Here is a 576,716-nt window from a genome sequence, read left to right on the forward strand (position 1 = left end):
GTCACTGCGGTCGAGTAGCATGATGTGCTCTGACTGGTTAGGCCTGCTTCTCTGTGCTACCCTCTCCCTGCCTTTACCTCAGCCTCCTCACGTCCTTCAGGCTGAGATAGATGTCACTGGGCCCCTCAGAGTCACCTGGATTGGGCAGAACAAAGAATGAGGTGAGGGTTGGTTCACCAAAGGAAGTGACACTAGACAAACAAGCATCTACCTGCTGAGTTGCTCAGTCGTGTCCGACTCTGTGCGACCCCATAGACAACAGCCCACCAGGCTCCCCAGTCCCTGGGATTCTCCAGGCAAGAACACTGGAGTGGGTTGCCATTTCCTTCTCCAATGCATGAAAGAGAAAAGTGAAAGTGAAGGCGCTCAGTCGTGTCCGCCTCTTAGTGACCCCATGGACTGCAGCCTACCAGGCTCCTCCATCCATGAGATTTGCCAGGCAAGAGTACTGGAGTGGGGTGCCATTGCCTTCTCCTACCAAGCTACATAACAGGCTACTCAAGAAAGGCAAAGGCTTTAGGATTCAAAGTCCAAAATGCAGGAATGATGTGAGCAGACAAAATCGCAACAGTATTATTATCAACTCTATTTTATAAATGAAAAATACCAGGCACAGAGAAAGGATGTAACTTGCTCAGGTTGAAACGGTCTGACTTCAGAGCCCAGGCCTTAATCTCTACAAGCCTCTGGTAAACCCACAAAGACAATTTTAGTTATTATAGTTCATGGATTCTAAGAAGCCTCTCTTTCTCATTTTAACATCTCTGCAACTGGGATGTGATAAGAACATGTAGCCTGTTTAATTGGCAGCCTTTCTTTCTTCCTTAGTGGAACATAAAAGTGCATCTCACAAAAAAGTCATGTTAGAGTTCATCAAGCACTGTATTCTTTCAACAAATATTGCTACTGCTCCTTCTCTAGCTGTGCTAGACTCAGTGTGGTAAGAGAGAATGATTCAGAGAATTAGTGATTACTCACAGTGCAATGTGAAGTGTGCAGTGAGAGAATACAAAAGGGCACTTGCCAGGAGGAGGAGTCAGGGAAGCCTTCCCAGAGGGGTGCAATGTAGGTGGTGGGGAAAGAGGTGAGTGTGGTGGGGACAAATGTGGCTGCATTTGATGGAGAATAAAATATGAGACAGACAGTAGTTTAAGATGAGGTTTGAGGTGTTCAGCACCATTTGGTGTAATGATGCATGACTCAGCTGGACCATGACTGTCCCTGAGAGTCTTGCTGAAATACACTGTAAGCAATGACGATCACTTGAGGGACTGTGAGCAGGTCATCACCAGATTCCATTTTGGAAATTTCCACTGGGAGTTGGGTGCCTGATGGCTTAACCTGGAGGCTGATTTAGGGGCTCTGGTGGTCATACAGAAGGGTGGTGTCAAAGGCTTGAATTCCAGGAGTCAATGTCAGGAGGCAGAAGAGGAGAAAGGGTTGAAAGAACTTTTAGAGACACAGTTGGAAAGGCTTGGTGATCGGACTTGCAGGTGAGGGAGAGAGAAGAGTCAGGGATAAGTTCTGGGTTCTGGGCCTGGACAACTGACTGGGTGGTGATGCAGCAGAATACATCAGGAAACTGAGGAACAAGAACAGGTTTAGGGAGAAAGGATGAAGTGTGTGATCACATACATGTTGAGTGTGAGGATTCTGTGAGAGGTGATATTTGTGATCAGGTGAAATGTTCAGGTCTGAAGACAGAGTTAGCAGTCAATAAAATTGTGAATTAAAACTGTGGGCTCCAATGAAGCCCACAAAGCAGAAATAGACCCATGAAGATAGAATATAAACATGGTTACCAAAGGGGAAGTGGGGATAAGTTAGGAGTTTGAATTTAATACATGCATACTGGAAGATCCCCTGGAGAAGGGAATGGCAACCCACTCCAGTATTCTTGCCTGGAGAATTCCATGGATGGAGGAGCCTAGCAGGCTACAGCCCATGGGGTCACAAAGAGTCAGACACAACTGAGCAACTAAAACACAAACACACATACATACTACTGTATATAAAATAGATAACCAGCAAAGCACAAGGAACTCTACTCAGGACTTTGTGATAAACTATAAGGGAAAAGAATCTGAAAAGAATGTGTGTGTGTGTATGTGTGTGTGTATAACTGAATCACTTTGCTCTATACCTGAAGCTAACACAACATCATAAATCAACTATACTTGAAAAACAAAAGCAAAAACAGTGAGCTGCTTAGGGGCAGGGACTCTGTTTTTCTGTTTTCTATTTTTAGTGCTTAGCATGATAACTGGCACATAAACAATGTTCAGTAAACATTTGCTATTAAGTATAATTATGACAATCTATGTGTGTCTATGAGAATGTGTGTGAATGTGGGTCTGTCTATTACTGTGTGTGTATGTGGTTACAATGGTTTTTACATGTTAGGCCCTATTATAAGATCTTTACAGGCATTAACTCTCATTTACTTCTTAAAATAGTACATGCCTGCCTGCTCAAGTCGCATCTAACTCTTTGCGACCCCATGGACTGTAGCCCCCAAGGCTACTTGGTCCATAGGATTATCCTGGTGAGAATACTGGAGTAGGTTGCCATTTCTTCCCTCAGGGGATCTTCCTGACCCAGGAATCTAACCTGCGGCTCCTGTATTGGCAGGCAGATTCTTTACCACTGAGCCACATGGGAGCCAAAATACTACATAAAGTATGTATTATTGTTACCCCTGCTTTAAAGATTAGGAAATTGAGGCCCAGAAAGGCTAATCCATCAGTGCAAGTTTCCAGTGCTAGTAAGTGGCAGAACTGGGATTCAAATTTAGATAGTCTGACTTCTCTATGCCTTTGATACAGTGTTTGTGTTTTTAAATAAGTTTTCCCTTCTTTTCACAATTGGTAAAGAGAAAAGTTTCAGCACACACAAGGTTAAGTTCCAGTTGTTTGAAATTTTTCTTTCCCCTTGGCAAGTGTACGTACACATGATAAAATTCAGCCTAGACATCACTGTATCAAACTTTCCTCGGGCCCCATGACTGGTCCTCCAAAGTTAAGTTTGCCTTCCTCTGGACCCCTGTTATCCTCAAGACGCTGCTATTATTTACCACATTGTGCTGAACCTATTTTTATTTTCAAGTTGAACCGTTCCTGAGGATAGAGACTTCACATTATGCTTTTCTATATTCTCAAACGGCTAATATCATGCAAGGCACAAAGTTAAGTACACAATGGATGTTGCCCGATTGGAGGAATGGCACAAAGTTAAGTACACAATGGATGTTGCCCGATTGGAGGAATAAATGAATGAAGGAATAAAAATTGTCCTTCCTTTACTATTATTTGACAAACAAGGTGTTACTGTAGACAACACACTTCCTGTTCTCTCTGAGCTTCTTCCGGTGCAGCTGCAAGAGCAATTGCATAAGGCAGGGGTCCCCAACCTCCGGAATCTAACCCTTGATGATCTGATGTAGAGCTGAAGCAATAATAATAGAAATAAAGTTCACAATAAATGTCATGCACTTGAATCATCCCCAAACCATCCTCTTCCACCCCAGTCTATGGAAAAGTTGTTTTCCACAAAACTGGTCCCTGGTGTCAAAAATGTGGGGACCGCAGGCATAAGGTACACCTTCCTATCAGGAAGAACTTTGCTTTAAGATGTGTTGGCCACAGGTCATTCTGTCAAACCCCCCTTCTCTAGCACAGCAGAGCCCAGTGTCACAATGCCTCCTCTTCACAGCAGATTCTGGAGGGAAATCCGGAGGTGCTCTCCAGTGATGTCCATAGAGGACCATTCCATGCCATTCTCCAAGAGCTGGAGCACAGCACAGATTTCAGGTCTGAGCTTCCTGCACCCACGCCAATGTTGGAAATCCCCTGGGGATTCCTTTAATATTCAGTATCTCAAGGTTTCTTTCTTTTTTTGATGTAATGAGATCTAGGAATGCCCAGAACATCCTCTTTCACCCCTATTTTCTAAAGATCTATTTTGCTATGTATTTATTTAGGAATAAAATCAACATTTGGAATCATTGCAGCATATGGTTAGTGTTTGCTGTGAGGGATGAGGTATCCATTTCTTCATCACGTGGCGAAAGTGCAGCAGCTGTAATATCTCATTACAGGGCTTCACTTTATTTAATAACAAAAAATAGTATTGCTCTACTTAACAAAATTATCCTCATCCCCCACCCGCCCCCAAAAACCTGATCTGTGGTTTCAATGCCTCTAGACATAATAGCTTTAGATGGTTTGCATGTGATATTAGTTAGCTCCAGAATCTGCTTTCAATTCAGTTGCTTCAGATTGTATTTTCACTGTGAGTCATTAGTCACCAAATGTTGACAAGCATTTGTAAGGATGCCATCTCCCCCTTTGTTTATATGCAAGTGCAGCAACCAAAATGATTTATTTATGCTTTAATTAAAATTTGGTGGAGAGACCGGTGATTTTTAGCAGTGACTTTTCTAATTTGTGGGATCCAGAAAGAAAAAAAAAATCAATAACCTGATACCATTTATGTTTTTATAGTTACCCCAGGCATTTATAATGCAGACCTGCCACTCACCTGCAGTCTTTCTCTGAGGAGCGTGATCCTCGCCACATAAATCTCCCCCAGAGGCCAAGAGGGTCTATATTTCAGAGTCACTTCCCTTCTGCGTCAGCTCTAAGTGAGATGTTACATGCTTTGCATTCTCATGGTTTTCATGGCCAGGCCCAGGGCTAAAATTAATATTGAAAGTAAATTGATGGACTATAAGTTTTATAATACCTGACCCGATCTGTAGCAAGTCCTTAGAATTTTAATAATTTAAGTCTATTGATTTTGGTCCCTGCGTATTGCTCTCCACATTGAAAATGTACCCCCACAGAGTCTTTGGAAAGAACACACCCCAAAAGCCAAGCTTTTGCGGGAACTTAATATATCCGACTTTGCAGGTGCATAAATCTCCATGAAATTGTACCAAGGTAACATATCTACTGGGGCATACAATTTAACAACTGCTTTGTAAAAGTCTAAATAAAGATAGATAAGACAGGTAGATATGGGCAAATAATGAGTAAATGTTCCAATGTATATTAACAAGGTTAGTTCATTGTCTTCACAAGGCGATCAGCCTAACTGGAAAACAGTTCATTAATTTTCAAGGTGTTTGGGATGGTTTTAAATGCTGTTTTTCAAAAAGTATGGGAAAATGAACTGCTTTTGCATTTTCTGCCAAACTCAAATTATCCTCTCCCCCGCAGTCAGTGTTGGGGGTGTGGGGAAAGTGATGACAAGCTGGGTGGGCAGAAGAGATACTGGGTTTTGCTCACCATTTTGGACCCTGAGATAAAGGCAGAAGGAAAAGAGGGAAGCTTGTTTTTGCTCAGAAAGTCCTCTCAGAAGGATTCCATTTGAGTTTCTGCAGCCTCCCTTCTTTCAGAGTAAGCATTTTCCAAGCTCCCTGCAAACACTCACACTCACGTGTTTGACTTCTCCCCTTTCTCTTATTCCTCCCCCTTCTCTTAGTTTTTGCAGTTCAGCTCCAGGAACATTGCAGTCACATTTCCCTTGTAGCCCGCTGGAAACATCTGGCCTTGCTATCAATGTGACCCCCCACCCCTGCTCACCTTTTGGAGGACAGAGTTGGCGCCCTTTGCCAGGGGCAGATTTCTTAGTTCATGAAAATAATAGTTCATTTCTTGGAAATTCTCTTACACAAATTACACAGATATCATTTTAAGCAGTAAAACTGTGTCTTTGGATGAAATGTTACCCAGAAATTAATTTTGTAAATCAGGTAAGTGTGAAAAGGCTGCTCTGGCAGCAATGGTGGTTTAAAAATAGATCATGAGGGAGAGGAGCTTCTTCTGCCACCTACCTTACCTCCTGACATGGTCCAGGGCATCTCTGCAGGACTCCAGGGTCTACTTAGAGCAGAAGAGGGAGGAATAAACCATATACTAGCACTACCTCAGCATCACTCACAGTATCAACAGCTGTTAGTGAAAGTGAGCAAGAAATGGAAAAGTCAACCAAACAAGTCTACACATGGCCTCCTTCCTTCTTAGCGCTTCTCTTCTCTCTGGGACTCTGCCCTCTTCTATTTGAGATACACTGAAAGTCTTTCAATTCCTGGAGCACAGATAAATTTCTCCTACCTTTAAGCCTTTGAATACATTCTTTGCCCTGATTGAAATACGCCATATCTTATCCCCTATACATCTCACCATCAACTGGATTACTCCAGCTCACCCTTTAACTTAGAGCTCTTGTCCGATATGAAGACTTCTCTGACTCTCAGATACTACGTTGACTACCGCTAGGATATGTGTGCCTGCTAAGTCGCTTCAGTCACGTCTGACTCTTTGTGACACAATGGACTGGCACCCACCAAGCTCTGTTCATGGGGATTCTCCAGGCAAGAATACTGGAGTGAGCTGTCATGCCCTCCTCCAGGGGATCTTTCCAACCAAGGGATCAAACCCATCTCTCTTATGTCTCCTGCGTTGGCAGGCAGATTCTTTTCTACTAGCGCCACCAGGGAAGCTCACAACATGCACCCTTGACTTTTAAAATCTAACATCATAACTGTGATATTGTGATAAAAAATTATATATTACACATCATTACGTATATAATATTTAACATTATATGTAAGATGAGACATACAAGGAACTTAGAACGTCTTTACTCCATTTAATATCCTCCCAAATTTGTGCTTTGTTGTCATGTATTTTAACTGTCTGTGTGTTTTATACACTAGTCTCTTTAAAATTCGTCTTTTCTATCCCTTTTCTTTCCTTCCTGTATCTCTGTGCTTCTGTGAGGGCTCATTTGCCTTCTGCTAAGAACATCTTTAGCATTTTCTTTAGTGTGCATCTGCTGTCTAAAAATGTCTTTATTTTGCCTTCATTTTTGAAATACATTTTTGATTCTAGATTGCCAATTATAGTTTCTATCCTAATATATTTTATTTTAAAAAGCTGTGTGTAACTTATTACATTCCTTTAAGAAACCACTGCATTGAAGTGGTTTGAAGGCCACCACAAACCATCGCTAACCTGTAAAGGGAAAAACTCTGCTGCAGAATGTGCCCCCTGACCATCCAGCTATTTCAAGCCATCTTGAGAAGTGAAGTGGTTCCCATAGTGAAGAATCTCCAACAAGCTTGCCAAAACACTAACCACTTTTACAGAGAGGCCTTTGGAACAGTCATTCAGTGTTCAGCTTCCCAGACTCCTTGGCTGGATCTGAGCCAACCTTGAGAGTTACAAGAAAGTTTCTACCCAATAAAGGAACCAGGAATCAGATTGCTCATGCTGCCAGTTTCAGCACAGAATTGAAAAGATGCATACTTAGGCAATAACAACTCGTAAAATCATTGACCAGCCTTTGCACTCAGAATGTGAGTTGAGTTAGCTGGAGGCAGGCTGAGGCAACCATAAAATTCTAGAATTCACTTACACTTTAAGCATTTGTTGAGTGTCTACTCTGTACCAGGCACTCAGGATAAAAAAAATAAGGTATTTGTCCCCATAATTGATAAGACTCCCATCAAAGCATCTGAGGTCAACTTATTGGGCCTGTTTCCTAAGTGCATTAGGTGGAGGCCACCCACTTGGCCTCCATGCCTCTCCTGTCCTTGCAAAGTCTGCCTTCTGCATGCCCCCACGTGCTTTAGTGACTATAGTCTCAGTCAGGTCATAATCAAGCCTTGGAGTATTGGGAGTCAGTCTTCAAAATGACTCAGTAAATACTAGTTGTGTGTTTATTACATGTCAGGCACTGTTCTAAGTTCTGGAAATAAAGGTTCTATAGTTATAGAACTCCATGGAATAAGGATGACAAATAACAAATAAATAAGCAGCTATGCCAGGTAGTGGTAAGGGCAACAGGAAATAGAAGCCAAATATGATGGGGCTATCTTAGAGTCTGGTCAGGGAGTCCTCTCTGAAGAGGCGAGATCCTGACAAAGCTGTCAATGAAGTAAAAAAAAGAGAGAGAGAGACAAGAGAGAACTTGATGGACAACTGCTTCCTGACAGAGGAACAGCTGAATGGCTGGAGCACAGAGCAGGAGGAGGGCTGATAGGAGGTGAGGTCAGGGGGAGGAGCTGGAGCCAAACACACACAGTGTCAGGTGTCAACTCCAGGCTTTTAAGGATATTTAATTGTAATAAAATTCAATAATTGTAAACAATTTTTTTCTTCTTATACAATTAACATATAGGTTTGTCTCTACAGTTTTTAGTTTAAAAGTCTGAACATAAATTTAATTCAAACTACAGCCCTAGAAAGAGCATGGGTGTAGGGTCAAACTGGCTACACTTTTATTTTGTTTTTATTATTTTCTAAAATTTCTTCCTTTTTTTGTTGCAGCACGAGGGCTTTCTCTAGTTGCCCGGAGGCAGGTGGAATCTTAGTTCCCCAAGCAGGGATCAAACCCACATCACCTGCATTGCAAGGTGGATTCTTAACCACAGAACCACCTGGGAAGTCCCATAATTGGCTACACTTTTCAACCTATCTGTAAAATGAGAATAAATAACATACTATCCAAAGCAAAAGCATTCAGCGCAGCCTCACACTCAGATGACACTCAGATTTTTGTTTTGTGTCCTTCAAACACAAGGTGGGGGGTTGGGTGGGAGAGACATAGCCTTGCTGGGAGCAGGATTACTCACACAGACACCAGCTACCATGCTAAATAGAGTAGATTTCATCCTGCTGGGGAGGCCCCTTAACAGGGTTTTGGGGAAAGGAGTGAGAATGAGATTACTCAGTAGAGGACGGACTTGGGAAGGAGGAGGCACAGGAGAAGGCTATGATCAGAGGGCAGGAGATGGCAGTACCAGTAAGAAGGCGGCTATAGTAACCCAGGTGAGTGATGGTGAGAGTCTGACCTTGCTCACGGGTGGAAGAGAGAAGTGGAGGTAGGGAGGAGGAATGAATTCAAGAGATTCCGGAAGCTCCCAAAGTTGTTTACACATAGGTGCCATTGAGAGAGCTTCCTCCTCCATCTAGATTGCTCTGCTGCTTCTACACCTGCTATCTAACCTTCAACTTGAGACGCTTCAGTTCAGGAAAGCCCCACCCCACCCCCTCGCCCCCAGGCTGGCTTCAAACACCCTTTCTTACGCTCCCTCCTTTCTTACGCTCTCTGATCCTCCTGGAGAGACAGTTGTCGTGTGTCGCTCCCCACCTCCCTGCCTGGGAGGACAGCAGGGACTCTGACCGCCTTTCCTTTGTGTCTCCAGAGCCCTTAGGGATGTTCAGTCAATCTTTGTTTTTCACATTCACTCTGGCCTTGTGATTTCCAAACATAAGTTGGTTCAGCCTGGGAATGCTCCTGTTATCATTAAGAATCAAGTCTTCCCTTATAATTACAAAGTCCTGGATTTTTTTTTTTTTTCTGGTTGCACAGTATCTGCCTTTATTGTATTCCAAGAAGAGGAGGCTAGCTCCAGATGCCCCCCATCCCAGGCCTCAAGAAGGGGTTCTCAGGAAGGACCCAAAGTGCTGGCGGAGAACAGCAATTCCTCAGGAGCCTATACTGAGGCCCAGAGCTGCAGGCCCAGGATGGAGAGCTAATGGTTGGGGGCCAGGGTCCTAATTCCCAGGCACAAAGACACTCCTCCAACCCACGCGTGGATGGGCTGGATTCTTCCTAGAACTCCCGCGTGTACTCCCTCTGGAGAAGAGGCCCAGCCCTGTGTCTCTGGTCAAGAGAGGATGTGGAATTCACAGTGACTCCCTCTCCCTTCAGTCCGGAGCATGAGGTCCCACAAGGTCATCATCTTCCCTCTGGCCACAGCTGCTGATGCAACCTTCATGCAGCTCTCACCTCACAGCAGAGGGTCTGGGAGAAGGAGGGGAAGGGTGTACTAGGTGAGGCGGTGAGGGGGGACAGAGAAGCCAGAGGGTCTGCTCCTCCCCAAGGAGTGGTAGGTAGGGTGGGGGTCAGACTAAGGAAGCCCTCGGCCCAGGGGACAAACAGGAGTCAATGAAAGGCAGGCAATAGGCTGCAGTTGGTCTCAAAGCCAGAGATGGGGAACAGGGGGCAAGGGAGCAGGGGAGGCAAGTGAGCGACTGCCTGAGTGACGGGGGTAGGCCGATGCACACGCATCATCAACGACCACTGCGCAAGGAGGGGACAGGCCCTGGGACAGGTTAGTGTGCAAGATAAACTGGGAGGAATGAGGCAAAATGGTTGAAGTAAAAGGCACCCTGAGAGTCACCAGGCCAGACACAGCAGAGGAAGTCTGGAGCCCTGAGGACAGGGAGAGATCAGAGCCAAGTGAAGGGAGAACGGGAGATGCTGGCCCGTGTGCCCCCAGAACACAATGTTCACAACAGAGTCTGGGCAGGAGGTTGACTGCAAAATCATGCAGAGGACTCAGGGAGCTCCCAGCAGCTGCCAGTGTAAAGTTCAAGGAGATCCAAGGTTGCCAGGGACTTGGAGGTGGGGGCTGGTAGCCCTGGTGAGAATGGCACCAGGAGAGGCCACTGGGCTGGGTGCCACTTACCCAGCATCTGATGAGAAACAGTGAGGACAGGCTGCTCGGAGAGGCCCCAGGTGGAGCCTCCTTGACATACCGGCTCTGCTTGGCTCTGTACTGGGAACGTCTCCATCAGTTCGAACAGCTTCCTTGTTGGTCTGATGCTAGGTGGAGGCCCCCAGCCTCCCATCGGGGCTACACGTGCTCTGGGCCTTGGAGCCCCCCTCTTGGCTGGGGGGTTGTCCCCATAACTGGATCCCAGATTTTAAGACCAACCTCATTCTTTTAATTTCAGAACAGCTTGTGCCCTATAACAAGAATACATCCCACTGCCCTGACTTCTTATTCCAGGGTTGAGGTTTCTAAGGAGAAGCTGGCTTTGGTGCCCAGTAACCAGGTTACTGTTGTTTGGCCTGCATCATTGCAAACTTGTAATTTATTGATTCTGATATTTATGCTGTGTCCCATCCCAAGATGTGCAGATAAGAAAGGCAGGCCTGAGATTAAGAATGGCCTGAAGAATGATCCTAATAATTAAATCACCTCCTTGGGTAGCACAGTGCCCATTTACTCTTGGAGTCTGTTGTGTTTAAATACTCCTTAACAAATTACATCCTGGTCAGGTCAGGACTCCCCAGAGAGGAGCATCTCTCAGGTGGCTCCAGGAAGACAGTTACTTATGGCAAAGCCAGTGAGTGGGGAGGAGACAGTATTTCAAACCTGCAAGAAAGAAAAATGTGAAGGCCAGCAAAGAGGAGCCCTGTCAGCAGAGCTGCCGTGGCTGTTCCCTTTCATCAGAGATGCATGACTCTCTGCTGAGTTCTGGTATTCTGGCAGCAAGATGGACTGGGGTGGAGTGGAAAAAAGAGGGTTCTCCAGTGGGGAAGATAGTAGGCCCAACATCCACAGCCTTCGGAATCAGAAAGATCAACATTAATACCATTACTACTGATGATACTAACATCAACCATAATAATAGCAAACACTTATGCAAAGCTTCTTGTTTGTCAGGAACTGTTCTAAACATTTTATCTATGTTAACTCATTTAATCCTCACAGAAACCCAATGAAATGGCTTATTGCCCTTATTTTACAGAGGGGGGAAACTGAGGCATAGACAGATAAGAAACTTACCCAAGACAACATAGGTAGTAAGTGAGAAAACTGGGAATCACACCTAGGCACCTGGTTCCAAGGCAAAGTTACTTAACTACTCTAGCTTCCCCGATGGCTCAGACCCAGGTTCAATCCCTGGGTCAGGAAGATCCCCTGGAGAAGGGAATGGCTTACCCACTCCAGTATTCTCGCCTGGAGAATCCCATGGACAAAGGAGACTGGCGGGCTACAGTCCATGGTGTCGAAAGAGTTGGACACAACTGAGCAACTAACATTTTCACTTTCTCTCTGCTTTATTTTATCTCCACAGTTGAACAGGGATACTGGTACTCACATGGCAGGGTGATTTTGAAAGGTTGAACAGTATGCACTCAATTAGTAGTAAATAAGAATTAGAAATAATGTAGTGAGACAATTCCCCGGTGGTCCAGTGGCTAAGACTCTGCACTCTCAGTGCAGGGGACCAGGGTTTAATTAATCCCTGATCAGGAAACTAGATCCCACATACTGCACCTAAGAATTTGAATGCCTCAATTAAAGATCCTGCATGCCACAGAGAACTGGAAGATCCTGTGTGTCCCAACTAAGACCCAGCACAGCCAAATGAATAAATAAATAGAAATAAATAAATATTTTAAAAAGCAGTATAGTGATAAGAATCCGGGAGTGAAATATCTTGTAACAGTTTTGGACTGTAAGTATCAAGAATCTGACTGCCTCACCTAGGCAAACATGAAATTTATTGAAGGGGTATAGAATATCTTTTCTTTAAAAAAAAAAACTTTTTATTTTGTACTGGAGTATAGCCAATTAACAATGTTGGTATAGTTTCAGGGGGATATAGGATATCTTATCTTGAGCTTGAAGGGTAGTGTCTTAGAGATTTTTCTACAGTGTTCTTGGTAGCAAAACCCATGAGGGAGGGAGGGAGGCAGGAGGCAGGAAGGCGTGGGCAGAGGGAGAAGCCAACTGTGATCCCACAGGGATGGCCTTTCAGAATCAGTCCAAGGGAGGCCACTCCAAGGAGGGAGCATAACCTTGGTGAGGTTATGAGGTTCTTGGGATGAGGCTTACCTGTGGCCATCAGCATGCAACACCGCCCAGTCCTGGGAGGCAGTCGGGACAGTGCACCAACGCACCCACTATAGGAGGAAACAAAATTGAAGTAAAACTAACAGCTAAGCTTGAGAAAGGAAGTGGCTCAGCTGCACTGGGCAAGCAAGGTGGCAAGAGCAAATGGAGAGCCTTTTGGGAGTCACAGTGTCACTCTCCTGGTTCCTTTCCTTCATTATTTAAAGTTAATTTTTATTGGAGTATAGTTGCTTTACAGTGTATTAGTTTCTACTGTACAAAATGAATCTGCCATACTATGAAAATTGTTCTGTTATGTCTGGCTCTTAGGACTGTATCCCATGGACTGTATCCTGCCAGGCTCCTCTGTCTATGGAATTTCCTAGGCCAGAATACTGGAGTGGGTAGCATTCCCTTCTCCAGGGGATCTTCCCAACCCAGGTATCAAACACCAGTCTCTATCCCCTCTTTTTTGGATTTCCTTCCCATTTAGGTCACCACAGAGCACTGAGTAGAGTTCCTTGTGCTATAGAGTATGTTCTCATTAGTTATCTATTTTATACGTAGTATCAGGAGTATATATATGTCAGTCCCAACCTCCCAGTTCATCCCACCCTCCCTTCCCCCCTTGGTATCCATACATTTGTTCTCTATGTCTCTCTTGTTCCTTTCTTTCTTGAATAATTTTACTAGATATCCTTTTGTTTTATCTTATTGAGGTATAGTTGATTTACAATTTTTGTTAATTTCTGCTGTACAGCAAAGTGATTCAGTTATATATATATATATTCTTTTTCATCTTCTTTTATATTATGGTTTATCTGAGGATATTGAATATAATTCTCTGTGCTATACTATAAGACCTTGTTGTTTATCCATCATATATATATATGTGGGTGTGTGTGTATATACATATATATAGTTTGCATCCAAGCTCCTAAGTGGTTCCTTTCATTGAATGTTCAGTTTCCGGGCAAAGAGCACGTGGGCGGGTCTACCGGGTTGCATAACATCTGTTGGCTAGGATGGGTGGAGACTCTGGTCAACAGTTCTGTCAAGTTCCTCCCATCAGGAGATGGGAACTGTTTCTCTACGCCTTGAATCTGTGCTAACTTTGTCACTTGCTTTGCCCAGTAAGATGAGTGGAAGTGATGATGACGTACCAATTCTGAACCTAACAGGTCTTGAGGACTTTCACTTTCTCATAGAATTCTGCTCAGCTGCCATGTGAATAGGCTTGGACTAATTTGCCAGAGGCTGACACTTCATGTAGAATAAGGATGAGCCATCACAAATTTAAAGCCAACGTAGGCCCCCTAGTCCCTGGCTGACACTGCCTCTAACCGCACATTCGTGAGTGAGCCCAGTCAAGACCACAGGAGCCCCAACCCCAAATTCTGACCCACAGAACAATGAGCTAAATATGTGGCCAGTGCCACTAAGTTTTGGGGGATGCTAACTGATACATGCTTCTGATATACCATGTGCCCATCACTCACTTGCCAGATCATAAGCCCTCGCCCATGGGGATTAGGTGTGCTTTCCTCCAGCTCAGATTTTGGTCACGTGATCTGGTACCTCCTTTTCTGTACATCTGCTTTTCCTCAACTGAAGGTGAGGGTGCAGAGTTGGAGAGGCAGCAGGTCTCAGATTCCTTGCCACATTCAAACTCAAACCAGCAGTTTACTCTTCAGATGAGGCCTGTGACCCAGAAGGAGCTGGTAATGTGTGTGTGTGTGTGGTTCCTTAATTAGTTAACTAGTTATTAGTCAACTCTGTTAGTTTTCCAGGTTTGCTAACAATTTTTTGGATCTTATAACTTTTATTAAAAGCATACTATGAAAAAAAAAAAGCATACTATGTGCCATGCATTTGTTAATCAGCTGCTTCATGCACATTATCTTATGATTACATATCTCCCCGTTCCAAAGGCAGAGAGATGGTATATAACTTTCCCGAGGCCATACAGCTAGTAGCAGAGCCAGAACCAGCCCTAAGGTTTTCAAAGTTTAATATTTATATTCTTTGTCCTATTATGGGCAACCAACCAAGCTAGGGGCCTCTGGCTGGGCTGTGACCCCTCACATAGAAAGATGTGGTTATTGAGTCCACTAAATATCAGTGGAAGCAACCCATAGCCCAAATGAAGCAGAACTGATCATCAAAAATTCGAGAGAGAACAGTGTTATAGGACAATAAAACCATAACTGGTGTTTAATAATGAAGGTAGTTGATTAGTTTCATTGCTTTTGTGGAGAATTATGCTTTGTATTTTATCATGTTCCCAAGTGTTTTATATATATTGTTTTATTTGGATAATACAACCTTTAAAAAAATTTATTTAGGTATGTATATTTTTGGCCATGCCAAGTCTTAGTTGAGGCATGTGGGATTCTCCTGTTTTAACATTCAAACTCTTGTAAGTTGCGGCATGTAGGATCCAGTCCCCTGACCAGAGATCGAACCCAGACCCCCTCATTGGGAACATGGAGTCCCAGGCACTGGGAAATCTTGGATATATAGCCTTGAAGGGACACTGATTATCTGAAGCCTGCTCCTGAATTAAGGGCTAATATTTAGCTGGCATGAACCAGAATAGCCATATTGATTGTCAAACACTGAAATAATTCCATAGTTGACAGAACACTTATCTTGAGCCTTCAGAATACCCACATATACCTCCCCGACTCAACTTCTCCTGTACCCTCATCTGAGACCCAGTACCCCACCTTCCAAAGATCCAGAAATTAAAGGGTAAGCAACTGGCCCAATGGGGTGTCGATTACCCAACCCCAGCAATGCTGTGGGGCACCGAGTATTGGGCCTCGCCCCAAGAATTGATACTTCCCTACCATTACTCACTTCAACTCAATAAACTTGGTACTTTAGAAAGACCTCTGATAGGGCTACTCTTGAGGATGTGCTGAGATGGCAAAGACTGGTAGAATGAAAATTCTGTATTCTGGAACTTTCTCCATCCTTTACCACAACCCTCAAAATCTAACTATATCATATCCTATCCACTTAGGGCTCATGCTTTGCTCACCATGGGAAAAGGACCTGCAGAACATTAGTCTTCCAAAATGTCTTCTGAATAAAAAAGGTTTGGGGATCTTTCCTGATGGTTCAGTAGCTAAGACTTTATGCTCCCAATGCAGGGGCCCTGGGTTTGATCAGTAGTCAGGGAACTAGCGATCTAATGCCACAGCTAAGAGTTTGCATGCAGCAACTAAAGATCCCACATGCTATAACTAAGACCTGGCACAATCAAATAAATAACTAAACACAAGTTTTAAAAAACAAAAAAGGTTTTGTGATCATCTAAGTTGATGAACGCTGCCTGCTATATCCTGTTTTGGGAGCTTCACATATTACATAGTAAAGGCTCTGAGAAGACCTGTGGTAAAGAAATCTACTTCGTTTAATCCAACATTTCCTAACCATGAAATTTCATTTACCTCCCATGAGAGACTAGGGATGTATAAAAAGCCTCAGTGAGAGAGAATGAGGAGCCAGAGGAGGAAAAGGAAGATGGAAATGCTGCTGACTCTGTACTTGTAAACCAGATCAGGTCAGGAGGTGAGGCAGGAGATGGAAGTGGAGAGAAAAGAGTGCAGGGCAGCACGGTGCTGGCCCTGCTACCCCGTGGCCACCATGCCCTCTGACTTCTGGGCAAGTGCAGAGAGGAGGGCCAGGCAGCAACTGGGACTCCCCCTGGGATATCTGGAAGACCTCAAGGCAGATTCCAGTCTGCCAGTCAAGAGCTGGGTTCTCATTCCAGCTTGGTAATTTTCCAGATGTGTAACTTTGAGCATGTTATTTAAGTTCCCTGGGCCTCTCTTTCTTCAGTTCTAAGGATGAAAGTAGACAAATACATGTAAATGATTTCCAACAGTTGCCTAGGTGTCACCGGAGGGCTTCTTAAAGTAGAGTGCTGGCTCCTACCCCCAGGGTTTGACTCAGTAGGTCTGGAGGGAGCTGATGAGTTCACTCTTCTGACTAGTTTCCAGGTTCCAAGTGATCAGTCTGGTTAGTTTTCTGCAATTGTGGTTTCCATTCTGCCTGCCCTCTGATGGAGGGCAGAGGCTTGTGGAAGCTTCCTGATGGGAGGGACTGGCTTTGGGGGAATCTGGGTCTTGCTCTGATGGGCATAGCCATGCTCAGTAAATCTTTAATCCAATTTTCTGTTGATGGGTGGGGATGTGTTCCCTCTCACAGGAGGAATAATGGTGACTTCCTTTGAAAGGATTGTTGTATTCAGTGCCCCTGATCCCATGGCAGGCCACTGTCGACCCAGGCCTCCATGGGAGACTCCTAAACACTCACAGGTGTGTCTGACTCAGTCTCTTATGGGGTCACTGCTCCATTTTCCTGAGTCCTGGTGTGCACAAGGTTTTGTTTGTGCTCTTCAAGAGTCTGTTTCCCCAGTCCTGTGATCTATAATCATATCCCACTGACCTTCAAAGACTGGAGGTTCTTAGTCCCTTTGCCAGATCCTCAGGTTGGGAAATCTGTTGTGGGCCCTAGAACTTTTGCGAAAGTGTGAGAGCTTCTTTGGTATAATTGTTCTCCAATTTGTGGGTTGTCTGCTCTGTGGCTCTATAGTGGGTCTCACAAGCTGTGCCTCCCAGGTCTGCTGTAGCCAGAGCCCCTGTCCCCCTGGCAGGCACTGCTGGCCCATACCTCCCCAGGAGACACTCAAACACTCAAAGGCAGGTCTGGCTCAGTCTATTGTGGGGTCCCTGGGTCCTGGTGCACACAAGGTTTTGTTTGAGTCCTCTGAGCATCTCTGGTGGGTATGGAGTTTGATTCTAAACGTGATTTCGCCCTTCTACCATCCTGTTGGGGTTTCTCCTTTGCCCTTGGACATGGGGTATCTTTTTTTTGGTGATATCCAACATTCTCCTTAATGGTAGCATACATATACTCCAGTCGCTGAGGCCTCCATGGGTCATGCAGGCAGGCATGGGGAGAGGTTCACTGCTGCTTCAAGGCCTGGGCCCAGCCAGGGGCAGCCATAGGGAGGGCCCTGGAGCTCTACAGAAACAGCCCTCAGTCTCTTCTGGGCACCCCCCAGCTCACCTGCCAGCCCAAGGCCAGAGGGCCTGGAGGGCCTGTGGAGCAGGTCACAATCTGTCTCTCACCACACTCTCCGCTGCAGGGACCACACAAACACACACATACACACATACCCATCCTAACATCTATCAGAAAAAACAGTAGCCACCCCCCCAAAACCCTTCTCATGGATCCAGTTGGCAAACAGGATTGTCCAAAATCAGCCCCTCATCTCTCCCTGCCAGCTAAGAGCTTGTCTTCAGGAAAGAGAGGACAATGCTGGTGTTTGAGCCACAGACTTGGCCTAGAGAAGGAAGAAGGGCTTTCCTTCCCTGGGCACCTCAGTGAACCTTCCTTCCTGTGCCCCATCCTCAGAGCTCCCATGAGCATCACAATGGCACCTATCTTCTCCCCTGCAGCCTCTTCTGGTTTGGAGGCACTTTCTCAGTTTTCAGCCCTCATCTGTGAAATTCAAACGGGAAAGAGACCTCTGACTTCTCCCTGCTGTGGGAAGAGAGTGCTTGTCTTTCCACATATGACCCCATGGTCACAGGGCCTATAAACCATAAAAGAGCCAGATCTCAGGACCCACTGCAACTCTTAGTGAGAGCAGGAGAAGAGGGGCTAGAAACTGACATTCATCGGGCGTATACTAGCTGGGTGACATCAGGAAAATTACTTAACCTCTCAGAGTCTCAGAGACTTTATCCCCAAAATTGTAATACCCGGCTTCCAGGGTTCTCATAATATTAAACAGCACCTGTGCCAGTGTCTGGAACTTGGTATGTGCTCACTGATTAATTCAATAAACATTTGAAATAAGTTCAAATGTTTACTGAATTTATTCTCTGTATCAGGCACTGTTCTAGGCACTGGGGATTAACAGTGAATAAACAGGACTAAAACCTCTCCCCTTGTGAAGTTTGTTTTATTGCTTAAGAATTATGGTTAGTTGTTATCATTTGTTAGGTATTATACTACACTTTCGGAGAAGGCAATGGCACCCCACTCCAGTACTCTTGTTTGGAAAATCCCATGGACAGAGGAGCCTGGTAGGCTACAGTCCACAGGGTCGATAAGAGTTGGACACAACTGAGCGACTTCACTTTCACTTTTCACTTTCATGCATTGGAGAAGGCAATGGCAACCCACTCCAGTGTTCTTGCCTGGAGAATCCCAGAGACAGGGGAGCCTGGTGGGCTGCCGTCTATGGGGTCCCACAGAGTCAGACATGACTGAAGTGACTTAGCAGCTGCAGCAGCAGCAGCATACTACACTTTAACCACTTATCTTTCTACACATGTGTGAATATACATGAATATATTTATATCAAGTTAGTTATGGTCATTTCCTTTTATTTATTTTATTAAAATATTTTATTGGAGTATAACTGGTTTACAATGTGTCCGCTTCAGGTGTACAGCAAAGTGACTCAGTTATACATGTATATTCTTTTTCAGATTCTTTTCCCTTATAGGTTATTACTAAATATTAAGTACAGTTCTCTGTGCTACACAGTAGGTCCTTGTTGATTATCTATTTTAAGTATAGTTGTGTGCATATGCTCATCCTAAACTTCTAATTTATCTCTCCCCCATTCCCTTTTATTTAGATAAAAAGCTGTTTCAGAGGAATAAAGTAAGTTGTTCAGGTTCACAGAATCAGAAAGCAAGGGACCTAGAACTGAAATCTAGGTCTGTCTGTCTCTTAAAAGTTGATCTTTAAACTATGCTGTAGTCAGAGAAACAATCAGACCCACCAAAGCCTCAGAAAGTGGCAGCAACCATTCAGAGATGGCATCTTCCTTTTCATGTCAGCAGCTCTTGTTGCATTAGTCCCCTTTAAAAGGAATAATAGAGACCCTGATTTTCAGAGCTACGATTATCACTACAGACCCTACTGTGTGAGCCATAATTAATGGAGATGCCAACTGCCAACTAACCAGAAAACCTCCAGCATCATAAATCTGTCCCCTGCCTTCTCATGAGAACTGATGGATGAGGGATTCAGCTTAAATATTTAACAAACAATAATTCAAATACCTATTCAACCATTTACAAGTTGGCATGTTTATAAATATAAGAGTTACACTTTCTTGCATTTTACATGAAATGTACTTAGGGTTGAATGGAGGGGCTAGAAATGCCCCATATTTTATGGGGAAGAATCTGGGGGAGGAGATGGAATTAGCCTCCCAGTCTTGGTTCAACTTGAATTTATGAAACTTCCAGCTACTATCATGTACCCTTGTGTCACGCCCTCACCTCACTGGTAAGCAAATTAACCACAGATAATGTGTTAGAAGGCCCAGCTGTGCAGCTGGAGTAAGATGCCAGAGCCTGATCGCCTTTCCATCAGCAACTCTGAGGATGAAGCCTAACACACAGCCGACAGTACGATGAATTATTAACTTTGAGCCTCCACGATCTCTCTGTTGCTTGAACGGGTCATCTCTCTGGCTGTAATTCAACCTACTTCCTCCTTTCCCACTTCCCAACAGACAACCAGGAAGGAGGCCCAACTCCGGGAAGACATTCTAGCCCAGTAGCCGGGGGTTGTGAGCCGTGAATGTCTGGATGCTGTTTGAATTTAACTGTTTTGAATGAATAAAGTCTAAGTCAGCATTGACAGCAGTGATTTATCTGCACTTCACAATTATTGAATTTAGATGCTCCATTCACTGGGTGATTTATTAAACTGCTCTCCCCTCCAAGGGAGAATCAAAGCGCCTCCTTGGGCCCTAATGGATAGACACTTTGGAGGCACTTAGGGAAGCCATTGTTGATAAGACTTACTACCTAAAAGAGCACCCTGGCTCATGTTGTCTCTGCACGGAAATAACCTCCATTATTTGTGTTTCCTTCACAGTCAATAACTCACCCTTTCCAAAGAAGGGTGGGGCTCTTGGCAAGTACCTCTGATGCTGTAGGGGTTGAAGTGTCACATCTGAACAATGAGTTGCCTGCCACGTTCACCTCCTTTCGCCCACACCTCCCACCTGTGTAGCCCAAGGTCCCTCCAGGTTGAAGAGAGATCCATAACTCTGGCCACCAGCTGCCAACCCTCCGTGATCACGGGTTCTACCTCCCTATGTCTGCCCCTCAAAACAATTCCAGTTAGGACCTTATTTTCCTCTTCTCAAAACAATGCAGATACTGAAACACATCAGTGAGAATGGAGAGGAGAAAGGGGCCATGAAATGAATCAAATACAGGTTGGAACACCCAGCACCCTCATGATTGAAAAGGGCATTGGCATCTGTGGCACCAGCCATAGACGATTCCAAGCGGCAAATGGCCTGGTAATGAAATGAACCCCAGTCAGCAGCATATCTGGTGTGGCATCTTGCCTCATCTTTCTTCTACTCTGGGAAAACAAAATTAGCTTATGGGGCACAAAAGGATAAAACAATGAAAGTCAAGTTCTCCCTGCAGAGGCCCCAGTTCTAGGTCTTCTCAGATTCAGGTTTCAAGGGCAGAGGTCAGTTATTTTGAAAGAAGACAAAGGAAAAACAAAGCTGATCCAAGACAATGATTAATAAACATCAGAAAGCACGATATGTTTGAATAGAAGAAACTTGTATAAAAGACAGTAATGGTAACTCACATGTGAACAGTTTGTGATCATTACAAAGCACATTCACAATCATTTTCATGGAGTGGGGCAGGACTGATCCGAAGGAGAATAAGGAGATGGACTCTGATATGGGAGGAGGGAAAGACCTAAAATGTAATTATTAGAAACAAAGTAACTTATAAATACATTTAGGAGAAAGTGGGCTAGTCAGGAAGACCTTATGGAGAACATCTGCGGTACTGCAGAACTGTGGTTTCTCTCCCTGACAGGAAGGAGTCAGTATGGATCATAAATCTAATGGCTACACATCCAAGTTTTCGGTCTGTTTTTTTACCCATTGGTGTTGCTGCCCAGATGGAGCCTCAGGCAGAATTTCCTCCTCACCTGTGTACCTTGGCTTGGGTTGAGAGCAATTGTAATGGCTGTGCTTTTTCTTGCTCAGGAAATTTGGGCCTGCTTGGAGCAGAGTGACTGTAGCAGAGCAAGGAGCCAGGCTTTTCACTGGAGGCTCATAGTCATTCCGGGAAGTAAATATTATTAGTTCTATCTTTAAAACAAGCCAATAGAGGCACAGAGGGGTTGAGTATACCCATCTCAAAGTTACACATTCATATCATTTCTTACAAAGCAGAGATTCTAGTCCATATGTTCCAATCTCTCCCCCACCCAGCTCTTTTCTTGTTTTCTACAAAGAAGAGAATTAGGATTTAGTGGCAAGAGAAGGCCATGTAGGTGGGACCTGGGGCTCCTGTGTCTAAATTAACCAGAACCTTCTCCTCTCTTTTGCATACTATAGTTCCAAGTACAATCTTAGGGAAAAGACTCTGGGCTTCTCAAATACCTTTGAATACTACTATCACAGACAAACTAACCTTCTTTTTACTGATGATTGGATATGAAGATGAAGTGAAAAATCTGAATGGCTCTTATAGCTATTTTTCACAAAAATAATCCCTTTCATTAACCCAATGCTAACATAAACTGGAACAACAAACAGACTACTGAACCACGTACATAGTAAGGTTTCAGAAATATTAATTAAACTGAATTGAAAGTCTCACATACACTGGCAGCTATTGCTCATGAGTAAAGGCCCTGCTTGCCTCTCTAAGGGTCAGCAAAAGCCAGATGGTTATCTGGAATTCAGGATGAGGCAAGAGTAGGCCAGATGTAACTTGCTCCTTCTTGAAGGACAGAAACTTTTCAGCATTTTGGCAACTATTATTGAGAAACCACCCAGGGAGAAGGTAGTTTTAAACACAATTAGGATTCTATTTTAAGGAGAAATCAGAAACTGCCCATTTAACGCTAATGTTTGATCTACTGTGAAACAGTAGAGGGAGAAGCTATTACAAATTTGCTAATACCATCAAAACTTATAAAGTGATAAAATGAAGTGACATGAAGAAAAGGCAGTCACCCCAAGCATGAGGCAGGCTAATAGCTGTGAATATAGAAGAGAGCAGAGAATTATTCTGAAAACCAGTGATACAGATCACAGTGTTTTATGGCTGCTCTGCATGGTGACCCGAGGACACTCGTGGTTCTTGACCAGTTAGAATGATCTCCAAAACAAGACACATACTCCAGGGATCTAGCACAGTGATTGGAATTGCTATTTGCATTTATTTCATCTATTAAAATGACTATTTTTGTGTGATTCTTTAATATTACCCATGTATTAGTACAGAGAACTTCCCTGGTAGCTCAGTGGTAAAGAACCCTCCTGCCAATGCAGGAGACTCAGGTTTGATCCCTGGGTGGGGAAGATCCTCTGGAGGAGGAAATGGTAACCCATACCAGTATTCTTGCCTGGAGAACTCCATGAATAGAGGAGCCTGGCGAGCTGCAGTCCATGGGGTCACAAAAGAGTCAGACACTACTGAGCGACTAACCAACAACAACACAAATATAATCTTAAATAAACATATAGCTATCTCCACTACCCAACACTTGCTGTCAGAATGCTGGAGCCAAATCAACTCAAATGAATTTCAGGATACATTTTTTTGCTATCCAAACTCTTACTACTTGCTCTTGGAATCTTGGGGGAGGCCAAATTGATTTGGATAAACTGGTACTCACTATTCAAATATACTATCCCAACTCAGGAGCTGCCATAGTGAAGGATAGTTGTGTGTAATCATGGAGGTGCCAAAGGTGGTTTGTTGCTATTGTTGTTTTAATGGTTTTTGAATTTTTTTAATTTAAATTTATTTTTAATTGGAGAGTAATCACTTTACAATATCATGTTGGTTTCTGCCGTATGTCAACATGAATCAGCCATAGGTATATGTATGTTCCCTCCTTCTTGAACCTCCCTCCCACATCCCACCCGATCACACCCCTCTAGGTTTTTATTTACTTATTTTTTAACTGCACCATGCAGCATACAAGATTTTAGTTCCCTGACCAGGGATTGAACCCGTGCACCCTGCGATGGAAGTGTGGATTCTTAACCACTGGACCACCAAGGAAGCCCCTGTTTTTGTTTTTTAACTAAGATGCACTGTCAATGGAATTTAGGAAATGGCCACATTGACAGGTCTGATGTTGAGTCACAGGCTGCACTTGCAAGATCCTGGGTCATCTAAGAGCTCCAGACCAAGCAAAATGCTGCTTTTGTGTTCCTGTCTAGAGTGAAGTTGCATCTTTCTTGAAAATTAGATTCTGATACATGTATAAAGTGAAAATTTCATGTCATCAAAATTTCCCTTAAAAATGCCTGAGAAAAATACTATGTTGAAGGTTGATGAATCATCTTTTGGTGAGTCCATGATGGGCAGGATTTTTTGTTGTTGTTTTGTTTTTCAGTTTGGGGAAAAATAAATCACCATTTCTTGATTGAATCCTCATAAAGATATTGGACTGCACTTTGAGGCCATGTGGTACCAGAAATTCACATCTTTAAATATCAGAATCAAAGTCAGTGCAGCAACACATTTTATAAGAGGCCATGGGGAAGACAGATCCCCTGAGAAGGAACCAATTCCAGTCTCCCCTTCTCATGCTCCTCACAGGCAGATGTGTTGAGTGGACCGAGAGTAGATTCTGCACCCTCTCCACCAACTACCGAAGCAGAAGTCCACTGAGTGGCGTGGTGGTTGCCTAACTCTACATCTATATGTAAAACAATTGAATTGTTTACTTTAAATGAGTCAATTGCATAGTATATAAATTATGTCTCAATAAAGTGACCCCATAGACTATAGCCTGCCAGGCTCTCCTGTCCATAGGGATTCTCCAGGGAAGAATACTAGAATGGGTTGCCATACCCTCCAAGAGATGAATTCAGTACCACTTCCAGCCCCAGGCTCTTCTCCTGGGCCCCACGCTTTAGAGATCCCTGGCTTTGGCTCTCCTATAACCGTACCCTCCCCACAGGTTGAATGTCCATCAGGCTAAGGGAACAAGTCCACCAAGATCCTTCACTGTCCCTTGTAGGCCATTCTGTTGGTACTTGGCACCCTGAAATTCCTACACAAATGGCCCCAATTTGCTTTTATGACTTGTAGAGTCTCTTCACCTGTCCATCTCCCAATAATGAGAACAGGCTTTGTCACAGGTGTGCATACTCATAATTTTGAGGGTATAATCTAGGGACTACTCTTTGCATTTGGGTGGGCATGTAGACAGAGCTTGAACATTGAGGTTGGGCTTTCCGGGCATGTGCATAAGATTCCTCACATTGCAGGGCTAAAGTAGAGGTAGGAAAGGAAGGGGGTTAGCCTTGATTCAAGGGCCCTTATTTCTACTCTTATTCCCATATTCTCATACGTTGGAACATACCAGCAATGAGGAACAGTCCCAAAATCAGAATAAGTATCAGCCTACCAGACTTTTCCCAATGTAAGTACACTTCTTCTTTCTCAGAAATCCCCAAACAGTGATGGCTAACGTGCATTAAATGTTAGGGTCTTTCTCTAATATATTTAACCAGCACTATCTCATTTCTTTTTTTTAATCTTTTTTGATGTGGACCATTTGTAAAGCCTTAATGAATTTGTTACAATATTGCTTCTATTTTGTGTTTTGCCATTGTTTTGTGTTTTTTTTTGGCCCTGAGGCATGTGGGATCCCAGCTTCCCGACCAGAGATTGAACCTGCACCTCTTACATTAGAAGGTGAACTCTTAACCACTGGGCAGCCAGGGAGTTCCCCTCATTTATTTCTTACAATGAGGTGGATGCCGTTTTCACCCCAACTTCCCTAATGAGAACACTGGAGCTTGCAAAGGTTAAGAAAATAGTCCAGTCAGAATTTGGTAACAGGACAATCTCACAAAATCCCACCAAGCCATATTGCTTCCCTAGGAATGCCTAACTCATAGATGAGATTGTGTGAGCAAGAAACAGGCCTCTTTTTTTAGCATCTAACAATTCTGAGAGTGATACAAAAAGGAAAAAACATGTATATCTTCCAACAGGATAGTTGACGAAGTTTCTTTCATTCAAACAAGACCAGATAATGCAGGACGTGCATAAATATTGTAATATGAATCACATTGGCAGAGGACATTTTCATTTTTCTCTGCAGCCTGAAGCAATGGGTTGTCAGTTATTCTTCCTAAGATTAATCTTTCTGCATCAGAGATATGGAGATCAAGGGTTCAGGGCCTGATGACTTATGCACACATGAATATGATTTTCTATATGTTACTAAAAATTTGGTTCACAAAGCATTCCTTCTCTCTGAAATCTCAGTGCCATAGTTTCTTGAAACTTATTGATCTGCTCAGGGGTGGTTTTCTCGAGGTTGCAAACAGGACCTCCACATTTACCAGCCCAAAGTGGTTTTAGAACAGCTGACTCAATTCCTGTGTGGACACAATTAAAAACAATTGATAATGAATGAATATTCGTGAGCATATCCCATTATTAGGTGGCACCCCCATTCTACAGATGGGGAAACTAAGTCTGAAAGAAATGGCATAAATTTTCTAAAGTGGTAGGTGAGGGTCAGAAATCAAATCAGTTCCCTGATGCCACTTGGCTTATTGGAGCCTGGCATTTTCACAGATATAAGGCACTGCCATTGTGACTTTTGTCTTAACCTAGAGAATTGTATTGAGTTGTGAGAGTTAGACCATAAAGAAGGCTGAACATCAAAGAATTGATGCTTTCCAGTCATGGTACTGGAGATGACTCTTGAGGGTCCCCTGGACAGCAAGGAGATCAAACCAGTGAATCCTAAAGGAAATCAACCTTGGAAAAGACCCTGATGCTGGGAGAGATTGAAAGCAGGAGGAGAAGGGGGCAATGGAGGATGAGATGGCTGGATGGCATCACCAACTCAATGGACATGAATTTTGGCAGACTCCAGGAGATGGTTAAGGACAGGGAAGCCTGGCATGCTGCAGTCCATGGGGTTGCAAAGAGTTGGACATGACTGAGAAGCTGAACAATAAGAGAATTGTACAGGAATAGAAACCATCTTGGCAGATGATTCCCCAGCCTCCACTTCTCCATCTTCTCCCAGAAATAGCACCCAGATCTTGGTGCGGAGAGCAGCTCCTTCCTGGGCTGAGACCCCCTCTCTTGGAGGGGAGGTCACTTCCTCCTCATCTCCAGAGGGGTCTCTGATTGACTTCAGTAGTTCAGCCCATCTCACTCTGATCCACAAGGATCTTCAGGACGGGCATGGGACCCAGTCTGCCTGGTGAGATGTGAGGAGACAGCTGTGGGGACTTCCAGGAAAGAATTTAAGTTTCTTTTTTCATCCACAGTAACAACTGGAACAGACCAGTCTTCCTCCTTTGGAGCATATACTGTATGAAGGGAGGCCTGAGAACACTGTTGTCATTCTTGCTACCATGAGGAGGCAGCTCGGGAAAGAGGGGAAGAGAAGGGGAGCTGACCCACAGAAAAGGGCAGAGTACAGGGAATGCAGAGAAATGGAGATGAAGCTACGAGAGTGTCATCTCTAGACCATCTCACACCTAAACATACCACTTTTGCTTAATTTTGATTGAGTTGATATAGTGGGGTTTATCTGGGATCGCAAAGAGCTGGACATGACTGAGCGACTTGACTTTCACTTTTCACTTTCATGCATTGGAGAAGGAAATGGCAACCCACTCCAGTGTTCTTGCCTGGAGAATCCCAGGGACGGGGGAGCCTGGTGGGCTGCTGTCTTTGGGGTCACACAGAGTCGGACGCAACTGAAGCGACTTAGCAGCAGCAGCATCTTCACTTTGCATTTGAGAAACTGAGGCTCAGAAAGGCTGAATAACTTATCAGGTCCCCACAGTTAGAAAGGATGGAAACAATGTTCCTTTACCTCAAATCTATGACTTCTTCAATGTTTTAAAAGATGCTTTTCCCCAACTTGGGTCAAACCATAGTTTTTCTTCTTTACCCGGGAAAAATAAGCAGACAACCACTCCATAAAAGATTTATAGAGAAAAGGCCAGAAGACATTGAAAAGAACAATAAGTCCATTGTAACAGAAAGAGCTGTACTAAAGCCAACAGAACCAACAGAATTGGGAATGGCCAATCTTGGGCGTTGAGAACAAGTTCTAAAATAAATGTTGACTGATTTGTTAGAAACCAGGGAGGCTATTTTTTCAAATAATTAGTTGGGACCTCAAAAGATTTTCATTAAGATGTCAAAATCTGTGGAACAAAAATAAGAAATGTAATAAAAAATAAAGCATAAAATATTAACTTTCAATTAGACCTTAGACATCATTTTACCCTACTTCCCACTATTGAAGAATTTCGTTTTACCACATTCCTAACAGGTGGTCATCCTACCCTTATTTGAATACCCCCATTGATGGAGAGCTCACTATCTCATAAGGTAGCCAGTTTGGTGTTAAATTACACTGTACTCTGATTTAATTAATGAAAAATTAAAAATACAGATAAGCATAACCAGAAAGTTTACAGGATAATATTTTGTATTCTTTTGACTTTTTATTATATTTTAACTTTTTTTCTTCCCAGTATTTCCTGTTATTTTATAAACCTTCCTCTGATTTGGCAAACAGCTTGTATGTTCTATGTACTCTACCCTGGAAGAGGAATGGCCAAGCAGAGAATAAAGGAAAATCAGGACATAAGTAACAGATTTAGGGATTTAGATATAAAGAAAGACTATCCTACTTTCAGAGCAAATAGCATCATCAACAACAAAAAGATTCTCCAGACTGGAGAAGGTAAGAAAGTCACAGAAGAAACACAGAGAGCTTAGACATAGTGGGGTGCCTGCATCCCTCCCACACCAACTTTAGGTCAAGCTCTGAGTGAGAGAAGACAGCAGAAATTCCAGACAGGTTTCAGAAGGTCAAGAGGCTCCTCTCCTGTGAGGAGCATCTATGAAGAGGGGAGATACACCAGTGTAGAAATAACCCTGTGAAATATCTAGGGATACAACACTGCCACGGACCTGTAGACTTTCCCACAGCACAGCATGGTAGGGGGGTGGGCCCTTGCTGATGCGAGGAAGTGGATTTCATGATGACCAGCAAGGGCTCATGACACAAGATCACATGAGTGCTAAGTAGCTTCAGTCATGTCCAACTCTTTGCACCCCCATGGACTATAGCCCACCAGGCTCCTCTGCCCAAGGGATTCTCCAGACAAGAATATTGGAGTGAGTTGCCATGCCTTCCTCCAGGAGATCTTTCCAACCCAAGGATGGAACCCTTGTCTTCTGCATTGGCAGGTGGATTCTTTACCTCTGAGCCACCAGGGAAGCCCATAAGATCACAGAGAGGTGGAAACATCTCAGTGAGCCAAGGGAAGTGAATCATGACCAAGGGTCAGAGTCCCCCTACCTGTCTGCCTTCCTGGGATTTTAGTGGAAGCCTTAACAGGAACCATTCCCTCTCTCCACCACCTCCTCCCTTACTAGAGTGAGGGCACAAGACCTATGGTCACTAATTGAATGCTTCTACCCAAAAGTTTGACTTTTGAGTGAATGAAGCAAAGACAAGGGATGATGAGACCAGCCACAGGAAGGCTCTGTTTTTTACTGGTTATAGCTACATCCTGGCCAGTTTCTCCAGCCTTGCTTGGTTCCTAACAATTTTCCAAACCTTGAGTTATCCAATGTCTTCTAATGAATTTTTTAAAAATGAAAGTTAGTCAACCCTGTTTCTGTTCTTGTAGTTTCCCAATACAGAGATCTGTACCAAGGAATTTGCAGCAAGCTCTTCATATCAGAAGGGCTTTAAGGCAGCAGTCTGGGATTAGGCTTCCTTGGTGGCTCAGTGGTAAAGACTTCACCTGCCAATGCACAGGACACGGGTTCAATCCCTGGTTTAGGAACATCCCACATGCTGCAGGGCAACTAAACCCCTGGGCCATAAAATTGAGCCTGTGCTCTAGAGCCTCAGTTCAGTTCAGTTAGTTGCTCAGTCATGTCCAACTCTTTGCGACCCCATGAAACACAGCACTCCAGGCCTCCCTGTCCATCACCAACTCCCAACCAAACCCACGTCCATTGAGTCAGTGATGCCATCCAACCATCTAATCTTCTGTTGTCCCCTTCTCCTCCTGCCCTCAATCTTTCCCAGCATCAGGGTCTTTTCCAATGAGTCAGCTCTTCACATCAGGTAGCCAAAGTTTTGGAGTTTCAGCTTCAACATCAGTCCTTCCAATGAACACCCAGGACTGATTTCCTTTAGGATTGACTGGTTCGATCTTCTTGCAGTCCAAGGGACTCTCAAGAGGCTCTGCCAACCCCACAGTTCAAAAGTATCAATTCTTCAGCTCTCAGCTTTCTTTATAGTCCAACTCTCACATCCATACATGACCCCTGGAAAAATCATAGCCTTCACTAGATGGACCTTTGTTGGCAAAGTAATGTCTCTGCTTTTTAATATGCTGTCTAGGTTGGTCATAACTTTCCTTCCAAGGAGTAAGCATCTTTTAATTTCATTGCTGTAATCACCATCTGCAGTGATTTTGGAGCCTAGAAAAATAAAGTCAGCCACTGTTTCCACTGTTTCCCCATCTATCTCCCATGAAGTGATGGGACTGGATGCCATGATCTTAGTTTCCTGAATGTTGAGTTTTAAGCCAACTTTTTCACTCTCCTCTTTCACTTTCATCAAGAGGCTCTTTAGTTCTTCACTTTCTGCCATAAGGGTGGTATCATCTGCATATCTGAAGATATTGATATTTCTCCCAGCAATCTTGATTTCCAGCTTGTGCTTCTTCCAGCCCAGCGTTTCTCATGATGTACTCTGCATAGTAAGTTAAATAAGCAGGGTGACAATATACAGCCTTGACGTACTCCTTTTCCTATTTGGAACCAGTCTGTTGTTCCATGTCCAGTTCTAACTGTTGCTTCCTGACCTGCATACAGGTTTCTCAAGAGGCAGGTCAGGTGGTCTGGTATGCCCATCTCTTTCAGAAATTTCCACAGAGCCTGGAAGCCAGTTAATGAGCTCATGTGCCACAACTACTGAAGCCTGCTTGCAACAAGCTTCAAGCAACAAAACCCATGCTCTGCAACAAGCTAAGTCGCTTCAGTCGTGTCCGACTCTGTGCGACCCCATAGACGGCAGCCCACCAGGCTCCGCCGTCCCTGGGATTTTCCAGGCAAGAGTACTGGAGTGGGTGCCATTGCCTTCTCCATCTGCAACAAGAGTAGCCAACAAAATGAGAAGCTCACACACCAAAACTAGAGAGCAATCCCCTTTTTGCTGCAAGTAGAGAAAAGTCTGCATAGCAACAAAGATCCAGCACAGCAAAAAAAAAAAAAAAAACAGAACCAGAAAAATATCTGGGATTGATTACATTGCCTCAATGTTGAGTTGATGACAGTGATCATCTTTCTAGGATTCAGAGAATAGGAAACTAAGCCAATGGTTCATGGCTGCAGATCTTAATTATTACCAGTGGTCATTTGTATGAAAGGCTCAAAAAAAAGCAAGGTTTTAAGACCATGATCTTGACACAGTGTACAAGACAGGAGGATTTCGATACCCTAGGATGAAGTGGCTGCTTCTACTGGCTGGGGTTAGTTTATTAAAAGAGAACAAGTTTAAGTACCATCCCAAATTCTCATTTAAAATATATATTAAACCCAGCAAGTTATTATGGCAGTGCTAAATTAACATCCAGATGCTAAAAGCCACATATATGAGAGATTGGAAAACAAATTTAAAGTGGAATCTGAGGTTTGTAGAATTATATCAGCTGAGTTCTTAGCCTTGCCATGCCTCTCAGAAGAAAGTTAAGGCATGGATGGAATGAGGATGTAGGAAAGACTCAGAGAACTCAGCTCAGAGAATAGCAGCTCTTCTCTTTTTTTGACTCTTTTTGTTTTTTGCTCAAAGACACTAGAACTCCCTTACTCGTAAGAGTTACACTGATCGAAGGAGTCTATTTTTATGATCTGCCTTGCAGGAACCCTCCCTTGTTTTCAGGATCAGAGTTAGAATGCCCACTGGGGAGGTGAGTGGTAAAAAGTCCAAGGCATATAACAAGTAACTTGCAAAACTTTGCTAATTTACACCTTCAAGGATCTGGGGAATATGTGTGGGAATGAATTCTGTAGACTTTTTTTTTTTCCAAGCAGAAACCACTTTTATTGGGATGGCTTCGTTTGAAGAAAAGGAAAAGAGACAATACCGAGAGACAGACTCTGCTAACAGAGGTGGGGGTAGCCAGGCATCTCTGCCCCATGCTGTGCAGAAAGGCGGGGACCCCGGTGCCCCCGTCATGTCACTCATTCCTAGAGACCAAGATCTGCTCAAGCTTCAGTTCACCTTTTTGAATACTTGCTTGCAGACCACACCCTCCATTCTCATCTCCAGGTGCAGCTCCTCACCCTCAATCCACTGGGTCCAGCCATGTCCCTCCTTCTCGCCCTTCTGCACACACTCGAGCTTGTCCCCATCCCAGCTCACCGTAGTCATGCACTTGCGGTCGTCTATGCCTGTTAGATCCTCCTCAAACTCCTTCCCAACCTGGAAGTCCACGATGTAGTTTCTAAAAGTGCTCAGCATGCGGATGATCATGTGGTCGCCTTCCTGCACGATCTCTTTGTCTGGCTTCAGCAAGTTGGCAATTTTGCGCAAGGCCACATTGACATCCAGCACGCGCAGGTACTCCTCAAAATTCTCGTTGGCCAGCATCTTCCAGTACCCAGTAAAGTCGACCGGCATTTCGGGGGGACAACTGGGGCCCGACGGGGACCGAACAGGCCGGAGCAGATGTGGGCAGGCGGTGCGATCTCTGTAGACTCTTAACTAAGGACAGAAGAACATAATCTCAGACCAAGTTGAAGTCACTAATGTGGATGCACTCAGCAGAGACTCCAGATTCTGCTGCAAGTTTGAACAGCTGGGAGTAGATACCGTTGTTTGTTCAGTTGGTTGACAGAAATCTGGACTCAGTGGTGGCCAACACTAAACAGAGTTGAGATGTCATAAATTCCTTGATATCAAGTAAAGGAAAGAATTCAAAGACTTTGAGAGATAGAAAGGCTGGAGGGAATTTATCAGGAATGACTTACCCTCTCACTCCCTAACTATGTCTCCCAGGAGAGTGCAAAGGACATTCCCTTTGCCAAAGTCTTGAGAAATACCTCGGTGAGGGGCACACCAGCATCTTTGCTGTAGCCACTGCTATCTTTAAGCCTGGGGCTACTGATGGGAGCCTCGATTTACATGGGGTCCCTGGATTCAGCGAGGGTGGAAGGAAGCCAGGGCAGCAGAGGCCATGCAGTAGCTTGTCAATAGTAGAAGTAGAAGCCGAAGGGAGACTCCTCTTGTCCCCTCCCTGAGGATATGTAGCTTTAATTAAGCCAATGAGATTTTTCTTACCCAGAGCTCTGAATCTTTTATCAGATGTTTCTTTTGCAAATATTTTCTCCCAGTCTGTGCCTTGCTTTCTCATTCTTTCGACATTGTCTTTTGCAGAGCAGAAGTTTTTAATTTTAATGAAGTCCAGTTTATCAATTATTTCTTTCATGGATCATGCTTTTGCTGTCGTATCTAAAAAGTCATCACTAATGCCAAGGTCATCTAGGTTTTCTCCTGTGTTATCTTCTAGAAGTTTTGCACTTTGCATTGAGGTTTATGATTCACTTTGTGTTAATTTTTGTGAAGGGCAAAAGGTCCATGTAGAGATTCGCTTTTTTTCATGTGGATGTAAAGCTGTTCCAAACCATTTGTTTAAAAAAAACTATCTTTGCTCCATTGTATTGCCTTTGCTCCTTTGTCAAAGGTCAGTTGACTGTATTTATGTGGATCTATTTCTGGGCTCCCTATTCTGTCCCGTTGATATATTTGTCTGTTTTTTCACCAATACCACACTGTCTTGATTACTGTAGATTTAGAGAAATTCTTGAAGTCCGGTACTGTCAATCCTTCAACTTTGTTCTTCTCCTTCAGTATGCAGAGCCCCAAGTCTCAAGCAAGTAAAACAAAAATGATGGATGGTGAGACTGTATTTGAGAACCTTAGCATAAACATCCAACTACTCAAGCCTACTTAACATGACTTGATATTTTACAAAGCTGAAGATGATCAGCTCTTAGTTATCCCTCCAATTTTGTCTTTTCTCTCTCACCCATCTGCTAGGCTCCAACCACACTGGCCATGTTTAAGTTCCTTAACCTTGTCCAGATTTCCCTCTCCTCACAGCTTTCATGCATGCTATTTCCTCTGCTTAGAGTAGTCTTCCAGCTATGGCCCGGCTGACCCCCTCATCCTTTAGGTTTCAGATATAATAACCCCTGGTTGCTCAGTGGTAAAGAATTCACCTGCCAATGCAGGAGACACAAGTTCGATCCCTGGGCTGGGTAGATCCCTTGCAGAAGGAAATGGCAACCCACTCCTGTATTCTTGGGCTTCTCAGGTGGCACCAGTGGTAAAGAACCCACCTGAGAATGGAGGAGACATAAGAGATGCAGGTTTGATCCCTGGTTTGGGATCCCTTGGAGTAGAAAATGGCAATCTACTTCAGTATTCTTGCCTGGACAATCCCATGGACAGAGGAGTCTGGTGGGCTCTAGTTCACGGAGTCACACAGAGTTGGATGTGACTGAAGCGACTTAGCATTCAACCTTTTTTTTATTAGGTCTTCCCTACTTTATACTCTTCTCTTTATTTTTCTCAATAGCTCTTACCAGAATGTTAGTTACATTTTAATTTGTGTATGTTTTCAGTAATGTCTGTCTTTTCAAGAAAGGTTTTAGGTTTCATGAAGGGAGAGGTCATTTTTGCTTTGTTCCTTGCTGTGCCTGAAGCCGCTGACTTCTGGACAGTGGGCCTAATGGAGAGATGGTGTTCAAAAATTATTTGCTAAATGAATGCTGTATATAAGTTGTTTTGATTATTATTCCTCACTTGCATAATGGAAACATCTTTTCACATCAATAAACATCAATCTATAATGTCATTTTCAGTGGCACCATAGTATTCTACAATAAGGATAGTGGTGATGATGATAATAGTGATCTTTATTTGAGAATTACTCTCCGCCAGGCCCTGATGTAAGTACTGCACAAAGATCACACCAAACTGTGGAAAATTCTTAAAGAGATGGGAATACCAGACCACCTTACCTGCCTCCTGAGAAACCTGTATGCAGGTCAGGAAGCAACAGCTAGAACCAGACATGGAAAAACTGACTGGTTCCAAATTAGAAAAGGGGTTCGACAAAGCTGTATATGGTCACCCTGCTTATTTAACTTTTATGCAGACTACATTATGCGAAATGCTAGGCTAGAAGACTCACAAGCTGGAATCAAGATTGCTGGGAGAAATATCAACAACCTCAGATATGCACATGATACCACTCTAATGGCAGAAAGATGCTTGCTTCTTGGAAGAAAAGCTATGGCAAACCTAGACAACATGTTGAAAAGCAGAGACATCACTTTGCCAACAAAGGTCCATATGATCAAAACGATAGTTTTTCCAGTAGTCATGTACAGGTGTGAGAGCTGTACCATAATGAAGGCTGCGTGCTGCAGAACTGATGCTTTTGAATTGTGGTGCTGGAGAAGACTCTTGAAGGTCCCATGGTCAGTAAGGAGATCAAACCAGTCAATCCTAAAGGAAATCAACCCTGAATATCCATTGGAAGAACTGCTGCCAAAGCTGAAGCTCCAATACTTTGGCTACCAGGTACAAAGACCTGACTCATTGGAAAAAACCCTGGATGTTGGGAAAGATTGAGGGCAGTAGGAAAAGAGGGCTACAGAGGATGAGTTAGTTGGATGGCATCACGAACTCGATGGACATGAATTCAAGCAAACTCAAGGAGATAGTGGAGGACAGAGGAGCCTGGCATACTACAGTCCATGAGGTTGCAAAGAGTCAGATACAACTTAGTGACTGAACAACAACAAAACCCTATGGCAGACATTTGTATTATTCTTGTTTTACCAATGTGGAAATTGAGACAGAAAACTTAAATAACCTTCCTCAGAGTCTCATAACCTGTATCCCAGGCATTTTGACTTCCTGTGCTCTTAATCTTGATGTTATACTGCAAAAAAAAATTCTATTTTATTTTACCTAAGTTCTTACTGAGATCCATTTAATTTGCTTCAAACTTTTGGTCATTGAAAATACTGGAATTAATTCTCAGTATTTTTGAACAATTATCCAATTATATTCGAAAATATTTTGCCAAAGTCTTAGCTAGATTTAACATTTTTCCATCAGTCACATGAGAATACCCTTGCTCAAATACTTTGACTTTTTAGAAATTTAATGAGAGAAATATGACCACACAGTTTAGCAAACAAAAACAGAAAGCCCAGTTAAATTTAAATTTCAGATAAATAACAAGTTTTTAGTATATGTATGTCCCAGGAAATATTTGAGACACATACTACTTATTCTTATCACATGTAACATTTAGGACCTACTTACACTAAAAAAATTATTCATTGCTTATCTGAAACTCAAATTTGAATTCAATTCCAATTTAGCTGAGTGACCTGTGTTTATCTGGTAAGCTTAAAGAGAAAAGAAGTACTTCATTTAAATTTGTCTGCCTACCTTTCAGTAAGTGCTTATTACAAAATGTAATTACGAAGCAATAGCTAACTGCTGGGTTCTTTGATAATAAAAAAAGAATATATAGTTCCTGACACCAACCAGTAAACTGTCCAGCGAGGGAGAAACACATCATTAAATCTACACAGGTGGAGAGGACAATGATGAAGACAGGGATGTCCATGAGAGACACTGAATACCAGACAGCTGAGTATTCCTGTGTGCATGAGTGCTAAGTCGCTTCGGTCATGTCCTACTCTGTGCAACGCTATGGACTGCAGCCCGCCAGGCTCCTCTGTCCTAAAAGACTCTTAAGGATGAATAGGTTTTAGCTGGCCTCCGGGGTGGTGGAGTATTTCAGGAGGACGGGAGTATATAATCAAAAGCAAAAAGCAGCCTGGCTGTGTCGGTGACCACAAGCATTTGATATGGTTATAACTCAAGTGGGAAGCAGGGAGTGATGAGAAATGTGCTTGGGGATTGAGGTAGGAGCTGAATCATGAATGTGGTGTGCCTATGTGCTCAGTTGTGTTCGACTCTGTGACTCCATGGACTGTAGCCTACCCGTCTCTGTCTATGGAATTTTCCAGGCAAGAATATTGGAGTGGGTTGCCATTTCCTACTCCAGGGGATCTTCTTAACCCAGGGATCAAACCGTGTCTCTTGCATCTCTTACAATGGCAACTCTTTACAGCTAGGGCCACCTGGGCAGCTCCATGAATGTGGATCATTAGAGCCACACAACTGAATAGAACAAGATTTGAAGCAGGACAGTAACAGGGATGTTCGCTCTGCTGTCCAGAGTAGCTGCTGTTGTCTCTATGTCCCATTTCTGGTGTTAGCTCCTCTGAACCAACACCAGTTGATGACTGGGGGCATCTTCTCAGGACTGCTCTGGGAAAGAATACTGACCAAGCCATGTCATAAATGCCTGTTCACTGTTTTCCCCATGGGATTTCCTGAGGGCAGGAGTCATTTCTTTGGCACATCTGCATCTGTAGCATCCAATTACATGTCACTTTTCCTGAATCCTAAATATTTGCACCCAGCGGTTGCTGCATTCATGATCTTCAGCTGGACCATGTTCTGTCTGCTTCTAGATCAGTACTTCCCTGGTGGCTCAGACAGTAAAGCGTCTGCCTACAATGCAGGAGACCTGAGTTCAGTCCCTGGTTTGGGAACATCACCTGGAGAAGGAAATGGCAACCCACTTCAGTATTCTTTCCTGGAAAATCCCATGGATGGAGGAACCTGGTAGGCTACAGTCCATGGGCTCGCAAAGAGTTGGACACGACTGAGCAACTTCACTTTTCACTGTCTAGATCATACTCAACCTTCAGCTGGACTGCCAGGCCCTAAATACATTGTCAGGAGCTTCCCTAGTGCTGAGAGCCCTCCATTAATCTTGCAGCCTAGAAATGAACTTCTTTTCCCAGAACCCACCAGTCTCCACTGTCTCCCACCAGTCTTCCAGCAGCCAGATGACTTCCACTTTCGAAAATGTCCAATGAGAGTGGTGTCAATGACTACCTTTAGCAGAGCCTTAGGTAGCAGATAGCACCCTTCTGCTCATCCCAAGGAAGCGCTCTTTGGGGTGTCCCATGGCTGCAGCTTTGGCTCTCTACTATTCCCTCATCTTCCTTCTAGAGGCTTCTCCTCTCCCAGACCATAAGGTTTCTCAATTTCTTAGGGAGTAGTTTTCTATCATTCCCCTTGTTGCTGTTCAGTTGCTCAGTGTCCAATTTTTTGTGACCCCATGGACTGCAGCACACCAGGCTTCTTCTTCATTATCTCCTGGAGTTTGCTCAAACCCATGTTCATTAAGTCAATGATGACATGCAACCATCTCATTCTCTGTCATCCCCTTCTCCTCCTGCCCTCAATCTTTCCCAACCTCAGGGTCTTTTCCAATGAGTCAGCTCTTCATATCAGATGGCCAAAGAATCAGAAGACATGTACAGCAGGTATACATTGGTCCGTCTTCATGTATGCCTGGACGCTAAGCCTCTGTGACCACTCTCAGCAAGGATAACTCTGCTCTAGCTTTGCTGCTCTACAGATTCAAACCCTATGTAGCACTCGAGTGGGTCCCACTCTCAGTGCCCTGCTTGGGACCAGGGCAGCTCTGGATGTGCCATCCTGCCTTGGTTTCTGTGTCTCTCCAAGGCTGTGAATCCTTATGGTTTAATTACAAGAACTTTGAGCCCGAAAAGCCTAGCTTGGAATCCCAGCCCAGTTGACTTTCATTGTATTATTTAATTTAACCTGCTTCAGAATCCCATGATGATTGTGTTATTGTCTTTTGTAGGTAGACAAACAAAAAACCAAAACACCTATGGGCCCCCAAAAGATAAAGAACTGTCTCAAAATAACCAAGCTAGTGAGTGGGGTAGCTGGGATTCAAACCTGGCTTCTGTGATTTTGAAACTCATGTTCTCTCTGTTACACGGTCTCCAGGCAAGAGCACTGCCCAGGGCCAGGGCAAATCCCTTTACTTTTATGAGTTTCAACTTCCTCCTGTCTAAAACAGAGTTAATAATAGGTTCATAAGAGCTGCCTCTCAAGATGGTTGTAGAGATTAAATAGAATTATGTAAATTAGGCACCTAGCCTAGAGCCTGACAACTGTGCAAGAAATATTTCCTTCCCGCCTGGCTGTGTCCACCTGGGCAGATTCTCCCATGGCCTTAGCAAGGGGGCAGCTCTGAGGAGACAGTGGTTGTGTCAGCCACTCCAGCCTGGGAGGAGCTGCTTTGAGAAGCGCAGGTGGATGAAGGCTCTTTTACCCAACTGTTGCAGAAAGGGGGACCCCTTCCAGGGCCTGAGAGTGGGCTGTTGTTTAACACTCAGAAATGAATTGTCTGAGGAGATGCATATGCTGACAGAGCAAGAAGGGGAGGGGGTGCCTGGGCAGAGAGCAGCAGGGTAAGGAAACCCAGGAGGGCTGCTCTGCCACGTGGCTCCCGGTCTCAGGTTTTATGGTGATAGGATTAGTTTCCTGGTTGTCTTCGGCCAGTCAGTCTCAGTCAGAGTCCTTCTTATTGATGCACACATTGCTCAGTCAAGATGGATGCCACCAAGAAGGATTCTGGGAGGTGGTCAGACACGTGGCTTCTCCTTTTGACCTTTCCTGAACTCTTCCAATTGGCGGTGGCTTGTTAGTTCCCTGTGCCTTACCAGGACCTCCTGTCATAACGTAACTCACACAGGTGGTTACTATGCTGCCTGCCCAGGGTGGGCGGTTTCAGTCAGTGTGATTTGCCTAACACAACCACCAGGATGGAATGGACAGAGTCCAGACAAGCACCTGGGAGACACCTTCTCACACATCAGGAAGCATCTCAGCCAGCAAGATGGTCTGAGACCTCACCTGGGACCTTCCCACAGCACCAGCGAAACCAAATATCCATGATCCCGAGACGTCCCAGGAGGTGACCACTAATGGGCTCAGCAAGGGGTTGAGAGAAATATTCTCTACTTTTTGGTACTTCTTATCTCCCCACTCTATCTGAGCATGCCCACGGACCTGCTCTGAGTTACGAGGACATAAATCTCCATCACAAATTTATTGCCATCATTTATCAGCTCCTGTTGCTCAATGGCCAAGTAGTTAATTTTAAAATGAAGTGAGGCTGTTTTCATTAATACCCTTGCACGAACTACCTATCAAAACACTCAAAGACAATTAATACCATGTTGCTGAAGTACTGAACCAATAAATACCTCCAGTCTTGGCTTGTCTCTGGCAGATAAAAGACATTAGACTCATCCCCTGTTTTAGTAATATTCTCTCAGTCTCTTCCTCTCCATAGCATCAGAAATATTTACACCTAAGAACAAGATTAAATAGCTAGACCAGCCCATCACATGAATTTAAAAGGCTGTTGTTTCATAACATCTAAGTAATGCCTTCAGGCTATAGTGGTAAAGACAATAGACCTAAGAAGAAGAAGATGATGCATCACCAGTACCAAAGCCTTTTGGCCTCAAAGTCTTTCTGGAAAGCAAATGCTTCACCTCTGACGGGAGCTGAAGCCCAGGTTGGTTAGCAGTCTGAGTCGTGGATGGAAATTGGAGATCTCATTCCCACAGGCTCAGGACCTTTATAGAAAGAAAATTCTAGATTTTGACAACCTTGGAGTTACATCGGGGCTTCCTGACTTGTGATCATTTGTTATTTTACTAAGGTACGATGGAGCCTGCTGTGAGAGTGATTTTTCTCTCTTTGGGGGATGCCTAGTAACCCCCCTTCCCCCAGCACACATCCAACAGTTTTTCCTTAACCACTCACTTGCCTGGCCTACTGTGTGCCGAATGCCATCTTCAGCCCCAGGGATGCACAGGCACCTCAGTCTGCAGGGAGCATGTTCATATCAGTTTTATTATTTTTTACTTGCCAGCATCATTTACACAACAACTCTTAAGAGGTAATAAAAAATTGGTTTCTTTGTGGAAGATAGCCCTGAAAAGAAATCCAAGTGGTGCCTTAAAAATATTTTTTACTGCTTCCCCTGCATTGCTTACATAATATATTCACTGTGGCAAAAGTTAAAAACTATAGGTAAACCAAAGGAGAGTAATTAGCTCCCTAAATTCCACCACCCAGAGATCACCAGAGCTTACCTTTGCCTCCCACACACTCGGGCTCTCTGCTATACGTATCCATCACTTTTTACAAAAGCACGCTATTTCTCTGTGTGGTTGTCTGCCCCTCATCCCGTCGTAATAAGCACAATGGCTGCATACATGCTCAGTGGCCCCACCAACACGTGGGCTACATTTTAAGAACATACATGAGTTTGCTTGCTTAGCCCTCCCAGTTTGGATATTGAGGTTGATTGCTGCCCTTTTATAAATTATAAACAACTCCGTGGCTTTGTTTGTCTAGTCATTCTTATTACTAGATCTTGGTTCACAACCCTGATTAGTTTCTTGAGGTAAATTCATTGAAATGGAATTTCTAGGTCAATCCACATGCACATTTTTAAAGTTCTTGACATATGTGAAGAGCTGCCCACAAAATGGGTGACAGTTTCACCTCCCAGAAACTCATTTCCTCTCTCATGAGAAGAATCACCAGCTTTTCACAGTCAAGTCAATTGTAGAGACACAAACTACGTCTTCCCAAAAATGTGGGTTGGGAAGAGCCCCTGGAGAAGGCAAAGGCTACCCACTTCAGTATTCTGGCCTGGAGAATTCCGTGGACTGTGTAGTCCATGCGGCTGCAGAGTCAGACACGAGTGAGGGATTTTCAGTTTAACTTTCAAACTACACCTGCTCCAGCCTCTTGAAAGTGTTAGTCGCTCAGTCATGTCCGACTCTTTGTGACCCCACGGACTTTAGCCTGCCAGGCTCCTCTGTCCCTGGCGTTCTCCAGGCAAGCATACTGAAGTGGGTTGCCATTTTCTCCTCCAGGGCATCTTCCCAACCCAGGGATCGAATCTGCATCTCCTGCATCAGGTGGATTCTTTACCACTGAGCCACCGGGGAATCCAGGCTCTTACTTAGTTCCATTTACTGGGGCAGGAACCGCCCTCCTCCTGCCCAGGGCTCCCTTTCCCTAGGGCTCTGCATCGCTGCCCTCCCCTGGCCTCAGTGTTTTCTTCTCTCAGTTGTCTTCTCTTTCTCTGTGAGCTCCTTCCACATTAAAAATTGGTCACTTACCAGAGACACAGAGATAGAGAACAAACGTATGGACACCAAGGGGGATGGTGGGATGAACTGGGAGATTGGGATTGATATGTGTGCACTATTGACGCTTGTATAACATAGATAACGAATGGGAACCTATGGCAACAGAGGATGAGATGGTTGGATGGCATCACCGACTCAATGCACATGAGTTTGAGCAAACTCCAGGAGACAGTGAAGGACAGGGATCCTGTCTGAAGTGCTGCAGTTCACAAGGTCATAAAGAGTAGGACACGACTGAGCAACTGAAAGACAACTGTATAGGCACTCTACTCAGTGCTCTGTTGTGACCTAAATGAAAAGAAAATCCAAAAAAAAAAAAAAGTGGGGATATATGTATATGTATAGCTGATTCACTTTGCTGTACATTAGCAACTGACACAACATTGTAAAGCACCTACATTCTAATAAAAATTAATTTTTAAAAATGCTGTCACTTGTGTGGTAAAAGAAAAAAATTCCTTGATATTTGTTACGGACTGAATTGTGTCCCCTCCCCACATTTCTGTGTTGAAGCCCCAACAACCCCCAGTACCTTCGAACGGGACTGTATTTGGAGATGGGGACTTTGAAGAAGTGATTGAGTTACACAAGGGCTTCGAGGTGGACCATAAGCCAGTCTGACTAGTGTCCTTTTAAGAACAAGAAATTTGGCTGCAGAAAGAGATGCATGCCTGCAGAGGGAAGACAACACGAGGACAAGATGAGAAGGCAGCCGAGAGAGAGGCCTTCAGAGAAACCAAACCTGCTAACACCTTGGTCTTGGACTCCAGAACTAGGAGAGAACAAATTTCTGTTGTTTAAGCCTCTCAGTCTGTAGTGTTTTGTTATGGCAACCAGAGCAGAGCAATGCAACGTCCTTACACAAAACCTTTTCCAAGGCTATCCTTCTGACACCAAACTTAACCTTTTTTCTCTTGCTCCATCTCACCATACCGCCCATGGCAATCTGACTTCTGCTCCAATTTCAAGAGACAATTGCCACCAAGGTTACAAACAACTTTCACATTACCAACCCAGCCAACACCATGCCCAGCATGGACAGGTACTGCGCGGGTGTAGAAGGAGCTGCTGTTGTAATCATTTGAGTAAGAGATGCCAGCTCAGTCTGTCAAATTAGAGAATAGGATAATAAGTATGTCCATATTATTTCTCTACAAAATGCCTATTAGTATTTTTCAAAATATATGTAGAAGAGATGTACATAAAGATGGTAGACTTATTTGGAAAATAGAATAGGCATGCCCACCATAGTGGCTCAGTCTTAAAGAGTCTGCCTGCAATTCGGAAGACGTGGGTTCAATCCCTGGGTCAGGGAGATCCCCTGGAGGAGGACATGGCAACCCACTCCAGTATTCTTGCTCGGAGAATCCCATGGACAGAGGAGCCTTGTCACAAAAAGTCAGACGTGACTGAAGCGACTTAGCACGCATGCCCACCATAGATTATTTGGAAGACACAGTGCAATACCTTGACCAATTTCTCCCAGGTCTTTTTTTTTCCTTTCTTGTCTATCTATGCAGAGGTTGTTTGCTTGCTATAGACTGCAACATATTCTTGGTAGGATTATTTTGTATCCATCTCTCTCCTGCTTCAGTAGCGTTATAACGTTTGGTACTATTTCTGGTGGTGACATGGCATTCAGGAGGATTAAAAGTAGGTAGGTTAAGAAGCAACCCCTGGACTGTGAGCCTGGAACATGCCCCCACCCCCACCCCCAGATATCCAGGTGTATGACCAAAGGCTCTTTAGAAGTTGGCAGTGATGCCAAATGCCGTTGAGTAGAGAGGGTGAGTCAGGCGACAGCTCTTGCAGCAAGCACCTGGCATGGGCAGGGCTTGGTTGCAGTAGGGATGTCTCTGTCATCAGCTGGGTGGTTGTTTTCCTCTGGAAGGAGGGGCTTCAGAGTATCTTCCACAGATCCCAGAGAGAGGCGTCTGTAGGCATTTGAAAGCAGATTTATGGTCCTAGGCACTGAGACTCCCTGACTTGCTCCAGCAGATATAGCTCTGATAATAAAAGAGGCAGGAATTTGGATCCTACGTAAGGGTGTGGGTTGTTCCTATTACATCCCCGTGAGCATCCAGGGCCAGTGCAGGCGGGTGGGTGGTAGGAGTTATAGGGACTATCCTAACCAATCTATCAACCAAACCTCCCAGAATCATACGCGGGAGAGAAGAGGCAGTCTGGACCCAGGTGACACCAACCTCCTCTTCATTGAGGGCTCCTCTGAGTTCCCAGCATCACTGCTTTCTCTGAGCTTTCCAGGTGGCTCCTTAGAGGCCCATCTCTCCCTTTTCCAACACGCCCTGCCCACTTTCCAGGCTCACCTGTTTTTCCATTGTGTCTGGAACCTGACCAAATTCCTCCCTTGGCTTCTTGTTTGACAGCCAATAGTTCAACAGCTTGTTTGTGTAGTATCTTTTCTGAATCCTGCACTGAGGATCCAGAAATGTTTCCAACCCTGAGTCTAGATGGATAGACAGATGCATAAGTGGGGAAATGCCAATATTAATGGAGGGAGGAAAAGCAGAGTGCTATGGTGTTCAACCCCCCGAAAACAGTCTTTAAACCCAACCAATATGCCAGATTCCTGACTTTCAGTCTCTCCTTTCAGTTTACCTTTTTCATCCTGCGCTTCTGACATTTAACAGCCAACTGCCTTTTTGACATCCATGTCTCATATGCATCCATGGCTTACAGTTGAGCTCTCCATCTTCCGTACATCCTGAACATATGGATGGTAACATCCAAGCCCCTGTCACTTGGCAGCAAGCCCCCTGACCATCGCCTGCTGGGCTGTCTGAGATTCAGTAAGTGCTACCACTTTGTTCTCAGTTTCTACTCTCTTTCTAGAATATGACGATTCCTCCTTTTCCCCTGAAAACTCAACCATACAATGAAATTTTTAAAAATTATTGCCTGTTGTCCAATATCTTTAGTTGTACAAGATGTGTGAATTTCAAAGTAGTCTGGTCTGCCTGAAATACCTTCATTATCTTAGATTTTTTAATTGTGAAATATAAAAAATACAATTAAGTGTGCAAAATAAAAAACATAGCTCAATGATTTATCATAAGTAAACCTTCTCCTTTGTTGATATGACGAATCACTTTGGTTTTTTGAATGCTAGGTTAACCTGGCATTACTGAAATAAAACCAAAACTCATTGTGCCGTAAGTCCTTTTGCTATAAAGCTGGAGTCACTGTAACAGTTTGTTGAGGCCCCTTCATGGATCACAACCTTGTTGGTGGCGAAGGGGTTTGCATAATTCAATGAAGCTATGAACCACAGTGTGCACGGCACCCAAGACAGATGGGTCATAATAAAGAGTTCTGACAAAACCTGGTCCCCTGGGGGAAGAAATGGCAACCCACTCCAGTATTATTGCCTCAGGAACCCCATGAACAGTAGGAAAAGGCAGAAAGATATGACACCGGAATATGAGCCCCCAAGGTCGGAAGGTGTTCAATATGCTGCCAGGGAGGAGCAGAGATCAATTACTAACAGCTCCAGAAAGACTGAAGTGGCTAGGCAAAAGCAGAAACAGCGCCTAATCGTGGATATATCTAGTGGTGAAAATAAAGTCTGATGCTGTAAAGAACAATACTGCATAGGAACCTGGAATGTTAGGTCCCTGAATCAAGGTAAATTGGATGTAGTCAAGCAGGAGATAGCAAGATTAAACATCAACATCTTAGGAATCAGTGAACGAAAATGGATGAGACTGAGCAGATTTAATTCAGATAACCATTATATCTACTACTATGGGCAAGAATCCCTTAGAAGAAATGGAGTAGCCCTCTTTTTAAATTAATTAGTTTATTTTTAATTGGAGGATAATTGATTTGCAATATTGTGTTGGTTTCTGCCATACATCAACATGAATCAGCCATAGGTATACATTTGTCCCCTCCCTCTTGAACCTCCCTCCCACTTCCCAGCCCATTGCACCCCTTTAGGTTGTCACAGAGCTCAGGATTTGAGCTCCCTATGTCATACAGTAAATTCCAACAGGCTACCTATTTTTCATATGGTAATGGATATGTTTCAATGCTACTCTCTCAATTCGTCCCACACTCTCCTTCATCCTCTGTGTTCACAAGTCTCTTCTTCCGACTGTATCTCCATTGCTGCCCTGCAAATAAGTTCATCAGTAACATCTTTCTAGATTCCATATATATGTGTTAATATACAATATTTGCTTTTCTCTGATTACTTCTCTCTGTATAATAGGCTTTAGGTTCATCCACCTCATTAGAACTGACTCAATGTGTTCCTTTTTATGGCTGAGTAATGTTTCATTGTATTATACCACAACTTCTTTATCCATTCATCTGTCAATGGACATCTAGGTTGCTTCCATGTCCTGGCTGTTGTAAATAGTGCTGCAATGAACATTGGGGTACATGTGTCTTTTTCAATTATGGTTTTTTCAGGGTATATGCCCAGTAGTGGGATTGCTGGGTCGTATGGTAGTTTCATTCCTAGTTTTTTAGGAATCTCCATACTGTCTTCCATAGTGTCTGTATCAATTTACACTCTCATCAATAGTGCCAGAGGGTTCCCTTTTCTCCATACCCTCTCCAGCATTTATTGTTTGTGCATTTTTTGACGATGGGCATTCTGACCAGTGCGAGGTGATATCGTGTTGTAGTTTTGATTTGCATTTCTCTGACAGATACAAGGAGAGACTTTATTTTCTTGGGCTCCAAATCACTGCGAACAGTGACTGCAGCCATGAAATTAAAAGGTGTTTGCTTCTTGGAAGAAGAGCTATGACAAACCTATGGCATATTAAAAAGCAGAAACATCACTTTGCCGACAAAGGTCCATATAGTCAAACCTATGGTTTTTCCAGTAGTCATGTACAGATGTGAGAGCTGCACCATAAAGAAGGCTGAACACCGAAGAACTGATGCTTTCAAATTGTGATGCTGGAGAAGACTCTTAAGAGTCCCTTGGACTGCAAGGAGATCAAACCAGTCAATCCTAAAGGAAATCAACCCTGAATATTCATCGGAAGGACTGATGTTGAAGCTGAAGCTCCAGTGCTTTGGTCACATGATGCAAAGAGCCGATTCATTGGAAAAGACCCTGATGCTGGGAAAGAGTGAGGGCAGGATGAGAAGGGGGGGCGACAGAGGATGAGATTGGTTAGATAACATCATGAACTCAATGGACATGAATTTGAGCAAACTCTGGGAGATAGTGGAGGACAGAGGAACCTGGCGTGCTGCAGTCTATGGGGTCCCAAAGAGTCAGGCGTGACTGAACAAATTTTGTTTAGGAATTGTGCAGCTATGTTTGTGAATGAAATTTTTCTTACACTTAGTATCCTTGTCACATTTTGGTATCAAGGTGAAATTGAGGAGTCTCTCTTTTTCTAGTCTCTAAAAGAATTATGAACTGTTAACATCACTTCTTTTTAGAAGTTTGCTAGAAGTCACTGTTGGGAGACTTAAGGCCTAAACTTTTCTTGGGTAGGTTTTTAATACCTTTCATCTTGATTGGACAGTTTATATTTTCTATTTTGTCTAGTGTCAGGATTTTAATTTTTTTTTTTTTAAACCACACATCCTATGAGATCTTAGTTCCCCAACCAGGGATGGAAACTCTACCCTCTAAGTAGAACATGCAGTCTTAACCACTGTAACACCAGGGAATTCTCATGTCAGAATTTCAAAGAAATTAGTCCAGTTATCCACTCGGCCAATATTTTCTAGGGATAAGGAACAAACTTGTCTTACTATATTATTTTTAATGACTACCTTATCTATAGCTGTGATCTTTTCATTCTTGACGTTGCTTATTTGTGTATTTAAAACTCTCTTCACCTGTCATTTTCCTCAGAATATTCATTATTACTCTTTGTTTCAAAGTACCGACTTACGGCTTTGTTGACTTCTATTGTGGGTTTGCTTTGTCTTTTGTTCTTTTATTCCATTTATCTTTCCCTTCTTTCTACTTTCTTTGGGCATAATTTAGTAATTAAAAAAAAAAAAAGTTCTTGGGACTTCTGTGGTGATCCAGTGGCTAAGACACCATGTGTCTACCGCAGGGGCCCCAGTTTGGATTCCTGGTCGGGGAACCAAGATCCTGCATGCCATGTGGCACAGCCAAATAAATTAATTAACTAAATTAAATAAAAAATAAACAAAAAAATTCTTGAGTTAGATCTTAAGTGCATTGATTTCAGTCTTTTTATTTGCTAAGATTTCTATCCAAGGTGCAAAATGTTATATAAATGTAGTTTAGCTAAGTCTCGTACATTTAAAAGATTGTATTTTTATTTGCATACAGTAAAACTTGCTGTTCTTTGTTGATAATGTGCTTATTCAAATCTTTGGCCTATTTTTAGTTGGATTGTTTGTTTTATTACCATTTGAAAGTTCTCTGTATATACTGGACACAAGTTCCTTGTTGGGCCATAAGCTTTGAAAATATTTCCCCCATCTCTGGCTTTTCTTTTCTTTCTCTTAACAATATATTTTGACAAGCAAAATATTTTAATTTTACTGAATACTAATATATTATTTTTAATAGATTATTCTTTTGCTGTTGTAGCTAAGAACTCTTGCAAAATTCAAGATCACAAAGATTTTCTAAGTAGTATTTAATTCTAGTGATTTTATAAATTTGGGTTATTCACTTAGTTTTATGCTTCATTCTCTACAGGAGATCAGTCCTGGGTGTTCTTTGGCAGGAATGATGCTAGAGCTGAAACTCCAGAACTTTGGCCACCTCATGCAAAGAGTTGACTCATTGGAAAAGACTATGATGCTGGGAGGGGTTGAGGGCAGGAGGAGAAGGGGACGACAGAGGATGAGATGGCTGGATGGCATCACTGACTCGATGGATGTGAGTTTGAGTGAACTCCGGGAGTTGGTGATGGACAGTGAGGCCTGGCGTGCTGCAATTCATGGGGTCGCAAAGAGTCGGACACAGCTGAGTGACTGAACTGAACCGATGCTTCATTCTCAGTAAAAATTTGTACAAACTGAAACATACATCAAGGTTCTTCCTCTTTTCTTCCTCCTTCCCTCACTCTCTCTTTCTTTTGCATGTGAGTGTCCGATTTTCTAGCACCACATGCTGAAAAAGGCGATACTCCATCAGGCTGCCTTTGCCTTTGCCGTTGTCAGAAAAAGCAGTTCCCTACATTCGTGTGAATCTACTTCTGGACTCTGTTTTGTTCTGTTGATCTATGTATCTATTCTTTTGCCAGTACTGTGTTGTCTTGATTACGTAGCTTAATAGTAAGTTTTGAAATCAGTGTGAAACCTCCAATTCGGTCCTCTCTTTAAGAATTGGTTTGCCATTTCTAGTCACTTTGCCTTCCCATAAAACATTTAAAATCAGACTGTTGATATTTACCAAAAGTTGTGTGCCTCCTAAACCTTGTGGAACATCTCTGTGGTAATGCAAGCAGTAGTTCATCATTTTAGACAAAATAACATTGCCTGGCATGCAGTTCTCTATTTTGGTAGCAATTGTTATTATCTTTATCATTTGTAGGGACAGTTTCAGTTCAGTTCAGTCGCTTAGTTGTGTCCGATTCTTCGCGACCCCATGAATTGCAGCACGCCAGGCCTCCCTGTCCATCACCAACTCCCGGAGTTCACTCAGACTCACGTCCATCGAGTCAGTGATGTCATCCAGCCATCTCATCCTCTGTCGTCCCCTTCTCCTCCTGCCCCCAATCCCTCCCAGCATCAGAGTCTTTTCCAATGAGTCAACTCTTCGAATCAGGTGACCGTGGCCAAAGTACTGGAGTTTCAGCTTTAGCATCATTCCTTCCAAAGAAATCCCAGGGCTGATCTCCTTCAGAATGGACTGGTTGGATCTCCTTGCAGTCCAAGGGACTCTCAAGAGTCTTCTCCAACACCACACTTCAAAAGCATCAATTCTTCGGCGCTCAGCCTTCTTCACAGTCCAACTCTCACATCCATACATGACCACAGGGAAAACCATAGCCTTGACCTGACGGACCTTTGCTCAGATATTGTTTGTAGTTTATCCTTGCTGCTACAGTCAAGTCAAAACATTGAGGGTTTTTTTTTTTTTCTCTCTCTCTTCTCCCATCACAAGAAGGGAGTCTGCCTCCACGTTCCAGGTCAGGGCTCCATTAATTCACGGTGACTAACAGCTGTGGAGGGTGTGCAGTTTCCCAGGCATCAGTAGTATGTGGTAAAAAAAAAAAAAAAAGAAATGCAACTCTGTTTCGTTTGTGATACTTAGTTTCTAAGCTGTCTTTCAGCAAGTTCCATCTAGAGGCTTGTGGGTAAATTCACACCAATCAGTGATTTCTGTCAATTTTAGAATGAATAGATCTATATCCAGTTCAAAGCCATTTTCAGTTTGCCCCTCCCCCTCTCTGGAGTTGGCTCCAATGTCAGGGGCAGCAGTGGGTGAAGGGAGGGGTATATGCTCTAGTCTCTCCTGCATCTGCATCTTGCACTTCTGTTGCCAGAGATGCTGCTAACCACGCGGTCTCTTCTCTCGTCACAGATAATGCCTGGAGGTTGCTCTGTCTAGGGGCATCTTTGGCTGCAGGCAAGTACCCAGTATGAGTGACTCACACTGAAGATGCTTCTTCCCCTCTCACTGGTGAGGGCTGGTTCCTACTCATCTCCGTGTGCACCCCTTGGCCTCACCAGGCGGCCTCTTGTGGATGGCACACAGGCCCACGTGTGCAATGCCCATGTACCCATCAGGGCAGCACAGTCGCCTCCCAAACAGTGCCCCCCACTGCCCTCAGGACTCTTGAATTTTTTTCCCTGCATCTGTACCCCACCTTTCAGAACAAATGGGAATACCAAATGCGCAAATTCTCAATGCTAATTCTCTTTCTTCTGAAGCTCTTTCTAGCTTTCCCTTTCTAAAGCTTAAGTATCATTTCTTCCTTGGACAAAGGAGGAAAATGGTTGATCTCTTCCAAAACTTTGTGAAGTTGGACAAGGACAGCTGTACTTCTTGAGCTTTATGTGTAAGAAATCGGGTCTTGGCTTCAGTCATGGGCTCTGTTCATAAGAATTGATTCACTTCCAGTTTAATTTATGACAGCTCTTTTTGAGGAGGAGGAGGTAACAAACAAGGAGTGGCCCCACGGAGCAGAATGGAGCATGTGTCCTCAATATTTCTTGGCATCTCTATTCAGATGCACGGTTTATGTTATTACCTTTCATTCAAATGAGATGACTCTTGGAAAAGAACCCCTTAGCACAGTAACTGGCACTTGGTTGTCATGAATGCAGGCCAATTTATAAAGATAATGGCTTGAGGTTTGCTGTCATTATTATAACAGAAGCAGAAATAAGGATGGTATTTTTGCTTCTCCCATCCCAAGAAGTTAGCAAAGCCTCCATGTTCTGAGTTCCCTTACCTCAGAGAGACCTTATCATTTTTTATATTTCAAGGTCAAGAAAGAGTTGCTAGGCACCCAGAAAAAAACCCTCCATTGAACTAATTTTGGGGAGGATCCAGCCTCAATAATATGGGTTAAGGCGGAAGTTGAGGAGCTGGAAGAGGCCAAAGTGACCTTTTAATAGGATCTGAGGAAGCGGAAGTCCACAATGTTCTGTGACACTTCGGTCACTTGCGCAGAGCCGTCCAGAAGGAAAAATGCTGTTTGCGGTGCAGAGGGGGCTGGACTCTGGGAATCGCAGCTTGAAGCCTCAGCTTGGAGGCACCACCTTCTGAAGCTACAACGGATCAAATTGCCAACAACGGATGGATCATAGAAAAAGCAAGAGGGTTCCAGAAAAACATCTATTTCTGCTTTATTGACTATGCCAAAGCCTTTGACTATGTGGATCACAATAAACTGTGGAAAATTCTGAAAGAGGTGGGAATATCAGACCACCTGAACTGCTCCTTGAGAAGCCTGTATGCAGGTCAGAAAGCAACAGTTAGAACTGGACATGGAACAACAGACTGGTTCCAAATAGGAAAAGGAGTACATCAAGGCTGTATATTGTCACCCTGTTTATTTAACTTCTGTGCAGAGTACATCATGAGAAATGCTGGGCTGGAAGAAGCACAAGCTGGAATCAAGATTGCTGGGAGAAATATCAATAACCTCAGATCTGCAGATGACACCACCCTTACGGCAGAAAGTGAAGAACTAAAGAGCCTCTTGATGAAAGTTAAAGAAGAGAGTGAAAAAGTTGGCTTAAAGCTCAACATTCAGAAAACGAAGATCGTGACATCCAGTCCCATCACTTCATGGGAAATAGATGGGGAAACAGTGGAAACAGTGGCTGACTTTACTTTTCTGGGCTCCAAAATCACTACAGATGGTGACTGCAGCCATGAAATTAAAAGACGCTTACTCCTTGGAAGGAAAGTTATGACCAACCTAGATAGCATGTTAAAAAGCAGAGACATTGCTTTGCCAACAAAGGTCTGTCTAGTCAAGGCTATGGTTTTTCCAGTGGCCATGTATGGATGTGAGAGTTGGAATGTGAAGACAGCTGAGCGCTGAAGAATTGATGCTTTTGAACTGTGGTGTATGGAGAAGACTCTTGAGAGTCCCTTGGACTGCAAGGAGATCCAACCAGTCCATTCTGAAGGAGATCAGCCCTGGGTGTTCTTTGGAAGGACTGATGTTGAAGCTGAAACTCCAATACTTTGGCCACCTGATGCGAAGAGTTGACTCATTGGAAAAGACTCTGATGCTGGGAGGGATTGGGGGCAGGAGGAGAAGGGGACGACAGAGGAGGAGATGGCTGGATGGCATCACTGACTCAATGGACGTGAGTCTGAGTGAACTCCGGGGGTTGGTGATGGACAGGGGGGCCTGGCGTGCTGCGATTCATGGGGTCGCAAAGAGTCGGACATGACTGAGTGACTGAACTGAACTGAGAAGCGAGTCAACCCCACCACAGGGATGGAGATCCTTTCTAGTGTTTTCTGGGTCATTAAATGGTAGGGAGCTGGGGAGAGGACCCTGATGACTTCTTTCCCCCAGGTAGAGACTGACCCAGGCACACCATCTCTGTTCCAGTTCTCTCAGCTCTTAAATTCCAACTGTCAACATTTCTGTGAACTTCCTTTGTTTAACAGGACTTTTATCATTCTGTGAGGACCACCTTCTTCCTCTTTTCACAAATGAAGAATGCTGAGATTCGGAGATGAGATGGTTAAGATGAAGCAGGATGTCAAAGTGTCAGAGGAGAAACTTGGACACAGGTTTGCTGAACCAGGCATCATTGCATTACCTGTCAGCGCTAGTGTTAGTCACTCAGTCGTGTCTGACTCTGTGTGACCCTATTGACTGTAGTCCGCCTGGCTCCTCTGTCCATGGAATTCCCCAGGCAAGAATATTGTAGTTGGGTTGCCATGCACTCCTCCAGGGGATCTTCCTGACCCAGGGATTGAACCTGCTTCTCATGTCTCCTGCATTGGCAGGCAGATTCTTTTTCACTAGTGCCACCTGGGAAGACCTGTAAGGTACCTACAAGCACCTTTCAGTTACAAATATCCCATGGTATTAGTTGCTGGCACTTCTCTTCATCTAAATAGATTTCACACCCCTTTCAGGGGTCAGAGATGAGCCCTTCAGGTTCTCCCCTAGTATCTGGATGACTTTCCTTTCTGTGACAGATACCTTCTTCACTTTTAAGTGGACTAAGAGCATCTACCTTAATAAAGTACTGGGAGGATTAGTGGCTAACTGGGATGACCCAGTGACACAAGCTGATCTGGGTTTCTGGGTTAGGCTGGACATCTAACCGATAGAGGAATATAAATAAGGGCCTGTACACGCATCACTTATGCTTTTATGGGAATGAGAAAAAGGCCCTGTTGTGTGCATATATTCACCAATCTGAGAATGAGAGCAAACACAGTGTAACAGGTTGGAGACCCCTTTAAGGATTTGGGTAAATGATTTAAAATATGTAATTGGGGTTTTATTTTATTTGTTATTTTCTCTTATTTTTGCCTGCCCTGGGTCTTCATGGGCTTTTCTCTAGTTGTGGCACTTGGGTTTAGTTGCCCTGAAGCATATGGGATCTTAGTTTCCTGACCAGGGATTGAACCGACATCCTCTGCATTGGGAAGCAGACTCCTTACCACTGGACCACCAGGGAAGTCCCCCTGCAATTGGGATTTTAAAAATCGGTTTTGGGAAAGAACATTTTGAAAACTTTGGAAATAAATTTTGATAAAAAGTTCACTTGCAAACAGTGGTTTGTGGACATAGAGGTTTATCAGATCTGGGTGTATCGGCGCTCCTGGTTCCCGGCTGGCTCCATTCAAGTCCAGGGAGAGCCCAGCTGGGTGGAGATTGGAGGGAATAAGAGCTGTCTAGACACAGCAGCTGTCACAGGCAGGTAACTATCTGCGAACCAGTGCCCTCCAGGATTCAGACTGAGGATAGCAGGTAGAAAATAAACGGCCAAGGAGATGAGTAAATCAAAGGGGAAGAAGAATTGCCCGTCTCCTGTCAGGAACCCAGTCAGCCGTCTTTAGTGGAGGTTTGGGCGCCATCTTTCCCTCCCTCTCCTGACAGGCCTTTTAGAACTCATTATTGTTAAGTGTTCGTTGCAGCCTAGTGTTCTCTCAGAATGGCTTGAGACCAGCATGGGTAGATTATCTGCTTTCATTGATCTGCACTTCAGAGCTAGAGGAAGGTAAAGATGATTTAATGCCTATTTTCAAAGAATGAAGGATCTTTTGTTCAGTTCTTGCCAGGGAGCAGACAAAGGAAGCAAGATTCACCTATAACAGGAGGGGGTTGGTGGTAGACAGGAGGGAAATTTATCAGTCAGGGAGGATGGAGACACTCGCGTGAGTTATGGTATCTTCTTACCTGGAGATCTTCAAAGTAAGATATACTTCCCTCTGACAGGAGCAGTCAGAGCTGGCAGTGGGGGGTTGGATTCCTAGCTGGAAGCAGGGAAATGGACTTTAGCGACCTTTGAAGGTTGAGTCCAGCCTTCTGAGTCTAGGATAAACTAAGATGAGAAAATTTATGGCTTTGACATCCACCATGTGAATAAATCTGAGCCTTTGCTGGAGTTTAGGAGAAAGAAGATTCCGGAAGCCTGCTCTGGCTTAACCACTCTATCAGTCCAGGTTCCAGCAGAAAACAGATGGCATATTCAATGCAAGATCATTTGAGAGAGGTTAATAAAGAGGCTATTGACAAAGCTTTGGGCAAGATGTAGAGAAATGTCAAAGGACGGAGCAGTACCCAAAACTCTTACCATCTTCTGCCCAAAGGGATGGGGAGAGGGAGCCATTATTAGAACCTAAAAGGCAGAAACAATGACCATCCTGAGAGGGGCTGTAACCTTCTGATAAGGAATGCCACCAGCCAGCAGGGACATAGGGAGAGAGCCTGGGAAGTAAATGCCCTGACATCTCTGTCCTCTCTCCCACACATCTGCTTTCTGGGTTTCCAATCAGCTGGTCCAGACTGAAAACCTGAGGCCAAGGAAGCCCATTGATGAGGTCACACAGTCAGCCTCCTGAGCTGACACCAGCTTGGAGAAAGGTGAAGGATAGATCAGGAGGAGCAAGGAAAGCTGACTGACACCACCATTGCTGGTTCCGTCACACAACAAAGTGTTACATGCCAAGCAGTGTTCTAGGCACTAGGAAGAAGGCAGTGAACCAGACTTACATTTGGAACTAATTGTGATTTAGAAATGCACCCTCCCCTTAGCCCCCGTATGTATTTGTTAATATAAGTAAGGAGAGTTACTGAAACTCTGTGCCTCAATATCCTCATCTGTAAAATGGGAACAACAGTTGTAAGTCCTTCATGGGGTTGGGTTACATGTAAAGCCCTGAGAAAGATAAGTGGTGTGAAGTAAGAGCTCATCCCGTACATGTTATTATTCTTACTATTGTTATGCTATTGCTATTTACATCTTTTCTCCAGTCTCTTGAGCTCTTTCTCATCCTTAAAGACCTAGATTGTGCAAACTCCTCCCCGTGGCTCTCTCTCCCCCCTCCCTGTCCCTTGGGCACACCTGAGCCCAGGTGATCTGGCATATGATGCCTCCCTGGTTCTTATAAGGCCAAGGTGCAATTATTTGGTTTGCATGTTTGTTTGCTCTGCTAGACTTTGCGCACTTGGGGATAATCTCAGATTCAGGTCCTTCTCCAGGCCTGTGTTCTGACAGAGGGGAGGAACTCCATAGTGGAGGTCGAGTTTGTTTTGAGTGACTTTACATATGAGATTTTGTAGTTTCAGGGACCCGAGCATGGCCGAGGCCCGTGTTCAGAAGCCAGGATGTAGAAGTAGAGGGAGAAGGGATTTCATGGCCCTAAGAATCCAGCCCCAGCCCCACTGCTCCATAGAGCCTGATCGGAAGCCCCAACTCCCTGCCTTGGAATTGACTTCTACCCCAAGAGCATACATTCACAGGGAAGACGATGCCCACTGAATAGGGAGGCAGGAACAGAAAGACCCTTATCTGAGTTTACAGCCAACCAGAACTATTAATCTTATTCTTCTTTAAGGTAGAAGCTGGCTTTTTTTCTTTTTTCTTTTTTATCAGCAGTAGGGGACAAGGAGAGAGTTTTTTGACATTAAGATGGACACTGCTTTGCCTCTGCGGATACCGTCTGAGAAAAAAGAAAAAAACACTTTGGGATGGAGTTGGTGAAGAACAGTTCCTGGGCACCTTTCACTTCAGCCTAGTTATTTTGGCCACAGCTTCCAGAGTCAGGGCACAAACACATGGTGAGTTCCTTGATTAATCCCATATCTCTGTGTGAGGCAGCCTTGGGACTGCATCCCATCGGGTCAATTTCCAAGGTCAAAGGATATGCTTCCAATTTACTGGTCAAACATGTTTACGCCACAGGGACGCCATCTATAAGATGGAGCCCGGGAAAAACTCTTCAGGACAAATGGACCAGTTTCTTCAGCAAATAATTGCAAGGAAAATACAAGAGAAGAAGGGGACTCTATAGATTTAAATCTTTAAGATATGTACAAACCTCTTAGTGTATGGACTTTATTTGGATCCTTATTTGAACAAAGTATTTTAAAAATCATAAGACAGTTGAGAGTATTTGATATTTGATTGGTTATTTGATATTAAGGAAGTATTGCTAATATTTGGGGTATGAAAATGGTATTGTGAATACATTTATAAGAGTCTTTGCTTTTTACAGATATATTCTGGAATATTATGAATGAAGTATATGATACATGAGATTTGCTTCAGAATAATCTGGGGATGGTCAAGAAGTGAATGGAATATAGAGGGAAAGGAAAGTGAAATGAAAGTTGCTTAGTCGTGTCCAACTCTGCCATCCCATGGATTATACAGTCCATGGAGTTCTCTAGGCCAGAATACTGGAGTGGGTAGCCTTTCCCTTCTCCAGGGGATCTTCCCAACCCAAGGATCAAACCCAGGTCTCCCGATTAGCAGGTGGATTCTTTACCAGCTGAGCCACAAGGGAAGCCCAAGAATACTGGAGTAGGTAGCCTATCCCTTCTCCAGTGGATCCTCCCTACCCAGGAATTAAACCGGGGTCTCCTGCATTGCCAGAGGATTCTTTACCAACTGAGCTATCAAGCCCAGAATATAGAGGGGGTAGAAGTTAATTGTAAGTGACGAATAGGAGGTACATGGGAGTTCACTAATCAATTCTATTTTGTACATAATGGTATTTTTCTATAATAGAAGAAAATCTAAGTATGTTAGGAATAAATGTACTTTTTGCTTGTTTTACCAGGTTCCCTGAAACGAACTTGAAATTCAAACTGAACATGCCAGAAATGGGCTTATATGTTTCGCAGATGAAAGCTAGCTCATTCCTCACAGGGCATGGGAAGCCCTATTTCTCCCTGAAGGCCAGTAAGATTTCTACACTTTAGCTTTTTTTTTTTTTTAACTAAGAGCCAGAACTTGAAGGGATAAAATGATGACTAGCATCACTTCTCTTGGCCAACTTCCCTGACTGATGAGAATGGATTTCCCTAGCTGCTCACACTGTTGAGGAAAACAGGAACCAGAGCCAGGTGGGTCTAGACTCTAGTTGGGTTTTACTCAGTGTCCCTAGTGCCTAATGCTTGCAACTGTGCTTCTCTGCACATTCTCATCCATAGTCCTTGAGTCATTTGGGCCTCTCTCTCAATCAAGACTCAGAGAGAGGTGTAATGATTTGTTTAATATCATATGGCCTGGGCATGGTGATCCAGTGGTTAAGAATCTACCTGCCAAAGCAGGGAACACAGGTTCACTGGTCTGGGAAGCTCCCACATGCTTCGAGGCAACTAAACCAGTGCACCGCAACCACTGAGCCTGAGAGCCGAAACTACAGAAGTCCATGTGCCCTGGAGCCCACGCTCTGCAACAGCAGCCACTGCAATGGGAAGCCCGTGTACCACAACTAGAGAGTAGCCCCCACTAACTGAACTAGAGAAAGCCTGCACACAGCAGTGCAAACCCAGGGCAGCCAAAAATTAAAAAAATACATCATATGGCCCATGAATGGTGAAACTGGGACTCATATCCAAGTCCTTTCTGGTTTCAAGCCCAGACTTCTTCCCACTATACCATATTGCCCTGCCAGTCTCAGGGTTCCTTTCATTAGGATGCACCAATCCAAGGTTGCAAATAATAATAGTTACGTGGTTGGGACTGTATGGAGTGCTCTACATGCATTAATTCATTTCAACCCTCTTAATGATCTCATAAGGTATGTATTATCCTTGTGCCCATTTTACAGATGGGAAAACGGAGGCCCCTAGTGTCACAGAACTAATAAAATGAGGAACTGACATTTAAACTCAAGGATATCTGTCCTCAAACCTTTGACTATATTTTTTATGCTACTTCTCCCTATTTAGTGGAAGATGAAAGTTTTTTCAGAATTCCCCCAAATAGAGACCTGGAAATGACAAGGAAGAGAACTTACACCATCAGTGTGCTGAAAGAATGACTTAGCTCTATATTTTGGAGTCAGTTATTTTTTCTTAAAGTCATAGCATTCTCATAGCAGTTAACAATGGCCAGGCCACTGCTAGCCACTTTACAAATGTTAATTCATCACATAATCATAGCAGCCTGGTGAGGTGGTTGTATGCTATTATCATTCTTCCCATCTTACCGATGGAGAAACTGAGGCATTGCCAACACCACAGAGCTAATAACAATACAGAGCCAAGATTCAATCCAGGCAGTCTTCCACCTGACCCTGGGCTTCGATCTCAACCTCACCTTCACCTTGAGCCTGGTACCTACGCATAATCTGTCCTAGAGTATGTCAATGAAGGAGCAGTGTTAACTGACTTTAACTCCCAAGTCTTAACTCCAACTAATAAAGACCAAAGTTCTGCTATTGGCCTGAGTAATAACTGAAAGGTAGTAACTGATTCTAACTTGGACTTTAAGGCATGTATGGGAAAAACTGATCCATTCACCTGAGTTACAAACGTGTTTTGAGGACGGACTCTACCTTTTTGAAAGCCGCAATAATAAGAGAGAAAATATTAAATTTAACGGGATAAATCACCTACATCACTTAGCACATAGGAGAGGTCAATACACAGTAGCTATTAACATCCTTCATAACCTCTCTGATCGGTCTACTTCTCGTCCACTCCATCGTGGGTGCCACAGCCCAGGCGTCCGTCCTCTCTCTGGTTGCTGTAGTGTGTTCTCTCTGGATTTCTCCACTTAGCCTACTCTCCACACTGCACCACCCATGCCCAAAACTAATCTGTTCTCTAGTCTCCTGAGGGAGGGTTAACCTTCCTGGTCCTCTTGAACCACATGATGTGCTCTGGCCAATGAAATGTGAGTGCAAGTGGTGTGTGTCAATTGCAGACAGAGTTGATAAAAGCCAGTGTGTGTCCTGCCATGCTCCTCCTCCCGCATGCTGATGCATCTCTCAACCATCCTGACGGTGGTCACTTTTCACCCTGGGTCCTAGAATGAGGAAACTCTATACAGAAGCTCCAGCAACCCTTGACAGACATGCAAAATAAGGTACAAACTTTTATCATTTGTTGTAATACACGGCACTTTTGGATCTGTTTGTGTCACAGCATAGATCTAGCCTAATCTGACTGATACACGTTTTATGATGTTCTTGCAGGGAGGACAAAGTTCTCTAATGTGCCGGCAAGGCCCCGCAACATTGTGATCTAAACATGAAGCTTCATCTTCTACCGTATTTCCTCTTTTTCTCTTCAGCCAAACAGGGCTTCTTTCAACCCCCTCCTAGGGCTACTACAGGCTGTTTGTATATGCTATTCCCTCTGCCTAGAACATTCTCCCAGCTGCCTACCCCCTTTGCCTGGTTAATTTCTGTCTCACCAGCCTCAGTTGACTTTCACGGCAGTTATGTGTATCCTTTATAGCACCCAATCGCTGACAGATGTGCAATAAGGTAAATCCTTACCTTTGCTGCTGTTTGTTGGAATAATGCTTATCTTGCCCACTAGGCTGTGCACGTCCTACAAATAGTTGCCGTCTTTGCTTACTGACTAGCCCTAGCCCTTGGTACATAATAGGTACTCAAAAAATATTTATTGAATAAACAGTTCGGTCAAAATGTTGTAGTGATTATAGGAAGGACGTTGGAGCCAGACTTCTTAGATTCACATCCTACCCTGCCATGTATTTGTTGGGTAAATTACTGAATCTGTCTCAATTTCTTCATCTCTAGAAGGAAGATTACAAATGGAAGTGATCCCATAGGGTGTTTGTGAGGATTAACTGGATTAAGACAGTGGTTATTTACTTGTTATCTCTGGCCTCCAAGCCCGCCCTTCTATACGCTGTTCCATGGGGCCACGGTTTCCTTATGATACTTTCCCAGACTCCTTTGCTGGATGGCTCCGTTTTGATAAAGCCGATGAGAAACTCTGGCAGGAGCCTAGGAGTAGGAGGGAGGGAACTTCACTGTGTGTTCATTTTCTACACACAGCGTGATAGCTAAGAGGATAGAGGTGCAAACCGCCCGAGCTCCTTTCAACTCTCCCAGCGCCAGTCAGGCTTTACTGCCTCTGAAGTGCTGGTACCTGTGGCTGTGACCCCCTTGAGGCCCAGCATCAGCTGCCCACATCCTCTGAGAGGTCTGAGTAGGGGCCGTGTGGTGACTCGTGAGGGCCTCACGGTGACTCCTCTCAGTAAAGATCCAAGTATCTGTAGGGAGTCCCTCCTTGGAGCTTCTGGTCTGGTAACCCAACCTTTCATTTTTGTTTCTCTAACTCCAGGGGTGGTGGCTGTACTCGTGTTGGAAAAACTGACTGGACCCTTTTCCTGGCTCCAGACTGGGCCTTAACTGATACACTATCTAAAGCACCGACTCAATGGACATTAATTTGAGCAAACTCCGGGAGACAGTGGAGGAAAGAGGAGCCTGGCATGCTGCAGTCCACGGGGTTGCAGAGTTAGACATGACTTAGCAAGTGAACAACAAGAAATCTAAAGCACTGAGAACAGCCTCAAGCACACAATAGGCACTATGTCAGTGTGAAGTTTTGCATTTGTCTAAGTAGGTAAACGGAGAAGGCGATGGCACCCACTCCAGTGCTCCTGCCTGGAAAATCCCATGGACGTGGGCTGCAGTCCATGGGGTCGCTAAGAGTTGGACACGACTGAGTGACCTCACTTTGACTTTTCACTTTCATGCATTGGAGAAGGAAATGGCAACCCGCTCCAGTGTTCTTGCCTGGAAAATCCCAGGGACGGGGGAGCCTGGTGGGCTGTTGTCTATGCGGTCGCACAGAGTCGGACACGACTGAAGCGACTTAGAAGCAGTAGCAGCAGCAAGTAGGTAAAAGGGGTTTCCCAGGTGCTGCAGTGGTAATGAATCCTCCTGCCAATGCAGGAGATGTAAGAGACAAGGGTTTGATCCCTGTGTCAGGACGATCCCCTGGAAGAGGAAATGGCAACTCACTCCAGTATCCTTGCCTGGAAAATCCCATGCACAGAGGAGCCTGGCAGGCTACAGTCAACAGGGCTGCAAACTCTCAGACAAGACTGAGTGTGCGCGCGTGCGCACACACACACACACACACAAGTTCTAGGTACACTGGATGTGCTAAGATCCAGGGATGCAGAGAATAAGATATTATCCCTGCCTCCAAGAAGCTTTCAGTCCAATGGCAAAGACAAGACATAAAGGTAAATAACACAACTGAGTGACTGAGTACACACACACACACACAAATAGGTAAAAAAGCCAACATGGCTCATGAGAACCCTGTGGAGGGTGCCTGACATCTGTCAAGGATGATGCAAGCGACGGGTGCAAAGACTGGCTGTCTTTAGGGGAAACTCTGATCCACACCCATAACTATCACTCAAATGTCACCTTCCAGGTGTGATTTAAAGCAAATGATGACACAGCTTCCATAGCATTAGCAATTTTTTATTTTCCTTTTTTGTTGCATAGGAAATGCAGTACTTGCTTCCAGTAATTGTATTGTAATGTGAGACGGTGGTAGCACTAATGGTTGAATACAAGAGTTAAACTAATCCACACCAGCTCAAAAACCTGTGGAGATTTAGTTGAATAAGAATGGACGCCCACAGTGATTCTCAACCAATTACAAATTTTCACAGAACACAGTCAAACTAAAAGGGTAACTATGAGAGTCAATACAAGTATACTAGAGGCACAGGGGGCCCGGCTCATAAAAAACAAATGTCAAACTAACTTATTAACACGGGGTGTTCAGTTTCACAACAGATCTCTTATCATTGGAAGTGTTTAATCCCCTTCTCCCACAATTTGAAATGAAACAAACAAACAAAAAAACCCCAAAAAACAAAAATGGAGGTATCTTGAGCAGACAGATTTCCAAGGGTGGTGGGACAAGCCCTCAGTGAACTTTGTTCTGGTAAGAGGTCAGGGCTGCAGAGGAGGGGGGTCGTGTATTTGCCTTTGAAAGTCTACCTAGAGGACCTCCTAGAATCTGATAAACCTCCAGCTCTAGGTCAAGCCAGTACCTCAGCAGTGATGCTACCAAATGCCTTCACAGTGCAGAAAGGCAGTCGGAGACTAGGGAGAAAGTGCACTCTTTAGGCCTCCATCCCAACGTAGCCAGTGGCCTTGTGACCTTCGGCTGAGATGTTTGAAAAAACAGTGCTAAATTATAGACTATTACTAAAAAAAATTTGAAAAATAAAAATAACACAAATAGAATCAAAAAGGGAAAAAATCTTCTGTCATTGTGAGAAGCTGAGCATAAAAACAGCAAGAAAAACAGCCCCATTCATTGGACACCATTTGTCCTAGAAACCACCTCGGAGAGACAAGTTCACATCGAGCACCCTGGGGGGTATTCTCCACTGTGACGGCGTAGGGCTGGATTCACGGTGGCACTTCCACCATATACTCTTGTGGTCCAGACACACTTTGGAAATTGTGTTTTTTGAATTGAATAGCATCAGGAAATGTGACGCTCATGTGGAAACTCATGATGTCTGGCACTCAGGCAAAGTCCTGCCCCTACATGATGCTGCCTCCCTTGTTACCATGCTCAAGGGTAGGTGGTCCCCTCTTATCTTTCTGAGCATTGCTGAAATCTGCTCTCCATTTCCCCATCCCCCTAACAGATTATAAAAGGGGAATAAAAAATAAAAAGGCAGATCAATGCTGGCTTAGGGGAAAAAAAAATGAGATAAAAGATTTCATTTGGGAAGCAAGTCATTTCAAATTTAGACCAAAAAAGAAAAAAGTTATATTGAAAAAAATCCCGTGTTAATAGCCAATTTCTTTTTCTTATGAATCGGGCCCAAAGTTTGTACAGAGTTTTATTTTTGAAGAAAATATTGCAACTGTGCATGAAACTAAATAGCCACGTGATTCTGTAAAGATTTTTTTTTTCTTTTTTTTTTTCTTTTAATACGAGGAAGTCTGGTGTGAAGACGGATCAAGCATGGGTACCTGGCTGAACATTGTCCATTAAGAAAATGCTTCAGTATCGGCAAAGCTTCAGTCGAGGGTGAAGGGAAATGTCCCTCATTTTGAAATATCCTCAGTGTCTTCAGAGCAGAGTTCTTGAAATTCAAATGGTTGTTTTGAGACAAAAGTCTTGCCAGGGACTGATTTCTGAAATCAAACACCCATGCTTGTCCCCTAGGAAAAAGAAAACAAAAAACAAAAACGAAAACAAAAACACAAGTAATACTGAATTTAAGTCAATGTATACCTCCAAAATACTGAAAACTGCCGAAATCAAGAAAAGACAGAATTTGCGTTCTCAGTGAAATACCTTTAAACCTAGCTGACAAGAACCAAGTCAGAAAAAAAGACTAACATAATCTTGAGTAATATTCATACAGTTCACTAAGCATTATGGAATAGCATGCATTAATATTGTACGGTTATTTTACATCACCTATACCAGAAGGTCCTGACTGACAGACAGCGAAGGCTACCGGTGTAGAAAAATCTTACTTCAGAAGAGCAATATAATACAGATTTCACAGGCACTACATTTTAATATATCAGGTATTATGCTGGTTTTCTTATAATTCTTTCTGTCCTAAAGCTGGCATTATAACAATGACCAAAAAGGCAAGGATTGAAGTAAACGGAAAGTAGATACCAAAGTTGATATAGTTTTTTTCTTCAGATAGATTAGTGCATAGTTCTCATGCAGATAAACACTGCTATGCGTTTACACTGTTGGAAAGCAGAGTGAATTGAGCCCAAGTTGTCACATTTGTGTAAATCATTTTGTCAGCCTGTAATAGCACCATGTAATGGATTTGCATTAAACATTAAATTGATTTCAGGATTGGTGACACAGTATTCACTACACTTAAGTGCTATGGAATAGCTTCAATGTTACCTGCTATATATCAAAGCAATTTTCATCCCACTGCTTTTTTTATTGGAAAAAATAAAAGGAAAACATACACGACACTAATTAGACGAATGCACAGCCTTGGACGTGGAGAAGGCAGAGCGGGTTTACTGTCAAACAGCAAATACATGCATTGACTTCAGGACGAAAGTGGCCTTGGAAAAGCTGATTTGAATGAAAGCTGTGCTGGGGGCAGTGCAGCTTTCTGAGACTGTCTGAAGTCTTAGGACAGGTCTCGGAGGGTGGGTGGTGAGGTGCCACTGAAGCTCTCCGTACATTACCATGCCAGTTGTGTTTTAAATTGGTTCTATGGAGGCCTGCTACCAGGAAAAAGAGACAAGAAGAAACGGAAAGAAAGAAAATGAAAGAGAGAGACCACTACGGCTACGGACAAAATGATACTTCCAGAGACATGATGCCATGTACATTAAATGACATTCTTAGAAACCCCTCCCCACAAAAAAAAAAAAAATCAAAAGGAAAACATTTTTTGTCTTAATCCAGATTTTGTAAATACTTTATGACACTGTAACTACAGAATTCAAAGCCTATGAGGATAAGGACTTGAAAAGTGAAAGACAAACTTTTTGAGACGGGGTTTTGCGTCTTCCAGTGGGCTGTCTGAATACTGTGACTCTGGGAAGTCTGGGTTCCTTTACGCTTCACCTGTCAGAATGTGAAGAATACACGCTTCGGGAAGTGGACCTTGGCCCGCCTGTAGCCCACGCCTGACTGTGGGGTGGGGGCGGGGAGGAGCTGACATAGTAACTGTCATGCCAGGGTGTGAAGAAACAGAAAACCTAGGTCAAACCTCAAAGGAAAGAAGAACGTGTGGGATGGAGAGAGCGGGCTTTGGAAAGAGGGCCTCTGCCCATTAACGGTCAGACAAGGAGCGTTTTTGTGGCAGGGAGATGGGCCAGAAGGAAAAAAAAAAAAGGATATAGGAAAATGGTATGATTTAGTGTTTGTGCCTCTGACTTCAGTTCCCAAAGAAAAAAACGGAGAGTTATTTGAGGGACTTATCTTTGCCAATATTGTTAATGCCATTTGAAGGGAGAGAAAAAATTCGAATGTGTCTCAGAATCAAGGGCTGGGCCTTCAAGTGTGGATGGCCCTCGGTCTGTCAGTCTACACACCCCAGGTAGCAACGTCTTCCTCAAACATCTTCGCTTGACTTTGAGTCTAAAAAGGTTAAACACTCGTATTGTTGATGTTTCTTTTTTCCTGCTTGATCACAACTAAACTACAGTTTCCTGCTGCTTTCTGGACAATGAAACATGAACAAAAATATAACTTAGTGTGTTTAATACTTAACCCCTGTTCGTTATCACCCTAGACTGCCTCCCTAATGTTTTAAAGCCTTTAAAACATTTTTTTTCCTGCAAATCTGTTCAGAGTTCCCTAATTTTAGCTTCATCAAACTTAATACAACAGAATACCTTCAAAAATACAGCATACCTGTAACGTCCATTTACAATGGTTTTTCAGTAGACCTATACTTCTCAAGCATAGGAATATGCTATACCATTGAAAGAAAAAACAAACAAAACTGTATTTAAATACTTACAAAAAAAAAAAAAAGGAAACAGGAAAGTTTTAAACTTAAATCCAGTTCCCAAAGGGAGAGGGGGGTGGGAAAGAAAGAAAAGCCATTCTATGAACGCTGCCTTTATAATGAACAATCAGAAATTTCACTAGGCTAATTTGACAGAAATTTTTCCTCATTTAAACAACATTACAAAAGTCCTGCATTATAAAATAGGGTAGAATAAATCAGTGTAATCAATAAAACTATACAACAATACAAATTACATATCTTCTGAGTGGGCAGTTAATCTCTCTCTTTGCAGTCATGACTACAACATGCTCACTAAAAACAACTAAAACTGCCCAAACTATTGCTTAGTTTGTTTTGTTTTAAAAAAAGGGTGCAATTTTATTGTATATACAACCAATTTACTGGTAATACCTTGGCTTATCGCAAGGTTCTGACAAAATGTTTGTCTAGGCTTTTTTCCCTTCACTGTGAAGCACTGAAAGCTGCTATTTTTTTTCTTTTTTTTTCTTTTTTCTTTTTTTAGTGCACATATGTCATAATAAAGTAATGCCCAGCTAAGTGCTATAGGGGAAGGCAAAGTATGCTGGCTGGCTAGAGGAAGTGACACCATATACTGACAATCACACCATACGACAGCGCCAAACGACTATTCAACCACTTATCAGACACATATGAAAATCCAAAATGTTTTATTTTATTTTTTTTTCCTTAAATAGAGATAACCAGTAAACAATTTTCAGAACTTGGAAGTTTAAAAACGTGCATATAAAAATGGGCATTATATACTTTGTATTGAATGTGGATTGACTGCAGTCTGCTAAGAAAAATGGGGTGTGGGAGCTGAAGAAAAGGGAAGTTGTCTTTTTTTTTTTTTTAAGGCTTGCTTGTGAAAGGAACAGTTGTAAAAACAAAATTGCTTGAAGCAGGGTCAGCTTAGTGCTTCACAGTTTGACTGCTTCTCTAAGAGGAGCCCTTCCTGCGCACGTGCATTCAAAAATCACAAAAAAAGTACAAAGACAGACACCTAAAACACACTGCGTCAAGTGCAGCACCGACTTTGGTCAAATAAAAAAAATAAAAGAAAAATTAATCATTGCTAAGCTTTTCTACACGATATAAGCAGGTATTGCATATTTTCATATATCTGGGGGCGGGGTGGGGGGGGAAATAAAGGAAGACTCCAAATAAATTGTAAAATGCAGCAACATCCAAAATACTGATATTCTAAGCATCTACAGATCTCAGAATAGCACTGCCACTGACCACATAGGACGATAAAGACTACTCCTATCTGCGGGACAACTAACTCTCTATTTAGTTCTAGATGTTGAAACTGACAATGGCTGACATAAAAGTCACATTTACAAAAAGTGTCTCCAAATGCTTGACTAGGGAAAAACCCCTTTCAATAGAGGAGCATGTGCAACAATTCCACAAATAATCGCTATCCAGGGCAAGGCACATTGATATGGAATTTTTGTTTTCGTGCAAATTAAGGAAAAAAAACAAAACAAAACAACATTGTTTTGGGGGGGAAAGATGAGGAGCAAAGTGTCTTCCCAAGAATTTCAGTTACTTGATTGTATAGGACAGTAGTAGAACCCTTCTGAAGGGCTGAAAAACATCGTTTAAAGGCAAGTGCCTAGAGTAGGGATTACAATATTGTGTCTTAATGCACTCTACTTTATCCTACATTAACTATATAAAAATTAGTTACTAACACTAGAACATGCAGAGACTTTCTCTGATCAGCAGGGCTCGCCAACCAGAACGTATATATATGTATAGTATAGGAAACCTTCTTGAAGTTGCATGGGAAGCAAAGGGGTGCTTCGCTGTCTGGTAGAAAAATCACTTGCACTTTTTTTTTGTTATTTTTTTGTTTGTTTTTTGTATTTTTTTTTTACATAAGATACAGGACATTTGGGGGTGCAAACTTTTTTTTCCCTAACAAGTACCCTTGATCTGAATGGGCACCAGCATTTGTCTCAGTATTGGTTTCATTATTATTATTAAAATTATTTTCCCATAGCCCAGTTCAGGGCGCAAAGGTCTTTAAATTTTCTGGACAATCTCTGGAACAATGAAGTGTCTGATAACTGATAAATCCTATGATGCCAGATACATGTAAAAATTTTCAGAATTGGCATAATCCATTCTAGTGACTTCTAGCTTATAAAATTAACAGATACCATGATTTTATTTTAGTTATGTGCTTTGATAACAGAAAATAATTAATTAGCATTTAATGTAGTTAACATATTGTGGTAAAAGCACCATTAGATTTGTTTTTTTGTTTTTTTTTTTTAAATTTTCCTTCAGTTTTTAAAGGGATACAAGTTTAACAATAAAAAACATAAAAAGCAAAAATAGCTCCCCTTTTTCTTGCAAGGCTGTTTTTTACCCCAATAATTTAGAGTCCTGGGGTGGAAGGACTTGAAAAACAAAAATAGAATTTTCAACAATCTCTATCTTACAAAGATATTTAGCTATCCAATGAAATTGCACTTTACTCAATTCAAAATTCGATTGTTTTGATTGATTCCTGTCAGTTTCTGTCAAAACAGACCATCTTCCCCATTACCACGTGAATTTGTGTCATTGTTGAAATTGTTGAAAAAATGTTTTTTTTTTTTTTTTTTTAAATGTAAGTGCAGCATTTCAAAACTTTTAAAAAACTGAATAGCAGTAGTAGTAGTTTGCCATTTTCGGGATTATTCTGCAACGCGAGTGGGTTCACTGTCCTTCCGGGCCATGTTACCTAGTTAACGGCTGACTGCTGAACCAAGCCAAACTAAAAGAAAGAACAAAAAAGGAACATAACTGCGATTTCTTTTTCCAATATGTTACAGAAAAACATTGCCCTTTGACTGTCCCGTAAGTTATATATATTGCAGATCTCAGCTACTACAAAAGATTTAGTTCTCCAAGTGCCTCCTGATTGCTCAAAGAGGCTCACACCGGTGTGGGTAAATTCATGAAATACTGTGAAACAGCCGGGCTCCGTAAAGAAAGTGTGTTACGACAGGAAGTCAGTGAGCAAGGGTAGATCCTCTCTAGCCACACTGCCTAATGCTCACGCAACCACGGAAACACTTCAAATGTTACAAAGCCCAACCATTTCCAGCACCATATGAGAAAATTACAACAGTTCCTAAAGTATTAAAAAAAAAATCCCAAAAGGTTATGGCCTTTGCTGTTGGACCATAATGCTTGCTGTTTCCATGTACAAGTTGATTTGATTTTCCCCTTCCAGTGACAGTGAAGTTGTAACCGCGCTGGGTTGAGGATGCGTCCATGTTACAGAGTTGAGAAGGGGTCAGGTGGTCTGTCTGGTGGATGGTGGGACGCTGCGACTTTTATCCCAGGTACCAGGACTGGAAGACAAGAGGAAAAGTGCAATTAGAGCTACAATTTGGAAAAGAACACATTTTAACGGTGGCCTTTCCACTGGTGAAATCAAGATCGATGTTAGGGATAAAGGGGGGTTTTCACTGGTAAAAGTAAAGGAATGACTAACAGTAAACCTTAAGACTCTGAACCTGATCTTACTCTTCTGAAACAACACTCAGTGTCTTTGTAGGGGGCTGCTCATGTTCTGAGTGTAACTTGCACAACCAAGTATTTATGTCTACTTGAAGCACATGCATGGTATGGAGGTTCCAATCTGGCGAGGGCAGCTGTAGCAGAGCAGGAAGCTCTATCACCTGGTTTTTGATTGAACCCTCAGCGCCTAGCTCAGTGCCTGGAATACAGGCTTCCAAACAAAGAAGAGTGGAATGAATGGAGAATGGGTGAAGGGAGAGGTTTTATATCATCATGGATGTCTTCTCTGATGAATCTCACAGCATCTCCTTTTCAATGAGATGCTATTACAACGTTCTTGTAACAGGCACAGAGGATCAAAAGCGAGAGAAGAGTGAATGGAGCTCAGGTAGGACAAGCGCTACACCAAGAGTCCTGGGTGATTCTGGACAAGTCATAGCATCTCTCTTCTACTCAGTCTCCTTAGATGTGCATGAGGTAGATTTTACAATGTAAAATGCTCCTCTCAGCTCAGTATTTCTAAAATAAAATTTAAAAAAATGACATATAATCATCAACTGGTATCACAGATTTTACCATAGTGTCCAAAGGAAAAAAGGAGGCCACCTGCACAGCTCATGCATGCTTTTGCTCCTCTGACGTTTATTTACAGCCTTGCATCTAACTGCTGGGCCCAGTTACCAGTTGCCTTTTCCTTGCATGAGCCCTTAGGTGATTAGCTTTGGGCAACAGTCTGGTGATATGTCACTCTACATGCCGGCACTTCTTTCTCTGTTAGCTAAACAAAGTGACCAATTATGGTTTAGTATCAGAGTCAGTTTCTCAAGTGATATAAAAAAGTACATGGCTTTTGCCAACTTTTCTCCAGAACTACCCTACCAAATTCACCACATTTATTCACAGAAAAATCATCAACCTCAAGCAAAATTAAATGCTTCCGAAACCTCTGAGTTGACAGTTTCAGAAAGGATTGCATTTGGGTTGATTCAGTCAGATGAAGGCTCATCCGTGTCCAAGAGATTCAATTAGGTAAAGCAAGGACTCATTTGATTCCAGGATAAATGGCAAAATGATAGCTACATGGAGGTTGGGATAAGATTTCCTGGTCACACAAGCTACTTTTGATGTCCAGAGGTCTTGAAGGAAAAAAGAAAAAAAAAAAAACCCTGAAGTCTAAACCGAAAAACTACTCATCCTGTATACTTTTAGATGTTATTCTTTGACCGCATGCTTTGAGGAGCACAATAAAGCCTCTTGTGTCCTGAAAGGAAATCATCCTGGCAAATACACAGGGCCTAAATCGAACTGGACAAAAGAAAGAAGAGGGGGGAAGAGAGGAACCGGGAGGCAGACTCCAAACCGTATTTCTAGCTGGACTCCCGCATAGCTGACGCAGATCCGAGTTAGAGCCGAGTTCTCCCTGGAACCCAACAGTCTCAAACTTTGGATGCGGCAAGTCACGCTGACAATGTCTGTTCTCACACTTTCTAAGTCAGTTGTGAAATTCCAGACTTTTTAAACCTGACGCTGCGTCGTAGTTCTCGAAGCAAGCGCCTGAGACCCAGTGAGTCAGTAGGGGGAGCAGTTTTCCATTCCACAGTTTCTGGACACAACCTCAGTGCACTACAAAAATCTGCAGTGCCTCTACACTTCTCTTAAAAAGCAAAGCAAAGGAAAAAAAAGTTTCTTCACACATCTTACTATTCAGTGTGTGCCTTGCCGACAAGGTTACCCCAGAGCAGCTCTGTAATCCTTCACTGAAATAGGCTTTATTGATTGCTCTGGTCTATTGTTCTCTTTTCAAGTCCCCCAAGTTCAAGTTCATCCTGGTGTTACATCATGTCTGGTTGCTAAGAGCAACCAGACAGACCCAGACGTGACTATCATTAGCAAGAAACCCTCCGCTCTCCTCCCACCAACCTTCCAGTGGCTCTGACGTAGCAGGCCCACTGCAAACACACTGAAGTATTTATTCTGCCTAATTTATGACCTACCCAGCAAGCGAGACCCCCACTCCAAAAACCAACACTGTTGTGTATTTAATTAATCTGTCTTTCTCTGGCACTTGGGAAAGTTAGACAAAGGACTAATTATTGTGTTTCACTCTCCACACTTTTCTTTTGGGGGGGTGTGTGTGTGAATATTTGCATGGGAAAGAAAACTACAGGCCCAGCATTGGCTGTCCCCCCCTCCTTTTCTTTTTGCCCTATTGACATTTCATGAAATACTTTAGCTGCTTAAGGGAATTAGAAAAAAAATGCGATGTGAATGTTACTCCTTCTGAGTTGGTATTCAGTAACACAAATCAACTCATGACATGTTTAAATTTAAATGCTAACCACACACTCTCAGAGTTACTTTAAAGGTTAGTTTTTAATCAATAGAAGTTGCTGACTCCGGGTTTTTGAGCTGCGCAGTGCAGCTCTTGGGCTTTTGTCTAACGTTAAAGCTTTCAAACTTTTTTTTTTTTTTTCCTTGAGATGATTTTAGCAATGATTTGCAGACACAGAAGACTATTGTGCTCTGACCAGCAACATGTCACCAGAGGAGAGAGTTGCCCTGGGGTGGGGTGTCAATATGACTCCTGAAGGCCTGGGTTGGGGGTCTTTAATAAGCCGTGAAAAAAACTTAATTAACCCTTTCAGGCCCAAACCAAAACCTATTCTTAAACTTTTTCACTCCTGTAATTTGACCATTAGTCCTTATTTCAACATTACACTAATCTTCATGACAATTAACCCAGATACTTGACCAAGGCTTTCCAGAATGGGAAGTCAGCTGGTTAGGGGAACTACACAGGGAATTTTTTTCCCTTTTGAATGAGGGCTCCTTGATTAAACCATTTATTCATAGTGATGGCAGATAAGCAACTATAATACTAAAAAATAGAACCCATTCATTTCATCAAATGTTCTCATGACCAGTTTGTAGCTGAAGACCTTCCTTAATTCCATTATGAGTGTGATAGTTGCACATGTCTAAGCCACTCGATTTTTAAAAACTTCCATGAACTATGAATAATGTCCAATAGACAAGATAATGTTTGTAAAAGCCCATTTTTCTCTTGTGATATTCTCTTACAAAATCTATAATTCAAGCAGTGCAAGTTTCAAAACATTACTTGATGAATAATTCTGGGCATTTTCTTGTCAGGTTGTACAAGAAAAATATGAAAGAAATCTGAGATTGTTAAATTGTTGGGGTTGAGGAGCAAATCACTGGGAAAATGTTGCCACATTAAACAAAATTCATTGATGGAGAGTCAAAAAATTGTCTTCAGATATTTACTAACACAAGCTTAGGTTTCATATGGTTTCTGCCTTCATATGTTATAGCCCTTTAATCTAACCCACTGTATCCAGATGGACTACAAAGGAACCCCTGTCCCTTATCTACAGTGAATTTCAATATTACAATACAATATCGGATGATGTTATCTTGATACATTTACATTAAGGAAGTAAACACAGAGCTTTGATCTATTTTTTCTTTTTTTTTCCCTTGGGAACTCTCAGCTATAGTTTGGGAGGTCCACAAATCCACACTCCCACAGAAGCTAGAGTTAAGGGAAATTACTGCTGCATTCACAGTTTCTACAGTTTGGGATGTGCTAAGGTGGTGAGGAGGGGGCTGGAAGTGGGGCTGATTGTCCTCTCTCAGTGTTCAAGGTGAAACATCAAAAGAAATCTGCAGTCCACGACCAGAGCTCAGCTTTCCTCTTCTCCAGTCAAATGAAGAAGTAATCTCATCAGGTTGGAAAGTGCTGACTAAGGATTTAATAAAGTGCCTGCAGATGTGGCGTCTCTAAGGTATTCAACTCATGTAATGCAAAACAGCTCCACACTGAATGTGCTTATAAAATTTCATTTAACCATTGCAGCATGACTCCCCCCCGCCCCCCACCCCCACTTTTTTCTAAGGAGTTTTATCACACTTCCCGCCCCTTAATTTACAGCTCCATGAAAGTTCGAATCCCATTCTGCCAGGATTCTGGAATACTCTCAGTAGTCAGGTTTTATGAACCATAAACAACATCTATCCGGCTTCATCGCAAGCAGGAAGCCTGAAATGGCACTCGGTACCTTTGACGGTGGCAGTCTCTTTCCTTTCCTATCTGAGGGGGAGAGCAATTAGGAAACCGAGGCTATTTTTCAAAATTTGGTCATAAGGATGCCTAAAACATGGTTGATGAAGGCTCAGTTTCTTTAGTTAACATCAAACATTCTAATGTAAATAATGAATTTTAAAATGGCTTTTATATGCACTTTTTACTAAAAGGGCAGGATGCATATTTCAGAAACAAAAGGAAATGCAAGTCTGTTTGAGATAGCTGCATTTTACTTTAACCAAAAAAAAAGAGAGGGTGCTGCGGTGGGGGGTGGGGAGGGCGGAACAGACTGTGACGCAGCAGAATCTGTTTTTCAAATTAAAAAGTTAAACAAAAGGCCTCAAGGGCAAAGTTGAACACCGCGGAAGGAGGTTGTTAATGTGGAATCCAGAACTGGGTGTGACACTTTGCTTTCTTCTCCAGGCAAGGTGGGTTATTTCAGGACATTTCACACACAGAAAGCAGAAACAGGCAAACACAGGGAGGCCTCTGCCCCCACTCTCCACTCCTTCATACTCCATCAGCCCCTGAAGAGGATGCTGCCAACTAGCACTGCAGGAGTTGCGGTCAACATCTTGACTTCTCTCTGGAGGAGATGCTATCTCTGCTGGGTCATTAATCCAGTTAGTCATTTTTGGCTTCCAGCTCTTGTGTGGATGAGCGAAAGCCCACTGTTTAGCCCAAATGAATTGTCCTTGGCAAATCAGCCAGAAGCCAGGTAGCCTCCCCTGCCTCCTTCTGATCCAATGGAAATGGACAAGGCCTTGGAGTCCACTCCTGGTTTCTGACGTTAGTATACCTCATTTGGGAGTACTTCACTTATTTAACAAGTGTTGAGCATCCTACTGTGTGCTTGATAACACTAGGCTCTGGGAATATGAGTACAACAAATACGGTACCTGCTCCCAGGCAGTTGGATCTTTAGACTTCAGTATCCTTCTAGAGACCAGTTACCCTGCTATTCTTATAGTTGGATGTTTGAAAACTTCTGTCAGCTGATGAGGCTGAGTATTCAGTGTCCAAGGGACCCAGGACCAAGTGCTATTTTTTCCACTGACTAGTTGTGTGACTTCAAGTAAGCATGACTCTGTCCTTGGCCCCTAGAAGACTACTGTAGGGCCATTCTTCGTGGCATGGGGATACCGGTTTCTTCTGACAAAGGTGACACCCTGCACCCAGGTGTCAGTTATTGGTCTTGCCAGCCACAGGCTGTGATCTCTCAGCCATTTTTCTTGTCTGATTTTGTTAAAGAAAGCCTGCTTTCAATAATGCTAAACTAAGACTTGTTTATTGTACAGGAAGCTATTAAAACAGTAATGGGCCATGATTGGCCCTGCTCACCTTTGCGGCCTTATCTTTTCGCTGCTTATACTCAACGCTTGTGCTGTGTTACACTTCTTCCAGGTCCCCCAAAGCCAAATGCTTTCTCCCTGCTGGAACTTGGCAGAGCTATCCCTCTCTCCTTGGCTTTGAACACACTTGCTAGTCCTTGCTTTCTCAGATTAGCAGTCCCTTCTTCCAAAGGGTCTTTCTCCAGGCTGAACTGGAGAAAAGTCACTGAACTGTAATTACCTGTTTTCTCCCCAAGAAAACAAAGTGTCTTCTTGTGTGTGGCATCTCCGGTGTCTTGCCTGGTGACTTAATAAACACTGTTGAATAAAGGAAGAAATCTCCAAGGTTCCAAAAGTAAAAAGTCAAAGTGTTAGTCCCTCAGTTGTGTCCAGCTCTTTGTGAGGCCATGGACTGTAGCCCACCAGGCTCCTCTGATCATGGAATTCTCCAAGCAAGAATACTGGAGTGGGATGGCATTCCCTTCTCCAAGGGTAATCTTCCCGACCCAGGGATCGAACCTGTGTCTCTTGCATTAGCAGGCAGATTCTTTACCATCTGAGCCACCAGGGAAGCTCAAAGACTAGTATCAATTACCCCAACAAGTTGTTGAGATGGGTGACTTCTAGAATGGCTGTGCCTCATCCATGCTCGTGGCTCATGCCCGCATCTCCCTGAATGACAGGTGCTCCCCCCAGAGACATGCAGGTCTCCACAAGCCACCCCAGCGAGTTCTGATTGAAGAGCTCTTGCAGTGGGGCCAACTGCAGCCGTAGCATGTGCAATAGTTTTGTAACATGGACGGCTGCCTGCTTACTACGAGCACAGAGGAGTTGTCCAAACCACCACTCCCTGGAGAGTGACCATGCTGTTCCCGGCCAAGACCTCCATTTGGTTCAAACCTCAAGACGGGAAAACACTAATCTTTTTACCCAATAAGCCATCCAGCACCTCCAAACCTTGAGAGTACATACACAATCCAATTATTCCAACAGTTGTTCCAGAGTCTGACTCTTTCACCGTATTCCAACTTGCTCTAGTGTCTGTCTCACCATCAAGCAAAGTTCTTTTTTCTGGCCTCCCTTTACATGTTTACCAAGTAATCTTTTACCTCACGAAACCAAAGACTTCTGAATTAAAAACTGCACTCTGGCCACTCACATTTGCTCTGCTGACTTACTGGAGGGCTGCATGCATAGTGGTAAGAGGTGGGGCACTGGAGTCAAGTTAACAGAAAGAATCTGCCAGCAATGTGGGAGACCTAGGTTTGATCCCTGGGTTGGGAAGATCCCCTGGAGAAGGGAATGGCTACCCACTCCAGTATTCTGGCCTGGAGAATTCCATGGACTGTATAGACCACGGGGTCGAAAAGAGTCAGACATGACTGAATGACTTTCACTTTCACTTTTCACATCATTTAACTAGTATGCCATTACATGCTAGTTAAAGGCGCTTCCCTGGTGGCTGAGATGGTAAAGAATGTGCCTGCAATGCAGGAGACCAGGGTTCGATCCCTGGGTCAGTAGGATCCCCTGGAGGAGGATATGGCAACTCACTCCAGTATTCTTGTCTGGAGAACCCCATGGACAGAGGAGCCTGGTGAGCTACAGTCCACGGGGTCACAAACTAACCCTAGATTGAGAAACTAACACTTTCACTTTCTAAATGATCTTAGATAGGTCAGCACCCCTGGGTCTCAGTTTTAAACTCTGTGAAATGGAGCCAACAAGTTTATCAGTTTTTGTAGGGACTGAATGAACTAATGCCTGAGAGACAAGTGCCGAAAACCTGAAAGCCAGGGGAGATGAGTTCTCTATAAAGTGTGTACGGGCCATAAGGTCCACAGGAGACCTACAGAGGACCAGTTCCCTTGGAAAGGCATCGCTCAGCAAGGCGGCTTGCTCTTATTTAATGATATAATTTCTTAGTTAAAGGTAGCAGCTGTGTCAGTTCCATTTCTCCAGTTGCAAGAGAAAGTTCTTGAGAAAATAAAAATCTGTCTTTAATTGCGGTATTAAAATCAGAGCAGCGAAACCAACCGCACAAAAGAAATTGGCTCAAGTTTATGAAAGGCATTTGGGCCTTTGCCTTGCAAGGCTGAGCTGCACGCCTTGGAAGTTGGGGGCGAGGGGGAGAGGGGATCTGGGGTTGGGGCGAGGGAAGGGGGAGGGACGGAGTAGTCAGGCAACCAAGTGGGACAGAAACAATCCTATTTTGGTTTTTGTTAGCGAATGGCATACTACATAGATCAGAGACTTCTTATAAAATACAAACCCCCACTGTACACAAAGCACAGGAAAATGTGAGGAAAAAAGGGAAAAACGAAAAGCAGCTTAGGGTGTGTTAACGCTGCTATTCTGTCAGCTTAAAGAGTATTTTATGCTTGATCAACAGCTCTTTTTTATTGTGCTTTTCTTTCATTCATTCAAGACATCAAAGCGGGCCCCACCAGTGTACCTGCCCTTCTGGAGCCGCTTGTGAGGGGGTTCTAATGAAGCACGACTCTGGGAGCCGGAGACCCCCGTGGACACGGCAGTTCAAAGGGAATATTTCAACAATGATTACATTTTGTAAATCTTTTTATGAAAGAGACAGCTTATTTCCTGCTTTTTCATGAAAAATAGATTATCCATTAAAGTGAGCCCGCACCACGGAAGCTGCTTCAGATCTGAGGTGCAGCATGGAGATTAAGGGGACAAGGACCCGATGAAATTGTCCAGAGTTCCTATCTGTTTGGCCACGATGGCGCAGCCGAATGTTCTGGGAGGAGCCCAGACAGTGCACTGGGTGGCTCTGCAGTGGGAAAGGCGGTGGCCAGGGTGTTTGGGGGCTGAGTTTTCAGCTAGGGTCCTGTGTCTATTATTTGCTCTTTCAATTTGTTGTTTTTGATTCCACAAAGTCCAGCCAAATATCAGAAGGCATCAACCGACTCCTCTGATTGGGCAAAAGTAAGGTGAAAAATTTTATTTACAGATTCATTAAATGCCGTATTTTAACACTCTAAAATGGGATGAGTCCCTTTTCCACATGGGAAGTTAGCCACAAAAAAAGCTAGCTCTGGGCTGAATATACAATACAGACTTTATCATTGGCTGATGTCAACCCTAAAGGCAAAAATAAAGAAGGCAGCCCGGCCCTTTGTAATTTCTGATTTTCAACACTGAAATAATCTTTCCCTTAGTCTGTCTTCTTTTTTTTTCTTTTTCGGTGGTGGGGAGTTGAGGGGAGCAGGGCAGGAAGAGAGTATGACTTCCTGTGGAGAGCTATGAAGTGAAAAAAAATGTATGTTTTCTACACATTGGATTCCAATTTTAATTAAACGCCTGCTGTCTAACAAGTGCAGACAGTCACACTTGGGGCTGGCCCAGTGGTGGCCCAGGGAGGTAACCTTTCTGATTTAAAAAGAGAGGCGTGGGAGTGGAGGTCGGCGCTCAGCCGAGCGTGGCCGCATTACAATAATCATGCCACGGCCTGCCTCCCTACTCCTGCTCTTCCTCCAGAGCTGAAAAGCTCTTCCCAACATGACTCAGGTTCGCAGGAAACCTAACATGCAAATTTACCGTTTCAGTGGTGCAGGTAGATAAATTCTGGTGAGCGGGGAGATAACACTGAAGTGAAAAGTCCAGTTACTTCAAAAACTCTCCCGGAGACTCCTGCATGAGTATGACAGATCTGCTACTTGGCCAGAAACACATTTCCAAACTAACCTTCCTAGCCAAGGAGTCCCCTTTAGGCACTGGATGGCACTTGGCACCTGTGCCCGTTACCACCCCCCAGCAGGTGCTTTTTTGCTTGGCCCTGAGCATGGCTCTTTGCTTCTGACCCCTTTCATCTTCCTCTATTCACTGTCCAAGGCCCTTTCTTCTGTCCTTTCCAGTCCCCTTTCCTGCCTCCTCTCACCCCTCCAGCCAGTCTCTCTCTCTCTCTCTCTATTTCTCCATCTGTGCTTCCACCCCCACAGGAATGAGGGAAATCCTCTACCCTCTCAAAGACTCTGCAAACCAGCTGCCCGCCCCACTCCGTTCACTGGATTAAGGGAAAGGAAGAGGGCACACTCAACCAGCAGTGGGGTTGGGGGCTTCTGTATGGAGCCAAAGAAGTGAGGTGCAGAGGTGGGATCTGGATGGAATGCGAAGGAGACTGTACATCTTTGCTCTCAGATTCTTGACAGAAGAGAGCAAGAGAGTAGTAGGAAGCAACTCCACACTGGACTGCGAGGCAGGGGGCCCGGTTCAAGTCTCAGCTCAGTCTCTGGCTGCCCTGCAACTTTGGCTGCTCTGATCACACTATAAAGATCCCATTCCTATACTTGTACCTTCTGGGAGCATCTGCTTTTCAGTCTTACAGGTGCAGAAGTCATCCTTTTTCCTCATTCACTGTGTAGATGTGATATTGGCAGGGATAAAACTGTTCCTATCCCTCAATGAGGTTAGAATGAGTTTGACTATGGAAAAAGTCAGAGACCAGATTCTAGTCTGTGGGAAGTCAGGGGTCCAACTTATCTGTAGAACAGCCCTTGTATACCAGTTATTATAATATTATTCCATTATTTGGGGGAGGAAATAAGATACATAGAGACAAAACTTTGAAATACTGGCCTAAAATGTAAGCAGCATTATCACAGGAAACATTGATGTGATCTAGATGTTACAGAAAGGGCTGGGGTTTCATCGGAGCCAATTGCCCTGGATAAAAATGGAATGATTTTCCCAAGCCCAGTCAAAGCTCTTGTGTGACATCCCAGAAAGCACAGACTGAGGATAAGTGAACAATGCTTTACTCCTTCTTCTGAAAACGTGGTGGGATTTAGGGTTTTATGACAACAAAACTTGTCTTTGTTAAGACGTGACTTGCAAAACAAACCCACATGGGGGAGTCGGCAGTTTCAAATGACAGTATTTTTTTTTTTTTAATGCTGAAACAGCAAATGCTTTTTATGTTCACATTTATTTCCTTTTAAATTTGTAGATTAAACTTACAACTAAGCAATATTCATTACTATAAACAATTAGATTCTTCTTGAATATTTCTAGTGGAGGTGAGTGGGAAGCTTTTTGGTGGAGCTGGGTTGGGGAATCGTGCAAAGATGAGATCTCACAGTATTCACAGTCTCTGTCAAGGGTCTTATCAATGATATCATTGTGAACATAATCTATGGGATCACCAGAGGCTTCCCTGTCAGGATTCTATGCTTCTTAGAAAGAGGCAGCATCATTCTAACGCAGAAAATTTAATTCGTTTTTACCTTTTTGGTAATGACTTTAAAAATGGTGATCTCCTAAGTGAAGATTACTTAAGACACATTTAGTCAAAGTGTTAATCACTCAGTCGTGCCTGACTCTGCAACCCCATGGATTGTTGCCCGCCAGGCTCCTCTGTCCACAGAATTCTCCAGGCAAGAACATTGGTGTGCTTTGCCATTTGCTTCTCTAGGGGATCTTGCCGACTCATGGATCAAACCCAGGTCTCCCTCATTGTAGGTAGATTCTTTACCATTTGAACCACCAGGGAAGCCAGAAGACATATTTAAGAACATGTCATAAAATCAAGCATGCAAACAAAATCACTTACTTTGCTTACAGATGAGTTCTATTTGCCAGTGTTCTCCTAGTAACTGAGATTTAGGAACAGACTCGGAACTCACACACACAGTACTGATTTGGAATAGTTCCATACCTCTCCTATCACTTTATTATATTTTAATGAAACCAATTACAGATTGGATGACGGTTATATGTTCATTGGCTTTTTAAATATTCTTTTCTCTTGTTAAATCACCATATGGCTAAGAGATCCTATAATTCAGTTTGAAAAAATGGTGGCAAGTTCAAATGACACATATTAACTGTCATTCTGATTCTGCAATCACGACTTCTTGCAGAGATGTCACCGTGTGCTATCCTAAAGGCAGTTCAGTTTAAAAAAAATTACTCGAAGACTTTTCTTTCTCTCAAAGAAGTGAATTGTCTGAGCTGAAATATGGCTTCCTGTTTCACTGCAGCAGCTTTCTGTGTTGTTCTCCAGGAACACGTTGACAAGTTCAGGTTCAGGTTTAAACTAAATAAAACACTCCTCAGGAGTTTATAACTGAGCCTCATTTACATGTGCTCTCTCTGAACCCTGCCGGCCTCAGTAAGCTAGTTTCCAAGGCTTGGGGGAGGAATGTGTTACAGTTGGAATCTGTACTGCTTTCTCAGGCATTTTAGACTCAGATGCCAGGCAACACCAAGCTTTGGTTAGTATTAAAAGTTTCCTCAGATGTACTATAAAGTCAAAGAAAGAGGGAAAGAAAGAGAAGGCTGGGCCTAGAAAACAGAATCTTCTTAATTTTCCCAATAAGGTTTTAGTGTTAACATTCTATTAATAGTTAAAAAGATTTTAGATGCATATTCTAGAATTCCATAGTCATGACTTCGGATTTCCTTGCAACCATTTTCAACTCCTTGTGGAAAGTGGTCAATACATACTTATACTCTTCAAAGATAAGATCTAGGGTTTGCATAAGCTGGTTTTCTGACTTGAAAAATGCAGTTAAAAGGTGTTATGAAGAGAAATATCCCCAATTCAGAAGGGATCTCTTATTATGTTTATGAAAAAAATCTAACGGATTTTTCATGTTGAAAAGATTTCAGGTATTTTCTAGTCAATAAAGTTATACTAGAGAGGAAGAAATGGCTATTTTGGGTTAGAAGCAGGAAGAACTGAAGTAGGGATTCTGAAATGCTCATAGAAACCAATCTGGAGAGAACTGGTTTCCTGGCTGACTGAGGTTAAGATTCAATCTCTTTGCTAAGCAAGGGGCCGGGAGTTCAGAGAAAGCAGCAATGGTCTTTATGGACAGAATTGGAAGGAAAGCTGGAGAAGTAACAGCAGGGACTCTGCCACTCAACTTCTGTGTGAATCTGAGTTAGCAAGAAGTTGCGTACAACAGTGATAAACCAGTGCTCCAACAGCTGAGCATTACTCCACAGCATCTTCAGCCCTGGAGCGAGCAGTTCTTTCCTGATAGGTGAGCGCACCCGGCATGGCAGGTTGTGATGTTCCCAGCACTCCAGGCTCAGCAGCTGCATCCCTGCACAGCAACAGGTGATAAGCCAGCAGACAGTTTAAAAGCAAGCACTGCTGTGGGGGCTCAGAGAAGAAACTGGTTCAGGGAGGATGGACTGAGTCCATCATGAATCTCTCCATTTGTGCCTCTGATTAAGAACATCTTCCTAGCATGGTAGTTGTGAGGATGAAATAATGTATGAAAATATGAAAGTGTTTTGTCTCTTAAGTTAAACTAAGCTGTTAAACCAAGGTGATGCTTTTTCTATGTATGCATCTGCTTTTCTGACATGAGGAAGACAGAAACCTCATCTCTGTATGCTAGCCCATATAGCTTTTTGGCCCTAGTACATAACACGAAGTCACTTTTCTTGGACTAATACAATAACAGCATGGCTATGCTGGCTATCTCCTCTTTTCTCTTATTCAAATGCTAGAAACATGAAGGACTTTGAAAAACCCAACGAAATATGAACACGCTTCCAAATAGAACCCTTTGCTATGAATGTAGTAAGATTCTTCTATTGGATAAAGACATGAACACAAGTAGAATCCACATAGATGATAGTCTATAGAAATGAATGATAAAATTAATTTCTTTGGGGATAGCAGTTTACTTATGATGACTGAATGAAATCAGGGCTTACAACCTTACCAGCTTCTCTGTCTTTGGCCAGGAATGACTGGCCAAGCTGCAGAAAGATAATAATTTGCATATGCAATAATCTCTACTATCCTATTGATCACTCATTCCCAAAATCACATTCACACTGAGAAGCACACGTTCTTTCTTTTGTCTAGGTTTTGTTTCTCTTTTTTCTTACTCATAAATATCTACCTAATTTTAACTCATTCTCCACTATATTTTGAACTTCTGCCTTAAGGGTTGCTGTAGGAAACATAACTGCTGATGTTACTTTTTTTTTTAAAGTAACTCTAGCAAAATGGTAGATAGGAGGAATCGGAAATTCAAATGGTTTACAGATTTTTCTGAAGATTTAATTTATCCATGCAGATCTTAATTCTTCTGAAGACAAAATAATTTGATAGTTGACTTGATAGTTCAAAAAGCTTTACATTCATCAATGTGTTGCTTGGGCTTCTTTAGTGGCTCAGATGGTAAAGAATTCACCTGCAATGTAGGAGACCTGAGATCAATCCCAGGGTTGGGAAGATTCCCTGGAGGAGGGAATGGCAACCCACTCCAGTATTCTTGCCTGGAGAATCCTCTGGACAGAGGGACCTGGTGGGCTACAGTGCATGGGGTTGCAAAGAGTTAGACACAACTGAATGACTAACACTTTCACTTTCTTTCAGTGTGTTGGTAGGCAGATGCAGATCTAATATTCTTTCATTTATGCCAAATCTTATGGCAAAATAGTAGTCTTATCTTTCGGGAATTTTTTTTCAGAAACAAAAGGCACCAAATTTGGAAACATGCTCATTGGATGGAGCTACACAGAGGGCACAGGATGAAGATGGAAAGCTATTTCCTGGGTGCACACTAGACACTTGGAAAAGCTGCCTTTTCTCTCCCACCCCTTAAGAGTTTTTCAGGGGTTACAACCCCTCCTCTTTCTACGCAGCTTAGCTCTGTGCCTGGTTCTTAATCGTAGTAATCAGCCAGGAACAGGACAGAGGGCCAGTCCAGACTTGATAGCAATGACCCCAGAACTGAGGAGCATTAGTGAATTCCATAAGGAGTGTCATTCTGCAGTTCTTGTTTTACAAAGGTCATTGTGATACAAGGCCCAGGGGAACAGCCAAGCAAATAGCCTTCCTGGAAGATGGTGGGGTGAGGGAAAGGGGAGGGGTGATGTTACTAGGAGGGAGGGGTGAAGAGAATTTGGTACATCTTTAGACTTTGACAGGAAAAAATATTTGGGAAGAGACCAGTGGAGAGCAGATACAGCATGGTCTTAGCTGAAGGGTAATGAGGTAACAAACAGCAACATTCAGAGCTATCCCAATACCAGAGAGAGCAACTGGCAGATATTAAGATCATTATTAGATGTGAAATTATACCTCTCGCTGCTTCATTATCACTGTATTTCATAATATTTGTCTAGAAAGGCACACAAAGCCTATCAGGTTAAATTAATCCTAATGATCAATTTCAGTTTTATTCTAATTAAACAATTTCAATTTAATTAATGTGAGCACAGAAATTAGTCAAAATTACAAATGTAAATGTTGAACTTTAAATCAAAGGTCCTCCCTACTCACTGCCTCTTGTAGAAGCACTTTAAAGTGTTTGCCTGTGAAAGTAGATGGGAGTTTTAACCTTTGTCTGAACTGTGAAGGACAGAAGTTAGAAAAATATGCCACTGAAAGCTACCCCACAGCACAGACAGAGGCACGGGTTTAATACTCACCCACCCACACCCACAACAGGTGGTAGTGTATGAAGATAAATTCTGCAAGGTGAGCCTTTTGCTTCTCAAGATTCCAGTGCACTTGGGTCAGTCTATGGATATTTGTTGTTTAGTTGCTAAGTCGTGTCTGATTCTTTGCAACCCCAGCGACTGTAGCCCACCAGGCTCATCTGTCCATGGGATCTCTCAGGCAAGAATACTGGAGTGGGTTCCCATTTCCTTCGCCAGGGGACCTTCCCAACCCAGAGACTGAACCCGTGTCTCCTGCATTGCAGGCAGATTCTTTACAGCTGAGCCACCAAGGGAAGACCTAACGGATAATGAGCTTCTACAAAACACCTCTGTAAAACAGAAACTGTGCACCCATATCCTAAGCCACACCACTAAACTACCAGTCCCTTCCTTCCCTGGTGTCAGATACCCTGTCTCTCTCAGGCTGACCTTGTCTCCGATTATCTGTATGGCCTCACAAATCATTTCAACTTCCTGAGCCTGGGCCTCTAGTTCACAGGGGCTATTTTATTAAAAGTAACTTCTTAAAGTACTGGCATCTTAAAATGGATTTTAAAATGCCATGGGAGTATGCGGGGGGATTCCCTAGTGGTTCAGTGGTTAGGACTCTATGCTCTCACTGACAAGGGCCTGGGTTCAATCCCTGATTGGGGAACGAAGATCCCAGAAGCCTCACAGTGTGGCAAATAAATAAATTTTAAAAAATGGCATGGGGTACATGTGTCTGAGTCATCCTACAAACAACTTTAAATAACCTTAATCCAAAGGATATGGGAGCCAGAACTCTAAAAATTTGAAGAAAAGGAACTGCAAACAGAATTTTTTCCCTAAAAATAAAAAAGATGCCAAAAATATGAAACAGAAAACAGATAATAAAAAGAAATGCATGCTCTTTTTTTTTTTTTTGTATTTAAAAAACTTGTCCTGGTGAATCATACACAGTAACAGGTCTGTAGTGTCACAGAATCTTGTCTTAGAGGAATGTTATATGCAGTGCAACACTCTATGTTATATCTCTTTATCCATACAATAGCCACAACTTCTTTTCCCACAAATAAGCCTTCATCCATGAGCCCCCATCATGACTTGTTCACCACTGTATGTGAGAATTTTTTGATAGCAATCAATCCACTATCACTATTTGGGGACATTATATGAGAACAGCAGAGTAATTTAACAATATAGTTGATTAATGTAATAATCATCATTAAACTTAGTAATGGTAGTGGGATTTCCCCTTCCCTTGGTTAATGATCATGGACAATTCGCTTCTTGACTGCCAGTGGTAGAAATGGATTTTGAAATATTAACTTCTGCCCCATGGGAATGATACTTAGCCCATCACATTTAATTTTTGACCTTCACTGAACAGCATGATCCTAGTCCCTTGATTTTATAATCTTAACTAAGAAACATTAAAATATGGATTGACTCCAGTTGGCAGGAATCTTTATGTTCTTTTCACTAAAAAAGCTATAAATCCAATGGTTGACCTTTTATTTCCAGGTCACAAATGACACCCGCTCACTTTTGTCCATTCACATAGGATTTATGTTGGGGTCTACAGGTATAAGCCATGAAAGTTGAACTTTAGTGAAATGTCTTTCAAAGATGTGCACTTAACCAAAAATTTCCCACAAAAAATTAGTGGATGGCCTTTTAAAAACATCTATTACATCCTCAGGTTCACTGTTGGCTTCAACTAAATCTATTTTTCACTTGGAGTAAGTTTCTTCTAATAGTTGCATTTTTTCTGAGGATATAAAGTAGGCTTGTGTTTGGGATGATAATAGTACCTTAGCTCCCAACAAAAGTTTCTAAACCGAAAGATTTCTGAAATGTTCTCTTTGCCATCACCATAATTCATCTATTTCCAGCTGAAAAATGTTCCTTGTCCTTTCTCACAGAATCAATTGTATTGATGGGAGGCGTTCTGCATTGTCAGTCAAGGAAATGTGATTTGATGGGACCCCAATGCAGTGAGATGGGAGGAGGAATACCAAACCTGCTCAGGTCCACGCCATCCGAGTGAGATCAATGCTTCCCATAATACTCTTCCTCTCATGTAGCACCCTAACTGTCACAATTAATAATGTAGAAGGAGCTGATTAACTTAAGTAAAGTGCTCTCTGCTGTGTAAACACATAAAGATCTATGAGGCAAAAAAAGGGGAGGGCAGGAAAGAACAAAACGTCATTTTTATTTTTCATGTGGACACGTTCTCACTTTTCATTCTTCTCTTGTAACAATTACAGTACCAGCCACTCTCATGGAGTCAATAAATTGATCTGGGTCTTGATGCTGCAGCAAGTGGACTGATCTGAGATACCATTATCTGCCATGGCGAGGGTGGGGGGTGGGTTTGCACTTTGATGGCAGAGGGCAAAGGGGGAAAAGTCATGGAAGGCAAGTCAGCATTGCTCCAGATGGTGATTAATGTTCTCCACGGAGCTTCTGGAATGGAGAGACGCATGCCTCTGTGTGCATGCGTGTGTGTGCCTGTTACCTGTGAGCGTGCATGGGTTGGGAATGGATGGAGAAAAAGAAGCCTTCAACTTGGCCAAAGGATGCAGCCTAAGTAATACAGTATGTGCCACTTATTTAAGTCCCGTTGGCATTTCAGTCACTCACACCCATCTGCAATTCAATGAGGATCACCACCCCATTAGAGCTAATCATGTCAGCTGTGTATCTGACAAAGTAAACACTCAGAAACTGTGCTCCTATGTTCATAACTTGCTTTTGCACTGGGATTTTTTTCTTTTCTCCCTCATCCAGCATAAAGTTTAATAGTTTTTTAATATGAAATTATAACATACATACATAGCTGCTCTCCATATGCATTCCTCAGCGTATTTTTCCTCACAACCAGAAACTGCAGCTGTTAGCTGAGTTTTAACTTGCTCCCTGGGAGTATGCTAAGTATATTCTTAATAAATAAATATCATTTCACGGGCTAATGAGAGAATTAATGGCACAACGTATGGAAAATGGACATGGGAGGATGGGGGCAGAGATGTCTCAGCTCAGGGGGGAAATTACCAGATTACCTCTGGGGTTCTCACCACGTTAACATTTCTCTGTTTCTACTGGTACACACAGGTGCCTGGTCCTGAAGATGAAGGAGAGGCCTCCTGGTTCATCTCTGGAGCTGATGTAGGTTCCATTCTAAGGGGTAAAAAGCAGCAGCACAGGCTGCTTCTTCTTTGTGCCAGGGTAGGGTGCTGGCAGCTTTACATTCAATTTACACTGAATTTTCACAAGACTAAGTGGAGTGCAGGACTTAATTTATAATTTTATAAATGTGGTATCTATGGGTCAGAAAGGCTAAAAATTACCCCAAGGTCTCTGCAGATGTTTGCTCAGGCTGCCATGACAAAATACCATAGATTGGGTGGCTTAAACAACAGAAATTTATCTTCTCACAGTTCTGGAGGCTGGCAAGTCCAAGATCAAAGTTCCAGCTGATTTAGAGTCTGGTGAGGGTCCTCTCCCTGGCTGGCAGATGGCCACCTTCTTCCTGCCCAGTCCTCACATGACAGAGAGCCTGCTCTCTAAGGTCCTTCCATTTTTTTGTTTTTAAGCCACAGTGTTGCTTGCGGGATCTTAGTTCCTGAACAGGGATTGAACCAGGGGTCGCAACAGTGAAAGTGCTGAGTCCTAACCACTGGACCACTAGAGAATTCCATCTTTCCTTAAGACCACTGATTCTATCATGAGGAGCTCACCCTCATCTGAATCTAATTACCTTCCAAAGGTCCCATCTCCAAATACTATCACACTGGGGATTAGGGCTTCAATATGAAATGGGAGGGGGGGACGGTTACAATTTAGTCCATATCAGTCATGTACTGAGATAAATAAAAATCAAGTCTATCTGGCTCCAAAGCTTCTATTTTCTTTACTAAGTTATACTGCCTGGGAGAAGATAGTACCTCATGACCATAGGTCTTAATGCTGCTGCTGCTGCTAAGTCACTTCAGTCGTGTCTGCTCCCCCGTCCCTGGGATTCTCCAGGCAAGAACACTGTAGTGGGTTGCCATTTCCTTTCCCAATGCATGAAAGTGAAAAGTGAAAGTGAAGTCACTCAATCGTGTCTGACCCTCAGCGACCCCATGGACCACAGCCTACCAGGTTCCTCCATCCATGGGATTTTCCAGGCAAGAGTACTGGAGTGGGGTGCCATTACCTTCTCCGCTTAATGCTGCTACTACTTGTAAAATCTCATACTTCATGAGGGTTAAGGTTTCCTTCCCATACAGAGATCCCACTGTGCCCTTCACCTGCTTCCTGTCTTCCATAGAGTAAAGTCCAAGTGTCTGCATTCAAGACTAGACCCCGTCTAACTTCCCAGCCTCATCACACAACATTCTCTGTCATTTACCTTATATTAACCAACATACTGGGCTTCCCAGGTGACACTAGTGGTAAAGAAGCTGCCTGTCAATGCAGGAGACGTAAGAGATGAGGGTTTGATCCCTGGGTCGGGAAAGATCCCCTGGAGGAAGGCATGGCAGCCCACTCCAGTATTCTTGCCTGATGGATTCCACGGACTGAGGAGCCTGGCAGGCTATAGCCCATAGGGTTGCACAGTCAGATACAACTGAAGCAACTGAGCATGCGTGTACACAACCAACATACTAAACAGAGCAGAGTTCTCTGAACATATACCACTAATTTTGGCATGTGCTATTCCCATCTCCAGGAATGCAATTATGTCTGTCTCCTTGCAAACCAGCTCATGTGAAATCTCCTCTAGAATGTATCTTCCATGAATTTCCTGCTTCTCCCCAGGGTTAGTCACCTATTCTCTGCACTACTTGTAGGTTATACATACTTCAAGTGTTTCCTTTAGTATATCTGACTATAATTTTTTCCTTTTCTCCTTAGAAGTTGGTCAGTAATGTATGGCAGGGATTGGATCATATGTCAGTAGACCCCTTCCACCCTAGTGTGATACTGGGGATATAGTATGTACTTAGTAAATTCTGGCTTCTCAGGTGGCTCAGTGGTAAAGAAACCGCCTGTCAATACAGGTTTGACCCCTGGGTTGGGAAAATCCCCTGAAGAAGGAAATGGCAACTCAGCCCAATATTCTTGCCTGGGAAACCCAGGGACAGAGGAGCCTGGCGGGCTAAAGTCCATGGGGTTGCAAAAGAGTCAGACACGACTTAGCAACTAAAACAACAGTAAATTCTGGTTTGTTTTCCCTCCCTAAGGACAAACACATAGCTGGTGAGTGGGAGAGATGAGCTAGGAATCCGAGTATTTTGACTCTTAGTCTAGTGCTCCTTTTACTCTACGAAGAGGCACTATGGGCATTTCCCTTACTGGACCTTTCTCTTATATTGTCCTTCCACCCCCCTGGTACTGTTCCTTCCTCAATACACATACACACTTGGCCACAGATCCATGGAAGGAGAATTGTGCTTGAGAAGGGCAAAAGCTATGTGCCACCAAGGCTGGCCTGAAATTTCCTTTAACATGTAGCACATCCAGCTGACTCACTGAAAAAGATCCTGCTGCTAGGAAAGACTGAAGGCAGGAGGAGAAGGGGATGACAGAGGATGAGCTGGCTGGATGGCATCATCCACTCAGTGGACAAGAGTTTGGGCAAATTCAGGGAGACAGTGAAGGACAGGGAAGCCTGGAGTGCTGCAGTCCATGGGGTCACAAAGAGTCGGACACTACTTAGTCACTGAACAACATCCAGCCTTGGAAGATAGTGCTGGGTCCTTCCCACAAGGCTGTGCTGAGGATGTTTGTGTCTGGGCTGAGCCCAACGCATTTAGACTGTGGAGGGGGCGGGGGTGTGGGGGAAGGGAGAGTGTGAGGGAGAGGAACACAGGGCCAGGACAGCCTGTCCTAACCCAGTGTCCCAGCTCCAGCCCAGGGATCCAGCTTATCACAAGCTCATGTGATTCATTAGTTAATGTGTAAAGCATTTGGAAAGGGAAAAGCCAATTAGAAGTGCTAAGTTATTTCATCTCTGCTGTAAAGGAAGCCATGCGAAGCCTTAGGAAAAATTCTCATGCAAATATTTTGGGGGAGGCCTGTACTTTGGAATGTAACTCAATGAATAGGCTCCATTGAAAGGCTATATCCCCAAAACAGAGGCCACTGATAAAAGAATGTGCCTTCGTCCTTAATAAACAAACAGGAAGGTAAACAAGTGGGTGTGGGAAAAGTGGCCAGGAAGAATCACTGAGAACTCATATGAGATCTTGGAGAAAGATCTCACGTCAGACAATAGGCTCTGGCCTTGAAACTGTGCTTTGGTAGAACCTTCAAGGTCTTAGACTCATTAGATGGCCTGGGAAAGCCTGTGTCTGAAAGGAACCTCTCCTAATGTGAACGGTCATTATTTATAACCAGAAAGCTTTTTCTTTGCTTTCTTTTTTTTTTTGGCCATGCCACCAGCACATGGGATCTTAGCTTCCTGACCAGGGATCAAACCTGCGCCCCCTGCAGTGGAAGCACTGGTAGCATGGCACATTGACCACTGGACCACCACGGAAGTTCCGTGATCGGTCATTATTCAGAACGCAGAAACATTTGGTAAAGCAAATGCCTCCCTCATACAGGGTTTTCACATGCAGGGGCTTTGTGGAAGTGGGAGCCCCACCTGTACTGCCTTCTCCCCTCAGAGCATGTGGCAGGGCCGATCCATTTTCCTGTTCTCCGAACTCTGTTGACTCAAGCTCAGCAAAACCAGGCTCTTTTCTTTTGAAAAGGAAGCATCTGGTTCCAAGTCGTAAAAGAGAAACCCAGAACCTGTTGCTGAGTGTCTGATAAGCACCTGGGAGGGTGCACGGAGGGCACTGCTTCCCAGAGCTCCCCTGTGATTACCAAGGCACATGTCTTTCAACGCAGCCTTTCTGGAGTGCTCGTTTACCAGGATAACCTTGACTCCACCCCGGGGGGAACTGGTTTACCCAAAACTCCAGTACTTCTGCCCAAATCCTGGAATCCAACAGAAGGCTTAAAGGAGATGATCACTATCCACTCATACATACACACAGCATACAGGTCTCCTAGACACACAGGGAGTGAGTGGAGGAAAGACATTGAAGCAAGAGAGGAAAGGAGTCAAATGCAAGAACTGGAGTTGAAAACATCATGAAACCGGCCAGGGTATGGGAAAAAAAGGAAGATGACAGATACTGTTAACAGTCCTTCCTACTATCTATTGCTCCTTCTTTCTCAGAGCAATTCTGTTTAGGGAGGACAATGTGACCAGCCCTGGGTAAATGAGTCATGATCTTAGCCAATCAAGATAATTTTGTGTTGGCTTTACTGGCATTCTTTGCAGCTAAAGATTAAAATGTGACCATTAGCTTTAGTCAATGAAAACCAAAACAGCAGGATCCTTGTTCCTTGATATAAAAGGAATAATGGGGAATGATGTGGGGATGATGTCTGGAGCTGCAGCAGTCATTTTGTAGTCAGGAGGCACCAGCTTGTGGCTGCTAAGGATGGTACAACAGAATGTTTGAAAGAGCAAGGCTCCTGCTGGCATCCTGTAGCAGCTGAAACAATGCCAACAACCATTCACTGACAGATTTCTTCCTATGCAGGAACCAAAAAATCTGATTGGCTTAAGCCATAGTTAATTGGATTTTCTTCTATGAGGTAGATAATATCATCACCTTCATTTCATAGATGAGGAAACAGAATTTTAAAGGGTAACATGCCCAAGATCACTCAGATAAATGGCACAAACAGGATGTGAAAACAATCCTACTCAATCCTAAGTCTATTCCACTCTTCAGTTCATGACTTTGGCCTTGTTTCCCTAAAGCAATCAGATCATGAGTGTCAAGAGTATTTCCCTTAGGAACCTCCTACACTGTTGGTGGGAATGTAAGTTGGTGCAGCCACTATGGAGAACACTATCGAAGTTCCTCGAAAAACTAGAGGTGCCATTTGATCCAGCAATCCCACTCCTGAGCATATATTCAGACAAAATTATAATTCAAAAAGATACCTGCTCTTCCCAAGTTCACAGCAGCACTCTTCACAATAGCCAAGACATGGAAACATGTCAAATGTCCATCAGCAGATGAATAGATAAAGATGTGGTACATATATATAATAGAATATTACTCAGCCATAAAAAGAATGAAATAATGCTATTTGCAGCAACATGGATGCAACTAGAAATAATCATACTAAGTGAAGTAAGTCAGAAAGACAAATACCATGTATCAGTTATATGTGGGATCTGAGTGAAAGTCATTCAGTAGTGTCCAACTCTTTGTGACCCCATGTACTATACAGTCCATGGAAATCTCCAGGCCAGAATACTGGAGTGGGTAGCCTATCCCTTCTCCAGTGGATCTTCCTGACCCAGGAATCGAACCGGGGTCTCCGGCATTGCAGGTGGATTCTTTACCAACTGAGCTATCAGGGACACAAATTAACTTTTATGAAACAGAAACAGATCCACAGACATAGAGAACAGACTTGTGGTTGCCAAGGGGGAGGAAAGAGTGGGAGAGGGACGGACTGAGAGTTTGAGACTGCTGTTGCTGCTAAGTCGCTTCAGTCGTGTCAGACTCTGCGACCCCATAGACGGAAGCCCACCAGGCTCTGCCGTCCCTGGGATTCTCCAGGCAAGAACACTGGAGTGTGTTGCCATTTCCTCCCGCATTGCATGAAAGTGAAAAGTGAAAGTGAAGTCACTCAGTCGTGTCCAACTCTTTGGTGACCCCATGGACTGCAGCCCACCAGGCTCCTCCATCCATGGGATTTTCCAGGCAAGAGTGCTGGAGTGGGGTGCCATTGCCTTCTCTGAGTTTGAGACTAGCAGATGTAAACTATTATACACAGAATGGATAAGCAACAAGATCCTTTTATATATCACAGAGACCTATATTTAATATTCTGTGATAAACCATTGTTGTTCAGTCGCTAAGTCATATCTGACTCTTTGCAGCCCCATGGACTGTAGCATGCCAGGCTTCCTTGTCCTTCACCATCTTCTGGAATTTGCTCAAACTCATGTCCATTGAGTCAGTGATACCATCCTCTGTCACCCTCTTCTCATCTTGCCCTCAATCTTTTCCAGCATCAGGGTTTTTCCAATGAGTTGGTGCTTCACATCAGATGGCCAAAGTATTGGCGCTTCAGCTTCAGCATCAGTCCTTCCAATGAATATTCAGGGTTGATTTTAAGATTGACTGGTTGGATCTCCTTGCAGTCCAAGGTACTCTCAAGAGTCTTCTTCAGCACCACAATTCGAAAACATCAATTCTTCAGTGCTCAGCTTTCTTTATGGTCCAATTCTCACATCCATACATGACTACTGGAAAAACCACAGTTTTGACTATACGGACCTTTGTCAGCAAAGTGATGTCTCTGCTTTTTAATATGATGTCTAGGCTTGTCACAGATTTTCTTCCAAGGAGCAAGTGTTAATTTTGTGGCTGTAGTCACTGTCTTTAGTGATTTTGGAGCCCAAGAAAATAAAGTCTGTCACTGTTTCCATTTTTTTCCCTTCTATTTGCCATGAAGTGATGGGACCAGATGCCATGATCTTAGTTTTTTGAATGCTGAGTTTTAAGCCAGCTTTTTCACTCTCTTCTTTCACCTCCATCAAGAGGCTCTTTAGTTCCTCTTCACTTTCTGCCATTAGAGTGGTATCGTCTGCAAATCTGAGGTTGTTATTTATCCCAGCATGTGTCTTGTGTGTGTATACATTGTACATACATACATATATACATACATTATGGTTTATCACAACTAATGACGCTCAGTTGTGATAAACCTTAAAGGAAAAAATATATTAAAAAGAATGTGTGTGTGTATATATATATATATATATGCATGTGTGTATATATATGTACATGTATAACTGAATGATTTTGCTGTACAGCAGAAATTAATGCAATACTATAAATCAACTATATTCCAACTTTAAAAAAAGAACATCTCCCTTAGTTGGATATTTCATTGGAAATATCATTATCAAGACCCATTTCAGAACTGGACATGTTGATGGCAGGTTTGCATTTGATGCTACAATTTTCTGACTTCACTGTAAGGCTCTCATCAAATTCTCACCCAACTCCTCTCAGCTCTGTACAGCCATTCACACCCTTCACTTCATTTTCTATCCCACTTTCCCCAAAATCCAAACAGCTAATTAAATATCAGTAAATATCAGACATTTAGTCCATTCTCTTCTTCCATGATGTCTAAAATCTCCTGAAGAATCTCCCTTTTACCTTCCCCTTCTCCATCGCCACTGATCTCATTTAAGTACTGGCAAAGACGCAAGCACAAAAGGAACCACTGCTTGTTGAGCACCTGCTGTGTGCCAGAGTCCATGCAGGCATGCATGCTCAGTTATGTCTGATTCTTTGCGACCCCATGGACTGTAGCCCAGCGGGCTCCTCTGTCCATGGGATTTTGCAGGCAAGAATACTAGAGTGGGTTGCCATTTCCTTCTCCAAGGGACCTTCTCAACACAGGGATCGAACCTCGCATTTCCTGCATTGGCAGGTATATTCTTTACCATCCAGCCGCCTGAGATTGAGGGCATGAGGATAAGGGTGACAGAGGATGAGATGGTTGGATGGCATCATCGACTCAATGGACAACGGTTTGAGCAAACTCCGGGAGATGGTGAAGGACAGGGAAGATTGGCGTGCTATAGTCCACGGGGTGGCAAAGTGTCGGACATGACTGAGCAACTGAATAACACTACCACCTGGGAAGTCCTGCCAGATCCCATATAAACACCTTTAATCCCTTCAGTGATCATCAATTCACTTATCGAAGGAGTTTCCTCAAATCTTTTTTAAGCAAAGCAAAAAACAAACAAAAACACTAAAACCAAACTAAAACATGCCATTAAACGTGATAGAATCTCTGAAGTTAAAAAACCGAGGAAGAAAAAGCAGACCAGTACCTAGAACTGAGGCTCTGGCTTGGTTCAGGAGTGAAATCTGTGGCTGAGGACAACTAAAACATGCTGCCAAGTTAAAACTTGAGAGACAACGGTTCTGTTTATTGAAAAATGTATTTTAAGAGTGTCTCATAGGCTGTCCATGAGTCAGCTGCCAAGTGTTTGTGAAGAGGAACGTGGCAAGAACATACAGGCTGGTGTGGGGGCTGGGAAGCCGGAGGAGTCACTCCTGCCCGCAGTGGGAGGGAGCAGATGGCAGGGGTAACTCATCTCCCTGAGGCGGCGCTGACTACTCAACACCTACGCTGGAGCCGCGAACGTGAGAGAACAAATGATCAGGCCCTGTTTTCTCTGCAGATGCTGGGGGTCCATTCATTTGCCACAGTCCTTACTACCCTCAGAAAAGGGGCTTCCCTAAGTGGCTCAGGCGGTAAAGAATGTGCCTGCAACATGGGAGACCAGGTTTCCATCCCTGGGTCAGGAAGATCCCCTGGAGGAGGAAATGGCAACTCACTTGAGTATTCTTGCCGGGAGAATTCCATGGATAGAGAAGCCTGGTGGACTATAGTCCATGGGGTGGCAGAGAGTCGGATACGACTGAGCAACTAACACTTTCACTTTACTATCCTCAGAGATATGATTGATTTCCCCTTGGGAAGTCTCTTCTTCCTTGGGGCACAACTTATCTTAAGGTTAGATAAGGACAGAGGTGCCCAAAAGAATGAGGCTTTTGGAGTACCTTTAGTGCAGATGCTCAATGGAAGAATCCATGAGATTCTGAACTGGTGGCGTTTTCCAAATTGTGTCCTGACTGGATGGTCACGTTAGATCCAGCGTTTGGCAGGCAGGTTCTGCCCATATCCACAGAGCAGTACATGATGATGTGCTGCTGAAAGACCACACATGTCCTTTCCCGATGGGTGCACTGAAGGAAGTGTGGGCTCTGGAATCAGAAGTGGGTCTGTGTCCTGGTTCTGCCAACCCCTGGCTATGTGGTTCTGGGGAAGTCACTGCCCTCTCTTTAAACCTTTACACAGTTTTTAAATCTATATAATGGGGATAAAAATAGTAACAGCTCTGCCTACTTCAAGGGGTTGTTCTGAAGATCACATGAGAAAATACTTTGTAATCCAGAAAACAATGTTTAAATATAAACAGTTATCAACCAAACAACCAATGCTATCACTTGTTGAGTATTAGCAGGTGTTAAGCATTTACTTTTTCTGCACTGAGTTTAAGACTCAAAACAACCGTAGGAGGTAGATAAATACAGTTATCACCATTTTGCAGTTCATAAACCAGGCTAGAAAAATTGAATTACCAAGAAAAAATTTTAAAAATTACCCCAAAATGAAGCACGCATACCACTTCTAAGTGATGAAATAAAGCTCCAATCAAGATCTGAAAGGAAAGCTCACAACCTCAGCTGCTCTCCTCTCTGGGCAGAGCCTGGCAGTTCTCACAGATGTTGACTAATGTCATTAGTAAAGGTCTTTTTCCCAGGCAGAATGAGAGAATGAGCTCAGTCTTGATTTCACAGATGCAGGAGCTAATAGGAAACCGGGGCAGGTCTTCAGAAGAACCAAGTACAGCGGCGGTCTTATTCCTTGGTGTAAGAGTCAACCTCAGGCCACAAAGAGAAAATGGTCAGCAACCTTTCATCATAAACAGTTAAGGATGCAGACAGTGTTCAGGAAAGAGATGTTCTGGAGACAGACTGGTTCAAATCCTGGCTACCTCATTTGCCATGGGACAAGTATACTCTCTGAAACTTCAATTTTCTTATCAGTAAAACAGGGAGATTCCCTTCCGAAACCAGGGAATTTCTCTCCTACACTCTCAGTTGCATCCAACTCTTTGTGACCCTTTGAACTATATAGCCCGCAAAGCTTCTCTGTCCATGGGATTTTCCAGGCAAGAATACCAGAATGGGTTGCCTTTTCCTTCTCCAGGGGATCTTCCCGGACCAGGGACTGAATCTGCATCTCCTGTGTTTCCTGCACTGAGCCATCAGAGAAGCAAAACAAGGTTAACGGCACTAATCTCAGAGGGCTCTGAGACCTGTAGTTAGTGCAGGCACAGAAACTAACGTGTGACGGTTCGCGCCGGCGCTTAATACAGAGTGCCCGTTTGGCCAATTAACTTTTTTCAGAGTTAGAAGTAAATGGAATTTCATCTGCCACTCCTCTCCAGTCTTGGGAGTTTTCAGCTGTATGGGCTTGTAACTCAAATGCTCAGACCCAGTTTTAACTGGAAGGGGGAGGATAGTTTATTTTCTCCTCTATAAGGAAGTCTGAGTTTCTTGCCTTTGCAGCTCTCCAGCTGCTCCTTGAACTTCTGTGTGGTACCCAACTTCCTCCAAGTAGGTGGCTGGGGTCAGGGCGGGGAGGAGGCAGGGAATGGCTTCAGCTAATTGCACTGCAATCTCTAGTGAGTTTGGTGTCTGGGGTGAGAATATTACGTAAGGAGCATTGCTTCTTGGAAATGAAGGATGGCGGGGGGTGGGGGTCTGGCTGACATGCCAGCAGCAGAAAAGGAGTCTAATAATTTCATCTGTTTGGTTCAAAGAAGACAGCTCAACATGTTTCTCTACTTTACATGGGATAAAGTCTTATTGTCTAGCTCATGGGTGGTCAAATTAAAAGTAGCAGAAAAAGGTAAAATGTCTAAGAGCCAGAGCCATATCATCAGTCCAAAATTAGACAAGGACAGAAAAGCTATCTTGCCTTGTCTGTCCCTTCTACTCTTTGAAAGGTCTTCTCCCCAACTCCAAGCCTCTTAGGCAAATCCTTACTGTTAACTCTTATCACACTGCATCATTAATATTGTTGTCATTACTGTTATTTTTTACATCTGTTTCCTCTATCAGACTTTGAGCGACTTGAGGAGAATTGTTATTCCCTGCATTCTGTAGGTGTTGGGAATACAGTTAGAAATGATGAGTGATTGATGAAAGGGGTTTAGAAAGTTTTGCATTTTGCAGATCGCCTGAGCACTGGTTTCTCAGGTGGAGCTTCAGGAATATGGCACAGAAAACGGCAACAGATCTAAACACTCTCCATACCCACCACCTCCCTATGTTCCTTGTGCATCCCCCCCAAAGGCAGACAGCAAGTACTGTGCCATAACTGAGCTCTGCGGGGACCTCTCCAGGTGGGCAGGTTTCTGGCACAGAGAAGCCTGTGGCTTGTGCACACATTTGTAAATTTCATGAGGCAAAGGCAGTCACATTGCTTTTGAGTCAGGCAGCTAAATGATTTATTAAGCAAAGGTTACAGCACCTGTGCCTTTTTGTCAACAAATCAGGCCCGTGCCATGCCAAGCGATTCTTCTAATAACCCAAATGGTAATTTGGTTTTAAATAGCCTTTCAGATACCACAATTCTGTTGAGGCAGAACAGTGATAGATTTGGGTGGCAGGGAAGAAATGCCTGTTTTTAATATTGTTTGCACTCATTTTTCATTTTAAAGAATTAGTCCTCATTGGCGTTCTGCAGGTTAAGCATTTTATTTGAACATTCTGATTAAACCAGAACCTGAATGAAAATGAGTTCTTTGCTCAGTCCTTCTGTGTGGGAATTGGTATTTCTATTTATTACCTGATGATGAAATACTAACTTTTTCTCTCTAAATAAATGCCTCCTTTTAATGGCTCTCGTTTTCAGGGATCAGATTAAATTATGAGATGCAATTGAGATGGTCATTGGCTTTCAGCTATTTGATATGATGGCATGCTCTCTCTTATATCATTCAGTGGGTGTGCGGGGGACATTAACAGTGTCCAAAGTGAAGTAAACACTCTATGCCCCAGAGTCGTTTCTATATGTTATTATCAACTGTCATGGGACAATACTGAAAAATAAAGAGATTCAGGGTGGTCGTGTTTTCTCAGAACAGATGGGTGTTCTAAAGGCTGTCTGGAGGTGGCTACCCACCGTGTTAATGATGAGTTATAAAATGGAGGAGAAGGAAACGGGGAGGCAAATCGTGATAGTCGCAGAGATAGCAGAAAAGTGAGGCAGAAGAATGGGATGGATAACCTGGCAGGAATGTTCCAACAGAGCCAAAGCTGGGGTGAATTATATTAATACAATGCAATTGGAAGGCAGTCTGAAAGAAAACTAGCTCAGGGCAAGGCTAAAAAGAAGGCAATTCTGTCTCAGTGAAGGGAGGAATTCTCTGGAGGAAAAAAAATAGACTGGAAGGAAGGAGGAGGAAAAATGGCTTTCAATTATCCATGTTATCTTTCCCTACCAATCATTACAGATGATGAATAGGTGCAATAAAAGCCAATATTCAATTTTTCCAATTTACATGGAAAGAAGGCCATAATATATTGTTAAGGGGGAAGAAACAGCAGGTTACCAAACAGTGTATATAATATGATCTCATTTTTGCAATATATTTGTATGCACAGAAACAGTCTGGATGGATTTAGACAGAAATGTTAACAGTAGGACTACAAGAGATTTTTAAAAATTATTTTTCCCATCTGTATTTTCCACAGTTAACATGTATCATGACAGTAATAAGAAAAAGTCATTATTTTTAAACTTCCTTATGAATCATTTAGATTCAGCCCATATTTGCTGACTACCCACTATGTGCCGGACATGAGAACGAGTGCTTTCAAAGAGCTCAGCACAAAATGACAGGGGATTATTTTTTGATAAACAGTCCACTCTTCCTGGCTGTTTACAGAATTTCAGAATCTCAAGAGGTGAAAGGGTCGTTAAGAGTTTATCTAATAATCACATTTAAAAATTGTGATAAAATGTACATAAACTTTACCATCTTAACCATTTTTAAGTGGACATTTCAGTGGCATGCAAGACACTCACGCTGTGGTGTAACACCAACATCAAGCATCATCCATCTTCGGAGCTTTTTACATCTTATAAAATGAACACTCTATACCACTAAACAATAACTGTCTATTCTGCCCACTCCCCAGCTCCTGGCAACCTCGGTTCTGCTTTCTGTCTCTACGAATGTGACTACACTAGGTACTTCGTATTAAGTGGAATCGTACAGTGTTTGTTCTTTTGTGACTAGCCTATTTCACTTTGCATAACGTCTTCAAGGTTCATCCATGTTGCAACATATTGCAGAATTTCATCTTCAAGGCTGGATAATATGTATTATACCACATTAAAATGGTATACCTACAGTAACATATATATGCCATGTTTTGTTTATCCACTTATCTTTTGATGGACACTTGGATGACTTGCCTCTTTTAGCTATTGTGAATAATGCTGCTATGAACATGGGTATACAAATCTCTCTTTGAAACTTGGTTTTCAATTCTTTCGGGTATACACTAATGATCAGAGTCTATCTCTGATTAGAGAAAACTCAGATTTAAAACCAGGGAATATGCCAGTGGTATTCCTGAGAGTTGAGCATCAGTCTCTGTTTGAATATCTGCAGGGAAAGTAGCTCATCACTCTATAAGGCAGGAAGTACAATACAGTAGTTAGACAACATAGGTCTTGAAGTCAGACAGAACTGGGGACACATTCTTGCTCCGTTCTCCACTGTATAGCCTTGGAAAAATCAACAACTCTTTAGATCTCAGGTTTCACATCTATAAAATGGAGATAATTATATATATCCTAATGGATGGTTATATATATCCTAATGGATGGCTGTCAAGATTTGTTGGATAACGTACTTAAGTGCATAGAAAATGCTCAATAAATAGGGGCTATATATAATCAAGTAACTTTTTTTTTTAAAAGGAATGGTCTTATGATAACTGAAAGCTGACTACTTCAAATGTCTATTCGTTAGTTCAAATTCTATCTACTAGAAAGAAATAGGGACCATCAGTTCAGTTCAGTTCAGTCGCTCAGTCATCTGTTTTCCATAGGTTGATGCTCCAAGTATTTGAAGAGGCTTCTTTGGGGAAAAGAGAGGCCATTTTATTTTGTATTTGTTTATGGATTTCTGTGCAGGATACCTTTTCTGCATTTATAAAGCTCACCTATCTGCTTGGCTGACTCTTCAATTTTTACTTCTTCAAGGCACATTACAAAATTTTGTTTTCCCAGAAAACTTTTCCCATAATGCAATTAATACAAATTTCATGCCTATTAACAAAAGTATTTATATAAAAAATGTAGGCTTGACTAGGAAATTAGTAATCTGTAGGCCATGTTCAGATTATGTCTAAAAAATTCCTATAAAAATTCCTCTTCTTAACTGATGTCCTCTCAGAAAGATTATTTTAAAAAATATTATTTTTATTATTTATATCTATAGATATGCCTTCCAAATGGTTCCAGAAAGTAGTTCTTTTTAAAAAAAGTTAATATATACATCTAAATATTAAAATATTTAGAGCACATAATTTTTATCTCAGGATATATTTTTGGGGAAAAAGAATAACTCCATTAGTGCAGTTTCTCATAAGACAATTGGGGATGGCTTTTTCCAAGCCAAATGTGGCAGGTGTCACTGTGATAAGAAACATTTAAGCTGTTGTCCCTATGATGCCAAATATTTAACAGAAACCCAAAAATTCAGTTCCAGATGCCAATATTGGGCCTACATGACATCATTCATCCAGATGCGTAGAAAATCTGGATTTTAAGAATTGAATTTTTGTGGTCAACATCATGAAGACTCAGTTTGTGGGTTAAATAAGGCATTTGTGAAACAAGGCCATATTGGAATAGAACACGTTTTGATTATAGAGAAACAAGTTGAATGGAATGCAGGGTACAATTTCAGCGCAGTGAACCACAGCTTATATAAAAATAGTATGTAAAATACAAACAGGGCATTTCCAAACTGCATTTTTGAGGTTCCTAATGAAGTAACCTGAGCCCACTGGTGCTTTGAGAAAAGAAATAATCCAATATAAAGCTACTGTCCCCAATTCTTCCCTTCTCATTGAATTTGACCACGTAAGACAAATGCACAACAAGAAATGTTCTACTTTAATGCATCTGAGGTAATTATTCAACTTCAAATTCAGCAGTTAAGTATTTGAAGGTGTGGGAAAGTAAGCAATAAACTTGAACAATTTTGTGGGGAGTATGGAATAGGCAATGTCAATCCCGGATGCCAATGCACCTGCCCCCTCCTCCCCTTCCCTCCCTTGCCAGTTTCAGAAGAAACAGCAGAAGTGGGAAATTCAAGAGTTAACTTTCTTCCTCCCCTCTTTGCTTCCCCTCTCCTTACAGCTGCCTCCTCCGAGGCTGTACTTTCTGTGACCCTGCTTCAGTGTAGGAAGGCTTCAGATGCGATGCTGTTTAACCCGCACTGTCGACACAGCAATAAACTAAAATCTTTTACAAAGAAAGCAAATGGACCCAGGAAAGCAAACCTATTTCGTTCATAAGCACCTGCTCATAGTGTTACAAACAAAGATGAATAGTTAGAAATTAGGCATCTGGAGATTACACACCGCAGCACATACACAAAACATCTTGGAGAATTTTTTCAAACACTGTGTTGAACAGAACCTCAAAGGGAAAACATTTTCTTTATGTCAATTCTGATAACATACAGTCACATTCTAGTTAAGAAATGAGAGAGGAGCTTTTTCTAAAACGTGTATCTAATTCTATTTTACACATCTCTAAGTATCTTTATAGCTACTACCCTGGAATTCTAAAAGTCTTTCACTGTTTCTCAATTCACAGCAGCTATTTCAAAACTTTTAAAAGTGAGACCTTCTCCTTGACCTATACTAGCACAAAACACATCTATTGAAAAACAAACTCTAGATGTCCTGGTAAACTTTTTTCAATCACCTACCTCAAAACATGACATTAATTCACGTCCATCCCCTCCCACCCCACTGGGGCCAGCGTAGCCCGTAACAAATACCTCCTATACCAATTGCTGCACCAATACCAGCAACTTAACAGGGCTCAGGAACTCTTTCTTTCCCTTTCTCTTAGAAAGACTGTCAGGGTCCTGGGGACCCTGTAACGAGTACAGAAGAGTGGCTGGCCCCCCACCCCAGCATGCACTCTGATGTCACTGGCAAGCAGAATGTACTTTCCAGGTTCAATAGGGGCCTACTTCTTTCTGTCTGCTCACACGCAGAGACACGGATTCCTAAAAGAGGGAGCACTCTCTATCCAGCCCTGGGAAAACTTTCTTCCCATAGCAAAAGTAGGTCTGGCACAGAAGCCCTCCTCTTCTACCCCCTCAATACAAGAAACAAAAATTGCAGGCACTGTTTTCCATGATTTCTGAGAACACGTGGAAAGGTGGCTGAAGGGCCGGGACGAGGTTGGGGGGTGGGGGTGGGGGGGTGGGGGTGGGAGGTAAAGGGACCGAACAGGGATTGGGAAACGCAGCCTGTGGTGGCGAAAGATGAGTTACAATGCACCTGATGAATAAAACAAGCTGCACCACATACAGAAAAGATGAGAGCGGCCCACCTGTGTCTGTTGAGGGATATTTACAAAGCTTGGATCCCGTGGTCCAACACTGACGAATCGGTTTGCGGGGGAGGTGCTGGGTGTCGAGTAGGCTGTGAAGGGAAGGGACACATGCGTTCAGGAAGCAGCACGAGATTGCACACGCAGACAACACCAAAACACACAGTCTCCGAGCCTACGCAGCTGATTAACAAGGAAATGTGCAAACACTGTAGCTAGCAGAGGGATCTAGCTAGCAAGGGCACTTTAGACAGTCAAAAAGGAAGGGGGGTTGGCTTCCAAAGACTGTTGGAGTAAAACAGCGTCAAACTGGTGCTCAGATGAGCTCTTTTCTCCTTCCATCATACAAATTAGAACATGCAGGACATTTGCAAAGTATACTTTCTGAGTGAAACATGAGTTCTGGGGTCAGAAAGAGATATCCTAGTCTTTAAAAGCACAGGAGAAAGAAATCAGGTAGAAAGGGGAGGAAAGCAGTTCATTTTACAATCTTGCTTTTCACACTACCACCGTCCTAAAGATCACGGGATGTTCCTGTTCCTCTATCTCTAAATACAATAGAAGAGTCTTTACAAAGGGACTGGGTTCTCCAGAAAGGTAGTGGAAAACCATCTAGAGCACACTGGCTTTACAGGCGTAGTCGGCTGTCTAGAACTTTACGATCACAAAATGTGCTTACTGTATTAACATTTGTAGTCTTCCCATCCTAGAACCTTTCTGTTCAGGTACAAACCATCAAGACCCCACGTAAACCTGGGACCTCAGGTACCACACTTCAGCTTACTGTGCTTTTCACAGTACATAAATGCTCTGTTGCTGGTTTTTATACTTATATTGAAGAGCTTCACTCTACAGAGAAAAAATTCTGTAGCTTTAGTGTTTCACTGGCTCGTATATCCAAACGAACATTTTTTTTCTGGTGTCCTTCAAATTCACTTCTTAACCACAAACTCCAAGGATTTATTCATATTCTTTCTTTACTAGAGTTTTTAGACAATTACTTAATTTCAAATTTCTTACCCATACTTGTAAAAAGCCTAAGTTTTCTGGACTAACACAAGACATGCACTATCTAAAAGATGAAAAGGATTTGCACTTTTTAAAAAACACAAATAATTGAAGGAATAATATCAAGTTCCTTTGCCAGATATTTTTCCCGCACATTAACATCATCTGCCTCTCTTCCTTTGATTTTCTGTTCTACAGAAAACTGCTCAGACTTCTTGTTTCCTTTGTTAAGCATATCTAGAGACAAAAGTTCCAACCAATCTGGCTCAAGTCCTATTGGTCTTAGAAGTAAGTCACCCACGCAGAGCTGTGATGGTCATGTAGTACGGTTGTGTTGGAACAGAGAAGGAATAAAAGGGTCCCCTGATATCTATTAAGAAGAAACTTTTTGTGGCTGTAGTATTTGTTTGAGAAGAACTTGTCCAATAATAGCTTTATCTGCTGCTGCTGCTGCTAAGTCGCTTCAGTCGTGTCCGACTCTGTGCGACCCCATAGACAGCAGCCCACCAGGCTTCCCATCCCTGGGATTCTCCAGGCAAGAACACTGGAGTGGGTTGCCATTTCCTTTTCCAATGCATGAAAGTGAAAAGTGAAAGTGAAGTCGCTCAGTCGTGCTCGACTCTTAGCGACCCCGTGGACTGCAGCCTACCAGGCTCCTCTGTCCATGGGATTTTCCAGGCAAAAGTACTGGAGTGGGGTGCCATTGCCTTCTCTGAATAGCTTTATCTAAAATGATCTAATTGTATGATACATTACATTGTCTAGCAACCGATTTCTTCCCCAGCCCATCCTGTCAGATTAACCTGTACAGATTTGAAAGACACATTTAGTTATTCTGTAAGTGCCTCTCGCTCATTGCTATGGGGAAATTTATTTTTTAAAAAGCTCAGTCAAATACTCTTTATTAATGGTTTCATTCGGCCTATTGCTCTACTTTGATGTGCTTTCAAAAGTCTTAACAGAAAGTTTTATACTGAAAATGATGGACTATAATTACCTGATAGGGAATTTATCTGTTCCTAGGGCACAAGGAGGATGTGGGAGAGATAAGGAGGAAATTTGTAGATAAAATAACCTGTTAAGCCTATTAGCAATTAGGAGGAAAAAAAGTATTTTTTACACATGCATAGGTAGGTAGGTTGAGAAGGAACAAAAAGGCATGAAGAATAAGTTAAGGTTCTAAGGGTAAGTGACTGCTGACAAATGCTTGAACCGTAAGGCCTTGGTGTGATGGTCCTAGCAGAGCTGTGTGTGCATGCCTGCATTGATCATCACAGATATACACAGGATTTCCTACGATGACTTCACTGTACTGGTGACATCTCAACAAGCATGCTGACTGATCCTAGGAAACATAAGCTTTTTTTCTTTTCTTTTTTGTGTGAAGATAGGTCTTCACTGACCATAAAAGTGCTTGTCTTTTGGTTGAGTCCGACTCTTTATGACCCCATGGACTGTAGCCTGCCAGGCTCCTCTGTTCATGGGATTCTCCAGGCCAGAATAGTGGAGTGGGTAGCCATTCCCTTCTCCAGGGGATCTTTCCAAACCCGGGATCAAACCCAGGTCTCCTACATAGCACTAAATCTGGAAAGGTCTGTATTACATTTCATTCTCTATTTAATATTTTTGCCAGACATAAATTTTGCCATTTTGAAAGGAGGGTTAGCATCTAAATAATTGAGCCACTCAAAATTACCACGAGACTAACAATTGGCTCTTGTTTCTTCTTCAATCATGAGACCAAACATCCCAGGAGGCCCTTAATGCTCTCTCATAGGCTATTAAAACTGCTCCAAAGTTTATTTTTTTTTAAAGAGCAATGCTGAAAGAGGTGGTAAGGTATTTGCCTTAAAAAAAAAAAAAAAGATATTACAACTATAAAGATCTGGGAGTCTTGGAGTATCCAAGTCACTGGATGGAAGAAAAGGTGCTCAGGGAAACTTATTCTATAGAAAGTTGATTCTGGGAAAAATCAAGGATACAGGAAAAACAAGGAAAGGAAGAAAGAAAGTCTGACTCATCCTCCATTATTGTAGTTTCAATAAGCAGAGTGTTCACCTATAACAGGATGCAGTTCCAGAGATGATATGACAGAGGGTGAATTTGATTTTTCCCAAAGAAGCAGTGGAATGAGGGAGTTATCCTGTTGAACAAAAGCCTCGGTTGAAACTTTTTGTTAAAACAATCATATACGCCGTGGTGAATCAATTACGCATGCCCAGTTAAGTGCTTTCAACATGAATATAAAATGAAGTAAAGGGGGCTATATGGTAATTAATTATATACAACTGTGCTTACTATGCTCTTATATTACATTATCTGTCTTAATTATAATTTTTGTCTATTTACAGCAACCATCAAATGTTGCAGAAAGAGCTTCAGAAAATCAGTAAGTCCAGAAAATAATTTTCTGGGAAGACAGGTATTTTTGAGAACTCTGGAGGGAAGATTCAGGGGCATTTGATGATTTTCTGATAAAGTCAACAGGGAAATCAATTTGCTTATATAACCTCATTGTAAAAGTCCTCATGACAAACATGACTATTAGAAATCAAAGTATTGATTAGTTGTCTGCTTCTGAAACAGAAAGTGTTTGCTTTTTTTTTTTAGCAGCCATTTGACCTACATGAGCAGCATCATCATGGACCATTTTCTTAGCCTTCTGAAAAAACATTCCTATAATAAACACATGCCAGCTCTTATATGGGCTAATCTGATCATATTTTTTCTCTTCCTATGTATTTCTTCAGATTATCCAAGAGTCTTAGCCTTAGCCACAGAGGTAAGTATCAAAATTTCAAGTCAGAATCTGATCCCATATCCTTCTGTGTTGCCCACTTACCATATGCATTGCTAATTCTAAAATCCTTCAGTTAGGCAGTACAAGTCAGGCCTCAGTATGAGCAATTGGAAAACGGTTCATGAACAATTCTTTCTTTATATGTAATTGAGCCTCTGCGAATACTGGAATCTATCTCTAGGGAGATTGTGGGATGGCCAGGGAGAGTGGCTGAGATCACCCATTAGCTCTGCTCTTTACAACTGGGCAGGTGTTCCCTGGAAGAACAGCTTCTATGTTCTCAGAAATGGATGTAACTGACTGCCTGTGAGTCAATGAGAATTCCAACTTTTGTTGTTCCCAGGTTATCTGGTGTTTTTTTCTTTTTTTGCCTCTGAATAATAAGGAATAAGGGAGGTGACTGAATAGAGGAATCACACGAGGTTCCAGATGAATCAGTTTGGAGTTTGGAATAGCCTTGACCCAACAATTATAAGCTGATCATGGGGCTAAAAAAGTGGTCCAACTGTTCTGAATAAAAAATAGTTGGAACTTTGCTGTTTTGGGGGTAAAATATGACTGCAAAACAAGATATTAAGACATTAAAATATCTGTATCAATGTCAGTTGATGGTTTCTTTAAGATAAAAACTATATTAGTAAAACTACTGAAATCTCACAAACTAGAAAATGTGAGTGCATCAGCTTGTTTTGAAAGTAGGCAGCCAGATTCGAGATCTAATTCAAATTTAGCAACCCCTGAAATGTGTGTCATCACTGGAAAACAGAAGAGGGAGAAAATTACAGATTTCTGTGTAGAGCCAGGGTGTGAACGGAGAGCAACCCTTTGGAGAAAGCCCTCTCCAGTGCCACAGAGTAGCCACCAAGAGGCTGAGTGCTGGGCTCAGCGGCCTGAGGACAGAGGCAGCCAGGTCCCCTGCTGGGGTGGAAGAGAAGGGGATGACCCAGTGAGGCACGTTGGCAGAAAAGATAATATAAGAGAGCTAGTGTATTTTGATTTTCTTTTTATTGTGTGTGTGTCTTAGATATTTGTCTTAAAAAATTTTTATTGAAATACAGTTGATTTACAGTGTTGTTTTATTAATAGTTTCAGATTTATAGCAACATGATCCGTGTGTGTGTGTGTGTATGTGTATATATATATGTATATATATATATATATATATATAATTTCTTAGATACTTTTCCATTATAGGTTATTGCAAAATACTGAGTATAATTCCCTGTGCTATACACTACGTCCTTGCTAGTTCTGACATTCTGAGTTTACTTCCATACACAGGAAGCAACAAACTCCCCTAAACCCTGGCAGATGCAAAGTTTGAAAAGAAGTCTGTGTTCTGTTCATGAGAGATGCCAAGTATCTAAAAGGAAGGAATATCCAGTTTCTCATTGTCTCAATCTAAAAGGAAGGACTACCCAATCCTCATTCCCTCAAACTACCAAGTCTAACTGCTGTGCTGCATTGAGGAGAGATATCTTATGTATTCCCATTCTTCCTCTCTTTCTTTCTCTGTCTCTGTCTTGCTCTCATGTGAACACTTCCTCTGTGCCAGGCTCTATGCTGAGTTTTATGGGAGATAAAAAGATGAGCCAGACACACTGCTATCCTTGAAATGTTAGCATCTAGTGGGGAGAGATGAGTACAGAAAGTGAAAATATGAGTGCCTAAAAGTAATATACATAAAAATCTGTGGGGTGTTTAAGGACAGAAAAGTGACACCTGGCAGGGGGGACAGAAAGCTTTGTAGAGGAGGAGATGGCTTTCGTGACAGGCTGTAAAAGACATGTTAGTTGACTAGTTTAGATGGACTGAGGGTTACAGAGTAAGATGCACGAGGAAAGCAACAGAGGCGGGGTGGGGGGGGGTGTCAGCCGTGGAGAGAAAGAAGAGATGAAATGCTGCAAATGACACTTTGCCATACGGTCTGGAAGATAAAAAGTTGAGGAGTGGGGACTTGAATGTTTGAAATTGAAGGAGAAAAAGTCCATTGAATTTTTCTTTCAAGAGGAAGAAGTAATTTATAAAATAATCAAAGATACCAACTTTTAAACACCATTAGGACCACTAGAGGCTTCCCCGGTGGCTCAGATGGTAAGGAATCTGCCTGCAATAAGGGAGATCTTGGTTCGATCCCTGGGTTGGGAAGATCCCCTGGAGAAGGGCATGGCAACCCACTCCAGTATTCTTGCCTGGAGAGTCCCCATGGACAGAGGAACCTGGCAGGCTACAGTCCATGGGGTCACAAAGAGTCAGACACAACTGAGAAACTAAGCACAGCACAACATAAGACCACTAGACATCCTAACACTTTAAACCTTTCCCATCCTATCTCAAAATCAGTGTGCCCTTCACATGTTGTCTTGTGTTCAGAAACTCAAGACATTTTCACATGTGGGGATTTTTCTTTAAAGACGCTGGACAAAGATTCAATTTCATTCAGCTGGACTTACTGTGATTTCACTCCCTGCCCAGGAATGTGCTAGTTACTGGACCAAAGTCATCCGAACAAGTTTAGGAATGGAGACTTGAACAGATCCCTGTGTTTTCAAACGGCAAGTTTATGAAACGTTTATCAGTGACACCCAAGAGTGCATCAGAACGCATGCAGTTGCAAATGGAAGCAGGGAGGTGACTAAATACCTAATTGAAATAATCTCTGGAATCCTAACTGCACTATCGTATGTTACAATACTATTTTTTTTAAAGCCCTGTGAAAAAAACTTTCATTTGTAAAAAAATAAATGCAGAAACTATTAGAAAATAGATTGGGTACTTTCTAAATGAAACCTATTACAATTGACTCATTTGGGAACTTGAACAGCACTATTTCTTGCCAGGTCACAAAAAAAATGCTGGAGGATATTGGAATGTTTTTTCCTTTGAAGAAATCTATGGGTATCGACAAATTTACAGGGCTAGTTGGCATTATTAATGTAATTATACAGCCAAGGAAACACATATAGCCTTTGCTGACACATGACCCAGTATTCAGAGGTTTGGAAATTCCACGTGATTGAATGGATGTTGTAATTTTTGTCCAGATATTTGGAATCTAGAAGATAACCACACTGAATTTCCATTATTTTGATCACGTATGTGAAGTCAGTTACCTCATTCTATTATCTCTGCAGATCTTTTGTCTGTACAAGCAAGTTACCAATAACAAAAAAGACAGCCTTCAGGGCATGAAATTAAAGCCTACTTCAGTTCAGTTCAGTTCAGTTCAGTCGCTCAGTCGTGTCCAACTCTTTGCGACCCCATGAATCGCAGCACGCCAGGCCTCCCTGCCCATCACCAACTCCCGGAGTTCACTGAGACTCACGTCCGTTGAGTCAGTGATGCCATCCAGCCATCTCATCCTTTGTTGTCCCCTTCTCCTCCTGCACCCAATCCCTCCTAGCATCAAGAGTCTTTTCCAATGAGTCAACTCTTCGCATCAGGTGGCCAAAGTACTGGAGTTTCAGCTTTAGCATCATTCCTTCCAAAGAACACCCAAGGCTGATCTCCTTTAGAATGGACTGGTTGGATCTCCTTGCAGTCCAAGGGACTCTCAAGAGTCTTCTCCAACACCACAGTTCAAAAGCATCAATTCTTCGGCGCTCAGCTTTCTTCACAGTCCAACTCTCACATCCATTCATGACCACAGGAAAAACCATAGCCTTGACTAGACAGACCTTTGTTGACAAAGTAATGTCTCTGCTATTCAATATGCTATCTAGGGTGGTCATAACTTTCCTTCCAAGGAGTAAGCATCTTTTAATTTCATGGCTGCAGTCACCATCTGCAGTGATTTTGGAGCCCCCAAAATAAAGTCTGACACTGTTTCCCCTGTTTCCCCATCTATTTCCCATGAAGTGATGGGACCAGATGCCATGATCTTCTTTTTCTGAATGTTGAGCTTTAAGCCAACTTTTTCACTCTCCTCTTTCACTTTCATCAACAGGCTTTTGAGTTCCTCTTCACTTTCTGCCATAAGGGTGGTGTCATCTGCATATCTGAGGTTATTGATATTTCTCCCGGCAATCTTGATTCCAGCTTGTGCTTCTTCCAGCCCAGCGTTTCTCATGATGTACTCTGCATGTAAGTTAAATAAGCAGGGTGACAGTATATAGCCTTGACGTATTCCTTTTCCTATTTGGAACCAGTCTGTTGTTCCATGTCCAGTTCTGACTGTTGCTTCCTGACCTGCATATAGGTTTCTCAAGAGGCCGCTAGTAAATTATTACGGAATAGCATACCCACAAGCTTTCTTCCTGAAAATCTAAAGAATTCGAACTTTAATATATTAGCATTACTTAACATGTATGGTAACAATTTGCATGAAATGTTTAATGTGTCAATAGTTCACAAAAGTCATGAAAAGAATCAGTTTGGGCAGATGGCTTTGCTCTGCTGGTCTCTCCACTTGTGTTAGGGATCTTCATAGCGGGTAGGGCTCAGATGACATCATGATTTGGGATGAAACATTCAGAGAGGAAGGTATAAGACGAATTCATGTGTGCACACAGAAAGAAGGGAATCAGAGCAATTTATAAACTGGGCGTCTTTTGACTTTACGTTACCAAAACCTGTGTAATGAAGAGGCACTTAACAATGAGTGTTTCCTGTAAACAACCTATTTATACTGCCTATAATATTCTTTTTATAATGATTTAAAGGACAGAATACAGCTTTGTTTCAGTTCATTTCAATTTATTTCTAATGACTGATCCACATTCTATATTGCTTATTTTTATGTGTATGCTGTGTGTTATTCAACTGAACATATTTATTGATCAAAAACAACCACGTAGATGGTAGGCACAGGTGAAAGTAATATTGAAGAGCCACAGGGAATAAACCCTGGATTCAGCTGGGGTTTACTAAAAAAAGAAACCAAGATCAATATATTGGATCGCTCCCTCTTGAAAGGCTTCTGTAGCCTCTCCAAAGGCAGTGTAACTTTGGAAACCCACTTCTGGGACTATATTCTCAACCAATACTTAAAAGCACATATAAAGATTTACACTCCAAGATGTTCATTACAGCATTACTTATAAGCGCAACAAATTGGAACCAATGGATAAATTGATGTTTCATCCATACGTTGGAATACTGCAGTCATTAAAAATGTTTTAAAATAATAATGATACCATGATATGCTTATAATATGAAATGAATAAAATTAGTTTATAAAATTATATATATATGTATATACATATATAAACACATACATATGATCAATTATGTTTAAAATAAGCACAGAAAATGACTGGAGAATATATATAGAAAGTGATTATCTATAAAGACTGGAATTACAAGTGATTTCAAAATATCTTCTAGTAATTTTTAATCCTAAATAAAAACAGAATCTGAAAACCCCAAATAATATTTTTATTTTTACAGCAATGCAATGCAGTTAATAGAAAATAATTTTTTTTTCCTAGAATCAGAAAATTCTAGACTAAATCCATTCAGTCTCTTACTAGAAACGTGATCTTGACAAATCAGTTAAATTCTCAGAGCCTCTATATATAAAAAAAGTCCAACATAATAAACATTATTTGCTCTAATACTTCTAACTCTTGTAAGGCTTCACCCCGCTCTGTGAATTTCTAATAGGCTACCTTCTCCACAGGAGCAATCCAGAGAGTGATCTCTAAGGAGAGGCTTAGCCAACAAGATGGGAAATCTCCAGGATCCCACTGTACTCTACATTAAGACAGTTGAAGAAAACTGCTAAAATCATCCAGTCAGGGATTACTGATACCAAATTCCGATTAAGGGCATCACACCCCAAGGTATCTGCCTTCAACCAATTAAAAAAATAATACTTAAATCTCTCCTGGGTTAATGTTATGATCAGATTCATATATAATTTCTAAGGGTGTAAACTGACACAACTTTTCTGAAAAGCAGCTTGGTAATGTATATCAAGAGAAATAGTTATACTATTTGCACTAGTAATTCCAATTCCAGAATCTATCCTAATAAAATTATTCAAGTTGGGGACAAAAATATATGTTTGATGATTTGCTGGAGGATATTCCATAGGCGAGGACAAAAGTTAATGTTCTACGGTAGGAGAATAAGTAAAAATCATTTAAAATAACATTTCCTGCTAGAATGTTTTCTATTATAAAGTAAGAAAAGATGTAAAATACTAGTTAAGAAAACAACATAGAAATTATTATATGCAGCAGGTCACAATAATCTTATATAAATATAAGCATACACAGAGAAATGCACTGAAAAAAGGGAAGAAAATCAGACTAAAATGTTAATTAGTAGTTGGTTATAGGAGAATATAATTTTTAAAATACTTTTCTGTATTTTTCAATTTTCCTACATTGCATTGCCATATATTATCTTCATGAAGAAAATCGTAAAACTCATCTGTCATTTCTGTCATTTGAAATAGTAAAAAACTGAGGCAAGATAAGACATGAATGGGTTATGATAACTTAAATAACCCAAATGAACGTAATCATCCACTGGCTGTTTTCTTTTGTCACTCATTCCTTCTTGACAAAGTTCAGTTCTTTTTTTTTCCTGCTCACGAGTTCCTCTGTTTTTCATCCAATTCAATGTACCCAGGAGTTTTTATAAGAATAATAGAAAAGTTTTTTTTATGGCATGTCTTGAAATATAGTTAAGTGGTAGAGTAGAAAGCACTGGACTTTAGCATCCAACAGACCTGGAATTGAATTCTGGTTCAATCTCAGTTTCCTCTTTTTAAAAAGAGGGCTAACGATTCCAATTTTTCAGATTAAAATAAAAATCAAGTGCAACTAAGGTAATACATATGAAAACACCTATCAAAGTGCCTGATTTGCAATAATTATTTTTCTTTTGCACAGTTAGACATTAAAAATTTGGGTTGTGCACAAAGTAGAAATGCTCTCTGCAAAAAAGTATTTACTGAAAATTATAACTTAAAGATAGCACACGTACATTTGTATCCAATGGGTTCCTAAAGCAGAACGTGTCATTGCTTAGTCGGGTCCAACTCTTTGTGACCCCATGGACTGTAGCCTACGAGGCTCCTCCGTCCATGGGATTTTCCAGGCAAGAGTACTGGAGTGGGTTGCCATTTCCTTCTCCAGGGGATCTTCCCAACCCAGGGATCGAACCCAGGTCTCCTGCATTGCAGGCAGACACTTCACCCTCTAAGCCACCAGGGAAGCAGAACTTGTGAGCAAATAATGGCTACTGAGGGTGAAAATGTTATCCTGTACTAAATTCCATGCTCTCTGGGAGGGAAGAAGAATATAATTCTCCAGCAGAAAGAGCACATATTTTTGCTATCAGATGTACAAAATTTACCAAGGCTTTTCTGGATCACCCCCTTTCATCCCCCTTACCCGACCCCACTGTGTGAGTTTTGGTCACTGTAATTAGTGATTGAGATTTAAAGAAAAATTTTAGTTCACTAGAAAAATACTTTAAAAATTAAATAAATCATTATATTTGACATAAAAGGGGATTTAAAACTCAATAATCTCTTCCATTCTTACTGGGTAAGGTACTTAGGAACTGCTGCTGCTGCTGCTAAGTCGCTTCAGCCACGTCCGACTCTGTGCAACCCCATAGAAGGAAGCCCACCAGGCTCCCCCGTCCCTGGGATTGTCCGGGCAAGAACACTAGAGTGGGTTGCCATTTCCTTCTCCAATGCATGAAAGTGAAAAGTGAAAGTGAAGTCGCTCAGTCGTCCCCGACTCTTAGCGACCCCATGGACTACAGCTCACCAGGCTCCTCCATCCATGGGATTTTCCAGGCAAGAGTACTGGAGTGGGGTGCCATTGCCTTCTCCGACTTAGGAACTACCTCCCAACAAAGCAATTTCTATCCTTCAATACACAATCAAGTGTATATATACATCCCCACTCTACAGTAGTATATGTTCTATACATACTGTTTCTTAGCCCTCTCTCTCCTTTGCTGACTTAATATAACTCAAAGATTATTCCATGAATTCATATACACTTATCCTTTATTTTTGACTTCCCTGGTGGCTCAGATGGTAAAAGTGTGTGCTTACAGTGCAGGAGACCTCGGTTTGATCCCTGGGTTGGGAAGATCCCCTGGAGAAGGCAATGGCAACCCACTCCAGTACTCTTGCCTGGAAAATCCCATGGATGGAGGAGCCTGGTGGGCTGCAGTCCATGGGGTCGCAAGAGTCGGACACGACTGAGCGACTTCACTTTCACCCTTATGTTTATTGACTTATTTTTATTTTTGACTGTGCTGGGCCTTTGTTGCTGTGCGGGCTCTTCTCTAGTTGTGGCAAGTGGGGGCCACTCCGTAGCTGCAGTGCACAGACTTCTCACTGCAGTGGCTTCTCTTGTGGAGCACGGGCTCTAGGGCACATGGCTTCAGTAGCTTCAGCTCCCACGCTCTAGAGGACAGGCTTAATAGTTGTGGCACACAAACTTAGTTTCCCCACGGCATGGCATGTGGGATATTCCCGATCAGGGATCGAACCCGTGTCTCCTGCAATGGGCAGGCGGATTCTTTACCGCTGAGCCACCAGGGAAGCAAGCTCCATCCTTCTTTTCAAAGGGTTTTCTAATGTATATCATATTAGTAGATATTTGGATATTTTGGTTTCCATCCCTGGGTTGGGAAGATCCCCTGGAGAAGGCAAAGGCTACCCACTCCAGTGTTCTGGCCTAGAGAATTCCATGGACTATATAGTCCATGGGGTCGCAAAGAGTCGGACATGACTGAGCGACTTTCACTTTCACTCTTTTATTATAATCACTGTTGCAACGAATACTTGATGTATATCTTTGCTCATATGTCCAACACTATGTATGACTTACATTTAAAATTTATATATATAAATATATATATAGTAAAATAGTCTTCTGAAGAGGTTGAACCAACTTACAGTCCTCTAACAGTATAGGAGAATGCCTGTTTTTCACACACTCAACAAGATTATGTCACGATACTTTTCTATATTATTTGAAAGGTCTTTCTCATTTCAATATTTCAAAAAAGTCTACCCTATGTTTTTGTGGTACTTTAAGGTTTAATATTTCTATATTATATTTTTTGTACCACCTGGAATTTATTTTGGTATAAGGAATTTTATTTTTTGTGGACAGCTACTCAGTCATCCCAATATACTTTATTGAATAATTCTTTTCCCTCTTCCATATGAAAATGTCACTATTATCATATCCTAAAATACTGTAGTTAAACTGGTCTCTTTCTGATTCAGAAGAATATAAAAAATTAAAATATAATGGGGATAGAAGCAGTGCTGGCTGAAGAATAAAATTCAATGTGGAAATAGAGAGATCAAAGTAAAATATGGTCCCTGGCACTAAACGACATCAGACATTAACTTAAGAGTAGATAAGAAGAAGGAGGGAGCTCTTTGGAATTGTTCAGTATCCTGTATGTGGTGTTGGGTGGAAGAATCTATGATGTTTTAAAAGCTCATAGAACTGTACACCAAAGGGTGGATTTCATTGAATATAAACTTTTTTTAAAACTTAAAAACTAAAGGAAAAGTTCAGGTACCAGTAAAGAAACACTATTTTATGAAAGGAAGCAAATAACATTTTTAAAATTTGCTCTTGTCATTATCTACTGGCTCTTCTCTGAAAGAGGAAATACATTCCTTATATCATTTAAAAATTGTGTATACGACATATTCACTGACTTGTTCTAAATTCAATTACTGATTAAAATTAACACATAAAAAAGTGTTGATGAAAAAGAGAGCCATCATTATTTGGGTCAAAACTCAGAGAGTAATTCTTCTAAGCATTCATCAACAGTCCAAGCTCTGGAGAGCCCTAAGGAACAAAGAACCTCCGGCTTTAGCAATAGCTACTGTTTTCCCACCTTCTCGCTATTCTTTGCTTATCTCCTTTCTTCTGCTCTCTTTCCTTTCCCTGCTAACAAAAAGTTATTCTCAGCAACGGAAACTGATCCACACCGAAGCATAAATGACCACTAGTATCTTCCTTTGTACTTCTCCCATAGATCTGCACTGCAAACTTGGAAATTGGGCTAAAGCAAAGATCCTCAAAGGATGCTCTGGCCAAGTGTATGAACTGCAGGTTCAAGGTGGCTGGGTGTGAGTCATGACGCTGCTACACTTGACTGAGTGATCTTGAGAAAGTTATCTATCTCTTCACACCCTGTGTTTCTCCATTAAGGTATTTACTTTTCAAAGTATGCACTTCATAGCATTAATGTGAGGATTAAAACAAGATAATATATAAAAAGCACTTTTTAAAGTGCTTGGTTTTAATAAAAGCTCAACATTTTGTTGTGTTATTAATTTCAGACAAGAATAGGCAGTTTGTGGTTCCCTGGTAACCAGAAATCATGTCGTATTGCTTTGTAATTTGGCTACAGGAGGAGCTAGCACCATGCGACCATAGGATTATTCTTTTTCATCTAGATGGCTTATTGCAGTAAAGAATCAGCCTGCAATGCAAGAGACACAGGAGACATGGGTTTGATCCCTGAGTCAGGAAGATCCCCTGGAGAAGGAAATGGCAACCCTCTTCAGTGTTCTTGCTTGGAGAATCCCATGGACAAAGGAGCCTGGTGGGCTACAGTCCACGGGGTTGGAAAAGAGTCAGACGTGACTGAGCGACTGAGTGCCCACGCACACTATGGGATTATAATCTTGGGAAATTTGAGATTCCATTCTTGAATCTCAGTTTCCTTATCTATAAAATCCTGACTTTCTGAGTCTTAAGAAGTTGGAAATGAGATAAAATATACACGTAAAGAGCTCTGCTAACCAAAAAGCACTGAACATATGTTAATTATTATACTAGGAAATTTCAATCCTGGTCAGAGATTATTGTTACATTCTCAATTAACAGGTTCAAACTCATTCATACAATGAATGTATACAAGATTCATCAGAGATATAAAAATAAAAAGGGAACTTGTTATTACATGCTTCTAATTTAATAGAATTCTAGTTTAAAAAAATCAAAAGTTCATGGCTAAGACAGGATGGAGAAAACTGTTTATAAGTCTTTCATGCATTTTTAAATTGAGTTTTTGTGTTCCTAATTAATTTAAAAAAGGAAAATATTCATGTTTTATCTTCTATCATAATTCAAAAATGTTTTTTTTTTCTTTTCATTATAATTCTAGGCTATGATGCCAATCTTCAGTTTCTTTTCTGGAAAAGTCCATTTTTATAGTATGTTCTTGGTGCCAACCTATTATAAAAAATTGAATTTTACAATGCAATTAAGAAAATGAATTGTGCATTTTGAATTATCATACCACAAACAGATCCAAATGTAATGAGAGATTTGCCTATTCTTGAGCTGTTATCCTCAGGACTCTTAGGAATATCCATTTGTTTTATTACATGTTTGAAAAGGAGTCCCTTCCCAATTAATGAGATGGTGCATGTAGAAAAACTCAGTACACTGCAAAGAACAGCAGTAGGTAGGATGTTATTACAATTAGTCTCACCAGTAAAATACCTAACATGCATGGATGGATGTTCAGTTGCGTTTGACTCTTTTGCCACCCCATGGACTGTAGCCTGCCAGGCTCCTCTGTCCATGGGATTTTCCAGGCAAGAATACTAGAGTAGGTTGCCATTTTCTCCTCCAGGGGATCTTTCTGACCCAGGGATCGAACTTGCGTCTGCTGCATCGGCATGTATTCTTTACCACTGAGCCACCTAGGAAGCCCAAGATACCTAATGCTAAGTCACTTCAGTCGTGTCCGACTCTGTGCGATCCCACAGACAGCAGCCCACCAGGCTCCCCCGTCCCTGGGATTCTCCAGGCAAGAACACTGGAGTGGGCTGCCACCTCCTTCTCCAATGCATGAAAGTGAAAAGTGAAAGTGAACTCGCTCAGTTGTGTCCGACTCTTCGAGACCCCATGGACTGTAGCCCACTAGGCTCCTCCGTCCATGGGATTTTCCAGGCAAGAGTACCTAATAGGCATCTCCAAATATAACTTGGTCAAACTAAACTTATGATCCCCGCCCCTTGCCCAGGACTGAGCTTCCTGTAACTTTTTCAACTCACTTTATGGCAACTCCACACTTCCAATTGCTCAGGTCAAAAATCTAGGTGTCTTTGCTGATATCTCCAGTTTTTTGTTTTTCTTTTTTCCTCAACTCACATCTAACATGTCAGTAAATGTTATCACCTTTATCTTTCATATATTTCTCACCACCCCTACTGCCTCCCCAGGGGCTTCCCTGGTGGCTCAGTGGTAAAGAATTCACCTGCCAACACAGGGGCCATGGGTTCGATCCCTGGGTCTGGAAGATCCCCTGGAGGAGGGCATGGTACCCACTCCCGTATTCTTGCCTGGAGAATCCTATGGACAGAGAAGCCTGGTGGGCTACAGTCCACAGGGTTGCAAAGGCTTGGACATGACTGAAGTGACTGAGAATGCACTGCCCCTATATGGGTTCAGATCATTAGCAGCTCTTGCCTGCAATACTGCAAGGGTATGCCACCCCTTCCCTGCGTTACTTTTTCCCACTGTACTTCCTGGTCCCTGACTCACTAACTTACTTATTCTTTGTTGTTCGTCCCCTCCCTCTAGAATGTAAATGCCACAAGGGAAGCGGACGGTCTGCTTTGTTCACTTTTGGATCCCTCTGCCTAGAATGGTGGCTGGCATGTAGAAGACACTCGTATTTATTGATTTAAAAATAAGCCTCATAACTAGTCCTCCTATTTTAATTCTTGCTCCATGAAATCTATTTTCAGCAAAGCCTTCAAAGCGTTTATGTTAAAACCTAACTCGTGTCACTCCTTTGCTCCCCATCTCAGAACAAATGCCAAAGTCCTAACGTGGCCCATAAGAACCTTCAACATTTGCTGCCTCCATGAGCCTGAGCCTCCCCTCTGCTCCCCAGCTCCCAGTCATATCCTCGTTCATCCACATTACTTCTCAGGCATGGCCTCCCCCTACTTTCGTTCATTCACTCATTATGGTCGCACCACACTGGCCTCTGGGTTTTGCTCCTCAAACACGCAGGCTGGACTGGTTGATCCTCTTGCTCGGAAACTCCTCCCTCTACAGTCTCATGGCTCATTCTCTTGCCTCTGCTGGACTTTGTTCACACCTCCCTTCTCAGACAGGCCTTCTCCGACCACCCTGTTTAGGTTGTATCCAACCCCCACTAATCCCAACCCCTCTGTGCTTCGCTTTCCTACTATTGTATCAGCATCTCACATCACTCCTACCTGTTATACTTGTTATTTTATTCATCGTCCTCTGTAAAATGAATGCTCCACAAAATCAGGGATTTTTCATCTTTTTCGTTTCCCGCAGAATCCTAGCATCTGCAACGCTGCTTTGCACATAGTGGCTAGTCAATAACTGTTTACTGAATGAATGAAAGAAGTGATATTCTCTCACCGGTTATCTAAACCCAGTTAATCAGCAGAAGTAGAATCCACCCACTGTGAACTACTCTTACCAGTTATTCCGTTTGTCATGGTATCCTAAACAGATCTGGCATAGTATATATCAATCTTCCTCCAAACATATCAACTATATGAATGTCCTCCTTGAGAGAACAGAACTGTTATTTCCACCCTCACTACTCTTCTTTAGGCCTCTGGTAAGGATTTTTCCATTAAAACATATTATTTTATAGGCAAATATTTTCCCCCAAATCTGTCTTACCCTCGTTTTCCCCGTGGCAGCTGCAAAGTTGCACAGTGGTGCCAGAGGCAACTGATTAGTTTAAAAACACATACTCTGCTTTAGGCTGGCACCCACTTGTATTTTATAAATGAGCATATTCAAAATGGTGTCTTGGACTTTGTCTACAGCACAGCACATCTGTCGCCCCACTTTGTCCTGACAACCTGTCTGTGACAGTATGAAGAGCAATTAGGGTTATTCCTGTTAACAGACATGGGAGTCCAGGCCCAGAAAAGTTGTCAGTATAGGTGATTCCTACTTTCCTTTTTAAAACCTTATTTTATCGCAAATCATCTTAAACCTCTCAGTAGAAAAGACTGTCCCAGGGTATACAATTAGTGGTTTTGAAAAAGACTCAATATCAGATATACTGTCAGGATGTTGAACATCTGTACTTAATAATACCCTGTCGTGATGTTTCTTCTTGCTAAAGTTGAGCTCTAATAAACTGACAAAGATAAACAGGATCCAACCACCCTGTGGCTGTAATTTCTAAGAAAGCACAGAATTTATGAAATGATACTTCTGCTCTAAATTTTTATCCAGTGGTAATCCAATGTCAGACACCCCCCCTCCTTCCACCCACAAGCTGGTTTCTGAGGAGAAGTTCTACCTTCTCCCTCAGGCTTGAAACATCAGAATGCTACCGCTACTAGCTAAGAAGTCACTCCCTCCAAAAAAACCCCACCTGAGGCCCCACACCTGGACCCAACTCCCTCCCAAGTCCTCTCGTGGCACCGATGCACACCTCTGTCCCAGTGCTGTCTGGGCGAGCTGCCTGTACCCCAGCTGTCTCCCACAACAAACCCCGAGTTTCTTTGGAGAAGGAGTGAATCATCTTTGTATCCCAAGTGCCTAACACAGTCCTTGGTACATGACAGATGCCTAATATATGAAGGATGAATAAATGAATGAAAGGAGGCAGTCTTCCCAGTGTGGGCTGGTGGGCTTTTAGATTTTTAATTTGAGAGGCTTCTCCTATACTATAAATTACAGGTTTCCCAGACTATCACTGTCTTAAAAGTAAAGTAGAAGATAGCTGATATACTGCTCTGAAATAACATATTACTGTGAATTCAGCAAACCCCAGGAAAGACCAGAAACAAGGGCTAAAATTTATGATGATAAAAACCTTTCTATGCCATCAGTAGAACACTTGGTTTTGACTACATTCCTAGAATCCTAGGATTCAAAAAGTAGGTATAAAATTATTATGTAAATATCAAACTTTTGTTCCCCTTTCCTGAAATTCTTTTTCTGAAAATCTCTAAACCCTGTGCTAAGGAACAGGCAACCATATGAGCTGGATCTGCCAAGGCCTCCTCCACACCTCTTCCCATCACGTTAAATGAATGCTTGGGGCGGGGCACAGGAGGACAGTGGTTATGTTCTCATCAAGGCATTAGATGCAATCCATGGAAGGAAGCCCAGGAAGAGACTCATACCAACCTGATTGAGGGGTTGAGTAGCTTCTACACGTCCTACAGACACGTTTCTTCATTAGCCTAGCCTGGGAGGCTTCCACTAGTTAAGAGTTTTGGTAAATAAAGAAATGAAAGTGTTAGTCGCTCAGCTGTGTCTGACTCTGTGCCACCCCATGGACTATAGCAAACCAGACTCCTCTGTCCATGGGATTCTCCAGGCAAGAATACTGGAGTGGGTTGCCATTCCCTTCTCCAGGGGATCTTTCCGACCCAGGGGATCGAACCCAGGTCTCCTGCATGGCAGGCAGATTCTTTACTGTCTGAGCCAACAGATAAGCCCCTGGGAGATAATATAATGGTCCAATTTATTTGGTGGTGGTGTGGTGCTTATCGTGGCTGATTTCACATAACCTTGCCCAGCTAGGGATTACTGCCCACATTCGACAGATGAGGAAACTTGGGATTGGAAGGGAAACATAGCTACCAATGTGAAAGGTGGGGCTTTGAGCCCTTATCCTTTAGACTTATTCTATGTGGAATAAGAACATTAAACAAGGTTTTCTGAGAGCTCAGCCAATGTCCTGTACATCTAGAGAGACAGAAAAGTGGTACAATATGCACCAATGGTGCAACAGCACAATAAGCATGTAGTTGCCAATGTGTAAGTCAATATCCCCAGCGACTAGATTTAACAGAGTTTGAGGATGGTTATTCTCTGACTAGTTTGAAGATGTTACATGAATACACAATAAGGAGGACTCACCTACAAGCTTCTACTTCTCAGAAGCTTCTTTTCTGAACTGAGCATCCAAGATCCTTATAGCAAGCCTAGTTTGCTTCCTATGTCATTGGACACTCAGGGTTTTCTCATTTGTTGAACCACTTCTTACCAAGAGAAGTCAGCCTGCCCAGAATTTCCTCTAGACTCTCAGTCTTTTTGCTATAAAACCAGAATCCATGCACAATGCCACTCACTTCTGCATGCATTATCAAAATGAATACATACTAGATAACCTGAATCTCACCCATACCCATAAGGGGCTTTAGATATTTGAAATCAGTATCCCCCACATTAAGTTCAATGAACATTGTATCAACAGAGGCTCATTTTTTCTCTTTGGCCCTCCTGTATTCAATACCACACTGTCCCGAACACCGAGAGGTTTGAATCATCCTTCACTATACTCATCCAAATGGCTGTCCAAGCCCAAAAGCTTATGTCTGGAAAACAGCTCTTCTTGGGCTTTCTTCCATTCAATTTCCATAGCTGCTGCTCAAGTTCTTGATCTTACTGCTTCTTTCCTGGTCTATGCTCACTTCTTCCTCTGTAGATGCCTTGTGTCCAGCCTCACTTCCTTGAAGACCTTCTCTCTTTAGGGTCACTGTCACAGTTCCCATTCTTTCCTATGCCTTGATCCCTCTGCAGTGCTTTAGAGAAGGTGGTCAGCACACCCCCTATCAAGATTAGGTAGTCTCATCCATTACCTGGGAACTCTGCCTACAGCCACCACTCTTCCTATCATTATCTCAGGTATAATAAAAGACAAATTTATGTGTTCAACCTATTTCTATTCCCTTGTCATCTTTAAAATATCAGGAAATACCAGGAGAGTTGTTCTCTCTCTAATTTATCAAATAATCCTATACTGTCAGATCACACTTCCCAGAGTATTCAGAGAAGAGCCAAGAGTTCTTTTCTCTTTCCTTCCAATTGCATTTTCCATCTCCTCCCTCTGCCAATCTTAGCTAGGCAACTGCCATGGCTACTAGCTCTGATCTTCTGCCAGTCTCTTTTGTTGGTGAATGCTCAATGTACACACCTTTGAATTGGTTACTTTCATCTAAACTTTTTTTTCTATTTGATGGATGAGGTACCTAATCTTTGTAGCTCATCAAATGCATTTCTCTTGGATTGTAAGTTACGGGAAGGCAGGGCTCTACCAAAGTATGAGGAATTTTTGCTAGTAAGATTCATACAGGTAGATGTTGTTTGATGATCATGAGGATAGCATTCAAAGCCACTCAAATAATATGCAACACTGAGTAATTCATATTTTCACTTTCAGTCCTGAGCATGTAGTTGTACCATTTCATCCACCCAACACCCAGTCATTTTCACACTTGGTATAGTTGGTGGTACCCTAGAGCAGTATCTGCTTTGATCTGGTCTTGGTTCTGCAAACTCATGCTACAACCATCACTGGGGATCGTGCCTTTCACTAAAGCCTATGCAGTGAGGGGCCAAGCTGAGATGTTGATTCAAGTGCACAGAGCTTTGTAAGTGACCGGCGCCTTGTCTCAGCCATACTTACTTGGTGAGGTGGGGGAGGCTGCGCCTCCTTCTGTTGACGTGGTCGGAGGCTTCGTGTCTGGCACCGGCAGGGGCACAGGCCTGGCCATCGGTGGTGGCGGTGGTGGTGGCAACATGGGGGTGGGAAGGAATGGGTTGTGCACTTTGCCTTGGCTACTCCCGTTGGGCTGCCGGGGTGGGAACAAAACAAAGCATGCACAGGAAAAAGAAGACACAGATAAGAACCATTAGCTGCTTCTGAAAACAAACGATTTGTTAGGCGTTAGGCACATTTTATGCAAATTACTAAGTATTCTAGCTGCTTGAATTCTTCCATAAGAGCATATGGATGACGAAACGTAGGTTGTTCTTAAGACATTCCACAAAAGTACAGTCTTAGGCACACATGCTCCATGTATCCTAAACTTATCTCTTGAATTACTTTGACCTTCTTTGCATTTGATTCTATGAAAGGACCTGCCAACTCGTGCTTGGAATGCTTTGATTCGGTACTAACTGTGACCTTTGTCATCATTCTCATGATTATTAAATATTAATTTAATTTCTAAGTGTTTTATAGAATGCGGAATTATTCCATCACGCCTATTTATATAGATATAGTGAAGTTTCCTAAATATGCATTTGAGATTAAAAAAATATTTTATTTTCACTCTTCAAAGTTGATATTATATAACATTTAATAAATATGTTAAGTGAACATAAAAAATTTCTTTCACATATTGTATAACATCAGGCACAGAAACTTTAGAATTCAGCTGTCAAAATTCTGCTAAGGAAAAATATCACTTCTAATTTTGATTTAAATTATATAAGCATATGCCATAAGAGTCATATTTATTTGGCTGCCTGATGTTAGAACAACCAAGTAACAGCTCTTTAACAAAAGAAAAGTTTTCTTCTGAAGAAAGCAATAAAATCCATTTATTTTCAAGTTTTTCCACATAGTCCCATGAAGAGACCTGCCTTAAACCCTATAAAATTTTGATCAAAATGTAAAACTGGGCATTTGACAGTTATATAGGATGATGTCAGGACTATTAAAAAAGAAGTTAGAAATCTGAAAGTCAGATGCTTGATGCTGGTGATCACTTCAGTCTTTTCATGGCTTCCCAAGGGGCCTTTCTGCCTCTGGTCTTCAGTGACATCGTTCACTCAGCAATAACATCTCCTATTTCAGCTCTAGTCCTGAATCAAAATTCAGCTGAAGGAAATGCTGTTGTCCCAGGCTTTTAAGTTTAAGCTTAATAACTCTGCAGAGGAAGTCTCACTCCCTCATCAACATTCACTTATATATTTAGTATTGTTCCTCAAAGACAATCTCATCTGACAGTCAGAATGTTGTGCTTTCTTGCCAACAAACTTGCCTGTGTGTTATTTCTGAGTGGGCTAAAAGTCCGTAAGTGAATGCTTTAGAATACGCCAAGCAAATGAATACACAAGCAAAAAGAAAAAAGGCTCCATATTGATTTGTTGTCTAGACAGAAATGTATCTGCTAACACATCACCAGACATTAGTCAAAGCTGCCTTTTCTGTCTCAGATATGCAGAATCAGGTATTTCTTTAAGCAAGAAAATCAGTGATAGAATGGTGTGATAAAATATTCTAGATTAGGCAATCATAATCATGGTTCATCTGTGGCTTCATGTGCAGTTATTAGGATAAAAGGAAAATTACATTTGGCTTTATGCTGTTCATTATTTCCAATTTATTATTATTGGCCTTGGGATATAGCTATCCATTGTAAACATTTGGTTCTACATTTGAAACAAAATTTGTGATTTTTAAAAAATGGGAGGGGAGTCTGATAGAGAATGGATACATGTATATGGATGGCTGTGTCCCTTCGCTGTTCACCTGAAACTATCATAATATTGTTAATCAGCTAGACCCCAGTACAAAATAAAAAGTTAAAAAAAAATCACTTTTACTTTAGGAATGTTGTTTCAGTTTGTGATTTAGCTTATTTGAGAAAAAAATTGAAATCTTCATTCAAATCGATTGAGGACTGTTTAGCTGTATACAAAGATAAGTGGGAAAGATAACTACTTGCAGAAATAGCAAACTATAATAAACTACTTCGAGCATCTTGAGTTCAAGTACTGGTCAACTTGATGTAAAGTGTTAGAAGACTATTTTTAAAAAATATCAACTTAGCTGATCTGAAACATCTGTGCCCCCTCCTCCCCCTACCGCTCCCTACCACTCAAAATCATTATTTAAAATTATTTGGTCTTTCTATTTTGTTAACTGTGTGAGCCCTTGAGTTAGTGTGCAGGAGGTGGAATTATCTGCCCACAGACCTTAGAAGGTTATACAGTTCACCCTTGAGATGATTTATATCCATAAACTTGACAGTTGAGAAGTTAACACAAACACTGTTTTTAAATCCTGGCCAATCCCTCTTAGAGTAAGTTAACTTTCCCACAATCTAGAATAAATATGACATTTGCCTGTAGTCAGTCAGCACGACATTGGAGCACCACGTCACATGGTCATAAGGTCTTCCCTTGTTATTTTTACATTTGGTTAATATTTCTAAAGAAATGGAGAAAAAAAAAGAATTTTCCTTACATTGAGGAACCCCACCTGTCCAGCCTGCTGACCAGCATCAGGGCAGACAAGTTGGACAAACTCTTTCAGCGTCTCCTGAGGGTGATAGCGGATGGCTGGGTGAGAGAAGTAAGGCCCGGGCTGCTGGATGATGGGTGACGTCGGAAAATGAAGAGTCGATGGTGTTGCGTGTGGACTTGCTGTAGGAAAACAAAACATCAGAGTTAACAGAGAAAGACTTGCTTTGCCATAGCATTTAAACCAGATTCAACTTCCTCTTAAAATTTCTTCTCCTGACTCAATTCGCAGTAACTGCTTGTGTGACAGCATTTAATACTGGAGAGGTCTGATAGATTTTCTTCCTTAAAGCTCTAAGACAAACATGGAGGTTAGATTAGGGTAGAGTTTCAAGCTGTCTTTCTATTTTCAGTGGACATGAGTTATAAAGGCATTAATAATCCTTGGTGAAGCTGAAGATTATTCATTACTTTAAGAGCCTTTTTAATGAAGCAGGCAATAAAAAATGTATTTGGTAGATTAGACCTGATTTAACTGACATTACATATGACAAATTCTAGTTTGCACATATGGATCCCCTTTCATGCTGAGCATTCCATAGACAATAATTCATTGTTAAAGCTCTTATACCCCTTTCAAGGAAATTTCTAGGGACTAATTCAGGATGAAATTTTTTTGAAGTCTGTAGTAAATGATCACTTAATGAACCCAGGCAATTTGGGTGCCTCACTTTACATGGAAGGTTTCAAAGCCAAACTCTGAAAAGCATAGATGTTAGTTAGAGCAGGGAAACCCACAGGCAGAGGAGATAGGCAGTGACCCCTGCTAAATTGCTGGCCCTCTGCTCATACAAACTGATGAAAGACTCAGACAACTATCACTCCCTTATATCTGAAACTGTATCTGAACCTATATATTGAGTTTCACTGATATAGGAAGAATATTGTATTAGGCTAAAAAATTGTATGTGAAGTGCTTAATAATTTTGCCTTGGAAGACTTCTGCCCTTGACATGGAAGGGTGATTGGTAAAGCCTGCTGGAGGGTAAGAAGAGCATGTGGGAAGGGCTGGAGACACAAACCAAATAACGCCAACATGGCAGCTCTCATCTCCCAAAGAGGGCCAAGGAGACATCTCCCAAGTAGAAGCAGATGAGAGCATTTATTTTTCCTTACTTTTTGCAGTTTAAACCTTTAAACTCCAGGAGCCCCTGCAAAGAGGAAACAAACGAATACCCAAATATTTGGAAAGTAAGACTTTCCTAACATTGAGAATGACTCAATAAAACTGAAGAGCAAGTAAGCAAGACTGGCCACATTTTCTACCACCATTTGATCAGTAAGTCTGAGGACTGTCAAAAAAGGATGCATCTCTATTGATCCCTGGACATGGGTTCTCTGTTCTCTACTGTATCTGTAGGACTGGGGCATTTTCTGACTAATAATTGGGAGTGGCAAGAACTCTGAGGTTTTGAGTGGCATCTGTAGTTTTTCAAGAGTAGAAACAGGAGTTTGGAATGGGATCAACAGTCCAGTCGATACCATGCAGATGACTTGATAAGATTTCTTCATTTATGCCACCTTTAATCCATCCAAAAATATTCCTAGGCTCTTACTGCGGGCTTGGGACACAACACTGAGATGACACAAAGTTGTCTTCAGTCCTACAATTGAGGGCATCTTGAATAAAATCAATTCGTATTGGCTCTTCTCTCTTCACCATCTTAGTACATAAAAAGCTTCAGGTGCTTAAGTGGAAAGTGATGAATGGTTGTGAGATTATGAAATTGTGGTGGCCAGCAGAGAATGCTGGCAAGGGAAAAATTAACTTGAGTAGACTGGACATATAAAAGTTAAATAGTAAATAGTTTATCCCTCCGTTTAATGGATTCACTGTCATATCCCCAGAACAGTGTCTGGCACTCAGTAAATATCTGCTAATGGTACAATGAATGATCAGATATATAAGTGTACAGAAATTAATAAAGTGGCCATACAAATAAATATAAACTTAAAAAAATTTTCCTGGCAAAAAGCCATGAGCTTATAGAAAAACTGGTAAAACGTAGGACTTAATATGGGCTCAGTCACTTCAGTCATGTCTGACTCTTTGCGATACTACGGACTGTAGCCTGCCAGGCTCGTCTGTCCATGGGATTTTCCAGGCAAGAATACTGGAGTGAATTGCCATAGCTTCCTCCAGGGGATCTTCCCAACTCAGGGATAAACTTGTGTTCTCTTATGTCTCCTGCATTGGCAGGCAGGTTCTTTACCATTAGTACCACCTGGGAAGCCCAGGACTTAATATACTGGATGATAAATCTTGGAATCCATTATAATCTCTGAGTTAAAATCTGCAGCTAGAAAGTTAAATGACTTTAGCCATCTCTTACGATGCAAAAGGCTTTAAAGAACCCAAGGAATTTTTTCATCTAATATGGTATGCTCGTCTTTGCTGGTAGAAAGAAACTTTCACCCAGTAGCCTGTATTTGACCAAATAGTTTCTAGTTAGAGATGGAATGTGGCATTTCCCAGATGAGGGTGGGAATGTACTGAGCACAATGAAATGATACACTCAACTTTTGCCCCATGACAAACACAAAGGTGGCACCTCCATTGTCAAGAGCCTACAGGAAGCAGACCTTCATAATAAAGTGGCAATGCTTCGGGTGCTTAAGTGGAAAGTGATGAATGGTTGTGAGATTATGAAATTGTGGTGGCCAGCAGAGAATGCTGGCAAGGGAAAAATTAACTTGAGCAGACTGGACAGATAAAAGTTAAAGAAACCTGATAGAAGAAATATTTTAACGGGACCATGAAATTCCTTCCTTAATTGTTTAATCAACACCCTTGCCCTTTCTGTTGCTGTTGTTCTTGTTGAAAAATATGTAAAAGAAAATCATTAACAACTAAAATGCAGACCTTAGTTTCTTTGTTCAGTTCAGTCGCTCAGTCGTGTCTGACTCTTTGCGACTCCATGAACTGCAGCACGCCAGGCCCCCCTGTCCATCACCAACTCCTGGAGTTCACTCAAACTCACGTCCATCGAGTTGGTGATGCCATCCAGCCATCTCATCCTCTGTCATCCCCTTCTCCTCCTGCCCCCAATCCCCCCCGAGCATCAGGGTCTTTTCCAATGAGTCAACTCTTCGCATGAGGTGGCCAAAGTGTTGGAGTTTCAGCTTCAGCATCAGTCCTTCCAAAGAACACCCAGGACTGATCTCCTTTAGAATGGACTGGTTGGATCTCCTTGCAGTCCAAGGGACTCTCAAGAGTCTTCTCCAACACCACCCTTCAAAAGCATCAATTCTTTGGTGCTCAGCTTTCTTCACAGTCCAACTCTCACATCCACACATGACCACTGGAAAAACCATAATCTTCACTAGATGGACCTTTGTTGACAAAGTAATGTCTCTGCTTTTTAATATGCTGTCTAGGTTGGTCATAACTTTCCTTCCAAGGAGTAAGCGTCTTTTAGTTTCATGGCTGCAATCACCATCTGCAGTGATTTTGGAGCCCCCCAAAATAAAGTCTGACACTGTTTCCACTGTTTCCCCATCTATTTGCCATGAAGTGATGGGACCAGATGCCATGATCTTTGTTTTCTGAATGTTGAGCTTTAAGCCAACTTTTTCACTCTCCTCTTTCACTCTCATCAAGAGGCTTTTGAGTTCCTCTTCACTTTCTGCCATAAGGGTGGTGTCATCTGCATACCTGAGGTTATTGATATTTCTCCCGGCAATCTTGACTCCAGTTTGTGCTTCTTCCAACTCAGTGTTTCTCATGATGTACTCTGCATATAAGTTAAATAAGCAGGGTGACAATATACAGCCTTGACGTACTTCTTTTCCTATTTGGAATCAGTCTGTTGTTCCATGTCCAGTTCTAACTGTTGCTTTCTGACCTGCATATAGGTTTCTCAAGAGGCAGGTCAGCTGGTCTGGTATTCCCATCTCTTTCAGAATTTTCCACAGTTTATTGTGATCCACACAGTCAAAGACTTTGCCATAGTCAATAAAGCAGAAACAGATGTTTTTCTGGAACACTCTTCCTTTTTCCATGGTCCAGCAGATGTTGGCAATTTGATCTCTGGTTCCTCTGCCTTTTCTAAAACCAGCTTGAACATCTGGAAGTTCACGGTTCATGTGTTGCTGAAGCCTGGCTTGGAGAATTTTGAGCATTACTTTACTAGCGTGTGAGATGAGTGCAATTGTGCGGTAGTTTGAGCATTCTTTGGCATTGCCTTTCTTTGGGAATGGAATGAAAACTGACCTTTTCCAGTCCTGTGGCCACTGCTGAGTTTTCCAAATTTGCTGGCATATTGAGTGCAGCACTTTCAGAGCATCTTCTTTCAGGATTTGAAATAGCTCAACTGGAATTCCATCACCTCCACTAGCTTTGTTCACAGTGATGCTTTCTAAGGCCCACTTGACTTCACATTCCAGGATGTCTGGCTCTAGGTCAGTGATCACACCATTGTGATTATCTTGGTTGTGACGATCTTTTTTGTACAGTTCTTCTGTGTATTCTTGCCACCTCTTCTTAATATCTTCTGCTTCTGTTAGGTCCATACCATACCATTTCTGTTCATCAGCTACAATGTCCCGCGCAGAAGAGCACCGAAGTGTGGCTGAGAGGAGCTTCCCCTCCCCAAGGTCAGGGGCGGTGGCCAAGAGGAGCTACCCCACATCCATGGTCAGGGGTGGCAGCTGGGAGGAGCTACCCTGCGTTCGAGGTCAGGGGCGGCTGCCGGGAGGATCTACCCCACATCCAAGGCCAGGGGTGGCAGTGGAGAGGAGCAACCCCACGTCCAAGGAACTGTGGCTGTACAGGCGCAGGAGGGCCAAGAGGAGCTACTCCACGTTCAGGGTCAGGAGGGGCGGCCGTGAGGAGATACCACTCATCCAACGTAAGGAGCAGCGGCTGCACTTTGCTGGAGCAGCCGTGAAGAGATACCCCATGTCCAAGGTAAGAGAAACCCAAGTAAGACGGTAGGTGTTGCAAGAGGGCATCAGAGGGCAGACACACTGAAACCATAATCACAGAAAACTAGTCAATCTGATCACACTAGGACCACAGCCTTGTCTAACTCAATGAAACTAAGCCATGCCGTGTGGGGCCACCCAAGACGGGAGGGTCACGGTGGAGAGATCTGACAGAATGTGGTCCACTGGAGAAGGGAATGGCAAACCACTTCAGTATTCTTGCCTTGAGAACCCCATGAACAGTATGAAAAGGCAAAATGATAGGATACTGAAAGAGAAACTCCCCCAGGTCAGTAAGTGCCCAATATGCTACTGGAGATCAGTGGAGAAATAACTCCAGAAAGAATGAAGGGATGGAGCCAAAGCAAACACAATACCCAATTGTGGATGTGACTAGTGATAGAAGCAAGGTCCGATGCTGTAAAGCACAATATTTCATAGGAATCTGGAATGTTAGGTCCACGAATCAAGGCAAATTGGAAGTGGTCAAACAGGAGACGGCAAGAGTGAACATCGACATTCTAGAAATCAGAGAACTAAAATGGACTAGAATGGGTGAATTTAACTCAGACCATTATATCTACTACTGTGGGCAGGAATCCCTTAGGAGAAATGGAGTAGCCATATCATGGTCAACAAAACAGTCCGAAATATGGTACTTGGATGTAATCTCAAAAACGACAGAATGATCTCTGTTTCCAAGGCAAACCATTCAATATCACAGTAATCCAAGTCTATGCCCCAACCAGTAATGCTGAAGAAGCTGAAGTTGAATGGTTCTATGAAGACCTACAAGACCTTTTAGAACTAATACCCAAAAAAGATGTCCTTTTCATTATAAGGGACTGGAATACAAAAGTAGGAAGTCAAGAAACACCTGGAGTGATAGGCAAATTTGGCCTTGGAATACAGAATGAAGCAGGGCAAAGGCTAATAGAGTTTGGCCAAGAGAACCTCTTCCAACAACACAAGAGAAGACTCTACACATGGACATCACCAGATGGTCAACACCGAAATCAGACTGATTATAGTCTTTGTAGCCAAAGATGGAGAAGCTCTATACAGTCAGCAAAAACAAGACCGGGAGCTGACTGTGGCTCAGATCATGAACTCTTTATTGCCAAATTCAGGCTGAAATTGAAGAAAGTAGGGAAAACCACTAGACCATTCAGGTATGACCTAAATCAAATTCCTTATGATTATACAGTGGAAGTGAGAAATAGATTTGAGGGACTAGATCTGATAGATAGAGTGCCTGATGAACTATGGGTGGAGGTTCGTGACATTGTACAGGAGACAGGGATCAAGATCATCCCCATGGAAAAGAAATGCAAAAAAGCAAAATGGCTGTCTGGGGAGGCCTTACAAATAGCTGTGAAAAGAAGAGAAGCAAAAAGCAGAGGAGAAAAGGAAAGATATAAGCATCTGAATGCAGAGTTCCAAAGAATAGCAAGAAGAGATAAGAAAGCCTTCCTCAGCGATCAATGCAAAAAACATAGAGGAAAGCAACAGAATGGGAAAGACCTGAGATCTCCTCAAGAAAGTTTCTTTGTTACATTTTACTAAAAAAAATTATTCCTCTTTTCCTTGTGTCATATAGTTTATTGTAACACAAACCTGAAAACACATGGTATTATGTGGAGTTAACTCTACAATGGATGATTTATAATAATCAATTAATTCTTAATTAATACCAGAAAATCATTTAGCCTGTAGATTCAAACTAGACAACTGCTGAGACTGCATTTCAAAGGGTCATTCTTCACAACCCCTACTTTCTCAGGCCTTGGATGTCTGCTTCAGCCACTAATTCACTGGAATAGGATATAAATCATTCAAGATCCTGTGCTTTCATTTCTTCAAACAGAAAACAGCTGTGTTACACACATCACAAAATATGTTGTGTGTATATGTGTGTGTATGTGTGTGTGTGTATGTTAGTCGCTTAGTCATGTCCAACTCTTTGCGACCCCATGGACTGTAGCCCACTGGGCTCCTCTGTTGATGGAATTCTCCAGGCAAGAATACTGGAGTGGGTTGCCATTCCCATCTCAAGGGGATGTCCCTGATCCAGGGATTGAACCCGTGTCTCCAGCATTGCAGGTGGATTCTCTACCATGTGAGCCATGAAGGAGTACTATTCAACACATGTGATTTCTCTGGATAACCTTCTAGTAGCATTCTTTTCCTGAACAATGAGACTGCATTGGGTTTTTCCATTGCTCTAAAGCTCAGATTTAAGATTCTAGCCATGTATAAATCTGATTTTCCTTCTTTTTTATTTCATTTCTCTTTTATCTTGGATTATATGTTTTTAGTGTGCCTAAGTTTTCAAACAAGTGGTCACAAATTATTTTAGAAAGTTTCACTGAGGTTAAATTAACCAACCAATTATTCAGTCAGCAAAACTGACTAACTGTATCTTGAGATGGTCAGCTCAGGCCCTAGAGAAGAGGAACTACCATTGTTAATCTGGCATGGTGCTAATGCAATGCACAAAATAATGGTACGAGTCCAAATTTTTGATGGAGAAAAACATCTCTTATGGATGTGTGTGTGTGAGTAGTTGACACAATAAAAAATTATAGCACATTATGTAAATGCATATTTAGATCCTTTAAAATGTGCATTATTTACTTGAAAGTCAATAAAGGCTTTTCTCAAGTGGTTACAGTTTATTGCAGTGCATCCATCTGTATCCATGTTGATGTTAATACAATTTTGTGTATTAAAAGGCACTACAAAATTGGCTGCTTCTGGGGCCTAATACTCTTAGTACCCTAGGCCAGGAGCAGCAAAAAGTGTCACAAACACTCCGTTTGAGATGGATCTCACTACTAGCTTAAACTTTAACCAGAGGCCAGCCTTGTTTCAAACAACTGCTTGTGCTTTTCATAAAGAATACAAATAAGATGGGAAGGAAGGCAACTTGATCCGGTTGCTTTGGCTGGAATGGCACTGCCTACACATCTGAACAAAGTAGCCACAATTAAAGAAGCAGAGACCCAGAATTTCCCAAGGTGTAGGCTCAGTTCTTTATTGCCAGATGATCATATTACTGGGTACTTAAACAAGAGAGCAGGTCAGGCAGGCTGGTTTACTTGTTTGTGCACCGCCCCCCACCTCCACCCCACGGTGGCCCCAATTATTTAAAAGACTCTTTGGTTTTAGTTTGAAAGAGGAAAAGTTTAAAATTAAATGTTATTGTATATATAATATATATATATATATTTAACTTAAAAGTATTCTTCCTCCTTTAAGGCATAATTGATTAAGACTGGGGAAGAGAAGGTCAAAGTCATTACTGTATTACTGTGTATGCTGAGAGACCTCTAAGGTCCAAAAACTGATTCTTGGTCTGAGAGTCCACTACAGGGAGGAGACTTTATGGACCATTTTTCCAGCTCAAAGATGGCCAGGGAGTCATGGCCACATGGGTTTGGTATCTTGTATTTCATTCTAATTCATTCTGCCTGCTGCTGCCAAGTCGCTTCAGTCGTGTCCGACTCTGTGCGACCCCATAGACGGCAGCCCACCAGGCTCCCCCGTCCCCGGGATTCTCCAGGCAAGAACACTGGAGTGGGTTGCCATTGCCTTCTCCAATGCATGAAAGTGAAAAGTGAAAGTGAAGTCGCTCAGTCATGTCCGACTCTAACGACCCCATGGACTTCAGCCCACCAGGCTCCTCCGCCCATGGGATTTTCTAGGCAAAAGTACTGGAGTGGGGTGCCATTGCCTTCTCCGAATTCATTCTAAGTCTTAGGAAAAAAAGAGACAAAAGAAAATCACCTCTCTTTACCACTGCCAGCAGTTTTGCCCAAACAGAACCTTTAAAAGTTCTAATAACCCTCCTACGTTTTTCTCAAACCAAGAATTCATGATTGAAATACATTCTTCCGTTTAGGCTTGACATTGACTTAATTTCTCGTCCAGGAACGACTGCAGACTCTCACGGGTTGGACAGAGAATTAGGTTCATTTCATATTCATTTTGCTTTCCGGCACCAGCCCTCAGATCCTAGTCTCTCTTCTATGGGAGGCTACAAAGATAAGCTGCTAGGAGAGCAATGCAAACAATAAAATCAAATCCTCCTTCAGGCGCAGCGTGCTTGTTAGATGGCGTTACACAGTCTTCTTTGCTCATAGAGCGAATGACCACTCCCAAGGCCTGGCATTTGGGAAACTTCAGTCTTACCATTAATTGATATCGTCAGTGGCAACAGGTGAAATTCCAAACTGCTTCTCTCTGTTAGCACCATTACAAGAAAAAGCTACTCATCTGTCTTCAGCAGTAAGATGTTATTTAGACAAAAATAACCATTTCCATAAAGTACAAGGTGGCATTAAGAAATCCTGACTACTCATATTTAAAAGTAAAGATTTTAATAAGGCACAGTTCTAAAAGGAGCAGAAAGTAGAAAAAAAAATGCACTTAAAAAAAAAAGCATTCCATAAGGGCAAATGGAACTTGAATTGTTTGGGCTGTCAACTACTATGGCGTTTACTTCTTTAGAAATTCAAAACCACAATATGTAACACCATGATAGCCTACGTAAAGCTGAGAAATCTTACTGGTCCATAGCTATAATTTATACATCATTCATGAGTCAGACCTGCCATTCACGAAAGTTTAGAAGTTTGGAGTTCTGGGGTTTAACAGAGACACAAGGAACAAGGAACTGGCAATGGTTTTCAAGCCTTTAGGAGGTGAAACTTTTTCTAAATAACAAACCTTTGACTCAAACCAAGGTTTTCAAAACACATCTTTAACATCACTGAATACGTGTGAAAGACGTGGGTATATCAAATGAGAGAAATATATATTTCACGATGACTTGCAAAACACCAGTATTTTTATGTTATTGCTACCAAACAAAGTAACTTTCTGTTACAGTAGACTTCCGAGATAACTGATATGTTCTATTCTATTTGAGTTAAGGTAGAAGTTCAGGATAGAGATCAAATTCCAATATCTTTTGGAAAAATAAATTTTAAAAATATAGCAAGGGGTGAGGGGCAGCAAAGATCTTTTAAAATTTTAATTTAGATCAATTTTTGCTACTTAAAGACCTTTATTTTTCAAAAGTCCTTTTTATAGTCTAGACTAGGGGTTGGCAAACATTTTCTGTAAAGGCCAGAGAGGACACAGTTTAGCTTTGTGGGCCTCATGGTTTTTGCTGTAATTACTCAGTGCAGGAGCAGCCATAGATATCACATAAATAAATGAGCATGGCCATAAAATGTTTTGATAACATTTTAAGAAACAAGCAGAGGGCTAGATTCGACTGGTGGGCCATAGTCTAATGGCCCCTGGGGTAGACCCACATAATTCCTGTTTACTCTCCAAATACCAGCAATGCTCTTTCTGTGAGCTGAGCACCAGACAATCTCTGTTCCTCCTACCCACTGCCTACCAAACCTGGTCTTTGTCCCAGCTGGACGTCCTGCTGATGCCTCATCTTTTTGAAGGCTTCCAAAGCAAACTGCTTGCCTTCTGTATCCCCACTAACTAGCCGCTGTCACTCTTTGATTGACCCTTTTCACTGTTAATTAACATGCTTTGGGTATGTGCTGGTTTCCCACATCCATGTGTATGTGCACGCGTACATGCTAAGGTGCTTCAGTTCTGTCTGACTCTTTGAGACCCAGTGGACTGTAGCCCACCAGGCTCCTCTGCCCATGAGATTCTCCAGGCAAGAATACTGGAGTGGGTTGCCATTCCCTTCTCTAGGAGATGTTCCATAGCTAGGGATTGAACCTGCGTTTCCTGCTTTGCAGGCAGAGTCTTTACCTATGAGCTACTGGGGAAGCCCCATCCATGTGTATATTATGTCAAGTCAAACATAAGAGTCAGAAAAGTAGTAGATAACCAACAAGGATCTACTGTATAGCACAGGGAACTATACTCAGTACTGTGTAATAACCTTTAAGGAAAAATAATGTGAAAAAGAAAAAAATATATATACATAAACATATATAACTGAAATGAAACTAACATGAAACTAACATGACATTATAAATCAGTTCAGTTCAGTCGCTCAGTCGTGTCCGACTCTTCACGACCCCATGAATCGCAGCACGCCAGGCCTCCCTGTCCATTACCAACTCCCAGAGTTCACTCAGACTCACATCCATCGAGTCCGTGATGCCATCCAGCCATCTCATCCTCTGTCGTCCCCTTCTCCTCCTGCCCCCAATCCCTCCCAGCATCAGAGTCTTTTCCAATGAGTCAACTCTTCGCATGAGGTGGCTTTCAGCTTCAGCATCAGTCCTTCCAATGAACACCCAGGACTGATCTCCTTTAGGATGGACTTGTTGGATATCCTTGCAGTCCAAGGGACTCTCAAGAATTTTCTCCAACACCACAGTTCAAAAGCATCAATTCTTCGGCGCTCAGCCTTCTTCACAGACCAACTCTCACATCCATACATGACCACAGGAAAAACCATAGCCTTGACTAGACGGACCTTTGTTGGCAAAGTAATGTCTCTGCTTTTGAAGATGCTATCTAGGTTGGTCATAACTTTCCTTCCAAGGAGTGAGCGTCTTTTAATTTCATGGCTGTAGTCACCATCTGCAGTGATTTTGGAGCCCCAAAAATAAAGTCTGACACTATACTTCAATTAAAAAAAAAACAACCCTGAGTGAATGCACTAGTTCAAGCTCTTTATGTGAGATAGAGCCCTAGCCTTTCGGTACTGACAGGGCCTCTTCTCTGAATAGACCTTATTTATGCATGAATCAACTAAGCCGCCATGACGGCTAATATGAAATGCCTACAAACACCACACAACAGCTGTGATTATTGGAGACACGAAGGGGGACTGTTTAATAAGCAAAGTTGATAAGATTCAGTTCCATGAAGGGAACTTGAGCTTCTATGTAACATGCCAGATATACAAGAGATGAAGAAGAGATACATCAAAACATTTAAGGGAAAAATAACCACCATAGATTGGATGATCACATAGGTTAACAGAGAATTAATCCTCAAACGACCTGGAATTTGAAACACTAAGCTCCATGGAGGTTCTCTAGCCTATGGGAGGCCTACCAAATGCTGGGACCTGTGCTGTTTGCAAGTCTTTGCTGACATTTAAAATAAAAAAATGCAAGACCAATACAAACAAACCCCACAACAAACAAAGCAATGACTGATTCACGGCCTCTCTTCCCACTACCCCTGCCCAACTTATAGGTATACACTGAAGTTCAAGGCCCTATTTCTGAGTAACATGTTTACTAAAGCACAGGTTTCAAAGCACCCTCCTGAATTCACCCTACAGGATTTAGGGATTTATTCCTACTGCTGGTAAATTTCACACAAGGAGAAGTATGAGACGCATTGGGCCAGTGTTTGAAGTCAGGGTACCAAAGTTTACCCCAAGCTGGGTATCAACTAGCTCTGTGTCAACCTCCTAAGCACTTGGGTTTTCTGTGCTGCAAAATGGAAATCCTATGTCTGTGTGATTTTTAGAGCTCGACTATTTTGGGTTTTGAAATCATTCACTCCCTATGTGAGTCTAGGAAAAGTTATGTAACATTTTCGAACTTGCATATCCTTGTCTGTAAAATTGGATAAAATAGTATTAATTTAAGAGATTTTTCTGAGAATTAGAATTAGTGTATGTAGGTGCCTAGTACATAGTGGGCTCATACCTTTAAAAACTATGTGTTGAGAATCTGCTGTGTCCCAGGCTATATGCTGGACTCTGGGCTATTTATTACCCTTGGAGTTGTGTTCTTAGGATAAGTTAAGATATACTAAAAGCAATCAGGATCACGCAGTGCCCTGTGGCAGCGTAAGACCATCGGGAATCAAGAGCTGAACTGTTCTTAGGACCTCCCTGGTGGTCCAGTGGTAAGACTCCACGCTCCCAATGCAGGGGGCCTGGGTTCTATTCCTGGTCAGGGAACTACATGCCGCATACCACAACTAAAGATCCCGCTTACCACAATGAAGACACAGCACAGGCAAGTGAATAACTTTTAAAGAAGAGTTGAACTGTTCTCCACTGTTCCCGTGGACCTGGAGTTCCCTGGCATGGACTGTCACTCTCCTAAGACCAAGGTTTGACCTGCGCTTTTCAAGCCCCACCTGCAACATGAAGTCACTTGGCTGGTGGGAGAGCCAACCCTGCTGCCCTGGGCACAGGACAGCTGTGCTCTAATCTCCTGGACTGGGCAGCTATCAGCTTTGCAGGCCCAGCAGTCCTTCACCTGTTCTTCTGGAAACAAAGCTCGAAGGTATCTTTGGGTAACAGCCTTCTCTCCACCTCAGTCTATGTCACTGACTTCATCCTCCCCCCGGCTCTGTGGGTGGGCATAGAACCCAGGCCACACCAATGAGAAACCTATTACGTTTACTTTTAATGTCAGGGAAGAGACCTCTGGGCCAGAGGCACAGGGAGTCCTGCTCATGGCGCCAGGCCCCAGTATTGCTGTTGCTATAAGACTGGGGGGCAGTGGCTGTCTCGTGGGAGGCACAGGGAGTCCTGCTCATGGCACCAGACCCCCAGTATTGCTGTTGCTATAAGATTGGGGGGCAGTGGCTGTCTCGTGGGAGGACTGTCTTTTTCCAGGGTGTGCTTCTGCATGCCCAAATCTCTTCCAGCAGGCCAGAGACAGAGGCCTCAGTGGGCTTGTAACAATCAACCAGCAGCTTCTCAACCCTGGCAGCTGGGTCTCATCACTCTCCACGCCCAGGAGTTCATTCACATCAATCTCCAGCTCCAGGATCCCCTCTTCCTGGCAGCCATAGAGGCCAGGGAACTGCTCCAGGATCCACTCCCCAGGCTGACGTGCTTCCATAGCTCCTTGAGGTCAGACCTGACCATGACCTTCCCTTGGCACCTCCCTTAAGCCTCACCTGCAGCTCCGGGGCGGTGGTGGGGTCTGAAGGTAGATGCTGCCACTGCCTGGCTTGCGCGTCAGGGTCACCAACACTGTAACCCCTGTGGGGCCACTGTCTGCCATGCCAGCTGCCTCCTCCATTATCTTTTAAAGTGTTAGTCGCTCAGTTAGTCTGATTCTTTGTGACCCCTATGGACTATAGCAACCCCAGGTTCCTCTGTCCATGGGATTCTCCAGCCAAGAATACGGGAGTGGGTAGCCATTCCCTTCTCCAGAGGATCTTCCTGAGCCAGGGATCGAACTCAGGTCTCCTACATTGCAGGCAGATTCTTTCCCGCCTGAGCCACCAGGGAATCAGATCACTATCTTTTAAACATAAAGATTATTTTAAAAGTGAGCAAATGACCCACACTAGGCCACTCGGAGCATCAAGAAGGAGTTGGGCTTCTCTAGATCTCTTGTGAGAGAGCTGTTCTCTTTCCCTTGGGACTGTTACAAGAGTAGGAATTAAGCTTGGAACTGCTCATATCATCAGTGCCATGATCTGAGGAGATTCAGCCTGAGAATGAAGTTCACACAGAGGACAGAAGATCTGAGAATGATAAAAAGACAGATTTCTGAAGGTATTGCCTGAGCACCTGGATCCAGTTCTACGTGAAGCCACAAACCCTCAGACTTTTTCGTTACACAAACAATCCATTATTTTCTTTTGGGGAGAATGGAGAGGTGATTAAGCAATCTGGCTGGGTTCTTTCCCTTGTGAGAATATTTCACTTGAAAGAGTACTTTAACATGTCTTCTGTTCATTATTGCAGGAGTCCCCAACCTCTGGGATCTAATGCCTGATGGTCTGAGGTGGAGCTGATGTAATAATAATAGAAATAAAATACACAATAAATTTAATGCACTTGAATCATCCTGAAACCATCTCCTATATCCCAGTCTGTGGAAGAACTGTTTTCCATGAAACTGGCCCCTGGTACCAAGAAGGTCGGGGACTGATGCATTACTGGGTATGCAACAGTTCAACAATGCTTATTATGGTATTCAGGAATCTGAGGATTCGTGAAGATCTACAGATATCCCTCAGGGATACTAAGGTTTCCTAAATACATACTGTATACCAATAGACTGGACCCACACAAACTGACAAATAAATCCAAATGCCCACAAATACTTTTAATACCTTGCTATATTATCCATTTCTTTAATTCATGAATCTCATCCGAGTAACAACTGTTTGTTCTTCTGGTCTTTCAGGTTGAGGGGCAAGACAAGCTTGTTTGATTTGTTCACCAGGGCCTAGCACAGTGCTTGGCAGATGGTACACTCTCAAAAATTATTTGCTGATTTGACTTGTGTAAATAACAGTGGTGCTTATCCCTTAGCAAGAGCCATGCCTGAATGAAGACAAGTCAAAGTGAAGTTATCACCGTGGCTGTGGGCTAGTCATCATGGTAGGAGGTTCACCAGCCCCACAAGGAGACTCGTCTGTTCCTCCAACCAAACAAGAGTGATGGGATGGTGTAACTGGGCTGGCTCATGTCCCTGAGGCCCCATCTCTTCCAGGGGCTCCTTGGAAGACTTCCATAAGACTCCTCTCAGTGAGGAGAAATACACACACCTTCTGGACTCACAGGAGCAGATAAAAGAGAAAGCTGGAGTTGAGGAGTGAGCAATGAGAGAAGTGAGAATCCTTTCAAGAGAACCACATAAAAAGACAGCAAAAGATATGGGGATGGGGGGACTCTGAGACAGCTAACGTTTAGTAACATACGAATCACATACGTGGCCCTATCCATATGTCATTTCACTTCCTCCTCCTATTAACACCTAAAGTTTCGTACAGGTGGGAAAACAGAGGCCAGCAGAGGCCAGGGACTGGCCCAAGCTTGTACAGATCCTGAGTGGCTGGGAAGCATTTGAAATCTATTCTGTGGGACGCCACAGCCCATGTGCTTTTCATTGTACTCTTCTGCTCCCATACGAATTATTTTTCAGAGGTCAAATCATTTATTTCCTTTCACGATATTTGCCTCATAGGTCCCTTACTACTGTACTACAACTGTCCACTCTGGTGTTCCTCACATGTGTTTTGTACATAGGAAAAATGAATCGTTTGGGGTGGAGAGGAAGTAACTGCTACTTAATACTAAGAAATGGCAAATGTAAAATTTACCATGGAAATACACATTTTAAAAGGCCATCCATTCACGTGAGTGATTGAATCCACTTGTTTCAACAATACAAAGGATGTGGCATGAAATGGGTGACTCTGTGTGATACTGCAGCCACATTAACAGGACCATGCCTTCCCATTTCGAGTATCAGTGCTCACCCCTCTTTGCCTACGTGGATGATAAGCTGATACTACATAAACACTGTTAAAGCTACAGTTCCATGCTACAGTAATTCACTTAACTTTAACATGATTTATGGTTCTGTCAATCGGGGAGGTTGAAATCCCTGCATTAAAGCTTAAATGCGAACTTCATATTTAAAAGACCATGTGTGAGTGTGTGTGATAGAAGAAAACATTCCACATAAAAGGGAGATACAAGCCCAATACTGACTTTTTATTCTACTCTGAAAAAAGAAAAATAAAGAATAAATCTAAACATAAAATCAACATTATATTAAGCTCAACTAGAAAGACCTGATCGGGATTTATCTGGTTATAGGATTTACAGTGCAACAGTACCCAGAAGTCTTATCAATGACAGGATTTCAAAGAAACCTTGCCCAGAACTAGTGCCTTCACTGTGTCTATATGTGTGGATTTATGGTTGGGGGACAAGGAGGTAGGGGTGGAAGAGAGCGAGGGAGAGATGAAGAGAAAGGGGCAAGAAATTCCAAGGGAGAGCAGCTCCTTTTGTCCAAATGTGTTTCAATCTGGGTCCATGTGGTTAATCACCAATCACCCTGTTCTTTTCTCAGGCACTCACCCAGCCGGCCGGCGGTGGGCTGGGGGCGGGGGGCGGGGTGCATTTTGCCTCTTTAAGAGATTAAGGAGCCACTTGGTCTTACTGCTCTAACCTGTCCTCCTTGGGACCACATATTAACAGATAGCACTGCAGAAGGGCTCTCTTTAGAAGTTTGCTGCGGGGATGACAAATTAACCCAGCAGGGTGTCCCACACATCTATCTCAGTACAAATTATTAGTGTAATAGAGCTTTTAGTTATGCATTTATCTAGTAATTATTGAACGGTTACACAAAACCAAGCTGAGCAGCCACGGCCCTTTATGAGGCTCGCTCGGTGGGTGGCCTTACAGTTAATTTAGGGTACTTCTCCACTAAGCAGTTCACTTGCAGACAAATTAGCTAAACAGCCTTCTCCTTTAAATATTTTCCATGTCACAGTGAAACTCTTTACAATACAATAAAGGTACAGTTTTAATTACACGCTTCCTGACTTTTGTTTAGTTGTAGTTTTAAAACATTTGCTGGCACTGTTTTTTCCTTTGGCTGGGTAGTAATAGCTGGCTCTAAGTATCTGGCTAATGAATTTAATAATTTCCTGAACTGGGACTTAAAGGGCCTTTGCTAAAAAGCTGCTTTTCCTCTTTACCATCCAGTTCCTTCAAATCCCATCAACGAGGGTTCCCATTAGGCCCGGCACCGGCACTTGAGCTAACCTTGCCCGGTGTTCACAAGCCCTCTTATTCTCTTTTCAGTGCTCCTCATAGGTGGTACTTGTTAGGTCTGTGATGCCTGCATTTGAAAGTCAATTCTGATTGTCGAAAGACAACGTAATGTTTTCTCAAATGACATACTCCAATAATAAATAAACACTTTGCATCTGTTGGCAGATTATTTCAGCACCTTGTTAGCAACAGGTACTTAATTGCTTCTCATTTTCCTGAGATGATTCAATTGCACTAAACCAGGAGAGACAAATTAAATTCAGCTCCACTGAAAGGAGCACTAGTGTGTTCTACAACTAAGTTAAAAATATTTCCTAAGAGGCAAAGGAGTCTTTGATACAAGATATGATACAAGAAAGCTAAACGAACCAACTGCTTAGGTAGTGGGTGTATGCCAAGGAAGGATGTCAAGGTCATGAGAGCGATGGAGCACCAGGGACTTCTTCCTTCTTTAGGGTCCTTCATTTGGGCAGAAACGTTTATAATACCACAGCAAATATTCCATAAAAAGAGGATCAAATCATTCTGAGCTCAGCATTTCTCTTAATGTTCATGAAAATAGAAGCTCTGAATTAAAACTGAGTAAATGTATGGATGTGAGAGTTGAACCATAAAGAAGGCTGAGCATCAAAGAATTGATACTTTCAAATTGTGGTGCTGGAGAAGACTCTTCAAGAGTCTTCTGGGACAGCAGGTAGATCAAACCAGTCAATCCTAAAGGAAATCAGTCGTGAACATTCATTGGAAGGACTGTTGCTGAAGCCCAATACTTTGGCCACTTTCTGACTCACTGGAAAAGACCCTGATGCTGGGAAAGATTAAAGACAAACAGAGAAGGGGTCAGCAGAGGATGAGATGGTTAGATAGCATCACTGACTCAAAGGACAAGAATTTGAGCAAACTCAGGGACTGCCAGTGGAGGACAGAGGAGCCTGGCATGTTCGGTTTATAGGGTCACAGAGGATCAGTCAAGACAGTGGCTAAACAACAACAAGTGTATATCGAGCATTTATTCACTATGCTATGCAATCTCCCTAAATGCTGTGAAATACATACATTTCAATATGGTATTATTATCACACAAGGAGGATGGAAAGAACCACCTGTTATTTCCAAACTTTCAGTTTGCTGTCAATCAAACCTATGTGCTCATTCAACAAATACCTACTAAGTGCTCTGCTAACGCCAACCACAAGGATGGGAGATACAGAATCTCGGGAGGAAGAATAAAGACGTGGTCCCATTCTAATGGCCCTGCCATCTAGTGATGACTGAGCCTTCCCACTATTCCTCTCCTTCCTTCCTTCTCTATTATTGTCTTTGAATCTCTGGTCTTCCAACCTTTCCTGGTGACCTCAACTTCCTGGAAAGTTATTTTATTCTCGTAATTCTCTGCAGTGTATTATCTTCATACAAACTGGGAGAGACTATTGACTTCATACCCTCACATGTCTCATCATTAAAGGCAAGATCCTTGATTGGGCCACGAGGATCCTGGATTTAGAGAGGTTCATAGAGCATGTAAGTGTCTGAACAGAAACTGGCAGGATTCTTTGAAAGCTGCACAATGTGTCTTATGGCTATTGTTTTAATACATACTGCGCATGTCTTCAAAATCAGGGCCATCTGCGCATGTCTTCAAAATCAGGGCAATCTCTAAAGCCCCTTCATGTGTGTGTGTGTATATATATATATATGTTTTGACCCATAAAGAAGTGGGGCTTTGGCCATTTGCTCACGTTTTGTATGTCTGGATTCCTCAGTACTTAGTTGTCTAAAAGCACAATGGTTTGCTGTTGCTGCCTGCTTACCACCAGGAGGCACTCTCTTTGAGAGGAGGTAAGTCAGTGGGTAAGTCACACTGTTTGGACTGGCCCAGTGTCATCTGCCACGGTAGTTCTATCAGGTGGACCAGGATCTTGGCAGCACCCTGGGAGCACCCATCACAATAATACAAGGCTGGCTTTCTTGTCTGCCATCTACTAGGAAGTAAGCAAGTTGAGGCCAGAATCCAAGCTTTATTCCCTACAGTATTCAGCAAGTAGCAGAGCACCTTGTACCCTGTAAGTACTTGATAAATATTTGTGGAAAAGTTAACAGGCCCCTAGACAGTAATAGGAGTCTGCACACTAATTTCAATATTAAAAAAAAAGTCAAAGTGACCTCAAAAGCTATCTTTGAAATGACTTGCACCTAGCAGAAACCCTGCATTTACCAGTAGCAAGGATTCATGGGCTCATAAAAAAAGGTCAAATGATCTGTTTATGGCTGCTATTACAAAAAAAACTCAGTGTGATAATAAGAGTTGTATCATACTTATCGAAAGATCTAAATGGGTATGTCATGTCCTTGACTAATAAAAATTGCGAAAACAAACTGTTGAAATAAATGCCGTTGATTTCTCCCAGTAGTGGAGAAAAAGGTAGAAATAGGTTGAAAAAGGCTTAGCACTGGAGGCTAGATTTCTAGTCTTGGCTCTGGCCAACTCAGATTTCGCATTTCTCTGAGTAACGGTAACTATGTTGTTGACTGCTAGCCAGAATATTTTTCTCCTATTTTCCTACTTATAAAACCCCAATTTTATACAGAGCAGCAATGTGCTCTGTCAAATACTTAGATTTTCCAGCCTCCCTTGCAGCTAGAGGTGATCAAGAGGCTTAGTTTTGATCATGCTGAGTAAGAGTCTATGAAAGGTGGCAAAATGACCTGGCAGGCACTTTTGGCTCTTGTCTGCTCCCTTCTTTAAAACGCTTGGAATGCAGATGCATGGCAGGAGGGCAGTGGCTACACTGTGACCATGAGGTCACAGCGTGAGATTGAGAACAATCCACTAAAGCATGGATAAGAGAAGAAATCTCAGTCCTTGACTGCACTCAGATGCCGCCATGACAGTTCTGAACCACATACTCGGTTTTCATTTTCTTATTTACTTATTTATGGCTGTGCTGGGTCTCTGCTGCTGTGAGGACTCTCTTCCTAGTTGTGGTGCGCGGGGGCTACTCTCTAGTTGCCGTGTGCAGGCTTGTCACTGCGGTGGCTTTTCTTGCTGCAGATCACTCACTCTAGGGCATGCAGGCTCAGTAGCTGTGGTTCCCGGGCTCTAGAGCAAGGCTCAGTAGTTGTGGCCCATAGACCTAGCTGTTTCAGGGCATGTGGGATCTTCCCAGACCAGGGATTGAACTCATGTCTCTTGCATTGGTAGGCAGATTCTTTACCACTGAGCCACCAGGGAAAACTCCATATGTTTGTTTTAGATTTCCAGTTACTTACAGCCAAACACATTCTTAAGGGATCCAGGAAAAGAATTAAACCAGAAGGCCCCAAGAGTACTTACTATTCTGAAATTCTATGGCTCTAGACGAAGCTCAATTGGTGCTTATTTGTCAATTACTCTCAACCCCTGCTTTACAACATGTATAGTGCAGGTTCCCGACTGCCTCTTGATCCCTAAAGCACAGAGTCACTTTACCTTTGTGCTAAGCATTTAAATTAAGTATCATCTATTATCTCGCTTTTGGAAATAGCAAAGACTTAAAGGCAGAAACATAAGTTTTGAGAAGACAACTTTTAAGAAATTCTAAAATATCTCTGATGAGTACTCCAAATCATTCTCAAAAAGAGTTAGGCCCTTTTAAATCATCAGGTACACCTACAACTCTTAGAAAAGCAAAGGGAAGAAAAAAGAAAAACGATAATTTTTCTTCATTATCATGAAGAAGATGAACTGTCATGATTAAATACTTTACTATGGTTGAAATTTTAAGCACTGCTAAAAGAAAGTCTTCGAAAGCCCAATCTTTCCGTTTAAAGTGCACAGTAACTGTACTAACGTATAATGGAAACTTAATCTCTTCCTCACTCAGTAGGGCATTCCACAGTCTTTAACTTCTTCACCTAATTTTAACTACATAAGTGTTAGTTACTCAGTCGTATCTGACTCTTTGGACATTATGGACTGTAACACACCCGGCTTCTCTGTCCTAAAATTCTCTAGGCAAGAATCCTGGAGTAGGCAGCCATTCCCTTTTTCAGGGAATCTTTCCAATCTGGGATCAAACCTGAGCCTCCTACATCGCAGGCAGATTCTTTACCATCTGAGCCACCAGGTGAGGTGGCAAAGTGTTATCCCCCATGAGATGGCTAAACTGAGGTCACAATGTTAAATGATTTATCAAAGCCATAAACAATGACACCATCAGAGAGGGGGTTCATTTTAAGAAACCACATGCCCCTACCTTCACAAGGGAAATTGGAAATTAGATTCCAATTTTAGATTAGAAGATTAGAATAACATCAACTAAGAAACACCATAGCTTTTAATAAACCTTACTACATAATCTTGCAAAAGCTTTCTTTGGATGAAAGGCCATGGTTCTTCCTCATCTTGGACATTCCTTATAAAGAAGGGCCATATCAACTATTGTCATATGTCACCCTTACTCCTTCTGAAGCACTGAGAATCTGTCAGTTTCAGGGATGGGATGAATATCTCTTATGTACGTTTTATGCACATCTTGCATACTTTTTATTCATTCAGGTAAAATCTGAGCTCAAAACCCACGGTGTGAGAAACAATGAAGATATCAAAAGGTGTTTATTAGAGATCCTTCCTCACAGAGGTTTTGTTCTAGAGAAAGAACAAGACGTGTACGTGAACTGACAAAGTAAGACCAAGTTGGTGTAGGGAGTGTGAAGACGTGATGTGAGAGACTCCCAGAGTCTGCAGATTGATGATGGCAGCCTGGTTGGAGCTGAGCAGATTGCAGGTAGAAAGTGGTACCCGAATTGGTCTTGGGATGGGACCAGTGTGTCCAGTGTGTGGACAGGCAAAGGCAGGAGGACAGCATGATAGCATGAGACTTTCAAAGCCCTGATGAAAATGGGTGACTTAATTGTTTGCTTGACCTGATCATGCCCGTGAGTAGATGATTTCATCTACTCTTAAGATAATATAATTCTCTGAGGTTGAGATTAGATCCTCAATTTATAGATGAGGAACCCATCGCTCAGAGAAACAAAGCTATGTGCCAGGTTCACACAGCTGGTAAAAGTGGTGGAAATGGGATTCAAACACCAGTCCATTCCACCTCCAACCCTAGCTTCTGTACTTACTCACTCCCCTCGAGGCTCTATGTTTCCTGCCTCAGCTTTGCAATCATCAAAGAGAGGTTTCCTGTGTAAAAGGTGGCCACCAACTTTCCAAACATAGCTAATTTTTGCAGTGAAAAATAGGACCATTGCTTGTTTTCAATGAATTTGGTGAATTCATTGAAATTTGAGGTGGATTTGCTGTTCTGTAGCTCTTTTAGCACCCCACTCCAGTACTCTTGGCCTGGAAAATCCCATGGATGGAGGAGCCTGGTAGGCTGCAGTCCATGGGGTCGCTGGGAGTCGGACACAACTGAGTGACTTCACTTTCACTTTTCACTTTCATGCACTGGAGAAGGAAACGGCAACCCACTCCAGTGTTCTTGCCTGGAGAATCCCAGGGACGGGGGAGCCTGGTGGGCTGCTGTCTATGGGGTCGCATAGAGTCGGACAGGACTGAAGCGACTTAGCAGCAGCAGCAGCAGCTCTGTTAGCATACCACCTCAGGGCTGGGCACTGGGGTGTATAACACAGCTACTGTCTACTGATTGGTGTTTGTCTAGTTGAGGTATTCCCATGAGGAATTTTAAGGAAAGCAGCAGAAGTCTTACAATCTAGGTGCTATCCAGAGGTGACTATACCATGTGACTCTGAATAAGACTACAGTTTACAGCCTCCCCAGTGCCCCAGGATCCTGATAAAGGACACACCCTTCTCTTCTTCCTGGCCTTTTTGAAGTCTGATCATCTATCTGGATTCTCTAATGATTTACCATTTCAGATTGTAGTAAGAGAAAGTGAAAGTGTTAGTCGCTCAGTTGTGTCTGTCTCTTTGCGACTCCATGGACTGTAGCCCGCCAGGTTCCTCTGTCCATGGGGTTCTCCAGGCAAGAATACTGGAATGGGCTTGCCATTTCCTTCTCCAGAGGATCTGCCTGACCCAGGGGTCGAGCCTGGGTCTCCTGCACTGCGGATGGATTCTTTACCATATGAGTCACCAGGGAAGCCAAGCCTCTCCTTCCAATAAAAAGAACATGTGAGGTTGAATTCTCCTTAATGTACATGCCACATTTATTCTACACTGGCTCCCTCTGTCAGACTCTCCTTTTTTAAATCCAGCCTTATCTTCCTAAAACATCAACTCTTAGTCCCAGATGTGATGTCATTCCAAGCATTAGCTTTCCAACCAGTTCACAGAAGGATAAGAGGGAATATGATACCTATAGCGAGTATGTCTTAAATAACAAGTGTCTAACCACCAACCTTTAAAAAGGTCTTAGCCCAACATGGTCTTATGTTAAGCTATCTCAACTCTGTCATGCTGACCACAAAGATGCCGCTGAAGTATTTCATACCAACTACCCCACTTCCCTTCACCAGACCTCTAAGTTGGGTAGGATGTAATAAGAATGGGTTCCTGAGTAGATTTCCCAGAAAGGAGACCTGAGGATGCTGTGAACCATATTGAAGTCTGGTGAAAAAATTCTTTGGAATTCCATAATTGTTCCGTAATTTTTAAATTGGGCATCTTTCTCTTTTCCTTATAAACAATTCCATGAGTATGAACAGAAGACCAAAACTCACAGTTCTGTTGAATAAGAAGGTCCCCTCTGGTTCAACTCAGTGTGGATCATTTTAGCAAATGTGATTAACTGTTTAGCAAGAAGAAGCTCCCAATCATGGCACTTATGGGTAAGTGCTAGAATCATTTCTAGATCTATAGTTTTAAGGCAAGACATATAGAAAGCATTCAGTATTTACTGAATAAATGATAACATACGCACATTGCCTTATACCCCTCAGAGTCTCTACAAATATTGTTTTATTGTAGTTTCTGTGTAAGAATGTGAGGTTGGGGAAAAAAAAATTCCTTCAGCAGTACTGCTGCTGCTGCTGCTAAGTCGCTTCAGTCGTGTCCGACTCTGTGCGACCCCAGAGACGGCAGCCTACCAGGCTCCCCCGTCCCTGGGATTCTCCAGGCAAGAACACTGGGGTGGGTTGCCATTTCCTTCTCCAATGCATGAAAGTGAAAGTGAAGTTGCTCAGTCGTGTCCAACTCTTAGCGACCCCATGGACTGCAGCCCACCAGGCTCCTCTGTCCATGGGATTTTCTAGGCAAGAGTGCTGGAGTGGGGAGCCATTATTACTGTCCCCATTTTATTGGAGAGGACATTAAAAAATTCAGACGATAAGCAGAAATGGAAAGAGGCAACTTAACAAACTACCCTGATTGCTGGCGTTGCTGCTTTCTAATCCTGGTGTACCAGGAGTCTTTTCTTCGCTTGGAATGCCCTCTATTCATCTAAGTGACTTTTAAGATTTGACTCTGACAATATCTACCATTTGAAGGTTCTTTAGGTGATATAAAGTGAAAAGTGTGCATTCCACAACATATTCTAAATGCTTATTTTTCTGTACTGGACAATACGCTCTATGAGGACAGGAACCACTGAATACCCAGTGTCTGCCCAGTGACAAGCACTCAGTAAATCCTTGATTGATGATGAAGGAACCTCCACAGTTCACTCCAGAGTTTCCTACAGAAACCTCTGCTTTTAAGATCCATGTAGCACTTAGAACATGTCAGCCTGGTCATAAAAAGATGAGAAACATACAGGCCTTATCTCCCTGAGACCAAAAATCTTCTGACTAAATCTTCGTATCTCTTACCTCCCACCACAGTTTCAATGCTTAAGGAATGCTGACAACGAAAATAATATCATCACACTGCCCCATTCAAAGAGAGTCATTCTGGGAGCACATAATTTCATTCAGATGCAAGGTTTTCAAATAGGGGGAGGGTAATGCACGTATTTTTCACTCTTACACACAAGTGAAATAATTAGAACACTTAAAGTTCCATCAATGATCACAATATCTTTAAAGATGGGGCAAGTGAGCTTTCATAATTGTGGATAGACACTGCTTCATATAATAGTCAAAATACTTATTTTCTTCAAAGTGATTTCTACACATGTACATTGGCCAGCCCTCTAAACTGCTATATTTCCCTGAGATGTACACAGAGTATTCATAAAGGGATTCAGATTTGTGGGACTCACATTGAGATTAATGCAAGAAATACCAGTTTCTCCAGGCGTATGTCAAAGTAGACAAGAGACCATAACTTTCTAGGATGTTTTATGATAGCAGCTGGTAGATCACAAACTTACCTAAACAAAAATCTGATGGAAGAAAGCAAACGTGGTTACAATTATTCATACTCCTACTGTGGGAGTTTCATAAACAAACTAATAAATATTTTCATCTTGCAACAAGATCAAGTTAAGTGATTTGCTGACATTCTCTTGAGGTTTAAAGCTTGTCTTTAATGTGAAATACAAATCATATTTCTTGTGGACACATTTTAATAATAAACTTAAAAGCACATGAGACAAAAATAATGAAAACATTGCAATGAAAACCAGACAAACTATCTACCACTTCAAAAGGAGTGAATGAAGACGGCTCGTCAACACGGTGATGCAAACAACCTGAATGCAAAATGCCACACATTGAAATCAGGTTTCAAGAAAGGGGGTGAGAGAATGAAAATAAACTCACCTAACACACACATATACACAAACACACACACAGGCACACACAAGTGCCCCTCTCATGCAATTTCTAAGATAAGGAAGTGTTAGTTGCTCATTAGCATCCAACTCTTTGTGACCCCATGGACTGTGGCCACAAGGTCCCTCTGTCCATGGACTTCTCCAGGCAAGAACACTGGAGTGGGTAGCCACTCCCTTCCCCAGAGGATCTTCCCAACTCAGGGATCTCCCAGATAGCAGGCAGACCCTTTACCATCTGAGCCACCAGGAAAGCCCTTAAGACAGATTTGATTTTGGTTAATTCAAATTACCTCCCACCTCTTTGCAACATCCCACCAGCAAAGAAAGAGGTAAGGATCAGGGTTTGATACCAAATCTCTTGGGTCCCTACAATTCCAAAGCAGTCCCCGAGGATAAGAAACTGGAACACTCACTTCCTTCACAACTACTCTGGGGGAGTCCTCGTTGTCTCTCATTTTACTACTCTCGTTCCAAGGTCATGAACTAAGCACAATCAAGGGTGCAGGCGGAGCAGCTCACCTCTGGGTCCTGTAATGACGGGTCGGTGATGCTGTGTGAATGCCGTTCCCAGGGAGGAGGTCTGTGAAGGGGAGGGGCTGCTGAAACCAGACTTCTCCGACTTCTTCAGTGTGGTTGGAGATGGCATTCCTGGCAGGAAGGATGAATGGATAAGCACACTTAAGTCACGGAACACAGCTTATGCAACCTACAAGATCAAACTTAAAAGAATTAAAAAAGAAATCTACCTGCGAATGGAAAAGTTATTTTGAATTGGTTTGAATTTGTCATAGAAACAAACAGGTAACGGAAGGGTCCCCTGATGTCAGCAGATAGTTGATTTTAACTTACTCTCCTAAATCACAGCCCATCTGAGGGCTTCTGATCTCTAATTATGGAACACCACTTTCCCAGTGCTTCCTGAAAGTTGTCATCTGGGCCAGAGGCCTCTGGGACCATTCACAGAGACGGCTATAGCAGCATATGAGGATTCGTATGCAATCATTTCATCTGCCCGTTACTTTACTTCAGTGCCAAGGCACATTTTATACAATTTAGCTGTTTTAACATTTAAATAACCCTCAACAATGGTAACTCAGTTGTTCACGCAGTGAATAATTTATGGTGGAAAAAAAGAAAAGGTAAAAATTAACCAATAAAAATTAAATGGTTAAAGATGTCATAGACAATGCAAATAATATTGTAAAAGAATAATGACAATGGAAAGGTATTTAATGACACAGGATAAAGACATAGCAAGCCATTACAAAATGGGATATTACACTGTGATGCCATTTTAAAATGTATTTCTGTGTACAGAGAAAGAACTGCAAAGAAATATGCATACACTATAATAGCAGTTCTCTTCGCATGTCGGATTTGAGTGATTATCCCTGCTTTTTTCTGCTTGTTTTTTTTCCTATGATGAACATATATTACTTTATTTTAAGAATATATAATAAAAGTTTGTTTTTAAAAATAGTATTTGTACTATAGTCTAAGCTTTTCATAGCATTTCCAGCATAGCAAATGCTCTAGGAAGAAAATCAGGCAAAAATCGTCCCCTGTAATTACTGCATGTGTGACGTTCTCAGCAACCACACTGACACACACAGCTAGAGGCATCTATCAGTTTGGTAGGGTGCCGATTAAAACCATGAAAACTTGCATGTAAAAATAAAGGAAATGATTCCTAGTCTCCACATCACAGGACAAATTTGGGCTCTTTTAACTTTGCAGTACAAAATTGGTCTGATTTCATGTCAAAGAACCAAATCTCATTTCACTTATATATTTATATGTATTATGCTCTGTCTATGACCAGAGAATTATTTGGATGACCTGGAAAAATAAATAATAAAAATAATAATGATATTAGCCTGTAACTGTTATCAAGTAGTTGCTAAGTATCATTACTATTCTAAAAGCTTTGTAAGTATAGATCTGTTCAGAAACTTAGCTAGTTTGGCCTATGTCTAAACATGTCCTTATTTCTGACCACAGATTTCCTTAATGAGATTCTACAAGACAACCTTCAAGTGTCACTACAGATTCTGTAAGAACAGAGACCAGGCCTGCTTCTATTTTCAGGCTATCTGACAAACAGTCTAGAACATACCAAGTGGCCTGAAAAGATATGTCAACTATTAACACTTTTACAGTTCTCAGCTTTATCTGCGGCTTTACTAAGAGATGCCTGGACAGAGCCAGACTTGGGGTTTTAACCCCAGGAAAGAAACAAACTGCAAATTGTAAGTAAATCTGCATAGACAGACAAGGACAACATGAAGTGGCGTGTGATTTTCACACAAACTAGACAAATCAGGATCAGATCCATTCTAGATCAATATCTATGTGACTTGAATTAGAAACAAGTCACTAAGTGACTTTAGCTGTATTTGTTTGCTCACTGAATCAGTAACCAAAGTCATGTCATGCCAATGTCCTAACATCATTAGGATGAATTGAGATTTTGGGTTAACGTTCACTGCAAGTAACCTAACCTAAGGTATCGTCATGAGAAGAGATTTCAAATTTAAAAATAAAAAGAAAGGAATACAAAGCTCCAAATGTAAACAAATCTCCCAATTCATTCAAACTTCTGTGCAAACACATTTTAAGGCTTCCAACCAGTCCACTGATTTAAACTCAGCCAAATGCCTGAACTATGTGTCATAGAGCAGAAATAGAATAGAAAATGAAAATGTCAAAACTTTTAAGATGGCAGGATTTTTTTCAGATGATGGAATTGATGAAATGCAGTATCTGAACTAATCTTATTAAAGAAAGCAAATGGTTCGACTCAAGGAAAAGCTGTCATTTCTTTGAAAAGTTCATGTTTTCCAACCCATGCCATTCTAAATAGGGCAGAAACGCTGACATGCTTTAAACACACCAGTTCCACTCTTAAAAGGGGGAGGGAAATTATATTTAGATGATACACATCAAGATGATGAAGGTGGTAAATGGATTCAAAATGATCAAAATTCAAATCCTCTTTAAAAGGGTTAAACTGAGAAGAAATACTGTGTGTACGTGAAGAACAAGCCAAACTCTGTATAATCTTCTAAATTTATCACAGCCAAGTAATATGAACCCCGAGACTGTCATGAATCTCAAAATTACTTTATGTTTTCAATTTTTAAAGACTCATACTGAGCACTTTTCCTTATTATATACTTTAATATTTTCTCCATATGCATAATGTATGTTTTGGTTAATTTGCTCTGTATACTTAATTGACCAAATGAAGTTTCAAAATGCTAGTCAACTGATTTCTGTTTAAAGCTAGACAACATTAATCCTAGTTTTTCTTTCTGAAATCAAATTTGGTTTCTGTATGTTATGTTAAAAATAAACTCCTTGTTAAAATTTCTTTTACCAAATAGCTATACAACTGTTATACAATTACTGCACAGATGACTGACTGATTGGCTTTCTCTTAATGAGTCAAAACTTTCATTTCAATATATTTTTTAGAAGTATCAGATTTTTTAAAAAAGATGATGATGTAATGCTACACATTTCTCTGGAACAAACAAAATATTACTTCAAAGTTCTTTTTGATATATAAAAATAAAGAAGTCTAGCTGGATTTAGAAAAGGCAGAGGAACCAGAGATCAAATTGCCAACATCCACTGGATCATCAAAAAAGCAAGAGAGTTCCAGAAAAACATCTATTTCTGCTTTATTGACTATGCCAAAGCCTTTGACTGTGTGGATCACAATAAACTGCGGAAAATTCTGAAAGAGATGGGAATATCAGACCACCTGATCTGCCTCTTGAGAAATCTGTATGCAGGTCAGGAAGCAACAGTTAGAACTGGACATGGAACAACAGACTGGTTCCAGATAGGAAAAGGAGCACGTCAAAGCTGTATATTGCCACCCTGCTTATTTAACTTATATGCAGAGTACATCATGAGAAACGCTGGGCTGGAAGAAGCACAAGCTGGAATCAAGACTGCCAGGAGAAACATCAATAACCTCAGATATGCAGATGACACCACCCTTTTGGCAGAAAGTGAAGAAGAACTAAAGAGCCTCTTGATGAAAGTGAAAGAGGAGAGTGAAAAAGTTGGCTTAAAGCTCAACATTCAGAAAACGAAGATCATGGCATGCGGTCCCATCACTTCATGGCAAATAGATGGGGAATCAGTGGAAACATTGGCTGACTTTAATTTGGGAAGCTCCAAAATCACTGCAGATGGTGACTGCAGCCATGAAATTAAAAGAAGCTTACTGCTTGGAAGGAAAGTTATGACCAACTTAGACAGCATATTAAAAAGCAGAGACATTACTTTGTTAACAAAGGTCCATCTAGTCAAGGCTATGGTTTTTCCAGTAGTCATGTATGGATGTGAGAGTTGGACTATAAAGAAAGCTGAGCGCCGAAGAATTGATGCTTTTGAAGTGTGGTGTTGGAGAAGACTCTTGAGAGTCCCTTGGACTGCAAGGAGATCTAACCAGTCCATCCTAAAGAATATCAGTCCTGGGTGTTCATTGGTAGGACTGATGTTGAAGCTGAAACTCCAATACTTTGGCCACCTCATGCGAAGAACTGGCTCGTTGGAAAAGACCCTGATGCTGGGAAAGATTGAGGGCAGGAGGAAATGGGGATGACAGAGGATGAGATGGTTGGATGGCATCACCGACTCAATGGACGTGGGTTTGGGTGGACTCCAGGAGTTGGTGATGGACAGGGAGGCCTGGTGTGCTGCAGTTCATGGGGTCGCAAAGAGTCGGACACGACTGAGCAACTGAACTGAACTGAGCCTGACTTTATCAGGTGAGTCCTTCAAAAGAAGGATTAGAAGTCAGAGAGAGTCTCCTGCTTACTTTGAAAAAATAAGCTGCCACATGGTAAAAATGACCTGTGAGAGGGCCACATGGCAAGGAACTGTAGGGACCTCAAGGGGCTAAGTAGGGCTGTGACTGACAGAGGGCTTTAAGGAAGCTAGAACCTTAGTTAAAGCTGCAAGGAATCGAATTCTGCCAAATCATGTGTTGGGATTGATGTATATAAAATACTAGGTGTAAAAAATAGATAGCAAATGGAAACCTGTTATAAAGCACAGGAAGCTCAGCTCAGGGCTATGTGATGACCTAGAGAGGGTGGAATGGGCAGTGTGGGTGGGAAGTTCAAGAGGGAGGGATCTACATATACATATGGCTGGTTCACTTCATTGCACAGCAGAAACTAACACAACGTTGCAAAGCAATTAAAAAGAAAAAAATACTTTCTCCCCCCCACACCCATCCCAGAGAAAACCCTAAGCGAAAGGACTTTGGCCTGGACAAAATTTTGATTGTAGTCTTGTGAGTCCCTGAGTAAAGGAACCAGCTAAGCAGCGTTCAGACTCTTGACCCATGGAAACTGTGAGATAATAAATGTGTGATGCTTTAAGCTAAACGTGGTAATTTGTTACACAGCATTAGCAGACAAACATGATATTAAAATATAAGATATTAAAATATAACAAGTTGACCCTAGTAATATGTAATTAAAGATGCCTGGTGCTAAGTCATTTCAGTCGTGTCCGACTCTTTGCGACCTCATGGACTGTAGCCAGCTGGGCCCCTCTGTCTGTGGGACTCTCCAGTCAAGAATACTGGAGGTTTCCATGCCCTCCTCCAGGGGATCTTCCGACCCAGGGATTGAACCCACATGTCTTACATCTTCTGCATTGGCAAGTGGGTTCTTTAACACTAGCACCACCTGGGAAGCCCATTAAAGAAGCTTACTATGCACTAACTAACCTCTAGAAATCCAGAATTTTTCAATATTTTTAATGTCTGTTCTAGTAATGAGGTTTTCCATTAGCCTACGCTCACCCAGAGAAAATGGTTAAGACATCTTCTTAGGAAAGAGGCTTAAAGTTATTTCTAGTGGTGTAAGCACTTTGGAAAATTTCTATTTTCTCCTGATTATTTCAGGAAATAACAATAATAAAATGTGATCAAATGATATGAAGAAACTCAAAATAATTCTGGAGGTCTCTTATAACAAATCAAGAGTTTTGGGGGGCGGTAACTTTTTGCTGCAACCTGAAATAAAAAAGAATATACAGGAGAAAAATCATAATCAATATTAACTCCCCCTCTCTCCTGAGTCATGAGATTACCACCCACTTTGACCAAGAATTTTATAGTGACAAGAGGCAAATACTACAGGAATGAGAAGAAAGTATAATAATGCTGTTCTTTGCTTGAGAAAGCTTCTAAAATGAGATATTTTTGAGTCAAGGAGCTACAACATTAGTGGGAAAGGGGAAGAAAGAGATCACAATAACCTATAATTATTCCACTGACCATAGAACACCATGCTAGATTTTTAAAAGGAGGCAAAAAGTCCGGGTTAGTGCTTAATTTGTTAGAGTACTTAGTCAAAAATCCAACTGTCCTGTGAAACTTATCCCTGTTTAATGTTGTTCCAGACAGCAGGACCTTATCTTGTCTGTCACTGGAGTTTGGGTGATGTAGTTCCAGTTGTTAGAAAAGATTTAACTGGTATATGTTTCTGTCTTCAAAGTATTAAAGTTGAGAACAGAAAAGTTAGGGGACTTCCCTAGAGGTCCAGTAGTTAAGATTTCATGGTCCTCCTGTAGGGGACAAGGGTTTGACCCCTGATCAGGGAACTAAATCCTACATGCCACATGGCCCGGCCAAAAAAAAAAAAGGAAAGAAAGGTTAGTTTTAATACTGTTCATTTAGACTCACAATCTGTTTGGGAGAAGCTCTGGAAACCGACAAACTCTGCACTTTCATTTTAAAATCCAACATATAAGCTGGTTAGAGAGGACCACTAAATGCTGCTTAAGTTCGGTTGTTCATGTTTGACTTCAGACATTCTCCTGTTTGCTATCATGATCGAATTCCCAACAACCCATCTTTACTGCTTTACCAGAACAACTATTATACTAAATCTAAAGGCTATTAGAAGCCTTCATCCACCGAGGAGCCTCAAGAGAGCCACAAGGCAGCTAAAAAGATGCCATCAAATTCCTACATATTGATCATTTCCAAAAATCAGGCTGAGAATAATAAAAGCCACAAATGACAGAGTCCTGCTATGTACCCTGTACTTACAAATCCTTACGTCTGTGTCTCAGAATGGTAGGTATTATTATCCTACCTACCTCTAACGTAGTGTCACAGAAAGTAGGTATCAAGGATATCAAGCAACTTGCTCAAGACCATACAGCCATTCTTTTCTGTACACCTGTAACTAGCACATCACTGTTAATCAATCACACTGCAATATAAAATAAAAATTAAAAGATACAGCCATTAAGTGATCATTCTGACCCAGGTCTCTCAGGTTCTGAAGCTTGTATTGTTTTGTTAAATATCATACTCCCTCCTGTAGTTTCCCTTGTACACTGTAAAAACAGTGTCCTATTTAAGGCAACAAAATACAGTTGAACTTTCTGATATCCAAAGAAAAGTGATTACCAACTGCAAAAGAATATGCAAAATATTAAAATGACTCTGAAGTACAGTACTAAGAATCATCTTGTCTTATATACCAGAGGTTTTACTTGGCCTTAGTAGGAATCAGTTAGGATTTTATTAAACATCCTGAATATATTACCAGTAATTCTAACACAGAACCTCCAAAAGAAAAATATCACACAGACTTAGAAGTCTTCTAACAGATAATAGATGTTAAGTTCTAAAACAGCAAATATATACACATTAATATATACAACAGGCCTCTTCCCTATCAACACCTTGTTTTCTCAATAGCCTCCTGCAGACATTAGCAGAAAGGATCACAATTCTTCTTTTAAGAGTCACTGATAAACTCCGATAAACTCCAAGCCTAGTCTATATGATAATGCAGAAATGCCTCACTTAATCAAAAGTATGTGGCTAACACACACAATTATTTAAAATTCAGTAAGTCTTGACATCAAGGGAGACCTCTGAGCTACTAACATTGGTGTCAAAGCAGGTAACTAAGTAGAGGCATTTCACTCATAAGAAGTGCAGTTTTACAGAAACTAAGAGAAGTATTTCAAGAAGACAGTTGTGACAGAGTGAGGTGAGTGCTGTTGAGAGGTCAAGCATAATGAGAATAAACGAGCTCTATGAGAGTGAGGAGCATGGAAGATGGGTTAGAATGGACTGCAAAAATCAACAGGAAGGGAAGAAGCAGGACAATCGGTATAGTCAATTCTCATGAAGTTAGTTTGTAAAGGGAAGCAGACAATTAGGGTAGTAGCTTTAGGAAGAAGGGGGGAAGCAGTGGGAGACAGTAAAGCATGCTGGCCTACTGATGGAAGTGTCCAGCAGATGGGCAGAAGGCCATGGCTTGGTGGGAGGATAACTGAGCGAGCGAAGTCCCAGAGAGGGTGAGAGGCCACAAGATTAGTACGTGGAGGAGCGAGCCAGGATTTGGACTGAGCTAGCCAAAGCCCTTCCTCCCTTCAGTATACTATTTCACCCAGGTGCCCACTTCTGAACAAAGTTCCCATTACTGCTACACACCAATCACAGGCTGGTTTAAAAGAGAGCTTATTAATGGTACGCAAACATTTTTCTCCAGCCTAAATAACATGCTAACTGCCGTCCTGACTGTTGTCTCTACATTTGGGTCTTCAGATTCCCTTCTACCTCCAGGTCTCAGTGTGGGGAATGGATACACCAGTCACGGCCGTCAGACTAATGTTGTCGGCATAAACTGCAGTGCCACTTCTCAAGCACAAAACAAAAGCTGAGGACCAGCACTCTATCTCACAAGTCACCTACCACCAGCAGATTTACGCCCAGACGCTCAGCTTCTAGATGCAGAGCACTGTCCCAGTCTCTAGCCCCCCCAAGCAAGAACAGAACCATTATAGGGCCATTTCAGCTAGACTTTATATGAGATCATCTCCAAGGGTGATGCTAAATAAAGACTGTGATTGGATAGATTAATCCCACAGTCAAAGGACCATCCTGTTTTGTGGCTATCAACACATGCTGTGTGATAGGAGTTAGTTCAAGATACTGTATTCACCCTAGATTTGTGTCCTAATGGTAAAACCCATTAGGGTTCATTCTAAAGTAATTTAGTATGATTAACACACTCAACAATACAAAAAGGTAAAACATTCAGACTATTTTGACTTTTAACCTTTTTCAGTGAATAAAAATGTTTTAAAATCATTTTTATGATGGAGAGAATAAAATGAAAGTTAATATAGCTTCTGAGGTGTATCCTCATTGTTCTATATGCAACCATTTAAAATGAGCTAAAAGGACCCCCCCCCCAAAGAATTATCACATCATAAAGAAGTTCAGGTAATTTAAAAGTCTTGGACACAAATGATTTCTTCAATTTAGAAAAAAATGGGAGAATGGAGTACAAAATTATATGGATAATTCAGGAGAAAAGAAATGATGAGTTCGCTAATGTATTCCAAATGTTCACTTGTTAAGTGAAAATTTACAGCCAGAGAGAGTGAAGGATACACACAAGGAAACTGCTAAGTCACTTCAGTCGTGTCCGACTCTGTGAGACCCCATAGACGGCAGCCCACCAGGCTCCCCGTCCCTGGGATTCTTCAGGCAAGAACACTGGAGTGGGTTGCCATTTCCTTCTCCAATGCATGAAACTGAAAAATGAAAGTGAAGTCGCTCAGTCGTGTCCGACTCTTAGCGACCCCATGAACTGTAGCCTACCAGGCTCTTCCATCCATGGGATTCTCTAGGCAAGAGTACTGGAGTGGGATGCCATTGCCTTCTCCGCACCATACAAAAAAAAAATCTGGTTCCTGAGCCAACAATAAAGTCTCATGACTTCTGAGATTTCCTTTCCTTTCAGGGTAAATACAGACACCCCACTGTCAGGATGCTGTTGTTGTTCGGTTGCTCCGTCATGTCCGACTCCTTGTGACCCCATGGACTGCATCACGCCAGGCTGCCCCGTCCTTCACTATCTCTCAGAGTTTGCTCAAACTCATGTTCATTAAGTCAATGATGCCATCCAACCATCTCATCCTCTGTCACCACCTTCTCCTGCCCTCAATCTTTCCCAGCACCAGGGTCTTTTTCAATGAGTCAGCTATTGCATTTCATATACTTACAAGTTGGAGATTCCCTACCCATCCTATCTTCTCCCTAACCATCTCACCCTCTCCCATGTATTCAGGGCAGGATTGATTTTGGCTCAACACAGCACTCACACACATTCACAGAGGACTGAGAATGAAAAAGAAATTACTGAGAAAACTAAACTATTTTCTTTGCATGAAAAAATAGTACAATATAGCATAATGTTTTATTCATTCTGCCTAGATACCCAGATGAAAAGTAAAAAACTCAATCATACATATGTTTGGTTTATATCTGCTCTGTCCAATATGGTAGCTACTAGCCACATGTGGTTACTTAAATTTAAATTAATTAAAATTAAATGAATTAAAAACTTCAGTGGCTCAGCACAGCCACATTTCAAGTGCTCAATGGCCTTATTTGGCTAGCTGTTACAGTATTGGACAGTGCAGAGTTAGAACATGTTGCATCACTGCACACAGTTCCATTCGACAGCTTTGGTCTATATGCCACCAAATAATCTTTTAGATTTTTGGTCCTGCTGTAGAACAGCAGATAAATCTTACTTTGATATATTTTATCAGCATGTTTAACCCTCTTTTAAATTGTAAAAGCAAAGCACATGCACTATACATGAGTTGCATAAAGGGAAATAAAAAAACCTAAACAAATGCCTTTTCCTCTTTATCTTCAACAAGCTGAGGGTAAGCCAGTGCTCAAACTTGGTCAATAACCTTTTAGAGACTTTTCTCCACTCACAATATTCATTTAGATGATGTGGAGTTAAGTGTTTATCAAAATATGTTCACTCTGTCAGTTAAAACATGATTGAAAGCTTGGATTTTAAGGTGCCTGCTGGTAGAATTTAATTTGTAAGAGATGCACAGTCTGTGACATTCCCTGCTTGGGATATGCCTACACTGGGAATCTATTAAGTCCTAATGTTCCTTGGTTACAAGCAGAGCACCCATCATTTTACTTAAAATCTGAAAACTGATGTGAACATTTCATAAGGGAAAAAAGAAATATAATTTTAGGTCTCTTCAAATTGCTTGAACTGTGAAATCAAGTAATGAACGCTAGAAAAGGTTCTGTCAGCTAGAATCTCAGCTTAGTGTAGTCAGCATTTTCTTGCTAAACCTTATTATGGCAAAGCATTTGATTTTTCATCTCTGCACTCTGTTCATCTCCACAAATAAACTACTTTGACCTCCACCTGTTATGTTACTTAGTGAAATCTGCCTGCCATCCTTCAATAACCCTATTCTTTGCCTTCAAAGGCCTTTGAGTCGTCAAGAAAGTGGGGAGGTAGAGCCGGGCAATGAACTGAGTGGATAGCACTTTGTAACCATGGGGTAGTTCATAGCTCAGGACACAAGCCACAGGGCAAAAGGAAATGGATTTTTTTTTTTTAAGCTATGCCTGGGGATGCTGGAAGGGGGCAATACATTTAATCATTTTAACATTAAAAATTTTCACAGAAACATGCTCTCTTTTGAGCTCTTATTTAAGGCAGAAAACTGGCTTCCTCCTCATAAGAAGACCTCTCTCTAAAAGAGTCATACCTTCATTTCAGAGAGATAAGCCAACAGGTCATTTCAAAGCTTAAAAATACTTAAGCAGGTTTATGATTCTGACAGTTGGCAAAACAAAATGAACTGCTAACCTCAAATGCAGCTTTGTGGATACAAAAGGCCCAGATCATTGTTAAAAACTACTAAAACAAACAAAAACATAAAATCAAAAGGAAATAGCTGCGTACAACGACACGAGCCGTTTTCAGAAGCAAAACGACATATCAGAAGAGAGGATTCTGTGTAAAGTTGCACTTCTGATGAATGCTACATTCAACAGACAAGATGGTGTCTGTCTAATTACACTGAACACTTATCAGAGCGGGATTAGCAGGATGTTTCTGCTCACTGTCATTCTTTGTGACAACGTAATGATAGATCCGTTTACTTAGGAGTGCAATTATTAAAAACCGTGCTGTTTTCTTAACTGTCTTCATATCTTGGAAATATTTTATTAAAAATTACTTATCTGAATAAAGGGTAAATGCTTGGCAAAGCTTTTCATATCAATTAAGTAAATGAGTAAGTTCCATTCAGTCACAGTCTTCGTTGAGCATCTTATGCGAGTTTGCGGAAACTTGATCACTATAACAATTTTATACTGGAGTTAATGATTCACCCTTTTTTCGCCTTGTCTTATTTGTCCAAATCCTGAAGTTCGGTTTTCACTGAAACTAAAAACTGCTCATGGCCGACATTTTCTCTGGAGTCATGATTTAGCACTTCTCCTTCATATTCACACCTTTTTTTGGAACCCCACACAAGAATCCAATTTTATACAGACAACTCTCCATGGGCCAATCAGAATGGGATGCTAGCAAGATACCATCTTCTGCATCTTTTTCTACTTGAATAATTCACTTTATCCAGTGCCTATTAGGAAAAGGTCTTCATGCACGATAAAACCAAGAAAGCAAACCACACTGGACTCTACAAGTAGGCTGGCTACCTCCCAAGCCAAAGGACTATTTCCATACGTACTTAAACAGACAAACCTAGGTTCCTCTCTCTCTCTCTCTCTTTTTTGATTCCAGTTACCAACCCTCAAATAATAACTGTTGCCAACTGAATGTGAAAAACAACCAAATATATGTACTGAGGGTAAGTTGCTGAACCTCTCCCACAGGGAGAGTTTATTTCTCAGGCTTTGTTCAACTTAAGACAACTATCAATTAGTCCAAGTGGAAGATAATGACATTTATAACAACTTTTCTCTGCAAAAGTCTCCAAATGTGTGGCTAGGATAGAAATTTATGTGACCCAATATAATAATTATGTGTTATAAAGATTTTTTTTTTAAACTAAAGGCATGTTAAGGCTTCAATGCCAATGGACAAACTCATAAAAATATCAAGCACATCAAAAGGAGAAAAATGACCAGTTAAGTCTTTTGAGGATACAATTTCATTTCTAAAGGAAAAAAGAAATCACCCACTGGCAAAAAGAAGTCTTAAAATTAGAAGCAGGTGTCTTTGCTATGAAGTGATAAATATCAAAGAATAGCTGGCCCTGAAAAGTATTCTTATGCATCCCTTATTACTTTTAATCTTCACACGTGTATTTTGACATTAGAACATGAAGTGCTGCTTATGCAAGTACCTAAAGTGTGTTAAAACATGAGGGACACTGCACAGCCATTTTGATAAACTGTCTCTTCGCTCAGGTTCATGAAATGGCTGAAAGGCAGACTGCGGATTCTAATGGGCCTTAAGTCATAAGTAATCATGATATCCTAGAATGCATTCATCTTGGAAGCTCATCACAGTGAAGTGATTTCGGGGTCGACAACTAACACTGCAGAATCATCTGGTGCTGCAGAGGACACTTCGGATTAGAAATGGATATTGGGTTGCCATTCCTTGAAAGTCTAATGACTTGAGTGTGTTTCTAAGGATGCAAATGAAAAAACCTTCACCTCTCCTTAGATACAAAGTGGAAAATCCCTAGAGGTTGGCATGTTCCTTCCAAATGAAGCACAATGAGATGTTTCGAACACATTAAAATGTGGAGGGTCATGTGAATGGGCATTTGCAGCTGTCTCTGGAGCCTGTCTCCATTGTGGCTGGGGGTGCTGGATCACAGCACAGAGTCCCCCACTCCAAACAGACCCAGAGAACAGGGAACCAAAGTAACCCAGGATTTAAAAATCCAAATGTTTCAGAGTGGGGGTTTAATTGTTGCAAAAGGGAGATCAGTAATACTTTGAAGAGGCATGCTGAATAACTGTATTTATTCAGTTATTCTATCGGGGTTTAATATTTCATCAAATTAAAGAGATGCTTTGAAATCAAATGATTTTTTTTAATTTTTACTTCTGAAGTTTTCTCCTGTCCCAGAGACATACTCTGTGATTCGGTACAGGAGAGAACACTCTCCACTTTTAGTACCTACTGATTTACTACGTCAGTGTGAGCGTTTCTTATCATCTTCAAGGATGTAACTCACCCATCATCTCCAAAAGGGTGCCATGTCTTCGATTAACTGATGAGCTTATGATGTGCTTGAAATCCATGGATAGATAGAGTTGGATAAATAGGCACTATTGTAATTCTCTGCTGAGCAGGAAAGCTACTGAGATGCGCACCATTGCATCAGAAACTGCTGGGCTGCGCGGGGCAGAAAAGTTCCTGACTCCTGAGACCTGTGTATGCCTGGACTTTTCTTTCTTTTTGCTCCCATCCCCATAGAGAGCCTCAAACTCAGTACTACACACCAATTTTGTTAAAAACACTGGTGGCCAGAAGAGAGAGAAACTTTTCCCCATATAAACTGACAATATTACACTTGGTTATTTAACATTTAAATAGAATCATCAGTGTGTAGGCCTGCAAGAGGGAAGTTAAGTCTGCAAATAGTATTATTAGTGATCTGTACTTATTATTATTAGTGGTATGTGCATATACGTACAGATATGTAAGTGCTCAAAAATGGACTGCAGCCTATCAGGCTTCTCTGTCCACGGAATTCTCCAGGCAAGAATACTGGAGTGGGTAGCCATTCCCTTCTCCAGGGGATCTTCCTAACTCAGGAATCAAACCTGGTCTCCTGCATTGCTGGCAGATTCTTTACTGCTTAAGCCACTAGGGAAGCCCCAATAAACATTAGCTCTTTCTAATAAAACCACGTATTTAAATTTTTAGCAGCATTCCAATGACAAAATAAAAGTAAATTTATCTTTTATTATTAATCAGAATGTGGTATTACTAATGTCTAGGAAATACCTACATTGTGTTCATAGAACAGATCAGAGGAAGTAGGGACACTAAAGAAGCATTGTTTTTGCTCTTTGTATCAGAGGTGAAAAATACCTTCTGAATCCTACAAATATTTATTAATATGTATTAGACAAATAAAATCTATTAGATATAGAAAAATCAACACAGGAAATTCTTAGGTAAGTCATTATCTATCTACCTATATGTTTGTCTGTCCATATCCTTTGTTTCTTCTCTTCCAACTATACTTTCTGTTATTTTTCCCCTTTGGTGAATTTAATCTCATTGCAGAATAATTTTGTTTCCTCTCAGTAAACACCTGCTTTGATGCCGCCCAATTTCATTATCTGCAAGTTAGAACTGCTTTAGGAAGGGGTTGAGTCCATGGGTGCAGATAGCTAAATTTTTTGCTGGAATGGGCTGGCATTGTGTTGTACCCTTTCTGAGTGTTGCCTACACATCCGCATTCTACCTGTTTTTCAGAGATAAAGAAAGATAAGATAGTTTGAAAGGGAGGAAATGGGGACAGCGTTCACTGACACTCCTTTAATAACGGAAAGGCTGATACATCTGCTCTTCAAGCAATTACAGCGGAGGATAGTGGTCCAAGCCAACGAATCAACTCCTAAACTACATGACTTTTAGCACACTCAAGTCCTTGTAGAACTGGGTACTGGTTTAACCAGTTACCGTTCTTCTTTCTCTGGGGTGGAAGGTTTGTCCTATCTATTTTTATATGCCTTCTATCATCTTGCACAATGCTTCATATATAAGAGATGAAGATATGTATAATAGGCTTTCAATTTAACTTCACAGTATCTTAAACTCACACGGGCATCTCAGCTGGTGCAGCTGGTAACGAACCCCCCTGCCAATGCAGGAGACGCAAGAAGACACGGGTTCAATCCCTGGGTCGGGAAGATCCCCTAGAGGAGGAAATGGCAACCCACTCCAGTATTCTTGCTGGGAGAATCCAATGGACAAAGGAGCCTGGTGGGCTACAGTCCATGGGGTTGCAAAGAGTCAGATATGACTGAGTGTCTGAGCACACATCTTAAACTCACATAGCACTTCAGCATTTTGAAAAAGGGGTATAATATATGTGTAAAGCTTTAAGTTTATAAGTATACTTTACATTTATTAAAAACACCTTTATCTCTGTGCCATGCACAGTACTTTGCACACAGCTGGTGCTTAAAAAATGGTAGCTCCTGTTTTTATTATCATCTCATACGATCTTTTCAAAGCTACGAGTTAGGAAGGCCAGCTGTTTTAAAGAACCCATTGTTGACATACGAGAAAATGAAAATTCAGAGAAGTCATTTGCTAAAAATCCAAGGCTTGTTCGTAACAGAAGAATTGGAGGATTTTGAATCTCAATTGTACTTTTCTCCTCTTTAAAATACATGTTATTTCTCTCTTATTTTCTCCCTCCCCAGCAAGCCCATGAAGATTGCTGTGGCTGGGATGAAATTTACTCGAAAGCTCCTCCTTACAATGTGCCAAGTAAGGCCACTTGATGAGCCAGCTCTTTGCCACCTAAGGCACGGGGGCTGTGCTGAAGACAGTGACAGGAGCAGGAGACGGAGGACGATTCCCCACATAAAGAGAAGGTACAGGATACACTTTTCCTTCCTGCTTTCTAGAATATTCACACAGCTTCGTTTTCAAACATGAAATAAAAAATTTGGAGGCTTGGGTAATTTATTTATTCAGACAAGGCAAGCTAAAATGCAGCATCTGTTTTCCTGGGAGCTTCCGTATTCACAAAATCGTGCATCTGAGTTCTCTGATGCACGTCAAGCTGCACTCATTCACTCGACGAATGCACTCAATCACTGAACAAATGTACGCAGCACTCCACTTCCTGAGCACTTTGCCCTCCTCAAAAGATAAGATAAGACATGTGCGGTTCCCATCTTATTACTTATTCAGTTAGCCAACAAATCTTGATTGAATGGTTATTACCACGTACCAGGTACTTTAACTGGCTTCAGGAATACAAGTTATTTTTTGGATTGTGCTTTACCATATATCTGACAAACACACATCCACACACATATGGTGTACATGCGTTTACATGGGAAGAGTATTTCTTTTCTTCTAATAGGTAATCTTTTATTAGAATATGTTGTTCTCGCTCCCTTTGTTAGCTTTAAAAAATAGCCTTGATAAAGAAGATATGAACATTTCTGAAGGGCAGTTAAGGAGTGCTCAATTTGTAATATAGTTCATCTCTCATAACCCCGTATTTGGATGAAATTTCTCTGCTAACAGACGGTCACTAGAGAGCAAGAACCCTTGTCACTGCAGTGGTGTTCTCTGGTGCACTGGTCTCTACCTGGCAAGTGCCAATATTAAAGAGGTAATGGGAGACAATGTTGTCACATAATGATGATTTCCCAATGCTCTATAAATGCAGAAGAAAAGCCAAGACATTGATCCTATGGCAGTGTTCTGTAACAGTGACTCTTCCTATTACAGCAGGAGACTGTGGGAGGTTTAATCATCTCCCTTAATATATGCCAGTGCGGCTGAGTGTCCATGATCAATGGACTACTGTTACTAGTCTGCAGCCTTTTTACTGGCATTGATAATGGGCTTCTGCTCATGTGTCTCAGCTACAAGTTTAAGCTGGTAAACTTTCCCCACTCTTACAACTGATGAATGACTATTAGCAGTCAAATTAGGACCAGCGGAGTTGGGAATCAACTGAACTCCATATGGAATATTGAAAACTACAATGAACCAACCTAAGTCTGCAAAATGCAACTGTGTTCCTAGCAGTTGTGACACTTGAACTCTGGTTCTAAATGTCCTCGGCTTCTGGTTGACCCAATGTTTACCAACTACTCTTCTAAAAATACCTTTAAAAATGTATATATTGACTTAATAATTGTGATAAGAACAGACAGTGTATTATTATAGTGCTTAATTTTAACTTTCAAAAATGAGGACTGCTGTGCCTCTGGAAAAGGTCAGTTTTCATTCCAATCCCAAAGAAAGGCAATGCCAAAGAATGCTCAAACTACTGCACAATTGCATTCATCTCACACGCTAGTTAAGTAATACTTAAAATTCTCCAAGCCAGGCTTCAGCAATATGTGAATTGTGAACTTCCAGATGTTCAAGCTGGTTTTAGAAAAGGCAGAGGAACCAGAGATCAAATTGCCAACATCCTCTGGATCATCAAAAAAGCAGAAGAGTTCCAGAAAAACATCTATTTCTGCTTTACTGACTATGCCAAAGCCTTTGACTGTGTGGATCACAATAAACTGTGGAAAATTCTGAAAGAGATGGGAATACCAGACCACCTGACCTGGTTCCTCAGAGATCTGTATGCAGGTCAGGAAGCAACGGTTAGAACTGGACATGGAACAACAGACTGGTTCCAAATAGGAAAAGGAGTACGTCAAGGCTGTATATTGTCACCCTGCTTATTCAACTTATATGCAGAGTACATCATGAGCAACGCTGGGCTAGAGGAAGCATAAGCTGGAATCAAGATTGCTGGGAGAAATATCAGTAACCTCAGATATGCAGATTTCACCACCCTTATGGCAGAAAGTGAAGAACTAAAGAGCCTCTAGATGAAAGTGAAAGAGGAGAGTAAAAAAGTTGGCTTAAAGCTCGACATTCAGAAAACGAAGATCATGGCATGCGGTCCCATCACTTCATGGCAAATAGATGGGGAAACAGTGGAAACAGTGTCAGACTTTATTTTTCTGGGCTCCAAAATCACTGCAGATGTGACTGCAGCCATGAAATTAAAAGATGCTACTCCTTAGAAGAAAAGTTATGACCAACCTAGACAGCATATTCAAAAGCAGAGACATTACTTTGCCAACAAAGGTCTGTCTAGTCAAGGCTGTGGTTTTTCCAGTAGTCATATATGGATGTGAGAGTTGGACTATAAAGAAAGCTGAGCACTGAAGAATTGATGCTTTTGAACTGTGGTGTTGGAGAAGACTTTTGAGAGAGTCCCTTGGACTGCAAGGAGATCCAACCAGTCCATCCTAAAGGAGATCAGTCCTGAGTGTTCATTGAAAGGACTGATGTTGAAGCTGAAACTCCAATACTTTGGCCACCTGATGCAAAGAGCTGACTTATTTGAAAAGACCCTGATGCTGGGAAAGACTGAGGGCAGGAGGAGAAGGAGACAACAAAGGATGAGATGGTTGGATGGCATCACTGACTCAATGGACATGAGTTTGTGTAAACTCTGGGAGTTGGTGATGGACAGGGAGGCCTGGCGTGCTGTGGTCCATGTGGTCACAAAGAGTCGGACATGACTGAGCAATTGAACTAACTGAACTGAAATGAACTGATGCCTTTGGGAAGAAATCTATTTCTGAAAGAAGTTTATCTCTGAAAGTTTTTAAGAAAAGGACTACAGCTAAACTTATTACTTACCAAATTTGGCTTTAAAACTTTTTACTGAACTGTTCAGAACTTCCAGCATCTTGGCTAAAATAACAGTGTCTGTTAATAAAGTTTTACAATCACAAAATAACTGAAGGCATGCTAGAGTTGTGAATATTTTTCTACAGGAGAAAATTTAAGGAGTAAGAAGCTCCTCTTTTCAAACACAGAACTAAATTTCACTGAAAAAGTTGTATAATTTCACATATTTTTCACAATAAAAAATACATTTATTCTAATATTGACTGGCATGTATGTGTCAAATGCAGAAAGTGGTGCAACTGAGTAATCCATGAAACCCACTGAACCCTCAAATGAGTCAATTTTGGGAACACAGACAACCTGAGAAGCTTCACAGGACAGCCACAAAACTGCTTTGTAAGATAGATATATATATGAAAAAAAAGATATGTGGAGAACACAAATTTATATATACCCATGACTGAAAGGCTAAGAGACATCATGTCTCACTTTCAAGTTTGTGAACTTTTTCATTTGAGGTCCAATGGAAATCCAGTTTCACTGCCTCCTTCTGCAGACAGTGTCTCTAATTCTAAAGTCAGGTTGAACCACTCTCTCCTTTTACCCCTGTAGCATTTAATCCTGCTGGCTTTCAACCACCATGAGCTGGTAAGGTCTGTCTCCTTCAATAATCCTAACAATATTTCATACAATTAGAGAACGTTAATTTTAACAAAGGATTTGGCACTTGAAGCAGAAGTTCAAGTTGATCATTTAACTGTCATAACTTTGTGACTTCCCTGGCGGCTCAGTTGGTAAAGAATACGCCTGCAATGCAAGAGACCCAGATTTGATCCCTAGGTGGGGAAGATCCCTTGGAGAAAGAAATGACAACCCACTCCAGTACTCTTGCCTGGAAAATTCCATAGGGAGAGGAGACTGGCGGGCTACTATCCATGGGGTTGCAAAGAGTCAGACACAACTTAGAGACTAAACTGAACTGAGCTTTGTGACAGAGATGGGGCAGAAACCACAGTTCCCATCTTACAGATGGTGTCTGACCACGAAGAAAATCTGGTTTGCCATTGAAGACAGGGACTCAATGGAGTCAACTTTGAACCTACTCTGTACTGCACACAGTCAGCACTTAATAAAGATTCAGTGACTTGGTTTGACTTGAATTATATTGATTAGATGACCAGCTCTTCTTCTTCATGTACTTCCACTGGAGGAAGATGAGAGAGACAGGAGAATTTTCTTCTTGTACTGAGGTATGAACCACTGTGTAAGGGTACCATCTTCTCTGACATGTCTGAAAATAGGTTAGATTTCTATCTGTCTAGAAGAGCATTAATGGCATTCCTACTTACAGTAGGGAGAAAGCTTGGGGATCACAATAGTGAAAGTTCAGGTTGCCTCTAGATAAGGCAAGAATTGAGTGGTAGGAGGCTGCAAAAAGGAACAGTCAAGGAAGGAGCCTAGATCAGGGATTTTCAATCACTAACATGTATAAGCACCACCCATCTTGTTAAAATTCCATGGGTCTGGGTAAGGTCTGAAATTCTGTACTTCTAATAAGCTCCCAGATGATGCCATGTTGCTGGTGCATGGACCACACTTTGTGTAACAGATTAGATGTCACATAATACAGATTTCATAGTGTCTCATATGGGTGTTAATTAAGCTACTATAGAGAAAATTTCATATGGAAATCTGAAAATATTCAGACAAAAATCAAGAAAGTTACAGAAAACATTCTACAGAAGATTCGTTATTGGAATTCTTGATATACAGCTTGTAATAATGAATTGTCCTTTTATTAAAAAAAAAGCATTATCTTAAAAATCAATAAAGTATTCCCTTTAGAAAAAAAGGATTCGATTCCCTTAACGGAATACCCTTCAAGGTGAGAGATACTTGTAATAAAATGCTATATACTACCACTTGTCAACGGGGCCCTTGGTTGAGCCTTAGCAATTGTTTTGCTTGCTGTTGTTGCTTAGTTGCTTAGTCATGTTTGACTGTTTTGAGACCCCACGAACTGTAGCCCACCAGGCTACTCTATTCATGAGATTTCCCAGGCAAGGATACTGGAGCGGGTTGCCGTTTCCTCCTCCAGGGGATCTTCCCAACCCAGGGACTGAACCTGTGTCTCCCTGTTTCCTGCACTGGCGGGCAGTCTTTACTGCTGAGCCACCGGGGAAGCCCACGGCTTTGTTTACTACTTGCTAATAATTGGATTTGACTGGATAATAGCCTACAGATTGAGAATATAGTAAACATCAATTCTGAGAGAATTACTGGTGGCAAGTTCTGCTTTCAGATTTATGGAAAGCACCCAAATTCCCTGCTTTATAGGCTTCATTCATTCATTCGATCAACATTTATTGAGTACGTATTATGTGCCAGACACTGTCAGGGATGCTGGGTGTACAGCAGCAGAAAAGACAGACCCAGGCCCACTACTCAGAGTGTATATCCAAGTAGGAGAACATAAGATAACAGGAGAAGATGGTATAAAGAAAGGAAAAGTTTATGAATTATAGGATGATAGAAGAGAAACAGCAGCTATTTTAAGTCACTGGAAGCCTCACTGATGATGTATTATTTGAACAAAGATCTGAATCCTGAGGATTATATGATTTTATGAGAAAAATGATAGATATCTGACTTTGTTAACAGTTAATACTGTTGGTTCATGTATTATGTCCTATATGTATTTAATAAACCCACAATCCTTCCCCGACCTGGGTGCACGTCAAGGGTTTGGGATAAGGAAGTAGGGGATTTTCAAGTCTTTCTGAAGAATAATTTAAATTTTTTTATTGTTATGTTTTTAATTTCAATACAAGCCTATACTTAAAATACAAGTATAAATGTTTATAGTAAAAGAGGTTACTGGGCAGAGAAGACAAAACTTATATTCCAAAATCAGAACTGAAATTTGGATTAGGGATCCCCAGGTTTACGATCTGTGTGACTCTGGGCAAGTCACCTAACATTTTATAATTCTCAGTTTTCATCTCTACAGAGGCAAGCTCACTCTACTTGCATGATTTAGGGCAATTAAAAAAAAAAAAACTTGGTAGACAGGAAGTACTTAAACAATTGTAACCATAATCTTTGCCATACATACGAAAGCACCATGCTCAGTATCTGACCCAGTGTAGGCGCCTGCCTCTTGGTTTCCTTCCTATTCATTTGCATTATCAGTTCCTCTGCAGTTTTTCATTTGTCCAGATAAACAAGAGTTGATGGTATGTGCACCTTTGCTTGATAGAATTTCATAGGACTCATTTCATCAGTGCATGATTAGCTTCAAAGCTTCGAATCTAACCCAGTTTTGAGATAACTGGGAAACGAAACTAAGTGGAGAGAACAAATGCAGCATTGTAAGAGAAGCAAAAGTCAGCTTGAGGTTGTCTGATGTTTTTAAACTAACATCATCTTTAATCTCCTATGCCCTTCTTCCCAGATAATAAGAGCTGTGCACTAAAAGTGCTGAGATAAACTAATGGGGAACAGGATACTACAAAAGACATTTGAAAGAGCCCATGTAATTTACTGCATGTCTGGTTTGTTTTACTTTCCAAAGCCTTCCTGTTGCTCCAGGAAATTTGTCTCTTCTGGCAACCTTCGGCCCTCTTTTGGCCGGGGAGCGCTGAAAAAGCATTTGAGGGCAGGTAAACAGATGCAAAGCTTTCTGAGTGGAGGAGTAAGCACAGGCCTTGCTTCCTGGGTCACATCTGAGACATAAACAAAGTATCCTTTAGTACTAGCTTGTGAGAATTATTCCAAATGCAGGCAACCAAGAGGCTGCTGGCCTTCAGATATGCATAAACTCCCAGCACGTTATGAAGGTAATTTACATGTGTGGACCACTAAAAGCCTCCTACTCAATGAACTGTATCCCTGGGGAGATGCTAGGCCTGGATCAGTGTGGGAACAACATAAGGGTGTCCTCTGTGCCAAAAGGGGATTGGGCTAGATGGAAAATCCCCCAAAAGGACCATCTGGCAGCATAAATTATCCATTTAAAATGGCTGGTGTGAGTTAGTGACACCAAAGCCACCAGGAACATGTACAACATCCTTCAGTTGAGTTTTAATGTCCCCTCAGGCCCTGTTTCTATTACGACTTTCTATGCTGAATACGGACAAATGTAAATTTATCCACTGTCCCCTCCCACCCCCTGCATATATACCATGAAACTGCATTTTTCAATAATGAAAAAGAAATAGAGAATGGAGCATCAGTCCAGGAATACAGTAAAAGTATGAGGGATTTCTCTAAAAGTATACATTTTTTCCCTTAAAGAATCCCCCCTACAATTAATTATATGCTTACACTATATGTGTATATGTATATAGCATGTGTGTATATATACATATAGTATAATATATAGTGTAATTGTGTGTGTGTGTGTGTGTCTCTTCCCCAAAAGGATATATCTCTTCCCCAAAAGGATTCAGCCATTAAACTTTAGTTGTTTAATGACCATAAGGGATAGTTATTCAGATGTTAAAATTTATGATCAGTTGAATCAGAACATGCAGAAGAGGGGAACAGAATTATTCTGAATAAAAGAGTCACTAGGTCAACATATTCTATATTTAACCTACTCCCACAGCCCCCACATAGACTCAAAAGGAATCTACTTAAGGATCCAGAGGACAGGCTCCTGGAAGAGGAGCTTCATGTACATCAACAACAAAAAAAGCAGCTCAGTCTGTGTAAAACCGAGTTAGTATGACTCTCGAGCACAATGTCCCAAACCTATATATTTTGAGTCTCACTTTCACAGAAGCAGGTAAACTAGCCAGGACTTTAACTGGCCTTTTAAAAAGGGTTTAAAGAACATGTAGATCTTTTAATTTTTTAACAGCACATAAGCTTCTCATTGGCACTATCCTGAGGTCGTGCTAACGTGCATTTACCAGCATGGGTAGTCAGCACGTTCATTTAGGCCAGGGCGTATTTCCTGACCGCTTTCGGCAAACTGGCATGGATCTCTGTGTGGGGTGAGCTGATGCGTAGCCCTCTGTAGAAGACCCATCACACCCTGAGCACTATGTTGATGATACTTAGAAAATGGTGGCACCAGAGGTAAACCCCATCCTTACACCTCCCGTATCACCACATAATGATCTTCTTATGTGTCTGTTCTCCACCCCAACTGTGAATTCCTTGAAAGCAGGAGCCACAACCTTCTCATTCAGCTTTGAGTTCCCAGAACCAGGCATAGTGCCTCATCCACAAAAAATTTCTCAGTGAAACTGTGAGTCAATGAATGGATGAGCTGGGTAAAAACATTAGGTAGAAGGGAGGCAAAATGAAATCTTCACATTTTGGTAAAGGGAACAAGACAAAGGACTCAGCTAGTGGGGACCGAGGTTTTGTTTTTAATTATCATACAGTAAAACTGCCTGGGGGCTCAGAAGTGGAAGGCATGCATTTCTAGTAATATGAATGTTAACACATGTATAGATTCCTGTAACCACCACCACAATCAGGATATAGAACAGTTCCATCATCCCCCAAGCCTCCGCTGTGTTGCTTCCTCTATAGTCACACTCTCTGAAGATTCTCTTTTGATATGTTAGGGGGAGAGAAAGGAGTTAAGATTGAAGGTGAAGGGGTTCAGAGATTTTCTCGCTGCTTGTTTATTCTGAGGCAAGAATTGGGAAAATCTTTTCAAACTTACTGTGCTAGGTATAATTCTTAGTTGGGTCATGTATATTACTTCATTTAATTCTCAACAACACTGAAATGCGTATTATTATTGACAGATGGTAAAAATGGAGACACTTAGTCTCAGAGAGGTTAGGTGGTTTGCCCATAATCACACAGCCAGCCGAAGCGGAGCCAGGATTACACTCAACCTGTTTTTTTCCAAAGCCCACTCTATTCTCTACATCATTAGACTGCGTATTGAGGAAGGTACTGGAGAAGATTCTCCCTTGCCAATCTGGAGGTTATAGACACTGAGAAAAGTTTCAAAAGGCTTCTGCTATCAGAATTAGTCACGTGGCTCAAGACTCCAGAGTCAGGACTAAACCCCAGGAGGTTAGACTAGCAGTCATCATTTGCTCAGTTCATAAAAGACGGACATAAAGATAGCTATTCCTTTTATTTTTATTTTTTTAGCTGCTGCTTTTAAATAGAAAAAGAATTGTGATGACAAAACATATTTAAAAGTTTCCTCATTTTATAAAGATCCAAGTGCAAGCTACTGCACAGGGAGCCCTTCTTTCCTCTCTAATGCTACTGATGCAGTCGAAAAAGTTGATGGATTTTTATTTTGATAAAAGATAAAACCAAACCCAAAAGGCAGTTAGTATAAAATGAAAGCAAAGGCAAACGGAGCACTGGATCGCTGTGTAGTGAAAACATGTAAGAGTAGAAAACCCTACACACCATTCTCAATCTTTCACCTCAGTTGAATGGCATCCTTGCCCTGCCACCCTTTCATAAAAGCAGCCGTCAGGTACAGACGTGTTCACGTGGAGAAAGTCAGAAAGTCCACTGCTCTGAGCTCACTCCCTTCGCGTTCTGCCTAGCGTCACTCCCTCCTCCCCACCAACCCCCACCACATCTTAGACTTCACAGTGGCCGCCCGCCCTGCTTACCTGGCTCCACTTCATGCCACCCGCTGGACTGACTTCCGCTCCCCGGGGAGCGCCCTTGGCCTGTGTAAAATGGCTCTTCACCGGGACTGTCCATTTCATCCTCCACAGACTTGAGGCGCTTCGTGGAGCTGAAATAACAAACGGGTACATGTTTAAAAGCCATTCAAACCACCTTTCTCCCGGACGTGGCATCTCTGGTGGAAAGAAAGCCAAGGAAGGAAGCAACTGGGTAACTCAGTGTAGTTCCGTGGGCTTCTTTGGGCTCCTGTTCAGTTTAGTGAGTCACTGGATGGAGAACAAACTCTTGGGTCTATGTTGTTCCAAGTGTCTGGGTTTGGTTTTTACTGTCACTTGAGTTGCTGCTGCCGCCACATCCGGTTCCTTTTTCCTTTGAGGAACTGCTGGCTGGCTCGTCTCCTGTCTCCACCTGGAAGACTGGGTAGTAAGCCCACATGTCTATCTCCCAGAGCGCTGGCTGGGGCGTTGCCATCAGCAACGATCCTAGACATCTACTTAACCCCTCTGGTGCCCCAGGAAGGAGAAAAATCAGGGCACACAACACTCGAAGTAAAGCCTGAATTGCCTTTTGGGTTTTTTTGGGCCATATTTTCTCATCTTCTACTTAGAGCTCTTCATTTAAAAAATACTTATTGCACAGTGACAATACCTTCCTTCCACTTTTGCCTCATTCGTTCACTGTTTTATCTCCAGTGCCTGGACTGGGACCTGGCCTACTGCCACTGTGCAGGCCCTAGAGATAAAGCAGTGAACAAACGAGACAAAAGTGGAAGAATTCTACTTATTCTCCCTGTGAGAATAAGGGACGTGGAAAAAAGAGTGACCCAGTGACTTGCATGCCACTTCTCTACAAGGAAATTACCAAAAATGAACTTCTGTGCCATCAAGTGGGGATGTTTTAGCTTTGGAGAAGTATGGTTGGGAAATTTCCAGAATATATTCTATTTCTTCCAGTTAAAGAACTGAGGTCTTTTTCTCCCAATTTGAGGTTGCAAGAGTTAAAAGGTAGTGACATGCTACATGTTGCTAATGTTGTTCTAATTGTATTAATTGATTATGTAACTAACATACCAGAATGAGTAGATTTCACACCTGGTGTGAGTACTAGTTGGGTAATCTCTTCCTCACATGTCAGGTACAAAATTTTAAATATATATTCATTCATCAAACATTTACTGTGCACCTCCCACATGTCATGTACTGTGCTAAAGGCTAGAATATTGAAATGAATCAGATATAACACCTGTGTTCATGGGGTTTACAATCTCATGGATGAAGAACAAGAGGTAAACGAAATCGTGCACAGAGAAATACAGGTATGATGGTGGAACCGCACAGAGGTTATAGTGTGTTCCTTGATGGAGGAAGAAAGCAATGATACACAAAGAAGGTCGGGAAATGATGCCCACAGGGCATGGTTCCTGAACTGTCTGTAAGAGAGTGAGTAAGGAGAAGAAGCAGAAAGAAAAACAGGGCAGGGAAAGGCTGTTATTCAGGTGATGCATTCCTGAGGCAGCCATTCTGGATTTTAAGATACTGAAATACTTCTTTATCAACTGGCAAAGTCCCACTCTCAAGCTCCTCATGTTTGCCCCAACTTTGCCACCCCATCTTTGGCCCAGGACAGCTTCATGATCCCAAACCTACAGGGTTAAGGTCTGGCACATTAGAGGCATTCCAGGACTTGGCACTGTGGCAGGGCAGGTCTGCCCTAACTGGTATGCTCCTGTCACCCAGGTTACTAGCTATTCCCAACATCACTCCAGGAGGAAGGTGCACGTCACGCAGAAACGACACCACAAGCAGTGTGTGACGCTCGCAGAGCTGACAGGTTAAACACAGGTTAAAAGTGTTAAAAGGTTAAAACAGGTTAAAAGTGGCAGGAGGGGTACAGAGAAAGATGGGGTGAAGGTGATAGAAGATATTGTATATCTGGACTTTATCTTACAAGCAATAGAGGCTCCCTGAATAGATCTAAACAGGAAGTGATGTCAGAGTCATCTGTCAGAAAGGTCATTCTGGTAGTTGCAGAGATGACGGCTTTTGAAGAGCTAAGGGAAAAGAAGGAGACAGAACCTTCCCCGGGGAGACAGTTAAGAGGCCACTGCAGCCATCCCAGTAAAAAAGTGAGGAAGACACAGTTCAAGGCATGAAATTCTAGTTACTGAAGTTGCCATTCCAGGAGTCTTAGCCTTTAAGCTCTATTCTCATGAAAGCTAGATCGCAGGAAAGCAACAGACCTGCAGCATGCTAGCTTAGTATCCAAAGGAAAAAACCTCTAACAATTTATTTAATGTCCATTGCCTGGCTTTCCTTGAAGTTTAATGAAAAAGAGCCACTCAAAGAATTTTTCTGTATTTTATGTAAAACTGCATCTAACAGAAGTACTTTATAAAAGGACATACACAAAAAAACTCCTAATACATAAAACCAGAAAACATGTCGTTTCTTTAAAAGAAATTCTAGTTTCCTTTTATTGGAAAAGGTACATTACATAACCTGGTGCTTTCCCTTCTTGCCTTGGAAACCAGGCATCTCAGGACTAAACCTAAGGAATAACTCTGGGTTCAGGTTCTTGATATAAGAGTCTCTCCCATCTTTCCACATGGTTTCTGCCCTCTCTGTATTTAATATTATCTGTTATAGTTTTTAAATTGAAAGCCACCTGAAATAATTTTAGTTAGAAGTTGAAAGAATACAAATTGGAAACAGAATAAATATTTTCTTGTGTTCCCTGGCAAATAAAAGGCAAGACCTACATTCTCTGACAGGAGCTTGAGATCTGTGAAGAAGGAGATTATCAGGATTTTTTTTTAAAGCTCTAGTGCCTATCACAGTATCTGACTAATAACAGATGCTCAAACACTGCTGAATTGGGCTACAGATTTAGAAACAGTCACATGAGTGCTTGTGACAAGGATTTGCCCAAGTGTCATGATTCAGTGAGATCCCACCCAAAAGGCCAACTTCATTACCTATCATTCTCCAAGTACCAATATTTTTCTGAGTTTCTAATGCTTTTGATTTCCTTGGTGTCCTCTAGAATAAAATGCAAATACTCATGCATTAAGACTTAGTTACTCAATTGTATTCGATTCTTTGCAACCCCATGGACTGTAGCTTGCCATGTTCCTCTGTCCATGGAATTCTCTAGGCAAGAATACCGGATTGGGTCAGTAGCCATTCCCTTCTCCAGGGGATCTTCCTGACTTAGGGATCAAACCTGGGACTACTGTATTGCAGGCAGATTCTTTATCATCTGAGCCACTAAGGAAGCCCTACTCATGTGGTTATTAAATCCTAAAGGTGAGAGAGTCTGTAGATATTAGCTGACCCCTCAGTTTGAAAGCAAGGACTGTCAGGGCAATGTTGACACAGGATAAATGTTGGGAAGGTGGAGATACAGGCTAGAGGAGAGAACAAGATCCAGGAAGGAAGAAAATTAGAAGTGCCAGGAGCGATGGGTGAAGGGCTTCCAGGACAAAGTTTACTGACTTCACAAACCTGACAGCTGGTTTATCTTGATGAAGTTCTTTGGGATAAGAAAAGCATATTTCATCCCAATTTTTATATTACCCCTTCTATGATTTTGAACATATTTACTGGAAGGAATACAGAACCTACAGTTAAAGCCTATCAATCTTTATTTTTTTAAATTTAGATATGAATCAGTCATTACTTTTGTTCCTTATTATTTTTTTTTATTTTGGCTGTGCTGCACGACATACAGTATCTTAGTTCCCCAACCAAGGATGGAACCCGTGCCCTCTGCAGTGGAAGCTCGGAGTCCTAACCACTGGACAGCCAGGGAACCCCCAGTTATTAATTCTGGCTTCTTGCTCTTGACTATCTAACATAAATTCTATTCTCCTAGAAACACTTGAGGGACACAGGAAAGGACCAGTAAGGTCTCTACATAAGAAGGAGGATAAATACTCTTTTAAGTAATGACACACCACCTATTCTTGGGTGTGGAATTTGTTCTGTCTTTAGCAATACTACCTAGAAATTAAGGGAAGACTATTATCTTCATTTCAAATATTTGCTTAATTCCTACTATGTGCAAAGCCTAGATGCTGTATCTTGTCCCTAAAGAACAGCAAAATGCCTCTTTCCTGAGTGTTCCAAATGCTCTGAACTACAAATCTTCATTCACGCATCAGTCTATATCATGAGACTGCAAAACTCCTGTTACTTGACTTTACTTGCTTGTTACTTGCTTTATGGATCTCATATCCTTGGGACTTAATACGTGTTTGCAGCTGAACTGGAAGAGTTCAGCAGGGGTCCCCGCCCTCCGTGTGTGGACCAGGACCTCCTGTCAGATCAGCAGCAGCATCAGATGAGAAATCAAGTGCACAATGACTGTCATGTGTTTGAGTCATCCCAGCCACTACCCCACCCCAATCTGTGGGAAAACTGTCTTCCATGAAACTGGTCCCTGCTGCCAAAAAGGTTGGGGACCGCTGCTCTAAGGGATCTGCAATCCAGAAGGGGAGGCAGGAACCGTACATACCTCCAAGATGGTAATAATGATTCAAAATAGCAAATGCTAACTGTCCATGAAAAGTAGAGATGCCAGATAATCCTTTCTGGGGGCTTCCTATTCTATTCCTTCCTGAAAAAGTGAGCCCCATTCCTAAGAGGATCCAGTGTCAAAACAGTATTGTTTGAAAGTTCCAGCAGCTCCAAGTTTGAATGTAGACTCTACCATTTACTTGGTCTGCAACCTTGGGCACGTTACTTAACTTCTCTGAGTTGTGGGCTGATACATTGTTACATGCAGCACTGTCTGTACTGTAAAATTACTGTGAAGATTAACGCCTATCAGGTATGTAAAGCACCTAATACAGTGACTGCCACAGAGCAGGTGACCAATTAATATTGGCATAACATAAACAAAGACTGATTGGTTGATGAACTTTTCTATATGGAAATCTGGGGTATTCTTCTGGGCACAGTTCCTCAACTGTACACAGATAATTCTGCTGAGTCTATATATTTAAAGAATAATTTTAAAAGAATCATCTTAGGAGAGCCTAATGAGAGCAAAACAAACATATTATCAAGTTATTAACTACTGATGCTGTGTATAATTACTGCCTTATCAGGGTTAGTTATTTGCAGAATATGGGAATGACACTAGCTTTTTAAAGTACGTTAATAACCAGGCTTCCACACAGAAAGTTGAAACAAAAGGCAAAAAACAGCTGGAGAAGCTGGGCTGTCCATGGTACACGCACAGTGCACATATGAAAAACAAACAGTCAATCGACTTTTAAATTAATCACTAACCACAAGTATTTGCAAAGCTTTTTTATGTTGACTAAGTGTAGTTACACACAATGTCCCTTCCATCAGCAAACATTCAAAATCCTCAGAATGTATTACTACCTGAATACGTTCAAAATCTCATTCTTTTGTTATAAGTGTTTTTTTTTTAACGTGGGGGTGGGAGGGGTGGCGCTGGAGACGACTTTTTTATACCCCAGTGAACTAGGGGGGACATTTAAATAACGTGAAAGATGATGGTAGGACTTGGTGGTTATATGTGGGAAAATACTGTTTATTTAACCATCTTCAAGTTATTGGTAATGACCAAGCTGATGATTTTTTTAAGTAATGATGGTTAAAATACATAAAGTCAAGGTAAGAATGAGTCTCTACCAGGGAAAATTTCTATCATCTGGACATTGTTTTAAATCCTCAAATGCTTGCTTTAGGAGGAACATACCTTTGTCAAATGTTTTTCTGCAAAGTACACAAACATTAAAGATCGTTCTGCACCATTCTTTTCTTTGTTGTCACAGTCCAGCGCTAAAGCCAATTTGTAAAAGAATACTGTGGGTTTAATGCCTAATCCCTTTCCCTCCGGTACAGGTTATCTGGAGACAACAGGATCTTGCAAAATGCTTCATTCTGATTTTGGCTTTGTGACCCCAAGGGGATCAAGCACCCTGGAATCGTTATCTGGTTGTGTTCTTTTAGCTTTACTCTTTTAAAGGTCTCCCGGTGCAACCGTGCTTGTGATCTGGCCCCACAATGCTGTCGGGCTGCATTTGCTTTTACATCTTCACACTAGGATATCACATAGTTGCATCTCTCAGAGCAACTCTAATAGACTGGATTTTGAGAACTCTCAGGGCACAGTAGTAGGAAAAGAGCTGAAACTGAGCAGTAACGTTTGCTGCGGGTATGGAGACTGGGACTGTCGTCACCAGGGCCAACTTTCTGCCAAACTAGCCAAAACACTCTCCCCTAGTCGAGCCTTGTCCTTAATTTTCTGAGAACATGCCATTTTCATACTCCATCCTGCCTCTGTGTCTTTGCTCACGTCTTCACCCAGAGCACCATTCCATGACTTTCCATCCCCCTAACTCCCACTAATGCTTACAGTTTACAGCTGAACACAAGACGCTCATTTTGGATAAAGCTGTCTTTAACTATTTTCAGCCCATGCCATAGAATTGACTGAGTGATGTGTATGTGTGAGTCTGTATGTATATATGTGTATGTGTGTATATATGTGTGTGTGTGTGTATGTGTGTGTGTGTGTGAGCTTATGTTGTTGTTTAATTGCTAAGTCATGTCCGACTCATTTGCAACCCCATGGGTTGCAGGCCACAGGCTCCTCTGTCCATGGGAATTCCCAGGCAAGAATACTAGAGTGGGTTGCCATTTCCTTGTCCAGGGAATTTTCCTGACTCAGGGATGGAAACTACATTTCCTGAATTGGCAGGTGGATACCTGGGAAGCGCTGCCCCCACCCCACATGCACACATAGGCATGCCGCCTGTGCATTTGCTCTCTGTCCTCAGTGATACTGGAAATCCACTCGGGCTGAACCCACTTCTACTATCTATTACCAGAGGCACACTGCTAAGTGTCTAGTAGGCCCAGAGTTAAAAATCAAGGTGTGTAAACTAGGAAGTTTGACCTCATTAAGAGCCAACAATAAAATTACCTGGTAGAGGATGTGCTGGGTAAAGACCTCCTCATTGCTCCTGGACTCATGCTGTAGTATGAAGAACTTTCTAAATCTGAGAGAGAAAAATTGGGACCAGTTCCTGCAGCTATTGGTGCTAGAATTAAAAAAAAAAAAAAAAGAAAGAAATATCAGGTAAGGTCTGTGAATAAAAGATCAATGAGAGCATATTTCAGTGTTACATTTAACACATTTTATATTTGAATTTATATGGTTAGCTTATCCAAATTGATCAGTAATGAACTCAGACCTTAAAAGAATTCTGACAATAAAAATCCTCTGCATCAGAAGGACATATATTTTTTTATAACACATCTTTCATCTTCCCTATTTTTTTGTAATGGTAAATTGTCACTAAGGTTGCCATATTCCTGGATGCTTCTAACAAATACCTTCACATTTCGGTCTGCTACTTTTCTTGAACGACTAGCATTCCCTGGGTTTTTCTAGCTTTGTTTGATTGTGACAGCTTCCACACATCTGTATTTTGGAATTAGTTTTGAACTGCAAATTCATCTTTTGCAGGTCACCCAATCCCAATTTCATGCGATGAGAATGTGTGATTTCCCCCTACTCCCAATCCCCTCAGCACCCTGCATACATCTTTACTGTCTGTCCCACCTTCCAGTTTAAGGCAAGGTCCTCAAACTGTGGTTCCTGAGCCATAATTTTTGTAGGTAAATTTGTACTGGAATAGCCGCACACCTTCATTTACATATCATCTCTGCTTCCACACTGCAAGAGCAGAGTAGCTGTGACAGAGCCCATATGGTTCACTATGCTGAAAATATTTATATAGAAAAATTTGTTGACCTCTGATTCAAGGGACTGTTAAAAATAACTTTGACTACACATGATTTTCAGGGCTAACCCTTGTGTGAGATGTGATTCTCTGCACTTTTTATATGTCCTGGAGCCTCTAGATATCCTGTTTACAGAAGTAGCTTAATAAGTATTTTTAAATGAATAAATAACATCTACCAATCTTAAAAGACAATTCTGTGTAAATAGTGGTGTAATTATATACATGCAAGGAATCTGTTCTTTTGAAAGATTATACAAGGCGGGAGCAATAGATGCATGTTTTTCTGTATCAAGGCATTAGTTTGAGAGTTTTAAAGCCCGTAGAAGTGAATATATAAATAAATTAAATAGAGGCTCATATCCATAAGAAGAAAGGATAATTAGGAAAATCATGAACCAGGGACTTTCACTCTTTCAACCAATGATTACTGAGAGTCTGCTACTGCCAAGAATTATGCTGGGTAAGGAAGACACTTAAATGAATGGCATGGTCCCTACCCTGAAACAGCTCTAGAGTTAGGCTGGCAGATCAATTTCAATACACTCTGATAAGTCAGTCCTTTGCTAGTGTTATTCCTAGATATGGCTGCATAGAAGTGGGTATCTAACTCAGCCGAGGGATGAGAGGTTCAAGGGAGTAAAAGGGCCTCAGCAAATGTGAGGCCTGGGAAGAATGTTAAAAGGACAAGTAGGTTTTATCCATTAGAGGAATGGAGGCATTCTAGGTAGAGAGAATAGCATTTATACAGGTAAGAGAACATAAAATGTGTATTGGATTATGATAACTTGGTATGATGTGGTACATATTAATAATACATGGGGAAAGGGGAGATTTAAGGTCAGGTGGTAAAGAACTTGCTTGTCAATGCAAGAGATATGGGTTCAATCCTTGGGTCAGGAAGATCCCCTGGAAAAGGAAATGGCAACCCACTCCAGTAGTCTTGCCTGGGAAATTCCATGGACAGAGGAGCCTGGTGGCTACAGTCCATGGGGTTGCAAATGAATCAGACATGACTTAGCAACTGAAGAAAAACAATAACAATATGAAGGGTAGGTAGATTTCTTTAAGGAATATGAATTTGAGTTCAGTCAGTTCTCAAGTTTATAAGCTATGAAGCTCTATCACACTCCACTATAAGGGGACTATTAGGAGTATGCTACTAGTATCTAATATAATCCCTTACGATAGGAGGCAGTCAGTAAGCATCGGTCAAATGTAATTGTTAGTCAAAGGGAAACCAACAAAGTACAAGAATGCTACTGTCAAATCTGTACTTATAAGCTAGACATGCCACCTGTCAGGAGGATAAGTATGGGGTACGGGGGTGGGGCAGCTGAAGAATATAATCAATAAAACCAGGGAGACCAGTCGAGTCATTTAAATAAGAGAAGATGGGGGCATGGTCCAAGGGATAGAAAGGAGGAGTCTGGAGACAGCTGTTTAGGAGCTGAAACTGAGAACATGTATTGACTTCTGAAGTGTGGTAATGGTGGAAAATGAGGGCTACAGGATAATTCCTAGGACAGATTTTTGGGGAACTGGGGAGACTGTGAAGCCATAATAAAACTATGGAATTAAGAAACAGCATGAGGGGCAAAGCAATTTCTAAAATAAACACTTAGTTGTTTGATAATGGCAATGGTTAGACCTTAATCACAACTATCATTATATAAAAATAGCCACTGCTAAGAAATAGAAAATACTGAAATTCACATCAGTTCAGTTCAGTTCAGTCACTCAGCTGTGTCCGACTCTTTGCGACCCCATGAATCGCAGCATGCCAGGCCTCCCTGTCCATCACCAACTCCCGGAGTTCACCCAGACCCACGTCCATCGAGTCAGTGATGCCATCCAGCCATCTCATCCTCTGTCGTCCCCTTCTCCTCCTGCCCCCAATCCCTCCCAGCATCAGAGTCTTTTCCAATGAGTCAACTCTTCGCATGAGGTGGCCAAAGTACTGGAGTTTCAGCTTTAGCATCATTCCTTCCAAAGAAATCCCAGGGCTGATCTCTTTCAGAATGGACTGGTTGGATCTCCTTGCAGTCCAAGGGACTCTCAAGAGTCTTCTCCAACACCACACTTCAAAAGCATCAATTCTTTGGCACTCAGCCTTCTTCACAGTCCAACTCTCACATCCATACATGACCACTGGAAAAACCATAGCCTTGACTAGATGGACCCTTGTTGGCAAAGTAATGTCTCTGCTTTTCAATATGCTATCTAGGTTGGTCATAACTTTCCTTCCAAGGAGTAAGCGTCTTTTAATTTCATGGCTGCAATCACCATCTGCAGTGATTTTGGAGCCCAAAAAAATAAAGTCTGACACTGTTTCCACTGTTTCCCCATCTATTTCCCACGAAGCGATGGGACCGGATGCCATGATCTTCGTTTTCTGAATGTTGAGCTTTAAGCCAACTTTTTCACTCTCCACTTTCACTTTTATCTAGAGGCTTTTTAGTTCCTCTTTACTTTCTGCCATAATGGTGGTGTTATCTGCATATCTGAGGTTATTGATATCTCTCCTGGCAATCTTGATTCCAGCTTGTGTTTCTTCCAGTCCAGCGTTTCTCATGATGTACTCTGCATAGTAAGTTAAATAAGCAGGGTGACAATATACAGCCTTGACGTACTCCTTTTCCTATTTGGAATCAGTCTGTTGTTCCATGTCCAGTTCTAACTGTTGCTTCCTGACCTGCATACAGATTTACTTTCTGAAATTCAAACACATCTCTCAATGACAGGCTCTAATCGAGGAAGGTCTTTACTTCAAAAACAGATGGTTAGGCTTGACAATGAGTGTAAACAGAGTTCTAATGAACAATTTTGCTAGTCATTCCCTAATTTGTTTTTTATATCAAACTTATTTGCATAATTTCCACTTTGATTTCATAATACTTTATGCCTTAAATAGGCCATGGGGTGCAGAGGGGATTGCTGTAATGGGGGCGTGGATCACCCATGACCCCTCTTAGCAGCCTGGCATATAATAGGTGGGTTTTTTTTTTTTTTTTTAATTTATTTGGCCACACCGGGTCTTGGTTGTGGCACACGAGTTCTTCCATCATTCCTTGCAGCATGCAGGATCTTTTCCAGTTGCAGCATTTGAACACTTAGTTGTGGCATGCGGGATATATTTCCCTGACCAGGGATCGGATCCAGGCCCCCTGCCCTGGGAGTGCAAAGTCTTAGCTACCGGACCACCAGGGGAGTCCCTTAATAGGTGCTTACAGTTTGTGCCTTCATGGAGCTTAGAGATTGGCATCTCTTGTTAACTAAAACAGAGGATAAGGCTGGATTCAGTTTTCTTCACAAGTTTCAAGATGGGGTTGAGGCTTCAGCCGGATGGAGCACTGTGGAAACTGGATGACCCCACTCCTTCGTCTTGGAAGGAAACATAGAGCAAAATGTAAAGAAGATGGACTTGACTGAACGAGAGAAGTCTGAGGCCCCCCATCTGCTGGTGAACATCCAGTTGCTCTTACATTGAACACTTTGTCTATCGTGCTCTAGGGCTTCCCGGGGGGTGCTAGTGGTAAAGAACCCACCTGCTAATGCAGAAGACATAACAGGCGTGGATTCCATCCCTGAATTGGGAAGATCCCCTGGAGAAGGGAATGTCAGTCCACTCCAGTATTCTTGCCTGGAGAATTCCATGGCCAGAGGAGCCTGGTGGGCTACAGTCCGTAGGGTCACAGAGTTGGACATGACTGAGGTGATTTAGAATGCAAAGACACTATCATGTTCTAGTCTAGAAAATGTATTTTGCCTTGATTATATTTCTAAAATGTCAAGGGAGGCAGAATAGGTGAAGGGAGAAGAATACTCGTGTGCATGTGGTATGTCCACTTCTTAGAGAGAATAAAAAAATAATTAAGCCCACAGAAATGTTCCTTAACTTGCCTGTGTATTTCCTTCCTGTGAGCCACTTATTAGCTGTAATCTAAGAACACTGGGTGTCCTGGCAGCATGGGACACCTTCCATAGCACCTATTGATTTCTGGTGAATAACATCAGGATTTGGCAAACTGATTATATACGTCTTGAGTTTTAAAACCTCACTACATTTCTGAAATGAGACTGGGTTTCACACCTGGGTTACATAACTCTAATAACTCACAGATCCAAATTCTGCTTTCTTCAAAAGAGTCTTGTAAGGCAACATCGTCCAGTCCTGTCTATGTGTATGGTTGGTATGCATGTCAGCTTACTGGAGTGGATTCTGATTCAGTGAAACTGTGAGAGCCAAAGAGAAAGGCTTTTTTATATCTGAGGGTAGAGGTCACGGTCAAAATACCATTGCAATGCACTGAGTATTGTCCGCGCCTCTAATCTGGAGAACTGGAAGTCTTGCCAAGTAACTAACAATTCAAAAGGTGGCCTTTTGGTAGGCTTTTCTGAGAACCTGGGGGCTCATGTTTTGAGAAGCACTTTATTTATTATACCTAACTTAAATCTTAAACAATCTTTTCAGGAAAGGTACATTTTCTAGATGAGGCGAACTAAGCCCTGGAGTGAGGTTAAATCACTTGCCCTGGATCACAGAAAGGCAAGGAAGAGAGACAGCCAGGATTAAAATTCAAGGATGTCTGACCTCAAAAGCTGGGCTTTTTCTGCCGTACCACCCTGAATTTCATGTACAATATTGGTCTTAAACTTGAGATGATAAAAGGGTATATATTGTATCTGCCCCACAGGGTTTATAACCTAGTGGAATAATAAAAAAAATTATACCTGAATATCTAATGCAAGGAATATGTTAAATCTCACAGGGGAAATGAATAGATGTGTTAGGGAGGTTCAAAGGAGTAATAGATCTCATTGGCTTGTGGGATCAGAAAAAGGGCTGACCAGGAAGAATGGGTGCTTAAACTGAGAGAGTGATCTGTGGGATCCGTGACATTTTCTGAGAATGGGAGTGATAGAATAATTACGGAATCTGAGGAATGCTGCTCGTGCAGGCTCCCCAGGCAGCTCAGTGGTAAGGAATCTGCCTGCAGGAGATGCAGGGGATGCGGGTTCAATTCTTCGATTGGGAAGATCCCTTGGATGAGGAAATGGCAACCCACTCCAATATTCTTGCCTGGGAAATTCCATGGACAGGGGAGCCTGACGGGCTACAGTCCATGAGGTCACAAAGAGCTGGACACGACTGAGTATGCACGCGTGAGGAATATTAGTACAGCAACAGCATACAGATGGAACATTGGGTGACTATAACTCTGGAGGTGGGGAAATCAGTTGATAGGTTGATTTGGGAGTCCTGGCAAAAAGGAATGGAGACCTAAACTATGCTGTCAAGGATGAAAATAAAATTTTCACAGTTGGTAAATAGTGAATAGGTATAAAAGGCCAGTTTCTAATTACACACAATGAAAGGGCATAAATAAGCAAATAATATTATTCTAATAAATATAAAATATAAAAAGATGTATATAATGAAATGTGCTAATGATGGTATTATGTCTTTTTTGCAAATCAGGGAAATGCATCTGCCCAGGATGTCAAGCTGGGCTTCTGAAGCTAACGACTAACTGCTTGCTGGTTTGGTATAGAGATTATGGCCACTGCCAATCAAACATGGGGATGTTAAGGAAGGACTAGACCAGCCACAACACTTCCTTTCTGCTCCGTACTTTGTGAAACTGATTTTTCTCCATGTGTACTTGACCATAGGCTTCATCATTTTTTATCTCTTATTAATATATAAGATTTTCTACCCAACTAGATTGAGCGCAATTTAAGCTCTGTAAGGACAGACATCCCAGAGCATAGAAAAAGTGCTGGTCAGGGCCTTGGAGAGACTGTTTATAGAGTCTAGCCCTGCCAGTAACCACCAGAGGAACTTGGTTAAGTCACTTAGTCACTTAAGCTCTTTGGATTTCATAATGCTAGGAATAATTATAATAAAAATGAAAATCCATTACCTCTGCCACCAGCACCATTTACAGCACTGACATGGTCGTCACCATCCCAACAACAAGGACTCACATTGGGCAGACCCTGGCTAAGAGCTTTAAGCTCCTCATCCTATTTAATCCTCACACCACCACTAGGGAGGACTGAGGCATGAGGAGGGTTAGTAACTTTCCTGGGTCATGAAGTTGGGCGGTTACACCGGGTGGCCTTTAATGCTACAGATCCCACAGTCTCTTTTATATCCCCAAACAGCTGATGCGCAATAAATATGTTTTGAATTAAAAAGAGTAAATATGTATTCTATTTGCACCCCCTCCCCCCAAACTTTACTTAGAAATCTGTAAATACACATAAATGGTGAGAAAGGGCTTCTCATTCCTCTTAATTAGCACTGCGATTAGTCCAACCTAAAGCGTTTGTGGATTTTTGCTCCACCGAGGAGTTTTCCTCAAAAGGTTAACTTTGGGGAATTGTCTCTTAGATTTTATTCCTAAATCATTCATGCCCCTGCCCCCACCCTTCTTTCCTGTCATCTGTAGAATGTAGTCTTTGTGTCATTTCTTAATAAATGGTTTGCTATTAAGGAATCATTACAGTAATGTGGGCTATTGGAAGAAAGGGGTTACTTTAGTAGCCAACCCTCTTAATGACCTGCTCTTCAGTACACATTAGTAGTTGGATAAGGTTGTGGTTATTGAACTTCTGCCATCCACCAGAGACAATCTGCTCAGGCTTGCATTGTTGGAAAGAGAGGATGATGGAAAAAAAATTTTTTTTCTATCCAAAATTTCAAGCTACTCTGCCTGGGAGATGACAGGCACTGAGTTTATAACTTGCTTAATGGGAGTCAGCGGGGAGTATTACCTAAACGACCAGTGTGGCCAGTCTATGGTTAAAAGCACATCTTCTCTGAGAGGCTGCATTTGGGTACTGTTGTTCAGTCACTCAGTCGTGTCTGACTCTTTGCAACCCCATGGACTGTAGCATGCCAGGCTTCCCCGTCCTTCACTATCTCCTGGAATTTGTTCAAACTCATGCCCTTTGAGTTGGTGATGCCATTCAACCATCTCATCCTCTGTTGCCTTTTTCTCCTTCTGCCTGCAATCTTTCCCAGCATCAGGGTCTTGCCCAATGAGTCGACTCTTCACATCAGGTGGCCAAAGTATTGGTGCTTCAGCTTCAGCATCAGTCCTTCCAAAGAATATTCAGGGTTGATTTCCTTTACGATTGAATAATTTGATCTCTTTGCTGTCCAAGGGACTCTCAAGAGTCTTATCCAGCACCACAGTTCAAAAGCATCAGTTCTTCAGCACTCAACCTTCTTTATGGTTCAATTCTCACATCCATACACGACTACTGAAAAAACCATAACTTTGACAATATGGACCTTTGTCAGCAAAGTAATGTCTCTGCTTTTTAATATGCTGTCTAGGTTTGTCATAGCTTTTCTTCCAAGGAGCAAGCATCTTTTAATTTTGTGGCTACAGTCACGGTGTACGGTGATTTTGGCATCCAAGAAAATAAAATCTGTAGCTATTTCTACTTTTTCCCCATCTAATTGCCATGAAGTGATAGGACTGGATGCCATGATCTCAGTTTTTTGAATGCTGAGTTTTAAGCCAGCTTTTTCATTCTCCTCTTTCACCCTCATCAAGAGGCTCTTTAAGCCAGCTCTTTAGTTCCTCTTCACTTTCTGCCATTAGAGCAGTATCATCTGTATAACTGAGGTTGTTGTTCACCAAATACTTATGGAGCAACTCTAATGTGCCAGGCACTGCTCCCGGTGCTTGAGATCCATCAGTGGACAAGATATATAAAAACCCTTGCCCTGGTGGTGTTTACATTTTAAAGATTAAAAATCACACCTGGCCCTCCCTCAAATCTGCATGACAACTAAAGAAGATGGAGTAATGGCCAGTAGGTATCCCCCAAGAAACACTATGAGGACTTAGCAGTGGATTTCCAACTTCTAAAATAAGCACTGAAAGAAAAGAGAGGTCCATTGCTCTCTAGAGTGCATACTCTAATACACTCACTGAGATTTTGTGAACTCGTACTTTAAGACTAGAGGGGACAAAAAAAGTCCAACGGCAGCACACAGCTCTGAGAGCCCAGCACAATTTAGTGTTGTTTGGCATGCCAGTGGCAAAGATCTTGTAAGAAAGTCCACGTCACAGGCACAAAGGAGTGAACATGGGCAAACACTTGGTCTTCTTCCTATCAAAGGCGCAGTTGTAAACGTACAATGCTATGAAAACTCAAGCAAATCTGGAATCGTCGTTAAAGGGAATTAACTTGGAAAGTAATTTATGGCAAGAAAATTCAACTCCTTTGTTATCTTCCTTTTACCATAATATGCTTCCTGAACACTGCCTATGAGAAAGGGCTTTTAGAAAGAAAAAAAATAAGTATAGTAAAATTAACTCATTTTATCAATTTGTGCTCTCGGCCAGAGTTTCCTGACTGTGGCTACGAGGGGCTGTAAAACTGATGAATTTGCATGGAAAAAGAAACCAGTGTAAGTAATTTGTGTAAGAGGGAACACGGACATAGACTGCTATAATTCAGACACCCTGCAGATAGCAGACTGCTGCAGTGTGAGCAGTTATGGGTTAGAAAAATGACCACACTGCAGTCAGTCTGACTTGAATGGAAATCAATCATAAAGGTACTTTCTCTGCAGCTTCAACACCACAGTCTTCAGCAACTCCTTTGCCAAGCAGATTTCTGGTCTGTAAACCGTGCGCTGATCTCCTTTCCCCTTTCTTCCATTCTGAAAGATCTGGCCAATGAAGGCAGGGAGTGTGTTTTTCCAGAATGGAACATAAAAGAGAGGCACTGAACTAAAACAAGGGTTTCCCTCTATGTGAAAATGAACTTCCCTGCTATTATAAGATTGAAGCAATGTTTTTTATGAAATGAAGTATTAAGTGCCAAAACCCAGCAGAATGCTTTAACCCTCTCAAAGGCATCGCTAACACAGAGCACCATTTTCACACATTCATGTTTTGAGAACCAAAGGTAAGGAATATGTGTGCCTGGGATGGCAAGAAGGTAAACAGAGGAATTTTTATTTCTAAAAAATTTTTTTCTTTTACTAAAATAAGAACCATTCACTGATACCCTCCTTCCTCCCCACTATGAGCCATGAAGCTGGTTCATCTTTGATAGATAATTATTAGGAGTTCAATTTGTAAATAAAGCATATTCAGGCACTTTATCTATAATCATAAAGTCCAGTCTTGGGTCTCAATAAACTTCCATATCGACTCTATAAAGCAAAGGACTGTCTGCTACTTATTTCTGTATTCTCAGCACACAGTAACTCATGCTTCATACATTCACATCCAACAGATGACTACTGAGTTGAACTAAAATTATATGAGCTTGTTAATGAAAAATGGTGAGGAACTAATATTTATCCAGCATTTATTGTGTGCTAGGCAATGGAATAGGTGTTTTATCTGAATTATCTCATTTCATCCTTGCCTGGGGACATGGAATGTGTATTTGTATTTATTCTCATTGACAAGTAAGAAAACGAGCTGTGCGGTTAAGCAGCAAGATCAGGATCACAGCTAAACATGTGACAGAGCAGGGCCTTGAGCCCAGATATCTAGATACCTGCAAAGAAACACAGGTGAAACACGCATTTCTCCTTGTCTTTCCGTCATCACTGGCTACTGGAGAGATGAATTTAATAAGATTTAAATAGAAAAATATTTATCACCCACCACATAACTGGCAAAATGACTATCTCATCCTCTCCCTTCTCACTTCTTTCTTTTTAGAGTTCTGAGTGTCAGGCAGTAGTGCCTTCACTGGGTGAAGAGCCAGACACATGGTCCAGCTGAGCAACCCACAGTGGGGTTAGTGATGCTGACGGGTCTCTTGCATTTGTGGCTTCTGCCTTTGGGACCGACACTGATTATCTGCATTTTAGAGTATCATTTCGTCACAGCTTTTGGTTGAGGTTGAATGTGCTACCCGTTTAGTATATGATACAGCCTGGGCCATGGGATTAAGTCTTTTCTGACAGGGGATGGATCTGATGGCCTAAAAGGTCTTTTCACCACAATGATCTATAAACCAGGGATGGGCTTCTAACGTAACCCTCTTAACCAAGAGTGCACTGGGACTATCCGACTATTAGCTATTAGGAAACCAAACTATGTCAACAGAGTCCCATCCCTACAACCTACAAATCCAGCCATCTCCAACAATTCTCAATATTTTCAGCAAGACCTGTTTAGTTTTTTTCCTCTTCCACCTGTTGAAAAACTCTGGGTGCTAGTATGTCCTCATATCAATCACATATTGGATTAAATCCGTTCCCAGTATTTGACCTAAAATGTGGCTTTTCTGAGTGTGATTCCCATCAGTCTTGTCCTTGACATGCCTATAGAGTCATCAGCAATGGTCTCTACAATCAGCAAGAGTTAGTGAGGACACTATATTCCAACAAAAATCTCAACATAGTATTTGAAGTCTTATTGTGGGGTAATATAAGAATTCTGTCAGGCTTTTGGAAATCACCAAAATGTCTTTTAGTTCCCTAAATGTTACTTATTGAATATAAACATCTGTTCTGTAAAAATCAAGGCTTATGAGTGCATAAGTATAGACTTACTAAAAACTACATTGGCAGAAATGACCTCCAGCATGCTGGGATTTTTATGTCCATAATGAAAAAGAAAGTGAAATTTTCAAATATTGTAAAACCAAATACTTTTTAAACCTGAAAAAAACCCACAGTATGGCTGGCCACTTAAAAGATTGTTAACATGTCAGTGTTTAGACTGAGGATTTTTAAATATCTTGCTATCCATTCAAAGCCCTGGAAGAGAAATTTCCAGGATAACATAGAAACATAGGCTTTGGCTGAAAGCTTGAGGAATAAAAATTTTTTGGATTCCTAAAGTAGACAAATTAGATCTAGTATTGGCATGCTCTTATTCTATCAGAATTACTAACTCTGAAGGGGTCACTAGAATGGTCCTGGTAATAAATTGATTTTTAGAACATGAATTCTGTAACCAGTCCCTGTTAATTTATACACACACACACACATACACACACACATATTTTAAATAAATTTGCTGATAGTATGGTCAGCTCAAAGATCAACTCTGAGTAAAAGATAAGAGACAGAATCCCTGTTCAATAATAACTACAGTAGTTACCATTGCTGAGCATCTACTATGTGCTAGATGCTTGACACTTTCCACTTCATCCTTAAAACACTCCTGAAGGGGGCTTCTATTTCCATTACTCAGACATAGGCCCAGCACACAACTGGTACTTAATAAATCTTTGCTGATTGAATAAATGATGGTTACCTATGAAGAGAACACAGCTGAGAGGGGTTAAATGTTGCCCAAAGTCAGCTAGCAGAGCCAGGTCACCTATTATCTCTATAACTATTTTATAATACCATGATGCCATCTTGTATTTGATTTTATGTAATATATCATCCAAAGAAAGAATTACCTAGAAAAGATGATAAACAGATGAACAGATGAGAAGAGATCATAACAAAACAGTGTGTACATCAAGGTGTTAAGTGTTTTGCTTTTTCCTGAGTCAAATCTTTACAATAAAAATATTCACAGTCTGGCAAATTTAGCAGAAGATTCAGCTAAGAAAAGAAAATAAGAGGCTGTCTAAATCTTGCCGTAAGAACTCACTGCTTCAACCAGGAAGACTGTAGGGGTGTGTGTGTAACACACCCTTCATGCACCGCATTGACTGATGGGTCTGCTGATGTCATGAGCTTGTCCTTATCCTAGCTCTGATTTCAGCTGAGATGGTGATCATAACACCACTGCCAGAGCACACAACAAACAACACAGGGTATATGCACATTTCAATTTGTAGGTAAGCGTGGGAACACTTTTTTAGAGCGTGGCTCTTTCTCAAGTGGGTGAGGAGAGGAGGACAGGAAAAAAAATCATGTTTGGCCACACATACTGTGAGCCAGGACTCAGAAGAATGAGTAGTTTGATGAAAATTTCTATTACTGCCAGTTCATTCCATTTGTTGCCAGCCTTACTGTCCAAATATTCACCCCAAATATGTCAAGAAAATTAAAAGAAAAAATTTATACTACAAAACATCCTTCTGAACTAACTCAATTTCAGTATTTATTTTGAAAATTTATTGAATTATAGTAGAGGAAACCCACTAAATTAAGCCAGTAAGACTGGCATTTTTTTTCTTCCTAAGAGTATGGCAATATTTATTACTTTATCTCTCGATGAGGGGCTGATGAAAACTAGAAAATAAAACATTTGCGATGTCATAATATATTCGGAATAAGGTGGCTTTGACAGGCAAAGTGAAAAACACATACAGAGCCAATCAGTATTCTCTATTTCATAATGCAACAGATTTTCTTGAAAAACTGCACTTTGGAGATAGGCGTTTTGATTTTTTTTAAAGGAACTCCTACTCTTTTGTGTGCTGCACATGATACCCTTACTCTGGAAGAGGTGCCATTGACTTCTACAGATAGAAAATGTGTGATGTTCATTTTAAAATTACTAGTAGAGCCTGCTATTGACCATCTAATTATGCCGAGTTCCATTTATAAACATAGCTAACCACTAAGTTTATGGAGACTTTTTGTGCTGCTTTAATAGGATATTGATCGAGAGCATAGTTTGAGTGGACTGCCATTGAATTGTGTAATGGCAAACAAGAGGCAAGGTCACAGCCACTGTTCATGCTAGGGCTGCAGTCTATTTTTTATTATAATCTTTCTGGTTCTTCCTTTAATGCTCAAGCCCAAATGGTTTCTTTCAAAAGAAGAACTTGCGTAAGAATATAATCTTATTTTTAAAAATAATTTCCATGCCCTGATCAAAGGTGAACCAATACGCCACTTGTTCAGAAAAGAAAGTTTCATATCTACTCCACTTTAATGAAGACCTAAAACCCAGCAAATCTTTAAAATGGCGCCCCCGAAGGACGAGGACATTCGGAATCTCTTATCCTATACTAATTTCTTCATGAGCCTTTCTTTGCAAGAACATTTTGTAATTTTCAAGTTTGGGCTTGTCCCTGTCAAAGAGATTCATTTCCTCGTTGTACCTTGGAGGCGAGTTAATTCTGTTGTAGTAGCTCCATCGTGGCAGGTTAGACTGTTACCAAAAGAGTTCCTACTAAATTGCTGGCCAGAAAACCAAGGGTGTGGATGTGGGTTCCCCAGAGATGCACAAAGGACCTAGAGACTTCAAAAAGAATTTTACGAATGAACTGCAAGTTGGATCTTAGCAACGATTCCCGTGTGAGAATACAGAAGAGTGCGCATTTCTAAAGCAGCAAACAGCCACTAGGGTGCCACCTCATGCCAGGCTGAGCAGACGCCTTCCTCCATTCACTCCTGCTCTCCATTGACAAACACCTCGGGAATTCTGTAGCCACCCAGCAGCCTGGCTTTGTGGCAGAGCCAGGATGGTTCAGCTGCTGGATTTTAATCGATTCTGCAGCAGTGCAATGGGAACCCCAAATCAGTCTGGGTAACTGAGAGTGGTTTTCACACCCAAAGATTCTAAGGCTGGCCACAGTGTACTGAGAACCCTGGCTTTTCAAAATTCCAGGGCCATGAAGTCATCCCCAGCCACGAAGTTTACTTAACCCTTGCAGCCGGCTCGGGTGTACAAACCACGGCTAGAAAATTAGAACCCGTCAGGCCAGAGTCACAATGGCCTGTGTGTATTTGCGGTTTTCCTCTTTTCCCAGTGAAGTATTTAAGGTTTCAGAGTCATTCCACCAACTTCAAGACAGTCAGCACTTTAGAAGGAAATGGGCAGAAGGAGTGGGTTTTTTTTTTTAAGGAGGATTTTCTGGGTTCATACCAGGCAGAATATCTGACAGCCTCAAAGCACTCACTCTGAGGAAAACATCGGTGCCAAATAAAGAAGAGAGGGTGCTGACAGAGAGCACCATCTAAGCGGCATCATTCAGCTGCCAGTGGAGTGGGCTCTCTTTGTAGCAACTTTATGGGAGACAGACCCATCTGAAAATGCTTCTAGAAGGCTTTGTTTGAAAATGCAGCATCATGTCAGAGCCATTTCAACAGATGGTTCCTGCCTCTTTCCTCACAGTATTATGCTAAAACAACTTCAGTGACTCTGAACCTCATTGTCAGCACTTGTAAAGCCCCTCCCCCAGAGCAGAGAAGACTTCTCCCTTCTCTCTGGCAACGTGTCTAGTGGTCTGTATTCCACCCTCCCTCCCCCAGAACAAAGTAATAAATAACCAGAACTACTTTCAGATGGTCCAAGCACAGGGAGGGAAAAGGTAGGAAAAGAATGAATGTACATTTACTTTTATGCTACAGACTTGCTTTGCTGCTAAGAAAACCAGAACTATCCTTTCTTGCCTTTCACGGACTCCAGATGATGCAAAAAATTAAAAGTTAGGTACACAGCAGACAGGCTTCCCTTGTAGCTCAGATGGTATAGAATCTGCCTGCAATGCAGGAGACCTGGGTTTGATCCTTTGGTCGGGAAGATCCCCTGGAGAGGGAAATGGCTACCCGCTCCAGTATTCTTGCCTGGAGAATCCCATGGACAGAGGAGTCTGGTGGGCTATAGTCCATGGGGTTGCAAAGAGTCAGACACGATTGAGCAACTAATACACACATAAACACACACACACACACACACACATGGATGATGCAAAGAAAGAGGTAAAGAAAGAGGGAAATTGCTGGGAGACAGCAGCAGGAGCCTCTGATTCTAACAGGTGTGTGCAAGTGAGAAGGATAATTAAATGTCGAGCAACCTTGTCACTTGACCCTCATCTCTGAACGTGCAAGGCTAAGCTGGCAGCCCTTCCTTGCGTTTCTCTACCACTGCCACCCTGTAGTAACATGATTATAATCAACAAACTTAGCACATAGTTATTTCAGTGAATCCTCCTGAGGAAACACTGAAATAGCATCTCCCTCCTCTATTAAGTTTAAAAGGAGGAAAACTAAAAACAGAAACTAACTGGAAACCTGGGGAATGTCAATATTTGTTTACCAAATTTAAAAATTAAACTCAAAAGGTCCAGAAAGAGAAAAAATTTTCAAGCTAAGGCCACCATCAGTGTGAATGTTCTGGACCACGTATGTGGTTACAGTTAGTGGTGATGGGGGGACTGGGTGGAGCTGGGACAGACAGGAGGAAGATAAGAACTGTGCAACACGATGGAAGAAATTCTAAGACAGTGAGGACATTAGAAACTTTTACCTTTTACATCCAGGTAAAAGGCTAAACTATAGAAAGAGTAAAGGGATCCCTGGTTGGGGAAGTGGGAGGCACAGGTGATTTGTAAAGAAGTGAGACTGTTCTGTAATAACGGATGCATTTGTCAAAACACATAGAATGTAAAACACAAAGAACCCTCATGTAAACTACAAACTTGAGTTATAATAATATATCACTATCAGCTCATCAATTAAAATGAATGTACCACACTAACAAAAGATGTTAATAAGACAGGAAATTGGGGAGGAAGCCATATTGAAATTCTTTACGATCTCTTAATCTAAAACTATGAACTTAAACTTCTCTAAAGTCTATTCGTTAAAAAGAAAAAAATCAAACCTGAAAACAAATCCAGGAAAAAACTGTAATTAAGTACTTTACTTGTTTTGGTTTACCCAAAAATCATTTTAATTTTTTAACACAAAAATTAATAATTGAAAAGTTTATCAACTCTAACAAGAAATCATAATTTAGTAAAAGTACAGAATCTTTGGATTGTTTGCTTCTATAATTGTTATAGGAGTCTGTGTGTTAGCTGCTCAGTCGTGTCTGACTCTTTGTGACCCCACAGACTGTAGCCTACCAGGCTCCTCTGTCCATGGGATCTTCCAGGCAAGAATACTGGAGTGGGTTGCCATTCCCTTCTCCAGGAAATCTTCCCAACCCAGGGATCTAACCTGGGTCTCCTGCATTGGCAGGTGGATTCCTTACCACTGAGCCATCAGGGAAGCCCTACAGTTGGTTATAGGAGAGGTCATGACCAAAATGTCTACAGGCAGTTGAGTACAGCAAAATGAAAAGAGCAAGTTTCTGAACTTCGAGCATCCCTGATTCCTTCATCTACAAAAAGGGACAATAACAGCAACCATGGGAGGACTGAATGATGTCTAGCACAAGGCCTGGTACTTAGTACTTGATACACTCTAGCTACTATAACTTTTCATATTAGTTTAGCATCATGCTCCTTCCAGGACTAACATCATGCATGAAATTAACTTATATGCCAGTTAGCTTATTTCTATCTCAGGGTTGCAAATGCACCCCAGCCCCACTTATCAGGAAAAAGTGTCCACTGAAGCATTTAAGTGGACGCTTAGCATCTCTACCGTGGGGAAGGGGGCAACACTGTAAGGAACAGTTAAGGATGTTGACGTTATCATGTGACCTGAATGTCTAGTCTTTCAGAACAGTGTGTGGGTGAGGAAGCGTGAGCGGGGGATCCTTCCCCTAGCAGCCAAGGCAATCTTGAGACACAGACCCTGACAAACCTGGATTATAGATCTGCGGGAGGGAGGGGGCTCTACATGGCACTTTGGCCTGAAGCCACAGTTTCGCTGACACAGCCCAGTCCCACTCTTGCCAAACAGTTTCAGTCAGCATGAGGCCATGTGTGAGTGAATCCTAGAGCGATTACACAGCAGAGTGCAGAATCGAAAAGCATTTGGGAGCCGAAGGACGCTCAGGATGCCAGGCATCAGCAACACGGCCCTATACAGGGACAGGAAACAAACCAGGTCCCTCTGCAGATTCAATGTGCGGTCCAACCATAGCCCCTGGCAATTCTCAAGGCAGATTGAGAATTTCCTTGGCAACTGTGTGGGGCAGACTGATGGAAGTCTCGTCAAGATGGGCCCTGAGAAGCCTCGGGATATAAGACCTTAAAGGACACAGAGAACGTGGAAGAAGGCTGTGATTCTGCGGATGGTGAGCAGTGTGGGCCTTGGCCTACAATGGCCTAGGTCTTAGGACACTGACAGTAATGAAAACTTAAAAGGATGCACAGCAGCCAGGGTAGACTACAAAAGGTCTTGGGCACCAATCTTAAGAGAGTTTTCTTTACTCATTAATCTAAGGTGATATCCTGTAAGGGATCTATGAATGAATGTATGTCCCAGTAATGCCATCAGGATAGTTATACTCTTATACTCTATATTACTATTAAAATTATAAGAAAAAAGTAGGATGATGATCACCTTTTAAAAATCTTAAAAAGTAAAAAATATACATATGAGTGCATTACCATTTGTCAATGGCTAATCAGCTGTGCTGTGGCAGCAATATACCCTCCAAGTTAACAAGAAAATCTAGTCTCCAGCTCGCTGTTGGTACTCCTAGAACACTTCATAATATGGCAGCAACTTCACCTTTCCAAGTCATAAACTTGCTGCTCATAATGCTTCATTCTCTAGGTTTCCAACATCCCTACACCAGTAGATTACAGCATTAACCAAGGACTCTGGTGCTAGAATTCTAACACTAACCATGGTTACCTTCTTGCTGTTTCCCTGTCTAGTCTCAGGCTGCAAATTTCTTCAAGTTCCTTTGGGTTAGTCTAAACATACAGATTCTAGCACTACACAGATTTAACCTTTTGCCTACTTGTTTGACTTTGGATAAATGACTTAAATAGATTCTTGATTTAACTCATGTGTAAAAATGAGAGTAATATCTTAACTGACATGTTTATTGCAAGGATTAATTTTACGTAACATACATGAAAACCTATGCTTAGCAGACAGATTCTCTTTCCCTCTACCCCTGTATTCCATGCCCATACCTTGGTATCCCACTTTCTGTACTTTTAAGAAATAAGAATAGACAGAACCTGAGCTTGTGAGAATCAGGATAGCTTGCCTTGCTTGATCTGACATCTTGTCATGAGACTGACTTGCTTACTCAGTCAAGCTTGCGAGACTGTAATACAGTGAATGGAGGGTATGAACTTGAAATAAAAATATTTATTTTTACTCCAACTCACTCCTCAAAGAATTTGATGCAGCTTGAAACCAACTTCAACAATGCAAATTTTATCTACAAGTGGTATTTTGAAGTAGAAAGGGGATTAAAAAATAAAATTTAAATATTTGTTATCTTTTCCCTTGGTATTGGGACCTAGAACAACATAGTCAGTGTAGAAATGTGTTCTTTTCATGTGAGCCAGAAACTTTTGTTTTGTTTTAAACCATCAAGCATCACAGGCACAATGCCTAAGGCCTGTATGATCTTTTCAAGACCTGCAAAGTTATCTGAAATATGATGAAAATCATTATTAGGTTTTTGAAGTATAGTTGATGTATGATACTATGTCAGTTTCAAGGTTACTGTAGGTATACTTTTAAATAAAAACAAAGAGAAGTCTTTGTGGGACGGCAACAGAGTGTGTATATGTGTGTCTGTGTGGCAGGGTACAGGGAATTGGGGGGAATCCTATACCTTCTCCTTGGACTGTCTGGATTATATCATAGCCAAATACAATCAATAACCCTCTGATCAATGGGACAGGGTGGTGACAGGTACTTTTAATTCACTGTTGTTGGTGATTATTGACAAGCTGGTAATGATCATGCTGCAGGGTGTCACTCACGCTAAGGGCATTAGCATCCTTTGAAAGGTCAAAAACAAATTCTTTTAAAATGCTGAATTTCTTAGAAATCCAGAAGCTTCAAAACTTCTTTAAACCAGGTTCACACTATAAGCTAGGAAATACCTGAGATACTCAGGATTTCAGTTCTTTCCCTATGTCTCACATTAAAATATTTAATTTTTTCTGACTTAAAATTCTTGGCTGTCAAACAAACTACATGGCAAAATGCTTCCAAAAGGTGTATGAAAAGGATATTCTGAAAGCGATTTATGTCTTTAGGAGGCAAAAGGTAAGCAAAAAACCCAAGGCAAAACTGTATCAAATCAAGGCAAAACTGTATCAAATCAAGGCAAAATTATACTTACTCTGTGACACTCTTACTAGCTCAGTCACACTAAAAACACCTGATGTGACGAAACTGTCCTGGAAGCCCAAATGTCCTGGGGAAACAAAAACAAAAGAAACAGAAGTGTCATAAATAGAAGACATTTGATGAGAGAATTCCAAATATTAGTTTCATTGTGATTAGAAAATGTGAAGTCTAATTTCAGGTTCTGTTCTAGTTAGAGTTATGTAGGAGGGTACAGTCATTTAGTTATGAAGATGGTTTTTTGGTTTGAATCTTTGAATCTAGGGGTTATGGAAAGCTATGACACAACAACTGGGTGATTTTTGAAATGGTTAAAAAAAGAGAGTTCAACAGGAAATCCTAAACAAAAGACGATTTAAATAAATGGTTACCTTGGCTGACCTCTGAGACCTTCACAACTGGGATGAAAACACCCTACCTAAGAATCAGCTAGGATAGCTAAATTCCATAACAGTTTTTAAACATTATTCTCTAAAGAAACATCTGATCGGGATTAGCTATCCATTCATTCAAACCAAACAAGATTTAAAGATGTTCCTCTCACTTCAAGAGGCACCACAGTGTGACTCTTTAAAAAGCCAGCCTGCAAAGAACAAGCCCCAAACCTTGAACCATAAACACAAATTCTTTTGAGCACAAATAAAACTTTCTAAAAAGGTAATCAACAGTTCAAAATGACTTAACCTCTGAATTTTGCATCTGCTTTATTTTTGCTAGGTATAATTAATTTCCCTTAAGATATCTGATATTACATCTAATTATCCACTGCTTATTTATTTTTATGGTATATTCAGGAACATATTTATAAACGGCAAGAAATACATAATTTCTGCATGTCATTTCCCTCTCTGCCTCTGAAGTTTTCTGATTGTGAGTATTACAGGTGGAATCCAGTTGAGAGATCTGTCTATAGGACTAGTGTTAATCTCCTGTTTTAAAAATAGGGTCATGGAGAAGTAGTTGGTGGAAGGGATTTTTTTTAAATAACTATTCTTTGAAATAAGAAACATACCTTTAAGAAACACAATGTAAGAAAATGAACTAGTCTGAATGTATAACAAAGAATTCATAAATATGGTTTATGTTAGCAATAAAAGTTAGATTGTGCCCACTACTAAAAGGAAGCAAGTTTACCTATCCATGCACCAATAAATCTGTTAAATATCATGCACATAAACGCATGCAAAAAGAAATCACCAAGTTTTGGAGAATTAAAAAAGGACCTACAAATTATTCTTTTTCTTTTGGTTAAATTGGACATTAGCATAAGAAAGATGTTTTGACTGAGAATTAAAAGACAATATTCAGTTAATTTTTACATCAAACACACCATCTATGATATTTTAGATGAAGTGGCTCTAATTTTTAGAATATGCAATAATCATACTTTGCTTTTTAAAAATAAAATGGCACCATGTGTAGGGATGGATGTTAACTACATTTATTGTGGTGGTCATTTCACAGTAAATACATAAACTGAATCATTGTCTTCTACACTTGAAACTCACATAATGTTTATGCCATTTATATCAATTAAAAAAAGAAACACATATATGCACCACCATTTTTTTTTAAAGAAGACAAAATTCATTTGAAGAAGTGACTAAGAAATTTCACTTCTTAAAACAACCCACACCCGGGTATTCAGTTGACATTTACTTGGTAGGTGCCTGAGATGTTGCTGCCTCTTGGGTTAAAAGAACTGAGAAGTAAAAACAAATAAATAAGTAAAACTCAAAGTCCTGGCAAAAGAGCATAATATCTCTTTCTACTGTGACAATGTGAACATCACATTTACCCCACAGCCCATAACAAAGGAAATCCAACCACAACCTGCATTAAGTTTGACTTAAGACCCATCTAACAATAGCAAGGAAATTCAGAGCTGAATGTGAAAATCTGGGTTGATCTCCAGCTCCTGCTCATCTCTGTCTGTGTCACTTGCTTGCGGGCTGATACTTGTTTCAGTTCCAACCTGTGAAATTCCTTATTTTAAGGACGACTTAACATGAATTTCTAAGCAGAGTGAATGTGAACATACTTTAATCCTGCCTCCAGAAAAAGCAACCAATGTATTTTGAAAACTTCGTTTAGATTAGCGCAAGGCCTTGGGAGGGGGAAGCCCAAGTGTTCATCCACTCAAACCATCATCCTGCTCCTTTTCTTTTGTCCACTCTTAAATGTTGGTCTTCTCCAGCATTTGTGCTCATCTCTGCTTATTACATATTCCCTGTGTTATTTTATTTCCATGCTACCAGCTACCAGGCTTGACTGTGATATGTGTGAAAACTAGAAAAATATTTGCTTGGTTCATCATTGTATTTAATACCTGGGACAAAGCAGTTAGCAAGTGCATATTTGTTGAATGAGTGCATGAATGAATCTATAGGCCAATGACTCTCAAATCTTTAACTTTTGCCAAGATCTCTCTCCTGGGTTCCAAAAACATAGATCAAAATATTTATTAGATATTTCTATCCAGATAGCCTACAGGTATCCTTAGATCCAACATGTCCAAAGTCGAGTTCCTTTTCTTCTCTCCAAAAATCTGTTCTTACTCTGTCAATTCCCTACTTCAACAAGCCATCCACCGTTCATCTCATTTTCTATGTTTATGTCATCCCTGACTCTCGCCTCTTGCAAACACCCACATGCAACGAATCTCCCCCTGATTCTACTCCATGCATATCTCCATCTCTCCCTCTTGACTGTGGCCCTGGCTCTTCCCACTTATCACCAGCACGATGGGACAGCCTCCTACGGTCTATATCATCAGTCTTGGCTTCTCCTCTAGTCTGCTTCCCACACTGCAGCCAGAAATGTCTCTCTGACAGGCAGATCTCATGATTCATTCATTTATTCAACAAATACTTCTTGAGCACCTCCTCTGTGTCTCCTGTGTCAGACATTGGGCCAAGGGTTTAAGACACACTCCTGTAGCTTCAGGAAGTGTGTCTTAAGGTAGCTTCAGGAAATCTATAGTCTAGGATTAGATACAGCTGAAAATGAGTGCCAAAGAATGGATTCTTTTGAACTGTGGTGCTGGAGAAGACTCCTGGGAGTCCCTTGGACAGCAAGGAGATCAAACCAGTCAATCCCAAAGGAAATCAACCCTGAATATTCGTTGGAAGGACTGATGCTGAAGCTGAAGCTCCAAAACTTTGGCCACCTGATGTGAAGAGCTGACTCATTGCTGGGAAAGATTGAGGGCAGGAGGAGAAGGGGGTGACAGAGAATGAGATGGCTGGGTGGCATCACATACTCAATGGAAATGAGTTTGAGCATGCTCCAGGAGGTAGTGGAGGACAGCGAAGCCTGGCGTGCTGCAGTCCCCGGGGTCGCAAAGAGCTGGACCTGACTTAGCGACTCAACAATGACAACAAAGGGGATAAATAATATTAAGGACACAAACAGGAAGAGCTTTAGAAACAGTGGACAGGGAAGGTCTCTCTTTATGCACTTCAGACATGGTTCAGAATGAACAAACACAGCTCAAATTGGGCTCAATATGCTTTCTTTCCTTTTTTATAAAAATGTTGACAGAACTTCTTATTTCTGTCTCTTATTCTCTCTCATCTCTACCAGTGAAATCAAGCCAATATGCATCTGAAAAACTATTAAAATGAACCACCCAAACAGTCCCTCCAAACTAAACAGGACAAGGACAGGACAGACAAGCCATTTAGACAAAGCTTCCAGTCAAGAAGGTGAGAGCAGGTTCCCTGAGGAGAAGTGTCTGGGTTGTCCTATTGTTGTGATTATGCTTCATGTTTTGGGAGACCAAATAAAAACGGGATAAAGGACAGCATTATTCAATGGACAGAAGGAGCTAAAAAAAGTCTAGTCCCACACTTAAGCTAGCATCTTGTATGATCCTGAAAGTCACTGTAAAAATAACAACTGGATCCTCCTCCCCTTCCAGCAACCTGCCTCCTAAAGCCTATTTTAGTGGAATGTCTGTAATTTAGAAGATAAAATATATGTCAGTGTACAAAAACCAGAAAAATAAAAAAGAAGTATTCACAAATCCTGAAGGAAGCATCCCCTCACACTATCATGAAATTGAGTCACGTTGCCTTGACTACTTTATAATAAGTCCCCAAGGAAAGACCTGTGTAAACACTCCATGTAACTTTAAATGACTATGAAACTGGTTTTGTTCCTTCACCAATTATTTGGAAACCCACTGATGAACTCGAGAAGACAACAACGAGAAGTGAAACCTGAGAAATGATGGAAAAAATGACACAGCTAACGTAATTACTAAGCAAACCTGAGCAGATTAATATTTTGTTCTTACTAACACAAACCAAATCACAAAAATGACTTTCAGGGAAATAACACTAATCTGGGTGGTCTACTTTATCGCAAGATGAGAGCAAAATAGAAAAGACAACACAAAGGCAAATTTAAGTACTTAATTCTCAATTCAGATGTTAGCACTGAAAGATCTTCAGATGGGAAGCTGAGTAAACATTCCCCAAAGGTCCCAGGATTTACGTTTTGAGTAGGGCCTCTCAGAAATGAGTGCAAAACATATACTTTGGTTAAGTATGCCTTAGGTGAAAAGCCAGACTGCAGACTGTTCTGACTCTCTTCAATTCTGAACTACGGTCCAGGAGCAATTGTATAAGAGATTGAAATAACGACCAGATTCTTTTTCATTTTAGATAAAATGGCTAAAAAAGTTCAGTCACTGAAGTCTTGTTCAATGAATTCACAATTAGAGTACAGATTTCAATACCGTGGAGTCTGTCATACTCACAGTGGGGAGGGATTAGACTTTCTAGAGAGGCAGAAATACAAAAAGCTAAATTCTTTTATGGGTCGTTAGGAAAAGCAGCTTTCTTTACCTCGATGATATCAGCAGTTATTATGGAAAATGCTATTAGCAGTCCCTTCATCTTATGAAGGAACTGAATATCTATCTACCTCTTAAAGGAAAAAAGCTAAATTTGCAGAGACATACGGAGAAGGCAATGGCACCCCACTCCAGTACTCTTGCCTGGAAAATCCCATGGACGGAGGGCCTGGTGGGCTGTAGTCCAGGGGGTCACTAAGAGTCGGACACGACTGAGCGACTTCACTTTCACTTTTCATTTTCATGCATTGGAGAAGGAAATGGCAACCCACTCCAGTGTTCTTGCCTGGAGGATCCCAGGGACGGGGGAGCCTCGTGGGCTGCCGTCTCTGGGGTCGCACAGAATCAGACATGACTGAAGTGACTTAGCAGCAGCAGCAGGTAACCTTGCAGAGCGGTTCAGAGGTCAGGGAAGAAATAAGTGGTAACAAACCATCCGGAGGGCTGGCCTTCAAAGAAAGCTGGAACATCCATGAAACAGACGTGATGCATTTGAGGAGGAAAGTGTATACATGAGGTGGTATGTTTGTTCTGTTGAAAGAACAAAGGCAGGAAGCTGCAATGGCTCAATGGTAAAAGAATCTGCCTGCCAAGGCAGGAGATGCGGGTTCCATCCCTGGGTTGGGAAGATCCCCTGGAGGAGGGCATGGCAACCCACTCCAGTATTCTGGCCTGGGAAATCCCATGGACAGAGGAGCCTGGAAGGCTACAATTCATGGGGCTGCAAAGAGTCAGACACGACTTGGCAACTAAACAACAAGAGCAAAGGCTCTCAGCTCTATATTATCATATTTCATCTAGCCAATGGATGGAGGCACACTGCATACACGGGTCCTTCAAATGTACAGCCTGCTCTCCATATAAGGGGATGCAGAACCCGCTGATACCAAAGGCCAACCATGCCATTTTACACAAGGAACTTTAGCATCTGAGGATTCTTGTATCCCTGGGGGTCCTGGAAACAAGGCCCATGCATATGGAGGGACAACTGTAATCTCTATTCTCTCACGGTAAATATGGTTCCATCACTAGTAAGACAAGCCAATGGCCAGGCCTCTTCATGCTTGAGTTCCTCAAAGGAAAAGAGCTCCCTTGTGGTCAGGCCATTTCCATTCCACAAGTACTTGGGACTGTCTGTGACGTGCAGGTCTTGGACTAAATCCTGAAGACATCACTCTCACAGAACTCATGTTCTGCTGCTCCTAAAGAAAAGCTGACCTCATCAACTCTGTTCCTCCCTGGAATTTTCATTCCTGCTTCGGTGAACTCCCAGCTGGCTTCTGAGCCACCCAAGCGGTAGGCATGTGGCTCCTTCCTCGTCTCTGGCCCCCACGGTTCAGTCCATACTTATCAGCTGTGCTCAGTCAGTCCTGTTGAGTAGAGCGTCAGCTTGACCTGCCTCCCGTAGGAGGCTCCTTCTCTTTATCTGACAGTGATTTGTTTTCCTGTCCTACTTCAGCACCCCTACAACAAACCAGGCAAGAGCAGGCTATGTCTTCTGATCTGACTCTGCCCACAGTCACAATCCCTTTTCTAGGTGTGCAATAAATATTGATTCGGTGATTCAGATGAGCACCTTGAGACACCCTTATTTAGTAGCCCTCTAAAGAACTATGTAAATTAGTTTACCTCCAGTCACATGTTCCTTCTATACTTTTCTTTTGGAATATCGTAGAAAACAGATTTTTTTTAAGGGGGGGTGTAAATATGTCTACTGATCCATTAAATGCAAATTAAAAATTTTTGGTCTGTGGACAAAGACAGAGCCCACGGGATGGCAAAGCAATAAGAAGAAGCTGGGACCCTGAATGATGGTGTAGAGTAGAACCTCCCTGCAAACTAAGCCTATCATCTGGAACAGTTACAAAAAGAAAAATAGATTTTAATGTACTTTAACCACCTTATTTTTTTTGGTCTTTATTATAGTAGCCTAGTACTTAACCTAACCAACATAAGTGCCAGTCTTTCCCTTTAGAATCAAAACTGCCACAAATTAGCAGTCCAGTCTGCAAACACATTTTGCTTGGCTAGCAGAATACTAATTTTTTTTTTTTTTTTGCACATGAAAGTTTTTAAACTGAGCATGAGCTTACAAATATACCACATTCCCTAGTACTCTTTATTGTATTTCATTTATTTAAATGTTCTGTAAGGCCCTTGTAGCCAAAGAAATGTGTGATGCCTGATACACATCTTCTCTTCATGTTTATCTAGTAGCACAGTAGAGATAGAACACATGGTTGGTTGCTGTGTTTTGTCTGATAATAAAACCATCAGTGTTTCATGATTTCTTTGAGAATAAAGTTTAGATGTATTAGCTGGGTATTTAAAGCTCTTCAAAATCTGGACTCTAATATATCTTCTCAGCATTTCAGGTAGTAGTTCCAACATCATCCAAATATTGGATTGGTCAAAAAGTTCATTCAGGTTTTTCCATAAGATGTTACAAAAATCCCAAACAAACTTTTTGGCCAACCTGTGTTGCAACCAAGATGTCCCATCTGTTGTTCTCCAAATACGGGTATGTTCCATCCTCCATGTCAGGGTTCATATCAGCACTTCCCAAACCCCGTTATGTAGAGTGTGTGTGTGTGTGTGTGTGTGTGTGTGTGTGCGCGCGCGCGCATGTGCTAAGTTGCTTCAGTCATGTCTAACTCTTTGCAACTCTATGGATTGTAGCCTGCAGAGTCCCGTCTCCATGGAATTCTCCAGGCAAGAATACTGGAGAGGGTTGCCATGCCTTCTCCAAAGGACCTTCCTGATAGTCCCCCCAAATGCTCCACCACAAAAGAATTAAAAACAAAGACACAAGTACATATAAGATAAAGATTTCCATAGTAAAAATAGTTCAGGAAACACTATCACAACCACCCTTAGAGAATGACAAGGAACATTTACATAGTAAAGCCTCTGAGAGTTTCTTACAAACTTTCTTAATATCATTTAACTCACAATTTCCTAAATAATTTGACAAGGACACCGTTTGTTTTTGGCAAGTGTCCTTCCATTCATACACTGTTCTGCTCCTTTTCCTATTTTCTCCCGTTTGGTTTATGTACTAAAGTGCTGAGGGGAAAGTAGAATCTGAACTCTTTGAGCTAATTCACACCTTTAAGGCAAGGCTAAAGGATATTCCCAATCTTAACTTGCAATCACTTTAAAATATCCAGATTAGGCAAATGGATCAAGCCAGTAACAGGTATTGTAAAGATAAGTTACCTAGCTGAAAAATTCACAGATAACATACTTTAGACATATTAGCTTTAATTCTTCCTGTAACCCTGTGTAGTTGGCAATCTTCTGATTTTACAGAAAAGGAAGCTCAAGCTCATTGAGCTTAAGTGACTTGCCCAAGGTCACACACTTAGTGGCAGAATTAGGAGTAGAACACAGGTTTGTTTAGTTCTCTTTATATAATGTATTTTATTGCATCTTAATCCAACAAATATAATACCAGAGACTTGATTATCCAATCTAACCCAAAGGCCTTATCATATCCTTTTACTAATTCCTGCAGTTAATAAGGGAAGAGTAATATTTCACTAAATTAAATATGATGGCTCAACTTAACTATAAAGGTTTATGACTTTGAGTTACAAGTGATTAGGCATTTAATTAAAGGACTAGGTCTAAAAGACATCAAAACATGTAAATAAAAGGTGGAAAAATATTTTTACTTATTTGTATGTTAGAAACATTAGATGCGTAATGTCTTAGAATGAACTGGAAATGACGGGATCTTAAAGATCACCTAGTAAGGGAGTCATCATTGTGTCATAAAGAATTTTAGACTAATAAAATAATAAGCTTTGACTTTTAAAAAATAATATGTTTGCCGTGCTGTAACTTCGCTTCATTTTTCCTCTGGAACAGGCAGAATAAATCTATTCTCTCTTCCATTTTGCTGCCCTTCACTTATTTAAAGACAGTCCTCAGCCCTTAATTTTCTCTTCCTTAGGCTAAATATTCTCTTTCATTGTTTTGTCATGTGAGCCAATTAATTTTCCCATTGCCCTTAAACATGTAGAATTATACATTTATTAGACCTATAATAAGCATAAATGGATATTCTTCAAGTGGACCCAACCACAAATTAGTTTTGTACAAAAACAGAGAAACACTTTGCTTTAAAAAAATTTTTTTCAAGCATCATAAAAAAAAAAGGTTCTTAACGAGAAAATTTTGCTTCAAGTTAGGAAAAAGTAACTTCCATTTAATTAATATAATGATTCATATTTTATAAATATATTAAAATTAACATTATCTTTTAATGCATCATAAACTTAAAAGTATTTCTTAATTAACCTGGTTGTGAATTAAAAGAGGCTTTCAAGCAAACTTATTGTTTCTATGTTCTGAACCAAAGTTTTCTCTAAACTTGGACAGGAACAATTGTTAATCTGCAAATGGATCAAACTATTTGTAATAGCTTCAGTTTCTGCTTTCAAACTCATACATACTGGAGAAAAAATAAGCAAACGCATTCTCTGAATACATCAGAAACTGATTACCTTAAATGAAACAGACATGAAACTAGATCACCTGAGGGCTACCCTGGTTTATGGATGTAAAACAGGAAAAAAAAAATTAATGCCTATCATTCTGTTCTTCCTTTTTAGGTTTAATTCCCATGGCTGTGAAACCATTCACATAGAGCCTGCATGCTAAACCACCCGAGGACACACGCAATGACAAGGAAAGAAGATGACCAGGAGCCATGTGCTAATTTTAAGACACTCAACACTGACTTCGGTTCACAGGGCACAAGAAGAAAATCACTGATGAACTGAAGCAATACATTTTAAAAGAATTCTTACAATGACTTGTCTAAGACTACAAAAAAAAAAATTACAAATAGGTGGATGTCATTTCCTAATTATATAATAAAATAAAGTTAATGTTTAGAAACACAGAATACAAACAGCAACCATCTTTTTTAAAGTCATTTGCTTTGTGCAATTCCTACTCACCCAGAAATTACTTAGTTACTGATGCCATAATTCACAGCCTTTATTAAATTATAGGATCTATAGTACACAATTCTGCAGATACTATGGCACGCCACAAATCGTCCAGGCCACTAGACTTTGAAGTTTGCTGGCTTAGCACAAACACAAAGTATTTTAGAAGTAGCAGAAAATTCTTTGTGAAATATAACAGAATGAATTAGACTGTTCAGGCCATGTCGTGTTAGCACAATGGGGGAACACTTTTAAGACTTTAAAGTCATGTAATACAATTCTAGGCTGGATTTTTCTTGTTAGAAAAAGTAGAATGGGAGTGATTGGAAGAGAAAAGGGCCAATATTTGACAACAGAAATCAGCATAACCTTTTAACTGCAGCAGCCATGGGTGACTGCCCTTTGACCTTGAAAGATTATGTGGGATTTCAATGACAACAGCTGGAAGTGAGCATGTGTGAATGGAGAACACAGATCTGAGGCCTGGTACAAAAGGCTGCACAATCTCTGCCCAGATCAGAGTGCTGATTAGAAATTGTTTCCTGGTCCTGGCTTAATAGAGTGTGATAATGAAAGGTTTTTTTTTTTTTTTTTTTTTTTAATTCTTCCAGCAAGAAATCATTGGTAGATTTCTTCCAAACCCATTCTCCCCTTTTAGCCCCTCAAATCTCCTGGGTTTTCATGTATAACAGCCTTATCATTTTTAGTTAAAAACAAAACTTTGTTTCAAAAGCTACCTCTTACAGATACAATTTAAGTTCTTGAGTTTGTCTCTTGCATTTTAAAATAACCTCTATTTGGCATGTTACACAGGATATCATTATTTTTTATCTAAGGATCTGTCATACACACACATACATAAATGAGAGTTCAATAAAAGCAGGAACTGTAATCGCTCATTGCTTTAATTCTGCCACTTATACAGTGGCTAGCATATGGTGGGTCCTCCCTATATATATGACAAGGTAACACAGAAATGAAATATTTATTCTTGTCCATTTATTCTTTTTATTTTCTTGGCATAAAAAGGTAAATTCCTACATGAACATTTAATAATATCACCTTTTTCTTCAACCAAGTTCATAGATACACTAGCAATTTTTGGTTACATCTTTAGGTACGTTTACTCAACAAGAATTTATGAAAAAGATGAGTGATTACTTCCTGTCAAAGATAAGGTAACTTAACCAAGTAGATATATAGAGATTTGACTGCTTGGTGAATGAGGTCATTTCGATCCATAAGACCCCAGTGAATGATGTTCACTGAGCTAAAATTAGCACATACACTGATGCAGGTGCAATCTCAAGTTCCTATATGGGATCCCCATACTTGCTGACATTGCTCTCAAACTACCCAAATGATGCCACACTATTACTGAAAGGACACCGAGTTATGACTCATTTATGTTGTTTTGGTTTTACCATGCATTCTATCTTACCTTCCACCGTTCTGGATTTTGTTAACTCCTCTAGCTCTGGATTTTGCTAAGTACTCTAGTTTCTGTCGCAAATGAGCAACTCCTTAGTTTCAGTAGAAGGTGGCCTTTCCTTTATGCAAATAGTACTCTGAGTTGGGCAAAAACCAACCTGGCTGTGTGGTATGCGACAAGCAGAGGCTGGTGAAACTGACTTCCAAAGCAGACAGGGGTTGTCTGCCTACATCCTTCTGTAGCAACTCTAGATGTTATTACAAACAAGCCATGGGACAGATTGTTTTTTGGAACAGACCGAATCCATTTGCCGTTTCAAAATTCTATAAACAGAGTATTAAGGAATTCAATTCCCACAGCAACTCTATGGGCGTTGGCTTCAGTTTTATGGGAATTTCTGCCAAGCTCACATATTTGTAGAACTATTGGGTTAGAGTGTCCTCTGCAACCCCGAGCAGGAGGGATCATTTCTTGCGATCGCAGTTCACTTTAAGGACTGGGTCTTACTGGTGACAGGTACACATGATAAATGTTCCAGAAGCCTGACCTAATTTCCCTTGAAGTGAGTGTTTTGCTAAGAACATTCCCTCAAAGTGTCAGCTTGCAACCAAGGATTCAAACCTGCCAGTGTCCATTCTTCTTAGCGAGTTATTACCATTGCTTTGAAAGTTCACTCAAAAGGAAGCTAATTCTGCCTCATTTACAAACTTCTTCAGACTTACGGCTGCATTTAAATAAGTTATATATCTAATGTAAAATAAGAAATTATAAAACATACTCAGTCTCATAGTTTTCAGTTATTTGTGATCAGAAAAACAAAACATTCTGGGCTTAGTATAAATTAAGGTGAACTTGCAATATACTTGTTTTTTCTCTTGTAAAGAGATCAATATGGCAACATGTTCACTTATCTTGTCCTTCAAAAATTATATCTGCAAGGTATTATTTATGTATCATATAGTAGTAGGGAAAATATTGCAGAAATTAGAACCCCAAATGTCCTAAGCCTCAGTTTCTGTAGCCAGAACATGGCATTAATGGTTGTACCTACCTCTTGTTTGTTGCTAGGAATAATGAGATAATGTATATAAAATAATTAGCCAAAAGTCAAAGATCTCTCTTGGTAAATGTCATGTTGCACTTGAAAATATGTGGCTTTTTTTCAAATATCTTTTTATATTGAATTCTAACATAATTCCACAATGATAACAGTATGGACGCCACATGATTTTAATGCCTTTGGACCATAAAATTTGTGCACCCTGTTTTATGTCCCTGGATATGTTCCAATGTCTCCTGGTTTATAGTCTACGGCAACTTGAATAGAATTTGTAACCTGACGTTGTGTGAAAACTGTATAAATCTTAATTATGTTGAATTGGTTCATAGTGCTTTTCAGGTCTACTATATCCTTCTTTTCTGTCTATTCATTCTATTAATTTTTGAAAGTTTGATATTGAAACTCCAATTAAGAACTTTAATTTATCTACTTAAAAAAAATAATTGTAACATACAGTGGAAATATATGTAACTTTGTTCTGTATCTTCTAAGTCTCCTGAAAATGTGTTATCATACTTTCATAATATAAAAAATAAGAAGGAAGAAAAAAAACATCATTCCCATTTAAAATAATAATATAAAAAATACTTGGCTAAGAACCTAGAATATAGAATGTGCTCAAAAAAATGATAGCTATTACTACAATAATAAATTATGTTTTAGATGTTAAATCAATAGAAAAATTTAAAAAAACAGGTAGAAATAACTATGATCTTTTGATGTGAGAAAACAATTAATGTAGTATCTACATAAAAGTTTTATATACAATAATGATATTTTGTTTACAAAGAATTTCTGAGTAAAAATGAAATTATTTTCTAAAGCAAGTAACACAAAAATTACCATTAAAAACAAATCTTCTGGTATTTCTTAGGTTTTTGTAAAGTGAAATAAAAACAGTACTTAGTCTCCAAATTGTTTGAAATAAATTGAGCATATATTTCAGTAATCTGATTCCTATATTTACTAATAAATATATTTATTCAGTGTTTGTAAAAATATAATTAGTTATAATTCCTAAAATAATTTTAAATACAGATTTATTTTTTAAATGCACATTAACTATCTACCTGGGTCAAGCATTATCATAGGTATGGAAATAAAAATTTTGGTTTCCTATTTTAGGGGTGATAACTATAGATACTCAACCAAGAAAAGGACCCTTGGACAATTTTCTTTTTCAGTAAACTAAGTTTTACCTAATTTTTCAATAAAGCATATTTAGGAGTATTTCGAAAATAATAGCATACATATTTTGCCAGTTACATTTTATTTTTTTAAAGAATTTGATTTGCTGATAATTTTACTGGTAACGAAGTGCAAGCTGCCTGTTCCAGAAAACAGGTATTTAGAAATCTCATTTTGTTTTTCAGTATTTTTCAGATGAACACTGTATTTAAACTTTTTAAGATGTTAAAATACTTAGGATACTATAAAAATGTCTACAAAAAAAAAAAAAGGAATATTAACACTGAATGAAGAAATACCTTTTTGAAATGAACTATTCTCAATCCAGGGCCTCCACACTTGAGCTCCTTACTTCACCACGAGTCTTGACTCCATAAAAGCTTTAAATCAATGATAAAAGAATTTGCCCTTTTAGGCATAAGAATGAAGGACATGTTTCCCTCTACTGACTTTGATCAGTGAAGCCCTTTATGATTCAGGCCATTTCCTTGATTTTAGGGAACAGAAAATTTGCATGACTTGCAGAGTGAACCAGTAAGGCTCAGACCTGGCTTTACCTAAGCTGGAGCACTGAGTTTTTAGAATTTCTGCAATGTGTCTTGGCAGGGTTATCAGCATTTTGAGAGGGATTCCTTCCAATGTTCAAAACTACCCTGTATGCTATAGGACACTTAGCGTCCCTGACCTCCACCAGTGAATGCCAACAACACCCCCTCTTTGTGACAACCAAAACTGCCCTCACACATTTTTAACTGCCCCCCAAGGTAGGGGAAAAGGCTTCCCTGATAACTCAGTTGGTAAAGAATCCGCCTGCAATGCAGGAAACCCCGGTTCAATTCCTGGGTCAGGAAGATCCCCTGGAGAAGGGAATGGCTACCCACTCCAGTATTCTTGGGCTTCCCTTGTGGCTCAGCTGGTAAAGAATCTGCTTGCAATACGGGAGACCTGGGTTTGATCCCTGGGTTGGGAAGATCCCTTGGAGAAGGGAAAGGCTACCCACTCCAGTGTTCTGGTCTGGAGAATTCATGGACTGTATAGTACACAGGATGGCAAAGTGAGTGACTTTCACTTTTGCTTAAGGCAGGGAGGTGTCATTTGGTCCTTCGGTGAAAAACTCTCTCTAGTGTATAAACACTATCTTACAAATCTCATTAGGTAATTTTGATACCAGGTAATTTTGCCTACTATTGAATTGACTTATCGACTCTATAGTTAGAATGCAAACTCTTTTTAAGTCAGGGAATGATTCTTACAATTCTTTTGAGATTTCACTTCCTCCTCAGTCATGCCCTCTACCCTTCATCCTTACCCTAGTATCTACTTCAGATATTACAGTTAGAATTGGACGTTTTTAACTTTAAACTAAAAGTTAAAACTTTCAAATTTAACTGTAGAAATGCAGTTAGCATTTTAAAATGACAAAGTTTTGTCTTGTTTTGGGGGCTCTCACATATGTGGTTCATAAATATAAAACACAATTTTGCCCTTTCTGGAAGATCTTAATTTCAAATATTGGTTCATTGGTCTTTATGTGTACGTGAACACGTTGGCCCAGCCTCTCTGATCTCTTATTGCCGAGAAGATACATTTACTGTAAACTCCCAGGAACCCCACAAATACTGTTCTGTCTTGACAGCGCCTTTGTACCTGAAGTCCACAGACTCTATAGAAATATGAAAATAACACATAATGCTTGAAAATAAACTTTTTTTTTCTATTTTCAGCTCTCAGAGAAAGAATGTAGGTGAAATAAAAGAGACACAGAGCTAAAATGCCCCAAGTCCCTATTGCTAACACCAAACCAACTACATCAGTAAGCTCAACAGGCCAATTTCTGAAGTTCCAACTACTATCAAAAGAGAGAGGGAAAAGTTAAATGGAGTTTTTCTTTGTTTTTTGTTTTTTTTTAAGGTGCTTTAATTCTAAACCTAAAGTTTTCTCTACAGCTTGGTTCATTCCTCAACAATCTATGTCAATCTATGAGATAAGTATAGATGATAGACTTGGATCAGATATTAACATACTCCCTGTCCTCAGTTTAGCAAAAACACTTTTCGAAGAAGAAGTAGTAAGAAGACTGGGTTCACGCCAGCAAGACCCAATTCAAATGTCATCACCTTTTGATTTCATCTGTGTCCTCAGAGCATCACAGCCCTCTCTACATTGCACACTCAATAAATAATGACAACTGTCAGAAAACAATGGAAGCGTAAGTGATCAAACTTAATGGGACCAAGGATAAGCCTATGGCTAGGAAGCCAAGTGTGTATGTTGGGAGCGCGGGAGATCGCAAGTATTACTGCTAGATAGAGGTTTGCAAGGATGATAGGGCCAAAATTTGGAGTTTTCAATTTGGACAACATTCTCTAAGTAATCAGTTCAGTCGCTCAGTCATGTCCGACTCTTTGCGACCCCATGAACTGCAGCACGCCAGGCCTCCCTGTCCATCACCAACTCCCGGAGTTCACCCAAGCTCATATCCATCGAATCAGTGATGCCATCCAGCCATCTCATCCTCTGTCGTCCCCTTCTCCTCCTGCCTTCTATCTTTCCCAGCATCAGGGTCTTTTCCAGTGAGTCAGTTCTTCGCATCAGGTGGCCAAAATATTAGAGTTTCAGCTTCAGCATCAGTCCTTCCAATGAATAATCAGGACTGATTTCCTTTAGGATGGACTGGTTGGAGCTCCCTGCAGTCCAAGGGGCTCTCAAGAGTCTTCTCCAACACCACACTTCAAAATCATCAATTCTTCAGCCCTCAGCTTTCTTTATAGTCCAACTTTCACATCCATACATGACTACTGGAAAATCCATAGCTTAGACTAGACAGACCTTTGTTGACAAAGTAATGCCTCTGCTTTTTAATAGGCTATCTAGGTTCATCATAGCTATTCTTCCAAGGAGCAACAGTCTTTTAATTTCATGGCTGCAATCACCATCTGCAGTGATTCTGGAGCCCAAAAAAATAAAGTCTGACACTACTTCCACTGTTTCCCCATCTATCTCCCATGGAGTGATGGGATCAGATGCCATGATCTTCATTTTTTGAATGTTGAGTTTTAAGCCAGCTGTTTCACTGTCCTCTTTTACTTTCATCAGAGGCTCTTTAGTTCCTCTTTGCTTTCTGCATCTGCATATCTGAGATTATTGATATTTCTCTCGGCAGTCTTGATTCCAGCTTATGCTTCATCCAGCCCAGCATTTCACATGATGTGCTCTGCTGCTGCTGCTGCTAAGTTGCTTCAGTCGTGTCCAACTCTGTGCGATCCCATAGACAGCAGCCCACCAGGCTCCCCTGTCCCTGGGATTCTCCAGGCAAGAACACTGAAGTGGGTTGCCATTTCCTTCTCCAATGCACGAAAGTGAAAAGTGAAAGTGAAGTCGCTCAGTCGTGTCCGACTCTCAGCAACCCCATGGACTAAAGCCTGCCACGCTCCCCTGTCCATGGGATTTTCCAGGCAAAAGAGTACTGGAGTGGGGTGCCACTGCCTTCTCCATATAAGTTAAATAAGCAGGGTGACAATATACATCCTTGATGTACTCCTTTCCCAATTTGGAACCCATCTGTTGTTCCATGCCTGTTTCTAACTGTTGCTTCTTGACCTGCATACAGATTTCTCAGGAGGCAGGTAAGATGACCTGGTATTCCCATCTCTTAAAGGATTTTCCACAGTTTATTGTGATCCACACAGTCAGACTTTGGCATAGTCAATAAAACAGAAGTTCATGTTTTTCTGGAACTTTCTTGCTTTTTTGATGATCCAATAGAAGTTGGCAATTTGATCTCTTGTTCCTCTGTCTTTTCTAAATCCAACTTGAACATCTGAAAGTTCACGGTTCACATACTGTTGAAGCCTGGCTTGGAGAATTTTGAGCATTACTTTGCTAGCGTGTGAGATGAGTGCAATTGTACGGTAGTTTGAGCATTCCTTGGCATTGCTTTTCTTTGGCATTGGAATGAAAAGTGACCTTTTCCTGTCTTGTGGCCACTGCTGAGTTTTCCAAATTTGCTGGCATATTAAGTGCAGCACTTCTACAGCATCATCTTTTGGGGTTTGAAGTAGCTCAACTGGAATTCCATCACCTCCACTAGCTTTGTTCATAGTGATGCTTCCTAAGGCCTGCTCGACTTCACATTCCAGGATGTCTGGCTCTAAGTGAGTGATCACACCATCATGGTTATCTGGGTCATGAAGATCTTTTTTGTATAGTTCTTCTGTGTATCATTGCCACCTCTTCTTAATATCTTCTGCTTCTGTTAGGTGCATACCACTTCTGTCCTTCCTTTATTGTGCCCATTTTTGCATGAAATGTTCCCTTGGTATCTCTAATTTTCTTGATGAGATCTCTAGTCTTTACTATTCTATTGTTTTCCTCTATTTCTTTGCACTGATCACTGATGAGGGCTTTCTTATCTCTCCTTGCTATTCTTTGGAACTCTGCATTCAGATGGGTATATCTTTCCTTTTCTTCTTTGCCTTTAGCTTCTCTTTTTTTCTCAGCTATTTGTAAGGGCTCCTCAGACAACCATGGCTACATGGGGTACAGTCCATGGGGTTGCAAAAGAGCTGGGCATGACTTAGCAACTAAACAACAACAACAACGATGCACAGCTTATTTTTATAAGTAAGACGTGGTTCTCAGTTACCAGCTTTGTGACCTTGAATAAGCCAATTAAACTTCCATTAATTTATTCAGACAACATTTGTCGAACATTATCTGTTCCAGGCACTCTGATAGGCATTGGGGTGTCTATCTTGAACCTTCAGGTACCTGCAGTCTAATCAGGGAAGCAGGCCAATATCAGGACAATTACAGTACAACCTGATAAAGGCCCTGGTAGTAGAAGCAGACCCTGAGAGCACAGAGGGCGGCCCTAGACTAGTCTGAGAGTGCTAAAGAAAGCTTCCTGGAAGGGCAGTGATGGCCTGTACTGTCCCCCAAGACCAGCAGGGTGAGCACTGTGAAGTGGGGGAGACTCGCACAGATTCTTTGTGGGTAGAAAAGTAACCCTGGAGTGACGCTAGCTAATGTTACTGAGGGCTCACTACGTGCCGGCTATTCATCTCCGCTTTCCATGTATTATTTTCTTATAATCTTTCAAGTGCTATGAGGCAGCTACTCTTCTGTCCTCATTTTTATAGATGAAGCAAACTCAGGCACAACTAAGCCCGAAGTCACACAGATAGTAATTGACAGAGTTGAGATTTCCACTCAAGCAGTCTAATTAAAGAACCCACGCTGTCAACCATGGCTCCGTAATTGCACAGATAACAATATCTATTCCACAGGCCCAAGCATTGAGAAAGGGTTTGGCAGATGACAACATAATTGTGAGAGCCATCAGTGTCACCAGTGTCTACATACACACATCTGACCTGCAGATCTAACTACACTAGATTTTCTTCCCACTAGATGATGGGCTCAGTGGATTCTAACCAAAAACTGAAACTCCAGCTTTACAGTCAAAAGGAAGTGTCCTTCACCAAACAGCCCTGTGGGAAGTTTATTTCTTTCATATCAGTACCACTAAAACCACGAGCTCTCAAAACACTTTGGATCCCTTAACACCACTTCCCTCCAACCTCTTCCCCATAAATATGATTTTGATCCATCCTTGACTACTACTTAATTTACTGTATTTTTGTGCATACGTGAAAATTTAAAGCCACACCAGCTTCACAGTGAAAGTTATGAGTTAGCTGTCACATGTTTGTGTGAAGTCAGAAAACACATCAGTTGTGTCTGACTTTTTGCAACCCTATGAACTGCAGCCCACCAGGCTCCTCTGTTCATGTGATCCTCCAGGCAAGAATACGGGATTACCATTTTCTTCTCCAGGGGATGTTCCTGACCCAGGGATCAAGGCTACGTCTCTTAAGTCTACTGCATTGGCAGGCGGTTCTTTATGACTAGCACTACCTGGGAAGCCCTAGCTGTCACGTGGGGGAGAGAAATATTTGAAAAGTTACGAGTTTTTTTCTTTTTTCCCCTTCTATCAATTGAGATTTTGAATAAACTTTATTGTAAAGAAATTCCAATTTGAAAATTTTTTCAAGTCAAAATGTTGGGGAGGGGGACCAGCAGTGAATTACAGAATGCCACTAAGAATCAAAATTTCAGGTAATAAAACTCAAGTTAGACAATAAAGAGTTTTAATAAAGAACAACCTTGGAGCAATGGTGATACCTATATTTTCACCTGAGAGCCTATGAAGGAACAGGAACACTGCATTTACAGAGGTCTGATACAGACAAAAGATGAGGGAGATTATAAATTTCTTGCTTGGCCATGGTTCATCTCAGTGAACTCTGTTTCCTAATAGTCAAAGCACAGGCCAATTGTGTACCCACAGGTGTCCTGCAACTGTGTGCCCACAAGTCTATACAGCCAGGATTATCATTATCAGATATTTATTGGGCTGCCAGTTATAAAGAATGCAGGTGTTACTGCCAAGAATGGGTAACATATGGCTCTCCATGCCTTGACGGCAGTCAACTTCTAGACAGAAGTGGGCAACCTCTATTCCCCACTGGAGGAAAAGATTCATCTGAGAGGCAGGCAGCACAGGACAGAGCCGGTCTTGCTGCTGGGCAGACATGCTCAGATCCCAGTCCTTTTCCACTTAGGTAAGTGGATGCACCACCTTGAGCCTCAGTTTCTTATTCTATTGCTCGTTGGTGTTGTTTAATCTCTAACTAGTATCCAATTCTTTTGCAACCCCATGGGCTATCCATGGGAGTTTCCAGGCAAGAATACTTGAGTGGGTTGCCATTTCCCTTTCCAGGGGATCTTCCTGACCCAGCAATCGAACCCGCAGCTCCTGCCACATCTCCATTGTCAGCGGGTTCTTTACCCCTGAACCAACAGGGAAGCCCTTCCATTGCTGGAGTGAGGACTAAACGAAATAATGCATAGACCCCAGCATAGTACCTGTTGACATGGGAGACCAATGTAGTGGGCACCATTCCCTAATATTCAGCTGACTCTATGTCCATGGGATTTCCCAGGCGAGAATACTGGATCGGGTTGCAATTTCCTTCTCTAAGAAATCTTCATGACCCAGGGATTGAACCTGCATCTCCTGTACTGGCAGGCAGATTCTTTACTGCTGAGCCACCAGGGAAGCCCAGTTGATGCTATATATAGTTGATGCTATATTAGGCACCTAATATTTCAAAGGCACTTCCAAAAGGATGACCAAACAGTCTGGTAAGCCCTTTCTTAATAGGGACATTACTGGCATTTTAGGAAAGTTAGTTCTTCATTAGACGGAACTATCCAGAGCATGATAAGATATTTAGCATCCCTATGTTCAAGCTGGTTTTTAGAAAAGGCAGAGGAACCAGAGATCAAATTGCCAACATCCACTGGATCATCAAAAAAGCAAGAGAGTTCCAGAAAAACATCTATTTCTGCATTATTGACTATGCCAAAGCCTTTGACTGTGAGGATCACAATAAACTGTGGAAAATTCTTCAAGAGATGGGAATACCAGACCACTTGACCTAACTCTTGAGAAACCTGTATGCAGGTCAGGAAGCAACAGTTAGAACTGGACATGGAACAACAGACTGATTCCAAATAGGAAAAGGAGTCTGTCAAGGCTGTATATTGTCATCCTGCTTATTTAACTTATATGCAGAGTACATCATGAGAAACGCTGGGCTGGAGGAAGCACAAGCTGGAATCAAGATTGCCGGGAGAGATATCAATAACCTCAGATATGCAGATGACACCACCCTTATGGCAGAAAGTGAAGAAGAACTAAAGAGCCTCTTGAAGAAAGTGAAAGAGGAGAGTGAAAAAGTTGGCTTAAAGCTCAACATTCAGAAAACTAATATCATGGCATCTGGTCCCATCACTTCATGGGAAATGGAGAAACAGTGGAAACAGTGGCTGACTTTATTTTTTTGGGCTCCAAAATCACTGCAGATGGTGACTGTAGCAATGAAATTAAAAGACACTTACTCCTTGGAAGGAAAGTTATGACCAACCTAGATAGCATATTGAAAAGCACAGACATTACTTTGCCAACAAAGGTCTGTCTAGTCAAGGCTGTGGTTTTTCCAGTGGTCATGTATGGATGTGAGAGTTGGACTGTGAAGAAAGCTGAGCGCCGAAGAATTGATGCTTTTGAACTGTGTTGGAGAAGACTCTTGAGAGTCCCTTGGACTGCAAGGAGATCCAACCAGCCCATTCTAAAGGAGATCAGTCCTGGGATTTCTTTGGAAGGAATGATGTTGAAGCTGAAACTCCAATACTTTGGCCACCTCATGCGGAGAGCTGACTCATTTGAAAAGACCCTGATGCTGGGAAAGATTAAGGGCAGGAAGAGAAGGGGACAACAGAGGATAAGATGGTTGGATGGTATCACCGACTCGATGGACATGGGTTTGGGTGGACTCAGGAGTTGGTGATAGACAGGGAGGCCTGGCGTGCTGTGGTTCATGGGGTCGCAAAGAGTCGGACACGACTGAGCGACTGAACTGAACTGAACTGAATTCCCCCTTTCATTACTCCCCATACACTGAAAGGCAGTAAGATGCTTCCTCTCTGGGCATTTTGACAAGGGGGAAAGCCTCTACTACAGAGTTGGTTAAAGTACTGAAAAGCTCTTGAAACGTATGAAGCTTTCAGTCATATAGTCAAAGATAATGGCAGATCTAAGTGGAAGGAGGTTGAGCCCTTCCACTTTTAGATCTTCTCCCTACTTCAGCCCCACGGTCTCATACTTATTAAAATTTGACTTGCTAAAGTCTGATACCAAGCCTACATTACCAGAAAATGTGGCCACCAGCCCAGCACACTAAAGAGATTTCCAAAACACAAAGAAGTGCTGAATGGATTAACATTTCACCTGAGACACACCTTGACTGAACAATTCCAGTGTGGTCTTCTTTTGTAAAACATCTCTGTTACAGGAAAACTCTAGGTGTTTCTCTGTGCCCAAAGCAAATGCACTTAAAAGCAGAATCTCACTGTAATAAAAAGTGAAAAAAGAAGCAACTGCTTCTATCCACGCACTCATTCTAAGAAACAGAAAAAAGGAAGCATTCACTCACATTCTTACACCTTTGAGGTTTTCTTTTACTTCTTGAATTGAGGAGAATCTGGACCCAAGGTATTACATACATATTCCTCCATGTGAATTTTCCTGTCTTTCCCTCTCACTATTGATAGCAAGATTTCAAAACAAAACAAATCAAAACAAAAAACAGGAAGACAGTAAAGTGAACATGCCCAGAAACATGGAAAATCTTAAGTTAAGGAAGAATCATGCACAGATTTGTGGGTCAGGGGGCTTTTAGGGGAGGTGGTGGTGGTGAGGGGGCACAATCACATTTTGCTCGAAACAGAAGATAAAGGTTTTTGATATTGAAGAAAGAGTTCAAGATTCTGAGATTGACAGGAGTGAATCTAGGGAAAAGGAATTAACCGTCTCTTCACATTCAAGCCTGATGGAGCCCCTCTATATGGACTGCCTGGTCCTGGCTTCCACATGATTATCATAACGTACAGAGTGTCAGAAATTCAGATGAAAGCAGAAAAGGTCTCGTAAGGAAAATCAGAGGAAAGAGGATAAAGATGGGGAAACTCTACAAGGTATTCACTAAGAGAATGAACACTTGGTCTCTCTTCTGATGATCATGCAAATGGAAAACGGTTTGAGAGTCATGCCCTGTAGTATAGATTACTAAAAAGCGGGATAGATTTCTCACAACTCCTGTAAAAATGCAGCGTTTGAGGAGCTTTATATCAGCATTCATTCTCAGTCATTCACAATCATAAGGTGTAGGCCCTACAGAGTGTCACCACCAGGGCTCCTGAATCAAGACAATCACAATAACAGCAGGAACATCAACAATGATCACGTACTGAAGACTTACTAGGTACTCGACACTAAAGCATAAAAACAATTTGAGAGTCAGGTGTTGACTTTGTTGCTTCCAAACAGAAAACTAAGACAGTTTAAGTGACTTGCTTGAGGCCACAGGATAAGTAACAGACAAAGCCATGATGTCAACCTACATGATTCCAAACCCATCCTCTCCCCATGGAGACACCTACCTCATCATACCCCAGCTCACCTCTGTGCATAACTACAATCTACCATCTCCCACAGTCACTAACATAAGACAGTCCCATGTTTACATGAAGCCTTGAAATCACGAACTCGAATGACACACACCTAGGAGGGAAATCTCATCTCATCATGTAAAATATAAATCTTTGCTCTTTCCTATAGTGTAATACTCAGTGAAACCTTAAGTTGTTTTTATTATCAATGAAGATGATGATGTCCTATGGATTTTTTACCATTCATTTCATCCCGACTCAAGCACTAAAACGACAAAGCATATGAGGAACTGCATTCATTGTTTTGTTAAAGACTGTCACGACCACCTGCTTTCTACCATTACCAGAAAGAAAATGTGACTTCTTTCATCTCTGTCCCCCTCTGCAACATTCATATAGAGATAACCTGGCTGTAACTGCATTTTTCCAGTTTAAAAATTTAAAGCCAATAAATCCCAAGCACCACCAGGTTATTCTGCTAGACTTGTCCTTCATCCGATTCAGCTACAGAAGGGGATAATGATCTGTCATAAAGGTAAATTCATTACCACAAGATAATATCATCATACTCCTACTGCCCATTTTCACGGCCAGGCGCACTCTCTCTCTGCGATGCTGTATCTCAGTTCTCCCGGGAGCAGTTTACCGCTGACATAATAATAATAATAACAACAACAACTTACATTTATAAGGAAGACAAGACTGCCTATATTTTCTATCTCTTGACAAAGAATAGCTCCCAGTTCTACTTCAGATGCATCAGTTATCACCACAAAAGGCCCAGGAAAATCTGGAGTCTTTAAAAGATGCCTATAAATGGATCTGCTAAAGGTTCATAAAAGTTTCGCTATCACAAACAGGTGACTCAATCGCCAACTTCCTTGTGCTGGGGAAAACACAAAAAGGAAACATGACCATATTTGGGTCCTGGAAATGGTTCTCTAGAGATTATTGGCTGATTTACTTGATCATTCGGCACACTCATCCAGGTAACTGGATTTCATTACGGTTTTTAAGAAATCACATTTTCTGGTGTTGATTGTGGTATGGTTATTGTAGAAGGCCTATATCCTTCCATATTCATGCCATACCATGGGATGGCATGAATCCCTAAAGACACTGCATTTCCCTAAAGACACTGCTTTAGGTTAAAATGAGTAATCTACTCTCCAGTAATCAACCCAAGGCTTTCTGAACCCCTTCTACATGCACGGTACTGTGTTAGGTGTAGTAGAGGAAGCAAGATGGATCAAAAATGGATGACCCTGCGAAAGACATGCCAGAACAGAGTGGGTCCCAAACTTTGGCACAGGGTGACTCTTCTTATATCCTCATATCCTGAGAGTTTTGCATTCTTCAGTGTGCTGGACAGCCAGTGCGTGGCTGTGCATACCTGGACGTGGCAGAACAGGTAACCCTGATGCTATGCAACAACTCATCCAGGACTCCCAGGCCAGAAAGCGGGCACTGCATGCGTGTGAGTGGGGATGGGACGGTACTAGTAAAGACCCTCCACAAACTAGGTGATTTGGGGCCAACATCATTTTGTGGGTAACCTCATAAATCAATGATGGACAGGGAAGTCTGGTGTTCATGGGGTCACAAAGAGTTGGGTACAACTGAGCAATTGAACTGAACTTGTAAATCAATAATGGTAAGACGTGGGTGTGAGAAAGCATTCTAGAAGCAACAGCCAAGAAAACAGAAAAACTCTACACCAAATCCTACAGAACTCTTCACCAAATTCTGATCCAAGAACGATTCTGGGGTTTGCGGGTGAGAGATGGAATGGCCAAAAGACAGGCATGCAGGCAGAGAGCCACAGAAGTGAGGAAAGCAAAGAGGCCGACTAGTGAGTCCCTGAAAACATTGAGGAGACAGTGTCTTGTAACAGAAAGATGGTCCTTTAGAGCCAGCTGCCAGGTTTGAAATCCAGCCATACCTGTTTACAGTCTGAGCCTCAGAGTCTGCATCTGCTAAATGGAACTAATTCTGTCCATCAGAGGATAAAATAAGAGGGTGGGTACTGAAGAGATGATGGCTGTCCTTTTTGCTTCCATCTCAATGGAGGAGCAGGTCACACCAGGTTTGGCCCCAGGATGTGCAGAAAGAATTCTCAAATGCTTCCACGGGGACTTATAACAACTGTCTGGGTTCTCAGATTATCTGCTTAAAAGGTTTGCATGGATATCAGATTTCATGAGTCTGCTTGTCACAGACACTGCCGCGAAGTAGAGCCTCTGAAGTGTAACTTGTGATTTCTCTGATATTTCTCTTGTTTTCTGCTGCCCCTCAAAAGTGCAGAGACTTCTGCAGGGCAAGCAATGGCCATCTTGTGAGTAACAGAGGCTTGGTAAGGTACACTTGGCTTGTGGCGCCATGAAGCTATCTTCTGCCCCAATAGGTCCTCGGCCCTTTATTCTCTGCCCTGATATCCAATTCCAGGAACTTCTCATTCTTTCCAAGTTGCCACCCTTTCGCATGCTCTCCTTCCCCTTTTCATGTGGCCTCTGCTCGCCTTCTCAGTCTCTCTCCTCTGGTTCTCCACTTTATCTCCATTTTCTATCTGCCTGCTCCCCTCTTCACTCCTTCCAAGGGGTTTCTGCTCCTCTGTCTCCCATGCCCAGCATGCACACTGACATACACACCATTCCCACCATTTCACCTCTGCCCTAACAACACACTCTGTTATTTTGTGTGTGTGGTAGGAATTTGGATAAGGGACCAGGAAGTATCAGACTTGAAAAGCCAAGGAATCTACTTAAATTTCATTGTGACAGTCAGGACGGTTACAAGGAACGTTTGACAAGTAGCCTCATCTGACTCCCTGCTGTGACACAGACACTAGTATTATTCCAATTTTCAGATGAGATTAAGAGACTTGGAGAAAGATGCAGTTATTCATTTGAAACTGGGGACTCCAAGATCAACTTTTGCCTCATAGCTTCCCTCTTCTTTGCTTCCTGTCAGGAAGGAAGCAAAGGTCACGCCATGTTTCGGTTCCTCACAGATTTGAGTGTTTCAGGAAACACTGGCTTCCCAGGTGACTCAGTCGTAAAGAATCCACCTGTCAGTGCAGGAGATGCAAGAGACGCAAGTTCAAAGCCTGGGTTGGGAAGATCCCCTGGAGAAGGAAACGGTAACCCGCTCCAGTATTCTGCCTGGGAAATCACATAACCAGAGGAGTCTGGTGGGCTACAGTCCAGGGGGTTGCAGAGTCAGACATGACTGAGCCGCTGAGCACACATGCATCCATGCAAGGAAACAGTGTATGTGCTACAGATGATATTTCTAGTGACGCTAGAAACTTTCACCTCTCTACTCCTACCAAGGATCAGCTTATATAGAGAGGGTCAGCTGAAGGTCAACGCTCGAGTCTCTCAGACTGATTAGTCTTGCTGATCACCCTTGCTGCCTCCTCAGGGTCATTCCACAAAGTCCTGTCTTCCTGGGTAGATCCTTGTCAGCCCTATTAAAAAAATATCTCAACTCTGAACTCCCCATATCTTCTTTTTCCCATACTTCTAAACCAGCAGTTCTTTGAAAAAGAATACATACACTCACTCTACTAGAGATTTAACCAAAGGAATTTTAGGTTAAATGTAACTAATGCTTAGTATGCTTTTGCTTTAGAGGTCAAGCTCAAGTAAACTCAGAATAGAGATAACACAGCTTAATGCTGTCACCATGATCTCTTATCTGGATTACTACAGTGGTGCCCTAATTGGTTTCCCTTCTGCCCTTGACTCCTACAGCCTACCCTCCAGTGCACGAGATCCTGTCTCTCCTGTGCTCAAATCCTGCCAATGGCATGCATGCATTGAGAGTCAAAGCCAGAGTCTGAAAATAGCCTTAGTGCATCCCAAAGTGTGATCCCTGAACCAGCAGCAGAAGCAGCGCATGGATGCTTGTTAGAAATGCAAATTCTGAATCAGACACTCTAGGGGCAATGGGCCCAGCAATGTGTGTTTTAACAACAGTCTTCCGCGTGAATGTGATGCTGCTAAAGTTTGACAACCACTGTCCGGTATGAGCTGCCCTCATCCCCAGCCCTTTACCTGAGTCCCTCTCCTTCTACTCTCCACCTCACTCCCTTCATTCCATCTTCACTAGTCCTTCCCCAGATGTCTTCCTGTCCCACTCCATCACCTCCTTCTCATCTGTTTAAATGTCAGTTTCTCAGTAAGGTGTTTGTGGACATCGTCTTAAAACCCCAACTGCTCCTGACTCCCCACCCCATCTCCTTTCTTAATTTTTCTCCACTTCTCACCAGCTGGCACACTATACCTTTTTCTGAATTATGTTTGAATTCTCTGTCTCCATCAGCTAGAATGTAGTCGCAGGGTGGAGGGGTAGGGGTTAGATGATCCATTCACCGGTATATCCTGTGCCACTAAAACGACCCAGAGGGATGGTATGGGGAGGGAGGAGGGAGGAGGGTTCAGGATGGGGAACACATGTATACCTGTGGCGGATTCATTTTGATATTTGGCAAAACTAATACAATTATGTAAAGTTTAAAAATAAAATAAAATTAGAAAAAAAAAAAAAAGGTGTCTGGTACAAAGTGAAAGTGAAAGTGAAGTCGCTCGGTCGTGTCTGACTCCTTTCGACCCCACGGACTGTAGCCCACCAGGCTTCTCTGTCTATGGGATTCTCCAGGCAAGAATACTGGAGTGGGTTGCCATTTCCTTCTCCAGGGGATCTTCCCGACCAAGGGATCAAACCCAGGTCTCTTGCATTGCAGGCAGACGCTTTGAGCCTGAGCCACCAGGGAAGCCCTGGCACAAAGTAGTGACTTAAATACATATTTATCAAATGTTGAAGGAGGAATGATTATGTTCTGCCATTAGTAGTCATGTCACCCGTGCAATATGTTTAAGTTCTCTGAGCCTCAGTTTCCTCATTGGTAAAAAAGAGGATTTGTGCATGCTAAGCCACTTAGTCATGTCTGAGTCTTTGTGACCCTATGGACTGTAGCCCACCAGGCTCCTCTGTTCATGGGGATTCTGCAGGCAGTAATACTGGAGTGGATTGCCATGCCCTCCTCCAGGGTACCTGCCCTTCCCAGGGATGAAATCCACGTCTCTTAAGTCTCCTACATTGGCAGGCAGGTTCTTTACCACTAGCGCCACCTGCGTGAAATCAAAGTTGCTCAGTCGTGTCTGACTCTTTGCAACCTCATGGACTGTAGTACATGGAATTCTCCAGGCCAAAATACTGGAGTGGGTAGCCTTTCCCTTCTCCAGCAGATCTTCCCAGTCCTGGGATAGAACCCAGGTCTCTTGCATTGTGGGTGGATTCTTTACCAGCTGAGCCACAAGGGAAGCCTAAGAATACTAGAGTAAGTAGCCTATCCCTTCTCCACTGGATCTTCCTGGCCCAGGAATACAAACTGGGGTCTCCTGCACCATAGGCAGATTCTTTACCAACTGAGCTATCAGGGAAGTCCATCTTGGGAAGCCCTGAAAAAAGAGGATTGAGTAAGGTGAAAAGCCCTACAGGGTGCTCAGCTCTTTTTAGCCACGTAATTAAAAGTAACAATTCTGATCATCAGAATAGGGAAAAAAAAATCTCAGGCAATATCATTAGAACCAAGTGAAAAGTAATAGTCTGAACTTTTAAAAGCTTTTTTTTTCTTCAGTTTGGAGAACATTTGGAGGGGTGGGGGGGGGGGACTAAAGATATATCCCCCTTTCTAGGAACAGGTTGTTGGGAAAAGGAATGATCCTCCTGTGTTGAAACTGCTCTCCCCAAAGACAGCATTTTAATGAATCAAGGAGAAAGGAATTATAAACATCCAATTTAATTATTCTTCAAAAACAAAATGCATATTGAATAGGAAACACATTGAAAACTTAAGATTTGTTTGTGGCTGTTTTTTCCAAAATATTGCAATAAAGTGTTTGGGAACATCTAATAAAACTAATACGCAGCTGGATTTTCCTGCCCCCAAACTAATTCATGCTGATTCCAAGGCAGGTCACAAGGTCTGCATGCTTTATTTTTGATGCATTCGTTATAATTGTTACTATGGACAAAGACTAAACACAAAAAATAAAACATCCTGTTGGGGAATGATCTACCAAACACACACCACATGTTTTCTCTTCCATCATTAGTCTAAGGGGGATTTCCACATAACCAAGATTCTTAGAAACGGAGCTCTCACTCGTCATTGCTGCATATTCCCACTTAGTCACTGTCTTGGGACCTCCCAGGTCTCTGATGAAATAAATCTGAAGTTACACATTAAAAAAAGACTATAGCCAGGAATTGGTATTTGGAGAACAAAACTCTCTTTTTGTACTGTTATGCTTCACAGAAGAATATCAGGCTATACTGTTCAGCATTTTACTGTTCAAGTTGTTAACAGGACCACACTCCACGTGGTTTCTACTAGGAGCGAAGACTTCTCGAATCCCCATCCCAAGTATCCAGGTGAGGACATGGGTACCAGCCTACACCTTTCTTCAATGAATGAACAGGGTCAGAAGAAAATCTGATCTGCAAGAAGAAGCCACTGTTGTCAAAGTACACACTTTCACGCCTACCACTTTATCCCATGTTTAAATAACCCTTTGAGTCCTAAGCAACAGTAGTGTGTGCACGTAATATTTTAGGTGGAAAAGTTCTCTTTCAGTGAGGGGTCTGGATGAGACACAAATGCAAGGTCACCAGGCCGGCGGTGACTGCGTTCTGCCAACACACATCTTACCAAGAGGCCCTGGCACTGGCTTTTGTAGGTGACCTGGCTCGGACAGAACCTACCGTCACTTCCCCTGACGAACCCAGAGTTCTTTCCACTAGGGGAAAGTGCTTTCAGACAAGAATCTGATATCAATCATTTCTATTTGGAGGAGAATTAAATCAGCGTGTGCTCACTCTCTCTCTCAAAAGGCTTTGCATTCAGAGTTCTGGTTCTCTTTAACCAACAATAGACATGATCCACTGCTAAAAGAATCTTCAAGCAATTGGGGGGAGACTTGAGAATTTTTTTAAATACTTAAAAAATAATCACAAGGGCAAATATCTGTTTTCCCTACATCCTGGCAACAAAAAACATGTTAAGGAGCCACAGTTTCCACCTTGAGAGGCAGACTCTGCTTGTTTACTCTGTGAAGTATAATGATTCAGTGCTTAAGCACTTTGTCCATGAATTCTCCAGCCAAGAAAACTGGAGTGGGTAGCCATTCCCTTCTCCAGGGCATCTTCCTGATCCAGGGATCAAACCCAGGTCTCCTGCATGCTGGCAGTTTCTTTACCTTCTGAGCCACCAGGGTAGCCCCCTTTAAGCAATTATCAGTTCTTAAAACACATCAGTTAACCAACTGCCTAGCCATGAGAAACATTTAAAACCATGTGAAGACAATGAGATCTACCTATTGCCATAGATTTTGTAAAGATCACAATGTCAATTTCTCTAGCTTTTGCAAATTTTCTGATAGATTAAAAGCAGGTTTCATCATGGATTATCCCAAATAATTTTCATTAACTTAGACATTTGCATTAGTTTCTCAGCTTTTAGTTGCTGCTGCTGAGTCGCTTCAGTCGTGTCCGACTCTGTGCGACCCCATAGACGGCAGCCCACCAGGCTTCCCATCCCTGGGATTCTCCAGGCAAGAACACTGGAGTGGGTTGCCATTTCCTTCTCCAATGCATGAAAGTGAAAAGTGAAAGTGAAGTCGCTCAGTCGTGTCCGACCCTCAGTGACCCCATGGACTGCAGCCTACGAGGCTCCTCCATCCATGGGATTTTTCCAGGCAAGAGTACTGGAGTGGGGTGCCATTGCCTTCTCCGAGCTTCTAGTTAGGGACCCTATAATAGAGGATTTATCAAATCCTCTATTGCATCCACGTCCCTAATACTGAATGCCCCTTTATCCCCTGAGTCCTCCTGCTGAAGTTCCACATGAAAAATACTACAACTAAGAGCCATGAAAATCTTTCTTCCCTTGAGGAATGGATATGCATCATCTCATAGGTAATGAGAATGACATAATTAATCATGGGTATTTCTCTTTTTCCTTTGGCTGCCAGGAAGTTCAGAAACAAGCTTATGGCTCAGCACTATTAACAATGTAGAATAGCAGAACAGAATCTTTTTCAAATTTAATTATCTACCTTAATTTATATATTTCCCAGTCTTCATTTTTTTACTTGCTTATATTTTCCACTTTACTGTTTTCTTTGTAAATAAGCCTTCCAATCTTTATAAAATGGAAGTTCATGTATGTACAAATTAAATTATGTTGGGCTAGTCAAAAAGTTCATTCAGCTTTTGTATAACATCGTATGGAAAAATCTAAACATTTTGGCCAACTTGGTAAATATATACACATACACAAATTATATACCCCCACTTATCTGCAAAGGTAACAATTTTATAGTATATTTTCATGAAAAAGAACTATTACATGAAACAGAAATAAAATTAGCTGCACTGGATTATTCATTGTAAAGAATTATTTTAACAAGTACAACAAATCTCTGTGGGCTATCTACTAATCTATAGAAATAGTTATATCACATTTTAATGGCATTTTCTGTACTCTTATTTTACAAATGTGGATTTAGAGTTCTTGGAGTCTAATTTCTAAAATGCATTATTCTCAAAAATTTCAGACAAGTGACACTTTTTAAGAATTCAATATGCTTTATTCAGACTCTAGTGAAATGGGTTTAGATCTATTTGAATATCATGTAATTATACTTAGAAGAAGCTCCGTAAGATATCCCATAAAATAATGCAAAGGAAGCTGTTTTGTAAAACTCCAAGGTGTAATACGAATGCTAGCAATTATTGCTATTATCCATAGCTTAGAAACCACGATCATCAGACGTGAGGTGCACATTTCTGCTAAGAATGCTGACAACTATGAAGATAGCCTGCTCATTGATTCAAATGTTTTGTAAGTCCCAGACCTTTAACAGGACTCTACAAAATAAGGATATACTTAAGAATCCTCAGATATTTGAAGACTCTTTGATCTCCCAAGAGTGGGACTCAATATTTAATTTTAAAGTAGTCTTCATATACAACTGAAGTAAAAACTCTCATCCCTTAGGATAAGAGAGAAATATAATCTCAGTGAAGTTATTTGTCGGTTTGTTCCTTTCCTTCTGGTTATTAAATACAACCATGCTATTCACTAATAATCCAGGAAGCAAAGAACTAAGACATTAGCCAGCTTGTGTTCCAAACTAAAAAGAGGTTAAAAACACAGCATTGTAATACAAACACAGCTTATAAGTACAGCCTGTGTACCTACTGTTCTGCCATTTAAACTTTGAGTAGCTGTACAAACAAGTCTATCTTGAGGAAACAGACTGGGTAATTTTCCATTCCGACTGTTTGAGATTTCACCAAGAGCTTCAAACTTGCAGAAGTCTGTGTTGCCAGATATTTTCTTCAAATTTGTTATCTATAGTTCTCTCCATTAAGACTTCCCTTTAACAAAAATGCTTTCATTAAAGGTCGTGCTTTAAGTGAAAACTTTTCTTGCATAGACATAGAGATTAATTAAAAAGAAAAATTAAAGACACAGTGGCCCCATTTGGGGAACGTAAATTAAAATTCTTTTCTCCACAGCTTCAGACAGACAAGATCAAGCTTTCAAACACTTGCATCTTTCAAAGTTCAGAGGAAAGGAAGGTACAATACTAGTCAATGAAAAGATCAAGACGCAAAACTGCTGTAACAGCAGTAAATGCTAACAGTGACTGGAGGGATCTTTCGAGCCTTTTGACATGATGGGGATGTGTAAGAGAAGGAAAACTTCACCACTTAGTACGTAACTAGAGAAGACCATCTTCTCTTGGCTTCTGTAAACTCACTGGGACACTAAGGAGCTAGTGTCAAGCAATGGGGAAAGTTCTATCATATGATTATTTTGGGCTTCCCAAGTAGCGGAGAAGGCAATGGCAACCCACTCCAGTACTCTTGCCTGGAAACTCCCATGGACACAGGAGCCTGGTGGGCTGCAGTCCATGGGGTCCCGAAGAATTGGACACGTCTGAACAACTTCACTTTCGCTTTTCACTTTCATGCATTGGAGAAGGAAATGGCAGCCCACTCCAGTGTTCTTGCCTGGGGAACCCCAGGACGGAGGAGCCTGGTGGGCTGCCGTCTATGGGGTCGCATAGAGTCGGACACGACTGAAGTGACGCAGCAGCAGCAAGTAACATTAATAGTAAAGAACCTGCCTGCCAATGCAGGAGATATAAGAGACACGTGGGTTTATCCCTGAGTCAGGAAGATCCCTGGAGGAGGGCATGGCAACCCACTCCAGTATTCTTGCCTGGAGAATCCTATGGCCAGAGGAGCCCAGCGGGCTACAGTCCAGGAGTTGCACAGAGTCGGATACGACTCAAGTGACTTGGCACACACACGATTATTTTAGATATGCATGAAACTACAATTTCATAAGCTTCAGGTCTCAAAATGCTCAAAATACCTGCTCTATAAATACAAGTGAGCACGTTTTTAGAGTGATTTTTATTGTGGAGAAAATAAACTGGATCTTATTTCCAAATTAATGCAGCCATGTTGAACAGAGGGCTTTCCCCAGTATGTTGTAAGTTATCAATAACTAAAAGAAAGTTCCTGGAGAAGGAAATGGCAACCCATTCTAGTATTCTTGCCTAGAAAATTCCATGGACAGAGGAGCCTGGTAGGCTACAGTCCATGAGGTCACAAAGAGTCAGCCATGACTGAGCACAAAAGAAAGTTCAATTCATTTAAGAAGGGTAATGAGGTATGGAAATATCATTTTAAATTAATGGATCCCATTTTTTGAGCACTAGATATATACCAAGCACTATGCGAAGAATCTTCTATGAATCATCTCATTTAAGACTCTTAACAACTATGAGGTAGGTACTGTTACTTCCTCTTTGTAGAAGAGTAAACCAAGGCTCAGAGAACAGTTACTTATCTAGGAGTTTAGCTAATTAATGGCTCAGCCAGGAATGGAGCACAGTTTTCTGAGTTCTTAATTCAGTGCCTTCTCCAGCACTCTGGCTAGTTGAGTGATGGGGTGGGGTTAAGCCAAATTCTGAAGACAGTAAGTCCTCCAAGATGTGTGAACTGACAGCATATTCGGTTTCCCCCATAGGGAGAACCTCAAAGGGGAGGCTAGTCATCCCCGTAGACACTTTGCCTTCTGTTGCCGCTCATTTCACCTTGCACAAGTCATACCAGATGATGGCTATTTTCAAAGTTCACCATAAACGTTCAGACCACACAGTGACTCTGGCGGCTATTTCACTGATTTGAATATGCCTCTTCCTTCTTCCTCCTCACTTTTCGTCTCTGCTGGGTGAAATCTAACTTACCACTCCTTGTCTCTAAAATCTGAATTCAAGCATTCTCTTGCCTATGTCTGCTGAGCACTTTGTCTGCTTCCCTCTTAGAGCGCTTTGCATATTTATCTTGTGTTATTATTAGGAGTATACATGTCTAACTGGGAGGAAAACAAGTACGTCTCTTAAAGGACTGCATCCAAAAACCTTGGCATCACCTGTGTGTCCAAAAAAGCACCGTGAACATAACAGGGACTCAATAAATGTTTCATGTGTAGTTAAAATAGGAAACTTAGGTTCCACTACTATAAACACTTCTATCAAAGAAAGGACTATTCCCAAAGGAACCAGGGAGTATTTTTGCTCACTCTTCTTTTTGAAAGGATTTTTCAGACAGCCTATCACCATTCCAAGGAAGGTAATGGGGCTATTTTTCTGTTTAGGAACCAGTGGTTTAAGTAATGTAAGCTATGGATCAGTGGTTTGCAATGATGGGGCTGATCGAAAGACAATCACACTCAGCACTGCTAAGGTTAATGGCATTGCCTCTTACGGAGGAAATATAAAAGTGGAAGATAGGGAAGAAACCAATAAAAACATTTACACACACCTTTAATGGTATGCAGAGTAGAACCCACTTAAATGAATACCAACTAATGAAAACATCTTGAAAAGAGAGTGATTTTTAAAGAAACCTTTTATCTACAGGTCCTATATTTAGAGAGCAAACCTTTTAAATGAATCCAGGGTAAAAAAGGAATTAAACTAGTAATTGTTGTGATTCATTGTGGTTCATATAACTTACATCAGGCCAGTGAAATGAATGAACCATTTAACAAAGGAAGCTCTTCTCCACCAATTTATGTCATATTTGTCAGAGTATAAGTAAGAGCCTCCTCAGCAGGTACCACAAAGCAAAAAAAAAAAACAAAAAAACCAAAAAGGTCTCGGCAATGACTAAACCTTGCTTGTTCTGCTGTACTTCTACATGGGATGAGTTGTAGACTTTTCTGAGAAGGTGTGGTGAGAGAATTTGGCTCAACCAGAAAAATGCATGAAAACAAAAAATGTACCACAGTGCTCCCAATACAGACTGGATGTTTTCTTCTATGAAACTTATTAATATTTTCTTTTTAAAAACAAACTTTGATATCTTGAAGACACAAGTATCTGGTAGTCAGGGATTATTAGTGGGTAGAAATGGAGGCTTGAAGGCAGAGATAAAGTTGGAATTAGAAGATGCTTAAAATTTCTTTCTGAACCTTAGAGATAATTTGTCAGAGAATTTCAAGTCTATGCTTTACAGATCTTTCAGACCAGTGGCTTAAGAAAAAGGATGCTAGTATTTCCTCTTAAGATCACTAAATACACATAGGAATTACTGGAAACAACTATATCCCTGTAATGCTCACGATTCGCCAAAACAACAAATACACAGAGTTAGAGCCTATTTTGTCTCTGACCTGATTGTTCCAGAAAGAGAAAAGTTTAAGCAAAAGCCAACTAAGAGTGTAGACGCACTTTTACAATATACTCAATGCAAATAAGCAAAGGGACTGGGGATTCAAGGGAGTTTAAGACAATAAACCTGAGTCAATTTAAAATCAAACACTGATATATTGACACAGTCTGAAGGTGCCTTCGATGCATTCTGGACCAGATGGAATATCATCAGAAACTGTGGGCTTCACGTATCTGTTTGTTAGGGCTTTTTGAGGTAAATTTGGATGTTTACCTTTTTAACAATCATGTTCAAAATGTTAGAATTCCAACTTCATTCAGAATAGTATTGGTAAAAGTGGTGCCACAGTAAATGCAGAAAGAATATCTTTCTGTAGGTACGCAGGGGTGGGGAGAAGCCATGTGCCACATAGTAAAATACACTCCCCATGGAGAGGCACATTCATTCCCCATGCAGCAGCTTTAAAACCATATTTACTTGAAAATGAGCACTGCCGGACTGAGAGGAGAAAAATATGAAATATACTCAGTAGCCTCCTAGCATTTTCCAGGGGATCAAGGAAGGAAATGAAGAAATTCCTGATGACCTGAAGTTATTACAACAGCTCATTGTATTATACATGGCTTGATTGCTTAGTGCTTTCAGATACGTCATCTGATTATACTTTTACTAAAGCCTTGGGAGAGAAGAAAGGCAAGAATCACCTGTTTCCATTTCACAGATGAGGAGGCTGAGACACAAAAGGTTAAGTACATTTGCAGGGTCAGTTCGGAAGTGGAAAAGTCCACATGCAAATGTTTTCAAAAACATTTCACAGCCAGGAAGGTGATAAAATTAGGGGTGTCCCATCCCTCTTGCACCCATGCACCTGTCAAAGCTCAAATCAGAAGATTGGATTTTTCCTCCCAAAACCCAGCTTCCCCTACTAGGAAGAACTGTCAAGCTCATCACTTCTTCAAACTGCATGCTTGCTCTCTACCCTACAGGAAAAGAAGAGTGAACAAGAGAGACCAGGTCTTATATTTATGCTTCTCCATAAAGTATAGTTTAAGATGCTTGTTAAAATCACATGGACTGGCCTTTCTTGTCATACATGTACTTGCTTAAATGCTCACAAAGAACCCACTTCCATCTTATTCTTGTCTTCCTTTGCTCTGCTCAGTCTCCCATTGCAAAGATCCCTTCATGTCAAAGTCAGCTTGGCCAGGCGACACGCATTTGTCTCACACTGCGACAAGCTACACCCAGCTCGGCCTCACACAAGATTTTCCTTCAGAGGGTGGGAAGCTGACGGCTGCGGGCAGGTGAGGATGGCAGTGGTGGGGAACAGAGCGGACCGGCAGATGCGCAGCCCCAGCCAAGTCCCAGGGAAAACCCCTCCTCCCCGACAGGCAGCAAACTCTCCACAAAAGCACCTTGCTGTGTCAGCGGACCGCCAACCTCGGAGGCTCCCACCACAATCCAGCAAGCACAGCTGCAAGTTGCTTGATGACCATCAAGGCTCTGAAACAGGAGGAAATGGGCTGGGAACTACGCAGGGCTAAGCAGAGGCCCACCAAATACAGATCAAATCATCTATCACCTTCCCAGCAGCAGACTTCTCTGGAGAGCTTGTGCTGCAGGCACACCATGCCAGACAAGAGCAGTACCCTAAGGCATCGGGGAGAGTCATTCAGTTCTGCACTTACAACTGGTATTCACCCACACGCACACTGGATGGTAGGCTCTGGACTAAAGAAAAAACGGTGGATGATCAGGGATAAATAGTCCCTGCCTTCATGGGGTTTACAATCTACTTTATAATGAGGCTGGCCTTTGCAGATGTTATTCCCAGAAATACATAAACAAGTGAGATGTGAAAATTGCCATAATATGATTCGAAATTCTGAATGAATGACTTTCAAATAAACTTTACAACTTGGAAAGTGAAGAGAACAATTTTAATAGCCTTTCAACTAACTATTGGACTTCAGTCTATTTGGGGGACAGCGGGGAGAATAAGCCTAAGCAAGGCAGAGTGATAATAGAGTAGAAAGAATTTTTGATAGGGGACATGATATTCAGGGTCTCAGGTCTACTGCTAATTCATGTGTTATCTCAGGCACATCTCTTTACTTCTCTGGGCTTCATCAGCCCTGTAACTCATGCTTGGAACAGTGTCAGGCATCCAGCAGATGTTTAATAAATAAATATTGGTTGACTGGATGAACAATGCGTGAAGGTTTAGTGTGAATATCTCTGTGGTTCACTGTAGACGTTAGAGATAAGAACAGTCAAACAACGTAGATTCATGCAATTTTCTCACACCCCCAATGACGCACCAGAAAATAGTGTTAAGGGGCTGAGAGGCCGGCAGGAAAACATGGGCCTATGACTGCTTGTAATACTTTCTCACTGCATCCTTCAAGCTTGAATTCTGTGACAATTTAAACTCAACAGCCCTTTTCTGATTCCGACCCAGTAGGCTAGTTCCTTGGCTAGCAAGTTCAGTGGTGCCATGCTAAGCCCTTTCTTCAATATTTACAGAATAAAAGGCAATTTTGGGTTTAGCTTTGAGTGCATCAGATTTTTGACAGCTTGGAAATGTCATTCTCAGAGCAAGGACTTTTCACACGCACAGAATTCTGCCTCTAACTGTTCTATAAATGCAAATGCAAATATCCTTGACCAGAAAACCTTGAGCATCATGTTCTAAGAATGTTAGTGAGATTACATGAAGTTCTTTTTAACTGTATTAGTTTCCATCCAACATCTCCTAAATTGAATTAGAGTAAAGTGGGGGAAGGCCTAGGTTCGAAAGGTGGATGCCAAAGAAGTCACATTTTAATTTTGTCTCTGTCTCTCATTTATGGATGCTTTCTATCTGTCAGCCAGGAAGTCAGCAAGCTTCACTCCAAGGGAAACATGCTGGATGACTGGCCATCCAAGAATTAAACATGATATGACTATCGTTATTAAAAACTGTTCAGACACACAATGCCTTAGTCAAATTGAGCCTTACATGGTGGATCAAATGTTCTCTTTGCTTAATAAGGACGCTATATCTTTTCTCTCACATATACAGAAGCTGAGAATCCCATTTATTATCAAGAGCACTAGCATTCTTTGATTAGGAAAATATATTGGTGGTACATTTCTTATTAACAAAGGAGACCCTCTAAGAATATCAGATTGTAAAATTCAAGGAAATTAGATACAGTGAAACTCCTCTGCATTTAGAACTAAACAAGAACAAGAAGGGTTTTGCTGGTGACTCAGTTTGTAAAGAATCTGCCCGCAATGCAAGAAGACCCAAGTTCGATCCCTGGGTCGGGAAGATCTCCTAGAGAAGGAAATGGCAACCCACTCCAGTATTTTTGCGTGGAAAATTCCATGGACAGAGGAGCCTGATGGGCTATAGTCCATAGGGTCGCAAGAGAGGGACCCAACTTAGTGACTAAGCCACCCTAAGAACAAGAGGCAGCTCAGAGAGGAGAGGGTAAGGGGGAAAGAGAGGGCAATGGCAACGTGGCACAGCCGCCCCGTGTTTGGAGGAGCAGAGTGTGTAAAATCAGTATGAAGTGGCTTGTGTATTCTGAGAGCTCCCGCCCCCACTCCATTACCACACAACTCCACCAACCTCAGCAACTCAGATAAGTTCTATGTGTGCACAGAACAGAATTATGGAGAAAAGGCTCATCCCAGCATCTAGGGCACAGGCCATGGGAGAGGGCAGTGTACAGCTTGAAAAAAGACCTATCACTTAAACTAACTGCAGGTGTAGGAACCGAGAACCAGAAGGGACCTTAGCCTGAAAGCCCTCCCAGAAACACGCAGAAACACTGGGTGAGGTTCAGATTGTTTCAGAGTGTGGAGTGGAGGTTTAAGCTCATTCTAAGGTGCAAGAAAGTTATAGGCAATATCTAGGAACATACATACATTTCAGTATTTGTGTGGAATGGAGGTTTGAGCTCATTCTAAGGGGCAAGAAAGCCACAGGTAATATCTAGGAACATACATTTCAGTATTTAGGTCAAATGTTTAATAAAGCTCTTGTATGAACACCTATAGCTTAACTATTGGTGCTTCTTGCATAGCTTTTATCATTTGTACCCATTTTCATCACGGACCCTAAATACCTTCAGGAGATCAGTCAAAATTCATGGCAAATATTTATTTAAATATTCATCTTCCTTATTAGAATATATGTTTGATGAACACTGGGCTGCACCTCATTTATCTTTATATTCCCATTGCCTAACACAAGGAGTAGCAATACACTATGAATAATAAATATACAGATGACTAAGAAAAGATGAATTGGAAAGGGGTGGAATTACTTTTAAATATAAATTTCCCTGAAAAAACTCTGAACGCCTAAAATGGTGGTTATCAGGGACTAGGGGTGGGAAAATGCAAGCGATGTTACTTCAGGGTGCATATATAACTAGTGCATAAGTAAGTCAGGAGCTCTAATACACAGTATGGTGATTACAGACAACAATACTATATTATGCACATTAGACTTGCTAAGAGACTAGATCCTAATTGTTCCCCACACTAGAAAATGGTAATTGTGTAATGCCATAGACGTGTCACCTAATGCTACAATGGCAATCATATTGCAGTCTAAAGGTATCAAATCAGTTTCAGACATGCAAGATGTTACATGTCAACTATATCTCAGTTTGAGAAAAAGACTTTTTCAAAGGTATAGAGAACAAACTAGTGGGTATCAGTGGGGAGAGGAATGTGGGAAGGGGCAAGATAGGGATGGGAGTGGGAAAAACTTTAAGCTCCCGAAGGCAAGATTCACTCATTTGTTCACTCATCATTCACCCCAAAATATTTATTTGATTGCCAGATACTATGTTTGGAACAGAATTCTTTCCTGCAAACACTGATTTCTTCCCCCAAGGGTAGTCTATTCTACATTATCTAGAATAGCAATGTCCTCAAAATACGTATTAGGGAGACCGGAAGAAGACATTAGGGCTTCTATTTATCTTTATTTTGCATCTTCTAAAAAATAATGATGCATTTGTTATTAATAATGCCCTCTCCCTCACTTGGTACCTATGTCAGATTGTCACATGTGACCCATGGTATATAACATTATCCCAAGGGAAATGTGGAATTCTGCAAATCTTTCTTATTGGTTTAATTTTAAGCATACTGTGACGTATTACTCTTTACATTAGTTGATGTTCAGCTGAAACAAGTGACGCGATTGTCTAGTTTTAACTGATTAACCACTACTGTCCCATCATAGGTGTATCATCACCACTGTCATTCTCTAACCTCATGTTTGCTATTTCCCTGGGAAGAAGGGGCATGACATAGAGAAAACACATTGAAATAATACAATTATTGTACTAATAATACAAATTATTTGAGATTATTATCAGTGCTGAGTGTAAAGCATTCCAAGACATTTCAAAGCACCTCACTGCTTATCATCCGTACAATGCCAGAGCCTTCCCCAGAAAAGCAAAGCAACACTTCCTCTGCCACTCACTAGCTGCTGACCATGAATCTGTGCCTCAGCCTCCCCGAACCTCATCCTCTAGGTCTTAGATTAGGCCAAATTAAGACAACACAGCGCAACAATTTAAAGTGCCTAGTACACACTATTATTCTACTGAAGTCAGTTTTCTCACCACTCCTACTGATGCACAGAATCCACACAGGAAGAGCTCTGAACCCAGAACACAAATGCCCAACACAACAATGTATGATTAGGCGACCCAAACTTTGTTAAGCTACTGTATTCTGAAGGTATGATGTCCTGGGTCAATTTATATAGAGAAGTTCTACCCAAGTCTCTTACTTTGAGAGGCTTTTTCCCGTGGCCCTTACTATCAATTCTGCTTAGACAGAAGTAAGTTTAATAATATCTGTTGAGATGAATAAAAGGATGCATTATGGAGATGATGAGTAGCCCTGGGCACAACTCCTCTTTATTGGCTCTCCCTGGTACCTGCTTTTCTCTTTTCCCCTCTGCTTCCAAAGGGAAAGTTAAAGGCTATTATTAACTACTGGTCTACCACAGAGTCTTCTGTATCTTTTCACTGTTAAAGACATCTTAAAATATTTTCCCTCTCATGGAGCCTATTTTTCAAAGTATTTAACTTACCATCTTTACTAAATACTGGATCATTTATCTCTCCTCCATCTTTTATTAGATGAATTCAAACTACAACTGCCAAACAGGTCTCTCTCTGTATTATATGATCAGTGAACTCACAAAGTCAAAAGCAAAAACTGTCAGCCTATGCATCTTATTATCTAGGGAAAAATGCACAATTTCTTTTAAGATTTTTTTTCTTTGACTCCATTCAAGAACCACCAGTAGGTAACCACTGGTCAGGAGCACTGTTGGCGCCTGTTGAATTTTACTTATATATCTTTCATGAGAGCAATTTGCAAATCTACTAGAACTCACTGCACATGCATGTCCTGAGCACTGCTACCTTTAGAACTGACTGATGCTCTGACAAGGTGACTCATCCCTTCTCTGTATTAAAGATCTTACTTATAGTCCCAAACTGTAAGAAGGCATTAAATTGAAAAGCTTTCAGTTTGGACAGCATTTGCAATTTTAAAAGATAAACCTCTCCAAGGAGTTAACATGATCTGTGAATGGGGGACATGCTAGGAATCAGATATCCTAATGAACTTTGTCTTACTCACTTGAAATGGAGAATTAACCGATTCTTTTAAATAATTCAGAAATCTAAAATCAAAGGGATGATGTACAAATTTCTATTGTACTGCACAAAAATGGGGAGTGGAAATAAACTCCTTTTTTTATGTTTTCAATAAACTACATTCCTACATCTTTTCCAAGTGAAATACTTTCAAATTTATTGGCAGTCATAATTGTTTTACGCCGTCCAACAAATACAATGGCATCTGGTATAAACACCTTACAACTACTTTTATACACTCCACCTTCAGCACAAAAATCAAATGAAAATTTAGTCCACTGTTTAAAAATATTCACTGTTGATCCATATAAGAATAGTGCTGAGATTGTAGGAAAAAGAGTAAAAATGTTCATACGAAAAATAAGAACATAATTTTCCCAAAAGAATGTAATTTTGCCCCCAAAATTAAAAACAAGAAAATGACACATTTCAGATTGCCATCTAGCACAGAGTTCGTTTCCATGAAGCAAAGAGGTGGATGAAAGAAAGGTAGACTACCCTTTATTGTGTATCTCCTATGAATCACTACAAGTTCTGGGCAATTTATACATACACACATCCACAGAGATATATCCATATACATAATCTGCACAGAAACAGTCCTTTTAGTTCCCAGGATTAATTAAGCCTGTGGGTGCCTGAGTAAGGCTGAGGCAGATACCTAACAGTATGAGATGCCCATCCTAAAGGAGCGAACAACACGGGGAAGGAAAGGAACGAACACCGCTTAAGCTCAAAACAAAACAGCAACTAAAATACACTTCCTGACGAGGTGATGGCATCCCACCTTATAAATGAGAAAACACAAGTCCAAGAGTTTGCCCAAATTTATGTCATCAATAAGTTATAGGACCAGAGTTTGAATACTGTTCTTTCTATAATGCAAGGTCATGGTTAAGCAATTAGCTTCTGACATGTAAGTGTGAAAACTCTGTCCTGTGAGTACTCTTTCTGCCTTCTTAACTGTGGGAAAGCCAGCTAAATTCTTTTGTGTCTCAGTTTCCTCATCTGTAAAATGGGTACACTAATAATACCGATCTCCAAGGGTTGTATTAGAGTGAAATAAGATCATGAATCTAGAACTCTTGGCACAGTGCCTTGCTGTGGTGGCCCTCGTATCACATGTGACAAGAAGCACCACTGCCTGACAACTCCAATCGCTCCCCTCTGGATTTACTACCATGTTTGTTCCAGAGAGCTTCCTCCAGGCTCCCAGTAAATGATTAAAGAAGAGGATACTAATGCAGACTGGTTCCTATGGGAAGACAAAAAAAACTTTATAACTAGTGACTGGCTCAAAGACTTTCCACTGGCCTGTACAAAACTTTTCTTAGAAGCTCCCTCACATCTAAGATTCTTCCTCTCCAATCCTTCTTCCTTTCCTCTCTCCTCTCACAGGTATCAGATCAGTATTGCAGTCTGAAGCCTCTGCAGCCAACCTGGCTCCCTCCCTTTATAGCTCACAGATTTTAGCCCCCAAAATCCCTGCACATCTAATTCTGTAAGGGCATATTCTTCTTGGGAGACCTAAACTACCACACCAGCACATGGTAAACCCACAACAAATGGGAGCTATTATCAATAGCATGACTGTTGCCAGCAAATTCATTATTTTTGTTAAATTTGTAATATTCATTATTACCTGGCTCCAAAGCTCAACACAGTTTAGCTCTCATTTCCAAAAGTGCTTTCCTTGAATCTGTGGACATTATCCTTTCTTTAAGTTGGAGGGTACAAAGACCACATCATGTTCTTATAACACATTCAAACATGTTTTGTCACAGCTAGTGAAACAGCCCTAAATGAGAACATAATATATATTTAGATTCCTGTAGAGCATAAAGAAAATAGCACCGTCTATTTTCAAGTCAACCTAAAGGTCTTTTCTCTACGTTACTTTTGAATGTGGACTTTTCCAGTGCTGTGTGATTTGACTGATTTTCTACTTTCACCATCTTTCATGAGGCAAACAGTCTGCCAATAACTAGGACTTGCGACAAGATATACTTCCTTTGAAGAAGTGACTCACACGATGTCCCTATGCCTTACTCAATTACAGTTCCACTAATTAAACTTACACACTGACCTGGATGGGTTGAATGGCTCTCAACTACAGTATTGTACCTACTGACTATGCCACACAAGTGGCTTATTGTTCCAAGACAACGACTGGGCTACCGGCAGATGCAGAATGAATAGAATTTAAGCAGTTGAGTCATTAGAACTTTGCCATACTCTTCTCAGGTCTCATTTCCAGCAGGTTAAATTCCAGTGGTTTGACCCTTTGTGATCACTGAAATCATCACAGACTAATTGAACCTTTTCCAGTACTGCTCTTACTGCTGCCCGTGAAACCTCCATGGGAGTGTGCAGAGAACTAGGACTGGTGGCCAGATAAAATACGTGACTTGGTTTAGATAAACAAGTCCTTTTTTGTAATAAATAGAGCCCATGTAATACTAAAATAATTATTTGTTGTGGTTCTGCAAAGCAAATTTAACTTGGTATCTTGTGTTTTTATTTGCTAAATCTAGCAACAATTGGGAGGAAAAAATATCAAGCTTCGTGGTCATGGACTTGAGACCTGAGGATTTACAATCTAAACAGAGTCCTGAGATAAGGGTTAAACTGCAGCCCCACAGATTTAGATCTCCATTAAATTAAAAAAAAAAAAAAGAATTGTTTGCATGAGAGTGTATGTGAAGCCAAATATCCTATGCAAGTGACTCTTTTTTCAGTAACATATGCATAAGGGAAAACCTTTCAGGATACTAAAAGATACTGCCATGGCAGACGACAGTCTCCTTTGACAATGCTATGAATTAGGCCTTTTTGCTTTGTTCACCACTCAACATTAAGTATCTAACACAGCGCAAGGGCTCAGGGCATAGCCACCACAGCAAGTAATGAATGGATTTGGTATGTGCGTTCCTTTGTCAAGCATATTATAGTTTATCAAAGATTTGCTATGTCTTTCCTTGGCCAACAAAGTTCACCATAATTTGGCTTCCTGCTAGCCCTGCTGCCAACTGCTCTTCTTTCACTGATGCACCACAAGCCACCCTAACCCTGACTGTTCCTCCCACATGCCTCTGGGTCTTTCCATTTCTGTTCCCTCTTTCTAGAAGAGAAGTCCCAAATATCTGCATAGTCCTCATCTTTACTATCATCAAGTCTTAGCTCAAAAGTCAACAGGTCAAAAAGGCCTTCCCTGACTACCTTCTGTAAAATAGTGCCCTATACTCCACTGTTGAGCCCTTGTGTGTGCATGCGTGCTAAGTCACTTCAGTCCTGTCCAACTCTGTAGCCCCCCAGGCTCCTCTGTCCATGGGATTCTCCAGACAAAAATACAGGAGTGGATTGCCATGCTTTCCTCCAGGTGATCTTCCCGACCCAGGGATGGAACCATATCGCTTGTCTCCTGCACTGGCAGGGGGTTCTTTACCTCTAGTGTCACCTAGAAAGCCCCGTTTTTCTTTATCTAGCTTTGTTTTTCTTCATAATATTTAACATCACTTGTTACATTATGTGTGTTTTCTTCCAGCAGAGATGTTATCTGTTTTACTCAGTCAATCTGGTTCTGAGAATACATCTGATAAATATTTGCTGAAAGGATGAATGCAGCCTTTTTCCCCTTACTAGATTACCAGGTCCTCCAGAACAGGAAGTCTGATCCATCCCTGTTGTCCCTCAGTGCATCTAGTATATAGTCCAATGTACCCCGCAGACTCTTAATAACTATCTCGGCTCCCAGGTGGCTCAGTGGTAAAGAATCTGCCTGCCAATGCAGGAAACAAAAGAGATACAGATTCGATCCCTGGGTTGGCAAGATCCCCTGGAAAAGGGAATGGCAACTCACTCCAATATTCTTGCCTGGAGAATCCCATGGACAGAGGAGCCTGATTGGCAGCATTCCATGGGGTCACAAAGAGTTGGACATGACTGAGTGACTGAGCAAGCAGATGACTTATAAGAAAATTGAGGTGCAGGTCTTTAAGTGGCTTGGACAACTGATTTCTCCTTAGCAGATGCTCGGTGTCAGGCTTATAATGGCAGCTCTCCTTTGCTAATCCCACCTATTCAGAAACTGTGATTTGGCTTCTATTTGTTCATCTCTTGAGTTTACAAATTCAGCTTGCTGAGAAGCTCTCTGGTTGCAAAATACCTACAGAGATCTAAGAAAACACTGACTTTCCTTCATGGAGAGATTGTTGGAAATCTATTCCTGTTTTGCTAGGATTCACCACCACATCCTTTATACTTTTCTCTTTGGATATTCGCCATATGATGCCTGTGGCTAAGGCATATGAGACTCCCCTGTTCACTTTGGGTTAAAATCAACCAAGTATAGAACTTAACAATTGAGAAGGGGCAGAGTAATCTGCTGTAAATACTACCCCTCCCCCCACCTCGATTTGCAATTTGCACTATCCCAGTAGATTTCCTTAACAAGGCAATGCCAAGGGAACAGAGTTGCCTGGAGCTGAGTGAAACCTGAAGAAGAGAAAAAGAATGAGGAAGCTGGAGAGGGAAAAGGTGCCAAAAGTCCTTGTGGCCACATGAATTTTTCTAGCAGACAACTAATCAATCTGGATTAGCGGCTCCAAATCCCCAAATAAATTATTTATATTGCATTCAGTTTACTAATATGATCCACAAATGGATAATTCTTTCCCCAAAATGATATACAGGATTTAAATCAACAAATTCACCCTCAAGTGTCAAATCAGACCCTATTGTGTGTGGCAAAGAGAGCTTATACACTATTCCTGACCCAAACTAGCCTCGCTGATAATTCACCACGTGGATTTTTCAGTGACAGAGAGAGGTACATGAAAGCGACCATTGGGAGTGCACTGCAGGTCCTTCTGAGAAGATCTGCCAAAGGTTCTATCAGGGCCTGTCCAGGGAAAAACCCAGGGAGCAGAGAGCAGTGCAGATGGCGCCACCACTGACCACCGGGCGCACCATCCTCCACAGCTTCTCCACGTCACTGTGATTTGATGGCGGCCCCTCATTTGATTTCTTTTCTGAGCCCAATTCAAATATGAACAGCATGGCTTCCGGTTTTGAGAATCGAGATCTATGGATATATTTACACAATCCCATATAAATTATAGACAAACACTTAAAATCACTTTTCTATTTGATGTTTCTATTCTGTTACATCCAAACGGTTGTTTCTCCTGGACCACGAGTCATGGACACAGAACAAATTTGAGGAACAGAAAGACACCCCTTTATGTCTTCTCTCCTCTATACAGTTTGTGCGTGAGGGACTGGTTGGGGGAACGGGGTTGCGGGGGGTGGGGGTAGGGAGGGCTGTGTCTGGAAGAGACCACCCAGCCAGTCCTTTTCAGAATTTGGAAATCAGGGGAATAGGAGTCTAATCCATTCCTTATTTTGGCTACTAGCCAACCACTTGAAGTCTGTTCACCTAGTTAACCTGTATATGTAGATAATAAAATACCCTTAATGTGAGAAGTAAACGACTTTTTTAAAATGACAAATTTCCTCCGCCTCTTTTCAGTTGAAAAGGCTCTTTTACTACCCTGGATCCTGTGGTAAATAAAGCTTGGAGTACTCTATACTGTGTTAAGCCTGTAGGGGAAGCCTCCAGTCTCACCTGGTACCTCATCTTTCCAAATGCAAGATTCAAGAATTTACTTTGTTTGGAGGCATTTCTAAAGAGCCCCTGCAAACCATGATGGATCACATTTGCTAACAATATTTAAGAAAGGACAATTCACCTGGCCTCAGACTGACATTTTAGATTAAACCAAATTCTAGTTCCCCAGTCTCTAAAACAAGATAGACTAGCTCCATCTCATTGCTGAAAATTCATCAGTCAGAATTTAATTACACAGATCTGGAAACCAAAAGGCATTTAGGTTTTAATGTTTCCCTGAGTTGGGACCTTTACAATATTTAGAATATTGATCATTACTGTTATTGCTGCTATTTTGGTGGTCACTCTACTGTGTCTGTCCCTGCAGGGTTTTTGGAAAGAACACTGTTGAGAATAACTGTTGCTAGGTAATTGTAAAAGAAAGTCATGCAAATTATGAAATATTGACAAGCTTTATTTACAAGTCAATGGTGCTAGAGTGCTCCTGCTTTCCCAATAAAATGTTAACTGTTCAGCTGTGCACTGCCTTCAAAATTCCTAAAATGACACAACTAAAATGACCAATAATCAAAATAGTTCCTGAAACAGCAGTCCATTCAGTAGCAAGAAACAATTCTTAACATTTAGAATTACGAATTTTATTTTACCTTCCAACTATGTACTAATATTATATATCATACTGCAATATATCTCCCATATATTTGAGGAAGTAATGAGAAAAAAATGAAAGTGGAAGGCCTGAACTTTGTAATGAAAATATTATCAGATAAAAGAATGTTTGTCCAAAAAAGAAATATAAATTTATATTTCTTAGCTCACCACCAAGTTACAGAGTTAATCCTGCATACAAATCTTAAGTCAGGAAGTCAATATCCTTGGAAGTTATTTCGTAAGTACTGAAATAATCAAAATACAGAAATGAGTTACTAATGAAAGTGAAAGTGAAGTCGCTCAGTGGTGTTCGATTCTTTGGGACTCCATGGACGGTAGCCTACCAGGCTCCACCGCCCATGGGATTTTCCAGGTAAGAATACTGGAGTCGGGTGCCATTTCCTTCTCCAGGGGATCTTCCCGACCCAGGGATCGAACGCAGGTCCCCTGCATTGCAGACAGATGCTTTACCGTCTGAGCCACCAGGGAAGCCCACCAATGAAATACTAACAGTTGAGATTCCCTGTTCATCTAGCAACACTTAGCAACAATACCTAGTTTGGTGATACAAGATAGGAAGGACATAAACAAAGATGCTGAACATGAACACGAGATCCAACCAATACTCCAGGGTGATTTTTGAACTGGCAGATAGAGCTGGAAATTTTCAAAATCTGAGGCAAACATCATGATTAATGGCTTTCCACTGATGGCAAGTGGCCCACCTGAGAGTTGATGCCACCAACACACATGCAACTACCAGGTAGATAAGGAAGAGCCAACATGATTAAACCTAAAGAAAATTATCTAAATACCAACTCTGATTTCCTGCTATAAATATCACATTTTTAAAACCACTAAGATGAGATTATTATTATTTTAGCAGCTTGTACAAGTGATGAGAGATAGTAAACAGGAAAAACAAACTCCAATCAAATACATGTGACACAGCTTTTCTTCTTCTGGCACAGGAACTGTACGTGGTCTTCTCTGGTTTTAGTTAAGGGTGCGTGCACAGGGAGTCCCCACTGGGGGTGTGCTTTCAGAGTGCCAGGGCTGGACGACGCTCTTCCCTCAGTCACTGCCTCAGTGTGGCCCCACGGAAGTGTGCCTGGAATTAAGCAGGAGGGCTATCACATGAGCCTCTCCCTCATCAATGCATGACCTGATGCCACACAGAACGCAAGCTATGGAGGACTGTTCACAGGCCCTGTAAATACCGAGGAAGCACTGCAAGTATTCTGTGCCACAGATACTCTTTTTAACAGTAGCCAAAGTACCTCCTGGGAATTCACAAAGGTGGTATGAGTAGATCTTCTAAGTCACAGTCTAACAGATAAGGCTTTAAACCTTCAGGAGCTCTTGAAAAACCAGAAAGGGGATTTCTGTAACATGCAAAAGGATTAAATGAATGATAACAGTTAGGTTGAAAACTTGGTCGGATTCCATTCTTTATGGTCATCAACTATAAACGAACAGGATGGTATTTCATATCTTTGATCACACCTGCTCATTAGGGTGGGGTGAGGGTGGAGTTACAACTTGATCTACTCTGTCCATTAGAATAGCCCCGAGCTTTGGCTTCCCAGCACTATTAGTCATATCTGTGTATGTATGTCCGTTTGTCATACATGTACAACTATACAACTTTTCCCCACAACCAAATTACATTTCAACTTCTTCAGGGTTTTTATTTTTTCTTAAAAACCTCTTGGTAAATCAACAGTGAGCAAATACTCAAAAACTATGTACCACTGCAGAACTTTCCCCCATTCTCAAATTAGATTTTCAACTTCTCCAGGGTTTTTTTTTTTTTTTTTCCCCTTGATAAATCAATAACAAGCAAATACTCAAAAACTATTTGGGGACAATGACAGTTTATTTGTCTACCTATTAATTTTAATAAATACTAGGTATGTGTCATGTTCAAAGCATCCGAAATTGGTCATGAATTCCGTCCATCAACAGCTTATAGTTTTTAATAAGTGAGATTCTATTTGGTTTGTGCCAAGGAAAAATTCAGCCCAAATTGAAGACATCTAAGTGAAGTCCCTTCTTTCTAGAATAACCTTCTTGGGCATTCATTCTGAAGGCCCTAGCAATTCTGCATCACTTCTGTAGTTCTCAACTCCTGAGAGGGAAACAGAATATGAAGAATAGAACTAAACAACAAAATAGATATGCCACTATAGGGATTATGGACAGATTTAAGAGACTTAAACCTGACATTTCAGAACAGGGTAGGTATCTACAGAAGATGTCTCTATAGAGTTTTGGTTTATTGCTGACACTCTTCCTCTTTCTACTCCAAGTCTCCCAGCTTGTTTCCTTTTGAATATGTGTATCTCATTACAGATCTGAGCTTTAGCTGGAGAGTCCTGATGGTTATCTTTGAGTGCTTACTATGAACCCACATTATGCTGTTTCACAGGCATATTCTCATTTTGTTACTCAGGAGTTAGGGTCTTTTAGTGTTCGTATTTTACTGATAAGAAGACTGAGATTGGGGCGACACCTTACTCAAAGTCCCCCAGCCTTCGTTTCATTTGAACTCAGGCCTGTTTGACTCTAGAGGTGGAGTTCTGAATCATTACATTATACCAGTGTTGAGTTTCAGTGATTCTGACATTTTATCTCTGGGTTTCAGATAATTCCTTCAAAATTCCCATGTAATACTCTAATTGGACAAAGATTTGTTTTCTTTTACAGTTGAGTCTTAAGGGAGTACAAGAAAAGAAAGCAAAAATTCTGTAGAAATAAAGAGACTAGTTGGGCAGGGAAGAAACAGCTGCATCCACTTTAGGTAAAGTTACATGGCCTAGTTTATGGTTTTGGATGAAACAGCATGTTACCATTTGTCTATTCATTCTCCATGGTTTACTAGGAAAATACCATTCGTTTCCCATTACCTTTCTCTTCAAGAGCTAGGATAAAAAGAATACTATTTCCCCTCGAATATATACATAAAGAAGGAATAATGAGTTCCCACTTTATTTGAAGATCAGAGTCTGTCACTTCTTCATCCACCAAGATTTCAAAAGTCCTTTAAGAGTTTTGTTGATACATTTATGAGTGTTCTCTTCTTAAAAATGAAACAAACAAACAAACAAAAACCTTTCAGGAACTCATCTTCCATAATCTGGGGTAATGAAATGAAAGAAGACTTGATCAAAGCAGCCCCAGAAAGTCATCTAATGCATGTAAATACCTAGTCCAGAAATCTTCATTTATTTTCCTTCAGGGATTATACATTTAAAAAAGATGGAAAAAAATAATTTTTTCCTCAAATAACTTTATCTGAGATTGACAAAAGGCAGAAAGAGGAAACCCAAGAGGCTGGTGTTCCTCTAGTCTGAACTCCAGTTGGAACTGTCTAAGATGAAGCAACATCTCTTTCTCTGAAATAAATAGAAATTTGAAACATAGGAATTTATTATTTTCTCTCCTGGATATTACCACTTTCTTTCTTTGAACTCACATCATCCTTCCCAAATGGTCCTGTGAACCCTGAGGTGGCACCAAGTGATCTGATCCTTCCCAAATGGTCCTGTGAACCCTGAGGTGGCACCAAGTGATCTGCGGTTAACAATGAACTTGGCTAGTCTCTCCTCGTCTTTGGCCGAAAACTTCGGGCTCAATCCTGGTTGCTTTTTGGAATGGGAAATGCACAATATCGGTATTACAGCAGCTCCAGAAAGGCATGCCAGGCCTCTCATGCTCTCAATTTATATTTGCATGTGAACAGCTTGCCGGCCATTTTATGAAGACAGATGAACCGCAGGCCTGCGAGAGGGGCAGCCAGACCCAAACACGAGCGCCACACACCCCAGCAGCCCACCAGTTCTCAACAGTGAAAATAGAACGAGTACCTCTGGACACAACTTCAAGCCGATTATACATAAATATATTATATGTAAAAAAGAGACATATAAGCATCACCTATAAGTCAAGCGGGAAATAAAGAGTGAAACTAGTCTATAAATATCACTCTTTAAAATGTCAACAAAAAATAAGATGTAGCTGTTTATGACACTGAAAACAAGCCTTCAGAGGTCTCTTTCTCTCTCTCTTTTTTAATGCCTGCTGTGAAAAGACAACTTTGATACGTAAAATACCACCAAAATACCAGGATGAGGAGAGGAATAGCAAGACAGTGCATATTTAATATGGGAGCCCAGCAACAATGTAGAGAATTTCTGAGGCTTGGGAAATGAACAAATCCTGAGAAATCAGTGATAGGCTATTCAAAGTGATAAAATCAATCCTCCACCCCACAACACTGACATAATTCAGTTTACTTATCTATTCCAAAAGATCGGGTGGAGATCAAAACAGAAAAATAGAACAACAAAAATAAGACAGTCAGGAGGAATGAGGTCATTTTAAGTAAGTGAAAAACAAAGTATGGCTGGATTATACTAACTAGAAAAATAATACAAGGAATACTGAACAACAGCCAACTTTTATTTAGTGTAAAGTCCTATGAAAGATACTATTGTGAGCATGTTATATATATTATCTTATTTAATTCTTCAACGTGTCAGTAATATTATTACTGTACCACTTCAAAGAAGAAATAAATCAGTACTCTGTGAGGGTAAATAACCTATTCAAAATTACAAAGGAAAGAAAGAACAGAGGTAGAATTTAAACACAGGTCTGACACCACCGCCTGAGCTTTTAGCCACGGTGCCATATTCCCTCCAAAGGTCCTTCATGGTCAAGTCACCATTAGAGGCTTCAGCTCTTTCATCAAGGAACAGCACTATGGAATTTTATGAGATTATATCCATGAAAGTGGGAAATACAGTGTTTAGCATGTGATGAGTACCACTAGGTCACTCCTCAGTTTTTACTGAAACTGATGGTTTTACTCAAATTCTAACCTATGATAACTGTTTTCATCCTTGGAGCATATATACTACACACTTAGTATTTTAGTGGATACTATTATATTCATATATAAAGTGTGTATTCTAGGTAATCAAGTTCCTGCAATACACAGCTTATACATTTATGCAATTGACACATTGTATACTGTCATGTACCCTTACTGTTTTAGACAACTTAAAGTGAAAATCTTTCAAAGGCAGACATCATTTTCTCACAGTAATTATTTAGCAGAAGCAAAAATCTTCCAAAAGGCCTCAAAAATACTTGTTAGTCAATAAACTTAAATCATCGTGAAGAAGATCATGCATCACTTGCCACATTAAAAGGAACTGAAATAAAAAGGCATTGGCTCCTCACTTATGCTGTAAATGACACTGATCAGGTAAATCAACCCTGCCTCAAACAGTAACCAACTTTCTTGGGAATGAAGGTTCTTAAGAGTACCCTGATAGAGTTTGTGGCTGAGGGGAAGGGTTTGGGGCTGTTAGAGTGACCCAGAAAATTCCTTAAGTTCTCAAAGACTGTTCCTACTGTGTGGGCCACCCACTCAGGCAGACCTTGAAATCCTCCTACTTGGTTGGCTGCTGGCTACCATGGACTCTCAGAACAGCAACCAGAGTCCCAAACTAAACTTACCATTTTCTGGCTGGTCCTTAATGTCAGCATCACTTGGCTGGCTGGGACTTTCAGATTGACTTGAATCTGAAAAACATAAAAATACGGCCAAAAATTACAGGGTCTGTGAAAGAAAAGTGGATCAGAGGTGGCAGACTTTCTCAAAAGGTTCAGCCCATAAACCAGGAGTGAGAACATTACAGAGGTGACGTGATGATCAAAAAAGGAAGAAAGAAAAGACAGGGGGAGAAGGGCGGCAGCCGCAGCAGCCCATGCCTTCAGAGAGGACTCTCGGTTCTGTTTACACCTCCGGCAGCACTTGGCTTGCACCAGATCATAACTTAAAACTCTTCAGAAACCATCCTCCTACACAGAGACCCTTTCCAAACTGCTCTTCTCCATTATTTATACACTAGAGTCTGATAAAGACTTCATCCTTCATTACACACATCTGAAGCTTGATTCAGAACATAATAAAGTGTCAAAACATATTTTGAAGCTGGTATATAAAAGCAACCCAAACAACAGAAACAAGTTCTGTTGATATTTAGCTCTGTATTACAGCAACAGACTATGCAGGCTAACACCATTAAATACTAGAATCCTAATACTCCAGCGCCTTTACTTAAAATAACAGGATCACTCAAAGACATCTTTCTAAAAGGTACACGTCTCCCCCCACTTTATGAGTTTTCTTTTCCTTTTGTACCGATGCATCTGGGAGATCCTAAAGGGCTTGTGAGCAAAAACAGGTTCTTGCACACCTTTATTGAATCGCATCTATTTTTTATTTTACTGATAAAAATACAACCATTTTTAAACTAAAAATTTAATCCAATCAATTTAACTTCTAAATGAGACCATTTAAAATAAAGTAACATTTAATTTTAAGATGAGCTAAACAAGTTAGACCAAAAACTTTCACAGAATTAGAAGTAAGCATACTTATGATACATTTTCTTGGGGAAAGAAAAAAAAAGTCAGGCAAACTATTTCAAGTAGAGAGTTTTTTATGTAAAGCATTTTTCTGAGACTTGAAACAGTATATAACATTCTCGAAAAACAAACCAAAAATTTTCTAGAAAAATCTCTGTATCTATGGAAAGCCTGGATCTGCACTTTACCTTGACTTCACAGGGTTAGAACGGGCTATCTGGAATCTGACCACATTTTAGCAAGAAGTTCAATGCAAGATCAAAAGGTCATGACACTTGACTGTGATTAAATTGAAAATATTACTTCTATTTAACCAATAGAGTTACAGCTTTAGCATTCTCTTTCTTGGAGATACTGCACAGAGAAGCAGTGCGACTAGCGACCCTAGGTCGAGAAGCACTGATTTATTACTGTAAGAAAGACTCCCTGCTTTTAGGCAAATGAAGATTTTAATTATTGGAAAGTACTTTTTTTTAAACATCTACTTAAAAACTTTTCGATGCGCTTAACCTGGTGCATAGAGCAAAAATTCTAGATTGATTCAAAGGTTCAAATGTGAAAATCTGAATTTTTATTTAAGTCTGGCAAAGTGATAGCTTTTTATCATAATGTAACAATAGCCACAGTGAAGACACACACCAAAAGTATTACAGTATTTCTCAAAAAACTTTAGAGAAATTCTTCAGAATGAACCACAGAGTTAAATACAAAGTCTGCACTGAAAATTGGAATATAAATTTATATGCGATCACATTTGAAATTTTAACTCAATTAATATTACATTTATAGCAAGTGATTTTAAAATATGGCATGATTACCTTCTCTTTTTCTAAGGGAGTATTCTGTAACTTTGCAATTAAAAATTATAAATTAAACATTCTTATAAGCAATTCAACATGTTTTAGGAGAAAGGCATACCTTCATTATTTGTGTACTGGAAAATTTTAAACCATTAATAGCCACAATTGAAATCAGAGAAAATATCTACGTTTGTCTTAGGGAAAGTTAAAATTCTTCTTGATCATGTGCCAATATAGATACCTAAAATTTTGCCAAACAGAACATTGTCTTTGGAATAAGACTAGTAAACTTAACTTTCTATCTGATAGCTTAGCCGATGTTCTTTTTCTTGGTGTATTAATATCTTTATGACCAATCACTTCTTTGCGAACAAAAGGAAAAATATTTTTTATCTCAATTAATTTAAATATACCATAGCCAACTACTTTTCTGAATTTTATCTATCAATATTAAGGCAAAAAAAAAATGAAAGATCCAAACAACTGTCTTAATACTAAAAGCAGACTTTTTTGTTCTTTGAAATTTTTTTTTACATTTGTCACCCTGTATTTATAGGAAGATAGCATAATTACAGAAAACATGAATAGCAACAAAAGATGGCAATAGATACGTTCAAAGAAAGTTTACAATTCCAAGCCACAGAAAAAGAAGCAAGTAAACAGCAACCGACTGAGCGGCAGGGAAACAGCTCAGAGTTGGTCTGAAAGGCGCCACAGCACTCTTGTGAAAGCTCAGCTACCAACACTGGAGGAGGCACCTAGCCAAACTGAAAACGGAATTTAATTTCCCAGTTTTATTCAAAAGCTGGGGATACTGTTCTCCACCGGAGGACTGCATACTAAAATACACCATCCTGGTAACAGACAGGAAAAGCCAAAGATCTACAAGAAAAGTTAAATGATCTTAAAACTTAATTATTTTCTACCATGGGCCATTTAATGCCATTTCTTTTTTGAACCAACAAGGAACAAAATTACCCAGTCCTGGTGCAATTCTTGCTGAGGACGGATGGGCTCTTTCTTTGGTATTACAAAAGGTCAGCGATGCTGTTATGTATGGGGCCAACCAGGTGACCAGAATTATAATTTCTACCCATACATAATTGATACAAAGGAAAGATCTCTTTCTTAAGTATTTGCATTAAAACACTATTATGAAAGCAAAAAATTAATTCAATTTTCTCTTGTGCATAGTTGGTAGAGACCTGTCAGAAGCCAAAGTAACTTCACATCTTACTTTTGGGGACAATTATCACATGGCCTTTTGATTCCCACCACCTGAAATAATTAGAGGCCCACAAAAAAATTCACCTGCACAGAATTGGGTGCCTTTCTTGTATCTGAGTCCCCCATGGCAGCAACTTTCTCTGGTTTCCTGGTTGAAAGCCAGAAGATTTGTATATTACAATGAAGAGAATATTATTTAAAATGTGTTTAAATGATGGAGTTGGAAATGCTATTGGGAGGAAGTACATTAGGGTTATCAATTTTTCTCCCCATCCAGGGATTTGTTTTTTGTTTAAGGAACCTTAGACTTCAACCTAACCTTGAAAAGCAATTTTTCTTTTGGTTTCTAAAAAATTTATGAGCAGAAATTTAAACCTAAAATAGACATGGTTTTCATATAGGAGGCTGGATTGAGACCTCTTAATTGAACTGCTAGTCATCTATCTATGCATTTTTATGGCGCTTAGAGCTATACTGCTGGAGTACTCACACAAAGATATTTCACTATCAATATAATCACTTGGGAAAGGAATAAAATAAATCCTAGTGTCAACACACTAGCCTGAGCTTCCATAAGCTTGTGCAGTGCAGGAACAAAATCTTGTACTGGATTTACTACTTATGCACGGGTCCAGGCCCCCTCCCCTCATTCTGCTCCCCTTCAACTTGGAACCTCAAGAGAATACTCCTCTTGGGATGGTGAAGAGTGACCAATACAGGTCAGTAGGGTAAAACTGATTGGGCAAAAATACAGACATCACTTCCATGTATTTTCTGTTCTCCAGGCAGGAAGCAAAGATGAAATGCTGTTAAATCTTCCTTGTGCCCAACCCAGAATTAAACTTTTCCTCTCTCCTCGGCCATATATCTCTTACCGTGTGACTTACACTATGCTGCACTAAGGTACTTTTCAATGATCTCACATGAGAATCAGAACTCCGTGAGAAAAGAATTCCTTTCTTATTCTAGTCTTAGGTCCAGTACCTTCTAAGAGTACCTGGCCCAGCCAAGGATTTGATAACCACAGAACTAAAAGGATGAATTTTCACTTGTTCAGCCTTCTAGGGCTGAACCACTGCCAGTGACTGAAAATACACTAAGTTTACACCTAAAAGCTGACTGGGACTTATAAAATGGAAAAGGAGGGCAGAAAAGGTCTTTATTTCTGCTTGATGTCCCCCTTCGTGGGACCTGGCAAGGGAGAGGCACATCCCTCTGGCTCATGGCTGGGAAATCTTGCACGGCATTTAGAAGTTACAGACAATCACCTCCTCTGATCCCCTGGCCGACACATGGCAAGAGGCTTCTCAGAATAATAAGAGCTGAGGACAGTGTCTGACACATGAAAGGCCCCCAGAAATGTGTGCAGGCTAAAATGATGGATGGCAGAAATAGTTCACACATTCAAAAAATCCAAAGATAAGAGAAAGCAGCCATATTCTGAGGCCCAAAGAGGACCTCAAAATCCTAACAACTGCTGTTGTGAATAGCTGATAAAAGAAGGGCAGCCATGCAGTGGTGGGGAGCACTTCCCACCCTGAAACAAACAAGTGTAATTCCTATTCAGTCAACATGAAATCAACAAAAGTCTCCAGACCCCAAAAGTACAAATCCAGGTTCCACTGGAAAAGTAATTTTGCTTAAGTTCAAGCTCCCTACATGCATACTGATTTGGCTAAAGACGAAGCTTGAAAAGGCTTTGTTAGAGTTTTGTGTCCGGTTTTAAATCTCCCAAATTAAAAGGTGATACGAAGAAGAAATGAGAAGGCATCCAGAAACAAAAATGAGTTAGTCAAGTCAAAGAAAGAAAGTGAAAATGCCGCCAGAAAGAAATGGAGTTGTTGTTTATAGTGTGAAAAAGGAAAGGCAAAGTCGGGAATGAATCCTTTCCCCCAACAAAACGAAGCGTTAGGAATGCTTCTGGAGTAAAAGAAAATAAGGAATAGGGTGATTATATTCTGAATATAATAAACAGTTACCCTCTAGGATTGTGGCCCTGAAAGATTTTCAAAATTTAGGTAGGCTTTTTTTTTTTTCCTTACAGAGGTTTGGAAAGATGAGTAGTTTGCAAAAGAGTCAAACCAAAGAATCCAAGATTCATTTTTTCTACATCCATGATGTTACAGAAATCTATTTCTGATTGGTAATCTAAGGCTTAGAACTACTCTATTTTGATCGTTCAGTACCATAAGACGTTTATTACAGTAAGGAAATCTAGAAAAATGGTTATAATAGATGCATTTTGTTTATCAGTCTTACAGCTGCAGTTATAAAAGAAGTGTTATTGTAACACTTTATAACCTTTAGGAATATTGTCTATTTTTTTCCAGTATCACCATGGCCTTAAAGACAGAGGTGTGAGGAAATATTTTAAAAATCTTTATTTGAGAATGTAGACTGTCACTGCACAGTTGCACATATGTATATACAATCTGCAGCTTACGAGTAAACACTGATGAATACAATACTATCCGCTAAATATAACATTATCCATCACGGTCTGGCAAAGAACAAACAGAATTTTGTAATACCATCATTAAATCTAGACCACCAAAAATCTTCAACTACCACCAGCATTTTCAGAGAATGGATATAAATCTTTTAAGCTCAGTAAACAACCAAACCAATATTTAATGGCAGTTAATGTATACAACTGTGGTCCACTTAATGAAAAATGAATATACAATAACCTGTTTTTTAAAAAAAAACAAATTATGAGATGAGTCACACCATAAAAGTTTTCTTATCTTTTAAAATGGAAATACTCCACGGTTCTTTAAATGGGAAGTCTTAACTGTATTTAAAATACAAAATTTGGCCTGTGTAACTCTCCCAGTGAGCTAGAACTGCATGTGTTATGATAATCATAGTAATCAAGGGATGCACAGCAAATCCTTCTCCACCAGAAGGGAGGTAGAGACGGGACAGAGGGAAAGCCCTCATTCCAAAAGGACCAGGCTAGTTTGCGCACGTTTGTCCCTGAATCCTCTAATCCGGATTCGGATGGAGCAGGAAGGCTGTGTTCACGCAGCAGCGACTTGGAAGGGCTCCACCAGACCACCCCAGGGGCTGCCAGCTGCTCAGGAGATTCACCCCCTCACCACTTCCGGGTATGGCATTTTCAGGGTTGGGATTAAAAGTGTTACATAATCTAGATGACTACAAATTTCCTTCTTGAAATTATTTTTTTTTAACGTCTCTTTCTGAAGAAGAATATGTGAAATATTAAATTTGCAGGAATTAGATTTTTTTGGCATTAATGCTGGTATTCTAGGCCCATCTGTTTAGTCGGGGCTGTGTATGATGATGAGACTGTTTAGGTTGAAGAGTGATTCAACTGTCTTATCACCTACTCATAAACGTGTTACTTGGCTACATGCACAGGGAGGTTGTGGAATGATACACAGTTTTAACACATTGAGAGAAAAGTACAATGGTCTCACCATTGTTGTGCTATGACACTGAGGGGGAAATCATTTCTAAGCTTTGAAAATTACAACTTCAGTCACTCTGAAAGTAAAGACCAAATGACTCAATCTTCAAACCCCAATCTTCGCATGAGACTGATTTCAAGTCGTGATGGGCTTTTTCAGTGAAGTTATAAATGAAGTCAATGGCAAGAATGTGGTGATTATAAAGATGTGCAAGTGTGCTACTTGGACTCAATTTCTAATTTCTCATGTTTTCTTTGACAAGGGGCCACAACTGAAATAAACTAAGATGTTGAGGTAACCTCTGAATTTTGTTTTTCTCATAATAGGAGCTATGTTAATACATGATGGTGACCTGTTGATCACTTCTGAACTCACAATAGTGAGTCAACCTGGTTACCTACCCACTCATGTGTAAACAAAGACTTGCCTAAAAAGCCACAACTATAACACTATTGCACATCAGACCTGTGCTCAATTTCTCCTTTTGAGTCAGTTTTTTCACAAACAAAATGAATTATAACAGTAAGTTCTTGGAGTTCTTCAACAGAAGAAAATACACTTAAAAAGTACTTGAACAGTCATCTATACAACCGGAAGTAGAAAAACTCCTTGTATACTTTCATGCTATAAAAACAAACGTGTCAAATGAAAATGATGTATAATTTAGTTATAGTCTATACACATTATTTTCATGTATCTGGGTATCTGTCAAAAATTTATTAAAATAATAAAATGATCTCTGAGGATAAGTATGTTAAAGTTCAGTTAGCATTCTAAGGATTAACTATTTTGCTTTTTTTTTTTTCGTATTTCACTACAGAAAAGAGTATGAAATGTTAAAAAGATGGAACCCTAAAAAATCTCAGCTGTATAATTTAATTACTCTGCATCTCAGTTTTTTCATCTGTAAAATGGGGGCACTAATGACTATTTTGACTAATTTAATAGAGTTGTCATGTGGATCAAATAATGCAAGAAAACCTGGTTTTGAAACTATAAGATCCCCCACAAAAGAAATGTACATTTACCTCTGCAATATAAATCTTACCATCCATAATACATTTTTGCTTCTTTCAAAAAAAAATCAAGCCAAACTTACACATGACATGATTCTGGTATAAAACATCAGCATCACAGTCCTGGTTTTAAAATAAAGGTTCCTAACTCCCATATACTGGGAAAGAGATTATCCCTGATAATGGAAATGTAAATCTCAGCTTGTTGTTTATTCCAGACAGACATTTGTGTGTTACGTCTGTTTATCAGGCAACACTTTGTCTAAGCCAGGAAGTAGTCAGTCTTGGTAACAAGATGTATGCAAATGAACTTCCCATGAGTCTCCACAGCAAATTGTAGTAAGAAAAAAAATTTCTTGTTACTTTACCAGCAAGAAGCCACCTCAAAAGTAGACTAGAGACAGAGCACTCTGAGCTAGACTATGCTGATGAGTTTAAATGAGTCCTAAATATGTGCTCACAGTCTGTTGCTCTTTATTCTAAGCAGACTTGGTGCCTTACATCTGTTTATCAGACAACACTCTGTCTGGGTACTCAGGCTTTGTAACCTGTGTGAAAATCAATGGTGACTGTAATCCCATGAAATAACCTGTCGGAGGCAAAACTCCAAACTTCCCATCACTTTAAGAACCCCCACCAACAGCTGTTCCTATGAAACCTTTGAAACTTAAATAAATAAATAAATACATCCAATTCTAACATTTTACCCACCTTCTATCTTAATTTTTCTACTTTCACTGAATTCCCTAATAGCAGGACAGACTCAGGACAGAATGAATTTCTATCATGCAATTTGGGCTGATAAATTAAAAATTTGCTAACATGCCCTATCTAATGGTCAAGAACAGAGAGTTTTTTTTTTTAAATACTTTTTCTATTATAATAGACAACTACTTATTCTTTTATTTTATTGTTAAAGTATTTATTCCAGGATCCTCATTTTTTATCCTAATATAACTGACTCCTTTTAAAAAAAATCTATAACTGCAGAGTTGAAAAATGTATTTCTTTTTTTGTTGTTGTTGTTGGTTTTTTACAGGGTTTGAAAATCTTACCAAAGGCATCAAATTGGTTGAGCTTGTCTTCCTAGACAAAATAAACACTTTAGGACTCTACTTGTTTGTATTCTCCTCAGTAGTGCTGTATGCATCAGCAGCTAAAAACAAAGAAACTTTTTAGCTGCTCAGACAAAATGCAGAAGCTTCCCAAACAAGGAGGCAAAGGAGGGGGCATGGGTGGAGGGGAGGGTGGGGGTGGAGAAGTGTGCAGAAAGTCTGACAGTCCATTCAATATAGGGATGATGGCTATAATGCATCCAGGGTCCCCTTGCTAATTAAATATGCATTGGCACAGTTTTGATCGATGCAAGCCATGGATCAGATGACACACCTGCAAAATCTTGAGCCCAGAGCTCCCAGGAAAAGGGAAAATACAGTCTTGTCTCCTTATCTTTGTTTTCAAAGGCTCTCAATTTCTGTGCTTAGATATCTAATTTAATTCTCTCACCCCTCAGCAAACTGGATTAGGGAAGTCAATACTGCCTTTGTGCATCGACAGGAAAACACAGCTTTCCTTTTATTCAATTTAGCTATGACCTTTAGACAAAGATAATGACAACTGTCTAAAAGTAAGGTGAAGGCCTCGAGAAGAAGACCCCTTGAGCTAAAGCGCCCATGGAATTTTGGATGACAAGATGGTGGGGTTTACTGTGACATTTTCCTGCTTGAAAAGGAAGAAAGGAGAAAAGGGAATTAAGAATTGATGGTGGGGGAAGGGGAGGGATGGGAGGCAGGGAAAAAGCATGGTGGAAGGGATTTCGATCCACTGACTATAAAGGACCAAACTCTCACAAATCAAATCACTGGACCCTGTCACATTCATAACCAGAAGATAATGCTGTCAAAGAAGAGGATGAGAATGGCATAGTAACAATTTGCCTAAAAAAATGCAGATGCCTTAATGAGAAGGTTGAAGATTCTGTGGTTGGGTAAATCAGGAAGTTTGGGGGTTTTGTTTCTTTTTTTTCTTTCCTACCTCCTCCCCCCAAGCAGAGAATACAGGACTATCAGATGTTTTGTGAGTACTAGCATAGGTGAGAGCTAGATTTTGGAGAAGCCTGGGACTCCTCAGTGTTAGCAATGTTCACACCAGTTCTCCTAATCAAAGGGGAAAATGATATTGGAACAGTCTCCTGAAAAAACACTGCTTCCTTTTAACGTCCTCGTCTTTGGGTTCACTTATTCCATTTATTAATTCAGGCATTCATCAATGCATCTGCTGTGAGCCTTCTTTCTCCCTGCATACCTGGAGATACAAAATTTTAAAAGGCAAGGTCTCTGCTCTTACAGAGTTCTCAATCAGGATAATGATAATAAAACCAAGATTCTGTGGCATCTCCTTTTGATTAAGTCCTGTCTCTTGGTGAAATTAATGTACAGCAACTCATGTTATTGAGTACATTTGTAATGTCTTTTATTCTCTTACTATTTGCAATCTGTACTGTACCACTAACTGTAGCCTGGTAACAGAATTTCCAGTAGCCTGGATGCTAACTGTTGATAGGAATAATTGAGATTAACTTTTCCAGTAAGATATACAAAGGTTTAGGCAGAGTCCTTTATTACTGCATAATTAACGCTGTTGGGAATGGTGCAAAATATCAAAAAACTTTTTAAAAATCAGGATTTTCTCCCTGAGACATAATTTCATGATGCTGTTCATAATCAGGCCTGGCGTACTCCCTTTAAGAGAAATGACAGTTTAATATAGGTAGCTGTGGTACACTGAAAAAAGTAGAGGACCTGGTATTAGAAAACCTGAGTTTGAGTCTCTTCTTGGCCATTTATATTTGTTTTGTTGAACTGGACAAGCCTTTTCATCTCTCTGAACTTCAGTGTACTCATCTTCCAGATGCCTGACTTTAGAAATTGTAAGAATGGAATGGCATGATTTGAAATGCCTTGTAAATTATAGGAGCTATAACTCTTAACTGTACACTGCATGGACACTGGTTTTTAACACACAGAAACTGGTTGAAGAATCACACTGACTTCTTACTTGTATTTCCTGTGTATTACTGTGTATTACTGCACAGAGAAGGGTATCTGGAACATATAGGTACTAACAGATACTTGTTGGAACTGAAATCAGAAGGTGAAAAAAATTGCTATTTCAGGGCCATGGAAATACAACAGGGCCTCTTTTGGGAGATGTCAACAGATGTTTTAGGGTGAATTTTCTGGCTTTTTGGGGCGTTACATGACTGGATGGTGGTATACCCCATGCGGTGAGAATAGACTTTATGGGAGTTATTGGCTTGGCTTTCTGGTCCTAGATTCAGGAACAGAATAGGTGTGTGGGGGATGCGGTTAGGTATCCTGTAAAGGTTCTTTCCAGCCCTAGAGTTCTAATTTGAAACAGATCATTAGCAATCCAGTTGTTGGTCTTCTGGCTGCATTCAAGGCTGGGACCCATATTTTAATCAAAAGGGACTGGGGGATATTAGTTGCTGATCCCAAGCACAATTAGAAATAACATGAGTTCAATAATCATCAAAAGTCCAGACTGTCTATTCTTTACCTTATGAATGACAACAAATACCCCGCTATAAATTGTAAATGCTTATCTTCAGTGACTTGACCAATCCTCACCACAGAAGCCAATAAACAGTTTTCTCTTTATTTCTTAGTCTATGATATAATTCAGAACACCAGAAAACTTGTTTTCAGAGCTACTGAATAAGGTATCCCTGAAGAATTTAGTCTAGGTCCTAGGTCCTAGACTAGTATTGAGGACAATACTTCTTCAAAAATATTTCAGATACACACACACACACACACACGTGTGTGTGTATATATATATAAATGTATATACCATACATTTATATGTATGTACCCATAAATGTATGTACAGTTGACCCTTGAACAACGCAGATTTGAACTGTGTGGGTCCATTATACAAGCAGACTTTTTCACTAGTAAATACTATGGAACTACACGATCCAGGGTTGATTGAATCTGTAGATGTGCAACTGTATGTATAAAGGAACCACATACACTGAGCAATGACTGTAAGTTATACGATTCTTGATTGTGTGGTGCATTGGTACCTCTGATCCCTAAACATATAATATTTTTATCACATATAAATACATGTATATATTTTAATTTCCATGTGCTTTCAATTTTCATGTTGACAGTAACTTGGTTTCTGCATTTTTAACTAACATGCATGAACCTAGGAGCTATCATTTGGTCAGTCACAAAAACGGTGCTCAGGTTCTCCACAGCATCGTAACGAAGCTTTTTGCAAGTAGAAATAATGATATAGGTTTTGCCTCTATGTCTTTATGATAGATAAAATGATTTCAATGTACTGAATCATCTCACTTTTAGGAGTTTCCATTTGGATTCTATCATGGCTTTCTCCCTGACATATGCAGTGCTAAGTTATTTAAAATTAATTGCAGTACAATATTTTAAAATTTCTTCACATGGTGCTAATCTCGAGTGCTTTGGATGTTTGAACCACACTTGGAAGCCATCAAGTTCTGTGTATCTTTATACCCTGCAGCAGTTAAACATGCTAAAAAGATTAGTCAGTGAACTTTAATCTATAACCAAAACTATACTGAATTATAAAATTTCAAAAATGTGTGAGTTGATACAAATGAGAAAACTACAAACATCCTACAAAAAAAGAAGAAAACAAACCTAGATCATTAAAATACATGAATTGACTTATGTAGCTCTGAATACAGAAAAGCTTTCAGAAATCCATCACAGATCATGGGATCCTACCCACTTACACCCAGTTAGGTACCAGTTGAACTTACATGCCTTTATCTTCATCTAAAGTTCATTTTATCTGTCATTTTAATTTTCATTTTAAGGTGCAATCTATATTCATTTCTGTGGTCATTTTGAAGGGGGGATAAGTATTTTCAGTAACTCAGTATGGATGAGTAATTTGCTTAGTAATAATCCTAAAATTAAACTGTCTCCCATACAATTACTAGTAATAGTTTATGTGGGATTAGGCAAATGAACTACCTTCAGGATATGCTTTTTTTTTTTTTTTGAAGGATAATTGCTTTACAGAGGAGGGAGATGGGAGGGAGGCTCAAAAGGGAGGGGATATATGTATAACTATGGCTGACTCCTGTTGAGGTTTGACAGGATATGCTTTTTTTTTAAAGTTTCTTATTTGTCACCTGGATTTATTTTGATTTAAAAAATCATGTTTTCTGGAAAGTTTCTAATAGAGGTGCTATTTCAATAACTGCTCCTCATAAAAAGTCTAAGTGGTGACTGGGACTTCATTTTTGTTGATTCACTTTTCAAGAACCATTATCACTCTAAAGAATGACTAATAATTAGTGATTCTTAGGGGGAAAAGCTTATTTCAGTTCACCAACCATTTATTGATCACCTACTATGTACAAGTTATTGAGTCTTTTACTCAATTCTGAGGTGGCTCATAATATTCCACTAAGAATTCCACTCACTCAACTCTGGACTGTTTATTAAAGTATATATTGTTGTTTAGTCTCTGAGTCACGTCTGAGTCTTTGTGACTCCCAGGGACTGTAACCCAGAAGGCTCCTCTGTCCATGTGATTTCCGAGGCAAGAATACTGGAGTGGGTAGCCATTCCCTTCTCCAGGGGATCTTCCTGACCCAGGAATCGAACCTGTGTCTCCTGCACTGCAGGTGAATTCTTTACCACTGAGTCAATAGGAAAGCCCCAAAGTGTATATTACTTATGTTTTAAAAGTAGCTACTTCCCCCACAGCCCCAGTTAACACCAGTGGTGGTAACATGGAGTTTTTGAGAACACTTTCCTAAGTCTATAAGGGAGGAGAAAGGAGGTAGAGATTTCCACAAAAAAGAAATGGTTTATCTGATTGTTTTCTGTTTAACAAAAATAACAAATCTCTGTAGTTTCTCAGTTTTTTCAACTTTTGGGTCATGGTGGAAGCCTACAGACAAGGAAAAGCTGACAGAGAAACTGGAGCACCACCATGTAAAACAAAATTGAGTCATATGGCAAATTCCCACGGTTTGCTGTATGACTCAGGAAATTCAAACCGGGCTTGCAACAACCTAAAAGGGTGGGATGGGGTGGGAGATGGGAGGGAGGTTCAGGAGGGAGGGGACACATGTGTATCTGTGGCTGAGCCATGATGATGTATGGCAGGAACCACCACAGTATTGTAATTAGCCCTCAATTTAAAATAAATAAATTAAGGGGAAAAAATCGAGCAGTTCTATTTGCCAATCATATCCCACATCACCCCTACACTCTATAACTGCTGGGCTTCAGGAAGCAACGTTTAACCCCCTATAGCATTCACACAGCCACGGCCTTAACCCAGGGTTCAGAGAGATTCCAATATCACCTCTGTCTTTTCAGATTTATAATATTAAGCAAAGAATAAGAGGTGACTAAATCATTTTTGGTCGAAATCGCTCACTGGTCCTTCTAAACTGTCCTATTTTATTTCTTGGTTACTAGAAAAGAAGATTGAAAACAAATTATAGGGACTTCCCTGATGGTCCAGTGGCTAAGATTCCCAACTCCCAAAGCAGGGGGCTGGGGCTGGCTCCCTGGTCAGGGAACTAGATCTCACATGCCACGGTGAAGACTAAAGATCCGCAATGTTGCCTAAGACCCACTGCAGCCAAAGAAATAAATATCTTCTAAAAAATTGTAAGTGAGAAAAACAAAGAAAAAGTATTAAAAAAATAAAAATCACATTAACAAAACAAGTGGTTCGTTTTGAACAGGGGTCAGAAATCTCAGTTCTTCAAAAAAGACAGGAATTTTTATTCACAACAGACCTACGGAGAGTTACAAGAAAAGATCAGAGTTTATTCAGGAATTAAAGGTGACATAATAACCTGCATGGTATCTCTGAATTATCAGGTTTGTATTGAGGCACAGATGGAACACAGTCGAGGTTAACAGGGGAATGATGTAAAAGAAGGGATGAAGGCCTCTGTTATTTCTTTTGATTCTGGCTACCACCTCCAAAAACAACACAAAATTTCATAATTCTTTTCCATTTAGTAAATTTAGGGCAATTCTTTCTTGTTATATTTATCCAACGATCTCAGAAAAAAAAAAAAAAACAAAACATCGCTGGGCTGGTTTTCATTTTCCATTTTTATTCTATATTTTAACAACTCATCTAATGATTTCCTTTTCTCCTCTAAATGGAAACCCTCTTGAAAATTTTCAAAGACTTAGTCAACAGAGTTCTCAGTCTTTATCACACAAAACAGCCTGACATCTACACTACTGTGGTCACGTGTCCTCCCACCTGGTCTTAAAACCAGAAAGCACTCTGTCTTAACGCCGCCATGTTCGCATTGTCCTGACATGCTTAGACTTCAAAGGGGAAGACTTTGAACAAACCTATTTGAAAGGAATTTCATCAAAAACAGTAGGCAAAAAAAAATTTTAAATGAACAGGAAGAGTGTAACATCTCACCGGCAGTAGATAGGGAAATGAATTATTCAAAACTGTATACAAACCCTGACATCATCATGAATAGAGGCAGACTCTAAGGAACCCTACTGAGAAAAGCTGGTATTTACACAGTAATTGGAAGCAAAACAAAACAAAATAAAAAATTTTCCACATAAAGAAAATCTCATACACTGCTCCTGATAATCCCATCAAAACTCCCTATTGCGGCAGTACCCTCGAGGCACAACCTGAGATTTCCGTCAGGAGAGAAAGTACAGCCCAGCATTAAAAAGTCCCAAGACTCTTTGAGAAGAAATTCATGCAGAACATCAAATGTTACTCAACATTTTCAAGGAACCATGATATGTCAAACAGACCACATGATGCAAGTACATTTAAATATAAGTTTCTATTTCTGTTTAAAAATAAAAAAGATCAGAAATCTGAATCTGGAGAAGCAAAATCTCTTGCAGGTTTAGAAAGCATATACAAAACCTGGCAACAGAAAACACTGTTCACTGCCACCATCTGCTTTCTGGCACAGAGAAAACTTTTACTAACAGCAACATTTTCTTACATTAGAAAATCCACTAATTAGTTTTGTTGTAATAAGAAAAATAACCTTTGCGTGGAAGGCAGATCGCCAGCTCACTTTTGTTGCTGTTGTTGGCTGCACCTTGCAGCGGGCCTGTAGCATTTCCATGTGAGGCTCACCTCTGAGTTTCTCTCCCCTGGAGTACTTTATTATCCTCTGTTTGGTCTAAAGAAAGTATTCACAAATGAGAGATCAAAAGTGAGAGCAACAGAGAGGAAAAGCTTTAAGGTATTTGGCTTAATATCCAAAAAGAGAACACTGGGTTCAGAATTAGGAAATCTGGGATCCAGAATCGACTGTTAAAAGCTCCATAAACCTGGGTCTCATTTTCCTCATCTTTAAGGCTATTCAAGTAAATGAGCACTACTTTTCTCCTAACATCCCTAAATTCTTGAAGTCTAAATCATTTTTTTCCTAAGAATCGTATGTCCCAAGAAACGAGTGATTGCAAAAGAGTAAGTGGAACTTCAGATGTCACTGATCAATCTGAAATAATTTTAGAAATGTTGACATATGCTGATCAAAATATTACAAATCTAGCAACCGAGGAAATGGAAGCTCGACTGAAATCCCTTAATAATACACTCTAATTATTTAGTCAGCATATGATTCCACAAATAATGCCAACAGACATGGATCGAGCACCTACTGTGTGCCCGGCTTCTTGTGAGCCCTGGAGACGGAGCCCTGAACAGGAGGCTCACGTGCTCCGGGCTCCCAGCGTCTAGGTTCCAGGAAGCCTGCAGGCCCAGGAGCTGCCGCAAGTTCGCCTGCTGGCCTGGACAGGACGGCACCAACGTGGAGAGAAAATGTGTGTGCTCGCTACACTGCAAGATCTGCTCAAAAGTTCCTTAAGAAAATAAAATAAATGGGTACAATTACTTCTGAGAGATTATATGGAAAATAGATGTCATGTCTTTAGAAGCAAAGCAAAGCAGAAGGCTGTAAGGGCACACAGAGCCCCTTGTGAAAGATGTTTCAGGCTCACGCTGTTCAAACTGGCCCTTTGCCTCGACTGAACAAATTCCTTAGTCAAAAAGAACTCACCACTTCCATTTTCTCGATCTTTTTTTCTGTAGGTTCAGACTTAGCTACATTTAGAACACAACACTGCAAAGCAAGATGACCTACTGCCAACTCATAAGTCCCTCTGCCTGAGGAGTAAGTGACAGACTGCTGCAAAGTTTAATTATCCCACTGGTATTACACAGACCAGCCCACACTACTATTCTCAACTGTATGGCAACAACACACTGATAACTAGGATAAGTAAGTGCCCCTTGGGTTTATTAACCCTCAACTGCCATCAGTACTCTTGCTTGGAAAATCCCATGGATGGAGGAGCCTGGTGGGCTGCAGTCCATGGGGTCGCTAAGAGTCGGATATGACTGAACGACTTCACTTTCACTTTTCACTTTCATGCACTGGAGAAGGAAATGGCACCCCACTCCAGTGTTCTTGCCTGGAGAATCCCAGGGATGTGGGAGCCTGGTGGGCTGCCGTCTATGGGGTCGCACAGTCGGACACAACTGAAGCGACTTAGCAGCAGCAGCCATTAAAATACATTAATTAAAACTTTTAACATTTTACCCAAAGCTTCCTATCAAATATCTGAAAAGATTTTGCTTAATTTGTACAGTTCTGGCTTTGCTTTTACCCTCTGTTTCTGTCCACACCCCACTTAGGCACAGAAAGGAACTGCATTCTTTTCTGAGACCTGTTAGTCACATTTATATAGCGCAGATCCCTGCCCTGAATTTAGAATATAATTCAGTGTAGAAGAGGATGAAGACAGGATCCTTTCCCTTCCTCTTGGCAAAATTAATCCCTCCTTCCTCTGGCTTTCTACAGCCTGGTTACTAAGAACAGGGCTCAGCTTCTATTTCATTTCTCCGCGAGCAGAATCCCCATCTGCCCCACCAACAAGTTGCAAGCCCGTGAGGGCACACACTTAAGGACGGGCTGGCACATAGGAAATGCTCAATAAGTGACCTTGAATGGAGGAATAGAGGTGGGAGGCTACACTGGGCAAGACTTCTACGCAAGGCCTATCCCAGAAACTGCCTATAGATTTTTCTATCTCCTAGCAGAAACAAAGTACAATCAGAAAACAAGGTGTGTTTTTCAATTAAGGCTAAAATTCCTGAAATGGCTACACCCAAGGAAGGAACTTCCTTCTTCCTATGAGAGATGGGCAAATGACTTGTCTAGTGCCCACAATAGACAAAATTAGCCAAAAGTTTCTAAAATTAGTCAAAATGGCTTATTTTCTATGTATTGACCCTTTATCTGGTGATATGTATTAACATACTATATTCACAAAGTGACATGATTTTGTACAGATGATAAAACAATATAATATATACTTTCAAGGCAGGTAAGGACATATAATAAAGGCTGATAAACTAAAAATAAAGATTAAGGAAGCAGTATTCACATTACACAATGAGAGAAAAAATAAAAAGCTTCATTTAGGAGCTAAGTAATAAATGGAAAATTCTGGACCTGGGACAGTTTTGTTTTTTGTTTTTAACCTCTACACTATGCTTATATTGCCACAGAAATTGATGATCAGTTTGCTAACCTGCGGCAGCAGAGACAGACAAATTACTGTCACATTCCACCCCCAATCTATTCTTCTCTCATCTCTCTGGGTAACTGAGGTAAAATTCTGCAAGGATATTGGATTTCCCTCTGGCTGAATAAAGGAACTGACCTTGAAAAATATAAATACAAAGAAATTAATTCTTTGCAAATTCTCTAAAATAGGTGTACTATAATTTTAAACATAACTGGTACTCCCTTAATAATAAGGGACTGAATGCAGCTCTAAAGTTCAAAGGTTTTATTTACCATATTTATAAAAATGGTGCATCTTTTTCTCTCAAGCCTTGAGGTTCTCTTCCCAGACTAGCATAAGAACACACACACAGTCACATATAAGCATACAAACAGTGACTTGTTAACCCTCCTTTCTTGGCCAAAAAATAAAACACACACACAAAAAGTGGAGTTTGGGTTCACAGAGTTCTTATTTTCTGGTTTAAATTTAACAACACTTACGGACTAAAAGCTATGCTAGGGATCTATAAGGCTAGAAATACTTCCTGCTAGGCTTAAATTTGGCCTTCCTGAGAGCAGAGTAGCTACAGCCACATGAGTTCATGTAGGAAGCTTGAGTACCAAATTAAAAATCAACTCCCAAAATATATGAGTTATCAAAGCTAAGCAACAAAGCACCATAGCTTCCATTTTTGTGCTATGGAAACTCCATGACAGAAGAAGCCTACCACCGAATGTGAGGTGAAAAAAAAGAGACACCTTTCCTATTCACTCCAGCAACTGCCAGTCAGGTCTCAAGAAGATTAAAGACCAAAAACTTTCACCAGAACCAAAACCTTAGTGAGGGCCTGTACTCACTATGGAATGCCATAAAAAATCTACTTTAAAAGGATCTGAGCCGCCTGAAGTAGCACACCTTTGATGTGACCACATTTCAAATGGTTTGCCCATCACAGTACGGCTCCTTGGTCTGTTTCCTTTATTATTCGTGTGGTTTCGTCTTTCTAAATTCAGACTTCTGCCCCATCCTAGGAGGTGAGGAGAACGCAATGCACAATGCCAAAGCATTTAGAGCGAATCATATGATATCTGTACTTGATACTTTTTCATGGTTTTATATGAAAAGAATCACTGCCTGCGGAAGATTAAGCGTTTTTTAAATGCTAGAACACGGAGACTTCCTTTCAAACAACTCAGAGCAAGGGGTGTACTGCTGACACAGCAACGCTGTGGTCTCAGTGAGACTGTGGGAAATGTCAAATTTATGGTCCTGGGGGTGATTGGTGGATGGTTTTGTGGTGTGTATGGTGTTTTGTTTTGTGTGTGCTTTTTCTTTTCTCTTTTGAGCCTCTGACAGAAACAGAGCTCCACAAACTTTCTGGCGACCTCCCAGGAAAACAGAAGGAAGCTGTATCCTGCACTTCCCCTGGGATCTAATGAAATATACAGCCTCTGGGCTTCTTTCAATTTGGACTTTCAGATTGCTAAGCCAGTGAAAAGGGGATCCTAGCTGTCACAAACGTCACATGCTCGGGGTCACCTGCTGCTCGGGGGTTCTCATGCCAGTTGTTGACATAATAAGCACCCCTTACACTTTAATTACAATTCACAGTGTGCAAACTATGCAATCTGCTTTAAGGCAGACTGTCTTTTAAATCAACACTAAAATTCTATTACTAATATGGCCATGAAATGTAGCAGGGGAAGGGTGTGTCCAGATGACTAACTATATGCAGATATCTGCCATTTGGGGACGATATGGGCAACATTTGTCAAGAGATAAAATGGTGTTGCTGCCCTTAATTCTGGGAGATGGGACTTTATTCTAATTCTGCTCTGAGATGCCTTTGAGTGGACCACAAAAATGAAATATAATATGCTTCATGGGTAGCACTTTCACATTTGTATAACTGTGTATTTTTTTTCCACATGGGGGCTTACCTATTCTGTGTAATATTTTGCCTATCTAACAGGGCTAGTCAATGGTTAAAGGACAAGAAATTTCTACTCCCTTGCTTATTCTCCCCTGTAAACCTAGGGCACTGCTAGAAATGTTTAACAAATGCTTCCAGAGTTGTGTTAACGCTCTATCATTTGCTAGATCCTTGTATTCTGCTAACTACAGACCCATGTAAGCTATATTCTTGCAATCAAAACATGAAAGGTTATTTTAAAACAGAGCCCATTTAAAATAATATGACAATGCAGGGAGCTGTTTAAAAAGCGCTAACACATAATTACAGTCTACAGTTTTCTCCAAAAACAACAGTGGAAATTAGTTATAATTATATTACAGAGAACTACTATAAACATAGGTGGGCTAACCTTTGAATGAACTGTCCCAGTGCTCTGGGAATTACAATCTCACTTTCAGTGCCACAAATGACGTAAGTTGATACACTTGAAATAAAACCATGCAGAGTACTTTTATGCGTAAAGTCTAACTCAAACACCTTAGTTCAGCTATAAGTATGCCCCACTGTAAAACACCACTGAACCACCACTCCAGCAACAAAATAATAATAATTTTAAAAACCCAGAAATCCAAATTTATAAAAATAGTAAGTAGATATTAAAAAAAATTAATAAAGCTTATACTTGCTTTAACGAAGGATAAATCTTAATTACAAATGTGACCCAGATAGGTCAAATGAAAGTGAAAGTGAAAGTCACTCACTAATGTCCGACTCTTTGCAACCCCATGGACTATACAGTCCATGGAATTTTCCAGGTCAGAATACTGGAGTGGGTAGCTGTTCCCTTCTCCAGGGGATCTTCCCAACCCAGGGACTGAACTCAGGTCTCCCTCATTGCAGGCAGATTCTTTACCAGCTAAGCCACAAGGGAAGCCCATAGGTCAGATGAATAACCACTATTTCACTGGGTTTTTTTGGTGCCAGACAATACTAGATGCTAGGACAGACAACAGCAACAACAAAGAAAGGCAACGAGTTTATCTTACTTAGTTATGGTTATTCTAACACTGGAAGCAGATGCTTCCTTCAAAACTAGGAGTTTTTTCAGGAAAACTCTCAATCCTCTGGCTACTGGGTTTTGTCTTCATTTAGACAGACACAGAGCTATTTTATTTTCTCCCCTATTTAAACACCTGAAGTCCTCACCTGGCTCTCTGTCACCCCCAGGTAAGCCATTTGATATCAAATTGCTTAACAGTAGCCACCTGTAAGTGTGACCATCCTCAGGAGACAGGAGGGGCTCTGAGAAACACAATTTTACCATGAAACTCCGCATTACGCTTCCCCCTGGCTTCTGACCTTGTGCTCCAGTTTTGGTACGAGCAATCTGTGCAGTGTTCTCAGCAGGTAAACTCCACCTTAAGTGTTCAGTCAAGTACCCTGACTCATCTGGAACTGGAGATGCTGATTTGTTTTTCCTTGCCTGCTTCCCAAGAACAAAATTCTTGGCACTGAAATTCAGGTTAGCACCCGGAGTCCTATTAGCTCCTGACAGAGTTCTATGATGCTAACCACTGACCCATAGACTCTATCTCTTGGTTCTGCCCAACTTCTGGGGCACTCAGGTTCTGCCAGTTAGACCTCCAAGTCATCCACTGCTTCACTAAGCTACCTCCCAAAGTCTATAATGAGACCATCTGGAACATCTACCTGGGATGATTTTTTTTTTTTTTTTTAATGGAACTGACCAACCTCACCATATCAACTCCCACAGAAAAATTTCAGGTCTTGACCCTTTACAAGTCTCACAGCCCAGGATATGAACCCTATCTGCCAATTCTCTCTGATTTTCCTTGTTGGGGGAAAAAAACCCAGAATATCTCTAAATCTATGAAAAGAATATGAACAAGAAATAGAATAGAAGCATTCCCTTTCAATATGGAAGGAGCTAGTAGTTGATTGGTTAGTTTTTAAAATGGATAAAAATAAATTTTTATGAGACATACACACCTTAAGCAATTTAACTTTAAAGACATATGCACATTTCTTGGCAGTCCTTCTATACAGAAATACAGCCTTAACTTTAATATCTGCTAAATGCAGCATCTTTCTTATATAAACCACACCTATATAAGATTTTTTAAGTGCAGGGAGAATCTAAACATACTTCTAAGATAATCTAAGCACAGGATCCTTTTATAGTTTTACAAATTTCCCTTTACAATTGAGACAACTCACCCACACGTTACAAAACTCACCCACACATGACAAAAACATTTTTGTAACTCACCTTTAATAAGCTAATGGCTTATTTTCACAGAAATAAAACTTCCTTTTTCTTTTTGAAATCACATAAATTTAATTAAATTATAACAATACCAATAATACTAGTATAAATAGGTCTAAGGATAATGAAACTAACTTTTGGTAGGCACACAGCTACTAATAACAAAAGTGCAAGTTTGTGCCGGCAGCGAACGACTGGCCCTTAGGATTCAGCACGCTCCAGGCACCAGCTGGTGTAAGGGAAAACGTCTTAGTCTTGCGAACTGGTTAATACAGATCTTCTCCAGTGAGGGTCAACCCAACGAAAATAAAATTCAAATCGTTATTGAGTGGATATTATGAGAAGGCATTGATGCTTGATGCATAATGCTTGTTGGTGGGACATAAGATTGAAAAACATACCTTTCTCTGAATTCTGGTATAACTCTAATTTCTAATAATGGAAGAAATAACTAGAACTTCTCAGAGTTACTCTATTTAAAATTAGGAAATAATTAAATTGATTTAACTGTATTTCAAGAACAGGAAAAATAATTGGACTGTTTAGCTCCTAATATAGTATTTTCAAGTTATAAACTTTATTTATATTTTTGTCATTTTGTAAAACCATCAGCATGTCATTACTTCTGTCTTGATTTAAATTTGTATTTAGTGAAACATTTTTTTTTAATTAGAGACACTATGTTAATGGAAATTTTTATTTCCATTTTAACATAATTTGGTTTGACAATTCAAAATCACATAGATAATACTGTCATTTAAAAAATTATTTCAGGTTAATATAGCTAACACTTTTCACGTGATTGTACTTAATTGTTCAGCAACAAAAAGCATTAACTTCAACCTTCTGCTTATTACCAGTTAACTTCTTATCAACTTCAAAATAAACATATTACTTAAGTATATTCCTATATGATGATGATGGAAACAGCAAGGATTTACCAACTGCTTGAATAAGAATGGTCAGCACTGTGAGCCAAGTTATTCACATGCATGTAACTTTCCCAGAAACTTTTGCAAAGCAAATATTATTCTCCTTATTTCAGATTGAAGAAACTGAAACAGCACTGAGAGAAAAATCTGGATCTCAAAAATAGACTGACTCCAAGCTTAGGCTCTCTCACTTCAACAAGGGTCTGTGGCATGTGTTTAAAGTAAACCAGAGAGCATAGGCTTTCCTTTCCAGTGAAATTTTTATTTGTACAGATGTGTGTGTACATGTTGGAGTGCACATATATGCACACACACACACACACACACTTTGGTTAAATCAATTTCATATGCAAAAGAAAGTGAGCCAGGGCTAAGTTATTAAAAGAAGCCTTTGAAGCAAGGAGCGATGATGTGTGAAAGACATGCCACAAAAGTTTATTTAAACAAAGAACAAGCACGGGAGGATGAAACAAAAGTGAAAATAAGGGAAATGAAAGCTCTCCATCTTTTCCATCCTTCCTCTGTTGTGTATGGATTTCTCATACATAGAAAAGACAGAAAGAGATGTCTGGAATTTGTGGAGTATCCAAAAGTAAAATAGCTTTCATCAATCTATAGTTCATATAAACCAAATCCACACAGGTTTTCAATGAGCTTCTCAATATTAATTATCCTTTGGTAGGGTGCATAATTCCCTACTTGCAAGAAAAAAATTTCACGGTAAGATTTTATAATATATTTGTATAATATCTTTTTCAATGGTATATTATGAAAGCAAAAGTTGACATGGCTTTAGAAAAGAGATAAAGAGAGCCTTTTCATTTTACACTCATAATGCTCTATACAACATTTCATTATCTCAAAGGACATTTCAAAAGGCACTTAACTGGCCCATAGTTGTCTTACAATTTCAAATTTTGTCTGGTCATGTAAATAACACTGTAAAGTTTAAAATAAAATCATGAAAAGAAACATATTACATGGCATAGGCCATTTACTTTCTGTTCATGTACATGCCTATATACAGATGATGGAACATTATAATTAAGCTGTTATATCTATATTATCAGAGGTACTCTTAAAAGTAAGGTAATAAATTCCAAGTTATCTCTCAACACAAACATTCCCAAGTATAGGGCTACAGCAGACATCTTAGCTAAAAGTGAAAAATTCAGCCAATCATGCAGAAATTACATTTATGACACACACCATCCAGGGCATATAGAACTGACACAGCACTTAAAGAAACAAACATTCTTTTTTAACTAAATAAAAAGGGACTTTTAAGTTGCTCTTTGGAACCGAATTAGAAAGAGTGGTCAAAAAACTACAAAGCAGAAAGGAGCTGGTCCTCTTATCTGAAGTTAAAAATTATTTTTGTCTACTTGAATTTAAATTGACAATATTATAAAAGTCTTATAGAGACTCTATACTTACAGAAGGCATTATTGCCTTTGCATATAATGGAAGCACATTTCTAGCACTTATATTATTACAAATATGGAAAACGGCTTCCAGAAGCTTTTAGCAATGTGCTCTTTGTCTTTTTTCCAAAGAAGTAATCCAATTAAAACAATCATTTTCAACATACAGGACTAGGACAAGGACCTGTACATCTTACCCAGCATCTTACAAATTCTATGAAAATAGATTGAAAACTTCCATATGCTTTCTATGTACTTGTATTAACGAAACACAGTTTACAAATATTTTCTTAGAAAAGTGTATTTTTTTAAGCTTTTATCCATGATAATTTCAACCTTTATTTCACTAGTGTACCTGTGTACTGAAACTTGTCAACAAAAACATGGTAATAAATACCATTCATTTCTGATAAATTTCTTCCACCTCCTTCTGTCACGCTTTCCATAATAAGCATAGAGAAGGCACTTAAATGTGTTGGCTAATGTTCTTACAGTGGGTTTATTTCACTGTTCACCCTAACTACAATATCTGATTTCCTTCTGAAGAGAATTTATTCATTGATTTATCTTATTTATCTTATGTTCTAGCCTTTTCCTCAATTTCATAAACTTAATTCTTGTGACCAGTTTTTTTCTTGTGGCCATTTTTTTTCAATCAAAAATACTTACTGAGCATCTTGCATAAGCTGCGTTTTTAAATGGTTTGCACTACAAAGAATAGTGATGAAATCACTAAATAAAAATATTTTGTTTTACATCTTTCAGCATGTCTGTCAGATAAAAGATGGATACCTTCCTTTGAAGGTATCTGAATGGATCGCCAAATGATTACTGACTTCTCTCTCACAGCTCAAATAAATAATTAAAAGGAGATATACGCAGATTGGTTGCATACTTAAGAGATAGAATCAATTAAAACAAAATGGTATGAATGCTCCTCCAATAATATATCACTTCAGGGACCATAAAATGCCATCTTTATATTTGCAGAATCACTAAGCCTTAGTGCTCTCTCTCCATGTGCGTTTAGAGTGGGGGCTCAGTGTGTATGCTGTTGCTGTGTTAGCATTCCTCACACATGCATGTTCAGTCATTTAGTCATGTCCAACTCTTTGTGACCCCATGGACTGTAGCCCACCAGGCTCCCTTGTCCATGGGATTTCCCAGGCAAGAATACTGGAGTGGGTCGCCATTTCCTTCTCCAGGGAATCTTCCCGACCCAGGGATGGAACCTGCATTTCCTGCATTGACAGGTGGGTTCGTTACCATTGAGCCGTCTGGAAAGCCCCTTTAATTCAATACTGTGGACAAACTCAAGTTTGGAGATTCCGGACAGACTGAAATCCTCCCTTGCAAGAGTGCATTCGTATTTGGGACTTGCCTAATTTGTGCATTGAGAAGTTTTGTGCATGAAGTTTTCTCAAATCCATCTCACCCAAGTGTTCAGTGAAAAGGACTATCTTCCATTATTGTACACACAAAGCACAACCATACCCAGACTGGAACACCCTTGACTTCATTTTCACTTGAATCACTCTGCCCAGTGTTGTGGTTAGTTGTGTATAGGTTTGTCTCTCTTGCTAGAGTGAGAGCAAGTTGAAGTCTGGCCTTTCTTTTCCCTGCATCTCGTTCAGGGGCTGACAGACAAGGGCGTGGTAAATGCTGGCTGAATAAGATTTTTCAGAATTTCCTCAGATCCATGTTTACTTATCACCTTGTATACATAAAAGAAATATGTGAAACTCCTGAAGAGGAAATTTAATCCTTTATAAGGTTAGAAATAATGATGAAGATAACATTCTAGCAAAAAAAAAAGTTCAAAACCAGGAAACACTTAATTAAAGGAGGTCATGAGGATACTTATTCTCTCATTTAATAAACATAAGAAAGTTCTCAGGGTCATGTTGGCAGTGCACTATTTTTGGCCCTGAGATGAATAATCCCTTTCTAAGCTAAAATCATTGCCCAGCTGTGAAATAATGATAGCTGCAAGGAATCCAGTGGTGGCGGCAAACTCAACTCAAGGGTCCAATATTTGTAGGCACCAAGCAGACACTGCAGTGAAACAGCAGTGGTGACCAGATGTCAGAAACAGCCCGAGGGCTCCCTCTCACCACCCCTCACCCACGATGCTGCCTTCCTCCCCCACCCATTAAGGGTGGCATCAAGAGCAATTACAGCACGCACCCAACGGGCTGTGCCAGGCTGGCAGCTCTAACACCTGCCACGAGGTCTGCATGACATGAACAAAGACCCAGCAAGTAGCTTTAATGAGCAGATCCTATAACAGACAGAGCCCAGTGCATGTAGTGACTGCTTCAAAAGTACTGTTCATGGCTGACACAGGACTATTTCAGCAGCTATTTACGACATTCTTTAGCATCTAGAACTAAGCTAAGCACATATACTCTAAAAGCCCAATTCTTCAGAGTGCCATGTCTTACTTGGAGATGAAACATGAAAGTCTGTAAAGCACACACTTCACTCAGCATTTGCTTATCTGAAAATATTTCCCAGTGCCATTTAGGTGAGGAACTTAAGGTGCGTGTTGACACTCTTCATGGTGGATCTATAACTTTGTAAGTTGCAACCTCTTGAAGACAAGGAGGATTCCTCATTCATCTAGCTTTCGCCAGAAAAAAAGGTTACATGTACACAAGTAGATATATGGATAGCTGAAAGAATGCACAGACAAATGTATGAAAATCACTTAATCCTCACCAAATTCATCATAAGACTGACACTCAAAGCAAACTCGATAGGAGATTGAAAGAGAGTCCTCATTTTGGGTAGCTGTCAACATTTACAGGCAAAAGGAATGATTTTAGAATTCTTGAATACTCAAGGACACTGACCTGTAAAAATAGTCATACAAAATGTGTAGTCAACTTAATAGAATCACTGATACAGTAAGTGATACTACTAAGTGATACTAAGGCTACTAATGAAGAACTACAGAAAGACCAGTGAGCTAACTGATGGAGAGAGACCAGCACATGATGTTCAAGGTAGAGGAAGCATTTGGTGTGTGATAACTATTATACTTCTGACTATGGTGATTAATAAAGGAAAGTGAGGCCAGTGAGTTATAATGTGTCCTCAACAGATCAGTCACCTCATCTTCAAAATAGATTTAATGAACAATGACACAAAGACTGTTGTTTTGGGGGACAGGCTTCCTAAACGACAACAATAGCATTTCCAGATGTTTTTAAGAATTGAAAGGAATCTAATAAATCATTTTTTAGAAGAGATCAATGCCCCAAAAGATTAATCTACCTGCATCTTAAGTCATGCAACTAATTAGAAGCCAAGTAACTTCACTAATCAGGGATTCTGTTCCCTTTTGCATAAAAGGACAAATAATACTTAGCTCCCTTCAACTTACACTGTCATAATAAAGGATAGATAAGTATTTGATACAAAGGTTCAGGATTTATTCAAGACAACATTACTCTTTCAAAATAATGTTGATGAAGATCTCTACTATTAATACCATGACTAGGATGACAACCATTACTATTACCCTATTTATGTCTTGGGCTTCCCTGATAGCTCAGTTGGTAAAGAATCCGCCTGTAATACAGGAGACCCCAGTTCGATTCCTGGTTGACTTTTGAGGGATCCTGGGAATATTAAGACTTGAAAGGAGGCACCTGTTCTTCTTTTGAACTAGTATTATTATTGGAACTTCATAATAGGATAACTATATCTAAGTACTAAGCATCTTATGATTCATCAGTTCAGCTCAGTTGCTCAGTTGTGTCTGACTCTTCACAATCCCACGGACTGCAGCATGCCAGGCTTCGCCGTCCTTCACCATCTCCCTGAATTTGCTCAAACTCATGTCCATTGAGTCAGTGATGTCACCCAAACATCTCATCCTTGTCGTCCCATTCTCCTCCTGCCTTCAATCTTTCCCAGCATCAGAATATTTTCTAATGAGTCAGCTCTTTGCATCAGGTGGCCAAAGTATTGGAGCTTCAGCTTCAGCATCAGTCCTTCCAATGAATATTCAGGGTTGATTTCCTTTAGGATTGACTGGTTTGATCTCCTTGCAGTCCAAGGGCCTCTCAAGAATCTTCTCCAACACCACAGTTCAAAACCTTTCCAAAATAAAACAGCTCACTTCCAAATGCAAAGTTTGTCTTCAAATTTGGGGCACATTAAAGCAGCCACTAGGAAACAGTGGGTTTTAATGAAATGCACTAGGGTTCGTTATTTTTGATTCTTTGGGGTTTGCACAGGGTTTACAGGACTCCACTCAGTTTATGGGGTTCAGACAAGGCTCAAAGTGAATTTCACCTGGAACTTTTCACATGGTTTGAGCATTAACCAGGGATTGAGTGGTTTATAGATCATCCAGAAGAATTTCAGTCTTGGAGTCTTGCCTTGAACTCTAAGTATTTAAATTTCAAGTAAATTTATATCACAAAATGACAATAGGTTTTTAGTAACTATTTCTACTTATTTTTGCTGTTTTAAATGAAAATGAAATGTAAAGAAGATACATGGAGAAAAGGGTTTGATAATCCAGAGTTTACGAAAACAAACAAAAAAAAGTTTTGATATTTATATAATATTTTACAGTTTAAAGGGCTTTCACATACATTAACTTATCAGAATGCTCACCACTAACCTTTGCAGGATGCGATTACATCAATTTTTATCCTAATATTATCTCAGACTCCTCACTTATATAATTATACATTTTAACTGAAATATTTATAAGGAATAATAATCAATTATTAATAGTAGTTATTTTGTAAACAAAGTGTCAAAGTCATTTTATGGCATTTTTCTTTCCTAAGGAACAAAACTTAGGCCATAATATATGGAAAGTATTTTGATGTCCCACAGTTAGGACTTTGAACTTTGAAAAATATATTTTATAGTTATGGAAATGTTTTCAGGGGATGTTATAATGTAGACCATGTTTAAAGATATAACACAATGAATGGGTACCTAACAAAGCAAAAGCTATGCCCGTCAATTTACTTCTGCATACACAGTTTATTCACTTTTAGGATGGTGTCATAAGTTTAGTTAAGAAAAAAGTCATCTGAATATTTGGGGCCAAAGTAATCAAAGGTCCAATTAAGTACTCCTCATAGTAATGATGGTTGGATAGCATCACCAATTCAACAGACATATAGTTAAGCAAACTCCGGGAGATAGTGATGGGAGCCTGGCATGATGCAGTCCAAGGGTCGCAAAAAGTTGGATACGACTTAGGGACTGAACAAAAATAAACAACAGTAATGTACAACAAAGGTCCATCTAGTCAAGGCTATGGTTTTTCCTGTGGTCATGTATGGATGTGAGAGTTGGACGGTGAAGAAGGCTGAGTGCCGAAGAATTGATGCTTTTGAACTGTGGTGTTGGAGAAGACTCTTGAGAGTCCCTTGGACTGCAAGGAGATCCAACCAGTCCATTCTGAAGGAGATCAGCCCTGGGATTTCTTTGGAAGGATTTCTTTGGAAGTTTCTAAAGCTGAAACTCCAGTACTTTGGCCACCTCATGCGAAGAGCTGACTCATTGGAAAAGACTCTGATGCTAGGAGGGATTGGGAGCAGGAGGAGAAGGGGATGACAGAGGATGAGATGGCTGGATGGCATCACTGACTCGATGGACGTGAGTCTGAGTGAACTCCGGGAGTTGGTGATGGACAGTGAGGCCTGGCGTGCTGCGATTCATGGGGTCACAAAGAGTCGGAAATGACTGAGCGACTGGACTGAACTGAACTGAATGTACAAAATACCATTTTTGCTTATATTCTGAAGATTCAGATTTATCCCAGTCATCTTTCTATATGTATAACATATCTGAGTTAGAAGAATCTATCGAGAGGATATTTAGTCCAACTTATCTCAATCTATTAAAAGAATTTAAGGAAGAAAAAATACTTAAATCTCTAATATATCTTAGATAACAACTAGCAGTTCATAGTTCAGAGTCCACTTATCAGTGAGAACTTAAATCTAGACAGGTAGAAATAAAGTTTTTAGGATTATTCTTTGAAAACTACGGGGCATGTATATAAAATAGTTTATCTGAAGCAAAATATCATGGCATTTAAAAAGGAAGGGGATGGTACTCTTTTGTTTGAAGAAAAATTCAAGATTTGGGCCTGCACCCAGTACTTGTGAATAATCTAAGGTTTTCAACAATCAATTATGAAAAGCATTAAAACACTGTCACATTATTTGGATGCTACTTTAAAATAAATAATAACTACTCTGCTGAGAATTTCTAACCCAAATCCAGGTGATTAGAGTGAACCAGATTATCCATCATTTTATTTAGGATTCATACTGTATAATTAAACTCACATTCATTCAAGGACACAACAGCTAACCCCATCCCTCCAACTCCACTGCACACTGGCGTTTAGTGAAGGGCAGCCAGTTTCTCTCACCTATCCTGGCAGACCCAGGCCTCTGGCTGTGAAGAAAACCACAATGTGGGGAGGAAAGCCTACAAAAGAATGAAAACAGAAAGTGTCTAAGGCCTTGGCAGAAGGACACTAAATAAAATAGAGAGTGGTGACTCATTTTGGCAGTGAATCCACCTCAACCCCTTCAAAGCCTTTGGCACGAGTCCTCAGAGGAGACCCCAGCCTTTTGCCAAGCCACAAAACACCACAATTATTATCGCAGCAGTCATCAACAAAACAGATTTTGTAAACTGACTTGTTGGCACATAGATTAAAGAAGCTATAAAAAGGAATAACAGCTGTTTGGGTTGCCCTATGCAGAAAGCTACTATATAGAAAGTAAATTTTATATCTCTATACATACGTGGGTAGAACTAGCATACACGTACACCCCATGTACTAATTATACGTGCATACTATGTAAAGAAAGGGTAAAATGCCAAACAGACCAAACATGAGTTTAAAACACAATCTTGTGAAATTAAAATATTCACTTTGGAAGGACTAATAGAAAAATTTCCTGAAGAAATGATTTTGTACTTCACTAACCAAAAATATGGACTATGTCGTACAGTGGCAAAGTTTTTCTTAAAAATATTGAAAAGTACTGTTTTTCACAGAAGCAAGAATGCTGAATTATCTGTTAATTTAACAACACTCTGCTTTATTCTACCTCCCTAAACACTGCCTGAATGGCATTTTATACTACAAAATTTAGAATTACCTCATGTTTCAGGCAACCTGAAAAAATTCTATTTGCTTACATATTCATGGGCATAATATGAGCAAAGCAAAAATAGAATATTTCTAGGGATTTCATATTTACCTTTCTACTACAATATCATTCACTTAAATAAACTGCCAATGAAAAAATACATAATAGAAAAGAATGGGAAAATTTGACAGGTAATAATCAGTACTACTTATACATTCCTAATTTGAAGATTACACATGTACTATGATTCATTGTAAAGAGGCATGAACTCCTGATTTTTAATTCAGAAAGAAAGGTTTTACTCAAGTTCCTTGTCATTAACTCACAGTAAAATACATAAGAATTACAAGAAATGTTTTTAATTAAACTAGCTTACATTTGTAATATCATGTAACATTGCAAATGTACTCTGTAAATATACATTAAGGCATCTGCAATGCAATTTTCATATCACACACACATTTGCCCAGCTAACCTCTAAAAGCCTAGGTAGCTCTATGCTGAAACTTTCAGAGCTGAAACATCTTAATGGGCATTGATCTTTTACACTGAAGGATGCAAAGTTCAAATTTCAGCACCGTCAATAACGTTTGGTTTCACCTATTGAATGGCTGGCTGAGCCTTGGTTGACAATGCCTACCAGGAGCGAAAAGACTAGAAAAGAACTACAAGAGCTACAGTCATTGTTAACTAAACACAAAGTTGTTTTTGTTTGTTTTTTGTTTTTTTTTACTGATATCAGTTTAAAAAAAATAATAAAAGAACCGAGAAGCCACATTTCTTGGCTACCTCTTACAACAGAGTATATACCAAGTGTAACCTGCCTACTAAACAGCTCTCCATGACTGAACAAATCCTAAAACTGCTGACTGCCAAGAGCTCAAACTATATAAACCACATTACTATAATATTATCACTAGCCAATTCCACTACTGATTGACACAAAACAAAACATGCCCTTCATGACAACCAGCTTCTTCGTATAGCTACTTAAGTATTTAATAAAATGATCTATCAATTAAAAATTCTCTTTAGGAATTCAGGATTTCATCAGAATATAAAACCTAGCCCACAGCTGATATAAAACAGAAGACCTATTTAAGGAATTCCCTGAGTAAACTGACGGCCTGGAGAAGTTAATTCACCAAGCATATTTTTTAACGTGTCACACAGAGAAGAATTTTAACAAGTTGTAGAAATATACTCACCATTAGGTCATTGTTCAAAATACCACAAACCCTACACTGCTACTTTGTTCAGCATTAGTTATTTATATCTAATAACCAAAACACACAGTACTAACTTCACAGGGTCTAATTAAAATCCTTTGTCCAGGTTTTGCTTTTCAAGTTCCAGCTCTTTTCCCTTATTGTGATTTCCCCAGCTTCTCTGTCTACCTTGGAACCCAAGCACATTATGCAGGCAGCACAATGAACTAACATGCCAGCAGAAGTAGTTTGCTCCACCTATCCAAGAATGTTAAAAGCATCCAAGCACACACACACTGTCTCCTGTGTAGCCTGGAGATCCCTGTTGAGCTCATGCCAAGTGTCTGAGAAGTTGGACCCTGCATCCGGTATTTACACTAAGCTAAAATTCTAATCAGCACTAACAGCAGTATGTTTTAATTCACCCTTATGATTTTATTTCAATCTGCTAAGTAGCACAACTGCCAGAAAGCAATTGCTATAAACTTAAGTAAACAAATGCAAAACTAAAATAAATCTTAAACCTGTTGTATATAAAGTTTGTGCCACTTAAGGCAGGCAGTACAAAAAGGCACAGCCCGAAGCCTTGGTTAACGCTCTTGGATCTCGGTTAGAAAGCTCTTTGAAAGCGCTGCTTCGTCTAGTCTCCCCCTACCCCCACCCAACCCCTTTCTAAAGAATTATTTGGTGCATATTAGATCAGGTGGAGAAAATGGCCATGTAGTTTTACGGTGGTGTTTTCACCTCACGTATTCCCCTGAATAGTCTTCTGCCAAGCATGGGATGCAAGGAATACACGGTGACTACTTGAATCTCTGGATGATACTACAACCACTCGTGCCAAGGAGTTGGTGCCAAGTCTTGCATCTTCGGGCTTTTTTTTCCCCTTCCTTTTTGGGTGGTAGTTGTGTGTTGGGGAGGGGGGTGGTTAAGAGTGGCAGTGGGGGAATCTGCCCAGCAGATCCTGTGAACTTGGTCACCATTTTGAACCTGTTCGGTGTGCTCAGACCTTGGCAGCCATCTTACAGCTTGGCAACCATTTTGAGAATGTGTTTGGCAGGCGCTCAGAATTCGCTGACACTGTTTAAATAGAAGGCTAGTTAAAAATAGTCCACATTCAACAATACAGTGTGGTATCAGGTAGACTAACCCTCAATAAATCTTGCCAACCAACCAATTTATAACATCTTCACCAAAGTAAATGACACCCCAATTTTCTGAAATACATCACGCTGAAGCGGCTGAAAATGTGATTCTTTAACCCTTTAGCACACAAGTTCTTAAAAATCAATCCTGGAGGGACACCAGTGAGCAGGAAAGTGGAGGGTATGAAGAAGGAAAGAGATGGCCAAAAACATAGCCACAATTTGTGTCACAACATTCACAAGCCAGTTCAATTTCAAGATATAAAATAGAAGGGAGAAGGGCTGTCATCACACCCCACGAAGTACAATTCTAGAGAATGATTCCAAAATGTCAGATTGTGTCCTACTTAATGCCCTATGAGTTCATGGACACTATCTTAAGGACCTTTAATATAATTACCCAAAAGACAAGAACAAATGTCATCTTAAGAACTAGCCTAAAAGAAAGCAAAAAGAGAAAACTTGTACATAATACTATTTTTCCAAAACTAAGAGTTGTATTTTCTGACACTGCTGTTATAGTCAACTTCACTCTTTCTCCATAAGTTTCAATGTTTCTGACTCAACCAAAAATAACTTCTGCCATCAAAACATTTCTTGATGGCAACAAACCTGAAATAAAAGTGATAATATTGCACTGGTGTGACTTTGGCATCATTACCAGATTCATATCATTTTGTAGAAGGTTGAATTAACTACATGACACTGGATGGCAATTTTACCACCATATGGAAAAGGAACATAACAATCTAACAATCTGAAATATCTTTTCCCTACTAAAATAAACAACATATTAATATACAATTTAGTATCTTCCCTTCAATGTTGTAAGTATTTAATATCATATTATAGAGGATCATTTATGGTAAAAAAGACCATATTGTTTATGGTTTTATGGGAAAAAAATCTAAATGAACTCAATTTTCTATGAGTCTATAATTATTGTTAAATCATAAATATGATAAAACTTAAAATATTTTGACTCTTGCGATATCAAAAAAATTTTTCAAGTCATTAAATAATATCCCCAACCAAATATCTGTTATTTAAATTTTAAAGTATCTTGAGGGCATGATGGATACCTGGCTTCTATCTTGGTTTCAACTGTGATATAATTCCACACAGCACCTAAAAGGCTAAATCTATGCACTATTTACACTGTTTGTAATACTGCAGTATTTTTAAACTTTAAGACTAACATTTCTACTGAAATTCAATTCAGGAACTATTTTACTTCACATAATATCATACAGAGTGAAACAATTAATTAAATGATGATCCAAATTAGAACATGACATAGGAAAACATTACGCTGAAACGGATCAGTCCAAAATCCTGATACTATTAGATGTCTCTTTATTGAATGACAGTATCTGCAGTAGATGACGTAAATGGTGCTAGAATAGTTTGGAATGCATTGATAAATTGCTCTATCGATTCCGTTCTGCTTCACTTACCATAATTATAGCACAGTAATGGAAGACATGAATGATATATTTTTACTAGAGAGGAAAGCCCAGAGTTTGCCTGTTTCTTTATGAGATTATACCAAATCCTTTCAATTAATACAGCATGATGGATATCTAACACTGAGAATAAGAAGCTTGATTCTAGTGTTCCTGCTTAAATATCACTGTTCAAATATTTGGCCCTTATTTCAAATAAATGTATTTAGTATTTTAAAGACACAGCATTTGCACCTCTGTAGGATGCTGTTTCAACATAATCTTACAGAAACATTTTCATTCCATTTAGAAATTTATCTTTCAAAATTTGAAGCCATCTTACAAACACAATTTTTTTTTCATCTTGTATTCACTGAATATAAATATACTAGAGGTTACCTTACAGCTTCTCAAGGGTAATTCTGATAAGACTTATTATGTTGAAGGAAAATAAATATTAAAATGAAAGAAAAATATAGGTAAGCAACTTAAACCCTCATTTGTGGAAGAAAAATGTAATGATTTTCAAATTCAAATAACAAGAGATTTAATAGAAAGCATTCAAATGAAAATTAAGACATTTTAACAGAAAATTATAATGACTATTAATTATCTGTAGTTATTCAATATCCATAAATGACACCATAGAGTTTCAAAGAAACCAAAAGCTGCATTAAACCACTCAAGCATTATACTTGACACTGTGCCATCTTCTTTATGATATCACCATCCCACAGTATTGCTAAGGAAGGACACCAGGTTTTCCCAAATGGATACATTTAAAATTAAAAGTGTCATTCCAAGTCATGCAAAAGGAATTTGAGGAATTCTGAACAGGATATAACGGAGTCTTAACAACTCAGAGCAAGGCTTGAATTGCTTTTTATTTGAATATATTCTTTTTTTTAATAAACTCTTTAATAAAAAGGTCTCATTCTATTGCTGTTTAGAAGAAATAGGGTAAATTTTTCAAATCAATTCACAGGGGAAAAAAATTTCCCCCAACAACTAAATGGTGTAAAAATTGATCTGTACTTCCCCTCTCACATTACAAAGGCTGTCACAGGGAATAAAATGTAACCCAGGAGGGCTGTGGCAGCTATCAAATCTTCCCTGACACACTATAATGTCTGAAGTCCAGACACCAAAGGTTTACATCAGAAAAACTCCAGCATGTAGTGAACAACTCAAAACCAACTATCGACCACGCTATTGATTTTCTGTGGGGAAACCAAGACGGGGAAAAGCACCAGAAAAGATAGAATTTCCCTTTTCTTTCTTCCTCCCCAACTTAGTGGGCTGCCAGCCTTAGGTCTTCTCAGGCTTGCACCCTCTGAGTTTTGCATTGCACCTAGCCAGGATGTCTGCCTGAGATAATTCAAGCTAAAGGCATATGATCTCAGTAGAAACGGACTCTCCACCGACTTGCAACACAACCTAACTCAGACCCAAAAGCATTTCTTGACAGAAGGGTACTGGAAGAGACCAGGGAACAACAACTAGAAAAATAAGACACATGTATGATTCACATGATTATCTTTTCAAAGGATGTTTGAAACTCTCTGACTTCTAAAGTTCACAAATTAAGCTTGACTCAGTAACTGATAGGACGTTAAGACAATCACATTTAGAACAGCTTCTATGTATAGTATGGACAAGGTGCCACAGATAGACGTATTTGGAAATTAGGAGGTGACCCACCCATCCCCAGTTCCCAGCTAATTACACATAAAAGTCCAAGTTAATAGAAAAAAAAAATCTAATTTTTTTCCCCTTTCATATAAATTTACACAAAATGGGTCATTCAAGAAGCTGAAAGGTAACAAAACAAAGTGCTTGCTTTAGCTCCTTGGGGTCTTAGTTACATAATTTTGAACTGGTTGAGGATCATTTACTTGGATCATTATAATCATATCCTACAAGTATTCTGCCATTTAATTTGTGAAATGCATGACCACAGATCATGTACATGGGAAGAATTATTAGATGCATTCATTTTACTACTAAATTTAGAGATGGCTCTGAGCCATTTAAAAATAATAACAATAATAATAATGATTAATAACAATGCACTTCCATTCTGACTTAAAGAGCTATCTCAAGGGGTTTTCCAGCTGTTTGCTAATTAAGTCTCATACCCCTCCTTGCTAGTAGATGGGCTCCGTTAGGCCAATTTGACACCTGGGAAAGCTGAGACACAGCAGACTAGGAAGGCTAGATCACAATCCAAGAGCACACACAAGAATGTGGGAAACCTACCGAATAACCCACCTTGTGATAGTTATATCTGAAGACAGTGATAGAAAAGAGAAAACCTCATAGATCTAATGAAAAAACAAGCAGACTGCTGTTGACTTTGTTGTTTAAAAAAAAAAAAAAATGAGTCTTGTGTGTTTCCTTTTACCTATGCTGCTCATGAGGAGAAAAACTAGTTTGTAAATTTTCTAAATTTTATTTCTAATATACTCAAGCACAATATTTTGCCCACCATAGAGAATTAAGAATTTATCAATTAATTGTCAAAATAATTCATTCTTTTACTGTTAATATAACCCAACAAAGATGAGGTTCTCTTGTTATCTTTGGTTTAATAAAACTACTTGAATATTACAAAAATAAGTGTACATTTTGCAGAATCATGAGAACGCTTTTACTTGGAACATGGCTATGTTAGTCTGAGGTTCTTGATCATATGAATTAGAAATTACCATATCGTTGACTGTTGTGAGGGTTAAGAAGTGCTTTTCACTCCTTCACTCATTCATTCAACACTAGGAATGGAGATGAAAAACACACATACTAGGTACCATGCAGCATTCTGGGTGCCATGGACACAGCAGTGAACACAAGGGGCAGAACTCCCTGCTCCTGGAGAGCTTACATTAGACTGGAGTTGAAGATAAAGTGTCTAGATCTATATTGGGCTTTCCAGGTGGCACTATTGGTAAAGAACCTGCCTGCCAATACAGGAGACGTAAGACATACGAGTTTGATCCCTAGGGGGAAAGACCCCTAGAGGAGGGCATGGCAACCCACTCCAGTATTCTCACCTGAAGAATCCCATGGACAGAGGAGCCCGGCGGGCTATAGTCCATAGAATCGCAAAGATTAGACATGACTGAAGCGACTTAGCACACAGCAGATATGTATTAATTAATCCGTGAAAAATGATTAAGCACCTTAGGCACCGGGATAAAGACATGAAAAAGTCATTGGCTACAACTTTATAGGGTTATTTGTTTTCTTTTTTCCAAAGGTTAATTTTCTTAAAGTTTTCTCACTGTTGAAAAGCAAAAGAGTGATTGCCAAAGCTCTTTGTCTAGATATAATTAGAGAAATGGACTGTATCTGCTACGAACTAAAAAGCACACAGTCCTTGGTTGTGCCCTTCACACATTAACACAAATGAATCCACTGAGTCATTTTAAACTAACTGACAACAGGAAAAAGAAAGATGTCACAGAACAATGAGATGGGATGATCAGAAACAAGAAAGCCATCCTTTCTAGGAAAATTCTTCTCCAACAGCAGTTTAACATGTATCCAAATTAGACTCTCAGGGCCAGGTGCAGCTTGGAAGCTCTTTGTTAGTCCTAGAAACTAACAAAGAGTTTGGGTTTCTTCTATTTCTTTGTATGTTAAAATGCCTGTATATAATTTTTGTAGGCCAGGGTCACTATTTTTGGTTTGGATATGATAAAGTACATTATGACAACTCACATCAAAGAAACCATGTAAAAGTCATATATAGCATCTGCCTTAAAAGCACAGAGCATACACTGTCTGTGATTTTGTTCAAGGATGTCTTATGCCATATGTTTTGGGACCCTAACTAGCAACACACTCAAGATACACCCTACTCTTCACACCTGTTTAGTTGAAGAACTCTCTCCAATGATGATTATGTTGGCCGGTTCTAAATAGATTAGTTGTTCCCATGTTGACACTGATCTAGAAAAAAATTACTTCTGTCTACCTGCTTTCCCCTTTTTTTCTCAAAATATGGGTATTTTCTGAAATGATAAATATATCCTGAACTGGACACAGATTAATTGACTATTTGGGGATTTCTTTTTATGAGATCTTAGTTCCCCAACCAGCGATCAAACCAACGACCCCTGCGGTGGAAGCGCAAAGTCTTCACCACTGGACTAGCAGAAAGTCCTCTGTTTTAGGATGTTTTTAATGTGTTTTGACTCAGAGTTAGAATGTAACATCAGCCCTAGTATTCTGTAACAAGTGGGACTCAGTGAGGAAAGGGAAGTTCAGAAACTATATAACTAGGGTAACATCATTTCCAGCATAGATCTATCATCTACACTGTTAGATACTAATCTAAAAAAACAATGAGTCTACACAACAGCAAAGCAATCTTCAACTCAGGGTAGGGTCGGGGGGTGGGGAGGGGAGGAGGGAAACTCAGTCCTCTTACTGTCTTACAAATGAATGACAAGCTGATAAACTCACTTTTTTTTTTCACTTTTTAAAATTGATTGCAGTGCAGTAGTTTTACTCCTTTATTCATTAACACACCCTACTCCTGCTGCCTGCTATGCCTTTTATCACATGTTGCAACTTCCTCCTCTAGTCACAGCTTCTTTCTTGAGAGTGGAGTTTAAGGGGAAAAAGGCTTGACTTGGTTCAAGATAGGACCCACCAGGGAGAGAGAGAATGAAACACGAAGCCAGGGAAACCAAATGTCACAGCTGTCACAAGTTTGTAGAAAGCTACTATGGACGTCACAATTACGGCTGTATTTCCAGGAAATAACCCAGTTGTGGTCATCTCTAAAAACAAATTAAAAAAACAAAAAATACTGTAACCAAAACGTGCTTTTTCATGTCTTTTAAATCAAAATCCCACTCTGCAAGTGCCAGAAGCCAACATACATATTCGGTCTTCCTAAAAAACTTGTAAGTCATCCAAACTCTGACCATAAAACAGTACAGCTAGAAAGGTGGGAATATGGTCAGCTTTATGATAATATGAAATTTTTTTGTCAAAATGGCTAGATACTGCATCTATTGCTGGGGCTCGAGCTAGCTACCGGGGCCTCTCTGAGGGTTCATTTCTTTAACATGCCAGTGGTTTTGAAATGTTACGTGGACAAAAGTAGCCTGATGGGTAAGTAGAGAGACAGAGAAGAGAACAGACATTTCAGCTCACAGAAGAGGGGGCAATCAGAAACCAGAGGAGGCAGTCATGTACCCACATGATGGAAGGATGGATCCACATCAAGCATTCAAAACTGCAAAACTAGAGTTATCGACTGAGAAACTGCTTTTTAGATTGGTGCTGTTGTTCACTTGCTAAGTCGTGTCCGACTCTGCGACCCTGTGAACTGTAACATACCAGACTACTCTGTCCTCCACTATCTCCCAGAGTTTGCTCAAACTCACGTCCAGATGAATTTAGATTAGGTCCCTGTGAAACAGACCCTTTGAAGCCATGGGAATCAGGGCAGACTCTCCTTCTGCACACTGTATTTAAAACAAAAAAAAATACTTAAGAATTCAAAGATTGTTTCACAGCTCTCACCTATGACTTCTTGACAGAAAGTAGTAAAGTATGCTAAGTAGCTGAAACCAATCTAATGGCACCAGCATTGAGAATACCCTGACACATGGTCACTCAACTCAAGCTCAGAGAAGTTAAGGAACTTGCTCAGGGTCATAGAGCCCCAGGGTTCCCACTACTTCAGTCCAATTCTAAATTGAAATAGTCATTTATTTATTCATAGAGCAAGTATTTATTCATAAGCAGCAATGATGACATCACTCCTCTGGCTTCTCTAATTTCAGCTGGTGACTCTCCACTGGATTCCATGAATACCTGGAACATGTTGCCATCATAGGAACTTTTATTATTATTTTTTTAGAAAATATTTATTTGGTTGTGCCAAGTCTTTGTTGTGGCATGTGGGATCTAGTTTCCTGACCAGGGATTGAACCTGGGCCCTCTGCACTGGGACTGTGGAGTCTTAGCCAGTGCACCACCAGGGAAGTGCCAAGACTTTTTAAATATGATTATGATGATCCGGAGAAGGCAATGGCACCCCACTCTAGTACTTTTGCCTAGAAAATCCCATGGACAGAGGAGCCTGGTAGGCTGCAGTCCATGGGGTCGCTACAGTCCAACACGACTGAGCGACTTCACTTTCACTTTTCACTTTCATGCACTGGAGAAGGAAATGGCAACCCACTCCAGTGTTCTTGCCTGGAGAATCCCAGGGACGGGGAAGCCTGGTGGGCTGCCGTCTATGGGGTCGCACAGAGTTGGACACGACTGAAGCGACTTAGCAGCAGTAGCAGCAGTATGATGATCAGCTTATGGTGCATTCACCCTTCACCTATAACTGGGACTTCTCAAAGTCTGTGAGCTCCCAGCATGAGAATCACCTGGTGTTAAGAAGTACAGATCCTTGGTACCAGCCCTGAGTCTCTAGGTATAAGACATGGGAAAAGACTTCCTTAACAATGCTCCTTAAGGTATTATTATGTCCACCAGTTTGAGAATCATTTCTATAAGCTCTTCTCTAGGCAGTCTTTCATTGTCAATATCCAATGCATACTAAGGCATAAACATAAATGGTAGGCACTCAATCAATGTCTGTGGAAGAACACAAGGGAAGGAAAAAAGAAAGGATATTAAAACAAATATATAAACATGCAAATAAAAATACTGTCCTAAAGACCAGGAACAACATAAAGCAAAGAATACTCTCTCAAAGAGCTTAAAATTGATTTGGGAAAGACAGTATGCATGCGTACTCAGCTGCATCCGACTCTTTGTGACCCCATGTACTATAGCCCACCAAGCTCCTCTGTCCGTGGAAGTTTTCAGGCAAGAATACTGGAGTGGGTTGCCATTTCCTACCCTAAGGGAACTTCCTGCTTCAGAGACTGAATCCTCGTTTCTTGTGTCTTGTGCCCTGCGTTGGCAGGCGGATTCTTTACCACTAGTGCCACCATACACGCAATTAAAAGCGTAATAGTGATAAACTTTAATCGTTTAATTATAAACTACAACTAACAGTAATTTGGGCTTCCCTGGTGGCTCAGTGATAAAGAATCCGTCTACCAGTGCAAGAGATGCAGGTTCGATCCCTGGGTTGGGAAAATCCCTTGAGGAAAGAAAAGGCAGCCCACTCCAGTATTCTAACCTGGGAAAAAAATCCCATGGACAGAGGACCCTCAGGAGCTACAGTCCATGGGATCGCAAAAGAGTCACACGCAACTTAGAGACTAAACGACAACAACAAAAGAGTGATTTAAAAGCAATAGATACATCTGCTGATGAATTTATGGGCAATAAGTGAAAGTAGATGTTCAGAAAAATTAGATCAAACTTAGGGGTGATGTGAAGGACCTACGGAGAGTTCCTTGGAGATGGGGCTTGAAGTAGCTTTTGAAAAGGGAAAAAGATTTACATATGAAGGGAAGCGAGAAGACAGCATTTATATGTAGAACAGAAAAAACGAAACTAGAAATATTTTTTAAGACCCCTATCATGAGTTTTTTTTTTTTTTTTTAACCTCTTTGTGCACTACTTTTGGGGCTTCCCAGGTGACTCAGTAGGAAAGAATCCTGCCAATGCAAGAGATGCAGGTTTGATCCCTGGGTTGGGAAGATTTCCTGGAGAAGGAAATGGCAACCCACTCCAGATTCTTGCCTGGGAAATCCCATGGACAGGGGAGCCTGGTGGGCTACAGTCCTCAGTGAGGCAAACAGCTGGGCACAACTAGCATGCATTCACATGCACGCATTAATTTTTACCACAATTAATGGAATTAATATTTACAAGCCAGCAAGTTTGAAATATAGTGCCAATAAAAACTTTTACAACTCTGGAAATTTCTAAAATTGGTTCTCTTTTAAATTTGTAGCATAGGCAGAATACCGGATGATGTGGTACAGTAAAAACATTTTATTGGCATTGAGTTGAGATGACCTGCATAACTCACTTGTGGCTTTGCCACTTATAAGATGTCATCCCAAACTCACAGCAATAAAATTTCAGTGTAATATTGCTCTACTATGCTTTACATAAATATGTACATATATAATATATATGGCTCAATTTCCCTTTTAGTTAAAATGGTCTAGTCCCATCACTCAGAGGAATATTTGTGAACTTAGATTAATTAGTGCTTCTGGAATGCCTACAAAATATTAGAGCCACCCAAATGCCATGTTTTATTATTTAGATATAACCTACTGAATATTTACTTCTATAAATTCATAAGTAAAAAGGGGGAAACAGAAAATTCATGAATTACGATTCTGTTTCTTGTTCTTTGTGGACTTGCTTTACATTTTTCAAATTCATCAAATTCCTTTTTAGCATATTAAACTCTTTTGAGTCCTTCGTCAGAGACTGAAAAATCTAGGTCCTGGCCTGAAACCCATCACTAAGAGCTGGCTTTGTAATGATAGTAAAGTCACCAACTTCTTTGAAACTCAGTTTGTTATCTATAAAATGGGGGTGACAATACTTTGTATCGCAGGATGAAATACTCTTTTGTTTTCATCTTGGTCTGAATGTTACATAAGCAAGTCATTTCCTTTATATAATTTTCTTCAAGATTGAGCTGCTCTATCCTTTTCTAAAACCCAGTTCAGTCCTAAGCATATAAAAGAATCTGAATAAATATTTTAATGGATCTGAATTTTATACATCTATGATTCTGTATCATTTATTAGTTTCAATAAAACATGTTACCTGATTGTGAACATTAGTAAATAAGCTGGTGACCTTAACCTAGCATTTAATAAAGAAATGATTATCACTAACACCATAAACACAAATTATAGCCTAATTCATAAAACTTTATAATTAATTCCTGCAAAAAAAACAGTATTTTTCAAACTTCAGCTGTGACATTAAAACTGTGTACTTATATTTTATGCCAGCTATTGTTGAGTTCCAACATGCCAGAAAACTAAGAAAGTTTAAAGCAATTAATCCAGAAAAAAAATTGTATAACCATAAAATTATCTCAAAAACATAAAACTTCATGAATTTCAAATTTAAAGAAAATTTTCTTGATAGTCATTTCAGCAAATAATATTGAGCATCCAAGTTCTAGCCACTGTGCTTAAGGTTAGAGATAACAATGAATTCCTACCCTACTAGGGGTTTACTAATGGCTACAGTCTAGTGTGGTACATAAAATGAAAGAATTATATACTAAGATGCTAAAGGAACAGGGAAAGTAAGTAACTTTGCAAGACTGTGACTGCAATAGTCTTACAAATGCTACAGTGCTTACACTGAATGTTGTAAGAGGATTTGGAGTTTTCCAGGCTGCAAAGCCATATGGATGGAGAGTAACAGTAGAGGAGGCTACATGTTCTAGTAACTCAGAACATGCAACGGCACCACCCTGATCTGGCAGAACCGAGGCACTGATAAGGCACAGAGCTGGTGAACTGCAAGTATTTCAGCAGAGCCTGATCAGAGTGCTGAACAGCAATGTAAGCAGTTGTGAAAGGTGGAGGTGGGAGTCGTAATGACACTAGAGGTATGTGGGGTGGGGGGAGCAGAGAATAAAGCATCCTGTTTGGATTGCTGGTAAACACAGAATTTCTATAGTAGGCGATGGAGCTATTGAAGAGATGTCAGGAAAGCAGTGATTATTCTCCTTGTGGAAACACCACCCTGGCAATAGCATACGGATGACACAGAAAGAATGAGAGCAAAAAGAGGAGGCAAAAGATAGAGTAGGTTGGAAATAATAAGGGTGTGAAACTAAAGGAAGCATGGGGTAAGATGGGAACTGACTTGCATGCTAAAAAGAAGGCAGACTTGGCAGAACTTGGTGGCTGATTAGTTAGGAGGCACGATGAAAGAGGAGTAAGATATAACTTCCAGGTTGCAACATAAGAGGAATGCGTAAGTGACGAGATCTTTACGTGCCATTCTTTCCCGTTCCTATAACCCTCACGATTCAGAACACCAGCTTCAGAGCAGGCCTTTTCATCAATTCACTGCCAAGTTACTTTAAGGTTATTCCTAGATATTTTGTGATTTTTATTGTTTTATTGAATGAGATCATTTTTCCATCATAGCTTCTCATTAGAGATGATTAGATGATGAAAACTTATTGCTTGAAGGTATTTATCTTTTAATCAGATATTCTGCTAAATTTTCTTATTAATTCCACATGTTTTTTGTCAAACTCTTTGTATAAGTGGTTTACATCATTTGCAAAGAGTGATAATTCTGTCTCCTCTTTTCTTTCTGATTCGTATATTATTACATTGGACATAATTTCTAGGAGAACGTTATATAATAATGGTGATAACAACTCATCTTTGTTCCTAATTTTAGTGAGGATGACTCAAATATTTCATCCTCACTGATGAAATATTTTTCATTATGTATGATTTTTTTCTGATATAGATAATTCTATTATGTTAAGGATATTATTCTCCTTTGTTACTGGTTATCAAAACTTTTTAAAAATTTGAAATCACAGTTGAATTTTATCAAATCCTTTTTGCCCAAAATCACTTTTAATAATGTTTTTTGCACCTGTATCCTATATTTTAATTGAAAATTCAACATTTAAGAATTTTCCAAGAAAATGAGATTGAAAGGGTAATAAATGAATGTTGGGGAAGAAGCAAAGACACAGGGCTCCTGATTTAATCTCACTTTAATCTTCCATAGGGCAAGGATGGGGTTTTTAGCACCAAGTGTAGTAGGTACTCAATAAATAAATCCACAAATGATTTTTCATTGAGATGACATCTGATTGAACACTCCATTTTTGCTTGATAAGCTCATATAGTTGAGTGAAATCAAATAAAGAGACTTTAAAAAAAGAAAAACTGCCTAAGAATCCTTTCTAAGGCAGAAATGATGTTTGAGGGGATCTGAGTATAGGAAAATTTGTAAGAGATGGAATATAAATTTCACTGCACTGTAAACATATAACAAAGTTTCAAGCATAAACACAATAGATATTTCTTCTCTTTAATATATGGTTGAGTAATTGGCTAGAGGGGTGATAATGGGGGAAACTGCATAATAGTTTACTTTTCCAAGAACACTTTTTAAGTGATATACTTTTTAATTCAATCTGATTGACACAGAGGTGTGTGTGTGTATATATATATATACACACATACATACATACACACTGTATATGTAGTATATATACATATGAAATTTTTGATCCAACAAAAGAAAAAGAAAGAGTCTTGTTGGTTTTTTATTCGCACCCCATGAATGACTTATTTTAGATCACATGGTTGAAATGCATTCATCTGCTATATCAAGCATATGTATAAATCTCTTAAATATAAATGATCTAAATCATTTTTCTATATCAAAAAGAGGGAAATTTTTTGTATTATTTTGGGGATATTTGCATTCTTGGTTATTAGTGGGTCCTTTTAAGATTTTTTTACAGATCTTATAAAAAAAACCTATAAAAGTTTAAATAATTAACAGTCTTTTCTTTGTCCAGAATTATTGAGCTTCTTGTTGCTCACAAATGTTCTCAAAAGAAGAATTTTTATTTCAAAATGAATGAGGAGATAACCAATGCTCAGGAACTAAGATATGAAAGATGGCTACCTACTGCAGAAAGCTTAACTCATAAGATTAAAAACATGAATCAGAGAAGACACTATGAATGTGGCTGTCAAGATTCTTTTGGATTTAAGGTTATGCTGAAAATCCACACATACACATAAAAAAAATAAACTTAAAGCCCAGTATTTCTTCCTAGGAGGATATAGGAAAACAAGCAATGTAATGAACGTTGCAGAAATTTTACAATTTTAGAAATGCCAAAAGGCTAAATCTTACAGTTTGTGGAATACAATAGTTCTCTTCAAGCATTAGCCCTGTCACATTTTGGCCACTATTATTTGAACCATATCATCCATTCCTTTTGAACATCTTTCTTCAGGGTAAGTGTTCAACACTGAAGCCCAGCCCAAGCCAAGGATGCACAGATGGGTGGTTACAGCTGCAGCTCCTCTGACAGACTGCAAAAGCCCACTGGGACACTTCCCCCAGCTCAGTCTATCCATCTTGTAAGCTGGTGCAGCTCCACCTTCTCGGGGCTTTGTTGAGTGTGTCCTAGGACTTAGGCCAAAATGTTACAATTCGAATGGGTCTTATAAGTGGAGTGAAAAATGGGCCCCCAAAATACACATACACACACAAATGCACGCAGGCACACACATACACAGATCACATGTTTTTCCTGAAATGACTGACAATTCTAGTCAAAAAGAACCTTATAATAGTTTTTTTTTAAACCCTCAGAAATAGTGTATTCAGACTCTCTTCAGCAGGGTGAATGAGTCAAGTTACTCAATAGAATCCATTCAGACTGATTAAATTGGAGCCAAGCCAAAACAGATCTTCAAGATCTGAGAGATAGTGGTCACTGAGCCAGGAAGAGGGAAATGGCATCCACGAAGAATGTACAGACCACAATACTGATGGGAAATTATAAACTGGCCAGTCCAAGCCTCATGCAGAAATTTACAGCAATGAAGTTCTAGGCCTAAATCATCACAGCTCCCTTTAGGTAAAACATGGGATGATTAATCTGAGACACCTGCAATGATACTAGAAAAGTTCATTTAAAGATTTTAATTAAGAATAAAGTTTCTACACTGAATTTATGTTTACTTATCCATTATCACACCTACATTCCCAAAATGATTTGAGATGGTTCACATTTATGTATTAAATTCACAAATACATACACACACAAATGCAAATTTAAGGCCATGAAAGAAAGATATGAACAAAACAACAGAGGCTAAGAAGAGAAGTTACAGGGGCAGAAACCTAGGGTGAACTATCTACTGAGGCTAAGAATTAAATTTATCTCTGAGTTTCTTAGGAGCCAAGGCAAAAAAGGAAATTAGACACATTACATAATTCTTATGATCAGGTGAAAGAAAGAATGCTACCTTTTAGTAGTAAGACTTCCCCTAATGTGACTTTGGGAAAGAACAAACCAGCCTTCAAGGTTCCAACCAGAATTTTAAAGTTGTCTGTTCTGCACAATCCCTGACCTAGATTGCCAAAGATTATGAAATCAGGCTTGATACATAAATTATGCAACAGCAGAACCAATGTCTAAACTAAACAAAAAAAGGAAAAACCAAATGAACAAACGTTTCCAAACATTTAAAAGTTAGAAGCACCCAAAATAAAAATTGAAACCAGTGGCAAATATAGTCAACCCAAATCTCAGCAAACCAGAATCATAAAACCCTATCACTGCAGACTTGGGAATAAAATGCTGCTTGTCAGTCAAAGTGTCTGTCTACGGCATATGGGTAAAGGTTTCAGTCTGCTATCTCCAGACTCATCTTATGGCACTGGTTCAACACCAATGAATGGTGTTTTAAACAAAAGGAGAGCTCATTCAAAATGGGTGTCTGTGAGTTACCGGTCAGTGGAGCTGTGCCGTTTGTCTGAGTGAGAACTATTGGCATGGGAGAAATGAAGTGCAGCTCCCGGCCTTCGGAGTTTCCTAAGCTCTGAAAAGCAGCCGGGAGGTTAAAGCTGGCTGGTCGGAATGGCATACTTGGCTGAATGCACAGCCAGGTGGCTTGGGCATATTGGCAAACAACTGGCAACCTGCCCAATACATATGGCTTAGATTGCTTTGCTCTTCCCATGAAGCCTTCTTAGACTCTTGAGCAAGCATTCGTTTTAGAACAAAATGCATCTGAGTGTTAAATAAAATCTTTTAATAATATCTGTCTGATGTAAAATCCTTTCACCAAAAATAAAAATAAAAAGATGGGAGCCGTGGTTGCCAAATGCATAAACTAAAGCATTTCTTTTTTTGGAGGTGGGCGAGACTTTGCAGAGCCCTTCTCAAGCGTCTTTGGACTCAATCATTTGGACCTTTCAGTTTCACAGGGGTGAAAATGACCCCTGCAATCCCTAGGAAGCAGGGTTAATGTGAAGTTTACAGAAGACTGCGAAGAGGTCAGGCAGTCATGAATTCTTACAGAATACGTAAAAACACAAGGTAAGTAGGATAACTTAATGGAAATGAACACCAGATACATTTTATCAAGGAACAGTATTAAATCTTGATTGACAGATAACACTAAAAGGTGTTAGTATGGTCTATCATGTAAACACATATCTGCAGACTTGTTAAAACACAGTCTCTAAGTGCTAACTGTTGAGGCACATGTTACTTTCCAGGCTTTACCAAGTGGCTGCCTAATGTCGATAGCAAGATGCAAAGGTTTACTAACCCCAGCTGGTCACTGATCTCTTGTAATGCTACCACAGTACCACATCACATATTCCACAAATACTATTTTCCTGCTGGAGTTGGATTTTCTTCTATCATACATGTTTGCTGGGTACCCAACATTTCATTTTTGTTTACAGGATATCTTAAAAAGTATTAACAACTGATACATTAGCTAATTAGATTATACGAATTATTGTCAAGAGCCTGTTTCACTTACAACAGTTTTTAAACGTATGTTTATGGTCTCTGAAACTGTACGTCATTTATCTAATAAATGTGTTAAATCCTCTGGAATTACTACAGTCTATTTGGTAAGAAGATTATAGAGTTGGTGTTGTATTATGTGTTTTTCTTAAGATTTTTAGCTCAAACACTAAATCAGACTCACCTCTCATACTACTGAGAGCTCAAACATTAACAAATCTAAGATCTCTTAGATACATATTATGATAGAAAAAGAATCACGTATGCTTATTCAGCAAATACTGAAGACGTCAACTAGATGAGAACAGCAAACTTCTTTTTTGATAATAAAAGATAAAATTTCCTGCCACAGTTGTTCCATCTCTTTTCTAGGCAAAAAGATACCAAGTACATAAAAATTTATATGATGGTTTTACACTGAATATTTACTAAGTTTTAGGCTAAAATCTTCAAATCAATTTCCTTCTGATGGATCTTTTTCCCCTAAAAAAGACTGGAAGTGATAAAACATTTTTTGAGGCATGAGACAAATTTAAAGCAGAAGTGTACAATGGATTCCTATGTCAGGAATCTTGAAAATTAGTACTTTTTAGAAGTCTGTTTCTTGGTAGGCATAACATAATAAAAGAGAGCCTCACTAACGAATCTTTGCAGTGCAGAAAATTATGGGATGAAAAGAAAGGAGACCTTTTAAAAATGGACTTTAGATTCATATGAAATGACCTTTGTAGCATCACGTTGTCACCAGCCTTCCCCTCTCCTCTTGATCAGCAAGTAGTACCACTTAGAGCTTTATTAGAACATCCCTTTGCCAACTTGGAATGGCTCCAGGCAAATCTGTCTTCCAAGGACACAGTTTGAAGTACTTAAAGTAAATTGCAATGGACTGGATGGATGGGGGCCACGGGAGTGGATAGCCAAATCAAGCAGCATTGCTTGAGATAAAGTCCCCCTCCAAGAGGCACTTGGTATCCAAATGGAGACCAGAACATATTCATTTTTAAGGACTCCCCTCGAGCAGAAAGATGATTTTTACACCTTTAAAAGGAACCAAAAATCCTAAGTTTCTTCACTTTAAAAGAGTTTAAAAAAAAAAAAAAAAGACTCAGGGCATAATTTTGCAAAGTATTTTGGGGGGATTCACAGGAGTTAAAAACAAAAACAATTCCACTGACAAATCTGGGAACTGCTAAAAGTTCTCAGACTCTTGAATAATGTGTATCATGACTCTTCAAGAGAGACAATCGTATGCATTTATATTTTAAATATATTTCACAATAAAAACCCAAAACCCTATTTCCATGGAGTGTAAGATGCAAATATTGAAACACGTATTTTGGCTAATATAAAACAGTATAAACAGTAAAATGTTTGCTGTTTAGTTGCTAAGTCGTGTCTGACTCGGTTGCGATCCCACCAACTGTAGCCCGCCAGGCTTCTCTGTCCATGGGATTTCCCAGGCAAGAATATTAGAATGGGTTGCCATTTCCTTCACCAGGGGATCTTCCCAACACAGAGATCAAACCGAGTCTGTTACATTGCAGGCAGATTCTTCACTGCTGAGCTCCCGGAGCTGTTAGATTTAAGTAAAACTGTTTACAATTAAATTGAATAGCTGAATCCAAGACAATAAATTAACAAAAATATTTTTTAAAACAAACTGAAATTCTTTAATAATTATCCTATGTTAAGCACATTGTCTGACCTTATTGTTCTATTCCTCAGTAAATAAAATATAATTCTATTAGTGGTAAAAAAAAAAAAAATCTCTCTTCATCTCCACAAAAGTTCTACCTCAAGCATTTCTCTTCATATTAGGCAAGAGTCATCTGGTAATTTGTAAGTGGAGAGGCCGGTTTTCAAACAGGGTGATTTCTGATTATGGGCTTTAAATTATTTATAACAAAATTTAATTTTCCTGGAAGGTTCCTCTGATGAAGGTTTAGATGATATCCTCAGAAAACCTCAAGGTAAATGTTAAGAAAGTTTAGCAGCCTTGATTCCCTTGAGTATGGCCAAAGTTGTCTGATAAAAGAATGCTAATCTGAACAAACAGAAATACAGAGGATGGAGTAGGGGATAATAACTATTATTTTAAAGAAAATTACTGAGAAATGAGAAATCCATACTTTCAGACCAAAAAAAAAATTAGACCAAACAATTCTGGAATTACATGGAATCTAAGAAAAAGTCAAAAAGTGATTACAGAAACTTTTTTTTTTCAAAATATAATTTGATATGTTTATCTTAAGTTAAATTTTAGGGAGCTTCTAAGTAAATAACAATCTCATTTTATATTTTCAATTCTCGCCTCTCAAACTTGAAAAAAATGTAAATCTGTACAGGTAGACTGTCAAAATTCAAATTATGCTTCTCTGCAGAAGTACAAGGAAAGGCTCTTCAGCTCATAGTTGCATGGAGCACCCTTCATGAAAGCTACTTTAGAAAAGTGATACAAGAATCTGCTTGGGTTACAGTAAATTTTCCTGGTAAACATTTGTTCTGCTTTATTTTTGCTTTTGGACTCTGCCTATTTCCTGCCCAAAGACTAGTCTCACCTAATGGTTATAAAGGACTTATTTCTTAGTTCAAAATCCTGAAGAAAATGTCCTTGAAATGGTGTAATTTTATTTAACTTAATTTTAAAAGAGCTGCTGTTTAAAAATTCCAGTTAAAAAGAAAAATTAAACAGTTCTAAAAATAAACAATATTTGGTTAAATAAATACACAGATTTAAAGCATATGGGTAAAAATGAATGTTAGTGTAAACATACGGCAACATTTTTTTCCCTTCAAACAATCTCAGAGAATAAACCAAAAAAAAAAAGTTATTTTGGTTTAAATTGTGAAGCCATTTTAATAAGTAATCTTTTTTACTCAACAAAAAACATTTGTATAGCCTCAGAAATCTGTTTCATTTCAGTCTTTGTGTAAAACTGCACATGAAAAGTATATTTATAAAAGAAATACCAGACTTGGAATTATTTATGTCATTGTAACATACATATAATAAATGAGAGCTCACTGGAGATATACATATCTTACACGCATAAAGGTTGAATTTTACCCTAAAACTTACACTAAAAAGTATTCTTTTCTAGTCGAATCAGATTTTTTAAAAATTTAAAAAGCGTCATTTCACTAAGGTTTTCCATAATGCTTGTTAAAGTATAGGTACTGGTGTGTTTACCTACACTTTAGCAAAACAGAATCTAGCTCTTTCCCAGATGTGCTACCAACTCTAAAAACACACCATTAGTGTGTAAGTTTTGAAATATACCGCTCTTGGCTCAGGGTACAGTTCTCTTCCCGTTCTAAGCTAAAGGAAGGCGATGAGGACTCAAATCTTAAGATTCTGGTAACATTCACCCCAAAAATGGGTAACTAGAGCTATATAAATTTGCATTTAACAGATGTTTCCAGAACGCAAACAAACAGGTTGAAAACATACTAATGAGAAGCAAAGACAAGGTACATAGAAATCCAGCTGCAAGACTCTTAGGGGTGTATTAGAAACCTTAGAAACAAAATGCAAATCACTTCACTTTCTTTGCAATCTGACACTCTTGGTTTTATATCCAATATTTTACATCATTGCTATCAGAATGTTCTTTGAAGGCACTGCTTCTGCCAGAGAAGTTTAGAAGACATAGAAGAAACACAAAACTTTTAAACTTCTCAGTAACACGAAACAGCCCATACTATCAATTTCTACAGTAAAAATTAAACAAGTAAATCATTTTAAAATGTCTTATACTGGTAGTGTTTGATATAACTTTCAAAAAAGTGTCTTGTTTTAGGAAAAATTTCGAATAAAAATGTTGTACTGAGTTCAGAGCGCTTTTGAAGCCCAGGGACCAACTGTTCAGTTTTAACAAACCAACAATGTCTGTTCATTTTGCCCAAATCTTTTCAGCTTAAATATTCACAATGTGCCATTATTACCGAATCATTATCTGCCTTTAGCTCTGACAACAGCATCATACGGGCTATGAAAGGCTCCTTTCTTCTCATGATTAGTCCCTAAAACATTTCCTCATCTTACAGTGCTTTTTGACTTCCCAGAATGCACTGCTCAATTACAGTGCTGAAATTAACTGTATGCCACTCTTATTTACTGAGAAAAGAATAATCAAGTATTCCAAACCGTGTCATGGGTTGCCCACAATTTTATATCAAATTTCATATAATAAAAATATTAACCCCTTCCAGATGTCAAGTTTTAAAATCTACTATATGTTTAGCTTTACTCTCTGGGCTGTGCCTTACTTACCAATAACTCAACAGTTTGGATTTCTAATGTTCTTTATAATGTATAGGTTTTACAAAGAATTCTACGTGTTCACTGAAGGTCTATTTATTCTTAAAATAAAGATCTATCTGAATTTTTAAAAGTTTTTTCTTTTTATTAGAGCCCTCATTAAACTTAAATTCCTTCTTTCTCTGCTTAGGAAAGTAGGATTTCCTTCCACATCTACAAATGCACCGTGTGGAACTGCTGCAAATTATCCTTCTGAAGGCAGGAAGTAGAAATAAATAAAAGCCCTGAGATTAAAGTACAGAAATGTTCCAACTCCACAGTAATTTTGTTTATACCACCAGATAGTACCTCTTCCTCCATGATAATAGTAATCTTATTAAACAGAAAATATGAGTAATCTTTTTACATTCTAGAAATACGTGTGACTCTAATAGGTATTATTTTGAACACATTATAAATTAAATTTGCCAATCTTCAAATATTACTAAACTGATTATTTCTATATTTAGGATAAAGCTAAATTCAAAGCACTTCGCAAATTTAAAACTGGATTACATATCAAACACTGCAGTTAAAATAATACTAAAGGATATGCGGGAGATAAACAAAAATAAAAAGCACAGAAAACAATGAAAAGGCTATGATTGTGCACACGCTGCAAACACTCGTATGAAAAGGAATGGGAATATGTAACACATGTGGACTTGTATTTATTTGTTTTATACCTTCAGCCAACAGAAGAATGTAAATAAAAACACTTTTTAAACCTCAAAGATACTTACTAACCCATGCATACATTAATCATTCATACCACATGATTATTGTTCAGTATTTTCTGCAATAACAAATTGGAGGGTGTGGGGTTATTGTGGGTTTCAGCAAACCACATTCTATTTAGGCAAAGCCAAGTATTAAAGAAAGGCCTAACTTGCCAAACCAAGATAAATACATGCCATTATTATGATTACATAAAAGCCACTGTTCTCAGTGTTACAATTTCTCTTATAATTGGCACTATTATAATTAAATGGATTCATATGTTTACAATTCTTCTTTGAATTGTAAAGTGATTTAGCAATGATAGTGTCTCTAATTTCTTTTAACTATACTGACAGACTTCACTTAATCAGTGGTCTAAATACCGCATTGCCACAATAAATTAGGTAAATACCCAGTAAGGCCTGAATTGCTATTGAGTTTAAGTATGTTATAATAAGGTAGCAAGTAACTTCTCCAAAGCCTGCTGCTGGACCAGCCCGCAAACCCACAAATTGGAGGGGACTGGGTAAAGTATTCCAATGGTATTTGAGATATTCTATGATGAATACAGAGGAACACACACACACAGACACACACAAGTTAAAACCCCAGGAAGTAAAAGGTTATTTAAAAAAATATAAACATTAATACTGTGGATTTTGTAATCCCTCTTCTTCCTTAAGATCCAAGAAATTCTTCACTTACCATCTCCAGGGAGACAGTGGCATAAAACATGCTCCCAAATTATTGGTGGAAAATGCCAATGGAATATGCTCTAGTTTACAGGCAACCCCCAAATGGAAGCTATCATACACTGTTCTGTTAGTGAAAACAATGTGAGATAATTGGTATTTCCTTAAACATAAGATAAATTGTAAGTTTAATAACTAGATTACTTAAGTAACATGTCAAAACTATATAGCTAACAAATGTTTAAAAGCAGTTTTTAAATAATTGAGGTTAGCAGTTTGAAAACTAGTTCTTTTATGAAGTGTACAAACAAGAAAGCATACAAGGAAGGAATTAAACAATTCCATATCACTTAGTTTTGTCTAAAAATGTTTTAAAATCACAATATTGCTTTTTAAAAAGAAATCTAAATACACAATCATGATTGTGCTATATGGATATTAATCACCATATTAATTATAATAGCAAAAGCTTGCACCCAAACTCAGTATCCAATGCAGAAGTGATTTCACAAATAATGGTTCATTCATATAAGTTAGTCTTCTTTAAAACAATGCTGAAGGAGAGTATATAATGACAGAAAAGGTGATATGCACTAAAAAGTGTGATAATGCACTACATTTTTAAAAAGGTTTTAAAAATACATAAATATATTCAAAAGCTTACCTCCCCAAATGGCAAAATATTAAATGGATTTCCCTAGGTGATTTTTCCCCCTAGGTAATTTTGTTTTCTTCTTTTTACCAGGGTGTCTAATGCAAATTACAATGATGGCATATAAATTTTATAATGATAAACAGAAGTAAGTGTCTCTTCTCTTTTAAAAAAATGTTATGACACAAAACACTTGTGTTCTAGGCATTTACATAACTCCTATGAAATTCAATCTTCATAGTGAGTGTATTTTAGAAATGTTAGCAATTTTTTGGTGTGGTAGTGGTAATCATTACTTGCTAAAACTCTGCTAAATTCCCAAATGCTACAAAAAAGAAAAGTTCAGAAAAACAGTACATACAGACTGCTATTATATTACTACCATGAAACTCTTTACAGAAAAACTAGGTAGAAGGAAAACTCTTAAAATTTAAAAACTGTCAAGAGGTAGACCAGGAATGAAAAAGATTGTGTGACCTTGCCAAAAGATTCACAATTTAGTTAACACTCCTAGTTGAAAAGTTCATGATCATTACGCTCAGGTTTATCTTCTCCCAATGTTTTTCTAAGTAACTTATTTGAAACAGAGTTTATTAGAAGCAAGAGAAGTCAGTAATATTCAGTAGAAATTTAAAACAAACAAAATATAATGAATATGAAGTACTAGAACAAAATAGGCTTTTTCACTTTGATGTTCTCTGACATTCTAAATGAAAGAGAACCCCAACCTGTCTGGTTTGGGTTCCAGGTTTCAATGGAGACACAAAATTTCCAGCCCAAATGAGGCAAAATCCTTCTAAATCCCCTAAAAATTCAAATCCTTTGAAAACTCTTCTGAAGATGGCTATAGAAAAAGAGCAATTCTATCGCGAACACTTTTGTTGCTTACATAGTGCTGGACATAAAACTGTAGAGGGTCACGTGGCCAGCAAAAAGAATACCCAGGTGTGTGTTTCTATTTGATATGAATCATTTTTGATATTGGAACACTGACAAAATTACTGAATTTCCTTATTCTCTCTCATTTATTCCTCTGGGTTAAAACATAGCTAAAATTCTCCAAAACAGTACCCAAGTGTGTACTCTTAAAGCAATGAACTAATTCTTGGAGCACAGAACAGTGTATTCCACATAACAGTTGTTCAATACTTATACACTGGGTGGATAAAGTGAATGAATCAAGTTGGAAGGCAAGTCTACAGGTACCACGAGAATTGCATAAGAGATGAGAGAACTCTACCAGGTATACGAACTATGCTCAGAACAAAGTAATCAGCTGGTTGAGCTGGCAAACACCACTAAAACTAACTCTTCAGTGTTGCTCTGACTGTATTATTAACAATGCTTAAAACCCAATAGACATGAACAAACTTCAGGTACAAAAGGGCTACATCGGGACATGTCCAGTAAGGCTGCACAACAATTAATTCTCATCGAGGAAAATACAACCTTACTTATAACTCACAAGTTTTGATCATTTCAAGATATGTCTATATCATGATGGGTCAATTCAACAACAAAGAATTTGCTAAGATCCTGTATTGAAGATTTCCTCAAACTGGCCAATGTCCAGCTATCTGGCAAATGGGTTATCCCTAATTTTCCCAGCTGTTAACTGGAATGCATGCATGCTAAATCACTTCAGTCATGTTCAGCTCTTTGCAACCTCATGGACTGCAGCCCGCCAGGTTCCTCTGTCCATGGGATTCTCCAGGCAAGAATACTGGAGTGGGTTTCCATTTCCTCCTCCAGGGGATCTTCCTGACCCAGGGATCCAACCCATGGCTCCTGCATGGCAGGTGGATTCTTTATCTGCTGAGTCACCAGGGAAGCCCTGTAACCAGGATATTTTAGTAAGACAAAAGGCTTCCTGCTGTGGGTTTTTTAACCAATCTGAATCTTCCATAAATTTTTCCCCCTCCCCAGTCCCATAGAGGGAATGAGGAATAGATGGAGCTAATCTTTCTGGCAAATATAGACTTTTCATACATACACAGAAAATAAATAAAATCCCCCAAAACTGAGGTTCATAGTCTAAGGTGTATTCCACACACCATGATTTGTAAGATGATCATCTTAATGTCACCCTTTTCAATGCTTTTAAAAAAACCTCTCATACCTTTAGTACATGGTGTAGAAACACAGTACTATTATTAAATCACAATTTTCACATTTTAGGGAAAACTATGTACAAAGTAAACAGCTGAGTGAATTGTCCATCCCTGGTTCTGGTATTCTGCTAGGCTAGGGCAAACTGTGCCTGGACTTTCTATTCCTGAGTGCTTGAAAATATCTCTATGGACCTAGGCTCATAAAGGCCCAGGTTCCATCGTGATAAAACATTTAACAAGCTTAGCCCAGTATACAAGTCTTTAACATACATCAATAGCAAAATTTATATTCTCAGGCCAAAAAATGTAAGCAGAAAGTCATCATGATGATCAGTATTAAATATTGTGGGTTCCCTAACTCTTTGGAAATGATGAAAGCCACACACTGGCTTCCCAAGAAAACATATAAGCTCACAAACATACACCACGTTGTCAGTTCAGGGAGTTCTCGGTTATCTTATAAAGCCAGGATATGAATGGAGCTGAAGAATGCCCGTTTCAGTCAGAGTGCCAAAGAATTGATGCTTTTGAACTGTGGTGTTGGAGAAGACTCTTGAGAGTACCCTGGACTGCAAAGAGATCAAGCCAGTCCATCCTAAAGGAAATCAGTCCTGAATATTCATTGGAAGGACTGATGCTGAAGCTGAAGTTCCTATACTTTGGCCAACTGATGCAAAGAGCTGACTCATTAGAAATGACCCTGATGCCAGGAAAGATTGAAGGCAGGAGGGGAAGGGGATGGCAGATGACGAGATGGTTGGATGGCATCACTGACTCAATGGACATGAGTTTGAGCAAGCTCAGGGAGATGGTGAAGGACAGGGAAGCTTGGTGTGCTGCAGTCCATGGAGTCACAAAGAGTCAGACATGACTGATGACTGAACAACAACAATAACAACATTTCAATCAGAAGACTCCCAGAAGAACTTATATTTCAAAATTATAAGATTTTCAGAGACACAGAGGTAAAGAAAGAGTCCACACTGCATTACAAAAATGGAGTGATAGCTCAGTTATAAAATATCTCTGTGTTCACATTTAGATATGAGTCTCTGTTTTAATTACTCAGCATTAATGAGGTAAATATGTTTGGCAAACTCTAGTGAAATAATGAAACACGTACATTGCCACCACCAGCTTTCCTCCTTAAGCTTTTGCTGAACAAGAAGGAAATCCACATTTACTAAGTATCTTCAATGTGCCAGTATCTGTGCCTTAAACACTTTTTAATATTACCTCATTTTTTCTTCATAACAATGCCACAATATAACCGCTGTCAATACCCTCTGTAGAGGCGAAGAAAATGAAGCTCACAGATGAATAGCAACATGCCTGAAGTCCCAAACTGCTTAAGTGGAAGAGCTCAGACTGAATACAATGTTAGATTTAAGTCTTTATGGTTTCATTTATGAGTTTATAGACCACTGAGAGAGACAGAGAATATAGGGAATATATGTTTATTCTCATTTTAATCCTCATTGAGTAAGTCTGAGAAACCTTTCCTCTCCAAAATAAAGGTTATTCATGTAGGGGCTGTGGGGCAAATATTTCATATCCTCCTTTGACCTATGCCTCCGAAGTCCTATTTCCCAATTTTGACTTTTTCCCAACAAGAGCTAACTCGGGTCCTCTGGGACCACCTCTTCCTGACTTTAGCTCTGTCATGGGTTATTAACCTAAACTCATATTCCTGAATACCTCCTAACACACAGCTAAAGGAAAGCTACAGAGAAAAAATTGTATAGATCTCTTAACCATAAATTTTTAAATTATGTACAGTTCTCTTCCAGGCATAATTATGTATGTTAATATAGTTCATACAATGGATTCAAGTTATGTCAAAGTTTAATCAACCTCCTTTCTAGAGAATATCTACACAGACAATTAAACAAAATAGGACAGTAAAGATTATTGCTACACACCAATACTGAAGATCATACAAGAATTATTCTGAACACTTGTCTCAGGGGCAGTTAATCTGCCTGAGCAATCAGTCCTGTCTTGTTGAATTGATCAGCTTTACAAAACTAAGATGATGATTCAGTTCAGCTGAAACAGTGAAACTTTTCCAAGTTTCAGGAACCAATTGGGACAACTTTTATGTTTCACCATGACACTACCTGCCATAACAAGAAAGAGATGCCTTTCTTTGAAAGTCTTGTACTTAGCTTAATATTGTGTGTGTGTGTGTGTAAAATTTAGGGCTTGTGGGGGTGGCAGGCAAAAAGTGGAACCCAAGGTACTGCACTGGGCATCCAAAAAAAGTCAAAAGCTTTTGAAGATGCACCTTCCAGGAATAGATCAGATGATGATGGCACTAGATTATTGCTTAAACCTCATAGCCCTTCGAGAAATGTGAACTATATATCACTATGAACTGCGTACAGTGATGGTCCACAAAGGCCCAAACTCTCTGATGGAGTGAAAAGAAAATGAACCAGGAAGCTACTAAGCAAGGTTTAACTGTGCCAAATATCACTGTGTGCATAAACCAGCATCATGAAAGTTCATAACCATTCATATTTCTCCTTGCTTGCATTTGATAGCAGCAATTGGGAGGGGATTATCAAGTTCTTGGCAAACAAACCATCAAGGACATCAAGGGTTTATTTAACCAAAGCAAGGTACATGAGTAATGACCACATGTACAGAAGTTTGCATTCTCATGGGCTCTTGTTCAATTTACCTGTTTCAGTCAGAAAAACCTTAGCAGAGCAGAGGGCAGGATCTGATTCCACGTCATGTGGAAGAGGGATAAACAAGTCTTGAAATACTTAGACCATCATGTTACTGAAAAAAGTTAATAAACAGTGATTTCGTAGTGACCTGATTTGCACAGGCAATAAGAAAAGTCATCTACAGGTCAGATACTATCATCCTTGTTCAGCTGCAGCTTGACAGATGAGGAGCTGATTTATCTCACCTACTTGAATAAGTTGCATTTCTACAATAATGATGATGTGTACTTTAAAAGCCTTTTATAGTCAGTGGTCATATCTGGAAAAGACCTTATATTGGTCAGCTCCTGAGGTACTCAATTTTTACCAATGGGGTTAGTCTGATTTTTTCTCTGGTCTTTTAATTTCTTACCTAGTTCCAGATGTATCTATTGATGCCAACTCCTAAAAAGTGACAATCTCTTGTCTTCAAACAGTGGGTGAATTTAATGCTTATGTGTGTAAAATAGAGAAACGTGGAACATGTTTATCAAAAACTGATAGCACTACACAATCAGTAACTGCATGGACAGAATTTTCCAGCTGTGTTACATATAATGAATTATTCACTTAAGTGATATAAAAGATTTTATACCTCAAATTACAGTATAATCATTTTTAACAGTTTATCAATGTTGAAGAATCCATAAAATGTAATTTTAATTCTATTCATTAGAAACACATTTTAAAGCAATGATACAAATTCTCAGATACAGTTTTTTTTCAATTTTAAAAAGAAATATATTCATGGGGACTTCCCTGGTGGCCCAGTGGATAAGAAGCCACGCTTCCACTGCAGGGGGCACAAGTTCCATCCCTGGTTGGGGAACTAAGATCCCACAGTGCCATGCAGAGGCTTGGCCGAAAACAAATAAGTAAATAAAATTACATCTTTTAAAAAAAGAAGTATATTCATGAAGAACGACCTAAATTTTAACAAGCACTTCACCGTAGGCCCACATCGTCTGTTAAAGTCTCCAGGTGTGTCATAGCACTGTCTGGTGTGGGGACGGGAAAAGTGCATCTCAGTCTTTGCAGTGCTTTGCAAACTTCATTATAACAATATAGTAGTAAAATGTGCAGGAGCTAAGGGAGTTTATGAGAGGTAAGGCCTGTTTCACAAATTGTGCTGATTTTAGCAGGCAAAGTATGTAACTTCAATGCCATTTCCTATATTGGCTATAGCAGCATTATAAAATATGCATTTATAAAACAACTTTATTTCTGTTAGAATGCCAACTATGAGATAATAAAAGACAGAGAAGTCCTCAGAAAGTTAGACTTAGCTACAGTATGTGCACACGTGCTAAGTCGCCTCAGTCGTGTCCAACTCTTTACAACCTTATGGACTGTAGCCCACCAGGCTCCTCTTTCCATGGGCAAGAAATACTGGAATGGGTTGCCATGCCCTCTTCCAGGGGATCTTCCCATCCCAGGGATCAAACCTGCATCTCATATGTCTCCTGCATTGGCATGTCAATTAAGTAATTTAGGGAAAATCTCTTAAATTCTCAGAGCCTCCATTTTATAATTTGTAAAATGGAAGGTGATGTTGATAATAATAATAGATATTTTCCCTCAGGGAACAATGACAAAGCTCAAATAAAGTAATAAATGTAGGGCCGTTTTCAAGCTGTTAACTGAAATGCAAATACAATTTATTATGAGCCCAACTTTTAACTTTCATCAGCCAACACTGGTTTTTTCATCCTGATTCCCATTATTGAAATCCTACACAAGATAATAGCAAACTCTTACTTTCTAGGATTTTCTGTTTTTTTCTTGCAAGGCTAAAGTTTGTTAAATTTAAGTGGTTCAATCCAAACTGGATAAGCAAATTTCAGCAAGGAATATCCTGATAAACTCTAGCAGTACACAAGAGTAGACCCATTCTGACCACAAATTAGAATCCTTTCTCTCTGATATGATCCATGAATTTATGTATTTTAATCATCCGTCCATTCAGGCCTAGGGGAGTCATGAAATGATACCCTCCATACACCTTTAAGAAAACAGCAACTCAATCATGGTTGACCACCTAAAGATTTAGGTTTGATTGGGGGACACCTCCAAACTCCCATACTTCCAACAAAATGCAGTGGTACTTTCTTTAAGTCAGGTAGGTTACTAGCTTGATTCTTATTTTCCTGGCATCCACCCTTCCCTGCTAGAGTCATGAAGATACGACCAGGTCCCGACATGTCCCTGTTGGCAGGGGGATGGGATATCATCTGCGTGAAGCATGAGAGAGCAGGAGCTGCCAGGAAAAGTTGGGTAACGTGCACTATGACCATATTTCAGGCTACCCAAATTGCAAGGCAGCTGGTAAACGCTACAGGGAAAACGGAATTTTACTACTCCTTTAGGAAACCCCTGACATCCTTTCCAAGACACTGCTTTCAAGCAATAATAAATATTCAACGTATAGTTATTTGATATCAGGAGCATTTTATCCAGGGAAATCGGTTAAAATTAAGATCATTAAGGCCTGAGGTTCTTCTAACTGAGGTTCAATGCGGGTAGGAAACTATACCCAGGTATTAGTGCAGATAACATAGTATCAACTTGAGATGAAAATGGGAAAGAAAAAGACATAGGTTGAAAGAAACAGGAAAAAGAAAACGAACACACTTACATACACTAGCTCATCCCGGGAGATGCAGGTCTGTCCCACAAGAAAAGGCATCTTCACAACCTTCCTCTCCTGGACACTGAGAGACTCACACACTCACACATCATAACCACCACACCATGCCTCTAACTAAGATGGTATTCAAATCTGGAGTATCAAGACAGATACATTGATGGGCTCAAATATCAAAGGCCCACCAGAAATTTCTAAGGATCTGAATCAAAGCATGTAAACAGTAGAAGGAGCCAGGAACATTTTCACATGCTGTAAATATTTACAACTCAGGTCATGTTAAATTTAACATTCCATTATCATCATCCTCAGGTCACAGTTTCCTGTCTTTCTTTTTACTTCTTTTGCACTCACTGCAACTGATTAACTCCCTGAGACCAGAGAGCATGGCCGAGTCAGGGAAAGCACTGGAACAGCCCAAGGAACTGTCAGGAGGGAGCCATGGTGAGCCTCCTCAGATGCCTCTGCCAGATCACCAATGGTGAGCAGCCCACAGAGTGAAACAGCCAGGGAAAACTGCACACTGGAGGAAAAAGCTAATGCGGCTGCCAAATTGAAAATAAGTATGGTCGACTTTCGATCATCCCAAGTGGTTTAACCACAGGGCTTCCTTCTTCCCGCGGTCCAACCTCAGTCTGGGCTGCAGCCCAGACACTGAGCAGGGTGGGGGTCTGCAAGTCTGAATGGAGTGTCTGTGTCTGAAGGTGTGGTCCCCACGCCACTCAATTGTGAATTTTCTTTTATGAACCAAACTACAAAGTTCTCTTTTATCAGTCAGTCCAATTATATATGAATGAATACTAAATATTATTAATAAAACTAGGTTACATATCCTCTTTTTAATGTTTTTAAAAGGAGGGTCTTTAAAATGATAGGCAGACGTTTAGCAGATGATAGGAGAAAACTCTATAACTTTGTTCATTCATTTCTTCACTCATTCATGTATTTAAAAAACTTTATGGACTCTTTATGATGTTCCCTGTCAGACTCCCAGGCACTCTAGATGTAAAGATGAAGATAATTTGGGGCTCACAGTCCCCACTGGATAATAAATACTTAGAATTCAAAAGTCATGCTTTCTAAATCTAAAATACTTTTTCAAATTTATATTTTCTGTCCTCGAAATAAATGCACTTTATTTGGAAGCTCTATAGAACAATAAGCTCTGGTATGTGTCTCAAAGGTGACATATGAGAAAAGTTTTATTGGGGTAAAAGGTGAAATTTTCGCAGTAGATGGCATATGTTTTTGATGTTCTGCTCCAATCCTATGACCTTGAGCACAGAGAGTCAGTTTGCTTGCTTGTGCCTTTTGTAAAAACAAACTTTATTCACCATCACCCCTCCTTTAAATCTTCCACCAACAACCCTATTACCCTACAGCTACAAATCCAACAAGTTCTTTGCTCACTCAAATTCACATCATAACCCTGTATGATTAATGAAGACTAAAATGTCTACCAAGGTTTTCTCTTTTTTTAGAAAAAACAAGCCCCTATTCCAAAACTCTCTAGAGTTTTGGACTATGTGGGAGAAAGCATATTTAGTGGAAGGGAATATTTTCTGTTATCATTTATTTACTCTAGATATTTAAGATCTATATTCTAAAGGAAGTTACTCAAGCTCTCAAAAAACTGGTTTTCTTCATTTATAAAATGAGAATGATAATATTATGACTTAAAAGTTTGTTGATACAACTAAATGAGATAATTCATGAAAGCATTTAGGCTAGTATCTATCTTTTTTTAAAAAATAAGGTGTTGTTATTTATCCTTATCATCATCATTATTTATATATTATAGTTATAAACTATATATATAATTTATATAATTAAATATATAAATTATATATTTATATATTAAATAAATAACATTTGGGCAATTCTTTTCTGAACTATAACCCACCACTGATTCAAAAAGCAAGACAATCATGGAAGCAAAATTTTCTCAGTATTTTTGATTATAAGATTTCATTGACTGGGAAATACAATTTTATTGTACTATTGTTATCTCCTCATTAAAAAATTGGGCACTGTTTGTTTTGGGGGTACTGTTTGTTTTTTTAAGTTAACATATGCATTTCACCACAGAGCTCTAGAACTTAGCAGCTACGAGGGCAGCGGTCATGAGAGGGTATCTTCAGTCTTTTAGAATGAGAGACTTTAGAATGAGAGAGAAGGAAAGCCACAACAACCAAGTAATAATTCTGGGAGCTCAGTTTAGTTTTTTTTTTTTTTAATAAAAAAAAAAAACTTACCCTTTAACCAGCCAGACACATGAATAACAACCAAAAAGCCCCTGAACTTATCCGTTTCAGTTCACTCAACCAGCGAAGTGGGAAGAAGGTTATACTAAGATACTAATAAGCCACAAAAGTATACAAACTTCCTTCCTAATACAGCATACTCCATGCAATCTATTTCCTTGCTTGAAATTTATTGCTATAAATATACAGCATGAAAAATGTGAAATGATGCCAGTTCAGCCATCACTTTGGCCCCAATCCTTTGCTAAATTTATGCATCTCTCTAGCTTGTTTAAATGCCAAAGAGCTAGACAAACTTGAAGAATATTATGCTCTTCTCTTTAGTAAAGAAGTCCACCTGAGGACTGCATGCAGATGGAGACACAGCCAAGGGAAAAGGAATAAAACATTCACATTGCAGATGAGAATCAAAGGTTTGAGAGGTTCAATCAGGAAGGATTACAATGAAATCATCTCTCAACACAAGTGATCTCTGGATATATTGCACATTTCCAATGCCATATCCACTCTTCCAGTCTTTGTCCAATAATGGAGATACATACATATGTATACATTGTTGTTCAGTTGCTAAGTCATGTCTGATTTTTGTGACCCCATGGACTGCAGCACTCTGGGCTTGCCTGTACTTCACCGTCTCCGGGGGTTTGCTTAAACTCATGTCCACTGAGTCGGTGATGTCGGATATATATTTATATTTAAGAAACAGAACAAAGTATGACTCAGCATGAGAAAAGTCAGAGATGCATAAGACAGACTAGAAAGCATCTATAAAAAAAGATTTAACTCAAAAGAAAATAGTAATGATTCAGGTCAGGGATAGATGCTGTAAAAATTTGTTATGTGCTAACAATTCTCAATTGTCTCATGTTTATGTCTCCCCCTCCACATTTCAAGTTAATGACAATAATATAATCCCTACTGGGAAATGTTCAAGAGGAAGAAGTTACCTTCAAAACCTGAACTTACTGAAACTAATGATTTCTTCCTGAATACAGAAATATCAGAGCAGAGCAAAAGTCTGGTGTTTTTTTTTTTTTTTTGGCCCTTGTTACTTACCATGGGGACAATCTGAAGATCTCTTTTGAGTTCGCCTACAACCACCACCTTCCCTTTACAATCTTTTCCCACTTGAGGAAAACCACACGTCCCACAGGGCTGAGGGATCCGAGGGCAGTCTGCTCTCTCTGTGATCCTCTCATCCTTATAAGCAGGCCCACACACTTTGCCTGGCTACCACCAGTTTCTGTCCAATAGCACCTGGCCTCATGAGAAGATCCTTGAAGACCCTACATATATATTCAATCATGACTATCCACCATGGTGCTCTGTACAGAGAAACATCCAGAAGGAAATGCACCAAGATTGTGATGATGATGATTTTTAGATGGTGGAGCTGTGTATGGTTTCTCTTCCATTTTTCTGTACTTTCCAAAGGATCTATAATAAGCTTACATTACTTTTATAAAAAAATCTTTAAAATAAAGATGAAAATATTAATTTTGAGCCTAGCTACATAGTGTGGTACATACTTTGCAGGCTATCTGATCCCCGGCCTCTGAGAGATTATATGGGAAAATGAATCTTTAAAAAATAATCAATCAAAGCCATTTAGGGGACAGAAAACTATTTACCCCTCAAGGGTTAATTATGGTTTCCAAGAGAGCAAATCTAGACACAAATAACTGCTTTTACAGAACAAACAGGTTTCAGTTTCTCCAAAGAGAAATATGCAAGTCTGACAGACAATTCAATTCTCTCAAGTATTTCTTTCCTCTGAAAAATCAACTTCTACTTAATATCATTAGGATGCAATAGATCAATTTATGGGGGGGTGGCGTGGGGGAAATCTTGCATTTTTTAGTTTCCAAGCTCCTTTAATTCAGGGATTCTTTGAGGTCCTTTACTCAGAACTGTTATGATGCCACAGGAAATCCACCCTTTTCCCAGACAGCACTGAAAATGACTTCTCTATCTGGTCCTCTCATTAAAGGGGCTGTTACTATTACAAGCTTCATTCAGTACTTTCTCCTAAACATGTCATAAAATAAAAATCTTATGACTGCCCACTACTTAATCACAGAGAAACCAGTCCTGTGTGAACTCTTTTTAAAGTCTTAAATCTTAAACTCTAGACATGTTTATTAAAAGTTTTAAATCATATTAAATTACAGAGTTTAATATGTATTTTATGAAAATTACTAATGGGAAGAAATACCTGGACAGCTTTGTTAATACAAGAAGAATAGCAAGCCCCTTGCTATGGGCAAAGCCTTGTGCCACACACCTTATACGAAGTATTCTTATTTAATCCATGTAACAACCCTATGATATACTATTATTCCTATTTTACAGGCAGCAAACTGAACCTCGGAAAGAGCAAGAAGTTTGAGGTCACAAAGTGCAACTCCAAACTCAGGTCTCCTGGACTCCAAAGACAATGCTTCTAATGTATCAAACTGCTTCCTTTTGAATTAAAAAAATTAAAAAGTCAGAGCTTGGGTCTTTTCAAAACTAAAAAACAAAACAAACACAAACTGAAAAACCACCAGAGTATTCGTTTTCTTTTCATCCTTAAACCACTATATATTTCTCCTTTCTCTGCTGAGCTCATTCTCAGCCTCGCATGAACCAAGATGTACTTCAGTACAGAATGGCAGCAAGAATGATGAATTGGTCAGAACTTGCTTGTAGCAGGATTTTCAGAATGAAAGATCTCACTAGTGTACAAGAACAAGAGTTGGATCATAATGTTGTGAACAGAAAAAAAAGAAAGGGATGATCAGTTATAAGCAAGGCTTCAGAGGAGCTAAGTGGTCTCTTCTGGCTAAATACGAAAGAAGGAAATACTTGACCTACTCCTGTTACAACCACACCTCACAGGGAGTTCTCACTTTTAAACAATACTTCACACACTGCAAATAGTGCCTCTCCTTATCCACTCCTGAGAAAGTGAATAAAAAAAAATGTTCAGTACATTTACACGGCACACCATCGTCTAGTCAGGCTGAGTGAATCTTCATTCAATTCTCTGTTTGCTTTCCTCAGCAAAACCTCAGACAAACACCAAGATGAAATGTGCACCTCTCCCCCCAAAATAATAACTTGGGATGTTATTAACATAGACATTTGTTCTAATCTTGTAAAAACGTGTGTGTGAATAAATAAGAAACCCCTCGCCAAACAAAAGCAGAGGGAGGCAAGAAACAGAGAACATCAACAATGGTGACGCTAGAGAAGGCTTTTTGTTCATGAATTGCTTTGCTGTTGGTGCCACAAAAGTCCCACTTCACAGAAGAGAGCCTCACGGGAATTCCATCTGGGCACATCTTAACAGTGCTTCTCTGGTTTCCCGGGACTCCTCCCACACTTCCAACTATCGGCTGAACTCTATGTGCCCATGAGCACCCGTTTTTTTTTTTAAGGATAGCTACCAGGCTGGGGACAGAGGCGCATGTAAGTGGAATTTGTAAATTTTCTAGGACAAAATCATGAAGCTAAAAAGAAAGTAAAAGAAAAGAAAAAGAAAGGAAAGATGACCATGTACAACACAGTTTCTGGCTAAGCAGTTTAACACTGCCTTATAGTCTCATTTTTTAATTTAAAAAACATGGAGATGGGTGAGATAGAGGTGGGAGAGAAGTCCAAGAGGAAGGGGATATATATGTATACATATAGCTTATTCACTTCCTTGTGAAACAACAGAAACTAATACAATACTCTGAAGCAATTAACCCCCACCCCTCAAAGATTGGATCCAAGCTGAAAATATATCTTCTAATGAAAAAAAATGGGGAAAGAACAAATATGGATATATGTAAAATAGGTCTACTGTTTATTACTCAAGAATAATTTCCCCATGTGTATTTACTTAAATCTGAGAAAAATGAAATTATCAAAGATAAGTTGCTCCCCAAACCAACAATTCAATAAATTTCATTTCAAAATCTTTAAAAAATTGTACAGATTTGAAGGTTGTCTCGTGCAATTTCCCAATCCATCTCAGCTACAAAGTCTCTGAACCACTTCAGCAGACCTGCTCCCTCCCCATGTGAGGCCCCTCTCTAAGTCCAGTCTACTGTTGGACATCTTCAATGATTAGAATGACCTCATAATGACTTGACTTCTGTCTACATCTAAGTCCCATAGATTAACTAGCTATCAAGAATTCACTTACTCTTTCCTAGAACAGTTCTTCAGAACGACAGGGATGTTGATGTCAATGCAAAAGTCTGAAACAATACAATGGTGTGTGTGTATATGTTGCAACAGAGTGGGTTTGGGAGTGTAACGATGGACAGAAATAAAAAAAGTTCTGACAACAAGGGAAGGATGGTGTGACTATCTTTGGTTCAAGAGTTGGTATCTGATCAATTTATATTTATCTAGGACACACCTTTCTTCTTTTAAATGCCTTTTGGTAACATCGAAAGTAGGAGAAATTCATTTGGTCAAAGGATACACAGAAAAAGAGGCAATACATGTCTCTAAGGTCACACAAGAATTATCCAAACTCCAGTACTCTTGCTTGGAAAATCCCATGGACGGAGGAGCCTGTTAGGCTGCAATCCATGGGGTCGCTAAGGTCGGACAGGACTGAGCGACTTCACTTTCACATTTCACTTTCATGCATTGGAGAAGGGGGTGGCAACCCACTCCAGTGTTCTTGCCTGGAGAATCCCAGGGACGGGGGAGCCTGGTGGGCTGCCGTCTATAGGGTCGCACAGAGTTGGACACGACTGCAGTGACTTAGCATAGCATAGGGAATAACACCTTTACACTGACTTCCAATCAGGCTTATGACTTTGAGAGAGAGTGCTCCAGTCACTGGTCTCAGCTTCAAGTCCACCAAGGTTCAGTTTTCTGTCCTGTCAACTTCGTCTTACCTGAAATTTTGCCAGCTGTCAAGGCACCGTCTAGAGCTTTTCTTTCTAGCAATAGCTGGCACCAAGCCTTGAAATGTTCTCAGCAAGAAACTGGGCATCCAGTTGGGTAAGACTCAGCGTGCTGATCAAAAGACTGAAACACGGAGTAAGCCTGGGACCACTTCAGTTCTCATCAGTTCACCTCAACAAACCTCTTGGTGCTGCCTCTTTGGATAAACAGACGTCTGAATTCTGCCCAGTCTCACAACTTTTGGACCTTCTACTTTCAAAGTTTTAAAATAAAGAATCCAGTGACTAGATTATCTCCAGGGGCTGTCAATTTGCATTAAGTCTAGAAATTTCTATATTTTTATATCATCACTATAGTACCTATGGACTTCCCTGGTGGCTCAGATAGTAAAGTGTCTGCCTACAACGTGGGAGACCCAGGTTCAGTCCCCGGGTTGGGAAGATCTCCTGGAGAAGGAAATGGCAACCCACTCCAGTATTCTTGCCTAGAAAATCCCATGGACGGAGGAGCCTGTTAGGCTACAGTCCATGGGATCGCAAAGAATCAGACACGACTGAGCGACTTCACTTCACTTCATAGTATCTATAAGAAAGTCTTGCTTCTGAGAATGCACTTTTAAGAAAATCTGTTAAATAAACCTTCAGAGAAGTTGAAATGCTGTACATCATTTAGGTGAAGTCTTGCTAAAAGTCTTAGACAACTTGGTATAAAATTAAGACAACAGACTCAGACGTTAAGACTAGTTAGGTTCAAATCCTAGTTTTATAACATATCCTGGCAGTAGAACCTTAGGCAAATTGATTCACCTCTTTGTGCTTCGATTCCCTCATCTATAAAAAGGGGGTAATAACAGTATTCTTTCACGGCTATAGAGGCTTCCATCCTATGACTATACCACAGCTTTCTTTTAAAAAGTAAACAAATTACAGCCACACTGAAACAACAGATTAATCTCTAAGCACGGAGTTGAACAAATAAAGACAAACTGTGACTGGAAGAGGCAAGCAAGGAAGTGGTTACCATAAGCGTCAAGAAAGGGATCATCTCCAGAAGGGAACTGTGATACGGAAAAGAACACAGAGGCTTCTGGGCTCCTAGCACTGCTGCCTCTTGACTGGGAGGTGGTTGCAACAAGTGGTTCCCATGATCAAAATTCCTGAACTTACTCACTTACAGTGTATCCTCTCTTCCTAAATGTTTGATTCCACAACAAAAGGGTTCAAAATAAAATATAATCTAAAATTTAAAAAGCAGTGCTCCTTTATAGGATAGCCTTTAGGACCTACTCGAATCGACAGCAAAATACATTTATAATGGGCAATGGGCTTTAAATTAATCAACATGTCCTAGCACTGTAGAAAGCCCTCTCGATTGAGAAAATTATGTCTGAGCTAACAGAACACAAGCCCAGGGCCTAGAAGAGTGGGCTCAAACTAAACAGTTGTTGAGTGAATGAATGAGCAAGCTCTGAGAGAAAAAAGCTATACCTAAATGTTTCTCCGTATCATCCAGGATACATCAGGAATGCTCACACAGTAACAAAAACAAAGGATGGAGTTTTCCTCAACTCACCATCCCTGTTGGTAAGAAGGGCAGGGAAGTCTGTTCTACTAAAAAGCTCAACAGCCAATCCCCAGAGAAGTTCATTATATTCGGCATCCACCCCTCGGGGCCAAAAGGCAGACTAAGGCAGATATAGTCAAACATCCACAATTAGAAATTAAATCAAATTTCAGTGCATTTTTGCTGTTTTGTCTTTTCAAAGAAAGAGGATGGCTACAAATAAAAGGAAATTCACTTAACAAGGTATCTAGCATTACACAGTAAAGGTTTTTTTTTTTTTTTTTAAAGATAGGTCCTCCTGCTATGTCTTATATCAGGCACTACCTTTAGGGTCATTTAACATGCATGCTCTAAATGCAAATAGATGCATGAATCAAAATGATCATAGAAAGTTCTGTCAATCAGGGGAACCTCTTAGGAAAGAGGTATGAATCAATTCAAGCCTAAGTGACTTGCAGTCCATCCGCTTACCAGCTCCAAGTCACTAAAAACAAGCTCAGCTTAGTTTTGGTCTCTTGAATCTATGCCTAGGTAGACAAGAATCCTAAGACAATAATTAGAGGTTCTTCTAGACTAGATCTACTCCAAGGAGGCCACAGGAAAAGGGGAGGTCACTTTGATGAGAACAATCCAGCTGGAGACATACCTCTGTTCCACTTCATCATTTCATAAATCACTAGGCAGTTAGTAACCGCTCCCCCCGACCAAGAAAAAATCCTTCAAATTTTACAGAAGATGGGTTTATTGAATTATGTATAAAGAAAAATTCCTTTGATCAAAAATTAGTATTCAAATACCACAACACATACATAATACACCTTAAAATCTACCGTAAAACATGGGATCAGCCTGTCACATTGTCCACTGGGAGCTAGGCGACTGGTCGCTCCTAGAGAGGTGCTGCTGCTGCTGCTGCTAAGTCGCTTCAGTCATGTTTGACTCTGTGCGACCCCACAGATGGCAGCCCACCAGGCTCCCCAAGGTACAGATTTCCCTAAATGTATCCTCACCATTTTACTGCCTGGATCCTACTGAAGTAGACCCTCTCTCATTTTTCTTCCTTTCAGTTCGATCCAGTCGCTCAGTCGTATCTGACTTTTTGCGACGCCATTGACTGCAGCATGCCAGGCTTCCCTGTCCATCTATCACCAACTCCCAGAGCTTACTCAAACTCATGTCCATTGCATAGGTGATGCCATCCAACCGTCTCATCCTCTGTCCTCCCCTTCTCCTCTTGCCTTCAATCTTTCCCAGCACCAGGGTCTTTTCCAATGAGTCAGTTCTTCACATCAGGTGGTCAAAGGATTGGAGTTTCAGCTTCAGCAACAGCCCTTCCAATGGATATTCAGGACTGATTTCCTTTAGGATTGACTGGCTGGATCTCCCTGCAGTTCAAGGGACTCTCAAGAGTCTTCTCCAACACCACTGTTCAAAAGCCTGAATTCTTCGGCACTCAGCTTTCTTTATAGTCCAACTCTCACATCCATACATCACTACTGAAAAAACCATAGCCTTGACTAGACATACCTTTGTCAGCAAAGTAATGTCTCTGCTTTTGAATATGCTGTCTAGGTCGGTCATAGCTTTTCTTCCAAGGAGCAAGCATCTTTTAATTTCATGGCTGCAGTCACCATCTGCAGTGATTTTGGAGCCCCCAAAAATAAAGTCTCTCACTGTTTCCATTGTTTCCCCATCTATTTGCCATGAAGTGATGGGACTGAATGCCATAATCTTAGTTTTCTGAATGTTGAGTTTTAAGCCAACTTTTTCACTCTCCTCTTTCACTTTCCTCAAGAGGCTCTTTAGTTCCTCTTTGCTTTCTGCCATAAGGGTGGTGTCATCTGCATATCTGAGGTTATTGATATTTCTCCCAGCAATCTTGAATGCAGCTTGTGCTTCATCCTGCCTGGCATTTTGCATGATGTACTCTGCATATAAGTTAAATAAGCAGGATGACAATATGCAGCCTTGCGTACTCATTTCCTGATTTGGAAACAGTCTGCTGCTCCCTGTCCAGTTCTAACTGTTGCTTCCTGACCTGCATACAGATTTCTCAGGAGGCAGGTAAGGTGGTCTGGTATTCCCATCTTTTGAAGAATTTTCCAGTTCGTTGTGATACACACAGTCAAAGGCATTGTCATAGTCAATAAAGCAGAAGTAGATGTTTTTCTGGAACTCTCTTGCTTTTACAATGATCCAATGGATGTTGGCAATTCGGTTCCTCCGTCTTTTCTAAAACTAGCTTGAACATCTGGAAATTCACAGTTTATGTACTGTTGAAGCCTAGCTTGGAGAATTTTGAGCATTACTTTGCTAATGTGTGAGATGAGTGCAATTGTACAGTAGTTTGCGCATTCTTTGGCATTGCCTTTCTTTGGGATTGGAGTGAAAACTGACCTTTTGCAGTCCTGTGGCCTCTGCTGAGTCTTCCAAATTTGCTGGTATATTGAGTGCAGCACTTGCACAGCATCATCTTTTAGGATTCGAAATAGCTCAACTGGAATTCCATCACCTCCACTAGCTTTGTTTGTAGTGATGCTTCCTAAGCTAAGGCCTGCTTGACTTCACATTCCCGGATAGCTGATCACACCATCGTGGTTGTCTGGGTCATAAAGATCTTTTTGTATAGTTCTATGTATTCTTGCCACCTCTTCTTAATATCTTCTGCTTCTGTTTTTTCCTTTAATTTTCTGATTTTTCCTTTAATTCAGTCCACGCCATAGTTACTGAGTATCCACTGTTACAAAGAACTGTTTTAAGCACTAAGAAAACAGAACCTCATGAGGAAGACCAACTCTCAAACAACCAAGTACAAATGCAAACCAGACTTAACAACCATATGGCAACCTAAACCATGTGCAATGGGTAAAAGGACCAGGAAGAAGGTTAATCAAGGGGGGCTGGGCAGAAGAAAAAAGATCTATTCCTTGCCCGATTTTTCAAAAGACTGGAGGCAGCTTGAAAGGATGAGTGGAGTCCCAACAAGCAGAGGAAGAACCGGGCACCCCAGAGAGAAGAACAGTCATAGACAAAAGTGAACGGGACAAATTATGTGCAAGGGATGTATCTGTTTTATAAATAAAGGAAGCTGGTGAGCAGTCCTATGTAACTTTATGCTTTCATTTTGACATGTACACTTGAGCACTTGAAGTGTTAGCATTTACACTTTCTCCCTATTAATAATGTTACTGATAGGTTCAAAGTATTCTTGAACTCATTCCAGTATAAAATCTGCCTGCCTACAAGGTCTTTTCTACCACTTGACTCCTTCATTTAGTCAGGGCGGGTTTAACATGTGGTTCACACAGAAAAGTGAAACCATAGGCACCAATGGAACTCAGAATAAAAAACACATTTTGAAATAAAATAAAGGTTAAGCTCTCATACCAACAGACCTTGCTATATCAGCAAAAACGTAGGTGTTACAGGAAATCGCTATATTGTGCAATCTCCGTTTCATCCTCCACAAAATTACACTATAACTCAAAATAAGTGAAGCAACAATTGGATGGATGACCAGTTTTGTTGTTTACATAGTTTAATGCACAAATGTGCAGTTTCCATGACTTTCAGAATGACGTGATTTACATGAGGCTTTAACAATAAATAAACTTGAAGTGCTGTATATAGTTAGCATATGGTGAAATTTTTAAGCAAAATTCTTTCTTCTACTCCCTGCAAGACATTTAAAATATTCTCCCCTATTGGGGGTTTTTTGTCTTTAATTTACACCCTGCTAATGCCCCTCTTCTGCAAATGTAAAATTTTTGTTTTATAAATAAAATCTAAGGGTGGAAAACAAAACCAAACCAAAATACATATTCTTTACACATTAGTACCACAGTAATCAGTACAATTGAGCACAGACTTTATAGATATTTATAACTTTGCCATTTTAAAAGTTAGTCATGGATATCACAGATACTTTTATACTATGTAATAATTTATGGCATTTCCATAGTCCTGTTATGTATCATCCTTCCTTAGCCACCTGGCCTGTCGGGATACCTAGGAAAAGATTAACAAGATTATTTGCAATAAATTCCAAAAACATATCTTCTGAGGAACAGATGCAAATAAATCCTTAAAGAACAAATTATTCTCTTGCCAATTTTTTAAACCTTCCATACGATTTAAACCCTCCATATATGAGATTTCCTGGGGTCTCAGGGAGCATATTTTGACCAAGGTTAAGGTCACACCCTTATTAAGGCCTCCTTCCCCCAATTTCACAACTGTGTTTTCCTTCCCTTTCACCTACTTGGATTTTAAAGAATCCTGATAAAGTTTATGATCACAATTACAGTATAGGGAGATAACACCCTAATTCCCTCCGACCAGAAATAGGAAACAAACCATAAAGACAAAAATCTCCATTTACAGTCACCGTTGGCACTATTCTTCTGGAATATCAAGACAGTCAATGATATTGACTTTGTCATTTAGCATTGTCTGCAATGCTAAACGAGGTGTGATCTAACACAGGGGCAAGACAGGAGTCAAGTGAGTCCAGGACTACACTTAGAAATTCACTGACCAACTAAAGACCACATTGGAATCTCATTTTTTTAAAAGAGAAAAGGGTTATCTTGCCTGTGATAGCTGTTCAGTGAAATCATCATTAAGAAGTACTACTATCCAAGTAGTTTCCTAAACATTCTTAATTCAGAAATCGCCAATGAGGACACTTGACAGTTTTTGTTTTGAGCTACATTTCTATGCCCACCTGCTACAAATCTTGTACCTGAAGCACTTTGTGCGGAAACTCATTAAATGCTCTCACAAAGACAGCACACTACCACTGTCTTCCCTTTGTTTAATGGCACAGGCCCTCTCCCTCATAAATTCATTCTAATTAAATTATGCTTCTCAAGGTGCTCCCTCTCACGCAATCCTTATGTAATTGTACGTAATATTTTCTCCACAATTGATGTTACATTAAATAGGCTTTTACTACCTGCTATCCTCCTAATGGCCCTTACTCCTTTCTTTCTTTCTTTCTTTCTTTTTCAGCTCAAAAGAGACAGGAATTTGACAAGAAAAACTCTATTATAAAAGTTTGCCTCAAGCTTTCATCAAGCTTTTCATAATTTTCTTAATGACACGTAATATACACAGAGGCTAAACAAATGTATCTCTCTGAACACCAGGGAGAATATTACATTTTAAAGTTCAACGAAAGAAAGAAAACAGGTCGGCTCATGGGTCGTTTGCCATATTTATCTCAAGGCATGATGCTATAGGTGAGAGGATGTGTTGATTAAAATGAGTACAAGGAATTTTACAAAAATTATCAACAGTCATTACCTTTTTCATAGGTATAGTAAAAAGATATTGATTCTTTAAGCTATCAGAATGTATTTTCATATGATACTTGGGGTTAAAAAAAAAAGCCAAATCTGAGAAAGTACATCTTGGCTTGTATCTCAGATTCTCATCAGAATTTTCTATTTTTAAACAAAATGTGGAGGGAGTAGTTGTTTTCTCTTTCACACTTTGCTGTGTTTCAGCAACCCTGTGGAATACATGGGAGTTTTACAAGAAATGAATAATTTGTGGTGGAAAAGATTCGAGCTGATAGAATTTCATAACTTTGCTAAGTATGTAAATAGCTTGTCTACAGCCATAAGAGAAGCGGCTTCCATGTGTACTGCTGGCTTCTATTTCTGTTATTATCATTGTTAGAAGTACTACTATTAGTATTATATACCTTATTAAAATTTGCAGGCAGTTTTTTTTTGGTTTATTTGTTTAGCTTTTCTTCATCCTTTCTGTCATTACTTAGGATTGAGAACACATTCCATTATGTAGTTGTGACAATTCACTGTATTACATATGTAAACACTCCAGAGCACTTGTTGAAACATAGTAAGTGGATATCTTTTCTATCCAACATAACTGGTATCTTTTTAAGGTCTGTGATAATACTTTTTATTTTGGAGATTTCATGCACCATTTCCCAGCAGAAGCATCATCAATGATTATTGATTGGCAGATCCAATCAAGAAGATGACTTATTTATTCAGATGCTCTTAAAAGACAGGGTCTTCATATTAGAATTTTCTATAAAACTGATCAATTAATCTTCCTGAAAAATAACTTCTTTTTCCATGTAAAGTGTTAAATGTGATGACTAATTTTAGCTAACACTGATTAAGTACTTCCAATGTTCCAGGAGCCAAATTCTAAAGTGTTTTACATGGATTAATTCATAATAGTTTTATCCCTCTTAGACAGAGGAAACTGAGGCGCAGACATGTCAGGTGGCTTGCATGAGACTGTGATGTTAGGAAAAGAATAAGCTGGGATCTGAACCTGCAGTCAGGCTCCAGCACTCATCTAATGACCACGCAGCCTCCTTACTTGGTTACCAGTCTTCTAGGTTGTGAGAAAGAAAACCACACACATTCCTGCTTCTGCAAATGAGTGGCCTCATCAATAACCACAAGTTCGGTTCAGTTCAGTCGCTCAGTCGTGTCTGACCGTGATTCCATGAACCACAGCACGCCAGGCCTCCCTGTCCATCACCAACTGCCGGAGTCCACCCAAACCCACGTCCACTGAGTTGGCAATGCCATCCACCCATCTCATCCTCTGTCGTCCCCTTCTCCTCCCACCTTTGATCTTCCCCAGCATCACGGTCTTTTCCAGTGAGTCACTTCTTTGCATCAGTGGCCAAAGTATTGGAGTTTCAGCTTCAGCATCAGTCCTTCCAATGAACACACAGGACTGATCTCCTTTAGGATGGACTGGTTGGATCTCCCTGCAGTCCAAGGGACTCTTCAAGAGTCTTCTCCAACACCACTGTTCAAAAGCATCAATTCTTCAGTGCTCAGCTTTATTTATAGTCCAACTCTCACATCACATCCATGTTCAAAAGCATCAGTTCTTCAGTGCTCGGCTTTACTTATAGTCCAACTCTCACATCCATACATGACTACTGGAAAACCATAGCCTTGACTAGACATACCTTTGTTGGCAAAGTAATGTCTCTGCTTTTGAATATGCTGTCTAGGTTGGTCATAACCTTCCTTCCAAGGAGTAAGCGTCTTTTAATTTCATGGCTGCAATCACCATCTGCAGTGATTTTAGAGCCCCCAAAAATAAAGTCAGCCACTGTTTCCCCATCTATTTGCCATGAAGTGCTGGGACCGGATGCCATGATCTTAGTTTTCTGAATGTTGAGCTTTAAGCCAACTTTTTCACTCTCCTCTTTCACTTTCATCAAGAGGCTCTTTAGTTCTTCACTTTCTGCCATAAGGGTGGTGTCATCTGCGTATCTGAGGTTATTGATATCTCTCCTGGCAATCTTGATTCCAGCTTGTGCTTCATTCAGCCCAGCGTTTCTCATGATGTACTCTGCATAGAAGTTAAATAAGCAGGGTGACAATATACAGCCTTGACGTACTCCTTTTCCTATTTGGAACCAGTCTGTTGTTCCATGTCCAGTTCTAACTGTTGCTTCCTGACCTGCATACAGGTTTCTCAAGAGGCAAGTCAGCTGGTCTGGTATTCCCATCAGTTTTGGAATTTTCCACAGTTTATTGTGATCCACACAGTCAAAGGCTTTGGTGTAGTCAATAAAGCAGAAACAGATATTTTTCTGAAACTCTCTTGCTTTTTCAATGGTCCAGCAGATGTTGGCTATTTGATCTCTGGTTCCTCTGCTTTTTCTAAATGCAGCTTGAACATCTTGAAGTTCACAGTTCATGTATTGCTGAAGCCTGGCTTGGAGAATTTTGAGCATTACTTTACTAGCATGTGAGATAAGTGCAATTGTGTAGCAGTTTGAGCATTCTTTGGCATTGCCTTTCTTTGGGATTGGAATGAAAACTGACCTTTTCCAGTCCTGTGGTCACTGCTGAGTTTTCTAAATTTGCTGACATATTGAGTGCAACACTTTCACAGCATCATCTTTTAGGATTTGAAATAGCTCAACTGGAATTCCATCACCTCCACTAGCTTTGTTTGTAGTGATCCTTCCTAAGGCCCACTTGACTTCATATTCCAGGATGTCTGGCTCTAGGTGAGTAGGTGAGTATGAGTGATCATACCACTACAAGTTAGTAAGTAGGTAAGATCCCCTGGAGGAGGGCACGGCAACCCACCCTAGTATCCATTCCTGAAGAATCCCATAGACAAAGGAGCCTGGAGGGCTACAGTCCACAGGGTTGCCCAGAGACAGACACAACTGAAGCGACTTAGCATACACGCATATATAAATAACATAAATTCCATGTCACGTGTTTGACCAGACCACCTAGGCCACAGCAGTGACATCTTTGGCAATAATGACTTCAAGGAGCTCAACATTAGAGTTTGTCATGGATTTATATAAACCACAAGCTTATTTCACCACAAGGCATTATAATTTCACCTTGTCTGTAGAAGAAAATACCCCTTGTATTTGCTTGTCAAGACTGCAAACGGCGACAAGAGGTTGATAAGAAATGAGTTGTATGAAGTGTAGCTAAAATTTCTGAAAAGATCAGCAATGTGTTTTCAAGAAGCTAGTGTTAGAAGAAGCTACACACAAGAAGCTAGTATTAGAATGAACTAGAAAAAAACCTTCCATTCTCCTTCCAGAGAGGAAGCAATATAATATGCACAGTCTCCTGTCAAACTGACCTGGGTTCAAATCTCATTTCCATAACCCAATGAGTGTGTTGTCCTGAAAAAGCTTCAAAAGTAATCCACAGGGTGTTCTTGTTGTTTCGTTGCTAAGTTGTATTCAACTGTTTTGTGATCCCCATGGACTGTAGCCTTCCAGGTTCCTCTGTCCATGGGATTTCCCAAGCAAGAATACTGCAATGGGTTGCCATTTCCTTCTCCAGAGGATCTTCCCAACTCAGGGATCGAACCCATGACTCCTTATTGACAGGCGGATTCTTCACCGCTGAGCCACCAGGGAAGCCCTAACCCACAGTATATATTCCTCTGAAATGAGGATGCTAGCAGCTGCTGTGTAGTAGGAGTGCTGTGAGAATTAAACAAGGTGACAGATATACACAATTTGCATTTTCCATACCCTTCTCTAAATGATCAATAAAGGGCAGCTATTAATAGAAGATGTCCCCAAGCAGCAGTAAGTCTTGGCTACTCTGAACAGAGGAGCCTACTTTCACAGAATTTCATTCCTACTATTTTCCAAGAGGGATCCATGTAATCCTGTTTAGAAATTTTCAAATGTAAACATACAAAAAGCTACAACTATGCACAAAGAGAGGATAGCACAAAAGCAATAGTGTACTTATTAACACCAGCTCCCAGGGTCTGACTCTGAAGTACAAACATGTATCATAATAAACAAGTCTCATTAAAAAAAATTAAACGATGTTTAAGGGATAGTAATATTCACTTTCTTTCAAATGAGAAGAGAGGTAAAGAATGAAGAGTACTCTGAATAAGCCACTGGTAAAACCAGGGACCTCATTTCTGGTCTATAGAGATCTTGTCAAGGGCACCAGACACATTTTCTCACAGCCCTTCGCCTCTCTTAAAATAGGGACTATTCCTCCTTCGAAATAGGAGGTGAGAGAACAAGAGTGATGGTTTTTTAGTGAGGAAAGGCCATTCGTTTGCCAACCAGTGCCTACGGATGGCAAACATAATACCTCAGAGCCATGGAGGAGGGGGCAGGCTGGGGTGGTGAGGTCTCTGCCTTTTAAGCAAGCCAGCCAGCAAACACAAATGCATGCAATTTGAAATTTTAATTAGGGTGCCATGTGCTGGTGACATATGGCGGCACACTGACAGCTGGGCGTCCAGGTTCAGGAACAGACCTGGGTTCTGAAGTCACAGTTGGCGGAAGCGAAGTCCTCCGCTTGCGCACTGGGTGCTAGCATGCCTGGAAAGTGCTGGGCCAGCACCACCCCACAGACAGCGCTGCCTTCCTGCCGCTTCCAGGCCTGCCTGCCGGGGGCCACTGCTGCAACTCAACAGAGCGGGTAGCAGGGCAAAGCAGCACAAGAGGCTAAACCTCCGCCTCCCACGCTCAGTTTTCAGCAAGAAAATATTCAGAACAGCCTAACCACTGACTGAGAACTTTCTCCCTCAATCGCCCTTGCAGGGGGCACTCTCCCTGCCATTGTGACTGGACACACAGCAGGGCAGAGCAGTCACAAACTCTGTGTTACCTGCTCTGAAAGTCCATCACATGAAGCCCTTACGGAAAACCCAGTATGATGTTAAAGTCACATTTGCATAGATTAGAAGATGAATCATGTTAGCAAAGTATCCAGATTGAATAAAAACATTTTAAGACAACTTGTTAAGTATTAAAGGTCAAGTTGGCTAACTTTGTTCTACCAGAATTTTTTCCTGTGATGAATTCAATGTTGGTCACTTTGACCTTTGAAGCTTAACAAGTTGCCTGAAAATGTCTTCAAATGGGTTAATGAATTGCCTTGTGGCTTCTTCATTGGCTTTTCCTGGCCCCACTCTGCTTATTTATTCTGCTTGAAGTGGGGATAGTCTAAGTCTGCTGTTTCTGGGCAAGTCTAGATGCATAGCAAACAGAATAATAAAAAGGTTTCCTAGCCAAACCATGCAATACTAAGAGAACCATTCTTTACATCCTTCTCTACCTACAGACTCCTTCTGAACTATAAATCTTTGACTGTAAAGAATAAGGGTAAGTAAAGGTACATGCCAAATCACACATCTACAACTCTGTGGGAAAGCTGAATTTCTAGCCAATAGCAAGGAAATTCTTCTGGGATATTATAAATATAGGGTCCAAATCCTTATCTCTTTCTTGCATTCCAAATACTGTTATCAAATCAGACAAATGAGTTTAAGGTAGAACTATCATTGAAGTGGAAATTCAAAATTCATCAATTTGATGAAAAGCCAGCAATTTACCGCTTCTCCTTTTCAATTACACACACACACAACACACACAATCCTTTAAAGTTTTTAAACAGTATGACACATAGGAAATTTCACTTTATATCTTACTATTTGTATTGTGACTTTATGCAGAGAACTTGGATTTACATCACATTTTCTTTTACTTCAACTTAATTTTTGGAAAGCAACAAAACAAACTGAAGATTAACATCAGCCGTTTCAGGCTTCAGACAACAGTGCTACAAGCTGGAAAACACAGATACTAGAATTTATACCCTCCAGTTGTAAGCCCATTAGCTCGTCTGAACGGCAAATATGCATTCTGCATACAGTTACTCTTCAAAAAATTAAGCATGCTGATAAAACAAAAAACAAATATCATAGTCTCCTGTATGAGCTTCTGAAGCATGAGTTTTTTTAAACAAAATGCCACTAGTCGGTCATATATCGCGTGTAAAATTTGTTCTACACCAAGAATGCAGTAAAATGCAACTTCATGAGCAACAGAGAAAAACAAAGGCATATATATTCTCAGTGACAGACGCTTCCCAAATTTATCTTAAATTAGCTTTTATTAATAACCGGTTCAAGTGAAGATTCCTTTAACTTGAGAAAGCTCCGCAGACCTAGGCGTTTACGACATGAAATGAATACTGCCTTGGGGATGTGCTTTTTTTACCTGCTAAATTCCTCTATAAAATTTATACAAATTTCTTGTCCAAATCAAGTGTTAGGTATTGCTTCCTAACCCTAGGTTTTCAGTAGCACACTATAGCTACAATTTTCTCAAAAGCTACCACTAAATTTCATTTAAAATCCACTGAAAGCACCTACACACAAAATAAGAACATACCTCCTAAGCAAATTTACCTTTAATTTTCTTTATAAAGTTAAAAACTTATAAAAGTGTGAAGTACAGAATTTAAAATACACTTTTCAAGTCAGAAGGAGAAAGACAAGTATCATGTGGTACCACTTAAATGTGGAATCTAAAATACGATACCAACAAACTATTCACAGAACAGAGACAGACTCACAGACGTACAAAACAAACTTAGTTACCAACGGGGAGTGGGGGAGGGATGAATCGAAGTTTGGGATTAGCAGATACAAACTGCTGTATATAATATAACAAACAGCAAGGTCCTACTGTATACAGCACAAGGAACTATACTCCGTATCCTGTAATAAACAATAATGGAAAATAATATCAATCAGAATATATATATATGTGTAACTGAATTACTTGCTTTACACCAAAACTAACACAACACTGTAAATCAACTATACTCTAACTTAAAAAAAAATACACTTTCCAATCAATATTAAACAAAGCAAAATCTATCCCAAAAGATCAAGTCTCTGCTATGAAAAATTCGGCTACTCTGTAAGAAAAACCAAGCTAATTAAAAACTGTTATTTTACTCTGCTTTATTTATACATGTATTTTTTTCCTGGTATCATAAAACTAGGTTATAAAAACTGCAGTTGAATTCCTACTCTCTGAAATAATATTATAAAGAAGTAGCATTTAAAAGAGATATTTCTTATAATTCTAAAAAATACATGCTGTTATATGTAAATTTTCATAAGTCTTTCATAGAATGGCAATTTATAGAACATTTACAGAAAACAAACCTCACCTTTGAAAAGGCTAAAACTGTCAGGAGATAAAAGAATTCATAAATCTGAAATAAAAGTAAAACATTTAAATACAGATAATATAGATAAGACAGTAAATTATATTTTTACCTTTCTTAACTTTCCGTGATACAATGTAACCAAAAATAAGAAAGAGGCAAATGTACAGAGGGGGGTATGGAAGAAAGCTCAGGAGAACAATATCCTTTATGGGAGTAAATTATAGATAAGAACTGAAATACAAAGGATTCAAGAAAACGAAGGTATAAGTGAAAGACTTATAGCCCATCGGACTGCATTTCATACTAGCTGCATGCATTGGTTATGTTCTTATGTGGCTAAGATAATATTAACTAACAGGGATACATACTCATAATCATGTAAGATCCAGTAATTAGAGCAGTCTGACAAAGGAATCTCAGTTGAACAAAATTAACATTCCATAAAATAGAAGAGAAAAGGAAAATCTGTTAAATACATAACTAGAAACTCTGTAATGCCGATATTACAGGATAAATAAGAATTTATTGAAAATATTTCAGTATTGATCCCTAGCTATCATTATTTTAAAAGTGGCATCCATAGTCAGAGGAGCATGTGTGACAAGAGATGGTGATAGAAAGAAGCAGAGGTATATATATAGAACTGATTTCTCAGAGGGCTACAGGAAAAGAGCCATGATGTTAAAATGGGGAAACTGATGGGGAACTTATGGATTCTCTGCTGTACTTACATAGATAGGTATCTTGAAAGGAGCACCATTTATCGTCAGAGTATCTGGATTTAATCCAGATATGCTCATTAAACAGTTTCGAGAACCCCAGAAATTAAGAGCTATGAACAACTTGTCAATAAGGGGCCAGGAATAGGGCATTTTTAATTAAAAAGAGAAGTGATCATCATGGTGTGGTGGAAAGGGCACTGGACTCAGATCTGCTTTGCCAGCTTTGCCACTAACGACAGAGCACTTGAACACACTGCTCCTGCACCAACCAAATAATGAGACGGTCCAGGCACCACGTGTCCTGCCTCCTCTAAAATTCTGTTTCTCTACGATCTAACCTCTACCTTGAGCACCTTGTAGAGTTTTGTGGAAATGAAGTAAGATAAGCTTGTACAGAAATTATTAAATGCTTTTTTTTTTTAATACTGGGACTATCATTATGACTTAAAGTTCAATGTGAATAAGAAAGGGAGGAATACCTCAACTGCAAAAAGGTGGAGAAAATTCAGAGACCATATGATACTTGTGCTACTGATGTCTTCAGAAAAAGAAGTCATTCTGTTTACTCAGAAAGAAATCTGACAGCAATCTGAGACACAGTGTCTTTCTGAGGACATACATCTAAAAATCCTAGAACATAACAAAAGGTACTTTTGTCCACCAGCGAGTTTGTGCCAAGTGCTGGGCTAAGCACTCTACATGACTGATTTCACCAATTCTTCCTGCACCCTTATTATGTTATGTGCTATAGGTGGGGAGGGGAGGAAACACACTTAAAATGCTTAAGATGAGATCGCCTAGCTAATACGGATTTGAACCCAGGTCTCTGACACTAAATTATCTTGTTAATCAAATTATCAAATGAATTAATTACCAAATTAAATCAGTCTTGTTAATCTTAACTACCATATTACACTAATGCTGGTCCTCTCTGCACAATACCTCCCCTCTTTTAATTAAATTCATCAGGCCAATCAGTTAATTGGGTCAAAAAGTTAAGCTGACTTTGGATACATGTAGACAAAGCCCTGAATAAAAACCTAAGTGTAAGGATATAAACTCCAAAGAATCTGTCCTACAAGTATCCATCCTATGAAATTAGGATATTTGCCTTCTGGCAACAAGGACATTAATGGGGAAATCTTTAAAGGAAAAAGTGGGCAGATTATAAAATAAATGTATTAACCAGCATAAATTATTTCTGGGACACAGGGAATTTGTAGCTTGTCTGGGAAATGCATCATATTTGTCTATCATCTTTGGTAGAAGCAAAACAGAACTGACTATAGATGATGATCCTTCATCAACACTTTTCTACCACATTATCAGAGAAAACATCTGCAGAATAACACTGAAAAGCTCCACTGCACCCTTGTCAATAGAGAATTATTAATTTTGACTATCTATTAGAACCCACTTATTTCTGTTACACCTCATTCAGAGGCTACTCTATCTTTCTCTAGATGGAGAGGGGTGGGGGTTATGGAGGAGGCAGAGTAAGTTCCATTTATCTCTAAATGTAATTCTATGAAAGAGATTTCAAAGAGCAGAAAAGTTGGAAATGAAAAAGACCCTTTTCATAGCACTCAGTGACCAAAAGAGAGATACTGAGAGTCACTGAAAAGCTTCTTTTCTTATACTTTCCTTCTCAATTTTATACTCAACTATTCTGAATGGTGGGCTTCCCAGGTGGCTCAGCAGTAAAGAGCTTGCCTGCAATGCGGGAGACACAGCAGGGGCCATGAGTTCGATCCCTGGGTCAGGAAGATCCCCTGAAGAAGGAAATGGCAACCTACTCCAGTATTTCTGCTTGGAAAATCCCCTGGACCGAGGAAGCAGGCAGGCCCATTGGGTTCAGAACAAAAGAGTCAGACACGACTTAGCAACTAAATAATATATTCTGAAGAGCAGAGATTAAAATTTTCACAAGCACACAAACTTTTTATAAATTTGTGCAAACCAAACACATGGCCAACACTGATAGTTCTGGGGGCACATTCAATCACAATGGTTTTTCCCATGTCATAGGGTTCTCACAGGCTTCCCTGGTAGCTCAGCTGGTAAAGAATTCACCTGCAATGCAGGAGATCCCAGTTCAATTCCTGGGTTAGGAAGATCCCCTGGAGAAGGGATAGGCTACCCACTCCAGTATTCTTGGGCTTACCTGGTGACTCAGATGGTAAAGAATCTGCCTGCAATGCAGAAGACCTGGGTTGGGAAGATCCCCTGGAGGAGGGCATGGCAACCCACTCCAGTATTCTTGCCTGGAGAATCCCATGGACAGAGGAGCCTGGTGGGCTATAGTCCATGGAGTCGCCAAGAGTCGGACACAACTGAGCGACTAAGCAAAGCACAGGGTTCTGACAGTGCCTGCCAGTTTTGAACTCTGTACTAGGCAAATCTTAAAAATATTTAATAGAAGACCTTAAGAATCTGAGTATTAACATTTTCAAGAGTGAACAACTAAAATGCTCAAATTATGAAATCCAAGTTAGGGCCAGGTACGTGGTCAAAGACCAGGAGGCATGATGGGAATCACCCACATTTCCTCAGAATACCAAAAGAGACATTACCATGGGTGATTTATGGAACTTCCTCTTTAGATCAGAAATACTTCCAAAACTGCCTCCCACTTGGTGCTTCAGCACTTCCAGTAAACGAAGTCAAAAGTGAAAATATACACAAATCCCTCCTTATTTTGACATTTCAAACCTCAATAAAAGCTTTAGTTCCGCATGGTGGCCTAAAATTAGACAGAGTTTAGTAGACTAAAGAAAGAGAAGGAAGTTTTTTGTTGGGTTATTTTTAATCTGCTTCAAAGCTTCTTAAGGCCTTTTTTGTAAATTTTAAGACACGGTTTAGAAAAAGAAAGCAGGTTCCTACAGGAGCAAACTCAATTCCAAACTCTAGTGCCTAGATGAGGGCTACCATCACTGAGCATCTGAAAGACAAGCAATGGCTTCCAAATGATTTACCAGTATTTGTGAAGCAAGGCAGGTCTTGGGTTTGATCAGTGCAATCATCCCCATTTTGTGTTATGGAAGAGAGAGAGAAAGGGAAATAGAAGGGGGAGGGAGAGCGTGGGAGGGGGAGAGAGAGAAGGAACAGAAATCGATCAATTTGAAAGCCTTGAGTTGAGAAGAGGTCAGAATCCAGAAAGACACTCATCACAACCACTCTCACAAGGTTCTCCCAAACAGAGCTCCTGTCTACACACCAGGAGCTGACGGCATCAAAAACCTTCAGCACTATCTCCTGCCTGATTGAACTGGTGCGTGCAATGGGAGGAAGCTGTTTCTCAGAACCGAAATAAGTGGTGCTGGGAAAAGGAGGAGGCCGACAAGGCAGGCAGCAGACACACAGAATTGGTGGAACAGGCACCCAGATTCTCCAGAAAGCAAATCCTGTTTAGCCCTTATCCATCCAGGTCACGGTGAAGCCTGTATCATAGCAACTTGCGACTTTAAATACTACTATTCATTTGGTCATTAGTTCTCTTGGTTCCTTTCACTTACCCCTATTTTTGATAGCCAATCCTTAAATGAAAGCAGAGACTATGAGAATGTTGTCAAATTTCAATAATGCACACAGGGATAAAAAAAAAAAAAAAAAAAAACACCAATCTCCTAATGGTTTGGTCTAACATTCTTTCTGGAGTTACCCAGTAACAGATTAATGTAGCTAAGCATTGTAACATTGAGCTGAAGTACTAAGAAAACATGCCTGAAATTTACAAGTAGGGCTCACATGCTAGTTTAACCCAAAAAAAATTAAAAAATCTTCTCACATTTTCACTGCCATGTTTCTTTATTTATTTATCTTTAATTTATTGTGGTGTCAAAGCTCATGTCTGGTCTTGGAAAAATTCTGGCACAAACTTGGCTTTTTATAATACCAGACTATTAAAACTACAAAACCTCAATTAAAAAGCTGCCAGGAGAGTTTGGTGCTCAGTACCAAAAATGATATAAAGCCTGCCATCAGGAAGGAAAGAAAAGGAGTTACTCTTGCAAGAAACCCAAGTCTTAGTCATATAACTAAAATCCTAGATATAACGGCAATCAGATAGAGTCTATATTTTAAGAATATCATCCAACTCATGTTCCTGGATTCTGATTTCACACATATTCTGATTCCAAACTTTATACCTAAAGGTCATAAAGCATTTTATTTGTTTGTTTCAGTAGATGCCTCAAATCAGATCCAATCAATTACATCCTAACATGTGTAAATAAGAAAATTTGCAACAAATCCTGAGACAGATTAGCTACCACTCTGCCCTATTTGTGACTGAATAAACGCAAATCATTCCTGTGACATAACCATAAGAATAGGATAGAGTGTGTGTGTCTGTTTTACAAGACTGGGAGCCATGAACTCGGGACTTTAAATTACAATTCTGACAGCAGCGCTACTTAGGAAAATGACTTAGCCTCCAGGAATAATCCCATATTCCATCCTATGCCTCACCCAATTCTAGGCGCACAGAAATAATAACTACCCAGCAAACGAAGGAATTCACCAACCTCGTGGCGCTGGGGTGAAGATTCATCAGTCCAAAGTACCGTGAAGATGGAACTATTCTGACTGCAGACATGTGGGGTGATTAAGACAGTGGCTTTGGAGTCACCTGACTGGTGCCCATTTTCTACTCAGGAAATCGGAGAATAGTAACTCACACAGAGGGTACTGTGAGGCTTAAATAACTGATACAGAAGCTTACAACACTGCCTGCCTGCCACCAAGAAGCACTCAATAAATGCTGTCATTATCAAAACTCAATAGCCTTATAATCAGACATAGCCAGATATGACATTTTCCCTTATCCGAAAACTGCAGATGTGAACGAGAGTTTCCCCAATTCCTGATGTGATCCAAACCAAATCAATCCATCAGCACGTATTTAATGAGGGCCTATGACCCAACATTCCCAGCACTCCTGTTGGCCGGCTCTCCTTACATGGAAGACAAGGAAGTCTTTTCTAACACAGGCAAACAGATCCTGTATAATAAAACATTCATAGTTAACTTACCGATTTAGAAACACAGTATTTATTTGAAAACAGAAAAAGCACCTGTGGCTTATTCTTGAGCCACATACAGAACCTTTTCTCCATACCTATACTCTAGGTTCTGAGGCCATGTGCTACCTAGACAGAAAGCAGAAAGAAATGCAGAACTCCAGTTGTTGCCCAAAGATCAGGCCCAACCTCACACCTCACCTTCAGGACTCCTGCTCTGTCTGCCTTGACTATCCAGTCCTCCTCCTCTTCACCCTGCCTGCCCTTTACGTGCCTTCTCCTGGCCACAGAAGACCACCCATCTCTTTGACCCCCTCACCTTGCCTACACCCGCTTTGAATTGATCACAGATAATCTGTTGGTTGATGATGAGCCTGAATGACTGACTAGCCATGATGCCCTCAAATTTATGAAGGCATCTAACCAGCCATTCTTCACGCGTATCATGTGTCATCTTCACAAAGAGCCTGTTACGTAGGTATTACTATCCTTGTTTCACAGATGAGGTAACATTTACTGTACTTAAATTAAATAATTTATCTACAGAGGGAATCAGATATACAGGGCTTTGAATATCAACTCAAGTACCAGTTATATGAATTTCAGCAATTTATTTAATTTAGAAAAAATACAAATTAGGTATGGACTGGTAGGTAGCAACAGTTCAATGGTAAAATAATGACTATAACCTGCCCCAACTTTTAATGAAGGAAATGTTCAGGTACACCAAATGACTGATTACCAACTTTGAGAGAAGAGATTTCCATCCACCATAAAAGCCTTATAAGATTAATTATAAAATTCCTCTGAATAACAACAGCAGCACAGAGTTAAATAATTTGGCTGAAATCAAACAGTGCCAAGTGGCATGGCCAGGATTCGAACCTACATTATTAAATTAGTCTGTTTTAAGATCCAAGACTGAATGCATAATTCATATGGGGAAAACAAATTTTTCAAGCTCAAGTTAAAAAAGAAACAAAAGAAATCTCTAGTATCTTGTTCCGAGTTCCCAGTATACATCTTGCTCTGCAGCGCACCACACAATAGGCGCTTTTGTTCAACTCAGCAGAGCTATTTATATGTTGTGACTCTCGGTGCTTTGGGAACTGTGTTCTTCCTTCTCTGAAATCTAAAGATGGTCACATAAGAAAACTTCAAGGATAAGCCCACTCCATTTCATTTACACAACTAGCCACACCAAGCCCCCCACCTCTCCAACAAACACACGGCCCACCTGCACTAAAACTGCAGTCAGAGGCAGCAGAGCCTCCCCCTTGAAGGACCGCCTCGTCCAGGCACAAATGGATCACCATCGACTCTCGCAGAAACCCACTAAGAGGAAGTGGGAAATCGGGCTCTGAAGAGCCTTGCCCTGGATTTTAGTGGGCACGGAACCCTGGCTATGAGAAACAGGGGCGTCAATCCAGTGCTGAAGTCTGGAAGATAGGGAAACGTGAGAGGCACAAAGAGGAGGAGGCAAGGTGCAAGGAATCAATGCTTCCCCACACCCGCAGAAAAGCAGAGCCCTGGAGGATGGGACGGCCTGCAGTCCCCAGTGTGCAAGGGGGAGGAACAGATCTTCCCCAGTGTTCTCTGACACTGCAGAGGGAGTGGGTGGCAATATTGAGTCTAAACCGAGCGCGTCTCCATACCACCACCAGGGGCTCCTTACACTTTCCCGGGAAAACAAACTGCCTCACAGATGCATCGATTTCTGAGCCGAAATATAAAATGGGAAGAGTAATTTTTAAATTAGGAAAGCAGTCATGGCAGTTGGAGAGGCAGCTGAGGGACGATGCTAACAACCTGGGTGGCGGGCCATTTCGGCTGCTGCCAACTTTTTCTCTTTGGGGGTCTATCCTCCCCGTGAGGGCTACCAGGAGAAGGAGGGCTCAGACCCATCCCAGGGGATCACAAAGCTCATTTCAACACGGCTAAACAAACAACAATACTAGTTATGGCAAGCATTTGTTCAATGCTTACCATATGCTAAGCAATATGCTAGGCCCTTTACCTGAATTACCTCATTTAATTCTCATAATCACCCTACAAGGTAGGTGGATACTGTTACAGCTGACATTTACCAATAAGGCACCAGGGGCTAACAAGGTGAAACAGTCTCTTCGCAGAATCCTTTCAGGGTTTTCATACATGATGGAAGCAATCACAGAGCACCAAAGAATGCCAAAGTGACTGAGCAGGGTAGCTATCATGTTCTAACAGCAAAAACATATGCGATCCTGGGACTGGATAGCTGTGCCATCTTGGGCATGCCATCTAACCTCTCTTTGGCTGTTTCCTCCTCTGTAAAATGGGGCTAATCATACTGCTTCACAGGGCTGCTGGGAGGATTAAATGAGATAATACTTAGAGAAGATTAAATAATACAAGACATTTAAGAGTGTCTTGCTACCTGGGTGCATTAGTGAAAGAATTACATAGGTATTAGCTGCCATTATTATCTCTAAGGAACATGTATCGGGCTTCCCTGGTGGCTCAGCGGTAAAGAATCCACCTGCAATGCAAGAGATACATGTTTGATCTTTGGGTCAGGAAGATCCCCTGGAGAAAGACGTGGCAACCCACTCCAGTATTTTTGCCTGGACAATCCCATGGACAGAGGAGCCTGGTGGGCTACAGTCCATGGGGTCACAAAGAGTCCGACACAACTAAGCAACTAAACAGCAACAACAAAAACATATTTTACCTGAAGGGCAACTTAATCTAGCCCAGTGCTCCTTCTCCCAAGGCATCTTTGCTGTCTGCGGGGAGGGAGATGCTCCCTTTCTGTACCCACTAATGCTCTGTTCACACATCCCTACAGCTCCTGGCACAATGTACTGCAGGTAAGACACCTCTAGCGGATCACTGACACAGACGTCCCGTCCATGGACGAATGGAGAGGCCTGTGTCTTAGAGCAGTGGCATTCCTGCTGCAGGACTCAGCCTGTCACAGTGTTCTTAATTAATGGCAGTGGTAGTAACAATAGTAGTAAATGTTAATGTTTTTGTGATGCGAGTTTTACATATGATATTGCATGTAATCTTCACAATAATCCTGTAATGAAGGAACTTATTTTGAACTCTATAGATGAGGAAACTGAAGTGGAGAGCTCACCCCCCTGGTCAGGGGCAGAGCCAAGATCCAAGGACAGGCCCCCTGAGGGCTCCCAGCTGTGTCCTCTCTGAGCCAATGTGTTCCACTGCCTCTCCAAACAGAAGTGAAAGCCTTAATCTAGTAACGCATTTTATGATAAAACTTTTCTGAATGTAAGCAATAAAATATAGGACTCTTCAGTGAAATTTAAAAGTAAATGAAGTTCGTATTTTGGAGTACTCTAACTTGACCATTTCATTCCCAATGTGCTTCTATGTGGTACAAAAAATAGAAAACAGAACAGTACATGACTCCTATTACTGTGGGACTGAAAATGGGTTTCAAATGAGTAATCAAATAAATCAACAAGACCACTCCAGATTGCTAAAAGTATGAAGGAAAATATCAATATGAAGGCTGATTTTAGATATAATGTTTCTCTACAGAGGTATCACTTGAAGTGGGAGCCGAAAGGTAAGAATAAGCCAGCCACAGGAAGAGCCAGGGTAAAAAAAGTATTCTAAGCAGACAACAAGGAGCAAAGAAGTTGCCAGGTTCCAAAAACCAGAATAAGGTCAGTAAGCCATCCAACGAGTCCCTTGGTATAACATGAGGTTGGAGGAGACCAGGCAGCATCTGTAAGCCATGGCATCAAGTTTGGATTTTATTCTAAATCCATGGGAAACCACAAGAGATTTTTAAGCAGAGGGATGATTAAAAAAAACTAATTCAATTCTTTAAATGCTATTCTCGCTGCTGTTGGGAAGAACCCTGAACACTCAGGATTACAGAAGTATTTCGAGGAAGGATGATGGTGGTTTGAACTAGAGATATTTCCCCTTTCCCCTTTTGATTGATAACTTTCCATACAGTAACTGAGGATTTGTTTTATAGTTCTGCCTGTTGTTTATTCAAATCCAACTTTTAGTGCCCTTGGAGCTCAAAAAGATCTTCACTATCTTCTTTCATGTCTTCGTTTTACCTATGTGGAAATTGAGGTACAGCCAGCTCACCTGACTTACACAAGTAATTTAATAGACTTCAAAGTCAGACGTCAGGGGGCAAAAGCACAATAAAACATGTAAAATACGACATTTTCTGCTGTTCCTAATAAGCCTGCCAAGATTCCATTATTGGTATTTACAGGTATCCTTAGATTTAAGTCCTTTTAAAGTGTTTAAATCTCACGTAAATTCTTATTTGCACATTAAGTAGCCCACCATTCAGCCTGGACACATAGATGGAGCCTACAGGGTTAAGAATCCGAGTAACAGTCAAGTCATGGAACTGTGTTATGTCTGGGAAAAGTTCATAAAAGCAATTTTAAACTCCTCTGTTTTCTTTCAGTTCCTTCCTTCACGTTTAAGTGCAAATCATACCTTAGTCTCTAGGCTGCATTTTGCTATTTTCCTCTTGTTTTCCAAAGCAAGCTCCCCAAAGTGACAATGCTTTAAAAAAAATGGGGGGAGGGGGGACAGTATGAAGTTCTTCCGAGTTCCTGCTCTCTTCGAGTAGGGCTCCTATCACACAATAATGTGTTATTTTGTTGAATTTTGGCATCCATCGAGCTTGTTTGGTCAGAAGCCAAAAAATTAGAGTGTGTCGGTCCACCAGTTTCTCAGCAGAGAAGCTCTCTTCTCACCCAGCGAGTGTGCTGCACCCTTGGCCTCTGGCCAAGAAGGGAAATCCATTTTACATAAAGAATGCACAAAGCTCAAGTGCTCAGAGACTTTTTACCTACTAAAATAACTTTATGGACAAATGCCAGTCTGCTAGACACATTCTGCAGGAACATTTGGCATGCAAAACAAGGTAAAGTGCTCTGTGGAGGTAGCAAGTTTTTCAGCAGCGAGGAAATGGCTGAGCGTGCCCTCGTGGCGCGTCACGTGCCCGGCCCGGCCGGCGTGATTGGCTGCGGCCGAGTAAATACAGCCGCCATGTAAGGAGCCCAGCGTCGCCCTGCGCCGGCTTCTTAAAATGGCGGCCGAGCCCGCACCACGAGAGGCCGGCCCGGACCCGCTCCCGGCTTCCCCCCTGAAGTTTTCTGTTTTTGTTTTTGTTTTTCACGAAACCTTACGGATTTGAGTAGAAACAGATTTCTCACAACTTGCTTCTCGGGCTCGATTTCACAGTTCGGCATACACTCGGGCTCTGTCAAAAGCTTGACAGTGTTCCAGGGAAAATATTAACTGTAAACTTTCCAAGAGAAATTAGAGGAGCAGGCAGCAATGTCAGGACGCCCTCCCTTCAGAAAGCACACCCCCAGGTTGTGCCTGGATGCGTTTGGGAAAGCAGCACAGGCAGCCCCAGCTCCTGTGACCTCCAGGATGGTCCCACTTCACCATGTCACTCGGTGGAAAGGGGGTGGGATGGGGGCACGGGGGGAAACACATCCTCTTTGGCCAGAAGGCACGGAGGTCTCTCACTCTCCCTCTCAGGCCTGACCAGTTGAACACTGCACACTCTGATGTATAAATATTTGCCTCTGGCTAAAGTTCAAGCAGCCCTGTGTGGCTGCCAGACACAACAGAAAACCAACATCCAAGGGAAAGTGTTTACTGCAGTGGTGGCCAAAGGAGCAACTGCCAGCAAGAGAGCGCATCTGATTGGCCAGGCTTGCCTGCGGTGCTATCCTAAAGCACCTGGCCACTAGCCACTGCCACTGGGGTGTTCCCACCCTTTTGGTGATGGTTATGTTCTTTAATACACAACCTTGCCACAGTTAATACAAGACCAATAGACATGCTGATGGTTTTACATGTGTCCCTCCGGAGAGAGGGGCCTGAATGAGCCAAACCATATATACCTGCTACCACTACTCCAAAACAAGCGTCCACTTCTTGAAGCTACCTCAATAGGGCCTATGCCTTTTTCACACAGTCCCACCTCGCCAAACTACGGGCATTTCTCAGATCCAATGACTCCTCCGCACCTCCCAATTCTCATTCCTATCTATTCTATCATTAAATTCCTCAATCATCATTTGATGATTAAGCATCTTTGAAATACCTGCAAGAAAATAAATTAGGAGAGACCTCTGATAGCTGTAATAGGGTATTTTAAATAAAGCATCCTTCAAATTCTCTCTCCAAATACCAAAATATACATTTGTTGTCATTTAGTCGCTAAGCCGTTTCCCAACTCTTTTGCAACGGCATGGACTGACATTAGTTAAAGCTATTTCACCCGTGCTACAGTTCTGAAACACGTAGAAATAAAAGCAGCTGCCCATCAAAAGATTAAGATCTCTAACTGGGATAAAGGAACTAAATGAGAAAAGGATCTTCAAGAAAATCTTTGCAGAAAAGTTATGAGTTCATAGTTTATGCTAAGCAAGAAGCTAGCAGAGCAAAGACTTTTCATGGATTTCGGTCTTCAGTATTCAGGGCAGTTTGAATACAACCAAGACAAGTCACCATATTTTTAAATTATTGTCATCTGTATAACATTTCTATTTCATAAACAATAATGTATGAATCAAACTTCTTCAATGCTGAAATTAAATGTTTCTGTTTAGTTGAACTGAAAAGTTACAGAAAAAATGGTACAGAAAAATCAGAGAATATGAGGATAAGAGAATCTCTTAAGTAAAAATTCTTGACAATATAAAATAATAATTTATATAAAGCAAGCCAAGTTGTTATGGTTTCAATCCTTTCTAATATAACACATACTTGCTTAATTAAAATACTTGCTGTTTTGTTGAAAATAAAATTTTACATCCATGCCCACTGTTTTAGAGTCCTAACTTTGAAAATTCTTCAAGGTCCTGAATCTTGGTTTATATTGGGCTTAAAGAAATTTCTAAATTGGAACTTGTTGCAAAACTAAGATAATGTACCAAATGATTCCATTTTCAACTGTTTGTGAAACTTTTAAAGACCACAGAGGTCTTGTCTAATCTAATTCTTAACCAAATGTGTCAGTAAGGTTGATCTTTGCTCCACCTCAGAAGCCCAGGACTTATAGTATCAAGTTTGACTTCCAAGAGATCTCAGCAAATCATGGGCAAGCGGATCACAGAGGAATGTTCTGTCCCCAGCTGTGAACAAGACAGAATTAACTCTGAGACGCTTCCTCCTGCTGACCTGGTGAACAGAAAGGTCAAGATGGTTAGCTCTTACAGTCTCAGTACCAACCGTCAAAACAACATGCATGTTAAAAATAGAGTGTCTGTAGGCAACCAAAATACAAATGCAGAAAAATGCAGAAAGAATTTAAAATAAAAATAGTTTTAATATATTTAAATTTCGGCTTCAAGTATTTTAAAGACTGGAACACGAAACCAAGGAGAAAAAGGACAGAACAACAGTTTTCCCAAGTGCATTAACTTCATAAATTTTGGGCCTTAAAATTTTAAAAACAACCATTCTGACCCATGGATGACACTTTTCTTAGGAAATTCCTTGGATTCACAAGTAATTCATTGGAAATTGAAGCACAAGAGGCAAATTTACCACTTTTATTTGTTTATATTTTGATAACTGCATTTTTCTCAGCTCAATTTCTATGGAAATAAAAAGACTGTTTACTGTCAGAGGAATTTCTTTATCTATCAGTGGGGAATAGAGTTGAAATATTATGAGGGCTTTTTTTTAATGCAATGAAATAATCAAGACATTCCAAGGTGCTATGATACATCAATTCTATCATAACCGTGTAGAAAAACAGGGGCAACTGCTGTTTTATATGTAAGTAGATACTTAAGACTTATCACTAAGCAGCATGTTTAAAAAAGTCTGGCATTTGTACGATAAAATGTTAAAACATTAATAAAACTAAACTGGTGATAAAAGTAATTCCATCTTATAGACTTTCACATTGAACAAAAAAAGTACCTTCTAAATAAAAATAATGTTACAAGTGTAAATATTCCTTTTAAAGCTGCTGAATGCATCACTTTACTAAGAAAGGCTTAGCTATGTTATTTGCAATTCCCTCATTGCACAACAATGTACATTACTGTCTGTAAGCTCTAATTTGGCATGGCGCATCATTAATGACCTGAATGGTGGCTGTTTCACACATACATATTTAATTACAACAGCTGAACAAATTACATATTTATGCTTTATAAAGGAGATTGCCAGTCTAATTCATTTGCTATGCATGCAGGTACAGGACTCCATCTGCAACAGCATCTGCACAACAAGAGCTAACAATTATCCATTGTACACCAAGTAAGCATATCTGGGGAAACCTGTAAGAGAGGCAGTCATGTTAACCATTTCACAGCCACAGCTCTGCATTTTGTTTAGGGGTTGAAATCTTTTGAAACAAAAATTATAGCCCTAATGTACCTGACCAGCCATTTAACAGAATCATCTAATCCTCTCATCCATTCTAATTTCCACCAGGTTTAAGATGAGAGAGAAATAAAGTCTAAACCCCACAATGTCCAGTAAGGTTGTCCTTCATGTGTCTACCTATAGTGAGTGGGCATTTTCTTCTGAGACTTGGAGCCCCAGAACTCAAGCATTAGTCCTTAACAGCCCAATAACAGCCTTTGTCAAGATGTCAACAGGGCTTATCATCACCAGGACACCCTCCATCACATCATAGCCCCATCACATCACATTTATAGAGAATGGGCCTGAAGAACTTTCTTAAAAGGAAACACACTCTGAGCTCCTTCTGAGAGTCCCAAGACCTCTGCTGAACCATTCTTATCATCAATATACTTTCCAGCTAAGCCACAACTAAAAGCTACTATTCCCTCTTTTGGTAATAAAGTCCTATTCACCAGTGCTGCAACCTCATCTTAAATGGCTTCAGGACTTTCGTATGTTTAATTTAATATATCCAATGAGTAATATAAATATTCTGGACCATCACTTCTACTTCAAAACCCAAAGAGGAAGAATTAAGAGTCAGCCAATCAATAGTGAGGTTTCCCATTATCATTTAAGGCTCTTGCTAGGCAATAAAGAGGCTCCATGGTGATGGCCCCTAAAAGCTCCTTACAGCGTCTTTGCCTCTTTAGGCCGCAAAATCAAAGCATGAGTCAGAGGTGTGGGTTTTTTAATGCTCCCTCTTGAGTGATGGAGTTCAAGTCAGGGGCTGACAGGGTGGGTGGGCTAAAGTCCTGGGCATGATGTTGGATGTACAGGGTATAACCAGGGCTGTGTGTTCTCCTCCTGGTCTGTAACTCCCCAAGGAGCCGAGGGGACTGAAGGGTGACTACCAAAATGAGCCATCCACCCAGTTCTTGGCTACATTAGGGCCAAACTCACATGTGGAGAGAGTCCTGATTCACTTGACATCAACCACCTGTTTAAGAGTCAGCCCCTGGTCAGATACCAAACTGGGAATGTGAGAGATGAAAGCCTCGCTGACGTCTTCTAAAACAGCTGGTGGACCTTTAGGAAAACCAGTGCTTGATTGAGAGGGTTCAAATCCAAATCAACTCTCACCAGAAAAACAATCAGCACTCCACAGGGAGGTATGGCAAATCAGTTGGCCAGACACCATGCTGAGAAGGAGGTACCTATACAAGGTTTGAATTCACTGACCTTTGACTTCCCAAGTGTCAGGATATTTTGAGGACAGGCTTCCCGGGGCATTAAGATGGTACTCGCTCTTCAGGAGCTTCACAAAAAAACAAACAGCCTCAATCAAAGCTCCACTAGGACCGAGTACTCCATCAGATGCCTCCATCAGGAGCACCAACAGGAGCAAGGCGGAGGGCTGCTTATCTCTTTATAATTTACAAAGGCTTTTTTTACCGACCCGGTAAGGCAGTCATGGCCACTTTATAGATGAGAAGACTGAGGCTCCAAGCAATTAAGTGACTTGCTAACACATATTTAATAAATGGCAGAATAGACTTCCCTGGTGGCTTAGACAGTAAAGCGTCTGCCTACAATGTGGGAGACCGGGGTTCAATCCCTGGATCAGGAAGATCCTTTGGAGAAGGAAATGGCAACCCACTCCAGTACCCTTGCCTGGAAAATCCCATGGATGGAGGAGTGTGGTAGACTACAGTCCATGGCGTTGCAAAAAGTGGGATACAACTGAGCGACTTCACTTCAATGGGACCAAAGCCTGAGTCTGCCTGACTCTGATTCCTTGATTCCTTCCTCCCTTGGGACTAATCCCAGCTTCACTGCCTTCGCTGCTGCCTTGCATGGCTCCTACAAGGTGTCAACCATCTAGATCCGGGTCACCGATCTAGATGCATCCTTATCAGCACCAAATGTTGGCTTCAAAAGCAAATGCAGCAGAAACTACTGGTGCCCTTCCCACCCTGGAGGTCACCTACAGCTGGGGTGGACAGCCTTCCCATCTCAAACACCTGAGTCCCTCTGCCTCAGGGCTCTTTCTCTGTTCACAGGGCAGAGTGGGACAGGCTGGAAGAACAGAAGCAATGTGCCCAGGAGCAATCTCAAGCAACGAAGGACAAGAGCTGGCCCTCAGTGAAACAAGTCGGAGGCATGTGCTCTAGTCTCTCAGCGGGGGTCGCCCAGGACTGAGACCCAGCTGCTCACAGCAGTAGTCTGCTCATTAAGGCACCTTTTACTGGACTTACTCCCTCCCCATATTCTGGGGGACCGCCTCCCAAATAAAGTACAAACCTTTGTCTTAGAGTCTGTTTGTGAGGAAATCCAAACTATAAAAACAATTATTAGCACTATTAGCAATGTAAGCTTGGCCTCGGAGTCCACTGCTAGCTGCAAGCTCACACCAGCATTCTGCTTCAGTTAATTTGTTAGCAGAATGCGATGCATAGTGTGCCACATCCTTTGAACAGTGGTTGATTCCAATAAAGCCACAGCCTTGCCAGAGGATGGTCACAGAGGCAAATGTTGGAGATGCTTGGTTTTGAATCCCGATTCTGCCCTTCTGGTTATGTATTCTTATTTAATCTCAGTAATGATCATCTAGTCATATGAGAAATGAGGATAATGGATCCTGTATCATGGTAGGATTGCATAAAAAAATAAGATATTTGTAAAAGCACCTAGGATATAGCTGAGGTACATGAAAGTTCATCATTCTCACCAGTATAAAATTAATTATGAAGTCAAAAGGAGGCCTGTATAATTTGGACAAATGTTAAAGAGGAAAAAGACTCTCTAATGGTTGGGTAGAGTAACAAACTTTTTCTCCTACCGTTTTGTCGTCTGTCCTCTAGCCACCTTTAATTAACCAAGTGTAACTCGAATGCTTTAGCAAATTAGCTCCTTTGCTGGTGTGGATGATACCGCCCTAAAAGTTATGGGTGATACTCAGTACCAGCTCCCTGTAAGTCAACGCCACAGGCACCTCAGCTGACCTTGGCAACTTTCAAAGTACACAGCCATCCCCTGCTGCACTTCTGCCTTGATCTCCAGCGATCCAGGGGAAGTGGGCAGAGGGAATAGCTAGGAACCCACGTAAGATAAATGAGCTCTTGTAAGGTGCCATATACCAATTCATGCGCTCAAAGGAAGAGATGAATGGTGCCTTGAAAGAGCTGATTTACAGTCTAAGGAGAAAGTCTCCTATAGATCTTCATTAAGAATGCTAACTTCCCAAGGTTGATTTGCAAGAGTGGCTACTGTGTGGGACAAAAGACAGAAAATAAAGTTTGCAAATGTCAAGGTCTTACAGAACCAATAATAGAGCTGGTTGATTAAAGCTCCTCTATTCAGGATGGCTTAAATTCGAGGAGGGGATTATGGAAAGGGTAGTCTGACTAGCTTAAAAATCAAGAGAGACTTGTATATGATGCACGGCCTTCCAAAACACACGCAGAGGACAGAAAACATTCTTACTATAAACACTATGCTACGTATAACATAACCTTTTTTAAAGAAGGATTCAGAACATACCTGAGGATCACAGCACAGGGTAATTTTTTTCCATGCTTCAATATTCTGGTCTTTAGAATTTATGATAACAATAGTGAGTTGTAAGAATTAAATGAGATAATGTACATAACATCACTAGGTAAATGGTGTTATACAAATAAGACTTTTTTAAAATCAGGGATTTTTTTTTTTAACCATTATCATGAATTCACTATTGTTTAAGATAATATAGAAGGTATAGGATGTTGGAAAAACTTGACCCTATAACATGCATCTGAAGTTATATTTGAACTAACACCTCATAAGCTTCGTTTGAACTTTTTCATAAATACAGAGAACTAAATATAGAGAGGGCTTCCCTAGTAGCTCAGTTGGTAAAGAGTCTGCCTGCAATGCAGAAGACCTGAGTTCGATCCCTGGGTCGGGAAGATCCCCGGGAGAAGGAAATGATAACCCACTCCAGTATTCTTGCCTGGAGAATCCCATGGACAGAGGAGCCTGGCAGGCTATAGTCCACAGGGTTGCAAGAGTCGGACATGACTTAGTGACTAAACCACCAAATATAGAGAGGGGAGAACTACAGCTACTTCTGCTTTTCCAGTTTTGGTAGTCCCAATAATTGTCAGAATTCCCTACAGAGAATTTAAAAGGCTTGTTTTGCTACAGAAATGTAGTAATACAACTCTCTCTCTTGAATAAATGGATTTTTTAAATTTGTTTCATTGCAGTATGATCCTGTTTTTATTTTAAAATGCATACCAGGAAAGACTGGAAGAAAAAAAATGAAAAATAGGCAGAGTTAGTGTTAATATTCACCTATTTCTTTCTAGATATTCTATACTGTAGATATTGCCTATTTACAATTAGAAATAAGTTATTTTCACATCAACACATTCTATATGAAAAACGGCTTTAACTGCAAGTAAGCAATTAGAAGGGAGAAAAAGCCATGATTTTATCTCTAACCTATTGAGCATCTATTGAAATGAAAGGAGGAACTTGGTAGGACTACTTTTCAAAGGAGATTGAAAGACCTTTGTCATTCACTAATTCATGGTTGTCCCCATCATCCTGCAAAGCTTCTGACCCATCTTAAAACAGCAAAATTTACAATAAAAACGATAGCAACATTTTAAAAAGGGAGAAAGGTTATTAGCACATGGGAAGGTGTCACTGTGGCCCTGCGAGTCACCGTCTCCAGGTGGCTCTCCACTGTGGAGCGCGCAAGTCAACCATGGCCTCGGAAGCATGCGTGTGGCTCCAGACACCCCAGGCTGACCCACGCGCCTGCTGGAACACGCCCTGGCCTCTCCAAGCTCTCCACTTGTCTTCACACGTGCTACTCCTTCTACCTCCTCCCCAAATCAACCCACTCACCCTCTAAAACTCAGCTAAGAGGAACGCTCTCTTAGAAAGACAGCCCTGAATACTCGGCATTTATGTCGCTCACAGATCTAACTTCACTATATTCACCGCTGTGTCTCTTTGTTGGACAGTGTGCTCCTTGACGACAGGAACCTGCCTAACATGTGCACGGCACACAGTAGGTGTCACTGGTGGTAGAATAAGTGAGGAAATGACTGAATTCATAACTGGAGACACTTGACAGAAGGTAATCGCAGAAAGATGTAATTGTCAATGAAATAACCAGCTTACAAAGACTAGGTCGTGTAACAATAAACAAATGTGAGAATCCTCTGCATAAACACTGACATACTAGAGTAAGAGTTTCTATCGCACAAGTTTTTAATCCTCTCTTTTTTAGGGGGAGGGAGAGGAAGAGATAAGGAATCACAAGAATGCAGACAAATCATGACTAAATATCGCCTGGTGCCCTCCCCCAACAGTTATTATGATGGGAGGAAAACGCAGTAAGAGTTTTTCACCTGTGCAGTCATATGACATTTCTCAGAATCTTGAAATGAAATAATGATAAACATCAATACAGAAAGGCTTAGTTGAACAGTCAACAATTAATAATGTCTTGGGGACTGGCCTGTTAATACCCAATTAATGCCAAATTTTGAGACATGTCTTTTTGAAACCCTTTATATCAGTACTGGGGAGGAGGCCACACTTTCAACAATACCAATCCTTAAACACATTCCAGATACAGAAGGTGCTACTCGCTGCACACCAGGGTGCCCCCCAAAAGAGCAAGTCATCCCTTGACAGTGCTGGAACCAAAGCTCATCCCCAAGTCCTAACTTTTATAACTCAAAGCGTAACTTCAGCTCCATCACATGTGGTTCAAGCGAACCTTCTCAAAGACAAGACCCGAATCTTTCCTTCTCATGCCCTAGACACCCATCACAGTCAGTGCCTGGCACATCACAGGCACTCAAAGGTTATCAAACAGAACCAAACCAATTTTCCTTTCCACTTTGTCATGTGGGATCAAAGGGAGAAACATGCTCCTTCCCTTCTTCTCAATTTTTCATGCAAATGGCAGATATCTGGCCGCTCACTCATTTTGGACCACATGACAGCAGCATTAGTCACTCACTTCCTTCTCATCTCCCCACCCTGCTGCCAGTCAAAAGTAGGAGTACAAATTCTTCTAAAGCTGTGGGTATTAAAAAGCAGAGACATCACTTTGCCAACAAAGATCCGTCTAGTCAAAGCTACGTTTTTTCCAGTAGTCATGTACGGATGTGAGGGTTGAACCATAAAAAAGACTGAACACCAAAGAACTGATGCTTTCAAACTGTTGGACAGCATGGAGATCAAATCACTCAACCCTAAAGGAAATCAACCTTGACTATTCATTGGAAGGACTGATGCTGAAGCCGAAGCTCCAATACTTTGGCCACCTGATACAAAGAGCCAACTCACTGGAAACCATCATGATGCAAGGAAAGATTGGGGGCAGGAGGAGAAGGCAGCAACAGAGGATAAGATGGTTGGACAGCATCACCAACTCAATGGACATGAGTTTGAGCAAACTCCGGGACACAGTAAAGGACAGAGAAGCCTGGCATGCTGCAGTCCATGAGGTCGCAAAGAGTTGGACACGACTTAGCAACTGAACACCACCACCACCAAATCTCTATCTGTGCACCAGAGTCATAACAGAGTGTGGAATCCCCCAACACATTCTATTAAAGGTCCATTTCATTTTTCGACCACATGGAAAACAAAAGAAACCATCTGCTTTGTGAAGTGTGTAGGCGTCGCTTTCAGAGCAGGTAACACTCCCTGGGTGAAGCCTCCCCACCGCCTTGCAAACTGGCCCAGCCTGCTGACAGGGCGTTTGTTTCTAAACTGAGGACAGCTGGGAAGAGAGATTCCTCCAGGTACAGTTAGCCACAGACCTCTCCATCTGCGTAACACTCTCACCTTCCAGCTTGTCTTTTCCTTTAAGACACCTCACATCTGAGAGAGAAAAAAAAAAAAGAGAGAGAGACAAAATGAAAGCTGCAAGATAATATAGCAGTGTTTCCAGTGAAGAACAGAGTCACATCTCAAAGCCATCCCTCTCTGCATCGACTTCTCTCATCAGCTCTGTCCTAATCATCAATCTCTAACACGGAAGAATATTTACTGAGAACCCTCTAAGTGCTGGTCACTCTGCATCCATTACCTCACTTAATGCTAATCCCCTCAGGCATCATCCTGATCCTAGCCTGACAGAACAGAGACTAAGGCTGAGAGAAGTCATGTATTGAAGGTCACACACCTGGAAAGCACCCAGGCTGGGATATCTGGATACAAATCTCATGTTCCTTCCATGGCAGGCCCTTATCTCACAGAGGAAATGCTTAGGGGCCTCTTCACAGTCCTGCCCAGAGAGGTGAAAGAAAGGAAAAGAAGGGGAGCAAGGAAGAGTGAGGAATTGACTGAGGGCGGATAAAGCAATCCCCTACTCTTGCCTGGAGCGTAGATTTGAGGCCCCCATTAATGGAAAATCCTGGAGGAGCAAATGGCAACCACTCCAGTATTTGTGTCTAGAAAAATCCCATGGGCAGAGGAGCTTGGCAGGCTATAGTCCATGGGGTCGCAAAGAGTTGGACATGACTGATCGACTGAGCATAATGGAAAATGATTGCTTTTCCACCTCACACCTCAAACTCAAATACGAAAAACACCCCTAGTGAGAGTGTCTTTCTGATGTATCCCGTGCAGCACCTAAGGAATCCCACACAGGAATCACTTCTCAGTTGTCTTCACCATACATCTGCAGGGTGGCTACGGCCGATGAGAGATGATCATCCTTGGCCAGAGTGAGTTCTCGGTGGAGAAGTTAAGTGACTTGCCCACAATCACACAGGGAGTGAACCAGGGCAGGTGGCCAAGGCCCTTGACCCCCTTGGTCTTTTCTCATTTTACTTTTGAGCCAGCACAGCTCTCTCAGATCTGTTTCTCCCAGCAGACTTCTGTGTTGCTCAGCAAGAGCTGCCAATTTTTCTTTCCTAGATGAGCGCCGAACCTTCCAAGGGTATCAAAACAAACAGTGGAAAGAGCACTGGCCTTTGAGCCAGAATAAAATCTAGGGGGCTCGTGGCCCAGGCAGTTAGTGGTTGTGAAACGCTGGGCAGGACTTAGAAGCACTTGAAGTTTTAGGTTCCTCATCTGTGACTTGCAGGTAATACCTGCCCTCTCTACCCTCACGGAGCTGTCGGAAAAATCAAATGAGAGAATGGATGTGAAGTTCCTTATAAAACTGCAAATACCAGACAAATAGAAAGGATTATTATTTTTGGATTCAATAGACTTTCTCAATTGAACGAAGCCCTGTGTAGCTGGATGGTCAAGTTATGTTATAAATAACCAAGAAAAATGTTCTAGTTCCTGAAACAATTTTACCAGCCTGCTCGCTCCCATGAAAGGACACTGGTTGTAAAATGAATTAAATCAGCACTCTTTGCTATCTTCAGGACATAAATTGTTACTGGCTGAGGACAGGTAGGTGAATGGCTATTTTCAAAGGCATACATGCTTCTGACTATAAAAAGCTGACCTTCCCTAGTCTAGAACACAAGGGACAGGGCAAGACGGAAAAACAAAGGGGATGCCGGCTGGTTTTACAGCAGGAATTATCCAATATGGGCTGCCTTATCTCCAACAGTGGTTGAAAGAGCTCATGTGCTAAACTCAGCTTCTTGTTAAATATTTCAAAGATGCTAATGGAACCAAAAGATCAACTCTGCTATGCATCAACAGGCTGGCTTTATTAGAAATAAACCAATTAGAAATAAACTTCTAAATACAGCCTGCTTTAAATATGCATTTATAAAAACATACCCACCTTCATGCCATCCGTCCCCAGCAAACATGTGACTCATCTAAAACCTGCTGTCTTCGGGGACCCAGTCCTGTGCCTCTCTGACCATTTGCCTCCGGAATCATGGCCAGTCCAGCATTATTCTAATAACCTCTAAAGGTTCCTTTCTCTTTAGGAAGCAGAAATTCACTGCCAAACACACTGCTTCCATTCACAAGATTATTTACGGCACTGATAATTGAATTCAAGTCACATGACTAAGGAAGACTGGGTTCAGAGGGAAAAGAACCCAACCATAATTTCTAGAGAGATCCATAAATTACTGCTTTTCTCCCCTGGAGGTTGAAGTCCTTGGAGCTCTACGGATTCTTCCCTAGCACTTATTCTAAGTTTGGAATCATCACAGAAATTCCCCTCTCTGCACTCAGTGACAAAGCTGCTAAGGTAAATCCTTTGAAATTACCCTTTGCACCAAGCTCTTCAAAGTCTCTAAGGGGTGCAGAGGAAATCCTCCCTTTTTCAAGGATCAAATGCTGCTGTCTCCAGTAGGGCACACAGTTCCTAAGAGGACAGCAGCTTAGAATGAGGGGTCTAAAAGTGTTCAAAAGCACAGTCACCTTCACACCCACACCAGCACAGGACCTTGGCATGGTGGCCACAGCAAGGTACAGTTTCTTATTCCTTCTCAAAATAGATCAGCAGGGCATTTCCCTCATTTCTTTAAAGAAGACCTACCAAAAATTCTTCCTAGATAAGGAACTCCTCCTCCCAAATCATATATTCAGTGTTTTAACAAAAATGAGGCTTTAATGATTCAGTGTAGCCTGTATTATAGGTAACATTTGTGTCATACCATCCTTTGGCTCAACCAGACAAGAAATGTCACTATAGTTATTTTAAACATGGTTTTTAAATTATGTTTAAATTAAAATACAACGAATAGTGTCAATATGGAAGGAACATCAAACCTGGTTTTTTTTTGCCCTCTAAGAAATGCCCTCTTAAATATATCACATTTCCATTTGCTTGGCTTTTTATTTCAAGTGTATGGGTTAGATGCCATCTTGCTATTGTAATACTTTGAGCCTGGAATAAATTTAGTATCTTGGAATTTTTTTCCACACTCCCTTTTACTTAATAATTTTAGAGAACATAATATACAGTGTTTGATAAAAGATTTGGAATAAAAGGAATTGAGAGAGTAAATAAATCTTCCAAGGTTACAGAGCAAATCCGGTATCTATTCAAAGGCCTTATACTATGTAGGCAAACTAAAAGTCATGTGTGCCTGTGAATGCGCGCACGTGCACACACATACACACACACACACACACACACACTCATAGAGCAAAGGTAAACACTGCATTAGCAACTTAGGTGTTATTTTCTATAAACTCTCTGTCTTTCCTATTTAGGGAAGAATACCTCTTCTTTCCCTTTCTCCTCTCTTTTAGGAAAATGAAACAGTCCAGTAGCTATTTTTTTAAAACAGCAACAACAACAAAGTCTGCTTCTTCCAAGCTTATCAAGACCAAACACCTTTGTAGCACACCATCACTGACGTCGGCACAGCTTGATGATAAGTGTCCAGCCGTTAAAAAGGCAGTGACACTAATTTTTGCTCTGCTCAGACCATCAAAGTACCAAAGTAAAGAAATTTACTACAGCACTCAATGAAGAACACCATTTTTCAGTTAAGTTCAAAATGTTACTAATAGGTATCCTTGTCACTTAGACAGCAACGGCAGTGGGGATACTCTTAGGCAAGAGTGCAGGTTAGGCTACAGTCTTAAACAACCAGAAATCCTACAGTGGCTAGCATACAGGGAAAATGCAAAATGCTATGACCACTGGCTGCCAAGCTGGGTTTCTGGGCTATCCCGATAGTGTAGGTCTTGGCTGTCATTTGCCCAGAAGCCCTACAGCTTCTTAGAGGTCACCTCAAGTTTTACCCTATACTCACATTTACAGACCTTCTTCCTACCCCATCAAAGTAAAAGGAAGTTTTAAGACGCTGCTATGGATCAGAGCTGTGAACCCGTCTAATCCCACCTACATTTTAGATCCTTCAGGGAGACAAGTGTGAACTTATTCATTCACTCAGCCTCTCTGGGGTCAGGGAAGCCTTTGGGAACTCAATGAAAGCTACAGTTGACAGGGTCTAGAAGTTGTAGTCAGTCAGCTACCACTCATGAAGATCTCTAGGGCACCCCTTGGGGTAGCATGAGGAGGCCAACATGGTATCCGCTGGTACTCAGTAAAGTTCTGATTGTCTGACCCATACCAACTGTCACCATACCTTCCAAGAAACACAGTAAATGCCCAAAGAGTACGTGGCTGAGGTAGTGGGAAAATCTTCCTTTATATACGCTCCCCTCCTCTCCCACACACACACAATCACAGTGTAATTGCCAATGACATAAATAACGCTACTTTTATTCAGATCCCAAAGAGGAAAGCTGACCTTTCCTGTCAAATTTAATCCAAAGAAAACTGATTTGGTCAACCAGTTTCACTCAGAAGATTTACTGAGCAGCTAACTATGTTTAAGAAGCCAAGGCTTGCAGAGGATACCAAAGAACTCTAAGACTGTTTCTACCCGTCGGGATTTCAGAACCAAATGGGGGAGAGAAAAGATCGAGATGTACTGACATCACAGGCCATGTTTCAAACCTTTGGTTTCTCCAGTAAATAACACACATCTGGCAAAAGCAGGCATTTAATAAATATCTGTCGACCACCGAACACTACTCAGTATATAAATACCTAAAATGCAAGGCAGAAAAACAATAATATGGAACCCAACCACAAGGTAAGGGAGGGAATTGCATTGGAAAGCGTGGACCCCTTTCCAAAATCACCACGTCCTGTTGGCGAGTCCGTGAAGATGTCAAGAAAGAATTGGCACTTAAAAAAAAAACTGCAGGCTGAGGACAGACAGGATTCCTCTGGACAGAGATGTGAAAGTTAAAAGAGCATTCCTAGAGGGATGAACCGAGACAGCACAGTGTAAAGCGTCCTAGAAACACAGCACAAGTAATCATCTTTGACTGGAACACAGAATCATTTCGGGTGTGGGGAGATAAATATTTGGAATCCTCTATTCTGTGCTTGTTACACAGCTGGAAAAACCAGGCTTCAGACTATCTATGTTGCTTTTTAAGCTTGGGAAAAATGACTTGGGAGTATTTATCTAAAAGCTTTCAAGAGCCACTAAAATTACTTTTTTTTTCCCCCCTTTAGGGAGGAATCAACTCAATTTTGTAAATAATAGATCTCCTTAAACAGAGTCCGAGCTAAGTTTAACAAATTGCCATTTTATTAATTTAGGCTTCCCCCAAACAGGTCTGATACGAGCAACAGGTTTGTTCTTTGTTTTTTTTTTGTAGCCACATCTTGTCACCAGCAAAATTAGGATAAGGCGGACTTTGTTTTCTAAATAAATGTGGGGCCTTCCATAAGCAAAGGAAGCTAGTCACGCTGCAAAAAAAAAAAAAGCTGGTAAGTGGGTTAAAAAAAAATACTCCACAACCATTCATAATTAAGCTTTCAAAAAACTGTGATCAGAGCTATGGGCTTAAAGAAAACACCCAAAACCGCTATAGCCAGGGCTTAATTTTTCAACCCCTAGAAAAGAGATAAGTCACCTCCATCCTAGAGGCAGGCACTAGTCTCAGGGTACCACAAATAAAATGCCATTTTAAAGAAGTGTAACAAGAGAAATTTTCACTCATTATCTTCAAGAATCATAGCCATGGAAGATGTTAGGGCCCATAATCTCTACATAGCTCCAGTGTGCAAAACTAAAACTGTCTCTTAAAGAGATCTCAAAAAGATATATTTTTTTAAAGGCTCACCCAGCTATGTATTTAGTTTATGTTGTAAATAATGCTCTTTTATTTTTATTTGATCTTTAAAGTAAAAGCACAATTTACTTCAGTACTTCTGTGTCCAACACTATAATCTTTCCAACTATCTCTCTCAATATATATCTACAGTAGACATGCACACACAGTAGACAAACTTCTACATAGGCAAAGATTAGCTGCTATGAAAAATTATATAAATATAAGTCAATTCTTGTACCTCCACAAAAACATCACTTTTTAAAAAGCCTTATAGTTGGTCTCTGTATTGGTTAAGACCTCACATATATCAGTGTGAGTTAATTCCACAACCTTGTATAATTATTGATGCCTTAATATCATAAATGTATTTGTCAAACTTGGCTGATATATGAGGAAACCCAGAAATCTTTTAGTAAAAAGCTCTGACCCCACAGTCTCCCACTGGCCCTTCCATAGTCCTTTGATCCATCATGTAAATGCAAGGTATCAATTGTCATGAAATCTTCATAATCTTATTTCTACAACAAAATCTGTATATGTGGAGAGCATCCAACACTGTGATTTAAATAACCTTTAGGATCTGAGCTGGGGGGATTTCCAGGCACACCCAGAAATCTACTGGAGATAAGGATAAGCTATGACACGCTTCTGAAAGATTGGAGACAGAGGAAATGAAATTAAAAGAAAACTAAAAGGATCATAACACCTAAAACCTGCAAATGTTTTCATGGAAAATAACACAATTTCTGCCTCACAGAAATAACAGGATTAATAGTTGCACGTCTGTCTCTTACTCCAAGAACCTTTTCTAAACTATTTCAAATAAATACATAAAGGACTGATTTTTAAACCCATGTAAATTCTTAGAGACAATGCACATTGACTTAATTATAATCAATAAAATCTACAGAGGTTGAGGCAAACCAGCAGGAATGTTGCTACCAAAAAGCATGGAATAAAAATCACTCCGTGGCTCCCTTTGTACGCAACACTGATATGACCTTAATAAATATTTCATAGCTTTCAGTGAATAACCAAGCATCAAGATGGCAAATTTTAATAGCTAGGAAATAATATAATAATGACTCCGCTAAGAAAATGCTTCCTTTATATCAAAGTAAACTTACTCTAACTTCTAGTCTTGGTTTCTAAAACTCACTCCGAATCAGTACATGGGACTAAAGGACGGCACCCTTCTCTCTCCTTTCTATATACAGACTGATGTGTTGTTTAGAGAGCTTCTACAGGGAACTTTTCTCACTACAGCAACGTTAGAAACGTCCTATGAAAAAAAGATGTAAGTTTTTCAAGGGCAAAAACATTTTCTTTCCATTTCCATGCAAAGCAAGTGCTCAACCAGCGTTCCTGGATGGACTGTCTTTAGGGATGGGGAGCAGTCAGGTTGAGTGACAGCCTACACGGAGGCCCCAGGTTTCCTTCATGACGTGTAATTAGTAGCTCAGAGTCCATATCCTGTAAGTAGCTTGGATTGTTCCTTTGCTAAGTACATTAACCCACATTTAAGTTAATCTGCTATTTTTCTCCTCACTCACTCAATGCAGGTACAACAGGGGAAAGAGAATGAGTGTGGCACACAGACAGAGCTAGGTTTAAACTCAATTCCAGAACATTCTGTGTGCCCCAGGCAAGTGAGTCATTTGGAGGACTCAGAGCTCTGGTGTCCACAGAAAGGAAAAAGAGGTTGCAATAGCCAATCTGTGACAGATATGAGGAGTAAAGATAGTAAGTTTAAAACATCCAGCACACAATCTCTCACAAATAGAGCTGTCTACTAAACAGAAATGCACTATAATTTGCCCATACAGAGAAGTCTCCTGTTCTTTTCCTTGTCTCTAAAATAGTCTCTCACTGGGAATTCCCTGGCAGTCCAGTAGTTAGGGCATGCTCAGTAGTGTCCAATTCTTTGTAACACCATGGACTGTAGCCTGCCAGGCTCCTCTGTCCACAGGGTTTTCCCAGGCAAGAAGACTGGACTGGGTTGCCATTTCTTCCTCTAGGAGATCTTCCCAACCCAGGAATCGAACCTGCATCTCCTATATTGCAGGTAGATTTTTTTACTGCTGAGCCAGAGTGGTTAGGACTCTGCATTTTCACTGCCAAGGGCCCAGGTTCAATCCCTGTGGGGAATGAAGATTCTGTAAGCCACATGGCACAGTCAAAAAAAAAAAGGAAAATTCATTTAAAACATAAAATCGTCCCTCACTACACTTCTAAAGTAGATTTTGATACAACATCTAGTAAATATATTTAAACGTAAACAGATTATTTACAGTAGTGGACTGGTTCACCTATTCACCTATCTATTGATCCCCTTAAATCATTTCAAAAGGTTGTCTCAGCATCAGTTCAGTTCAGTTCAGTCGCTCAGTCATGTCTGACTCTTTGCAACCCCATGAATCGCAGCACGCCAGGCCTCCCTGTCCATCACCAACTCCCGGAGTTCACCCAGACTCACGTCCATGGAGTCGGTGATGCCAGCTAGCCATCTCATCCTCTGTCGTCCCCTTCTCCTCCTGCCCCCAATCCCTCCCAGCATCAGGGTCTTCTCCAATGAGTCAACTCTTCGCATGAGGTGGCCAAAGTACTGGAGTTTCAGCTTTAGCATCATTCCTTCCAAAGAAATCCCGGGGCTGATCCCCTTCCCCTGATAAAAAAGTTTTGGTTTTTATCTTAGAGTGTATGGTTACTGAAATATTTAATTATCCTAGTGTTATTAGGGATTTCACTGACTTGCAGGGCCTGACAAAGTGATTATACATTGGAATTACATGAGTGCTGTAAAGTTCAGTTTCCATGCTTCCAGGTACTTGGCAGGTGGCCATCCACAGTCCCTAGACTCTACAACACCCTCCTACAATGAGGATAAACCCTTCAGACTATCAGGAGTTGTTTTGTTTGGGTTTTTTCTTTTCTTTTTTTAATTGACATCAGGGTCATGAAAACCCAAATTTTATAGCCCTGAGAAGAAATGATCAGGATCGAAATGGCAAAAATATTTCCCCTCAGTTTATATACACATGGTGGCTTCTCAAATTTGTCAAGGACACTGAAGAACAGCTAACTCAGCAGTAAAGCTGCAAAAAGTATAAGCAAAAATATTACAAAAGATCTGATTGACTAGAGTCAAACAGACTTGGTTTTCCTTAGCATATGCGTGTTGCTGTTTGTTGTTGTCGCTAAGTCGTGTCTGACTCTTTTGTGACCCCATGGACTGGAGCATGCCAAGCTCCTCTGTCCAAGGGATTTCCCAGGCAAGAATACTGGAGTGGGTAGCCATTTCCTCCTCCAGGGCATCTTCCTGACCCAGGGACTGAATCTGCGTCTCCTGCACTGGCAGGCAAATCCTTTACCACTGAGCCACCAGGGAAGCCCTAGTGTATAACCTTTCTAAAAATTAAATAAAGTCTTGCTATGTTCCCTCAGCAGTTTCCTCATTGCTAGCAATGACCTATCTCATACAATACAATACCACTGAATAAAAAGAAAACAAAGCACTGGCCTTGCCCCAAAGGATACTTTCCCTTCACAAGGCTCAAATCTGGAGATTTCTGATATACACTGGAGGTCACGGGGTCTCCAGGCCCTGCAGCTGGGTTTCCTGTCGAGCTAGTTGCCAGGGCGGGCACTGTTCCTTGGTAAATACCACAGCCACTTTACTACCTCCTCTGCCCACTGCAATCACTGCCCACTACAAGGGCTGGCAAGCTGCACAACTACTTCCCCGAATTTCCCTGCAGCAAGTGACCCTGTTTTAACGGGTGAGTAAGGAGAGGCCACCTGTATCGTTTCTGGGGAACTTTCTCGTTCCCTAATAAACGAAACAAATTAGTCCAGATGACCCATCTCCCTCATCATCCTCCCCTAAACATACATATGGCAACCGTAACATAGCAAGAATTACAAAGTAAGTCAACAGATAAAGAATGTCAGGGGAAGAAAAATGGAAAATGCCTAGATTCTTGTTGGCATGCGTGCTCAGTTGCTCAGCTGGGTCTGACTCTTTTGCAACCCTTTGGACTATAGCTTGCCAGGCTCCTCTGTCCATGGAATTTTTCAGGCAAGACTACTAGAGTGGGTTACCATTTCCTCTTCCCAAACCAGGAATCGAACCCATGTCTCCTGTGTCTCCTGCATTAGCAAGGAGGTTCTTTACCACTACACCACCTGGGAAGCCCCATTCCTGTTGGCATCAGTGAACAAATAAACCCACTTGAACTGCTGCATCTGAACTTCCATGCCGTAAGAAAAATAAATTTGTGTTGAGACCACTAATTTTTGTTTCTTGCAGCCAACAGCATTCTCAAGACACTGCTGCCATTATTTCAAACATTTTTTGATTCACATATTGAAATGTGGATTTCCAGATTCTTAAAAACAGTAATTGGGGGAATTCCCTGGTGGTCCAGTGGTTAGGATTTTCTGCTCTCATCACTGGCCATGCACTTGGGCCTGTCCAGAGCTAGGAGTTCTAGCCATGTTTGTTGCTGCACCTGCAGAGTTCAGAGCCTTACCAGAGGCCAGGAGGCCTCCTGAGCCTGGCATGCCCTTCCTGGATCTGTCGGGATTTTCTGTATGTGTTTCCAAAAAGGAAAGACAATGCGATGGTAATAATACTGACTGATATGAATACAACTTACTGGGACTTCACTCAGTCTAGACGGGTGAAATGCTCTACAAATACAATGCCACTTAATCCTGAAAACAAAAATATTAGGGAGCATTATTACTTTTATTTTTAAAAATAAAATGATTCTCAGAAAAAATAACTGGTCCAAAAATCATACAGCTAACAAACAGGGAATAGAGAATTTAAATCTAAGTCTTTCTGACAATAAGACACATACTATTAACCACAGGTTACACTGTTCCACAAAGATGGAACCAAAAATATCAGATTTTTTTTCTTTTTTTGAGAAATGCTCCATAAACTTTCTCAGATTCTACATCTCATTTCTATTTAACTACATTCTAAAATGAATATTATGTCAAGTATTTGATTTTTAATGCCCATTAGTATCAGTCTTGATTCCGGTATAGAATTCTTTTTCAAAAGGCATTTCCTTCTTAAGTGTAACTGACCTGGTACAGTAAACTCTCAAGATTCAAAAGTGACTCATTTCCAAAGCTCCACACATTAGCAGCTGGTATTATTCAATCTGAGATTTAAATTTATAATGTACTCTTGATAATGTACTCCCAATACATTTTTCACTTCTCTATCTCTTGAATGACACAAGATAAAAGATCTTTAAGGTATAAATATTTTATATAAACTTTCACTCTGTTTTTCCTCAGCCATTTTCCATTTGCACACACTAGACATCATGAAAAAAAAAAAAGGATGAAAGAGTTTTATGGATTGTGTTGGGGGGGCTGAGAACTGCTTATCCATTCTGCTGCGGCAGCAGACACCACAGCGACTGGCCTAACGGCCCGTGCTGGCTAATCAGAATGTTCCAGCCTAAATGGAGTCTGATTCAAAGTACTGTTTTTCCATGGGCCAGAGAGTGGGCTGGAAGAGCAAGCATCCCCAGCATCTATAGTAACATCTATAGCATCATCTATAGTAATAGTAGGTTTGTGTCAGGCCCTCATAGAGCCAATGGAACCTGGTCCTAGGCTACTTTGTTCATCCAGAAGGGGTAGGACACAGCCATCCCTCCCAGGGAGGATACAGAGCAGAGGGCTTACCAGAAATCAGAAGATTCTAACCAGGCATGTGGCTTTTGAAAACTCATTATTAAGTCCAAGTCTTTCATATTTGTAAAATGAAGAGTTTGAAGGATTTCAAACGGTCCACACAGATCCCCTAGGGATTTGTTACTCAAATTACGTCAATGTATCGTGTAACACCTCCGGAGTTAATTTTTTAAAAAATGCAGTCTCAAACCCTTCCCTGGACTTACAGAATCATAATCTGCATAGAACAAGTTTCCCAGGTGATTCCTTGCCCCAGGGGTCGACTCAAACAGAAGCTGTTCTGGAAGAGAAGTGCCAAAGCCAACAGATTCCAGTACCCCTACATTCTCCAGTTTTATATATAGTAAGATATGTGCAGATAGACAGGCCAATATGTGTGTATATAGACAGATAGACAGCACTCCCCCATGAATTTAGTTGTGAAGATAAGCTGTTTAAGAAAAATCTGAAACCACTGGATAAAATTATCTACAAGGTTCTTCATAACTGCAGAGTTTCAGTTGAGCTCAGTCCATGAGTTTCACTTCAGTTCAGTCGCTCAGCTGTGTCTGACTCTTTGAGACCCCATGGACTGCCGCACGCCAGGCCTCCCTGTCCATCACCAACTCCTGGAGTTCACTCAAACTCATGTCCATTGAGTCGGTGATGCCATCCAACTATGTCTTCCTCTGTTGTCTCCTCCTCCCACCTTTGATCTTTCCCAGCATCAGGGTCTTTTCAAATGAATCAGCTCTTCACATGAGGTGGCCAAAGTATTGGAGTTTCAGCTTCAATTATCAGTCCTTCCAATGAACACCATGACTGGTCTCGTTTAGGATGGACTGGCTGGATCTCCTTGCAGTCCAAGGGACTCTCAAGAGTCTTCTCCAACACCACAGTTCAAAAGCATCAATTCTTCAGCACTCAGCTTTCTTTATAGTCCAACTCTCATATCCATACATGACCACTGGAAAAACCATAGCCTTGACAAGATGGACCTTTGTTGACAAAGCAATGTCTCTGATTTTTAATATGCTGTCTAGGTTGGTCATAACTTTCCTTCCAAGGAGTAAGTGTCTTTTAATTTCAGGGCTGCAATCATCATCTGCAGTGATTTTGGAGCCCAAAAAAATAAAGTCAGCCACTGTTTCCCCATCTATTTCCCATGAAGTGATGGGACTGGACACCATGATCTTAGTTTTCTGAATGTTGAGCTTTAAGCCAACTTTTTCACTCTCCACTTTCACTTTCATCAAGAGGCTCTTTAGTTTTTCTTCACTTTTTGCCATAAGTATCATCTGCATATCTGAGGTTATTGATATTTCTCCCAGCAATCTTAATTCCAGCTTGTGCTTCCTCCAGCCCAGCGTTTCTCATGATGTACTCTGCATATAAGTTAAATAAGCAGGGTGACAATATACAGCCTTGACATACTCCTTTTCCTATTTGGAACCAGTCTGTTGTTCCATGTCCAGTTCTAACTGTTGCTTCCTGACCTGCATATGTTTCTCAAGAGGCAGGTCAGGTGGTCTCGTATTCCCACCTCTTTCAGAATTTTCCACAGTTTACTGTGATCCACACAGTCAAAGGCTTTGGCATAGTCAATAAAGCAGAAATAGATGTTTTTCTGGAACTCTCTTGCTTTTTCCATGATCCAGCAGATGTTGGCAATTTGCTCTCTGGTTCCTCTGCCTTTTCTAAAACCAGCCTGAACACCTGGAAGTTCACGGTTTACGTATTGCTGAAGCCTGGCGTGGAGAATTTTGAGCATTACCTTACTAGCGTGTGAGAGGAGTGCAATTGTGCGGTAGTTTGAGCATTCTTTGGCATTGCCTTTCTTTGGGATTGGAATGAAAACTGACCTTTTCCAGTCCTGTGGCCTCTTCTGAGTTTTCCAAATTTGCTGACATATTGAGTGCACTTTCACAGCATCATCTTTTAGGATCTGAAATAGCTCAACTGGAATTCCATAACCTCCACTAGCTTTGTTCGTAGTGATGCTTCCTTCCTAAGGCCCACTTAACTTCACATTCCAGGATGTCTGGCTCATATGCTTAAGGGGCTTCCCTGGTGGTTCTGATGGTAAAGAATTTGCCTGCAGTGTGGGAGACCTAGGTTTATTCCCTGGGTCAGGAAGATCCCCTGGAGAAGGGAATGGCTACTCACTTTAGTATTCTTGCCTAGAAAATTCCATGGACAGAGAAGCCTGGCAGGCTACAGTCCATGGGGGTCACAAAGAGTCAGTCATGACTTAGCGACTAACACTTTCACTTCCCTTTCATACTCATATGCACTGTACATATATATTTATTCCTATATTGCTCACACATATACATATATGCCAGGTGGAACTAGTGGTAAAGAACCTGCCTGCTAATGCAGGAGATGTAAAGAGATGCGGGTTCAATCGCCAGGTCAGGAAGATCCCCTGGAGGAGGGCACAGCAACCCACTCCAGTATTCTTACCTAAAGAATCCCTTGGACAAAGGAACCTGAGTTGCTACAGTCCACAGGGTCGCAAAGAATCAGACATGACTGAAGCGACTTAGCATGAACGCACGCATACACATGTATATCTATAGGCAAACAGAAAGAGGGGCTCAAGCGACTGTGCATCTCACCCTCCTATCTGCTCTACTTTTGACAGAGTCTCCAAGTTCTTTCCTCACTGCTCAGCTGCCTCTTGTTTGTTTTCACTCGCCAAACTCAAGCAGCTACCCATTATGCTTTATTTGCTGCTGTGGAGACTTGCATAGATATTGTTAGGCTTCACTGAGGGTCTCTTCTGAGCATAAAGCTCATGAGTTTTAGTTTGAACTTGATAAAATCTACTTTGGACAACTGGAGGTTGGTTTTGCTTTTTTGTAATTTTCAGATGTGTTTCCTAATATAAAAACAAACAAACTCTAAAACTGCAAGTATGTGAAGTTTAACTGTAAGTGACTTTACAACAATCGTGTATTGTACTCTCGGTTCTCATCTCACACCTATCCACCCTTCGCAAACAGACTGCAGTCACCTTTGTGAAAGTGCTCAAAAACTCCGAAAAGTGTTTAAGACAGTGCTGGGTTAGGCTGACAACCATTGGGGCAGCAGGAGAGCAAAGAGGAGGATGGACAAGAACGTCTGGGTCTACACTCTGTCTCAATCAGGTTTCACGGGTCACTGAAACAGCCCCAAAGCTGGGATTAGCTAAAAAGGCATAGGTCAATGCAGCAATATTCTATTCCGACCTCTAGGGAGGTAAATATGGAGCCAAAGATGGAGAAGCTGTATACAGTCAGCAAAAACAAGACCAGGAGCTGACTGCGGCTCAGACCATGAACTCCTTATTGCCAAATTCAGACTTAAATTGAAGAAAGTAGGGGAAACCACTAGACCATTCAGGTATGACCTAAATCAAATCTCTTATGATTATACAGTGGAAGTGAGAAATAGATTTAAGGGCCTGGATCTGATAGACAGTGCCTGATGAACTATGGAATGAAGTTCGTGACATTGTCCAGGAGACAGGGATCAAGACCATCCCCATGGAAAAGAAATGCAAAAAAGCAAAATAGCTGTCTGGGGAGGCCTTACAAATAGCTGTGAAAAGAAGAGAAGCAAAAAGCAAAGGAGAAAGGAAAGATATAAACATCTGAATGCAGAGTTCCAAAGAATAGTAAGAAGAGATAAGAAAGCCTTCTTCAGTGATCAATGCAAAGAAATAGAGGGAAACAACAGAATGGGAAAGACTAGAGATCTCTTCAAGAAAATCAGAGATACCAAAGGAACATTTCATGCAAAGATGGGCTCGATAAAGAACAGAAATGGTATGAACCTAACAGAAGCAGAAGATATTAAGAAGAGATGGCAAGAATACACAGAAGAACTGTATAAAAAAGATCTTCATGACCCAGATAATCACGATGGTGTGATCACTCACCTAGAGCCAGACATCCTGGAATGTGAAGTCAAGTGGGCCTTAGAAAGCATCACTATGAACAAAGCTAGTGGAGGGGATGGAATTCCAGTTGAGCTATTCCAAATCCTGAAAGATGATGCTGTGAAAGTGCTGCACTCAATATGCCAGCAAATTTGGAAAACTCAGCAGTGGCCACAGGACTGGAAAAGGTCAGTTTTCATTCCAACCCCAAAGAAAGGCAATGCCAAAGAATGCTCAAACTACCACACAATTGCACTCCTCTCACACGCTAGTAAAGTAATGCTTAAAATTCTCTAAGCCAGGGTCAGCAATATGTGAACCGTGAACTTCCTGATGTTCAAGCTGGTTTTAGAAAAGGCAGAGGAACCAGAGAGCAAATTGCCAACATCCGCTGGATCATGGAAAAAGCAAGAGAGTTCCAGAAAAACATCTATTTCTGCTTTACTGACTATGCCAAAGCCTTTGACTGTGTGGATCACAATAAACTGTGGAAAATTCTTCAAGAGATGGGAATACCAGACCACCTGATCTGCTTCTTGAGAAATTTGTATGCAGGTCAGGAAGCAACAGTTAGAACTGGACATGGAACAACAGACTGGTTCCAAATAGGAAAAGGAGTACATCAAGGCTGTATATTGTCACCCTGCTTATTTAACTTCTATGCAGAGTACATCATGAGAAACGCTGGGCTGGAAGAAGCACAAGCTGGAATCAAGTTTGCCGGGAGAAATATCAATAACCTCAGATATGCAGATGACACCACCCTTATGGCAGAAAGTGAAGAGGAACTCAAAAACCTCTTGATGAAAGTGAAAGTAGAGAGTGAAAAAGTTGGCTTAAAGCTCAACATTCAGAAAACGAAGACCATGGCATCCGGTCCCATCACTTCATGGGAAATAGATGGGAAAACAGTGGAAACAGTGTCAGACTTTAGTTTTCTGGGCTCCAAAATCACTGCAGATGGTGATTGCAGCCATGAAATTAAAAGATGCTTCCTCCTTGGAAGGAAAGTTATGACCAACCTAGATAGCATATTCAAAAGCAGAGACATTACTTTGCCAACAAAGGTTCGTCTAGTCAAGGCTATGGTTTTTCCTGTGGTCATGTATGGATGTGAGAGCTGGATTGTGAAGAAGGCTGAGTGCCGAAGAATTGATGCTTTTGAACTGTGGTGTTGGAGAAGACTCTTGAGAGTCCCTTGGACTGCAAGGAGATCCAACCAGTCCATTCTGAAGGAGGTCAGCCCTGGGATTTCTTTGGAAGGAATAATGCTAAAGCTGAAACTCCAGTACTTTGGCCACCTCATGCGAAGAGTTGACTCATGGGAAAAGACTCTGATGCTGGGAGGGATTGGGGGCAGGAGGAGAAGGGGATGACAGAGGATGAGATGGCTGGCTGGCATCACTGACTCGATGGACATGAGTCTGAGTGAACTCCAGGAGTTGGTGATGGACAGGGAGGCCTGGCGTGCTGGGATTCATGGGGTCGCAAAGAGTCGGACACGACTGAGTGACTGATCTGATCTGAGGGAGGTAAAGCTTAAATCCCCAGGTGTTCATCCCACCTTTCCCGTCTCAGTGACCACCGTTGGGGAACCCCCAACTCTTCTTTGAGCCTATGAGACATCAGATCACACAAAATTTAGCCTGGAAATCCACATTTCTACCAAGTTCCCAAGGGATGCTGATGCTGCTGGTCTTGAGACCACACTTGAGAGGTCTGCTAATCCAGGTCAAGCCCTTATTTTAAAGATGAGACAGTGAGGGACCTGCAGGGTGAACCTGATGTGGCCAAAGGCAGCACAGCGTAGATGTGAGGGAAGGAAGGATTCCAGTCCCTCTCACAATTCAGGGCGCTTCCCATCACAGAGCAGCTCATGCTGGTTTGAGGAAAGGTATTCCAAGAATGTCTTTATCTATAAACAAAGATCCTTGATGTCTTCTAACTTATGCAGCCTTTTAAAATTTCATCTACATTATCTCATTTGATTCTCATAACAATCTGATGAGGCAGGGAGAGTAAAAATTAACCTCCCTATTTAGAGATTAGGAAGCAGAGAGGTAGAGTCATTATATGGTGTATCCAAAACCGCAAAGTTAGTTAAGTGCTCTAACGGATCGGCTCCTTCGCATTCAAGGTGTTGTCTGGGGTCCAGCATGGACATCCCAGGAAGCTTGTTAGACTCTTGCAGAGAAACTTGCAGAATCTCAGGGTGCACCACAGGCCCACTGACTCTGAATCTGCAATTTAACAATCTCCCCAGTTGATCTCATACACACATTAAAGTTTGAAAAGCCCTAGTATAGACAGGCCTAGAAACCAGGTCATCTAATTCCAAGATCGATGCCTTTTCTCCCCTTTTCTCTCCCTCTCTGAAAGTACTGGTCAGTGTCCTATTTTGACTTCTCTTCCAACAGAGCCTAATTAAGAAGCTAACTCTCACCAGGGAAAGGACACTTAACAGTGTTTGCCTTAAAAATATATATTATACCAGGTCAAATTACCTTTATTACCAGTCTTGGTAATTCCTCTGTAGTCATTTTCTTGACTGATGTATAGACCCCTATGAAATGAATCCTCTGAGAAGAAGATGGTAAAAAAACAAGACAGTGATCAATGGATTCAATTAGTTACAGTAGAATTCTACCTAGATGATCAAGATGCAATGCAACTACTCCAGGGTGGCTAAAATACTTTACCCAGGGAGTATACCACTTCTTTCCCACATTCTTCAACTATTAAGTTCAGGAAAGCACAAAACAGCTGCTCCTAAGGCACCTGGGAAAATAGCCACAATAAACGCAAGGCTTCTCACAACTGGAAGTATTTAAATACTGTTTTAATGGCCCAGGCAAGATGACAACTGCATTTCTTCACACACAGGAAGTGTTATACAGACCAATTTCTCTAATGACAGCAAAGAAACCCCTCTCGCGACACTCCGTCAACCAAGGATTAACTCAGTGGTTACTGTAAGACCACAGTTCTGAAACACGTATGCCAATTTTTCCCTTCAACTTTTCAAATCAATTATTTCAACTGAGATTCTTTGTGGAACAGAAACCAGACCGTGGATATAGTGTACCTGTGAAAAACTGTTTAATTCAGTGTGGCAAAATGTAAATGCACATGATTTCTTTTAAAATATATCAATCCTAGGAACTGGGAGGAGTAAAAACACACGAGGGTGTTCGGGTTTTGTTTTTGTTTGTTTGGTCATTTCCGAGTGGTTCTGTGCAAACACACGATGAGTTAATCGGGGTGGTGAGATTCCAATCATTAAAATGAACACTGAGGGCGCAGATACACCCATTATAATCCCCGAGCAGGTCAGCGTAACTAACAACACCTCTGCAACGCGCAAACGATCATTTTAGAAAGATGCACTTCTCCTAAAAGGAAGCTTTCTCACCTAGTTGAAAAACAATGTGATGAATTAATAAAGCTGATCAAGTGATTTAACAGAATCCACAATCTTCATCTTATTATTTTCAAAGATTAAAAGGCTTTTCCACCAACAGCCAATTGTCTCCATTTGTCCAGGAACAATAAAATCTGATTGACTGTGATCTACCTACGCTGAGATAATTTGGCATAGGCCTATCTTTAATTCTCCTTGTGTTTCTTCCTCAAGATACACAAAGCTGTTAGTGGTTTATCCCTCTGAAACCTGAGGGCTCATGTAAATAACTTTTAACAGTGAGATCGCACATAACCATTTACAGAGCAGTGTGGCATAATGCAATTCAAAGTTGTTCTTGATTTAAAATGTTTCAAGTCCAACTACAGTGTCAGCCTGCCCAGAGAAATCTCTTATAAAAGTTTTCACACTCTGTTGGGTTAAGAGACAGTGGGTATTAATCCTATGGCTTCTACGCCAAGCTTCCTTTTTGTGGTCAGCAGAGAAGCTCTGTGGTTGGTCTGAAGGAGTCCAAAGTCTTTTTTCTGTGTTAAAACAAGGGAAAGTGGGCCGGTTACAGAGTAAAAGAAAAACCACAGCCAGCTCACTCTGCTGTAGCTTTTCCCTTAAATGTGGCCTAGAGCAAATCTGCTTTCCAAAAAAAGGTTTAATTTAAACCATACACAGTGCTGCAGGCTGCCACGTTTCCAAACTCAACATTCCTTTCTAATCTATGCACTTCAGAACCAACATACTCTGTTTCCAATGGTACTCAGACGAGCTTTAATAAATAAAATATCACTGCCCATCCATTACTTAATTTGATAATAATATGCCCTCCCCCCCATTGACATTATTCTAAGTGCTTATTCGAGTGTGTTGAACTGCTATAAACATCACCTCTGAAAAATCGGCTCTGTTCTCTTTGTGAAGGGAAGGAAAAGGGAATTACTAAGTGAGAGAACTTACAAATGATAGCAAGTGGTCCAGAGCTTCAGAAAACCACCACTCTGTGAAGAGGTAGCATATGCCAAAAACAGCTTATTATCTTTACGTTTAAAAAAAAAAAAACTAGAACAAAAAATACATATTTATCCCTTAGCAATGACACTAGATCTGTGCTGTTATTCAAAATATCACTAGGAAAGACCACAGTCTCCCTAGCTCAGGACGACCAAACAGCCACATGACCAATACAGGTCTCTTTGGCCATTGGTGTAGCTGGTGCCGATCACCACGCTGGCCAGAGTGAACAGAATGAATAGCCCACAGTTGGGGCGCTTTAATTTTTTGCCTAAGTGTATTCACTTGTATGTTCATTAAGAACTCCAACCCCAGCGGGAAGCCCAGCCCATGGTTTTCTATGTGAGTTGCCATGCTCTATTACACATGACACTTGTCAATTAAAGAGGAAGCCCTTTTAAAGCAAACTGAAGTTAAGCTGGTACTTTCTTCAACATCTGACTTACCGCTGCTGTTATCGTCCAAAAGGAAGTTTGTTTTAGAACAATGATAGCAGTAGTAATCCTCCTATTTCAGCAGTGAGGGATTTAAACACATTCAGGGCACTGGGGACCAGTCAAAAGGTTTCTTTCAGCAGAACTATGTATTTTCAGTAGTAAAAGGAAGGTCGTGCCGATGGGATAACTGCCAAGACTGGACAATTTTTCAGCCTCCCAGTTTGGAGGATATCATTTTAAACTACCAGGTATAATACAAATGTGGCACAATGGATCAATGCAATGAATTCTCTCTAGTCAGTAAAACGCTCTCCCAAATAATGGAATCCATTAATAATGATTACTGCCCCCATGCCTTTGCCACAGAAGTAATGCCCAGTGCTACATCTCAATGGCCTCTAATAAATACATACAATTCCCACAATAAGAACATAATCATAACATGCCAAATGAGTGCAGATTCCAGGGAGAGTACAAATTAAAAAGCCATTAGGTAGGATAGTCCCTGTTCAAAACCTATCTTACCTTGTAAAATACACTTTCCTTATCTGTAGAATGGGGCTTAGAGGAGATGATGGCTTAGGTCCCTTCCAGCTCTGTCAGTCCATGAGGGCTTAAAGTTTTCTTAAGGGTTTTAAATCTTAATGCACTCACTTTAGGACTCTCACCAGCACACCAACAATAATTAATGCTAATAAGGGTCCATGAAACTCCTGCAATGAAACTTTAATTTGGATTGATCTGGAGGGAGAAGAAAATGTAATAGAGAAGACTTCAGCCTTAGACTTTTAAAGTTAAACACCATTTGTTTCCTGAAAACACTGAAAGCCACACACCTAAAACAGGACAGCTGAAACATACGATTTCCTGGAAATGTAGGCAGGTGACCCAGCACACGTGAACACACTTAAGAAAGCATCATCTTTAGGGACTTCCCCAGTAGTCCAGTGGTTAAGACTCCAGGCTCCCAATGCAGGGGACTGGGGTTCAATTCCTGGTCAGGTAACTAGACCCCTGTATGATGCAATTAAAAAAAAAATAAGTAGAAGATGTTGCTATGATTAAAACCCTACATACTGCAACTAAGACCTGGTGCAGCCAAATTATTAAAAAAGCGTAACTTCAACCTGTTTAAAAAAAAAAATGAAAGCTCAGAAACATATTTCAATTACGTCTTAGCATAATGATAATTAGCATTATTTATCCTGTGACCAACAGGATAAATCCTTTGTGTGAACCGCTCTCATTTACTCCTCACAACAAGCTATCCCCATTTTACACATGAAGAGACTGAGGCTGATGAACTGTTACGTAACCTCTCCAAAGTGAGAATGGATAAGGAACCAAGACAGAACTACACGTAAATTAGTGGAACTCCAGAGCCTAAGCTCTTAGCCATAATGCAGACACCACCTCCTCTTAGTAATAGTATCCACATGATGATCTGTTTACACCCGGTTGCTACCTTCAAAAGCCCCTTATTTTTGTGAGATGTTGACAACTTCAAGCACCAAAGGTCAAACCTCAAGACTGGTTTTTATGCAGGTTACTGCGATAAATCTTTAATTTGCTCTATTTAAATATGTGCTTTTAAATTCTCAACCTTCAATATCCAACAGTGCTCAGCTGAGATGAAAGAAAGGCTTCTCCTTAGCTTGGGAGTCAAGTGTCAAACTGTCTCCCTCTCTTGCTGACAAATCTTCCAAAATGCTCTTGACTAAAGAGAGAAAATGCAAATGAGGGCGTTTGGGTAAACTCGTATTAGGACGCTCTTTTCCTCTTACGGAAAATAAAAACCAGGTTTTATAGAGACTTCTCTAGGCTGACCTGTAGTGAGACAATTAAGATGTGGCTGCATATGGAGACAAACAAGTTACTCGAAGCTCCGAGGACAACAGTAGCCCAGAAACTCATAGAAGAAAAAGCCAAGTGCTCAGGACTCACCCGCGGACCCTTGGGTGTTTAAAATGGCAGGAAGGCTTAAGAGCTATTTTTAGTATATCAAAACCTCGAAGAAAAACTATATACTTATCCACAAAACAACTGCACAAGCTTGCTAAAACATCATCCAATTCATCACATGAAAACTATTTCATACTCTCCACTCCTTTGTATCTGCGTGCTCAGTTACAGATGTCCATCTGCTTTAAAAATGGGAAAGCAAATTAATTGTTAACCAATGCAGTCTGTCTGGAAAACAGAAGTTTTCCAAAATGAAACAAAAAGTAGTATTTGAGGTTCTTGTTGATAAAAAGAAGTTAGAGAAGTAAAATTACAGTCAAAGGCATCCTCAGCGCCCCTGCATCTCAGATTTCGAACCTCACTGTAACAACAAAAGATCACATTATAACTTTGTAACTACAAGGAATCTTAAACACTTACAGACCTAGCAGGCAGGTTAAAGCAGGCTGCTGATACAGGGTAAAACAACAGGGAACGGTGGAGATTATGGCAAATTAGAAACACCAGATTTCACCTAAAGGCATTCAGATTCAAGTGTCTGAAAACTGGGCTGGCACCATTCAACTCACAGAACACTGATTTACCAGCCCTGAACGCAATGCACCCATTTCACCGATCAGAAAACTTGTTTTCGGAGAAGCCAAGCGACTTGCCTAAATTCACTGCTTGAATCTACTCCCCGCCCTGATCAACTGTGTCAGGACTGGAGGGAAGTTTCCTGATTCCCATCCTTCGAGGCAGTTACTGAACAAACCCAGCTCATCCAGCGAGGCTCTCTGATAAACAGGCTAGAAAGACCAATGACTTTACGATCACCCTGCACTCACTCTCCGTAGAGGATGAGACAGACCAGGAAACAAACGTGACAATATAGAACAAACGGGACAACAGTGCTCTGTTCTTATCAACTGCAAACGAGAATACAGAGAAGGGGAACAGTAGCCACTTGAGAGGGTGCCGCACTCAAGTTTTAAAGAGTTCGATCTTAGCAGATACAGACTACTATGACATAATGTTCCTGAGCTTTATTATTTATATCTTTGAAGAAACATATTCCACAAAATGGAGGGGGAAAACAAGGTCTCAAATCATGATACTCATGGAAAGTCTTAGCCCAAGAAAACTTTAATGGTCTAGTTATAAATCTTCCAAAATGAGAATTTCTAATAGAAATACTGACAGACCTTTAATTATGGCAGCACTATGGGGCTTTGTATAAGAAAGCCCACATATTTTCAGTTTAGGTCATTATTTATAGGATGCCTTGCAAAGGATTTTATTTACAAGTGCCTGCCTGAATCAATGGAGTAAAGTTTTACACAGGAAAGGAAGTGCAAAGTACACTGTTTGAAAAAGCAGGGATTTACCTCCTGGGGTTCAGGAGGCCCAGGGACCAGGGGCTTCAGGCAGTGAATGATGATTTGACTCCTCCAGTTTGTATAAAAGGTTGAAGTTCAGTCTGGCGCAGTGCAGCATTCCACAAGACCTGCTGCCTCTTTGAGCAGGCGATTAATCTCATGATCGATAGACCATATGATTAGGCACTAATAGCTGATGGGAGGAGAGAATAAACAACCATAAATTTGCTTTGTACCGAGTAATCCGAGTGTAAGCAGGGTCATTTAATGGCCACATTGGGTCATGTTACCTAAGGGGCCATATGAAATAAAAATGGAAGAAGATCCTTACACTTTTTAAGATCTTCTATTGTTATCTCAGGGGATTAACCAGGGTGGGGGCTCTGAGCAACACCTTATCAGTTTTGTACTCCTGGTGACAGATGCGAAGGTTTCCGTGTGCTGAGCGTGAAGGGCTGATTACAGAAAGAATAATGGAAAAGTCCCATTGTTGAAATAACTCCTCTCTAAGCACCATCGTCAACCATCCCTGGTATAACGTGAGTGGCCCTGGGTGGTCTGTCTCGTAACTCCGTGAAACAGCAGAATCCGAGCAGAGAGAACAAACTAAAGAAAAGCAACACTCAGGATCCAGAGAGGGACCGTCTGTGACTCTCAGTCAAGGCAGTTGCTGGACTGTTAATTTCGCCTTTGCATGCAGATCACTGCTCCGAGTTCCAGGGTTGTTTCTCAGGGTGTCATGAACTTCCAGTATTGGGAATGGTTACGAGACATAAAAGCGGGGATCCACCAGGTCATAAATCTCATTCTTTCTTTTCTCCTTTTCCCTGGCTTCTTCCCTTTCTAAGACACTGACCTCCTCCATCAGCCCCGTGAAAGAAAGAAATCAATCAACCCGAGCCGAAAATGAAAACCCGAATCTTCACTATGCACTGGAAGGTTTTTCCTTTTCTGTGCCAAAATTCACAAAATTTTGCAAAATGTCAGTTCCCTCTTATGTAAGTCCTTCTCTCTACCCTACCCTGAGCCCTGAGAAGCAAAAAGCCCTGAAGTTCTTACTTATCAATGACCAGGCAGGAGGAAGGAAAATACTTTGTTAGCCTAAAAGGAAGATGCCAGAGAAAGTAATTGTTGGACAAAAAAGAACATCAACTGGTTCTGCACTGCGTTCTCAGTCCCACAGCAAACTACACAAATCTTTTCTTTGAAAACTATCTGGGAAACAAACCCCTCCAATCACCCTCTCCACTTGTGAATTGTTCCTCCCAGCCCCCCCATTCTCTTCAACCCCTCCTCCCGGGACCTACTAATATGGCCTTTGTTAATTTCCAAGCCTTTAGGGAACAACTGTTCACAACCCTTCCTTCCAGTCTAATTGTTCAATACCGCTGATAGCTCTTGAGCCCACAGAAGAGTATTCGATCAGCTCCTCGAGAAGAAAGCAGGCGCTTCAGACACCCTGGGGTTTGTTGGGGGAATTGCTGTTGTTGTTGTTCCTAGGAAGCTGGGAAATTCATGCCCCATTCAAAGACAAGCATTATCAATACCCCGAAGAAGTCCAGTGGCATAAGCAGTTGCTACAGCCCAGCCAGATGAGAATTTTTAAAATTTATCCTGAAGATCCCTTCTTGGCTTTAGGTTTATTCAAAGTGTTTCCACTCACAGAATTTCTCAGCTGGAAGACTTTGGGGCCAGATACTCTGGATCATAGAAGGATTCCTCAAAATGTTAAAATCACAAAGGACACTCCAATATCCAGCCATTTCTCTGCTGACACTTTTTGGAACAATAACACCAGCCCAGCTGGGGCCACCCATGCCAACTCCTGGTCAGGAAGAAGCACCTGCCTGGAAAGGAGACACATGAGAGGGCAGGGATAATTGTCTGCTCGGCTCCCAGGGAGGAGATGAAGGGCACAGCATAAGAGGGAGCCCGCAGAGGGCACAGAGCTGAGCCCCAGGGAGCACAGGTCAGCGCTCGTGCCCTGACGCCCCCAGTCCCCTCGAATCCATATTTTTCAAGTTCTTCCCTAGCTGCTGCTGCTGAGTCGCTTCAGTCGTGTCCGACTCTGTGCAACCCCACAGACGGCAGCCCGACAGGCTCCCCTCTCCCTGGAATTCTCCAGGCAAGAGCACTGGAGTGGGTTGCCATTTCCTTCTTCAATGCATGAAAGTGAAAAGTGAAAGTGAAGTCACTCAGTCGTGTCCTACTCTTAGCGACCCCATGGACTGCAGCCCACCAGGCTCTTCCATCCATGGGATTTTCCAGGCAAGAGTACTGGAGTGGGGTGCTACTGCCTTCTCTGTCTTCCTTAGCAACCAGTACCAATGTTTAGCCATCTCTGAAACACCCAGAATATAAGGAAGACACTGTCAGTTCCCTTCTTAAACCAACCTGAATTCTCCCTGGAGGAAAAAAAAGAAAATCTCCATCACACACATACAGAAAATAGCTAAATCTAACCCAGTTGTCCCACCCTGATCCTGTGTGTGTGTGTGTGTGTGCATGTGCGCATGCACGTGTGCTCAGTCATGTCCAACTCTTTGTGACCCCATGGACTATAGCCCACCAGGCTCCTCTGTCTGTGGGATTCTCCAAGCAAAAATAATGGAGTGGGTTGCCATTTCCTCTTCTAGGGGAATCTTCCTGACCCAGGGATTGAATCCACATCTCTCGTGCCTCCTGTATCAGCAGGGGGATTCTTTACTACTGGGCCATCTGGGAAGCCCTAATCTTGTCACCACTGAAACTCTGGAGGGCCTGTAGCCAACCTGGTTTATAGCAGTAACAGCAGTCTTAATATTTACTATTTACTGAAAATCAAACACAGTCTGGGACACTTACAAAATCATTTCTACTTGTCAAACAGCCCTGTAGAGTTAATATGGTTCATCACCTGGACTTGATAAAACAGAAAAAACAGAGATGAAGAAACTCAGAGAGGTTAAACAACTTGCCGAAAGTCACACAGCCCGTCAGCAGCAGATCCAAGATTTGAATCACACCTATTTGTCACGAAAGCTGATTAGTTTCCCAAGAGATTATGCTGTTTTCCCCACTGGCTTAAGAATATAAGAATGAGATTGCCCTATAGCTCTCAGGAATTAGTTGGTACCAGTACCAACAGCTGGCCCTTCTGGTTTACATTTTCCTGAGCATGAAAGCAATACAGCCTTAACACCATTCCCATGGATACCAGAGTCTCATATCACTAAGGCAATCAGAAACTAGATGAGTCAGTTTTAGCAAAAACATTAAGTATAGGCTGAGGTTAGGACTATGTGCATAAAAAGCAGCAGAATGGAAGAGACTCTCTAAAGATTTTTTTTTTTTAATCTTAACATAAAGCCCAAAGAAAGAAAAAAGTAACTTGATTTATTTATTCTTCCACCCTCAGCTAATGTTGGCTGAGCATCTACTAAACTTTTCTAGATTTCATTAGAAAGGGAATGCTTCAGTTTCTCAACTTCTTTCTGCCGACTGAGACCCTTCAGTACAGGTAATTCATCGACCCTTCTCCTTCATCATCCATTCTATCCTGATGCTCTGTAGACACAATAGAGCCTGCTGCTAACTTGACGACTTCTGTTCTGTTATCCTAGTCACGTTTTAGCCATTCTGAAATGGAAAGCACCAATAAAGTAGAGTTTGGGAGATATAATCCAAATGATTCCAGCCCCTGCCAATGCTTCACACTCTACTGAAAAGAAGGCCCAGACACAGATCTCAACAGTTCCACTAGTCAGCAGCTTCCTGTTGGTATCCAAAGGTTCACAGAGGTATGAAAAATGAAGCAGGCCTTCTTCACTCAGATACCAGCAGGGACGCCTCCTAAGTCTTCTAGAAGGCGCTAAATCATAAAGCTTCAGCAGGAATTCGTCAGACTAAGGGGCTAGGGAGGGTGTAGTCAGAGGCAGAGGGAATGAACAGCGCAGAGTTCCAAAGGTAAGAAAGAATGTGAGCTATTCAGCAAGCTACCAATAGTGTACTATGGCCAGAAGGCGGGAGCGGGTAGGAGGGCTAGAGGTAAGCAGAGGCCAGTGTTTCCAAGGGGCCTTGCTGCAGCGACCACTGCTTCATTCTCCTATTCATGTCACAAATGCTACCGAGCGCCTACGATGTAGCAGGCGTGATGCCAGACCCTGGAGATACCGAGGTGGGTTAGCGGAGTTTCAGGACACCTGTCACCACCACTCAAGAATGAGCTGCACCTGATGCAGGTTAGTGTTTACCGTGTGATGCAAACTGGAAACACAAGAAAACACCCCTAGCTTTTCCTAATCCACCTACGAAATTAAACTATCCACACCTGCAGGGAAGGACTCCTTTGCACTGGTTTACAATGAACATTAGCCAAGCCCCCTAGGATAATGTTGGACTTTTGCCCGCTCATCAATATTAACTGCGGCATATATAGATCCAACCCTGTGTTCTCCCATTTCTCCAATTTCAGCCCTCACACCAAGGTACATTCTTAATCCAGCTGAAATTTCAGGGCACACACTTCAGTGCAGCTGGGACCATAAAAATTCACATGGTATCATTAAGCACCACTAGGTGGGAAAAAAAAATGAAAATTACATGCTTTCCAGAAAGCCCAAGGTCCACTTACAAAGAAAAAAAAAAAAAATCAGCCTGGATACTGTAAAAGAAGGCAAAATGATCTTCCAACCACAACCCTATAGGACTCAAAGATTTTTCTACACAGAAAGATACTCCTTTTGAAAACTGACATAAAATATCTCTGTCACCAGAAATCTGACTCCATGAAGCTAATCCTAAAGGTGACCAGGCCACAGTTCTTTGGTGACTGAGACTAATTTTAGAACTTTAAGATTCACTCAGTCTTTCACCATTATTTATATCATTATTTCCAAATATTCAGAACCTACCTTGTTTCTGAATATTTGGAAATACGGATTTAAGGATTCCCAGGTAGTGCCAGTGGTAAAGAATTCACCTGCCAATGCAGGAGACATGAGAGATGTCAGTTCGGATGATCCCTGGGTTGGGAAGCTGCCCTGGAGGAGGAAATGCCAACAACCTACTCCAGTATTCTTGCCTAGAAAATGTCAGAGGAACCAGGCAGGCTACAGTCCATGAAGTTGAAAAGAGTTGGACACAACTGAGTGACTGAGCATGCACATGCATGGCGACACAGGATTACATTCACCTGCAAAGAAGCACCCCCAAGACCCATGAACTCAAGACTCAGGTGTCTTAATGATGTGACATACAATTTAGACATGTCACAGGATGTCAGTCCGTCCAGAGCCCAGACTGGCCACACTCTATCTTCCAACTTCTAGTGAAGAGCCTGTTAAATGGAATTAAGTAACACTCACTGAAAACAATTTTTTTTAATGTATGAGAGTGGAAAATCTCCAATCATTTTTAGAAACTTTTAACAAACAAGTATCTTCCGTGTGTCCAGCACACACAATACCTTCCTGTAAAGAGCACACCATTTAGGGGAAGGAGAGAGGATGAGGGGCAGTGGGCTGCAAGTAAACCCACAAAGTCACAACAGGAAGACGTGGTCCCGCAGGCACACACAGGGTATCAGCGAATCACAAATGAAGAGCACCAGATAAGCCCAGGAAGGTTTCCTGGGGGAGGGGCTTTTGAGTTGAGTCTTAAGGAGGTTTTCAGGTAGTAAAACAAGTATAATCCACCCTGCCAGGTTAGCAACATTTGCATTTTAGAGCATGCTCTGTTGGATTGGGTTTCATAGAACAGAAGAGTCAACTCAACAAAACTGATTTATTTGCCAATGAGGGACTCTGGACTTCCTGATAGGGTGTGGATGGCTGAATGACTGCCCCCCACCCCGCAACTGCACCTTTAAATGGCTACATCCTAATTCCAGATCCTGTGACTGTGGCAAAAGGTGATCCAGTTTAGGATTTGGAAGTAGAGAGGTTATCCTGAATCATCCAGGAAGGCCCAATGATGTAATCACAAGGTTCCTTACAGGAGAGAGGCAGGACGACAAAGACCTGGGAGAAAGAGGCAGAGACTGGAGTGATGCAGAAATGAGCCAAAGATACCAAACCAGCCTCTATAAGCTGGAAGGGGCAAGGAAGGGTCTCCCCCGGAACCTCCTGGATGGACCAGCCCTGTTGACACCAGACTGGGTTTTCGACTCCCCAGCTCCAAAATTGTAAGAACATAAATTTGTGTTGTTTTAAACCATTAGGTTGTGACAATTGGTTACAGCAGGAATAGGAAACAAGCACAGGGCTTGCAGTAATAGCAAGAAGAGATGAATTCCATCAGCACTGACTTTACACCACAAATCCAGGCACCTTGATGGGCCAGAGAAACAATGACAGTGACACTAACCGTAAGTCCACACACAAAACAGGAGCAAAACACTACAAATGGCTCAACGTGCTCACATAACTCAGAGTGCGCAGTCATCAAATATCCAGGGAATTCACATCTGAGTGCCCCTGCCGTGGCCAGCCCACCCCAAGGCTCAGACTCCACAAAACTCACTGCTCCAGAGGCACCTACACGCGGTCCCTTATGTGAAAAAGTAACTGGAGGGCAGGGATTTCGTTCTGTTTCTTCACCACTCTATCCCCAGCACTAGAACAATGCTTGGCACATAGTAGGTGTTCATTAACATTTAGTGAACTAATGAAAGCCTGGAGATAAAAGATAATCTATTTGTGAATAACAAGCAAGTCTCTGGTGGATAATGTTTCTACTGCAAGGTTATCTGATTGGCCAGACTCTGCAGATTTTGAGAAAACATCCTCCTAATTGCACTTCTGGTTTTAGCCATATAGTGTAACATGTAAAAAGGGCAAAACAAAAATTCGGAAAGTCAGTGAAAGCAGGTTATGTGGCAGTGTGTTAGCTCCGTGTTCCTACCATGCTTGAGGGAAGCATTAATTTCCTTGAGGGTTTTTCTTCTTGGCTTAGTGCTGAAATGGCACAAAACAGACAGAGGTTTGATTCGCTTAGATTTACTATTAATGCCATCAGCATTTCAAGAATAAAATATCTACAAGCAGAAATGGAAGCCCCTTAATTAAATGAACTTTTATAGGCATGTGAAATACCCCAAAGTTAAGGGCCGGAGGGGCAGGCAACGTGACACAGACCAACAAGGATCAAGTAACAGCAGCAGCAAAACAGGGGCTTCCCTGGTAGCTCAGCTGGTAAAGAATCCGCCTGCAGCTCAGGAGACCCTGGTTTGATTCCTGGGTTGGGAAGATCCGCTGAAGAAGAGATAGGCTACCTACTCCAGTATTCTTGGGGTTCCCTGGTGACTCAGATGGTAAAGAATCTGCCTGCAATGCAGGAGACCTGGGTTTAATCCCTAGGTTGGGAAGATCCCCTGGAGGAGGGTATAGCAACCCATTCCAGTATTCTTGCCTGGAGAACCCCCCTGGACAGAGGAGCCTGGCGGGCTGCAGTCCATGGGGTAGCAAAGAGTTGGACATGACTGAGCAACTAAGCAGAGCACAGCACAGCAGCTAAACAGAGGTAAGCAAAACGCATTTCCTAAAGAACCTTGTATGGCAGGTATGCTCTGATGCCGGTTCTTATTATTCTGGTTTCTTCCACTAAAGACGGACAAAGCGTAGGAATTAAACAGCTGCAGGCCCTGGGCTAGTGGCTAACACAAAGGGAAAAATAAACATCCATCTATTTTCTCAAAGAACATTTCCTGAGCACCTATCCTGTGCCAAGCCAAGTGCTAGATCCTAGAGACAGAAAAACATTCTGATTAGTTCTCAGGCATGTTCTCTGTTATCCGGCAGCTGTGCCAAGTGCAGTTCCATTACCATAACCCTCATTGTCACAGTGAGAAAACGAAGGCTTAGCAGTATCATGAGTTCATGGGGCCAGTGCTTGGCAAGGAAATAATCTGAATCCAGACACATGTGATTCCAGGGCTCAAATTTTGGGGGACAAATGTCCCAGTGCCACTGCCCAGCACAAGCCCATCAAAGAATGGATGAGTTCAGACCTCAGCACACAGACACACAAATTGGGAAATTTCTAAAGACAAAAGTTTTCCACAGAGTAGCTTGTCACAGGAACACAAAAATGTTGTTTTAAGCCTTCTAGAACAATGGTTTGCTTAAAAACAAATCACTGGGCCTTAATTCACAAGTTTGTGATTCAGTGGGTCTAGAATTCAGATCAAGGGTATGAATTTCTGGGACTTCTCTGGCGGTCCAATGGTTAAGACTGTGCTTCCACTGCAGGGGGCATGAGTTCGATCCCTAGTTGGGGAACAAAGGTCCTGCATGCCGCATGTTGTGGCCAAAAAAAAATTTTTTTTAATTATTTTTAAAGATATGAATTTCTAATAAGTCCATTTGTGAGGCTGATGATGCTGCTTTGGGGACCATACATTGAGAACCCCTGATGTATATAAATCTGCAAATGTGATCTCTAAGGCCAAGAATTCTGTCTTTTCTGTTCTCTGTACCTAAAAGAATACATGGCACATGTTTGCTGTTCAGAAAATAATTACTGAATAAATAAATCTGCTGTGTACTTGAAAAAGAGATAACCAACTTTATTAAAACAGTGTGTAAACTAAGCGTGAACAGGTTCCGACTGGGGCCTGGGAAATCTCATGATGAAGGGTGTGGGCACTTTAATGAATGCTGTAACAAAGCCTCTGGCCACTCAGAGGTGTCCATGCACGGGTCCTCTTATCTCAACCTTTCTCAGTCATGGTGATACAGCATATTGAACAGGACATGGAATCAGTGCTAATTCTACACTTAATAAGGATAAATTCTACACAGCTAATTCTAGACTGCTCAGTGTCCTGTGGCACATCCCCAACTTCCCAAAGCTTAGTTTTCCCTTCTATACAGTGGGTTCTTGGGAAGATCATTAATAATATACACACAGGGCAGGAATGCTTCAATGGTAGCTATGATCAACGTGATCGCAAACATACCTCTGTCAGAGCCGTCACAAAAATCTTGATCTTCAGTAAACAGTCGTTCACCTAGCAATATTCGACAAATATTTACTAAGCATGCCATTCACTGTGTGGGGAGGGCTTGGTTCTCTGATGCCACATTAAGTAATAGGTTTTAAAAAATCCTCTCCCCTAGGTTTCTTGCCACCCCAGAGGGTTTGCTCTAAAAACCCTAGGAGCAAAGGCCCAGAAGTGCACCCTGTGAAGAGCTCAGGGGGCAAGAATCAACAAGAGCCATGTCAAGAGAAGAAGCCAGGTGTTCCTCCTCCCTCTGGAGGCATGAAGAGGGTTGAGTCAACAAGCCCACTTGCTCCTGGGCCAAGCAGGCACCACAGGAGCGGTTCTCGGGGCAGGTGCGAGCGGATCAAGGAGACAAGCTGTGCTGTCCGGGAGCTGCAGCTGGGAGGTTCTCTCCCGGGCACTCTCTTAGGTTTTTGGCACCCACGCAGACACCTTCTACATGCCAAAGGGCCTCTCTGTGTCAGCCTCCACACCTGAAGCGCGAAACCCAAGACAGAAGGCCCCTCCCTCCACGAAACACTTGGTGCACGTTTGCATGTTTGTATTGCATTATGCTGTTAAGGAAACTAAAATCACAAGTAAGCAACCAGAGAGCAGAAAGTAACCTTTACAATTTCCTATTTCTGTGTTCATTCATAATGTAAAAGACTTAGAAAGGTACCCATTTGGACTCTGGGGAATAGGAAAATCCCAAAACCATAGTTTACTATTTTCAAAGGAGTTTCAATATGGGCAGAAATCAAGAATACCGTTCTTCAGGCTAAGTTTATATCCTGAAATATGCTTCTTGTAAGAAATAATTTTAAAATGTGGAATCTAAAATTAAGCAAAAATAACATACAGTATGTTCAGCTTTGAAATTTGCCGGGACTCAGCCAAGTTTACCATAAACAGAAGGCAGAATTGTCTATTTTTAACTTTACAGCCCTTGGGTGATTAAAATTTTGAGCCATAATAAACAACTTTTTTCTTCTTTGCAACATAATTTCTCATTTGAAATTGCAGTCTTTTTAGTTGTTTAGGAGATATGGATTGAGCACTTCATGTTTTTAAATTCTTTCTTAAACGGAAATTTCTTGCAGAGACTAAATGCGTGCATTAGCATGCCAAAGGCACAGATTTAAAAAAAAAAAAAAAAGAAGAAAAGGAAAAGAACCTCACTAAGGCCCAAAAACTAAACTGCTTTCTCCTCTTCTGCGCTAACCCTTCAACAAGTAGCACCTTCGGCCAGGTGCCTTTTGGGAGAACAGAGTAACTGATCCCACCATTCTGCCTATATAAACGGAATCGCTACAAACACCTCACGATAACCCAACAGATTTATCTGGCAAATTGGGTATATGTGTAGATCTATGATGTCAGCAGAAAGTGTATCTCCCCACCAGGAAAGACAGTTGCATATGCAATAAGCCAATAGCCTTTGACACATCAGTTAATTACATCAGTTAGCTACTATCTCCTGTGCATGATCACAGTGTTAATCAAACTATTTTGGTGTAGATGTGTAACAGGTCAAGACAAGCAGACCAGGAAACAGAAGGGATTTTGGGTCACAGAGAATGTCAGTGTGATGAGTCACACAGAATTTAACCTTGGCCCCCACAAAGGATATAGGATTTTTCCCTCTGCTGCAAGTAGCTAATATTCTTTTCCTCTGGCATCTCAAAACCCTTTAGAAATTATCCAGTTTAACAGTATTGCCTCCCTATCAAGAGGCATTAACAAGTGAGTTACTGGAGATAAACTGAACCCGGGTACCATGGGTGCTGACTTTATGAGCAACGTTTTTTGTTTGTTTGTTTGTTTCCCGAGGGAAAGGGATGAGTGAAAGATGATGCTCCATTTCTGGTTCGGATGACAGGGTGAAGAATGGTGACAGACACTCATTTTGAAACACAGGGAGATTAGCAGATTTGTTGGGAAAATGGGTCAAGACATTAACCCAGGTTTCTGTCTCACACACAGTGTGTATATGAGAAGCTCCGTGTGCTAAGTGTGGTACGTCGTTTCAGTCGTGTCCGACTCTTTGCAACCCCTAGACTGTTGCCTGCCAGGCTCCTCTGTCCATGGGATTTTCCAGGCAAGAATACAGGAGTGGGTTGCCAAGCCCTCCTCCAAGGGATCTTTCCACCCCGGGGATTGAACCCATAACTCTTATGTCTCCTGTATTGGCAGGCAGGTTCTTTACCCGTAGTGCCCCTGGGAAGCCTATATGAGAGGCTCCAGAGAAGAGACCTCAACTCCTACTCCTGTCTTCTAGAGCAACAGAGAATACTCCACAGGACGCTTCAATATGTAAGCTTATTCTTAAGGTCACTCTAAATAATCTCTTCTCCAGACTTTACCACCATGCTTTCCTCCCCTCCCCTCCTATGAGATGATTTCCTGACCCATTAGCATCCAGGTTTCCATTTTGTTGGCATTCCTCTTTAACATTTTGGGCCCAAAACTGGGCAAAAAATTACAGCTGTGGTCAAACCACAGCCCAACACGGCATCAGCTTTGGAAATCGCACTGTCACACGGCTGGCCCCTGTTAATCTCGTGGTCAGCTTACACTCTTAGACTGTTTTCACATGGACCGCTGTCAAATTAGGTTTCCTCCTTTGTATAAGGAAACTTATTCTAAATTCAGGATGCCCCATTCCCAGCCTGTCTATATTTAACAGAAACTGAGGATTTGCATCCTATTTTCATTTCATTCTTATCAATTCTGTTTCCAACTTTGCCAGGATGCCCAGAGGTATGAACTATTAAAATGAGCTCTCCCTTGCGTGCATGCTCAGTAGCTCAGTCATGTCCAACTCTATGCGACTCCATGGACTATAGCCCACGACGCTCCTCTGTCCATGGGATTTCCTAGGCAAGAATACTGGCGTGAGCTGCCATTTCCTTTGCCAGGGGGTCTTCCCAACCCAAGGGTCAAAGCAGCATCTCCTGCATTGGCAGGTGGATTCTTTACCAGTGAGCCTCCTGGGAAGCCAGGCTTTCGCATGCTACCTTCCAAAAAACAGTCCAAAAATGTTCTTATCCCTTTTATCACTAGATTCTCCCTACCCCAGGTTATTTTATAAATTGCATTTTTCCCTACAGAAAATATATAAAGCCATAGGGGTAGTGGAGGCACCTGCAAATTAAGAACAAAATAATTTGTCATTAGCCTTGGAACAGTGCAGGTCGACTATAAATGATTTTTTATTCTGGAGAACAAAATTTGTATTTTTATAATGTACATTTAGATACTGTACACTGGTCTTCTTCCACCGACCCCCCCAACCCCAAAAAGAAACCCCCAAACAAATACAAGCCAGATATTTACCAACATCCGAGAGGCCAGTAAATAATTTGTCTTTTCTGTAGGCAGTAGTAAGGAATGTTGATTGGGTTTACTTAGCTATCAGCATGTAACAGGCTGCGTAGCCTTCAGGGCAGAGGTAAAGAAAAGTGTAAAGGAGGGAGCTATGTTTAAAAAAAAAAACAAAAAAGTACCCTGGCCAATTTTCAGTACTTATCTCAGCCTTGCAGCCCCACTGCCTGGCTGTTACAGGGTCATATAAGGATCTGAAGCTTAGGGAGTAAGTGGTCTCTAGGCTTCGACCTCTCTGAATATTTCTACCACCATTTATCGGTTATCATCCAGTTTGGTCCCACCTAACATCTGGATTTTCACCAGGTTCTGGACGTGCTGGGAAAGTACTCTTCTACTGGGTTCTCAAAACATTCTGCATTTTCAAACCATTAGCAGACAGCAACATTTTCTTTGTATAAATCCCTAAGAGGTATGCAAACAATTTTATACCTCTAAGGAAGATGGCAGGAGTAGAAATATGCTTAACCTGATGCTTATCAACTTAGAAATTAGAATGAACTTAATAGTTAAGCTTATTACATAGTCTTTTAAAGAAGAATGGAATACATCTGTTTGGGGTAATTTAGATGTAGTTGTGCCTGAAGGCAAGAGGAAAGACAAGATCATTTCTCAGTAACCGGCTGAGTTCATTAACAATGCCACCAGAGCAGGCACCAACGACTCAGAATTGAAACCAAGAGAGAATATTATGAAACCTGAAGTTAGGGAATAGCTGATTCCTATTAACTACCAACGGAGAAGGCAATGGCAACCCACTCCAGTACTCTTGCCTGGCAAATCCCATGGAGCCTGGTAGGCCGAAGTCCATGGGGTCGCTAGGAGTCCGACTCGACTGAGTGGCTTCACTTTCACTTTTCACTTTCATGCCTTGGAGAAGGCAATGGCAACCCACTCCAGTGTTCCTGCCTGGAGAATCCCAGGGACGGAGGAGTCTGGTAGGCTGCTGTCTCTGGGATCGCACAGAGTCAGACACAACTGAAGTGACTTAGCAGTAGCAGCAGCATTAGCTACCAAATCCCAGACCAGCTTTCAAGGAAATACCCTAATTTCTTTCCTTATTTTCTGGTCTATAAAAGGATATCCAGGAATCTCTTAGGAGAAAGATCTATCTGAATAGCAGCATCCACAATTAAGAGTCAACTGCAGGCTCCACAATCTGCAGAACCCACTGGTCCCACAAAGCCTTCTCAGGAAACCCCCAACCTGACCAATATCCAAAGACACTTGTGACTCCTGACAACAGGTCAGGCTCAGGGCCAGCCTCTGCAAACAGTTTTTCTTCATGTCATCCTCAGAGTTACTAAATGAGTTCAAAATTATTTCTCTTTTACAGATTAGGAAACCGAGACTCTGAGAGTTTGTTTAAAATGACTAATTCTTTATTAGAAAGTGAGAGGCGGCATTTGACCACAGATCAGTCTGACCACAAAGACTCTTCCCACCTCCAAGGGAGTAAGGGTAAAGGTCAGGGTATTTTGTAAGTAATTTTTGTTTTACTAAAAATTAAGAAAAGGATGACCTTATACTCTTTCATTATTGAGGGGAAAAGTTGCCATAATCAAAATCTTTTTTTTTTTTGGCCATAATCTTCATTGCATTTAATTCGCCTTCTTCAACTGGAAAAAAAAAAAGAGAAAACCAGCTAATAGAGTAAGAACATTTAATTTTTACATGCTAATTAATGCATAAGCAACATCTATCACAACTAGAATAGATGTCAGGCCTTCCATATATCTTCCCCTAAACCAGCAGGGGGATCATAGTTGACTCTGACAAAACACTGCTGACACTTAGGCTTAAAACTGGGGACAACCCAAATACCCACGACGAAGGTAGATATATCTGAGCACCCTGTGTGCACACGGGGAACCACCAGGGCAGCTTTAGAAAATACTCACGCCAGATCCCATCCCAGGCATGCTAAAAGGGCAGCCAAGACCGAGAACCACAGTCCCAAAGCCATGGAACTGAGGGTTAAACACAACACAAAGTAAGTGCATTGAGAAGGATGAAAAAAAGAGAATGTGTTGCAGTAAGTTTTATGACAAATCTGATTTCAAAAGTGATACACATGTCGGCACTAGTTTTCCATCCAATGAAGCACGCGCTCTGAGCTGAGTCAACCCTGAGTTCCACCATGGTGACACACAACTCACTTAGTCTTTCTGAATCTCTGTTTCCTTGTCCATAAAATTAGGTCAATGATAACTACCTTGCAGAGCTGTCTTCAATATTAAATGACATAACAAGGTATACAAGACACTTAGCACCTTAGTAAGTTTTTCGACTTTCCAAAGTGTCCCTCCATTTGGTTACTCCAGGCTTCAAATAATTCACTTGCTACGTTTGAGTCACCGTTCTTTCCAAAATCTATGAGCCTCTGTCCTCTAGCATGAAGGACCCTTACAGTGATCTTGATCCATAAGACTGTGTTGAATATTTACATTCATAATCCAGTTTTCACATATTTATGGGATAAGTCACTTGAAGCTACCCTTAGCTAAGCAGAAGTTTCTTTTAAATGTGGGCACCTATTTTTGAGCACCTATTACGTGCCAGGTACTGTGCCAAGCATTCTGTATGTTTAATCTAACTGAATTTCAACTAATTCTTATAAAGCCTCTCCAGGAAAAGAATTATTTCACTCATTTTATAGGTGACGAAATTGAATTTCACAGAGGTGAAGTAACTTGGACACACACACATGCACAAAGCAAATGGGGACACTCTCTACAATTTGAACCCAGGTCTCTCAAAAACTCCAAAGTCAGACCATAACTATATCCCCCCCCCAGTGTATAAAATATTTCATATTTAAAGTATACATGTATGTATACTTAATGTATGTATTCATAAAATACCTTGTGGATATGTGTACACATGCCAAACTTTAAGAGATTTAAGTATAAACTGAATTTCTGCACTTCGAACAGCATCATAAAATTAATTTCTAAATCAATATTGAGATTCATCTAGATTCTATGTTTAGCGATTGGTGTTAATTTACTTCTCATAAGTGTCAGAAAGGGTCTAAGCCCCTCCCCCTGGCCCTTTTATACTATTCAAGCTTTTTATTAGCCCTAATGTTGATTGCCTTCCCAGGGCATCTACTGGTTTGCGTATAATTTGTCTAATTAAATTTAAAGAAGAGATGTTTCAGGGAGCACCGTTTCATCATTTCCTCTCATACTCCATGCTGTGGACTTTAATGAGGACCTAAACCCCATCTTAACTCACCCTTAGTTTCAGCACAGATGAGCTGTGCTTGTTAAGACAGTCTTCAGTTGTCAGGAAAAATAGCTTTATTAAGGTCATGGAATGTGGAGAGTTTGATTAAAGCTAATCAAGGAAGAAAGCCAGGCAGCAGCACAGTGAATCAAGCCTCAGTACAACATGTTTAACATAACTTAACCTAGCCTATCTGTTAAAAGCAGACATAAATAAGATCAGGTTTCCAAAAAGAATGCATGGACAAACGCAGGCATATTACACGCTGTAATATATCTCCTGAGTTTAAGTTGAACGACTCTTTCAATAAGCAGCATATATTTTAAGCCACATGGATGCAAGTGACAGAGGAGGGTTTTCAATAGCCCCTGTCGTTTAAAAGAGCGGCTGGGGGGTGGGGATGGGGGATGGAGATTACTTACATTCTTTCAGATTTAAAATGTGTGATCTATGGATATGTTTGGCCAGTGATGGTACATTCAATATCACTCATTAATCTGAAAGTAAGGCTTCCGGCTCAGTAAACCTAAATGACTGTTATTAGCACAGGTAATGCAAAGCAAGGCACTCAACCTTTACAATATTTTGGAAGGTTTTTCTAAGTGGGGCTTATATGATTGTTTTCGTTTTATGAAAGCTGAATAGTTGGGTAACAGGAAGGATCAGTAGGAATATGGAAATCTGAAGACCTAGGGCTATAGTCCTGACTCTAAAGTAAATTTGGTTGCATGACCTTCCACAAGATTCCTGGCCTGGGCCATGTGGGCCTCAGTTCTTCAAAGACACCAATGAGAGTAGCTGGGACTAAACGGTCTTTTAAAATCTAAAACTTTGATGATGCTATTACAGTTTACTTCTGAGTCTGAAGTTCCATGATGCTGTTAAAGTCTACTGCAATCTTCACACCTTCTTCCAAATTTAAGGTAATATGTTAATCTGAATGGCCACCCTATACTGTTACCCAATAATGAAATTTAAGAATCCTAATTCAAAAAGTAACTGTAGAGAATAAACAAAGTCTTGAAGAGTTTTGAAAATGAGACACAACTCTCCTGATGTTGATCTCTTTCCTTTTTGTTAATACCATTCTTCCTACTTTTTACTTCCTATCATTTTCCCTTCCAGGTGTGCAGCTTCAGGACACATTATTTTTAACACACATACATACACACACACACAAACTTTAAGAACAAACTCTACAGCTAATTCCATGATACTCATTATGTAGGCAGAATCTATGTTAAATTCATAATTATCAATCTACTATTAACAACTAATAAATATTTTGCTTGGTCATCAGAGAATCTTGAGATAGTTATCTGAGCTACTCTACATCCTATGTTATATCTTGTAAAGCTGAAACAGGTAAGACACTTCATGAGAAATGTGCACTCAAGATTTTAGAGTTCCATAGAGTAAAACAGACATCAGAAAACAGCAGACCTTGCTTTCCACTCTAGCCTGACTCACCACCTTTTTCTGATTTACTGGAAGTAATGGAATACAGAGGCTTAAGAAGAAGAGAGGAGAGCTGTGCATAATGGGATTTAAATAATCTGATTTTCCTAAGAAAAGAAATTGAGAAGCAAGAGATAAAGGATTTTCTGTACGTGTACACACACACACACACACACACACACACACACACACACACACACACACACACGTCTTTAAATCACTCTGTAGTTTCCAAAGCATTTTTATATCCTTTAGATATCATTTAATCATTATTTTAAAAAAAAGCAAACGTAAAGGCAAGGAGGGCGGCAACTATTATTTCCAATTTTTAAGAAATGGAGGAGCAAAGAAATTAAGTGATTCCATTAAGAAATTAAGCAACTTCACGTCGTACTTTGTCGACGGCGGCGCTGGAAGCAGACTCCAGGTCTTCTGAATTATCTAATGTCATCCCACTACACGATGCCTATTTACATTCATCTCTTAAAACTCTACTCAAACTCATTTACTAAGTGCCAGTTATGTTTCAAGCACTCTTCCAGATACTAGGGAAAAAAACAGTGAACAAGACCAATAATATCCTTTCCCTCCTAAAACTTTCCAGTGTACATATGCACATATTTACAATATGTAAAGTTTAATATACATGGCTTTTCATACCCTTTTCTATACCAGCCCGTTTATGAGACTCATTAAAAATTAAGATCACATATAAATATTTATTATTTTTTTAAGAACTGCACTCATTAGGTCAGCACAGAACAAATAAACCTCAGCCACTCCCACATCCCTTCCTTCCTCATTCCTCCACACAGCTAGCCTTTTAAAACAATCTAAGTAAATAGCAAAGTAACGTCTATTCGAGTTACACGTTTGTTCACATGCTGGGAAGAAAAAAAATGGCTATAAAAGTCTTTAGAAAAAGGAGAGGTTCAAAATTATGGAGAGGGATTTTTCTGAGGATCATTTTAGGCACAAACACAGGATCTTAAAGAAAGCACATGGATATCTTGTTTGGGAAAAGTTTGTTCTTTCTTCTTTTTAATCTACACAAAGCACAGTCTTAAAAAGCCTGGGGTGGGGGGTGTCTGCTCCCCATCTCTAGTTCTGTTGCTGAATGAAAGATCGACAGGAAATTAACACAGAGGTAGCGAGTTTCTTGCCAAGAGTGAACTCTGAAACAAAAGGCTCACTATTGTGTAAGAAAATCTGACATCTATACCCTCAGCCATGTTCTAAACTTCAGTAATCCTTTAGTATGATCTATGATTTGTTGTAAATTTTTAACATACACATCTAAAGTGTTGTATTACTCCTCATCTTCCAACTCCTTCTAAAAGATGAACAGACTGGGTTCTTTGTTCTTCCCTTCTCTGCTTGTTTAATTGTCTTTTTAGCCAGCGACAGTTAGTCAATGGATTCAACTGGCCTCCTCCTCTTATGGGGGACAGGCCAAAAATACACTACCTTCGAGGTTTACAAGATTTCAATTGCCTGAAGTTGTCTGAGATGGTGGTATTGGCCTCTGCTGTTCTGAGCTTATGTTACAGAAAAGGCTCATTTCTTGATTCCACATGTAAATGATATTACACAGTATTTGCTTTTCTGACTTATTTCACTCTGTATGACAATCTCTGGAGGGAAGAAAGGGGTGGGGGATGAGTTGAGAGGTTGATATTAACATATATACACTACTATTTATAATACAGGTAACTAATGGGGGGAGAAGGGGACACAGAGGATGAGATGGCTGGATGGCATTACCGACTCCAAGGACATGAGTCTGAATAAGCTCCGGGAGTTGGTGACGGACAGGGAAGCCTGGAGTGCTGCAGTCCATGGGGTCGCAAAGAGTCGGACACAACTGAGCGGCTGAACTGAACCGAACTGAATGAGAACATAGTGTATAGCACGGGGATCTCTACTCAGTGCTCCGTGGTGACCTAAATGGGAAGGAAACCTAAAAAACAGTGGACATCTGTATATGTGTAATTGATTCGCTTTGCTGTACAGCAAGAAATTAACATGACATTGTTAAAGCAACTATTTTAAAAAGGCTCATTTTTGACAAATTTGTCAACTTGATACTGTTGCTATTTCCCCATTTCTAAGAGCCTTTACAACATTAAAACCATGGAAAGAACACCACACAATGACGGTGGAAGCCACGAATTTAAGAATTTAAAATCAAACCAAGTGTTATCCAGGTAGATCCAATAAGCATGAGACATGTGTGAGATGCAGTTAAAAGGTGAGATTCTTTTAGTAATTGTACTGGATTGCCTTATTTGACATTCAGTGCTAATCTCTCAGACAACTTTTTAGACGGATCTTCTTGATTTTTGGCTATGTTTCCAAAATGACATAACCGAAGCTGGTCATATCTTACTGCTATTGTTGAAAAGCAAACTAGGTTCACTTCGTTTCTATCAATAGACTTACCTACAGTTAGTTGCTTCCAAACAAATGTATAAAATTGTGACCTACAGACATGAAATTGTGTTCCTCTGCTATTGAAATAGGTGCCAGTAAAGCCAGAAGTAGGAACAAGTCACCAATGTATCAGCTGTAGAAGTTTTCTGGGCACATTCCAAAAGTCTACATCTGCTTGGCAACAACTCAGAAAAGAGCTACAGTTACTCCTTCTACAGTAACATAGCTTTCCCAGGCTTCAATGTATGAAAAACAGCTTGCTCCCTATCAGAAAAAAATCCAACTAGATTTGTGAAAATCACACACTCACTACTCCACCCCATCAACTTAAAAGTCATTGCCATACATGGGACCAAAATCATCAATGACATAGTTATCACATATTGTCCTGTTCATGTGGTCTAAGAGTCCAAGTGGGAATCTTTTTTTTTCCCCCTTTTCTTTTTGCAACATAAACACTTAAGCATTTAGTGATAAAATATTAAAAGCATGAGGCTCCAGACCCAGTGAGTACAAGTTGCTGATATAGCACCAGGCACCAAGGAAAGGTGTCAAGTATGTTAAAATATGGCTTTAGCTTCGACATTAGGGGCCCTATTCTTCCCCTAATACGCTTGCCTTGTTCCTACTGCCCACAGTTAAATGTGCACATCAGCACTAAAATGCATCCCCTGAAAATCTAGGGAAGAAATTCAACACATCGATGTCAACGAACAAAGTAATTGTCAAATTTGTTCACCACAAACAACAGATCTAGACACTGTTTTTAATTATAACATTAATTGATCTTTTGTCACCACTAATTAGAGCGATAACATCACATTTAGTTACTTTACTAGCAGGAGTTGAATTTGAGTTGCTGGAAAATGCATCAGCGGGGAAGACAGTGAAGTGGGCAGAAAAAGGATAATTTGTTGGTGGGGGGGGTGGTGCAGGGAGTCATATCACTTTCTTAAAAGAAATGTTTATCACTGTTGAGAGCATTTTCATATTTTAATTAATTTTGTTTCTCCTGAAGACTTCATTTGGTCTGTTTGCAATTAAGGTTCATACTGCTATTATATAAAATGTTCCCTCGTTGTTGGGAAATTACAGACAAGGAAGACTAGGTTGATGACTGGAAAAGCTACCTTTGTACTTTGAAAAAAAAAAAGTTGTATGAACCTGTCATAGCTCTAGTCTGTGAGAAATGTAAGGGACTTTAATGGGTATTTTAGTAGAACCACTTAAAATTAAGTGATGAATTGGAATGGGAAAAGTTATTCCAATAAAAGCAAACAAATTAACTCACCTGACCTTGGTCCACATAAAAGATTCATTTTCTTAATGGAAACAAACTCTTTGAGTCTAGCTCAGGTTTAACCACTGAAGTGTATGTGGAACCTAAATTAAGCTATAGAAATGTACGCCTCCAGAAACTCAGGTGTACATGCACAAGTGGTAGAGAGTTCTAATAGCTGAGAGATATGCCACTGGCATGGTCTAGCATGACCCACTTCTACAATGATTACCACATGAGTCAGAAACCTGTTAAGACCCAATTAACAAAAATGTTATGCATCACTGATGCGTGCTTTGTCCAGAGCTTAATTCCACTGTTTTCCTAGGTAAATTCTGTCTTTCTATTCATTAACTTTCTCTTCCCTTGGGTACAAGAAGCAACTTCTTCCACTTTGTTTAAAAAGGTTACAGAAGATCTGAAAGTTACAGGGCAATGAGTATGCCTGTTTATCCACTGCTCTAAGAGAGTAAGGTAACATATGTCTGCATCATACATTTGGCATCTGTGATGCCTTTAAAATCATGAACCTTTCTTATTTCACTAGCAGTCTGAAACATAACTAAATGCAGCCTGAGCAAGTTGGAAATGTATTGGTCTTTCCTCTTCTCCCTACCTCAACATCAAGAACTTTGTTTTAATACAGAGTAGAGGTAATTACCGAGCAGTCATTCTGGGAGCATCACAAAAGTTAGAGTCTAGGCTGTATGCTTGAAGCAAAACACTGACTTTTTAGAGAAGAGTCAACAACGGTTCATCATAACTTAAGAACCATTACCCTGGGTCAGTTCCCTTGTCTACCAAGCCAGGATTCTAATTCTTATGGGACACCCCCCGCCACCCCCCGCCAAGAGACAGTTTGTAAGAAGGGATAGCTGGGCTCTGAACGTCTCTCACCATTCTTAGCTTTATTAGATGATGTCTTTCACGTATTCAGTATCTAAACTTCCCTTGAAAATTGTCCCTAATGTGAAATACCACAAAGAACTCAAAACTTCAGATGAAAAAATGTGACTGTTGTCTTTCTGTGGGTATATTTCACTTGCACAGGAACTTAAACCCAAATTGTGTGGATGCTTGCTCTTACTCCACTAGATAAAGGTGAAAGTCAAAAGTGTTAGTCACTCAGTCATGCCCAACTCTTTGCAACCCCACAGATCCGCCAGGTTCCTCTGTCCATGGAATTCTCCAGGCAAGAATACTGGAGTAGGTAGCCATTCCCTTCTCCAGAGGATCTTCTCAGCCCAGGGATGGAAACCAGGTCTCCTGCACTGCAGGCAGGTTCTTTGCCTTCTGAGCCGCCAGGGAAGCCCTAGATAATGGTAGACATGAACTACTCCTGGGGCGAACTGGGCTTCCCAGGTAGCTCAATGGTAAAGAATCTGCCTCCCAGGGCAGGAGACGCCAAAGACGTGGGTTCAATCCCTGGGTTGGGAAGATGTCCTGGATTAGGAAATGGCAACCCATTCCAGTATTCTCATCTGGAAAATTCCATGCACAGAGGAGCCTGGTGGGCTACAGTCCACGGGGTCGCAAAAAGTTGGACAGGAACTGAACAGACCACAACAGCTGGGACAACTAAGCTACTTACATAGTCCAGAAATGACCTTTACCTAATCTTACACGTTCAACAGTTAGAAGATTTAAAAAAGAAAAAAAGCATGAGGCAGGTAGGCAGCACTGTTTATAGGAACGAGTACTCCTGCTTTGAGTGTGCAACCCTAGGAAAGCCACTTTCTCATCAGGACCTGAGTTTCCTTATCTATAAATAGTAGGGGGTTGTATTAACTAACTTCTCTGAAGTCTAGATATTGAAAACTCTCTTTTTACATATGTAAAATTATCAGCATCCGTTTCATGCAGGCAATGCCCATTTTAAACAGCAACATATGAGGGGGTTATGCTCATCAACACTTCCACTTCAGCTACATATTTTTTATTTCACACATAATAAAGCTCCTCATTTGTAACTGGGCTCTTCTCATCCCTGCAGATCACAACTCATTATGGCCCATTATTCTTCCTCTTCATTATTTATTAAATTAATTAGGTGCTCAGTACAACTACATTTTTAACTCATTCACCCAAAATAAAGGCACATGAAATAAGGTTGACTAAACAACCCGATACTAAAACAATACATAACAGGCAGTTTCATCTCAATCATTCCATTCAGTTCAGAAATCTTCAGGGTTTAAAATTTGCCAGACATTGATTGGGCTTCGTGCATGGGAGTCAAGGCCTTGCTAAGGCCCTTGCCCTGAAGGAGCTTCCAGGCTACTGAGGACGCCAATAGCTACTCAACAGCAGCTAAGAGTCAGGTGTAGGCAGGATATTCTTCAATATCCCACCTGTTTTCAAGGTTTCTGCAGAGTAAAGGGCAAGGTTTTGGTGAAGAGTACTTAGGCTTATAAATAAAAACAAATAAAAATGGAAAATAAATGCAAATTTTAAAGATTTATACTTTTTACCTTTTAAAGGTAAAAAGGCTCACTTAAAAAAAAAAAGGCTCACTTCCTACCAAAACATTACAGTCTCCTTTCCATTTTTAAGGGCATAATTATTCTTTTTCAATGTCCAGGAGTATCAAGAGAAGGCAAAAAACACGGCAAACTTTATTTTAGCCAGGCATCTTATGAGACAATTTCCCATGTCTGTCGGACAAAGTAAATGGTCGGATGATGGTTTTATGAATTTACGGTCTCTTGGGAAGCCCTCCTCAAAGAGGTTAGTTATTAATTCAACCTAGAGGAAGTTCTCTATTTTGAGTAGTTCTTTTTTTTTTTTTTTTTTTTGAGTAGTTCTTAACTTTTTAAGACAATGGGATCATTTAAAATCTTGACAATTGTTACCAACTTTCTCCTCAGAAAAATTCATAGGCAGCATGCAATTTCAGGAACTAATACACAGACCATAAGTTAACCGAGCCTGTTCGTCCTGTTCATTATTTGTATTAATGACCTGTATGATGGCATATTAACAACTGATTGGTGAGTCAGGCACACTGGAATGAAACTAAGATGTCTGCTAACATTCATCTTTGAGTCTAGATCCCTAGGGTTCAAAAAGAGCTCCATATGTTGGACGGTACAGTGCAGTCAGCAAGAGGACATTTTGTGTGTGTGTGTGTGTGTGTGTGTGTTCATTAAAAAAAAAAAATCAACTACGTACAAGATGGAAGAGACCATCTGGGCAGCAGTGGTTGTTAACATACCTGAATGACGAAAAAAATTCCATCAACTCTGTGATGTTCCTGAGGTGAAATGGAGACCAAGGAGAGATGTTAATCAGAGGCAGATTTCAACTAAATAAAAGAAAGCATTTTCAAACAATGTGCATTAAGACGGAAGAGGCTGCCCAGTGAGTAAGGGAGCTCTTCTATCTGGGGAGGGGCAGGTTAGAGCAGTGCAAGAAGACAGAACTAGGTTCTAATCTCAGTTTTGCCTTAAGCTAGACACATGAGCTCAGGCAAGTCGCCTTATGTTTATATAACTTAGTTTCCTCATCTGTAAACCGGAATTTATAAAACCTACACAAAGTCAACTGAGACAGTGAGAAAGTATCTACTACACTATGTTGCAGATATTGGGTTTTCAACATGAGTGCCTGAAACCTTCTTCCCCACTCCCCCTCTCTCTTGCTTTTCTCTGGAAGTATTTAAGCAGAGGCTCTTGGGGGCATCAGACAGGAGTTTCTTACAGAGGAAGGCCATTAGACGTGATGGCCTCTAATATCCTTTTAAGTCTAGGGTTTGGTTAGCAAAACTGTTCTTAGGTGATATCTTTTCTACATTATGTGTATCATGTTGAAAATAATTTACTTTTGTCCTTCTCCCTTCCTTGAGCAGCCACCTGAAAAACAGAATGAATGCTCCTATTTTTCTTCTTAGGTATTATATGCTTGCTGGCTCATTCCACTTTATTTCAAAGAATTTTCCATAAGCTCTTAAATGCTTCCATATGACACCATATTCTGCAGGTAACCTGAGTTCATACCATTCCCCAAACACGAGTCCCTATAAAACATTCCAGGATCTCTTTGTGTGCTCTGAATAGAATTTGTTAGGCTGCCAAATCATTCGGTCTTCTCCAGATAGCCTTGTCGTCCCTAACTTGGGTTATCAAATTCTTTTATCAGCATATTTTAATCAAAGCCTTTCAAAACAGTCTGAGGGTTAGGAAACACCATAAGGTCTAAGAGAAAAAGGCAAGAGGGTAAAATAGAACTACCAAGGGGTACAGAAGCAAAGGGTTATTCTGACTTTGCTTTAGGATACAACCTCGGCGAAAGCTACTGTCATCTTAGGAGAGGAAAAAAAAAATGCCAGCTCAAATGTCACATGTGAATACATTATTGGCATTCATAAACAACAACAAAAAAGGAGGTATTCTAGTTTTCTTCCTAACCCGTGACTTTACAGAAGATCGTTCATCAGCGTAGTTTAAAAGGAGGAAATCTTCTCTTCTGTCAAGATATCGTCATCCACCACTCAAAAAAAAATGTAAAAATCAAATAAAAATGTTTCAGGAGGAAGAAAAGTCCCAGGCTCCACGCCTTCTAAGGCGGCAGAGATTCACTCCTTTCGTGGTGAGAAGCAGAAATGGTGGGCGCGATCCAGAGTCACAGCTGCTTTGGAAGCCGCGGGGCTCTGCTGTCATTTCAGAAGCCTCGCTGCACACACACATCTGAACACGGCCACCTGGATTCCCTCCTCCCGTGGAGGGAGGCCAGGTTACAGCGGTTCCATCCGCGCGGCTCTCTGCAAGGAAGGAGGAAGGCCCCTACGAGAGAGCTTGCCACCCTCCACGCAAGGTGCTTTGTCAAAAAGGGTGATAACTAAAATGAGAGAGAGAGGAAAATAAACAAAAACTGGCTGCCTCCTCCCATCCAGCCCCAATTTTATAACTAAAGAAAAATCATTGTTTCTTTCATTATTCCTCTCTTCCAACTATGACAATCAACACTCTTCAGCAAGTAACTCATCAGTGGAAAGCTATTCAAAGAATTTTACATTGATAACGCTATACACGAGGAACTGGAGAGAACTTTGTTGATAATTTGTTCTGAACCTCTCACCATTCAGATACCTGGAATGTCTGCTCCTCGCCTGGTCAAAATAGAAAAGCCCTGTGAAGGATTCGTAATACACATCTGCTTGTGTGTTCTGGACAGAATAAATCTCCCCTTCCTCCCATTTATACAACACTCACTCCATTGTTCGGTTGTAAGGTCTGTCTCCACTGCAAGACCTAAAGCCTCTTGAGTGAGACCCAGGCTTATTCCTCTTTGGATCCATAATGCCTCGCAGAATGGCTGGCTCAGAGAAAATTCTCACAGTTGCCCCAATAAACGGTTGCTGAATTAAGTGGGATCAAAGGACACTGAAGGTCAAGAAGCTAAAATGACTGGCCAAGGATCACACAGCCAGAACAAGAACTAAATCCCCCAGTGGGGCTCGGTCTCCTCTTCCACATGGACTCTCTCGTGCTAAAAGAAAAGTGCCAGGAATGGCTTAGGATTTTATTGTCTCTCGAAGCCCAACGGTCCTTCTTTCAACACTGAAGCAACTCTTCTTCCAGTAAGGCACTCAGATTCAACAAAAAGGAATCTGTTTTGCCTAGTATTAAATAATTTGATAAAAAGCTGGTAAAACAGAAAAGGTTTTGCACATGCAAATCTGCCCTTGCACCCAATTTCAATTCTCTTATTTTCCTGATCTATATTCCTGCTCTCCAGATGGACCATCAGCTTTATACCAATGCCAGCAACAGCTTGCGTATTGTTTGTTTAAAACAAAGATGATGGATTAAATATCATATGCAATGTGAGGAAAGAGGTTAAGGCTAATATTCCTGTTCTGAAATATATCATAAACCCAGTCCATGTAGCTTTTTTCCCCAGTGGACTCGTATAAATAAAAATTTAATTTTATTTTTCAGACCCATAAGAGGAAGCACGCATTCATCTAGAATATGGAGCCTTTCCATCGCTCCAGATTTATTCTTGTTCTAAGGCATCATTACCCTCCAAATTATACAGACTTATGTCATTTCATTGAAACACTCATTCAGCCATCACATGCCCAGATCCAACAGTAACACTTTTGTTGTAAAATTATGCCAAAATGAGCAAACTTGAAATTCTTTCACCTATATTTGAGTACTCTGCAAAATGTCTTTAATCATCTCAAATAAATTCCAACCAAAAAAAAAAAAAATCTACAGTTCCAATGCAAAATATATAAATCAAAGAAATCACAGCAGAGGGTCTCTTTTTGTACCCTACACATTATTAGACGAAGCACCCTACAAAGTGGCCATAGTTGCCAATAGGGTGGACTGTGTATCAAAACCAGCCCTACTACGTAGGTTTCCTGCCGCAACTATAGATTCTGTCCTGCATGTTTATATGTAATTTCCATTAGAAAAATGATTTAAGGGGGAAAAAAACACTTTTTGAAGCCAGGAAGAAAGAACTGTGCAAAGATAAGTCTATCAAGGGATTCTGATGATAGGATATCATTTAAGTAGATTATCATCAACAAAAGAATACTGATTAGGCTCTAGGAAGTCTCAAGAGGACTATCTCTAGAAAAAGAAATCAAAGGTGAAACTCTCCACTACCTCCACTATTCTCCCGGATACAAGGATGGGTGTGTACTATACAGAAACAAGGAGCCCACCAGAATAGTCACAAACGCACGGTCTAATCTCAAATACAGTGCAGGCAACAGTTTCTTGACCAAAAGTTTTATTACCCTGCCATTTCTGTCACCCGGTCAGCTTGAAACTTTATTTAAGGCTGGAATTTGGCCCTCCCGAGTTGCACCATGAAGAGAAAATATTTAAAGAAAGGTGTTTTGCAATTCCCATGTTTGGAATGAGTGATCAAATCTGTAGTGCTACCAACGCTTTCTAGATGCCAGTTCAACGACATCCATTTTATATGTCAGGACAGAATAGCAGGCAGATTGTATGTCTAATGAGACACTCCGCAATGCTATACCAACTTGGGGATGCATGTGGGGTAGTCTAAAACTGTAAAATATGACCCTTCCAGCAACGTGACTGCCAAAAGCACAATTAATCCAGTCTTATTGCACTATAACTCTCTCCGTTGTACAATACTGGATTGCCATTTTCTCTTGTATGTTTGCACATGTGAGAATATTAGTGGACTAACAGGCATACACAAGCATTCAGACAAATAAAGCAAGCAATAATACAGAATGTTCCCATTAGCAATATAAAAAAATAGCCACAAATACATCACGGTAAACAAGTGTAGACATTAATAAATTTAACTTTTAAATGTGGAAATGTCCCATTCACAAGTCCAGAATGTAAGTGCTATCTAGGACCCTGAAGCTTAAATTTGGGTTAAATCAAACTTCAGGTCCCTTACGGCTGTAACATTCTATGATTCGTTGAGTCTATTTTTATTTGTTCACTTGAATTTCTTCTTGTCAGGGAAGGTAGCTTTAACCTCCCTTTAGAATATCTTTCCACCTACACATCTTCCTACTGCAATAACACAAGTTGAGCTGAATGCACAGTTATGTAACTTTAAGATCAAAAGAAAATAGAAAAGAGAGTCCTACCCTAGCCCCACACGCTATCACCACCAAGACCCAGCACAGGGAACATTTAATTTTACCAATATATTAAAGGCTGCACTAAAATATTTCCCAACAGGTTAGGTTAAAAATTCTCCGTACTTTGGATTTATGGCTGGGGGTGGGGCGTAGGGGTGGGGAGGTGGGGAGGGGGAATCACACCATTGAAAGTTACCTGAATAATGATATCTACTGATCTGACTGCTATCCTTCCTTCACAATGCTATTTAAGAACAGCAAAAAGAGTCTTTTATTGTACACATCTACTTATAGAGTGCAAATTCTTTGTCTCATAAAGCGAACTCTATTTGTATTGAATATATATTCACTATTTCCTGCTAATGGGGTAAAAACTGATTCCAGATGAGTAGAAAAATGCCTTAGTTTTCACAGAAAATTCATTCCAGGGGGGGAAAAAATGTTTAAAAGTTTTTAATAAATCTATCACTTTGTAGACTGGTTTCTAGTTTCTGCATCTATATTTCACTCCTCAGGTTTGTTTTTTGTTTTTTTTTTTAGGAGGGTCAGTTTGCAGTAACTCAGTATATGTTTACATTCTGCGCATAAGGTTGCTGATCTCCATCCAGAATCCAAGAGAGCTTTTATGTTGTCTTGCCCCAAAGAGAACACCTTTTTAGAAGAACAATAAATACAGCATGGAATATCACCTGAAAAACAAGAGTTCAAAAAGCCCCAGGAGGAGCAGAGTTAAAGACGATCATTTAATCAACCTTAACTCACACTAGAATATTTAGCGATTGCATCATTCCCAGTACACAAGTCACACGCTGTCCTCAGTGCACTGCATTGAGTAACAGACAATGCAACGTTTTAAATTTGATTTCCTAATGTCCTGGAGGTCAATGTGAGACCTTGCAATTTGTTAATATAGTTATCGTAAATTTATTCGAGATTTTTAAAACTGGACCTGTACTACAGCTAATAGATACTATTAACAAAATAAATCACGAGGCCCTCATAAGATATTACAAAATGCAAAGCACTGCCATGTTCAAGTTTTAAATCTGATCGGGGCAGCTACAAACTTAGAAGTATCTTCTGCCCTAGAACTTTCTATTGACTACTGACTATTGAAATTGACTATTAATTTCTGATGTTTATATTTTCCTAAAACTTTGAACCAGCTATGGTGTTTAAAAGGGAGTTTGTGCAAGAGCCACCTTTCAGCTTGAAATGGACTCAACTGCAGATTGTTCGTAACTTTAAACACCCAAACGTTACACAGCCTCATGGGTGTTATCTTGATCACTTTTAAAGACATTTTCAATAATGTCCTTTGAGATGGGACCAGAAATGACTTTATTACTTTCCCAAAGGCTTCGCTCACAAGCTTATCACTCTGATGGCAGCTGTGTTACTGAAACCTGTCACTGTCACGGCAGATGTGACGTAAGTGGACATGAGAGCAACACCGTTAAAAACGACCGGAGTCTGCCTGGAATGCCCAACCCTGTGTAGCAACAAATGTTGATTTCCATTCTAACAATATTTCCAAACAATCCTTAAATCTGGCAGACAGAAAGAATACTAATCACCTAGATAAATGTGTTTCTTCTACACTCTGGAGAAGCGCCATAAGAATATATCACGTTTAGGAAGCTTATGTGAGTGAAGCACTGTCCCACTTGGCATAACTTACTGAATTTCATATTACTTTATTAGGAGGTTGGTGAAGACACTGGGTAAAACTCTACAATTAAGTTAATTCAGTCCTGTCCTCTCATAATTACGAATACTACGGGACCCAAACCAAACCTATGGCCAAGTTTACACCACCTGATATAGGCCAAAGAAACGTGGTTTGATCTATATGAACCAAAAAATAAAAGTGAAGGGGGTAATCCCTTTTCCTTGGCCTTGATTATCCAAATATGCTATCTCTAAAGATCAGGCTCCCTTTGAGATGTGAGTATACCCTACCAAGCCTCTAGACATGCAGATTTTCTCCTTCAAATGTGTATTAAACACGTGTATTTAAAACAATACCAAAGTTAGCAAATTCACAGACAAAGTGAGCAGACACAAAGTTGTTAAAATTCAAAGGCATTAAGTACAAGTATCTACTTACCAGCTATAAATGTGCTACATGTGTACTAGTTTCTTATTGAAATTATATATAATCTCATAATATACATTTCTTCCCCAACAATGAGGCAAGCAAATATTATGATGAATATGTATTTCCATAATAAAGATTTTCAGTTACAATAAATGGCTCAAAACTTCAACCCTAAAGATTGAATTTTTTCACTTTTCAGAGTTGTAGTCTGAATAGATGCGAAAATTTAACAAGAAATATCACAAGAGTTATTTCAGCCAAATTATTTAATGAGCACCCATGCAATCTATGCCAAATAAAAAAGAAGAACACAGTGCGACGCCAGCTTCTCTGATTAATGCATCCTAAGCTTACATTTCCATACAGTTTCTTTTAATTAAAGACAAACAGAAATTTCCTCTCACTAAACACTTTTAGGTTCAAGTTTACTTTCTAGAGCTATTTCTAAAAGTGTATATCATTTGTTTTGCTGAGTAACTGAATTACTTCATATGATAAAGCCATTAATTGTGTAGACCTGGTAACAAAGGAAGAACACTTGGCCCAAGAACAGAGGTTGGAGGGTTTACTAGTGGTGTGGACTTTAGGAGTTGGGTAAGCAAGATTTTGCAAGTGTCACTAGGGAGAAAAATATATAAATAAGAGCAAAATCACCAAATTATATGCATAAATATTTAAGATTTCATGGGAAAAGTTACCAAAGAAAAAGTTTGTGTACAATATTCCTTTCAGCTAGAGATAATAATTTATCCAAAAATTAGCCTGAATAACTTTCTGATTATATTATAGGAGGAAAAGACTTACAAGATTTTTCTCATTCTGGACATTTTTTAAAAGGGAATCCTGAGCTATCTGCCAGATGAAAGTGATTTTCCTCTTATCTGAATGTCTGTAGCAATTATTTCCTCTACTGCTGTTTGGTGCTTACCCTCTGGTGCTTATAACACGTCGCAGCACCGCAGCACAGTCAGGTCAGACAGACCCGGATTCAAATGCCACCTCCACCACCACTAACTTGCTCTGTAATCTCACAGCAAGCTACTCTTCCTCTCCCAAGGAATTTAGTTCTCTCTCTCTAGATCACTCTCCCCCAACACACCACTATCAACGATGGACTTCCTGTCTTCAGTCCTTGGGACACGGACACACACACACATACACACACACACACACACAGACTCTCTCTCTCCCTCTCCTTGGGACACACACACACACACACACACACACACACACTCTCTCTCTCTCTCTCTCTCTCTCTCTCTCCTTGGGACACACACACACACACACTCTCTCTCTCTCCCTCTCCTTGGGACACACACACACACACACACTCTCTCCCTCTCCTTGGGACACACACACACACTCTCTCTCTCTCTCTCTCCCCCTCTCCTTGGGACACATGCACACACACACACACACACACTCTCTCTCTCTCTCTCTCCCATCCGCACCCAGTTCTCTGCACATACGTAATCATCTCTCTACTTGGATGCTCAGGTGTCCATGGTCTGATTCTCCACATCTCCATCTAAAGAAGGCCTTTCATTTATTCTCTATCACCATGTGTTCCCTTTAGAGATTTACCACATTTAGAAATTAGTTATGTGTTTACCCACCTCCCTGATCTTTAAACCCCATGAAAGCAGGGCTCTACCCGCCTTGTCCACTGGAGCATTCCCAGTACCTAGCACAGTGGCTGGTACATAGTGGACAGCCAACAGTAAGTTAGCTGGATAAATCGACTATCTAAAACAATACTGACTGAAAACATCATTACATATAGACTTATTTCCTCTACTCAGATTCCCAGAAGTGATATTACTGATTCTGAAATTTCTTTCCCTTTCTTTAACCAAGGCAACTTTTATAGTCTGTGGCCCAAGGGACAGTCTCTTAGGGACTGGCTATACTTTTATCATAAGATGAAAGGCAATGTGAGACAAGGGCTATGCCATATGCATTTAAGCTCAGAGCCTTATACACAGTGGGCACTCAATAAATATATCTCAGAGCTTTAATAACTAAATGATAAATGTCAGTCTGTCAAGATAATGAATTATTTGTTGCTGTTGTTCAGTCACTAAGTCATGTCCGACTCTGTGACCCCATGGACTGTAGCCCACCAGGCTTCACTGTCCATGGGATTTCCCAGGCAAGAATACTGGAGTGGGTTGCCATTTCCTCCTCCAGGGGATCTTCCCAACCTAGGGATCGAACTGGGGTCTCCTGCATTGCAGGCAGATTCTTTACCAGCTGAGCTACCAGGGAAGCCCAACGAATTATTAAGCAACTCTTATTAGTGAAGAATATTATGACCTCCAAAACAATCAAGTTATGGTTAACAAAAAATATTAAGTGAAAGGAAAACAAAAAAAACTGTATATATAATATATACATAAATATATATATATATTATATATTATATAACATCAAAACTATGCCTACCAATAAAAAATTATCCCTATTTTTTCTGTTCTTAACATCACTGCAGACTTGACAACAAAGGATTAGGATGGAGAAAGGCTTGCTCCTAAATGTAAGACCTTAAATTTTTAGGAGGAAAAGAAATGGTATTAGGGAGACCAAGTGAATCCGGTATCCCAACCCAATAATTACAAGCATTCTTTTCTCTGGGGCTCATTCGTCCATCACTACGGAGGGATTTATATCCATAACCTCCATTAACATTAATGGAAGGTAGCCACACAATTCACCAGAAGTCCACTAGAGAATCAGGCCTGTAAGAGAAAACATTTTTATTTATTAAAATTTACAAAGAATTCCTAATATAATGCAAATAGTGGTGCCTCTGTGAACAATTTAACTCTGCTATAATCACAGAAAATCCAGTTCCTAAAGCTACATGCCTCTAACGTCTACCACCCCCTCCACTTTCAACAAAAGACTGTCCTTTGCTACTCTATCGTGAGGCCGATAACAAGTAGTATTTTTAAAGTATTTCTTGTCAATAAAAAAAAAAAGCACAATTTAAAATGGAATGTTCTAACAAAACACACTCATACATGCAGGAAATAAGGAATTTACAAGCCAACACAGGTCATTATTTAATTTTTAATTAGGTTTCACCTAACAATGGAAAACTAAGTCTTCCCTCATCCATTTAACAAAATGCTCGTTTAGAATGCTCCATGGCTTACAAAGCTTCCGAACAGATGTCTAAAATGAGAATTCAAGACTCAGGAAAATATGAAATTCACTTTACTCAGTTCTCAAGCGATCTGATAAACAAACAGCCTCACCCACTGCAGTCATGGCTGATAATTTATTTCCAGAGTCTGATGACTATATGGCAATTCACTTTGCTGATGAAACATTCTTTATTTGGGTGGGATGCACACAGATACCAACTTACCGAATGTCATTCCCACAAGATAATAGACCATAGAGAAGATGCATGCCAGGCAGTACTGCATCAAAAAACCACTTTTCACCTATCAGAAGATGCCTTAACAACCGACAATGTTTATCAAATTCACAAACCTCATTCCTGTTAGGCAAAGTTCCAAAGTTGACTTTGTTTCTTCATTAAAGCCATCTAAACTTTCTAGTACCCATGTTTTCTGCATATTTGCAGACATTAAAACTCCTTAACTTTGCAAATATTTTATAGCTACACTTGTAATGGTAGATATGTCCTGTGAACTTATTTAAATTAACTCAGGGGTCTCGCTTTCACTGTATACAAGGCTTCCTCAAATCCATAACACAATTCTACTGATACGTGAGAATTCCACAACATTATTTTGGGATCTCTAACTTCAGCCTTGCGTGCATACCACTGACCTCTGTTATAACTGAGCAGCCTTGGAAGCAGAGGAAACTGGCATCACACTCTTAGGAGAGAAAAAAGGAAAAGACAAGGAGATATGGCAGATATTCCTCAGGTCACCCTCGGAGGGAAGGGAAAGAACAGGGAGATCTATGGTTTTCACCATCAAAATATCCACACTTTAGCTACAGGACTGTGAAGTTTCAAATAAACACTTGAACCAAACTCTTAGCTATGCCAAGGGATAATACATCCAAGGAACCACATGTGGACCTTCTCTCTCTTTGAGGCAGAGGCAACTGGACAAACTTTTTCCACCCATCAAGGAAGAAGTCAGTGAGCTCCTCGTGAGTGAGGTGAGCAGCCTCGCTCCACAGTTGGCCTGCTAAATGACTGAGGAGTGAGGCATCACGGTGCACCCCAGGCTCCATTTCAACCACCTGCCATTTCTGGAACACACGCCCTAGGCTCCCAGCCCCATGCTCTGTCCCTTCATTTCCCCTGCCAGTCTGCAAGGCCCTCCGTTAACACCACCTCCCTCACAGAAATCATCCTCATTCTCCTCAACTAAGAATCAATATAAGCACACCTCGTTTCATGGCTCTTTGCCTTATTATGCTTCACAGATCTTGCATGTTTTACAAGCTGAAGGCCTGTGGCCACCCTGGTTGTTAAAAGATGGTTAGCATTTTTTTTTTTTTTTTAGCAGTAAAGGATTTTTAAATTAAGACAGGTACACTGCTTTCTAAGACATAATGCTTCTGCACATTTAATAGACTATAGTGCAAACATAACTTCTATATGTACTGGGAACCAAAAAACTCACGAGACCTGCTTCATTGTGACATGCGCTTTATTTTGGGAGCCTGAGACTGAAGTTGCCATATCCCCAAGGTGTGGCTGCACTGTCCTTTCTCGGGCCACATGGGTCCTTCGTGGTCTACATTTAACAGAGCACTCGACGCGTCTTGCCTTTTCCCCTACCAATATCTGAGCGTCTGGAAGGAAAGAACATTTCCCCACTTTCACTATTTTTCTGCTATCAACATATACCATGTTACCTTATTTCTAGTAAATGATTAATAAGTTATTTGCTGAATACTTAAGATGAGTACTTCTACCAAGGCTAATGCATCCTATCCTCCTACTGGAATATAATACTCTATTTTCTCCTGATTCTATTAAAATGCCCAAAACGTGGTGTCTGGAGTCAAATATCTTCTACTCTCTTGAAGGCACTCTCAGATTACGTACTAAGAACAAGGTAAATATAGAAAAGTGACGAGAAGAATGATAAAAGTCACCATGTACACACCATGTCCAACCTTATCAAAGATAAGCCTTTAAAAGATAAGAAGAAAAGTCCAGAACATTCTCCTGAGTAACTCTGACATGCCCTCAACTTCCAAGAAAAATCAAATATTGACAATGAAACGATTTGGCCATACTCAAAAGAAACAAACTGTGTTCTTTAAAAACCAACTTAAAAACAACAGATGGAAAAATAATCTGGAGATCATTTTCCTTTGAAAGGAGAATGGAAATAATGTTCATTTTCCCATATTGATCTTTTTAAACATATAGAGTGAATTAATCAATATTAAATAGAAAAGGAAATGTAAAATTTTATTATATCAAAACATACCTTTTTAAGTTTTAAGTGCCATCCAGAATCAGAAATCATTTATTTTTTTCCAAAGCACCCTTGCTTTTTTCATTTGTTTAGTTCATTATATTACTCAGGGAGTAGGAAATAAGAGCCATTATGATTTATAATTTTGTGTAGGGACAACTAAACTGTCCCTAACTCACTCCATCCTTTTTTTCAAGGCTCCCTGCGTTGAGAATCAGGAATAATCTTGGCGAAACACTTCTTAAAACATGTCCCTGTTCAAAACCTCTGCAAGATTTCCTAATGCTTAAATCTCTAATTGGGCACTCACTGCCCTCCCCAAGACGAACCCCATTCCAACTGAATGTGTCCACTCACTTGACCTGGAACAAACCTTGCCTATTCCTGCTCCTGCACTTGCATGCATGCCTTTCCCTGGCTCTCCAGGTCTTCTCTCTAACTAATCCCTATCATCATCCCTCTTTATCAGCTCATTTCCCAACCGTCCTTCCACTAGTCAAACCCACTAGTCAAATTCAGTTGCATATAATAGCCTTCTAGACCATCTCATTTCTTCATGAATTGTCTTCTACATTTCTACACAACATGTTCTCATTTGGTGTTTATTTATTTACATATCCACAAGAATACATGTTTCATACCAGCAAGGACTACGTTGTACATATATAAGATTATATCCCTCACCAAATCCAGCACAATGGCTCACATGCTGTTGACACTCAAAACATATTTGCAAATTAAGTATTTCTAAGACATTAATTTATAAACTTTACCTTGTAAGATCAAGTTAAAGAATATATTTAAAGTAAGACTTAATGACTGAATTAAGATAAACTATGTATTATAAACAAATACTTTAAGACATACAATTTTAAAGTGAAACTATCATTCTAATCTTATGCCTGATCTCGTCATGTTTTTAGGGCTAATACAGCATTGGAAATACTGACTAAGCAGCCTAATTTCAATTGCTCAACACAAAATTACTATAAAAATTAACTACAAAAATCCTAAACCTTGCTGGTGACATTTTATTTCCATATATGCACAATACAATTAATGTAAACTCAATGGTAACAATTGCATACTAAATAAATGAATGTTACACCTACAAACAAGAGTACAGAAGAGTTTTGCAGGTTGACCTGAAAACTCCACCAATCCACTATATGCAAAAATGTCCCTGATTTTAAATGAGTCATAGAAAAGAAGACAGTTTACTGTACTAAGTCATCCCCTAGGAAACTAACTGCATTTGGGTGGCCATTAAAAAATAAGTTTTCAGACTAGAGTTGTGAGCTATCACACATGTAGAAGACCTGGGTAAAAACCACCTTTAACATACCCTTAATCTACAACAATAAAAAGGCAAATACACGACACTGAAAACACCTGGACAATATGAACAAGACCAGCCAAGACTTAAAAATTTTAACTGACCATGTAAAATCTACAAAGATGCTTAATAAATTCTATACACACACATACACACGTGTTCATCATATATCCAGTGAGTCATGTAATTCTACACTACTACATATAAATGATATTGTACCTTGATTTTAATCTCCTGTTAATCTCTTTACTATCTTGTTATCACTTTGGGATATGATTTAGGAACCAGAGTGTACTGGGTTTTGTTTTTAATTTTCAAAGCATACTAAAAGTGAAATATTCTAAAAAGGATACAGAAAATATTCTTAAACAAATACAAAGCATTTATTTTTTAAATGGCATAACTCAACATACTAAAGACATACCCAAGCTGCCAGTTTTTAGAGCATGGCTTTTTTATAAAAAAAAATCTATTTTGGACAAATAGGATTAAGCTTCTTAGACAATTCTTTGTTGTTTTGACTTCAACAATTTATGCAAATGAGATGTTAATTAGTGTAATTGTAACTTAAATTATGCTTGTGTAAACCTCTCCATTGGTAGAAAAGTGTGGGAATCTACACAACTGGTATTTAAAGTAGCTGTACTAACTCCCTTCTGAAAGCCCAGCATAGCAAGATCACTTTCATGTCTTTACAATTTGTTTTTATGAGGTGATAACATTTTTACAAATACCATCATTTTTGGTTTTTTATATTGTAAGTGACAGTCTGACATTTTACAACTGGCTTATTGAAAACAAGAATTGAGCACTCTAGCAGTAACGGACATTAACTGCTGAATAGAGATTCAGATGCTAATGAGGTGAGAGGGGCTCCAGAAAGTTTTGATAAATGCTACACACACTCTAACTAGCTGTGAATGTGGGTTGACAAAGAACATCTACACCAGGGTTCAATAAAATGTAACCCTTTAAATTAATCATACTGGCAGTATTTAATAGAATGCACAACAATCTCCTTTTCTGTTGGCCATAAAGCTGGAGAAACGCAAAGTCTTCACAAATGAATTCTCCCACATTTCCCACTCCACACTGCTACTTTCATTTGAACGTCTACAGCTGTTTCAAAAGTACTTACTGTAAATAGCAAAGTATAAGCAGATTTCAGAGTCTGACTCTTTCACAACAGAGGATATCATTTTTTTTCCTGCATTTTTACGCCTGGATTGAAACAAAACTCCCAAGAAAAAAACATGGAAAATTCGAGTCCCTGGTACAGAACCCAGCACATAGCAAGTTCTCAATAAATGGCATTTCTTGTTGTAGGGAATATCTGGCATCTTATTAAAAGAAAAACAGTCTGCTCATACAGGAAAAAAAAAATCAAGAGAATTCTGGAAATAAGGCCTTCTGGCTTCAAATTCACTAACTTAAGGTAGGCCTTTGTTCTTCAGGGACTTTGGGGAAACTCATTTTATAGTTTTGTGAAGAATTTACACAAAAGAAAAATTAAAATTTCCTACAGAGTAAAACTATAATGAGACTTACTATCACAAATGTCAGAGAACCTCAACTTATTTAATTTTTTGATGTTCACACTAATCAAACTCTTCTACTGATTGCAAACTTCTAGAATTCAACGGACTACAGTTCAAGAGATCACCCTTATATTTCTTAAGCAAATGGAGAACATTAACATGTTATTTCTCCTTAAAGTGACAATCCCTAATATCCTTTCTGGTTTTTGCCAATTTTAATCTTGGCAGGAAGTGGAAATCTGCGCACTCAGCAACACTGCAATCTTGCTGGCTGTCAAAATTATGTGTCAGCCAATGCCGGAGTGGTATTCTTGTCATTTCACCACGGTAAGAAACTCACCAGTCTGACATATAAAGCCTCTAAAAGTAGTGATTTATGCCAAAATGTAGATACATTTACCCGCCACCTAAATTTCATTTATAATTCCCACAATTACTATAACTTCCTCTAAATAAAAGTCTCAAATATAGCTCTAATTAATTTTATAAATCAAGGATACTTAAAAAAATCCAAGGAATGACTATGAGTGAAATAGGTTAAGATCAAAAGACAACTAAATTTTTTAAAACATACCCGTGTCTATATTAACACATTAAACTTGTTAGTATGCTTGCCTGAGGATACTGCATACTTTTTAAAAGTCATTTTCTCCCAAATAGTCTCCATGTGAACCACATATTTCCAAGTCAACAAACTAATCGTTTCTCAATAGACTGCATAAAAATGATACCTTTACCCTTCAGCGAGCACTGGTTACTTTGACTTTTTAAGAGTAAAAACTCTCTCACTTAAAAAAAAAGAAAAAGTGAACAAGTAGAGAAATGTCTGCTATGGTTTAGAAATGGCCATTTAGCCAAATTGCATACCTGTGCTGTGTCAGCGTCCTGGCAGAGCCATCTCATTCCACTGGTCTAATGGATGGCAATTGAATTTAATTAACAAAACTCCTTTGACTTCGTTTCATACTGTGCTGAATGTAATGGAATCCTCCTTCTACCCCCTCTCTCTCTTTCTCCCTCGCTTTCTCTCTCCCTCTTTCTTTTGCATTCAACTAAAAATGTCCTTAACTGCCATCTACTTTAAGAATATTAAAGGCTATACATTATACTTAAAAGATGTAATATCGTCATCTCCTTCCCCATGACTTCAATTTAGTTACTGAATTATATAACATAAAATAATTAAAAAGATACTTTGATAGTGATACACAGTATAGATTCAATTACCACAATGTATCCATTAAAGGTACTTTTATAGTATGAATAAAATGCAAATCCTCTTTATGGATCAATACCAGAACATAATTCTATTCTTCCTCTTAAAAAAAGGAAGTTAACTATTACAAATCATCCTCAAGTGAAAATGGAAAAAACATATTTCTTTGAAAGTTTTCTATTAATCTCAATATATTAAGAATGTTACTTTCTCTATTACACTCATTTTTAAACAGTAGGCCTAAATTCCAGCAATATTTGGTAATCAGTAAACAGAAAACCTGTTTACCACTCCTTCTCATATTTCTCACATTTATTTAAATTCCTGCCACTAAATTCAGAGAGACATTGCTATTAATTAAACAATCTTTCCTAAATAAAATCAAGAACACACCAAAAAAAAAAAAAAACATGCGCCTAAGGGATTCTGAGTAAATATTACTACTCTGCCTAACTTTTGCCTGGCTGGGCACTCTGAGACAAGTTCCTATGATTGATTATTGTGGTATCTCTGAATCTTTGACTTTGAACCATAACCTTTTTTGCGAACAATGACAGTTGGGACTTACCATTTGCCATCTGTAGAGATGAAGGGGGGAAAAGGACTTTACATACATTAATCAACCAATTAAGAGCAGACTTAAACAAAACACTAAAGCATAATAAACCCCTGACTGCTTAATAGCCTTCTACTTTTAATAGTTGTCTTCCTGCAGTCTGCTCACAAGATTAGGAGTAATCTGTTCAAGTCTTAACAAAAATTGCATGAGGAAATGGGGGTGGAGGGGGGGTAAACCCACCCAAATCAGGCATTTCAAATTGTGAAAAATGATACTTAAAGATTCTACAGTTCAAATTAAACACTTAAGAAGCTGATCCACATACCACAGTAACAAAGAATCTCAAGTCAACATAAAATTTAGTCCTTGTCTTTACTGAAATATCTAGAATGATTCATATACACACTCTAGCCTATCATTGTGAAATATTAGATGATCACAATTTTCAAAACACCACTCACCTAATAATTTTTACTACTTCATTTGGCATGAAGTAATTTGCCCAGAGAATTTGAGGTTTCGATTTTTGGTAATATAGAGCAAATCTAGTATGAAAAATTAGGGTAAAATTAATAAAACTAGGTAAGGTTTTGCTTGACCTTTCTCTAATTAAAATGTGATCAGCAAATGTCATATTTAAACAGTAAGGCATTAACTCAGTCTCATTCATGGATAAAAAATAAACAGGAAATCAAGGAAAAAGTCAAGAATGCCCACCCTCACAGGTTAATTCAACAACAAACTGGAGGTACTAGCCAGGGTAGTCAAGTGGGCCTTAGGAAGCATCACTACGAACAAAGCTAGTGGAGGTGATGGAATTCCAGTTGAGCTATTTCAAATCCTAAAAGATGATGCTGTGAAAGTACTGCACTAAATATGCCAGCAAATTTGGAAAACTCAGCAGTGGCCACAGGACTGGAAAAGGTCAGTTTTCATTCCAATCCCAAAGAAAGGCAATGCCAAAGAATACTCAAACTACCGCACAACTGCACCCATCTCATACGTTAGTAAAGTAATGCTCAAAATTCTCCACGCCAGGCTTCAGTAATATGTGAACCATGAACTTGCAGATGTTCAAGCTGGTTTTAGAAAAGGCAGAGGAACCAGAGATCAAATTGCCAACATCCACTGGATCACTGAAAAAGCAAGAGAGTTCCAGAAAAACATCTATTTCTGCTTTACTGACTATGCCAAAGCCTTTGACTGTGTGTATCACAACTAATTGTGGGAAATTCTGAAAGAGATGGGAATACAGATGACACCACCCTTATGGCAGAAAATGAAGAACTAAAGAGCCTCTTGATGAAAGTGAAAGAGGAGAGTAAAAAAGTTGGCTTAAAGCTCAACATTCAGAAAACAAAGATCATGGCATCCGGTCCCATCACTTCATGGCAAATAGATGGGGAAACAGTGGAAACAGTGGCTGACTTTATTTTTGGGGGCTCCAAAATCACTGCAGATGGTGACTGTAGCCATGAAATTAAAAGACGTTTACTCCTTGGAAGGAAGTGAAGTGAAGTGAAGTCACTCAGTCATGTCTGACTCTTTGTGACCCCATGGACTGTAGCCTACCAGGCTCCTCCATCTTTGGGATTTTCCAGGCAAGAGTACTAGAGTGGGTTGCCATTTCCTCCTCCTTGGAAGGAAAGTTATGACAAACCTAAGCAGAGACATTACTTTGTCAACAAAGGTCTGTCTAGTCAAGGCTATAGTTTTTCCAGTAGTCATGTATGGATGTGAGAGTTGGACTATAAAGAAAGCTGAGCGCTGAAGAACTGATGCTTTTGAACTGTGGTGTTGGAGAAGACTCTTGAGAGTCCCTTGGACTGCAAGGAGATCCAACCAGTCCATTCTAAAGATCAGTCCTGGATGTTCATTCAAAGGACTGATGTTGAACCTGAAACTCCAATACTTTGGCCACCTGATGCGAAGAGCTAACTCAATGGAAAAGATCCTGATGCCGGGAAAGATTGAGGGCAGGAGGAGAAGGGGACGACAGAGGATGAAATGGCTGGATGGCATCACTGACTCAATGGACATGAGTTTGAGTGAACTCTGGGAGTTGGTGATGGACAGGGAGGCCTGGCGTGCTGCGGTTCATGGGGTCACAAAGAGTCGGACACGACTGAGCAACTGAACTGGAACTGCAGCCAGGGTAGTAAGAAGGTTAAGGAAAATAAAAACATAGCATTTGAACAGCAGAAATGAAAATGTATGATTATATACACAGTAAACACAAATTTACAGACAAATTTCTGGCTGAAAAATATGTAAATACAGCTACACAAAAGATCATTATTCAAACATAAACTGTATTTCTATACTGGAAACACAGAAATATATTTTTCAAAACACAATTTACAAAATCCACTTTGCAAAAAAAAATCAAGACCTGGGTGAAAAATAATACAATTTACTGAAGATAAGATGTAAAGAAATGGAGAGACATACCATGTTCATAGATGTAGTAAGGCTGACAGTAAAGGATGTCAATTTGCCTCAAATTCATCTGTAGATCTAATACATTTCTAAACAAAATCCCAATAGGATTTTTCATGAAACTTGACAAGATGATTTTAAAATATATATGAAACAGAGAGGCGAAGAATAATTAAAAACACTCCTTAAAATAAAGTGTAAAGGGTTTGCCTTATCAGATAGCAAAACTAACTTACAAAGGCTTAGTAACTAAACAGCATGGTTTTGATACAGAGTAGACAAGCTGATCTGGCTTCCCTGGTGCCTCAGTGGTAAAGAATCCACTTGCAATGTAGGAGATGCAGGAGATGCCAATTCAATCACTGTGTCAGGAAGATCCCCTGGAGGAGGGTCTGGCAACCCACTCCAGTATTCTTGCCTGGAGAATCCCAAGGACAGAGGAGCCTGGCAGGCTACAGTCCATAGGGTCACAGAGTCGGACACAAATGAAGCAACCGAGCACACACACACACACACACACATACACACACACACATACACACACATACATACACACACACACACACACACACACACCCCCCAACAAGCTGATCACTGTAACAGAACAGTGAGTCTAAATACAGACCCACACAAATATGAAAACTTAATAAACGACAGAACACTGAAGATCATATACAAATAGAGAAACTATTTAATAAATGATATAATGAAAACTATTATTCAGAGAAAAAGATGAAATTAGATCCCTACCTCATACTATACACCAAAAATACATTCCAAGTGGAATACAAAATTAAATGTGAGACGAATATTTAAAGATGTATGACAAATACAAGGTATCTCTAAACTCAAAGGATATCTTAAGACACAAAAGGACTAACTGTAAAACAAAGGATTAATAATATATATATTAAAATTAAGAATTTTTGGTCATCAAAGATACCTTAAAGAAAATCAAGGACAAGCCACAACTATGAAAAGATATTTGCAAACATAAAACACAAAGGGACAGAAATAAGAATGTGTGAAGAACTTCTACAAATTAAAAAAAAAAAAGATAAGCAACAAAACAGAAAAAAATGAGTAAAAGTCATGAGGGTTTATGTCACAGAAAAGGAAAGATAGTGGTTCATAAGTATACAAAAAAGGTACTTAATCTCATTAGCAATCAAATTAGAAATGCAAAATAAGACCACACTGAAATATCATTTTATAACCACCAGAATGGCAAAAAGCAAAAATTTGACAATGACAACTGTTGGGTTCCCCTGGTAAAGAATCTGCCTGCAATGCAGGAGACCTGGGTTCAATCCCTCGGTTGGGAAGACCCCCTGGAAAAGAGAATGGCTACCCAGTCCAGTAGTCTGACCTGGAGAATTCCACGGACTGTATACTCCATGGGGTCGCAAAGAGTCAGATGCGACTGAATGACTTTCACTTTCACTTCACTTTTCAAGTGCTGGAAAGCATAAATATAAACAGAATCTTTTAAACACTGCTACTGTGTAACTTCTATGCAGAGTACCTCATGCAAAATGCTAGGTTGGATGACTCAGCTGGAATCAAGATTGCCAGTAGAAATACCAACAGCCTCAGATATCAGGTTGTTGATATCTGAATGTGTTTCTAATTTGATACCACTGTAATGGCAGAAAGTGAAGAGGAACTAAAGAGCCTCTTGAAGGTGAAAGAGGACAGTGAAAACACTGGCTTAAAACTCAACATTCAAATAACTAAGATCATGGCATCCAGTTCCATCACTTTGTGGCAAATAGATGGGGGAAAAGTGGAAACAGTTACAGATTTTATTTTCCTGGCTCCAAAATCACTGCAGTTGGTGACCATGGCCACGAAATTAAAAGACACTTGTTCCTTGGGAGAAAAGCTGTGACAAACCTAGACAGCATATTAAAAAGCAGAGACATCACTTTGCTGACAAAGATCGGTATATTCAAAGCTATGGTTTTTCCAGTAGTCATGTATGGATGTGAGAGTTGGACTGTAAAGAAGGCTAAGCGCTGAAGAATAGATGCTTTTGAATTGTGGTGCTGGAGAAGACTCTTGAGAGTCCCTTGGACTGCAAGGAGATCAAACCAGTCAATTCTAAAGGAAATCAGTCCTGAATATTCACTGCAAGGACTGATGCTGAAGCTGAAGCTCCAGTACTTTGGCCACCGGATGCAAAGAGTTGACTCATTGGAAAAGACTCTGACTCTGGGAAAGATTGAGGGCAGGAGAAAAAGGGGGTGACATAGGATGAGATAGTTGGATGGCATCACCAACTCAATGGACATGAGTTTACACAAACTCCGGGAGATAGTGAAGGACAGAGAAGCCTGGCATGCTGCAGTACATGGGGTCACAAACAGATGGATACAATCTAGGGACTGAACAACAATTATCAGTGAGAGTGTATATAGGTACAACTACTTAATAAAATAATATTATCTTTATAAAAAATGCAATACTTACATGCTCTACGATTCAACAATTCTACTTCTAGGTCTATACCCTAAAGAAGCTCTTACACACACTGTCCAGAAAACATGCTACTGTTAATAACAAGAAGAATAAAGAATAACAAGGCAAATAAAGGACAGAAATGGCACGGACCTAACAGAAGCAGAAAATATTAAGAAGAGGTGGCAAGAATACACAGAAGAACTATACAGAAAAGATTTTCATGACCCAGATGACCATGATGGTGTGATCACTCACCTAGAGCCAGACATCCTGGAATGTGAAGTCAAGTGGGCCTTAGAAAGCATCACATGAACAAAGCTAGTGGAGGTGATGGAATTCCAGTTGAGCTATTTCAAACCCTAAAAGATGATGCTGTGAAAGTGCTGCACTCAATATGCCAGCAAATTTGGAAAACTCAGCAGTGGCCACAGGACTGGAAAAGGTCAGTTTTCACTGCAATCCCAAAGAAAGGCAATGCCAAAGAATGTTCAAACTACACACAATTGCACTTATCTCACAAACTAGCAAAGTAATGCTCAAAATTCTCCAAGCCAGGCTTCAAAAGTACATGAACCGTGAACTTCCAGATGTTCAAGCTGGTTTTAGAAAGGCAGAGGAACCAGAGATCAAATTGCCACTATCCACTGGATCAGCAAAAAAGCATGAAAGTTCAAGAAAAACATCTACTTCTGCTTTATTGACTACACCAAAGGCTTTGACTGTGTGTATCACAACAAACTGTGGAAAATTCTTCAAGAGATGGGAATACCAGACCCTCCTGACCTGCCTCATGAGAAATGTGTATGCAGATCAAGAAGGAACAGTTAGAACTGGACATGGAACAATAGACTGGTTCCAAATCAGGAAAGGAGTATGTCAAGGCTGCATACTGTCACCCTGCTTATTTAACTTATATGCAGAGCACACCATGCGAAATGCCAGGCTGAATGAAGCACAAGCTGGAATCAAGATTGCCAGGAGAAATATCAATAACCTCAGCTATGCAGATGACACCACCCTTATGGCAGAAAGCAAAGAGGAACTAAAGAGCCTCTGATGAAAGTAAAAGAGGAGAATGAAACAGCTGGCTTAAAACTCAACATTCAGAAAACTAAGATCATGTTATCCGGTCCCATCACTTCATAGCAAATAGATGGGGAAACAATGACAGACTTTATTTTCCTGGGCTTCAAAACCACTTCAGATAGTGACTGCAACCATGAAATGAAAAGACACTTGCTCCTTGGAAGAAAATCGATGACCAACCTAGACAGCATATTAAAAAGTAGAAACATTACTTTGCCAACAAAGGTCTGTCTAGTTAAAGCTATGGTGTTTCCAGTAGTCATACATGGATATGAGAGTTGGAATATAAAGAAAACTGAGCGCAGAAGAATTGATGCTTTTGGTTTTTGTTTTTTTAATTTAATTAATTTTAATTTATTTATTTTACTTTACAATATTGTATTGGTTTTGCCATACATTGACTTGAATCTGCCATGAGTGTACATGAGTTCCCTGCCCTGAACCCCCTCCCACCCATCCCTCTGGGTCATCCCAGTGCACCAGCCCCGAGCACACTGTATCATGCATCAAACCTGGAGAATTGATGCTTTTGAACTGTGGTGTTGGAGAAGGCTCCTGAGAATCTGTTGGACTGCAAGGAGATCTAACCAGTCCATCCTAAAGGAAATCAGTCCTGAATATTCATTGGAAGGACTGATGCTGAAGCTGAAACTCCAATACTTTGGCCACCTGATGCGAAGAACTGACTCACTGGAAAAGACTCTAATGCCGGGAAAGATCGAAGGCGCGAGGAGAAGGGGACGACAGAGGATGAGATGGCTGGATGGCATCACCGACTCAATGGACACGAGTTTGAGTAAGCTCCGGGAGTTGATGGTGGACAGGGAGGCCTGGTGTGCTGCAGTCCATGGGGTCTCAAAGAGTTGGACATGACTGAGCAACTGAACTGAATAACAAGAAACTGGCAAGATCACATCGCTCCATTACACAGTGGCATGTTATACAAGAAAAAGAAGAAGAAATCATAGTACAGTTGACCTTGGAACAACACAGGGATAGAGGCACTGACCCCCACACAGCTGAAAATCTGTATAAAACTTGAAAGTCAGCCGTCCATGTCCACAGTTCCACATCTTGGGTTCAACCCCCTTGGATCATGTAGTACTGAAATACTTATTTATTTTTTAAAAATCGCATATAAGTGGCCCTGCTGCTGCTGCTGCGTCGCTTCAGTCGTGTCCGAGTCTGTGCAACCCCATAGACAGCAGCCCACCAGGGTCCCCTATCCCTGGGATTCTCAAGGCAAGAACACTGGAGTGGGTTGCCATTTCCTTATCCAATGCATGAAAGTGAAAAGTGAAAGGGAAGTCGTGTCCGACTCTTCGCAATCCCATGGACTGCAGCTGTAAGTGGCCCTGGTATGGGTCAAACCCGTGTTGTTCAAGGATCAACTCTCTATACACATCACCCTTTAACAACAGGACATTAGAAACATTATATTAGAAACATAATGTTGAGTGAAAATGCAATTTCCAGAAGCACCAATGTATGTATGTATGTGTGTGTGTATAAAGTGAAAGTGGAAAGTCGCTCAGTCATGTCTGACTCTCTTCCACCCCATGATTATAGCCCACCAGGCTCCTCTGTCCATGGAATTCTCCAGTCAAGAATACTAGAGTGGGTTGCCCTGCCCTTCCCCAGGGGATCTTCCTGACCAAGGGATCAAAGCTGGGTCTCCCACATTACAGGCAGATTCTTTACTGTCTGAGCCACCAAAGAAGTGCCATATAGGTATATTTTACTCTTTATGAAATTTAGTAACAAGCCAAAACTGAAATATATTTAGTACACATTGGTGATAAAAACCTTTCTTCTAAGGGAGGGGATTGATAAACACAATCCTCATGATAATGGGGGCATTTCAGGGGGTTATTTTTAGGGAACATGGAAGTAAATACAAGGTATTGCTAGTGGACTCTTCCTTGAGTTGGGTAGTGGGTAGCTAGGTCTTCACTATCATGTGTCATAAATTCCACATATTTTCACATTGAAAAGTAGTGAAAGTCAGTAAGAAATCAAACCAGTAATGTTTATTAAAAGGATTTTTTGCAATATCCTAGAACCTCCAGCAACAGGTCTGAAACAAGTTTAAAAGAAATACATTCGAGTGTCTATTTTGGATTATTTTCATAATGCTTTTTCCTCCAAGAAAATATATGAGTAGTCAAATTAGAAAAAAAAAATCTTCATTTCTTTTTACTTGACTAGTGTGAATAATTTGTATTTTACATCTAATCTCCAATTCCCATACAAAAATTGAGGGTACAGTGATCATGGAGGGAACTTCCGGATGGACAGATCGAAACAGCAGATAATCCACATGTCTGTTCGACTTAAAATGCATCATTCAGTCTTTTAACAATCTATTTCATTTCTCGATTATGCTTGGTTTCAAAGAAATCTCTATTCCTAGAAAGAGGTTAAGAAAGGATGATGATACAGGCTTGCTGTAAAGAGCTACGCAGCCTCTCTCTCTCTCTCACACACACACACATCATATATCACATATATGAGAAAAGATCAACAAGGTGGGATTTTTGTGGTTTGGCAGAAAGGAAATGATAAATGAATACAAAGCTTCCTTCCAATGATAAACATTCAATACCTGGTTATAGACCTGAGATCCTATGAATGATCTCCAAAACAAATTTTTTAGAAATCTGACCAAACATGAGTGGCATCCAGTACTGAAAGATGAACTGAACGTGAGGATTCCCTATTTTATCACAGGTCCAGTCAGAATTTCACCATTTTTGTAGGTACATAGATACCCCATTCTTTAAAAAGGTGTTCTGGCTCAAAACACCTTACCAGGTATAGTGAATTAAGAAACTGCAAGAGCAACATCTAGCCATCCATACTTCCCCAGAGCGAAGACAATCATCTTCTCTCAGATACAAAAAATAATCAGAGAATTAAGTAATAATTAAATGAGCTAGAATTTCACTGATAGGCATTATAGTGGCTGATATTAAGTTACTCTCTACCAGTCAAGATCTCTACTCTGTGCCACCTGAACAAACACTCCTCACCCGCTGGGAGGTGTTCAAGCAGCTACACAGGAGAAAGAAAGAAAATGACCAGTACAAGAAAGGCCAGGAGTGTATTGCGAGGCAGCATCGACTACCTTACAAAATCAGAAAAGAAGAATTTTTTTCCCTAGATGCTATAATTTCACTTATTAAATATCTCCTTTAGAGATCAATAGTACTTTAAGGAATAGAAAAATTAGAGTGCTTCTTATAATTCAAGGTCTTAACATTAAACGTAAGTTTAGCATAATTTTAAGAAAGGAAAAAAATAGAGATGTTTACCTGACACCTTACTTTTTGTCATTTAAAGATAATTTTTGAGTTACTGTATGAATACAATATTTAAACAGATATTTCTCCTTCCCAAGATTCCTACTTCCCTGTAAGCAGCTAGCCCTACATTGACCTTGACCTGAATCTTACACTTCAGAAATAAAGTGGAATTGCAGGAACATATATAAGTAAATGCACATTTTCTCATTATAGTTTAAACATTTATAAGATACCCCAGTCCTCTGAAGCACACTGGGAAAATCCCACACTTTATATCACATTGCAAAGTGCAGGTTGGTACACTATCCTCTCTGTAACTTTGAGATCCAATTAGAATGTTAAGGGGAAAAGTACATTCTAGTTTCCATTCCTCACTGGAATATTGCTGGTGTTGCTCACCAAAGAAGGCAGTCAGAATTTGGTCCCTTTTAGCAGTCTATGAAAACACAAAAGAAGACTTATTCCCGGTCTCTTTATTTTTTTTCCCCCAGTCTCTTTAAAGCAAATTATTTTTTATATGATTTTATGTTTTTCTATTATTAAAGTTTTAGTTAAAAAAAAAGAAATGCATAGTCCATCAAAATCCCTCCATTATCCTTTGCTGAAACCAGTAGGAGCTTTTAGATATGAAAACAGGGCCAGACAGAAACACTTTCTGGGAAAGTCTGCAGTGGAATGGTTTTGATAATGAACATGCCTAGAGAAATAAAATTGTGAATGCTGTATGTGTTGGGGGGAAGAAACTCTTATCTTCAGTTGGGTTCTGTTTCCCTTAGAGAGGCTTATGTTACCTACAATCAATAGGTCTCCAATTAAACAAAGAAGATTTACATACGCTGGTGCATTTTGGAGCTAATGAAATTGGTCTACCAGTTTTAATGAGAGTAAAGTATTGGGCAGGAGCGGGGGAACGTGTGAGTTCATCGTATATAATTGGACCCAGCTCCTTAATTTGGATCTTTACCTTTTCCACCACTACTGCCCTTGGCCTCTCCCAACTTAGGAGAAGTAACCATGCCAAAATCTATCCTATTCAGCGAGGATAGACAAACAAACCTGCAAATGCTCACGAGAGATAAGGCTATGATTGACAGACACTTTCCCTGTAGAACAGGGCTGTCTGTGATTCAAAACCAGAAAATATGTGTGTTCATCCTGAGGAGAGGATTCCCTTTTTAATCAAGATTGTGCTCTTCACAAATTTAACAGCATGGAATTAAAATCCTTTCTCCCTCTCCTATCAGAGTAGCTAGCACACAGTAGGTACTTGATAAATCCCTGTTGCTATAATATAGAAACGGATTTCTTCACATACACAGTGCAGCAATGGCTATACTACTCTATCACCTCCAAAGCATTTTTCCTAGGAAAACAGTTGTGGTAAAAGCTAACACCAAGACCTTAGACAGAAAAACAAATAGCCTATATAATTTTTATAAATAAGTCCAATATCACCAAAGCTTTACTGTCAGAATTATAATTTATTTATTCTGAATTGGCAACCCATTCCAGTGTTCCTGTCTGGAAAACCCTAGGGAGAAAGGAGTCTGGCAAGCTACGGTCCATAGGATTGTAAAGAGTCAGACACAACTGAGCAAGCATGCACTCACGTGCGTATGTGTATATATGTGCACATACGTGTGTGTGTGTGTGTACAGTGGGTAAAGACCTGGCAGAGAAACAGGTTGCCCCTATATGTTCTGTGCACTAAAATTCTCATTTATGTCTTTGCATGTGCTCTCTCCAGTTTCAAGGTTAGTCGTGTCCACTGGTTCACTCAATCCAGAAAGGTAATTTACTTGTGTTAATTATCCCACATTTGTCTCAATACACCCTGTCCTTATTTAAACACTACATTTATTGTTTTGATAACAAATAAGAACCTTCAATCAGAGAAGGCAATGGCACCCCACTCCAGTACTCTTGCCTGGAAAATCCCATGGACGGAGGAGCCTGGTGGGCTGCAGTCCATGGGGTCACTAAGAGTCGGATACGACTGAGCGACTTCACTTTCACTTTTCACTTTCATGCATTGAAGAAGGAAATGGCAACCCACTCCAGTGTTCTTGCCTGGAGAATCCCAGGGACGGGGGAGCCTGGTGGGCTGCCGTCTATGGAGTCGCACAGAGTCGGACACGACTGAAGTGGCTTAGCAGCTTAGCAAGAACCTTCAATAATGCACAGCATTTTGAAAGGGGCCTTGTCACAAGCATAAGTCACTCCATAACACTAAGTTCCTTAAGTCCTGAATTCCCTTCTCAGAGTTCAGCCCCTGCCTCCGAAAGCTCAAGAATCCAAGGCTAAGACATCAGAGTTTACTGAAACATCACCCTGGTGGGAATCTGCGACTGGGGACTCATTCCAAATTTAAAGATGAGCAATCCTTTTTCCAGATGTCGGACTTAGACAATGAGAATCCCTTGAAACAATTTTCCTCTAAATAAGTGATTAAACAACAGCAAAGAGTATTATACTGACTCACAAATATAGACTCATAATTCTCCTGAATACATATAATTTAAAATACATAGCATTAATGAGCATTGTTTATCATTAACGTGTTCAGTTTTATTCACATCTCATGAAAAAAAAAAAAAATGGGAAACCAAAGAAAACAGAATTAAGGCCAGATCTGAAAAAATGCCATCCAGGATTACAAGTAAGTAAAGTGTGGGCACGGGAAGAGGAGAGAGACAGGGAGATTCTAAAGATTAGGAGCAAAAATGGAAAAATGTTCAAAGGTGTCAAAACTTTTATTATTTGGAAATAAGACACTCTTAAAGGAAACATCAGATATTCCTAAACTCATCAAGTAAATCCTGATATCTGTATCCAAGGGGTTTGTTTCATCTGACGTCAACATGATTTTCCCTGGATGAAATGAACTGCTGACATTCCGTGAACTCTATCTTTGCCTCACTTCTCACCCTGACCGTCAAACAAAGAAATCTGTCTTGAGTTCCACGATGTACCCCATGTCACTATGACTAATCCAAAGCATTTTTATTTACAGTGTTCAGAATTAATTTCTATGACAATCTCATGCCATTCTCACGTGCCTTTTGAAAAATAATTACTGAACGAATCATTTGTTCTGTGCACTATATAAAGAAAAGCACCTGTATTAATGGCTGCAGAAACAGACTTCATTTTCAGGTTAAACAACAAGCAGATGTAACAGAGAACAAAAAATTTCCAATATTTGGGACCACCAGATTGTTGTTGGTGTCGCTGCTGTTTGTACTTCATTTACCAGACAGTTCCTCTCCTTTCTATCACCATCTGTACCCACTTTCCCAAAAGACCCTCACAGCTGCCCCGTTACCACACTAACACACACTCACACATACAGGACCCCCTTAATACTTGCCTGTTTTCTTTTCACAAGAGAAAGAAAGGCAGAGCAGTTTGAGACTTCGGACAACTTAAAACTCACTTCCATGTCAAAGTCCCAAGATTACTTACTTTCTTCGGAGATGGAGCAAAACAGAATGTAAATGGCTGTGCTTCTGGGACTTGGCTGTATTTTAGGAACGACCTGCAACTGCCACGTGAATTCACCACACTTGCTCTCAAGGCCTCCCCTTCCTTTTTGTTGGTCACTCCTTCATTTCTCCTGCTGTTTAGTTTCCCTATAACTCTGTTTTATACCTCTGCTGCTGCTAAGTCACTTCAGTCGTGTCTGACTCTGTGCGACCCCACAGACGGCAGCCCACCAGGGTCCCCCGTCCCTGGGATTCTCCAGGCAAGAACACCGGAGTGGGTTGCCATTTCCTTCTCCAATGCATGAAAGTGAAAAGTGAAAGTGAAGTCACTCAGTCGTGTCCGACCCTCAGCAACCCCATGGACTGCAGCCTTCCAGGCTCCTCCATCCACAGGATTTTCCAGGCAAAAGTACTGGAGTGGGGTGCCATTGCCTTCTCCAATTTTATACCTCAGTGTTCCTCAAAGGAGGGCCTTAAAAAAAAGAAGGAAAAGTTTCTTGTATACCAGATTTCTCTAGAGAAGACATGCTACAGTGAACTATTAAATAATAGAAACCACCTGTGCCCTGTTCTGTCTACTTCAATTTGCTTTCCATTTATGTAGATATTTCTGACATAAGAAAACAAAAAATTTAACACTTACTAGTAATGTCATCAGATGACAGAATTCCTCAATGGAGACCAATCTTACGGGAAAAGGGCGGTATCAATTACTGGTTTTGCAAATGTTTAAAACTACATATGGGCTATTAGTTGGGAGAATCCTAATTTTAAAACATTGAAAACCTTAAAATCTTAGTTTCTGAGGAAACTTCATCTAAGATGGCATCAACTCATCTCCTAGTTTTTCCTTCAGTTGTGTATCTTTGGCACCTACCACAGTGCTTAATAGGTAGTGAGCATTCAAAGCACGTTTGCTGAACCGAGTTGTCAACGACAAGGTTGAAACTGTCAGCAGAGGCAACCAAAATACATCTCCTATGACGACACCAACCAAGGGCATTCACCTTGATGCAAACGATAATAACAGACCACAACTGCTCCTCAACTTACACACGAATTTTCTATCTCCGGAGCTCCTGGATGCACAGACTTGCAAAATGAAAGTTTCCTCTAAGCTTCTTTCAAAGTATAAAGTTCTGAATCTATTAACAAACCAGGACAAAGGCTACTTGCTCACCACTTTCTAAACTTCAGAGAAGGGCATCCCTGGTGGCTCAGTGGTAAAGAAGCTGTCTACCAATGCCAAGGACACTGGTTCGATCCCTGGCTCAGGAAGATCCCACATGCCACCGGGCAACTAAGCCCATGTGCCACAATTATTTAGCCTGTGCTCTAGAGCCCGGGAGCCACAACTACTGAGCCCATGTGCTGCAACTACTGAACCCCAAGAATCCTAGAGCCAGTGCTCTGCAACAAGAGAAGCCTGCACTCTGAAACTAGAAAGTAGCCTCCACTATACAAAACAAGAGAAAAACCCGCACAGCAACGAAGATCCAGCACAGCCAAAAATAAAATTTTTTTTTTAAATTTTAACTTCAGAGAAAACAATAGCTTTCAGCACTATAATGTACTTCCAGAGAACAATTTTAAGCCCATCCATAAATTCCAAAGCAGCCCTTAGGGAGAATGATATACTCAGGAACACATGGAGATAAAAACAGGCCGTGGAAAGATCAGACCTGGTAACCAGCCCTAACCACTTACTAACCATGGACCAAGGACACATTTCTCAGCCTCTTTGTTTCTCAGCAGCATTAAGGCAATTATAAAAGCTCCCCTATCTAAAAGGTAAGATTTACATGAAGAACTAATAAAATAATGTATAAGAACCAACTTAAATATCATAGAAATGAACAACACTAGTCTAGCAGATCTGGCTTTCATCCTGGCTCTGCCACTTACCATTGGCCTAACCTTGAGTGAGCTAAGAACACTCTCTGAACCTCAGTTTCCTGAATAACAGGAGTAAACCACAACAAAAGGCATCTGCCATCTCCAATCGCCCCCACCACCCAACATGAAAAATTCTCCAAAACTTGGAGAAGTCCAAAAGGAAAACAAAGCAGAAACAAAGCAACCCACATAAAACCCAAGAAACCCATATCCACAATTTAGAAAACCAACAAAGCCAACCCTAAGAAATGGCACCCAGCTATGTAAACTCCTTTAAGTGCCCGAAGTGTTTAAAGAGTCTGTCACAGAATGCTCCAGCACAAAGCAAAACACACTGTTACAGCTGCTCTGTTCACACTTTTTAAAAGGTGTCGGTAATAAAGGGCCAAACATGCGACTCTCTGAATGTGCATGTATGCTCCTCTCCCATCTATCTGTCTGCCTCCAGTTCTGCTGTCTCATGACCTGGCCTCACTTACTCAGCATCACCCACCCCAGCACAGCACCTCTGAGGCTCAACTGCAAATAAAGTTAAAAGCTATGCATAATCAGTCTTTAGATAGCAAAATTGAAAATGTCTCTCTTTGAAGGATCACAAAGCTTTCTGTCTGAAACCTCTGACCTTTCTAGAGAAATCAGAGTCACTGTAGTTTAAAAATGTAGGTGGTAAAAGTACAAAGGATTACATTTATCCATTGTGCATGTTTGCCATCTTTTCTGAGATGAGGGGCAAATACCTTCAGAACAATTAGTTCTTCAATGCTAACATTTCAGGCTGCAATACCCTCATTCTCCAAGAACTGTACACATCCTGGGCCCAATGAGATGGCCCTTTTCTGTTTGTTTCTATTCCTATTTTACAGAAAATCTAAAATACACGATTTCAGAATCCCTTTTTTTAAAAAATAAGACTTTTGTCTGTACAGTAAATAAGCAGAAAAAATAATAACAAAAATTCATTTGAATCTTCTTAAAAACCACAGTCATCCTTGATTGGGTCGGAAGGGTAAGGGACTTTTAAAAGTACATGTAAAAGAAAAGAGAATTCTTGATAAAAGTCCTTGTCACATATCAAGAGGCCATACAATAAAAGTATTGCGATGACTATCTTTCCCTGACAGGAACAGACAACAATAGTTGTGCTGTTGAACAGCATCAAGTTACAAAGACTTCATTCTCAGAAGTTACTTGAAACTACTTTCCCAAAGAGAACCTCCACCATTTAAAAGGAGGGGAGAAAAGCCAACTAAAGAAATCAATCAGAAACGTTAGTAACTCGGTAATTTTTATACACAAGGCATCCATGCAAAAATCCTGCCACAGTCCTACAGAGATGCAGAAAGCTTCTGCCAAATTCTTATCCCAAATCCTTGCTTCATCTTAAGTGTCCGTAACCCACTTATCTTTAACTTTCCATTACTTAACGCTAAAAATGTACTCTCAGGTATACACTGTTTTCCATCAACAACACTTTTAATGTTTAATATTTATGAATTATACTCAACATAAAAGATGTTTACTATTTTCATTCTTAATCTGCTATTATATCTGAGCCCATACAGCTCTGCTGAAGGTTTACATGCAGATGCACAGTATCTTAATTACTCATTCTACAGTAAGCTCTTTAAGCATCTCCATTCCTCATTCATTTGGAATGTTTAAAAATGCCACAAGAAGGGCTTGATGTCATCTCAACACTGAAATCCATCTGTCTATGGCCCTCTTTTGACTTTACTCCTTTTGCAGCCAAAATTTTCACAAAAGTTGATGAGAATTTGTCAACCTAAGGACTTGTGATGTCAGCTCCTGTGAAAGGCAATGGAATATTTGAAAGTGACAATGATGGGATCCCATACGTACAATATTCACTTTATGTAGGAGCTTAAACTTAAATCACTAATCTCTTCAAAATTAAAACACACAGAATTCTAAATGTTTCTAATAGGGGAAGAGGAAAAAGGTAGGGATATAACACAGAAGAGACAGTTATGAGTTTCCCATATTAAGTAATAGGTCCCAAATTTTGAAAATTAAATGAATTATTGATGTTGTAGCACCACAGTTCCTATTTATCCACTGACAAATACCTTTCCCTACCAAAAATTACCAATCGGATAAAGCTATATGACTCACCACAGATACATCTTCCCCAACAGCATGAACATGTTGTTGCACTAGCCAATCACAGGCTGGCAAAATTACAAAAGGAAATAAAATCAGCCAAACCATAGCAACAAAGACAACAGCCTGACAATGGCAGATGCTACACAGAAATACCAACAAAACTGCTAAATATTATTCATTTTTAAAATATGTTTTATTGCTACTTTCATTTCATCTTGCTTTTATAACCCATAGAGCATTTCAAAAATAGTCATTAAAATATATACATGAATATATATGCTCTGAAAACAGTTTTTGTTTGGAAACTCACAGGCTATTGGTCCCACCAGAAACTCTCACCAGAGACATCAAAGGTAGGCAGTATGGAACCTGATGGAGAGGACAGTGGGGTGTGAGCCCTATTTTTTTTTATTGCAATCCTCTTTTGTTTCAATTGAATCACTTTTAACACACACCTCAGGTTTCCCTTTCTGGGATGACATACTCCACACCCTAACTTTTAAATTTATTAGCACTTTTAAAAAATTAAACTTAAAAAGAAAGTCACATTTCTATTTTATTCTATGTAAGTTCAATTCAACAGCTTATTTTTTTTAAATAAATATTAGAAGGATTCATATATACAATGAACAGATATAGTATAAATTATAATTATCACCTTTTTTCTATTTACAATTATAAAATTCATGTTGAGTGAGGCTCTAAACTTTTACACTTAAGTCATTAAGAACTAAACCTGCTGAAGTTTAAAGGAAATGAAAATAAAGGCATTAAATAAATTAATCAATAAATACATCAGTTACTTAAGGGCATTAACATGAAACTTGTTCCTATTTTCAATTTTTCTCCTTTGTCTTTAAAATGAAAAATCTACTTTTTTAACTAATAAAATTCCATTTTTTGCTTTTTTAAATAACTGTACAAAAGATCTTTTGGGAACAAAGTAAATTTAAAACATTTAAATCTAATGAGGAAATTAAAATATATATATATATATAAATGTACAAAAATCTACCCAGTAAAATATTACATGCACTTATGATTTTTAAAATAATAGTTGCTTTAATTCCCAAAACATCTAGAATCAATTCATCTAACTTTATCTTACCAAAAAAAAAAAAATTCTTAAACCTGTGTTATAATGCTTCTATTCACTAAACTTCTACATTCTAAAAACAAGAAAGAACAAGTCATTCCAGATTTTTGACCCCAACACTAACAAGCATGAGACCATTTCTCCCTCTTCTAACCAAGTGTGGCTTCATTTTGCGGACAAAACCTGAACTTCACTGTAAAATATCTCCGTGGGAAGGGTTTGGATTTTGACTTTTTATTGCCCTTTGATTTAAGGTAGGTGTGTGATGCCATTTAAGTGACATCCAATCCCTCTTTAAATCCAGACAACAGGATGTAAAGAGGGATATCAGACGGATCTGAATTTTATTTTTAAAAGAATAGGACACAGAATCAGGAGGCCTGGGTTTAATCTTGCTCTGCACAAGTCACTAGGCACCTCTGAGACTTGATTTTCACCTGTACAAATGGACAGTGTATTACTTATTTACAATACTCCAATGAAGTTTAAAAAAAAAAAAACAAAAACAGAAAGCTACAATGTATGCCAAAATTTAGTACTGCACTTGCTGCAAAACAGACACTGAATAAAATTTATTATTAATATTTGCCCAGCTGCCTGCTTGCCTGCCTTCCTTTCTTCCACCCATCTCTTTTTCTGTGCAGTGCTGTGCTGTGCTTAGTCACTCAGTTGTGTCCAACTCTTTGCGACCCCATGGACTGTAGCCCTCCAGGCTTCTCTATCCATGTGGATTCTCCAGGCAAGAATACTGCAGTGGGTTGTCAGGCCCTCCTCCAGGGGATCTTCCCAACCCAGGGATCAAACCCAGCCAGGTCTCCCACACCGCTGGTGGATTCTTTACCATCTGAGCCACCAGGGAAGCCCCTCCTTCTCTCTACTCTTAATCTATCAAGGTCCAAAATACTTACCACTAGGAAAATATGTGAAAGACACGAAGACAAATAAGTTTAAAGCTCTCAAAAAACATGAAAGCTATACCACTTCAATCTCCAGTTATTACCATCATCCTAACCATTTCTCAGGTTGAGATTAGCAATATCTCACAGACCAACACTTGCCAAATGCACAAATGAATTTATCTCAATCTTATCTCATTTAGTATCTCTTACAAACAAAACAGCAAAAATATCCTCTGCTCCAAACCTGCCACAATTTGTCATTTGTGAACGTATTCCTTTGGCTAAAAGGCCATGTTTATTTCACTAGAATATTAATAAGACTAACCCTGTTAGATAAAATATATTTTTACCCTGTGGAATTGTCATAGCAAAATAAGAAGTATTGATTTCTAATAGTTGGGGAAATGCCTAGGAAAAAAGCCATTTCTATCTTAACAGCAGCTAGAGAATTCTGATAAATTCTAAAGTTTGGATCAATCACTTCTAACAGTTGCCTTGGTGGGAAATGGCCAAAATGTTGACAACATTGTAAGTTTCCCCCTTGAAAAGCAAAATGGTAATAATAATAATGATTATCTCAGTAGCCCCCTTTCCAAGTTCATGCATGCCACAGTGTCCTTAACTGGACCCCTAAATGCTACAAAGAATTTTTGCAAAACTTTTCTTTCTAAAAATCTGAAAAGAAATTCCAAAAGCCCCCACATAGTCTCTCAGTCTAGAACAATACGATGCAAAAAATGATGGTGAGATGGATTATAAAATTCTCCACCTGATGTCTTACTGCCTGGGATCCTTTTACAGTCATTACTTAAACCAAAACACTTTTTAGAGCATCTCCATTTGCAATTAAGTTCATAGTTTTATGTTTCTCTTAACAAAGCATGCCAGTTCATTCATTCTCTTCCTCCTCCACCTGACTTCTTCCTTCCCCTGACCTCACCTCCCAAGGATTTACAATTTTATGTTTAAAAGCAAGATCTAACCTCTAAATGACCATGGGAAAATAATTGCTGAAACGACAACAAATTGGTGTTTAGCACATTCACTGAATGCAATCTGTATTTTATGTTTTTCCTTCTATTCTAACCTCAAAATTGTTTTTAATAATCTATATTAACATTTGTGAGCAATTAGAATTGTTGCTGCTTCTGTGCAAGTTTTAAAAAACCGACAGGCTGTTCTGCATCCTCTGGAAGCAGCTTGAGGCCTTAACCAAGTAAAACACCCAGTCCTACTGTGTACAGCAGTGACCACAACAAAGGCTGTGGTTTCTCCCACACTAGCCCTAAATAGGTTTAAATTAATGCTATCCATCACAGGGTGGAAAAGCAGACAAGGCAAATCCAAGCCAGCAGCGTTGGGAAATTTCTTACCAACACTCAAACCTCTGAGCCATAAATGAGCTGACCTCTGTTTTACTCCAGAACAACCCTTTTTCCCTATTCCTTCTTCTCTCTCTGCCTTTCAACTTCTTTCTCACCACATTCTAGGATAAAGAATATTTTTACTGCATTCTAAATAGAGGATATTGCTACAATCTTCAAGTTATGTAGAAAACACTCAAGGATATAAAAGCCATATTTAATCTCAAGTTTGCTGATTGGGCTAACTCCCTTAAAGAATGAAAAGATAAGTAGAAAGATGACATCTTCTAAAAGCTTGTGCATATACCAATAAGTTACAGTACATCAATCAGCCACAAAATCCACCTTTGGTTTAAGGTTAGGGTTACAATTTGAAATAGAGTGGTACTAACATTAGATATCACTGTATATAATCTTACCCCATTCTTTTTCCAAATACAGTTTATTATTATAAATCAAAGAAACTAACCACACAACTATTTCTACTAGGCAGTTTATTAAGGTACTATAATGTATAGTCTTAGATTTGAGTGTAAACATACATACACACAAGCTCCTGCTAACAGGACATATTAACTATATTTTAGATACACAATCCTGCCACAAACATAGTAAGTTACCTTAAATTTAAAAATCATCACAATTAATTTAGCATAAAATTATAAACTGTAACAATCTAACATTATCCATTAAAATTTTTTTTATAATTCATGGGGTCGCAAAGAGTCGGACACGACTGAGCAACTGAACTGAACTGAACTGAATACTACTCAGTATGCACTGATAACCTTCCACAGATGATTACACTGTATTTCAGGTACCCGCTTTTTAGAAAAAGAAAGCATTTCCCTCTACTCTATCCAGCACTCTGTGTGCAGCCTGGATGTGCACACACATGCACACGAAGCGCACACACGCTCCTACACAGACACTCCTAATCTTACACCTGCTCTGAAGCAGTAGGAAGTGAATTCTCAATCTGTCAACATGACCATCTGCTCTATCTGCATATCACGGCTTCCTCTATTACTATATGAAGGAATGGCAATCACGAAGCCAAAATACAACTACGGTGCACCTGAATGGGAGTCTCTCTTTGTTGAAATGGAATAATATGTGGCCTATCAAGGAGAAACTAACAGTAACAGAAATAATTTGAATGAGCATTCAGGACAACATAATTAAGTGAACAATATCGTACAGGTAATGTGGTCATCAGGAACCCTGTCAGCAGGTTTCCAGGACAGGTACCAAGCTTCCCAGGCACCGCAACTCTTCCAGTAAGTGAGCAAACCTATATTATTCCTGGTCCGAACAACACGAAGTAAAGGTAGCAACGATGGGAGCATGGAAGCAATCAGTAACAACTGTACTGAAAACACTACTGTGCAAACACGGGCACTTTCCACCGTGAAACTAACAAGTACTCTGCTACCATTGGGAAAAGTTCAGTTTGCTCTGTCACGGGCTAATTAACAATTACAGCAACTACCTGACTTCTGTCCTGTATTTGTCTTTCAAAGTGAATGTTAAGGCAACTAAAAATACTTCCAATCTTAGAAAATTCCTCACCTGCTAAAAACTGAAGATGCTCATTGTGATTAATCGCCTTGGGGCCTAAAGCCACTCAAAACTTAGCAAAGGCCTTCGCTGAATTAAACATAATTCTATTTGTTTAACTTTAGTTTTTAAACATCTCCACACAGCTGCCTCAGCTTTCATTCTATCCCCCAGCAGGTAATAACTATAAAAAGTAAATTGTCACACTGTCATTTTATGGCCTAGATACAGCAACCTATCTCTATATAAGAGATGAGTCCTTAAAAAATCTAACCCCTTACCAAATTTAACTAACTCAACTGAGAATCTTTCTAGAATCTGATTACATTACCAGAAGTTATACAGAAGCAGTTTAAAAAAAAAAAAAAAAACTCTCCAGAAAGTTCTCGGTTGAGTGCCTACTAATGAACAAAGGTTAACTTTATCTAAAAGGTCAAATGCCTGGTGGCTAAGGTTATGACCTTAACAACTTAAATTGTGACCTTGCCACGTGCCGGGTATATTGTAGATTCTGATACAGATCATCTGGTAAAGACTAGTCATAAATTAGCTTTACTGTTACACGCCCACAAAGAAAACCATTTGCCACAATACCATAACATCTCCAAGATGTCATGCGATACATGGGAAGGACGACTCAAGTACAGACCAAATTCTGGGCATAAAATGGTTTTACTCTTTTGTACTTTTAACGAGATGAAATTCTCAGGCTTCTGGAATCACTCCGATTTCATTACACTTGTTACTGTTTATCAGCCACAAAATTCACAGTTCTAATGCCCCTTGATTTAGAGGGAATAAAAAAAAAAAGGAATGCAGTTTATGTATTGTATTTTGCGTCTCAATAACTTAAAAAAATCATCTCCTACACTTTTAAAAAACAACTGATTCTGCATTATCTTCCAGTATTTACATGTGTGTTCTAAGATTTCAACTTCCGTCCAAAGAAGAGGCTGAGGCATGAAGCAATAATTATTGTATGCATTTTTAGAAAGAAAAAAAAATCTTCTTGTGGCAATCAAGGGGGGAAATGGCATTTTGGGAGGAAAAAAAATACATTTAATAGAAAGGAGGGAGGGAGACTATAGGTGAAAAGGCCACAATGGTTTTGGCAAGTTTCTTGAAGCACGTTTCAGAGTCTCTGCCTCCTGCCAATACTGGCAAGTTCTCAAAACTTTTAAGGAGGTAAAAACATTGTTTAGTGTTTACAAATCTTCAGTATTATAACAGATGCTTGTCAAATCAGTTGTATGCGAGTTGACCGATCTACCTCCTATTTGTACTGGCAGCTTCCCTTCCACAAATAGCAGGCCTTTAAATCTCTGAAATCAAATTTGAGATATTTTCAGACAAAAGGCCATGAGCATCCCTCGGACCCTTCCCGGTGCGCGCAGAGGCGCCGCGGCTGCGCAGGGAGAGCCAATGGCCTGCACTTGGCCGGCATTCAGTCAACCGAGGGATTCTGGGAGGCGCAGGGAAACCGAACCGAAAGGTAGTCTGATCCACGGTGCTGGCAATAAATCTTTCATTAGCAATAAGGATGCTCACTCTTCCTAAGCAACCTTCTACCTGCCATTTTACCAACATCAACCTTCCGGTCCTTGAAACCGCCAGCAACTGTGTTGGCTCAAGGATCTGGAGCCATAAAACGGGCAAAAACCGTAAACAGTGAAAGAGAATCCAACGTGAAACGGCGAGAGCGAGAAGGGCTGCGTCTCTGTGAATCTAAAGGAAACGTTTACACCTAAAACTTAGAAGGGACGCTGCTCATACCAATAAGCGCAGAACGGGTATTCCGTTGTGATGTTACCTTCGAAGGACGCACACACCGCGATGGGCATCACTCGTTGGCACCTGCAATTTCCTATGTTGGTCCGTTAGAGCATTTATTATCATTTATAAAGTATTTACTTCTCCAAATATTATAGATTAAACACACGATTTTTGAAGAGTGTGCTCCCAAAGCACCTCTAATAGCCACACCTTTTTTTTGCACCTTGCCCTGGCAGAATCTCTACTTATATTTATAAAAATAAAAAATTTTAACTCTGCTTTTACAGTAAAGTAACAACAATAGAGTTAACCAAGAGTTAATAAAGGGCCGCTTGTTCCTGTTTAGAGGTCATTTGGGAGATGTTGCATTTTCGTTTTTGCTACCCAGAACTGGCTAAAGCAACAGGCACCTCTTATAATTAAGTATACATTTTCAAAAACCCAAATATTTGAAACACTTACAGATCACATCCTCTAAAATACTCATCTATCCCCTGCCAACAGAATGCAAATGATGATGTGACATGCTTGCAAAGTAAATTTCTCCAGTTTCTTATGTAAGGACAGATGGATAACAAAAGTTCTCTTTCTAAAACATATATTGAGAAAAATAATAGAGAGTAGGCTATCAGATGACTTCTTTAAAAAACTGCTCACATTTTTAGAATTAAAAATGTTTTGCAAAACAATGGAGTGTTCCCTTTTACAGGTATCATCTTCTCTGCCCTTTGGCAAAAAATACATACATACATGCACCCCAAAACAACCTACTGGAAGGATTCCACAACCTTCGTTCTTCCATCTGGCTCAAGTAACTGCCATAAAGGTAATCTAGCAAGACCGATATGTACATATAAAAAGTCAACAAGTTTCACAAGACCTGAGCTTTCACGTTAACACAATAAGCCTTTTGTCTAAAACAAGACAAGAGGAACAAAGTAAAAATGCATTGTTTTATCCAGTCCTCAATAGTTTTATCCCGAATGCTACTCTACCTGCTGTAACAGACACAGGAAAAGCATGCCTTGAAAACAACCTTGGAACAATAAAGAATGTTATTATGAATCAAAGCAACTCAATCAATTTTCAATATTGGTTTCTCAATTTGTTCACGCACTATACAGGTTTGGTTACTTTTAAGATTAACCTTTCCATCAACTGCTTAAAGAGTTGGATTGTTTTTTTTCCCTTAGCAATCTTAACCACCACCAAGTATTCCTAACACAAAGTTAGTAAGTTTGTATTAGTGTGATTCTTTTTTCTTTATAAATGATCAGCAATTTGATAGCAATCTTACCTCCAACCTCTTCTTGATTAGAAGGGGGCTCAAGAGGCTCCAGAAGGTTAAAAACACTCCCAGAAGAAAAGCAACTAAAAACTTTGCCTCACTATTAAACTAAATGCTTTTTAAATAGATCACTTGCCAGTTAAAATAGACTCTTTCTTACAAGGGTTTTTAAGAGGTTTCTCTCACCCCTCATCAAAAAAACGTGATTTAAACAATATCTCATAATTGACTACCAACAAATTGATAACACTACTTGCCAAGAGAATTGAACTGAACAAGAATGCTCTCAAAGCTATGCTTTCCCACCTGAATGAAGGTGGAACCTCAAACTCTGCACCATCTGGCTACTCTGACATTGGGCTACCTTGGACACCACGCTGTCCATATAGACGTGGCCTGCCATAGGGAGCTCAGGAATGGCCCAGCACACGCAGAGGTCATCAGGAAAGAAGCACCCGCGAGAAAGTGGACCGACTTCTCACCATCGCACTTACCTGCTGCATGCACAAAGTATGCCAAATATAAATCGAGTTCCTTAACAGAAACCCCTATGTGATGGGGCTGGACACAGAGCCCTGGATTAGAGCACTGCGGGGACTTTACAAGGCGCTCGCCATCAGTACTTTCGAGCGGAATACCTTTAAATAAAATCACCATAACAAGGTCCAACCTCCAGACTTTATCTGCCTGGCGGAGGCAGTCAATTCTTCGCATCTTGCCTTTCTGGTCTGGGTTGGAAAGAACGCAACACGGAGGCTTTTTCCCTGTAACTGTAAGAACAAAATCCTCTCGGTACTCAGGTCGGATATCTTTCCGCAACTTGGCCAGCAGTCGAGATGCCCACTTCTGTTTGACCTCTGGTTTTTCACTTAGCAACTCATCCTTCACAGCTCTCTCTTCTTCTTTTGACATACGCTTTTCATGTTTTTTGAAGTATTTTCGTTTTCGGGCCTGCAGGTTGAACCACGTGTAGGCGAAGGCTCGGACGTGGGGCAGAAGTGCTTCGATGAAAGGATGAAATTCATCCTGGCAAAATGAATCAAGACAAAAATATAACTAAAATGAAAACAAAAGGAAACAACATTTCTTTAGATGCTCACCTTTAAAATATGTATATATAATCCTATTTCACTTGAAATTTGATTCAAGCATTACCAAAATCATACATGGGATTGCTATGGGAAGTCCAAGAGGGGGGGTTAAAAATACTATCAGTATCGTGTCTCACAATCTCAAAGAAAAAAACTGTTAAAAGTAAAAAATGGTTTGTTATGTTACAGAAGTGTACCAGGTTCTATTGTCGGGCCTACGTCCCAAAGCCTTTAGACAGCCAGTGAAGTTTATCGAAATGCTTATAACAACATATAATCTTAACCCTATTTCAAGGAAGGCATATCTAATTTTGCTCCAGCCTTGACCTCACTACTTGTAGTACAGCCAGGGCTCCGCAGCCAGATTGGCAAATCCTAAACATTTAGATGCCAGTCAGTGTTGATGTAAGTCTAGGAGCAAAAATCATCTCCACGATCAATGGAAACAAAGACTTTCCCTCTAAAAGTAGTGCGTGTAGACTCTGATCTGTTTCTTAGTCATTTTTGTAACATTTTAATTCCTTTTTAAGTATTACAGTTAACACAATTTTTTTTTTTACTCAAAAACTTAGAAAAATTTGGCAGGTCCATATATAAAAGAAGAAATGGATTTTATATTTGTCGGACTAGAATAAAAGATCTATGTCCAAGACATAATTGCTGATATTATGGAAATGAAACAAAAAGGCAAAAAAGGGGGAAAAAAAAAACAAAAGCATTCAAGCCAGATAGTAAACAGAATGTGTCACTGTGACAACACGGTTGCAACTAAATACATTCAGTTTACTGATGTGATTGTGAAATACCTTCAGCAATAATCATCCCTAAAGAACAGAGTACCTATTTAAATTTTGAAAATAGTATTTCAGGTTTTTTGTTCTCACAGGGAAACAGAGAACCTGGTATATTCAATGATTATGAGACTACAGGAAAACCCTCATGCTTGCCTCTTAAAATTCAAGTAATTTGAAAATAAAATTGAATCTAAAACATTTAAAATTTTCTTACTCTTTTATTGAAAATACTTGATTCTTTTGTTTGACATTTTCTTAGGAAACAGAAATATAAAATTAAAGGAAAATTAAACAGTAACCTCCACAAAGCTTTCTGAGTACATCTAACTTTTGATTAACCAACCCACACTAATCTTACATAACTTCTCCCCACTGCACAACCCCCACCAAAAGATAAATTATTTACTTTCAAATAAATGAGGATAAGGAAGCCAAAGAGATATTTGATGACTTTTTTAAAGGGTGGAGGACAGACAAATATAAAATGCATTCTTTAAGTTTGGAATATCCATCTAAATATATACTTTGGAGGCACAAGTAACTATAATGTCCAAAATATTAATACTATCAAACCAATTATTAATTTTTAAATGTTAAAATATAAATTGAGTGTTTAAAATTGGTGAAATATTTTAACAATCAAGCCTGTTAAAATATAAATTACAATCATTTAAACACTACATATGACTGCTTTTTAGGTAAGTTTATATTAATATACAATAAATCATTTCAATAATTGACATTTAATTTTTTCCTCTCTCAACAAATTTCAGGCTTTGTATTTCAAGTTTAGGCTTGAAAACTGCTCTTTTTCAATAAAAGAATCCAAAAGCAAAGAAGTCAGCCTTTATAATGCATGTACATTACGTGGAGAGAAAACAGAGAAAAATACAAGAATTATATTATTCTTTCCTATATACCATTTGCACTTTAAAATTTCTGATGTTTGGGTATCTTTTCTACTATTATACTTTGAAAGAGAGAAATGGGGTGGGGGGAGCATTTTTCAAGCCACAGTTTATCTAGCAAGGTATACACCAAACCGCAGAGCATTTAAACATTACTAAATTCGGAGTTCATCCTTGAAATGCTCTAAAATACATAAATTTAGGATTTGAAACACTCCTTCACATTGACTGACTTTTTTATATACACAGGACATGCGGGGGACCAAGGCTCTCTGGAATTATGCAAAGAAAGCCCGGAGTCTACCTTAACTACAAAGTGAGCTTTCACCAAAAGGAGGATTTCATTTTAAAGTCTCAGCACCATTTTAAAATGCAAAGAATAAGTTAGCTCCAAACATTCATATTTATGTCCAAACCTAGTCTTATTAAAGCACTTTAATAATGATAAACATTTAAAATAAATCTTCCAATGTGACATTTAAGTGTTCAAAGATATCCCAATATGCTTCTCAGAGAACTGCGAACTGCGTTCATTCGTGTTCAAAAGGATTTTGTTTACCTGCCAACCAAATGCCCACATATCTCATCAAAAAAATCCTTAAATGAGGTCAACTATGTCAACTAATCATTAAGAATAATCTAAGTCCCAATTTTGCATCAAAAGTATTTACAAGTTTTTACTCCCCAAAGGTTTTAAGAATGTGCCAATAAAAGTGCACAATATTTTGTATTTTTTATGACTCAGTCACATGCACAATGATAGTGCTAGTTATTTTTCTCAACACACAATTAGAAATATTCCAGAATATCAAAACTAAAGGCTATCATTCACTTGTAGGAAATGTCCAGGCATAGCATAAATTAATTTTTAAAGAAAAAAACAGTATGCCCTTATAAATCATGTTGTTGCACATATCGCCATAAGCTGTGGAATATTTAAAAATAGTCAAGAGAAAACAGAAAGAATATTTTACGTATGTACTCGGTGAGAAAGTTACAGGCCAGCAATAAAAACAAACCTGAAAACCTGTTTCAAAAGCAACAGGATTTTGAATCAGCATCTTCAATGTTCATCTGTTTGCAAGTAAGCCAAGTTTCAGAACCACGGAATGCTGATATTTCTGCAACTACTTCTTTGAAAGGTTCACCTATAAATTTCTACTGTTATCATTCTATGACCAGGTACATGATTTGGTTAAGATGTGCCCACTTGGATTAAACTATGATGTTTGGCATTTTCCTAATAAAGTTTTTAAAAACTGCATTCACGTATATGGAGTCTATTCTTTCATTTAGAGTCTTTTTACCACTATGCTTTACTGGACTTTCTTTAATGACCAATAAACTTCTTTTTTGTTTTTAAAACTGGCTCTAAAGCTTTATAAATATTCTGGCAAGTTAAATACATTGTGAATCAATTTTTTAAAAGAACAACTCATAAAATACATGACCCTCATTCACTATTTAGTGTACATTTTCTTTACAAACTGTTACACTAAGTAAGCATTTCTCTTGGTGTTTCCAGAAGAAGGCCTACTGAATGTATCCATCACAGGGCCAAATAGGTTTTTGTTTTTTTTAAAAAAAAAAAAAACTTTCTTAATGTGATAATGGCTCATGAGCTGTGAGAATCCTGTAACTGTGTTAAATACCTGACTATGCCCTGGGCCTACATGCGTACACTGGTATCGTCATATATGCACCATGCCAAAATATAAATTTATCTATTGAGAGCTCACTGGAGAAGTCGCTGAAGTGTCTGCTAAGTTCCCTCCTCACAACAGCAGCACCACTGGTATTATCTACCAGTTCTATGTGTTGCAAACTTTTGCCAGCTAGAACTTCAGCCTTTGAATCTCAGCATTTTCACTGTAGTCATAACTCATTCAAATTATCTTACACTTTGCATCTTATCCATATGCAATTGTGAACCTTGCCAAAAGTGGTTGGAAAAGTTTCATTCCATACTTCCACAAGTTACTAAAATAGTAACTTGTGGAAGTTTGTTAGGGAAAAATAAAAAACTTTTACAATAACTGAAAGCAACTGCCATCCATTATTAATGCTAGGCCTAAATCCCAAATCGACCATTTCAACATAAAAGATATATTTAAGAGTCTTCTGAGATCAAATAGCCGGTAGATAACTGTTAGATATTGCAATAAGAAGGGATGTCATGTGGGAAATAAATACAGAATCTAGACAGGAGAGAAGAAACTATGGATACTTTTTAGTCTTCCAAAAAGAATTCCGGATAAACCGTTATCTCCTGCTAAATGAAAGCAAGAAGTGGTAGCAGGTTTTTGTAGGGAGTGGTGAGTAAACATTTTACATGAAGCATACAAACTTCATGTACATTATTAATGGTCAGATCGCAATGTACCAAAACAGTAATGAAGGCTCACAGTTTTCTTCAAAAAAAAAAAAAAAAAAAATTAGCGCAAAATCACTTTGACTTCATGCCTTTTGGTCAAAATAAATAAATAAATAATATATTCAATAGGGACCAGATTTGGAGCCTTGAAGTAGCAATATTTTGCCTGGGGGTAGTGCAGACAGGGGCGGGATGGAAAGGGAGGACATGGAAAGGAGAGGCGCTGGGGCGAGAGAGACCCACGCTCCGAGTTAGGTCGGAGGGGAAAAGTTGCCCCAGTCCTGAGCGCGGAGCTGCCCGAGTCGCGTTGCGGCGGCGGGGGGAGACGCGTCCAACCGGGCCGCCGCTCGGGCTCGCGGCTGGGAGCCCAACTCCGCCCGGCGCGCCCCAGCCCGCGGCCCGCGGCCTCGGCTGCTCGCCGCCCTGCGCAGCGTGGGCTCGTCCCGGCACGGAAACTTTCGCTCGGGAAAGCCAGCGGGCGACAGGCGGCGAGGACGCAGGCTCCACCCGGCCGACGCGGGGGAACGCGCGGCCCCGCAGCCCCGCAGTCCCGCTCCGCGGAGCCCCGGGGCCGGCTCGCCGCCGCCCGCCCGGGTCCGAGGGGCGCTGTCCCGGCCGGGGCCCGGGGCGCTGGCCCGCGTCCCTCCCGCGGCCGGACCCCAAAGGCTGACAAAGAATAAACAAAAGTAAGAGTTTGGGGCGGCTGCGGCGGCGCGGGCTCCGCGGGCGGGCCGCGGGCGCGGGGACCTGAGTTCTCCCGCAGCCGGGGGTGCAGCGGCCCCGAGCGTGCGGGGCGTGTGGGGGGCTCCGTCGGCGGCCCCCTCCCCGGGCGCCGCGGAACTACAGAAACCGGCCTCGCGCCTGCAGAAACGCTGAGTCCAGATTTCAGCGTGACATGAGCTGCAACCCCGCCGAAACACGTGCGGGGCGTCCGAAAACACCACCGTTCCGCAGTCAATCGCCCCGATATTAATTAACGCATTAATAAGAGGGCGCCATTAGCCATGTGCCCACACAAATGGCCGTGCAAGAGGAATGCACCCGCATGGAAACAAAGTTACTTTCTTAAAGCTGTATTTCTCCGCCCCCCCACCACGAGCACACGCGCGCACACTTACACACACACACACAGAACACGCGCAGATATGGGCACACCCCGGGACACATGCCCCGGGCCCTGCTAGCGCGGGGTCCCCGGCACCGCCGGCCCGGCCCCAGGTCTGCCCCCGCCATCCCGACCCCCCCGCCCCCGACTCCGCATCCAAACAGCTGCTTACCTGGGTGAGACAGAGCGGAGAATACATCACTGCCGGGCGGTGGGGTGTGCGTGTGCGTCTGGTGTGTGCGGTTTGGAGGTGTGCGTGAGTGCGGGTGAGAAAGGAGAAAGAGGGAGAGAGGAGGAGAGAGAGAGAAGGGGGGAGAAAAAAAAAATCAAGCCTGCTTCTTGCGTTCACATTTCCAACTCGGCTCAACTGCAGCCAGCCAGCGCTATTGCCGCTCCATGAGCTGAACTTTAACCCCGCCTAGAGTTTCCCTACACTCCACTATACATGTCTACTGTACGCGGGCGTTAAAGGCATAGCGCACCCTTTCCCGCTCCCGCGCCCGCCGGCCGGGTGCCCGCGAGCTGCCCGCGCGCCCGCCTCCGCTCTGCACCGCACCGCACGGCCGCCGCCCGCTCGCGCCGCCGCCGGTGGGGGGGGGGGGCGTGGGGGAGGGGGCGGCTGCGGCGCCGCGCGGCCAGCCGGGTCCCGAGCCTCCGCGGCCGCTCGCGCTCGCTCCTCGCTCGCTCCCTCTCTCGCTCCCTGGCTCGCTCGCTCGCTCGCTCGGCCCCCCCCTCACCCCCCCGTCCCCGCTCAGCGCATTACTGGGTAACGCAGTGAGGAGCAGTTACAGTCTGTACTCCCGGGCAGCTATAGGCTGCCACAGGATGTGCTTAAGCAAACAAAACTACTTTTCCTCGTCCCCATCCCCCAACCCCCGCCGCAGACCTTCGCGGACCTCGGTGGAGGACTTGGGCAACTTTGCCAGGTTGCCCTGCACCCCTCGATTCACTGCGTGGGCACGGAGAGAACCGCGGAGAAAGCCGAGCGGGGTAGGGGGGGGCGGGCTTGCAGATTTGCATGTATGCAAATTTAAAAGAATCAGACCTCCTAGGTAACTTTTTTTCCCTTCTGAAATGCGGTACGGCTCAAAGCATTGTAATCTCTCCAACGAAGCTTTTTGTGGGAATAGATCGTCGGCAGAGGTAATTATGCACAAAATCCTGCAAACTTTGTGCAGCTTCAGTCCTATGGCCTCCAGAAGGGGGGTGGTGGGGGAAATTTTCACAAGGAAGATTCACCGGATTTGGGGGCTGGGGTAGGGGGGTTGTCTGGAGAAAGGGAGGCGGAGATTAACGAGCATTCTCCCTCCCAGGACTGTGAAACTAGTGGGTTTGAGCACAGACGCCATAGAAAAAGTTCTGTCACGTTCAGAAACAACAGTGGTTTAGCTGTGACATCTTTTTCTTTTTAGGAGGGAAAAAAAAACGTGAAAGGGATGTCCCCTTAGGGAAGGGAGATATTCTCGTCCACAAACGCGTGCCCAGAACTGGACACAGGCCTGTCATTACCGCCCCTGTTCCCGGGACACCTCTGGAAGGGTGCCTTTTAAGAATCCCCTCTTTTTCCCTCCCCCAGGTAATAGTTCTTAAAATGGAAAAGAGCTTCCTGCAATTATTTTAGGTTTGCTAAAGTATTGTTTTGGCAGAAAAGGGGGGTGGTTTTTAGGGTTTGGCAAGATGCCAATAAGCCTGCTTTTCCAGTTTTTTTTTTTTTTTTTTTAACCTCATATTTTCTCTCTAGGTTCTCCTCACTGCTGGGAAAGGGAAAGGAAAAAAAAAGTATACCTTCTTCCTCCAAACCCCCATTCCATCTCTTCTCATCTCCCTCACTCTAGTTTGCAGCCTTCTGCATTTTCTTATCCTCAAAATTCCAAAAGGGAAGACGACTATATGGCGATGAAAGGCTCTCTCTAGCACACAGACAGGGGAATGTGCACCTTGGTGGAGGTTGCCCATCTAGAGAGCCTCTGAAAAGAGGAAATTCCTGTAGGAATGCCCACTCTGCGTGTGTGGATGAGATGACGTGTTAAGGCCACTCTCATTCAGACTCTTCCCCCACCCCACTCTCTTTTTTTAAAAAGTAAGGGGCAAGAAATATGCTCCTAGAGAAAAGAAAATGAAGTCCTCAAATATTCTGCATCTTTCTAATGTGATTTTATGCTTGTTCTCCAGTTACTTAATAGCCAAAATAATTCCTGGCTTCTCAGGAGACCATTTTCACACTCCCCCGCTTCTAAATATCCTTGGAAATCTCTCAGGTTATTTATTAAGGGGTGAGGGGAAATAATGACTTAAAACTTTAATAAAAGAGCCCCGTTTCCCAAACGACACAACTGCTTTTTTCCCTTGCTTCCTCTTAGATTTCAGTAGGAGAAAAACGTCCTAAAAGGCTAGCCGAGTTACAGAGACAACATTCCTGGCCACGAGAACCCTTGCTGGGATCTATAACTTCAACGCGCTCCAAGTTTCCTCGATAGAAGTTTCTGGCTGACAGTTCCAACATGTAACTGAGGCACAGTGAGAAGTTATTGTTCAGAGTGTGTACTCTTGGGAAGCTCTCTTCCAGAGAAGATTAAAATCTTTCTTTTGGTGTATTAAAAGATAGACTTCACATCTGCCACTTTCCAAAACAGTAAAGATTCTGAGTTTTAATTGAATCTCAAGAAAAAGGAAAAGGATTAAAAAAAAAAAAAAAAAGCACTGGCACGTCGCCCTGGTTTTTTTTTTTTTTAATGGGGAAAAGTAATTTAATGCTGATATTTCTACTTTAAAAACTTCTTTTGTTGCAGCAGTGGATGTGCCCGCGATTTCCAGCTTTCTGCGGTTAGCAATATTATCTTAAGTAACTTTTGGCGCCCTTCGTAAGACTTTTGGATATGGGACGATTGTTTGCGCCCTCTAGGCAAGGGCTGGATCCAAGTTCAGCACCAAAGCCCTTCACATCCGCTCCTGCTTTCTCTGCTATCTCCGCCAGCTCCCGCTCCCTCCCCCGCGGGAGGGGGGTGGGGTGGAGAGGCGGGGGAAACACTACAAAGCCCAGCTCCAACTACAGCCTTTGGAAATCGGACTGAGAAAAATACAGTAGAAGAGTTACAGTTACAGAGAGGCTTCTGGTAACTTTCTCTCCAACAGGCATAAATTTAAACACACACACAAAGAAACAGATGTTCCTCAAAGGGCAGTCTGGGGGTAAAAAACATTTCCAACTCTCTCCCCTGGTCCCAAGTTACAAAAGTAAATCCTTGTCCAGAGTTCACAAAGATACTGAGACCCTTGAAAGAGCACAGGGATGAAGGATGAAGAGAAGAAAAAAAGGATAGTGGAGAGAACAATATAGGAAACACAGGTGAAGTACAAAAACTAGTTTACTGCAATCATATAAATGACCCATTGTTAGGAAGGATAAACCCCTTATTGGAAATAACCACTCCAATCATTTATTTTGTAAGTGCTAGGAGACTGCCTTGAAATGGGATTGTCTCTGTGCAAAGGAGGCTCCTGTCATGCTCTCTGCTATCCATATTCTTCCTGGCACAGAGCCCAGCCTTGCATTTGCTGTGTTTTATTTGCAGAAATGTTACCTTGCCAGTTTTAGTGAAATCCTCTTAGATATATAAATTACGTCAATAAGGATTCACTCATATGTGCATCTCGGATACCTCTCATTTCAGAGGTTACTTACTAGGAAGATCTTGTTAATATGATTTAGATTTTAATGTACAAAGCAGTGAAGATAAAAGTGGGGTTCAGAAGTGACAATGCCATTTACTATAGTTCTTACCAAGACTAACTTTATTACTCACATTTCCCAAGGTTTTCCTTCTCTAGTTTTTTGACCTGCAGTCACTTGTGTGCAGATTTTTCTTATATGCATATATTCCTAAATTGAATCATGTTGCTTAGCTGAGCATCTAAGCAGATTCTTACATCAGATTTCCAGGCCAGATTTGATTAGAAGGCCTAAAGCCTTGGGAAATAGCTGGATGGGAATTTAAGCCAAAGATGGGAAAGAGCCTCTATTATTTTCCATTCATTTTCCAACAGAAGTAGGTGTCTACACTGCTCATAGGGAAGGAAAAGATGGATATATTTTAGTCAGAGGCTGCCAGCTACTGTCTCCAAGACAAGCTGCTGCTGTTGGTTTCCACAGGATTGGTGTCAAAGACTTGTTCAAGAGGCCAGACTCCAGTGGAGAGTTAGCAAGTCAGCAATCTTCCACACACACCCTCCACAGGGGTTAATGTGGTAACAAGAAGAAATGTGCAGTTGGCCAGTCTCAATATCCTATTCGCTACTGACCATATATTAAACAGAATTCAAGAAAAGTCAAGAAAAACACTCTCCCCTTCTTCCTTTCAAATGTATAAAACAGCTGTCAGTCCACCTGTGAAACAGTCTCTCCTTTAAAACTGTTGTTTAGAGTTCCAGAAGAGAGGCTTGCCTATTCCTTCAAAGTACCTGAAAAGCCAAAGCTTCTAAGATAAACAGAGAAAGACGTTTTGCACTGCTAAGCATGCAATACATTACTTTCCAAAGCTCACTAGAATCCCATAGTTTATCAGCCACACATTTTTAAAAGTTGAACAACCATCTTCCACAACCGTTAACAACTTCCCTGAATTTACAAATAATCATTCATGCAAAGTTAAACATTTCTCTAACAGAATTTTTTTAACTTTTTCTAAAAGGCAAGGAAGGCTTACATTCATGCAAAACAAAACAACCCCACGTTAATTAAGTTCTTTTTTTCTTCTAAAATTCAAAAACTCTTTCCTATTGTGCTTGCTAAATCCGGAAGAGCTTGTAGCTTTGACAGCTTGAACCACACCATCCCCTTCAGAGCCGCAGAGAACTTCAGATCTTCTCTGTCCCGCCCCCTCTGGCTACTGAGAACCATTGTACACCCAAGCTTGGATATGATTGGGTAAAGCTTTTGTCAATCTCCCGTATGGTCCCATTGATTAGAGGATCGAATCGTCAATTATTCTCCCGGTCCAGACATTTCTTTTCGGGTTAGGTTGACTGCTGAGGCCAGACGTCTTTTTACAGAACAGAGCACGTACAGGATTTTTTCCCCCCCTTTCTGGAACCGAGCAAGCGCTAGGAGGAAAAAAAAAAAATCTGTCAAGCTCAGCAATTTTTTCAAATCTCGGGGAGAAAAAAAAAGGAAACCCGGTCCTTGATGTACATAACAAGAAAAGAAAAGCCATCCACAAAGCTACATCTTTAAAACAAAACCATCACAATAGACATTTACCCAGCAATCACTCCAATGCATATGCAAGCTAGAGAAATTTTAAAGTCTTAGCCATTAAACAAAATCATTCTACCATTATTGTTGTTTATAAAACGCGTACCGTATAAATGCAAAATAGAAAGTTTAAAGCTGAACCACGTACCACTGCAATGTAAAAAGAGTACGTGAGAAACTGAGAAACTTTAAAATGTTCAGACGAATTGCTTCATTAGTTGTCCCCCTTTTTTTGCATTAAAAAAGACATCTAAATAAACTTGGAACCGTTGAAAACCCGGAAGAGATTTTTTTTAAGCTGTTGGCCAATTGCAGGCTTCTCGGAGACTTTTTTTTTTTTTTAACTCCAAATCAGGAGGCTTTTGCAATTGCAATACGCGCTCTCTGCCTCTCTCACTGTCTCTCTCTCCTCTTTTGAAAGCGATCCAACCCCGGCTGGCTGGTTCTCAGATTCTCTCTGGTTTTGCCTTGTGTGCTTTGGATTGTACGAGACTTTGCAGAAGTTGCAATCGATTCGCAGTCTCTCTCTCCTCTCCCTACCCCCTTGTTTATTTCCGCAATCGCTGCAATTTGCATAGTAACCACGCACGAGGCGGTGGGGGCCGGGAGGGGGCAGGGAAAAGGCCTTGCCCCCTTCTCCCCTCCTCCTGTCTCTCTCCCCGCCAGTCTCCTCCTCCCCCACGGCTTGTGGCCAATAGGAGCCCCGGCATTCAGCGCAAGCTCCGGTCGGGACACCGTTCGGAAGAAAGCCCCTGTGTTACTAGGCCCGGCTCTCTGGATGGTGTTTTTGGCGCAGTAGGAGTTCCCCCTCTTGAGGACCTCGCAGCCGGGACTAGGGAGATGTGACGATATAGTACCTTTGCCTGCGGTTGTGCGGGTTTCGCACGTTTTAATCAAGTCTGCACACCTGCTTTCTCGGTTTCTTTTTCTGTAGTCTCTCGTGAGTTATTAGGCTAGTTCAGGATGGTTAGTGAGAGATTTAACCTTTATTTGCACTGGTGTAGACCAAGAGCTAAAGATCCTCTTTGGTTCATTAAATCAAGAGAGTGCAAAATGTCACAGAGAACTCACAATGAAATAAAGCTTCTACTCCAGATTCAGAAAGAAAAAGGCATTGGCTCTACCCTGCAGATGGCTGAACATAAAACTGTTAGGTGGGCTCCCTCAAGAATAAAGCTGTCCCTTTAAAGCAAGAGATGCAGTGAAATTCTAACTTAATTGCAAGGGTCTAATTTGTCAATATCCTTAAAAAAAAAAAAAAAAAAGCCTGAGTTCCACAAAGTTTAATACAGCCCTCCACCTCCCATCCCCCGAAAAGAAGAGCTGAAAGACATTCCACATATATAGGGGAGAGGCGTTAAAACACAGTTATTGGATTATTAAGTCCTCCATCTCACTGATTCATCTTATATCATTAAACCAGACTCTTTAAGATCATGTAATCAGGTTATTTCAATGTCAATCTTTTATGTGTTTGTTTCAAGCAATAAACAAGCCATTGGTTCAGTGGTGGTGTGTGTATGGGGTAGGGTGTCCCTTTAAGTGGAAAGCTTCACAACTGGCCTATTATTTTTTTTTTTTTTAATGTGTTTGCTTTGCATCAGTTAAGTAGCTTAACACATTTTTACTGAATAACTGAGTTACAGGAAAATGTGTGCTTAGCTCACTTGATAAAATTTATCCAATAAGAAGTCAAGAGGAATAGGAAGCAACCTGGCAGTTGTCTGATTTTCTTAACTGTCCTTGGTGAAGTTACCTAATTAATTAATAACAGGACCTTGCACAGTTAAATTAGAGGTTAGAGAAACTTCCTATTTTATTTTGGACCACATTTTTGGCTTTAGACTTAAACACTTTACAACTAGCTAACTAATGAAGCATTGCTGGGAGGTAAAGTACTGTGGCTGCCCTTGGTATTACGCAGGATTTGCTGTTCTGGTCTGACTCTGATAGATTCAAATATTGTCTAGCTCTGGAAAGTCTGTGGCATTTAATCCACTGAGCATTTCCACTTGGCATACCACTTTCACCTTAGAAACACACTTGATGAGATATAGTGGCTTAAGTAAAAAGAAAAAAAAATGATTTTTTAAGTAATCAAAAAATTTCTAGGCTTAGTTTGGCTGGTGCTACGCTATGTGATATTGAGACGGTTATGTAACACCTGTAAAATAGGACATGGACTTATTGTGAGAATGGAGGTCTGTTTTATCAAGAGCTAACAGCCTTTGAAATGCACAAGAGGTATCAACTTGTATTGCATTGCTCTGTAGATGCTGTGGCCTGAATAATTACTAATTTTAAGCAAACCAGGCCTTGTCAGTAGGTGGTAACAGTGAGTTTTGTGTATAATGTCTGTACTTCATTAACTTGGTCTAATGTGGTAGGTTAGCACCTGTTCCAAAGTAACCTTTTATATCTTCGTCTAGTCAACAACAACACAGTATAGGCTTTGGAATCCAACTTAGGTGTTAATGTTGGTCCTACTAATGTGTGGTGGTGGTGGTGGTTCAGTCGCCAAGTCATGTCTGACTCTGTGACCCCATGAACTGCAGCCCACCAAGCACCTCTGTCCATGGGATTTCTCAGGCAAGAATACTGAAGTGGGTTGCCATTTTCTCTTCTAGGGGATCTTCCTGAGCCAGGGATTGAACCTGCGTTTCCTGAGTTGCAGGCAGTCTCCAGCAATGCAAGTGGATTCTTTACCACTGAGCCACCAAATAAGTGCCTACTATGTGACTCCAGGCAAATTATTTAACCTTGGTAAGCTTTAGATCCCTCCTTTGAAAAATGGTACATATTCAGATACCATATGTAAATTACTACAATATATGTGATCAATAAAGGTAGCTATAATAATACTATTACTGTTTAATATTTATAGTGTTCTAGGTGAGCTTTCCGGTTTGCTCAGTGGTAAAGAGTCTGCCTGCCAATGCAGGAGATGCAGGAGACACAAGTTCGATCCCTGGGACAGGAAGATTTCCTGGAGGAGGAAATGGAAACCTACTCCAGTATTTTTGCCTGGGAAATCCCATGGACAGAGGAGCCTGATGGGCTACAGTTCATAGGGTTGCAAAGAGTCAAACATGACTGAGTGACTGAGCATGCACTGTGCACACACACATACACCCGTATTCTAGGTACACTGAATGTGTTAAGAGCTAAGGAAACAGAGAATAAGATATTATCCCTGCCTCCAAGAAGCTTTCAGTCCAATGGCAGAGACAAGACATAAAGGTAAATAACAACATAGTAAGTGCTATCTCGAACTTAGATATACATAAAGGGCAGCAGGAATACAGATGATTGATCTTCCTTGGGTGTACAGATAAAAAGAAAAAAAAAAGTGACATTAGTGTTAGGCTAAAAGTATGCATTTGTCAGGTGAACAATTGAGGGGCAGATTACTCTTGTCTAGGAAAGCACGGTGATATCAGCGTATGCAATGGGCCAGAGAATCGGGTGGGGTTCGATTGTGGCTCATTGCACTAGCTAGTAACTAGAGATGTAGTTGGTAAAGCAGACTGAGGCAAGACGGTAGAGACCCTTATGAGTTTTGCTTGAGGGACTGGAGAGGCCTCAAAGGTATTTAACCAAAAGATAGTCAAGATAAGATGTGCAAGTTAGAAAGATCACGGTAGCAGTGGAGGCAAAGAGACCAGTTAGGACAAGGCGAGAGAAGATGAAGTCTTGAACTATAGCACAGAAGAAATGAATGAGCAAGAGAACAAAGGAGGGAAGAGGAGAGAGTAGGAGAGAGGTGTGGAAGCAAGGGAGAGACACATCATTCACATTCATTTCAGGGACTTTGATCAATAGGGACAACATAAGAGTGCAATGTTTCCACATTCTTCCCAAAGTCCAAATATCTACATGACATTTAATATCTGTTAATGAAAGAAGCTCTTCTTACCTTCCTCACCCCACAAATTGCTACTTCTATATCCTTAAACCTACAATATTAAATAATTTAAAAATAATAACAGCAACCATAACAGTAGCTCACATAGATTGACTGTTTACTCTCTATTAGCTCTTTCCACTCCCTGAATTTGTGTTCTAGTAACTTCAGCCCCATTGAAAAACAGCTGTACATTAAATAGGGTGGTTTTGAGTTGTCAACCCATTTGAGAGCCTCATGTTTCCACATAGGCTGGCTTTATGCCTCGAAAATAGTATGCTCTTCCAGGAATTTTGCTTTGTTGACCCAAATAAAAACCTAATCCTCTTGCAGGGCATTGATATGGAGACTAGAACATCAGAGTCTTACAGAATAGAAACATAATTCAGAATCACTATATTTTTCTAATAATAACTTTAAATGTCTGTACTAAATTGAATGTTGAACACAAAGGTATACTTCACATTTTCTTGATTTGCTTGGGTAAATCCTAGATCATCCAAAGAACTTTTTAGGGTAAGTAATGAACACTGGCATTTAGAGGTCTAACATGGCAATATAAAGGATAATACATAACACGGCAATATAAATACTAGAAGCAAATTTAAATATAGAATTTGAAGAGGCTTCCAAATAAGCAAGTTGTGGCAGTCTACTGTCCCCACCTAAATCTGTTCTCTACTTTTGGATACATAGATGAACAATTAGAGTCTATATTTTCCAGCCTCCATTTCCGATAGGCATGACACATGATTAAGTTCTTCTCAATAGGATGGAAGCAGGATAGCTGAGTGCAAGTTCCATGTTACTTGCTTAAAAGAAATTTGTTGTAAATTTTTGGCCTCTCTAAGGGCTTCCATGAGGCCATGTCAGAGACCAGACTTCAATGACAAAGAGCAGGTCTGCACCCTCAGAGACAAGAGAGTGGCAAGATGGAAGGACCTTGGTCCCTAAGTGATCTCAGGGAGCGAAGTTGCTCCTGCAGCCTAGATCGAATTTAAACTTCTGGTTCTGAGGTCTCTGATATAGCAGCCTAGCATTTACTACAACTAATAATCAAGATTACAAAATAATCTCATGAGATCTTTGGATAATTTTCTCTATAAAGATGTTATGGTTTTCCCCCAACTTGGTACAGATTACATTTGCTTTTATTATCAGCCTCCTTTTCCAGACTCTCCTCTTGCCTCAATTCTGTGACCTGCTCATCCCATACACACTAAATAACTCATCTCTTCTCATCATTTTCTGAACATAGCATACATGTTCATTCCTCTCTTCCTTTGTCTGTGTGATTTTTTTCTGTCCAGAAATCCCTTAAAAAATGAGTTCCACTCATTTTTTCAAGAACCAAATACTACTTCCTAACTCCCCTGGCAGAATCCATCCGTCCCTCCAGCATGATCTCTAGTGTCTTATACTCATTTTTAGGACAGCTCTCTCTTCACATTGTATATAAATTTGTATGAAAGTGTTAGTCACTCAGTCATATCTGACTCTTTGCGCTCCAAGGACTGTAGCTCGCCAGATTCATCTAACCATGGAATTCTCCAGGCAACAGTATTGGAGTGGGTAGCCATTCCCTTCTCTGGGGAATCTTCCAGACCCAGGGATTGAACCCAGGTCTCCCAAATTGCAGGCAGATTGTTTACTGTCTGAGCTACCAGGGAAGACCCATCAGTTTGTATATCAATTATTTATTTGTCCATTTGTCTGCTAGACCATGAGCTCCTTGGAAGCGCGATGACTTCATTCCTTCCTGGATTCCTATAAGCAAAGTGCCATAGTAGATCCTCAATGAATGTTGGGCAAATTCACATGTGAATGAACAGATGAACAAATGGTGGGCATTCCAACCTTTCAGTCTGATAAAACACAAGGTCAGGAGTATGGCTGTTTTAAGACATGGCATTATCACTGGATGGAAATTTTAAGTAATAAAATAGTAGGACGTTGAGTTTGCTTTTCACAGATCTTCCACACACATTCTCACCTTTACCTTTCCTTCTAGGCAGGTCAGCCATTGTCATTCTAACTACACAATTGAGGAAACTAAGGCTCAGGAAACTGTAGTGGTTACTCAAGGTCATTCATCGGTGAGTGGTTGAAAACAGTTCAATTCATTTAGCATTCCTCTCCAAAGCTCTAGCTATGATTTCTGACTTAGGAAAAAGTTCAGGCTTCAGTTTTTTTTAAGTACTAGTGGGCTCTAATCGTAATCAAAGGCAAACACGTGGATCCATTGTTAAAAAAATAGAAAAGCTTTATTGAGATATAATTGATATACAAAGAACTGCACGTATTTAATGTATATAGTTGGATGAGCTTGGCCATATACCAACACCCATGATCGATCACCACAATCAAGGTAATAGATATATCCGACACCTCCCAGAGTTTCCTTGTGCCCCCCCACTTTTGTTTGTGGTATGAACATTTATCTTGAGGTCTAACCTCTTAAATCTTGAAAGGCACAGTACAGTGTTGTTAACTATATGCACTGTATTGTACAGATCTCTAGGACTTATTCATCTTGCATAGCTGAAACTTAACACCCACTGAATAACAGCTCTTCGTTTCCTCCACCCTAGACCCATCCTTCTTATTCCCAGGTGGCTCAGTGGTACAGAGTCTCCCTGCCAAGGCAGGAGACACAAGTTCAATCCCTGGGTTGGGAAGATCCCCTGGAGGGGGAAAATGGCAACCCACTCCAGTATTCTTGCCTAGGAAATCCTATGGACAGAGGAGCCTGGCGGGCTACAGCCTATGGGGTTGCAAAAGAGTTGGACATGACTGAGCAGTTGGGCACACCTGCAATTGAGCAGCATAGATACACACCGTGATAAACTGCAGAAATTCCTCAATACCAAAGATGGTGTCGCACAACTGAGCTGCTGGGCTAACCAGAGAGAGGAAATCTGTGTCATAACTAGAGTGAAGGTAGCAAAGTACCCAATTCACAGAAGGAAAGGGGAAGGGGAACTCAGAAGTCTCCAGCCACCACGCTTTACAGATGATAAAACTGAAACTAGCCGAGTGAAGCTCATGGTCTTACAGCTGGTAAAGAATTAATCCCCAGTTCAGTGCCAGTTTCATTACATCATGCAAAGGATATTTTGCAGGAATGGGAAAGGAGTGAATAACTATCTCTGATATCAAAGTTGAAAAGAGGCCTGGGAAAGTGAAGAAATACTGCTTTTGAATCTGATAGGAGAAAGAAAACAGTTAATTATCTAAATCGAATGGACGACTATAAAATCCAGGCGGGTACCTAAAAGATTTACCTAAACGTGTTCAGACAGTTCAGTGATAATTTTCAGGAAAAATAAACGAGGGTGGGGTGAGAGCAGCTGTTTAGAACTGCAAATTCGTGTGAAGAGCTGTGAATGGATCTGGTTTTCTAGTCTCTGCTCACTGTGGCCTTAGACAGTTCAACCTCTCCCTCTGGCTTCCTTCTCTGAAAAATGTTTAAGTATCATCAGCCCTGCTTACATATTGAAGTTTTGTGAGGATTCAATGAAATCATGAGTGTGAAACTGTACAAAAATTTAGGTTTCTGTTCTGTGAAGGCCTGTACCACCAACAGTTGTTTATCATACAGCACAGAATAAAGAACATGGATATGTAGTTGGTTGTATTTATCCTGACTCTATTCAGAAATGTTTTTGAGTAGGGATGTGTATGTGTGTATCTCTCTTTATCTCTGTCTGTATAACTATATGTAGACACACACACATATAGTCATATATATATATCTCCAAAGTGAGTGAAAGTCATTCAGTCATGTCTGACTCTATGTGACCCCATGGACTGTAGCCCACCAGGCTCTTCTGTCCATGGAATTCTTCCACGCAAGAATACTGGAGTGGGTTGTCATTTCCTTCTCCAGAGGATCTTCCCCACTCAGGGGTCGAACCCAGGTATCCTGCATTGTAGGCAGTTTCTTTACCATCTAAGTCTCCAGGAAGCCCATATATATATATATGGGAAGAGAGAGAGAGAGAGAAAGAAACTATTAACATAAAAAAAAAACAAAAACTATTAACATAGAAATAAGGTAAAGTCAAGGCCGAAGTTAGTATCCAGGATACATACAGTGAGACTCTACGTACTTATCTAGGGTTGAGTTGCAATTTCGACTTTGAGTTTCCTTATCGTCAATTTAAAAAAGAAAAGGTAAAAATGTATGAAATATGTAATATTCATATCATTATAAAATGCAAATTCAAGAAAAGTTATTCAAAAGCAACACAGACATTCTGAGGTCTGCAAGATTTTAACACATAAGCTCTTACCACCAGCATCACCACCACTGTAATACATGTACACAAACCAGTATTGTAAAGAGGACAAGCTTCTCTATGAGACACAGAATCATAGACTCAATCCCTGGGTGAGACTCCAGACAGCATAAGGACAGAGGGAGCGTGCTTCTTCTAAAACTCCTCAATTATAGCTAGAGTGCCCTGGGCTGGTGGAACTAGTGCTCTGGATACTGCTAAATTAGGATGTACCTGGTCTGACATCAGTGTCTATAGGTCCAGAACATCAGCAACAAAGGAGAAACCAATTGAGGTTGGCCCCTTTAGCCTGGGGTTTTTCTTTTCTTCTTCTTCTTTTTTAAACTCACAGTTTGTAGGATCTTAGTACCCAGACCAGGAATCAAACCCACATCCCCTGCAGTGGACCACCAGGGAAGTCCTGACCTTAGGGGTTTTTACACTCACTCTTAAGATAACATCCCGTTCCCCACAAGATAGTATGGATAGGAAGGAAATAGGAACTGGACAACCCAGTTGGCATGGATACTGAGTTCACACTTTCCCATCCATCCTCTATCCCTTCAGAGCTCTCCAGCCTCCTTGACCTTTCTTTCTCTTTTATAAAGTGACTTAAAATGTGTACACCTGTGGTGGGTTTATGTTGATGTATGGCAAAACTAATATAATAGTGTAAAGTGAAAAAAAAAAAAAAAACTGGGATCAGCTGGAGTTCCTCCAGCAAAGAAATGTATAGAGTTGGGGTTGTTGTTATTGTGTTGGATATACTAGCAGTAATAAGTAATGACTTGCTTCAAAGTGCAGTTAATAGGCTAAGAATCAGGATTATGAGTTAACCATAAACATCACAGGAAAAAAAAAAAAATGCCTGTGTATCAAGGAAAGGGAGACAGGGTACAATCTGACACTGTACTGGTAGGCCCGTTAGGAAAATGGCAATCTTTTTAAAAAATTAATTGTGGTAAAATACATAACATTTACCGTTTTATCCGTTTTATAATGTACAGTTCAGTACATTAAGTATATTCACACTGTTGTGCAACCCTTATCATTATCCATCTCTAGGATTTTTTCATCATTCCAAACTGAAACTCTGTATCCATTGAATAGTAACTCCCTGTTCCCTTCTGCCCACAGTCCCTAACAAGCACTGTTTTACTTTCTGCCTCTATGAACTTGACTACATTAGGAGTCTTATCTAAGAATAATGATTCAGTTTTCACACTTTTGTGAGTGGCTTCTCTCACTTAGCATTATGTCTTCAAAATTCATGCATGGTCCTGCATGTATAAGATTTTCCTTCCTGTTTCAGGCTGAATACTATTCCACTATAAGTATGTACCATATTTTGTTTATCTATTCATCCATGGATGGAAACTTGGATTGTTTCCACCTTTTGGTTTTTGTGAATAATGCTGCTAAAAACATGGTGTATAAATTTCTGTTTGAGTCCCTGCTTTCCATGCTTTTGGGTATATACTTAGAATTGTTGAATCATGTAGTAATTCTATTTTTAATTTTTTGAGGAGGAAATGGGAATTTTAGTTTGTCTTTGGGGGAAAATTGAACAAATTATTTAATGATAGTTCATTTACAGAGTTGCTTTCATGAGCATCACGAATCTTGGATTCTATTCTCACTTCTCCTATTAGCTATGTAATCTTTAAAGTCTCTTGAATTTTCAGGACCACTCTCAGTTCGCCCATTTGAAAAAGATGTTTTTAAATTAGTTGATATCTAAGGTCCTTTGAAATTCTAAAAGTCTCTAATTCTGCATATTCTGTTTGGTATATGAGTTCATCCATTCCATTCTTCATTTATTTTGGAAATGCTTTTTGAATGTCAGAGCAGTTTTTTGTTGGTTTTTTTTTTTTTCTCTCTCTCTCTCTCTTAAAGATAAACAGGACTTATCCAAGGGGAATGGGAATGGGGAGAAGGAAGGCTGGGGTAATAGTTGAAAAAAGAAATAAAACGGACTGTGAACTAGTGGAAAGGCAGGTACCAAGAGAAGGCTGAAGGGGTAAATATGGGTCAGAACACTCTAGGCTGAGTGACCAACTTTTAAGATTTTGCACTTTATCCTAACATTAATGGGGAGCTATTGAAGAGCTTAAGGTAGTAACAAGATTAGTCTTTGTTTTAAAAAATCACACTAACCAACCACAATGTGGAGAATGGACTGTAGGTGTTCAAAACAAGTTGCCTATTCTTTCTCTGCTTTGCTGTATTTTTCTTTAACGGTGGGGAAAGGAGTCAAGATGTCCCAGAACCTAACTTGGAACAAAAGACATTTAGATCAAACTTATTTCATCTTGGTAAACAATACTGTACTGAACTTCTCCTTACACTGAAAAGTATTTGTCCACCATTTCCCCTGAACCATGAAAACTACTCATCATGTAGTGTCTTCAGGTCATTAGCTTGCCAATTAATATGATAGGACTATGACATTAAAGAAATTTTTAAAGATGTTCTGATCAGAATTATTATCCTTTTATCTACAATGTTAAAAAAATTAAATATCACCATATTAATATCACTCTTATATTTCATGAGAAAACTTTAGAAAACTCATATATAATTAAGTGGAGTTTTTCCTTAATTGGGATGCAAATAGTCTACTTCTGGCTTTATATAATATTCTTTATATAAATAATGTAGTATTGTAAAATCATAAAAATACACAGTGATGCTGTTTTCCTTTTTTTATATACCTCATTTTCTTCACTCTGAAAGTTATGTGTTATGCTGCATCAGCAGATTGTATATCTATGAAGACAACAAATGATCCCTGAAGGCCATTATTTTTAATGGGTGAAGAAAAGGAGTTCTTAGATCTTAGTTCTATTTTAGATCACACAAATGCAAAACAAATTGTTTGGAAAAATACTCTGAGTTTTAATATGCAAGAATAATGCCTTGGTTTACTGCAGGTATTAAGATTCATTCAATCACTCATGCCTTGTTTAGTAAAGTAATGCCAGAAAGAATGGCATTTGCCTTCAATAAATTTTGGCAGTTTGGCATAAGTTTTACTTTGTGTTAAAGAAAACCAAAATGAGAGCAAGGAGAACCAATTATAAAGAGTGCTTTAGTCTGGCGAGGATGCTTGAAATGGCCAGCTTGTAGCAAGCAGGGCCAGGCCAAGAGCCGGGAAATTAAAGTTTGTATGGTACATGGTATGCTTTTGGTATATTGAAAAAAGAAGTGCTTCAAGAAAGAAGCCAAAGAATGGTAAGTGTTTCTGGTTTTAACATTTTTCCTATTAGTTTGCTAGCCCGCCCAAGAGCTATAAAGTTAACAATAAATCAAATATATTTTAATTTGTCACGAGATAACAGATAGAAACAAAATTTTCCCAATTGATTTTCTGCCAAAGTATTTCTACTAAGCCTATCCATTCCCTAAATTTACACTTACTGTCAAAAATTAAGAACTATCAAATAAATTCAAGCCTGGGAAACATTTACTGGATGCTGCGGTAGCCTGGCACTCCGTTACGTTCTACGGACTCAGGACAAGTAAGTGATGATCTGGTCTTCAAAGAGGCAAGTGACTCTTGGGAAGGCTGGGTTACTTTATTTGCCAGAAGGCCAGAGCAGAATACCTTCTCCAGGTCATTCAAAACATATGACACATGACATTGTACCAAATAGCAAGGCACATCCTACCTCACTGCTCTCCTTCCAAACCTGATTCTTATGTTAGTAGGACTAACTTTTCAAAGTCTCTATTTGAATATCAGATTGCAGTAAACCGTACATTCTTATGTAGAACCATAGTATTTGAGTAAGTCCTGAAAACATAATATGCATGACACTTGCTTCAAAGTGTATTAAAACATAACAATTCGTGTTCAGTTTAGTTTCTCAAAGTCCAAGTTTGAGAATACAGTTGAATTTTATATTACAGATAGTTGAAAGACTCATTGCAAGGTCAGTATCAGTACTTGTTAAAATACTACTTGACTTTGGGGGGAGGGTGTAGTGTGACCAGGAAAAGAGTTTTTCTCAGTGGATAACAGTGACACAGACACCTGTTTATTCCCCAGCTAAGTGTTAATTGGAAAGGCTTATAAAAACTCATTCTCCTCATTTTTCTTTTGTAAATTTGAATGTGAATAATGACTCAAATACATAATTTTACAAGTGTCTGTATTGCTGTGATATTGTTACTTGATCATTCCAGTTGTCTCAATTTGCTCATGTCCTTTGCTTTAACTTTTCTAAAAAAATGTATTATATAGCATTACTTACTAAGTGTCTTAATGAATATGCTAGGTGCAATAGTAATAGATTTCCATAAACTATAGATAAAATAGTTAGAATTAACTTTGACATCAAAAACAAAAACAGACAACTAAAAAAAACTTAATGTTCTCACAGTTCATGATATGAAAGTTTAACATAACAATCTAAATTGAAAGTTTAAAAGCACTTCACTGATAGAGCAATCCCACAGTCCCATTATGAGAAAATCTGAAGTTTTTCACTATCAGAAATAGTTACTTTGAAAATAAAAACATGATCAATTAAGAAAACACCATAATTAATGCAAATAATATTCAGATATTTATTATTTTCATCAAAGGATATGCCTGTTGACTTTAATTCTAAAACAGCAACACATTAAGAATTTTACTAATTTTTCCTATAACATATAAGAGAGCTTGATTTGTGATTTTTCCCCTTAAAAAAAAAACAAAAACAACTTTGATACCACAAAAGTTTTAAAACTAACTTTCCTGCCTGAATAGGGTCTCTGTAAATGGCGAATCAAGGTTGTACAGAAGAGTATTAATCACAAAAAGTATTAATTAAGATAAACTTTAGGGATGCATTTCGCAAGTTTACAGCCCTGCCTAATGGCTAACAAAGACTTATTTGTTAGTTTTCATACATCCATGTCCATGTGTGAACCAATACATTTTGGTCTATCACTTTTATAGTTATAAATCAGACTCATGCCCAACTCAGAGGCCCTGCAGTCCGGGTCTTTAAGAAAAAAGGACAGTGGAGGTGTTGCTGTCTGGGAGAGTGTGGGCTTCCTCTGGGTTGCTAGGCCGCCTTTCTGTGGACCTAGATGTATAACCTACTTTCATTTGTCTCTAACGACTGAATTAAAACACTCATTTATCTCCAAGTCATTATAACGTAGAAACTGTGCACTGTCTACACATCATGGGCTGTGAAACAGCAGCCGGAACACATGACAGACTCAGTATGTTTGAAATGTTGGAGCAAATGGGGTGGTTGGTTTTGAATTCATTTGCACTCATTTTTACTACTTGAGACACGCTCATTAAAAAGCTGTATTTCAACTATGTTATATGCTCCCATTTAACTGAACTGGATTTTCTCAGCACTGCTGCTGCCTCTGACTTTTTAATTTGCTTTGAACAGGAGTATTCTTCCAAGTCGTGGACAATTCAGGCAGACTTTATCAGGTAAAGCCAAGTCTTCTGCTTTGCCTCTGCCTTCCACCCTGCTCCCGGGACCTACAAGTTGGGATTGCAGCTAAAGATGGGAACTGCATATCCCAAACCGGAGGGCTGAATCACGCTCACTTTCTTCAGGGCAGCTGCTCACAGGCATTCTGCTCTGCACTTAAACCCTTTAAAGCTGCAAACAAACTGGGAAAGTTACATCACCGTAAACAAAAGCACGGTTGCTTAAGTTATTATTATGCAACATTGTGTCATTACATATAGACACCGCAATTATTTTCCCAATCTGGCAAATACGACCTGCTTTGCTGCTTCGGGGAGAAGTAAAAATCCGGGATAAATAGGTCCATGCCACCTTCAGGAATGGAAAAGGTTTCCCACCCTCTGGAGAGATACTCAGGTTTTATCCTGCAAACAAAGTGGGACGCCAAACCGTCTCTCCAGTCTTTCGAACCCCACATTTTAAATGTAAATGATTGGTCTGGGGTGATCCATATGCTCGGAAGAGCAATACAATCACGAGCACGTGAATTCTGGATGTGCTTTTCAAAAACTCGCAGGCATCAATACACATCTGGTAACTAGTTTATTAATTAGCCTTCCCACCCGCCTTCCCCCTCCGCAAAAGTCTGGGTGACCACTGGGCTGTGTTTGCAGCCCAGGTGAGCTCTACAGATCCGGTCGGAGATTGCCCCCACCCCCACCCTGCCGCTGTGCAACCATTGCAAGGCTGGGTGTCTAAGCAGAAGACAAATCAAACATGTTCCGGACACGTTTTATTAAAAATTTGAAACCAGATAAAAAGGATCAGTTTGTCAAAAGAAAAAACAAAAAAAGGTAACTACTTGTCGTTAGAAAAGAGTGAGAGTGAGGACAAATGACCCGCGCAAGTGCATATGACCATTTTTCTCCTTAGGCTGTCTCAGAGCAGAGAATGAGGGCGAGGGAGGGAGGGATGGAAGGAAGAAAGAGGATTTCGAGCATCATTTCCCAGTCTGCAAAGGTCTGGCCTCCCCTATGCTCAAGAAGCGGTGGTAGCCATTTTCATTTTTCCCCCCTAAACGTAAAAGGAAAATAAAACAGAAAAGGTATATCTCCTTTCCTGCACTAACGGCTCTGCTCATCTTTCTAAAGGAATTTTTTAAAAAATGAATTTTAACAATCTCAGGTACAAAACCTAATCCGCATGCATCCAGTGAGGCTTCAACTCGATTCGATTTGGCGACCCGCACTGAAGGAGACGTGATCTTGAAAAATCAATCTGTGCTCGCGCCCCCAAGCCGTCGCTGCCGCCGCCGCCGCGGCCGCCGCAGTGGCCACAAAATTAGCGGCTCCGAGGACGTTTTTGCCGCAGTGCACGTCCGCCGTAACCGCCGAGCACTCGGGTGAATAATGCCAGTACAGTGTGCAGACGATCGGGCTGATTGATCACGCAAAATAATTCAAGACTTCAGTCCGGCTCTCGGTCCTGCCACTTTAAATCACAAACGCGCGTCTACACCGTTCTATAGGGGCCCACACATGCATGGTACACGTGTGTGCGTGTGTGTGCGCGCGCGTCTCTGCGCGCGCGGAGGGCCAAGTGAAATGATTCCAGATTGCATCACATATAGGAACCGGGGGAAAAAAGAGCCAAAGAGCCCCTCACCCCAACCACTACCCCCACCTTTTGCAGCGTGGACAAGTGGCTTGTAAGGGAGCTTGGAGCAAAATAAAGTCTGAACAAAACTAGACTGTGAGACTAGCACGTCGCAGAGTGAAAGTGAGTGACGTTAACGCAGACTCGGTAAAGACTCACTTGCAGACAAAACTAACATGCCCCCACCCTTTTATTTTTTTAATAAGGGAAAGAAAATCATAAATTGAGTTCAGATCTTAAATGCTGCTTTCAAAATGCACGCACATGTTGAAGACTCTGCGACTGTAATTTCTTGGGTAAACATCTGGTGAAGACATTCCAGGAACACATCTGAAAGGAAGAAAGGCGTAAGACAGCCCCTTCTTTATATATCGTGGGTCAAAAAGAGTTGTTAAAACATTTTTTTTTTTTTAAGTATGCTGTCAGTGAAAATACCTTTATGAACTCTCAGGATGAATTAGGGTTGGGAGAAGGATTGAACTGAGAGTGGAGTCCTAGTCTGTGAACTTGAGCAGGTCTCTTTTGCTATGGCCCTCTTTTCTCATCTGTAAAATCACAGAGGGTAAATTATATGCTTTCTAAGATCTTTTTATTCTGCACTAACATGATTTTAGCTAGGAGGGAATAATGATGGGGTACGGGGAAGAAGTTTTAATGTAGAGAGAAAAAGAGGTCACATTCTTCAGGTGGCATCTGTTTAAACTGGTGGTGATGGAAGTGATGAGTCCAGTATGCCTGAGTTCTTAACAATAAAGATTGTGTCTATATTTAGAGCTGCTCTTGTCCCAGTTCTGAAGTATAGATAGTATATAATGAATGCTCTTTGAGAATGACATTGTAGTCTTGTAATTATATTTTTTGGGGTAGAGACTATTTTCAAGGATCAGCCAATATAATTTTGGGATTGGAACAATTTTCAACATTCTTGTTTATAATCTGTTTGTAAAATGCATTAAATTACTTCGATAATTCAGAGAAAATAAGTTTTTAGTAGGTCTAAGAGTTCTTCTGTGCCATATTGGCTGTCAAGATTGACTGAATTAAGGAGATTAATTACTCGTCTATTTTTTCGGAAAACAACGCCAAGCAGGGTCATAGGCAGAGACCACTCTTTGACATTCCTCTTGTCTGTGTCATGAGTGGTCAGGAGTGTGGGTGCTAGTGCCAGACCACTAACTAATTTTCACATGCACCAGCTGAGTAATCATAGCCAAATTGCTTAGTTTAGTTGCGCCTCAGTTTCCCACATTATAAAATGGGGATTATAATAGCAACTAATTCATAGGGCTGTTGTCAGGATAAATGAGTTATCATATTAAAGTGCTGGGAACAGAGCATGGCACATGTAACCAACAGCTCAATAAATGTTAGAGGTTATTATTACTCCAGTGTAAATACAGGGAAAGCAAGGGCAGATATAATAGAGGGATCTTTGAACTGCTTCTGAATTTCAACTAAGGCCTCTAAGCACTTTATCAGGCTTTTATGATGTCAGCTTAAAGCAGGGAGCACAGCAGTCTTTATTAAGAATAAACCAAAACATTCTCTACCAAACTCCATTCCCATACATTCAATAGTGGTAAAGTTGGAGAATCCTCCACTTGACCAGGTCAATGCAAATATGTAATATCGGGTCTGTATGTTGAGTGCATCCTTATTAATGAGTGTCCTGACTGTCCAGGTGGTAGGAAGCCAATATTTTCTTTGGGTAGAAGTTTGCAAGGAATCAGTTCCTGCCCGTTCTGTTGTGATACTTTCTTTCCTACACAATTTGTTACCTCAGGCCTAGTCTCTGTCATTGAATTATGGGGTCAAAACAATTGCAAATCTCTGGCCTGCTCCCTTCGTGTCATTATTAGTTTAAAGGGGAAAAGCAACATTCTGACTTTTTCCTCCTCTCCTAATGACCCCCTAGAGTGCAGACTTGAACCAGGCTTTAGGAAGGGTCACAGGCAAGGAATGCTTAAGGGAGCAATCCCGATAGTGTTGCATTTTGGGATTGGAGGCGAGCTGTAGTTAAGCTTTATAGAGGAAGTGGAGATTAGGTGTTTCCAGAACAAGGTGGAAGCTGGCAGGCGTCGGTCACTGCATGTTGGAAAGTAAGGTCCCACTTCTTTCTTCCCGTGGCATCCGAAGCCCCTACCAGGAGCCGGGAAGAGACCGCCCCATCCAGGGCTGGCAGACCTGCGGCGCCGAGGGTGAAGTCCAACTCCAAGTTGAGAGGGCTGCATGCGCCGGGTTCAGTTCGTTAGCCAGACGACGTCTTGCTGAAAGCGCAGGAAGAAAAGTTGTGTTCCGAGCGCTACTTAGTGCGTGCTCGACTCCACTTTGTCAATCTGATTAACACAATCTCCTAAATAAATAAATCAATAGAAGAGGGTGTGCTGCCTTTCATAACACCTGTTTGCCTTCCTCCTTTTCGCCCGTGGGGACTCCCACTCTCTCCATCATGGACACACTCCCTCTAAAGAGGCGCTGTAAGGTGCCGAAAGGAAACCCAAGGTCCCTGTATATATATAAAGTATATAGGGACTTATGCTTTAAAATTTTTCCGGAGGCAAAGGGGGGAACCTTGGCGAATTTCATTCCTCCGCGCCTCCGCAGCAACTTGGCAACACAAGCCGCCGGCGCCTGGCCTCGCATAGTTTTCCGAGACCTCCACGGAGTCCCCGCGAGGACCTCACTGCTCACGGTCCCCAGTGGCCCGCGGACTTCCCCTGTTGCAGAGGTATTGGGGGAATTTGAGAGTAAATCCCTTCAGCTCTACCCTCCGTCCTCACCGACCGGAAAGACAGGTCGAGGATCCCCCGCTCCAGGTCCTGGAAGGGGGCGGGGGCGAGGGCGGGCGGAGGGACGGAGCGGGAGTCGCAGGAGCTGAACAACAAGGTCACGACCGCCAGGCTGCTGACCGAGGCGCGCAGCGGCCGGCGCCGCCCTCTGGCCTCGGGGCTGACCCCGCGCCGCTCGGGTCTCGGTCACCGGCCTGGCAGGTCCCTAGGAATAGGAGGGGGGCGACGCCGCAGAACCAACCCTTACTTTTCAGTGGAAGCTGAAACCCGCGGGGCTCCCTGGCGAGCGGTCTTGGAAGGAAGATCAGACGCCCAGCACAGCTGAACTTTTGAAGGGGCTCTGCTCTGCCACCCTCTTTCCTAGTGGCGACTTGTGAGAGACTTTTATCCCCTCCCCTCCGCGTCTCCATGCCTGGGGAACTTGGCCCAGACGGCCTAGTTCTCCATATTAATTGGTGATTCCACCAGCTCAGCACCGCTTCTCTCAGACAAATACCTTCTAGGGTATCTTGGAGAGAAGGAAACACGTTCAATGTTCCCCCCACCTCTTTTCGAGGGAGTATTATGTGAGTTTAAAATCTTCTAGGCGTTAAGAACCAAACCAAACAACAAAACGAAAAACAAAATACGCTGCCTTCACGTGAGTGGATGTGAAGTGAATCCAAGCCTTCCTAGGATTCTGAGCCAGCCTTTGCTCAGATAGTAAAGTCCCCAAATCCTTCAGGAAAACAGAGCCTCTTTCACGCACTTATGGAGGGGGATTTCATAAGGCTGCAATATATTACCATGTTTAAAACATTTCGCAGAAGCTAGGTTTCCTAAAAGCGACTTGCCAGCGATGCATGGAAAAGCAAATCCGCTTACCGAGCGGGGCCGCTGAAGAGGAAACGGGGAGGCAGGACCCTGACTCAATTAAAAACCGCAGTTTCCAACTTTTGAACCACAGCACCGATATTGTGGGGCTGGCGGGACTACCCCTGGAGCTGACAGGTTGCAGACCTCTGGGGCTCTTTTTCACTGCTTGCTGGAAGTCCCTGGCTGCTTGGAGGTAACCCTTCTTAACACTCAGAGTTAAGCACCCCTCCCCACCCACCCACCCCCACCCCCCCCCCCCCCTGCGCCCTTTAGTAGTTTTGTGGACTTGTGTTTGAACTCTGCATCAAGCCTTACTCCTTATCCACTTGGGGTGGATAAACTTGTTCTTCAACTGGCAGTGTGTGCACCCAGGGTGGGAATGTGGGTGCCGGTTCAGGCAAAGATGTGTGTTTGTGCCAGAATGTTGTCTGACCCCCTGCCCCACTGGTAAGGAATGGGCTCTAATGTAGCCCTTATCTCCAGAAATTCTCCCTGGAGTTTTCTTTCTGAGAGAAAACACCACCTAAATTATTTAACAATCAAGGTTTGTGCATTTTGTATAATCAACTCAAGAGAAAAGTTGCAGTTTGCTAGATGTGTGATTTCTCTGGTCAAGGGTGCTTGCAAAGGTCTTAGACCCCACAACTCTGAGGGTGAAATCACCAAGAGTATTTTGCCCAGAAAGTATAGCCTTCCAGCTTCATAAGAATAAGGTCTGCTTTCCGTAAACCTCAAATTATTCAAACAATAGCAAAACCAAATCTCAATTACCTGCCCCCTTCACAAACACAAATGCACCCCCAAGTATTTCTGTTTCTCTTGTGGTGACCAGGCTATTTGTAGCATCTTAAACTATCTCTTTGGCAATTCCAACTTTTACAAAGTTTCTTGCTCTTTACCAGATAAGTTGTACTTAACCTGTGAGCCCTGACCATGCTTTCAACTCCTTTTAAAGGTTACATTTTAGTCCTAAGGGATAAAAATGTTGCTTTCACCCTGTATACAGGAGAATGTTGGACTGCAAAGTGGGCACGTCTGTAAGAAACTCCATCTCTTTGTCCATCACATGGACAGTTTCAACGTGCCAGTTCTTGTCTGCTAAGATGCCAGGGCAAGGTACTCCAGTCATCTGTACTCTGGCTCACCAGGTCCGGGCTCTTGCACTGCGGATGCTGCGCACACCTGCCGATTTTACAGCAGTGAAATCTGCTCAGGTCACCCGAGAGCAAGAGGACCCCTTTTTCTGTTGGAGCAACTTCATTAAGTAAGTGCTAGACCTTCACAAAAGAGAACACGTTTTGCTTAAGCTTGTTCTTTCTTAGGAAGCGCTTAGAGACCGGGCCCACCAATATTGCGGGTAAAGTCAAGGCTACCAGAAATGTGCACTGTATTAGAATGCTGACTTGGGACTCACTGAAGATCAGACTGTTATAATCAATCTCGTCTCTTTTTGTTCCCATTGCTTTATTTTTCCTTAGGTCTCTTTCCTTCTTAGTGTTCCCTACCTCCTAAAGTTATGAGTTAATAAAAACGCTGCCCCCCCCCCCTTTTTTTTTTAATACATAAAGTTGACACTAAATTTGAGGAGTTAGTGTTGCAGCTAAACTCTCCTGGAGCCTAGCGATCGGTTCGCCTCATCTCTGTAATGCCAGCACTACTGTTCTTGAAATTTACTAAAATAATTCTTTCAAGGCCTTTGAGAAAATGTAATAAATGCTAATTGGAAAAAGAAAAAACCGAATTCTCACTTATTTTACTTTCTCAGATCAAGGAAAAGGACTCCAAGCAAAATAATAAACTGTTGTTTTCAAGCGACTCTATTTTCAGTAGCTCTTTTTCTTCCTTAACTAACTCACGAGCTTTGTTCGATTCCATGTCTACGTATCCCCAAGTGCTCCCACTAACCCACCCATCAATTCACACCCCGAGAGACCACAGGAGTGGACACCGTCTTAAGGGGACCCTCCCTGTATTTGCTACCTGGCTAAAGCGCTCAATTTCAGAAGATACGAGAAAATGTCTTCTTCAGAAACTACCAATGAAGGAAATCATTTACCTAATTAATTCAAGAGCCTCTATAGGAAGGACTTTGGGCCTGGAGATCCTCATACTAGTGAAAATCCCTTTAGTCCTTCCCCCTCTGCCCCGTGAGGGACCGCGTCAGCTGTCTGTTCAAGAGCGGCCCTGGCCAGCGTCTGCCCCTCCCAATGTGCCCTCAGATGGCACAGCCGAGGCGCACAGACGCCGCCCGCCCGGACCACTATCCGATTCGCCACTATGCGACCCTGGCCACCCTCTACCCACCTCCCCACCCCCAGCGTGGGCCCCCTCCTCTCGTTTTCTCCTCCTTCTCACCCTCCCCAGTGATTTTTATGGGGGTAGGAAGTAAAATGGGAACGTTTCCTCCATCGCGATGCCCACTTCCTCAGCCGTCTCCCACCCGGGTGGATTGGAATTAAAATCCGGGAATTCAACTTTGCTGCGAAACCTCTGGTTCTTAAGGAGGGGCCGGAGGGAAGGAAGACCCCGCAGGGAACACGCGGCCCAAAAAGGCTCCCACCCCGCCCCACTGCCATCCCGCGGGGAGGATGAAAGCAAGGTCCCGGGAGGGGCCGCTGGCTCCCAGAGGGGGCGAGGGCTTGGAGCGGAGGAGGCTGGGGCCAGGTGCCGAGTGCCGGACCCGGGCTTCAGGGTTCCCGGGTACCCAGACCCTCTTCCCAGGCAGCGCGCTCCCGGCCCTGCAGGTGCACCCTCCGCCTCCTTTTAGGCCCCCTCCGTGGAAACCGCCTTCCGGCCCAAGTTCGGTCCCTGGAGGCTTTGAACGTGGCCTTTCAGAAGTTTTTAAAGCTGCCCCGCCCCGCCCAGCATTCACGGGTCACACTCTTCCCCCGATCCCTCCACCCCCGCTACAGCTGCAGCACCGGGGGTGAGGGAGGGGGGAAGGGGGAGGGCCGGCGCAGGCTCTGGGGTCGAAGCACCACCTCGGAGCGCCAGGCTCGGCCTAGAGCGCTTGGAGATCCACTCCCTAGCCAGACCTCGGAGGAAGCGCAGACAGCTCCCGCACCGCACCGGCCGGAGGGGGGAGGGGACGGGAGGGGAGGGGCGAGGCGACGGAGAGGAAGAGACCGGGCTGGGGCGGAGGGCATGTCCACATTACCAGGGTTCCTGTGCCGGGCGCCAGCCAAGGGACTATTTAAAATGGCCTTGAGGGGAGGCCGCTGGTGACCGGTGTCCTCGCCCTCCAAGTTCCCCGAGCGAATCAGGGCGCCACCTACAGGCGAGTTCCAGATTGCAGAGGGAGAAGGGGAGAAACTGCCGGTCAAGAAAAGCGACCTAGGGGAAGAAGTAGGGCCCCGTTTTGTCCAGGGGCCGTCTCTCTGCTCCTGAGTCTGAGTTCTGAGCTCCAGAATTATGGAACTGTTAGAAGAAGAGGGAGTCCCGAGGGCACTGAGAATGAACTTTTGGGGAGTGGGGAAATGGGGTAGTAAATACAGGAATCCGGGAATTCGTGGATCAAAGAAATTCCTCCTCCAGGCTAGTCCGAAGCAGTGCAGCTTGTTTCACTAAGAGTGGCCCTGTGACCTTGGACAGGTTACTTGCTCTTTCTGAGTCTTGATTTCGTCAACCTTTAAAAAGGGGAATAGTGATACCTGTCTGACAGGATCTTTTCTAGAGTTAAACGGCATACTATGCGATGCCTTCTAGAGGGAGCTTTCAGCGATTTTTAATAAGAAAAAACTGTCTTTTACTCTAACAAATCTAACTTATAAGCCCTTGTCTACTGTTTTCTGTTTTATGAAGATTAGGGCCTTAGAAGAGAGTAGAGAGAGCCAGAGAGAAATGAGTGTCTGATTAGAAGGACCCGTTAGTAGAAGTTGTGATAACTACTCTCTCTAGCTAATCCCCTCCTCATAGACAAATAACAGCATTCTAATATGGATACCTTACTATTGCTATTTTGGGGCTTCCCAGGCGACACTAGTGGTAAAGAATCTGCTTGCCAATGCAGGAGACTAAAGAGAGACACAGGTTTGATTCCCTGGGTTGGGAAGATCCCCTGGAGGAGGGCATGGCAAATCACTCTATTATTTTTGTCTGGAGAATCCCATGGCCAGAGTAGCCTGGTGGGCTTCAATCTGTAGAGTCACAAAGAGTCAAACACAACTGAGCAGCACACACACACTATTACCTCATTTAATTTTTATCACCATACATTGTTTATGTTATTCTCATTTTGAATATGAGGAAATAAAGACAAAAGGATACAAGGAATAGTTGGTATATTTTGTTTCTTCAAAGAAATTTTCCTATGTCAACAACTCAGATCTATATTTCAGAATCTACTTTTAACATCAGTTTATTAAGCACCTACTATGTGCATGTGATTCTCATAACACTTCCATGAAGTAGGACTTCAAGTTCACTCTTAATAGAAGAGGAAACCTTGGTTCAGGTAGATGGGGGTATGGGGGTGGGATGGTGGGAGAATAGGGGGTCACTTAAAATCCTTCAGAGAAGTGGTGGAGCCAGGTGATGAAGAGCCCAGCTCTTCTGATGATACATCTAGGTGCCTCTGTTGCACCATAACTTAGTATGGTTCCAACTAGCTTTGGGATGCTGCTACAAGTTATTGGGAAAGGTCACTTGGAGAAGTGGCACCTTGGTGGTTTTGCCATGTTGCAGGTGTGGTAGAAGATGGTGTTTATAGCCTTTAGCAATGGTCGAGTATTACAACATTTCATAAGGAAATATTGATGGTGGAGGAAGGTGGCATGTGTGCCATAGGAGAAGCCAAACAATGAGTTGATCTAGTTACTCATTAACAAATATGAGTAACATATTTAATGACCAAACCAACCAAATCTCTTTATAGCATACTATCACACTGAAAATTTTTGTATAATGTAGCTATGGCAAAATCCTGGCATCTGACCTATAGTGATGGTCCTTTGTTGATTTGGTTACAAAAATTATTTACAAAAGTAATTTTGAATATTAAATATTTTTGCTGATATCTGCATCCATGGAATAGTAACAGTTCATGATGAAAGGATTGGATTATTTGGCAGGAAAATTATAGTCCTTTCAGTGCTTTTGTTTTTCCAAATTGTGTAACAATTACTCACTAGCTCCCCTTCTTCTTATCTACCTAGGCACTAAATCAAACCATGTTGAAGGTGTGGTAGAATATGGTGCATTCCTACCCAGAATACCCTCTTTTCACTTTTTAGAATAACTAAACATAGCAAACATTTATTGCCTGGAGAATCCCCACAGACAGAGGAGCCTGGTCAGCTAGAGTCCATAGGGTCACAAAGAGTCCGCCATGACTGAACGCAAATATAGCAAAAGGGAAGTTAAAGAGGCTTTGGGTTGGGGTATTGGATGTAAATGTGTTCTGTTTTTTTTTTTTTTTAAACTGGGTCCAGTCTTAGTGCTTCTGCTTGCCAGTGAAATGTCGGAAGCTCCCAGACCTTAACTCCATTTCACTTCTATACAGATTCTGTACCCTGAGAGTATTTCTAATAATGTAATAGGTTTTCATTTTTAAAAACAGATGCCATAGGAGATTCATTAGCAGAAAAAACCCCACTGTGTAACTAACACCATAAAGTTATCAATGTTAAAGTCAGATGGCTTTGGATGGTCAGCTTTTGGGGACCAGTTTGGTAATTAGGTAAGAGGGCTTTGTGAAGAAAAACCATTTGAAACCAGTACCTACTCATGGAATTTATTTTGTGTGTTCCACCCTGTTCTAAGTGCTAGCAGAAGTATGAAGAAATGCAGGAGTAATTCTTTTGAGATTTACATTCTAAACTTCAATGTAGAAACTTTGTGCTCTCTCCCACTCCCTAGGTCCATGTCTTAGTTCTATCATAATAAAGTGGTGGGGTTAATGTTCGGAGAACACAGACTCCACCTCATACATTAAGCTGACATGTTTCTCTTCTGAAATTACTATCTTCATCCTAGAATTTCAGTTACAAATTTCATCATCTTCTGGTATGGTTAGATAAAAGAGTGAATGTTGAATACTTGAGATTGTATAATAGATAGCATAGTACTTTGGAGACATTTGTTTTATTCTCTGATGTGTAATTGTGCTTCTGTGTCATGGAAACATATTGGTTGGGGTGTGTTGGGCATGTATCTGGAGATCTTAGCTACTTCTTTTTGGTACCTTTCCCCAACAGCAACAGTGAGCAATCCAGGGCTCTTTTTAGTAATGAAAGGACAGAGTGGGGATCCAGTCTATATGTCACTTTGAAACTCATTCATATTCTTCATATCACCTATGGTGAATCACAGCCTGACCTCCCTAAGTTGCAGTCTCAGAGCTTCTGAATGTGGGCTGCAGGCCCACAGGTGTGAGGGCTATTTGAGAAACTGAACTGCTGCTCCTGTTCATGAAGATGAATTTTCAGCCAAAGCCATTGGTCAGGGTCAAATAAACCCATGTTATGTGTGACTGGCATCAGATGGACTAATCTGATGGGATAGTTGCTCAGAAAGTTGATTATACTAGAAGCTTATGGTAGAAATTAAACATTTTCAAATAATTTAGATGCTGTAAAACATAGCAGTATAGCATGGACTCCTTAGTGTCTGGAGGCAACAGAGCTGACTGGATTTAAGCAAGAAGAGCATAGACACATGGTTATTTAAATAACCTTAGAGATGCCTTGAAGAAGCCTAGAGATCATGGCAACATCTGAAATAGTTGAAAGAAAGGGTTATATCGATATTAAATGTATTAGGGCCAAGAACATTGTCTCATAATACCCTGTATAATCCTCATAATTAATGCCTCACAGAGGTGAACAGAGGCTCCTAATTACACCTTCTAAGAGGCATAAAGGAGATTTAGACTTAGTCTAGACTGGCCCCAAAGCACAAGGTTTTCCTACTCTATCCAGTCAATCCCAGGCCCTTCAGCCTTCTCCAATCTGGCCTTGATTTACGTGTCCAACTTTCTCTTCCAGCGCAAATGATGGGCTCTTTTTCTTGCCACCATCACCTCAATCTTTATTGTCTGTTTTCTGCGTTGTGAGAACACAGAAATCACCTCCGACCAGTTTACTTGCAGGGTCACCCAGGACCAGAAGTTCTGAGACTCCAACAGCCAATTCTAATTTTACCTACCCTTTAGTTGTTGACACGGATGGAGGAGCCTGGTAGGCTGCAGTCCATGGGGTCGCTAAGAGTCGGGCACGACTGAGTGACTTCACTTTCACTTTTCACTTTCATGCATTGGAGAAGGAAATGGCAACCCACTCCAGTGTTCTTGCCTGGAGAATCCCAGGGATAGGGGAGCCTAGTGGGCTGCGGTCTATGGGGTCGCACAGAGTCGGACACGACTGAAGCAACTTAGCAGCAGCAGCAGCACCAGTTGTACACTCACCTGGCTGCACCATTTGAATTTTTAATGAGACCTCCCCTTTTTTGAATTTTATTCTCTTTAATCAGCTTGCAAATTCCTATTTTGATTCTTAATAACTGCTAGTCCCTGGTTCAGTGTTTCACACCTTGTTGTCTATCTGGAAACAGGCAACTAAATAACGAACTCCTCACTCCCCCTGCCCCTCTCCCCCAAAAAGCTGGCGCAGAAACGCGACAAAGGGGTGGGGGAGACAGGTTCAGCCAGGGTCTTCTCCCTCAGTCCCCGTGCCATCATCCTCAGCTCCCCTCCCCCAAAAGGCTAAAGTCTCCTCCGCCACTCCAGTCTTCTTGCCTGTAAAGCCCATGGACAGAGGAGCCTGGTGGGCTACAGTCCATGGGGTCGCACAGAGTCGGACACGACTGAGCACACATGCAGTCGGTGCCCTAAAACAAAAGGCTCAAGGAACTACCTTCTTGCCTGGGCCCCATCAAACCCCACTTTCCCGTGTTCAGCAGAGTCCTTCCCTGCTCAACTCTCGGAGCTGAACTTGGGCGCTCCTCCTGGCACGCGGACTGGAAAGAGGAAACACGTGCGTGCTGCGGCGGTTTTCGCGGGGAGACGGAAGATGGCAGCAGCCGAGGAGGCAGAACGTTTCCCAGGGAACCAGAGAGCCACATTCTCCGCGACCGGCGACTCCTAACTCCCAAAGAAAGCCGCGGGCCCAGCTCGTTCGTCAGTGTCACGTTTCAATGGCAGCGCGGGGCCAGCCTCGGCGAGGTGCCCGCGCGCCTCTGCGGGACGGCTGGGCCCCGCGGCGATTCAGAGGGAACCAACTAACAAAGGCTCTGCGGCGGGTGGCGCAGGGCCACCTTCCGGAACAGGTGCCGGATCTCCGGCTGTCCCTCGCCCCACCGCCGTCCCGCCCGGGGGTTTCTCTTTCCTGGCCTTTGGCGCCCAGGCCAGCCCCGGGGGCGCGGGGCCGAGTTCTCGCGCGACCCGAGCGCGCCCGACTTCGGGTGGGCGGCGGGGCGTGGGGGGCGGGGGGGAAATTGTCCGCGCACCGCGCGTGCGCAGGGTTGCAAGCCCCTTCGGAGAGCCGGGCTTTCCGCGTGCAAAACGCGTGTCAAGTTAAGTCTACCGCTCCAAGCCTCTCGTCTTACCCGGCGGCCGCGAGCCGACGGCAGAGGGCGCCCTTCCAATGCGCGTCGGTCGGGCCCCCAGTCGCCCCGCGGGAGCTGCGAACTGAAAGCCGCCGCGCTGCCCCCGTCCGGCGCTCCCCTTCTTGGGTGGAAAGCCGGATTGAGACTGCGGACCCCGCCGCCAGCCACCCCCACCCCCATTCCCAGGTCCCGAGAGGCCGTCTACTGCGGTGGTTCACGCCCTGGCTTTTTTCACCCAACGCGGGTTCCTCGCAGCCGTCTGGGTGAAGAGGAGCGGCCCCTAGCTGAAGCCGTGCCCCCGTCTGACTGCTAAGTAACACGTCTGCAGGAGTCGTTCAATGGCAAACGACTAATTAATTTTCCAGCACTTGTGCAGAATACTTTAAAATGGAAAAATGAAGGTCTTCGATGAAAATGAAGCTTGATAGTGTGCACCTGCCACTAATGTACGGTGCACGGTAACTTCCCCTCATTAGAGAGATGACTTGGGTTGAGAACAAGTCATATAGTGAAAATCACTTCAACACGTGCCTGTTCATATGCATAAACTCCTGTGTACCAGATGGCAAAATATAATGACATCTTAAACAGCTAATTGCATAAACCTTGTAATGCAGATAATTGCTGTACCAAAGTAGGAGTTAATAATTTCCCACTGTATCGCCTGGCTTCAGAGTAATCCTTAAGGAAAGTTGTGACAATTCTAACACACTAAAGTTCACCAAGCGGTAATTAAAACTAGCATTTAAATCATTTGACTTTCAAACCCTTAATTACGATTCGGAAGAACTGCATTGTGAAAATCCAGAAATTTTGAATAGTTACAGGATAACATTTGCTGCTTGTATTTTATCGAGTTTTCTTTCATGGACTTCCTGTAGCATAATATTATAGGGAGTCAATGGGGATATGTTCCATTCGCTAAAATTATTTCCAGAAGCATGAGCTTTGCATTTTGGGGCAGGAGTAGGTAACACCCCCGCCTCCCCACTATGGATCTGTTGATTATTTTCAACTTAACATTTCTTTACAGAGCCCCTGCTGTAATAACTAATTCTAAACCTTACCATGTGCCTGGCATTTTTCTAAGCACTTTACAGTTATTATCTCATTTAATCCTCAAAACAGCCATCTGAAATGTGTCTATTTACATCCCCATTTTCGAGATGAAAAAGGTCAGGCAGAGATGCTAAGTAATTTGCTCAAAGTTAGTTAGAAGTCACTAATCCAAACTCAGTTTGGCTCCAGAGTCTATGCTGTTTACCACCATGTTATACTGTCCCATGGGCTAAGCCAGGGCTTAGTAACAATGTTTCTTACTATTTTATGTTCTAATAATGATTAGGAATAAAACTAAAATAGCATAATTGATTTTAGCTTATCAGTTTAACTCAATGCATTTCAGAAATAGATATCTGCTATTTTCATAAGGTGGTATCAGAACAGTAATTAAGTCAAGCAAAATAAAACTTTGAAACTTGGTTTTGATTACATCAAGGCTTAGTTTAAAAAACGTGTGGCTTCATGTTTCTATTTCTTCATCTTCAGAAAGATTTTACAACACCTTAAAGAGGATATACAATAATGAACATAAAACAAAATCCTCCTTATTAAGTATACAGCGAAATATAGTTTTTTTCTCCATGTTAATATTGTGGAATTCCCCTTTCCTCATTTTGGATAGAGGTAGGTGGCATAAGCGGAGAAGGCAATGACATCCCACTCCAGTACTCTTGCCTGTAAAATCCCATGGATGGAGGAGCCTGGTGGGCTACAGTCCATGGGGTCGCTAAGAGTCGGACATGACTGAGCGACTTCACTTTCACTTTTCACTCTTATGCATTGGAGAAGGAAATGGCAACCCACTCCAGTGTTCTTGCCTTGAGAATCCCAGGGACGGGGGAGCCTGGTGGGCTGCCGTCTATGGGGTTGCACAGAATCGGACATGACTGAAGCGACTTAGCAGCAGCAGCAGCAGCAGGTGGCATAAGAGAGAGACACCAAGAGTTGTTTCCCTCCTATGCAAGCCATAGCGTCTGAAATCCCACAAGTATAGATTATTTTCGGTGACTTAAGGACCATCTCCTCTGAGATGCTGCTCTTAAACTCTTTGATTCAGTGGGAAGCATATTGGTTTAGAAATCAAAGACTGGCATTGGCAATGCAGTTGGACCATGAACTTGTAATATAATCTTGGACAGGTCGCTCTGTCTCCCTGAAATTCAGTTCCTTTGCCACAAAAATAGAGAACATGGCTTATGATTACCTACATCCCTCCCTGTTTTATCATTCTAGAATGTTATGCAACTATATCCTACTGTTACCTTACTGGGAATGAGATGTTTAGGTGGTATTATCTTTAATAGAAACAAAGTCCTGGATTTGGGGAGTAAGTGAAAGAATATCTGTAGGTGAAGGAAAGACTTAATTTAAGGAGCATTTTCCAGGTGCAGTGCTGAGAGTGTAAAGAGAAATAAGAAATAGTCCCTGACATCACAAGTTCTAAAGATAACAGACGACACTGACAAGTAAACAGAGGAGTACAGAGTAGACTGATAGGTTCTGTGACAGAGATTAATGCAAAATACTGTAAGATAGGAGTTATTCCTAGCCAGGATGTGGGAGTCATGGGAAATTTCCTTGAGATGAATAATTTTGAAGGATAAATTGGACTTGATAGAGAATAGAAGAAAATTCCATGCAAAGGACACTGTATCCATGGTAAAGGGGAGAAGAAGAGAGAAAACATGACTCTGTCTGGGAACCTAGGGGAAGTCAGCATTGCTGGCTATGAAGGTGTAAAGTCAGGAAGGACAAAGAATAGGCAGGAGAGGTGGGGAAAAGATCAGACCTCAAAAAGTCTGCTAAAGAGTTGGACTTCTTCAGTACAGGAGAATTCAAAACAAAGCTTATCTATTTTAGTACTGCTTAGTTTCTGGATTACCAGAAAGAAGTTTTATACTCATTTACTTTGGTTTTTAATAGAAGATGTGAGGGTATCAACCAGAAGGAGGAGCTCTACTTTGGCCACCCGGCTAAATGTCAGTGGTCATCCCTGGTGATCCTCAGTGAACCAGCTTTTTTACAGACCTCCCTCTTCTCCCCTCCCCACCCTGGACCCCTCTGCAGAGAAAATGATTGATCTCCAGTGCTAAGCCCCTAAATCCTCCAATCCCCAAGCTAGTGGGGATTTATATACCAAGGAAGAAATCAGAGTCACAATGATGGCAAAAGCAAGATAGAAAGCATTTAAAATGCTTTTTACTTGTTTTAAAATGATACATCTCACCTATGTTGGTAAGGAAATAATTACTCAGAAGTTCTAATCTGATTTTAGGAGTTGAGCACTATCATTCTCCCACACTGCTGGTGGATGTGTACACTGGTAATACTCTTCTGGAGGACAACTTGGCTATATATACAATGCCTTATATATTCTGACCAGCAACTCCATTTTTAGGAATTTATCCTAAGAAAAATATCATGAACTGTTAGAATATTTGATGAAATAATGTTTGTGATAGTGATTTAATAATTGGAAAAATTTTATATCCAATTCTAAAGAACTCTTTAAATGAATTATGATATATATATATACTAGAATAGTATAAAGCTGTCAAGATGTTATATATTAAATGAATACATTCAATTCTAAAATAACTACAGTGTGATCTCATTTTTGTTAAAAATGTCTATATATATGAGAAAAAAGATATATAGGAAATAGTGAAATTTTAAGTGATTTTTAATTTTTCTTCTTTCTTGTGTTTGTATTTTCTAAATTTTTGACAGTGGAAATGTATAACTTTCAGAATAAAAAAGCAACCATGATAAGAAAGCATAATAAGGAAATTCTCTGGCAGTCCAGTGGTTAGGACACTGTGTTCAGTGTGTTCCTGCAGAGGGAAAGGGCTCAGTCTCCAGTCTGGGAGCTAAGATCCCACAAACCATGTGGCAAAAAAATAAAAAGAAGGAAAGCATAGCAAGAAATAATGTAAATCATAAACATTAAAAAACAAATGGAGAGCAGGCATGTACATTTATCTAATTATGGTGGGTTGGGTAATTTGGACTATTTATCTCTCTGAGGACAATAAGAAAAACTGGTGAAAATATAAAAATATCAGGCACTAGATAACTAACAAAGTAATGAAGAACGACCTAGCTAGGATCAAGAAGAGAGTGAGGCCCAGTAGGTAAGCTCAGCATTTGGGCCCACTTTTCTACTAGGTCTATCAGGTCTAGAGAGGGTAGCAAGGGAGGGAGAGACTGGACGTCAGGATTTACCCAGGTTGGGGGTGCTGGCTATGACCCTAGGAAGGTATGAGCCCCGGGAATGGGTGAACCAGAAACAGAGAGGCCCAGGAAGGACTAAGACCAGTTTTGAATCATCTTTAAATTGAATTGAAGTGATTACGGCTTGAGGGCCGAGACAAATGTAAATCCATTCTGGGGAAGATAACCTCATCTTAGCCCTCAAATTAATTCTACAAACACATTGTTGAACACAATGACCATCATATAATCAGGAAAGAAATAAGAATACGAGGTGACCAGATAATAAGAATGAAAACTAACAAAACCAATAGGCAAAAGAAACAGACCTATGGGAATTCCAAACAGAGGAGTCATGAGACACGAACTTTAAATTACAGTGCTTAACATATTTTTAGAAGGCATGCCTAAGCATAAAAATACAGAAATTGGAAGGAGAGTAAAAATGTGCATAGAACAAGTACTAGCCAAATGTAACTGTTATATACTTTAAATGCTTATAAAACACTATTAATGAAGAGAAACACTTTACACTGATAAAATATTTAATTCACAGGAAATTTGTATATTCCTAATAGACACAAAAATATATAAAGCAAAGATAGACAAAACTAGAATGTGAAACAGACTAACATAACAGAAAATTTTAATAGTCACTTTTAATATCTAATAAAGCCTGCAGACCAAAAATCAGTAAGAATATAAAAAAAATGTACTTGGCCATTATTGGTTGTCTTACTCTACATATGTCTATTAAATCAAATGTGACCATAGTGTTGCTCAAATTCTCTCAGTTCAGTTCAGTTCCAGGAGTTGGTGATGGACAGGAAGGCCTGGTGTGCTGTGGTTCATGGGGTCTCAAAGAGTCGGACATGACTGAGCCACTGAACTGAACTAAGCCAGGCTTCAGCAATACGTGAATTGTGAACTTCCAGATGTTCAAGCTGGTTTTAGAAAAGGCAGAGGAACCAGAGATCAAATTGCCAACATCTGCTGGATCATGGAAAAAGCAAGAGAGTTCCAGAAAAACATCTATTTCTGCTTTATTGACTATGCCAAAGCCTTTGACTGTGTGGATCACAATAAACTGTGGAAAATTCTGAAAGAGATGGGAATACCAGACCACCTGATCTGCCTCTTGAGAAACCTATATGCAGGTCAGAAAGCAACAGTTAGAACTGAACATGGAACAACAGACTGGTTCCAAATAGGAAAAGGAGTACATCAAGGTTGTATATTGTCACCCTGCTTATTTAACTTATATGCAGAGTACATCATGAGAAACGCTGGGTTGGAAGAAGCACAAGCTGGAATCAAGATTGCCGGGAGAAATATCAATAACCTCAGATATGCAGATGACACCACCCTTATGGCAGAAAGTGAAGAGGAACTAAAAAGCCTCTTGATGAAGGTGGAAGTGGAGAGTGAAAAAGTTGGCTTAAAGCTCAACATTCAGAAAACGAAGATCATGGCATCCGGTCCCATCACTTCATGGGAAATAGATGGGGAAACAGTGGAAACAGTGTCAGACTTTATTTGGGGGGCTCCAAAATCACTGCAGATGGTGACTGCAGCCATGAAATTAAAAGATGCTTACTCCTTGGAAGGAAAGTTATGACCAACCTAGATAGCATATTCAAAAGCAGAGACATTAGTTTGCCAACAAAGATTCGTCTAGTCAAAGCTACGGTTTTTCCTATGGTCATGTATGGATGTGAGAGTTGGACTATGAAGAAAGCTGAGTGCCGAAGAATTGATGCTTTTGAAGTGTGGTGTTGGAGAAGACTCTTGAGAGTCCCTTGGACTGCAAGGAGATCCAACCAGTCCATTCTGAAGGATATCAGTCCTGGGTGTTCTTTGGAAGGACTGATGCTAAAGCTGAAATTCCAGTACTTTGGCCACCTCATGCGAAGAGTTGACACATTGGAAAAGACTCTGATGCTGGGAAGGATTGGGGGTGGGGGGAGAAGGGGACGACAGAGGATGAGATGGCTGGATGGCTTCACTGACTCAATGGACGTGAGTCTGAGTAAACTCTGGGAGTTGGTGATGGACAGGGAGGCCTGGCATGCTGCGATTTACGGGGTCACAAAGAGTCGAACATGACTGAGCGACTGAACTTAACTGAACTGATGTATCAGGATGGGGAACACATGTATACCTGTGGTGGATTCATTTTGATATATGGCAAAACCAATACAATATTGTAAAGTTAAAAAATTAAATTAAATTAAATTAAAAAAAAAACAATAAATAAATAAAAGAAAAAAATGATAGTAAAAAAATAAATAGTGATATATATGCCCAAAAAAAAAGACTTAATAAGATACAATGGAAGCCATGTATATATAGGGAGATCTGTAGCTTCAGATGCATATATTATAAAAGAAGAAAGGCTGAAAATCAATGAGCTAATCACCTGTTCTAATAATTTAAAGACAGAGCTGAAAATAAGGTCAAATGAAATATAAGGTAGGAAGTAATAAAAAATAAGAGCAGAAAATAGACATAAGTAGAAAATAAACATAGAGTAGAAAGGATGAACAAATTCAAAAATTAATTTGAAAAAGTTAATAAAGTCGATAAATCCCTCATGAGGTTGATCAAAGGAAAAAAAGAAAAAGAAAAGAAATAGTGAACACAAATTACGAGTGTTACAAATGAAAAAGGGGACATGATTACAGATACTATGCACATTAAAAACATTTGAAGAAAAGATAATATGAGTAACTTTATGCAAATATATTTGACAATGTGGATGAAATACACAAATTCTCTAAAAAAAATAAACAACTTTCAAAATGGATAAAAGTAGAAAGGGAAAGTACGAATAATTTGGTAACAGAGAAATTGAATCTATACTTAAAATAAACCTTTTTATAAAGAAAATCTTGAACTACATGGGTTTCACAGTAAATTCTACCTATCTGTCAAAGAAGAAACGCTGCCAATCTTCCAAAAACTCTTCCGGAGAATAGAAAATGGAAGAGTATTACCTATTTGATTTATAAGATCAGCACAACCTTAGTAATACCAAAGCTTGATGAGGACAGTTTATAGAAGTATGTCCTATTCTCTGTTGTGAACATAGATGTAAAAATTCTAAACAAAAATTGAACATGTATAAAAGGATAATAAATCATGACCAATTTGGCTTTATTCCAGGAATTAAAAGTTGGCTTGATATTCAGAACCCAACAATATGCTGCATCAACTGAGTAAAGGAGACAAAATCATATGCTTATCTAAATACATGCAGAAAAAACATCTGATAAAATTCAATATCCATTGGTGATTTAAAAAACTCTACACAATTAAGAATACAAAATAACTTCCTTAATCAGGAATAGAGTAGCTACTGAGAACCAGCAGCAAGCACCATACTTAATGGCAAAATGTTAAAAGCTTTGGGATTGGGAGCAACATGCAGGATGACTTCTATCTCTACTTTTATTCAGTATTGTATTGATCCCAGTTAGTATAGCAAGGCAGCAAAAGAAACAAAATCTATCAGGATTGGAAGGGAAGTAATCAACTCTGCTTATTTGTGTATGCTATGGTTGGGTATGTAGAGAATCCAAAATACATATGAATGTTGGAATTAATAAGTGAGCTTAGCAGATCGCTGGATACAAGATCAACACACAGAAACATTACATTTCTATATTGTAGTCTCAAACAATTATATAATTAAGTTGAAAAAGCATGTTTTTAAACTAATATCAAAACTGTCAAATACTCAGGAATAAACTTGAAGAAAACAAAAATATTTTATAAAACTGCCTAGATAAAAGTAGGGACATACCACGTTCCTATTGGACAATACAATATTATAGATATGTTATTTCTATCCAAAATGGTCTATAGATTCATGTATTCCCAATTAAAATCCCAGCAAGATTTTTTAAACCTGAAAAAATTATCTTAAATGCATATGGTAATGCAAGTGGGCAAGAACAGGCAAGACACTTGATGAAGAATAGTGGGAGGATTTGCTCCACTGGATGTAACGGCTGCAGAAATTGGTTTGGTATTGCTACCTGAATAAGGATAAAATAGGGATTTTGGAGGAGAAGGCAATGGCACTCCACTCCAGTACTCTTGCCTGGAAAATCCCATGGATGGAGGAGCCTGGTAGGCTGCAGTCTATGGGGTCGCTCAGAGTTGGACATGACTGAGTGACTTCACTTTCACTTTTTACTTTCATGCATTGGAGAAAGCAATGGCAACCCACTCCAGTGTTCTTGCCTGGAGAATCCCAGGGACAGGGGAGCCTGGTGGGCTGCCATCTCAGGGGTCGCACAGAGTCGGACACGACTGAAGCGACTTAGCAGCAGCAGCAGCAGCAGCAGCAGGGATTTCGGAAAGAGACCCATGCAAATGTGAACATAATTCAAAACAAAGATATTGATTCAGAGCAGTCTTTTTTAAAACTGCATCAGTTGGTGATCACTCTGGAAAAAATGAAATGATTTACTTCTCTGCACCAGACGAAACAAAAAGATGGTTTCAGGATGATTCAAGTACACTATATTTATTGTGTACTTTATTTCTAGTGTTACTACATTAGCTACACCTCAGATCATGAGCATTAGATCCTAGAGATTGGGGACCCTTGCTCTAGAAAATAATATAACACATCTTCACAATCTTGAACTAGGTAAAATTTTCATAAATTGGACAAAATAATGCACGAGCTATAAAGAAAAATGTTGAATAATATGAACTATATAATATTTATAACTACTTTTCCTCCAAGTAAACCATTAGGAGAGTGGAAAGAAAGCCACCAAATAGAATATATTTGTAATAGGTATAACTGATAAAGGCTTGTGTCCAGAATAGATAAAAATAACTCCTATAAAAGAAAATGGCAAATCTTGTACATGGGCCTGAACAGGCACTTCACCAAAGAGGGTTTCAAGTAGTCAAATTATATATAAAAGATGCCCATTAGTCATCAGGGAATAAAAATTAAAACCACAATCAAATATCACACACTTATCAGAAGGGCTAAAATTCTCATGTGTCTCTGGTGGAAGTGAAATTGATGCAGTGACTATGAAAACCAGTTTGCATTATCTATTAACATTGAACATATGAACACCTTATGACCCAACAATTACTCTCTAGGCATAAATCCAAAAGAAATATGTGCTCCAAGAAATGTGTATAAGAAAGTTCATACCAACATTATTCAGACTAGTTAAAAACTGGTAACAATCTAAATATCCTTCACCTGTAGATTGGATTAAAAAAACTGTCATACAGTCATACTTTTTAATACTACAATAAAAATAAATTAAAAATAAACGAGCCACAGCTACCTGCAACAAAATCATTCAAGCTCACACCCCTAATATCAATTTAAAAAACACCAAAGAAAGTATAGTGTATGATTTGATACTACCCACCACTGTCCTAATTTTTAAGATACTATTTCCTTGCTCCACTGTCAATGGGATTCTCCAGGCAGGAATACTGGAGTGGGTTACCATGCTCTTCTCCAGGGGATCTTCCTGACCCAGGGATCAAACCTGTGTCTCTTACGTCTGCAGAGGACAGAGGAGCCTGGCAGGCTGCAGTCCATAGTGCTGCACAGAGTCGGCTATGACTGCAGTGACTTAGCACGCATGCACCAAAAAGAAAAAGAAACAGAAAAACCAAATTATGGTGCCTAGGGAAATATACTTGGGCAATAAAACTAGAAAAGAACGCAAGAAAGTCATATCCTTAAAAATCAGGACAATGGTGGGTAGTGTCTTGGAGAGAGCAAATGAGAGGGGGGTTTGTAAGAGACTGAGCATGTTCTCAGAGAAGGCAATGGCACCCGACTCCAGTACTCTTGCCTGGAAAATCCCATGGATGGCGGAGCCTGGTAGGCTTCAGTCCATGGGGTCGCTCAGAGTTGGACACGACTGAGCGACTTCACTTTCACTTTTTACTTTCATGCATTGGAGAAGAAAATGGCAACCCACGCCAGTGTTCTTGCCTGGAGAATCCCAGGGACGGGGGAGCCTCGTGGGCTGCTGTCTATGGGGTCACACAGAGTCGGACACGACTGAAGTGACTTAGCAGCAGCAGCAGCAGAACATGTTCTATTTCTTGTCCTAGGTGGTGGTATCACATGTTCACTCTGGACAAATTTTTGAACTGTTTAGGTGTATCTTATATATATTTTTGTTTAGTAATGTGTTTTGGATTGATAAATTATTTAGATATATTTTATTTCATAGTAATAAGGTTAAAGAAAAGGCTAGAGTCACATGCACACCAGTTTATAAGGTGAAGGATGACGGTGACCATTTAGATTGTGCCAAAAATCCTGAAGAAAGCCACATTAAAGGCAATACCTATCAGAGATTGGCATATGTATGGCCCTTGTGTTTTCCAATCACTAAATCCTTTACCCATGGCCAACAAACATGATCAATAGCTTAGGGCTCATTTTCCCATTGAACCCAGATAGCCATTCTCAACCAACCTGACTGGTCATGGATGTTCCAATCTATGTTCCAATCTATTGTCAATATAGCCTGACTTATCAGATAAAGTAAAAGCTTATGTATGAGCTTGGCATACCCTCCAAAAGCTCACTCTATCTTGACATGTATAATGAAATTGTGCCTAAGATTTTCGTACCAAGTGAAGTCAGAAAGAAAGACAAATATCATACAATATCATTTAAATGTAGAATCTAAAATATGACGCAAATGAAGTTATCTATGACTCAGGAACAGACTCACAAGCATAGAGACCAGACTACGGTTGCCAAAAGAGGGGAGTAGATTGGGAATTCAGTACTAGCAGATGCAAACTATGATATATAGGATGGAGAAACAACAAACTGCATAGTACTGTACACAACTGCATACAACTACTGTGTAGTGCAGGGTACCATTTTCAATATCCTGTAATCGATCATAACGGAAAAGAAAACATTTAATACCACCTTACAGACTCAGGAACCTTTATAGAGGATGCCAATGCCATATGCTGTCCTTGTAAAGTAGGACTGAACATACAAATAGTAAATATGACATAATTCTGAGAAGAATGTAACACTTTTCATTGGTTTATTTTATCCAAAGATAAAACCAGGCACTCCACTGGTCACCTGGCACAAGAGGCAACATCACAAATGTGATCCCTGCCTGCATAGAGTTTCCAGCCCAGTTTTCCAGGCATCCTCACCATCTGTGCCATTTTATCTGGGTATCAGCCTCTCGCCTGACCTCCCCCTGCTCTTGTTAGCCTTTCATCTCTGCTGGCTCTGTTCAATTCATCAAGAACTTGTTCATTACCATCTTGGTGCTTTAAACTGTGGACTGAATAAGGATGTGAGCCATAGTTTTAGTTTTCAATGCCCTGCCATGATTTGGGGAGTGAAAGATACATGTATACATTATGGAGGTAAAAATATGAGTGTATGTTAAAGGGCAACCTGCTCCTGGTTTGGAGAAAAACATTGGTAGGATTTTCAAGGCAGGAGGGACTGGAAACAACTGAAGTGTATGGGGGAGGCTTCTTGGACAGAAACTTCAATGAAAGTTTTTAATGTTATTAATATAAAATCCAGTCTTCTAAGATGGCATAGATGCTTTGTGAACTTAGCTCATGACAACCACTCCACACCCAAATCTTTTTTGGCCAATCCACGCTTGAACTTCAGATTTAACCCAGGCACCCTTTCCTTTAGGGCGCCTTTCTTGATCTCTCATCATAGTAATGTGTCTTCCTCTTTTTTTCCCATATCATCTCTCCAATGAAATAGTCCACTATGGTCTGTTCATAATAGTTACATGATATTAATATCATTTTAAAAATCATTTTATTTGTTTTTGGCTGTGCTGGGTTCATTGCTGCATGGGCTTCTCATTGTGATGCTTCTTTTGTTGCAGAGCACGGGGGCTAGGGCATGCGGGCTTCAGCAGTTGTGGCTTCTGGGCTCTAGAGCACAGGCTTGATAGTTGTGGTGCAGAGGCTTAGTTACTCCATGGCATGTGGGATCCTCCAAGATCAGGGATCAGGGATCAAACTCCTCTATCGGCAGGCAAACTCTTTACCGCTAAGCCACCAGGGAAGCCCAGTGATGTTAATTATTAAAAAAAAAAAAATGACTGGACCTCCAGGGTCAAACATTCAGGAATTTGATTTTCCACCCCCTCCCACCTAATTTGTCAAAAATAGAGCAGACTTTTGTAGAAAGAATCACCTGCAGAATCTCACAAAAGATTGATGAAGAGGACTTCCCTTGTGTTCCAGTGGTTAGGACTCAGTGCTGCCACTGCAGGGGGCACAGGTTCTATTCCTGGTTGGGGAACTAAGATCCCGTATGCCCCATGGAGTGGCCAAAAAAAAAAAAAAAAAGACTAATGAGGAAAAAAAAAACCAGGGTGTCAACCTACAGTGAAGAGAAAAATAGTAATAATTAATACACATGGACTCTAACTCAGGGCCAAGAACCATCACACACTATCTCATTTCATACACACGAGTCTGTAAGAAAGAATCACAATTTTCTCCCTATTTTAGAAATGAAAATTGCCAAAGCAGTAGTAATTTGCCGTAAATGACATAATTAGAACTTTGCACACTTGGTTTAAGAGCCCAGATGATCAACTTAATTGTTTATTTTCCTCATCTTTGTAACCAAAGCACATATGCACAGAGTGTTTTACTTCATCAAGGCAATAAATTATAAAGGGCAAGGAAGTATATGAAAAGGTACATCAAAAGTGATGATCATGCTGTTAGTATGACTGCCAGAATGTGGCATTATGGAGAAGACGGGGAGTAAGCTGGAACTACACTCTCTTCAATAGTGCATCTGAGGGTTAATTTTAGTGACGAAATGTTCATCTTCAGGCTCAGTCCAGCACAATACCAATACTCATTTTTAAAAATCCCTCCTGTCATACTATCTATGCTTGGCTTTGTGCAGTTCAACATTTCTATCACTTACTTGCCTGAGGAATAGATGCTTCATTTAATAAAGTCTACAGATGACATAAAGCTGGGAGGAGTAGCTGATACCGCAAAAGATAGAGTCAAGATTTAAACTCATCTTGACAAGCTACAACAACGGCCCCAAACCATAGGATGAAATCCCACAGGTATATATGTAAAGTCCTGTGTTTGGGTTGAAAAAAAAAAAATCAGTGGCGCAAGTATACAAGCCTAGCTTTAGACCAGTAGTCTGGAAAAATATTTCGAAGTTTTAGTTGATCATTAAAGGAAGTTACAGGCATCAGTAAGGAATTCTCCCTCCATCCAAATTCAAAGACTTAAATTTCAAAATCAACATATAATGGATGGCTGCAGAAATACCCTCAAGAGGAGAAACTGGAAAAGCTGATGGAGTTTGATTGTGGTATCATCCATGGTACTGTTCTAGAAAGAGAGGTGTCAGTAAGAAGAACTGGTTGGTTAGAGTGAGACAGAAAATAAAGAGCGAGAGCAGGCCAACTGGCCTGGTGTCAGAAGAGGAGTTTTCACAGGGCATAGTCAGTGGGTAAGTACATGGTTCTGGGGTCAACCAGCTGCCTGGGCTTTTATACCAAGTATGCAAAGATCTAATTATGTCATTTGGGGCAAGTTACTCATGTTGGACAAATCTCTGAAAGGGGGAGAGTCCTGATGCATCCTTACAGGGTTATGCATATGAAATGAGTGTGTGATGGGGTTGGGCTTGAGGTGGGGCTCATTTGTGTTAGTTATTACTATTATATTTTCCTCCTCATTGTAGGTTGATAGTCTGGGTTTTTGTTTCCCCATCAGTCTTTTGTGAGATTCTGCAGATGATTCTTTCTATAAAAGTCTGCTTTGTTTTTGATGAGATGAGGGAAAAAAGTCAAATTCCTGAATGTTTGACCTTACAACTCCAGTCATTTTTAAAATAGTATTCTTATCATGTAGCTACACTGAACAGACTGTAGAGGACTATTTCATTAATTTAGAAAAATTTATACTCTAAACATGGCATAGACAAACTGAAATATATCCAGGTTGCTAAGGTCTGAGAATGGCTAACAAGCTAGAAATGCTAAAGGAAGCTCGTAGAGTTGTCTTTAATCCTTGAAGATGTACCTCATGGAGGAGGGCTTAGAGCTTGCTCAGGTCCATGAAAAGAAGGAGCTGCCTGAGGGCACAGCAACCTTCTATCCCTGAATGTGGACGCTGCAGGACCCTGACAGGAAGGCCAGGGAAGAACAGCCTGTGTTTCTCTAAGTCTGGGTGTAGGCAAAGAACTTTACCTGCTATTTTATTTTTTGAGGCTTCATGAACACCCTGCAAAATAAATAGGCTCTAGAACTCAGTCTTTGTCCTCTAAATCCTGTGTTTAAAAAAAAAATGTGTTCTGAGGTCACCTGACCCCAAATCACCCATCTAAGGTGTTTACTAAAAATCCAGATACTTGAACCACATTCTTAGAGATTCTGGCTTAGTTAATCTGAGTGGGACCCAAGAAGTGGCCTTGGTCCAGTCCAAAGTGCTTTTTGCTCTTCTACTAAAATTTCTACTATAATACCAATTTTAAGACTCTTCTTTCAACGGATATTGTAATTTCAACTATATACCAGACCTAACTCAGAGGCTGGTGAATTCGGTGGTGAATAAGATTATATATATCACCATTGTAAAAAAGTGGGAAGTTGCTGTATAACACAAGATGCTCAGCCCGGTGCTCTGTGAAGACCTAGAGGAATGGGACTTGGGTGGGATGGGAAGGAGGTTCTAGAGGGAGGGGGTATGGTTGATTGACATACAGCAGTGGTGGTGGTGGTGATTTAGTTGCTAAGTCATGTCTGACTGTTGCGATCCCATGGACTGTAGCCTGTCAGGCTCCTCTGTCCATGGGATTCTCCAGGCAAGAATATTGGAGTGGGTTGCCATTTCCTTCTCCAGGGGATCTTCTCATCCCAGGAATTGAACCTGGGTCTTCTGCATTGCAGGTAGATTGTTTACCAACTGAGCTATGAGGGAAGCCCCTGACATACAGCAGAAACCAACATAATCTTGTAAAGCAATTATCCTCCAATTAAGAGTAAATTTTAAAAAATATAAAAAGCAAATAAACAAAAAGACTATGTAGGACCTTTCTAACTAGAGCTTGTATCTTGTGGGATGACGCATTTGTTAAAAAGGAAACCAATAAAATCAAGAACCATATCGAATAGTGAGAAGGGCTATGCTAAGAATAAAGTCAAGTGTGGCTGCTGAGGGTGATCAGGTGGCTCTTTTGGACTGGACTCAGAAGGGGTTGTTGACCCTGAGAGTTAAAAGATGAGTCCGCCATGCAGAAGGTCAGGGACACAGTGTGCCAGTCAACGAGCCTCGTGCCAAGACTCCAAGAGGAGAATCCTCCTGTGGTTGAGGAATAGAAATGAGCCATGGCTGGAGCATCCTAAGTGAGGGGAAGGTCAGGGATTGGGTGGGAGGTGGACAGTACCCAGACCATACAGAGCTTTGATTTTACTTTAAGTGGGATGAGAGTTTAACTGAGAGGGGATATAATCTGACTTACATTTTAAGAAGGTCCCTTCTGCTATAGCTCAGACTCTATTGGTGTGTGATGCCCAGCTATTAAATATACTATCACTACCGCTGGAGAGAAATTGCTTTTTACAGGTTTTTTGTTAGCACCTATATAGTGCTTTATAGTTTATAAAGCATATTTATATACCTTATTTCATTTGATCTTTGAAAAAAAATCCCCTGAGACTAATCTTACTACAAATCTCATGTTACCAACAGGAGAAACTAAAAGCTAAGAAGAATGAGATTATTCTAAGGCCGCATGTCCTCTAAGAGTTGACATTTGAAAATGGGGAGATTTTACATAAAAATTTGGATTTTTTGCTTTAAGGTAATAAAGATGTGTCCCGACCGAACCCACATTCCTCATGGAGAAGGCAGACAGGGGCTGCTGTGGGGTGGCCCCTTAGGCTGAGAGCTGCCTGCTCTATCATACCAGATCTGCTTCAGTCTCTATTATCTGTTGATCCCTGGCTTTCTCTGAATTCTAGCCTCCTGCTCTCAGGTGACTTTAGCTTGCTTCTTTGGTACATCTTAAAGAGCCATTTCCCTCTCCCTGCATCAAATCCATTCCCAGAAAAAGAGAGAAAGAGGGAGCCTGGTGCCGCCTTGCTACTTCCAGTCAGGGGATGGTGGTCTTGTTGTCCTGGGGCTAAGCCCACTGCAGCCCATGTAGCATGCAAGTTTCTCTGATGTACATGCTTCAGCTTAGAAATTTATGCAAAAGTTACCTTTGCTCTATAATATGGCTACCAGGTGGTGCAACAGTAAAGAATCCACCTGCCAATGCAGGAGACTCAGGTTCCATCCCTGGGCCAGGAAGATCATCCCCTGAGGGAGAAAATGGCAACCCACTCCAGTATTCTTACTTGGAGAATCCTATGGATGGGCTACTGTCCATGAGGTCGCAAAGAGTTGAACACAACTGAGCATGCATGTAGCACACACTTGAGATTCTGATTCTCCAGAAAAATAAAACCCTTGTTTATTCTATCTTTTCACTTCCTTTAACCTCTGGATTGCTGGGAGGCCCCCTAAAATTATATGCAAATTTTGTGTTTGTGTGTTTTTTTCCTAGGGAGAGGGTTTATAACTTGATTTAGACTTTCCAAGGGATCCAGATCACAGATCCAGAGTCATTTCTGGCATAGGGATTGAGAGTCAGACTGAGCAGAGTCAAAGCTTGGCTCTGCCACTAGTTAAATCTGAAGTCCCCCAAATCTCTGACCTTTTCGGTTTTCTCATTTAAAAAATGAGTTTATTACTCCTGAGCTTGTAGGGCACTGATTAAATGAGGTAGCATACAGGAAGTGCTTAACTCAGAGTCTGGCACACAGGAGACCCTCAGCGCCAGAAATCAGTATCATCATTGCTGGTGTTGGATCCGTCTTCTCCCATAGTATCTAAGTGATTTCTGTGGACTAAATTGTGTCCCCAAAATTCATATGTTGCAGCCCTAGCCCCTCTTCTCCTCAATGAGACTGTATCTGGAGATTGAGCTTTTAGGAAGAAACTAAGGTTATATGAGGTCATAAGGATGGGGTCCTAATCTGATAGGATTGCTGATCTTTTATTTTATGTACATACGTATGAATGCATTTTTGGCCACCAGGCACAGCATGCAGGATCTTATTTCCCCAACCAGGGGTCAGATCCTCAGAGTCTTAACCATTGGACTAGCCGGGGAAGTCCCAGGACTAGTGACCTTCTAAAAAGAGGCCAAGGGAGTCTTCTCTCTCTTCATACATAGTAACCAAGGAAAGGCCATGTGAGCACAGAGAGAACCAGGCTGCCTGCAAACCAGAAAGAGCAGTCTTACCAGAGACCACCCATGCTGGCACCCTGATCTCAGACTTCCCACCTCCATAACTGCAAGAGAACATCTCTGCTGTTTAAGCCATCTAAGGCATACTGTTATGGCAGCCCGGGAGGTAAGGCAATGCCCAACACCCTGCTCTCTTAAGCTGGTTCCTTCTAGAACAGAGACAACAGAAGGAGCCCCTACACCATCCCTGGAGGTGAGGTTGGTTGAAATTAGTCTGGCTGCTGTACAGTCTAGAAGTCATTGTGCCTGAAGTGTGCTGATGGTTACTAAGGTGCAGCTTTTATTTTTTATCTTTCTACAATAGGAACATATTTATTTAACATTGTACACCTTTGAATTGAATTTGGAAAACTTTTTTTTCTCCCCAAGATTTCCATGATCCAAATCCAAAGAATATTCTTTCTAATATAATTCATGTAAATTAGTATTGAATTTATATCATCTGGTTTTTTTAAATTAATTAATTAATTTTTTTTTACTGAAGGATAATTGCTTTACAGAATTTTGTTGTTTTCTGTCAAACCTCAACATGAATCAGCCATGGGTATACATATATCCCTTCCCTTTTGAACCTCCTTCCCATTTCCCTCCCCATCCCAGCCCTTCAGGTTGATACAGAGCCCCTGTTTGAGTTTCCTGAGACATACAGCAAATTCCCATTGGGCATCTATTTTACATGTAGTAATGCAGGTTTCCATGTTACCCTTTCCATACATCTCACCCTCCCCTCCCCTCTCCCCATGTCCATAAGTCTATTCTCTATGTCTGTTTCTCCACTGCTGCCCTGTAAATAAATTTTTCAGTACCATTTTTCTAGATTCCATATATATGTGTTAGAATACAATATTTATCTTTCTCTTTCTGACTTACTTCACTCTGTACAATAGGTTATAGGTTCATCCACCTCATTAGAACTGACTCAAATGTGTTCCTTTTTATGGCTGAGTAATATTCCATTGTGTATATGTACCACAACTTCTTTATCCATTCATCTGTCGATGGACATCTAGGTTGCTTCCACGTTCTAGCTATTGTAAATAGTGCTGCAATGAACAATGGAATACATGTGTCTTTTTCAATTTTGGTTTCCTCAGAGTATATGCCTAGGAGTGGGATTGCTGGGTCATATGATGGTTTCATTCCTAGTTTTTAAAGGAATCTCCATACTGTCTTCCATAGTGGCTGTATCAATTTACATTCCCACCAACAGTGCAAGAGTGTTCCCTTTTCTCCACACCCTCTCCAGCATTTATTGTCTGTAGACTTTTTGACGAGGGCCATTCTGACTGGTGTGAGGTGATATCTCATTGCAGTTTTATTTGCATTTCTCTAATAATGAGCAATTTTGAGCATCTTTTCATGTGTTTGTAGTCATCTGAATGTCTTCTTTGGAGAAATGTCTGTTTAGTCTTTTTCCCACTTTTTGATTGGGTTGTTTGTTTTTCTTATATTGAGTTGTATGATCTGCTTGTATATTTTGGAAATTAATCCTTTGTCAGTTGTTTCATTTGCTATTATTTTCTCCCATTCTGAGGGTTGTCTTGTCACCTTGCTTATAGTTTCCTTTGCTGTGCAAAAGTTTTTAAGTTTATTATTATTTGTTTTTAATGACTGGTAGGTTGACCTGTGCTACAGCCAAGCTCTGGCTGTCTTTCCTACTGAGTGAGTGTTCCACTTCTCTGTTGATTAGAGCATAATCCTTATCATTAGCCTTTTGAAGAAGCAGTGTGTTTAATGTTTAAAGACGTGGATTCTATAGCCACCTTGCCTGGTTCTGAAGCCACTCACTAGCTGTGTGACCTTGGCAAGTTACTTAACCTCTCCATGCTTTAGTTTCTTCACTTGTTAAAATGGTATTAATAATAGGGGGGGTCTGTATAGGAGGGTCACTGTCAGATTAAATAATTTAATGCATGAAAAGTGCTTGAGTCCTCACCCAACCTTGGTTGATCCCTTCCCGTGATGGTCTTGGAGTTGATCCCCTCCCATGATGGTCTTGGATTTCCTATTAGAGCAGCTACTTGTGGAAGTCCTACTCCAACCGGACGTAGCAGGTGCCTGATGTTGACTATAACCTCACCTGGAAACTCTGGCCACTGTAACCCACTTGCTAGACTCTTCTTTGTAATGCAGTATCCTAAGCAACCCAGATAATGGGATGAAAATGTGAAACTCATGTTGATAACTTGAGGCCTTTCTCTGTTCCTAATAATAATTAAAAGTGTGCATGGGAAATATTTGTTATTTCTCTATATAAGATCTCATCTACTAAGAGGGTTATGTAGTCTGATTATGGGGTGAGGAGAGGAATATAACTCTGGTTTCCAAACATAGTGGTTAAGGAACAAAATCTCTTGCATGCTGAGTCACACCTGACTCTTTGTGATCGCGTGGACTGCAGTCCCCCCAACCCCAGGCTCCTCTGTCCACGGCATTCTCCAAGCAAGAATACTGAGTGGGTTGCCATTTCCTCCTCCAAGGGATTTTCCTGACCCAGGGATTGAACCTGAGTTTCCTGTGTCTCCTGCATTGGCAGGTGGATTCCTTACCACTGAGTCACCTGGGAAGCCCCCCAGATCCCTTGAGGGACTTATTGCTAACCTGGATCCCTAGGTTCCACAACCACAGCCTTTGTTCAAGCAGGTCTGGGGTGGAACCTATAAAAATGTATTTTTAATAAGCACCTCAGTTAATCCTAATGCTGCTGTTTAGCTGACTTTTTTTGAGAATTACTTGGCCAAATATTCTTTCAAGGTCTCTTTTAGCTTTCAACATGTAACATTCCAGAATGAATATAAAGACTGGGAAAGATGAGAAAATAACCTGGAGCAAGGTTCTACTTCTTTAAAGTGCTTCCCAGGTCAATAGCTGCCTGACAAAACCACAGCCAGACCTGCTCATGTTAGGTTTTAACTAGATTTTCACCTAAACAAGGTGCTGGATATCTCTAGCTTACAGCAACCAAAGAACTGGCAGTGACCATGTCAGAGAATGGAATCACAGAGTAAGTTATCATAGTTCAGTTTGTAAATAGCCATTCTTAAAGTTCTAGGAAGGGTCAGTGGAATGGTGGTCTCATTTAATTTACTATAAATTACCTTCTGGGCAAAATAAATAGCTGACACCTGTGGCAATGTTTATCTGTGAGAACAAATTATCTACGGTGGTTAAACTCTTTCTTGTACTAACTAGACTTTCAGAGTAGCTGGAATAAGAATCATCCTTTTAGGGAAGACAAATCTTAGAAATGACTACCTTGGAAATAAAATGCCATCTTCATGCATCCAGTGAAGACAGTCTGGGGTTTGTTGAGAAAGCTAGCTGGTGTCAAGGAGGCTGCAGGCATTGCCCATTGAAAGGTGTCTCCCTTTTGACGAGTGTTTAATTTGGGCTTGTTAGTGTATGAAGTGCAGACATTTAATTTGTTTGACAGAATCAAGCCCCAGGCTCCTCCTGTAATACTGTGCCACAGGGTTTCAAGAGTCCTACCACATGTTAGGCGTAATCTGGGAGTCTGTATGAAATAAACTTCCGGTCAGAACACTAGTTTGACAGTAAGAACACCAGTTTGACAAAGATGCACTTTAATTAAAAGACACAAATCTCTCTTTTCTGAACCAGGTGGAGGGACATAAAGGAGTCCCCCCTCTGCCATCTTGTTCTAAGGAAGACTTCCTTAAGAGATTCCTTCCTGTAAGAGGTCAATGGTGCCTTGGGGCAGGCAAGTAGAAATCTATCCATGGGTCCTAGAATGTCTGGTGTTTCTGGCCTCATGAAACATTCTCTTTCCTTCAACAATGCTGGCTATCTGCCACAATATCAATTATCTCTAGCTGAGACAGTAATGATCTAGGATACCACTTTTTAAATGTTATGTTCTAACAAAGCAGAATTAGGAAACTCTACAAAATTCACACACTTTGACATCCTGTGCATTAATATCCAGCTGCTCATAAATCAACCACATCCATCAAGCTTTTCTGCCTCAGGCATGTTAAATGACCATATTTTAACCATCTATTAATTATTTTCCCAATCTGAGCATTCTTTGTCATTGTTCATGCCAACTGCTTAAGCTTGGTCATTTTTGTGTGAAGAGCATGTAGTTCCTTACTCCTCTGGGAGAAATCTAAGAGGCAACAAACTAGGCTAGAGTGTACTTGAAATACACATATGGCTCCTTTTCTTTGGTGAGGGGGAATCATTCACTCCGAATTTCCTTTTTCTCACAACATGGTCTAATCTTCCCTTTCCATCTCATTTTCTGCCACTCTCTTCCTTGCTCAACATGCCTGATGGCCATCTTGAGTTCCTTCAAAACGGATATGGAGACTTCCCTCACAGTCCAGTGATTAAGACTCCGAGCTTCCACTGCTGGGGTCACGGGTTCAATCCCTGGTCAGGAAACTAAGATTTCCACTTGCCATGTGCTATGGCCAAAAAATAAAAATCGATGCAGCCTCCTACCCCAGGTCCTTTGAGAGAGGGATGTATCTACTGAGAAACGTTCCCCCTTTATTGTTGGTTATGACATCCCCAGGCCCCTTGCACTAGTTCCTTTGTTATATTTACTGAGGTCCCACGTTTGCCAAAGACTTGAGTGAATGAAACTGATTCACCATCCTCATACCACTCATATTCTTGTTGGGGGTGAGGTGGTACTCAGACCAAAAAGAAACATAATAAATAAGTAAATTGTTTGTTAGAAGATGATAATTGATAGGGAAGACTAGAGAGGAGTAAGGGCTATGAAAAGTGCTTGTTATTTTGAATAGGGAGGACGTCTTTACTCACAGGGTAAAATTTAAATTAATTCTCAATTGTTCTTAGAATTTAGCTCAAATTAATTTCCTCAGGGATGTCTTCCAGCCTAGATCTATCATCGAGTCTTTGAATACCTAGGTCGTCTTCTATTATATGCTCTCATAATCCCCAATACTTTTCATGCAAAGTTCTTAGCACCATCTGTAATTACATACTCACATGATTATTTATTAAAGAATATCCTGTCTACTGTATTGTAAACTCTATAAAGGCAAAGATGAGATTCTTTTTGAGTACTTCTCTATCTCCAAAGCTTGTTCAAGACAAGTGTTCACTTTATATAAATTTGTTGAATGAATGAAAGGATCAGTACAGTGTGGACAAAAAATATACTTTCAGTCTCTTTTTTAAGAGAATCAATTGAGATAATAGTGAATGAATGATATGAATGATTATGAATAAGTTGCTTTTATAAATTGCAAAGTTTATAAACATGCATCCATCATTACTTCTGTGGCTAAAAACCCTCTTGTATCAGTGTGATTCTGTGTTCATTGATATTATATAATTCGGAATCTCCTTTATGGAAGCAGTGAAGTTTAGTGGATAAGACTGTGGCTGCTGAAACCAGACTTGCCTGGATTGATTCTTATCTGTCACTTACCTTGTGGTCTTGTTGTGCTTCTACTTCCTCATCAATAAAATGGAATGACAATGGTACCAACCTCACAGAGATGTTGTAAGATTAAAAGAGTTGGTATCTCTAAGGTGTTAGAAGAACACCTGGCATATAGTAGGTATAAATGAATGTAGGTAGTCATAAATATTATTATGACTATAGCCATTATTATCAGCCTTGCTTTCAACTGCCATCCAGGGATGATTTATTGACTGAAATCTTTCTTGGTTTCTTCTTAGGGACAAATTAATAATTCCTAGTTAAGTGAGGTTTTCTTTAACATAAGTCAAAGAGTGAGGGTGACTCTTTTTCAGGCCTCTTCCTATAGGTTTCAGCATCTGTTCTGGTTCATCAGTGACTTTTGCTTTAACTTTCCAGTTGTCTTGGCAGCTGGAAGTAAAGCTGGCTGAGAAAACTGGGTCTAAATCCTAGTTCTGCCACTTACTGGTGGAAAGACCTTTGGCAAGATATTAAACTCTGAGGTTCACCCTCTCATCTATAAAATGGGACTCATAATTGCTCACCACAGGGTTGCTGTGGGGACTAAGTGAGCTAATGTCCATGAAAAAGCTTAGAGAGGAGTTCTACAAACATTAGTTCTGCTTCACTTGCCTTGCGTGCATGCTGCATGCTAAGTCACTTCAGTCATGTCCGACTCTTTGTGACGCCATGGACTATAGCCTGCCAGACTCCTCTGTCCAAGGGATTCTCTAGGCAAGAATACTGGATTGGATTGCCTCCAGGGGATCGATCTTCCCAACCCAGGAATCAAACCCACTTCTCTTGTGTCTCCTGCATTGGCAGATGTTTTTGTTTGTTTTTTTGTTTTGTTTTTTACCACTTGTGCCACTGAACAAATCTACATTTTAAAAGGAAACTTCTGGAGACATGGTGACATTGGTCTATGATGAATGCTCTGACAAGTATTCTAAACCAGGAAGCTAAAGTTGACACATTTGGAACTCACTACACATGCCCTAAAATGATTCATATTATTGGCAGAGATCGGTGCAGTAAGCACAGTGTTTATTTGTTAACCTATAATCAAGAGGAAAACAGTCATTCAAAAAATATTATTTTTATTATCAGAAGTATATCAATTTATAGAGAACTACCTGACTAGCTAATCAACTAGAAAAGCCATACGAAGTATATTGTCGATTGCAGAAAAATTTTACAAAACAAATTCTTATTGCTAATTAACAAATATTAGTTAGGGATATCTGATGGTATAATAGTCATAGGAACTTAGAAGAATCTGCCTGAATGTTCAAAGTTACTGCTTGCTGATTGCAGTTAGGCATTGCCCCAGGTTGTGTGTGAGTGTATGCATATGATTTGGACAAAAAGGAAAATAAGTCCAGAATGTTCCCTTCACATGCACAAATGTTCTAGATTCTCTTTTTTCTTCCCTGGATGTTTTTGCTGACCTTAGATGATAATTTTCCCCAAGTTCTCACTTGCAAAATATGTTTTTCAATATGTCACAGTTCAGACTTGGCAAATTCTGTTCCACTTCAAAAGACCTGGTTTTGGTTTCCAAATCTTCTTTCTCCTATGTTTGCAGTTTTTGATCAACAAATGTTTATTGAGGCACCACTGTGTAAATGGCAGGCTCCCAGAGTGGCTTTTCCAGGGTCCTTGGTGTTCCAGATGTTGCATAAATTGGAAATCTATGAATCTGAGGTTAAAGCAGATTTAAAATTATGTGTGAACATGAACTGAGCACTTAGAGGGCAACACGCTGTTCACCATGGGCAGCAGCAGAATGGGGGATTTCTTTTCTGCTTATTGGCTTAAAATGTGGTATCTAGCTGTGCGGGAGCCTAGCCTACCTGTCCTGAGGGACTCTTCGTGCCAAAGCTGCTGCTGCTGCGTCGCTTCAGTCGTGTCCGACTCTGTGCGACCCCATAGAGGCAGCGCACCAGGCTTCCCGTCCCTGGGATTCTCCAGGCGAGAACACTGGAATGGGTTGCCATTTCCTTCTCCAATGCATGAAAGTGAAAAGTGAAAGTGACGTCACTCATTCGTGTCTGACTCTTTGCGACCCCATTCATCTGACACTCTTGTTTGCTTGGTGAATATTCTGGCCATTCATTGTTGTTCTAGTCAGCGTCTTTGATAGCATTTCATAGTCAAATTCTGGCATTCTAGGCTCTTTATGGTATGGATTCTGCTTACGTGTCCAGCCCTGTCTTCTTTTTACTCCTCTGCTAGCTCCTAAAATTTAGCTGGAACCAACTTTTTACTCTTCCTCCTCGTTTTCTGAGTACTTACTCTTGGCCAAGCACTGCTTCCTTAATTTTAAAGAACATTTGATTCCCTCAGTTTTCCTGGGAAGTAGTTATGGTTATCTTCACCTGATAGATGAAGATACTGAGACTCAGAAATATCAACTGAATTTTTCTAATTCATGGGTGAGCATGTGGATGAGTTGTTGATGTAACGTAGGTCTCTAACTTCAAAGCCACAGTGGAAAGGGCTCCTTCCATCACACTAGGTGCTTTCTTCCTCACAAATGTTGCATACCTGTCTCATTCTGCTTCCTCCTTGTAATGGCAAAATAATGGCCCCTTGAAGATGCCCATGTCACAGTCCTTGAAACTTTTGAATAGGTCACCTGACATGGTAAGGAGGATTTAAGGTTGATAATCAGCTGACTTTAAGATGGGGAGATGATCCTAGATTATCCAGGTAGATCCAATGTATAAATGAAAGTCCTTAAAAGTGGAAGTGGGAGGCTGAAGAGGAGAGTCAGAGAAGATGTGAGGATGAAAGTACAATCAGACACAAGCAATGCTGCTGGCCTTGAAGACAGAGAAAGGGACCAGGAACCAAGGGCTATAGGTAGCCTCCCAGAAAAGGCAAAGAATGGATTCTCGCTGCTGGTCCATAGAAAGTTGGGGAAGGAGGTGCCTGACAGGGTGACTTCAGCTAGAAGCATGAAACCTACTGTTCTGTGGTTTATTTTCTATGCAACTGCTTAGGGCCATCTTTCCACACTGTCAAGCTTATCATGCCCCCAGTCTTCAGAAACACTTTTCATCCTGACCCTCAGCTCCTTCTCTAGGGTGACTTGCTGCTCCTCCACCTCAGGCATTCAGCGCTTTAGTTGCTCCTTACTTCCTCTTGTGGATGTATCTGCTCTAGTGGTGACATTGCCTGGAATGTACTTACCCACTTTATTTGTCTAAAGCACTGCTACTCCCTTATTATATAAGGTTTAATGAAACCCAGCTCACACGTGCCTCTGTGAAGCCTTCCCTGACCTCTCCCTCATGAGTCTGGGGTACCTGGTGTCTTATACAGATCTCTTAGTCCACTGCGCATATTACAGTAAATTAACTCTTTATTTATCAACCTCCTCCATCAAACTGGGTGTTCCTGGAGAGCAGTTTTGTGCATCATTCATCTCTGTATTTCTAGCACATAACTGAGATTCAATAAATGTTTGACAAATGACTGATTGACTGATTAAGTGAATGAAAGTCAGACAGATCTTCAGAATTTTCTAGTAGCTAAGACTTGTAAAAAGGTAGATTGGGAGTCCTATAAGTAATTACACTATCACATTCTGTAACGGATTGGTGCTAGCCAGGGAATGACAGTATGTCCAAAAGGTAATGAATTAAAACCTCACTTTGTCGTATCCTCTTTCAAAAATGGGAGTAGTCTTTCAAGTGACTTGAAAAATAAGCTTCAGTAAAAGTATAAGAAAATATATGCAATTAGACTCAATCAATAAAGTTGTCCTTGACTAATGTCTACATTTAAGGGAGTTTAATTAAATTATGAAACAGCCTTTCTGATTTAACTGTCAGTCTGGTTTATTGTGTATGAACATGAGCTCTGTATAGGGTTTTCTTTCAAGATTTTGAGACCCTCAACAAATGCAAAGATATAAATTATCAACACATGGCTTAAGAGGCGAGAGTCTGATATGTGACTTCAAGAAAGCAAGGAAGAAAGGCAATTTTTCCAGGAAGGCTGATGGAAATAGAAATTGTGTGAAATGACTTTTCTCCCTTCATTCATTCATTCATTCATTCAGACAGTATTAATTCAGCACATACTATATGTCAGGGGTTGCCCTAGGTGCTGGCAATGCCATGGAGTGGAAAAGGCAGACATTCTGAAGAAATACAAATAATGATAGATTATGTTTATTATGTTTATGCTCCCCCAAGCCCAGAATGCCCTATCTTCTTTATTTTGTTTATATAACTTCAACATCCTTGCAATAAATAAGAAGTAAGGAATAATATAAAAAATGTGTGGAATCTGCTGTATGTCAGACACTATGCTAGAAACCGGGGACACAAAAATACCTTCAAGGACCTTACAGATTTAGTGGGAGAAACAGACATGTGAATGATATAAAAAAGCAAAACAGCAGAAAAGTGTAGTGACAGAGGTAAGCACGGGTGCAGTCAGAGGAGCATGGAGCAGGGGCGCATCCTTCTTTCCTCCACATGGCACAGTGGCTGCACAGGGGATGGGGAGAAAGTGAATAACATCACCAACAATTTTTCCTCCGGATAGCTAGCTTTGCAAGGAACTCTGCCCCTCTGCCTACCTCCTGTCCTACATGAGAAGAGAAAGGGTGGGCTGCCGGCAGGGTCATTTCTCCTGGACAGAAGAGGGAGAGAGAAGAAGTGCTGTAGTTAGGAGCTCGTGGACAGAGCAGAAGAGCTGCCCAGAGTAGCAGTGGTCCTAAAGGTTGCTTTTAGGGCTTGACCCTGCAGGAGACTTTGCAGCCCACCTGGACTGACTCCATCACACACAGTTGCTCTAAGCTGCCCCAGGCAGAAGGGACTAATGTCAAAGACAGCAACAGAACCAATAACGGCCAAGGAAAATTCAGCTAAAATTTCTTAATTTTTTTAAGTTTTTTTTTTTTTGGTTTTAACATGGACCATTTTTAAAGTCTTTGTTGAATTTGTTACAATATTGCTTCTGTTTTATGTTTTGTTTTTTTGGCCTCAAGGTATGTGGGATCTTGGCTCCCTGACCATGGATTGAACCTCCACCTCCTGCACTAAAGGCTAAGTCTTAACCACTGGATCACCAGGGAAGTCCCTAAAATTTCATATTTGAAATCTATTTAATTTCACTGATTCAATTTAAAACATCTTAAATACTTCTGAGATCCACTAAATAAAACAACTTCTGAAATACCAATAGTATCATTTTGCTTTGGCTGTGACCAACAGCCCACCTCACAACTTGCAGTCACAGGACGAATTTCGAATGCAGACATATTTTGCTGTTCAAGTGCATTTAACAATTTTAGAATAGAAAAAATGCCTTTATAGGTGGGGCAGGCTTTCTCTGCTCACCATGGCTCTGAATACCACCTGTTGGCAGCTACTGTCATCTATGTGACCTTCTTGGTCCTAGAGAGTGGTTGAGGTTGCAACCTCTCCTTTAGGCTGAGTCCTTCCTTTTGCTGACGAGGAAGTGAAGACTTGAAGAGAAAAGTGACTATAATACAGTAGAGCTAGGATTAGTATCTTGGGGTCCCCACCTCCCTAGGCTCTTCCTGTGACAGGGGCTGCCTCTCAGAGAAGCACTTTGTGAACTGCACCCAGGCTGCACGAAGCAGCCATCTCCAGCTACCTGGTGCAAAGGGAAAAATTCCCTTTAGGAGCAATAACTGCAGGTGATGGGATTCAGAGGGAAAGGCCTCTGCGAGCTATGTGGTAGTTTGGTCTTGTGCCCCAAGATGAGTGACAGGCTGCTCCCACGGGATGGCCATGTAACCCGTCTCCCTTTAGCGTGTCCATGCAGGTGAGAGATGGGTGTCTGTGAATGGAGCTCGGGGCAGGGTTTGGCTGGCGAGAACAGAGCATGTCGAAACCCCTGAGAGCCAAGGTCACTTCTGAATATCTATTTGCAAACTCAGATGTGGATGGGTGGGGAAGATTATGCATTAGGGCTTATCTCTCCCTCTCAGCTGGGTTTCTGTTATCCCAGGGCTCTGTGGTGGAGGCTGGCAGAGGAGCTGACCTATTTGCTTGGCAGATTTGATCAACACGTGCTCATCTTCACCGCCAGCAAGGAGAGAGTCTAGCGTGTGGGTGGGGTGGGGGAGGTGGATTCAATCAGAATGCAGCTAGGAAAAAGAAATCAAATCTACTTGTCCAAACATAAACTTACAAAAATATGGGATAACTGGCTGGCCCTCACTATTCAAGCAAGCCAGGCCAACCTGTTTAGGGAGAATTTGCTTCTGGGAGGAAGGCTGATAAATAGTCTTTTTCCCAGGCAAACCATGCCCTTGCCCAACCAGCATACAATTCTTATAATTCATTGCCACTAATCACAGGATGGAGTGAGGTAGGGGGTGAGAGTGGGGGTGGGGGTGGTCCCTGAATGGGCTTTATAAGGCTGTGACTCCCTACAATTAGGTGCACTACCTAGAGATTTCTCACCCACACGGGCACCCTGAAAGGTGACAGGGAATCAGGCCATCTGTTGCAGAGAAGCTTGTCACTTTCTCAGAGGGTCCCTGGCAGACAGTCACTTACTTTACAGAGGCCGTGTAAGTCACTGCCGGTCCCCTGTCTCAGTCTCACCACACACATCCAAGGACATCTGGAGGGGATCTTCACTCTCGTAAAAAGGTCTGGGTACATGAGTTCAGTGTCTTCTACCTTGTGCTGACAGATGGCTTCTGAGGCAGCCTCTGTCATAAGAGCCCTGGCCCTGGAGTCTATTTGAGTGACATCTTGCTTTCTCTACAGACAGATCCTGAAGTGTTACTTCCGCAGATTAACGAAGGATCTTATAACGTCAAAGAAAGGTAAAGGACCATTGTCCCAGACATGACATTCTTAAGAGAAGAAATGATGACTTATCTAGGACCTGTACTGCTTTACAGGGCCAATACTGTGGTTGACACAGGGTTTGGTGCCTGACAAAGGAGCCTCAAATAAATTTGCCGGGTGCTAATTACAGAGTATAGTACTTTCCCACTGGGCTAATCAGGACACAAATAAGGTGCATGCTTAATCCACAAAGCACTTAAATTTTATGGGGAGAAGATGCAAATAAGGAGGTTCATTCACAGAAAAGAAGAAAGGGTGATCATCCACTGTGGAAGGAAGAGCACAAGCAAGGGTGTGGAAATGGACAATTTCTCCTGCCATTGCCCTCCTGCAGGGGCACCTCGTTGATTTATGAAGAAATGGCGCAAGCCTTGTGCCCCGGGTTTCCCATTTCCCTGCAGAACTGTGCTGGGTTGGGTTATAGGTGCTGTGTCTTATGTGTGGGTCTCTGGCCCACTTACTGTGTTTCCTACAGGTAGTCACTCTGTCACGGGAACCACTGTTGGCGATCAGATTCACTTTAAGAACAAGTTTTCTGGACGTCTTTTAGAGCTCATTTTTGAAAGATGGTCCACCTGGTGCCTGCTCCCCAGCTCTGGATAGAGGCCAGGGGATGACAGCAGCATGAACTCGCTGTGGATAACAAGTCCTCTGTTATGACTGGGAGCGTTTGCAATGCTATAAATAACTCTATCAATATTGTGATAATGGCACTTTAAAGAGGTCTATTTTACAAGTGCTGAATGTAAGAGAGACCGCAGCTGCGCTCATTAATTCTGAAGTATGCCTCCCTCCATGTACGACTTGCAGGTGTAACAATAGGCATGTTGACTCAATGAAAGTCTAGATAATGTTTAGATTAAGAAAAAGGTTAGAGTAACACTGTTAGTTTTTCCATTGTGTTTGGCATAATGAAAACAAATTATAATAGCTTAATTGGAAATGGAAAAGAAAAAGGGCAAAACATAACTTGCTTACAGATTTCAGAGGCTCACAAATAGCTCCTCCCCCCTCAAGAGCAAGTATCATAATTGACAGCAGTAGATCTTTTGATAATTAATTGCAGTAAATTATCACTTGGCACAAAGAAGGCATAATTGTAATTAATTTGCAACCTTCCCAGCATAACACTGAATTAGAAATGGCACTGCCGTCATTTTTCCAAGGGAGGAAATCGGAGTGGGGTGGGGGAACAGTATGCTTTTCCTCTGATGCACATTTGGAATTTTGAGGCAAGCCCTGGTTGTAATTTTTCCGGTATGATTGTGACATCTCTGCAACTCTCTTGGGCTAGGGGTGTTTAATTTAGATTGTGACTATTGGCTCTGGTCTATGATGGTTAGCAGGAGGGGCCCCTGCTGAGTTCTGCCATGGTTTTCCATCGTGTCAGCCACCAGCTAGTCACTTAAACTCAGCATTTTTCCATTATCTTTCTGTATCTGTCTCATTCACCAGGGTGCTGAAAGACCTCATTAGTTCAGGCGATAGATATTCTTTTAGGTTAAAATATTATTATATTTTTAATTGAATGAATTAAGGCCCTCAAAATATTTTTCCTCTTTTTTTTTCCTCCAGAACATCTTACTTTTGTGGTGATGCCTATGATTATTAAGACTCTGCAGTGGTACAATTTTATAGTGACTGCTACAGATCAAGGTTCAATCTAATTGCTCAACAATTAATTAGAAACAGAAATGAGGAATAGAAACTATTTTCAGTGGATACTAGGGAACTGTTTGTATTTCATCAGAGTGCCTGGGAGAAAAAAATCATTGAGCTATAAAAGATTCCATCTGGGTTTCAATTAAAGTCAAGAAGATTCAGTAAGCCAAATGGTGGCCCAGAGATTACTGCCATGGTGTGCTACACTGCTGACCAAAGCCTTCCAGGGGTCATGGAATTCCTTCCCTTGCTTCATGAAAGTCCACTTGAGACAATGAGGAGGATCTTCTGACAATAAAGGCAGGGAATTGTTCTGTGTAGTGGTTAGTCATAAAAAAAGAGATAAAGATCATGGCCCTATTTCAAGTAGACCCATATAACAAAAATAAGCTTTATTAAATTATTCTGGACACTCTTCGAAGTTCTTAAAGCCATTGTTATAAATGCTGAAATAAGGTGAATTTATAGCCAGAGCCCTTTAGCACAGCTGCCCTAGCAATGAACTCAGGTTTGACCTATATGTAACACCTTCTCTGGGGGTTAACAAATCATTCAGTCTTCATTCATGCAAGTTTCCTTTCTCAAAAAGCAATGCCTTAAGTCACCCCAGCTACCCTGCATCCCGCCAATAACTTCCTCCAGTTGGGCTGGATTAGTCATGATAGTTTTACTGTGTGAGCTAATACTCACAAGTGTCAGAGTTCAAGCCACCAACATATTTCACAGGAGACTTCAAATTGAGCTCAAACCTTAGCCCTAGTTGCCAAAGGCCCTGATGTTTATCTTCCTGAACGCCCCATATGAAGAAGCAGAGCACGTAACAAGGACATGGAGACACCACGTACAAGTGCTGGGTTTTGTGCCCACGACCCTGTTAGGTAGGAATCTTCACTGGGCACAGAGCTTTGCTTTTCTGATCTAAAACGGAAACATGATTTCTACGGAACAAATGGAGGAAAGACATTTATGAGAGGCTCTTATTTGAAAAAGGAGGTAGCTTTAATCTGTATATCCTCAAAGAGCAGAAGAAATAAAATCATGAATGAATGCTTCAGGGAGATAGGTTTTGGCTTTCAGAAGAATCATTTTCACATTTACAGGTGTTTGAGGGGCAAAAAGATGCCCACAGCAGGAAGAGCTGTTAGAAGAGAACAGAGATCTGTAGGTAGGGAGAGTAAAGAGATTCAGGCATGGGATCTGAGAGGGAAGCCTGAAGGCTTTAGATGACATGCTTTTAAAAAGCCTCTTATGATTTAGGAATATTTTATGGGTGTTTGCATGATGTATGGCAGGAAGTTAACACAAAAACCAAAGTCTAGGAATCTAGTTTCTGCTGTGGAGGATGGGATAGGGTGGGTAGTTCTCAGTGGGTAAAGGTCTAGGCCCCCGCTGAGGATCTAATGAATTAGTTTCCAGTTCTTTGGGCCGAATTGCTGATAAATGAGTGGTTAAGCTGAAGGTCATTTGTTTATTCTTTCAGTCATTCATTCATTTAACTAGGGTTTCAGCCACTTCCTGGTGTGCTGGGTCCTCCTGATGTCCTGAGGCTCTGCATTATTCAGCTATAATCCCTGCTCTGTGACCGTTCTTAGTCATGCTGGCCAATGTGCCTCAGTATCTTGATATTTTTATTTCTTATCCTGATGAGTGTCCAAATGAAAATACATTTGGTAATGAGAAAAAAAAATGAGCAAAATTTTCTGAATCCTGGCTTCCCTGGTGGCTTAGTGGTAAAGAATCTGCCTGCCAATGCAGGAGACATGGGTTCGATTCCTGGTCTGGGAAAATCTCACATGCCGCAGAGCAATTAAGCCCATGTGCCACAACTATGGAGTCTGTGCTTTACAGCCCGGGAGCCGAAACTACTGGAGCCTGCTCGCCCTAGAGCCTGTGCTCGCAACAATGAGAAGCCTGTGCACCACAACTCGAGAGTAGCCACTGTAACTAGAGAAAAGCCTGTGCAGCAGTGAAGACCCAGCAGAGCCAAAAATAAATGAATAAATAAAATTATAAACTTTTTTCTGAATTCTACATAAGATTTAGCTTGATCATACAAGCTTGGTCTGGCCCCTGCTTAGCTCCCCTCACTAACCTCATCTCATGACTCTCACCATTGTCCTTTCCCACCAGCCACACTGGCCTTCTTTCTTCCAGTTCTGTATTTTTAAATTAAATTTATTTATTTATTGGCCACTTTGCATGGCTTGCAGGATCTTAGTTCCCCCACCAGGGATTAAACCCATGCCCCCAGAAATGGAAGTACAAAGTCCTTAACACCGGAGCACCAGGGAATTCCCTCTTTCACTTCATTAATTACCCCATGTTTTTTCCTGTTGTAGGATCTCCATTCATGTTGTTCCCTTGGCCTCCCCACACTTCCGCATCCTTTAACTCCCAAACATAACTTTCTTCAGTAAATCTTCCTTGCTCCACCAATCTCACGCCCCTGAATGTTCTCTGGGCATCTTGTAATTTTCTTTTCTAACACTGAATCACAGTTTAAAAATATTCAAATTTATTACAAAATTGAAATGTGATTCCCTTATTTGCAGAATTCCTAAAACATCAACTGACTCACAGTTTGAGATTCAGTGGTATAAAGGATTGGGCTAAAATCTTCAGCACAGCTAAAAAGGTGCTGGGTGCACTAAGTCGCTTCAGTTATGTCCAAATTTTTGCATCCCCATGGAGTGTAGCCTGCCAGGTTCCTCTGACCGTGGGATTTCCCAGGCAAGAATACTGGAGTGGGTTGCTATACCCTCCTCCAGGGGATCTTGCCAACCTACAGATTGAACGCAAGTCTCCTGTGGCTCCTGCATTGCATGCAAGAGAAGCCCACAACGGTGTTAAACTAATAAGGCAATAATAATATCTTAAATTATAAACATGTTATAGTTTACATTATTTTAACGCATATTTCTCTTCTGTTCCTCAACACAGACTTGTATGGCAGGCATTCGTTTCTCTCCCATCTCACAGATAAGTTGTCAGAGGTTGCACAGCTAGGAAGTGGCAGAACTGGCTCAAGAAATCAGACCCCATGACTCTGGTTCAAGATTCACTCTATTCATAATGGCAACTTCCTTCTTCAGTGTGTTCTTACAGTTAGATGGAGGTCTTCTGGGTCAGAAGGTAAAGAATCCTCTTGCAATGCAGGAAACCCAGGTTGGGTTCCTGGGTCAAGAAGATCCCCTGGAGAAGGGAATGGCAACCTACTCCAGTATTCTTGCCTAGAGAACTCCATGGATAGAAGAGCCTGGCAGGCTACTGTCCATGGGGTCACAAAGAGTCGGACATAGCTGAGCAACTACACTTTCACTTTTCATATACACTTATGCAAACTACCGCACGATTGCGAACTCATCTCACACGCTAGTAAAGTAATGCTCAAAATTCTCCAAGCCAGGCTTCAGCAATATGTGAACCGTGAACTTCCTGATGTTCAAGCTGGTTTTAGAAAAGGCAGAGGAACCAGAGATCAAATTGCCAACATCCGCTGGATCATGGAAAAAGCAAGAGTTCCAGAAAAACACCTATTTCTGCTTTATTGACTATGCCAAAGCCTATGACTGTGTGGATCACAATAAATTGTGGAAAATTCTGAAAGAGATGGGAATACCAGACCACCTGATCTGCCTCTTGAGAAATTTGTATGCAGGTCAGGAAGCAACAGTTAGAACTGGACATGGAACAACAGTCTGGTTCCAAATAGGAAAAGGAGTACATCAAGGCTGTATATTGTCACCCTGCTTATTTAACTTATATGCAGAGTACATCATGAGAAATGCTGGACTGGAAGAAGCACAAGCTGGAATCAAGATTGCCGGGAGAAATATCAATAACCTCAGATATGCAGATGACACCACCCTTATGGCAGAAAGTGAAAAGGAACTAAAAAGCCTCTTGATAAAGTGAAAGAGGAGAGTGAAAAAGTTGGCTTAAAGCTCAACATTCAGAAAACGAAGATCATGGCATCCGGTCCCATCACTTCATGGGAAATAGATGGGGAAACAGTGGAAACAGTGTCAGACTTTATTTGGGGGGCTCCAAAATCACTGCAGATGGTGACTGCAGCCATGAAATTAAAAGATGCTTACTCCTTGGAAGGAAAGTTATGACCAACCTAGATAGCATATTCAAAAGCAGAGACATTAGTTTGCCAACAAAGGTTTGTCTAGTCAAGGCTATGGTTTTTCCTGCGGTCATGTATGGATGTGAGAGTTGGACTGTGAAGAAGGCTGAGCGCCAAAGAATTGATGCTTTTGAAGTGTGGTGTTGGAGAAGACTCTTGAGAGTCCCTTGGACTGCAAGGAGATCCAACCAGTCCATTCTGAAGGAGGTCAGCCCTGGGATTTCTTTGGAAGGAAGGATGCTAAAGCTGAAACTCCGGTACTTTGGCCACCTCATGCGAAGAGTTGACTCATTGGAAAAGACTCTGATGCTGGCAGGGATTGGGGGCAGGAGGAGAAGGGGACGACAGAGGATGAGATGGCTGGCTGGCATCACTGACTTGATGGACATGAGTCTGAGTGAACTCCAGGAGTTGGTGATGGACAGGGAGGCCTGGCGTGCTGCGATTCATGGGGTCGCAAAGAGTCGGACACGACTGAGCGACTGAACTGACTGACTGACTGACTGATGCTTAAGTGGACACTTTTTTTTTTTCTCTCCTCTTTGGTCCTTTCTCCTCCTTTATCATCTCTAATTCCCCAGCCTCCAGTCTCCTGGGGTACAAGCAGAATGAGTTGGGACAAAGACAAAGAACTGGGGTTAGCCCTGTGACTGATCTATTTTGGAGAAAGTGTATCCCCACAGTCTGTGGGAACTGGAAGGGGATTAGGTGGTCCTGTGATTGCCTGAACTGTGTTCTGTGGAGCTTTAAGGTTAGTACTGCTCCACTGCACAATCCAGGGGCACCTTCCTCATGATCTGCTAGGTGAAGTGTATGTCCACAGCTCTGTGTGTCTGAGGGTCCCTTAGGGAGGGCCACAGTCACCTTCACTCTCTTCTAGACAACTCTGCTTTGATCTCTTTTGTATATTGAGCTACTGAATAAGATTTTATTTGAAGAAAGTGTTCTGCTCCTTGAAATAGAAAGCACTTGACACCTCATGATTTAATAATGCCCCAGCTGATGCTTGGGTAGCTGACTTAAAATCCAAGAAGGTCAGAGTTGAGGCTGAAATCCAAACCTCTGGGGTCTAAGCTAGTACTCTAGTCTTGGCCCTGGGCTGCTCATGGCAAGTCAGGGATGTGGTTTAGTGGGAAGGGAAACTGGATTCCTATTGGAAGAAACCTTGTGATACAAAGGGTTAAAGTTGGGGATGCTCCAAACTAGCCACACTTTGAGAACCTACCTGCTTGGTTAAACATGCTCATTCCTTTGATCTTCTGAGAGAAAATGTCCCTCCCTGACCCCCATCCCAGCTCCTCTCCACCTCTATCCTGAGGTTTTCTCCCCATGGGAGACTTTTCTCTCCCAACTTGAAGGACATTGGAAATGAACACCAAGGTCCTTTCTCTGTTTCCCCAAATTCCTGGGTGTCCTCAAAGTCTCCCCTACTTTTCAGATCTGATCTAATTTATTCACACTCAGCAGTGATCTGTGTCTGTCTCTAGGACTTTCCAGTACCTCAGATGACCATTTTTGAAGAGTGAGAATGCTTGTCTTATTGTTCTCGATCACTAGTAAGAGCAAAGGCTAAATACTCTGTGACCCTCTTTTATGCTTTTTGCTTTGGAATGAAGCAATCATTCTCCCTCGACCTCATGACTGCACTAATCTCATGTGGCTTGGCGAGAGCTAGCGGAGGTGGGACTAAAGGATTTCTGGTAGTACTCAAACCCAGGCAAGGACAAATACACCAAGCAGAAAGAAAGTTACTCTCAACTAGAGTCAGCAAATGTTACCGGCTTGAATTAACAACTGTTACTGTATCTTAACTCACCAGGTGCCCTGACAGCACAGGCAAAATCTGTGTTTCTACAGTGTTAGAAGGGCTGGCTGCCTGACATATAAATTGAACATCAGATGGTATCTTCCCATGAATTAAAACGAAAACAAGACAGACTCAGATGCCCATTTCATGGAGTGTGTAAGTAGTAAACTCTCCCCAAGATGATGAAGCATTGCCCAGAGCCTTCTGTTTTTGCGATCAGCTCTGGTTTTGAGCTCCAGTTTTAATTCATTCACTGCCTTTAGGGATTTTCTCACTGTTCCACTCACATGTCTGTTTCTCTACCTCACCAACTGAGATATGAACTCAGTTCATTCTCCTGGTTTCCTCCAGGAAAGCCACTTACAACAAGGCATTTGAGTTTAGAGAAGGCTTCCCGAAAGCAGAGGAAGGGGAGGGATTTTGATTGCAGCAGCACAGATAACTTAAAATTTCATGTTAGAGATTTTTGCTTTTAAAATCCCTCTAGTCCATGTGGCAAACTGGACTCCAGCTTCTTGCCAGGTGGCAGAGCCTGGCAGGCCCACTCCATCTCTCTCCTGTCCACTCCAGCATCTCTAGCAAACAAAATGACTTGTCCCTTTTTTTATGCAGTGAAGTTAAACTCCCTTAAGCCTTTACCTGCTAAATTCACACCTATACTCACCAAGGTCCTTAGCAGAACAAAAGACCTTTTATGTAGCAAGATGCTTTTCTCCTTAGAAATGAAAAGCAGAAAGGCAAACAAAAATTACCCTTGTTCATATGGAATCTGTGTTGGGTATGGGACTGAGATGAGGTCTTTGGTGGGTGTTGGCTGGCACAGGGTGCCCCAGACCCCAGGAAAAAGGTCTGGGTTTCCAGGTATAAGGAAAAGGGGCACAGGGTGCAGGGTCGCTATGGGGACTTTGCAGGCAAAGCGGATCCCCTTCTGCTGACTCTGCATTCCCGGCTGCTGTCACCATGTGCTCTTTGGAAAGGGGACCGCAGAAAAACGTGCCCTGCTTAGAAATGACGAGCCACCAAGCCTTGCTGGAGGCAGAGGGCGGCTGCTAAGTGCACATCAGGAGGATGTGGCCTGGGACCACCGTTACGACCGCTGCTAACATGCACAAGTGTGATTCTGTGCTGTGCTCCTGTGCTGAGTTGCTTCTTATCACTCCCACCAAGAGATGGGAATTTGAAAGATGGTTGACAGATCTACGAGCAAACAGCAAAGCCTAGTGCAGGAGGCAGCTGGATCTGATGGGATGCACATAAGTTGGGTCAGGAGCAAGCAAGCAGGTGTTAGTTGCTGAGTCGTGTCTGACTCTTTGCGACCCCATAGTCTGTCCATGGGATTCTCTAGACAAGGATACTGGAGTGGATTGCCATTTGCTTCTCCAGGGGATCTTTCCCACCCAGGGGTGGAACCTGGGTCTCCTGCATTGCAGGCAGATTCTTTACCATCTGAGCTACCAGGGAATGGGAGACACTGTTTTAATTCTGATTCTGCCTTGTCCTTGCTGAATGACCTTGGATAAGTCATTCCCTACCCTCTGGCCTCTGTTCTCTTACTGTGAAATGAGTGGTCTTGGTTTTCAAGGTGTGTTCCCAGGAGTTCTGTGAGTCTTGGCATGAAGATGGACTGGTCAGCTGAGAAGGATGATTCCCACTCCCAAGCCCCACCAGAGCAGCTCTGGTTTTCCCTGTTTTATTGCTAGAGGGGCTAAAATTTTTCTTTGCATAAAGGATTTGGCCATAAAAGAAGTCTGAAACCTACCGCTCTAAAAGATGGCCATCTACTATCTCCTTTATTGCTGACATTACATAATTCTAGATGGAGGCAGGAGAGAAGAATGGGTGCTGGGAAAGACGCAAGCATAAGAAAAAGAAATTCCTGCTACAAATAAATCCCCTGGCCGATCTCTCTTAATCTCTGAAAGTTTAAAGATTTAAAATCTACTTAAAAAATAAAAACTGCAGTTCTCAGCAAATAAAGACTACTTTAAATTATTCAGGTTTGTTACACCCACAAATCACCCATACAGTACATTCTAAATAAAAAACTAATAACTCTCTTTGCAAGAAGTGTCCCTTCCAGAGGCCACGGATAAGGCATTAACCTGTACTGGGAGAAAATAATACCAGTGATTTCCAAATTACACTCATTTTAGGAAATAACTTAAATAAATGAATTTGGCCAAATGTAGCCTGCTTATTTCCTCTGCATTGAAATGCAGGGGTAATATTTTTCTGCCAGGAAGTATTGGAAACAAAATCATTTAGAGCCATACTTAAAGAATATTTTAGAATCTTCCACAAAATTAGTTTAGTTACATTTCCTAAGCCTTGGCTTTTTATAGTGTTTGGAAGAGTTGGGGAGGGGCTGGGGTTGAGAGGGACCCCAGGCCTGTGGGCTCAGGGTTTCACATTCAGAGACTGTGGGAGTCACCTCAGGTCACCCCCACCCACAGCAAATGCTTCTGTCTCTGCTTGTAACATTGCTGCCAAGAGTTCATCCTGCCTCTAGGTGCCACCTCCAGCCATGGTCAAGGGTCTCTTCTCGTTTCTGATAGATTTAGTTATTGAGAAATGCTTGACCCAGAGTGAGCGCTCCAAGTTTGTGAACTCACGTGAATATTCTACCCTCTGATTTTCACCCATGGGTCCTGGTCAGCCCTCTGTGGAAGCCCACAGGACAACACTCCTTCCAAGGTGACCCATGAGGATCTTTTCTCAAGGGATAGTTGAGCCATGCTGACTGGAGGAGGGAGAAGCCAGGACACATGCTTTCTTGATAGCACTGAATGGCAGGGCTTGTTCTGCGTACTAACTCTGGGTGGAAAAGCAGAAATCAATTGAAGCAGGACATCCCTGATGGTCCAGTGGCTAAGATTCTTCACTCCCAACACAGGGGTCCTGGGTTTGATCCCAGGTCAGGGAACTAGACCCCACATCCTGCCACTAAGACTTCACATGCCACAACTCAAAAAAAAAAAAAAAAAAAAAAAAGATGCTGGATGCTGCAATTAAAGTTCCTGTATGCTGCAACAAAGATCAAGGATCCCGGGTGCCACAACTAAGACCCAGCACAGCCAAAAAATAAATATTAAAAAAGAGAAGTCAGTTGACCCATCTAAGGCTGAATAGGGCAGGGAGGGGAAGGGGACGAGGGCAGGGTGAGTTTTAGGCCCAGCTGGGGACCCTCCTAAAGGCTGATGCCGAACAGTCATGCAGTGTGTCTGAATTTCTGTTTCCTCACTTGTCAAGTGAAAATAACTATGTACGCTGGGCGGGATGGTAGTGAGGATTCGGTCCAGGAACATTCGTTGTGCACCCACACTCTCACCTGGAACTATGCAATCCCTTTGCCTTGAAGGAGTTCAGAATCTGAGGAACAGTCAGAAATAAACAGAGCCTAGTGAGGGAATGTGGAAGGCGCTGCAGTGAGAGCAAGCACAGGTGCTGGAGGAAGAGCCCCAGCCCAGCCAGGACGTGGGGGTGGGCCAGGCCAGAACTGACTTCCTGGAGGACAGAAAGTTGAAGTGAAGGCTGTGTCCTGTGCTTTCGGGCGTAAACCAAAATCACGGGCACCTTTGGCTATTACGCTAAGTACCTGGGCTGCATTCTGGGTGATGGGAAGCCACAGAAAGTTCTGGTATAGTGATAAGGTTTGCTGATGTGTCGGAAAGTACCTGGCACATAGCTGACTCTCAATCAACGTTCATTTACAATTTTGAACTGACATCATTTTCTTTTTTTCCCAGGAGAGTCCCTGCACATCTGTGCTTTATGCATGTGAAGTGATTCATGATGAGACATTTAGCTGTAGGAAGAGCACTGAACCAGGAGTTGGGAGACGTGAGTTAGCCCAGGCTCCTCTACTCACTAGGTTTCCCAGGTGGTGCTAGTGGTAAAGAACCTGCCTGCCAATGCAGGAGATATAAGAGACGCAGGTTTGATCCCTGGGTTTGTGAGATCCCCTGGAGGAGAGCATGGCAACCAACTCCAGTATTCTTGCCTAGAGAATCCCATGGACAGAGTAGCCTGGCAGGCTACAGTCCATGGGGTCGCAAAGAGTTGGATATGACTGAAGAGATTTAGCACACGTGTATGCTTCTATTCACTATGTGATTGCAAGAGATTCACTTTATATCTCTGATACTCAGTTTCATGACCTGCACCTGCCCTATCTACCCAGAGTGCTGGGAGAGTAACCTGCGTCAATATCCAGGGGGTGGTGCTGTGTTTTTTGTGACTCTCCAGAGGATGCTGGGAGTCTAAGCTTCTAGGGTGGGGAAGGAGCAATAGGTAGTGTCGTGAGGACAGAGTTTTGGGACGGTGTAAATACATATCTTTCTTTACTTTCTCAACCTGCACCTCCCAAGTGAGAGAAATGTATGCTGTGTGCATCTCGAGATGGCTGAGCAGAGTGGCTGAGGACGGAAATAGCCCTGCTGATTTATGAGCAGGAGGCAGATTTGCTTTAATATCGCAACACAAGAAAGTCAGGTCTCTTAAATAATATGGCTTGCAGATTTACGGCTGTGCTGCGTGTTCGCCTCAGCGCTGTCTCTGACCATGGACGGTGCTTTACTCTGGAAAGGCTGAAGTCAGCAACTTTCCAGACGCTGGGAAATAGATCCAGTGGCAGCAGCCAGTCCACAGGGTCAGCTGTTTTCTGCAGGCGCTCCATTCCCTCCCACCACTCTGTCATATGTTGTCAGGACTCGGGGGACCTTCCCAGCAGGTCTGGGACTGGTTTGGGTCTTGTGAAGCCAGATGTATAGCAGAGAGAAAAGGCTGGCACTCATAGGACACTTGGGAGATGCCAGGAAGCTCCAGTATTACCTTTGCCTATAGTCATTGGTCTTGGCCGCTGACACATAGGGTTTCTTTCCCCTAACACTGTTTGAAGAATTGCAAGTACAGTCATCCCTCGGTATCCGTGGGGGACTGGTTCCAAGAGCCAATCCAAGGATGTTCAAGTCCTTTATATAAAATGCTGTAACACAAAAGCCATCAGGTTCTCTCTCCACTTCTCATCTCTCTTACTTTTTGCCTGTCTCCTTCATTTCTGTCCCTTGCCCTGCTCCAGCATTGTTATGCCCCCCACCCCCCGCACACCCCCAGACTGGCTTCCAGTGTTCTTCTGGTCCATGTGGTGAAAAATAAGACTTCTGACAACCCCAAAGCTTTTAAAAATGCTGTAGTTCAATGAATACAGTTGGTCCTCCATGTCTGTGGGTTTCATATCCTCAGATACTGAGGCCCCACTGCATCTCAGGAGAGGGGAAACAGTAAAACACTGGTTCCTAAAAATAATAAGGTACTTATTCTACCGATTTTTAGAAAGCACGTGTTATATAACCCCAGTACTGTTCTAAATGCTTTATAGCTATTGACTATTTTACAGCCCCTAGAGGTAAGTCTGCTATTATCTCCATGGTACAGATGAAGAAATTGAAGTAAGTGCCTGAAGTAAGTAACTTGTCCAAGGTCCCAGGGCTAGCGAGAGGTGGAGGCGGAATTTGAACCCAAAGGTCTGGTTCTGTAGTTCGTGTTCATAGTCACTATGCTATCAATAATAGCACAACACGAACTATAATAGTTATACATGGGGACTTCCCTGATGGTCCAATGGCTGGGGATGTGGGTTCAATCCCTGACAGGGGGAAGCTGAGATCCTACATTCCGAAGGCCAAAAAAACCAGAACATAAACAACAGAAGCAATGTTGTAACAAATTCAATAAAGACTTTAAAAAATACTGAGGCACAGTCACTGAGTACTGGACACCAGGCACCTCATTTCCTCCTCTCCTAACCCTGTAAGCTATGTACTATGATGACATCCCATCTCATAGAAGAGAAAGCTAAGCACACGGCTTCCTGAAGACCACCTAGGGAGCAAATGGCACAGCTGGGATTTAAACTCCGGCAATCTGACTCAAAACTGCTAAATGTGAATGCGGTGATTGAATTTTTTCTCCTGTACTTTGGGGAAGGAAGTGATGCAAAGAGGGAGAGAGCTGTTAAGGTGAAATGTGGGAATACTATGGTACCCATTCTAGTTTGCACCACGGGATGTCCCCGTCAGTTGTGCCAATGGGTTTGGAGGATGAAGGGTGATCAAGACACCATGGAAACTGCCATGTACGGAGCCAGCAGGCTTCCTGCACCTTTTGTTCTCATTAACAGGAACATTTGATTTCTTTTCTGTCTACTACTTCTGTCTTCAGTCTACTAGCTCAGCAGCTCCATCAGCTATCAGAAATATTCCCCATCTTGGGGTCTTTTGTCCTGCTCTGTGAGAAGATCTCTTCGCTTTCAGTTTTGGCACTCGAGTCCCTGACTTCTTCCTGTACTCAAAGGTCCACTTTGATGATCTATGTTCTACTTCCTGTAAGACTAACTAACCCCTGCTTTGCTTTCTCCAGCCTCCCAAATGCTGGCGGCTTGACTCGGACCTCCAGACCTGTGAATGGGTCTTGTTCTTTCCTGCTGTCAAACCTCTCTACGTTGATGGGGCACCAGCTTTCATTCCTCCATTCATTGAGTGCTGGTATGTGGAGCTGAGAGGGCACTACCATGTGCCTGGCACTGTGTTAGATGCTGGGGATGCAGAAACGCACCATTGGTCCCTCCCAACAAAGAACTCACAATCCGGCAGGCATGAGACAAACGTGCTATTGCAGTACAGAGGATGAAGTGGTGTGGTAGTGTGAGCACGTGGCATTGTAGGAGCAGAGAAGACTCCTGAGGTCACATGGAGTGTGTACCTGTGTGTGTGCAGGCTAATGTATGTGGACCGGGGGTGAGGGAGACATGCAGAGAGGGAGGAAAGTTTGGGGAAATTGCAAAGGTGAAGGTTCCCCAGTGTGGAACAGCATGACAGTCTTCGTAACTCTTAGCAGCCTGGTACGGAGTCAGGGGACACGGGAGGGACCTAGGAGGGCATGGCAGCCTAAACTAGAAGGTAGGGGAGAGAACAGGAGGGGCCTTGTGTGCTGAGCTAGGGGATTAAACGTTAGATGGAGACCCAGTAGGAGATGGGCACGCTCATTGTCACCTTCCAGTGTGGCCCGCTCAGGCTTGCTGAGACCTGAACTTGTGCTCAACCCCCTGCTCTCTAAAAATGTGCCGTCTTCTCATTCTGCATATACTCCAGTCAAATCGGGTCACACCCACTGGACTGAACTTCCTGCAGGTACATGAGATACTCTGCCATTCGGAGCCCATTCAGGGGCTCCGCTTCTGTGGCCCACTACTCCTGGGCCCTCTGAGGGACAGCAAAGAAACAAGGGAGTGGGTCCAGGGAGAGTGGGAGGAGGGGAGTTAAGACCCACGGTAGGGAAGGAAACAAAGGGCGTGCCATGAGGGGCGCCATGGGCCAGTGAAAGAACTTGACCTTGCACTTTCCCTGAGATGGAGAGTCATTGGAGGGTTTAAACACAGACATGACATAATCTGATTAAGGTTTTAATAGGATCATGCCAACTGCAGTGTTGAGAAAAAACTGTAGAGTGGCAGGAATGGAAGCAGGGAGACCAGTTAGGAGGCTGTTGCCTAATTCAGGTGAGAGATGACGGCAGCTTGAATGCAGGTGAGAGTTGGGGAAGTGGTTGGATTTGGGGCATATTTAGGAGTAGAGGTAACAGAATTTCCTGCTGTATTGGATGTGCATTGTGAGAAAAGAGAGGAGCCAAGGATGGCTCCCAGGTTCATGGCCCGTGCAGTAGAATGGCAGGGTTGCCACTGACTGATACGAGCAAGACTTCTGCGTCTATAACCTGTTTGTCAGTGTCCCTGGCAGACTTTGCATTAAGTGTGGTGTGACAAGGGGATGAATGGAGAGACCCAGGAGATTCAGGGGATGCTTGGGGAGTAGCATCATGGCCCTGTGGCTCCCACCGCAGGGTTGAAGATTTGCAATTTCATTACAGGAAGCCTTCATTTCTGGAAAATATGAGTAAAAATACGAGTAACTAAGTCACTTCAGTCTATTTTCCATATTTAGATATTTCCGGGCACCTGCGTGCCGCGTCCACAGCCCCACTATATCTCTCAGAAGGTGCTGTCTTCTCCTGCCTTTTGCTAAGTGACAGGATTTACCGTGGCCCCTTGCATTAGGTTTAAATCAGGCTCTGTGATGGCGGCATTTTGCTAAGCAAGAGCTCTGGTGCAGGGGCTCAGTAATGAATGGGTCTTTCCACAAGCCTGGTGCATTTAATAACTGCTAGGTTATCCCCAAGTGATTTCCATGGGAGTGGACCCCAAATTGCCTATCAGTCCAAATGAAGTATGCCACAATTTCCCCTGCATTCCAGTTACTCTCTTATTTCAGCACCACCTGCTCCTAGTATATTCCACCAGGGCTGACTATGCCAGCATCGTCATTAAGGGCTTTGTCTTTCTGTGATGTGTAACTCATCATTGCATTGGCCTGTCCCTGCTCAGTGGCTAAAAGAAGTATTTGGCAGTGTGTCAGCAAACCTCTGGTCTGAGGGGCAAAAAATAAGCTGCCCCTTTCATATCAGAAGAGACTTTGAACCTATTGGTATAAGTGTACCACATTATTATGTTGTGTGTGTAAATTATTCTTGGCATCAGGGTAAGTTTTACCCAGGCATGGTATGTGGAAAGACCAGGGATTTTGGTGTCAGAAAGGACTGGGCTCAAATCCTAGTTTTATGATTTACTAAGCTGGTGACTTTAGGCAAGTTAATTGTGTTAATTAAATGCTTCGCGTTTCCCCAACAGTAACATGGGCGTGGTTCCTGCCTCATGGGATTGCCGTGAGTGGTAACAGAGCACACGGGAAGCCTGAAGACTGGCCTGCTACTTGGTGCTTTCCTGCTGCATGTCACTTGCCTCCCGCTGTCTTATGCGTGTGGTCTCGTGAGTTTTCTCATCTGCAAAATGGGGATATGCTGAACACAGCTGGAGGTGGAGAACACCAGCTCTGTAGCCAGGGAAACTTGGGTCTGAGGCCTGGTTCTACCTCTTACCAGTCACATGATCTTGGGAAATTACTTAATCTCCTTGTACTCAGTTCTGAATTTGAAAACCAGAGATAATAATAATTCAGGCTTCAGAAGATTGTTGTAAGGATTAGGCAAGTTAATTAATTCCTGGAAAAGCCCTGAAACAGTGTTGGGCACAGAGCAGAGCTCTACAAAATGTTAGCCATCATCCTGTAAGGTCCCTTTTCCATCAGGGTGATATTTCATTTGTAGTTAATAAGTTATATCAACCTTGCAAAGTCAACTCAGATACTTGATGTCACTTGATGCTCACAATTTTAGGAGGTAGATGAAAAAGTTACTTATTTATTTTATTTTTATTGTTTGCATTCGGTTTATTTAATTTTTAAAAAAAACCTTTTAATTTTGTACTGGGGTATAGCCAATCAACTTGGATGGTAAAGAATCTTCCTGCAATGCAGGAGACCTGGGTTTGATCCCTGGGTTGGGAACATACCTGGGGAAAGAAATGGCAACCCACTCCAGTATTCTTGCCTGAAGAATCCCATGGACAGAGGAGCCTGGTGGGCTCTAGTCCATGGAGTCACAAAGAGTCAGACACGACTGAGTGACTAACACTTTCACTTCCATAGCCCATCAACAATATTGTGATAGTTTCAGGGAAACAGAGAAGGGACTCAGCCATACATACACATGTGGAGTTTTTTAAACTGTCATTTAACGTATGGGAAATTCTGAGACACAGCAATGAGGTCACAGACTAAGGTCATAGACTAGATTAGTGGCAAAGCCCAAATCAGGCCATGTATGCTCCTAGTTCTCCCTCCCGTATGATTCTGACTCCCATCACCAGCTGAGTGAAGCTTATGGGCCAAGTCCCTGGAATCATATAGACACTGGTGGCCCATGTGACTTGAGTCTGTGACCCTGTTCTCATTCAGAATAATAGAATCACTACAGGTTTACTGAGCATTCTCCTGTGTCAGGTGCTTTATATATATATATATATATATATATAAATAAAATCTTGTTAAATAACCCAGCAACCTTTATATCCTAATCACTGGCAATGCTTGGTGTTGAAAACAAAAATACTGGTTATTTCAAGCCAAATTCGATTCCTTCCCTTTCTCTTATGGGTGCTGCCAGCTTCATAGGTATTTGCAGCAGATTTACAGTGGTGGAAGCCAGGCTGGTTAGGAAGGCACCGTGGCGCAAAGGTTCCTCTCCTCCACCACCAAAGCACTCATGCGGAATGAAGAACCACTGGAGGGTTTTGATCAGAGGAGTAACATGACATATTTCAAAGAATCATGACTAGATGATGGATAAAGAATGAATTTTGGAGAAGGGGAACTCATGGAGAGAAAGATTATTGAGGACTTTTCTAATAATCCAGGGAAAAGAAGATGCTGGGTTGGATCCAGGTGGGACCAGTGGAATGGGTAAAAAAATAGGTCAGTTCTAGACATTCTTGGAATGTAGAGTCAACAGGATTGTCTCCAAATCATTGTTGACTAAACGGTGTTAACTTGCCTTAAGAATATGGTCTCTATTGAGGGTTTTTAAACATGTTTCAGTGTGTTATCTCATGTGATCCTTATGACATTCTTGTGATGTAAGAGGGGCTGGAAGCCCCATTTCCAACACTGAGAGGTGAAATGGTTTTCCCTGGATCACACAGCATGGATATTTGCTGAAGTGGGACTCTCAGCTCCCTAGTTCTTTTTCCATCTTCTCTCCTACTGGCTACCTTTAGAGCCAGTAGCGATCTTATTTAGATTTTACTCTCTATTTTCTGAGCTCCCACTGGACCATCACCATCTGTAATGTCCTCACTCATATCCATCCAAGCCTCCAAATGCAGTGATTCAACAAAGGCAAACAGGAGTCAACAGAGGCTTTCTAGCTCTCGGGTCTTGGACCCCCTCCTTCTGTCTTTCACCTCCACTCAGTCCTCTTCTCCCTCGAATCCTGCTCATCTGGACTGAATTCAATTATTTCTCACACTCTCATTACCGTCTGACCAAGATTTATGAGTTGATAATTGTCTGAAAGTAAGACCACAAAGTATCATTTGTGTTGGGGGCTAACCTTCCAGGTGACCTTTAGGATTAAAGGCAAAATGAAAAGTGTGATTTCTGCAGAGCCAAACAGGGTAATGTGATCCAACCTGGCTAATCATCCAAAGCCTCGGATTTCCCTGGTGGAGGACACATTAAAGCTGGCACAAAGGGGCACGACTAATCCAGCAGGTTCCTTTCACAAATTAAATTTCTGAAGGCGTCACAACCCCCCTCCTCGGCTCTAGGGTGTATTCTGAGTGACGTTTTCCAAACAGGATGATGACAACAGCTCACACCTCCACTGCCTCTATCAGATTATTTTTACAGGCTATTTAAAAACACATTTTTGAGAAGCCCTAATTGAAAACAGACCTTTTCCCTCATCTGGGTTTGCCAATGGAGCATCATTGAGGGTGAGAGGAAAATGAATTCATGGAGACTTTCCCAGGTCGGTGGGTGAGACCCGATCATGAACTTCCCTGAAGCCCTGCGTGTGGGATCCTGGCCCTTTCTAATAGCTCTTTCTCACGTGCCCCTATCAGTCAAAGACAAAAGCAGGGAAAACCCTGCTTGAGACTCAGTGTAATGCTTCAAGCCAGACTGAGACACTTGTGAGGCCTCTGTGGTTCCCGGTGGGGAACATGCAGTACTGTGTCATTCTGGTTAGAAGGTCACTTCCTAAGGGAAGAGGGGCCATTGGCCCATGTCCCATGCAATGACTCATAAAATGAGAAGGCATTGTGGTAATGTCTTCCCCCTGCTCCGGCAGCCTTGTATTTAGTTCAGCGCCTAGATATGGTCCCAGGCATTTTTCTAGGTCCTCTGGAAAAAATCTGTACAGTCTCAAGATGCTCATAGACTAGAATTTCCCCTCTGGGACAAGGACCCAGTGTCTTCCCAGGCTGGGCTGCAAAGTGGGCCCAGGCTGCAAGGTGGACTGACTTGTATGCAATGGGCCTTGGAGCAAGAGGAACCAAAGTTGTTGTGTTTAAAGAAAGGAGACTCAGGAAGCAAGGACTGCTAATGGTGTCAAATCCAAGGGGCTGAATGTGTGAGTGAAGGAGTAAAGATTGGAGCTTCAGGAGGGCAGGAACTATAGTTGACCCTCCTCCCCGCAGAGTACTCACAGTGCATCTGGTTCACCAAAAGGCAAGATCAACCACTGCTTAATTTAACCCTCCTCCTCACCCATAGGCAATGTGTGGTGATACCTCCTAACACAGATATTATATTGAACCAACTATTTGAACACAGGGGGCTTCCCTGGGGGCTCAGAGTAAAGAATCTGTCTGCAATGCAGGAGATATGGGTTCGATCCCTAGATCAGGAAGATCTTCTGGAGAAGGAAATGGCAACCTACTCCAGTATTCTTGCCTGGGAAATCTGATGGACAGAGGAGCCTGGTGGGCTACAGTCCATGGGGGTTGCAAACAGCTGGACTCGACTTAGCGACTAAACCACCACCATCCCTTTGAACACAGGCTGGAAAACACATATTTGTTCTACTTTTAGTGTTTCTTCACGTACTGTTTGTTTTTCCGCAGAATATTTTAAAGAAGCCTAGCACACACTTTCATGCATTGGAGAAGGAAATGGCAACTCCAGTGTTCTTGCCTGGAGAATCCCAGGGATGGGCGAGCCTGGTGGGCTGCCATCTATGGAGTCACACAGAGTTGGACATGACTGAAGCGACTTAGCAGCAGCAGCACACCCGTGCAGCTGCAGAGCATCGGAGGGGCCACCACAGACTCTGGAGTTGGGCTGTCTGTCTCATCTTTGAAATGGAGCTATCAGAAGTGAGATAAAGCATGCAAAGCATTTACACCAGCACCTTGTCTATGTGGAGGGCCCCCTAATGATTATGAAGTGCTCATGAATGACGATCAAGAGCATTCATTAATAAATGTGAGCTGCACCGTCTCTCAGAGTTCCTTTTGCATTCCAAAAACCTCCTCACGTGTTCCCGAATCATTCTCTTTGTTCTCTGTCCGACCAAATTTTGGCCCCAAGTCAACTCTGCTCCGCACCTTCTTTGAGCAGTCGGCCTCTGGCTCTTCTGCTCTGCTCTTAGTACTTTGTCTCCTCTGTGTCTGGCTTTCAGCTCTCTGTAAAATTTGGCTTGGACTGCACTCCTAGCTCTTGCACTTCAGATGGCTTCAGGTAAGTTCTCTGCTCACATCTGGCCTCTTGAATCCCTGCCCTGGCCCTGAGGCACCCTGGTCAACCCTCTGTCCAAGTGAGGTCCACCCAGCAATGGGCTGGAGTAGAGTGCCACCACCCATAAAAGCCAGTTGTTAAAGGTTGCAGGAATTTTGTGTGCTGGTTGTTAAACATAACCACCTTTAAAACTTAAATCATCTCAATTTGCAATCAGATATACAACACTTAGAGTTAATAAGTACTCAAAATTCATTGCTTCCAAATTATTTTATTACATTTTACCATGTGCCACAGAAATCTGAGAAACTGCACTGCTCACATTTATTAAGATCTATAGTCTTGAGGTTACTGTACCTGTATGGTGGAGGTACCATGTACTGGGGTGCCACTGGGCATCTTTGCCCAACTCTCTGTTCTGGGATGTCATGTTGGCAGCTTGAAATTGGTCATAGTGGGAGTATTTACATGATGGAAATTGGCAAGAGCTACAAATCCTAAAGGAAATCAACTTCAGAATATTCATTAAAAGGGATGATGCTGAAACTGAAGCTCCAATACTTTGGCCACCTGATGTGGAAAAGACCCTGATGGGGGGGAAAGACTGAGGGCAGGAGGAGAAGGGGGTGACAGAGGATGAGATAGTTGGATGGCATCACTGACTCAATGGACATGAGTTTGAACAAACTATGGGAGACAGTGAAAGACAGGAAAGCCTGGCGCACTGCAGTCCCTGGTATTGCAGAGAGTCGGACATGACTCAGTGACTAAACAACACTCAAAACAACAACAAATATGGGCTTCTCCCCTGGAGGCGCCTTAATTTGTCCCTTATTGCTTGGTGACCAGGTTGAGGGTGGGGACCAATATCTTTTCGTCTTTGATGCCCACACTCTCCTCCCAGCTCCCCCCGCCCTCCGGCCCCCGCTGTGCTGCCCTGCCCCCAGCCTATTTGTGGGATGAAAATTCAGATGTGGGTTTACAGAAAGGTGGGCTCTGGTACCATCTGTCAAAGTTTCCTGGCCCTTTCCCTTGATCTCACAGGGTGGCAGGTGGCAAGAGGGTGAGTGACAGCAAGGGCTGTAATCCCATCCTCACTATTGTGACCGGAGGGAGTTGGTTTTCGGTTGGGGTGGAGTTTTTTGGGACACTTGGTGGCTAATCTTCTGCTGCAATGCATCTTGGGCCAGGCAGTTTCTATCAGCAAAAATTATCTTTTCAAAATGGAATTGTGTTTGTGTGTGTGTGCTGGGTAGATAGGAAGAAAGTTCACATTGTTGGTCTGGTAAGAAGGTGGCTGTAAATATTATTTAAGGATGCTAAGCACTGTCCAAAGTTAGAAGAGTTTTTTGGTGATCAGACTATTGATATAAATGTTTGCATTCAGGGTCTTTGCCTTGAATTTGATGCTGGCATTGGAATGTTTAAATAGTGAATACCAGCTCCTTGTTACTGCAAATTTTTGAAGGGCCTAGGAAATACACATACAGCCCTGGGGTGTGTACATTCATAAATTTCATGTAACGATAACTAGTTAACACTTTTCAAAGAGTTCTAGGAAACAGCCCATATGAACCTTCACATTTAAAACTCAGCTTCACACATTTTATAATTAAACTGCCTTCCAAGTGACTTGTAACCTGGGATTTCTCTTTTTTCCTAATAGTCTGCTTTGGCACCTTTTGGAACTTGGCTGTTAACCTGGGTGTCTGCCTTTGGGGAATAAGCCCAAATTTGGAGAATAAAAAGCCCTTGCTTGTGCTGCTGCCGAAGCACGTCTCGCACGGGAGACCCATGTTACGGGTGCCTCGCTCCCCAGGACCCTGAAACACGTCATTAGGTGAGTCTGCTAGGATTATCACTGGCTTAGATTTCTGACTCTGGGCACAGTGAGGCACTGCCAGAGAAGAAACTGCTCTTCAGTTGAGAAGTCATCTTCCAATAAGCAGTTGGGGACCACTGAGATCTGTAGGGCAATCGATCCGAATCTGTTTCAAAAATGGCCTCAAACAACACGATGGTGGCTTTTGTTCTAAAACGGTCATTTTGATCATGTGGCTCCAAGACTGTGGACACACAGCCTGTGTCTGAAGCCTCTTCGCTAAATCAGAATGAGGCACTAAAGCAACTTCACGAAAATTAATGCACATTTATGGTCGTGTCTACTCAAAATAATTATAGCCCTTGCTAACATTTCTCTGAGTGTGGCTATATTCAGGCATACTCTAAGAATTTATGTACCATTTCATTTTGTCTTCTATGCTGGGTGTTATTATTATCATCCCCATTTTTTTTTTTTTTTAACCAGGGAAGAAAACTGAGGCTTCGAGAGGTTAAATAACTTGCCCAAGGTCACATGCCACTAAGTTGTTGAGATAGGCTTTTAAAGTCAGAGCAGGGCAGGGTGGAGAGGGCAGAGGGGGTCTGAAGGAGAAAATGTAAATACCCAGCCTAAGATACATAGCCAAAAGAGGGCCAGGTACTGTTTAGAGAAGCTTTTATTTCATTTGTACGTTGGGGTAGGGCTGGGTTAGGGTTTCCCAGGTGGCACTAGGGGTAAAGAATTCACCTGCCAATGCAGGAGACATAAGAGATGCCAGTTTGATTCCTGGGTTTGGAAGATCCCCTGGAGAAGGAAGTGGCAATCTACTATTTTTCCCTGGAGAATCCCACAGAGGAGCCTGATTGGCTGTAGTCCATGGGGTCACAAAGAGTCACGACTAAGTGCCTGAGCACACAGCACATGTACTGAGTTACCATGTGAAATGTATTTCTTACTGTGGATAAAGGTAAAAAAAATATCTAGGGACTTCTCTGGTGGTCCAGTGGCTAAGACTCCAAGTTCCCAATGCAGGGGGTCTGGCTTAGATCCCTGGTTCGGGAGCTAGGTCCCACATCCCACGTCTAAGAGTTTGCACGCTGCAACTAAAGACCTCAAGTCCTACAACTAAGACCTGGCACAGCCAAACAAACAAACAAATAAATATTTTTTATAAAAAGTCTGAAAAACACTTTAAAGACAACAAAGACTCACAGGGATGGTGGTGGTGATGGGTGTTCAAGCACGGACATGACCAGGTGACTGGATCAGTTCTGTCATTTAGGGTGGTCATCTCTGGCTGCTTTGTGCAGGTGGGGTAGGACCAAGGCCAGGCAGGTGACTTAAGTGGCTACAATTGTCCAAGTGCTGGCTGGTTTCCTCCTAGTCACAGGAAGAGTGTCCACTGTGCTCTTAAAAAACCTGGCCTATTCTGTCCTACTGAGAAGCAGGGTGGCCTGAGCAGATGAATGTGAACTCTGGCTAGGTGGTCTTGAGCAATGTTTCTAGTTTATGTCTGTCTCAGTTTTCTCATCTGTATACTAGGGATAATAATACTCCTGGCCTTGTAGGTTTGCTGAGGCCTGAGTCCTCAGTTAGTTTAAATCCCTAGACCAAGGCTCAGTACTTGTTGCCTAATATAATTTTGAAACTGACACAACTATGGCAATATTCTAATTGTGGATTCATCTAGTCATTGTCTATTTGAAAGCTGGTTACTGAATAACCATTGTGTGCCTGGAACTTTGCCAGATCTGAAGATACAGGCCAGTAGGGGAAACAAAGGGTGATGCCATAGAAATAATCATAAAAAACTAATTATGAGGGTCACTCACATTGCTTTAGGGTGATGTCCTCAACAGACTATTAGCTTCATGAGGACATGGATTTTTTTGTCTGTTGTTTTTATTCCTTGCTGTATTTTGAGCAATTAGAGCAGTGCCTGGCATATGATAGATATTTACTGTCAGGTTATGGCAGCCACTATTCATATGTATATCATATTCACATACATATGAATATATATGAATACCCACATATTTATTTACAGATTTAAATGTAACAAGGCACCTGATTTCACATCAGCCCTATGAGGTACAAACTCTTCATAACTCCATTTTAGCAATGAGATAGGTGAGCCTCAAGGTTACTCAGTTGGTAGGAGGTAAAGCTAGAATTTGAATCCAGAGCAGCCTGATGCCCATTATCCCTGCTCTTAACCACTCTGCTTTGCAAAAGAGATAGTGCATTAAAGACCCTCAGATGTGCCATGGCATTCTCAGGGGCATCACTGACACAAGAGAAGGTCCACCCTGGGTCACCGTGTTTGGATCTGAACTACTGCGATGGGGGATTAGCTCACTGACACAACCCAACTCTGGACTGTATGTTTTATAAGACTCTTCCAGACAGAGTAAACATCCCAGGACCATCTTTTTGTTCACACCTCATTTCCAAAGCACTTCAACCCATCAAACAATTTACTAGGCATTTACCATGTGCTGGGAACTGTGCTTAGAGCTGTAGAGAAGATGGAAGAAAAGTTTGGGCTTTCAAATTCCATCGACCCCATCTGGGGAGAAAGGATCTCTGTAGAAGGAAAGGTCAGTACGGACACAGGTGTTTGGAATGAGCTATAGGAATGCTGAAGTGGCGAGGCCACGGCCATCCCAGTGGTAGTTGAAGGCCTGATGGAGCTTGGGCTCACATCTCCCAAAGCGCCATGGGATGGATGGAGCCCCACTCCTCTACACGACTCCACTAAGTCAACTCTCGCCAACTCTTCTTCTTGGCCTTTGGTTTCTACTGCTAAAGGGACCCTGAATCATTTCTGGACAGTGTGGCCTTCTCCACAGTACTCTCTTACCCCCTGGAATCTGTCTTCTTTTGGTAGGTTCAGGTAAAGACTAAGAACTGGAAGAGAGGATGGGGAGCCTTGGGGGTGGGAGAAGGCTTGAAGAGAGGCAGCATGTGTTACCTGGCAGAGAGGCCGCCTTGACTGAGAAGTGGATTTCCCGCATGGTAGTAAACGTGAGCTAATGTCTGTGCTAAGCTGGGCGCCTTTGAAAGAGAATGATTATGGATGTTTTCCCTTCTTATTACACGCACTAATTTCCCCCCAAAATAACAAGTCCTGAAGGCTGATGTCTGCTGGGAAACTGGATCCTCAGGGACCATTTTCTGCATTTAAGTTCATTTGGAGTTTGCTCCCAGCTGCAGGGCGTGCCAGGTAACCCTGCCCCTCCTGGTTCCCAGCATTCCCCTGGGCACTGTGTGGGATCCTTTATAAGTCTGAGAAGCCCCCTCCTGCCTCAGGCCCCCAGGTTTGCACCCGGTTGGGTGGGTGCAAGATGTCTTCTCTCCCTTGTGAACCCTGGAGAGCCCTGGCGGGGCTGAGTACAAACTGCTGAGTGGCTTGTTTTGGTTCGTGGAGCCGACCCACCAGTCATCGGCTCCATGATTGATGCAGGGCCTGTGCTCTGGGTTAAGAAAAGCCAGGGTGTTTTCAAGGGAAAATTTTGGTCATAAGGCAAAGCCTAGCCAGATTTGAGATAAGTGTGAAAAATACATTACAAAAGGAAACCGACTCGAAGTTTCCTGACAAGGGAAACATTTAACCCCCTGTAGAAGGAGTTTGAGAAGCACTCAGGCAGAGATTCTGGGTCTCTGTGTGTTCACGTCTTCATTGGAGAGGAGGGCTGAGTGTGTCAGAGGCTGTGAGTCTGCAGTGTGTCTGTATATGTGTGTTACAGGGAGAGAGAGAGTGAGCAAGGAGCATCAGGGAAGGCAGGGGTATTAATCATGCTAAAAGCAATCTGGTCCCACGGGAATTTAAATATAAGGGTCCAACTAAAATCAATGGGAAGTTTTATGAGACAATTTTCTTCTTGCTGCCTCTGGTGATTGTTTGAACTCTCATCGAGCTTAGGACGGCTCTGGCTCAGAGCTCCTCCAATTCTCACACCTGTGCATGAGACAATGTGCATTTTCCACATTAGCAGCCCTGAGCTGACTCATCTCTAAAGGCTGCCACGGAGGGGGCCCCGCCGGCTACCAAGTGCCTGGCTCACTAGCTCTGACTGCAGCATCTCGCGAGAGGTCAGAAGATGCGTGAGGAGGGGAGGGGCAGAGGGGCGGGTGGTGGGCGACCTTGGTGCTGTCCAGATAATGCCGGCTAGAGAGAGACCGGCTAGCAGCACGCACACAGGCTTGCGGCTTGCAAATAGCTTCAGTGGTTCTCTATTGATTTCCGAACATGGTCCAGACACCTCGGAGTGGCTGAATCCCGCTGACCTGTCGCGTTCTCTTTCTCAGCGCAGCATCTTTCACGCCAGTCACAGTGATGTTTGTGCCACGCCTGGACCACTCCTGGGACCGGCTGTGCTTACATTATTCTTTGCTCCTGGGCACGCCATTTCCTCAGCCTAGAAAGCCTGCTGCTGCTGCTAAGTCGCTTCAGTCGTGTCCGACTCTGTGCGACCCCAGAGACGGCAGCCCACCAGGCTCCTCTGTCCCTGGGATTCTCCAGGCAAGAACACTGGAGTGGGTTGCCATTTCCTTCTCCAATGCATGAATGTGAAAAGTGAAAGTGAAGTTGCTCAGTCGTGCCTGACTCTTCGCGACCCCACGGACTGCAGCCCACCAGGCTCCTCGGGCCTACTGCTCCCCATTTCTCACCTTGATGTGGGTCTTCCAATTTAAATAGGATTAATTATGAACTAGTTCAGATTTCCATCCAGAAAAGTACAGAAATTCTTTGCCAGAAACTCAGAGAGGTTGGCATTTGCAAAAGTCCTTTTCTTTTTCCTTGGCCTTACCCTGGAGGTAAGCACTGGGGTGACGCTGGTATATAATCATTTCCAATGCAATTTTATTATATTTAAATGTATCCACAAATAATACATAACACTGTTTATGTGATTTTATATTTTGCATAATTGTATTAATCTGCCCATATCCACTGGGGAGCCATTTGACAGTACTTGGTAAGTAACACATACCAGTCATTCCACTAGTAATTGTCTATGGTAGGGAAAGAGCTCCAATGTGGTTGAGGCATGGATCAGGACAGTCAACCTAATAGTGCAAAATGGTAACCGCTTAATTGTCCCTTAGTAAATCAAAATATGCTGTGGTTTCATAAAATGAAATACTGTATGGTAGTTAAAATAGATAATCTCTAAATGCATTGTAATCATAAGGTGAGATTAAAAAATAGTCACGTTGCAAAATGGTCTGCTCATCTTCCATGGCTAAACTAAAAATATAATCCTTCTCCTTAATGAACTGTTCTCTAAAGAAAATCCCATCCAAATGAAATGAATTATGCTTTCTACAGAAACTTATTTATAACTTTGTTTCAGGGTTACTTCACACCCTTCCATCTCTATCACATGTACATTGTGAACATCTTAACTATAGAAATCTGGTCTTAGTCACGTTTATGTCCCCAACGTCCCAGCCTAAGAGCTTGCTTGTAATTGGTACTCAGTCAGTTGTTGTGCAGAGGGACAAATGCACGTGTATGTGTTTCTAAACACTTCCACATCGTTCATGACTTTCTTCTGTCTTGACATCTTTACCTCTACTTTCTATGAGGAAACTGACTGTCGTACATTGTATCACGTGACTTGCCTGTGGCCAATGAGGGCAGTGGTTGACAAGACTCTAGCTGTCCTGTCTCTTGCATTAAACCAGCCTGTGTTAGATTTTTAAAAAGTTGAATGATTTAAATTTTGTCACTTACCTAATGTATTTGGGAGAGATGGTGGAAGACTTTCTTGGAGTCTTAGAGACAGAATGAGAAAACAGCCCAGAGAAGGGGAGTGATTTCAACTCAGCATAATTGAATAAATATGTTTGACTATTTGTACTGTGCCAAGTAATTGCTTGAGCTCACCCAGGTGGAACAGTCGGAGAAATCGCTGGGGAAGTGCCTAGTAGAACACTGGCAAAGAGTAGGTTTCAATAAAGATCAGTTCCCTTTCCTTCTTTAAGGACAGATTCAGGACTAGAACCCAGATCAACAGAACCCAAGTCCAGCATCTTTTCCACTCTATCGCGGTCTTCCAGAGGTGCAACCAGGAAAATGAATGTGTCAGAGATCACCTCTGTAATACCCTTGCTGGAGGAAACGATACCACGGGATTTCTGACAGCTCTTTTGCTCCATCACTTCAGCCCCCATCTCATTTTATGCTCACATGGCCATTATTCTCTATTAGCATACTAATAAATGTTTATGAGATTATACTGTATAAACTATAAACTTTTACATATTATTAATTAACCTCGTATGTTGGATCGAGAGCTCCTGAACATTTACAGACTTGTCAAACAGGAGAGTGGTGTAGAGGGAACCATGTCTGCAAAACTGGTCCTGTCTGCTCTGTCTGGAGGAAGGCTTGCATTTTCACTTGTGTGTCTCTTAAGTGCCAGCCACAGACGGCACTGTACTGATATTTAAGAACAGCAGAGCTGATCTTGTCTCTTCCCAGATATGACCTTGAACAAGTTTTCTAACCTCTCAAAGGCCCAGTTTCTTTGTTTGCAAAATGAATGTATTAATAGTGCCTGTCTATGAGGTGCTTGGCATCTGTCAGGTACCCAGGAAAACAGAATGAAATTGAAACAATGCAGAACCAATGAGTGGACAGACCAGGGAATCATAGTTCTGTTTGTTTATGACACAAAGACCTATAGTAGGTAATATTGAATGACCTGCATTTCACTGTGGGAAGTGGTATGTTTTCATGGAGGTGTATAACAAAAAGCTATTTGCATGGGTGGAAATGTACACCATGTAAGGTTTCTTTTATTCTTACTATCCAGGGATGCTATGACTGTCACTTTTTTAGGGCCAGAGAGAAGGCAAAAGGGGGAGTGGTAGTCAAGGAGTCTTAGATTCTGGTTGTAACTTAGTCACTGACTAATTTTACATTTGTCTAAACTTGAGACACTTAGAAGCTCTCTCTATTCTTTTATGTTTAAACTTGTTACACAAATTCAGTGTGGTGTTAGAAGAGAGAATGAGAAAGCACTTTTTTTTAACCCATTTAGTCTGTTTTACCTCCTATGGTGTTCAGAGAACATGCTAGCAGCGTTCATCCCGGAACACTGCAGAGATGTCATAGGAAGAGCCCAGACCTGGGGTTCAGAGCCAGTCCAGGCTCTGTCACTGATAATCATGTAACTTAAATCTTTTTACCCTGTGCATCACAAGTAATTTTTATGTCTGATTTTATGTCTGTAAAATGAAGCTAGCAAATCTGCTATGCCAATATAATTAGATGTCCTGAAAATCAAATAAAAGCTGGATTTGATTTAGTGCTTCACAAACAGGAAAGGTCCTTGCATGGGTGCCTTATGCTTAGGACACCTTGTCTTATTCAAATCCATTATATTCTCATTTTTCGCCCAATCAGGCTTTGAGACTTTTAAGGACTAACCTGTCTTTTATATCTTTGAATTTGCCAGTGCCTAGCAAAGTGAATTTTTTGTTTCTATGCACATTTATGAAACCCCTATTATGGCTCAAGTCTAGTGGTAAATGTTGGGTTAAGACATGAAAAACATATGGCTGCTGCTCATGAGAATCTGGCTTTTGAACACAGAAATGCACTACGGACATATCAGGGAATAAAGTTAAAGGATATGAGATTTACTCTTTAATGGGGAATCCTGTTTGTGAATGTTGCCTCTTCCAGGGTAGGAAAAGCTTCATCCCCTCTGTGTTCTCCTAGAGTTAAGAAATGGTGGGATCCAACTTCCAAGCTGTTTATAGTTACCTTTTTTTCCATTAAAAATTTTTAAAATTAGATGATAATTACTATACAATACTGTGATGGTTTTTACCATACGTCAACATGAATTGGCCATAAGTATACATATGTCCTCTAACCCTTGAAACACCCTCTCACCTCCCTCCTCTTGCCACCCCTCTAGGTTGTCACAAAGCACCGGCTTTGGGTTCCCTACATCAAAGTTCTTACATCAAACTCCCACAGGCTATCTATTTCACATATGGTAATGTATATGTTTCAATGTTATTCTGTCAAATCAAACAATATATATGGAATCTAGAAAGACATGTAACAACTGACTGGTTCAAAATTGGGATAGGAGTATGATAAGGATGTATATTGTTACCCGGCTTATTTAACTTATATACAGAGTACAATGGCACCCCACTCCAGTACTCTTGCCTGGAAAATGCCATGGACGGAGGAGCCTGGTAGACTGCAGTCCATGGGGTCGCGAAGAGTTGGATATGACTGAGTGACCTCCCTTTCACTTTTCACTTTCATGCATTGGAGAAGGAAATGGCACCCCACTCCAGTGTTCTTGCCTGGAGAATCCCAGGGATGTGGGAGCCTGGTGGGCTGCGGTCTATGGGGTCGCACAGAGTTGGACACGACTGAAGTGACTTGGCAGCAGCAACAGAGTACATCATATGAAATGCTGGGCTGGATTAAGCATAAGCTGGAATTATGATTGCTGGGAGAAATATCAATAACCTCAGATATACAGATGACACCACCCTTATGGCAGAAAGCAAAGAAGAACTAAAGAGCCTCTTCATGAAGGTGAAAGAGGAGAGTGAAAAGGCTGGTTTAAAACTCAACATTCAAAAAACTAAGATCATGGCATCTGGTACCATCACTTCGTGGCAAGTAGATGGGGAAACAATGGAAATAGTGAGAGACTTTATTTTCTTGGGCTTCAAAATCACTGCAGATGGTGACTGCAGCCATGAAATGAAAAGATGCTTGCTTCTTGGAAGAAAAGCTACGACAAACCTAAAAATTAAAAAGCAGAGATATTACTTTGCCAACAGAGGCCTGTCTAGTCAAAGCTATGGTTTTTCTCGTAGTCATGTATGGATGTGAGAGTTGGACCATAAAGAAAGCTGAGCGCCAAAGAATTGATGCTTTTGAACTGTGGTGCTGGAGAAGGCTCTTCAGAGTCCCTTGAGCTGCAAGGAGATCCAGCCAGTCAGTCCTAAAGGAAATTAGTCCTGAATATTCATTGGAAGGACTGATGCTGAAGCTGAAGCTCCAATACTTTGGGCATATGATGAGAGGAACTGATTCATTGGAAAAGACCCTGATGCTGAGAAAGATTGAGGGCCGGATGAGAAGGGAATGACAGAGGATGATACAGTTGGATGCCATCACCAACTCAATGGACACAAGTTTGAGTCAGCTCCGGAAGATGGTGAAGGACAGGGAAGCCTGGTGTGCTGCAGTCCATGGGGTTGCAAAGAGACATGACTGAGTGACTGACCTGAACTGAGAAAGATAGTACTGATGGTCACCTCTCTTGATGACCAGGCAGTTGTTGGTTTTGTTTCTCTGCCGTTGAACACTCTCCCATGGAGGGCACAATGGAAACACAATCTTGGGGTCCACTGACAAGGAGGCTGGATGCAAAAGATTGGTGACATGATCTAAAGCTTATAGAGATGGGTAAGTCCCCACGGGCTAGAAGGTACTTTCCAAGGAGGAAGAGGATGCCTCTTATAAATACAATTACTGACTGTAATTGTATTATAAATACAAATATTGATTACTGTCAGATTCTTTTATCTTACTCTTGCCCATTAGGCTCTCTTGTTGCTAGAAGCGCTCTCTTGCCCTCTGTTTTCTATTACCAGTAGAAGAGCCTCTTAAATGAGCCGTGTGGAAACCTGGTGATTCCTGAATAGCTCATAGGTGTTATGAGAACATTTGGAAGAATACTTCAAAGCTTAACAATAAATAGCCATTTTTCCGATTATGACATAAGTGGAAAGAAGGGCCACGTCTCTTTAGTATTCCATCTCTGAACGGTGGTGGCAACAGCAAGGTTGGTTCATCTCTATACAGCTGCTTAGCAACCAGAGACCTTGAGTGGGGACACTTTTGTTTTGGAAGAACTTTCTCTCCCTCATTTTCAGTCTGAACATTTGGATGCCTCCACCAGTAGAATCCCTGGTGTGGGCATAAATCAATATATGAATTCCATCTTCTGGCTGCAGAGAAGGGCATATAATCCAGTTCAGATCAATGAGAGAAGCTTATGAAGAACCTAGGAGAGACAGAGTTAGGTGGTATGATGTGTGTCTGAAGCTGCTGGCAGTAGAGAAGGGGACTGCAATGTGAGCCTGTGCACGGAGCCATCATGGGAGTAGCAGAGCCAAGGTTTTTGGGTCTGGGTGACCTCATCTGAGCCTGAGTCAAACTGCATCTGAAGCCAAATCTGCTCAAAGACTTTCCAGGACGTCCGTTTTTCTAGCTTGAGTCAATTTAGATTAGCTTTTCTGCATCCAGAATATTCCTAATACAGTACAGTATGTGATGATTTACTGCACTTTTGAGACTTATTTGGCTAAACAGTAGTATATTGAGTTATTATAGTTTAATTATCATGCAGGGTTAGGAGATAAGCTTTATGATCTTGTTTTATTATTAAAGAAACCGAGTCACAGAGAGAACAAGTGACTAACTTGAAGGAACACAGCTGGCAAGTGATTGGGATGGGATAAGAACATGGATTTCTGATCACAGTAATTGCAAAGACATATTTTTCCTAAACCAGACACTTATGGAAAGCAAATAGAAAATGAACGCAAAGGGAACCACAGGTAATGCCTGTTACCACAGTATATTATTTGCTGGGAAGTTTCATCCAAAAATACAAGGGAAATTGGGGATGACATGTACACATTGCTATATTTAAAATTGATAACCAACAGGAGCCTACTGTATGGCACAGGGAACTCTGCTCAATATTCTGTAATACCCTAAATGGGAAAATAACTTGAAAAAGAATAAATACAGGTACATGTATAACTGAATCATTTTGCTGTCCACCTGAAACCGATACAACATTGTTTATCAACTATACTCCATTATAAAATAAAAATAAAAGAACCCAAATACAAGGTTCCATCCAAAATTAAAGAACCCTCAGCTACCTTTCCTAGGTCCATTGCTTTGGCCCACCAGGGCTTAATCATTTCTTATGCAGTTTACTCCAGTACTTACTGGGTGGTCTTTCTGCCCCCAGTTTCATTCCCTTACTATCCATCCTCCCTTCTATGATGGAGCCACTTTTCTAGATGGAAATCAGATTATAGCCTTGCTGCTTACAACCCTTCGTTAGCTCCCATTAGCTTCATTAGCTTTTAGAATAAAACACAAATTCATCTTTGCACACAAGATATTTCATGATCTGGCTCCTCTGTATCTCTTTAGCTTCGTCTATCCCATTCCTATAGTCATAATGAAGTGACCGATACTTCTGCAAATGCTCATTCATTACTCTGCCTTCTCTGCCATTCTCGCTGTGTGAAACCTGCATCCTTTTTTTCTTTCTTTTTGCTTGGCGTATCCCTCTTTATACTTAAAATCACCTTTATGCTCCAGAGTGCTTTCCTCTGGGAAGGCTTTTGTGATCCATTAGATGGATTTGCATGTTTCTTCTTGGCAACCCCTCTGCACCCTGCCCTTATGTCCCTCATCACACTCCTCACACTATATGGTGACTGTATTACATGCCCTGTCTCCTCTAGACTGTGGGAAACAATTGTGCCCTTTTCATTTTACATCAGTAGGGCTAGCAGACTTCCTGGCACATGGCAATCCATAAATGTTGTGTGTGTGTGTGTGTGTGTATGTATTTCAAGAAGGAAAGAAGAAAAGAAGAGAGGGAGGAAATATACAGGCATCATATACTGATGATACACATTTTGTTTTATTAAATTCAGATAGTGCTTCATGGCTTTCACATTTGAATCAATTGCTTTGTTTTGTTTTGTTGTACAAATTTTTAAAGAGAAAAGCCTTATGGTCGTTGCAAGCTAGATAAACAATATTTATGTTCTTCTAATCTTAAAACACTTAGAAAATTTTGCATGATGAGGTGGAAGAGAAGGATGCTGAGGCTTTTGTGGAGGGTGAGAGAGAAAGCAGAGATTAGGAAGCTAAGAGTTGGGGTCTTCTGGCTCCATGGCTTGCTGAAGCCCTTGGCAAGATGAAAATGATTTCTGTTAGGGATCTCAGAATTATTAACTTCAGTCTCTTTGGACAGAAGCATTTCCCTCCCAAACATGTCAAGCTTGGGGTCTTCTGCTTACTGAATCTGATGGTAAAGAATCTTATCTCCAATGACTTTGCCATAAGTTTGCCCCTGAAAACTTTCAGGGGGAATGGCTTGACTTTTTTCCTTGGGTTTATGCATATCCTTCTAATTATGGTGCTTACCTGCTGTTTCCTGTGAGTATTAAAGTGTGCACATGCTGAGCAGGAATTTTCCATGTCAGGTCTATTATTCTATGAGACTGAGCCTTAATCACTGACCCCTACCTTTTCATAGAAAGTTTAGCTTCTATCTCTGATTCAAGAAATTTATGCATCACAAGAGGCCCCATACACTGGCTCAAAAATGTGAAAGGAGCTTTTGGCAGATTGATTTCTGTTTGGAATACCTCAGTGAATCATCCTCTATTCAGCCATCCATCCAATAACCATTTTCTGAAATCCCATATTGTTCCATTTACTTCTATAGGAGCATGGGGAGAGATACCTAAACCAGAGTGGGAATGGGTGGGAAGTAGGGGCAGGAAAGACTTCCTGGAGGAGAAAGTAGATGCCTAAGAAGAATGGAGTTAGCTCCTTGGCTAGGTTGGTGGCTGGGATGGGGGAATGCTATTTCAGAAAGATAGAGCACTGTGGGCAGGTTGCAGAGACCTAAGAGAGTATGATGAGATTCAGGAACTGCAAGCAAGAGGAACAAATACTTACTGAACACCTTTCTCTTGACAGATGCTCTACCTGGGTCTTCTGGAATGAGTTTTGCCACACAACCTCTATGCATGCATGCTAAGTAGCTTCAGTTGTGTCCAGCTCTTTGTGATCCCATGGACTGTAGCCTATCACACTCCTCTGTCCATGGAATCCTTCAGGTAAGAATGCTGGAGTGGGTGCCATGCCCTCCTCCAGGGGATCTTCCTGACCCAGGGAATCGAACCTGCGTCTCTTACGCCTCCTGTCTCCACCTTGTTGTCAGGTGGATTCTTTACCACTAGCACACCTGGGAAGCCTGCACAGCTACAGTAGTGAAAACCTAGTGCTTTTGCTGGGATATTTATTATTACTCTTTATGGAGCATTTAATAACTAAGTTAGATGTAATGGCAGAGGCAATGGAGAAGCATAGAAGAGGGACTACATTTTATTTATTGTCTACTATGTGCCAGAAACATTATATTCAAATACTCTGTGATGTTTCATGTACTGTGGTAGAAACAGTTCCCATTAGAAATAAAAGATGAAGAAATGAAGTCTTTCGAGAAGACACGCAAGTATACATTGCCAGCTTTTGGAACTAAAAAAATCCACAGTCTTTCCACTATGTCATCCTGTGGATCACCAATAAAGGTCTTTTATTTGACTAATGGCTCTGAGGATTAGGCTTTCTCCTTTTCCCCATACAGAGCTGGAAACAGCTTCATCATGTAAGCGATGGATACAGAGAGTTCTTTCTGGGAAAGGGCCCTTAGAAAGGGAGCCTGGATAGAAAGTGAATGTCAGCGAGAGCCACGTCAGTTTGGTGCTTTGGGCCAACTTTAACCATCTGTCAAGACCCAGCTTAAATCCCCTCTCCTTTGATAAGCTCCCCAATGACTCTACACACTTCTATCTCTGTCTCATTCTCTCTTCTCAACTGTTGATCCCTTGCACTGATATTTCACTCTGGTCTTGTAATTCATCTTTGTATTAGGTTGGCCAAAAAGTTCATTCTGGTTTTTCCATAGCATCTTACAGAAAAATTCAAATGAGCTTTACGGCCAATCCAGTATATGCATGTCATCCCTTGCCCCCAATTAGATTTATAAGCACCTTAAAGGCAGAGACCGTCATAAACATACTTTAAATCCTCCCTTCCTCTCCAATATCTAGCACAGTGCTGAACAGTAAAGGCTTAGTAAATATTTTTTTAAAGTTTCATATAAAAGGCCACTGCAAGAATTTCTGAACCAAAAATATGCTAGAAATCTATTAACTTGACTTGAAGGCCAGGTGTTTTCTATTTATAACCTATGGTAGAGTTCAGTACTGTCACAATAATTTGAAGCAAGTCACGTCAAAAGGCAGCTTATGTTCCTACTGCCTCGATCTGGGCTGGTCTTATGATTTGTTTGGACTAGTTGAATGTGGTGGGAGGGATGATGTGTGAGTTCTGAGCCCAGGTCTCAAGAGCCCAGTGGAGCCCAGCGGGACTGTCCAGCTGATACCAGCCTGAACTGCAAACCTGCAGACGTGTGAGTTAAATGAGCACTTGTTATTATGAAGCATTAAGTTTCTGGGAGACTTGTTAGAAAGGCTAACTGATACATAATCTTGAATTATTGTGGTAAGCTCATGAGGTACATGCTATCATCATCCCCACTTTATGGAGTAGGAAGCAAGGCTTCAGGTCAAGAGCTGCCTAAGGGACAGAGATCTCTCTGACTTGAAAATCTGTAATTTTTTTCTTTTACATGATGCTGTTTCTGTTCTTTAATCTGCTAGGGTTTTACCTTGGGCTGTGGCCTGACCTGCTGAGTGCTCATAAGAAGATTTTTTAGGACTTTAGTAGTAACCAGGGAAAGCTTTCTATTATAGAGGATTGGGAGCCATAGCCATGTGATGAATAATCATAATCGGAGTCTTTAAGACCTGTCATAGGGACTTCCCAGTGGTCCTGTGGTTAAGACTTCAAGCTTCCACTGCAGGGGGCACGAGTTAGTATCTTTTAGCAAATGTTGTGTGGGTGGGGAACACATTAGAAGGTACACATCTTAGCAAGAACTGGCCTATCTGATGGGAGGGAGACAAAAGGGTGTTTATTGGCAGATGTCAAGAAAGGTTCAGACCATGGACCTTGGGTTATCTACAATGGTTGAAGGAACAGGTAAGGCAGAACTTGAGGACTTTTGGATCCCTGCATTCAGACTGAAACAACTAAATAAAGAGGAATATGAAAACAACAACGACTACTAAATTCATAGACTCTCTCTTACGTGTCAGAGTCTCTGCTAGGTCTTGTCTCTAATCCCTACTCCTGTCCTAGGAGAGGCTGAAGGAGATTAAATAGGTCTCATAGCTTGTAAGTGATTGAACTGGTAGTAAAACACAGATGTGTCTAACTCCACAAGGAAATAACAACAGAAATAAATGCCTCCTTCAGAATATTGTCTGGTCTGTAATATGTTCTACCTAACTTCCAACAAACTGAATGGGTATCTATATGTCCTTGATGGCAAAATTCTTTGGATGTCTTAGAGAAGATCTATATATGTCAGAAAATGCATGACTTGCCCCGTCTTGGACATAGAGACGTGGTTCCTTCAGTGGGACAAGATCAAGTCTCTCATACCTCCTCTGCCGTATGCTTTATAATAAGGTTATCTGGCTTAGCAAAAGTTCTGAAAATGGTTCTTCTGGAGAGAATTCTCTCTTCTGCTTTTGCAACAGGGTGAGAATGACCTTCAAGCAGAGGTCTTTAGAGGCCATCAGGAGGTGGTTTCTTCAGGACTAACCCACACTACATCCCTTTCATGTATCCAGCGGTCTGCACTGTGTATGCATCAGTCTTGTTGAATTGAGCAGCACAGCAATTCTCAGGGATCCACAGGGCAGCCCGCAGGATTCTCATTTTATAAACGGAGAAAACTGAGACTCAGAAGAACTTATTTGATATGCTCAAGGTCACAGGGTTAATTTGTGGTTGAGCTGGGACTGGATCTGGTCTATTTGCCTCCTAATACCATGATTTTGAGCTGTTCAGCTAAATCAACTGAATCACCACAACAGCACTTACTAGGCACAAGGCACAGGGAATGTGGAGAGGCTCTGGTCTAGGTCTCTGGACACAGAGACAGCAAAGGCCTGACCAGCACTCAATGTAGACCAGACCCTGCTCTGAATGCTTTACTTAGAGTAACTCATATAATTCTCATATCAACCTTATGAGGAAGTACAGTTATTGTCCTCCTATTATACATTCGAAAATGGAGGCGAGAAGCGGTTAAATAGAGCCGGGGTTCAGATGCGGGCAGGCTTGGTCAGGGATCCTTTCCTAACCACTACGCACACTGCCTCAGGGAGGTTCCTGGGGATGGGAGAGAGATGCTAAACAACAAAGATAGCTATTATTGCCTCCAGACAGCAGGTCTTTACTGCTTGGGTTCAAATACTTGCCCCAGCATTTAAAGCTGTTTGACTTTGGTCAAGTTACTTTTTTTGTATCAGTTTTTTATCTGCAAAACGGGTTGTTATTTATCTCAGAGTTAGAGAGCTGTGTGTGTGTGTGGGTGGGTGGTGGGGCTTCCCAGGTGGCATCAGTGGTAAAGAACCTGCTTGCCAATGCAGCAGATATAAGAGATGCGGGTTCTATCCATGGGTGGGGAAGATCCCCTAAAGGAGGACATGGCAGCCCACTCCAGTATTCTCGCTTGGAGAATCCCATGGACAGAAGAGCCTGTGTCTGTCAGAGTCAGACATGAACTGAAGCGACTTAGAGTGCACGCATGTATGTGTGTGTGAGTGTGTGTGTGTGTGTGTGTGTGTGTACCTTAGAAGCAACCACCCGTGCTCCTGCAGTTAGTTTGATCTGACTGTATCATTGTTACAAGGGGATCAGAACATGGACTAATTTCCAGATGCTCAGCACAGACAAGTGTTACAAAGTCTCACAGGGAGAGAATTTATGTCCCATGGGAAAGATCAGGAAAGGCTTTAGTGGAGAGAGAGAAGATGTCCATCAGGTAGAATTGTAGAATTGGGGGTTGAAGTATCCATAGAACCCAGTGGTCTTTTTTCATAGAAGACATCTGGGACCATGGCAGAGAGGCGACCTCTCCCTGTTTCTCAAGCTAGACTTTGACTAGAACCCAGTCTCCTCTCTTCTAGATCTTTCATTTTTCTATTCTGCCTCCAAACAATGCCTGACTGAATCATAGTGAAATTAGAGACTGTGATTCCTCTGTCCATATTGATGCTGTCTCTTGTGGTACCAAGTCCAGTCTGAGTTTCGTCAGACCAAAGCCAGTGTGATGCCTTTTCTCTCATCACTTTGGGAGCGATGCAACTGAGCAATAAGCGTGACAGTGATGGAAAGGACCTTTCACGGAAACAAGTGACATAATCCATAAGCAGTCTCTGGATAAAAACAACGAACTTTTATTAAGCACCTACTATATCAGGTAAATTTTCTCATTAATCAACACAGCAAGTACTCATTCAGTTCTTTATCTTCCTTTATATAAGTAGAAAAGCTAAAGGCTTAGTTTTATATTCGGTAGCTTTGTCCAGGTTGCAACAGTAAAAAAACTGATCAAATCAGGATTTAAACAATGGTCTGTTAGGCCCCAAAGCCCATGTTCTAACCCCGGGAAAGAAAATTGGTTGCATCTTGTTTGATGATAAAGAGTACCTGCCTGGAGCACTACTGGAGAAAATATTGAGGAAAAGTCTTAAATCTGTTGGCAAGAACACAGTGGCTGGTTAGCGATATCTGCTGTGGGTGAGCGAATGGGGCTTGGCGGCATTACAAGTGCACTGAAGGCCCTGCTAAGACCAGCCTGTGCTACCTCTCTATAGCTCTAAAGTCCAGATTGAGGCTGTCATTGGGAGGACTCAGTTCTTTCAGAAAGGTGGAGCAGCATCTTCAGTTGCTTTATTCTTCTATCCATCCATCCTTCCATCTATCCATCCACACATCTGTTCATCCAATATTCACCCATCATCCATTCAGCTACCCATCCATCCATCCTCTATCCATGTCTTTGTCTGTCCATCCATCCCTCCATCTAGAAAAGCTTTAGGCAGAGTGTGCTCTGTGTAAGGCACTGTGCTCTGTAATATGGATCTAGGGAGACACATAAGTCTCCTAGCCCCGTAGAATTGAGTGGGACCTCCTTGAAGGGTACTCTTGGGAAAGCATTAGGGAGAAGAGTGATGAGATGGTTTATACAGAGACTGAACGTTTAGGGAGACCACGAAAAAGAGAATCAGGTGGGTTGCTTTCCCAGCCTTGCTTTCTATGGCTGCAGAGAAGTGCCCAGCTGGCCAGCTGGCCACTGGCACAGACTGCCTCTTTGTGTGAAAACCAGTGAAATCACATATGTGCTGCTCCCAGATGTGGCCCCAGCACCAGCACTTTCCAAGTGGGAGGTTCTGTCATGGTGTCACCTGCCAAATCTTGTCCAGAGAACTGAGGCCACTTGGCCAGCTGATCAGGGCTCTGCGCCTGTGAGCAGAACTGTCTCACCCTTTGCAGAGACGATCAGGCTGGGGGGAGTCCAGAAGAGCCGGAGCTTGGTGTGTGTGTGTGTGTTTAAGCTGCATTGAAGCCCTCTCTCCCTGTTCTCTTTACTTGTGATGTTTCACTAGGTGGGAGACAAAGGGGCTTTGTGTGTTCTTCAAAGTACTCTGTGCTGACTGTGATACACATCCAGGAAAAACCCAGCCCAAAGCCATGACATTGCCCCTGGTGCAAACCCCAAATGCAACTTACAGTGGTTAGAAATGACAAAGGATAGGTGGCAGGACCCAGAGGAAAAACAGTGAAACCCAAAGGAGCTTAAACAGATCTGAGGGCAACGATTTGATTTTTCAGGTGAGATCTTTAAGAAAATCTTAATCATAGTCTTCCTATCTGCACATACAGGAAAGTCAGTAGAGTGTATATTTCATTGTCTGCCCGGCAAAGGTAAGGTCCCCTTTACATTTTCTTTGAAGATTACTGTTGTTTTTAATCTTTAGGATGTGTGTAGGGGAGAGGCACAGAGAGGCAGCGTGTCAGATGTTTTTCTTTCTTTTTTTAAGGCTCACCTGCTCTTAAGAGCGAATTGCATTTTGTCAGTGGCAGAAGAATGCCTTGGCGTTCGGGCTAGTGTTTGGGGTGTAATTGAATTGCTGGGTGCTTTAAACATTGCAGGGTTTTAAGCCGAGAAATAATTTAATGATGTGGCCTTTAGGATTGTTAATTAGCACTGTCTGTATGAACATGTAACAATAACACCACCTACCGTAAAAGCAATGTTCTACACTTCAGAACACTCATTTCTTTCGGGCTTCCTGCAGAGAAGCAGTCATTAACTCTTTTTTTGACAAACACTTTTAGACATGCTCTGCAGGGCCATAAATTCACCCCTCAGGCCTGTCTCTGCATTTATCCACGGGGCAAGCTGGCAAACGGGGAAGCTTGGAGAAGGATGAGCCCAGCCCTCCACCATGGCACCGACTGAGGAGGAGGTTGTGGTGTTTTCTGTGCTGAATTCCTGAGACACTGTCACTCCAGAACCCAGGGAGAGATTCAGGTGAGAATGTGGGGAAATTGGAACCCCTGTGCTCTGTTAGTAGGAATGAAAAATGGTGCAGTCGCTATGGAAAACAGTATAGAGGCTCCTTGAAGAATTAAAAAAAAAATAGAAATGGGACCTACCATATGATCCAGGAATCCTGCTTCTGGGTATTTATCCAAAAAGATTGAAATCAGGATGTGAAAGAGAGAGTAACACTCCCATGCTCACTGCAGCCTTATTCCCAGCAGCCAAGATACAGAAGCAACCTGAGTGTCCCCTGACAGACAGATGCCTAATAAAGATGTGGCTTATATCCACAATGGAATACTATTCAGCTTTAAAAAAGAAGGAAATTCTGCCATATGTGACAACATTGAGGAAACCTGGGGGCATTACGCTAAAATGACCTAAGGCACTCACAGAAAGATAAATATTACGGGATTCCACTTACACGAGGTATCTAAAACTGTCACATTCCTAGAATCAAAGAGCGGCATGGTGGTTGCCAGGGACTGGGGGAAGGGGAGAAAACAAATTTACTAATCAGAGGGTATGAAGCTTCGGTTAAGTAAGATAAGTAAGTTCTAGAGATCTGCTGTACAACATTGTACCATAATCAATAATACTGCGTTTTTACACTTAAAAGTTTGTTAAGAGGGTAGACCCTCAAGTTGTGCTCTTGCCTCAAGTAGAAAAAATGTCAGGAAATCAGGTCATGGGAGGAGAGGTTGTTGGCTTGCCCCCTGCCCACTCTGCTGGAGGAAACCTTCAGTGGCTGATCCCTCTAGCAGAGTTCAGGGGGGTTGGAAGCGCCACGAGTCTGGAAGGAGTCCACGTATGCAGTGAAGAGTGGGAGGCCGATGACGATGGGTGGAGGAGTAAGGGCTTCCCATGCTTTCTTCCATCCACCTGGTAATGACCCAGTGCTTTTTCCATCTTCTCCTCTTAAGTCACAAGTGTCTTTCTCTTCTGAAGACCTGTCTCTTCTTCAGCAAGACACTCGGCAGCACTTGGGCATCTAAACACTAGATTGTGCCTTGTCTTCTGTTCAGCCAGACTGTCCCATGACCTTGTGTCCAGGCCTGGCCATCTCCTGTGAGAACTCCATCTTGGAAACCTCAAGTTCTGGTAGCTTCTCTGCCCACCATCTCCTTTTCTCTCAGGTCTCTCACTCCTTCACTCTCACAGACTCATCTGGCCGCTAGTCCAGAGATAGCCACTGCCTGGCTTGGCTGTTGCCACTCTTTCTGTGCCCTTAGAGAACATTCCTGACTGATGGTGCCATCCTGTCCCGTGGAGCACAGAGGTAACTTTGGAATCCAGGATTCTATCATTTGGAGTTGACATCTCAGATGAAATCTATTTGATATCCAGCTCCAACAGCTTGACCCTTTTTCTTTCAGTCTATGAGGCCAGACCCCGTGGTCGGTCATCTGAGCTTTACAGAGCATCCCTGGTTCCCTTGCACACGCCCTTGCTGTGTCTGTCCAGTGAAGAGCTCCCTCCACTCTTACACTCAGACTGCTCAGTGCTGTTGGAGTGTTCTGGGTTCCTATGTGGATTTATGCCACAAAGCACTTATGCTTCATCTTTCACCTTCAGAGCTGCCGTTTCTTTTTTTCCCCTCTTTTTTCTTTTCTTTCTTTTTTTTGATGTGAACCATTTTTAAAGTCTTTACTGACTTTGTTACAGTATTGCTTGTGCTTTCTGTTTTGATTTTTTGGCTATGAGGCATGTGGGATCTTACCTCCCCAATCAGTGATCGAACCTATACTACCTGCATTGCAAGGCAAAGTCTTAACCACTGGATTGTCAGCCAAGTCCCTAGAGCTGCCTTTTTCTTTTTCTCCTTTTTGGCTGTGCTGTGTCTTTGTTGCTGCCCGAGGACTGTCTCTAGTTGCAGCAAGCAGGCCTCGTGTTTTGGTGGCTTCTTTTGTTGGGGAGTGTGGGCTCTAGGCATGCTTCAGTAGTTGTGGCTGGCATGTGGCATGGGGAATCTTCTAGGACCAGGAATCTAACCTGTGTCCCCTGCATTGGCGGGTGAATGCTTAACCACTTGACCACCAGGAAAGTTTTGCTTGTTCTTTGTTAGTATCTTCTCGCATTTTCAAAGCAGACTCCCAGATCAGAACCTGCTGGTCCAGTCTCCTCAGCACTGGGACACCGGCAGAGGCCCCCCAGGTACTCCACCCTCAGCTTCCACCTTCGGCCTCCTTCCCTGCTTCCTGTGTACATCCTCCTCGCTCTCTGCAGCTCTCCCTTGAGAGACTTTGTCATCGCCCTAGAGCCTAGAGTGCTGTGTTTTCCTTCTTCTTTCTTCTGAGATGTTTACTTTTCTTTCACACCCAATGGAAGCTCATTTACTTGGTAAAACCTTCCTTTCCTAACTATCTCCCACCACAAGCCAGTGTGGAAGTTGCCTCATCTTTTTTGCACCACATCTTCTCTGGACTGGGAAGTGTTTACCAAGGTATTTATGGCAGGGAACCGGCATCTCTCTCCTTTCTCATTTGATCTTCATCCCAGGCCTTCATAACATCTAGAAAGTGGCAAGAATTCAAGCTATGTTTGTTGAGTAAATGACCAAATGAATGAATTAGGAAATTGAAGCAGAGAATAGATTTTGTCCAGCTCCCAAAGCTGGTCATCCCCTCATCCTTCCTGTTAAAGTTCTTTATCTGCACTTCTCTTTTTCAATGACATTTATCATTTTTAAATGTCTGTCTATGGACAGTTATCTATGTACAAGTTTTATCATGGCTCCCACACAGCAGGTTCCCTGAGGCAGTTATCTTAGATCAAAATCAACTACATGTCTCCACAAACAGCCAGTCTAGTATATCCCACATGTTGTTTTCTTAATATTCTTTCAATGAATAATTCTTAAATTGTCCTTATATTACTTTGCTCAGAATAAAAACTCAACATGTTTATTGAATTAAATTGAATTTAACCCTCTGTTACACGTATGCCTAATATCTAGAAAGGCCTAAAAATGGATTGAATTATAAAGTTCATGAGGGCAGAGATGATGTTCTGTCTTATTTAATGTTGTTCCTACTAGAAGGGTGAACAAATGGCAGGCGCTAAATAAATATCTATTGATTAAATGGTGAACATCTCCTATTTTACCCTTAGGAAGAAAGCAAACCCAAGTAGCCAAGAGTAATTCTAGGACCACTTTGTGTGAAGACCCTCAGAATGGATGGCATTTTTTCTCTGAATATAATTAACCAACCCAAAGTCAGGAATGGCAGTTGTCTTAAGCCCCTTACTCCCTTCCTTAGCTTGATGAATAAGCTTCCTTTTGATTTAGACCACAGTTAGGTATGTACCTTTTTAAAAAAATTATTTATTTATTTTCAGCTGTGCTGGATCTGTGTTGCTGTGCACAGGCTTTCTCTATTACTCTCCAGTTGCAGTGCACAGGCTTCTCATTGCAATGGCTTCTCTGTTGTGATGCACGAGCTCTAGAGAGCAGGCTCAGTAGTTGTGTTACATGACTTAGTTGTCCTGTGGCATGTGAGATCTTCCTGGACCAGGGATCCAACCCTTGTCCCCGCATTGGCAGGTGGATTCTTAACCACTGGGTAGGGAAGTCCAGGTATGTATGTTTTTAATCCTGATGCTCTGACATGGTGCTTGGGTTTCCAAAATCACTGGCTCAGCAGCCCACCATGTTGTCTTTCCTGCTGAAGCACTTTCCTTAATAGATGCAGTCTGGGGTGCTTAAATGCGAATGTGCTCCCCTATCGGTGAGGGGCAGTATTTTAGCTGCCACGATGGAGTGGGCAGTATTCTGTCAGATGAGTTACGTACAACTGTTTAGGGTTCCCTTGATTTTTTTTTCTCCTGACAGTTCACCTTGTGCCCAACATTCTGTTTCCTGGAGTCAGACCTGCAGAGCCTTATACGCCACTGACTGTCTCCGCTCCTGAGAACATGAGCCAGGGGCGCTGCCTGTCACATTCCTCATCATCCTTCAGATGAATTTCCCCTGATTACTAGAATGGGAACTTAAACCTGAGGATGGTATACAGCCCTTCCTCGTCTTTCCACCAACGTGCCGTGAGGAAAACCAGCATCCCCAGGTGCTTTCAAATAGACGAGGTGGCCCTCGAGGCGACCTCAGGCTTCGTCTAGCTCAGCTTGTTGTCTGTTTCTTCTGAGGTAACTGTCACTTTGACCACAGCAGACAGGACAAGCCACCACTGAGGTTCAGAAATGCAGGGTGTACTCCACCAGTGGTTTTCCTCTGTGTCTGGGCCGCTGTGAGCAGCAGTCAGGGGAACTTTTTGGTTTCCTGGCAGGCACGGTGTTTTGGTGAGACTTCATAAAACCCTGTCCTGGGGTGAGCAGAGGCAGTGATGGCACTCCATTCTGCTCTTTCAGTTTTCATAGTCTCACTTGGCAAAATCCAGTCCAATCAGAACGAGAGCGGTGGGCAGGGGCCACCATCTGGGGTATCAGGAAAGTAGCAGCTCTTTTGCATGTGGGAAAAAGTGCAAGGTGGCAAGTGAGGCCTGCTCTTCCCTTAAAATGTATTCAAGATGCACCCCCCCCCCCTTTTTTAAATTATTTGGCTACACTGTGGGATCTTAGTTCCCTGATCAGGGATCAAACTCATGTCTCCAGCATTGGAATAACAGAGCCTTAACCACTGGACCACGAGGGAAATCCCAGGATGTACTCACTTCTTTACTTCTCCTGTTTACACCAAATCCGAGCCACATTCCTGCTCCAGTAGGATTCCCACTATGGCTTCCCACTTGTCTCCCTGAATCCTCTTATGTCTCCATCAAATATCAGCCAAAATTATGTTTTGAAGATGCAAATCATGTTAATTTATTTATTTAAAATAATTTAGCTGCCTTACAATGCTATGTTAGTTTCTTCTGTGCAGCAAAGTGAATCAGCTACGTGTATACATATATCCTCTTTTTTTTTGTATTTCCTTCTGATTTGGGTCACCACAGAGCAATGAGTAGAGTTCCTTGTGCTGTATAGTAGTAGGCTATCTATTGTAGCTATTTTATTTTAAAATTCTTCCATATCTTCAGCTCTTCTTTTCCAGTTTATTTATTTTAATTGGAGGATAATTTCTTTACAACATTGTGATGCTTTTAGCCATACATCAACATGAATCGGCCACAGGTATACATGTGTCCCCCATCCTGAAACCCCTCTCACCTCCCTCCCCACCTCATCCCTCTGGGTTGTCCCAGAGCATCGGCTTTTGGTGCCTTGCTTCATGCATCGAACTTGCACTGGTCATCAATTTACATATGGTAATGTACATGTTTCAGTGCTATTCTCTCAAATCATCCCACAGTCGCCTTTTCCCGCTGAGTCCAAAAGTCTGTTTTTTATGTCTTTGTCTCCTTTGCTGCTCTTCATTGTCATTACTCTCTTTCTAAATTCCATATATATGCATTAATATACAATATTTGTCTTTCTCTTTCTGACTTACTTCACTTTGTATAATAGGCTCCAGTTTCATCCACCTCATTAGAACTGACTCAAATGCATTTCTTTTTATAGCTGAGTAATATTCCATTGTGTATATGTATCATAACTTCCTTATACATTCATCTGCTGATGGACATCTAGGTTGCTTCTAGCTATTGTAAATAGTGCTGCAATGAACATTGGGGTATGTGTCTCTTAATTCTGGTTTCTTTGGGGTGTATGCCCAGCAGTGGGATTGCTGGGTTGTATGGAAGTTCTGTTTCCAGTTTTTTAAGGAATCTCCACACTTGCCTGGAGAATCCCAGGGATGGGGGAGCCTGGTGGGCTGCCATCTAGGGGGTCGCACAGAGTCGGACACCACTGAAGTGTCTTAGCAGCAGCGGCAGCAGCAGCCACACTGTAGAGTTTTTTTTAAAGAATCTCCACACTGTTCTCCATAGAGGCTGTGCCAGTTTGGATTCCCACCAGCAGTGGCAGAGGGTTCCCTTTTCTCCACACCCTCTCCAGCATTTATTATTTGTAGACTTTTTGATGATGGCCTTCCTGACTGGCATATGATACCTCATTGTGATTTTGATTTGAATTTCTCTAATAATGAGTGATGTTGAGCATCTATCTGCATGCAATGCAGGAGACCTGGGTTCAATCCCTGGGTCAGGAAGATCCCCTGGAGGAGGGCATGGCAATACTTCTGCTCTTGCTTAGAATAAAATCCAGTTCCCATGACAACCTGGTGGCCCTGAGGAGACCGAACAACTCCTGCTGCAGGGACCTGACCCTGTTCCGCTGCCTCCCTGTACATTCTGATCTGCGGTGGCCTCCTTCTCTTTTGTGGATGCACCAAGTTCCTGGGGTCTGAACTCACTGTTTTACCTCCTAGAATCATTTTCAATCAGACGTTTGCATGGTTAGAGCCTTCTTGGAAGCTTCAACTTACCACTTTTTTTGATCACCCAATAAAGACTTTAAAAATGGTCCACATCAACATATGTTGATGGGTGGGACAAATTGAGAGAGGAGCACCGACATGTATACACGACCACGTGTAAAATAGATCGCTATTGGGAAGCTGCACTACAGCATAGGGAGCTCAGCTTGGTGTTCTGTGATGACCTAGAGGGTTGGGACGGGGGTAAGGGGTGGGAAGGAGGCCTGAGAGGGAGCGGATATATGTATACTTATAGCTGATTCATGCTGTTGTACAACAGAAACACAGTTATACTCCAATAAAAGTAAACAGTTATACTCCAATAAAAAAAAAATGGTCCACATATAAAATACTTTAAAAAAAGATCTTGCTTTGCCATGTGCTGAGAACTCCCCCAGCCTCAGTTAACTCATCTCTATAATGGAGATAATAAAATAGAGTGACTCCCTAGGCTGGTTGTGAAGGCCAAAGGTCATAATATTTTATTGGTGTCTGACATACAGTAATTGGGCAATAAAAATTAAAATTTGGTCAGTTTCTGTGGGGTTGCCTGGTGGCTCAGATGGTAAAGAATCAGCTTGCAGTGCAGGAGACCTGGGTTTGGGAAGATCCCCTGGAGAAGGAAATGGCAACCCACTCCAGTATTCTTGCCTGGAGAATCCCCTGGACAGAGAAGCCTGGTGGGCTGCAGTTCATGAGGTTGCAACGAGTCGGACATGACTGAACGACTAACACTTCACTTCTGTGGGGTAGGGTGGATTTAACTCAAAGCCTTGAGAGGAAAAATGGATGCTTGCCAAGTCTGATTTTCAAGGGAAAATTTTCAAGTGCAGGCCTTAGTGACAGAGAGGCTGGGTTCTAATCCTAGCCCCACCATTTAGGAGTCACTTCATTAGTTTTAGTTTCCTCCCTTCTAACGTGGAGAAAATGATACATCTCTCTCAGGGGTGACATGAGGACTGTGGATAATGCCTAAAAAATGCCAAGTCAGTGCCTGGTTTTGGACTCAGTAAGTGGCAGCTGCTTTGCCTTGTCCCAGCTTCCTGGGTGGCGGGCTTTGCAGTGTGGAGAGGAAGAGAAGAGGGGAAGCAGGCAATCTGGCAATCTGTGGAACTTCTCTAACACTTCTGATAAGCGCGGGCCCAGGGGCTGTCTCATTTGACTTCCTCTTCTTTACTTTCCCGTCTGGTGGACAGTCATCAGGTTGGGAGCCACGCTGTGGCCCCTTGCTGATGGGTCAGCATCTTTGATTTCCCCTCTATCTTCTCTAATGAAAAGCACTCATATCCAGTAAATCTTTTCTTTACTCTTATTAAAGCAATTGATGTTGGTTATTGAGGTCTGTTCCAGGCTAGGTGAGAATCAATAAGGTGATCCACTTAATCACTTCAGCAATCAACGAGCTCTTTTCTTAGTTTGCACTCCAGCCAGTGCCTGCAGAACTCCAAAGGCTTATCAGGCCCTTATCACCTACAGAGCAGCTCAGAGATGTCACCCTTCGTTTCCTTTCCCCCGTGATCTCAGGGAGTCCTGAGTCCTCTGAGCCAGCCCTGCTCTGTGCTTGTTCTCTGCTTGCATATATTTGTCAGAATAATGACCAACCCCATGCTTCTGGGAAGCACTCCTTGACATTAAGGGCTGTGGACACTCAATTCCTGATCACAGATGCTCTCGTTTGGGCCCTTGTGTCTTTGTCCATGCTGACCAAGGACCTGGAATGAAAGTTACTTTCTCTCAACAGAGCAAAACCTCTCTTCTACCTGAAGATTCATAGTCCGTCTTTGCTCAAGACCCTGAGGAAGACTCAGTTATTTGCTCCTTGTAATGTTTTGAACACAGGTCTATGCTGAGGCATGTTTCATGATATTTGGTTCTTCCCTGTATTCTAGCCTGTCTGTGGTCTTCTTAAGAGAGAGCTAGTGCCTTAGTCATCTCCGAGTCATCAGGACCCACCCTATTGCCTGGTACACAGTAAGAGCTCAGTTTTGTTCCTTGGAGAGAAGGCAGAAAGGAAGGAAGGAAGAGAGGAAGGCAAAGAAGAAAGAATTAGTTCCTTTCTAGAGTCCTGGATTTTAGCATAGGTTCAAGGCCTGGCATTGCCAATAATTGCTGGGTAACCTTAAGTCGGATATATAATTTATTTCAGCCTAAATTTCCTTATCTGTCAATGAAGTAGATAATCCCCCAGATTCCTTCCAGCTGAAACATTTTGTAATCTTATGCCTCTAAGCCTGTGGTTCTCAACTCTTTCATACTCAAAGTCACTTTTTGCAACAAATATTTTGAAATCACTTTTTACCAACATAAAATGAAATGCTCCCATAGTATAATCTACCTTCAAACAATTAGAAAAAAGTAATGTTCTAACTGTAGTATAAAAGGAAAACCATATATGATAAAATAACATGTTCCTTTAGGTGAAAGTTCCTAATGGTTTTGTGGTTGTTTACTCACTTAGTTTGGAGAAGGCAATGGCACCCCACTCCAGTTCTCTTGCCTGGAAAATCCCATGGACGGAGGAGCCTGGCAGGCTGCAGTCCATGGGGTCGCTAAGAGTCGGACATGACTGAGCGACTTCACTTTCACTTTTCACTTTGATGCATTGGAGAAGGCAATGGCAACCCACTCCAGTGTTCTTGCCTGGAGAATCTCAGGGACAGGGGAGCCTGGTGGGCTGCCATCTCTGGGGTCACACAGAGTCGGACACGACTGAAGCGACTTAGCAGCAGCAGCAGTGGTCACTTAGTTGTGTCTGACTCTTTGTGACCCTATGGACTGTAGCTTTCCAGGTTCCTCTGTCCATGGGATTTCCCAGGCAAGAATAATGCAGTGGGTTGAGTGGGTTTCCATTTTCTTTTCCAAGAGATCTTCCCGCCCCAGGGATTGAACCTGGGTCTCCTGCATTATCAGGTGGATTCTTTACCATTGAATCACCAGGGAAGCCTGAAAGCATGGCTAGGCCTCAACTAGAAGGCACGCTTGGAGGAGTGAGGTGCTGATATTTCCCCAAGAATCACCTTGAATGACTGTTGTTGACACCATTTGACTGTTTTTAATGATAAAGTTCTAAACGAGCAGCTTGCACTCCTTCCAGAATTGACAGAGTAGTTATATCATGGAAAATTCAGGGTATGTAAAACAAAGGTGTTTTTTAAGCTCAGATACTTACAAACAGAATTTTTACCTATGGGACTAGCTGCTGGGGCATTCAAAGGCTCTCTGGGGAGCAGGAATGTCCTTGATAGTGCTGGGCTGTCTCTGACACTGAAGAACTCTAGGACCTTTGTCC

At 41.1% G+C, this 576,716-nt stretch overlaps 2 protein-coding genes and 4 long non-coding RNA genes across 10 annotated transcripts; 2 read left to right on the top strand and 4 right to left on the bottom strand.

Moving 5' to 3' along the window:
• Positions 1 to 31,793: 31,793 nt before the first annotated feature.
• On the bottom strand, positions 31,794 to 32,485 carry LOC113890508 (retinol-binding protein 1). Its single transcript, XM_027538361.1, has one exon. It carries the CDS (start codon positions 32,399 to 32,401, stop codon positions 31,994 to 31,996), a length of 408 nt encoding a protein of 135 aa, XP_027394162.1. The 5' UTR covers positions 32,402 to 32,485; the 3' UTR covers positions 31,794 to 31,993.
• Positions 32,486 to 62,280: 29,795 nt separating this feature from the next.
• Positions 62,281 to 463,057, bottom strand: NFIA (nuclear factor I A). Of its 3 annotated transcripts, none has more exons than XM_027537072.1 (11): positions 462,649 to 463,052; positions 456,699 to 457,230; positions 261,357 to 261,422; positions 206,510 to 206,584; positions 186,779 to 186,896; positions 179,797 to 179,924; positions 154,476 to 154,604; positions 127,811 to 127,989; positions 125,240 to 125,405; positions 104,035 to 104,126; positions 62,281 to 69,677 (listed from the first exon to the last, which is right to left on the bottom strand). In XM_027537072.1, the coding sequence occupies exons 1-11, from the start codon at positions 462,673 to 462,675 to the stop codon at positions 69,660 to 69,662; spliced, it is 1,530 nt and encodes a 509-aa protein (XP_027392873.1). In that variant the 5' UTR covers positions 462,676 to 463,052; the 3' UTR covers positions 62,281 to 69,659. The 3 variants fall into 3 exon arrangements, with proteins under 3 accessions (XP_027392873.1, XP_027392874.1, XP_027392875.1); XM_027537073.1 differs by having other exon boundaries at positions 127,826 to 127,989; positions 462,649 to 463,026; XM_027537074.1 differs by lacking the exon at positions 104,035 to 104,126 and having other exon boundaries at positions 462,649 to 463,057.
• Positions 463,058 to 463,120: 63 nt separating this feature from the next.
• On the top strand, positions 463,121 to 464,995 carry LOC113889799. The gene is made up of 3 exons (XR_003510347.1): positions 463,121 to 463,619; positions 463,889 to 464,052; positions 464,837 to 464,995. It is a non-coding gene; the product is annotated as an uncharacterized LOC113889799 (long non-coding RNA).
• A 99-nt stretch (positions 464,996 to 465,094) lies between these two features.
• On the bottom strand, positions 465,095 to 468,374 carry LOC113889800. The gene is made up of 2 exons (XR_003510348.1): positions 467,876 to 468,374; positions 465,095 to 467,576 (listed from the first exon to the last, which is right to left on the bottom strand). It is a non-coding gene; the product is annotated as an uncharacterized LOC113889800 (long non-coding RNA).
• A 14,794-nt stretch (positions 468,375 to 483,168) lies between these two features.
• Positions 483,169 to 489,891, bottom strand: LOC113889801. 3 transcript variants are annotated; one of them, XR_003510350.1, is made up of 4 exons: positions 486,033 to 486,120; positions 485,181 to 485,263; positions 483,432 to 483,541; positions 483,169 to 483,326 (listed from the first exon to the last, which is right to left on the bottom strand). It is a non-coding gene; the product is annotated as an uncharacterized LOC113889801 (long non-coding RNA). The 3 variants fall into 3 exon arrangements; XR_003510349.1 differs by lacking the exon at positions 486,033 to 486,120 and adding an exon at positions 489,798 to 489,891 and having other exon boundaries at positions 483,432 to 485,263; XR_003510351.1 differs by lacking the exon at positions 486,033 to 486,120 and having other exon boundaries at positions 485,140 to 485,228.
• On the top strand, positions 483,254 to 488,376 carry LOC113889802. The gene is made up of 4 exons (XR_003510352.1): positions 483,254 to 483,343; positions 485,133 to 485,724; positions 486,040 to 486,833; positions 487,647 to 488,376. It is a non-coding gene; the product is annotated as an uncharacterized LOC113889802 (long non-coding RNA).
• Positions 489,892 to 576,716: the final 86,825 nt, after the last annotated feature.

The sequence above is a fragment of the Bos indicus x Bos taurus genome, chromosome 3, assembly GCF_003369695.1.
Source record: "Bos indicus x Bos taurus breed Angus x Brahman F1 hybrid chromosome 3, Bos_hybrid_MaternalHap_v2.0, whole genome shotgun sequence".
NCBI lineage: Eukaryota > Metazoa > Chordata > Mammalia > Artiodactyla > Bovidae > Bos > Bos indicus x Bos taurus.

What these genes read in the sequence shown, in the direction of transcription:
- LOC113890508 (XM_027538361.1), bottom strand. Translation starts at nt 32,401, where the DNA reads ATGCCGGTCGACTTTACTGGGTACTGGAAGATGCTGGCCAACGAGAAT.
- NFIA (XM_027537072.1), bottom strand. Translation starts at nt 462,675, where the DNA reads ATGTATTCTCCGCTCTGTCTCACCCAG. An exon ending in GCTAGTAAGAGTGTCACAGA is followed by an intron (nt 186,897 to 206,509) that starts GTAAGTATAATT and finishes TTTTAATTCTAG; the next exon opens with CACCAATAGCTGCAGGAACT. An exon ending in AGCCTCCCCCACCTCACCAA is followed by an intron (nt 104,127 to 125,239) that starts GTAAGTATGGCT and finishes TTCCCTTCACAG; the next exon opens with CCTACTCGACACCCAGCACC.